Source organism: Aulonocara stuartgranti, assembly GCF_965226115.1.
Source record: "Aulonocara stuartgranti genome assembly, chromosome: 8".
Lineage (NCBI taxonomy): Eukaryota > Metazoa > Chordata > Actinopteri > Cichliformes > Cichlidae > Aulonocara > Aulonocara stuartgranti.
In genome coordinates, this window is record NC_138959.1 from 29,216,858 (window position 1) to 29,736,857 (window position 520,000).

General features: G+C 42.6%; 7 protein-coding genes and 6 long non-coding RNA genes across 21 annotated transcripts; 6 read left to right on the forward strand and 7 right to left on the reverse strand.

Annotated features, from left to right (window-relative positions):
- The first annotated feature begins 10,356 nt into the window (after positions 1 to 10,356).
- On the forward strand, positions 10,357 to 13,909 carry LOC309713333. The gene is made up of 4 exons (XR_014278572.1): positions 10,357 to 10,741; positions 11,256 to 11,986; positions 12,977 to 13,195; positions 13,801 to 13,909. It is a non-coding gene; the product is annotated as an uncharacterized lncRNA (long non-coding RNA).
- Positions 13,910 to 14,871: 962 nt separating this feature from the next.
- Positions 14,872 to 16,021, reverse strand: LOC309713334. The gene is made up of 3 exons (XR_014278573.1): positions 15,715 to 16,021; positions 15,076 to 15,195; positions 14,872 to 14,959 (listed from the first exon to the last, which is right to left on the reverse strand). It is a non-coding gene; the product is annotated as an uncharacterized lncRNA (long non-coding RNA).
- Positions 16,022 to 24,086: 8,065 nt separating this feature from the next.
- On the reverse strand, positions 24,087 to 32,365 carry LOC309713618 (ryanodine receptor 2-like). The gene is made up of 5 exons (XM_082545408.1): positions 31,980 to 32,365; positions 29,487 to 29,551; positions 29,203 to 29,303; positions 28,264 to 28,315; positions 24,087 to 26,351 (listed from the first exon to the last, which is right to left on the reverse strand). Exons 1-5 carry the CDS (start codon positions 32,128 to 32,130, stop codon positions 26,256 to 26,258), a joined length of 465 nt encoding a protein of 154 aa, XP_082401534.1. The 5' UTR covers positions 32,131 to 32,365; the 3' UTR covers positions 24,087 to 26,255.
- Positions 32,014 to 36,805, forward strand: LOC309713626. Its single transcript, XR_014278625.1, has 3 exons — positions 32,014 to 32,043; positions 35,014 to 35,921; positions 36,737 to 36,805. It is a non-coding gene; the product is annotated as an uncharacterized lncRNA (long non-coding RNA).
- A 16,245-nt stretch (positions 36,806 to 53,050) lies between these two features.
- On the forward strand, positions 53,051 to 55,810 carry LOC309713462. The gene is made up of 3 exons (XR_014278588.1): positions 53,051 to 53,412; positions 53,927 to 54,656; positions 55,643 to 55,810. It is a non-coding gene; the product is annotated as an uncharacterized lncRNA (long non-coding RNA).
- Positions 55,811 to 56,797: 987 nt separating this feature from the next.
- On the reverse strand, positions 56,798 to 58,529 carry LOC309713480. The gene is made up of 3 exons (XR_014278592.1): positions 58,396 to 58,529; positions 57,757 to 57,876; positions 56,798 to 57,640 (listed from the first exon to the last, which is right to left on the reverse strand). It is a non-coding gene; the product is annotated as an uncharacterized lncRNA (long non-coding RNA).
- A 10,289-nt stretch (positions 58,530 to 68,818) lies between these two features.
- On the reverse strand, positions 68,819 to 372,992 carry LOC309713587 (ryanodine receptor 2-like). 7 transcript variants are annotated; one of them, XM_082545335.1, is made up of 115 exons: positions 372,606 to 372,992; positions 301,635 to 301,754; positions 301,047 to 301,151; positions 284,649 to 284,723; positions 284,343 to 284,421; positions 283,511 to 283,623; positions 279,585 to 279,684; positions 275,885 to 275,981; positions 269,185 to 269,259; positions 267,707 to 267,863; positions 267,400 to 267,564; positions 266,287 to 266,408; positions 254,602 to 254,785; positions 253,802 to 253,937; positions 253,452 to 253,547; positions 251,064 to 251,182; positions 249,953 to 250,086; positions 249,618 to 249,859; positions 248,183 to 248,375; positions 244,602 to 244,806; positions 244,357 to 244,461; positions 242,423 to 242,526; positions 242,182 to 242,265; positions 239,806 to 239,965; positions 238,529 to 238,676; positions 238,218 to 238,321; positions 233,796 to 233,900; positions 232,920 to 233,088; positions 231,209 to 231,417; positions 230,920 to 231,090; positions 229,819 to 229,964; positions 229,542 to 229,656; positions 229,220 to 229,380; positions 225,937 to 226,093; positions 221,229 to 221,315; positions 220,706 to 220,837; positions 216,228 to 216,322; positions 215,966 to 216,141; positions 214,956 to 215,608; positions 206,090 to 206,290; positions 203,785 to 203,890; positions 203,486 to 203,629; positions 201,808 to 201,935; positions 200,822 to 200,967; positions 199,375 to 199,489; positions 199,043 to 199,175; positions 195,839 to 195,942; positions 192,970 to 193,105; positions 192,679 to 192,865; positions 191,793 to 191,904; positions 191,106 to 191,226; positions 190,832 to 191,001; positions 190,207 to 190,427; positions 189,956 to 190,046; positions 184,173 to 184,313; positions 183,434 to 183,597; positions 175,624 to 175,702; positions 175,087 to 175,176; positions 173,927 to 174,064; positions 173,743 to 173,820; positions 173,536 to 173,611; positions 170,167 to 170,290; positions 169,823 to 169,938; positions 166,882 to 166,946; positions 166,029 to 166,150; positions 165,771 to 165,820; positions 163,883 to 163,943; positions 162,770 to 163,008; positions 162,615 to 162,696; positions 154,291 to 154,421; positions 153,542 to 153,669; positions 153,120 to 153,312; positions 151,066 to 151,148; positions 150,611 to 150,768; positions 150,371 to 150,458; positions 146,425 to 146,517; positions 146,109 to 146,279; positions 145,562 to 145,621; positions 144,210 to 144,344; positions 143,889 to 144,001; positions 143,527 to 143,623; positions 143,268 to 143,380; positions 137,866 to 137,917; positions 135,444 to 135,491; positions 135,244 to 135,343; positions 134,773 to 134,852; positions 130,846 to 130,922; positions 128,991 to 129,064; positions 127,945 to 127,962; positions 108,980 to 109,060; positions 108,551 to 108,639; positions 107,745 to 107,873; positions 106,678 to 106,782; positions 105,614 to 105,695; positions 105,004 to 105,162; positions 104,342 to 104,496; positions 102,748 to 102,963; positions 102,384 to 102,656; positions 101,311 to 101,517; positions 100,915 to 101,217; positions 99,799 to 99,869; positions 99,083 to 99,233; positions 98,869 to 98,955; positions 96,689 to 96,955; positions 95,828 to 95,958; positions 91,900 to 91,942; positions 91,513 to 91,646; positions 82,756 to 82,816; positions 80,805 to 80,951; positions 80,559 to 80,693; positions 74,671 to 74,827; positions 72,173 to 72,237; positions 71,889 to 71,989; positions 70,950 to 71,001; positions 68,819 to 69,037 (listed from the first exon to the last, which is right to left on the reverse strand). In XM_082545335.1, the coding sequence occupies exons 1-115, from the start codon at positions 372,651 to 372,653 to the stop codon at positions 68,942 to 68,944; spliced, it is 14,895 nt and encodes a 4,964-aa protein (XP_082401461.1). In that variant the 5' UTR covers positions 372,654 to 372,992; the 3' UTR covers positions 68,819 to 68,941. The 7 variants fall into 7 exon arrangements, with proteins under 7 accessions (XP_082401461.1, XP_082401460.1, XP_082401459.1 ...); XM_082545334.1 differs by having other exon boundaries at positions 203,486 to 203,623; positions 232,920 to 233,094; XM_082545333.1 differs by having other exon boundaries at positions 191,793 to 191,901; positions 232,920 to 233,094.
- LOC309713614 (uncharacterized protein) lies at positions 90,201 to 119,483 on the forward strand. The gene is made up of 2 exons (XM_082545404.1): positions 90,201 to 90,229; positions 118,649 to 119,483. Exon 2 carries the CDS (start codon positions 118,700 to 118,702, stop codon positions 119,444 to 119,446), a length of 747 nt encoding a protein of 248 aa, XP_082401530.1. The 5' UTR covers positions 90,201 to 90,229; positions 118,649 to 118,699; the 3' UTR covers positions 119,447 to 119,483.
- A 2,722-nt stretch (positions 372,993 to 375,714) lies between the features above and the next one.
- mtr (5-methyltetrahydrofolate-homocysteine methyltransferase) lies at positions 375,715 to 399,814 on the reverse strand. 2 transcript variants are annotated; one of them, XM_082544217.1, is made up of 33 exons: positions 399,294 to 399,814; positions 398,434 to 398,645; positions 398,233 to 398,322; positions 397,844 to 397,913; positions 397,660 to 397,752; positions 397,198 to 397,304; positions 396,953 to 397,012; positions 396,096 to 396,190; positions 395,886 to 395,986; positions 395,631 to 395,692; positions 394,197 to 394,264; positions 394,039 to 394,118; positions 393,578 to 393,690; positions 393,307 to 393,447; positions 392,524 to 392,709; positions 392,266 to 392,445; positions 391,783 to 391,899; positions 391,359 to 391,499; positions 391,203 to 391,292; positions 389,497 to 389,649; positions 387,737 to 387,844; positions 387,352 to 387,452; positions 384,370 to 384,437; positions 383,441 to 383,561; positions 381,987 to 382,068; positions 381,525 to 381,623; positions 381,245 to 381,320; positions 380,394 to 380,549; positions 379,529 to 379,728; positions 379,180 to 379,380; positions 378,253 to 378,445; positions 377,215 to 377,327; positions 375,715 to 376,910 (listed from the first exon to the last, which is right to left on the reverse strand). In XM_082544217.1, exons 1-33 carry the CDS (start codon positions 399,334 to 399,336, stop codon positions 376,821 to 376,823), a joined length of 3,810 nt encoding a protein of 1,269 aa, XP_082400343.1. In that variant the 5' UTR covers positions 399,337 to 399,814; the 3' UTR covers positions 375,715 to 376,820. The 2 variants fall into 2 exon arrangements, with proteins under 2 accessions (XP_082400343.1, XP_082400344.1); XM_082544218.1 differs by having other exon boundaries at positions 399,262 to 399,813.
- A 10,440-nt stretch (positions 399,815 to 410,254) lies between these two features.
- On the reverse strand, positions 410,255 to 425,602 carry bms1 (BMS1 ribosome biogenesis factor). 2 transcript variants are annotated; one of them, XM_082545327.1, is made up of 23 exons: positions 425,493 to 425,602; positions 424,203 to 424,418; positions 423,925 to 424,115; positions 423,520 to 423,599; positions 422,383 to 422,571; positions 422,142 to 422,284; positions 417,782 to 417,903; positions 417,495 to 417,688; positions 417,242 to 417,384; positions 416,540 to 417,036; positions 416,335 to 416,436; positions 415,895 to 416,046; positions 415,726 to 415,807; positions 415,477 to 415,556; positions 414,470 to 414,658; positions 414,207 to 414,395; positions 413,581 to 413,761; positions 413,026 to 413,084; positions 412,772 to 412,894; positions 412,360 to 412,507; positions 411,932 to 412,107; positions 411,148 to 411,309; positions 410,255 to 410,849 (listed from the first exon to the last, which is right to left on the reverse strand). In XM_082545327.1, the coding sequence occupies exons 2-23, from the start codon at positions 424,373 to 424,375 to the stop codon at positions 410,622 to 410,624; spliced, it is 3,603 nt and encodes a 1,200-aa protein (XP_082401453.1). In that variant the 5' UTR covers positions 424,376 to 424,418; positions 425,493 to 425,602; the 3' UTR covers positions 410,255 to 410,621. The 2 variants fall into 2 exon arrangements, with proteins under 2 accessions (XP_082401453.1, XP_082401454.1); XM_082545328.1 differs by lacking the exon at positions 425,493 to 425,602 and adding an exon at positions 425,039 to 425,134.
- A 41,594-nt stretch (positions 425,603 to 467,196) lies between these two features.
- On the forward strand, positions 467,197 to 472,223 carry adoa (2-aminoethanethiol (cysteamine) dioxygenase a). The gene is made up of 2 exons (XM_082544219.1): positions 467,197 to 467,854; positions 470,254 to 472,223. Exons 1-2 carry the CDS (start codon positions 467,537 to 467,539, stop codon positions 470,707 to 470,709), a joined length of 774 nt encoding a protein of 257 aa, XP_082400345.1. The 5' UTR covers positions 467,197 to 467,536; the 3' UTR covers positions 470,710 to 472,223.
- Positions 472,224 to 482,285: 10,062 nt separating this feature from the next.
- egr2b (early growth response 2b) lies at positions 482,286 to 485,276 on the reverse strand. Its single transcript, XM_082545329.1, has 2 exons — positions 484,542 to 485,276; positions 482,286 to 484,238 (listed from the first exon to the last, which is right to left on the reverse strand). The coding sequence occupies exons 1-2, from the start codon at positions 484,705 to 484,707 to the stop codon at positions 483,064 to 483,066; spliced, it is 1,341 nt and encodes a 446-aa protein (XP_082401455.1). The 5' UTR covers positions 484,708 to 485,276; the 3' UTR covers positions 482,286 to 483,063.
- Positions 485,277 to 492,176: 6,900 nt separating this feature from the next.
- On the forward strand, positions 492,177 to 494,401 carry LOC309712364. The gene is made up of 3 exons (XR_014278268.1): positions 492,177 to 492,232; positions 494,138 to 494,175; positions 494,326 to 494,401. It is a non-coding gene; the product is annotated as an uncharacterized lncRNA (long non-coding RNA).
- The last annotated feature ends 25,599 nt before the right edge of the window (positions 494,402 to 520,000 follow it).

Genomic DNA, 520,000 nt, shown 5'->3' on the forward strand with positions numbered 1-520,000 from the left:
TTCACCTTTTATTGTTTATTTTATTTTATTTTATTATAACCTGCTAAATACGGGACAGATTTGGCTGGGGAAAAAGAAAGAGGGAAAGAAAAACAGCGGGGAAGAGGGACGGGGATAAAGGGCAAAAAACAAAAACCAACAAAATAAGCAAACAAAAAATACATCTATCAATCACCTGTTGAGAAAGAAAAAAGAGAAAACAAGCAGAAGAAAAAAAAGAGCAACATAATAAACAACATCATGATGATCTATAGGAATATAACAGTAAATACTAAATATTAAACATTATTGTGCAGCACATAAGATCAACAGAACACAGTGTGCTTTGAGGTAGAAGCCAAAAATGTTGTAGTTTGTGGGTGTGAGCACCCGTGTGTACACCTGTGAGCATGGACGCGCTTGTTTTTTTTAAAAGGTTCCTTCATGTAATGATCTGATAGAGGGTGTGGGGGGGCCACAGCCCCGTCCTCCAGGGCATGAAGCGGGTATGGAGGAGATCAAAACTCCAGACATCCAGAGGCCCCCAGAACACAAGAGACCAAGGAAGACCAACAGAGGGGCAGCTGCGCCACTGTCCCAGAAAGAGCTGAGGAGAGTCCCAGATGAGGGCTCACTCAGCAGCCGCGGAGCAGAAGCCAGGGGGAGTTGCAGTGACGCGCCCGTGAGCTCCGCCGGCAGCCAGCTGTGCCTGAGTGACCGAGCCCCAGGCCGAGAGGCCGAGGGCACCCCACCCCCGAAGTGGCCCGAGCGAGCCCCAGGCTCCAGCCCCCAACAAGCAGCCACCAAGGAGTGAGCCGGTGAGTACCTGGACGCCCATCCCCGGACACAAAGAACCACCAACGCACCGATGTCTGAGGGCGTCTGCCACTGGCAGGGGAAGTGGTGGTAGGGGGAGATAGGCCTCCAAACCTTGGAGGGCCTGAGATGTCCCCAGAGAGGTGGCGTCTGATACCCAACCTGACATATAGACACAGACATACAGGCACACACATATACAAACATCCATTCCCACCCTCATGCTCTCATATGCACTTACTCCACACTCAACCAACGTGGAGACAGACATAAAGAGACGCTGTACACACGATCACACTCCCCAAGCGTACTCTAAGCCCCGGGTCTAGGTACCCTTGCCCCTGGAGGGGGGAACTGCACCCAGACCCAGGTGGTGTTACCCTTTTCCCTGCGGTGGGGAGAAGCAGACCGCCCCGACTCCGCAGCAGCAGGGAGGCCCCACACTCCAGACCCCAATCTGACGGCCAACTCCTCCTCCCAGACCCCCCACTCCAACAGGCCGCAGAGAACGAGAGTGTGAGAAGACTCCAAACCTCCCTCCACCCGCTCATATGTAGTGTTGATGCATGTGTGTTCTAAGGTGCATTTAAACCCAGGGGGGCATGGAGCTACCTGCCAGAGAGCAGCAGGTAAGCGCATAGCCCCTCCTGCTAGCCCTCAATGTCTACGTGTATTTAAAATTGAGAGGTGGGCAACGACGCCAGGGGTGGGGTGTACACCCTGATGGCCTTTTGGATTCCGTGTAGCGTGCCCACCCCCAAGATCCTATATGTATGTGTAATGAGAGTGTGAGTAATGTGAATGTCTAAGTTGTGGGATAAAATTGAGGCAGAGGCAGCCAGAAGGGGACAGGGGTGGGTAGCCTCCCCTGCACCCTGGTGACACACCTCTACCCCAAGGCCCTGCATGTGTGGGTGGTTATGGTGGAGCGGGAAGAGGGAGGCAGCTGGAGATGGGGAGGGAGGAAGGGAGGGGCAAGTGACCAGGAAGGGTCAGCACCCCCACTGACCCCAGTAGGCACCCCCTTACTCTGCAACCCACCAGGGAAAGGGGGCCCAGGCCCATCCGGACCGGGGCCCAGTTCGGCAGTGCCGCCTGGCCCCACAGAGCCCGGGACAGCCCACCCGACCCCACCACAGAGAAAACTACACCCACCCCATCATCCACTCATCTTCCAGACTACACAAGACAATAGACGCCCAGGCTGAGATCTTCCTCAGGGCTGGGCCCCCATACACCCACCCACCCACAACCCCGGCAACACACCAACCAGGACCCAAGCCCCCAAGGCCCAGCCAGGGCCCCAGCCCAGAGACGGAGCACCTCCAGAACCCCACGCCCGTCCCGGACCCACCCAGGGGCAGCCAGGCTGCCAGGTCAGTAACCCACGTCCGTCAGCACAGACCCTCCCTTAGCCCCGCTGCACGCAGCCACGAGGAAACCGTCACCTAAGAGCCAACAGAGCCCTTAATAGGCCATGACCGCTACCCCGGGTTGAGCCCTCCAAGGAAGATGCTCCTGGGGACTTTATTTATTTTTTGACTGTAATGCAAAGAGACATACACATAGATAATGCCCAGACAGCAGTGGAGGAGGAAAACAAGAGAAAGCATCATGACAGAGTCTGCAACAAGTGTGAATTTGTGAGAGGACAGTCTACAGGTTAATGCCCCAATAACACACACACACACACACACACACACACACACACATTGACATCATAGATAATTGGCAAACCTTCTGGAGGAAACCTGGTCTTGTTAGGAGAGACGGCATCCATCCCACTTTGGATGGAGCAGCTCTCATTTCTAGAAATATGGACAAATTTATTAAACCCCCCAAAATATGACTATCCAGAGTTGGGACCAGGAAGCAGAGTTGCAGTCTTACACGCCTCTCTGCAGCTTCTCTCCTCCTGCTACCCCCCCAACCCCATCTCCATAGAGACTGAGTCAGCTCCCAAACAGACAAATAACAAACTAAAAACCAGCAACAAACAACTTAAACATAAACAATTACAAAGAAAGAACAATACAGTACCCACATCTGAACCAAAGAGTAAAACAGTGAAATGTGGATTATTAAATATTAGGTCTCTCTCCTCCAAGTCTCTGTTAGTACATGACTTAATAATTGATCAACAAATTGATTTACTCTGCCTTACAGAAACCTGGTTGCAGCAGGATGATTATGTTAGTTTAAATGAATCAACACCCCCGAGTCATTCTAACTACCAGAAATCTCGAAGCACAGGCCGAGGAGGCGGTGTGGCAGCAATTTTTCACACGAGCCTATTAATCAACGAAAGACCCAGACAGAATTTTAATTCATTTGAAAGCCTGATGCTTAGCCTCGTCCACCCCAGCTGTACTTGTTATCATTTATCGTCCACCTGGGCCTTACACAGAGTTTCTGTCTGATTTCTTTTTCTCTGCTCAGCTCAGATAAAATAATTATTGTGGCTGATTTTAACATCCATGTAGATGCTAAAAATGCCAGCCTCAACATGGCATTTAATCTGTTATTAGACTCAATTGGTTTCTCTCAAAATGTAAAAGAACCCACCCACCACTTTAATCACACTCTAGATCTTGTTTTAACATATGGCATAGAAACTGAACATTTAACAGTGTTTCCTGAAAACCCTCTCCTGTCTGATCATTTCCTGATAACATTTACTTTTACAATAATTGATTACACAGCGGTGGAGAGTAGACTTTATCAAAGTAGATGTCTTTCTGAAAGCGCTGTAACTAAGTTTAAGAATATAATCCACCCACTGTTATCATCTTCAATGCCCTGTACCAACACAGAGCAGAGCAGCTATCTGAACGCTACCCCAACAGAGGTCGATTATCTTGTCACTTCGCACGACTCTGGATACTGGAGCTCTGGTGAAAACTAAAAGCTCAAATCAGAAGCACTTCACTCCGTGGTATAATTCTCAAACACATAGCCTAAAGCAGATGACTCGTAAGCTGGAGAGGAAATGGCGTGTCACAAATTTAGAGGATCATCATTTAGCCTGGAGAAATAGTTTGTTGTTTTATAAGAAAGCCCTCTGCAAAGCCAGAACATCTTACTATTCATCACTGATTGAAGAAAATAAGAACAACCCCAGGTTTCTCTTCAGCACTGTAGCCAGGCTGACAAACAGTCAGAGCTCTTTTGAGCCAACCATCCCTTTAACGTTAACTAGTAATGACTTCATGAACTTCTTCACAAATAACATTTTTATCATTAGAGAAAGAATTACCAATAATCATCCCACAGATGTAATATTATCTACAGCTACTCTTAGTACCATTGATGTTAAGTTAGACTCTTTTTCTCCAATTGATCTTTCTGAGTTAATTTCAGTAATTACTTCCTCCAAACCATCAACATGTCTGTTAGACCCCATTCCTACAAAACTGCTCAAAGAAGCCCTGGCATTATTTAATGCTTCAATCTGAAATATGATAAACCTATCTCTAAAAATCTGCTGTGTACCACAGGCCAAAATGCTGAGTATTGTTCAAAAGTAACTTGGTGTCTGTGAGTGTGTGTGTGTGTGTGTGTTTGTGTGTGTGTGTGTGTGTGTGTGTGTGTGTGTGTGTGTGTGTGTGTGTGTGTGTGAGAGATACTGCAGACGAGTGCTTGGTAGTGACGTGTATGAAGTTGTGCGTGTGTTTCAGTCCAGGCACTGAGTGTTCAGGAGTCTGATGGCTTGGGGGAACAAACTGTTCCATCGTCTGGCAGTGAGGGCCCGGATGGTCTGGTACCTCTTTCCAGAAGGCAGCAGGGTGAAGAGTGTGTGTGAGGGGTGTGTGGGGTCCTCCACAGTGTTGGTGGCTTTGCAGAAGGAGTGGGTGCTATAAATGTCTATGATGGAGGGAAGAAAGGCTCCAACGATCTTCTCAGCTGCTCTCATTATCCATTGTAGGGTATTGCGATCCGATACGCTACAGTTACCATACCAGACAGTGATGCAACTGCTCAGGACGCTCTTGATAGTCCCTCGGTAGAAGGTGGTAAGAACGGATGATGGGAGATAACCTTTAGTGAAAGTTACAAATAGGGATGGGTACCGGTATCTGACATAAACGGTAGTAACCAGACTGAAAAGCAGCGCACATTTCGGTGCTTTATTTCGGTGCTTTTTTTTTTTCCTGAGATGTCATACACTTTGGATTGTAGCCAATCATTTTACCTTTCCGAGGATAGTAGGCGGGCCCAGGTACGTATGTTCTTTTAGAGCAGAGCTACAGATTAAAAATGCCCAAGGCGAAGCGGTCAAAGTCTGGCTGTACTTCACAGCAAAAGATGCAAACTCAGCAGCCTGCAACAAGTGCTTTAAGGTGATACTGTGATGCTGTCAAAGGAGGTAAGACCTCGATTCTGATGAAACACCTGGCGATGCATAGCGTTTTTTAAAAGACTAGAAATGCACCGTATTTGATAGCTTGCTGCGAGACCTCACACCGTGCACATCTACTGCAGGTGTGGTGCCTGTTATCGGACCCAGAGTTAGCAACATCCCCCAAGAACCCAAAGAATAGAGTCCTGGCCCCTAGCCCTGCCAGTGTAGCAGAAATGATGAGGATGATGATGCAGCAGCAGCCGTTCTTCTCTGGGTGAGTAGCTTAATGTTGTTCGTGTGTAATTTACGTTGAGTAGGCTAACCACGTTATTACATTAATGCACGTAAGGTGAACTAGCAAACACCGTCGTAGTTACATGCGGCTGTCTTCTTGTTGGATAGAGTGAAACCATATATGGCCTATAGCTGAAGAAAAGGCTAACATTGTTATCTTTTTACAAAAAAGAGAACAGCTAAACATGAGAGGTTTTAGGACAAAGTTTGTGTTTTCCATTGTTTAAGCACCGCTTCGAGCACCATTTAAGCACCGGCACTGTTTCAAAAGTACCGGTTTGGCACCGGTATCGGATAAAACCTAAACGATACCCATCGCTAGTTACAAATGATCTTCTTATGGCCTCTGGCAGTGGACTTATCTCTGTGCTTGTCCTGCTAGACCTCATTTCAGCGTTCGATACTGTTGACCATAATATTCTATTAGAGCGATTAGAGCACGCTGTAGGTATTACACGTACTGCGCTGCAGTGGTTTGCATCATATCTATCTAATAGGCTCCAGTTTTTCCATGAAAATGAAGAGTCCTCTTCACACACTATGGTCAGTTATGGAGTTCTACCAATTCTGTTTACATTTTTCATGCTTCCCTTATGATCCATATGACCCCCCTATGAGCAAGCACTTTGTGATTTTTATCTTGAAATTTTATCAATAAAATTTTACTTACTTTTACTTTACTTTACCCATCATGACAATAGTTTTAAATTCCTGCTTATTACCGAAAACCGCCACAGGTGTTTTGTGGTACTCATTACAATTCTTTAAGTGTGTTTTAAAAGGTTATCACCTGGTTATTAATAGGTTATTACATAGAAACAATCTGTTTTGCATTTTGCAGCTGTTTCCTGCTTATTACATAGAAACTACCAGAGAAATTTTCCAGGTAATGGTCAGTTTTTTAAGTTAGCATTAATAGGTTATTAATGTCTTATCAAATGGAAACAAGAAGTTTTGTATTTTGTAGCTCTGTTTCCTGCTTGTTACATAGAAACTACCATGGGTAAGAACATTATTATGTTCTTATTTCTTCCTTGTTACCCTACTATTATCCCTTTATTACAGAGCTGTAACAGAAAGTGCTATCAATGCACTGCACTTCATCCAACATTTGGACTGTGCAGGAACTTGTGCCAAGCTACTTTTTGTGGTCTACAGTTCAGCTTTTAATATCATTAGCCCAGTTCTGCTGCAGGACAAGCTGAATGGGATTGCTTCCACCTTCAGGTGGATTGATGTGCTATGATGAAGTCTAAATCCTGATTAAAAGCTTCAATTAGAGCCGTTCCTGTATCAATGATCAAATCAATAATTCAATTTTTGAAAGAAATGCTGAAAACTGGTCTATAGTAGGCTAAAACACCCTCATGTAACTGCTTTAGAATTTTAGACAACTACCAAAACCTGTGGAACTTCCATCCATCCATCTTCTTCCACTTATCCAATTTAGGGACACAGATGGGATTGCAGAGTGACTGAGGAGGCATGATACACAGGAAATGGTCTGCAGTGCACTTGAACCATGCACCGTGGCGTGTGGATACTTCTTTAAGACAGTCCGTCTCGCCTGGCCACGCCCCACAGCTCACATATAAAGCAGCTGTGCAGACGTGACACCGGTAATAATTTGATCGGAACGCATTTCCGTGCGGCCTGATGGTGGAGAGATAATCTCTCTCGAAGAGAACCAAGAGAGTCGGCGCTACAGGCTGGAGAACTCTCACTCGCCACAGCAAGGTCCGACGGCCGGCGAAGTGAAGCCTCAAGAGTGAACTCGTAAACGAGACACTCGAGGTCAGACACAAAGGGTTAGGGTTAGACGCTGGGGAACACAGCCTGCAGCCACAGGAGCTCATATCCCAGAAGAGACTGGCTAAAGAAGCTGGAGAACACACACTCGCTGGCTGACATATCAGACACAGCAAGGTCCGACTGGCACGTAAGCCGGCGAATGCAGGCAACACGGCAGGGGAACACAGCAGCTGCCAGAGCGGAGGGCCAAGCCAGGGACGCGAGTCGCAGGTCGCCCCAGGGCCAAGCATCCATCCGTAGACAGGGGAGCCGCAAGAGTGAACTCAGGGACGAGACACTCATGCAAAGCTGGCGTCACAGGCTGGAACGCAACACACTCACTGGCTGGTGTATCAGACACAGCGAGGTACAGCTACCGTGTAACCGGCAAACCGCCTGCAGGGAGCCTGGCGCTACAGGCTGAAAAAACACTCACTCGCTGGCTGACCATCAGACACAGCGAGGTCCGGCTGGCGCGTAAACCGGGGAAGCATGGGCAATACGCACTGCTGCTGGAGTCAGAGCCGAGAAGCTGCCCCACCCGCTGGTCGTGTGAACCGCGCACTGCGGGCAACACGCCAGACAGAACAATGGCTACACTAGGCTGCAGAAGTCTCACTCGTCACAGCGAGGTCCGCCTGGCGTGTAAGCCAGCGAACGTGAGCAATACGCCAGGGGAGCACAGCCTACCAAGCCACTCAAGCACAGCAGCTGGCTATCGCCGAGACAGGAACCCGCGATATGCGGACAATGCTCCAGACGGGAAGTCGAAGCCGCCTGCTGGAGAAGCCGAGTCATAACAGATCCCCGCCTAGCACTAGGCAGTGACACAGTGCCAGGGAAAGAGAGCCTGCCGCAGCAGCTCGGCCACTCAATGGATGGCCGAGGTAGGTTAAGGCCCAGGGCCTGTCCCAGGAGCAGAGCGGCCGACCTTCACCATCCACGACAGGGGAGGGGCTGGTGGCTCAGGCCACTGAGGGCCCAAGAGGGGAGCAACCCAAGGTTCATCACCAGGGTATAGCAGACACTCTGCGCTGTACGCAACCAGGGGGCCAGCAAGAGTGGGCCTGACGAGACACTTGCGGTCAGTTGGGAAGTGTCAGCTCACTGAGCGGGCACCTGGTGGCCATGTGACCCGCGACACAGGGGCAATGCACTAGACAGAGAGCAAGCGCTGCATGCTGGAGAACACTCACTTGCTGGCTGATGTATCAGACAGATCAAACTGCCCCCTGGCAGTCTAGCCCGCTGAAGGCCAAGCGGGGACTTAACCCGAAGGTCCACCCAGGGGCCAAGCGGTCACTAGCACTGTCCGCAGACAGGGGAGCAACAAGAGTGAACTTTGAGAACGAGACACTCATGCACAATGCTCCAGGCTGGAGAACACTCACTCGCCAGCTGAAGAATCAGACACTGCGAGGTCCAGCTGGGGAGTAAACCGGCGAATGCGGGCAATACGCCAGGGGAACACAGCCAGTAGCTGCAGCAGCTGATATGCCAGAAAGAACCCGGCTAAAATAGGCTGGAGAATGCTCACTCGCCGCAGTGAGGTCCAACTGGCACGCAAGCTGTGAATGCGGGCAACACGCCAAGGGAAGACAGCCTGCAGCTGCAGTGCAGCCAGGGAGGTGACTCACCGAGGGTGTCAGCTCACTGAGCAGGCCCTGCCAGCCACGTAGACCTGCAACATTTGGGCAATCTGCCAGACAGAGAGCCAGCGCTGCAGGCTGGAGAATTGTTAACCGCTGGCCGAGGCGTCAGCGAGGCATAACTGGTGTATAAACCGGCGAAGCGTGGGCAATATGCCAGGGGAACGCAGCCTGCAGCAGTGCTGGCCACTAAGCCCAATTCAAAGGATGTCAGGAGGGAGGAGGGCGGCTTGAGGACAGCTGAGCCCAGGCTCCGAGTCCTCCCCGCCTCACCTGAACACGGCCATCTCCACACGCCTGCATAGGCCCCTCAGCACAGCGAGGTGGCCCCAGGGTAGACAGGCAGTTCCATCAGGCAACCCTGGTCGTCTGACCCGAGCCAAGCGTCATAAACATCAACCTCCTGACAATCAACATCCACCAGCCCAGGGCTCACAGAGGCGGGGCCATGGGAGGGAATGCTGTGGGAGGGGCCCGGAATCAGGCGACCCAGACATGGGTTCACCCGTCCGGGCCCCACTCCAGTGGCAGCCAGAGGGGATAGAAGTTTCTTCAACATCCACCTCACGATAATCAACCTCCACCAGCCCAGGCCTCACAGAGGCGGGGCCATGCAGCCATCATCCTCACTTTAGCCTGAGAGGCACAGGATGGGGGAGAGCTCTCCGTGTCCCCAGACTGCCTGCAGTTGACATGTCAAGCTTCATCCCTACAGAGGGAGTGACAATATGGCCGCCATCAGGGCATAAGTAACCCTTACGCCCCTGTTAGGGCATGCCACCCTGCCCAGGGAAGGCCCGAAGGGAGGAATGGCACTCAATCGCCTGCCACCAGACCAATCAGGCAGCAACGGCACCTGAGATGGGAGGCGGTGAGGCTGCGTGACATCAACCTTGAGGTCCACTCTACTAGACAGGACCGCAGGAAGGGCTAGTTCCCACACCTGTGATGCTTCAATCAAGAGCTGAAGGGACCCATCTCACCCGACACTGTGCACGGGGACCAGCAAGGGGCAGCCCAGGGACAGGGCGGCAACACCGGAGGAGAGGATGGAAGCTTCTTCAACATCCACCACCTGATAGTCAACCAACACCGGCCCAGGCCTCACAGAGGTGGAGCAATGGGAGGGATGCTGTGGGAGGGGCCAGCAGTGAATCAGCAACAGGTGTGGGAGGGGACCCAGCCCATGGCCTGCCTATCTGGTGTCCACAGCAGTGGCAGGCATTTTTTGGAGGCATGAGATGGGGGAGGGGTGGGCCAGTTAAATGCTTTCAGAAAACCAAGCACGGTCTGCCTAGTTCGTGTTGGCAACAAAGCAGTCCGTGCAAGTGTCAGCTTCTCTAGCCAGCATGCTATGGGCTGCTATCATGTAGTTATTTATTTTTCCCTTTTCGCCCAGGCACAGCAACACTGCTCGTTCCTATCGTCAAAAGGCAAAAATGCCATACACAGACATGTTTGGGATGTGTGGGCTGCCATACTTCTGCTACCAAGCAAGGGGGCGGGGCCACACGCTAACCAGGAAGTGCTAACAGGTAGCCGGCACTAGCCGCAACCGGAATTCCCCTTCCACGCTGCACTGCAACTTCGAGAAAAACGCTGCACTGCAAAAAGAAAAACGCTACAAAAAGAAAGACGCTGCACTGCAATTTCAAGAAAAACGCTGCACTGCAAAAAGAAAAATGCTGCAAAAAGAAAAACGCTGCAAAAAGAAAAGCGCTGCAAAAGCACACAAAGCACAACGGAAATAGGAAAAAAGACAACGGAAATGTTCCTGGGGAGACAATAACCCGACGGACCAGTTGCACGAACCAAAACATGCTAACCAGTGCGCTAGGACTGGGAGACACTTCAAAGAAGTGGAGGAGAGGTAAATATCTTGTAATCTCATGATTCTAATAATACTACAGATATCTGGAATATATATTCAAAGATAATTCTAACAAAGATAATGTTTAATGTAGCCTTAGAAATGAAGCTTTTTTAAACTCGAGAACAAATGCAAAGGCATGAACTGGTAGGTACTAAGAACTGTATTCTGGTTTAAGCCTGCCACCGGTTCTACGGCATAATTTTAAAAACTAGTTTATGACTTAATAGGGCATATGTACACAGTGACGAAATTCTTCTAACTTCTCTAATTTTGCTCATTTTGAGTTGTCAGCATAGAGGTCTTAATGAGAGTGATAAGTCCTGATTCCTGGTCCATGTTCTTTGAGCTTTTGCTGGCCTTTATTTAAGCACACATCAAGAAGATTAAATACTTGAGTCATGTTTATTGAGACTTGTTTCAGATGTGGTATTTTTTTTAAAAACACTTATTAAGTGCATTTGTGGATTCCTGCGGTCGTAATTATCTTTTCATGTTTTCTCTTCAACCTTAGGCCCAGTCTCAGTCACAGACATCATCAATAAGTATTTCTCTGAGGGCCATACATATGAAGTGATCCTGGATTTTCTTGAAAACAAGCATAATATTTGTATGAGTCTGAGAACATTAAAGAGGAGGCTAAAAGATGCTGGAATGACTAGAAGGACAGACTTTACTCCCACTGACATTGTCATTTCCACTGTTACACAAGAGCTGAGAGGCTCAGGTCAGCTTCTGGGTTACAGATCCATGTATCAGACACTGCGACAAAAGTATAATCTGAAAGTTAAAAGAAATGATGTAATGCACATACTCTCAAGACTAGATCCATATGGTGTTAAGCGTCGCTGTAAACGCAGGTTTGTTCGAAGAGGATATTTTTCAGAAGGACCAAATCAAGTGTGGCATGTGGATGGTTACGATAAGCTGAAGCCCTTTGGTGTTTCTATTAGTGCGTGTGTCGATGGATTTTCAAGGAAAGTTATGTGGCTCAGCTGTGGCAGCTCAAATAATGACCCAGGTATCATTGCAAAATATTATATGGAGTGCTTGTCACGGTTTGGTCAACTTCCAAGCATGCCTTCGTACAGACTGTGGCACAGAAAATGGCACAATGGCAGCCATTCACTGTGCTTTAAGATCAGACCATGGAGATGAACTTGCAGGAGCCCACAGTCATATGTATGGTACCTCAACTACAAATCAACGGATTGAAAGTTGGTGGTCTTCGTTCAGAAAGCAAAGGTACATGGCTTTTAAAATATATTCTGAAACTAAAATTGAATGGTTCTGAAGGTGTTTCGTGGTCAGCGATATACTTTTTTTTGTGGGTGGGGTTTTATACTCAAATATTAAATTACAGTCACAAACAAACAAAGAAAAACATAGTCACCTACACATTTTTCTCATGTGATGCACAACTGCTTCAAAAAATATAATAAATGGTTTGGTATACCAGTGACATTTGTTTGTATTAAAACAACTCACTCAAAAAGAAAATCCTACTCAGACATTCCACAAAAGTCCTAAAAAGGAACTATAAAAAACAACAAACAAACTGACATTCAACATTTTAATAAATTATTATGAATCCTAGAGGCAATGGCATCAGTAAAGATTGATGTATTTAAAACTGAGTAAAATGTATTCAAATTTGTGTGCCTACGTAGTACCAAACTAACATCTAGATCAAATAGTTTACCTGTAGGGAGTCATATAAATAAAAGAACAAGGGTTTCTTCAAATTTGAGAACTGTAATATGAGTAATATAAGAACATTGATCCAACATGACAGAAATTTGTTAGAGGAGGTCATTCGTTTCAGACATTTCTTCGACTTTGTGTGCCAAAAAAAAAATACTGATGTTTTCACTAGCTTTTGGATTTCTGTGTGGTATCTAACAAGTGATAACAGCTTCAGTGTTCATGGAGAAACAAAATAGTACATTTATATGGACAGACCTGTATATTACAACTTTTCTTAAGTTCAACCGCCAAATGTAGGAATAACAGAAGGATTAATCATTTTGTTAAATTTTGTTATTTGTGTGAAGTTGCTTTTTTTTTCCTGCAGTGCATTGATGAAACACTTCAGAACATGTGAATAAGCTTTTCTTTGAACGAAATTGCGCACATTTCAATATTCTTAAGATTACGACTTTTTTTTAAAAGAGGACAATTACATTGAATTACTTGTGTTATTAAATTTTATATGCCTTGTCATTCCACCATTAGAACTCAGTTCTGGATTGAACTCTTCAGTGACCTGAGGGAGAGGCATCTTTTCAACGGCAGTCATGAACATAAATGCCTTCTACGATATGTCTTCCTCAATGTCTTGCAAAAAGAGCTTGACGAGTACAGAGATCTCTGGAACACTCGCACCATCCGACCTGTGCGCCAATCTTGTTGTCCATCTGGTAAACCAGAAGCCATGTATCACCTGCCTCATAGGTATGTATTTAGTCCATGTATTTTATTTCATAGTTTTACTAAAATTTTTCTTCCTCAGTATAGTGTATTGTATGTGCAGGATACCTGTCCAGCTTGCTGTTATTAAACCTGTTGTTCATTTATAAAATGGTTCAGGAACAGTCCATCCCTTATGTGCACTCTTTTCTTTCTTGACCTAACCACTTGAGTTAAGTAAGCAGTATGCCATTTAGGTTTAACAATTTGCCCTAACTGTTACTCACAGCAGGTATTACACACACTTTTGCAATTGAATAGTATTTTTTGTTGTTTTCACCTTTTTGCTGAATAGAAATTAAAGCTGCCACTTGTGTTTTGCCATTAGTTCTGTTCTCTGACTTCATGCACATACGTTTTTTTTTTTTTTTTTTCCAAAAAAAAAAAAGTTAGACAATCATATTTTAACTTTGGATCACATCTTGGCTAAAAATGACAAATGTAGATATATGCATAATTAAGATTCTTTAAAATCACAATTTCCAGAACTGACTTTTAATTATAAGATTGACTTTGCGCTTTTGCTGTAACCTTGAAGGATAGTACCTGGAGAAGTGACTGAATTTGTTCATTTTTCTGACTGACCTAAGGTATGGTGGAAGAGAGTGTGGATTCCAAGTGCCTCAAGACATCCTGCACCAGTTTGATGACATTCTACCTGCTCAGTACAGTCTATGTGGGGACGACAATCTCCAGGTTCATTTCACAAACTTGGAAAGACAGAGTGAGCTCCCTCGACCAGTCAACTGGACTACTGCAGTTGAAAATTATATAACACTCAAAAATATGACTGGACTTTAGAAGTCAATGTAAAATCATCTGCTAGATGTGGGTACAATTACCACTGACACTAATTGTCACAAACCAACTTTAATGAGTATTGAAAAAAATAGTACCATAGTTTTTATATAAATAGTTTCACTACCGTCAACTTTTCAGTGTGTACGCTTTCGACCTGAAGAAATCAAAAGACCATACTGTACAAAATAACTTGTTCCTTTTAATTAGGTGTTGTAACAAACACGTTGATTAATTTGGAGATCTGTTTTACAAACAAAGGTTTACAAAAGCATTCAGCGAGACCTGTATTTATGTGGGTTTTTCCTATTTCTTTTTTTAACTCCAAGAACAACTTGCATATCTTACAAAAAAATGTAATCAAACACAGAAGTGTTTGATTAAATAAAGCCTTTTAACTGAATTTATCAGATTTTTTTCCCTGTGTTATTATACTAGCGTGTCTCAGTACATTAGAATACTTCAGAAATGTTTTATTTTGTTACATTGGCAATTTCTTAATACAGTGAAATATGTCTAACTTGTTCAACTGTCCCACTATGATACTATGCTTTTGAAATTCCAAAACCTGATTGAACTTTCTGCGATGCATTAAACTTTATGTGATTTACACAAATTATAAATTATTAGAAAATAAATTTCAGAGTTTAAAATCACAAACTTCAACTGTTTGCTAAAACCATAAATGTGGCTTAAAAGCAAAAGGACTTGGACCTTAGGGAAGCCCAAACCCAGGAGAGTTCTGGATGCCATAATCTATGGCTTCTTGGAAGTCCTCATAACTGTGTAGCACTGGGATTTTGATAGTATTTGCACAGACATCTACTACAAGGAAGCGTGAAGTGGTCTGGAAAAGAAGTTGTGGCTTTGGCTGAATTGCTGCAGGAGGAATTTCTCTCAGTCCAGTTGCAAACATAAGGATGTCTTCAAGAGACAGACTTCCATTTCTCTCTGAAAATGTAAAGAGAATAAAAGTTATTTCTAATGATAATAAACAGGAAAAAGGTGCCATTACACTTTGCTGACATAAATGTACTCATTTCAACATTTTCAACCAAATTTAATACCTTCTACAGAAAGCAGATAGTCTTGCCAGTAGCTTAGTACTCGTCTCCTCTTGACGCCTAGAGCTGCCAGGTGGACCAAATTGCACATGGAAGATGTTCTCAAGAAGATCAGCTGTCAGCCTGGTCTCATTGTAGCACATGAATGAGAAGAAGAGTGAAGGATGCTGTTCCAGAGCGTTTAGAAAAATACATGACTACATGAGGGCACATCCTTTATCGCTATGCCTGTAATACTCTGCCTATTGCCTTAATATTAAATAATTTTTTGAACAATAATTATTGAAAATATTTTGTCATGTCATTATACTGCCGCAAGTAGAGGTGGCATGGGCCGCGAAACTGAGACACAGGCATTAGAGCCTCTTAATGCTTGTTTTGTTTGGGTTTCCACCAGAGTGGAATTAACAAAAAATAGAGAGGGCATAGCCTAACATACGAAATAGGAAAATAATGATGTGTAATCTATTTATTTCAACAAAAAAACTGTATTCTGAATACCACCTATTTACACAGTAACTTTAACGGAATACAGTTACTCGTATTTTAAATACGTGACAGTGTTACATGTATTTCGTTACTCCCAAACACTGCAAACATATCTGTAGTATTATTAGAATCATGAGATTACAACACATTTACCTCTCCTCCACTTCTTTGAAGTGTGTCCCAGTCCTAGCGCACTGGTTAGCATGTTTTGGTTCGTGCAACTGGTCCGTCGGGTTATTGTCTCCCCAGGAACATTTCCGTTGTCTTTTTTCCTATTTCCGTTGTGCTTTGTGTGCTTTTGCAGCGCTTTTCTTTTTGCAGCGTTTTTCTTTTTGCAGCATTTTTCTTTTTGCAGTGCAGCGTTTTTCTTGAAGTTGCAGTGCAGCGTCTTTCTTTTTGCAGCGTTTTCCTTTTTGCAGCATTTTTCTTTTTGCAAGTGTTTTCTGAAGTTGCAGTCCGTTTGGCCTCTCAGGGCCACCGTACTGGACGGTTTGCCACTTCATTTTACCCGTTAAAGTATGCTTGTAGGTAACAGTCACAAAGGTAGCATGGTTTGGCACTTCATTTTATCTGTCAGACCATGTTTCTAGCTCTTATTAACAGAGGTAGGATGATTTGCCACTTAATTGTAGCCTTTAAAGTATGCTTCTAGCTAATATTCATAAAGGTAGGATGGTTCGCCACTTAATTTCGTGTTTTCCCACAGTGTTAAGCAGGCCGACAGTGAATGCTTGGAACACTGAAGCCATATCCCTTCTGTGTTTACATACATCACAGCCGAGCTGCACAGTGCCCAGGCGACAGCGTATGCTTGAACGCTGAGGCCGTGTTCCCTGCTGTGTTTGCTCACCGTAGCCGAGCTACTCGCTAGCCGGCAGCCGCACAGCGTGGTCCGACTGGCACATAAGACTATTTTTCACGGCGATAAGCCAGGGAGGGGAGACCAACCAAGGGGAAAGATAAGGGCAAGCTAAGGGATAACAGGGCATACCAAGGAAATACCAGGGAATATCAGGGGAATACCGGGGAATACCCGGGGAATACCAGAGGAGAGGCAGCGCCCACGGAGGCTGCCAAAACAGGTTCCTGATGGATGCACATACATACAGCACTCTCAAGGCACTCACAAACACACAACACAAGTGGAGATCAAATGATCACCGGTGTCACGTCTGCACAGCTGTTTTATACGTGAGCTGTGGGGTATGGCCGGGCGAACCAGAGTGTCTTAAAGAAGTATCCACACGGTGGGGGGTGTCCATTTTGTAAAACCTCAGATTCAATTGTAGAATTGAAAGTAATTTTCTTGGTGTCATTCAAACATCTTGAGCACCTCCAAGTCTAAGGCCATGGTTCTCTGCCAAAAAAGGACCCTTTGGGTTGGGGGATAGTTGCCTTCCCAAGCGAGTGATTTGAAGTATCTTATGGTTTTGCTCATAAAAGAAGAGGAGGAGCAGGATTGGCAGACTGGTTGCTCTGGTGTTGCAATTGACCACTGCGGTAAAGAGAGAGCTGAGCCAGAAAGCACTTTACCCACACCTTTGGGCAAGCTCTGTAGCTAGTGCTCTGAAGAATAGTGTTGCAGATACAAGCAATAAAAATAAGTTTCCTCTCTAAGGTGGCTGGGATCCATTTAAGAAAGGAATGATGAAGACCTCAAACATCTAAAGCAGTGGTCCCCAACCCCAGGGCCTCGGACCGGTACCAGTCCGTGAGTCGATTGGTACCGGGCCGCGAGAGTTGAGGCTCAGGTATGAGCTCACTCCAACCAAGATGGCGCGGCCACGTCCAGACGCTCCGACTATCCACTTTTCTTGTTTTTTACTTATTTTTTGCTCTGGTTTACATCCCAAAATCCTCTAGTCTTATAGTATACGATGGCAGATCACTTGTAAATATTGGTGACAAGGTTGCACATCTAATCTTGGACACTTTTAAACCCGACCCATCCTGGCCGCCAGAGATTCTACGCGGCGCGGAGAACAACAAAGGACTGGCCACTCATCCGAGGTGTAGAACAAAGAAGCGCCGGGGGAAACGCGCTGGCATTAGGAACAAACTGAGACAGCAGGCGCGTCGCGCACCACTGCCCAGTATCCTACTGGCCAATCCATGGAGAACAAGCTCGATGATCTAAGAGCAATAGTCACCTTCCAACGTGACATGAGGGACTGCAACATTCTGTGCTTCACGGAGACATGGCTGACCCCCACCGTGCCGGACCAGGCCGTAACTCCGTCGGATTCATTCTTTGTGCTCCGCGTGGACAGAACGGCAGAGTCGAACAAAACCAAAGGTGGAGGAGTGTGTTTCATGGTAAACAGAAAGTGGTGTGATGCCGGGCTTTCCAGCGGCTGCTCGCCACATCTGGAGTTCCTGAGCATTAAGTGCCGCCCTTTCTATCTGCCCCATGAGTTCACCTCGGTCATCGCCACGGTGGTCTACATCCCACCCCAAGCGGACACAGGTATGGCTTTGTCCGAATTACATGATGTGCTGATTTCGCTTCAAAACAAGGACCCGGGCGCAGCCCTCATTGTAGCAGGAGACTTTAATAAAGCGAACCTCAGACAAGTCATGCCAAACTTTTACCAGCATGTCTCGTGTCCAACGAAGGGGGATCGAATTTTGGATCACTGCTACACGCCATACAAGCAGGGCTACAAAGCTGTCTCACACCCGGCTTTTGGGAAGTCTGACCACAACGCCATCTTCCTCATTCCCCAGTATAAACAAAACATACGGGGGGAAGAGGTAACCACGAGGGAGGTAAAACGGTGGCCTGCCCAATCAGAAGCTACGCTACAGGACGCACTCAACAACGTCGACTGGGACATGTTCAGAGCATGCACAGTTGACATCAACGAGTTTGCGGAAGTAGCAGTATGCTTCGTCAATATGCTAGCGGAGGAGATTATCCCCACTGCGAGAGTCACCACATTCCCAAACCAGAAACAGTGGATGGACAGATCGAGCCGCACTGCAGTAAACGCCAGGACCGGCACCTACAACACGGGTCTCACCACTGGCGATATGAGCGCCTACAAAGCGGCCTCATACGGCATGCGGCGCGCGGTGAGAGATGCCAAACGCCGGTACCTGGAACGTGTGGAGTCCCGCTTCCACCAGGGCAACACACAGAGTATGTGGCACGGACTACGCACCATTACCGACTACAAAGCCAGGGACACTGCGCCGATCAACGCCGACTCTGCATTCACCAACGAGCTGAATCAGCTATACGCCCATTTCGAGGTTAGCCAGGCGGCTAATGCTATCTACCGCCTGACTACCGAGAACAGTGACGTCATCAGCAAGAGACCAGTGACCAGCATCGCGGAGCATGACGTCCGAGCGGCATTGAGGAGAGTGAACACAAGGAAAGCGGCGGGGCCAGACAGCATCACCGGCAGACACACCTGCACCCTCTCCAGTGGAGAGGGTGCAGGTGTGTTCACTTACATCTTCAACGAGTCCCTGGCGAAGTCTGTGGTCCGCACATGCTTCAAAAGATCCACCATCATCCCTGTGCCCAAGAACAGCAAACCCTCATCCCTGAACGATTACCGGCCAGTTGCACTGACCTCGGTAGTAATGAAGGTGTTTGAGAGAATATCATCTCCTCCTCCATCCCAGACACCACAGATCTGCTGCAGTTCGCCTACCGATCCAACAGATCCACAGAGGACGCCATCGCCCACATCCTGCACACCACCCTCAGCCACGAAGCTGCCACTCAGCCACAGGACAAGAAACAGGGTAACTATGTGAGAATGCTGTTTGTTGATTACAGTTCAGCGTTTAACACAATAGTGACCTGCAGACTGTTCACAAAGCTCAGGGATCGGGGACTCAACAGCCGTCTGTGTGCATGGGTGTTGGACTTCCTCACTGGCAGAACTCAGGTGGTGAGGGTGGGTAGATGCGTCTCTAACAGAATCACCATCAAAACAGGAGCACCTCAGGGATGTGTCCTCTCGCCACTGCTCTACTCCCTCTACACTTCAGACTGTGTGGCCACCCATGGCTCCAACACCATTGTGAAGTTTGCTGACAACACAGTGGTGTTGGGTGCCATCTCCAACAACGATGAGGCGGCCTACATGGACGAAGTGAAGAATCTGGCATCGTGGTGCCAGGACAACCACCTCCAGCTGAACATCGGCAAGACCAAGGAGCTGGTGGTGGACTTCAGAAGGAGTCAGCACAGAGACTACAAGCCCATTATCATCAATGGAGCTCCAGTGGAGAGGGTGCAGTCCTTCAAGTATCTTGGTGTCCACATCTCCTCAGACCTGACATGGTCTGACCACATTCAGGTCCAGACCAAAAAGGCTAGGCAGCTCCTGTATCACCTACGACAACTGAGGAAGTTCAGGGTCTCTCCAAAGATCCTCAGGATTTTCTATACAGGCGCTGTGGAGAGCATCCTCACACAGAACATGGCATCGTGGTTTGGGAACAGCTGTGTGAAGGACCAAAAAGCTCTCCAGAGAGTGATCCGTACAGCAGAACGCTGCTGCAGGATGCTCTCCCCCCGCTTCAGGACACCTACACCAGGAGATGCCGGACTAGAGCAGCGCAGATACTGAAGGACCCGTCCCATCCTGGCAACAAACTGTTCCAACTTCTGCAATCTGGTAGAAGGTTCCGCATCTTCCGGGCAAGGACAGAGAGACTCAAGAGGAGCTTCTATCCCCAAGCCATCCGTGCCCTAAACACACACACCCGCCCTCTCACATCATCTATAATTGACTGAGACAGGACTCTTCCAGACACTAAACCAAGGCACAATGTACATTTCAATTCCTTTAATTTTAAATATGTGTATATTGTCTATTCTGTAAAATAGTCAGATGTCTATTCATATTAATGTACAGAATTCACCTGCTTGCTGCTCTTACTGCACATTCACCCAATGTATATACTATATATATACATATAATGTTCTTCCTCTACCCTCCCATTTTTGCACATGTCGAGGAGCATGTCAGGCTACATTTCACTATGTGTTATACTTGTATAACTATGCATGTGACAAATAAAGAACCTTGAACCTTGAAATGTATGGTTTTCACGGTTTTTATCGGTTTTCAGCGTTATTTTGTTATCGTTTTTATCGTTAACTCTGTTTTCCTGGGTCTTTTCACGTGTGTTATGAATAAATCTTCTTTTTTTCGGTACCGGTACTAGTTTTATTTTGTTGTATTTATCCGCGACACCTTAAAGGCCGGTCCATGAAAATATTGTCGGGCATAAACCGGTCCGTGGCACAAAAAAGGTTGGGGACCGCTGATCTAAAGGGAGCTTAGAGCAGAGTTGCTGCTAGTTCACATTGAAGGAAGCTGGCTGAAGTGGTTCAGGCATCTGATGAGGAGGTCATCCCTGTGCCTCTCCTCGGAGTGTTTTTTTTTTTTTTCAGGACACTCCTAGGAGGAGGCCAGAAGATCAGCTTAGGCTGCCACTAAAACTCATCTTTGGATAAGGAAATGGATGGATGTAAGTGCCTACAGCCTGTATATATTATGTAACAAGTTATCACAGAAAAGAAATTATCTTTAGAAATAAATTTAACAAATTCAGCTGAATTAAGAGCATTCTACAATTAACAAGTTAATAAATAAAATTTTATTTTCAAAATCATGCAAATCTATCATTGCTTATAGATCAATTTCCTCTTTACACATTCGTCTCTCAGAAGTAGCAATAGCCTACTCATAATTACTACATGAAGTAGACTTTGTGGCAAACTAAACATTCCCCCTTCATGATACATATGGAAAATATTTATTTTTACATGAGCAAAATGCCACTTGGTAATGGCGTGGTTCAGTCTGAAAAGGGATTGGAATAAATAAAAATGAGGCATCGCATCAGCATGGTATAGTGAACACAATTCAAGACACTTACACTGGTTGATTGCAGTTGTGACATCCACTGTGTTATCAGTGTTAAAGTCATCAGTTATCAGTTACACATGCACCAGCACTCACTTAAAGGTGAAACCAGTAAACATGGCTCTTTAGTGGCCTCTAGTGCCAGCCTAAACACAACAGCATTAACAACAAACATGTTCCTACCAATGCGTCTCCATCAGCAAAGTCTAGAGTTTCATTTATAGGCTTCCTGACATTGTCTTCTCTGACAAACTGCATCATACTTTAAGCTGCCTGATTTATTATCAAACACTTTGCATCAAACAGCAGCTTAAATCTGTTAAACAGTTTATACAAGTTGAACTGATATTCCTTTCAACTTTCTCACACTCTACTACTGACAGTTTTGGGTTTTAGAGATAAAAGGGTGACAGATAACAAAATCTATAGGTTAGAGCCAGTGAAATATTACGCTACTTGTTGCACCTTTAAGATCGAGTGAGACAAATATAACAAAACCTCAGTTTACTTCTTTATTATCTGAAAATAAAAGATAACTGAATAAATATAAAACTTAAATTACTTCTGAGACAAAGTTAAGTAAGCTTTAATTTGTTCTACCTCTTTCTTTGAGATATACAATGGTAAAAGTGATTCGTCTCTTAAACTCACTTAAGGTCTTTTGCTTGACCTCAGAACCAACTTAAGCAAACCTTTACAAACAGAGATGGTTAAATGACAGAAAAGCAGGGCCTACTGTCTTATTTTTCAAATACAATTGTGGTAAAATGTCTTAATGAGTTACAACTCATCCCACAACACCTAAATGATTTATCTTAAATAACTAAGAGAATCTGAATGGATACATTATGGGCAGCAGAGATTTAGTGTATTTATTATACCTACTCAATATTCCCCATTAGCATGCAAATATTTTTTTTAGACTTTTTTTGAGAGGGAGGTGTGTTTACAATAAAAGTAATTATTATATAAGAACATCACAAAAATGCATATCATGAACTACTGAACCTTATTTGACAAGAAAGTTGTGAAATGTGTTCCATGGAATGTTAATTGTTGCTAGTTAAGTGAGATGTAACTATTACAATTTCTAAGAAACTGAAAATAGTAGCCCACAGACTGTAACACATGGCTGCTGATTTCTAACCAAAGCCACGACAAGTGTTGATCTTTAAACTTGGTTGTATAGCAGTATCAGAAATTATACAATAAAAAAAATATATTTATTCTGCATCACTCATATAGCTGAACAGAACCTGCAGCATACACTCAACCTGTTGTCTTATTAGGTCCACCGAGCAACATCTGTTGTATTCTGATGAGTAAGCTGGTGTCAATTTAAACATATTTTGTATATTTCCCCAAATGTGTTTTTATAAAGACAGATTAAATACGAAAAATTTCATTAACCTTTTAACATCCACCAACTTACTTACAGCCCACTTAAAGGTGAGGTTAGGTTACATTTTAGCTACATGCTAAACATAACATTACTGTTCTCAAGACATTACCTTAGGTCTCATACATGCATCTTACCTTCAGAATTTCTGTTATTAGACTTCAGCTGAATATATTAAATAGGTGAAAATTCCAATTGAATTTACAACCTGGTAAATATTAACTTAATGCTAACCGTACCCCTAATCTTAACTCTAAATAGGCTGTGATGGTTGTTTAGCGTTTCAACTGAACCCTTCAAGATGATGGTAACTAATGGAATTAGAAGTTCTGTAAAACAGAAAAAAAGGATTTACTGAAGGAATGTTGTACAAAACGAAATGTGGTTAAAATGTAACCTAGCCCTAAGTTTATCTACTGTACCCTGGTTTGAGGCTAGTTACAGTCAACTATGATACCTTTTGGAATTGTAACACCCCATTTTGCACAACTGAAATGTGTGCATTTCTGCTCTGGTCAACCTTCAGTCCTTCTCTTCTTCTACTTCTATAGAATATTATTCTGTGGTACTCTTAGCTTCATATGTTCTCCTCAGTTTGTATATGGTATTATTATGAAGCTACTCTTCTTGTCTAGCTTTCATAGATCCTCCCCAGCTAGATAAGGCACTGCAACCTCCCGTCCCCCCTTTCTGTCTCCTCATGCTTTGTTGTGCTATTCTAGTACTGCAGGAAACCCATCTGATTGCTCCATTCTGGCTGATTATTCCTCTTAGCTAACAAGCATGCAGCTATATCTGCAGCCATAAACTTCTAAAACAAATAAATCTCTATAGTTTGTTTATTATATTTTCTATTTGTTTTTCTTTTTTGGATTGTTTTGATATTGCTTTTTCAGAAAATCACAAGCTTTCATTAACAAATGTTACTAAGCTTTACAAAACAAAACAAAAAAACAAAGCCCTGCTAGTGGCGCCTCGAGCCTGTCGTATTCCTTACACAACAACAAAATATTGAAGATTTGGACACAATACACATTTGTTAAGCTCTTCTAATCCTGCCCAGTACTGGGGTTTGACATTGACTGACCAGCAGTTGTTCGCATTTATCACCGTGAACATGAGTGTTGAAAAATATACATCTCTGATGTCCTGTTACTACCGGCGACAAACATTAACAAAACAAACAAAAAATGCATTAAATCAATTATCAAAGACAGTAATGGATTCAATCATTTTATAAGCTATGTATTTATTTAGGTATATCAGAAAGCTGGTTGAGGATTATGAATTGTCCATGCTTTGACTTTTTTAAGTGGAGCAAAATGAACTTGATGAACATGTGGTAAGCCATGAGCATATAATTAAGGGTCCCTTCACACACAGTGCTGGCATGGTACAGTGTGTGGACACAGCATGATCAACAGTGAACTTACAGTCCGGTCCAGTGCCCAATGACAGAATGTTTTTGTTTTTTCAATTTTGCCTCTTACAACCCCACAGTGGATTTTTAATCACATGACCAAACTGTCGTTTACCTTTAATTCCAGGAGTTTAACAAAATACTGCTTTATTTATTTAGATATTACAACAATTTTTATACTTAGGTCCATAAATCCATCAGTAATTTCGGTCAGTAACTGCCTGAAGTCTAGAACCCAACAGACATCGCCAAATGTTTCTTCCCTTGAGATCCACCATCAGAGATGGTAATCTGATTACTTTTTTCAGGTAACGAGTAAAGTAAGGGATTACTATTGCAAAATCGGTAATTAGTTACTGATTACTTTTTTCAGGTAACTTGACCAACACTGTCCACCATAGGCCTTTACTTCCACTGACTTCAGTTACTGCACGTTTGTGAGTTTTTCACCATTATGTTTTTAATTTAATAAATAAAATGCATATAAATAAAACTACTGGGTTAAGATCAGGGGACTGACTTGGCTGTTGAAGAATATCTCTTGAATACTGAGAGATTCTTGGGTTTCTTTTGTGGTGAGGTCATTATCAGTTTGCTCTGACAAATGCTTTCCAACCAGTTTGGCTGAATTTGAGCAGAGTACAGCCCTGAACATTTCACAATTAATTCTGCTGTTTCTACCCAGTTCCACTGGCAGCCCCACATGCCAGTGCACTGTATCACATCTGATGGATGGTGTGTTTTGGATCATGAGCCGTTCCTTTTGTTCTCCATACTTTTCTCTTCCCATCATTCTGGTTCATGTCAGCCTAGGTTTCATCTGTTTAAAGAACTTAATACAGGACCGGGTCGACTCTTTTCAATGTTTTCTGTCAAAGTGTATTCTTGCCTTCCTCTTCTTGAGTGTAACCAGTGGTGTGTACTTTATTTGATTTTATTGACAATGATAAATTGACAGTGATAAAGGGTGTTTACTACGTGGCTAGCTTTTGAAAATATGTTTATCCTCAAGGTTTTCTTAAGCCAAAGAAATGTGATATTCCTCAATGGCCAAGTCTCTCACTTGATCTCAACCCAAAAGAGCATGCTTTTCATTTACCGAACAAAAAAGTGAAGGCAGAAGAACACAAACAAGCAGTAGCTGAAGGCAAATCAAGTATTTAGTGATCTAGATTGTTTGACTTGAGATCCACTGTGATGGTGGTATAAGTAAGTAACGTGAGAAGAACATGTGTCATTGTTCAAACACTTTGGACCAAACTGTAATCCAACTCAACACAGCAGCTCTGTTTGTGAAAATGTTCCTCATTGCACAGGGGCTTCATTCAGCTTTGTGATTGTTCTGAAGTCTCCACTTTGGTGCTGTGTTCGATTTTCATTGTCCATCGTATTCAGGTCAGCACGTCTTTAAGCTTATTGAAGTGTAGATTTGCTGCAGAGTTCTTCTTGCCAGAATAAGTCGTCAACTTGTTTGATTATTGTATCCACCACCTGTACCTTTATGAATCGTGCATTATAAACATGAAAGGCCGTAGACATGGTCATATTAAAAGTAAAACATTCTTTAGGTTTCTTGTTTTACCGTCAGTCCATTAAGCCTTTGTATTTTTTGCAAGTTACTTTGAATATAGAATAAGATGAAGCACAGAAGTCATCAGAGTGAAAAAAGTCTAGACCTGCCACCTGTCATGTATTGTACATCATATTTTCTGAAGTTTTCTATGTACAAGGTTTCAAAAGCATTCCGAACAGAGTGTGCTGAAGGCCGGGGGGTGGAGCTGGCTGTCTGGACTACAATGGCAGGGTGTGTCCCGTTGAAGAGCGTGGCCACTTGAGGAGAGATGACGCATAGAGAGGAACCCATCATTTGGTAGAATACAGCCTCCTCAGAAAAGTAATAAATGTTTGAGGGACAAGCAGAGGCCAGATGGCTGCAGTGGGCCTTTCAGAGTTAAGAGTCTGTCACTCCAAGGTCGACTCAGTTGAGCTGATCCTCATACTGTTTCCGGAAACAGTCACCAGCGGGGAAAAACTCCCAACAACGTTCCTGGTACATTTTCCATACGTAAGACTCCTTAAAGACAGAGAGGAAGAGGAAAGGAGGGTTTGCTTCATGTGTGTTACATTTAAAGTGTAATTATCACAACAGCTTTGTTCATCATGGAAATTAGTACTAGCATTGTAACCTCTAGGTACCTACTGAAATGAACAAAGCTAGCCTAGAACCCAGAGTGACATTAAAGCTGACCCCAGCCCAGCAGTCAGACCTGATCTTCAACAGGTAACAAAGGCAGTGATGTGCAGTCAGGATGCAGCGTCTGTTTCTATGTGTTCATGTTTCTAAAGCAGAATCCCTGTGGTGATCACTTTAAAGTATCTTTGTGCTGGTTTTCATCTTTGCATTGTGCTGTCGGCTTTGTGCTCATGCCTAAATACTACAAGAAAGCTCATATGTGTGCTCATTGGGATATGGATTTGTGTTGGTGCGTGGGACTGTATCCTCAGTTTTATATTGTTAAATGGTAATTATAAGACAATGTGTTTCAGGTCACGGAGAAACAGAAAAGTAATGTAACAAGTGGTGTAAAACAAAAGAATTCCTATGGTGAGTAATTAAATAACATACTATATTACTTTTAAGAAAAGTGCTCTGGGTAATATTTGTAATATGTTACTTATTTCGAATAATGACCCCAGATATGATCACAACAAAACAGGGAAATGCTTTAAACATGCACAAACATTTGACCACAAAACATGCAATTAATATGCACCGATGTAATGTCTTTGATATGCTGCTTAGACGCTCCAAGCAGAGCCAATCAGAACCCAATGAGAATCAATAAGAGAATTGATAAGTGACATCAATAGTGGTATTGAATTTGCTAAATTTGTATAAATTCTCATCCCTTACTACAAGCCGTATTTGTCTGAATCACACGTTATTTGTTCATTTGATATACTGGGGTTTAAAAGCCCCTGAGTGGACCCATAGCTCATACCACAGAAGTGAATGCTAGAAGTTAACTAAGAATAGTTTTTAGCTTCCACTTATACTTTAAAAACTGCACTTGAAGTAGCGGGAAAACTTAAAACAATTGAAAAGAAAACCAGAGTGACCAAAAGAAGGAATCCAGCAAAAGGGAGAGTAGACGATCACTACAGATGCACCCACTGACCAGCCATGGACTGGAACTGGTTGATTTCCAATGTTCTCCACCCCAATCGGTGACCAGCCAATCAGCATCCCCTGCATAAAGCCCTGCATTTTATGCATTCACAACGGGCGTTATAGGTAAATCAGACTGAGAGGCATAAACTAACATGTCAATAGTGTGAAAGCGCCTCATTGTGAGTAAAGATGCAAAGTTAGTCAAAGTAAGGTGCAGGGGGAACAACAGAATGAAATCTGAAACAACAAACCTAATCCAATGCCTTTAGTGGTGGCATTGATGAGCCCAAATGTCATAAAAACAAACATTTGAACAGCGTACTGGATCTCTCTGAGAAGTCAGAAATTAATCAAGTATAGCGTTTACTAAAAGGACTTTTTAGTTCTGAAATGCAAATAAATAACCCATTTGGCATCTTAATAAAAAATAATAATGCCTTTACTTTAAATTTATAGAAAACAGCAATAATTATAATTTACCAAATCAAAAACATTTGGATTAAAGACCACGAGCATACTGGTGAATAAGCTGTTACAGATACATAAGAAATAACTTTGGTAATTACAAATGCTCTTAATTTAGGGCACCTAAATTTGTTAAGCACTTGCTTATGGACATAAAGAAAGAAACTATTAAGATTAGCTCAAAAACAGTGTGATTTTCCATGTTCCATACTGAGGCTTTAACAATGTTAGCAGCCATTAAAAAACTGTTAGAAACACTTAGAGAGAGTTTGAAGCTAAACTGTACTGACCACGTAACAGGATGACAGTCTTGTATATTTACTGGCAGAGAGATTGGAAAGGTGCTTACCTGGCCTGTGTGCTCTGTTTCGTCTTTGTTGATGAGATACATCAGAAAGAATCTGAAGCACACACACACACAGACACAGTTGTTAGAAAACACAAACAGTATTATCATTGCATATATCAGTCACACAGCATCAGTGCCAGAGGTTACAGTGGCACTTGCTGGTTGGAGGCAGTTGTGTATTCTTAACTTGCCTGTGTGGGTTCTCTCAGGCTTCCTGCCACATTCAAAGGACATGTTTGTTAGCTTAATTGGTGATTCTGGCCATAGCTGTGAATGTGCATGTGAATTGTTGTCTTCTGAGAGACTAACAACCTGTCCAGGGTTTGCCCCACATCTCTCCTAATGACAGCTTGGACTTTACAACAATTTTAAGAAACTTGTACATAAACCAATATACCAAGAAATGAGGGCTGGCTCAAGACACAGTACTGTATTTAGGGTTAAAGTCAACAGACATTTGAAATTTTGGTTGTATTTTCTATTACAGCTCAGTAATAAAGTGGGAAGGGTAACAAGGCAAAGACAAGAACGTAACGTGGTTCTTGAGTCCTAAGTCATTAGGACTCAATTACCAAAGTAACAAGCACTTAATATCCAAGTAGTATCATGGTAGCAACTGTGGTTACAGTTGAGTAATACCACACTGAAATGTATGTAACTGGATAATAAGTGTCCAAACACTGGGGATAATAATGTGGAAACACACCTCAGTGTAACACAAATGCTGTGGTACAAAACAAGCCAGGACAAATATCATAGATATCATCGCCCACCTGAGATTGGGGACCAAGCCCCAAGTACACCAAGATTGGGTACCTATCTTTCATTAACTGACCTGAAAGACTGTGTACTATGTAGGTGTGATGATCTATGATGATGTAGGTGGTAAAAGGTACAATAACACACACAGAAATACAGACACTCTCCAGACGTACTTACAGGTAGTTGGCTAAGTTGTGCTCCTGTAGAGTGTGCGTTTCAAAGCCGTGTGGCACGGTGTCAAAGTAGTCATTACCTATTCCACAGATAAAACATTTGGTCTGCAAGAGAAACACGTGATAGTTAGGTGGTTGTCATTTATTGTAACCTATTGGCAATCTTCATCTATGCCTCTGTTGGAGGTACAGCTATACAAAACAAAAGAACCACAAAATCTATATTTTTACATGTTCATATGCCTGAATTTAAAAAAAACTGCATTGAACTGTTGTGTGTGTTTTCACCTCCATGTCTTCTTTCACTTGTTCCTGCTGATCCCTCAGCTCTCCAAAAGCATCAATGATTAACCCTAGGATTTCAGAGAAGGTGGAGCTTAAACATGCTGGTCCACATTATTACACTGAATACAACAATAGATATGAAAACCACAGGCTATCTACTATATCTACTATAATACTTCTAAAGGAGTCTTTTTTGCTATTCAGTTACATTCTCTATATTACGTCCAAAGTGTGTATGTCCCTATAGGGAAGGATATAAACACTAAAGACAAAGCCTACACAGATGCAAAATCCTGAATGTTCCAGGACCCATCATATTTTAAAAGCCTCATAATATCATATTAATCCAACTGAGCACTGTAGTGTCAGAATGTAAGCCAACACTTGGTTTGTTTCCAAAAGTAGAATGGGAGGTAGAGCCCTCAGCTCTAACCAACTCTTCTCCAATGAAACCAGCTTCCAGTCTGGGTTCCTGAGACAGACACCCTACTTTTACGATTAGGCCCCAAACTTTTGTTTTTGACAAGCTTAGTTATCATCATTGTCAATATGTGTGGCAGAGGGAAATAATTATTTGGTCCCTACTCAGTTTCTACTACCACTAACGTTTCTCACTGGAAAAGAAATGAACAGTCTCTAATTTTTATGGTAGTTACATTTTAATGGAGAGAGAAAGAATATCAACCTAAAATCTAAAATTTCATTGAAGTTATGGATTGGTTTGCATATCACTGAGTGAAACAGATGTTTAATCCCCAACCAAAATATGACTTTGCACTTGGTGAAGAAACCCTTGTTGGCACACACAGTGTTAAGGCATTTCTTTTAGGTGATCACCAGGTTTGCACATCTTACGAGTGATTTTGGCCCATCCCTCTTTACAGAAATTCTTCAGATTACTTGGCTCCTTCTTGGGAATTCAAAGCCTCCACAGATTTCTGTAGTCTATTGATACTAGATAGTGGAAAAGGGGTGGGATTAAATAAGCATATGCTTCTTCCTGCTCCTTTTTGAACATGAACGTTATTTGGAGTTGTGGTTGCTCGTTTTCCTTTTGTTTTGCTTTGTTCATTTGTCTCTTTTAATTCTATTTTGTTGTACTTTTTCAACATGTTCAAAATAAAGATTCAATCAATCAATCAATTTTCTATTGGACTGAGCTCTGCAGACTGGCTCGGCCACTCCATGGAAGGCAGCACAACTAATGTGCTGCTTCTTCTTCCGCCACTGGTCCGTTGCCTTGGTGGTATATTTTAGTTCACTTTCATGCAAGAAGACCCATCTAAACCCATCTTAGGTGTTCTGATTGAGAGTTTACAGTACAGTACACCCTCTTCTGTGGAACCAGCTTCCAGTTTGGATTCAGGAGACAGACACTATCTCTACTTTTAAGATTAGGCTTCAAACTTTCCTGTTTGATAAAGCATATAGTTAGTGCTGGACCAGGTGACCCTGAATCCTCCCTTAGTTACCGTGTTGCACTGTTTCTTCTTTAGTGACCTTTTTCTCTCACTTTGTGTTTGTACACCGCTCTGCATTTAATTATTAGTTACTTTTAATCTCTGGCTCTCTTTCAAAGCACGTCTTTGTCCTGCCTTCCTTCCCCCAGCCCAATCGTGGCAGATGGCCGCCCTCCCTGAGCCTGGTTCTGCTGGAGGTGTCCTTCTGTTAAAAGGGAGTTTTTCCTTCCCAGAGTGGTTCCTCGTAGGAGGGTCATATGATTGTTGGGGTTTGCGCTTGTTTTTTTGTATTATTGTAGATAAAAGGCACACTGTGGAAGATAGGCAGAGTTTAATAATAAGTAATATTTACGTTTTTTTATGGGAAGAGGAGGATTTTAAATTCAGTTCTGAACTTAACAGGGAGCCAATGAAGAGACGTTAGTATGGGAGAAATACAATATATCTAGTTCCTGTCAGGACTCTTGCTGCAGCATTGTGGATTAGCTGAAGGCTTTTCAGTGAGTTTTTAGGACATCCTGACAATAATGAATAGTCCAGCCTAGAAGTAATAAATGCACGAAATAGTTTTTCAGCGTCACTCTGTGACAGAATATTTCTAGTTTTAGAGATGTTGTGCAAAGAAAGCAGTCCTATATTTTGTTTAGTATGCACATATCCTTTCCCCAGAGTTCGTATCTGGTTAGGCACTATGTTTCATTGAAGTTTTTAAGGCCAAGTACAATAAGCTCAGTTTTATCTGAATTTACAAGCAGGAAACTGTTTAAGGTGGTGTTCAAGTGTACTCCACTTTGGAGAGACGTCGCGATTATTTAGTCTAGTCAATTTGAAATAAACAGAACAACCAAAATATTGGAAACCAAACAGAACCAGAAATGATTGCTCTCAAAATAATTATACATTTGAATCACCACTTCCTGTGGTGTTTACTCTACTTTACAATATTAGAATGTATTCATTTGGCTAATAGTTGCCTAATTAACTGCTTGTGTTTCCATTAAACTGTTTGTGTGCATGTATGTGTAGGATGCCTCACCCTGGATGATAGCCAGGAGGATTACAATGACAAAGAAGAAGAAAGTGATGTCAAAGATGATCCGGTAGATTTCGTACTCATCACCAGCTGGATCCTCGATCTGGTCACCAATTCCTCCACCTGCTCGCACTCCCACATACATGTGGAACATGTAACACTGAGGAACAGAGAGAGATACACAGGAAGGGGGGTACAGGGGTAACAGAGGTCAAATCTTTTGCATTGGGTTTTTAATGGGCAGAACCATGACTGTCACAAACAGCTTGAACACACTAATGTTTCTGAAACATCAGAAGACATGACATCTGTAAGTCTCTTTGCAGTAAAACAGGCATGATTCTAGTCACTGTAGAGGTCCAGTAACATTTTGAAAAATCATTGTTAGTGAATGCAGTTCACAGTGCCCTCAACTCTGCAGGTTACAAAGAAGCCATATGTGAATATGATCTAGAAACGCTGCTGTCTACCTTCTGCGGACCAAAGCTCATTAAACCAGGGACCGAGGGAAAGTATAAAGCATGTTCTGTGGTTGGACAAATAAATATTTTAAATTCTTTTTGGATGATGCATCCTCCAGACTACAGAGGAAACCAAATCAATGCTGAAAGGTGTGTTCAGTTTTTAGGAGAGCATATGCTTCCATCCAGATTTCTTCATGAAGGCGTTGCAAAACAATGCGAAACCACAAAAAAAGTTTTCTTCTATCTTAGCAAGGCAGAGCTATTAATGCATCAGTAACAACACAGCGCAATGTTTGTGTTAAAAGCACCGCAGCACATTCGCAGACAGAACCTGCCCGGTGCTGTGCATATGGCTTATGTAGCGAGTCATAAATAAACAGCTGTAGCAGCACAGATCACAGGTTTTACAGTTTTACTAATGTTTATATACAGTGGTTCCATGTTGGATGGTTAAGTTGGGCTGATTAAGGCTGTTGGTTGATGCGATGTTCAGAGCTGGAAATCTGACTTGAGGGGACACTGAAAAATTCAGGAAATTCCGACTTCTGCTTTCACATGGAACGCACCATCTGACCATTTTTTGCTACTATAAGCCTTATTGTAAGGAAGGAGACCAATCTTGCTAGGGCAGTGCCATTCATTAGTGCATCTCACCATCCTACTAAGCGCCTGTCACCTTCTTGAACTACAGACAGGCCGAGCTGCAACACTTAGCCCCTAATAGGAGACAAAAGAGCTCTATGGAATGCAATGGGTGGCTGACTATAGGGGATTAGTGTGTGTTTGTGTGTCCTGAAATTTCCGGGTGACAGAAGGCTTCCTTCTACCCTCAGAAAATACCATAGAGCCCTTATATAGTATTTCTTTCAGATGGCTTAGCAGCAGAAAACATTCTCATCTAAGCTGAGTCTGTTTGTACTTGGCATGTCTCTCATCACTGACAAGATGGTCTAATGTTTGGCTTTGCGATACACTTATCTTTCACCCCGACTCACACTGACCTGCATTAATGACACAGGTGCTTATGTATAGGTAATGGCTTACACTTCCAACATTTAAATTCATCATAATTGTTCCATTTCTGTTTCATGGCCACATCTTTGGTTAGACTTTACTATGTCACAAAGTTGTCTCTTTTAAACTGGCTAAACAATGGAAGCTTGTGCTGCATAGGTAAGGTAGGTAGGCACCGCTATCATGAAACTGGTATATCAGCTGATTCTGATACTCCAAATGCCCTTATCCAGCTCACCAATTTTGGATAGACTTCCTGGAGCCAAATAAGGTAACCCCCAAAGACAGTCTTAAATTGAGCTTAAATCACAGTAAAGGCTCAGGTTAGTAACATATAATTATTTATATTACTTGCACTGTTGCTATTCCCAAAAACGTAATAGATGCCTGAAAAAGAAGCGGACAAAATAAGTAATCTTCTTACTGCCTGAGGGTAACACTGCCGAGACTAAAACTACTGACTCAAAGCTCTCTGTCCATAAATGGAAGTGTGTGCTCTTTACAGACAGCAAAAAATGAAGTTTTAGTGAGACAAACTTGATGGGAGCAACTTCCCACAGCCAAGAAAGTGAACTGCAGCAGTGCATACCAGACATCCCAGTATTAGCTTGGGTACAAAAAAGTATTTGAGTCATCCTGAGAAGCCTCACAGGTGTTTTTTCATTTATGAATAATGGCTCTCACCCATCATTCAGTGGAATCCTAAAAGCCTTAGACATGGCTTTGTAACCTTCTATGATAGACGACAGATTGACAGATGATACTAGATGACAGACAGACTGATAGAGGTCAGTTACTTTGTTTCTCATCTCTTTCTGAGTTTCTTTATATTCTGGCTCATCAAACTGAAGGGCCCATACAAACAGGACCCCCTCAAACTGACTTTTAGTTTTAGTCACCTTGTTTTCCAGCAAATTAACTGTTCTGTCACTAGTTATAAACTAGGAAATTAGCATAAACTAATGTAAGTGCATCCAACCTAATGACATCCTGCTCTGAACAGGCACAGGATGGTGCTAAACATGTTCTAAAACCTTTCAATTTAAACAATTTTTTATTAAATCCAGTTTCACAGACAGTGTTAAATCTAGGACCGATTCTGAGAGCAGGGCTCCATGGTGTAAGTTAGTATTTATATATGTAATGTTTCCATTTTAAGGCCGACTCTATAGCCCTGTTCTTTCATTTTAGATAACTTAAAGAACAGGGCTATAGACAACCATGAACAATTACTCTCTGGATGTTAGGGACCAAATCAGCCGCTGTAAACTGGCAGGACTTTAATGCCACCACAGCAGATTGCATCACAGTTTTGCAGCTGGGTGCGGTGATGGATAGGATGTTACGTCACTTCATCCCTCACGACAACAACACATCTGAGATGCACACTGACATTTCAGAGAGTAAGCTGAATGTTTATTCTTTAACCTGTTGCATTACAAGGCTTGAAAATTCTGTTTTCTGTGTTATCTGTCTTTATCTGTATCGCTAATGCACACGCAGACTTATATAAACACCAACGTGATAAACTCGAACCGCTCTTTTGTATCTCTGAACAGATTGCAAGTGTTTCCTGTTGGGTTGTTACTGTCAGAACCATGAAGACCGCCTCACCCTAGAGGAAGTTCAGAATCATCCCTGGCTCAAATGACTTATTGATGCCAAGCAAAACAGGTTTACAGAGCAGAAGCTCTAACAGAGAAGTATTTGGTCACATTCAAAAGCTATGGCACATTGCTGTCCATGTTCTTCATTTCTATCTTTTTTACAAGGCCCGCCCCTCTGGAAGCACAAGAGCAAGTGGGCCATGAGATCACAGTGGAACTTCCATTCAGTCTTTAGTCTTGCTCCCATTGTATTTTCCAACATGGAAAATACCCCACCCACCCCCAGCAATCCGTGGAAAGGGGATCTCTCTCTGAATTGCCTTTCCCGAGGTTTCTTCTCAAGTTTTTGAGGAGTTCGTCTTCTTAGAGAGCTTGTGCTGCGTTAAAAACTGTTGCTACTATCAACCTGAGTTATGAATACAGTTGTGGTCTAATGCTTTGTCAGTGGTACAAAGTTTGCGTTTGCGCACTTTGCCACTTCAGCCTGTATTTAGAGCCACAACTGTATACACAACAGACCGAACATGCTCAGCTTTGCCAAAGCTCGCAGGAATTGGAGTTTAATTTGATCAATTAATTATTTCTGAATCAACTTAACAAAACATGGGCAAATGTAAAGAAATTTATCAATCAGGGAATTAGTAGCAACATTAATTGGACAATCTAAATTTGTTGGTTAATTATTAAATGAATCTGGATAACTCATCCTGCATCTCCTGTGTGTTTATGTCATTGATATTGATTTATTAATGATCATTTGTTTGTACTAATGCGTCACAATTTCCTTGAACGTTAAAGGGTCTGGATTTCTTCTCTTAGGTGCCTCAGTGGGATCATCCTGTCCTGTCATACTAAGAAATGTGAGTTTTTCATTGCTTCACCTGCACAAAATACCTAGGCACAAAAAATGGTCCAGCTCTCTCACGCTGTCCTGTTGTATAAGGCGCACAACATTCACCGCGATGAGAGGATAACTTTTGTCACTGCTCCTGTCCTTGATCCTCTGAGCCACTTAAACACCAAACTACTTGTGCGCTGTGTGGGCTTTTCTAATGGTTGTGCTAAGGAGTCCTTTCCCTCCCATCAGTTGCAGAATGCACTCAGAGTTGTACAACACTGGTGTAAATGTCAAGATGATGCAACTTTGAACATATTTAGGTCAAAAGACTTTTGACTAAAGTAAGAAGAAAAGTGAATCTAACAAATAATATGAATTGGTGTTAAATAGTTACTAGTTACTAGACAGTAACTAGCCCAGGGGATGCTAATCAACTGCCAAGGAATATTAGTGACTAACTTATTGATGCTAGTTAATAGCTTAGGTATTCTATGTGGTAACCTGGCAAGTAATCACTTGCCTTAAAAGTCTCGCCAGTCCTCTAGGGACACTTGTTGGTGGTATTTATTTGTTCATGTTACAGGCCTTGCTGTAGTGGGCGTGACCACAGATTACAATCCTGTAAAACAGGAGACATAATGAACAGAGGAAATCTGTTCTTGTTCAGTTTCCCTTACAGGTGAGGTGACTCTGGGTTGCTCTGACATATAATATGTGTATTTGTTTTCTGGGCTCTCTCTGGATTCCTCTGCGGCTGATATGTTGCTCTCAGATTCACTGTTTGATGCTGAGCTTGTGGTGATACTCTAAGACAGTACTGTACTCTGGCTGTTTCAGAGTTTTCACAGTCACTGCTTTCAGGCGTCTCCATCCAGTCACGTCTCCCAACACGATGACTTCTTTTCTTTTGGTTCCCTCTACGTGGAAGTGGTCCCCCAGTGGTCAACAGGTAGGTCTTGCACGAGGTGTAGGAGATTTCTATGAAGTAAACACATTACGTCTCTGAACACATTTTGTAAATGGGACTGTCACTCACTTGTTGTTTGACGACATACACAGTTTGCTCCCAGTAAGGTCTCAATTTTCCAGGTCCTCCCCTCTCACTCATGTTACAGACTAGGACACTGTCTCACCAGGTTGGAGAGTGACTGTGTTCTGTGTGTGATGATCATAGTTCTTCTTACCCCTTGCACTAGAGTGCTGGCTGTTCTCAGCTGCAGTACGATAAGCCTCTTCCATCCACAAAGCCCACTCTTTTGCATAGCTCTGAGGTGTTTCAGTCCCATCTCTGGCTAACAGGCCAAAAATTAAGTCTACTAGGAGATGGGGGTGTCGACCAAACATGAGGTAGTGGGATGAAAAGCCTGTTGCCTCATGCCTGGTGCAGTTGTATGCATGTACTATCTGAGGCAGATGCTCTTTCCAGCTGCTCTTTGCCTGCAGATGCTCTTAAGAGTGGCTTCTCCTTAAGCACTAGGAAACGATATTGTGCTGGCAGCACAAGCTGCCTTCGCTGAGCCGCTGTACGATGTTGCAGCGGATTTTCCATATGAAGCTTTCCCCACTCGTGCATAAGCTTTCTCACAGGGCCACTGGCTCTCCTTCTGCCATCATTCGTTATTACTGATTTTGTTTCTTTCAGTTTGATAAGTACTGATAGAGGGATCCTTCCTTTGGGATTTTACCAGGTCACTGTGACAGGCTGCAATGGTGACATGTTCACAAGGCAGCGACATATGCAGCATCTTGTCTCTTTGCAGACTCACAACCCTCCCATGTAGCCTGAATGGCCTCTCTCGTCAGCTCTTCAGTACACTTTGTGAAGTAGGTGTCAATGTCAAGTGGAAACCGAGAGAATGAGTCTCGGTTCACCTTCCCCAGCATGACATTTGACATCAAACCTGAAATCTGCCAGCTCACCTACCCAGCGGTGACCTACTGCATTCGCCTTTGCAGTACTCATCACTTATGTGAGGGGATTATTGTCTGTATAGACCAGTGGTCGCATGTGGCTCTTTCATCCTTATACTGCAGCTCCGCGTAGCTTGGGACAATAAATGATAAGTATTTAATTGAAGTGTATTTTACTTTTTTAAATTGTAGTTCTAAACTGGAAGATTATTGTGATCTTGAAATATTAAAATAAAGTTATATTGAAGTTATATATCAAAATATGCGTCACATAACGTGGAAGCCGGTGTACCTGCCAAAACGCCGTGCATTTATCAAGACTTTCAACCCCGGGTAGGCCAAGTATGGAGAAATGTAAGAAAAGAAAAATATCTGAAGAAAATAGAACATTTAATGATGCCTGGGCAGATTCATTTGCATTTACGTCTGACAAGAGTGGCCTACCAGTATGCCTAATTTGTGGAGAGAGACTGGCTAACAATAAAAGGTCAAATGTCAAAATTCAATTCAATTCAATTTTATTTATATAGCGCCAAATCACAACAAAAGTTGCCTCAAGGCGATTCATAGATACAGAGAAAAACCAACAATCATATGACCCCTATGAGCAAGCACTTTGGTGACAGTGGGAAGGAAAAACTCCCTTTTAACAGGAAGAAACCTCCGGCAGAACCAGGCTCAGGGAGGGGCGGGGCCATCTGCTGCGACCGGTTGGGGTGAGAGAAGGAAGACAGGATAAAGACATGCTGTGGAAGAGAGACAGAGGTTAATAACAGATATGATTCAATGCAGAGAGGTCTGTTAACACATAGTGAGTGAGAAAGGAAAAACTCAACGCATCATGGGAATCCCCCGGCAGCCTACGTCTATTGCAGCATAACTAAGGGAGGATTCAGGGTCACCTGGTCCAGGCCTAACTATATGCTTTAGCAAAAAGCAAAGTTTGAAGCCTAATCTTAAAAGTAGAGATAGTGTCTGTCTCCTGAATCCAAACTGGAAGCTGCAAGTTTTGTGGCCGCTCAGGAAATAGTCAGGCGTGGGAAGTCGTTCACGGACAGAGAATATATGAAGAAATCATTTATTAAGATTTCAGAACATCTCTTCGCTGATAGCACTAAAATGCCAGACACGGGGGGAGGACATCTGTGAGACTGTGATGATTGTTTAAGAGTCAAAGAAATAAAAACAAGCCACCTAGTGTCAGTGGCTACTGATGGGGCACCTAGTATGACTGGAGGGCACAGGGGCTTTGTGGCTCGACTTTTCTGAGCTGGAACAGCCAGAGTGGCGAAAGAGCTGCACTTTGTGGACATTACAGCGAACCTGAAGAAGCTGAATACAACTCTTCAGGGGAGAGGAGGCACAGTGTTACACATGCTGGAGGAGGTGTTAGCGTTTGAGTGCAAACTGACAGTTTTAACCAGAGATTCACAGAGAGGCACACTGTTTCACTTCCCCTCTTTAAGGGAGTTCAAACAAGCTTACAAGGTAATCAATTCAGAGCATTTGCAGTCTGCAATTACCACAATTATTTGGGAAATAATTCCACGAATTCAGAGAGGAAAAACCCACATTATCCTTCCCCGTCACTCCCCTGAACATCGATCCATCCCTGTTAAATGTGACTGGATTTTCAGGTGTAAGTCAACCTGATCTGGAGCTGGAGCTGGCTGACATAGCTGATAAAGATATGAGGGTGTCCGAATTCAAACGCTTGACAGAGGATCTTGAAGATGTTGCCCATCAGAAGGCCACTCTTGTTCCATCCATCCATCCATCTTCATCCGCTTATCCGAGGTCGGGTCGCGGGGGTAGCAGCCTAAGCAAAGAGGTCCAGACCTCCCTCTCCCCAGCCACCTCCTCCAGCTTGTCCGGGGGAATACCAAGGCGTTCCCAGGCCAGCCGAGAGATATAATCTCTCCAGCGTGTCCTGGGTCTGCCCCGGGGCCTCCTCCCGGTGGGACATGCCTGGAACACCTCGCCCAGGAGGCGCCCAGGGGGCATCCTTGCCAGATGCCCGAACCACCTCAGCTGGCTCCTTTCGATGTGGAGCAGCAGCTGCTCTACTCTAAGCCCCTCCCGGATGGCCGAACTTCTCACCCTATCTCTAAGGGAGAGGCCAGCCACCCTTCGGAGGAAGCTCATTTCCGCCGCTTGTATCCGCGATCTCGTTCTTTCGGTCACTACCCACAGCTCGTGGCCATAGGTGAGGGTAGGGACGTAGATCGACCGGTAAATTGAGAGCTTCGCTTTTACACTCAGCTCCCTCTTCACCACGACTGACCGGTGCAGTGTCCGCATTACTGCAGCCGCAGCCCCAATCCGTCTGTCGATCTCCAGCTCCCTTCTCCCATCACTCGCGAACAAGACCCCGAGATACTTGAACTCCTCCACTTGGGGCAGGAACTCATCACCGACCCGGAGTGGGCACTCCACCCTTTTCCGGCTGAGAACCATGGCCTCAGATTTGGAGGTGCTGATCCTCATTCCCACTGCGTTACACTCGGCTGCGAACCGCTCCAGTGCGAGCTGGAGGCCCTCACCCGATGAAGCCAACAGAACCACATCATCCGCAAAAATCAGAGATGAGATTCTGAGGCCACCAAAGCGAAAGCCCTCCGCCACTTGGCTGCGCCTAGAAATCCTGTCCATAAAAATTATGAACAGAACCGGAGACAAAGGGCAGCCCTGGCGGAGCCCATCACCCACCGGGAACGAGTCCGACTTATTGCCGGCAATGCGAACCAAGCTCTTGCAACGGTTGTATAGGGATTGAATGGCCCGTAGCAATGGGCCAGACACCCCATACTCGCGCAACACCTCCCACAGGACGCCCCGAGGGACACGGTCGAATGCCTTCTCCAGGTCCACAAAACACATGTAGACTGGTTGGGCAAACTCCCATGCACCCTCAAGTATCCTCGAGAGGACAAAGAGCTGGTCCAGTGTTCCGCGACCAGGACGAAAACCGCATTGTTCCTCCTGTATCCGAGGTTCGACTAGCAGACGAACCCTCCTCTCCAGCACCCTGGCATAGACTTTCCCGGGGAGGCTGCCAAGACTGGCAATAGGCCACTCTTGTTCAGAATCACAAATGGAGTGATACGGAGAACCTTCCAAGACTGGACAAACTCGTGTTGGAAATATGGAATGCCATCCCCGACACATAAACATGAAGAAATATGCATTTGGAGTCCTGTCGATCTTCAAATCCACACACGTATGTGAGCAGCTATTCTCCACCATGAACTATGTTACAAACAAACACAGCTCACGCCTCACAGACGACAGCTTACAGTCCTGCGTAAATGAAAGTGACTTTGCAACGCCCCGATTTGCAGACGCAGGTTCAGGAGCAGAAGTCCCATTAACCAGGTCAAATAAATAATGATGCAGATATTTTGCAAATATGTATTTTTCATTGTTTAGTGACATATTTGCTGTTTTCCAATTTATTTTTAAAATTCAGGTCAAGGCTCCGCTACATGCTCTACAAGTCCAAAGGCAATATAAGGATGACGGCTCATCGCATTTTTTGTTTGCTACATGGATAATTAAGTTCAGCTTTTTCCTTCATTTGAAGGAGACCTTCAACTCGGACTGTTTCCTTTTTGTTATAATTTTTTCAAGAAGTTCAAAATGTGTTCATTACTTCAATAAAACATAATTTTCTCTGTAGCACTTCATGGATTTTATAAGCAACACACTATAGTTGCTTATACAAAGGATAAAGGTAAAAAACTATATATACAGTGTTATCTTCATTTTACATGTCAAAAAGTATTTGTGGCTCCCAGTGTTTTCTTTTCCGTTCAAACTGTAAAGTTACAATTATAAATCATCTTCAGTGTTGGGGTTGGACTCAGGACGAGGGCTTCAATCATTTCTGTTTAGGTTAATGCTGACACCTGGTGGATACTTAATAATAATGGTGAGTAGATGCATTTGAACATGAAGGTAATGTAGGAACTCAGTCAGGTCTGAGCCATCGGTGAATTTATTATTATTTATTTATTGCATAGGCTCAGATTAAACCCACATGCAGTTCACGTAGAAATTAGTGTTCAGTTATGTTTGAATCAGTGGACTTTGAGGAGTTTTTATTACAAAAAAAGTCCAAATACTTTTACTGAACAGTGTTTGGCTTGCCTCTACTCCCAGAGCTGAACACAGAAGCATATGAGTACGTTCTGTTGTTACACTGACATGTTTAGAGGTTCACAGCAGTCTGTGTTTAATTGTATGTGTGTTTCTAAAAGGGACACGGATCAATTATCTGCTGTTCGTCACCACTTTCAAAGATATTTGTTTGAAAGGCCCAGTGTGTGCCTTTCAAACAAAGATGAACCTTAGCAGAGAAAGACGCAAAAAGTGTTTGCAGATAATCTACAAAGCACAAAGTGAAAGCAGGTTGACTACATACCGCAGCGCCGATGAAAAGTTTAAGATTCTACTAGAAATAGAGGCTCAAGATATGAACTTGCTGATGGACTGTGTGCTTCATACCCATCTGATTTAGATCAGAAGTTAGCTGATGAAATGACCCAAATTGTCCAATGCTACAAATTTTGTTGAAACATAACCTGCAACTATCTTTTCCAAATGTGTTTGTAGCCTTGGTATATGTTTTGACTCTGCCTGTAATAAACTGCGAAGGAGAAGACTGATTTCACCCATGACAAGATTTAGAAACAAACTGAGAATTGTGGCCATCAGAGTGTGAGCTTGTTAGGAACTTTATCTATTTATTTATTTATTTTTGCCTGTCCCGTTTGGCTCTTTTGCCATCAGAATTATTGTCTAAAGGCAAAGAAAGATGCCCAACGAATTTACTTTACCAAATGGACCATCCCAGCCTTGCCGTAATGGTCTATTTGATTCACCTTTTATTGTTTATTTTATTTTATTTTATTTTATTATAACCTGCTAAATACGGGACAGATTTGGCTGGGGAAAAAGAAAGAGGGAAAGAAAAACAGCGGGGAAGAGGGACGGGGATAAAGGGCAAAAAACAAAAACCAACAAAATAAGCAAACAAAAAATACATCTATCAATCACCTGTTGAGAAAGAAAAAAGAGAAAACAAGCAGAAGAAAAAAAAGAGCAACATAATAAACAACATCATGATGATCTATAGGAATATAACAGTAAATACTAAATATTAAACATTATTGTGCAGCACATAAGATCAACAGAACACAGTGTGCTTTGAGGTAGGAGCCAAAAATGTTGTAGTTTGTGGGTGTGATCACCCGTGTGTACACCTGTGAGCATGGACGCGCTTGTATTTAAAAGGTTCCTTCATGTAATGATCTGCTAGAGGGTGTGGGGGGAGCCACAGCCCCGTCCTCCAGGGCATGAAGCAGGTATGGAGGAGATCAAAACTCCAGACATCCAGAGGCCCCCAGAACACAAGAGACCAAGGAAGACCAACAGAGGGGCAGCCGCGCCACTGTCCCAGAAAGAGCTGAGGAGAGTCCCAGATGAGGGCTCACTCAGCAGCCGCGGAGCAGAAGCCAGGGGGAGTTGCAGTGACGCGCCCGTGAGCTCCGCCGGCAGCCAGCTGTGCCTGAGTGACCGAGCCCCAGGCCGAGAGGCCGAGGGCACCCCACCCCCGAAGTGGCCCGAGCGAGCCCCAGGCTCCAGCCCCCAACAAGCAGCCACCAAGGAGTGAGCCGGTGAGTACCTGGACGCCCATCCCCGGACACAAAGAACCACCAACGCACCGATGTCTGAGGGCGTCTGCCACTGGCAGGGGAAGTGGTGGGGGGAGATAGGCCTCCATACCTTGGAGGGCCTGAGATGTCCCCAGAGAGGTGGCGTCTGATACCCAACCTGACATATAGACACAGACATACAGGCACACACATATGCAAACATCCATTCCCACCCTCATGCTCTCATATGCACTTACTCCACACTCAACCAACGTGGAGACAGACATAAAGAGACGCTGTACACACGATCACACTCCCCAAGCGTACTCTACAAACCGGGTCTAGGTACCCTTGCCCCTGGAGGGGGGAACTGCACCCAGACCCAGGTGGTGTTACCCTTTTCCCTGCGGTGGGGAGAAGCAGACCGCCCCGACTCCGCAGCAGCAGGGAGGCCCCACACTCCAGACCCCAATCTGACGGCCAACTCCTCCTCCTAGCCCCCCCACTCCAACAGGCCGCAGAGAACGAGAGTGTGAGAAGACTCCAAACCTCCCTCCGCCCGCTCATATGTAGTGTTGATGCATGTGTGTTCTAAGGTGCATTTAAACCCAGGAGGGCATGGAGCTACCTGCCAGAGAGCAGCAGGTAAGCGCATAACCCCTCCTGCTAGCCCTCAATGTCTACGTATATTTAAAATTGAGAGGTGGGCAACGACGCCAGGGGTGGGGTGTACACCCTGATGGCCTTTTGGATTCCGTGTAGCGTGCCCACCCCCAAGATCCTATATGTATGTGTAATGAGAGTGTGAGTAATGTGAATGTCTAAGTTGTGGGATAAAATTGAGGCAGAGGCAGCCAGAAGGGGGCAGGGGGGGGTAGCCTCCCCTGCACCCTGGTGACACACCTCTACCCCAAGGCCCTGCATGTGTGGGTGGTTGTGGTGGAGCGGGAAGAGGGAGGCAGCTGGAGATGGGGAGGGAGGAAGGGAGGGGCAAGTGACCAGGAAGGGTCAGCACCCCCACTGACCCCAGTAGGCACCCCCTTACTCTGCAACCCACCAGGGAAAGGGGGCCCAGGCCCATCCGGACCGGGGCCCAGTTCGGCAGTGCCGCCTGGCCCCACAGAGCCCGGGACAGCCCACCCGACCCCACCACAGAGAAAACTACACCCACCCCATCATCCAATCATCTTCCAGACTACACAAGACAATAGACGCCCAGGCTGAGATCTTCCTCAGGGCTGGGCCCCCATACACCCACCCGCCCACAACCCCGGCAACACACCAACCAGGACCCAAGCCCCCAAGGCCCAGCCAGGGCCCCAGCCCAGAGACGGAGCACCTCCAGAACCCCACGCCCGTCCCGGACCCACCCAGGGGCAGCCAGGCTGCCAGGTCAGTAACCCACGTCCGTCAGCACAGACCCTCCCTTAGCCCCGCTGCACGCAGCCACGAGGAAACCGTCACCTAAGAGCCAACAGAGCCCTTAATAGGCCATGACCGCTACCCCGGGTTGAGCCCTCCAAGGAAGATGCTCCTGGGGACTTTATTTATTTTTTGACTGTAATGCAAAGAGACATACACATAGATAATGCCCAGACAGCAGTGGAGGAGGAAAACAAGAGAAAGCATCATGACAGAGTCTGCAACAAGTGTGAATTTGTGAGAGGACAGTCTACAGGTTAATGCCCCAATAACACACACACACACACACACACACACACACACACACACACACACACACACACACACTGACATCATAGATAATTGGCAAACCTTCTGGAGGAAACCTGGTCTTGTTAGGAGAGACGGCATCCATCCCACTTTGGATGGAGCAGCTCTCATTTCTAGAAATATGGACAAATTTATTAAACCCCCCAAAATATGACTATCCAGATTTGGGACCAGGAAGCAGAGTTGCAGTCTTACACGCCTCTCTGCAGCTTCTCTCCTCCTGCTACCCCCCCAACCCCATCTCCATAGAGACTGTGTCAGCTCCCAAACAGACAAATAACAAACTAAAAACCAGCAACAAACAACTTAAACATAAACAATCACAAAGAAAGAACAATACAGTATCCACATCTGAACCAAAGAGTAAAACAGTGAAATGTGGATTATTAAATATTAGGTCTCTCTCCTCCAAGTCTCTGTTAGTACATGACTTAATAATTGATCAACAAATCGATTTACTCTGCCTTACAGAAACCTGGTTGCAGCAGGATGATTATGTTAGTTTAAATGAATCAACACCCCTGAGTCATTCTAACTACCAGAAATCACGAAGCACAGGCCGAGAGGGCGGTGTGGCAGCAATTTTTCACACGAGCCTATTAATCAACGAAAGACCCAGACAGAATTTTAATTCATTTGAAAGCCTGATGCTTAGCCTCGTCCACCCCAGCTGTACTTGTTATCATTTATCGTCCACCTGGGCCTTACACAGAGTTTCTGTCTGATTTCTTTTTCTCTGCTCAGCTCAGATAAAATAATTATTGTGGCTGATTTTAACATCATGATGCTAAAAATGACAGCCTCAACATGGCATTTAATCTGTTATTAGACTCAATTGGTTTCTCTCAAAATGTAAAAGAACCCACCCACCACTTTAATCACACTCTAGATCTTGTTTTAACATATGGCATAGAAACTGAACATTTAACAGTGTTTCCTGAAAACCCTCTCCTGTCTGATCATTTCCTGATAACATTTACATTTACAATAATTGATTACACAGTGGTGGAGAGTAGACTTTATCAAAGTAGATGTCTTTCTGAAAGCGCTGTAACTAAGTTTAAGAATATAATCCACCCACTGTTATCATCTTCAATGCCCTGTACCAACATAGAGCAGAGCAGCTATCTGAACGCTGCTCCAACAGAGGTCGATCATCTTGTCACTTCGCACGACTCTGGATACTGTAGCTCTGGTGAAAACTAAAAGCTCAAATCAGAAGCACTTCACTCCGTGGTATAATTCTCAAACACATAGCCTAAAGCAGATGACTCGTAAGCTGGAGAGGAAATGGCGTGTCACAAATTTAGAGGATCATCATTTAGCCTGGAGAAATAGTTTGCTGCTTTATAAGAAAGCCCTCCGCAAAGCCAGAACATCTTACTATTCATCACTGATTGAAGAAAATAAGAACAACCCCAGGTTTCTCTTCAGCTCTGTAGCCAGGCTGACAAACAGTCAGAGCTCTGTTGAGCCAACCATCCCTTTAACGTTAACTAGTAATGACTTCATGAACTTCTTCACAAATAACATTTTTATCATTAGAGAAAGAATTACCAATAATCATCCCACAGATGTAATATTATCTACAGCTACTCTTAGTACCATTGATGTTAAGTTAGACTCTTTTTCTCCAATTGATCTTTCTGAGTTAATTTCAGTAATTACTTCCTCCAAACCATCAACATGTCTGTTAGACCCCATTCCTACAAAACTGCTCAAAGAAGCCCTGGCATTATTTAATGCTTCAATCTGAAATATGATAAACCTATCTCTAAAAATCTGCTGTGTACCACAGGCCAAAATGCTGAGTATTGTTCAAAAGTAACTTGGTGTCTGTAAGTGTGTGTGTGTGTGTGTGTGTGTGTGTGTGTGTGTGTGTGTGAGATACTGCAGACGAGTGCTTGGTAGTGACGTGTATGAAGTTGTGCGTGTGTTTCAGTCCAGGCACTGAGTGTTCAGGAGTCTGATGGCTTGGGGGAACAAACTGTTCCATCGTCTGGCAGTGAGGGCCCGGATGGTCTGGTACCTCTTTCCAGAAGGCAGCAGGGTGAAGAGTGTGTGTGAGGGGTGTGTGGGGTCCTCCACAGTGTTGGTGGCTTTGCAGAAGGAGTGGGTGCTATAAATGTCTATGATGGAGGGAAGAAAGGCTCCAACGATCTTCTCAGCTGCTCTCATTATCCATTGTAGGGTATTGCGATCCGATACGCTACAGTTACCATACCAGACAGTGATGCAACTGCTCAGGACGCTCTTGATAGTCCCTCGGTAGAAGGTGGTAAGAACGGATGATGGGAGATAACCTTTAGTGAAAGTTACAAATAGGGATGGGTACCGGTATCTGACATAAACGGTAGTAACCAGACCGAAAAGCAGCGCACATTTCGGTGCTTTATTTCGGTGCTTTTTTTTTTTCCTGAGATGTCATACACTTTGGATTGTAGCCAATCATTTTACCTTTCCGAGGATAGTAGGCGGGCCCAGGTACGTATGTTCTTTTAGAGCAGAGCTACAGATTAAAAATGCCCAAGGCGAAGCGGTCAAAGTCTGGCTGTACTTCACAGCAAAAGATGCAAACTCAGCAGCCTGCAACAAGTGCTTTAAGGTGATACTGTGATACTGTGCAAAGGAGGTAAGACCTCGATTCTGATGAAACACCTGGCGATGCATAGCGTTTTTTAAAAGACTAGAAATGCACCGTATTTGATAGCTTGCTGCGAGACCTCACACCGTGCACATCTACTGCAGGTGTGGTGCCAGTTATCGGACCCAGAGTTAGCAACATCCCCCAAGAACCCAAAGAGTAGAGTCCTGGCCCCTAGCCCTGCCAGTGTAGCAGAAATGATGACAGATGATGATGGCAGCAGCAGCCGTTCTTCTCTGGGTGAGTAGCTTAATGTTGTTCGTGTGTAATTTACGTTGAGTAGGCTAACCACGTTATTACATTAATGCACGTAAGGTGAACTAGCAAACACCGTCGTAGTTACATGCGGCTGTCTTCTTGTTGGATAGAGTGAAACCATATATGGCCTATAGCTGAAGAAAAGGCTAACATTGTTATCTTTTTACAAAAAAGAGAACAGCTAAACATGAGAGGTTTTAGGACAAAGTTTGTGTTTTCCATTGTTTAAGCACCGCTTCGAGCACCATTTAAGCACCGGCACTGTTTCAAAAGTACCGGTTTGGCACCGGTATCGGATAAAACCTAAACGATACCCATCGCTAGTTACAAATGATCTTCTTATGGCCTCTGGCAGTGGACTTATCTCTGTGCTTGTCCTGCTAGACCTCATTTCAGCGTTCGATACTGTTGACCATAATATTCTATTAGAGCGATTAGAGCACGCTGTAGGTATTACACGTACTGCGCTGCAGTGGTTTGCATCATATCTATCTAATAGGCTCCAGTTTTTCCATGAAAATGAAGAGTCCTCTTCACACACTATGGTCAGTTATGGAGTTCTACCAATTCTGTTTACATTTTTCATGCTTCCCTTATGATCCATATGACCCCCCTATGAGCAAGCACTTTGTGATTTTTATCTTGAAATTTTATCAATAAAATTTTACTTACTTTTACTTTACTTTACCCATCATGACAATAGTTTTAAATTCCTGCTTATTACCGAAAACCGCCACAGGTGTTTTGTGGTACTCATTACAATTCTTTAAGTGTGTTTTAAAAGGTTATCACCTGGTTATTAATAGGTTATTACATAGAAACAATCTGTTTTGCATTTTGCAGCTGTTTCCTGCTTATTACATAGAAACTACCAGAGAAATTTTCCAGGTAATGGTCAGTTTTTTAAGTTAGCATTAATAGGTTATTAATGTCTTATCAAATGGAAACAAGAAGTTTTGTATTTTGTAGCTCTGTTTCCTGCTTGTTACATAGAAACTACCATGGGTAAGAACATTATTATGTTCTTATTTCTTCCTTGTTACCCTACTATTATCCCTTTATTACAGAGCTGTAACAGAAAGTGCTATCAATGCACTGCACTTCATCCAACATTTGGACTGTGCAGGAACTTGTGCCAAGCTACTTATTGTGGTCTACAGTTCAGCTTTTAATATCATTAGCCCAGTTCTGCTGCAGGACAAGCTGAATGGGATTGCTTCCACCTTCAGGTGGATTGATGTGCTATGATGAAGTCTAAATCCTGATTAAAAGCTTCAATTAGAGCCGTTCCTGTATCAATGATCAAATCAATAATTCAATTTTTGAAAGAAATGCTGAAAACTGGTCTATAGTAGGCTAAAACACCCTCCTGTAACTGCTTTAGAATTTTAGACAACTAACAAAACCTGTGGAACTTCCATCCATCCATCTTCTTCCACTTATCCAATTTAGGGACACAGATGGGATTGCAAAGTGACTGAGGAGGAATGATACACAGGAAATGGTCTGCAGTGCACTTGAACCATGCACCGTGGCGTGTGGATACTTCTTTAAGACAGTCCGTCTCGCCTGGCCACGCCCCACAGCTCACATATAAAGCAGCTGTGCAGACGTGACACCGGTAATAATTTGATCGGAACGCATTTCCGTGCGGCCTGATGGTGGAGAGATAATCTCTCTCGAAGAGAACCAAGAGAGTCGGCGCTACAGGCTGGAGAACTCTCACTCGCCACAGCAAGGTCCGACGGCCGGCGAAGTGAAGCCTCAAGAGTGAACTCGTAAACGAGACACTCGAGGTCAGACACAAAGGGTTAGGGTTAGACGCTGGGGAACACAGCCTGCAGCCACAGGAGCTCATATCCCAGAAGAGACTGGCTAAAGAAGCTGGAGAACACACACTCGCTGGCTGACATATCAGACACAGCAAGGTCCGACTGGCACGTAAGCCGGCGAATGCAGGCAACACGGCAGGGGAACACAGCAGCTGCCAGAGCGGAGGGCCAAGCCAGGGACGCGAGTCGCAGGTCGCCCCAGGGCCAAGCATCCATCCGTAGACAGGGGAGCCGCAAGAGTGAACTCAGGGACGAGACACTCATGCAAAGCTGGCGCCACAGGCTGGAACGCAACACACTCACTGGCTGGTGTATCAGACACAGCGAGGTACAGCTACCGTGTAACCGGCAAACCGCCTGCAGGGAGCCTGGCGCTACAGGCTGAAAAAACACTCACTCGCTGGCTGACCATCAGACACAGCGAGGTCCGGCTGGCGCGTAAACCGGGGAAGCATGGGCAATACGCACTGCTGCTGGAGTCAGAGCCGAGAAGCTGCCCCACCCGCTGGTCGTGTGAACCGCGCACTGCGGGCAACACGCCAGACAGAACAATGGCTACACTAGGCTGCAGAAGTCTCACTCGTCACAGCGAGGTCCGCCTGGCGTGTAAGCCAGCGAACGTGAGCAATACGCCAGGGGAGCACAGCCTACCAAGCCACTCAAGCACAGCAGCTGGCTATCGCCGAGACAGGAACCCGCGATATGCGGACAATGCTCCAGACGGGAAGTCGAAGCCGCCTGCTGGAGAAGCCGAGTCATAACAGATCCCCGCCTAGCACTAGGCAGTGACACAGTGCCAGGGAAAGAGAGCCTGCCGCAGCAGCTCGGCCACTCAATGGATGGCCGAGGTAGGTTAAGGCCCAGGGCCTGTCCCAGGAGCAGAGCGGCCGACCTGCACCATCCACGACAGGGGAGGGGCTGGTGGCTCAGGCCACTGAGGGCCCAAGAGGGGAGCAACCCAAGGTTCATCACCAGGGTATAGCAGACACTCTGCGCTGTACGCAACCAGGGGGCCAGCAAGAGTGGGCCTGACGAGACACTTGCGGTCAGTTGGGAAGTGTCAGCTCACTGAGCGGGCACCTGGTGGCCATGTGACCCGCGACACAGGGGCAATGCACTAGACAGAGAGCCAGCGCTGCATGCTGGAGAACACTCACTTGCTGGCTGATGTATCAGACAGATCAAACTGCCCCCTGGCAGTCTAGCCCGCTGAAGGCCAAGCGGGGACTTAACCCGAAGGTCCACCCAGGGGCCAAGCGGTCGCTAGCACTGTCCGCAGACAGGGGAGCAACAAGAGTGAACTTTGAGAACGAGACACTCATGCACAATGCTCCAGGCTGGAGAACACTCACTCGCCAGCTGAAGAATCAGACACTGCGAGGTCCAGCTGGGGAGTAAACCGGCGAATGCGGGCAATACGCCAGGGGAACACAGCCAGTAGCTGCAGCAGCTGATATGCCAGAAAGAACCCGGCTAAAATAGGCTGGAGAATGCTCACTCGCCGCAGTGAGGTCCAACTGGCGCGCAAGCTGTGAATGCGGGCAACACGCCAAGGGAAGACAGCCTGCAGCTGCAGTGCAGCCAGGGAGGTGACTCACCGAGGGTGTCAGCTCACTGAGCAGGCCCTGCCAGCCACGTAGACCTGCAACATTTGGGCAATCTGCCAGACAGAGAGCCAGCGCTGCAGGCTGGAGAATTGTTAACCGCTGGCCGAGGCGTCAGCGAGGCATAACTGGTGTATAAACCGGCGAAGCGTGGGCAATATGCCAGGGGAACGCAGCCTGCAGCAGTGCTGGCCACTAAGCCCAATTCAAAGGATGTCAGGAGGGAGGAGGGCGGCTTGAGGACAGCTGAGCCCAGGCTCCGAGTCCTCCCCGCCTCACCTGAACACGGCCATCTCCACACGCCTGCATAGGCCCCTCAGCACAGCGAGGTGGCCCCAGGGTAGACATGCAGTTCCATCAGGCAACCCTGGTCGTCTGACCCGAGCCAAGCGTCATAAACATCAACCTCCTGACAATCAACATCCACCAGCCCAGGGCTCACAGAGGCGGGGCCATGGGAGGGAATGCTGTGGGAGGGGCCCGGAATCAGGCGACCCAGACATGGGTTCACCCGTCCGGGCCCCACTCCAGTGGCAGCCAGAGGGGATAGAAGTTTCTTCAACATCCACCTCACGATAATCAACCTCCACCAGCCCAGGCCTCACAGAGGCGGGGCCATGCAGCCATCATCCTCACTTTAGCCTGAGAGGCACAGGATGGGGGAGGGCTCTCTGTGTCCCCAGACTGCCTGCAGTTGACATGTCAAGCTTCATCCCTACAGAGGGAGTGACAATATGGCCGCCATCAGGGCATAAGTAACCCTTACGCCCCTGTTAGGGCATGCCACCCTGCCCAGGGAAGGCCCGAAGGGAGGAATGGCACTCAATCGCCTGCCACCAGACCAATCAGGCAGCAACGGCACCTGAGATGGGAGGCGGTGAGGCTGCGTGACATCAACCTTGAGGTCCACTCTACTAGACAGGACCGCAGGAAGGGCTAGTTCCCACACCTGTGATGCTTCAATCAAGAGCTGAAGGGACCCATCTCACCCGACACTGTGCACGGGGACCAGCAAGGGGCAGCCCAGGGACAGGGCGGCAACACCGGAGGAGAGGATGGAAGCTTCTTCAACATCCACCACCTGATAGTCAACCAACACCGGCCCAGGCCTCACAGAGGTGGAGCCATGGGAGGGATGCTGTGGGAGGGGCCAGCAGTGAATCAGCAACAGGTGTGGGAGGGGACCCAGCCCATGGCCTGCCTATCTGGTGTCCACAGCAGTGGCAGGCATTTTTTGGAGGCATGAGATGGGGGAGGGGTGGGCCAGTTAAATGCTTTCAGAAAACCAAGCACGGTCTGCCTAGTTCGTGTTGGCAACAAAGCAGTCCGTGCAAGTGTCAGCTTCTCTAGCCAGCATGCTATGGGCTGCTATCATGTAGTTATTTATTTTTCCCTTTTCGCCCAGGCACAGCAACACTACTCGTTCCTATCGTCAAAAGGCAAAAATGCCATACACAGACATGTTTGGGATGTGTGGGCTGCCATACTTCTGCTACCAAGCAAGGGGGCGGGGCCACACGCTAACCAGGAAGTGCTAACAGGTAGCCGGCACTAGCCGCAACCGGAATTCCCCTTCCACGCTGCACTGCAACTTCGAGAAAAACGCTGCACTGCAAAAAGAAAAACGCTACAAAAAGAAAGACGCTGCACTGCAATTTCAAGAAAAACGCTGCACTGCAAAAAGAAAAATGCTGCAAAAAGAAAAACGCTGCAAAAAGAAAAGCGCTGCAAAAGCACACAAAGCACAACGGAAATAGGAAAAAAGACAACGGAAATGTTCCTGGGGAGACAATAACCCGACGGACCAGTTGCACGAACCAAAACATGCTAACCAGTGCGCTAGGACTGGGAGACACTTCAAAGAAGTGGAGGAGAGGTAAATATGTTGTAATCTCATGATTCTAATAATACTACAGATATCTGGAATATATATTCAAAGATAATTCTAACAAAGATAATGTTTAATGTAGCCTTAGAAATGAAGCTTTTTTAAACTCGAGAACAAATGCAAAGGCATGAACTGGTAGGTACTAAGAACTGTATTCTGGTTTAAGCCTGCCACCGGTTCTACGGCATAATTTTAAAAACTAGTTTATGACTTAATAGGGCATATGTACACAGTGACGAAATTCTTCTAACTTCTCTAATTTTGCTCATTTTGAGTTGTCAGCATAGAGGTCTTAATGAGAGTGATAAGTCCTGAATCCTGGTCCATGTTCTTTGAGCTTTTGCTGGCCTTTATTTAAGCACACATCAAGAAGATTAAATACTTGAGTCATGTTTATTGAGACTTGTTTCAGATGTGGTATTTTTTTTAAAAACACTTATTAAGTGCATTTGTGGATTCCTGCGGTCGTAATTATCTTTTCATGTTTTCTCTTCAACCTTAGGCCCAGTCTCAGTCACAGACATCATCAATAAGTATTTCTCTGAGGGCCATACATATGAAGTGATCCTGGATTTTCTTGAAAACAAGCATAATATTTGTATGAGTCTGAGAACATTAAAGAGGAGGCTAAAAGATGCTGGAATGACTAGAAGGACAGACTTTACTCCCACTGACATTGTCATTTCCACTGTTACACAAGAACTGAGAGGCTCAGGTCAGCTTCTGGGTTACAGATCCATGTATCAGACACTGCGACAAAAGTATAATCTGAAAGTTAAAAGAAATGATGTAATGCACATACTCTCAAGACTAGATCCATATGGTGTTAAGCGTCGCTGTAAACGCAGGTTTGTTCGAAGAGGATATTTTTCAGAAGGACCAAATCAAGTGTGGCATGTGGATGGTTATGATAAGCTGAAGCCCTTTGGTGTTTCTATTAGTGCATGTGTCGATGGATTTTCAAGGAAAGTTATGTGGCTCAGCTGTGGCAGCTCAAATAATGACCCAGGTATCATTGCAAAATATTATATGGAGTGCTTGTCACGGTTTGGTCAACTTCCAGCATGCCTTCGTACAGACTGTGGCACAGAAAATGGCACAATGGCAGCCATTCACTGTGCTTTAAGATCAGACCATGGAGATGAACTTGCAGGAGCCCACAGTCATATGTATGGTACCTCAACTACAAATCAACGGATTGAAAGTTGGTGGTCTTCGTTCAGAAAGCAAAGGTACATGGCTTTTAAAATATATTCTGAAACTAAAATTGAATGGTTCTGAAGGTGTTTCGTGGTCAGCGATATACTTTTTTTTGTGGGTGGGGTTTTATACTCAAATATTAAATTACAGTCACAAACAAAGAAAAACATAGTCACCTACACATTTTTCTCATGTGATGCACAACTGCTTCAAAAAATATAATAAATGGTTTGGTATACCAGTGACATTTGTTTGTATTAAAACAACTCACTCAAAAAGAAAATCCTACTCAGACATTCCACAAAAGTCCTAAAAAGGAACTATAAAAAACAACAAACAAACTGACATTCAACATTTTAATAAATTATTATGAATCCTAGAGGCAATGGCATCAGTAAAGATTGATGTATTTAAAACTGAGTAAAATGTATTCAAATTTGTGTGCCTACGTAGTACCAAACTAACATCTAGATCAAATAGTTTACCTGTAGGGAGTCATATAAATAAAAGAACAAGGGTTTCTTCAAATTTGAGAACTGTAATATGAGTAATATAAGAACATTGATCCAACATGACAGAAATTTGTTAGAGGAGGTCATTCGTTTCAGACATTTCTTCGACTTTGTGTGCCAAAAAAAAAATACTGATGTTTTCACTAGCTTTTGGATTTCTGTGTGGTATCTAACAAGTGATAACAGCTTCAGTGTTCATGGAGAAACAAAATAGTACATTTATATGGACAGACCTGTATATTACAACTTTTCTTAAGTTCAACCGCCAAATGTAGGAATAACAGAAGGATTAATCATTTTGTTAAATTTTGTTATTTGTGTGAAGTTGCTTTTTTTTTCCTGCAGTGCATTGATGAAACACTTCAGAACATGTGAATAAGCTTTTCTTTGAACGAAATTGCGCACATTTCAATATTCTTAAGATTACGACTTTTTTTTAAAAGAGGACAATTACATTGAATTACTTGTGTTATTAAATTTTATATGCCTTGTCATTCCACCATTAGAACTCAGTTCTGGATTGAACTCTTCAGTGACCTGAGGGAGAGGCATCTTTTCAACGGCAGTCATGAACATAAATGCCTTCTACGATATGTCTTCCTCAATGTCTTGCAAAAAGAGCTTGACGAGTACAGAGATCTCTGGAACACTCGCACCATCTGACCTGTGCGCCAATCTTGTTGTCCATCTGGTAAACCAGAAGCCATGTATCACCTGCCTCATAGGTATGTATTTAGTCCATGTATTTTATTTCATAGTTTTACTAAAATTTTTCTTCCTCAGTATAGTGTATTGTATGTGCAGGATACCTGTCCAGCTTGCTGTTATTAAACCTGTTGTTCATTTATAAAATGGTTCAGGAACAGTCCATCCCTTATGTGCACTCTTTTCTTTCTTGACCTAACCACTTGAGTTAAGTAAGCAGTATGCCATTTAGGTTTAACAATTTGCCCTAACTGTTACTCACAGCAGGTATTACACACACTTTTGCAATTGAATAGTATTTTTTGTTGTTTTCACCTTTTTGCTGAATAGAAATTAAAGCTGCCACTTGTGTTTTGCCATTAGTTCTGTTCTCTGACTTCATGCACATACGTTTTATTTTTATTTTTTTTTCCAAAAAAAAAAAAGTTAGACAATCATATTTTAACTTTGGATCACATCTTGGCTAAAAATGACAAATGTAGATATATGCATAATTAAGATTCTTTAAAATCACAATTTCCAGAACTGACTTTTAATTATAAGATTGACTTTGCGCTTTTGCTGTAACCTTGAAGGATAGTACCTGGAGAAGTGACTGAATTTGTTCATTTTTCTGACTGACCTAAGGTATGGTGGAAGAGAGTGTGGATTCCAAGTGCCTCAAGACATCCTGCACCAGTTTGATGACATTCTACCTGCTCAGTACAGTCTATGTGGGGACGACAATCTCCAGGTTCATTTCACAAACTTGGAAAGACAGAGTGAGCTCCCTCGACCAGTCAACTGGACTACTGCAGTTGAAAATTATATAACACTCAAAAATATGACTGGACTTTAGAAGTCAATGTAAAATCATCTGCTAGATGTGGGTACAATTACCACTGACACTTTCAATACTCATTAAAGTCACAAACCAACTTTAATGAGTATTGAAAAAAAATAGTACCATAGTTTTTATATAAATAGTTTCACTACCGTCAACTTTTCAGTGTGTACGCTTTCGACCTGAAGAAATCAAAAGACCATACTGTACAAAATAACTTGTTCCTTTTAATTAGGTGTTGTAACAAACACGTTGATTAATTTGGAGATCTGTTTTACAAACAAAGGTTTACAAAAGCATTCAGCGAGACCTGTATTTATGTGGGTTTTTCCTATTTCTTTTTTTAACTCCAAGAACAACTTGCATATCTTACAAAAAAATGTAATCAAACACAGAAGTGTTTGATTAAATAAAGCCTTTTAACTGAATTTATCAGATTTTTTTCCCTGTGTTATTATACTAGCGTGTCTCAGTACATTAGAATACTTCAGAAATGTTTCATTTTGTTACATTGGCAATTTCTTAATACAGTGAAATATGTCTAACTTGTTCAACTGTCCCACTATGATACTATGCTTTTGAAATTCCAAAACCTGATTGAACTTTCTGCGATGCATTAAACTTTATGTGATTTACACAAATTATAAATTATTAGAAAAAAAAATTCAGAGTTTAAAATCACAAACTTCAACTGTTTGCTAAAACCATAAATGTGGCTTAAAAGCAAAAGGACTTGGACCTTAGGGAAGCCCAAACCCAGGAGAGTTCTGGATGCCATAATCTATGGCTTCTTGGAAGTCCTCATAACTGTGTAGCACTGGGATTTTGATAGTATTTGCACAGACATCTACTACAAGGAAGCGTGAAGTGGTCTGGAAAAGAAGTTGTGGCTTTGGCTGAATTGCTGCAGGAGGAATTTCTCTCAGTCCAGTTGCAAACATAAGGATGTCTTCAAGAGACAGACTTCCATTTCTCTCTGAAAATGTAAAGAGAATAAAAGTTATTTCTAATGATAATAAACAGGAAAAAGGTGCCATTACACTTTGCTGACATAAATGTACTCATTTCAACATTTTCAACCAAATTTAATACCTTCTACAGAAAGCAGATAGTCTTGCCAGTAGCTTAGTACTCGTCTCCTCTTGACGCCTAGAGCTGCCAGGTGGACCAAATTGCACATGGAAGATGTTCTCAAGAAGATCAGCTGTCAGCCTGGTCTCATTGTAGCACATGAATGAGAAGAAGAGTGAAGGATGCTGTTCCAGAGCGTTTAGAAAAATACATGACTACATGAGGGCACATCCTTTATCGCTATGCCTGTAATACTCTGCCTATTGCCTTAATATTAAATAATTTTTTGAACAATAATTATTGAAAATATTTTGTCATGTCATTATACTGCCGCAAGTAGAGGTGGCATGGGCCGCGAAACTGAGACACAGGCATTAGAGCCTCTTAATGCTTGTTTTGTTTGGGTTTCCACCAGAGTGGAATTAACAAAAAATAGAAAGGGCATAGCCTAACATACGAAATAGGAAAATAATGATGTGTAATCTATTTATTTCAACAAAAAAACTGTATTCTGAATACCACCTATTTACACAGTAACTTTAACGGAATACAGTTACTCGTATTTTAAATACGTGACAGTGTTACATGTATTTCGTTACTCCCAAACACTGCAAACATATCTGTAGTATTATTAGAATCATGAGATTACAACACATTTACCTCTCCTCCACTTCTTTGAAGTGTGTCCCAGTCCTAGCGCACTGGTTAGCATGTTTTGGTTCGTGCAACTGGTCCGTCGGGTTATTGTCTCCCCAGGAACATTTCCGTTGTCTTTTTTCCTATTTCCGTTGTGCTTTGTGTGCTTTTGCAGCGCTTTTCTTTTTGCAGCGTTTTTCTTTTTGCAGCATTTTTCTTTTTGCAGTGTAGCGTTTTTCTTGAAGTTGCAGTGCAGCGTCTTTCTTTTTGCAGCGTTTTCCTTTTTGCAGCATTTTTCTTTTTGCAAGTGTTTTCTGAAGTTGCAGTCCGTTTGGCCTCTCAGGGCCACCGTACTGGACGGTTTGCCACTTCATTTTACCCGTTAAAGTATGCTTGTAGGTAACAGTCACAAAGGTAGCATGGTTTGGCACTTCATTTTATCTGTCAGACCATGTTTCTAGCTCTTATTAACAGAGGTAGGATGATTTGCCACTTAATTGTAGCCTTTAAAGTATGCTTCTAGCTAATATTCATAAAGGTAGGATGGTTCGCCACTTAATTTCGTGTTTTCCCACAGTGTTAAGCAGGCCGACAGCGAATGCTTGGAACACTGAAGCCATATCCCTTCTGTGTTTACATACATCGCAGCCGAGCTGCACAGTGCCCAGGCGACAGCGTATGCTTGAACGCTGAGGCCGTGTTCCCTGCTGTGTTTGCTCACCGTAGCCGAGCTACTCGCTAGCCGGCAGCCGCACAGCGTGGTCCGACTGGCACATAAGACTATTTTTCAAGGCGATAAGCCAGGGAGGGGAGACCAACCAAGGGGAAAGATAAGGGCAAGCTAAGGGATAACAGGGCATACCAAGGAAATACCAGGGAATATCAGGGGAATACCGGGGAATACCCGGGGAATACCAGAGGAGAGGCAGCGCCCACGGAGGCTGCCAAAACAGGTTCCTGATGGATGCACATACATACAGCACTCTCAAGGCACTCACAAACACACAACACAAGTGGAGATCAAATGATCACCGGTGTCACGTCTGCACAGCTGTTTTATACGTGAGCTGTGGGGTATGGCCGGGCGAACCAGAGTGTCTTAAAGAAGTATCCACACGGTGGGGGGTGTCCATTTTGTAAAACTTCAGATTCAATTGTAGAATTGAAAGTAATTTTCTTGGTGTCATTCAAACATCTTGAGCACCTCCAAGTCTAAGGCCATGGTTCTCTGCCAAAAAAGGACCCTTTGGGTTGGGGGATAGTTGCCTTCCCAAGCGAGTGATTTGAAGTATCTTATGGTTTTGCTCATAAAAGAAGAGGAGGAGCAGGATTGGCAGACTGGTTGCTCTGGTGTTGCAATTGACCACTGCGGTAAAGAGAGAGCTGAGCCAGAAAGCACTTTACCCACACCTTTGGGCAAGCTCTGTAGCTAGTGCTCTGAAGAATAGTGTTGCAGATACAAGCAATAAAAATAAGTTTCCTCTCTAAGGTGGCTGGGATCCATTTAAGAAAGGAATGATGAAGACCTCAAACATCTAAAGCAGTGGTCCCCAACCCCAGGGCCTCGGACCGGTACCAGTCCGTGAGTCGATTGGTACCGGGCCGCGAGAGTTGAGGCTCAGGTATGAGCTCACTCCAACCAAGATGGCGCGGCCACGTCCAGACGCTCCGACTATCCACTTTTCTTGTTTTTTACTTATTTTTTGCTCTGGTTTACATCCCAAAATCCTCTAGTCTTATAGTATACGATGGCAGATCACTTGTAAATATTGGTGACAAGGTTGCACATCTAATCTTGGACACTTTTAAACCCGACCCATCCTGGCCGCCAGAGATTCTACGCGGCGCGGAGAACAACAAAGGACTGGCCACTCATCCGAGGCGTAGAACAAAGAAGCGCCGGGGGAAACGCGCTGGCATTAGGAACAAACTGAGACAGCAGGCGCGTCGCGCACCACTGCCCAGTATCCTACTGGCCAATCCATGGAGAACAAGCTCGATGATCTAAGAGCAATAGTCACCTTCCAACGTGACATGAGGGACTGCAACATTCTGTGCTTCACGGAGACATGGCTGACCCCCACCGTGCCGGACCAGGCCGTAACTCCGTCGGATTCATTCTTTGTGCTCCGCGTGGACAGAACGGCAGAGTCGAACAAAACCAAAGGTGGAGGAGTGTGTTTCATGGTAAACAGAAAGTGGTGTGATGCCGGGCTTTCCAGCGGCTGCTCGCCACATCTGGAGTTCCTGAGCATTAAGTGCCGCCCTTTCTATCTGCCCCATGAGTTCACCTCGGTCATCGCCACGGTGGTCTACATCCCACCCCAAGCGGACACAGGTATGGCTTTGTCCGAATTACATGATGTGCTGATTTCGCTTCAAAACAAGGACCTGGGCGCAGCCCTCATTGTAGCAGGAGACTTTAATAAAGCGAACCTCAGACAAGTCATGCCAAACTTTTACCAGCATGTCTCGTGTCCAACGAAGGGGGATCGAATTTTGGATCACTGCTACACGCCATACAAGCAGGGCTACAAAGCTATCTCACACCCGGCTTTTGGGAAGTCTGACCACAACGCCATCTTCCTCATTCCCCAGTATAAACAAAACATACGGGGGGAAGAGGTAACCACGAGGGAGGTAAAACGGTGGCCTGCCCAATCAGAAGCTACGCTACAGGACGCACTCAACAACGTCGACTGGGACATGTTCAGAGCATGCGCAGTCGACATCAACGAGTTTACGGAAGTAGCAGTATGCTTCGTCAATATGCTAGCGGAGGAGATTATCCCCACTGCGAGAGTCACCACATTCCCAAACCAGAAACCGTGGATGGACAGATCGAGCCGCACTGCAGTAAACGCCAGGACCGGCACCTACAACACGGGTCTCACCACTGGCGATATGAGCGCCTACAAAGCGGCCTCATACGGCATGCGGCGCGCGGTGAGAGATGCCAAACGCCGGTACCTGGAACGTGTGGAGTCCCGCTTCCACCAGGGCGACACACAGAGTATGTGGCACGGACTACGCACCATTACCGACTACAAAGCCAGGGACACTGCGCCGATCAACGCCGACTCTGCATTCACCAACGAGCTGAATCAGCTATACGCCCATTTCGAGGTTAGCCAGGCGGCTAATGCTATCTACCGCCTGACTACCGAGAACAGTGACGTCATCAGCAAGAGACCAGTGACCAGCATCGCGGAGCATGACGTCCGAGCGGCATTGAGGAGAGTGAACACAAGGAAAGCGGCGGGGCCAGACAGCATCACCGGCAGTCTGCTGCGCTGCTGTGCTGACCAGCTAGCAGGTGTGTTCACTTACATCTTCAACGAGTCCCTGGCGAAGTCTGTGGTCCGCACATGCTTCAAAAGATCCACCATCATCCCTGTGCCCAAGAACAGCAAACCCTCATCCCTGAACGATTACCGGCCAGTTGCACTGACCTCGGTAGTAATGAAGGTGTTTGAGAGAATATCATCTCCTCTTCCATCCCAGACACCACAGATCTGCTGCAGTTCGCCTACCGATCCAACAGATCCACAGAGGACGCCATCGCCCACATCCTGCACACCACCCTCAGCCACGAAGCTGCCACTCAGCCACAGGACAAGAAACAGGGTAACTATGTGAGAATGCTGTTTGTTGATTACAGTTCAGCGTTTAACACAATAGTGACCTGCAGACTGTTCACAAAGCTCAGGGATCGGGGACTCAACAGCCGTCTGTGTGCATGGGTGTTGGACTTCCTCACTGGCAGAACTCAGGTGGTGAGGGTGGGTAGATGCGTCTCTAACAGAATCACCATCAACACAGGAGCACCTCAGGGATGTGTCCTCTCGCCACTGCTCTACTCCCTCTACACTTCAGACTGTGTGGCCACCCATGGCTCCAACACCATTGTGAAGTTTGCTGACGACACAGTGGTGTTGGGTGCCATCTCCAACAACGATGAGGTGGCCTACATGGACGAAGTGAAGAATCTGGCATCATGGTGCCAGGACAACCACCTCCAGCTGAACGTCGGCAAGACCAAGGAGCTGGTGGTGGACTTCAGAAGGAGTCAGCACAGAGACTACAAGCCCATTATCATCAATGGAGCTCCAGTGGAGAGGGTGCAGTCCTTCAAGTATCTTGGTGTCCACATCTCCTCAGACCTGACATGGTCTGACCACATTCAGGTCCAGACCAAAAAGGCTAGGCAGCTCCTGTATCACCTACGACAACTGAGGAAGTTCAGGGTCTCTCCAAAGATCCTCAGGATTTTCTATACAGGCGCTGTGGAGAGCATCCTCACACAGAACATGGCATCGTGGTTTGGGAACAGCTGTGTGAAGGACCAAAAAGCTCTCCAGAGAGTGATCCGTACAGCAGAACGCTGCTGCAGGATGCTCTCCCCCCGCTTCAGGACACCTACACCAGGAGATGCCGGACTAGAGCAGCGCAGATACTGAAGGACCCGTCCCATCCTGGCAACAAACTGTTCCAACTTCTGCAATCTGGTAGAAGGTTCCGCATCTTCCGGGCAAGGACAGAGAGACTCAAGAGGAGCTTCTATCCCCAAGCCATCCGGGCCCTAAACACACACACCCGCCCTCTCACATCATCTATAATTGACTGAGACAGGACTCTTCCAGACACTAAACCAAGGCACAATGTACATTTCAATTCCTTTAATTTTAAATATGTGTATATTGTCTATTCTGTAAAATAGTCAGATGTCTATTCATATTAATGTACAGAATTCACCTGCTTGCTGCTCTTACTGCACATTCACCCAATGTATATACTATATATATATATATAATGTTCTTCCTCTACCCTCCCATTTTTGCACATGTCGAGGAGCATGTCAGGCTACATTTCACTATGTGTTATACTTGTATAACTATGCATGTGACAAATAAAGAACCTTGAACCTTGAACCTTGAAATGTCTGGTTTTCAGGGTTTTTATCGGTTTTCAGCGTTATTTTGTTATCGTTTTTATCGTTAACTCTGTTTTCCTGGGTCTTTTCACGTGTGTTATGAATAAATCTTCTTTTTTTCGGTACCGGTACTAGTTTTATTTTGTTGTATTTATCCGCGACACCTTAAAGGCCGGTCCATGAAAATATTGTCGGGCATAAACCGGTCCGTGGCACAAAAAAGGTTGGGGACCGCTGATCTAAAGGGAGCTTAGAGCAGAGTTGCTGCTAGTTCACATTGAAGGAAGCTGGCTGAAGTGGTTCAGGCATCTGATGAGGAGGTCATCCCTGTGCCTCTCCTCGGAGTGTTTTTTTTTTTTTTTCAGGACACTCCCAGGAGGAGGCCAGAAGATCAGCTTAGGCTGCCACTAAAACTCATCTTTGGATAAGGAAATGGATGGATGTAAGTGCCTACAGCCTGTATATATTATGTAACAAGTTATCACAGAAAAGAAATTATCTTTAGAAATAAATTTAACAAATTCAGCTGAATTAAGAGCATTCTACAATTAACAAGTTAATAAATAAAATTTTATTTTCAAAATCATGCAAATCTATCATTGCTTATAGATCAATTTCCTCTTTACACATTCGTCTCTCAGAAGTAGCAATAGCCTACTCATAATTACTACATGAAGTAGACTTTGTGGCAAACTAAACATTCCCCCTTCATGATACATATGGAAAATATTTATTTTTACATGAGCAAAATGCCACTTGGTAATGGCGTGGTTCAGTCTGAAAAGGGATTGGAATAAATAAAAATGAGGCATCGCATCAGCATGGTATAGTGAACACAATTCAAGACACTTACACTGGTTGATTGCAGTTGTGACATCCACTGTGTTATCAGTGTTAAAGTCATCAGTTATCAGTTACACATGCACCAGCACTCACTTAAAGGTGAAACCAGTAAACATGGCTCTTTAGTGGCCTCTAGTGCCAGCCTAAACACAACAGCATTAACAACAAACATGTTCCTACCAATGCGTCTCCATCAGCAAAGTCTAGAGTTTCATTTATAGGCTTCCTGACATTGTCTTCTCTGACAAACTGCATCATACTTTAAGCTGCCTGATTTATTATCAAACACTTTGCATCAAACAGCAGCTTAAATCTGTTAAACAGTTTATACAAGTTGAACTGATATTCCTTTCAACTTTCTCACACTCTACTACTGACAGTTTTGGGTTTTAGAGATAAAAGGGTGACAGATAACAAAATCTATAGGTTAGAGCCAGTGAAATATTACGCTACTTGTTGCACCTTTAAGATCGAGTGAGACAAATATAACAAAACCTCAGTTTACTTCTTTATTATCTGAAAATAAAAGATAACTGAATAAATATAAAACTTAAATTACTTCTGAGACAAAGTTAAGTAAGCTTTAATTTGTTCTACCTCTTTCTTTGAGATATACAATGGTAAAAGTGATTCGTCTCTTAAACTCACTTAAGGTCTTTTGCTTGACCTCAGAACCAACTTAAGCAAACCTTTACAAACAGAGATGGTTAAATGACAGAAAAGCAGGGCCTACTGTCTTATTTTTCAAATACAATTGTGGTAAAATGTCTTAATGAGTTACAACTCATCCCACAACACCTAAATGATTTATCTTAAATAACTAAGAGAATCTGAATGGATACATTATGGGCAGCAGAGATTTAGTGTATTTATTATACCTACTCAATATTCCCCATTAGCATGCAAATATTTTTTTTAGACTTTTTTTGAGAGGGAGGTGTGTTTACAATAAAAGTAATTATTATATAAGAACATCACAAAAATGCATATCATGAACTACTGAACCTTATTTGACAAGAAAGTTGTGAAATGTGTTCCATGGAATGTTAATTGTTGCTAGTTAAGTGAGATGTAACTATTACAATTTCTAAGAAACTGAAAATAGTAGCCCACAGACTGTAACACATGGCTGCTGATTTCTAACCAAAGCCACGACAAGTGTTGATCTTTAAACTTGGTTGTATAGCAGTATCAGAAATTATACAATAAAAAAAATATATTTATTCTGCATCACTCATATAGCTGAACAGAACCTGCAGCATACACTCAACCTGTTGTCTTATTAGGTCCACCGAGCAACATCTGTTGTATTCTGATGAGTAAGCTGGTGTCAATTTAAACATATTTTGTATATTTCCCCAAATGTGTTTTTATAAAGACAGATTAAATACGAAAAATTTCATTAACCTTTTAACATCCACCAACTTACTTACAGCCCACTTAAAGGTGAGGTTAGGTTACATTTTAGCTACATGCTAAACATAACATTACTGTTCTCAAGACATTACCTTAGGTCTCATACATGCATCTTACCTTCAGAATTTCTGTTATTAGACTTCAGCTGAATATATTAAATAGGTGAAAATTCCAATTGAATTTACAACCTGGTAAATATGAACTTAATGCTAACCGTACCCCTAATCTTAACTCTAAATAGGCTGTGATGGTTGTTTAGCGTTTCAACTGAACCCTTCAAGATGATGGTAACTAATGGAATTAGAAGTTCTGTAAAACAGAAAAAAAGGATTTACTGAAGGAATGTTGTACAAAACGAAATGTGGTTAAAATGTAACCTAGCCCTAAGTTTATCTACTGTACCCTGGTTTGAGGCTAGTTACAGTCAACTATGATACCTTTTGGAATTGTAACACCCCAGTTTGCACAACTGAAATGTGTGCATTTCTGCTCTGGTCAACCTTCAGTCCTTCTCTTCTTCTACTTCTATAGAATATTATTCTGTGGTACTCTTAGCTTCATATGTTCTCCTCAGTTTGTATATGGTATTATTATGAAGCTACTCTTCTTGTCTAGCTTTCATAGATCCTCCCCAGCTAGATAAGGCACTGCAACCTCCCGTCCCCCCTTTCTGTCTCCTCATGCTTTGTTGTGCTATTCTAGTACTGCAGGAAACCCATCTGATTGCTCCATTCTGGCTGATTATTCCTCTTAGCTAACAAGCATGCAGCTATATCTGCAGCCATAAACTTCTAAAACAAATAAATCTCTATAGTTTGTTTATTATATTTTCTATTTGTTTTTCTTTTTTGGATTGTTTTGATATTGCTTTTTCAGAAAATCACAAGCTTTCATTAACAAATGTTACTAAGCTTTACAAAACAAAACAAAAAAACAAAGCCCTGCTAGTGGCGCCTCGAGCCTGTCGTATTCCTTACACAACAACAAAATATTGAAGATTTGGACACAATACACATTTGTTAAGCTCTTCTAATCCTGCCCAGTACTGGGGTTTGACATTGACTGACCAGCAGTTGTTCGCATTTATCACCGTGAACATGAGTGTTGAAAAATATACATCTCTGATGTCCTGTTACTACCGGCGACAAACATTAACAAAACAAACAAAAAATGCATTAAATCAATTATCAAAGACAGTAATGGATTCAATCATTTTATAAGCTATGTATTTATTTAGGTATATCAGAAAGCTGGTTGAGGATTATGAATTGTCCATGCTTTGACTTTTTTAAGTGGAGCAAAATGAACTTGATGAACATGTGGTAAGCCATGAGCATATAATTAAGGGTCCCTTCACACACAGTGCTGGCATGGTACAGTGTGTGGACACAGCATGATCAACAGTGAACTTACAGTCCGGTCCAGTGCCCAATGACAGAATGTTTTTGTTTTTTCAATTTTGCCTCTTACAACCCCACAGTGGATTTTTAATCACATGACCAAACTGTCGTTTACCTTTAATTCCAGGAGTTTAACAAAATACTGCTTTATTTATTTAGATATTACAACAATTTTTATACTTAGGTCCATAAATCCATCAGTAATTTCGGTCAGTAACTGCCTGAAGTCTAGAACCCAACAGACATCGCCAAATGTTTCTTCCCTTGAGATCCACCATCAGAGATGGTAATCTGATTACTTTTTTCAGGTAACGAGTAAAGTAAGGGATTACTATTGCAAAATCGGTAATTAGTTACTGATTACTTTTTTCAGGTAACTTGACCAACACTGTCCACCATAGGCCTTTACTTCCACTGACTTCAGTTACTGCACGTTTGTGAGTTTTTCACCATTATGTTTTTAATTTAATAAATAAAATGCATATAAATAAAACTACTGGGTTAAGATCAGGGGACTGACTTGGCTGTTGAAGAATATCTCTTGAATACTGAGAGATTCTTGGGTTTCTTTTGTGGTGAGGTCATTATCAGTTTGCTCTGACAAATGCTTTCCAACCAGTTTGGCTGAATTTGAGCAGAGTACAGCCCTGAACATTTCACAATTAATTCTGCTGTTTCTACCCAGTTCCACTGGCAGCCCCACATGCCAGTGCACTGTATCACATCTGATGGATGGTGTGTTTTGGATCATGAGCCGTTCCTTTTGTTCTCCATACTTTTCTCTTCCCATCATTCTGGTTCATGTCAGCCTAGGTTTCATCTGTTTAAAGAACTTAATACAGGACCGGGTCGACTCTTTTCAATGTTTTCTGTCAAAGTGTATTCTTGCCTTCCTCTTCTTGAGTGTAACCAGTGGTGTGTACTTTATTTGATTTTATTGACAATGATAAATTGACAGTGATAAAGGGTGTTTACTACGTGGCTAGCTTTTGAAAATATGTTTATCCTCAAGGTTTTCTTAAGCCAAAGAAATGTGATATTCCTCAATGGCCAAGTCTCTCACTTGATCTCAACCCAAAAGAGCATGCTTTTCATTTACCGAACAAAAAAGTGAAGGCAGAAGAACACAAACAAGCAGTAGCTGAAGGCAAATCAAGTATTTAGTGATCTAGATTGTTTGACTTGAGATCCACTGTGATGGTGGTATAAGTAAGTAACGTGAGAAGAACATGTGTCATTGTTCAAACACTTTGGACCAAACTGTAATCCAACTCAACACAGCAGCTCTGTTTGTGAAAATGTTCCTCATTGCACAGGGGCTTCATTCAGCTTTGTGATTGTTCTGAAGTCTCCACTTTGGTGCTGTGTTCGATTTTCATTGTCCATCGTATTCAGGTCAGCACGTCTTTAAGCTTATTGAAGTGTAGATTTGCTGCAGAGTTCTTCTTGCCAGAATAAGTCGTCAACTTGTTTGATTATTGTATCCACCACCTGTACCTTTATGAATCGTGCATTATAAACATGAAAGGCCGTAGACATGGTCATATTAAAAGTAAAACATTCTTTAGGTTTCTTGTTTTACCGTCAGTCCATTAAGCCTTTGTATTTTTTGCAAGTTACTTTGAATATAGAATAAGATGAAGCACAGAAGTCATCAGAGTGAAAAAAGTCTAGACCTGCCACCTGTCATGTATTGTACATCATATTTTCTGAAGTTTTCTATGTACAAGGTTTCAAAAGCATTCCGAACAGAGTGTGCTGAAGGCCGGGGGGTGGAGCTGGCTGTCTGGACTACAATGGCAGGGTGTGTCCCGTTGAAGAGCGTGGCCACTTGAGGAGAGATGACGTATAGAGAGGAACCCATCATTTGGTAGAATACAGCCTCCTCAGAAAAGTAATAAATGTTTGAGGGACAAGCAGAGGCCAGATGGCTGCAGTGGGCCTTTCAGAGTTAAGAGTCTGTCACTCCAAGGTCGACTCAGTTGAGCTGATCCTCATACTGTTTCCGGAAACAGTCACCAGCGGGGAAAAACTCCCAACAACGTTCCTGGTACATTTTCCATACGTAAGACTCCTTAAAGACAGAGAGGAAGAGGAAAGGAGGGTTTGCTTCATGTGTGTTACATTTAAAGTGTAATTATCACAACAGCTTTGTTCATCATGGAAATTAGTACTAGCATTGTAACCTCTAGGTACCTACTGAAATGAACAAAGCTAGCCTAGAACCCAGAGTGACATTAAAGCTGACCCCAGCCCAGCAGTCAGACCTGATCTTCAACAGGTAACAAAGGCAGTGATGTGCAGTCAGGATGCAGCGTCTGTTTCTATGTGTTCATGTTTCTAAAGCAGAATCCCTGTGGTGATCACTTTAAAGTATCTTTGTGCTGGTTTTCATCTTTGCATTGTGCTGTCGGCTTTGTGCTCATGCCTAAATACTACAAGAAAGCTCATATGTGTGCTCATTGGGATATGGATTTGTGTTGGTGCGTGGGACTGTATCCTCAGTTTTATATTGTTAAATGGTAATTATAAGACAATGTGTTTCAGGTCACGGAGAAACAGAAAAGTAATGTAACAAGTGGTGTAAAACAAAAGAATTCCTATGGTGAGTAATTAAATAACATACTATATTACTTTTAAGAAAAGTGCTCTGGGTAATATTTGTAATATGTTACTTATTTCGAATAATGACCCCAGATATGATCACAACAAAACAGGGAAATGCTTTAAACATGCACAAACATTTGACCACAAAACATGCAATTAATATGCACCGATGTAATGTCTTTGATATGCTGCTTAGACGCTCCAAGCAGAGCCAATCAGAACCCAATGAGAATCAATAAGAGAATTGATAAGTGACATCAATAGTGGTATTGAATTTGCTAAATTTGTATAAATTCTCATCCCTTACTACAAGCCGTATTTGTCTGAATCACACGTTATTTGTTCATTTGATATACTGGGGTTTAAAAGCCCCTGAGTGGACCCATAGCTCATACCACAGAAGTGAATGCTAGAAGTTAACTAAGAATAGTTTTTAGCTTCCACTTATACTTTAAAAACTGCACTTGAAGTAGCGGGAAAACTTAAAACAATTGAAAAGAAAACCAGAGTGACCAAAAGAAGGAATCCAGCAAAAGGGAGAGTAGACGATCACTACAGATGCACCCACTGACCAGCCATGGACTGGAACTGGTTGATTTCCAATGTTCTCCACCCCAATCGGTGACCAGCCAATCAGCATCCCCTGCATAAAGCCCTGCATTTTATGCATTCACAACGGGCGTTATAGGTAAATCAGACTGAGAGGCATAAACTAACATGTCAATAGTGTGAAAGCGCCTCATTGTGAGTAAAGATGCAAAGTTAGTCAAAGTAAGGTGCAGGGGGAACAACAGAATGAAATCTGAAACAACAAACCTAATCCAATGCCTTTAGTGGTGGCATTGATGAGCCCAAATGTCATAAAAACAAACATTTGAACAGCGTACTGGATCTCTCTGAGAAGTCAGAAATTAATCAAGTATAGCGTTTACTAAAAGGACTTTTTAGTTCTGAAATGCAAATAAATAACCCATTTGGCATCTTAATAAAAAATAATAATGCCTTTACTTTAAATTTATAGAAAACAGCAATAATTATAATTTACCAAATCAAAAACATTTGGATTAAAGACCACGAGCATACTGGTGAATAAGCTGTTACAGATACATAAGAAATAACTTTGGTAATTACAAATGCTCTTAATTTAGGGCACCTAAATTTGTTAAGCACTTGCTTATGGACATAAAGAAAGAAACTATTAAGATTAGCTCAAAAACAGTGTGATTTTCCATGTTCCATACTGAGGCTTTAACAATGTTAGCAGCCATTAAAAAACTGTTAGAAACACTTAGAGAGAGTTTGAAGCTAAACTGTACTGACCACGTAACAGGATGACAGTCTTGTATATTTACTGGCAGAGAGATTGGAAAGGTGCTTACCTGGCCTGTGTGCTCTGTTTCGTCTTTGTTGATGAGATACATCAGAAAGAATCTGAAGCACACACACACACAGACACAGTTGTTAGAAAACACAAACAGTATTATCATTGCATATATCAGTCACACAGCATCAGTGCCAGAGGTTACAGTGGCACTTGCTGGTTGGAGGCAGTTGTGTATTCTTAACTTGCCTGTGTGGGTTCTCTCAGGCTTCCTGCCACATTCAAAGGACATGTTTGTTAGCTTAATTGGTGATTCTGGCCATAGCTGTGAATGTGCATGTGAATTGTTGTCTTCTGAGAGACTAACAACCTGTCCAGGGTTTGCCCCACATCTCTCCTAATGACAGCTTGGACTTTACAACAATTTTAAGAAACTTGTACATAAACCAATATACCAAGAAATGAGGGCTGGCTCAAGACACAGTACTGTATTTAGGGTTAAAGTCAACAGACATTTGAAATTTTGGTTGTATTTTCTATTACAGCTCAGTAATAAAGTGGGAAGGGTAACAAGGCAAAGACAAGAACGTAACGTGGTTCTTGAGTCCTAAGTCATTAGGACTCAATTACCAAAGTAACAAGCACTTAATATCCAAGTAGTATCATGGTAGCAACTGTGGTTACAGTTGAGTAATACCACACTGAAATGTATGTAACTGGATAATAAGTGTCCAAACACTGGGGATAATAATGTGGAAACACACCTCAGTGTAACACAAATGCTGTGGTACAAAACAAGCCAGGACAAATATCATAGATATCATCGCCCACCTGAGATTGGGGACCAAGCCCCAAGTACACCAAGATTGGGTACCTATCTTTCATTAACTGACCTGAAAGACTGTGTACTATGTAGGTGTGATGATCTATGATGATGTAGGTGGTAAAAGGTACAATAACACACACAGAAATACAGACACTCTCCAGACGTACTTACAGGTAGTTGGCTAAGTTGTGCTCCTGTAGAGTGTGCGTTTCAAAGCCGTGTGGCACGGTGTCAAAGTAGTCATTACCTATTCCACAGATAAAACATTTGGTCTGCAAGAGAAACACGTGATAGTTAGGTGGTTGTCATTTATTGTAACCTATTGGCAATCTTCATCTATGCCTCTGTTGGAGATACAGCTATACAAAACAAAAGAACCACAAAATCTATATTTTTACATGTTCATATGCCTGAATTTAAAAAAAACTGCATTGAACTGTTGTGTGTGTTTTCACCTCCATGTCTTCTTTCACTTGTTCCTGCTGATCCCTCAGCTCTCCAAAAGCATCAATGATTAACCCTAGGATTTCAGAGAAGGTGGAGCTTAAACATGCTGGTCCACATTATTACACTGAATACAACAATAGATATGAAAACCACAGGCTATCTACTATATCTACTATAATACTTCTAAAGGAGTCTTTTTTGCTATTCAGTTACATTCTCTATATTACGTCCAAAGTGTGTATGTCCCTATAGGGAAGGATATAAACACTAAAGACAAAGCCTACACAGATGCAAAATCCTGAATGTTCCAGGACCCATCATATTTTAAAAGCCTCATAATATCATATTAATCCAACTGAGCACTGTAGTGTCAGAATGTAAGCCAACGCTTGGTTTGTTTCCAAAAGTAGAATGGGAGGTAGAGCCCTCAGCTCTAACCAACTCTTCTCCAATGAAACCAGCTTCCAGTCTGGGTTCCTGAGACAGACACCCTACTTTTACGATTAGGCCCCAAACTTTTGTTTTTGACAAGCTTAGTTATCATCATTGTCAATATGTGTGGCAGAGGGAAATAATTATTTGGTCCCTACTCAGTTTCTACTACCACTAACGTTTCTCACTGGAAAAGAAATGAACAGTCTCTAATTTTTATGGTAGTTACATTTTAATGGAGAGAGAAAGAATATCAACCTAAAATCTAAAATTTCATTGAAGTTATGGATTGGTTTGCATATCACTGAGTGAAACAGATGTTTAATCCCCAACCAAAATATGACTTTGCACTTGGTGAAGAAACCCTTGTTGGCACACACAGTGTTAAGGCATTTCTTTTAGGTGATCACCAGGTTTGCACATCTTACGAGTGATTTTGGCCCATCCCTCTTTACAGAAATTCTTCAGATTACTTGGCTCCTTCTTGGGAATTCAAAGCCTCCACAGATTTCTGTAGTCTATTGATACTAGATAGTGGAAAAGGGGTGGGATTAAATAAGCATATGCTTCTTCCTGCTCCTTTTTGAACATGAACGTTATTTGGAGTTGTGGTTACTCGTTTTCCTTTTGTTTTGCTTTGTTCATTTGTCTCTTTTAATTCTATTTTGTTGTACTTTTTCAACATGTTCAAAATAAAGATTCAATCAATCAATCAATTTTCTATTGGACTGAGCTCTGCAGACTGGCTCGGCCACTCCATGGAAGGCAGCACAACTAATGTGCTGCTTCTTCTTCCGCCACTGGTCCGTTGCCTTGGTGGTATATTTTAGTTCACTTTCATGCAAGAAGACCCATCTAAACCCATCTTAGGTGTTCTGATTGAGAGTTTACAGTACAGTACACCCTCTTCTGTGGAACCAGCTTCCAGTTTGGATTCAGGAGACAGACACTATCTCTACTTTTAAGATTAGGCTTCAAACTTTCCTGTTTGATAAAGCATATAGTTAGTGCTGGACCAGGTGACCCTGAACCTCCCTTAGTTACCGTGTTGCACTGTTTCTTCTTTAGTGACCTTTTTCTCTCACTTTGTGTTTGTACACCGCTCTGCATTTAATTATTAGTTACTTTTAATCTCTGGCTCTCTTTCAAAGCACGTCTTTGTCCTGCCTTCCTTCCCCCAGCCCAATCGTGGCAGATGGCCGCCCTCCCTGAGCCTGGTTCTGCTGGAGGTGTCCTTCTGTTAAAAGGGAGTTTTTCCTTCCCAGAGTGGTTCCTCGTAGGAGGGTCATATGATTGTTGGGGTTTGCGCTTGTTTTTTTGTATTATTGTAGATAAAAGGCACACTGTGGAAGATAGGCAGAGTTTAATAATAAGTAATGTTTACGTTTTTTTATGGGAAGAGGAGGATTTTAAATTCAGTTCTGAACTTAACAGGGAGCCAATGAAGAGACGTTAGTATGGGAGAAATACAATATATCTAGTTCCTGTCAGGACTCTTGCTGCAGCATTGTGGATTAGCTGAAGGCTTTTCAGTGAGTTTTTAGGACATCCTGACAATAATGAATTACAGTAGTCCAGCCTAGAAGTAATAAATGCACGAAATAGTTTTTCAGCGTCACTCTGTGACAGAATATTTCTAGTTTTAGAGATGTTGTGCAAAGAAAGCAGTCCTATATTTTGTTTAGTATGCACATATCCTTTCCCCAGAGTTCGTATCTGGTTAGGCACTATGTTTCATTGAAGTTTTTAAGGCCAAGTACAATAAGCTCAGTTTTATCTGAATTTACAAGCAGGAAACTGTTTAAGGTGGTGTTCAAGTGTACTCCACTTTGGAGAGACGTCGCGATTATTTAGTCTAGTCAATTTGAAATAAACAGAACAACCAAAATATTGGAAACCAAACAGAACCAGAAATGATTGCTCTCAAAATAATTATACATTTGAATCACCACTTCCTGTGGTGTTTACTCTACTTTACAATATTAGAATGTATTCATTTGGCTAATAGTTGCCTAATTAACTGCTTGTGTTTCCATTAAACTGTTTGTGTGCATGTATGTGTAGGATGCCTCACCCTGGATGATAGCCAGGAGGATTACAATGACAAAGAAGAAGAAAGTGATGTCAAAGATGATCCGGTAGATTTCGTACTCATCACCAGCTGGATCCTCGATCTGGTCACCAATTCCTCCACCTGCTCGCACTCCCACATACATGTGGAACATGTAACACTGAGGAACAGAGAGAGATACACAGGAAGGGGGGTACAGGGGTAACAGAGGTCAAATCTTTTGCATTGGGTTTTTAATGGGCAGAACCATGACTGTCACAAACAGCTTGAACACACTAATGTTTCTGAAACATCAGAAGACATGACATCTGTAAGTCTCTTTGCAGTAAAACAGGCATGATTCTAGTCACTGTAGAGGTCCAGTAACATTTTGAAAAATCATTGTTAGTGAATGCAGTTCACAGTGCCCTCAACTCTGCAGGTTACAAAGAAGCCATATGTGAATATGATCTAGAAACGCTGCTGTCTACCTTCTGCGGACCAAAGCTCATTAAACCAGGGACCGAGGGAAAGTATAAAGCATGTTCTGTGGTTGGACAAATAAATATTTTAAATTCTTTTTGGATGATGCATCCTCCAGACTACAGAGGAAACCAAATCAATGCTGAAAGGTGTGTTCAGTTTTTAGGAGAGCATATGCTTCCATCCAGATTTCTTCATGAAGGCGTTGCAAAACAATGCGAAACCACAAAAAAAGTTTTCTTCTATCTTAGCAAGGCAGAGCTATTAATGCATCAGTAACAACACAGCGCAATGTTTGTGTTAAAAGCACCGCAGCACATTCGCAGACAGAACCTACCCGGTGCTGTGCATATGGCTTATGTAGCGAGTCATAAATAAACAGCTGTAGCAGCACAGATCACAGGTTTTACAGTTTTACTAATGTTTATATACAGTGGTTCCATGTTGGATGGTTAAGTTGGGCTGATTAAGGCTGTTGGTTGATGCGATGTTCAGAGCTGGAAATCTGACTTGAGGGGACACTGAAAAATTCAGGAAATTCCGACTTCTGCTTTCACATGGAACGCACCATCTGACCATTTTTTGCTACTATAAGCCTTATTGTAAGGAAGGAGACCAATCTTGCTAGGGCAGTGCCATTCATTAGTGCATCTCACCATCCCACTAAGCGGCTGTCACCTTCTTGAACTACAGACAGGCCGAGCTGCAACACTTAGCCCCTAATAGGAGACAAAAGAGCTCTATGGAATGCAATGGGTGGCTGACTATAGGGGATTAGTGTGTGTTTGTGTGTCCTGAAATTTCCGGGTGACAGAAGGCTTCCTTCTACCCTCAGAAAATACCATAGAGCCCTTATATAGTATTTCTTTCAGATGGCTTAGCAGCAGAAAACATTCTCATCTAAGCTGAGTCTGTTTGTACTTGGCATGTCTCTCATCACTGACAAGATGGTCTAATGTTTGGCTTTGCGATACACTTATCTTTCACCCCGACTCACACTGACCTGCATTAATGACACAGGTGCTTATGTATAGGTAATGGCTTACACTTCCAACATTTAAATTCATCATAATTGTTCCATTTCAGTTTCATGGCCACATCTTTGGTTAGACTTTACTATGTCACAAAGTTGTCTCTTTTAAACTGGCTAAACAATGGAAGCTTGTGCTGCATAGGTAAGGTAGGTAGGCACCGCTATCATGAAACTGGTATATCAGCTGATTCTGATACTCCAAATGCCCTTATCCAGCTCACCAATTTTGGATAGACTTCCTGGAGCCAAATAAGGTAACCCCCAAAGACAGTCTTAAATTGAGCTTAAATCACAGTAAAGGCTCAGGTTAGTAACATATAATTATTTATATTACTTGCACTGTTGCTATTCCCAAAAACGTAATAGATGCCTGAAAAAGAAGCGGACAAAATAAGTAATCTTCTTACTGCCTGAGGGTAACACTGCCGAGACTAAAACTACTGACTCAAAGCTCTCTGTCCATAAATGGAAGTGTGTGCTCTTTACAGACAGCAAAAAATGAAGTTTTAGTGAGACAAACTTGATGGGAGCAACTTCCCACAGCCAAGAAAGTGAACTGCAGCAGTGCATACCAGACATCCCAGTATTAGCTTTGGGTACAAAAAAGTATTGGAGTCATCCTGAGAAGCTTCACAGGTGTTCTATGTTTCTTTCATTTATGAGTAATGGCTCTCACCCATCTCCTGACTTTAAGCTTTCCCGTGGTTCTAATTATAGTCATCTATCGTCCACCTAAATATAATGACTTGTTCATTTCGGAGTTTTCAGACTTCTTGACATGTTTTATCGCTTACTATGAAAGGATCCTTATAGTGGGGGACTTTAATGTACATCTACGTTGTGAGGATAAACCCCTGGTCAAGGATTTCTTGAATGTAATTGATTCCCTAAACTTCACACAATTTGTGTCTGGGCCAACACGTAAGGGCCACACCCTAGACCTTGTGTTATGGACTGAATGTATCAGTGACTGAAAATTGTGTTTTACCTATTTTAGACCATTCAGTAATTTTATTTGATATTTGAATTGCTAAATTTCCAGCTTCTGAGAGGGGAAACTGCCCCTCAGATCATCTCATCATATTAGCCACGAAGCATTGCTTGGAGTTAAATTACATTTGCCTGATGTGTTGGACCCCATTTTTCCCAGAGTTATGTGTGGACATTTTGACTGTGAATTTTAATAACGCACTTCTTGAACTATTGGACTCTGTTGCTATTGTAAAGAAGTTAAAATGTGAAAAAAAGGAACCCTATGCCCTGGCTAAATGAGGAGCTCTCGAATTTGAGAAGAAATTGTAGAAAAGCAGAGCGTCGCTGGCGATCTTCCAGACTTGATTTCTCCAGGCTCGGAAAGACCCATTGTCTTTTTTTCAATGTTCGATGTCTGCAGCGAAAGCAAATTATTTCTCAAATCTCATCATGAGCCATGAACATATCTCAAAACTTTTATTCAACACAGTGTCGCAACTTACAGAGAGTAAGTCAATTCTCCTGTTCAAATTTGACAGCTCATGACTTTCTTATGTTTCTCAGAGACAGGGCTGAAACACTTAGAAATCAGATCACTCCCTCCTCGAGCAGTTCGTCAGACTACTCAGCTGCTTTGCCTGTTGGTGCTGATAAACTGTTCTCTGACTTCAAGGTTATTTCTCTGTCTGGATTAACTAAGGTTGTAAAAGCAGCTCGATGTACAACCTGTTCTTTGGATCCTCTACCAGCCTGGGTTATAAAGGAACTGTGGTCAGTATTAGGACCCTACATTCTGTTTCGTTTTAAATACTTCATTGATGACCGGAGTCTTCCCTGTCTGTTTTAAATCAGCTGTGGTCGTGCCAATCTTGAAAAAGCCTGGACTGGACGTTGACATGGTTGCAAACTACAAACCCATCTCACATCTGTCTTTTTTGTCTAAAGTCTTTGAAAAAGTTGTTTTTAAGCAGCTCACTGAGCGTCTGTCAACTAACAATCTGTTTGAAGCATTTCAGTCTGCGTTTAGACCAAATCTCTCCACAGAAACAGCTTTAGTCAAAGTGGTAAATGATCTGCTGGTAAATGCAGACAATGATCGAACTTCAGTTTTATTACTGTTGGATCTAAGCGCTGCGTTTGACACTGTGGACCATGGATTTTATTGGAGTTATAGGAAATGTTTTATCATGGCTGAGATCCTACCTGTCTGGGAGATCTCAGACTGTTAGCTTGAAAAATGATCTCTCCGAGACCTGTGCAGTGAGGCATGGGTGTCATGGTCCTGGGTCGGTGACCCAGCGCTTTTAGTTATCATTTTCTAGTTTATGATGATGATGATTATTATTGTTTGAGTTCTGTGTGTTATATTTGGTCTGCCTTTGAGTCTGTCTCTGTCTATGGTGTCACCCCATCTGTTTGTGAATCTGTCTGTTTAGTTCAATGTCTTGTCTGGTTCCATGTGTCTGAGTTTCCTGTTTTATTGTGAAGGTTTGTGTCGTATGTGAGTGTGCTCAGTTTACGTTTCCCCTGTCTCGTCAGCTGTGATTTCTCCCAGGTGTGTTCCCCTCCTGTCTCTCATCCCTTGATTACTGCCATCTGTGTATTTAAGCCCTGTGTTTCTCTGTGTCAGTGTCGCGTCGTACCCTCAACTAGCTGTGTGTTCTGCTTCTATGTTCCTAGTGTTTGGTCTCCTGCTCCAGTTTAGTGTTTCTTTCCAGTGTTTCAGTCCTTGGTTCCTCTGTTCTGACTTTTGGTTTTCTTTTGGTGAGTTTAGTTTGTACGAGGTTTTTCCCAGCAATAAAGCTGCGCCTTAAGTTTCACTTCCGTGTCTGAGTTCTGCATTTTGGGTCCACCACTCCTGCTTGCCTGCCACACAGCGATTCATGACAATGGGGTCCCTCAGGGCTCCGTACTTGGACCATTGGTGTTTTCTCTGTATCTGCTGCGTCTTGGTCTTCTTTTACGTTCTTTTAATGTAACCTTCTATTGTTACACTGATGACCTGCAGCTTTATGTTCCTTTAACCATTGGAAATTGTGCTGAAGTGTCTAAATTAGAATCGTGTCTATCTGCAATTAGGGGCTGGTTATCGGATAATTTCCTGCTTCTTAATATTGATAAGACAGAGTTGATGGTCATTGGACCACAAAAATTTCAATATTGTCCCAAAATTTCATCTTGAAAATTGATGACTATGTCATAAATTGCAGGGACAAGGTTAAAAACTTGGCCGTGTGGTTCGACATGGTGCTTTCTTTCGAGTCTCATGTAAAAGAGATAACAAAGACCGCCTTTTATCATTTAAGGAACATAGCCAGAATCAGACAAGTTTTATCAAGCGACACTGCAGAGGTTCTGTCTTCATGTATCGATTATTGTAACGGTCTCCTTTCTGGGCTACCAAAGAAAAGTTTTAGAGGTTTACAGATGGTGCAAAATGCAGCTGCTCGCATTTTAACTAAAACTGGAAAATTTGAGCACATTACCCCTGTACTGAAATCCCTTCATCAGCTACCTTGTCAGGTTCGAGCAGATGTTAAAGTCCTGCTGCTCACCTAAAAGGCTTTATGGTTTGGCACCTTCATACCTCTCTGATCTCTTGCACCCTTATGTTCCATCCGTGCTCTCCGATCCCAGGATTCTGGCCTTTTAAAAGTTCCTAGAGCCAGAAAAAAAAACTATCGGGGAACGTGCTTTTTCTTTTTGTGCCCCATTTTTGTGGGATTAGGCAGGCATGCTCTGTGGAGGTTTTTAAAGCTAAGCTGAAGACTCACTTGTTCATAAATAAAGTTATTATTATTCACTGGAATCCCAAAAAGCCTTAGACATGGCTTTGTAACCTTCTATGATAGACGACAGATTGACAGATGATACTAGATGACAGACAGACTGATAGAGGTCAGTTACTTTGTTTCTCATCTCTTTCTGAGTTTCTTTATATTCTGGCTCATCAAACTGAAGGGCCCATACAAACAGGACCCCCTCAAACTGACTTTTAGTTTTAGTCACCTTGTTTTCCAGCAAATTAACTGTTCTGTCACTAGTTATAAACTAGGAAATTAGCATAAACTAATGTAAGTGCATCCAACCTAATGACATCCTGCTCTGAACAGGCACAGGATGGTGCTAAACATGTTCTAAAACCTTTCAATTTAAACATTTTTTATTAAATCCAGTTTCACAGACAGTGTTAAATCTAGGACCGTTTCTGAGAGCAGGGCTCCATGGTGTAAGTTAGTATTTATATATGTAATGTTTCCATTTTAAGGCCGACTCTATAGCCCTGTTCTTTCATTTTAGATAACTTGTTTTGTGAAACTGACTGATTCTTAACACATGCTGTGATGCAAATTATCTGTCGTTTTGATCATCTGCCCAGCACTATTATTCCGGTTCACTACAGTCTAATACATGTCATACTCACTGTCAGCATGTCATCACACTTCATATCTGGCAGTTCTCCATCTTCACTCTTGTTGTAGAACTTCCTGAAAAAGTTGAAGGCCACTACTGTGTAGAGGTACACCACCACTGCTAATAGGCCAACAGTTAGCACTAGCTGGAGAAGGGGCAAGAAAAGACTGCTGTGATGCAAACAAGGGCAAATATCACAAGCTTCACTCAATATTGACAAATGTTTAATTTTATAATATTCATATAGTGTTCTCACCTGTTTGCCATTGTGTGTGACTGAGGAGAGAATGGTACGCAGTGTCTTAAAACCCATGGCAATGTCCAGTAGATGGGCAGCAAAGAAGAAGTTGTTATAGTGACCCAGAATGGACATGGTCATATACCAGGCCAGATACAGGAAGGACTACAAGGACGGAAGATGGAAATTCAGTCAATGAGTGTAAATGAGCCGCTGGTTTACAATATTAGGTAACATCCAGGCTGCTGATTGTGTAGCTAATAAATCAAATAAAAGCATCATAAAACATTTCAAATGATAATTACCAGACAATAGATTAATGACTCTTGACACAGATGTGGATGACACATCATGATCATTGCTCAGTTAGCAGCTACATTTACATTTATACACCTTCAATGTGGAGGAGCGGCAGCTCTAATCCGAGTCCCTCTCGGATGACCTCACTCTCTCTCTAAGTGAGAGCCCACTCGCTCTTCAGAAAGCGGAAACTAATTAGGAAACTAATTTCTGCCACTTATATTAGCAACCTCACTCTTTATGTTACTACCTAGAACTCGTAACGATAAGTGATGGTAGGAACATAGAATGACCAATGAAGTGACAGTTTCACCACAACAGATTGGTACACTATCCACATCACTGTGGATGCTGCCCCAATTCGTCCGTCCATCTTGTGTTCCACTCCTGAACGAGACCCCGAAATACTCCTCCACTTGGGACAGTAACCTGTCCTTTAGGTGGAGTAGGCACTCCACCTTTTCCAGCTGAGATCCATGATCTCAGATTTGGTTTGCTTCACACTCTGTAGCAAACTATTGCAGTGCAAACTCGAGGTCACCACCTGATGACACCAACACCACAACGAACCACATCATCCGGAAAAAGCACCACAAAAGATTAAATCCTGAGGCCACCAAAGTGGAGACCCTCCACCCTCTGGCTAAGCCTAGATATTCTGCAGAGATGTGACAGCCATGGCAGTCTTCCAAAGCCTTCAGGAACTAAAGATGAATCTCAACCAGGGCCCCTGCCAGTGTGCAGATGTTTACCATCTGTCATGGTAAATGGACTGATTCTTATGTAGCGGTGTTCTACTGTCCTGGAGCGCTCAAAGCACTTCATACAACATGCCACTTTCACCCATTCATACCCACACAAGCACCTTTTTCTACACTTTTAAGTGCTTCCTATCTAACACTCACACATTCATACTCCGATAGATGCATTGGAGAGCAATTTGGAGTTTAGTATCTTGCCCAAGGATATTTGGCTTGCAGACTGAGGGAGCCGGGGATAGTCAGTAGATGACCTGCTTTACCTCCTGAGCTACAGCCACCCCATTACATTTATATTTAGAAATGGCATAGTAAGAAGAAGTAATGATATGACTTGCTAATACCTTACTATTACCTCAGTAAGGCTTAATAGTGTGACATTATTATAAAGTGCTACCCAGTACAGTATAATATCTGCACCATGGAAGTCACTTCAAGACATGTCTGTGAAGAAAACACTACTGGTTTTTCAGTAAGGCATACATTTGACTCACTTTTGATGAGGTCAAACAAAATGACAAACTATGAAACTAGTAACTCCCTGAATTAAAAAATCAATTTATTAGATACTAATATGTATTAATGTAGGAGCACTGCTTTATAAACGATGAGCCAAATGCTTCATATTTATCCCAATATTTTTATATGACATAATTGCCAGAATTTTATCTTATAATGTTATGGGCCGATACAACAGGTCATATGATGCCGTTACTGCTATTGATGTTAAATGCCATAAGCAACTTTAAAACATTTTAAACAGGAACTAGAAAAAAAGTTGAGGTAAACTAAAAATGTCCCTGTGAAATTACTCTGATATAAACAAAAAAGACAAAAGAGTTAAGAACTTCTGCAGGGAATCCACATGATGGAGCCACACATCGCTGTCCTGAGTGATTCTGATTGCTTACATTGTCTGTGAACACAACCCCCAGCTTCCAGATCTGGTACTTGACATCAACAGAGTTCAACCTGTGAACACAGTGAGAAGAAACAAAGTCTTTTTACATGTTTCATGTTTTAACGTGAACAGAAATGGTTTAAATGAAAGGGGCTCTCTGTTATGAGAACTGAAGATATCTTAGCGCCTTTACCTGGTATAACCACTTTGAAAACTTATGTAAATGTGACAGGATCATGTCTTGTTCAGTGTTCAGATAAACAATACTGCAGTTCTGTTTACATGATTGTACCTGCTATTCTTTGTTGCAGAAAATTTCTTATTAATCCAAATCCCCCATAGAGGATGACCCCATGGAACCATGACTTTATTAAAGTCACTGTCAGCCAGACTGACAGATGCAGGAAATCTCCTTTGTGTTCTTCTCTGAAGTTTGAGCTCTACGTGAGCTTTAAATGCTGAAGTAGAGTAGAAAAGGGCTATGTAACCAACAGTTTACAATTTAAAATCCTCCACTAAATACCATTAAAATGCACACCTAGAACCTGCCCTGTACAGTACAGTTTTAAACTTCATAACAACTGTATGGTGGGTCATTTGGACAGTGATGGAAGGTAAGGGCATGGCCACTTTGACTGACAGGTGACTGGCCTGTAAGTCAGCTGTAACTGATCATTATTCGATTACCTAACTGGCAAACTGCATTTTTAAATGGAGTTACAAAAAATAGAAATAAAATAATCTGATCTAATAATTAAAAAGAAATTTAAAAATTTTCTGTGCTAGACTAATGAGCACAGCTTGACTCTTCTACCAAAACTTAAACTCTACTAAGGTTTGTGGTAGACAATTTACGGCAAATTGCACAAAATTTAACACTGAAACACACTTTTTTTCTATGACTGGTATGTGTGTGATAGTTGCTGCTTGGAGGGTGTGCTTATTTGGGATAAGAAGGGGAGTGTGTAACTGGCACGGAAAGTCAATGAAAATAATTTTACTTTGATCTGCTGACAGACTAAATTGATTTTCACATCTTATTATGTTGTGGGACAGTAGACTTAAATGTTTAATTAGATCTATTTAAAATTTCAGAGCTCTAATATGCTACTGTGCCTTAGAAATGTGAAGTTGTGAAGTTTGCGGACGACACTACAGTGGTGGGTCTTATCACCAACAGTGATGAGACAGCTTAAAGGGAGGAGGTCAGCGCCCTGACCCACTGGTGTCAAGACAACCATCTCACCCTCAACGTCGCAAAGACAAAGGAGTTGATAGTGGACTTCCGGAGGTGCAGAGAAGTACACACCCCCATCACCATCAGCGGCGCTGCTGTGGAGAGAGTGAGCAGCTTCCGGTTCCTTGGCGTACACCTGGCTGAGGATCTTACGTGGTCAGTACACACAAACAAAACAGTGAAGAAGGCGCAGCAGCGCCTCTTCTTTCTCAGGAGACTGAAAAGATTCGGCATGAGCCCCCGCATCCTCAGGACCTTCTATCACTGTGCCATTGAGAGCATCCTCACTGGATGAATCACCACCTGGTATGGCAACAGCACCGCCTACAACTGCAAAGCTCTCCAGCGAGTAGTGCGGTGCTCTGAACAGATAATTGGAGGTGAGCTTCCCTCCCTCCAAGACATCTACAGGAAGCGGTGCCTGAGGAAAGCGGGGAGGATCATCAAGGACTCCAGTCACCCCAGCCATAAACTGTTCAGACTGCTTCCATCAGGAAGGAGGTTCTGCAGCATCCGGTCCCGTACCAGCAGACTGAGAGACAGCTTTTTCCATCAGGCCATCAGACTGCTGAACACGTCATAGACACCTCAGCTTCACTACTGGAACTTCAACATTATGCACTCCATACTGTACAGTAATGCCACTGTTTTGCACATATTCAACTCTGTATATTTTATTTTATTTATTTTATATATTCTATTCATTGTTTACTCTATTTAATTTGTAAAATCTGTGTACACACACACACACACACACACACACACACACACACACACACACACACACACACACACACACGTAGAAAAATATTTAGTATACACATCCAGAAATGCATATACTATTATATATTGTACATATATTTATTAGTTTCAGATGTAGCCATTCTTGTATTTTGCACAACTCTGTTGCTTGTGAAGCTCGCACACAAGAATTTCACTCACATGTGCTGTACCAATGTACCTGCACATGTGATGTGACAATAAAAGTGATTTGATTTGATTTGAAATAAACAGCAGTGCCAACAGTGCCCTTCACAATGAAATAATCAGCCTAACCTGTCACTAGCCTCAGACAGGTGTTTTGCAACATTTTCAACATCTGTAACTCCCATAAGTCCTGAACCATTTCAAATGAAAGACTTTCAATGGTTCCTGAAAACAGTGACTCTGTGCTTGTCAGGGATTTTAGGGTCATTACAGTAATCCCTGGCACAGTGTTGCAGCAACCCCAAAAAGACGGTTGGAGGTTGGTTGAGAGAAGAGAGAGTTAGTGAGTGTGATGGAGCCCTACAGAAGACACACACACAGCCATGTTTTTATAGTTTTGTTTTTGCTTTTTGCTCTTTTGTTTTCTTTGTTATTTGCCAAAATTTGGATGTGGCGCCTGCCTGGGCCTGAGCCTTACTGAAAAAGAGTTGATGCTTTCAGGAACCATTTGAATTTTTCAATTGTGCCAGTGGTTCGGGAGTTAAGGTAATTTGACCTAAAAGTTTGACCAAAAAATAATTAACTTTAAATTAAATGTTTATTTTAACACTTGGTGTGCTAAGTATTAACCATTTTCTGCAGCATTAATCTCCTGGTTTGTAAAAATGTTGCATTTTACTGTTATATTTTTATGTTCTTTATAGATTTGAATCACCAATTTATCACCATCCTCTAATCAGAATAAGAATCAGAAATACTTTATTGATCCTAAAGGAAATTATAGGTTACAGCAGGCAGTACGCTAATGTCACATGCGCACTTACAAAGGAACCCTCTGACCAAACTTTACACAAACATCACATTGGGAAGACATGTCAGACAGGCATCGAAGGTGTTTGAAAAGGGAGGGGGGATGAGTGTAACTACCCTTTTGAAGTAGGTGACACTCATAGGGATCATTATGTGCCAAATAAAAGTTACTAATATCGATATTCGCATCGATATTGAACCGTTCGATACAGTGCTTTCGGTTCGGTACGCATATGTATCGAACAATACAAAATTTGTAATTTATTTTATCAACTTTCCTTCTGACGATGCTGTCTGTGTTGAGCGCTCAGTGAATCTGCGTTCGACAGTGCAGCCTGCACTGTCGAACGCAGATCCACTGAGCGCTCAACACAGACAGCATCGTCAGAAGGAAGAGCGCAGGGCAAGCTAGCGAGACAGAAGTTAAGCTCTCCTTGCAACATGGCAAATTGAACCTCCCCCACCCTCATTCAGATCTGGCGTTTGGAATTATTTTGGTTTTCATGTGACGTATGACCCTGAAGGTAAGCGAGTCATGGACTAAAGTAAAACAGTATGTTGGATGTGCCACGCAATGCTCAATTACATGGGTGGGAGCTAGTGTGTTAGCGCAGTTAGATCGTTAACGTGTTGGCCGTCTAGCCCCATGCACGGGGCGATCAGGGGTAGCTCGTTAACGGAGATTTGCCGTGTTGTGGCGTTAAGGTCATTTCAACGAGATTAACGCTGACAGCACTAGTGGGAACACAACGAATATGACTGCACATTTACGCCGACATCATCCTAGTGCAAAGACAAGTGGAAGCAGACAAAAACAACAAGCATGCTACAAACTTTACCCGAGTCATTTAGACAGCCGTTAGCACATGATTGGTGAGTGATGATAATTTGCGCACCAATTCCTCTGACATCGTCTTATCAATCGTTAGCTTACTATGCAAACATGACAAGTGAAATCTCCCGCAGCAAGCTTAAACATGTGAGAGGTTGATCGCGCAGAGAATCGCTGAGCTTATATGAGTGCGTGTGTAAAAGCAGCAGGATTTATATTTCAGTTCTGCTGAGCCAAATAAGACAGGTCAGGGTGAAGAAGTGACAGCCAAAGAAAAGCTTACCACAAAACGGAGAAGTTATGACAAATCAGACTATAAGGCAAAAAGAAAGTGCAGCTTTATGGTTTCATGGACAAAATAATTTCTGTGGCTGCAATATGACGAGCTAAATAACCAGGGCTGCACATAAGTGTCCGCAGGTGCGCGTTCTCTGTCAAAATGAAAAACACGCACAAGGGTTAGGGTTAAATTTAAAAACTGTACTTTTGAGTTAAAATATATATTTATAATTTTAATAAATGACAAATTAAAAAGGCATGAACATTTTTTTTGTATTGAAAAAATATCGAACCGTGACACCAAAGTATCGAACCGAACCGAACTGTGAATTTTGTGTATCGTCGCACCCCTAATATTTACGTGAGCAAAGAAAGTTCATAATATCCAACATAATGCAACTTGCAATGGTGACTTATGCTATGAATCTAACCTGTTCTGGAGCAGGTTGTGCTCCAGATTAGAGACCAGCAGTTATAAAATCACTATGTACTAACTAATCAGTTATCCAGAAAATAGCGCCGCCATTTGTGGAACATCTCTCTGAGGGATCTTTTGTCTTTCCCTGATGAGCATCAAAAAAAGAAACAAAGATTCTAAAACAAACCCATTTTTGATCATTTTTTCCCCCTGTTGGCTGTATTAGAAATATCCTGTCTCAGAGTGACGCTGAAAAACTAGTTCATGCATTTATTACTTCCAGGCTGGACGACTGTAATTCATTATTATCAGGTCCTAAAAACTCCCTGAAAAGCCTTCAGCTGATCCAAAATGCTGCAGCAAGAGTCCTGACAGGGACTAGAAAGAGAGAGCATATTTCTCCTGTTTTGGCTTCCTGTTAAATCCAGAATTCAAAATCCTGCTCCTCACATACAAGGTCTTAAATAATCAGGCCCCATCTTATCTTAATGACCTTGTAGTACCATATCACCCTATTAGAGCACTTCGCTCTCGCTCTGCAGGCCTACTTGTTGTTCCTAGAGTATTTAAAAGTAGAATGGGAGGCAGAGCCTTTAGTTTTCAGGCCCCTCTTCTGTGGAACCAGCTTCCAGTTTGGATTCAGGAGACAGACACTATCTCTACTTTCAAGATTAGGCTTCAAACTTTCCTTTTTGCTAAAGCATATAGTTAGGGCTGGACCAGGTGACCCTGAATCCTCCCTTAGTTATGTCTGTGAAGGTTCTCAGTCATCCAGGTCATCGTAGTCAAAGGAGCTTGCAAAGAAAAGCGTCTGGACTTCTTTAAGTTGCTTGAAGACGTTTCACCTCTCATCCGAGAAGCTTCTTCAGTTCTCAGGTCAAATGGTGGAGAGTCCCAGATATAAACCTAGTGGGAGTGACCCCCCACAGAGGGACAAAAGGACCCCTGATGATCCTCTAATCGCCTGAGCCAAGGTGTGAAACTGGGCGTGGGTCCCAATCAGCCAGAGTTTCGGGTGTGTTCATTGTGAAACCTGGCCCCACCTCCCTTAGTTATGCTGCAATAGACGTAGGCTGCCGGGGGATTCCCATGATGCATTGAGTTTTTCCTTTCCAGTCACCTTTCTCACTCACTATGTATTAACAGACCTCTCTGCATTGAATCATATCTGTTATTAACCTCTGTCTCTCTTCCACAGCATGTCTTTATCCTGTCTTCGTTCTCTCACCCCAACCAATCACAGCAGATGGCCCCGCCCCTCCCTGAGCCTGGTTCTGCTGGAGGTTTCTTCCTGTTAAAAGGGAGTTTTTCCTTCCCACTGTCGCCAAAGTGCTGCTCATAGGGGGTCATATGATTGTTGGTTTTTCTCTGTACCTATGAAGCGCCTTGAGGCGACTTTTGTTGTGATTTGGCGCTATATAAATAAAATTGAATTGAATTAATTTATTAAGTTATTTAAACATTGGTAAATGGTAAGTGGCCTGTATTTGTATAGTGCTTTACTAGTCCCTAAGGACCCCAAAGCGCTTTACGCATCCAGTCACACACACATTCACACACTGGTGATGGCAGCTACATTGTAGCCACAGCCACCCTGGGGCGCACTGACAGAGGCGAGGCTGCCGAACACTGGCGGTACTGGTGGTGGTCAGAGGGCCCGGTGGCGCCTGTGTCCGGCAGCCTCGCCTCTGTCAGTGCGCCCCAGGGTGGCTGTGGCTACAATGTAGCTTGCTATCGCCAGTGTGTGAATGTGTGTGTGAATGGGTGGATGACTGAATGTAGTGTAAAGCGCTTTGGGGTCCTATGGACTAGAAAAGCGCTATACAAATGCAGGCCATTTACCATTTACTGGCGCCACCGGCCCCTCTGGCCAACACCAGTAGGCAACGGGTGAAACGTCTTGCCCAAGGACACAACGACCGAGACTGTCGGAGCCAGGGCTCGAACCGGCAACCTTCCGAACTCCCAACTCTTGAGCCACAATCGCCCCTCACATTAACATATGATCCTTAAATGGACACCTATTTGTACTTTTTGACCTTATATCAAATATGCACGTAGTCTAAGCCTATGTTTTACATTTTGTTTACATTTGTTTTTGCTTGCTCATGAATTATTAAACACCAAAGCTGCAGTGGAAAGGAAAACTCGTAATAATTAATTTAATCAAATACTTGAATAAAATCCATCATAATCCCTGTCTTAATGATAGAGTTGCAATATTGATGATCTGACAATTGGCATTTTTCCAGGCTTCAAATGAGCTAGACTTTTAATTTAGTAGCTATCTTCCAATCTTACTGACCAAAGTGCTTACACACTTCTAATACTATATTACTCTGCAGTGTCTCCTTTCACACATACTCATACTGCTGTGTTGCTTTCAGCCATATTACATGTTTTAATTCTTTGTACAGTACTTTTGAAATTTGCTCACTTCCTGATGCTTTTTTTTTTTCCATATTTGTCACCTTTGCATGTTTTAGGTCATCAAACAAAGTTTAACATTAGACAAAGACAACCTGAGCAAAAACAAAATGCAGTTTTTAAATGATGATCTCATTTATTAAGAGAAAAAAATCTGCCCAAATCCTGTGTGAAAAAGTAACTGCCCCTAAACTTTTATTAGTTGTTCAACCAGCAGCAAAAATTGCAACCAGGCATTTGCTTATTGCTTATTGTGTCTTTCATATCGCCGTGGAGGAATTTTTGCTCCCTTTTCTTTGCACAGTTGTTTTAATTCAGCCATATTTGAGGGTTTTGGAGAGTGAACAAGATACCTACAGTCATCCCAAAGGATCTTAATGGGATTTATGCCTGGATCTTACAGTGAAAATGATGGTAGTTTAATTTTACTTTCAGATGTCAGATGTCTATTCATATTAATGTACAGAATTCACCTGCTTGCTGCTACTACTGCACATTCACCCAGTGTATATACTGTATGTATATATATATATATATATATATATATATATAATGTTCTTCCTCTACACCCCCCCCCCCCCCCCCCCCAATTTTTGCACATGTCGAGGACCGTGTCAGGCTACATTTCACTGTGTGTTATACTTGTATAACTATGCATGTGACAAATAAAGAACCTTGAACCTTGAACCTTGAACCTTGAAAAGGGAGTGCCTTGGATTGTTTTGATATTTAACCCTGTACGTATACCTTGCAAATAGAAGTGGGTTGAATCCAGGAAGTGTTCCTTCTTGAAACAAATTGGGTTTTAAGTGAAGATTTTTAGTAAGCTCCAAAGACATTTGGAGGTGAAAATGTTGAGCTGGTGTGTTTTGGCTTACTGACCTAAAGGATAACTTGAGTGCGCTTAAGCTTCGGGGAACAAACTCATGGCTGGATATTCTCCAGTCATTTTGCAGGGCGAAGACAAAGTTATCTGCTGAGCTGTGTAAATTTTATTCAGCTTTTGTTTCACTCCCTTTGACGAACTGGCTCTTACGACATTTAGCAATTATGAATGGTGTGTTAGGAAGTCATTTTTTTATTCAGTGTTGTCAAAAAACATAATATAATCGAAATGCCGGCAAACGCTATTCCTTTTTTGTTATTTTTGTCTTCACTTTTTTCCAACTTCCTGTCATCAGAATGTCTGCCCCCACCTTTCTTTCACATAAATGCATGATCCTAGCCTTTCTATGTGATTGGCCGCATGTTGTGCCCATCAAAACAATGTCCCACCCCTGCCTGCATGGATTCTCAGCAGGGCTAAGCAGGAGTCTCGTTTGCGAACAACACGTCTCCAACAACACACTCATGAACAAATAATTTCATTATTTGGGTAGCCAAGTAATAATGTCACTACTCGTTACATAGAAAGATATTATTATAAACATTAGCCGCACCTACTATTAAGCTTAATAAGCTAGCGGTGATCGCATTAGCATCTCTTATCAACAACTAACCCAAGGTATGCAAAATTCAATTTTGCTCATTCGGCTAGTAAAAGAACTGACATTAAGTAGACAGATCACAATCATCACAGTGCTATAAACAGTTTAAATGAACTATTTAACATTGTCATGATGTGTAAAAAAAATTTAAAACAAATGAGCTTGTGCCTCTTCTGCAGTTTCAGGGACAAATCCGCTGAGCTATCCTGTCATCAGATTGGAACTATCCTAATAAGACGGCAGTGCCCCCACACTGACATTGTTCCTGTAGTCAGACTTTTCTTCCCCATAACATCTCTCTCTCTCACACATAAACTCTATTACTTGCACACTACACACAGACTACTCACACTGCAGCAAGCGAACTGTCTTTCCTGGGTTTTCTCTTTTTGTGAGCATCACTGAAGTCCAGAGCAGCTTTGTCCAGTCCCAGCAGCTCACTGATTCGGTCATGGCCATAAAACTCCCCATATTTATCCATCACCTGAGAAAGAGCAGGACTTCTTAAACAGATGCTTTCCACGTTTTCATTTCCCAAAACAGTATTCTATCTAGAAAACCTTAAACTACACAGGGAAAGATCACACCAATGTGGCAGGACTGTAGTTTAAGAGAATGAGCTACCCAGTACAACCAGTGTCCTCAAAGACTTGCCAGTTGTACAAGTTCAATTTGGAATTTAGGAAAACATTTTTAAAATATTTTTATCCAGTAAAACAAAACAAAACAAAACTTACCTTTCTCTTCACAAATTTATCCCAGTAGTTATTGGGGAAAGATCTGAAAGTCAAAGGACAAAGTTACTGATGGGTCTGTCTGGCACAGACCCACTGCTGGAACGAGACAATTCTACTACAACAGCAAAATCAAGACGCAAGTCACCAAAGTTCTTTGTGTTACTCGTGCACGAGGGAGGCCCGACTGAAGTCGAGTGTTGTTCTGCCCACTTGACCTCCGTCGGCCTCTCAGCCAGGTTCCCTGTAGCGCTCCTTTTATTGTGGTTACATCAATATGCATAGGTTCATTAACATATGACATCTTACATAGGCATACATGTGAACATAGAGTACCAGTCTGTGCATAGTGTGTGTGTGTGTGTGTGTGTGTGTTCCTGTGAAGACTCCCCAAGCTGGTGCTAGGAGCGCTGCGGTCCACCTAAACAAAGGGCTCTTATACTTAACCAGACACAGAGTAGGTGTCCTCCTATACCATAAATCACTAAGAGAAGGTGTGACCTCTCTCATGACCTTAAGATGTGTGTGTATGCCAGAACACTCTGAAAGGCACACAGAGTCGTTACAGACTACTAAGGATCAAACCTCTATCAATCTACAAACAATTTTATACTTCTAAGAATATATTGTTATATATTTCTAAGCATAAATGACAATCCACAATATAAACCTAACAGTTACTCTCTCTTTCGCATTTACGCTCAGTTCTTTCTTCACCACAACAGACCGGTACAGCATCCGCATCACTGGAGCCGCAGTCTGTCGATCTCCTGCTCCCCTCGCCCCTCACTCGTGAACAAGACACCGAGTTACTCCTTAACATGGGGCAGAAACTCGTCCCAGAACCAGAGTGGGCACTCCTGCCTTTTCCGGCTGAGCACCATGGCCTCAGACTTGGAGGTGCTGATTCTAATTCCTGACGCATCATATTTGGTTGTGAACTGCTCCATTGTGAGCTGCTAGCCACCACCTGATGAAGCCAACTGAACCACATCATCTGCAAAAAGCAGAGACAATATTCTGAGGAAGTGGAACCCTTCCACCACTTGGGTATGCCTAGAAGTTCTGTCCATAAAAATTATGGATAGAATCAGTGACAAAGGGCAGCCCTGGTGGAGTCCAACACTCACTGGGAATGAGTCTGATGGTGATGGTTGAAGGCCTTCTCCAAGTCCACAAAAAACATGTAGACTGGTTAGGCAAACTCCCATCCACCCTCAAGTATCCTTTAGAGGTTAAGAGCTTTTCCAGTATTCTGCCACCAGGATGAAAATCACATTGTTCCTCCTGTATCCAAGGATCGACTAATGGATGGACTCTTCTATCCTCACCCCGGCATAGACTTTACCAGGGAGGCTGAGGAGTGTGATCCCCCTATAGTTGGAGCACACTTAACACTTGACTTCCTCTGTGACCTCACCCCCGGTGATGGACGAGTCGTCCCCTTTGTCCCCAGACTCTGCTTCTTTGGAAGACTAACAGTGGGATTAAGGAGGTCCTGGAAGTATTCCTTCCACCGCCCAACAATATCCTCAGTCGAAGTCAGCAGCGCTGCACCTGCACTATTAGGTGCAGCGCTGCTGACTTCGACTGAGGATATTGTTGGGCGGTGGAAGGAATACTTCCAGGACCTCCTTAATCCCACTACAGTGCAGGTAGAGCACCACTTTCCCCTCCTGAGTCGCCTGATGGTTTGCCTGGATCTCTTCGAGGCAGTCTGAAAGTCATTTGCGGCATGGCCTCTCCGAACTCCTCCCACGCCAAGTTTTTGCTTCTGCAAATGCCTGAGCCGCATTCGCTGTTGGTACCTATTGGCTGCCTCAGAAGTCCCACAGGCTAACCAAACCCGAGGGGACTTCTTCTTCAGCCTGATGCTTTCTTTCACCTCCGGTGTCCACTATCTGGTTCAGGGGTTAACACCATGACATTGCACCAACCACAGGCACTAACACCCTTGCCGCTGCAGTTTAGTGGAGCGACTTCAGCAATTGAGGTCCTGAACATGGTCCATTCGGACTCCATGTCCCCAGTCTCCCCCAAAATGCTGTAAAAGGTCTGCTGGAAGTGGCAGTTGAAGTACTTGCAGACTAGGTGTCCCCAGTGCAGCCTCACTTTACATTTAAGCGCCCCAGATATGTTCAGCATCTTCGCCTGACACCTGATCGAACTTACTACCAAGTGATGATCAGTTGACAGCTCAACACCTCTCTTCACCTGAGTATCCAGAACATGAGTCCACAGATCCGATGATACGATTACATAATCAATCATCAACCTGTGTTCTAGGAATCCTGGTGCCACGTGCACATATGGACACACTTGTGTTTGAACATGGTGTTTGTTATAGACAAACTGTGGTTTGCACATGGGTTTTTGAATCACTCTTTGTCTGGTCCCTTACCCAGGTTGGGTGCAGGTTATTCCCCCAACAAAAATTATATGCTAACTGATCAACAAGAAAGATAATTCAAAACTATAATTCAGTTGAAAATCGGTTGAACCTCTAACAGAATCAGCCTGCACCTGTGCTTAACCCCCATCCTACCAACTGGGTAGGACGCAGCCCTCAGAGGTATAATTTTCTGTCATAACTTATAAGTGATTTCTTCTTTGTTTTTTTAAGCATTTCATTTTCTATGACTTTATCAATCAATTTGTTCTTAATTATGCCACATCATTGTTTCCACTTTGAAAGGTGCTTTTTAAAAAAAATAGAAATGACCTCAGTCAAAAGCACCCAAACTATGCAGGTGTAATAAACGTAATAATTTATTCAGTTACTGTCTGCCATGAATACTACGTATCACACGGTATAAAGAGAGGTATACTGTACTACGTCATTTTAAAGAATAACAACTCAGAGGCCATCATGGCATTCATGATCTGGATGAGAAACTTTAAAGACTGGAAGTTATCAGAACATTGCAGATGTCGCCAAATCTACCTGAGACTGACTGAAGCTCTGGTCATGTTACACATGAAAAGGAGAGCTGATGTTGCAACCTTCCAAGCCCTAGTCCAGTCACTGAGGAAAACTTACTAATGTGACTCTCAAATGTTTGACTGGAAAATCTACTTGAAAAGGGATTTAGTTTAGTACGAAAACACAGACAGGAAGGTAGCAACTGTTTGCTCTTCCTATTACATGCCAGCATTCCCTGAGCAAAGCATGAGGAAAACTGCGTGCTATAACTGCTTACAGTGTGTTTTTAACTGTAATTGTTTTTGGTCATTTCCAGCACAATCATGGTGAGAGTTGATTCACATTGCATTGTTGGTCTCTGCAAGGGTTGTAACTGATTCTGATTGATGCAGGAAACACTGGCAGGATTAGATCTTTGGCCTCATTGGTTTTGTGCTTACTTCCAATATTTTATACTGGGGTAAAATTACTCTAATTGGGTTCATATATAAATACAACACAAATAACGTTTGATTAAATTTAATGAAAACTAGGTGATATCAGAATCAAATTATGGTAAACAAGCTGTGAATAACATGGAGTATATTTGGGATAAAAGCTGCAAGTTGCATTAAAGAAAAGTATTGATTTTTGTTTCCAAAATATGCAATTTAATTGCAACTTTGCAAACATAATAAAAGTCTTCTTTTTAGATGAGATTAAATAATGACTATTAATTCATTGACTATAAATATGGGTTGCTAATATTATTATTAATATTATTATTATGCTATTATATTTATTTCTTGCAGTAAATTATTCTCAGGGTGCCCACTGACCCCAATCACCACTGGATGTATGTTAAAAATGGCAGAAGGTTGAGGGTTAATAGGCTGTCTACAAATTATATCTTCTATTTCTTTATAGATGCAGCAGTCACTTGTTTTCGTGAATGAAAATAGTCTGTATAACAAACAACAATTTGATATACACATGCACACTCTCGTGTAGGGACAGAGGTCTACTTACTGTGTGTTGATTACCAGTCTGTCCCACTGTCCTTTGATGTCATCTTCTGATGGCTGCTCTGTTATATAAAGGCCATCAAATTCCAGCTTCCTAGCGACCTCCTTTTCACGTTTAAAGATCACCAGTGGCACCTATATAATGCACACAAAAAGTGGAGAAATGCAGATGTCAATGGGTTCTAGACTTAAGACTAACTGTAAATGATTGAAACTCTTAACTCTTAGTAACTGTCCTTATATTGAAATACATGTCAGTTTGTCCAGTTTCACATTTCTACACAGAGATTTGACCATAATTAAAACTTCAGACAGATTTAAAGTGAACTGATGGTAAATAATGTGTCCTGTTCTCCTACAGGTTGACTGTTTTACCTACTGTATTGCAGATTTACAGGACAGACTTGATTGTAATGAAGCAGTCCTTCTGAATAAATCTCTGATGGCACACAGGATTCCTTTATTTCAAACATACCGATTCATCTAAAGCTGCCTCATGCCATTTTGTTTCCAAAAAGATGCACAGGTGTAAAGCCTGAGTACTTGCTCTATTAGTTTAGTAAGTATGTTACTACTACTATGTTAACTTGCTCAAGAGGTCTGCTCATTTGTGATTTAATAATTTGCATTGATCTTGGTAGAATGGATTGACCTTTATTGAAATGACCAGACTACATCTTTGTCCATAAATTTAATGTAGATTACCCGTAGACCTTTCCAAAGCTTTGTTGTGTGGCATTGCACAAATTTGACCGACTGGCGTAAGATTTAATAACAAACTCTGTGGTTGTTAATGGCAAATACTACATTGCGGATTCTAACATTTTGCACTCATTTCTGTTGTATGTCACAGTGAATATCCTACCTTAAGACAGTAGTATCCAATGATGCAGAAGAAGGAGATGACCGTGTGCAGGACAGCAAGGATCCGTAACATGGGCTCCATGTAGCCACTGCTCTCTTCCAGGACAAAACGAACGGTGACAGGCTTCTGGGGCATGCTGGTCTGATCCATCACCTCTTCCTTTGCATCCACAGTTGCCCCACCTAGTGGATCCCACTGAATGCTGCTCTCTGAATGGCTGGTGTGCACAACTTCCCTCTCCTCAGTCACTGATGAGGATGTAGAAACCTGGAAGGGAAAATTTTAGTCTAGTTATGTAAGCAAATAAAACAATAAGAAAACAAAGTAAAATAACATCAGTATCAGCTATTAGTCCAAAATTTAGTTTTAATTTTTATGACTGATTTGTTCTGAACCCCAACTTCAGGCTCTATAGCAGGGGTGGGCAACTCCAGACCTCGAGGGCCAGTGTCCTGCAGGTTTTAGATGTGTCCTTGGATCCATTACAGCTGATTTAAATGGCTAAATGACCTCCTCAGCATGTCTTGAAGCTCTCCAGAGGCCTGGTAATGAACCAATCCTTTGATTCAGGTGTGCTGACCCACCGTGACATCTAAAACCTGCAGGACACCGGCCCTCGAGGCCTGGAGTTGCCCACCCCTGCTCTATACTAAAGATTCTAAACCAAGCTATAAACACAGCAAAGACTGAGTCTGAGTCTTCTGAAGCAACATACAATGTAGTACTGGCATACTAATTATTAACAGAATATTAAATGATTTGTGATTTGCATTTGCACAAGTTTGTACCAGTTTTGTCCTTATTCGTAATCTAGCACAGCAATGAAACTTTTTTTCCTAACCCTTGGATTTCCCTTGAAAAGGCTGGAGCCTACACGTCGCTCTCGCTCTGCAGGCCTACTTGTTGTTCCTAGAGTATTTAAAAGTAGAATGGGAGGCAGAGCCTTCAGTTTTCAGGCCCCTCTTCTGTGGAACCAGCTTCCAGTTTGGATTCAGGAGACAGACACTATCTCTACTTTCAAGATTAGGCTTCAAACTTTCCTTTTTGCTAAAGCATATAGTTAGGGCTGGACCAGGTGACCCTGAATCCTCCCTTAGTTATGCTGCAATAGACGTAGGCTGCCGGGGGATTCCCATGATGCATTGAGTTTTTCCTTTCCAGTCACCTTTCTCACTCACTATGTATTAACAGACCTCTCTGCATTAAATCATATCTGTCATTAACCTCTGTCTCTCTTCCACAGCATGTCTTTATCCTGTCTTCGTTCTCTCACCCCAACCAATCACAGCAGATGGCCCCGCCCCTCGCTGAGCCTGGTTCTGCTGGAGGTTTCTTCCTGTTAAAAGGGAGTTTTTCCTTCCCACTGTTGCCAACGTGCTTGCTCATAGGCGGTCATATGACTGTTGGGTTTTTCTCTGTACCTATGAAGCGCCTTGAGGCGACTTTTGTTGTGATTTGGCGCTATATAAATAAAATTGAATTGAATTGAATTCATAGGGAAAGAGGCAGGGTACACCTTGGACAGTTCACCAGTCTATCACAGAGCTACCACATATAGAGCGACAACCATTCGCACTCACATTCACATGTGTGTGCAATTCAGAATCATCAGTTAGCCTAACCTCAATAACAAGAACCATTAAATCCCAAACTGCTAGCTGGCACACTCCATCTCACTGCCTTTTTATCCGCCATGTCGATGTAGCAAAGTCACTTTGAAGAGTGAAACTGGTTGCAGACCTGGTCTCTTCTTTAAAGAATTCACTGCAGAGGCAATAAATTGGTAAGTTCATTGTAAATGGTTACAATGATTTTGTTCTTCCTATGGTTTCCAACCACTGTTTTCCCTACTGAGACTGCAGGATAAACAACAACAAACAACTTTCTCATTTTACTCAGCGCAAATAGAAGAACACTCATTAATGAGAAGTACAATGAGTGTATTAGTGCTCTTTAAAACATGCACTCACTCCTACTCTAACTCAGGCAAGCGTAAGACTTTCCACTGCAAAGGCCCATAAAACAAAAAAAATTTTCAAGTGTCCATAAGCAGTAAAATCCCTTGTATAATGTGCCTTCAATAATTGCACTGTTTAATTTGAAACCATTGCATGCAGCACCACACTCTGTAGAAGAAGATGTGCAGAATGTAATCACAAGAACATCCTTGGTACTGTTACCTTATAGAACAGAAGGATAAAGTTTATTGCAAAGGCAACAAACAGAGCCAACATCCTCATGTTGTAAAAGTTTCTGGCGAAGTAGTTCTGTAGGAGAAACCAAAAGATGAGCAAAAAAAGTGTTTTTTAAAGCTATGGATTGAGATGTTGTATAATAATAAGAATAATAATAATGATAAGAAGAAGACAAAGAAAAAGAATAAGCTGTCCATACCAGCAGTTTCCTCTGGTAGGCAATGATCTTCTTTAAGAAAGCTGACTCCTGAACATCAGGTTCGTCAGACTTTGAGGTGTGATGCCTCCTCATTTTTGGTTTCATCGTCTCGTTCTTTGACTGTTTCTCTTGTTTCTCTACATCATCACTTCTGAAAACATAAGCCAACACACAGATATTTTTAAAATGACATTACTGTTTCACTGTGGTTTTATTCGTTTACTGTCTTTTTAGGTTTTTGGAGTTTAAAATGAATGGACTAATGCTTGTTATACACTATAAAGCAGCGGTCCCCAATCTTTTTTGCGCCACGGACCAGTTTATGTCCGACAATATTTTCACGGATCGGCCTATAAGGCGTCGCGGATAAATCCTGTACCGGTACCAAAAAAACAAGAAAATTTATTCACAGCACACGGGAAAAGCCCCAGGGAAACTGAGTTAATGATAAAAAAAATAAATAAATAAAAACCCTGAAAACTGTAAATTTAACACCCGAGTCTCAACTCTCGCGGCCCGGTACCAAACGATTCACGGACCAGTACCGGTCCGTGGCCAGGAGGTTGGGGACCACTGCTATAAAGCATTCTTTAATGCTGTTTGATGTGATTATTTCACTAAAAAAAAACCCACCATCAGGTCCTAAATGTATAAGTGAAAATGCACACATGCATTTATGCAATTCAAACATCCAGTTCCAAAAATATTTTACGTACTCAGATGTTTTTTGAGGTTCACATTTACTCTCTAGTTTTGATTCCATCTCCTCTGAGGCAGAGCTCTTTGACTGAAACAGAAAAATGAACAGTTAGACAAATATCCACAGCCACATTTGGTCACTTTTGTGGCTGATGACATGCTTGTACTGTTACTGTTGTAAAACGTCAGTATTTCTATGTTGAAATAGGCAGAATTTAGTCAGAGGAGTCAGTGAAGTTGTGCAACATCTGAATCAAAATCTTAAGACATTCGATCATTTGATCAAAGCTCACAGACACATTAGCTGATTATGAAATTCTTATCTTTTACCATTCAAAATCAGCAGCTGTGAGAGCTGTGATCCATTTTAAACAGCTCAAGATAAACCTCCATGAAAGGGAGCAGTAAAGTTTCCACCATGTGGAAGTTAACATTTCAGTGGCTATCAAACTAGCTAAAAGCACATGTTTCTGAGCGGATGGAGAAAGTAGAACAGAAATATGTAAAGTCGACAGACTTTAACCATTTTTCCAGAAATTGGAGTGTCCAACTGTAAATCTGGGAGATTCCAATTGCAGATATTAGAGTCATCTATGTATAAAATGAAAATGTATTTGTTGATGATTGTTTAAACATGTTGTTTCACCATGTCCCAAACACCAAATACGAGGGCTGAGGTCCCAAATATGCTGTTTATTAGATCTGCCCCTCTGCATCATAGAAAACGTAATACATGGTTGTCTACCATAGGTTATCACTGTAATCTCTGCCAGAAATCAGTTGGCAAAGGCCAATACTACACTTACAAAGCAGTTTATTTATTTTAATAAAAGATATGGGAGATTGACAGCCGACTGCAGGGATGCTGAGACATCGATGCCTGGGTATTCAGACTTGTTAAACACTGGTATATCATAGAGCAGTGAAATCCTTTCATTGGAATATTCAAAGGTAGAAATACAGATTTAGTCCAATTAATCTTGGACTCTGATATATGTCACCAAAACCTTTAAAAGAAAGAATACTCACGGCTGAGGGGTAAAAAGCAAAGAAAGGAGAAAGAAAAAAGTGGAGGGGAAAAAGCAGAGCCTCTCACTTGTGTCATGAAAGAAAGTAAGAAAGAAAGAAATCACCTGATGTCTCCATCTGACTTCAGGTTGGGGTGCTGTGGATGGAGTTGGAAGGGGAACCGGGGAGTTGAGAAGTTCAGTAAAGCTGGCGTTGGGGTTATGGGGGGTGATTTTGTACTGGCCCCCTTCCCTTCTTAAGTCCAGACCAAAAATGTCTGACAGCAGCTCTGTCTCACTGGTATTGACTGTCAGGTCAGCCAAGTCTTCCCCGGTGGAGCTGTGATCAGATCTTTTCTCCCTGTTCTCCCCCTCACCGCGTACCTCGTCCTGAGTAGGGTCTGGCATATTGGCCAACAGCTCTGACACCTAGGGGCAGAGGCATTTTAGCTATTAGCAAACAGCTGTTACTTTATCTAGACTGTTCTTTATTTTGTTATTTTAAAAAAAATCTATAATAACCTTTATGGTCTTGGCCCCCTCCACCAGGTTTTCTCCAATGAAAGTGTTGTAGAAGATTCTGCAAAATCCTCGAGCCACATTGAATGCCACATGGAGGAGGCCCAACAACACCGACCAGTAGGTGGAGACCAGGGTGGTTACCATGTCCTTCACAGTCATGTTCTTTATCTTCTTCATTTGCTTCTTTAAGCTCTTCATGGACAGTACCTGAAACCAAAGCAAAGTTACTGGTGAACTGTGTGTTCAGTAGTATTACTGTAGACATTGTCAAGAAAGGTGAGACTGAAAGAAACTGAAGTCCCCGTGGCTTATCTCTTATTACATCTGAGAGACGGTGAACGGTCTTAGCACCAAATTTACATGTGATTTTGCTGATAGTTAATCATGCTTAATGGCTTAATATTGTAGAATATAATCAAGTTTAACCAATACAATGAATCAGAAGATATAATCAATCTACTAACAGATTTTGTATGAAGTGGCTAGTCCAAGGATGGAAGCTGTGTGTGCATGTATGTATGTAAGAAGGAGGGAGGGGGAAGTGAATGAAACTCTAACAAGACAATGATATTAGAAAATGTATGATATTGATATGGCATTAGTAAAAAAAAAAAGTAAAAGAAAAGTAATTGAAGCTATGGCTTGGCTAATTTGGGTTGAAAGTGATCATTCAGTAAATGTGTAGATGTCACGGTTCTGGCTCATTTTCACCCAGCATTTTGAGTTTCTTATGTTTTGGTTTATTTTTGCATTATAGATTATTTTCTGATTCTCTTGTGCTTTATTGATTATTATTAGAATTCTATGTTTCAGTTTATTCTGGTTAAGGCTTTAGTTCTTAGGTTTTGTTTTGGTGTCCTCGTTTTTCCTGCAGGTGTAGTTCAGAGTCGAGTCTGCGTCTTTGTGTTGCCATTTCCTGTTTTATTGTGAAGGTCCACGTCTTATGTCAGTGTGTCTCGTTAGCCCTAATCTCTCCCAGCTGCCTCTACTTTCAAAACTGTTCAAATACTATTTTAGAATATTCCAAAATACACCCAGAGTGAGCTGTTAGCTAGGCTCAGTGTGTAACTCACCTTTATTAGCAGCATGATGTTATATCGAAGTGCTAGCAGTGCCATGTAGACAGTGGTGACAGAAAAGAACCCCACATCGGGGTTCTCCTCATCTGGCTTCTCACGCTCGCTCTCCTCTTTTATCGACAAGCGCTCACCAGCGTCAGACATCTGAGCCGCCAGCTGCATTTCAAATATGGTGTCCTCACAGAAATTCACAAACAGCTCCATCTTCTCTTTCTCCCCTCCTTCATTCACCACATCAAAGATGAACTGACGCTTGGATTCCTTTACCTAGGATAAAAATACAAACTTTGGCATTGGTAGTGACATACTACACTAAAAGGACAAATGTCATAGTTTCTGATGTATTCGCTGTATTTACCTGAGGTTTTTCCCACTGTGTACGACTGGACTCGCTGATCTCAAAGTAGACCCTCTCGATCCGCTTTGCACTTCCCATAATCTCGATACGGCCTAGGTATGGTTGGAAGTAATTGAGGACACTTTCTGCCAACTCCAGGAAAGTCTGCAGCCGGGTGTCATGAGGCATGTGCTCTGACAGGTTGGTCAGCAAAACCGCCACGTTGAAGCCAATGTCCTGTGAATTTGAAAATCAATTTTTCATGGGATTTTTCAGTTTTGAATGAAACACTTCTATCCATATCTTCTCTATTATGCAGTAATTTCTGGGTAAATATGAAGTGCTTCTCTGTAATTTGCTGAATCTCAACCAGGAGCATTTGTAAATTTGTACTTGTACTCCACCTTAAATGTAATAGCTGACCAAATATACCAGGATTGGATTGAGAGTGTGCAACACAGAAAACAAGCAAATGAAGCAAAACCAACTTAAAGATGCTAACAAATAATGACTAAACAAGAAAAAGGAAAATGGAAACAGAAGATACTGAGTGAAGCCAACTTATTGGCGATCGTGGCTCAAAGAGTTGGCAGTTTGTCTTGTAACCGGAAGGTTGCCGGTTTGAGCCCCAGCTCGGACAGTCTCGGTTGTTGTGTCCTTGGGCAAGACACTTCACTTACCGCCTACTGGTGGTGGTCAGAGGGGCCGATGGCGCGATATGGCAGCCTGGCTTCTGTCAGTCTGCCCCAGGGCAGCTGTGGCTACAACTGCAGCTTGCCTCCACCAGTGTGTGAATGTGAGAGTGAATGAATAGTGGAATTGTAAAGCGCTTTGAGGGGCCCGAAAAGCGCTATATAAATCCAATCCATTATTATTATTATTATTATTATTATTATTATTATTATTATTATTATTATTATTATTATATTGGAGATTATGTATCGGAATTTCAGGAGCGGGACCACGCCCCCAAACACGCTCCTTCCGGTTGTCATCTATATAGGTTCCCCCAGTTCTGCAAACCGTTCATTCTCGTTTACGTGCCCCACCCTCCCTCCTTGTTCTCAATTCTTTAACTTCACTTTTATTTAGTACACGGCGATCTGCCAGGCCCGGGAGCCGTCGCCAGTCCCCTTCGAGGCCTTCCCCAAACCACAGCTCAATTCATGTCCAAGCATCACCTTTACCTACTAGAATAGAATAGAATAGAATTCAACTTTATTGTCATTGCACATGCACAGGTACAGGGCAACGAAATGCAGTTTGCATCCATCCAGAAGTGCTTTAGTGATATAGATAGATACTAAAACGCTGTCAAACCTAAACTGAGGATGTGGGCCCGGCTAGTGAAAAAAGACTACTTGGGCAGGCTGCCCAGTTCTTTTAACTGACTGCCCAATAATATTTTGAAAAACTAGATGTATTAAAAAGGGTGTTTGTTTCAAAACAAGAGCTATAAAATGATCAGTTACACTCTCATCTTGATTTTTAAATATCCTCAACTCCAAAGTATGGGAAGACAAAAAGAAAAAACAAACAGAAAATTCAATAAAGGTCCTGAGTCCTGGTGAGAACTCTCAAAAATGTAATCAGTTTGTGTTTTTTGATTACTTACCTTGGCTGGCTCATGAAAGCGCTCCACAAACTCTTCATAGTCAAGAAGTTCATTCTCATCAGTTTCAGCACATGACAGCAGGTACTCCGTCTCTGACTGGGTGTAGTGTTTATGGCTCTCCATGGCTTTATGAAAGTCCCTCTTGGAGATGACACCTGTTAGGTCAAACACAAATCTATAAACTTGGAAATCTTCCTGGATTCAAATGATGTAATTCCACAACAACTTATAGAAAAATAAATTACATGGACTGGCTTCCACCTCTCAGTCTTTGAATTCAGGTGTTTTCTGTCACATTGTCACAGTGTATAAAATCAAGCACCTTGGCATGCAGTCTGGCTTTACAAACAATACTGAAAGAATGGGTCATTCTAAAGAATTACCTGAATTTGAGCATGGTAATGCAATTGAATACTACCATTTCGACAAATCAGTATCTGAAATTTCTTCCCATGCTTGATTGCGTGATCGGCTATAAGTGGTAATAATGTAAAGTGGAAGCCACAGCAAGTCAGCCACAAAGTGACAGTTGCAGTGACATAAAGTTGCAGAGCAGGGATCACCGAGTGCTGAGGTGCGAGGAATCAATAACTGATTCAAGCTGCAGAGTTTTAAACCTCCTCTGACACAGTTCTTTTGTCCACATGTTTTCAGAGCCTTGCCTTTTCCGTCAGGGTCATATTCCTTGAACCCATCTGAGGAGGTCAGGTCCTTCAGTTTGAGGAACATGTCGAAGAACTTAAGGATCATCTCTACATTGTTGGAGGACTCAACCAACATATCCACCATCTGCTTTCCAATGGTCCCATTCACCACATTACCTGGCAGGACAAAACAGCACATTTGCAACCTAAGAATACACTAAGACCACCACACATTTGTGGTTTCTTCACTCTGTTCCCTAAAATCACTGTGGTAGAACTAAAAAAGAAAGAAAAGAAAAAACAACAACACAGAACTAGTTGCCTTGTTTTTTGTGGCAACATACAGAAGAAATTCAATTTCACAAAGAAGACAAGCTTCACAGAGATGTTCAGTGTATTTATTCACAAGGTTCTGTAGCAAAATGTAACTTGTAATGCCCTTAACGGCAATGTTCCCTCACTTAAACTAGTTTTGGGAGGACGATCATTTTGTAGGAAATGTTGTAGAACTGCACTTCTGCAACACCGTGACACCGCTAACCTCTGAGACACCTGAGATAATGAATTTCAATACCCAAACCTGTATTTCTATGATTTCTTTCATGATGATTTGTTAAAGCAAACCTACCCTCTAACATAGACAGCAGCATAACCACCATGTCTTTCTGCAGATCCATCAGTTCCTTCAGTAACTCGATCTGACTGGAGTCCTGAGGCAAAATAAATTAAAATAACATAAAATGTTTAAAGAATTCAGCAGCCACATGTGCTCATGATGTGTTAAAAAGTAACAAAGAGTGTGATGGAATGACAGTGGTCAGTCAAAAGTCTAACATGAAGTGCTAAGATGTATATGTTTCCTGTCTTTGGCCCCAAATTTTGGTACACTTCACCATGATTCAACTCAGCAGGCACTATACATATCAGTTTAATGCTTTTGTGCTGTTGGGTGAATTTGGTCAGTAAAGCTATTTTGGCAAAGTGCAACTTTTTTAAAAACTTACTTAGTGAAATGAATAATTCTTCTTCTTTTAAAATGGTAACATATATCTTGTTATAAACTCCTCCACATATAAATGGGTTCTGCAATGATGATCAACCATTGTACTGAAGATATAGTTGTAATTATTTATAAGCAATTTGATATAAAGCACATTTAGATGTTTAGATTAGGCATGTAGAGCTAAAGCTATGGGGCTGGCATGAAAAAACACGGACACCTGAGATAAGAAAGGAAATAGCTGAAAGAGCTAAGAGAGCTCTGGTTATGGATCTCAGTCTACGCTAATAAGGAACCAACATACCAGCAAAACTACCAGCCTTGAAGTTCCAGGAAAACATGTTCTAAAACTAAAGGGAGACATAATTTATTCTGATTTCTAAGAGTTCTTAACTGAAAGAACAGATGACCCTAAACTTGTGACTGACTGGTAGACTTCGTTCAGATATAATGCCTATCACATTAGACTCACATCACTGGCCAATAATACCCTGAAGCACAGATATTGGTAGTGTCTCGCGATTTTTTTGAGAATCAGAGATATTTATGAGTGATCTTTGTTTTTTATAGAATATAATGAAAATGATTCTTGGGAAAAATAATCCACAAGTTGCCAACTGTGTTATGTCTAGTGGCATTGATCATTATCTCAGAGCCTGAGTCTGCAGACACCCATCACTAAATTTACGTACCTGAGACAATTTCATCTGCATGTGAGCAAAAACATGTAGAAAGCCAACCACAGCATCCCACAGTCGACTATGGGCTAAACTCTGCTGGTTGCCGGTGCATGGACCCTAGAAAAGCATTAATAAGTGTGAATGTATTTTACAGATACAACCTCAGAAAATGACTCAAATGAAGCTTTTTCACGAAATGAATGTGACTTTAAAACTGTCCATTTTACTGGACATAATATTACAGATCACTGGGTCCCATTACTGCCCCAATGCTGGGAAGATCATTGCAGGTTTATCAGTCTGCTTGTTTTCCAATTTTTTACTTCTAATTAAGCAACAGCTGTCACTACAGTAAAAAACAAAAATAGAAACAAACTATAAACTCTATGACTTAGTACCTATAACATGACTGTATAGTAGTGATTTAAAGTGGACATGAATGACTACGTGTATGCATTTAATTGTTTTAAATGTATTTGCTTAAATGGGACTGTGCATATTAAGATGAACATATGAATGTAAATATGAATTAGCCAAAAGGCCATTTTTCAGAAGTACTTCTGAAGTCTGTGACAATGATGGAAGGAAAAGGGCCAATTAGCAAAACAGTTTCTATATGAGTTTTTTTATAAACTTCCATATCGGCCTTTGTCTGTGTAAAAATAACAGAATTATCTGCATACAGCTGGGTATTGATGTTATGACAGACATTGGGTTAGTAATTAAAATGTAAAGAAAATAAAAGTGGTCTAAGTATGGAGCCTTGAGGTACTCCAGCTTTAAAACCAAGGTAAAGTGATCCCCTTTGGCTGCTTTATCGTTTTAATGTTTCTGAGGTATGAGTTTTGTCACTAATTAGCAGAAACGGAGATAAGCCTATTAGCATTAAACCAACCAAGTGACGTCATGTTTTGTACTGGCACAAGATGGCGCTAAACAGGCTCTAAACACTTATTTCTTAAATCCAGCAAGAAAAACGTTAAATGTATGACAATTTTTGACCATCACTGAAATTAGCCTTTATACATGTAATGTTTCATGTTCATTTTAACACTGATGACTGTATTGTATGCCCTTACCTGGATGTACTCAGTGAGGGTATTGAAAACCTGCTTGGCCACATTTATTGCCTTGGAGAAATTCCGCTGGCCCTGCTCATCAATCACATCTTTCCCAGAATAATACCAGTAGAAATCACTGATGGACTCCTGGAGGAGAATGAAGCAGGAGGATAAGAAGAAACATGAGAGGGCTATTTTGATTTTGATTTGTGGCAAAGTAGTAGCAGTAGTATTCAAAAGAGAAATAAAAGGAAATCATAATAATAATATTGATTAAAACATTTTTAGCTAAATAAACTATGTTATAGTTTTACCAATTACACTGAACTCACAAGAGTCAATAACTTGTTTGCAGTATGTTATCAGCTGAGCTGCTATCTAAGCACAAGTTATAAAAGTCACTTATTGGCATTAACCCTCATAACATATCATCAAAACAGCTACCAAAATATTGTTTAACATGTATTTTTTTTGTAATGACCATTTACACCATCTAAACATTCTTTCTCAAAATCAGATGAACTCACTGAACCTTAAAGAAAGACCTTCCAATTCAATGAAATGGAGACATAAAAGGCAGACACATTCACAGTTTGCTGTATTTCAAAAGCTTTACCCGTCTTTCTGTGACTTTAGCTGTGTGGTTCAGTTCTATGGCAGTGAGTGCAGAAAGTGTGCTGATGAGATGGATCGTTACTGCATTTTGCCTTTGCAGGCCAGAGTGAGGGTGTTGTTCTTTAGGAAAGTGGTCAGTATTCCCTCTTTTTTATTTTAGTCTAAACTGTATGAGAAATGTTTGTCAGTAGTGGGTAAAAGAAGCTGACCTGAACTCTTAGAAGGTAGTCAACAGTGGAGATAATGATGTTAACGGTTGTGTTGTTTCCCGTTTGAGTCCTCAAGTAGTTCTGAAAGTCTGAAATAAGATACCATAAAATTCTGCGTGGAATGTGTTCAACTGAATAAATACAGTATGTCTCACAGTTCAAATCTATGTCATACTTTGCTCCATGCTATGTCTTAGAAATCACAGTTGGTTCTACTACAAGTCCATCCATAATAACCAGCAGTAATTCACATATATAAAATCACATTAAGCATTAAGGTATCTACTATTCTTTTAAAACATGGTTCAACCCATTAACGATCTAGCCATAAACAGTGAAAATGTTTTTGTGAGAGTACTGGTAAATTTTCACAAATTAAAATGTTTAGCCATTTTCCTGTGAAATTCACTGTAGAGAACTTATGCACACCTGAGTTGTGTCCTTCACAGAGCAGCTGCAGGAAGCGGAAAAGGTCACAAGTGAACTCATCATCCTGCATGACCTTCTCACCTGGCCAGAGAAAAGAAACACACACGCACACACGCACACACCGCACACGCCCATATACAGGTTACACACATGTACATACGGACACACATTTTCACAAGCACATACAGAGGTATGCACAAATGTACACACAATAACACAGGCATGATCAAGCACATACATAAATGCACACACACATTCATATAAACAGACACACGTACGCAGAAAAAAGTCACACCAGAGGAAACAAAAGCAGACAACATATAGGAAAGGGAGAGACACACAAGAAGATGGAGAATGAAGTATTAAAAGAGGAGGCGGTAATATTGTTGTGTTTTCTTTCAGTTAGTGAAGAATGTATGGCCATGGAAAACACACACGCACACACGCACAAACACACACAAACACACACGCACACACACACACACACACACACTTTTGGATGAGCAGTAGGCAGTGACAACAGTTCATGGTGGGCTGGTCCCTACACTGCAGCATTTTAGAGTCAGGACTGGATTTCAGCTCTTTGGTTGGTTACTGCTTTCTGTTGTAGTAATAAAATGGCATAGCTGAGGCCGACTGCTCTGTCTGGGTGAGAATGCTGCTTTGAACGATGGAATGGGAAAGAAAAAGAAGGAATATGCAACACTTTACAGTGACTTAATACATCACTATCATGACATTACAAGAATACATCCATACAATAAGAAAACACACTGAACTGAGCTGAGAGAGAGAAAATGTATACATCTGAAACCAGGGCACTACTTTTGTAGTGCAGATACATACAGTTACAAGTATTCGCCCCCTTCCCAATTTCTTAATTTTTTGCATATTTGTTCAACTTAAAAGTTTCAGATCAAACAAATTCTAATATTCGACAAAATAAAAATAACCCAAGTAAACATGTTACGGGGGGAAAAAGCTATCCAAACCAACAGGCCTCATGTAAGAAAGTGGCACAACCTTATAACTGGTTGGCAGCAAGAACTGCAATCATGTATTTGTGATGAATAGCGATCATTCTTGCACATCCCTGTGGCCTGTTTTTCTTTCCAAAATTATTTTCATTCAGCCACACTGCAGGGTTTGTGAGCACGAACAGGCTGTTTAAGGCCATGCCAAAGCATCTAAATCTGACTTAAGTCTTGACAGTGGAGGCCGCTCCAACAGCTTTATTTTTGTTTTTGAGTCATTCAGAGGTGGACCTTCTGGTGTCATCCTGCATAACCTGAGTGCACTTGATCTTCGAGAAATGAACTGATGGCCAGACAGCAGAGAGCACAACTCGTGTTTTCATCAATTACATCAAGACATCCAGGTCCCAGGTACCATCAAACTACCAGCACAATGTTTGGCTGTTTGTATAATCTTCTTTTCATGAAATACTATGTTAATTTTATGCCAGATGTAATGCCACTCAAATTTGACAAAAATGTTGCTTTTTTCACATTGGAACTCTCCCATGGTTGCTGTTTTTGCCCAGTCACTTTCATTTTTTTAGATTGTGGCATGATATTATATACTTTGTGAGATCTTTTAGTCTACTTCACTTTGTCACATAGGTTCTAATTAAGTGATTATTTGATTGCACAGGTCTGACAGTAATCAGATAAACTAAACTCAGCCTTCCCAAAAATGTGATTGATAATAGTTATTTCGTGATTTAACAAGGGCAGGTGTGGACAGCTTGATAAATGAAAGATAATTTAAAAACTGTGTATTGTTAGAAAACTAGACCTCTTTTAAGAGATAGACCTATGGCATCAATTTGAAAATCCTAGGTGACCTTTCCCGAGTTATGGTGTTGACTAGATTTCAGAAAACCTGACCTCTGATCACCTGATCTCCATTCACCAAGATACAAACTTGTCTGAGATTTTTAGTAAATGCATTCATGGTGTCAATTTAAAATTCCTACATTCCCTCATTCTCAAGTTATCCCGTTCACACAGCTGAGTGTCCAGTAGGGTGATGACAATATTCCATTAACCTTTTTACCACTGCGGGGTAAAAACTGTTTGATGATCTGAAACATAAAGTATGACAAATATACAAAAAAACTACAAAATCGGGACTCTGGATAATACTTGTTAAAGGGCACGGTAGATCAGTTCCACCAAAATTTCAGAACGTTTGTTTTATTTATCACACTTAAAGAGTAAAAATCGTTCTTATAAAATATAACACGTGCTAGAAAAGAGTAATAATGGAATGCAAACATTTTTACAACAATGCCACTTTAGTATTTAGCAGTTTGATGAATAGTCATGTTTTTTTTGTTTCCTTTTTTTAAAACACAAAGAACATAATACATGATAACTATGTTACATTCCCTTTTTGTAATTGTTGCTCTGTAGCTTTCGTTTTATCTGGTGTTACGAATCCAACTTACTCATTCTTTACAGCAGTGTGCTACTGACTCTCCCTATTATCTCAAATTTAAGGGATAGGTTATCCTTCAGCTCGAGTCAAGACAGTGAAAAACAAAGCCTTTGCTCTACAACACAGTCGGTCAATTTTTAGTTAAATGAAGTAAAATATGGTTCAATTTATTTTATGCTGACTGACAAAGAAAGTGTGCAATACTGGTTATCCATTGTTCATCCATCCATCCATTCGCTTCCGCTTATCCTTTTCAGGGTCGCGGGGGGCGCTGGAGCCTATCCCAGCTGTCATAGGGCGAGAGGCGGGGTACACCCTGGACAGGTCGCCAGTCTGTCACAGGGCCAACACACAGAGACAGACAACCATTCGCACTCACATTCATTCGCACATTCACACCTAGTGGCAATTTGGATTATCCAATTAACCTATCCCCACAAGCTGCACGTCTTTGGACAGTGGGAGGAAGCCGGAGTACCCGGAGAGAACCCACGCAAACACGGGGAGAACATGCAAACTCCACACAGAAAGACCCCGGCCTGATGGTGGAATTGAACTCAGGACCTTCTTGCTGTGCGGCAACAGTGCTAACCACCGTGCCACCGTGCTGCAATGGAAAGATGTTGTTATGGATAGAAAGATGTTTTACCCTGGAGCCCAACAGGATTGGAAAGTAGTGTGCAAGTGAACAAAGTCAGGTAACAGTTTTCTGACTTATGCCACATTCCTTCAACTAAACCATTGTGTTGCAACACTTTTCACCCCACACACCCATTGCTCAGAAACCCTCTGTGATCCTGCTTTCAGTTGGGCCACCTTTGTCAAGTCTCTTTGCAGCCTGCATTTTGAACATCTTGAAATAAGACACCCAAAGACTGGGTACTGAGTCTGAGTCTGCAGAGACATTATACCTCTTTCCTGTACCAAAGACACCACGTCCCAGTGGCCCCCAGGATTACAGGCCTGTGGCACTGACATCATGAAGACCCTGGAAAGACTCATTCTTGACCAGTTCCGACCTATTGTGAGGCCACATAAGGATTCTCTTCAGTTTGCTTACCAGCGCTGCCTCATACCGCAGGATGCCATCATCTACCTGCTCAATTGTGTCTACGCCCATCTGGACCAGCTAGCGAGCACTGTGAGAGTCATGTTTTTCAACTTCCAGTGCATTCAACACCATCAGGCTGACCCTGCTTGGTGATAAGCTGACAACGACGCAGGTGGATGCCTCTCGTGTCCTGGATTGTTAATTACCTGACAGGAAGACCACAATATGTGCGTCTTTGAAAATGTGTATCTGACAAGGTGATCAGCAACACTTTTCTTCGTTGAAAAGAAGGATAAGACCCTTAGGCCATGCATAGATTACAGGGGCCTCAATGAAATAACCATAAAAAACAAAAACCCCTCCCGCTAATCAGTTCCACCATTTTCACAAAACTAGATCTCTGCAATGCTTACCATCTAATCCGCATCCGGGAGAAGAAAGAATGGAAGAAAGCCTTTAACACACCACTGGGCCATTTTGAATATTTAGTCATGCCTTTTGGACTCACAAATACACCATAAGTATTCCAAGCTCTGATCAATGATGTACTAAGAGACTTTCTAAACTAATTTGTACTTGTCTATCTGGATGACATCTTGATCTTTTCCAGGAATAGAGAGGAACACCAAGTTCACGTCCAAGCCGTCCTACAGCGCCTGCTGAAAAACAGACTCTAGGTTAAAGCTAAAAAGCGTGAATTTCACTCCCTCTCAGTGACTTTTCTTGGTTATGTTCTTGCAGAAGGGCAGGTGAAGACAGACCCCGCCAAGATCCAAGCCATGGCGGAATGGCCTACCCCAACGTCCTGTAAACACCTCAAACGCTTTCTTGAATTAGCCCATTTCTATCACCGCTTCATATGAAAATATAGCCATGTATCTGCACCCCTCACCACTCTCACCTCCACCAAACAACCTTTTCTCTGGAACCCAGAGGCTGAGGCCAATTTCAAAAGACTGGAACATCTGCTCACCTCAGACCCTATTCATCCAAACTCCACTATGCCTTTCATCATAGAGGTAGATGCTTCAGATTCAGGGATTGGGGCTGTTTTGTCACAATATTCAGGTCCTAAAGCCAAGTTACAGGCATGCACCTTTTTCTCTTGCCTCTCTCTCTTCTCTCTCTCTCTCTCGGAGCAAAACTATAATGTAGGAGACCGGGAGTTGTTAGCCATGAAACCTGGGAGATTAACGAGACCATCCAGCAGGCTCTGCAAGATGAGCCTGATCTGGGGTCTGGTCCCCTGGGTCGCATGTATGTCCCCTCGGCAGTTCGGGCTGCGGTTCTGAGATGGGTCCACACTGCTAAGTTCTCAGCAGTTCCCTGGGGTGTTGTAGAACCATCTTGCTAATAAAACGCCATTTTGGTGGAGGACCTTAGAAAAGGATGTAAAGGAGTATGTTGCTGCCTGCTCCACCTGTGCCCACAGCAAAACCTCGACACAGCAGGCCTCCTCAAACCCTTAACTTTACCCTCACGTCCCTGGTCTCACATAGCATTAGAATTTGTCACCGGTTTACTGGCCTCATCTGGGAAATCAGTAATCCTCTCTATCATTGACAGATTCTCCAAGTCAGCTCACTTCGTGGCCCTGGAAAAACTCCCCTCAGCTGCTGAGACAGCCCAGCTCATGGTAGACCATGTATTCAGGCTCCATGGAATCCTGTCCGAGATCACTTCTGACTGGGGGCCGCAGTTTGTGTCTCAGGTATGGAATTCATTCTGCACAGCCCTTGGAGCCCGTGTAAACCTAAGTTCCAGACATCACCAATGGCCACCAACGGCCAGACTGAACATTTAAATTAAGAACTGGAATCTGTTGTGTCGCCACTCACAAACCCGGCTGCCTTCTCCCCTGGGTGGAGTATGCAAACAATGCACATATTTCCTCCTCTACTGGTCTGTCACCTTTTGAGGTATCCCTTGGCTATCAACCACCCCTGTTTCCTGAGGATGAGGCAGACCTCGCCTGTGCCCTCCGTGCAACACCACTTAAGACGCTGCTGCAACATCTGTCGTAGAATGAGGGAAATGTTACAGAAAGCAGTTGCCCACCAGCGGTACTACGCGGCCCTCCGCACACCGGCACCCAGGTACACACCTGGACAAAAGGTATGGCTTTCCACCAGGGACGTACCTCTCAGGTCTGTGACTGGCAAGCTTGTACCCCGTTTCATTGGACCCTATGAGGTAGACACAGTCATCCCTCCATCCACACTCAAACTGAAACTTCCTGCTGCCATAAAGATCCGTCCTACCTTCCACTTTTCCTGAGTAAAGCCAGAGCTCACGAGTCCGTTGTGCTCGCCGGCCGACCCCCCTCTATCCACCCAGCTTGTTGAGGGTCATCCGGCCTGTACAGTCCGAAGGATCCTGGACGTCCGCTGGCATGGTCAGTTGCGACAGTACCTGGTGAATTGGGAGGGGCATGGCCCTGAAGAGCACGCCTGGGTCCCCAGGTCTTTCATTCTTGTCAGCTCTCTTGTTTCTGATTGTTACAGGTTGCGTCGAGGCTAACCAGCTGCTGGGAGGCATTCCTTGAAGGGGGGGTACTGTCATTGACCGTGTGAGCAGCTGGGTGTGGCCGGTGTGGATCCCTGCCTCCTGTAACCACCTTAGGGCGGGCCTACCATCCTCTCACCTGGGCAGTGCACCTGCGATTAATCCTGGACAGTCAATTGAGGGTATTTATGGCCAACTTCACTACCACCTCGCCACCAGTTCATCAACTCACCCAAGTTAGTAACAGGCTCTAATGCTAAGCTCAAGATCCAAGCTCCTTATACGTTTACCTTGTTGTCTTTTCTCCTAGCTCAACTCACCTGCTATACTACGACATCATCACTTCGGTTTACCTGCTAGACTCTGGACACAAACCCATCCACTCGGATCTCTGCCTTCCTCCTTAGCCTCAGCCTCATCCTGGCCAAGTAAGCCACTCCATTCCAGCAATAACTATAGCTCCAGGACCAACCCATGCACCCACTAATTCCTTTCCTCTCTCTCTCCCTCTAATACACTCCGTGAGCACCACTTCAGTCTCCGTTTAAGTAACGTGTCTCCGGCTGCTGTGCTAGGATCACCTGCCCTGTACTGTATTGTGTGTTAAGGCAAGGTTCTTGGTTTTGTTCCTCCACTAGTGTTCCCCCCACCAAGCCCTATATTATATATCAGGCCACGTCAAGTTCCTATGTTTGTCTCTCCTTGTTGTCCTTGGCCTTTGTAAGTAAAACCACTACTTTAGTTCAACTATCCTGCTTCCGCACTTCGTCCCGCACTTGGGTCCAGTTTTGTACAGGCCTCCGGCCCCCTTGACAATCCCATCCTCTTCTTTCTGCAACACCTCAGCTGGGAGGTCTTGGTCTCTGATCCTTGGTTGTTAACCACACTCTCCAAAGGATACATTCTCCAATTAAGGTAATGGCCCTCAAAGTTCAATGGAGTTTGTCACAGATTCTCTGAAGGCTCAGGCTCTGAGGCAGTAAGTCATATCACATCTGGAGAAAATCACTTCCTTATTCCTAAAACATGGACACCTACACCATTTTAAAATAGTTTGCATCGACATGCATTACATGCACCATTATGGTTACATTCTTGCTTCTGCAGACGAGAGGCATGTGAATTCTTACATTATTGGACAGCTGGTTTATATTTGCCCCAGTTCAGGAGCAGGCATACTCAAACACAACAGCTCTTCTTGTATAGATGTATTGTATAGTTTTCAAATTTCAAGGCAGGAGTTCATTAGTGTTGCACTTGTTGCAAATAAGGACAATCTCAGCCTCCTTCCTCATTTAGTGAGAGGTAGAATGTAGAATTCAGTGTGCCCCTTCAGCCAGGGGCATAATTTCCAAGGGGGTTAGACTCCCCCCCTCCCCCCCCCAAATAATCAGACCCAACCGATATACCCCCCCCCCCCCCCCCCCCCATACAATTATGAATTATCTAGCATAAATAGGATTTTCTTTACTCATTTCAATTATTATCAGCAAAATAGTTGCATGTTTAATCCTCTGGGAATAGATTTATTCATTCATTTAGACAGAGAGCTTGACACCCCCCCCCCAATGTTCAGCACAAAGTTAAGCCGATGCCTTCAGTTACTATGAAAACTGACAGTGACAGCTGCAAATTTCGTATTAGGGTTCACTTCATTGTGGCTATTTCGGGTCTAAATCGACAGGTTGAACATCAACCCCCAAAGGCACCAATGCAGCAATGCAGACTGTTGGTGGTCTCAAGGCAATGCCTTCTTGTGTCATGATGTTTCTTTCAGATCGTAGTAGGTGGTGGTTATATTATATGGAGAACCACAGGCCAATTAGACAGCCCTGGAATCTACAGCAGAGGTTGCTACACAACATTGTGTTGAAACAGTGAGATGCTTGGCTACAAGTTGAACAGCCACAAGGGGCAGTACCCTCCATGGAGAAGGAGGCTAGAGGGCAAGATCAAAGTAGCATGGAGGGAGGTTAGCCAACTAACGGAGTTGCAGAAAGGTGCGGCAAAGAAGGTGCATAAGAAATACAGCAAACTGTCCATACCTGAGGCCTTGGAAACTGCCAAGCAAAGACTCACAGCCTTGGCCAGCCGCTTGAGGAGGTACACCAGAGAGATAGAAGGCAGGAGAATAAACCAGCTGTTCTCCACAGAACCAGCAAAGGTGTACTCTCAGTGGCAAGGGAACAATAAGAGAGCAGCACCACCAAGGCTGGAGACGGAGCAATACTGGAAGAGCACATGGGAGAAGGACGCAACCCATAACGGCAATGCTCAGTGGCTAGTGGATCTGAGGGCAGACCATAGCGACCTCCCTGAACAGGGTCCAGTAACCATCACAGTGGCAGATATCCAAGAAAGGGTCTCCAGTATGAAGAGTTGGACAGCACCAGGGCCCGACATGGTTCACGCCTACTGCCTGAAGAAGCTGACTGCACTCCATGAGCGTCTGGCAGCACAAATGAACCAGCTGCTAGTTAACGAGAGACACCCGGAATGGCTAACCGAAGGTCGGACGGTCCTGATCCCCAAGGACCCCAAGAAGGGACCGGTCCCCTCCAACTACCGACCAATAACCTGCCTCAGTACTACATGGAAGCTCCTGTCAGGCATCATATCGGCTAAGATGAACAGGCACATGGGTCAATACATGAGCGGGACACAGAAAGGAATTGGCAAGAATACCAGAGGCGCAAAACACCAGCTACTGGTAGACAGAACAGTCAGCAGAGACTGCAAGACCAGACTGACCAACCTGTGCACTGCCTGGATTGATTACAAGAAGGCCTATGACTCAATGCCCCACAGCTGGATACTGGAATGCCTAGAATTGTACAAGATCAATGGGACCCTAAGAGCCTTCATCAGGAACTCAATGGGGATGTGACGTACAACACTAGAGGCCAACTCCAAGCCCATAGCACAAGTCACCATCAAGTGCGGGATCTACCAAGGAGATGCTCTGTCCCCACTGCTGTTCTGCATAGGCCTGAACCCCCTCAGTGAGATCATTAACAAGACTGGCTACGGATACCGACTACGGAACGGAGCAGTTGTCAGCCACCTCCTGTACATGGATGACATCAAGCTGTATGCCAAGAGTGAACGAGACATCGATTCACTGATCCACACTACCAGGCTATACAGCAATGACACTGGAATGTCGTTCGGACTGGAGAAGTGTAGTCGGATGGTAACAAAGAGAGGGAAGGTAGTCAGAACTGAGGGGATTGAACTACCAGAAGGCAACATTGCAGACATAGAGGACAGTTACAAGTACCTGGGGATCCCGCAGGCGAATGGGAACCATGAAGAGGCCGCTAGAAAAGCTGCAACCACCAAGTACCTGCAGAGGGTCAGGCAAGTCCTGAGGAGTCAGCTGAACGGTAAGAACAAGATCCGGGCCATCAACACGTACGCCCTGCCCGTGATCAGGTACCCTGCTGGGGTAATAGGCTGGCCAAAGGAGGAGATAGAAGCCACTGACATAAAGACAAGAAAGCTCCTTACCATGCATGGAGGGTTTCACCCCAAGTCCAGCACCCTGAGGCTGTACGCTAAGTGGAAGGAAGGGGGCCGGGGATGAGACAACGAACATCCAAGAATACATTGGGAAGATGGCCCCAACTGACCGAGTGCTCAGTGAATACCTCAGGCAGCAGAAACCCAAGAAAGAGGAGGGAGACGAGGAACCATCATGGAAGGACAGGCCCCTGCACGGTATGTACCACCGGCAGATAGAGGAGGTGGCTGATATCCAGAAATCCTACCAATGGCTGGACAAAGCTGGACTGAAAGACAGCACAGAGGCACTAATCATGGCAGCACAAGAACAAGCTCTGAGTACAAGATCCATAGAGGCTGGGGTCTATCACACCAGGCAAGACCCCAGGTGCAGGCTGTGTAAAGATGCCCCAGAGACAATCCAGCACATAACAGCAGGGTGCAAGATGCTAGCAGGCAAGGCATACATGGAATGCCATAACCAAGTGGCCGGCATAGTGTACAGGAACATCTGTGCCGAGTATAACCTGGAAGTCCCAAGGTCAAAATGGGAGATGCCCCCAAGGGTGGTGGAGAATGACCGAGCTAAGATCCTGTGGGACTTCCAGATACAGACGGACAAAATGGTGGTGGCTAACCAACCGGACATAGTGATGGTAGACAAACAGAAGAAGACGGCCGTAGTGATCGATTTAGCGGTTCCGAATGACAGCAATATCAGGAAGAAGGAACACGAGAAGCTGGAGAAATACCAAGGGCTCAGAGAAGAGCTCGAGAGGATGTGGAGGGTGAAGGTAACGGTGGTCCCCGTGGTAATCGGAGCACTAGGTGCGGTGACTCCCAAGCTAGGCGAGTGGCTCCAGCAGATCCCGGGAACAACATCGGAGATCTCTGTCCAGAAGAGCGCAGTCCTGGGAACAGCTAAGATACTGCGCAGGACCCTCAAGCTCCCAGGCCTCTGGTAGAGGACCCGAGCTTGAAGGATAAACCGCCCGCAGGGGCGTGCTGGGTGTTTTTATATAAAAAACATATATATATATATATATATATATATATATATACATATATATATATATATCCTGGGTGACTTTCTCTTGAATGATTTTCAGAAAACTCGACCTCTGACTTTTACCTTGACATTAAGGTCAGTGAGATTTGAACTCACCTAGGATTTCAAAGTGATACCATAGATGCATTTACTACAAATTCAGAACGACTTCCGCCTTTATTGCATTCACAAGATTTTTGTGTTGTGATGACAATAGCCCCTCCCCGTAGCCTTTTACGGCAGATGGGTAACAATAGTTCACACGTTAACACATTAATTTATTCTAAACAGAACTATAAGCTGGACTTAAACTGGGCTATTTTCCTTTGTGCAAGGAGGAACAGGATGAGGACTACCAGAGACCTAAAAATTGACCCCCAGCACGCTACTGGTGTGAACTTCTCTGGCCAAACAATTCCACATTGTTTACTGAGAGCACAGCTCATGCGAGCCAAGGTTTTTTTCCCCCATGGATTTCTACATAATCACCTTGCGCTACAATGGCAGGATTAAATTCTTGGATGGATAAAATAGCTCAATCATAAGACTTAGGGTTAGATTTATAAATGGTCTGGAGTCTCAGTCCTGAAGACCACAAAAAAGAAGAGAAAAATTTCTAACATATGTATATGCTTTTATATGAATAATATAGATTCTCCTCCAGCCTCCCCACATTGATCTCACTTACTATACTTTTTCAGAGAAACGCACAAATGTAAAACCTGCACTTACACTTTCTACTGGTGTACTGTTACTCCCTCACGCACATATTTGCACTGGTCTTGGAAGAATGCTGTCAATAAAATCAATTGGTGGTGCCTTTGTATATAAATTGTTAGTAGATCACAGATCAACAGCATCAACACAAATGTATAAATAACAGCCAACAGTTCCCTAATTCTTTGTCTTTTCATGTCCTTACAATGAAACTTAAACAACTGGTAGTGTAAAGGCAATAACATAGGTATGTTAAAGGCTTGCTTAAAACTGACTAAAGATAAAAATGAAAGCACTTCTAGTCTTTTAAAAATGTTACAATTTATAGACACACATACAAGATATACAACCAAACCATGAGCTTAAGACACAATACTGGGGTGAAAATAAGTTCAAACATAAAATCTAAAAAAATCAGTTATAAGATCATGGTTATTCAAGTTTTGTTAACATACAATGAACAAATACAGTGAGTACAGAACACATCTCAGCCAGTAAATGGAGAGAAAAAGAGGGTCAGGAAGAAAAGATGGTTCAGATTTCACAAAACTGGCGGAGCAGCATGGCCAAAAACAGCCACTTTCATGTCTCAAGTGCAACATTCAAAAGGAAAAAGAAAAGGAAGGGAGACTGAAGAGGGCGAAATGTACAAAGATTAGAAATGAGAAGGGCTGCAATTAATTAGTTTATTTTATACATACATACACACACATTATATATAAATTAAAGGAACACTTTTTAATCCAAGTATACCATCAAGATACCATCAAGGCAGTTAACCTACGGTATATGGTATATGGTATAGTGAGTTAAGTAACAGAGAGTGTTGTTGATCAGTTTAGCTGCTTTGGTGTTATCTTATAGAGCTGACCCTACAGGGGACAAGTAGTTCAAATCCTTCAGGATGCACATTAATACATGCCATTTCCAGAACATTTGCTGTGTCTCCTAGCACAGTCAAGAGCATGGAGGAGATTTCAGAAGATAGGGAGCTATTCTAGAAGGACTGCACTGTAAAAGGACCATAACCCATCAGTAGGAACACGTTGAGCACTGCCAGACCTACAAAATGGTCACTGGTGTGAACTTATCGGCCAAACAATCATATGTTATGCTGCCAGTAACACCATTCAGCATTTCAGCTTTTCACAGATGAGATTAAGTTAACCTTGACACGTGTGACAGACGTGAAAGGGTCTGGAGACGCAGTGGAGAACGTTATGCTGCCTGTAACATCAGCATGAATGGTGTAGTGATGGGTCAGTGATAGTCTGAGAAGGCATATTGATGGACAAACACACAGACCAACAGGATAGGCAATAGAGATTGACAGACCACGTGACTTTCGCGCATCGCATGCCGGGTACTAGTGGCAAAACAATCAAAGCAATGCATCAAACGCAAGCATTTGCATCACCGCAAAACGTTCATTCTCCGGTTCCAATACCTTCTTGCTTTTTCTTTGCCCCCCCAAAAAAGGTATGTACAAAACGAAGGAGAACAATGCCGGTCCGTACAAAGACAGACTTGATGAAAAGTCAAAGAAAAGATACGAGGAAAAAATCAAAGGTGTGAAAGGGTCAGACCCTCACGAGCACACAGAGGGACAAAAGACGTTAGCGTGCTGCCCAACTTTCACCACGCTCAGATTTATAATTATACGGTTCTTGGAGTGAGTGCATACACTCATGAAGTTTAGTAACTTCAGGTCACTGCAACAAGCCCAGGTACAGTTTACCGACGGATGGGTACAGGACCTTGAAATGCACCGTGTAGAACGAAAGACCATCGTACGAACAAAGGTAAGTTTACCAGTCTCACAAATCGTCTTGATAAATACACATTCGTTAACCGTTTATTAATAGGACCTTTGAGCTCAACGGTAATTAATTAGTAGTAGAAATAATTTCTGGTAGCATTACAGAAATGTAGCAGTGACAATAATATTGTATGCTGTAATCGCACTGGGCAATTAGTGATACAAAAAACCTGTTTTATCCTGTGAATAAAAGTATATGTTTTTGTCATTGTACCATAATAACAGAAGCGAAACGCAATATTCTGTCAGGACAATTCACTATTTATGCACAATAAAACAAAAGAGCATAGTGCGACAATTTCTGTTCAGTGCCAGACTTGCTTGTAACCTATATCACCAGTTATGTTATGAAAAATGACGTATTAACTACTAAAAAACACTGACCTTTGTGTAAATGCTTGGAGCAGACTAACCTGTGAGCTGGAGTGTTCTGGGACGTTATATTTGGTCTTCGAATGGCTGCAATCCAGGCCATCCGTCGGCTATTTGTTACTTCGGAAACATGGCTCGAACAATTTCTCTTCAACGACGTAATCCGATAACAACCGATCTCTTTACCCGTCGGCTTCCCGTGGCTGTCATGCGACCGGCTATTGCAGTTAATAATACAACAGCTTCTTGACATTTTTTGCGTTTCTTTTTATCGCTGTGTGACTGTTTTCAATTGAAAGCCTGCGTGCGCTAGTACCGCTTGCCACGTGTTCCCAGAATCCTTTGCGGTTTTACCCCTGAATGATGTCACATTTTCAATCTCTATAGCACCCTGACTGCCAACAGGTATCGGGATGATACCTATTGGAAGTCAGGCCCTGTCAGACGCTATGGTCGTTCAGTGGGTCCTGGTGCATGACAATGGCCTCATGTGGTGAGAGTATGCAAGCTGTTCCTGGAGGATGAAAGACGTGATACCACTGACTAGTCAGGCCCCTATGTTCACCAGACCTAATCCAACAGTATACCTCAGGTACTTGTAAAATGTACTACATTCAGTCCATCCAACCTTGTTAGATTGCACCTCCAACGGCCCAGGAGCTCACTGATGGCCTGGTCTTGATCTGGGAGGAGATCCCCCAGGACACTGTGCTTAATCTCATTATGAACATGTGCTAATGTTGTTAGGCATACATACAAGCATGTGGGGGCCACACAAACTACCAAGTTTGAGTTGCTGCAAGGAAATGTCAGCAAAATGGACTAAACTGCGCACATTATTTTTTCACTCTGATTTCATTGGTTTCATTTCCAATGAATGTCCTTTCATTGCTAACACATTACCCAGTTCATATTAGTAGATTAGTAGATATCTAGCATGGTTTTTACCCCATTGGGATCCAATGTTTTCAAAGTGTTCCTTTAACTTTAAGCAGTGCATATATATACATATATAATGTGTGAGTATCTCTGTGTGTATAGTCATGAAGAAGAAAGTACATCCCCTTTCAATTTGAAGGCTTTACATAATTAGGTCATAAAAAAAAACCTTATCAGGTCTTAAAATTAGTGAAATCCATCTTAAGATGAACAACAACACAAGACGTACTGTTTCATTATTTACATTGTGCCTGTACATTGTGGTTTTGGCTGGTGGAAGTTGTTTCACTGTGCCTTCAGGTCAGGGAATGGGTTTGGTCGTTTGGCGCATAAGCACAAACAACAGTTCAGAGTACCCAGCCTTCTTGGAGTCACTGGGTGGGGTGCTTCATCTGGTGACTGAGATGTCCTACTGGGAAACTTCAATGATCAGGTCCACTAGTCCGTGATTGATTTTGTGACAGTGTCAGCTGTCAACTGATCATCACCTGGCGGTTGGTTTAATCAGGTGGCGGCGAAGGATGCTGGACAGAATTGTGAAGGTGTGCTGAAAACACCTGCCAGAAGCCCTGGTTCATGAGATCTTCGACTCTCACCTCCAGCCTTCCGAGGGACGAAGGAATGCTGCTGGAGGTTGTTGGAGGTTGCTCAACAACCTCCATTGTTGGGCATGCTGAAAGGGGCAAGGTGGTTGGTACCTGTTATGATGGTAATCCCCAAACCAGATGGTGGGTGCTGGAGATGAAGGGAGCGATCAAGCTGAAGAAGTCCTACAGGGCTTGTGTAGCCTTAGGGACTTTGGAAGCAGCTGACAGGTACCAGCAGAGCCACATACCTTTCAGCTGTTTTTGTGCTCGGGTGATAGATGAAGCAAAATCTTATGTGTGGGAGGAGTTCAGTGAGGCCATGGAAAAAGACTGCCTCAAAGTGGTTAGGAATCCTAAATTCCTAAAGGCCCTGGGTTGTCCTGGTTGACGCATTGCATGGAAATCTGCAGATGTGCCTCTGGGGGCTTTAAGAAGGTGGGCTAGAGTGTGTACTTCAACCACAGGGGGATCACACTCCTCAGCCTCTCTGGGAAGGTCTAGTGTGGTGGAAAGTTAATTAATTAATTAATTAATTAATTAATTAATTAAATCGTATGACTGTTCCCACCACTAACACATGACCCTACGATGTGTTCACTGCATCATTCCATGTTTGGCACTGATCACCACCTGCACTCATGTATATATCATGTATATATCTATCCACTTAGCACTTTTAATTCTTATTCTTTTTTTTATATTTTTATGACAGTATGTTTGCACTGAAGCACCGCAGCAATTTCCTAATGTTGTAAACCTGCTCAACATTTGGCAATAAAACCCTTTCTGATTCTGATTCTGATTAGTCAAACCTCGGATACAGGAGGAACAGTGCTGTTTTCGTACTGGTCGTGGAACACTGGACCAGCTCTTCATCCTCCTACGGATATTTCAGAGTGAGTGGGAGTTTGCCCAGCCAGTCTACATTTCTTTTGTGAACTTACTGGTCGATCTACATCCCTACCCTCACCTATGATCATGAGCTACGGGTAGTGACTATAAGAATGAGATCACGGATATACAGTGGTGTGAAGAACTGTTTGCCCCCTTCTTGAGCTCCTATTTTTTATACGTTTTTCACATTTAGATGTTTCAGATTATCAAACTGGCAATGAGCCACAGCATCTCAGTGGAATTCAGGTCAGGACTTTCATTAAGCCACTTTGTAAGTATTAAGAGGTGGACTTGCTGGTGTATTTTGGATCATTGTCATGCTGCAGAACCCAAATGCACTTCAGCTTGGGGACACAAACATATGTCCGGACATTCTCCTTCAGGATGTTTTGGTAGACAACAGAATTCATTGTTCCATTTACACCACAAGTCTTCCGTCCTGAGGCAGCAAAACAGTCCTGGAACATCACACTACCATCACCATATTTTACTGTTGGTATGATTTTCTTTTCTGAAATGCTGTGTTACTTTTACACCAGATCTAACAGGACACACACCTTCTAAAAAGTTAAACTTTTGTCTCATCAGTCAGTCCCTAGACTATTTTCCCAAAGGTCTTGGGTATCATCAAGATGTTTTCAGGCAAAACTGAGACAAGCCTTTATGTTCCTTTTACCAGCAGTGGATTTGTCTTGGAACTCTGCCATGAAGGCCATTTTTGCCCAGTCTCTTTCTTATGATGGAGTCATGAACACAAACTGAGGCAAATGAGGCCTGATGTTGTTCTGGGGTCTTTGTCACCTCTTAGATGAGTTGTTGCTGCGGTCTTGGGTTACCTTTGGTCGGCTGGTCACTCCTGAGAAGGTTTGCCACTGTTCCTTGTTTTCGCTATCTGTCGATAATGGCTCTCACTGTGGTTCGTTCAAGTCCTACAGGTTTAAGAAATGGCTTTTCCTTTTCCAGACTGAGAGATCTTAATTACTTTTTTTGTCACCTGTTCCTAAATTTCCTTGGATGGCAGCATGATATCTGGTTTTGAGGATCTTTTGGTGTACTCTACTTTGTCAGGGAGGTCTTATTTATGTGATTTCTTGATTGGAAACAGGTGTGACAGTAGTAAGGCCTGGTTTTGGCTAGAGAAATCAAACTCAGCTTTTCAACGATGTGATACACCACAGTAAATTTATGTTAGAACTAAGAGCATCTTTAGGATTAAGGGTAATTAGCAGCCAGGTGCTGCTAAGGCAGTGTAATTTATTAACTGATCATTGTCAAATATGACTACAAAAGCTGAAGTTTTGGCAGTTTGCTTGTTGGGAGATTTCATATCTGTATTAACACAGTGCCAAAGAGAAAACATCAGTGGAAACAGCGGTGACAGAGACTATTCGCAAGTGGGAAACGCTCAAAATAGTTGCCAATTTTTTAAGGAGTGGATGTTCATATAGTACAAACAAATTCAGGCACAAAAGATTCATGAATCACTGATTTCTGAATACACACTGTTGTAAATGACGCCGAATGTTTTTAAGGCATGCAAGGCCAAACTGGAGATGTCAGTCCATAATGCACACCAGGCGAAACCAAACAACATATCGACACAAACGCTTCATACCAACTACTATAGGCACAGTGGTGAAGGGGCAGCCACAGGACCAGCGCACCTTGCAGACAACATGAACTCCTCTGTATACCACCATTCTCGAGTCAAATATTTGGGAGGCCTTCTGTTCGACAGCCCAAACAGGGCCAATGCAACGGGTTAATGAGTAAAGTACATTAGCAAATCTACAAGAGAACAGCTAAAAAACAAACCTATCAAGGTTTTGCAACGGCCCAGTCAAAGTCCAGAATCCATTCTGATTGAATTGCCATGTCTGGACTTTTCTGGATATTTCTTGTCAGTTATTGCAGATCCAATAATCACACGCTGCTTCTGCATTTTGTCTTAAAGTGTGTTAAATAAATGACATCATTCAATATGCCATGTGTTGTTCATTTAATCATTTTAGAACCTGATAAAGACAATTATGATCTTTGCATTCAAAGGGGGCGTACTTTCTTTTTAACAACTATATACATGTAACCTTTTTAAAATATTATATCAGAACTGTGAGGTGAAAAAAAACAAGTAAGAGAATTGAAAGGTTTGTTTACCACATGACTAAAATGAAATTAACCCTATCCCTAATTGCTGGGTGACCTGGTGAATGTTAATGTTTAAAACCCAAACTGGAAAGCTGCAGACCAAAATCTTAAAGTGTGCAACTTTAATAGAGGTCTAGTCTACAATTTTATTTGGTATCTGGTTAGACATATTCAATCTATTCATTGCAGCCCTGAATGCCAGAAACAGACAGAAACTGTGGCTGAGAACACAGAGGGGAGTTGTACAATTCACAACAATTAACAACCAGCACAATACAATCTCCAGTACTGAGACACAACAATCAGCTGACATAAGTTTAACTGTAAGATTCGGGGGTGTGGGTGGCAGATGGAGGTGTGCTGTGCTGGGGGGACTACTAGTCATTTTCTAATTTTCACAATGTGCCAGACACTGTACAAATCATGAGGGGGAGCCATAGATCAGCAGGTTGTGGCAGGAAGACTGTGATTCCACCACAAAATCAAGACAAGACTTCCGCCTTGTCTTGATTTTCTTTTCTTTTAAAATGTATTTATTTATTTTTTAATTCTAAAACTCTTCATCAAAGTATCATAATGAGTTTGCTTATTGTTAAAAAGAACGACAAGATACATTTTACCTTAAAATTACAAGGGGAGTAATATTTATGTATCTTCAATACAGATCTTCTACAAAGATCAGTTACAGACCCAGAGGTATTATAAAAAGCACCAAGAAGACTTTGGTAATAACTGGCTACCTCTAGAATAGTTGAAGCAAAAAAAGTTGCTTCAAGCACTGAGCAGGTTGAGGACATCCTTAGAGGTCCACACTCAGGACCTGGACAGAACTGACACAACATGTGTGTGTGCGTGCGTGCATGTGTGTGTGTGTATGTGTGAGAGAGAGAGCGAGAGAGGCCAACCAACACACAAGAAAATGGCAGAAGGCATAATTACCACGCTCATGAGTGATGACTGAGGGAGGAAAGAAAGTGCAGTAAACCAAAATAAGAACAGGAAAACAGGGGGAAGAAAGAAACAGAGAAAGAAAGTAAGAAAGAAAGTAAGAAACAAAGGAAAAGATTACATATAGGGAAAAGAGCGCTTTTTTCGTCATGTGGAATAAAAAAAATATGTATTAAAAGAAAACCTAAAATATATAAAAATATACTACCAGAACCTTTTTTATTTGCTTTTGTCATCAATGATATGCATTTACAGTACTATGTAAAAGTCCTGAGGGACAAAGACAGGCAAAAACAGTTTGTACAGTGTTAATCATTTTGAAAGTCAACATTTGGTATGACTTCTAGCTTTCTTATCATTTCCTAATGTAGTCTTCAGGGATAGGAGCACTGTACAAGGTGAAACACTGTATAATACACTGTCAGTAACACTAATATACATTTTTATATTTAGATAATCAAATTATAATTTTTAATGTGTTGACTACTATACTACTAATCAAACTAAGAGGAATACTGTACTTTTTTCATGGAGTTGGGAAGAGTGGCGACATATTTTTATGGTTTGAAAAGTCTTTGTAATGTTTACAAACAAGAGATGTACAAGACAAATCATCAGCACGCTTGTACATCAGAAAATCATACTTGATAATGCACGCAAACCAGCAACACTGAATTACCACCTCATTTACACAGGAAAAAACAACAAAAAACCTTTTTATTGATTATAACGAACAATGTGAAAAATAAATGGTGGCTCTCTACAATCTTAATGTTTCTACAGTGTTGAAGGTTATTTCAGAATATTGTGTTGTTTTAAAAGCAGCTTTAAACTGACCATCTTTAGGTTAATTAAATACTTTAACTAGACCTAGATAAGTTAAGTATTTTAATATTAACATTCTCTATGCTTTCAATAGGTAGAAAGTTAAGGTCGTCAAACTCCATCCCGGAAAAAGAGATGTTTCATAAATTTTGGTTTTCGTTTTTGTATTTTTTCAAAATTAGCCCAAAAGGTATAAACATGGGGAATCTTACCTGATCCTTCCTCTGTCACCATTCCCAGTCCCTCTGCTTTATTTTGCCTCTCAAATGCATTTAGATCCAGAACACTAAAACAAAGACAAATATAGTGTGAATCACTACATCCATCGCATTTCTGCTCTATTCGTGTTTTTGTCTTGCCCTTGTTTGATGAGTGTTTTCCTTTTCCGTGGATTTATCCTATATGTGCAAGTCTCTGACCAGCAGTTTTATTCCATGTTTATGTTGAATATTGGCCTCTCATGTGGTTTTCAATGTTTTTATTTCATTGTTGTCTTGAATGCCCCATTGTCCATCTCCTTTATGTGTGTATGGTCTGTACATTTGCTCAGTCAGGCTGACATACACTCTTCCTAAATTGACATCTGGTTTATTTGAGTTGTTTGGTGGCTTTTTTTTTCTCTGCTACAACTGTGCCTTTTACTACCTTCCTAGGAATACTGTCAGCAAATAGAACCAAGTAAAACTTTTGCAGCCAAAATGACAACAACCTCAACATATAAACAATAATAATTTAAACCCTGCTAAAAGAGTTTGTACAGTTCGCCATTTCCTGAAAAACAAAAGTGCTGAGCACACAAAGTTGCCCGCTAGATCAGATTAATAACATTGCACAAAGTACAACCAAATTTGCAGAAGGTGCTGGCAAATATAACAGAAATAATGATATGAAATATAACACACAACAGTACAAGAGAACACAATAACTAGAATTTAATACAATATGAATTACTGCACTACGGTAGAGTGAAGCATGTACTTGTAATGCAAAGGTAACTACTGTTTTGCTGGGCAGTCAGTCAAGATAAGTGTTTGGCAGAGTTCAGTTCTAGTATGGTTCTGGAACAGAAGCAGTTCATAAATTTGTTTGTTCATGATTACAGGGACCTGAATCGTCTGCCAAAGTGCAGTAACTTCAACAGGTAATGTGCAAAATGGAATCATGTTTTCTTCTCTGCTAAGGCAGTGAGAGCTGAAAGTTTCCCCAAAGAAGCGAGTTTAGAGTACAGCTAGTTTCTGGGAAGACTTTAAGATCCTCTGAAGGGATTTTCTGTCTGCCACTGAGCTGTCAGCACATCTTACAGAGATGCAGAATGGCAATGAAGGGGGAGTTTCTCAAGAAGTGTAATCTCTGCTGTGCCTTGATAAGTGCAGTCTCTGGACCAGGAGTGATTTTCTGAAGCTTGTATACCAAGAAACTCGAAGGCAGGAACCTTTGCCACACAGTCTCTATCAATGTGTATTGGGTTATGATATTTGTTGTGCCTCCAGTAATCTATCATGAGTTCTTTGGTTTTGGTAGAGCTAAGGGTTGTTCTCTGTATCCCATCCTGGGGCTTCATCTACAAAGGCTGTCACATCTTCTTCTGAGATGTGCCAACTACAGTCTTCTCATCATCAAACTTAGCTGTGGTGTGTGGAAAATTGATAGGGATGCAGAGGGTAGAGAGGATGTAAAAGGAGGTTCAACACACAGCTTAATAATGCTGGTGTTCAATGTGACAGTGAAAGAGAAGCAGGGGCCTAATCTAACCATCTGCATGCGATTAGTCAGAAGGTCACTGATCCTGTGGTAGACAGGTGTGAAAGTTGTAAGCCAGTATGTTTGGTGACCAGATGGACAGTAGTGAAAGCGGAATCTAAGTTTACAAAGAGTATCCTTACATATCTTCACTACTGCTCAAGATGGCATAACGCAGTATACAAGACAGTGGAGATGTCTTGGTGCATGGAAAACTACTTTTATCACATCTCTCTTTTTTTCATATAACACAACAAAGAGTTAGACCCTCTACATGATGACAACAAATACTTGCTTCAGCCCTGAAATAGGAAATCTTATTTATACCTGCATGACTGCATGAGACCAGCCAGACTCTGAAAGAAGCCCACGTCCTTCTTGTCCTTCAGATAATCTAACATTTTCTGTTAAAGATGACACAGTGAAAGCACAATAAGATACTGGAGTTTACTCAGATTTGACAAAAAACAGTCTACATCTGTCATTAAAATAAAAATACTGGTGGTGGTACCCCTCAGCCTCCTAGTAGATACACCTACAGTATGTATTTCAAAATCGTACATCCCCTTCTTCTCAAGTTATCGGATTCGCAAGGTTTTCCAAAAACCTGATCTCTGACTTCTAACTTTGAGGTCAAGGACACTGAGATTCCAACTTCTCCGAGATTTTTACTACTCCTATGTTATCAGTGTCAAAGTCCTGGATGACTTACTTCTCCAATTATCACATTCACAAGACTTTCAGAAAACTTGACCTCTAGCCTTGACCTTCAGGTCAAGGTCAGTGAGGTTCAGACTCGTATGAGATTTTTAGTAGATCTGTGTGGAAGGGTGGGGTCTGTAGCTCAGTTGCAGGGGAGGGGTGGTGCAGTTGGTTTAGAGGGCAGTGCGACGGGAGACTGGCCAACAGAGTTGGAGATCATCAGGGAGGCCCAGATGGCAGCACTTAGCCTTCTGGTCGTAGCAAAAACTTACTTTCCTGATGTCCATTGAGTGATCCTAGATCTGCTTCACCACCCTAAGACCACTCCTGTTGGTTCTGGATGGAGCTGAGGGATTGGCCATTTGCCTATGCCAGGTGGCTCCATAAGGCGGTGGCCAGGTGCCTGCAGACTGGCCCAATGAAGGGGAAAGGCTGCTGAATATGCTAACATTGGAGAAGTTCACGAGGTGGCTCACAGTGGAAAAAGTGGAACGGGGTCCATTTTCATGTGATACTGGCTGAGGATCACCTGGCGCCGCAGGAGCTGGTAGCAAGTTGGCTTGTCCGGGCCCGGAGAAGGAAACCCCGCGAGGTCCCACTGTAGCCAGCAGCTGTAGTGCACTGGCTGCCAACATTTAATGGCACCAACATTTAATGGCACCAACATGTAATGACGCTTCTCCCTGTGTGGGTTCTCTTGCGTCCCTCAATGAGAGCAGCACATTTGTTGGGGCAAGAGTGCTGGAGTTGCGGCTGGGACATGTCCACTGGGAGTGCCCGCTTGATGGAGATGGGGCGAGTGTTCCATGTCACTGGCCCTCCAGCGACTTCCTCTGGTCCAGGAGTATACAGTACTCTAGTAAGGTGCCAAGTGGGTACAGACCGGGCTATGGTGGACTCGGGCTCCACGCAGGCACACCCAGTTGATGGTGCAGAAAAGCCATTAAGAAATATCTTACAGGCAGCTCATTATAACCCAATTACTGGCCACATGCAATAAAAAAAGGGAACAAATCATGGCCTGTTTTTTTTTTTTTTTTTGGCATTTGAAGGGATGTGCGCCTGTGGTGTGCATCCAGCCCAGGATGTTGTACTCATTACCACTAATGGAGGGTCCATTTAAGTGCACTGGCATGGATCTCATCTGGCCATTTCACCATAGTGCATGAGGGTATCACTTTGTATTACTTTTGGTGGATTATGCAACAGATATTCTGAAGTAGTGGCATCCTGGAAGAGACACTGATTGACCAGGGCTTCATGTCTTGTACACTAAAAGAACTGTTTAATTACTGTCCATCAAATATGTTTGGCCAAGCATTCATCACCCTCAGAATGACGGGTTGGTAGAGCGGTTGAACTAGACTGGAAAGTCTATAATTTTTAAGTGTATTCATTAGGATGAGCAAAATAGAGATTGCAGGCTAGACTCTCATTTTTTTAGGGACTAGTAAAGCGCTATACAAATACAGGCCATTCACCTGTACAATTGGGGAGCTTGGCTGAGACAATTTTCACTGGGAGTTAAAGTACTTGTGTTGCTCCCTTTATCCATCTCAAAATTACCTGCCAAGCGGCAAGAACTATTGGTCACAGAGTGAGTGTGGGATGTTGACTATGAAAAGGTGCAGTCGGACAGGGTTGCAGGCTCTCCCCTGCATGGTCACACCACTCTCACAGAGTACCATTTTGAAATGTGCATTGGGGTTTCAGTGCATTCACACCCTTATAGATTGCCTAAGCAGAAAAGACAAATTACTCAGAAAGAATTGGCTGTTATCCTGGAGATAGGGGTGATAGAAGAGTCACAAAACATCTGGTGTAGCCCCATAGTTTTTGTGGTGTAGAAAGCTGGGTCTATATTGTTCTGCGTGGACTACCACAAGGTGAAGGAGGTGTCACAGTTTGACGCTTACCCCATGCCTCAGGTACAAGCTTATGGATTGGTTAGGTACTGCTCGTTTTATCATTATGCTGGATTTAATCAAGAGCTACTGGCAGACTTGTCTCTGGACAAAAAAATGGCCTTCTCCAGTCCATACAGATTGTTCCAAATGGTCACACTTCCATTGGCTTGTTTAGAGCCCCAGCCACTTTCCAGCACTTCACAGACAGGATGCTGTGTCCACATGCTGCATACGCCACTGCCTAGCTGGATGATCATCCATGGATCCATGGACCATCCATGGTGACATCGAATCATATGCAGCAGGTGGCCTGCAGCCCTGGAGTTCCTGAGGCAGGCAGGGCACAAGGCCAACATGAAGAAGTGTGCGGTTGGACAGAGGGAGGTACAGTATCTGGGGTACCACCTGGGAGGCAGGCAGTTGCATTCTCAAATGGAGAAAACCACAACCACTGCAAGCTGCCCGCATCTCGGGGCCAAAAAGGAGGTGAAGTGGTTGCTGGGGCTGGCTGGTTACTATTGTTGGTTCATCTCAACATTTGCGGAGGTCACCAGTCCCTTGACTGATCTCCCCTAAAAGGGTAAACCAGATCTTGTCCAGTGGACGGAGCAGTGCCAGACAGTGTAAGGTAATGAAGACTTTTTCTTCCCTTGTGTTCTGCAGACTGACACGTTGAGCAGAGGGCTGGGGGCTGTTTCATCCCAGCAAGTAAGAGGGGTTGACCATCACGCTGTCTACATCAGTTGGAAACTCTCAGAACAAGAAACCAGGTAGAGCATGGCAGTGCCTGGCGATCCAGCGGGTGGTGGACTCTCTTCGTTATTACCTCCCTGTTCAGATCGTGCCCCACTGCAGTGGCTCCACCACATGAAAGATGTCAATGCCTAGATCACCCAGTCATATCTGGCTTGCCAGCCTTATAAGTTCAAGGTGATCCACAGGCCAGGGCCCACATGGCTGATTTTCTCTCCAGGGGAATTTGTAGGGCTATGTGGTGGGCCGTGGACTGTGCCTCAGCTGCGGGGGGAGGGGTGGTGCAGTGGGTTCAGGGAGCAGTGCCAGGACCTAGAGGAGGAACAGGAACTGAGAGCAGATGGCTGCGCATGAGGAGGCACCTTCAGTAAGAAATCTGGTGATAACAACCCGGTAAGGCTAAATTGTAAATAAAGACCAGTGCATCTTAAAACACTGTGTGTCTTACTGGGCAACATAACACAAAGGTGTGTTGCAGTACACCATAGTATCAATTTCAGCCCTTTTGCGCTGCATTCTCAAGATTTTCATAAAATTTGACCTCCGAACCTTGACCTTGAAGCCAAGGTTACTGAGATTTGAACTCATCTGATATCTTTAATAGATACACCCATGGTGTCAATTTCAAAATTCTATGTTGCATCGTTCTCAAGTTCATTCACAAACGTAGGTGTCCACGTCGCCTGTCCACCCAGGGTGATGACAAAACCTTTTACAACTGAGAGGTAAAAATCTATGAGAAAAATTTTAAATTTCAGTGGAATAGATGCATTATATTTCACACTTGTACCAGTTACTTTGAGTATGCTTTGTATAAATAACATTTGAAAATAGATAATATAGCTATAATCCAGCAGTCAATATAAATAACAGTGAAGTAGCGAAGCATTACCTGCTGTACGGTTGAGTTCCCACCATTGAGAATAGCTATGCCCAGTTTCAGAGTAGATGCCACCATGGGACCCATCTCACCTGGAGGAGAGGAACACCCACTCGAAATGACTCACTAGCATTTGTTAGCTTTTTAAATTTGTTTATAACAAAGAACAATTGAAACTTTTATTATTTTACTAATATTTTTTTGCACAGCATATTTTTAAACCAGAATGTCAGAGAGGTATTAACACATCCTGATTATTATCGGTTACAGTTCACATATTGTTATAATGTGAGAAGTACAGAAAAAAATCAACTGAAAAATCGAGAAGGCTCCCAAACAGTCATATCCAGAACAAATTACTTTTAACACATCAATGAGTAAGCAGGCATAGGGATTGGACAGCCTGGTTCTATCACAAGGGCCGTAATATATTTGCCACCACCGAGTTACAGTAAAGAGTAGGGGGTGATAGCCAAGACTTACCTTTACTAGCACTGATGGTTTGGAGCACCATCTCAGCAGCGCCACGGTCGTGCAGCCGAGCCTGCTGATACAACAGCTTCTGCTTCTCCATCTCTTTTTCCTTTGTTAGAAAGGTGACGCATATCATTGCAGACCATCTAAAAATGAAACTGCTAAAAACTAGAGACTAGTGGAAGATTCAAGACCGACTGATCACCTACTTCAAAACTCTTCACTTCTCCATCGTCATCCTCTTCATCATGGCAACTCTGAAGGAAGGGAGAAAGGTGAAAAAAAAAGCATACAAACTACAGACTGTTTACTTAGGATAGATATAGCCACATCAGCGACGGGAAGTTCCAAAGCACTGAGGCATCAAACTTAGTGTTTTCGGTGTCACCATCTTTGTTTTTTTAAACCAGATGTTACGAATGATGGGGAGGGCCGGTATCTGCTGCTTTGTGCAAAGATGAACAGGATGAAACTTGCCAGAGTTCTACAAAATGACCTGCAGCAGGACCATCCATCCATCCATCCATCCATTTTCTTCCAATTATCCAGGGGCAGCAGCCTAAGCAGAGAAGCCCAGACCTCCCTCTCCCCAGCCACCTCCTCCAGCTTGTCCCTGGAAACACCAAGGCGTTCCCAGGCCAGCCGAGAGATATAATCTCTCCAGCGTGTCCTGGGTCTGCCCCGGGGCCTCCTCCCGCTGGGACATGCCCGGAACACCTCACGCAGGAGGCGCCCAGGAGGCATCCTTGTCAGATTCCCGAACCACCTCAACTGGCTCCTTTCGATGTGGAGGAGCAGCGGCTCTACTCTGAGCCCCTCCCGAATGGCTGAACTTCTCACCCTATCTCTAAGGGAGAGGCCAGCCACCCTTCGGAGGAAGCTCATTTCTGCCGCTTGTATTCACAATCTCGTTCTTTCGGTCACTACCCACAGCTCGTGACTATAGGTGAGGGTAGATCGACCGGTAAATTGAGAGGCCACTGACATGAATGTCTCTGATCAACAATCAACAAACGACTTTATGATGGTGGCCTGGGGACATAGCTTCCTCTTGTCAACCCTCTGCTGACTGCCCAGCACTGTAGAGCCTGTCTGGCATTTGCCGTAGAATACCAGAATGGTCCACCACTGGTGCCCTATCCTTTTCACAGATGATAGCAGGTTCACCCTGAGCACATGTGACAGATGTGAAAGGGTCTAGAGAAGCTGTGGAGAACATTATGCCGCCTGTAACATCGTTCAGTATGACTGGTCTGGGGGAGGCATATCCATGGACAGACGCACAAACCTCTAACAGACTAGGTAATGGCACCCTGACTCCCATTAAGTAATGGGATGAAATCGTTGGACTCATTGTCAGACCCTATGGTGATGCATTGGATCCTGGGTTCCTCCTGGTGCCTGACAATGCCTGGCATGTTAAGTAACGTAAAATAAACAATATAAAAAGAATCTTTGCCAGGCAAAGTGTGCATGATTGAGTCTCACATGCTTTAATTTTTTATTCGATGTGTAGGTGTTCACCACAAAGAGGTTTTTTTTTTATTTTGGGGAACCTGGTTGGTCCTAAAGCTAAAGACACCAATCTTTGTGTTTATATATGTCATGATCCAGGTGAGTGTTCAGTGGTTTTCTGTCCTGGCCTTGCGCTCTGCATCTGCCTTTTGGGGTGGAGCCCTGGTTCAACACCTACACCTCCACGTGTTTTCCATCTGTGGCATTCAGCAAGACAGTATTTAAAACCAGTGTTGCCATCAGTTCTTCACCCCTTCGTTTCTTTGTTCATGCCAAGTACTTGATCTCTTTTGTGCCTTTAGCAATCTCGTCAAGTCACCACCTTACTCCTTCATCTGGACGCTGGTCTCCACAGTCAAATCCCAGCTTCATTCTGCAACTTGCTTCTCTCGACTTAAATTACTCACTGCTCTCACCTGCCTGTCCTCCTGCCTGCTGCTTCCTCTGGATTACTAGAATGCAAGGTTGGAACCCAACTCACTCATTCAACACTCAGACGGCTACCCACCTCCAGAGCAACCCCTGCCACGTATTCATGTCTCACCATAGTTTATTCTGTGATTTCAATAAAACTTGTGAAATCTTATTTCCGCTCTGTATTGTGTCTGCACTTATGCTCACTCCCACGTACTGGTCTCCCGGCCTTGACAGCATAAAGTGTCTGAAGAAATATACCCAGCAGACCCAATTCGGACTGCAATCCCTAAGCAGTGATATATTAACAGTATCCTAAACCAACAACAACTCTACCATCCAGAAGACTAGTAACTAGTCTTCTGGACTAGTAACTGCTAGTGCTACTGTTAACAGTGCAGCTGCTAACATTTGGTTAATTTGCCACAGTTTGGTGCATCTGTTTTTCCATTTCTTTTTCCTCTCTTAGCTTTTCAGGCCACACTAAACTATTCTACACTGAAGGTAGGGGAGGTGCCAGTTGCAATAAGTGATTTGATTAGGCAGTACAGCACCCTGCAAGTAATCCATCAGCCCAAAAGCATCAGCCCTGGTCTATGACATAAACAGCACACAGAACAATAACCGGTTTTTTTCACCGTCTATGCTAAGCCAGCTATGTGAGTCTCAATTCAAAAGTGTTGGTACTCAGATAACAGATACCTTAGCCATGATGTCTGCGTAGGCCATGTAGAGATTATCCTCATCCAGTTTACTGCAAAAACAAACACATTCACAAAAGTTAGCACAATTATAGCTGTATTAAGGAAAATTATTTTGGTGCACCACGGACTGAAATGACATCTTCTCATTTAATAGTTTTTCATTATTTTTATGAATATTTACATGTTTTATATTTCAGATACTTTAAAATATCGACCCTTTGCTTTGATTACTGCTTTGCACACTCTTGGCACTCTCTCTCTGAGCTTCATGAGGTCGTCACCAGAAATGGTTTTCCAAAAGTCTTGGAGTTCCCAGAGATGCTGAGCACCTGTTGGTCCTTTTGCCTTCACTCTGCGCTCCATCTCATCCCAAACCGTCTCCATTGGGTTTAGGTCACTGTGACTGTGGAGGCCAGGCTGTCTGGTGCAGCACTCCATCACTCTCCTTCTTGGTCAAACAGCCCTCACACAGCCTGGAGGTGTGTTTGGGCTCATTGTGCTGTTGGAAAATAAATGATGGTCCAACTAAACACAAACTGGATGAGGTGGCATGTCGCTGCAGGATGCTGTGGCAGCCATGCTGGTTCAGTGTGCCTTCAATTTTGAAAAAAATCCCAGTAATGGTGTCACCACCAAAGCACTCTCACACCATCACACCTCCTCCTCCATGCTTCACAGTAGGAATAGAATAGAATAGAATAGAATAGAATAGAATAGCCTTTATTGTCATTGTACAGAGTACAACGAAATTGGAGTGCCACTCCCTTGGTGCAAGTTTCAATAATAAATATAAATGTAAAATATAAAAGTACAAAAAAAAACAATCGTAAGTACTCAAACAATAGTATGTACAATATATACAGGATAGCAGCATTAATATAATGACAGTATGAATAGCAGCATAATATAATGACAGTGACGGTATGGAATAGGTTCAATTGTTTTTGTGCTTATTTACTACGGTGATAGCTCTGGGAAAGAAGCTATCCCTGAATCTGTTTGTCCTGGTTTTATGTGACCTGTACCGTCGGCCTGACGGTAATAGTTCAAACAGTTGGTTGCTGGGGTGAGAGTGGTCCTTGATGATATTGCCAGCTCTGCTGAGGTACCGAGAGTTTGCAGTGACCTCCAGGCTGGGCAGAGAGCAGCCAGTGATCTTCTGGGCTGTGTTGATGACCCTCTGCAGTACTTTCCTGTCTGCAGCTGAGCACCCTGCATACCATGTTGTTATGCCGTACGTTAGGATGCTCTCTATGGTGGCTCTGTAAAATGTCACCAGCAGCCTCTCCTCCAGGTTGTTCCTCCTGAGCACTCTCAGAAAGTGGAGACGCTGCTGGGCCTTTTTAACCACCGCTGTAGTATTTGCAGTCCAGGAGAGGTCATCAGATATCTGCACGCCCAGAAACCTCATGGAGTGTACCCTCTCCACACAGCTCCCGTGAATGTAAAGTGGGGCCGGGTCTGCTCTGCCCTTCCTGAAGTCCAAGATAAGTTCTTTAGCTTTCGTGGTGTTCAGTTGGAGGTTGTTAACTGAACACCACTCAGTCAGTCTGTTGACCTCATCTCTGTAGTCCGACTCATCCCCCCTTGAGATGAGTCCAACCACTGTGGTGTCATCCGCGAACTTTATGATGGTGTTTGAGAGATGGGTAGGGGAGCAGTCGGATGTGTAGAGCGTAAACAGGACGGGACTCAAAACACATCCTTGTGGAGACCCGGTGCTGAGTGTGATGGTGCTGGACCGGTGGGGGCCGAGTCTGACAGACTGTGGTCTATTTGTCAGGAAGTCCTTGATCCAGAGGCAGATGGGGGTGGAGAGTCCCAGGTGAGACAGTTTCTGGACCAGGATCTCCGGGATGATATGATTGAATGCTGAGCTGAAGTCCAGAAAGAGCATTCTCACATAGCTTCCTCGGTGCTCCAGGTGACTCAGCGCAGTGTGGAGCGCTATGGTGATGGCGTCCTCGGTGGAACGATTTGTCCTGTAGGCAAATTGGTGGGGGTCCAGAGTGGGAGGCAGACCGGCCCTGATGTGCTGACAGACCAGTCTCTCAAAGCACTTCATCACTACAGGCGTAAGTGCAACAGGCCTGTAGTCATTTGGGCTGGCCACAGCTGTCTTCTTGGCGATGGGGATGATGGTGGAGGTTTTGAGGCAGGGCGGGACGGTGTTTGATGACAAGGAAAGGTTGAAGATTTTAGTGAAGACTCCGGTCAGTTCGTCAGCACATGCTCTGAGAACCTTTCCATGTATTCCATCAGGACCTGCCGCCTTCCTGGGATTCACTGACCTTAGAACACACCTCACTTGGTGCTCCCTAAGTGTTAGTGTGCCAGTGCTGGGGGCGGGTGGAAGTGGTGTGGCAGCTGAGGGCTTGGTCGTCACACAGTTCCTGATGTACGAGAGTACAGTGTCCGTGTACTCCTGGAGGTTGTGGCTGGAGAATAAATCCCATACAGTTGTTGAGAAGCAGTCCTGCAGTTGAGAAAGGGCTCCTTCAGGCCAGGTTTTTATTGTCTTTGTCTGGGGCTTTGTTTTTCTCAGCAGGGGGGTGTAGGTGGGGGTGAGGGACATGCAGAGGTGGTCAGATCCAGCCAGGTGGGGGAGGGGTGTCGCTCTGAAAGCATGCCTGATGTTTGAATAGACATGGTCCAAAGTGTGTTCTCCTCTCGTAGCAAAGTCCATGAACTGGACAAATTTAGGAAGCACAGTCTTTAGGCACGCTTTGTTAAAGTCGCCGGCGACAATAAAAACCCCATCGGGGTGGGCAAGCTGTTGTTTGTTTATGGTGTTGAGCAAGAGGCTGAGAACCGTGCTGACGTTAGCATCCGGCGGTATATAAACAGCTATCACAATAACTACTGTAAACTCCCTCGGGATGTAAAAAGGTCTGCACGAGACTGCCAGAACCTCCAAATCAGGAGAACAGTGTGTGTGAATGATCCTGCTGTTACAACGCTACTCGTTATGCACGTAAACACATAGCCCCCCTCCTCTGCTTTTACCTGAGTTGCTGTTTCTGTCATGCCGGTGTAGCGTGCGGCCTGCTAACTCGACTGCAGCGTCGGGAATCAGCGGGTGAAGCCACGTCTCCGTAATAAGAATAATGCTGCAGTTACGTGCAAAGCTTGTGTTGGCTATCTGTAGCTCCAATTCGTCAAGTTTGTGGGTGATGGATCTGGCGTTCGATAGGAAAAGGCTCGGAAGTGCTGGCCGGTGTGGATGTTTGCGTAGCCTAGCGTCTGAGCCCGACCGGCATCCCCTCTTCTGCTTTCTTTCCCTCCGTCGCCTTCTACGCTTGCTGGGCGGGCAGACCATCCACGGTGACCCTGGCGGTCTCGCTATCTCCACCAGGATGTTGTGTGTTCGCTGATAGTCGCCAGAAACAGACAAACTATATTTAAAACCTAGATCAATTAGGTTCTGGCGACTGTAAGAGATGGCGGCGTTGCAAACATTCAAAAATATCCAGGAACCATGCATGTGGAGACCATCCGTTCACCTTCATGAGCGTCATACAAAGACACGGTGGGTGGAATCAAAGATCTCAGATTTGGACTCATCAGACCACAGCACAGATTTCCACTGGTCTAATGTCCATCCTTGTGTTTCTTGGATCAAACAAATCTCTTCTGCTTGTTGCTTTTCCTTAGTCATGGTTTCTTAGCAGCTGATTGACCATAAAGGCCTGATTCACACAGTCTCCTCTGAACATGTAGAGATGTGTCTGCTACTGGAGCTCTGTGTGGCATCTATCTGGGCTCTAATCTGAGCTGCTGTTAACTTGTGATTTCTGAGCCTGGGGACTCGGATGAATGTATCCACATTCAGAGTTTTAGCAATTTTCCAGACTGACTGATGGGCTGTCATTTCTCTTTACTTACCTCATTGGTTCTTGCCATATTATAAATTAATGCATTTGTCAAACAGGGCTGTCAGCTGTGTACCAACCTGACTTCTGCACAACACACCTGATGGTCCCAACCCCATTAAGAAGGCAAGAAACTCCACAAATGAACCCTGACAGGCACACCTGTGAAATGAAACCATTTCAGGTGACTACATCATGAAGCTCTTTGAGATAGCTGTGCTTGAAGCTGTTGTCCTGTGAGCCGTCTATCAAACAAGCTGTTAACTCTCAGAAACCTGTCCTCTGATTCAGTCTTTGGGTCTGCAGACCTCTTCCTGTCACAGTTTGTTTCTCAGTGTGTTTGACGGTGAAGGAAACTGTACTCACTGACACTTTGACTTTCTCTGTCAGGACAGACGCACATTTTTAAGTGTTATGATGGTCTCTCTCTCTTCCACTGTTAATGGTCTTTTTCTCACCATTTTTGTAGCAACACACTACTTTCTGCAGTACAGTACTGTTCAGCTGATGCTCACTAGGGTATGGCACCACAGTGTGTTCAACACTGTTTTATGCAGACAGAGGGGGTTGGAAGTAATCCAAGTTGGAACACCTGTAGGAATTAGTAGCACCAGCTTTCAAGGCTTGATCAACCTTCACTGCTGCAGAACAGCTTTGAATTGTTAACCCATGTTGTGTCCTTGAAAAAGGCCTTTTGGTATAATTTTGAAATGTACATTATTTTTCAGTTTTGGGTAATCTAACCTCTGGCAGCTCACCACTTACCTTTGTGCCATTTCAAGCTATTCATTGGACTTTAATAATAATAATAATAATAATACATTTTATTTGAGGGCGCCTTTCAGAAACCCAAGGTCACCTTACAAAAAACACAATTAATAAAAGGAACAATAGTCATAAAATACATAAAATAAGTTAAAATTACAAAACAGAGCGTGACAACAGATAAAATCAGCATTAAAGCGAATAAGCCAGTTTAAACAGATGTGTTTTGAGCTGTGTCTTAAATACGGAGAGGGAGTCAATATTTCTTAGTGCAGGAGGAAGAGAGTTCCAGAGCCGAGGAGCAGAGCGACTGAAAGCTCTGTTCCCCATAGTGATAAGGTGTGAGGACGGAACAGTAAGATGAATAGCAGATGATGATCTGAGAGTGCGGGAAACAGTGGTGATATGGAGCAGCTCACACAAATATGCAGGAGCAGATTTATGGACACACTTGTATGCAAGAAGTAAGATTTTAAAATTTATCCTGGCTTCTATGGGCAACCAGTGAAGCTGCTGAAGAACTGGGGTAATATGAGCACTTAATGGAGTGCAAGTTATGACCCGAGCTGCAGAATTTTGAAGAAGTTGGAGTTTATGAAGGGACCTTTTAGGGAGACCAAATAGGAGGGAATTACAGTAATCAATACGGGATGTAATAAGACTATGGACAAGGATGGCAGCAGCATGGGGAGTAATGACTTGAACTGCAACAAATAACTGGAAAAATAGGGACTTTTAACAGGTAGTGTGTAAAATTACACACCATTTTTCTGTTAGGGCTGTTCTGCTGAACAGCTGGATGAGCTGATGCAGGGGATCTATGTGTTTGTGTTTCTGCCCCTCCTCTTCCTCAGATGGCTCCTGTTCACCTGGTTTCTGAAATCAACACACATTCACAAAGTGCTAAAACTCTGCTATACACTGAATAAATTAACACACAATTTGCCTTCAAAACAAGTACAAATTCCAGAGTAGTCAGAATAATTCCACTTGTTTTGTTTTTTTAAATGAAATTAACTTACAGCGAGGTCTTCTATGAGTTTATCTTCAAAGTAGTGCTCCTCTGTCTCGATCCAGGACTTTTCATAGCCCTGCAGGAACAAGTTTACAGCCCGGTGCCTAGTATGAGAGAGATACATGGATGACCAATAACTGTTTATCTACCCATCTTCTGCTGCTTATAAAGGGCTGCACTGTAGGTGCAACATATATCCACAATCTTTCCTCACTAGCCCGAGGTGTGGCTGTAGATGAGGGTGGGAAAATAATAAAGTGCACAATTTTAAATATTTCTTCTTCATTTTACGTGTGTGTGTGTGTGTGTGTGTGTGTGTGTGTGTGTGTGTGTGTGTGTGTGTGTGTGTGTGTGTGTTTGAGAACATACCTTGGCAAGTTATAGAGTGGTGCCATCCTGAAGCAAGCGACCACAGCTCTCTTCCTCTGTTTTGAAAGCAGTTTGTGCCACACAGCCTTCTTACTGCGCTGAGGATGCTCCACCTGAAGACACAAACTGAACCACTCAGTAAACTGGATATTTAGTTGGTGTACCTTACCATCTGGAAGCCATATTATCCTGGAGAAGTATGTGGTCAGCTTTAATAAAGACCAATCAGCTAGTTTAAGAGGACCGTGGGGTACCTTAAAGCTATACTCTCTACGTAGGCACAAAAATGCGCAAAATCAACTCAAACTTGAATATATAGACCTGCTCCAGGTGGAAGAGGACATGACCAATATCCAGGATTCTCTCCACAGTCTTCTCTGGGTCAGTAGTATCCTCATAGTGGTTTGGGAGGTCTCTGTACAGGGCCATCTGCCAACGAATTGCTGGGTCCTCTGACTTTGTAAGACACACAGAGGAAATGCATGACGCTATTGGCCTATTCACAAGGTTAAGCACCTTTGTGAATATATAAATATATAGTACGAACCAACATCTAGCAACTCGTTTACATCTCTCTCGACTTTAACAAAACAAAAGCCAAAACACAGAAAGAGCGCATGTAAAGCTCATGATTCAGTAGCTTGTATAACTACCTTGCTGGCAATAACTTGAATTGGTTGGGTTTTTTTGCATGACTTCATAAGTCTTTAAAATCAGTGTGGAAGAATTTTGGCCCAGCCTTGTTTATAACGTTGCTTCAGTTGATTTAGGTTTGAAGCCATTCATTTACGCACAGCACTCTTAAGGTCCTGCTACGTTCAGTATTTCAGTCACTCTAGATTGATCTATAACTTCAGATTCAGTTCTTTTTCTGCTGGTGTGTTTGGGATCATTGTCCTGTTTCCTGACCCAGTGTGGGTGAAGCTTTAGCTGTCAAGCAGATGGCTTCTCATATGACTCTGGAATATACAGTGTATCAAAAATAAATCATACACTTTCACAAGGCTGTATTTTAAGCTTACACTAAATTTAAAATATATGGCTGAATATAAAGTTTTACATACAAAATGTTCAATGTTTATGAATAATCAATGAAATACTTCATCCCATAGTTCACTGTAGTCACTGCAGCCACTGCTGTTGTTCCCGGTGAATGGCTGCAGAATTAAAGCACTTTGAAATTGAATGATTCTTTTTGATACAGCCTGAACTCTCCTGTACAGACGAGTTTAGTGATGTTAGTGGGATAGGGGCTATGTGGAGTGATAGAGTTCCTTCAATCACTTGTTGACAGATTGAATTTCCTATTCTATATCTTTCGGATAACCTATGATATCACTGTGAAGTAGCCTTATTTATCTTATGGACATAAAGGTTCATCAGTTCATCTAGGTTACTCTAGATTTGTGTGAAATTTAAACTGAATCTGAATACTTGACTCTAAATTTTATGACACCGACCATCAAAATCAAATCACTTCATCCTTGTGTCAAAGTAGATGTTTGTGCCAGATTTGAAGAATTTCTCTTAAACCAGTCCTTTGATATTACTTCCACAAGAATAAGATAAACTGACAACAACCTGACACCATGGCACAATCGAAGACCAGAGGCATAATGTGTAAGTACACTTTAAGTAACTTGTGTCAGTCACAAGCCTGATTCTTTTCTTACCTTTCCTTGTAAATGTAGGTTGTTCCTGATGACCTCTCGAACTTCGTCCTCTGTGTCTTTCTGCAAAAGAATTATTAACTTCGATCAAACAACAGGTATTCTGTGACCTACAAAATGCTATAAAAGATATTTATTCAGTAAATTAGCCTTCATGCAAAATTTTACTTTTTAGCTGAAAAAGCTAACGCAGAGTTATTTTGCTGTTACTAAAGGTTTACCTCAGGAATAGCAATACTGCAAATAATTTATTGTTATTGTCATATGCCTCACCCCAACCAGTCAGGTTTTTCCTTCCCACTGGCACCAAAGCGCTTGTTTAAAGGGGGGTCGTATGATTGTTGGGGTTTTATCTGTTTTCTTTGTATCATTGTAGGGTCATTACAGTATAAAGTGCCTTTAGGCAGTCATTGTGATTTGGTGCTACATAAATAAAATTGAAATGAAATGAACTAAATTGAATTGAAATACACAGAAACAGTTAAATGAATCATATCTATTTTTATAATGAAACAGTTCTTTCTGTAATCTATTAGCACTACTATGCTACCTGAGTGAAGCGGTTCTTAGCCAGTGCGATAAGCTCTTGTTCTCCTGGAGCACAAATGTTGAGTCCCACGGGCAGCAGGCGCTTTAGAGTAGCAACAATCAAACTTGTCTGCATCGAGTATCGATCACCTTTTCTCTTCATCTTCTTCCTCTCCTGGTCTGAAACTATTCCCTGTGGCAAAGTCAAACATTAAACAGGCACCGCTTTACAGTGTTAGGCCTATTAAGTAGTTTTAATTAATCAATTTAATTTAATTTTAAAATAAGGTCACTGGTATGCACGTCCTCAAATGTGTCCAGCATCTATGTGTCTGTACCTTTGACATCTTGCACTTGGTGTCAGTGATAAGGAAGGACATGTTGTTAATTTCATTCTGGACCACAAAGTTCTGCTCTTCTCTCTTGAAGTTCTGTAGACAGAAAACAGGACTTCCTTAAATTAAAGCACAGTTGTATTATGTGTTGTACTGTCTTTGAAAAGAAGGCAACTGGACAATATTTTTGGTTTGTAAAGACATTTTACTTCTCAGTAAGAGGCTTCTTCAGTTCTAAAACAACTGATGAGAGTCCCAGGTATTTAATACCTATTGGCATTGTGGTCCTGGGGTCAGTGACCCACTGTTAACCATGTGAGTCACCTTGAGTCAAGGTATGAAAAAATTCATGGGTCTAACAAGGTATTCGTGGGTGTGAATACTGTGAGATTATTATGCTATCATGTGTTATCCTATGGCTGTAATCGAAATGAGTGAATCATGATACTGCTGTAAGCCACACCATACTTCTTATTATAGAGAGTATAATCAGTATGTAGTTTTCGTTTGCATTATACTTCTGAATTAAAAGAATGTGAAAATCATTAGATTTGTTAGATAGGTTCGTATTATCCTATCCTGTGATTTACTGTGAATGAGTTACACTGTTTTATGACATTTCATACTGCTGAGTTAAGAAGAGAATATTGTGTGCAGAGAGCACAGAGCACATTCAGCTCCACCCCCACCTTTGTTGGAAGCAGAAAAACAGGGAGCCAAGATCATAACTCAGGCTCACTGAGAGTTAGAAAGTATGTATGTTTAGGTTTTTACGACTAGGTGGGGGCCACCAGAGGCTATAAGAGTTTGAGTAACGCTCATTTTGAGATTTTGCTGTGACCCTCTGCATGCATGTCTCCCCATCCAGATGGTTTATGCTCACAAAGTGTTGAATTGTATGGAATAAAAGATTGTTGATTGAGCATTTATACACCGAGTATAGTCTTTCCTTCAGCCCAAAGATCAAAAGAAAAAACCCCACCATGTGAGCTATGCTTGCAACTTGCAGACAGCAACATTTATATATTTAATTACATGAAGGGCATTTTCCATCCTTGTTTTCAAGTGAGCTCCTGTCATTGATGACGCACTTCCTAATTTATAATGTGAATCTACTGATGTCAGATGCCAGCAGCAGTAATATAGTGCATTATATAGCTTTCTATCCAGTGAATTAGGATAGAAGTAGCTTTGATGGTGTTTTTCCTGGAAACTTTAATAAAAGTATAAAATCACTGCTAAATGCTTTAGTCTAACAATAAGTTAGGTTAAGCTTTTAACTCATTACTCATCTTTTCAGGTAAACTCTCCATTAGTTGTTTTTAAACTGAAGAACACATAGATCACGATTGATGGTGTACAGTTAAGCATCTTTTGTCATTTTTCTCCACCAAACTGGATTTTACAGTCAAGATCTAATTGAAGTGAAGACTTTCAGCTTTAATCCATCCATCCATCCATCTTCATTCGCTTTATCCGAGGCCGGGTCGCGGGGGCAGCAGCCTAAGCAGAGAGGCCCAGCCCTCCCTCTCCCCAGCCACCTCCTCCAGCTTATCCGGGGGAACACCAAGGCGTTCCCAGGCCAGCTGAGAGATATAATCTCTCCAGCGTGTCCTGGGTCTGCCCCGGGGCCTCCTCCCGCTGGGACATGCCTGGAACACCTCACCCAGGAGGCGCCCAGGGGGCATCCTTGTCAGATTCCCGAACCACCTCAGCTGGCTCCTTTCGATGTGGAGCAGCAGCGGCTCTACTCTGAGCTCCTCCCGGATGGCCTCTCCCTATCTCTAAGGGAGAGGCCAGCCACCCTTCGGAGGAAGCTCATTTCTGCCGCTTGTATCCGCGATCTCGTTCTTTCGGTCACTGCCCACAGCTCGTGGCCATAGGTGAGGGTAGGGACGTAGATCGACCGGTAAATTGAGAGCTTCGCTTTTACACTCAGCTCCCTCTTCACCACGACGGACCGGTGCAGCGTCTGCATTACTGCAGCCGCCACACCAATCCGTCTGTCGATCTCCGGTTTCCTTCTCCAATCACTCGTGAACAAGACCCCGAGATACTTGAACTCCTCCACTTGGGGCAGGAACTCATCCCCGACCCGGAGTGGGCACTCCACCCTTTTCCGGCTGAGAACCATGGCCTCAGATTTGGAGGTGCTGATCCTCATTCCCGCTGCTTCACACTCGGCTGCGAACCGTTCCAGTGCGAGCTGGAGGCCCTCACCCGATGAAGCCAACAGAACCACATCATCCGTGAAAAGCAGAGATGAGATTCTGAGGCCACCGAGCCTCAGCTTTAATTCAATGGTTAATCAAATTATTGCAAATTAATACACATTTTTAGGAATTACATCAAATTTGATCCACTAGTCCTAATTTTCAGAGACTCAAAAGTAATGGGACAACTGACTGATACACTGATTTAAGGTAAGGATCACCTGTTTTGATTTCTCAAATGCATTTAACATCATCCAGCCACTCCTATTGAGGGCGAAACTACAGGAAATGTCAGTAAACATGTCCTCATGGATTACTGAACACCTCACAGACAGGCCACAGTATGTGAGACTGGCAGTGCTCAGTCTAATATGGTGTTGTGCAGTGCAGGAGCTCCGCAAGGAATTATGCTGCCAACATTCCTGCTCACCTTGTATACCTCGGACTTTCAGTACAACTCCGGGTCATACAGTCATCATAAATATTCGGATAATTGCTGTTGGCAGGAGGAGGCGCACAGAACACATATATATAATTTGTAGAATCTTGAAGAAATCTTCTACTTCTGATTGTAAATAATACTAAAGAGATCAGAGTCATTGGCTTCAGAAGGTACCGCTGAGTAAGTCTAGTACTGTACTGCATTTTGTTAGATTGTGCTGTATTATATTGATCCATTATCCATGGTACTGTATTCTATTGTACTGGGCTATACTGTATTGTATAATAGAAAGCACTTTGAGTGCTGAACTGAGTAGAAAGGAACTAAACAAGTATCACACCATTGAAAATAACTATTTATTGTACTGTACTGTATTTTAGGTTTCATCAAAATGTGCCTGAAGTTTACATGTGATAAATAAGCAAATGAAAAAAGGTATGTTGGCCACTTTAATTGGCCGCCTGTTTGGCCACAGTATCCATGATGCCATCTTTGTCCACCATAGTCAGAAGTCCACTTTCATCAAAGTGCTCATGGGTAGCTTATCTGCAATCAGTATATTCACCTAAATGTTTCACATTATAACAAACCTCCCGTCCACGAGTCAACATGTAGAAAAATAATTCCTCTTACATTTGCATCGACTGTTATGGTTTACTGCGCAGCTTTACTAAGAAAAAGCCAAAGCAAAGACTGCTATCTTAGTTTTCTTCAATTTTGACAGATTGTGGTAAATGCTTAACTGCAATGTCAATAGACAGATAGCTGCTCTTCTCTTCTGTTTAATCTTGAAAATGTAATATTAGTTATTTCAGGTTTAATAAATCAGCGATATAAAGATCAATCCCAGCTGACCCTCTTAGGGACATTTTCAGTTATGTTTTTATGGAGCCCGGTGGTTAGCACTGTTGCCTTCCTATGTTTGCATACTCTGGTTTCCTCCCACAGTACAAAGACATGCAGTTAGTGGGTTTAAGTTACCTGGTGATTCTAAACTGCTCACAGGTGTGAATGTGAGTGTGAATGATTGTCTACTCGCTGTGTTAGCCCTGTGTCAGATTGGCGCCCTGTGGCAGTGGTGTCTAACTCCAGGCCTCGAGGGCCGGTGTCCTGCAGCTTTTAGATGTGTCCGTGATCCAACACAGCTGGTTTAAATGGCTAAATGACCTCCTCAACATGTATTGAAGTTCTCCAGAGTCCCAGCAATGAACTAGTGAGCTGATTCAGGTGTGTTGGCCCAGGTCCCCAAACCTGCCCTATGGGATGGATAGTTATGTTGCAGTAATTTTCTTACGTGAGACTTGGCCCAGAAGATAAAAACCTCAGCCACCATTCGGAACAGCTCCTCTGCCTCTGGATTGGACTCTTTAAGCCATCTGGCCCTGTCAGTATATCAAAACAGTTACATGCTGAAACCAATCATTCTTTTTCCAAAACTGCAGCTTCATCTTAGTGACTAAGCTTCTGTATCAGATGGTGTAAATTCACTCCACTCAATGAGCTGAAGGTCACTTGTTCAGTCACAACACTGTACCTGTTGTAGTCAACGAATCGTATGAGGAGAGGGTAGAAGGCATACAGGTCTCTGACCAGGATAGTAAATTGGTCCATGATGAGGAGCTCTGTCTCTGACATCTCACCCCTCCCCTCCGCCTTGCTATGTTCTTCATCCATCAGCACAACAGCTGCTTTCTAAAGAATACAGTAATAGATTTTTCTATATTAAGCAGCACTGTGTGCTTTAATCTTTGTGACTATTTTATTAAGTAGTAGGAGTGTTCGCATAGTGCACTTTCTCCATTTTAAAAACATACTAATAAATATTTAGTTAAGAAATATATATAGGTAATTCAATTTCATTTAAAAACATCAAAAAAAATTACAAGAAAGTGTTAGAAAGGGCAAGCAGTGAGTGTGACCTAGTTTTATATTCTGTTAAATGAGTTGCACCACTTCCAGGCGGTAGATTATAATAAAGGTGAGACTTACTTTTTTGAGTTTCTCCATCAAGGGCAAGAAGTGGGTCTTTAACAGCTGAGGTTTGGCTTTGCTGATAATTGGCTGGGAGAAGACTTGGGGACATGAACAGAGATGGTGTTAAAACGCAAAATGTGAACGTATGTACATTTGAATATCATATAATGATTAGCAGCAGGCAAAAAGAATTAAAGTAACATCAGTTTGAGGATGCTTATGTAAACTGATCCTGAGGAGAGCTTTTATTTATTAACTTTATAAAAAGTGCAGAAAATGGAAAATGAGAGAAAATGAAACACCCTCTTGCGTGAAATGTAACTTCCATTGTGTCCTCCTCCTAACTGCTGTTACTGACTATATTTTCTTTTTAAAAGAGGAAACCTAAATTGCAAAACACTTAAGGGGCTCATTACACAAATTCTTTTCTTTTAAAATAATTGTTTCCTCCAGTGCTGTAGTGTTTTATCAAACAATTAAATGGCAATCCCCAGCATTTGGAGCACCCTCTAATGAGGTGTGTGCATTGGTTTAAAAAATGTGAAAAAACAAACAAACAAACAAACATACCTCGGCCTGCACACCTAAAACAATGAACACTTCGCCAAACCTAACTAACCTGCCTCCACAAACCAGATTTCATGTCTCATGTCATATTGTTTTATTTTTGCCTTGTGCATCACTGTGAGCTGCAAGTATTATGTTCCATTAGCAAATAAACTATCCATCCATCCATCGATCTTCTCCCGGCTACTTGGGGCCGGGTTGTGGGGCAGCAGCCTAAGCAGAGAAGCCCAGACCTCCCTCTCCCCAGCCACCTCCTCCAGCTTGTCCGGGGAAACACAAGGCGTTCCCAGGCCAGCCGAGAGATAAACTCTCTTCACCATGTCCTGGTTCTGCCCCGGGGCCTCCTCTCAGTGGGACATGCCCAGAATACCTCACCAAAGAGGTACCCATCCTTGTCAGATGCACAACCACCTCAACTGTCTCCTTTTGATGTCGAGAAATAGCGGCTCTACTCTGAGCCGCTCCGAAAAGCCTGAATTCCTCTCTAAGGGAGATGCAAGCCACCCTTCAGACAAAGCTTATTCCCACCACTTGCATCTGCAATCTCGTTCCTTCTAAAATCAAGAGCTTCGCTTTTACGTTTAGCTCTCTTTCCACCAATACAGCATCCACATCCCTGCAGCTGCAGCACAAGTTTCACTGTGATGTTTCATTCTCTTTGCAGAGCTTTAAAGTATATCACTCCCCTGAATGAAAAGAAAACAAAAACAAAAGAAGAGCTACTAGTTTTAGATTTATGTTGCAGTCACTAGTCAGTTTTAACTCCAACATACACTAAATTGCCAAAAGTATTCAATCTTCCCTCCAAGTCATTGAATTCAGGTGTATACCAATCAAGCAGCTAGGCATGCAGACTGCTTCTACAAACACTGGGTCGATCTTAGGAGTTTAATGAAGTCCAGCATCATACTGTGATACTGTTCAACAAGTCCACTCATGAAATTCTCTCTCTTCAACTCTACCACAAAGTGGCTGGACATATAAAGTCACAGTATCGGTCAATCGCTACAGACCTCTAGTCTTCATGTTCAAGAACATTAAGGAACAGTGCCTAGAGAGCTTCATGGAATAGTTTCCATGGCTGAGCATCTGCATCCCAGTCTTACATCACCAAGCACAATGCAAAGTGTCAGACTAGTATATCACCCATGAACTTTAGAGGAGTGGAGACGTGTTGCTGGAGTGATGAATCACATCTCTCTGGCAATGCAATTGTTGAGTCCGTACTTGTCTGACTGCACTGTGGCAAGTATAAAGTTTGGTGGAGGGGGAGGATTATATTGTGGGGTTGTTTTTCAATTGGGTTCGGCTGTTAATACTTCAGCATATTAAGACATATTGGACAATTTCATGCTCCCATCTTTGGAGACGGCCCCTGTCCAACGTGACCCCACATCAGTGCACAAAGCCAGGCTCATAAAAACATGGATGAGCGAGTTTGATGAATCTTGTGAATCAGTGAATTTTATTTTAGTGTTCAGCATTAGTGAGTTAACATTTACCAGCCAGTCTCTTCATCCAGGCGCCCTCATCTATTCCCAGGTTGTTGTAGATGATCTTGAGAATGTTTCCCAGCAGAGTATTCATGTATTCAGAGGTCACAGAGGTGCAGCAGTTGTTGGCTTTGTCTGGGTCGCTTTCCGGTCCATGTTCCCACCAGTGAGACATGTAGCTGCACAACATCGGCAAGACCACCTACAGCAGTAGAAACAAAGCAAAAATAATGAGCTTTGCAAAGCTTCACAGTCAGATGGGTTTAATCAGCAATGTCTTTTTTTACCTTTTTATCTTCGGCTCTGAAGTGTTCACTACAGGACAAATGTCCACTTATTTTGGTTCCGTGGCCAATTTTTCAATGACATGAAGCAACTTAAGGAAAGAATATCAAAGGTGATGCTGTAGTTATTAATTATTAGAGAGTTACCTCCATAACATGAGGCATCTGCGTGTACTTCATGCCGGACTCTGCTAGCTCTACAATCTCCTCCAAAGACTTCTCCAAATTGGGGATCAGTGAACAAACCTCCCCAACCTGCCCAGGAAGGCCTAGAGCTGAGAGGCGGAAAGAGTAGTGGAATGAAAACAGATTAAATTAAACATAATGTGATTTGATTTGTGATTTTTGACACTGATGACTTCTCAGACCACACAGCCATCGTTTAGCTTTGGATTAATGTTTTTTTATTCGAAATACACAACTGGAGAATCTCTTAGTCAGACAAATGTAGGACAGACAGCTGCAAAAGTATTCAAACCACTTTGTGGTACTTCCTGTTATAGTAGGTGTCTCCAAGAGATACAAACACCATGTATATACTGCACACTCCAGTTTTTTCATAGTTTACTAAGACACTTCTTGAAACCTTCCTCCCTTTCCTCAATCAGCCCAGACATGTTTTATGTAATGTTTTGGTTTTACCAAAGAGTTAACGTGTAAGCAGTTAAGAGTGACACGACGGCAGGGTCACAACAAACATTTCTGTTTGTTTCTGAGATGTACAGTAAAAGCTAGTTGGTGCGGTATGTAGTGTAATGTGTATTCATGGTTCCAGTTTTAGTAAAATATAAAGGCTCAAAGAAACATGCTCAGTGCTCGCTGAAACGTCACTCTAAGAAAGTCCAGCTACCTCCGGATTTGTATGTTCCATCATTTTCTTTATGTACATGTCTCACCTGCTCTGTCTTTGCTTCCTTTGCTGTTATAGATGGAAAAGCTGTTAAACTTGTTCATGTGAGGCTCAAGAAAGGCAACAGGGAATGCTGCTGCGAAGGCTGCTAAACACTTTCCCATTGCTGGACGTTGTCTGGAAAAGAAACAGAGAGCTCATGATAATAGTCAAAAACAATTCTTTTACTACCTCAGTGATTGATTTAAAACATAGTAGGTTATCTAATTATGGTAAAAGCAACTTTTTTTCTTTCTTTTTTTTGCTTAAGACTCAATAGGGCTGGCTATAAACTGGGACCTGTCAAGTCTGGTGGGCTAGATTAGTTGTTTTGTATATAGATGGCCAAATGAAGCTTTCTGAAGCTCGTATTGAAAAACGGTTCATTACTCTAAGCTTGTCAACACAGTCCTCTTTGGTGACATCTGGTGGCCAAAAATATAGAGCAGCTTGAGTCCACACCTCATAAAGGACAGCTTCATCATGATTCAACTGACAGCTTCTGTTTAATTTCATGTGGCAGTTCTGTCTGATATCAAGCTGATATTGTGCTTTGAACATGTGTTTTTTGGGGGGTGAAAAAATGATGTTCGTATGTCTCTCTCAATAATAAATCATTCCTATGAATACACCTTCCTTCTTTAAACATGGAGTGTTCTCCTTCTGCTTGTGACTTCTTGATGTTTAAAAATACACTAAAACAGAAACTTATGAGAATATGTTTCTACTGTGAGGTCCCTGCCTCCACCTGATTATGTAATTAACCAACACACAGGTAGGATTATATATAATATACTATAACTTCTATAATTATACAGTAAGTATACAGGGAGTGCAGAATTATTAGGCAAATGAGTATTTTGTCCACATCATCCTCTTCATGCATGTTGTCTTACTCCAAGCTGTATAGGCTCGAAAGCCTACTACCAATTAAGCATATTAGGTGATGTGCATCTGTGTAATGAGAAGGGGTGTGGTCTAATGACATCAACACCCTATATCAGGTGTGCATAATTATTAGGCAACGTCCTTTCCTTTGGCAAAATGGGTCAAAAGAAGGACTTGACAGGCTCAGAAAAGTCAAAAATAGTGAGATATCTTGCAGAGGGATGCAGCAGTCTCAAAATTGCAAAGCTTCTGAAGCGTGATCATCGAACAATCGAGCGTTTCATTCAAAATAGTCAACAGGGTCGCAAGAAGCGTGTGGAAAAACCAAGGCACAAAATAACTGCCCATGAACTGAGAAAAGTCAAGCGTGCAGCTGCCAAGATGCCACTTGCCACCAGTTTGGCCATATTTCAGAGCTGCAACATCACTGGAGTGCCCAAAAGCACAAGGTGTGCAATACTCAGAGACATGGCCAAGGTAAGAAAGGCTGAAAGACGACCACCACTGAACAAGACACACAAGCTGAAACGTCAAGACTGGGCCAAGAAATATCTCAAGACTGGTTTTTCTAAGGTTTTATGGACTGATGAAATGAGAGTGAGTCTTGATGGGCCAGATGGATGGGCCCGTGGCTGGATTGGTAAAGGGCAGAGAGCTCCAGTCCCACTCAGACGCCAGCAAGGTGGAGGTGGAGTACTGGTTTGGGCTGGTATCATCAAAGATGAGCTTGTGGGGCCTTTTCGGGTTGAGGATGGAGTCAAGCTCAACTCCCAGTCCTACTGCCAGTTTCTGGAAGACACCTTCTTCAAGCAGTGGTACAGGAAGAAGTCTGCATCCTTCAAGAAAAACATGATGTTCATGCAGGACAATGCTCCATCACACGCGTCTAAGTACTCCACAGCGTGGCTGGCAAGAAAGGGTCTAAAAGAAGAAAAACTAATGACATGGCCTCCTTGTTCACCTGATCTGAACCCCATTGAGAACCTGTGGTCCATCATCAAATGTGAGATTTACAAGGAGGGAAAACAGTACACCTCTCTGAACAGTGTCTGGGAGGCTGTGGTTGCTGCTGCATGCAATGTTGATGGTGAACAGATCAAAACACTGACAGAATCCATGGATGGCAGGCTTTTGAGTGTCCTTGCAAAGAAAGGTGGCTATATTGGTCGCTGATTTGTTTTTGTTTTTGAATGTCAGAAATGTATATTTGTGAATGTGGAGATGTTATATTGGTTTCACTGGTAGAAATAAATCATTGAAATGGGTATATATTTGTTTTTTGTTAAGTTGCCTAATAATTCTGCACAGTAATAGTCACCTGCACACACAGATATCCCCCTAAAACAGCTAAAACTAAAAACAAACTAAAAACTACTTCCAGAAACATTCAGCTTTGATATTAATGAGTTTTTTGGGTTCATTGAGAACATGGTTGTTGTTCAATAATAAAATTATTCCTCAAAAATACAACTTGCCTAATAATTCTGCACTCCCTGTAAGTGTTGGAGTCAAATTGTTAAATGTTGTCATTGTGTTACTTAAATTTGTAAGTCAGCAGGGAAGGCTGTTTCTTTGAAGTTGGCTAGGAGACAGGTGAGGAGCATTCAGCTCCAAGAGCCTGGTTCCGACCAGCCTCCCTTGCTAGCAAGTAAAAACCGGTTCATTTCCGCCGCTTGTATCCGCGATCTCGTTTTTTCGGTCACTACCCACAGCTCGTGGCCATAGGTGAGGGTAGGGACGTAGATCGACCGGTAAATTGAGAGCTTCGCTTTACACTAAGCTCCCTCTTCACCATGATGGACCGGTGCAGCGTCCGCATCACTGCGGCTGCACCGCCAATCCATCTGTCGATCTCCAGCTCCCTTCTCCAATCACTCGCGAACAAGACCCCGAGATACTTGAACTCCTCCACTCATCTGGGTCGGGGATGAGTTCCGACCCGGAAAAGAGTGAACACCCGGAAAAGAGTGAACACCCGGAAAAGAGTGAACACAGCACCCTTTTCCGGCTGAGAACCACGGCCTCAGATTTGGGGGTGCTGATCCTCATTCCCGCTGCTTCACACTCGGCTGCGAACCTTTGTACATTTTTATGAAAAGAAAAGAGAGTTTTCGGTGAGATCCAGGAGGAAGCTCAGAGGGGACAGGGCCTTTTCTAATTTGCCCTTGCACGTTAGAGAGGCCCCTTCACTCTCCACTTTTAAATCACGTCTTAAAACCCACTTTTATTCTTTGGCTTTTAACCTCAGTGAGACATAGTTTTCTCTTGTAATGAAATTAGTTATTTTATTAATTATTTTACTTTTTCTTTTATTTGGCTTGTATTTATTTCTTATGTCATTTTATTATATAGTTCCTATGTACAGCACTTTGTGTCAGCTGTGGTTGTTTTAAAGTGCTTTATAAATAAAGTTGATGATGATGATGATGACGTGTTTGTTTATTATCCTTATTGTTTTATCTGGGACTGTTTGCAGACATCTCAGAGAGAGGAGACACCAGCATCTGAACAGAGACTCAAACCAGCAACCTGCAGCTCCCTGCTTGGCTGCTCCAGTTTTCTCCTCACTCATGTTGCCCACCAGTGATTTCTAGCTGCCCACCCACACAGCAGGCTAGAATATGCGCTGAGCCTCAGCACCCAATACTTGGACATGTTTTCTTTATTAAATAATGAACCAGACCCCAAAAGTAAACAGCTGTTATTGCTAGGCAACGGGAGCAACATTTGGTGATGCAGCACCTGACATTCCTGACCATGTGGGCGGAGCATGCATGAAATGGAATGTTCAGTAGAACTGTGCAACACAAGCACTTAGTTCCAGCATGTTTCATTGTATCCAGACACAGCTAGAGACACATCTACAGCAGCATCTCTGTGCAGGACAAACGACAGTTGACGAAGAAACATCGAAAACTTCACTTCACTCCTCTACAAAACGTTGGCTCCTTTGTTTAAAAGGCCAAAATGAATCGAGGGAGAATGAGAAGAGGATCGGCGAGTGCTTCACCATGCATTACAGTACGGCTGATTCATTTTAAATTTCAAATGATACAGGCTGAAAATGTCAAATTAAAAGAAGAGGCAGAAAAATCAAGAGGAGAAGCTAAAAATTCACAGTTTGAAACTCATGTAGTATTGCAGGAATTACTGCATGTGGGCCTCAAACTTAAAGGAGAGAAGATGGGAAAACAACAGGCAGAAAAGGAGAATGAAAAGATGAAGAAAGAACTGTTGGAAGCTCAAAAAGCATTGGAGGAAGAGAAAAGCACAGCACAAGAAGCCAACAATAAATATCAAACTGCAAAGAAGGAGGCAGGAAATGTGATGCAGGAATTACAGGAGGTGCAGGAAGCTTTTGAAGAGGAAAGAAGGAAAATGCAGTTGGCAACACAAGAAGCTGCAAATGTAACGGCTGAAGCTGAAACACTAAGAAAGGAATTACTGCATGTGAAGCAACAACTTGAAGAAGAGAAAAAACGTAAAGATGAGGCAGAAAATGAGATTGAAAATATGAAGAAAGAATTGTTGGAAGCGCAAAAAGTGTTGGAGGAAGAGAAAATTAAAACACAGGAAGCAAAGAAAGAAATGGAAGATACAAAGAGTCACACTGAAAACATGAAGAAGGAACTGATGAAAGTGCAAGAAGAACTCGCAGAAGAGAAAATTGAGGTGAAGGCATTCAAGAAAGAAATGAGCGGCTCTGCGGTGACCAAGAAAGACTGCAGAGACGCACTGAAAGAACTACGAAAGCACAAAAAGGAAGCTAAAGAGCTCCTCAAACACAAAGGGAAACTGGCCAAACAGCAGCTGAAAGAAACATTTAAAGATGCCGAGGAGCAGCTCAACAAGACCTTAAACGAACTGAAGGCAAAAGAAAAGCAAGGCGAGGACAGGAGGGGATTCTGGAGCAGCCTGCTGAGGAAGAACTGACCCAGCAGCATCTCAATAGTTTCTTCCTCCTCTCTCCACCTTTCTTTCTCCCCATCCTTCTTCTTGGGACGTTTGTTTGTTTTTTAAAAACTCTAATCTAAATACATGCACTGAAACACACAAATAAAATTGCCATAACTTGACCTCATGTTGCCTGCTTCTTTTCTTGTGTGTCTGTGGATGTAAAACAGTAACACACTTTCTGCTCTGTGTCTTTAATTGTAAATAAATGCAATATGTTTTCATTTTAAAATGCAGTGCAAAAAACTTCTGCTCTGAATCTTTTTTTTAGCAAAAAGCTTTTTTTTGCCTGTTGTGGAAGTTTTCCATTCAAATAAAGCTGCAGACGAGCGGTAGCTAACATTCTTTAATCAAACACACAAAGAACAGACAACCAAGCTTGATGAAGTCCCTGCATGACCGCGGGACAGACGGTCAGCAGAGTCTGAGCCCAGCATGGCTCTCAGTTAAATATCTCCAGGAACAAAAGGCAGCACACAGCTGTTTCACACCTTAAGCTTCACACTCCCTTGCTGCCTCCCAGAGTCCTCGAAGACACAAAAGACTCTTCCTGTGGAGCTGTCTGCTTCCCCCAGCTTCCTTACTACACCCCCACCATTTGTCTTACTGTATGAGTGTGAGACATGTTAAAATCCAGTGGCACCAAGGCATCATACAATAAAATAATGTGATTAAAAGAAGCACTTAGAATTTGCTAAGGGAAAAAATCACATAAACAGGAAGTAAACAAACATGAGATCAGCTGGTCTACTGACGTTTTCTGCAAAATCCTGAACTCACTGTCACCTCAACAACATTATAATGAATGTGAAACATTACAGATCTGAGTTGTCTGAGTAACAGATGCATTTTCATTTGTCACTTTACTACAGGGAGTGCAGAATTATTAGGCAAATGAGTATTTTGTCCACATCATCCTCTTCATGCATGTTGTCTTACTCCAAGCTGTATAGGCTCGAAAGCCTACTACCAATTAAGCATATTAGGTGATGTGCATCTCTGTAATGAGAAGGGGTGTGGTCTAATGACATCAACACCCTATATCAGGTGTGCATAATTATTAGGCAACGTCCTTTCCTTTGGCAAAATGGGTCAAAAGAAGGACTTGACAGGCTCAGAAAAGTCAAAAATAGTGAGATATCTTGCAGAGGGATGCAGCAGTCTCAAAATTGCAAAGCTTCTGAAGCGTGACCATCGAACAATCAAGCGTTTCATTCAAAATAGTCAACAGGGTCGCAAGAAGCGTGTGGAAAAACCAAGGCGCAAAATAACTGCCCATGAACTGAGAAAAGTCAAGCGTGCAGCTGCCAAGATGCCACTTGCCACCAGTTTGGCCATATTTCAGAGCTGCAACATCACTGGAGTGCCCAAAAGCACAAGGTGTGCAATACTCAGAGACATGGCCAAGGTAAGAAAGGCTGAAAGACGACCACCACTGAACAAGACACACAAGCTGAAACGTCAAGACTGGGCCAAGAAATATCTCAAGACTGGTTTTTCTAAGGTTTTATGGACTGATGAAATGAGAGTGAGTCTTGATGGGCCAGATGGATGGGCCCGTGGCTGGATTGGTAAAGGGCAGAGAGCTCCAGTCCCACTCAGACGCCAGCAAGGTGGAGGTGGAGTACTGGTTTGGGCTGGTATCATCAAAGATGAGCTTGTGGGGCCTTTTCGGGTTGAGGATGGAGTCAAGCTCAACTATGGATGGCTTTCATCAGTCCAGCCATGATCTGATCAGAATACCATTATGACTTATGACTTGTTCTTTTCCATGTATCTTAATGCTGCTTAGCCAGCAATGTTCTGTTGAAAAGTGATGTGTTGATGCATGCTCAATCATCAAGGTAAGGAAATCCCAAAAAGTTGATTCTGCTCATCTGCACGTTTTCAGTGGGAGAAATGTTTCGTCACTTATCCAAGTGACTTCTTCAGTCACTTCTGACTGCAGGTTTCCCTTGTTAGATATTCCCCTTTAGGGATTTCTAAAAGGAGAACAATGTCTGCATGACACACTGTAGAGATGGTGTCTGAGAGCTGGTTCTACCGAAGAGGGGCCCGAAACCTGAACCCTCTGCCTCCCATTCTACTTTTAAATACTCTAGGAACAACAAGTGAGCCTGCAGTCTGAGAGTTCTAGTTCTATTGGGATGATACTGTATTATGAGGCCTTTAAAATATGATGGTGCCTGATTATTCAAGACCTTGTATGTGATGAGGAGGACTTTAAATTTGATTTTGGATTTAACAACTGGATTTAATTTAAGAGAAGCCAGTACAGGAGTGGTGTGATAACACTCTCAGCTTTATTAAAAAGGCTCATAAATGCCTGTATTTTCTGAGGAAGCTGAAGGGAGCGGGGCTGAACTCCACCATCCCCAGTTCTGTCTACAGGTGTGTGGTGGAGAGCACAATGACTGCCTGGATTACTGTCTGGCCCTGCAGCTGCACCATAGAGAAGAGAAGCAGACACCGCAGTGAGCGGTTAAGACTGCACGCAGGGCTATTGGATGTACCATCCCACTGAGACATTTACACCAGCAGATGCAACGACAGAGCAACTAGCATCACGAGACACCGTACTCCGCCCATCCTATGCATGGACTTTTTTTCGCCCTCCCTTCAAGCTGGAGGCTGCGCAGCATCTGGGGCGAGATCCACCAGTCTGAAGATGAGTTTTTCCAGATGATATGAGTCTGATGAACTGTGCCAAACTGCCACACCTCCGAATATACAGTCTACATTCTGCATTTTGAATTGACTTATTGCCTCAGCCATTATTACTTAATAGGTCATTTATTTATTTAATAGGTTTTTATATTTATTATTAGCAGCACCATAAATCTGCCTCAGCAATGGAAGTGTGGAACCTTAACATCCCAACCACCCTCAGGATGCTGTTGAAGTTCTGCCGGACATAAAAGTTGAAGATGTCACGAAACGGGGCCTCTGCCATACATTCCCAGTGCATGCTCCTTATCCGTTTGGGCACGCCAGGCCTCTCCAACTTAATCCCCCACCACCATATCCAATTCAGCACCTGGTGGTATCAGCTGACAGATCTGCTCTTATCTCCACCTGAGTGTCCAAGACATACAGCCACCAATCCTACATCCTACAACCCATATCTCAACCTGAAGGTGCAGGGAAACAATCCGTTCATCAACCATGGAAAAGTGCTGAGCACTTGTTTTTACCTTACATACTGTATTTATGTTTGCTTGTTTCAATCAATCTCTAAATAATAGGAATATAAATAAAATAAAAACAGCAGAAAAGTGCTCAAGACTTTCATAGTACTGTATTTCTTCTTCATTTACATAATAATTCTCTTTTTGAATATTCCTGAATCAAGCATATTTGATCATTTCCAGGTTTACATGAAACCAGGACAGATTCTCAGTGTGGTCTCATTCTTCTGAACTCTACTGCATGCGATGTGAAACATATTTTTACTAAATCTATCACATGTGGACCATGGATGTTTCCTACCTCTCAACATAGATACTTTTGTTGGTTCCCAGAAGGAAGAGGCTGTTAAGGATTCTGTAGCAGGAAACCTGGACATCACCCACTGAGGCAAGAGAGACAAAATCTGTAGGCAAACTGACATCATCGTCCAGATGAAACGTGAAGTTTTCACTTACAAATGAGGTCTTCTCCAAACATGTTCTGTCCGATGTGTTCAAACAGTGAGGAGAGGACGGGGAGCAGGGCGAAGGTGGTGTAGTTGATGATCTGAGTCGCTCCTCGTGGTTGGTCCCTGCTGTGAGTGAACTGGCCGAGCTTCAGGTTCTCCTGAGTCTTCTCCAGATCCTTCGCTGCGCTGTCGAAGTATGACCGTAAAGCTGCCTTCACTGACTCCAGGCCCGTCTTCATCACTGTCCTGATAGAGTTACATTAATATCTTGACAAGAGATGTTCTTTTTTCAAACACGAAAAAAGCACTTTGAGAAAATATGGGCACATTCAACCAGTCTGATAACTACGGGGCAATTTTACCAGTATTTGCTAGTAAATATTATTCATTCAACGCTGTCAGGATTTTACTGAGTTTCCAACTAAATGGTGTTGACGATTATTTTTGTGAGAGGCCTCGTTAAACTTTGCTTCTAAAAGTACAAAACAATGAAACACATAATTATCTGAGGTAAGAATTCACTGTTATAGCCGCACATAATGATTATCCTTTATCAGTCTGAGTTTTCATGATGTTTCCAGACAGAAACACATCCATCAAACCTGTCTTATAGCTATACTGTGCTGTTTTCTTAGATTCTTTTTAATCTTGTTATTTCAGCCAGCTATAATTTGAAATTATGGGTTTTATCACTTGCATTGAGAACTAAACTTTGTAGTCTAGGCTTACTTATGCAAGAGTTTGTATTTTATGGCATTCATTGACTCGGATTTCTGTCCCACACCTGTTAACTAAACTTTGGTCTCCTGGCTGATACACTAGTTTGTTATTACGTCTCTGCCCTTCAAACCCAGACTTTACCACTGTTTAAAAGAGGACTGCTATCTCTTGACAGCTAATATTGCAGCTTATATGAACAACTACCACACTAGTTCATACTGCTTTGGGTTAAAGTCACTGATTCCTTTTCTCTGTGGTACTTATTTTTGAAAATCTGCGTTGATTCATGTTAATTTTTCTGTATTTGTTCTTTTGCTTTATTCATTTATGTTTTTCCATAGAAAGCTGAAAGCATTCCCGTCATTCATCATTATGAGGTCACAACTGGTCACGTTTTTACCTGGCATCCAGGCTTTGTCCCAGTATCTGCAGACAGTTGACAATGGAAGTGGCATTGTTCCCTGGTGAGCAGAGAGAATTAGCTGTGAAACTGCAAACTCACATCATGGAGCGCAAAGGCTTCACACAGTATCTGTCTTGGATGTGAAATTTTTAGCACAAAACCACACTTACACAACAACTGTTATGTTATGTTGAGGAAAATGATGTTCCTTGGAAAAACAATAAATAAACAATTATAAAATAAAGTTTATGTTAAGTGGAAATGTTACACTTGCTACTTTTACCCTGTCATCAGTGGCTGATAGCAAAAGCCATTAAATATCAGCATAATTGATATTCTAACAGCTTTTGCTTTACGTACACCTAATAATTATCTTTCATTTTTGACAATATGTTTCTAAAGTGCCCATTTTTGAGTCTGAAGAAATGGAACATCTTTTTCCTGTGAGGACACAGTGATGAGGATTTATACACCCACAATACCATGCATGCACACACACTTAGGGATGCCACGACAACTCATACTTTGCTACCAAGTCACTGGTAGAAAAACTAGATAGTATTGGTATTTTTCATTGGAGGAAAGAAAAGTCTGTTCAGTCTGTCACTGTATGTGTGAGTGGTATCATATTTATCATATATTAAAGTATACAGGCTCAAACCTTCTGGTATCGTGACATCCCTGCAGACACCTGCACCAATTACAAGTTAGCTTATGAAGCTCCCGTCTGATAGGACAGGAGGAATGTACTGCAGTTTACTTTTAAACTGCAGTACATTCCTCCTGTAGTAGAAGTGCCATGTATCAAAATACAGTCAGTCAGAAAAAGTTTCCATAGGACTCCATGCAGTCCTGTATAAAACTGAGTACACAAGTAATAATTCAACAGGAATTAACAGGGTAAGTAGCAGCCAGATGCACTTCAATTATTGCCAATTAGCAAATGTGACCCTTTTCTGGATCACTGATGTGTTAACATCAGGCCATAATCTTCCCAGGACTGGGCATGCCAGAAAATGCACCTTAAAGTCAGACTGTAACAATGCTCAGAGGAAAGCTACAGCTCAGACTGAAGACTGATCGTCTCAGTTAGCATGTTAAATATTACCTTTCATGACAGCACAGTTAGAAATAGATTGAACAAGGAGTAAGCCTCCTCTCTTTAAAAAGACCGTGACAACATGTTTTAGGTTTAGGTAAAGTTCAATCTGAACAAAGAATACAAAGAGCAAAGATGTCACGAGACTTCTGGGATTGGTGATGGGCTTGTATTGCAGCCACAGGAGCTGGGCACCTCGCAGTCACTGAACTGACAATGAACCTCTCTGCATATCTAAGTATTCTGGACTCATATGTGAAGCCTTTGGTCTGACTGCTAAAGCTTGGCCCACAAATACAACAGAATTGCTGAAAAGAAAACAATCAAGGTGCCAAACATGAACCCAATTGAAACCCTGTGGCAAGATCTTGAGACAGCTATTCATGAAGAAATACCTGCAAATCTTAAAGAATTGACACAACATTGTAAAGGAGACTGGGCCAGAACTCTTTCACAACAACATGAGAGACTGAAAAACTCACATAGAAAACCAAAACTACAGCAATGCTGCTAAAGGTGTTTTTCCAGTTAACTGAATCATGGGGTGTACTTAGTTTTTCACAAGGCTGCATAGTGAAAATAAACTCTTGCAAATGTTTCCACTGTTCAAAAAGTCGAAATGTGTTGGTAACATGCCAGGATAAACCACAACGTGCCATCAAAAACAGGGAAACAGACAGCAAGCTAATGAACACAGTTGCAGTTTTCCATCTTTTAAGAAAATTGGCTTAAAAATCAAATATTTTATCTTTAGGGAGTTAACTCGAATGTTTACACTGTCCTTACCAAACAAGGATATCCTATGTCTGACAAGAACTCCCAGTTTGCAGAAAAGACTGAAAAGATTTAATGGAAGATGAGAAGAAGAGGCAGAATGGAAGAAGAGGAAGACAAAAGTGTGAGGCAATCAAATGAGAGGAACACAGAGGAAAGAGCCCATAGGACCAGACATTCAATATTTAGGCAATAAGACATTCTCATGTTTTATTCCTTTCAACAATATGCCTGACTTTTTACTGTTGTTGTAATGCTGGCCATGCTCACCTGGTCACCATTTCCTTCTCCTTGTTAGAGGCATGGCCACCACTGCTGATGGGATGGATGGCCGTGGACAAGAAGTACAGCCTGTGGTTTTTAAAGTACTGATCCACCAACGGCAGGACGACCTAGGAGTGAGACATGAAGCCTCAGAGCTTGTCAATCATATTGATTTTCAGTTTTGATAAAATACATAACTTTCTATACACGGAACACTTTGAGCATTATCAGGTGCCAAACTAAGTGGAGATATCCTCTGAATTTCAGGAGCGGGACCACTCCTCCTTCACGCCCCCTCTGGCCTCAGGCTATAAAAAACCCCTTCTCCTGCTGTTCTCATTTTCATGCCCGGCCCGACAGCCGTCGCCAGCCCCCCCACAAACCGCAGCACTATTCACACTTCCTCATCCCTCACCGCCCATCGTTATTCTTTTTTTGAGTTAATTATTAGCACACTTTTCAGTAAATTACCTGCCACAAATTTAGTAACTAATGATTTTTATGTTCATTGCTCATCCCCTAAAATTCTGCGCTACAGATACAACGTCACATCATCAAAAACTGTGTCCATGCCTTCACTGTGCTGTCACTGTGCCTCTTTAGCTAACCATTACAGAGGATTTTGAACAGGCACAAACCAGGAAAAGCCTGAAATTTACACATTTTGCTTTGAGTCAGTCAAATGCTTATTCTGCTCTGTGTCAATTTGGAAGAAGAGATCATAATTATTTGCAGTTTTAGTCAACCTGATAACTTAATTTTGAATTCTGTTGCTGATTACAAAAAACTAAATCTGATATATAAACTTAATAAAACAAAACAAGAAAAATAAGTGTCTAGTCAAAAAAGATTTCATCACCTTTCCAAAGAACTTGATCTGCTGCTCATGAGGAATCTTCTCTCCCTTTGGTCGTGTTCCCACATCTACAGCAGACAGAATACAGTGAGTATGGGCTGATGAATTTAAGGTGTGGAAAATATAAAAACTTTTTTTTTTATGCAAACAGTTCACTAAATAATAATATTTTTCTTTTCTTTTTTTTTACATTTGCATTATCTTGCATAGTATTTGAAATTCCTCTGAGCCACAGAAAAAGGCTAAACTCTACTGTGCGAGCCGCCACAGCTGTGTAGCCACGAGCTTGAAATCCGAGGGACTAACAGGACTCGACTGGTATTTAAGTTTACTTTACTTACACATGAACACATTCATTAAGTGCTATCCTCACTATACTTTAACCCTTTTCTGTAGCACACACATGCAAACTGATGGGTGGATTTGGGGTTCAGTATTATGTTCAGGGACACTTAATAAGAACTGGAGGAGAGAAGCAGACAAGCCACTCTACCTCTGAGCCACACAGAGGTGTTTCTAGACTTTTTACCACTGGGTCGCATAAGGAGTCCAATGAACAGTCAGGTAACAGGACATAAGAGAAATCTGAGAATTCTATAATCATGTTATGAATTAAATTCAGAAATGAACACTAAACCAATTTCTTCAACTGGTTCAGCAGGTTTAGTTCCCAGTCCAGTGGTGCCTCATCCACACACCCTCACTACCTTCTGTGATTTTGCCTTTCTACCATTCTTCCCTCCAAGTGAACTCTGAAGATCTGATCCCCACACATCTGACAAACATCCCCAGCTTGACTGTGACTGTGACAACAGCTTGAGAAACTACACCACACAGTGTACTGATGCATGTGCAGTCATCCATGTAAAGTTGATTTTGTTCATCTGGAGGTTTTCAGAGGGAGAAACATTTCATCCAAGTGACGTCGTCAGGTTCAACTTACTGCAGGTTTCCCAACCTTTTAAACAGTAGATATGCATAATGACTGACACTAGCACCACTGACTAACAATGGGTTGTGAGGTCAGTTTCATGGTCATTAATATGCAAATGATCAATGGCCATGAGTCCCATTCACAGAGAGTTGGAGAATGGCTGCAATCACAGTATTCTAAGATGGTGAAAGATGTACCCTTAGGCTTCCTCCTGGATTCAGAGACGGTCTTTCCTTTTTGTGAATGGCCTCCTTGACCTCCCTGGAGGAACACTGGTTTGGGCAGATAAACCAATGGTCTCATATAAGGTTACGTCTCTCTTTAGTTGTGTTCCAGCCACTGAAGCAGTGGAGGTAGTTTGTAAGAGATTGACCCCAACCTCAGCAACAGGGTCACTCTCAGCACCAACCAAGTATGTTTGCTTTTGGAACTGTGTATTAATTCCACCCATTTTATATGCAAGTGTCAGTACTACAGGCAGAAACATGGGTGTGCCATGGGTTCCCCTGTTTCACCCGTTGTGACCAACTTTTATATGGAAGATGTGGAAAAGAGGGATTTGCTATCCTACCCTGGAACACCACCAAGTCATTGGTTCAGGTCTGTGGATGACAAATCTGGATGAAAATCAAATCTCAGGACGTACCACAGTCCACTCAAGTTCACGAGGGAGGATATGAAAAGTGGCAGGTTAGCCTTCTTAGACTGTGAGATTTCCATCAGTAACGGGGGACATCTGAAAGCTGATGTGTACCGTAAACCTACGCATACGGATCAGTATCTAAGGTTTGACTCTCATCATCCACTGGAGCACAAACTGGGCGTCATCAGGAAACTACCACACAGAGCGAACATCATCCCCACTGACACAGCAGCCAGGGAAGCAGAACAACATCACATCAAGAAAATGTGGTTATCCCAGCTGGGAAAGAACTTGCTCCAGTTGATCCAGGAGAGAAGGACAACGGCTGCCTGAGACGAAAACCTTTAGTGAGTCCTCAGATGTCAGGAGTATCGGAACAGCTGAGATGCAGTTTTTCTAAACACAGACTTTCTGTGGCTTTTAAATCCCAAAAGACGCTGCACCAAAAATTGTTCCACCCCAGGGATCGGGTCCCCCGACACAAACAGAGTAATATAGTGTACGCTGTTAAGTGCAGGAGGATTGCCGGGGAAACAAAACAACCTCTGGATAACACAGCAGAGCCACCTCGTCAGGCCAGGACTCTGCAGCCTATTTACACCTACAGGCCAGTGGACACTCTTTCAGTGATGAGGATGTAACATCCTGGACAGGGAGGAAAAATGTAGAGAAATTTTCAGCATACCACCGTCTTGTCATGTACTTTATTGTACTTTATTGAGCCCCGTGGGGAAATTGCTCTCTGCATTTAACCCATTCACTCAGTGAAGCAGTGGGCAGCCATTGGGCGCCCGGGGAGCAGTGTGTAGGGATGGTACCTTGCTCAGGGGTGCCTCAGGGTAGCTGTTAAGGGGAATCGAACCCCCGACCTTCCGATCATGGGGCAACCACTCTACCTACTGAGCTATCCCTGCCCTGCGGGTCCACTGTCTTATAGATTACTTACTACCTTACAAACAGGTTGCAACTCTGTCTGCATACAAAACCCAGCCCTGCATCTAACCAGGTGAAAACTCCAAATAAAAAAGTGTCATATTGCTATATCAGTGCTATAACAACACCATGCCTTCACGTTTCCTAGTGTGAAAAACAAAAGAGAAAAATCTGGGAATGTCTCAGAGCAAGACCCCAAGACTGTTTTAGCCTCCAGTGACAATTTAGTATCTAAAGAGAGAGCTACTTTCACAACCTTCCTCAAAGCATTGTACTTAGCAAAATATGGAAAAAACAAAAAACGTTCCTGCTAAAAGAAGACGACAAACTTGTTTCACCAAATGAGGCAAAAGTATCATGGTTGTTGTATCATGGACAACAACCAGGTTGGTGATGTAAACAAGTGGCTCTTACAGGCATGAGAAGATTCTTACCAAACTCCATCATGTGTTGGTGTGCCTGGTCCACGTAGGTGATGATCTGCTGGAGAAAGGTGTAGGCAAATCGTTTCTCTATGGCAGGAGTGTCCAGCTCCTGTGACTGCACACCTCTGGAATCAGCACAAAGGATGTTCTCCTTTTATTTGCATTTCTACAACTTGTGTTGTACACTGCTTTTGCTAAGTTAAATCAAATCCACACTCCAGCGCTGTGCTACACACACTAATGTTGTATTTTCTGAGTTAGACGTTTTAGAAAAATTGAACTTTTATGAAATTGATCTTCTAATCTCAAAACAAACGCCAAAGACAAACTGTTTCAAATATAGTTGGACCAACCTGGACACAATGTAACCATTGATTTGGAGGAACTTAAGGATATCTTGTGCTTTTTCTCTGTCTTTGGATTTTTCTTTGGCAGTCAGTGTGTCGTAAGGAACCAGCAGTGGGTGGTTTCCTCCACCTGGAACAGAGCAGCAGGGCAGAGAAGAAAGATAACAGACTGTGGCAGCACTTAACTATGTGACATCTTAACATCTACCAGGTTACTGGTGGTCCATCACAACTTTGAGATCGAATTTTCATCTATTCAAAACACCAAAATGCAATTCAAAAAGTGATAATAAAATCCGGTAAAGTAAGTACCAATCCAAAGGAAATTAATACTTGTTTTACCAAATTCTATAAAGATCTGTATTCTAGTAAAATTAAACCCTCTCAAAGTGATTTTAGCAACTTCTTCGATCAATTATCTATTCCCCAATTAGATGAAGCCCTGAGAGATGAAATTGATTCCCCTGTCTCCGAAAACCATCTTTTAGGAACAATCCAAGCCTTACCACTTGGAAAGACAGCTGCCCCGGATGGATTCGGTAATGAATTCTATAAAGCCTTCCAAAATAAAATTACTCCTCTCATGCTCAGGATGATAAATGACTCTGTTAAAAATAAAAGGTTACCAACTTCACTTTACGAGGCAAATATTTGTTTGCTTCACAAAACTGGAGAGGAGGAAGGCGACCCAGCACATTATAGACCCGTTGCTCTTTTAAATTGTGATCACAAAATCATAACCAAAGCCTCAGCTACAAGATTGAGCAAACATGTTTCAACAATTATACATCCTAATCAAACAGGATTTACTCCTGGTAGATGGTCATTTAATAATGTCCATTTATTATTAAATACAATTTACTCAGGTTATGGAAAAGAGGCTAAAACAGCAGTACTTTCTCTGGATGCTCAAAAAGCGTTTGATCAGATTGAACGGTCTTATATATTTGAGACTCTAAAACAATTTGGTTTTGGGGAATATTTTAGGGATTGATTAAAATGATTTATCTGTGTCCTGCATTCTCACCAACGCAGATAAATCCTCCCCCTTTCAATTAACGTGGAGTGAGACAGGGGGATCCCCTCTCACCGCTTCTTTTTGATATAGCTCTGGAGCCCCTTGCCATTAACATAAGAAACCACCCTGGTATACAGGGAGTTAAATTTGGGAATGTTGAAAGTCTTGTTAATATGTATGCAGATGATTTACTCATCTGCCTTTCCGAACCAGAAATTTCATTCCCTAATCTTTTAAATTGCATTAAACACTTTGTGAAATTATCAGGATATATGATCAATTGGGACAAATCTGAATTTATGCCAATAACAGATAATCTATGCCCAAAGTTCCTCAGCTCTCTCCCATTCAAATTAGTGACTACATCTTTTACCTACCTTGGCCTTAAGATCTCTAAAAATCCCAAACTCCTCTATAAATCGAATTTCTTGGAAATGCTGGACAAGCTCAAAGACGATATTAGAAAATGGAAACTGCTTCCTCTGTCTCTGATTGGTCGAATAAATTCAGTTAGAATGGTGTCTTTGCCACGATTTTTATATCTTTTTCAAAACCCTCATATTTATTTGCCACTTAAATGTTTTAAGCAGCTTGATTCATTGATTCTTTCTTTCATCTGGGCAGGAAAACCCCCTCAGATATCCAAGGCTCATCTTCAAAAAAATACTTCCAGTGGGGGGTTGGGTCTCCCTGTGTTTAGACATTATTACTGGGCAGCAAATTCAAGAGCTCTATTGCACTGGCAGTGGGGTTCGCCTACTGATTATTGTTATAAGCTTCCTGTCTGGCTCCAGGCAGAGGCAGCAACAGTATCTGAAGCCTCATTACCGGGCTTATTGTTTTCTAACACGGGTTCTTCTATTAATTCGATCAGTCGTAATTTTGTTGTTAAACACTCCTTAAAGATATTAAGTCAAATTAGGAAATCTCTTAAACTACCGGACTTCTCAGTAAGAATACCAATAATACATAACTACGTGTTTAAACCAGGTAAAATGGAGAGGGTGTTTTTAGAATGGGGGGGAAAGGGACTGAAATGCATTGAGGACTCATATATATAGATGACAGATTCATGTCTTTCCTTCAACTTCAACAGAAGTTTCAGTTACCTCAATCATATTTTTTTCGTTATCTTCAAATAAGGAATTTTGTTCAACGAAACTTTTCAGACTTTCCACTGAAGCCACTAAGTCTTACTGATATAATTCGGAAAGCAGATTTTAAACATCTGATATCTCAGTTTGTGAAGTGCTTTACAATCCCAGCTGATTCTGATGGAATTAAGAATACACGGGCTGGAGACCTCGGTGTTCCTGTCTGAGGACCAACGGTCAAACTGTTTGTCCAACATTCAGAAAGGCTCAGTAAACGCCAGATATAAAGTAATCCAGTTTAAAGTCATTCACAGATTACACTTTTCTAAACTTAAACTTAACCGGATCTATAATTCTGTATCCCCCTTATGTGACAGATGTAATATCGGTGAAGGTTCCCTTGCACATCTATTTCGGCATTGCCCTGTCTTGAAAGCTTTTTGGAGCCAGATTTTTACGTGGTTTTCAAACCAATTTGGGAAAAAAGTACCACTTGATGGTACACTGGCTATACTTGGATCATTTGCATCAATCGAATCTTTTTCCTTAATTACAGTGGGTGTGCTGGCTGCAAAGAAACTTATTCTTTTACAGTGGCGGTCTTCTTCGGCCCCGTCTTTTAACAGGTGGCTTAATGAGATGGTGTCTGTGGCCCGGGTGGAGCAGATAAGATTTGATAGAGAGGGGAAACTGGCGAGTTTTTGTACGATTTGGCAGCCATTTCTAGAATTCTTAAAAATTAACTGATCATAATTCATGCCTCACACTCCGCGTGAATTTTCTTATTTTATTTTACTCTTTATTTAGTTAATATTGTTATAATCTTTTCTTCTTCTTTTTTTCTCCTTCTTTTTCTTTTTTCATGCTTATAAGTTCACAAATGCTAAATGTAGTAAATGTCCTCAGTTGAATCTGTACAAGCATGCTGTGTTTAATTTAAAAGCAAAAAATAAAATAATTAATAACAAAACACCAAAATGGACAAGCTTCTAACAGAGAAACTGCCATGCCAAAATGACTGTACGGCACTTCAGTTAATATGCAACAAAAATCAAAGGGTTGGGTAAAGTTGCTATAACAGCAACTGTAAAGCAGAGGTGTGGGGAAATGGTATTGATCTTCTAAACAGCACTTCGCAGAATTCCATCTGTTTTATTTTTACAGGCTATGCATAAAAAAGAAGTCAAGCTTTCTGTGTTATCTGTTTGTGATGGCAGAGAAACAAGGAACACCCTGTGTGTGTGTTTGCTGTGTAAGATTTACCTCTGGCTTCCAGCTCCAGTTTCTTTTTCCTGGACCAGATATTATGATAATTCTCTGCAAGCAGCTCTGCCATTGACTGGAGAAGTAAATGTTTGACATGTGACTCTTTTACACTGCACTGATCAATTCATCCATCAATCAATCTGCATTATCAGCTCCCATGAGTAATCTGGCTTTGCATGCATTGTGTTCTTGTGAATAATTTACCTGCAAGTCTCTGGACAATGTCACATTACTCATATCAGTGGGTCTTGGACTGAAAGCTGAAGCTCCTTCAAAAGAAAGCTGTTGGAGATTGAACACACAGCATTATATATGATGTCACCTTTCCCTTTGATCCATAATGAGTACCTCGGGAACAAATGTAAGAATGGGTGGTGTTCATATACACCTGACTGGCCTGTGATATCCTTCTGGGCTTGTTGTGAAGGTTGACAGAGTCTCCCTCTCTGATCCTGTCAATGCTCCAACCCCATGAAAGCATGGTCTTCAGAGACTCTCTGATGGGCCAGCAGTATGTCTCTTTATCCTGCAAAGTCACAGTTTGCTTTCAGATGTACTGCAAAACCCGAACAAAGCATGAACTCAGACACACCAACACATGATCTTCTGCAGGATCATTTGCTCACATGTCTGTGCCCACATCAGCTGATACATTTCCATTCATTCAATTAGTAAATCTCATTTGATTACTTTGCAGTTATTTATTTGTAACAAATGTTTGGAATCATGTTTGTTTTTCGTTCCACTTCTCACGTGTGCACCACCCTGTGTTGGTCTTTCACCTGGAATTGTGACAAAATGTGGAAAAGTTCAAGGGGCTGAATACTTTTGCAAGCCGCTGTAATTATTAAATAATAAAACTGATACGTTTCTCTTTTGCAACAAATATTATATAACACAATGGAGATGAAGTGTATGTAAATAAATATCTAAAGTTTATCTAAAAGAAAGAGAAGAGAAAAGTGGCACCCCTCAGCCTTTTAGCAGATATACCGATGGTATCATTTCAAAATCCTACATCACCTCATTCACAACAATTTCAGAAAACTCACTTTGACCTTGAGGTCGAGGTCACTGAGATTTTATCTCCTCTGACATTTTTAGTAAATGCACCTGTAGTATCAATTTCAGAAAACTTAACCTCTGACCGTGAGGTCAGTGAGATTCAAACTCATCTCACATCTTTACCTGTGGTATCAATTAGAGGCTCCTACGTTTCTGAGTTACTGCATTCACAAACGTAGGTGTTCACGCTCAGCCACCAGAGTGACGACAACACCCCATCAGCCTTTTACTGCTAAGGAGTAAAAACTGACTCATTCAGTTTTCAGGTATGAGTTTGGTGTAGTATTTCAGCAAACTGTAAACACAGGTAGCTGTCCAGCCAGGAGAGCTACCTGTGATTCAATACAGATTCATGCCATGCTGTTTTTCATCATTACTAAGCTATCACTGACCCAAATGTAGCACTCACACAAACTATACAAATCTTTTGTAAAATATAGAAAGCTCCCAACTTCCACAGAAAGATGTCTGCATGCAGACTACCTTTTCAGACAGGCTTTTGTATGGTTTCAGGAGTGGATGGCTCTTGCTGATTTCACACATCTGGTCTCCATATGACCAGCCATTGGAAAACTACAGAATATAAGTTCACATTTACAGATCAGATTTTACAGCAACCAAAAGCAGTTCTATTTTGCTACATTTCGTGATGACAACAAGAAACACTACGAAATTTTTAAAAAGCACACAAACATTTTCCCCTCAATGTTATTCAAAGTTTACAAGAAATATTTCTTTCTCTAAAAAAGTATCAGCAAAATAAGCTGGTATATTGACATTTATGTCAATCATTGGCTTAAAGTATAGTATACCATAAAGTTTGCCAAACAGCATACATATGTAACAGAATGTTTTATATATTATAGCTGTGGGGTGTGTTCTTCTATGTGTAATCATTGGGTGCATTTGTTATCAGTGACTGTGAAAGACTGTTGATGTACCACACTGTTTTTGTCGTCATGGTGAGGGGAAAAACAGTATGATCAGGAAACACAGAACAAGAATAAAAATCATACATACCTTTTCTATACACCACTTCTCATGGATGTGCTCCGCATATCTGGTTATAAAACAATCCAGTTTCTCTGGAACAGTCACACTGTCAAAGCGAGAAAAAACAAACCACTGCATTAGAAACAGAAATACAGAGATGAGAAAATAGAAATCTGCATCTGGATTTGTGTCAGTGTCCAGTGCCAGGAAATGACTGAAGGCACTCCAGTGGAGCATTATGGAGTCCTGCATCAAAGACTGAAATATAAATACAAATAAATATACAGTTATGCTCATAACTTGTTTTATTATTTCAAATGTGTTAATCGCCAGACTGTACACTTAGGAATTTATCTCTCAGCAGTCAACGCTACACTATCACTTAACTATCGGTTAGCACCAGTGAGCCAGCTGAGACCAGTCCATACACGTACCATAACACTGCCTAGGACACTGCTTTATAATATGAAGCACATTAAGGCCACTACTTTGATTTGGAGCTATTAAGGTGGAGATGAGGAGATGATGGAGCGGGTCAATGCTGGGCTCAGATCTAGCCCCCGTCCCAATCCCTTTTTGTCCCCCATAAACCCCCCACCAGAGCGGCCAAAGGTTCGCCATCGAGCCCCACCCTCAACAGAGCAATCGAAGTCACATTGCCCAGCCTCGCCCCCCTTAGTTCCTCTTCATGCCCTGTCTCCGCAGTCTGATGCGTGATGTGTGGAGGGTCCGGGCTGTGAGGATTATGGCAGTGATGACTTTTCCCAGGAGAAGCTGGGACCCTGTTTACTAGAAGGTTTTAAAATCTCTGTACTTTCAGGTGACAGAAGGAGACATGTGGCCTGGTCAAAACACAGAGAGCTGCACTCTAAAAGATCTTTAAACATAGTAAACATACCTTGTGTGCCACAGACTGCTCCCAAACACGAGGGGACAAGTAATACCTCTAAAACACTTAAGTTGGCTTTATTAAACATTAGATCTCTAGCTGGGAAAACATTTTTAATTAATGATTTAATCACTGAGCACAGCCTTGATTTTATGTTTCTAACTGAAACTTGGTTGGACCGAAGTAACAGTGGAGCTGTTCTCATCGAGACGACCCCTCCTACAGTTTTATCAGTGAGGTCAGGGCGAGCAGGAGAGGAGGAGGGGTTGCTGTCTTATTTAATGAATCATTTCAATGTAAGCAGCTATCTCCTGGAAGTTTTCAGTCTTTTGAATATGTGGCTTTACAGCTGAAGGCCCCATCCAAAGTTGTGTTTCTTAATGTTTACAGGCCTCCCACATACTGCACAGACTTTTTTAATGACCTCAGTGAACTGCTGTCTGTGATCTGTGTTGATTTTGACTGTGTAATTATTGTTGGGGATTTTAACATCCATGTGGACAACCCTCAGGACAAAGGGACTAAAGACCTGAGTAACACTCTGGGCAACTTTGGGCTGACTCAGCATGTAACAGAGGCCACACATAATAGAGGACACACTCTTGACCTACTGATCTCCAAAGGCCTGAGCATTTCAAAGGTTACTGTGTCTGATGTGGGCCTGTCTGATCATTACTGTGTTTTCTTTGAAAGTAAAATCTCAGCCCACACAAATATATCAACAACAGTGATCACAAAACGGTGTATAACTGAACACAGTAGTGCAATTTTTAACCAGGTCTTCCCATTAACACCTGACCTGTCCAGAGGGTCAGTCAATGAGCTCGTCAATAGCTTCAATGCTAACATGTTAAATGTAATGGACACTATTGCTCCCATTAAGGTGAAGGTTATCTCTGGAAGGAAGAAGTCTCCATGGAGAAACTCCACACTGGTGAAAAATGAAAAAAGAGAGTGTAGGAAAGCTGAGCGCAGATGGAGAAAAACAAACCTCCAGGTTCATTATGACATTTATAAAGAGAAACTTCACAATTATAATTTACAACTGAGGAATGCAAGGAGGTCCTACTTCTCTGACATCATCACTAAAAACAGCCATAATGCTCGGGTCTTATTTTCTACAGTTGACAGGCTAACAAACCCTCCTGTGTCAGTGGCAGCTGAACTTCATTCGACCATGGCCTGCAATGACTTTGCCAAATTCTTCACTGAAAAAATCCAAAAAATTAGACAAGCAATTGGTACATCAACAGCAGATCCAGGATATGTACTGTGTCCACCAAAAAACTGTTTAAACACCATGAAACAGTTTCAACCTATTAACAGCAAAGACCTGGAGGACATCTTAGGTCAACTGAACTCCTCCTCCTGCTGTTTAGATGTCCTGCCAACAAGTTTTTTCAAAAAGGTCTCAAAGACTTTAGAGTCAGACCTGTTACAGATCGTCAACTTTTCTTTATTATCAGGTGTGTTTCCAGAATCACTAAAAACTGCTGTAATCAAACCTATACTGAAAAAGGACAATCTTGACAAGACACAAATGAACAACTACAGGCCGATCTCAAATCTCCCATTTTTAAGTAAGATCATTGAAAAAGCAGTTTCTCAACAGCTCAGTTACTTCTTAAAACAGAATAATTGCTACGATGCCTTCCAGTCAGGTTTTAGACAGAACCACAGCACTGAAACTGCTCTGACCAAAGTGTTCAATGACATATGTATGAACACAGACAGTGGAAAAATGTCAGTCCTAGTTTTACTGGATCTCAGTGCAGCATTTGATACAGTTGACCACAACATATTACTCAAACGACTGGAGAACTGGACAGGTCTTTCAGGAACTGTACTAAACTGGTTCAAAACATACGTAGAAAAAAGGAAATACTTTGTATCAATAGGTAACTTCACATCTGAGCAGACAAGTATCACATGTGGAGTTCCCCAAGGTTCCATCTTGGGACCCCTTCTGTTTAACATCTACATGCTCCCACTGGCACAGATTATAAACAACAACAAAATAAACTATCACAGCTATGCAGATGACACACAAATATATATCACAATGTCACCAGGAGACCGAGGCCCTGTACAGGCTCTTGGTAAATGCATCGAGGAAATCAATGACTGGTTGTGCCACAATTTTCTCCAGCTAAACAAAAACAAAACTGAGGTAATAGTCTTTGGCGCCAAAGAAAAACGATTACAGGTCACCAGAGAACTTCAATCTATACATCTAAAAACCACAAACCAGGCGAGAAATTTGGGTGTAGTGATGGATGCAGACCTAAACTTAGAAAAACACATTAAGACAATAACAAAGTCAGCTTACTATCACCTCAAGAATATATCAAGGATAAAAGATCTGATGTCTCAACAGGACCTGGAAAAACTAGTCCATGCATTCATCTTTAGTAGGCTTGATTACTGTAACAGCATCTTTACAGGTCTACCTAAAAAATCAGTCAGACAACTACAGCTCATTCAGAACTCTGCTGCTCGAGTCCTCACTAAGACCAAAAAAGTGGACCACATCAGTCCAGCTCTGAGGTCCTTACACTGGCTGCCTGTCCGTCAGAGGATAGACTTTAAAGTTCTGATGCTGGCCTATAAAGCTCTGAATGGTTTAGGACCAAAATACATCAATGACCTCCTGACCCAGTATGAACCTTTCAGATCCCTCAGGTCATCTGGATCCGGTCTTTTATCAGTTCCCAGAGTCAGAACCAGACACGGAGAAGCTGCATTCAGCTTTTATGCTCCTTATATCTGGAACAAACTCCCAGAAAGCCTCAGATCAGCTGAAACACTCAGTTTATTTAAATCCAGGTTGAAGACTCACCTGTTCTCAGCTGCATTTGAATAAAGCACCAAATCCACACTTTAAGCTTAAATTTCAAAACTTACATTTAACTACTGATTTTATCTACTGTTCTGATTTTATCTGTTTTGATTTTATATACTGTTGTTTGTTGTTTGTTTGTTAATTAGTTAGTTAGTTTATTTGCTTGTTTTATTCAATTTTAAATCATGCTTTTTATTTGTTCTTGTTTCTAATGTCTCTGTAAAGCACTTTGAATCACCTTGTTGTTGAATTGTGCTATACAAATAAACTTGCCTTGCCTTGCCTTGCCTTAAATAAAACTCAGTTGAATTTCACATTCTTTCCATGATGTTTGTTGGAGACCTCTTCACCCATGATAGTATAAAAACTTAAAGTTCAGTTTTGAAAATGTTAAATACATGGATCAAACTTTACAGTTGGTTTGACCATTCAGTCATTTGACACTGCAAATCACCAAAACTATTTCCTGTAAACATCCGTTCGTTCTTCCATTTCAATCTAATCTAGTAGAAACAATTTAAAAGAAAATAAATACAGAAAAATAATATTCTTGCACACAAGCTTCCTCATAGATCCCAACCCAGATGTGGAGGTTACTTCTGAAACTGGTAAAACTTCATTTAGCCTGTTGTTGGCTGGGTTGTTACTTCTTCAGACCTGTTTGAATGAATAGCATTGTTATTCATTTTTATTTTCTGTTAGAATGCAACTTAATATTTTGATTTATTCTTTAGATTTCTTTAATCTCTTAAATTGTGCAAAAGTCTTGAGCCATATTTTACATAAGAGGCCAGACTTTCACCTAATTGTTCCTTTTTTAAGTTCTCCTGAAGGCTTCAAAGAACAACTTTGAAGGTGTTTGTTCTTTGGACATTGGCTTTTTGAATCATTTTAAGTCCTGTCTTCATACTTTAGAGGGGAATGTTCTTTCAATGAAAGTGTATTCAACCACTGTCAACTTGACAGATGTCCAGGTGTGCAACGTATCAGCTGTTTGTGCTGGGCTATGTCTTTAGAAATGTGAACAAAAAAATGAAGAAACCTCATAGTGGACATTAGAAGACTATCAAAAACAAACAGTCTGTGCTACTATGTGAATTCCATGAATTTAAGGCTTTCCTACTTGATAATCAGTTTTTGTTGTTTCCTTTGAAACCTTCGATTTGTTTCGAGGAGGAGAGCACGTGCTCTCCCAAGATTAAAAAAAAAAGACGGAGTTTTCATGAATGCACCTCTGTGCTGAAAACTGTTTCTGGACTGAGCAGCCTAAATAAACTGAACAGGCATATTCTGACTTGATCATTCCATCAGGTGAAAATTGCTTCTGGATATTTATAAGTTACACGCTGTTATGAATTCAACATGATCTCACAATGTTTGCAGGTCTGCAAACGCAGGTCTGTTACTAAAACACCAGTTTTAGTAACAAACTCTCAACTGCATACTTTTAAAAATGGGATTTTAACAGTAATGTAAAAACTAAAAGTTCTTCTGTAATTATTTTTATTAAAAGAGAAAACACATTAATGACATTCATTAAGATGTACAGACAGGCAGAGATGGGGGTTGGGGAAAATACAAAGACAGTGACTGTTTTTACAACAGCGTTCTGTAAAAACTTCCTGTCAGTGATTCCTGAAATACCATTTACAAGTGTTAAAGACAGCATAGAGAGGATACCTGGGCTGGGGTTTGAAAGTTGTTGGCCTTCTGTGGGGGGTCGGAGAACTGTTTGAACCTAATGTGTGACAAAAGAATCCAATGCCCTCTCTTACCTGTCTGTAAAAGCCCTGCAACAATTTATCAGAGATGCACAGAGCGCGGACGGAGAGAAAATAAAGGTGGTTCACAGCAGGCAACTTGCTGCATTTTAAAATGATGCGATCCATACATTATTAGTAAAACTACTCTTAAGAGATCTACGTAACATATTTAACAAATTGTGTTATTAAAGTGTTTATTTATTTATTTAGTCGTTGTCAGGATTCCGACAGTTCTTTCCAATAAATTGTGGTTTATTCTCTACATTCAGGTTGAGGGTCATATGATGATGAAGCTTTGATTGCACAATCCCAAGAAAGATATGGAAAAGTATAAAATAAGTATCAGCTGTTAATAATCTCCTGATGGCAGAGTTGTTGTTATCTGTGGGCGCTGGAAACGCTGTTTGTATAATCGCTCATTAAGACCAGTTTGAACACTAATAACTGTTAATTCTGTCCTACCTGTAGCAGGTGGAGTTTTCCCACCTATAACTAAATAAATACATGATGCAGGTTGGACGTGTAGCATTTATTGACTGCAAAATTTTTGAACCAGAGTATTGACATGAATTGCAAAGGTGAAATACCAAGATTAGTGACAGACAGCTTGAATAAGCAGCCAGGACTATGATCATTACCATTATGACTGTTCATTTATTGGGAAAGTTTAACTGGCGGGAATTACCAATAGTTTTAAGCACAGTGCCAGACCCTCGTGGTTCTCTCCTTCAGCAGCAGTTCACTGACCTTATTTAATCATCAGAAAAATTAAAATAAAGTGCCAAATATTTCTGGCAGACAGCACACACACATACATATTGTTGTGCAGTTGGGGCATGTTTAAATTAAAATTTAACATGAACTACTGCATTGATTTAGTAACTGAAAGGTCAGACACTTTTTTGAGGGACAGCCTTGCATTTGGAGTGTCCATTTCACAGGGTAATGTTATAAGAGGAGTCAGACAAATGTGATTTCACCAGTACTGCCAAACGTAACTATCTGTGATGGCGCTATGACTGTTCGTTTATTAGCAAAGCCAATGCATACAGTAACTGGCATGGCTGGAATGCCCACACATGTACAGTAGATGCTCTGGTCCCTCTCCTGCAGTACAGTAGTGTTTCACTGACACCTATAAATTTAGACCAGAGCCCGACATATTTCATCATTAAAAGCATCATTACATTGTTACTGCTGTCATGGTGCTCTCTGTCTGACCTTTTGTATCTCTAAAAATATACTTTTCTCTTACAGGACCAACCAATCATCAACTTCTGCTTAAAATGTGATTTTCATGTTTTAATTAAAAAAAGACATTGTCGTGCCATGCTTTCATGTCCAGTAACATTACTGAGGAATAACCCAAGAATGCAAGCATCACTTTTTGCTTTGTATCTTGCTTATTCCGTGTGCACAACCTCTGTAAATGAATGGACTTCCATTAGCACTGCGCCCCCTGGATGATGCACAAGACATTACACTGTTTTTTATAAATGCTGCTTGGGAGCGTTAACCTGTTCCTGTTCGCATTGTACACGTCACAGGCGGGGAATATCATTACAGTCACGGATCAACCGGCCATCAGGCAGGAATCCACCAGGTATCTGTCATTGTCCTGTCAGGAATGAGGTGGTTATTTTAAGTGGCTGTATCTGTACCTCACGTGTTTGAGGCTTGGCCAGATGTTGAGGAGGGTTGTTGTCCTAACCCAGAAAAGAATTCTGTGATCGTAGACATTTGGTGCTGCTGAGCTAACCAGTGAATTCCTTCTTTTTTGCCACTTCTAAAATTCTTCCAATCTCTCTCATATGTTTATTTTAGTTTTTCAACCTGAAGTCCTGTTTGGTAGCTTATTCACTCTTAATACTAACTTGGGCACTGCCGGTTTAGAAATTACAGAGAGTCCCTGTTATCACCAAATGCAAGTTTGCTACTCAAATCAATCCCTGGCTCCTCATATTTGGATGTTGACATGTGCCTGGGGGAGGATACTGAACCCTAGTTAAGTGTAAGCATGTATGTGTTTCTTAAATAAAGAATGTTAGATAAATAATGTGTGTGTGTGAGCGAGTTTGAAGTGGATTATTCAGAGTAGAAGAGCATTTATGCACCTTTAAAAATGGGGGAATCTGCATAAAATGGCTTTGAACAGTTAATGCAATACTTTTGTTAACCCCCTGCTTCAATTATATCATAATGATTGTTTGATTTAAAATCCACCATGTTGGTATACAGAGGCAAAACAACAAGACATATCATTGTATCATTGTGCAAAGCATTCTAACCTGACTGTAAGCCAAACAAGTAAACATGTTACAAAGAAGAAAAAGATGTACATACTTGGTGGTGTCTGCAGGCTGTGGTGTGAAGTTTCCTTCTGAGTCCATAGATGACTGTTTCTCCATCATGGCCATGTAGTTGGACTCCATATACTCTGGAGGAAGAGCTCCAGCCACAGCACTAAGACATGGCAGCGCCAGTTTAAATAGCTCCTGGTCGTACTGCTACATTACAACACATACACAGTATGTAAGTGTGTTGCTTCAGACATTATTGTGAACATTGAAGGCTGTCTGTTTATCATTTGTTTAAAGCAAATAAACTTGGGGAATATTCAGAATCTGTCATGAGGGTGAAGTGAGGGTTGAAATAGAGAATTCCAGGCACAGCAGATAAATTATGAGTTTTATTAAACAGTGTGTCCAAACAAAAGGCAGAAATCTATCCAGCGAAGATTAGAGAAACATAGGGAGAAGAGACGGGCAGGAGTGGGTATACTGGTCTCCCTTGCTCCCTGCCTCCTCTTTCCCAATGGGCTTTACTTGGAGGATGAGCGGGATGCTTCCCTGCACCTTTTGGTCCTGATTGGTGTTTTTTGCTAATGTGCATAATGAGAGGCCCAACATTCTTTTGGAATCATTGGGTGGTGTACGCACCATCTAGGGACTATCGTGTTGCTGGTAGTAGGCAATGATGGTATAACTTGGAGAAGAGTGAGTGGGAGTAACGGCCTTGTTATGCTTGTCCATAGAAGTGCGACCCGTGTGCATTCTTTGAGCTACCACTAGATGAGCCTCACCTTGTGGGACAGGGCATCAAATATTCCCCAGAACATTTTCCTAGAGAGGTGCAGCTCTTCATCTGACGCTACTCCAAAATTGCCCCAACCTCCAGCCAAACAGTAGTACTTCCAGCAACGCTCGTAGTGATTGGTCAACAGCTGAGAAGTCAAAAGCACATTAATTACCAGTCAATATATGACTGAAGCCAAATGAGTAAGTAAGGTGTTACTGTAATTCAATCATATTTTCCCATAACAACTTAATGCACTTAATCAGTAACAACATTAGTTACTAACCATACAATTATACTGTTATTTGTGCTTCACGGATTTTACAGTTTTTCCACAAAGGGCTAGTGCGCATATTTTATAAATCTAATGGTAATTTGGTGTGTGCATTTGTTTTTTTGCACTGGGTAAGAACATTTCTATGTTTCATCTGTGCGTTTTCAGTGGGAGAAACATCATCCAAGTGACGTCTTCAGTCTCAGCTGACTGTAGGTTTCCCCAACCTTATAAACATTTGCATAATGACTGAAACTAGCACCACTGAATGAACAATGACCAGTCAAGGAGGTCATTTACATGAAAAGGGAAAGACCATCTCTAAATCGAGGAGGGGGCCTAAGGGTACATCTCTGGCCATCTTACAATGCTGTGATTGCAGCCATTCCCAACTCTCTGTGAGAATTTGCATATTAAGGATCAAGGAACTGACCTCCCAGCCCATTGTCCCTTCAGTGGTGCTAGTTTCAGTCATTGTGCAAATGTACTGTTTATAATGTTGGGGAAACCTGCAGTCAGCTGTGCATGAAGATGAACTGAATCAACCTTTTGGCATATTGATGATTGTTCCCCACTGCATGTAAAAAGATACACACAGTTGAATGGTAATTATGTGTAATTATCTGAAGTTCAGTTCAGTTCTTTTTTATTTCAAACATATACATTCACCAGCGTTTCATGAAATCATTCCATGCAGTTGTTTGAAAAGGAGTAGGCAGAAGTATATACTTATTTAGCCCCACCCCCTCAGGTTTACATCCTCATCATCTAAATTTGAACAACAAAAACGTATACACCGCCTTCAACTTAGAACATAACATCACAAAAAATATTTTCTCATGTTCAACTAAAACTATATTTAGATTTGCTAATTTGCAGAAGAAAATAAACATGAGTTTGACTGCTGTCTTGGGTTAATTGCATTTTCTTCATTCTTATACTTATTTAATATTTCTTTTTTGAGTTTTATTTTAAACTGGTTTATATCACTGCTGACCTTTATTTCTTCTTTTAACTCATTCCAGAATTTAACTCCCGCTATTGAAATAGACATCCTTTTCAATGTTGTTCTTACTCTTTGTAATTTTAAATACCTCCCTTCTCTTTCTAAGAACCATTTACTTATTTCGATTGGGAGCATCCCTTTCCTTGCCTTATATATTATTTGCACTGTTTTAAACTTCACCAGATCCTGGAATTTTATAGCTTGCGTCCTAATAAAGAGTGCGTTTGTGTGAGCCCTATACCCTAATGGCCCTTTTCTGCATTATGATTATAGTCTGAGTATTACTTTTATATGTATTTCCCCAAACCTCTACACAATAACTCATGTATGGTAATAGCAAAGCACAAGTGCCTCAATTCTATGCTTTATATTAACTAAAATGCCATATAACCATTTAGTGTAGTATTTATATTCGTTTATATTTATATTCGTTTATATTCCACCACAAGCGGACACGGTCACCGCCTTATGCGAGCTGCATGAGGCACTCACACAGCACCAGACACAACACCGGGACGCTGCGCTTATTGTGACGGGGGACTTTAATAGCGCCAACCTCAAACGCGCAGCGCCGAACTTTTATCAACACATCACCTGCCCCACCAGGGGTGAAAGGACACTGGACCACTGCTACACTACGGTCAAGGATGGCTACAAGGCACAATCCCGCCCCCCGTTTGGCAAATCTGATCACGCCGCCATCTTCCTCATGCCAAAATACAAACAAAGGCTGAAACAGGAAGTTCCGGTTCAGAGGAAGGTCGCGCGCTGGACGGATCAATCGGTGGCCGCGTTACAGGACGCACTCGATGACGCAGACTGGGGCATGTTCAGAAACAGCTCCGATGATGATGTCAACGTGTTTACGGAAGCGGTTGTGGGATTCATCGGGAAACTAGCGGATGATACCGTGGAGACAAAGACTATCACAACGTTTCCCAACCAGAAGCCGTGGGTGGATAAAACCATCCGCGACGCTCTGAGATCCCGCACCGCTGCCTACAACACGGGACTCATAACGGGGGACATGGACCCGTACAAAGCCGCGTCATATAACGTGCGGAGGGCGGTGAAAGAGGCGAAGCAGCGCTACGGGAGGAAACTAGAGTCACAACTCCAACAGAGTGACTCTAGGAGCCTGTGGCGGGAACTAAGGACAATAACGGACTATAAAGCACCAACAACCGGTATGACGAACGCGGCCGTGACTCTGGCAGACGAGCTGAACACTTTCTATGCTCGCTTCGAGGCTGCAGCTAAGGTCTTCAACAATGCTAGTGTTAGCGGCGCTAACGGCTGCAGACAGGAAGATACTGCCAGCACCGGAAACGTGCTCGTCATCTCCGAGCATGAAGTAAGGAGAGCCTTCAAGAGAGTGAACACCAGGAAAGCAGCAGGACCAGACGGCATCCCAGGTCGTATCCTCAGAGACTGCGCATACCAGCTAGCTCCTGTGTTCACTGAGATATTCAACATCTCTTTATCTCAGTCGGTGATCCCCACATGCTTCAAAGAGTCCATCATTGTTCCTGTCCCGAAGAAACCCCACCCTGCTTCTCTCAATGACTATCGCCCTGTAGCCCTCACCTCAGTAGTGATGAAGTGCTTTGAACGCCTGGTCAGAGACTTCATCATTTCTTCACTACCAGACACACTGGACCCACTACAGTTCGCTTACCGTCCAAATCGTTCCACAGACGATGCCATCTCTCATCTCCTCCACACATCACTCACTCACTTGGACACTAGAAGGGGGAATTATGTTAAAATGCTCTTCATAGACTACAGCTCTGCATTTAATACCATAATTCCCTCCACACTCACCACCAAGCTGGAGCATCTGGGACTCAGCTCATCTATGTGTCAGTGGATCTCCAACTTCCTAACTGGCAGACCACAGGCAGTAAGGATGGGCGGACATGTCTCAGCCTCCACCACTCTCAGCACTGGAGCCCCCCAGGGGTGTGTTCTGAGCCCCCTGCTGTACTCTTTGTACACATATGACTGTGTGGCCACTACCAGCTCTACCACCATCATCAAGTTTGCTGACGACACCGTCGTGGTGGGCCTGATCTCTGATAACAACGAGACGGCCTACCTGAAGGAGATTAGGAAACTGGAGAACTGGTGCCAGAGGAACAACCTCCTTCTAAACGTCAGTAAGACAAAGGAGCTGATAGTGGACTTCAGCACTAAGCAGGAGAGGAACTACCAGACCCCCGTCATCAACGAGTGCCCAGTGGAGAGAGTGGACAGCTTCAAATACCTCGGATCACGCAGGACCTGTCATGGTCCTGTCACATCAACACCGTGGTGAAAAAGGCCCGACAGCGTCTCTACCACCTCAGACGCTTGAGAGACTTCCAACTGCCCTCCAAGGTGCTCAGGAACTTTTACTCGTGCACCATAGAGAGCATCCTGGCGGGAAACATCTTAACCTGGTTCGGGAACAGCACCATGCAGGACAGACGAGCTCTACAGAGGGTTGTGCGGTCAGCTGAGCGCACCATCCGCTCCGAGCTCCCTGACCTGCACTCAATCTACAGCAGGCGGTGCTGGACCAAGGCCAGGAAGATCGTGAAGGACCTCAGCCATCCCAACAACAGACTGTTCTCTCTGTTGAGGTCAGGAAAGCGATTCCGCTCCCTGAAGACCAACACAGAGAGACTGAGGAGGAGCTTCTTCCCGCAGGCGATACGGTCTCTCAATCACACCACCACACAGTACTGACCCACACATATGGTTCTTACACACACACTGGACTTTCTGGACTTTGGTTTTGCACAACACTGGTCACTATATTCTTCATTTCCAGTTAATACTTGTACAGCTGCTGTTATTGTGTATATATTTATTTATATTTAGATTTCTTCATACATTCTTATATAGTTCTATATTGTGTATTGTGTATTTTGTTGTACAGTTATTTTATTTTCAACTTTAATTTATATATTTTATCTTATTCTTCCCAGTTAAATTTACCCTTCATTCTAATTTGTGTTGTACAGTTATTTCATTTTTAACCTTAATTTATATTTTATTCCTTCCTAGTTAAATTTACCCTTTTTAATTTTTCATATTTATTTATTTCCTATCTTATTCATAGCCTTTTCCTTTTTTGTTCTCTTTAGGTCACGAGCAGTTGTCCAAGCATTTCACTACATATCGTACTGTGTATGACTGTGTACGTGACAAATAAAATTTGAATTTGATTTGAATTTATTAAGTGGACACGCCCTGAAAGTAGATAACAGGGAACCATCCTCTAGTGGAAAGTTACTGAAACATGGTTGTTTTGACTAGAATGAGAGAGCTGGTAATAATAATGGATTGCATTTATATAGCGCTTTTCGAGACCGTCAAAGCGCTTTACAATTCCACTATTCATTCACACACTGGTGGAGGCAGCTACAGGTGTAGCCACAGCTGCCCTGGGGCAGACTGACAGAAGCGAGGCTGCCATATCGCACCATCGGCCCATCTGGCCAACACCAGTAGGCGATAGGTGAAGTGTCTTGCCCAAGGACACAACGACCAGGACAGACAGAGCTGGGGATCGAACCGGCAACCTTCCGGTTACAAGATGAGCTTCCCAACCCCCCTGAACCCCAAATAAATAATAATAAAACTGTTAAGTGTGCGTCACCATTTTGAGATCGGCGGCTGTAGGAGCCATATGAGTTGTTCCTTTTTTGATTAAGTGGGTTGGTTTAAATGGACTCACTGTATTGGTGCACGGGTGTGGGGCGTGTCTCATGGGTGTGGTAGATGATAAATGTGGTTGCACTCACCTCTTGATGTTGATGAGCAGAAAGGTAGGGTGAGCATGAGGCAAAACTTTCTGTTGAGCGCAGCTTGAATGATTTTGATGTATTTTAACTGTAACTTGATGGTTTATGTATATTTATGCACTAATTGATGCCATAGGCCAAGTTGTAGTTTGGCATAGTAGTTAGTGCAGTTCTTTGTGAGTAGCAGTTATTTGTTTGTGCAGTCTGTGCATTTGTTTAATAGTTACTCCCAGGCGCTGATTTGTATATTGGACAGTTGCACGTGGAATAAAAGGAGTAAATGGTACAGAAGTGTATTTTATGTGTCTATTGTTGCGCGTCATCTGTGTCCTCGTGTTTAGCCTGCCGTGGCCGTTGGTTGAGCTGCAACAGCGGCACTGTGTCATGCAGGACGCATCTCGCTTCTAGAAGTAATTTTGTGAGACAATAAAGTGTGAAAGGATCTACTGAGCAGTGTTTTGTCTTCCATCAGATGCCTCTGAGGAATCAAAAGAACGCGGTGAAGTGTTGATATTTAACACAATGCATCTTTGGCCATGTTATAGAGTACTGAAAATGTAATGTAATGAGTAGTAATTGCATTCTTAGGGGAGTAATTAAGTAGCATAACTATTAAAAACAAAAACTCACAAGTAAGATGTAATAGATTGCATTTTTAGACAACAACCTGAACACTGGTTCCTATACATGCAAACTTTGTTTCCGACTTTGTTTCTCACCTTCAGAGGCATCTTGGTGTGCTCATTAAGTAGAGGAACATCAAACACCAGCCTCCTGAGTAGGTGCTGCATCATTGAAGGCCTTAGCTTACTGTACATTAAGAGGATTCCATACGTTAGTGGAATGTACCATCGCTGATCAAGAATACAATCAAATACGATCTATAGCATGTGTTTTTAAAAAAGGGTAGACTAAATGCTAAATACTCATTAAAGGTTGACTCATATGTGCATGTATGTCTTCATCTTACCCACAAACAGCAAGCAGACACTCCTCTATGGAGTCCCTCTGAGCTTTGGTGAGGCAGCAGCCTTTGGACAGGCGATAAACCGTATGAAGCAGCGAGTCAATTAGTGAGGCGAACGGCTCCGTCCCCGCAAACAGCGGCGCACATTTAGTCAGGAGAGGCAGCACTGCTGTACACAGATACCTGTTGAGCGCCAGGGCCATGTCTGTGGCACTCAGAGCAACCTAACACAAAGAATAGAGAGAAACAATAACAACGTAATAGAGAAACTACATGTGTGGCATGTACATATGTTTTTATACCTCTGGGGGAATACTATACACAGTGAATAAAGTGCGTAGTTGTGCCAGTAAGAAACAATATCAAAGGCTAAGTGTCGTGTTCCCTGGGCCTTGGACCGATGGGCTTTGAGTTTTCTGGAGTTCTTCTGTTTTTTAGTAGTGATTAACTTTGTATTTTGGTTCTATTTTCTGTTGTGTTGACATTTATCCTTCTGTTGTTGGTTTCCTTGTTTATTGCTGTGTTTTTTGTGTGTGGTTCAGTCATGACTCCTTGTTAGTTTACCTTTTGTCAAATCTGTATTTCTGTTCCTGAAGAGAAAGAAATATACACACAGACAGAAACTTACGGTGTCCAGAGAGGCGGCAGACCTCAGGTCTGGTAAGAACCCAACCTCCAGAAGGTGGAGAAGAAAATTCTGGTCTTCTATACCATAGACACGGTCCAGGAACAGCACCATGGCTGCTTTGTGGTCTGGGCAGAAACCTGCTGACATGTCTGGCTCCACAACCAACCCATCTGTACATGCACGCAAACACAATTCAATTCTTGATTGCTGATATTACAGGATCAGTTACTGTTATTACTGGATTAGATGTCATCATGTCAGATGACTTTCTTACCTTTAGCCAGGTTAGGCATAGAGAATGAAATACTGATGACTCCCACCAAGTCTTCAATAGGAATAAGAGACCTCAAAATCGCTCTGATACGGATAGCTTCACCTTTACCAGCATGGATCAGCTAATAGAAAAGAGGTAGGGCTTAAGTGAGTGCACTATATACGTAAGGCTGCATGTAGGAGTTGTGCATTTTGAATCGCTGGTACTCCACTTGAAGGCCAGCCAGCACGGAGCCCGTAAGACCAGCGACAACTCTCACTATCAGTGACTCAATAATCCAAAATATTAAAACAAGCTCAGTCCCAAACCCCTCTTAGCTGGGAGCTATTGTCTGAGACATAGAGGATAAAGCTACGGGAATTCTTGCTTCCGGGCAATCTAAAAGTCTTTGTGCATGCAATATCTGCAAACAACAACTACTCAAAAGAGGCTTTGAAAACACATTCTGCTCACTAAAGAGACACGTCGAGCACACTTTTAATCTGTTTGTGAACACAGTCAGCTATTCAGACACGATGCAAATGAAGTCGGGAGAAAACTTCTCTCCTCAAACATTTCCTAAGGCATTTTCCAGTCAGGTGCTCTAATTGGAGATAGGACCCTGTATAAACAGGTCACTGACGAGGACGACAAAGACAAAACAGAGACAGCTGAACAAACGCACGTGTGCAGTACAAAGTAACTCACATGCATCTCTGGAGCACAGCGGCCCAGCAGGTCAATGAGAGCAGAGTAGAAGGTCATGATGGCATTTCCCATGTGAATTGTATCATCTTCCTCTTCCCCTGGCATGTCACTGCTACACACAGAGACACACTCTCATATTAAATGCCCCTAAATACTTCAGACCATTTTCTTCTGACCTGTTATGCTCATTTCCCACTCTGTGCTTGTACTGTAGTTACTCATGAACTTAGTGACAGGTTAATTGGTTCAGGCTGATGTTTGTCTGAAATTGTTCTTTTCTAAATGGAAAACACAGGAAGAGATAATCTGCTTGAACATTGTTAGTACTGGAAATACGACACGTAGTTTAGGAAGTTACCAAAAGGTGTGCCGAAGGAAAATAGTGCGCTCAAAGTCATATCCAACTGAACCCTGGGATTTTGTGGCAGGCATTCATAACTATTCAATATATACATCTGCACAACAAATTATAATTGCTATGAGTCAGCATTTTGTATGCCCTAATTTCCATCTTAAGAAAATCCCTTAACATTTAACAGGTTGTTGACAAGCCATCTAGACTTGTAGACTCATGTACAGACCTTTGTAAGGAATTTAGTCTACCAGGCAGACCAAATGCAAACAGTCAACATGATTGTGCTAGCGAGCGCTTCCTGTTAAAAGTGAGGTCTTTCTTGCCAGTGTCGCCAAGTGCTGCTTATAGGGAGTTATCTGACGGCTGGTACCTTGAGTGTCTGGAGATAACTGCTGCTATGAATGGGTGCTGTATAAATATAAAGGAAATGTAATTGATTCTTGCCTGTTCAGTCCAACTGATCAGTCCTGTTCTGTCAGTGTGAACTTTAATATGTATATGTAAGTAATCAGGTTAGAAGTGTTGTCATACAGTGCCTTGCTGCTCTCAGACATAGGAGACGGACCATCTCTGGAGGGATCCTGAGAGATCTTAATGGCCTCCTCCATTGCTGCCAACAACCCATCACCACCTTCACCTCGAAGAGCCGGGCCAAAACATTCTGGTCGACGAATAAGGAGCCTTACCACAACATTGGCATTCTCCTCCACACTTTCACCTGGCCACATAACAGGGACAAGTTGCTAAGTTTGTGGTTGCACATGATACAAACTCCAGTGGAAAATAAATGATCTGACTGCAGTCGTATGGTTACATTTTTACCATTGCAGAAGACAGCAAAGCGCAGGAAGTCAAGGTATCGTTCCCCCTCCACAGGGTTCCAGCCAATGTCAGGGTATCCCTTACGGACCAGCATCACACAGCTCTGCAGCCCACACCCAGCTAGATATTGTACCACCTGCAAAAATAAATTATTATTATTATTTTGGGTTGTTTGTTTCAAAAAGAAAAAATATAGCACAGTGGAAAGACACCTACAATTTAAATTTAATTAACAGAGATAGAACAAAGCACAAAGGGCTTCAGCAGTATGGGATAGAGATGGACCGATCCGATATTACGTATCAGTATCGGTCCGATACTGACGTAAATTACTGGATCGGATATCGGAGAGAAATAAAAAATGTAATCCGATCCATTAAATATCAAAAAAGCACCTCACAAAACTTGCGACATGGCGACTCGGCTCATAACCGTAGCACGTCGGAGCAGTGTGGTCACGTGATAGAGCCGCTGTGTGTGTTTGTAGCCTCGCTACCAAACCAGCATTTCATCTCCGAGGAAGTGATCCCAGAGAAGTAAAGCAAGTGTGTAAGTTCATCTCTGAATGTTTGTAAAGCATTCCAGCGTTAAGCTTAACAACCGATATATGGAGCGACTGCCTCTCTCTCTCTCCTGCTCCTACTTCAATCATGAAACTGATCAATGATCAGCTGATCGGCTTTTCTCTCTTGTTTGTTTTTGGCCCACTTCGTGCCAGAAAGAGGAAACCAGCGGCTGAACAACAGCAGCACGTTTAGGGCATGAACAGGGAAAAGGGGCACAAAGACATACTTTTCTTTCTTATTCTCATTTAAAATGTCGAGCTTTTAATAAATAATTATCCGAATATTAAACCCAAAGTTTTAATCTGATGTAAAACGTATAGAAGTCCATTACTGTATATAGTAACTGTTAAGTTTAATATACCCTAGTAAGCTATAGCACTTTTTCCTTTGGGAAGATACCATCTGTGCAGTCTGCAGTTCTGTAGAAGAAAGATGTTGCTGGGAGTTTGCAACCCTATTAGTCAGGTTGCTTAATATTTCTGCTAAGTTCTCTTTAAAACACCAGAACAGGGAGGATGGAGCAGGTTTAAGTTTATTAGATTGATCAGTTTTGCTGAACTTTGAAATATTTTGGGTGCAGTGTGTTCTTTACATACAGGTTTAACAGAATAGCTTTAGTGTTGTTGTTTATTTAAACTTGAGTATGAACTTATCAAAATGCAGCAAGATATTAAAAAACAGTTTTATTGATTAAAACACACTATATCGGATTCATATCGGTATCGGCAGATATCCAAATTTATGATGTCGGTATCGGTATCGGACATAAAAAAGTGGTATCCCTAGTATGGGATGCCCGACCCGTTGCCATGGGACATAAACTGTGCCCATAGCTAGAGCTTGGTTCACATGACCGGCAGCGGGGACGGATCTACTGTGGTGGCATGTGCCACCTTAAAATAATCTCAGCGTGTAGCTTTCTGGATTTTATACTAATACATTTGTTTCCGGTGTCACCAATTCATAGCCTTTACAGACTATACGGGAATAATGGAAAATCTCAATTTGGCGGCCTGAAGATTTGCTTTGTGCAGGTGATGCTGTAGCCCAGTCACAGTCAGATAAAAGTAGAAACCTTTGGTCAGAATTACTACTCCTGTGGTGTAATGTACTGTAAACTCTAAAGCAAAATTCTAATAAGATGACTGTATAAAAAGTTATTGTTGTGTTGAAAGCCAAATACATTTGATTCTTGTTATTTATTCATTTTTGTTTAACAGTTGTTATTTTCTGACCTTGATGGACAATTTCATTTTTAACCAATGGGAATTGTTCTCCAGCCTTTAACCGTTTTCCGTTTGGTTACGCTGGTAAGGCTGATAACTAAATATGAGGAACATTGTTGCTGTTGAAAAAGAGGTTGAAAAGCGAGACGTCTGTTTTGTTAACTGCTAGATCTGGAGACCTGAAGCTGTTTCTTGTAAATGCAAAGTGCTTTGCACTGGCGAGTAGACTTTACAGTTGCCGCTGCTAACCAACATGCTGAAATGTTAACCCCGCTAACTGCTGCTATATAAACTCGTACTCTCTTTTTTCTAAGTGGTTTTAGCTTGGAAGCTGAGTACATATTTGCATCTACATGTTTTAAAGTAGTGTTTCTGCTAACCACTGCTATTATCAATTTGTATAATGAATGGGGTATAGTGAGACTGCTGTCTTAAAGGAGCAGTATGAATAAGACCTATGGAACTGATTAAGTTAATTTCATGATTGGTAAGGAATCAGATTAATATGCATTATAAAATATTTGATTTTGATAGCTGTGCACCAAATTTAAAACAGAACTTGAATTTACAAAGGAATACAGAACCGATTTGGGGATGAAGTTTAAGCCTCATTTTGTACATGCTTTCTTCCTTAAGCAGACATGTTTATGTATAATTGTCAGCGTGCATGTGAAGTAACTCTGAGCTCTGTGGCATATTCAAAGGTGTAGGGAGATGCTGGAGAAGGTTATACATGGAGCCAAGGCTCACCATCTACTTTTGTAACTTTCTCTGAGGCAACAAGAACTTAACAGACCCTAATCTTCATAAGATGGCAGCTCGCACCCTCGCCAGATTCCCCTTGCACCCTGGATACCACCCGTTTGACCCGCTGCCCTGTGGTCGACACCTCAGGTCAATCAAGTCATATCTTCTTCCCCAGACTGTATTTTATTCCACCACAGTTGGTACAATTTTGTTGTACATGTGCTGTGACAGTAACAGGCTCTTCTATTCTATAGGCTAAAGTGACCTCAGAATATCTAATACAATTTACGGTTTTCCTTTTGTGTGTGTCTAAGTCTTTGTCAGCCTCACCTTCTCCAGGTCTGGCTCTCTTAAAGCAAGGGCAAGCTCATTATTATCCATGACTGATGCTGCAGCCACATCCAGAGGAGTGGATCCTCGCATAGATGGAGATGCTGAGAAGAGGAAAAGACATATGTAAAGTGTATGCAACTATACAAACTTTCACAATAGACAGTCATTTGCTCCAAAGCAACAAACATCCCAGAGCTAGAGAGGGTAGTCTGTCAATCCAAAAGTCAGTGGCAATCTGGGAGGTAGAGCAGGTCACCTACTAATCAGGAGCTTGGTGGTTCAACCCCCATCTGCTCTAGTCTTCATGCCAAATATCCTTGGGCAAGATACTAACCCCCAGTTGCTTTACGATGCAGCCATCAGAGCGTGAATGTTAGATGGAAAGCATAAAAAAGTGCTTGTGCAAATGGGTGAATGAGGCAAGTTGTGCTCAGAGTAGAAAAGTGCTTTATCAGAACCAGTCCATTTACCATTTACTTAATCCCCGAATGTGTGTTAGTGTGAATGCGTAAATGTGTATTCTAAAGTGCTTTGAGTGAGTAGACAAGATTTATATAAATATACACTGCAAAAACTCAAAATCTTAATATATTCTAGTCAAAATATCTCATCACACTTAAATAAGACACAATCAATTACAGAGTAACATTTCAGTGAGATAGAAGAACTTGTTTTTAGACAGTGCATGTTGGATCTGGAGAATTTTCACTTGTTCCATTGGCAGATTTTTTCACTTATTTCAAGCAAAAATATCTCGTATTAAGATGTCCAAGCTGTGAGCTGGTCCCACAGAAGAGGGGCCTGAAAACTGAAGGCTCTGCCTCCCATTCTACTTTTAAATACTCTAGGAACAACAAGTAAGCTTTGTTCCCATACTTGAAACAAACTGTCAAGTTTCATAGCTAATGCATTCATACCATGAATACTGGTGGAGGACTGTGTTCAAGTCCTCCACCAGTATGTCAATGTTCATTTTTCACCCTGACAGAGAGCGCCAAAACGGCACCAAGTGCATGTCTCATCATTGCTCTTGGGGACTTTAACAAAGCCAATCTGAGCCATGAGCTTCCAAAATATAAGCAGTATACTAAATGCCCGACCAGAGAGGAGAGGACATTAGACCACTGTTACAGCACGATCAGCGGGGCCTATCGCGCGGTGCCCCGCGCTTCACTCGGTCTTTCTGACCACGTCATGATCCACCTAATCCCCGCGTACAGACAGAGGCTGAAGCTCTCCAAACCTGTCGTGAGGACTAAAAAACTGTGGAGCAACGAGGCTGTGGAGGAGCTTCGCACGTGTTTGGAGACCACAGACTGGGACACAATGAAGGCTGCTTCTAACAGCTTGGACGAGTTTACGGACATTGTCACCTCCTATATCCACTTCTGTGAGGACAGCATTGTGCCATCACGCACCAGGGTGAGTTATAACAATGACAAACCCTGGTTTACTCCTAAACTCAAAAAGCTGTGGCTGGAAAAGAGAAAGGCATTCAGAAGCGGAGACAGGGACTGCTACAGAGAGGCCAAGTACAGGTTCACTAAAGAAGTGGACATTGCTAAACATCAGCACTCTGAGAAGATGCAGCAGCAGATCTCAGAGAATGACTCGGCCTCTGTGTGGAAAGGTTCATCCTGCAGCATCTGGACTCCCCAGGAACCTACGCCAGGATCCTGTTTGTGGACTTCAGCTCTGCCTTCAACACCATCCTTCCAGACCATCTCCGAGACAAGCTTTCCCAGATGAATGTGCCTGATCCCATCTGCCGGTGGATCACTGACTTCCTGACGGACAGGAAGCAGCATGTGAGGCTGGGAAAGAATGTCTCGGACTCCCGGACCATCAGCACCGGCTCCCCTCAGGGCTGTGTTCTTTCTCCTCTGCTCTTCTCCCTGTACACCAACTGCTGCACCTCCACCCACCAGTCTGTCAAGCTAATCAAGTTTGCAGATGACACCACCGTTATTGGACTCATGTCGGACGGGGACGAGTCTGCCTACAGGAGGGAGGTTGAACGTCTGGTGTCCTGGTGCAGCCACAACAACCTGGTGCTGAATGCCCAGAAGACAGTGGAGATTATTGTGGACTTCAGGAAGCACACAGCCCCACTCCCCCCCCATCATCCTGACTGACACCCCCATCACCTCTGTGGACTCATTCCGCTTCCTGGGTACCACCATCACCCAGGACCTGAAGTGGGAGCCCACCATCACCTCCGTCATCAAGAAAGCCCAGCAGAGGATGTACTTCCTGAGGCAGCTGAAGAAATTCAACCTGCCAACACGGACGATGATGCAGTTCTACACTGCAATCATCGAGTCCATCCTCACCTCCTCCATCACCGTGTGGTACGCTGGAGCCACTATCAGGGACAAACAGAGACTGCAGCGTGTTGTGCGCTCTGCTGAGAAGGTGATTGGCTGCAGACTCCCATCTCTGCAGGACCTGTACACCTCCAGGACATTGCGGCGTGCAGCTCGGATCTCAGCTGACCCTTCTCACCCTGGACACAGTCTGTTTGACCTGCTCCCCTCAGGCAGGAGGCTCCGGTCCATTCGCACCAGAACCTCTCGCCATAAGAACAGTTTCTTCCCCTCTGCTGTTGGACACATGAACAATAACCATATGACTGTACCCGCTACTAACACATGACCCTACGCTGTGTCACTGCATCATTCCATGTTTGGCACTGATCACCACCTGCACTCATGTATATATCTTTCAACGTAGCACTCTTAATTCTTATTCTCATGTATATCTCATGCACATATCTTTCCACGTAGCACTTTTAATTCTTATCCCTACTTTTATTTTTTTCCATGTCTATTTAAGTGCTATTTATGACACTATGTTTGCACTGAAGCACCGCAGCAATTTCCTAATGTTGTAAACCTGCTCAACATTTGGCAATAAACCCCTTTCTGATTCTGATTCTGATTCTGATGTTTGTCTTTTTGAGCTCTGTCTTGTGGGTAAATTGCAACGTCATTCTTCAAGCTTTTACACAACTCTGTAGCTGCTACCCGTCCTCAACTACCAACGTTAATCAACAACAAAACAATTCTGAGCTAGTTCCCTTTATTCCCTTTATTATTAATGTTGGTCACCATGCATTGGTCTTCAACATTCCTTCATCTCCTGTTCTCTTCATGATAAATATTCAACTGAAATAATGTTTGTTAGGTCATCATTACTCACCCAGGCCAACACTGCTGTTCTCCAGCAGATAACTCAGATGGTCAAACATGGCTTTCTGGTTCTGACGGCTGATTCGACAGAAGTAACATAGAAAACGACAACAGTTGGCCACCATTTTTGGAAAGGTGATTTCCTGAAAACACACGTGCATCACAGGTTGTTAGACAAAATGTCCCTTTGTGTTTATTTATCTGAAAATAATTCAGGGGAAAAACATATATTTAAAACATTTTGTGACACATAATTTATTTGAAATACGAATGCATTTCCCCATTGCTCTACCATTCTTCATCATGACTCTTCAGTATGTCAGCACTATTACTACTACATACCTTGGAGTCTCCTCCACTGAGCACATTGACCATGACCTCCATGACAGTCTCGTGCATTCCCAACGCTCTCATCAGGTTAGGATGTTGGTAAAACACTTTGTTGTTCATGATATCTCTGAGAGGAAGAAGGATGGGTGAAATTTAAACCGACAGCTCAAACTCTTTCATATATTAACTGTTTAATATTTGACCAGAGTGTTTTGTTATTACAACAGTGATATTCAGGTTTTGACATTTAAAAGAGGTTCATGGGTGCTCATTTTTATTATAAGGCTTTTGGATACAAACCAAGTAAGAACAGTTTTGGGTCAAGTGCAACCAACAATGTCTAAAATGGAAAAAGCTGCCTCAAAAACCAGACTTCATTTTAGTTTAAAATCTAATCTCAAACCTAATCTGGATCACCAACAATGTTGATCTTAACAAACATCTGTCAAATGGAACCAGAGTGCATTTTCAAAGTTGCTAGCAATGGGAATCGCATGCTTGTGACATTAAATCCACCAACTGACTACAAGGAGATTAATAAGGGGAAAAGGGATCATTTCCTTGTATGAAGCAAACCACAATTAGCCACTAGGGAAGAGGACCCATCACCTAAAAGCAGCAATCAATAATGTGAAGGTTACCTATATGACACATGCGCACATGTATTGTGTAGCTTCAGCTAGACTATAGATGTCAACAGTTATCTGCCAGGATTAGCTGGTAAATGCTACCAAGTCCACCTTTACCTTGCCAAGCAAGCTAAAGTGGGACTTGGAAACCACATTAGAGTAACTTGAGCTATGTGAAGCAGACCAAGTCACTAGTTGCAAGCAATCTAATGCACTCCAATGCAAGACAATTTGTTGCTTTGTATTTAAGTGTATAATAAAGTGCTGAAGACGAGGCATGGAATGTGTTTGTTGAGTGGTATCAATCCTGACAGGAAGGCTGCTCTAGATCAAGATGCTGCAAATTGTCTGTGAAGAATGCAACCAAAAGAAAGACTTTTGTGCATGAATACAGGTGTTCTTTGGGCACAAAGGTTTGCAAACCATTGAAACAAAGCATATAACCCATAGGTAAAGTGAAATGTTCCTGTTTTTATTGTGCTGGACTGAGATATACAGATTATGTGTGCCTAAGCCATATCCTTACATGGACACTCTTTAAAGTTAGTCTGAGCAAAGAATACTTGAAGACAAAAGTCCATGTACGACTAAGAGAAATTCTGAATTTGTTTTTATGTGCCTGTAGGGCATTCTGTAGATAGATTAAAAATCAAATATACACACATGCACAAAATTGTAATTGCTCTGTTTCTGAACTTTCATTCACATAAATATTTGTTTACATTTTTCCTCTTCTTGTTGGGAGTTAAAGCAAGTCTAAAGAAGAAAGTACTCCAAAGAAAACAAATCATTCAGACACGCAAGAGCCTGACAGATAAGCGTGCTCTCACCCCAGCCCTCTGATCATCAGTTTCTCCTCCTCTCTTCCCATGCGCACACTCAGCAGAGATCTGATCTGACCGAGAGCCGCTAACAGGTTGATGGTGTCCTCGATTGATACTGAGTTTATAGTGTAGGTTTTAGGAAGAGCCCGCACCTGCACAGACATATTCATACCTTATTAAACTGATTGACATACATTTAATATACAAGCAGAAGCACTGTTACTGTGCAAACGGAGCATGATATTTCACATCTGTACCTGAAGTAAGGAGAGATAAATGAATACACAGAAATTAACAACTTACATTGTTCTTTTCAAATAACTGTAGTGTTACTGTGAGAGTGCAATCTGATGTGGGACAGAAGGATTTTAAATGAAATTTAAATTCTAATTTAATGCTTTTAACACGGATCAATTGAAGAGAAGCTAATATAGGAGAAACACGGGCTCTCTTTCAAGTTCCAGTTCGTATTCTTGCTGCACCATTCTGGATCAGCTGAAGGCGGTTCAGGGAGTTCTTATAGAGCATCACTCTGAGACGGGATGTTTCTAATATTAGTGACACTGTGCAAATAAATGAAGAACGTCCCACATGTTTGTTTGACTTGTGGAACTTGTTGTACTAGACTTGATTATCTGGTGAATTTATGACCACATCATCTGAACAAAGCTGACAGTCGGCCTCTGGTGAACTGGTAGGCAGGTCACTTTTCAACAAATTGAAAAGTAGCACCAAGGATTGTTTGCATGTGCATTTTTTGCTTTCTTAACAATTGTTTTGTTCAATCTGATCTACTTGACAGTTGCCAGATTTATTGTTTGGGACCCCAGGAAGTGTGTCACATATGGAGCAGGCTGGATAGCCGCTCCTCATATTTTCCTAAAAGAACAACTTCTCACATCAGATTGTTACAAATATAGCATGACTATATTGTATACATTTATTTGGAGATTCCAGTGGTATGGATTTTCTTTTCTATTACACACACAAACCTGTCCACCAATGCCATCATACTGGCGGTGAAGTAGGACAAACATAGCTCTGACCAGCTCTGGATCCTCTATAACTGACTCCTGAGCCCAGCGCACCATCGTATCGGAAATGAGCTGTTGTAAGGTACCTTAAGGAGAAGGACAGAGAAGGAGGAAGGGAGAGCAGGTCAGAGATTGAATGTCCTGAAGTCAAAGATCTTATTTACTTTTTTTGTCTCATAGCTACTACACTGTTAAAAAAAACATCGTGAAAAAACGGTAATATTCCGGCAGCTGGGGCGCCAAAATACTACCGTAAAATAACAGAAAATAACTTCCTCATAAAAATACGGTTATTTCCAGTAATGAAAGTAGAGTTTGTTGAGCTAATTTTACATGGGATTCTGCCTTTTCCAAGTGCTTTTAGACATCAAATTAGGAACATTTTAACGTGATCAAACAATGAAATTACCTGTAAACAAGGTCAATGAATGTGGCAATATGAATCATAATGCGTAAATGTACAGAAATATACAGTTAACAGTTGGTTTAAATAATAATAGATTGCATTCCCTGGGACAGACTGACAAGTTGTTTTCATGTGCTACGTGCAGAGATGTTTTTTTCTGTTCTCAAACTGATCTCCCTGTTGGAGCTCAGTCTGGGGGGAGTGATTTTTGTTATCCTTATCTTTCCTCATGTGGTGCATTTTCCATTGTTATACCTCCTTCCCCATGTGATGTTTTGTGTAATGTATGTATGATCGGAGGGTAAGATGGCGCCGCCATTGCGTGCAATAGGTCGGCAGGTTTATGAAATTTCCCCCTGTGGGAGTAATAAAGGTATATCAAATCAAATCAAATCCATAGCATTACATTTGAATTCAACAGTTCGATCTTTCAAATAACGCACAGATATTTGTGAGATCATGATACATTTGTGAATGTATTTTAACAATCTAAATATGCATATGTACAGACAGACACAGTTAATAATCATGAAAATGATGTTTTATTACATTACAGTGATTTAACGTTAATTTACATTTGAAATGTGAAATCAGTCTATTTACGTAACTTTAATGATGTTCTAGAAGAACAGAACAAAACTGTGAAATGCAGTAAAATACTTTTATATTAGGATGTTTTCAGTGCAGCCGCGACCTTGTGGTTGTTAGTTCACATTCATTGGCCGGTGCTTAGCGTCATGTTATTATGTGTCCCAACATCCAATGGCATGTCACATTGTTTTCATGGCCACACCCTCACCCCAGTTGCAGAGGCCTATTTCTGTTCAGGAATGTTGTGAATACTTTGAGATTTATATTAATTGCAATTCCTGCCTCTACATTTATTTATTTATTTTGAATTTAACAGATCATTCTCTCACATAACAAACAAATATTTGTGAAATTATGATACATTTCTGAATGTATTTTTACAATCTGAATATGCACAAAAAAATATATTTACAAAACAAGTAAATTGTGTTTTATTATATTTACAGTGATGTTATGTTATTTTACCTTTGACATGTAAAATCACAGTCTACTTATGTAAATTTAATGATATTTTAGAAAGACTGCAACTGTAAAATGTACAGTAAGATACTTTGACATTACTATTTTTGGAACAGTGTAGGCTTGTACATTTTCCTATTCATTGAGAATTACTAGCAGCTCATTTAAGAATGGCCTTACTGGGTTTCCTGTCTTTTTTTTCCTTTGGCAGGTTGGCCATCTTCTTCTTTAGATAAGCCACTTTCTCCACCAGTGACATGAGTCGACCTCGTATGGTGAAGTCACTGTCACAGTTTATGCCTCTCTCCTCGTCCAACTCTATACCTAGCAAAATGGGCAGATCAATGCATGTATGGTATGTCTACAATTAATGAATACTGACTATACACACATTACTGTTATATTTATTAAATGATATTATGGCTATTGATCTTATTCTGGCAACTGTAGTTAATGCAGCAGTGTATTGTGAAACTGACCACAGTGCCTCATCAGATCTTCATGGAAGTCTAGCAGCTGTTCTCGGATGTATTCAGGACAGGGACACTCCTGCTTCTCATCCTTAAAGTTTAACAGCATGTTGATCTGCAGATTGGTAAGAGAACCTTTAAAGCGACCATTAGATTTTCAATATAGAAATCCAAAGTACATACACATGTTTAGTTACAAGTTACAAGATGCCGTGAAAGCTGAAAGCTTTACTGAAATCATACATGTTGTGCTTTTGGCAGGACCTTTCTGCACTTTGCACAAATGAAAGCCTGGAGACCTCAATGAGCAGAAGAAACACTGTAAAGATCAGTGGACCAAAATTCTTCCACAACGATGCAAGAGAAAATGGTCCTTTTAGGTTATTGCTGGTAAAAGTGGCTCTACAACATGTCTGTTTAGCTTCTCAGTGATCCAAGTGATGGTACTCTTAAGAGCCTTAAAAGAAGGTGACTGGACTATAAAACTTTTGAAAACATTTCACCTCTCGTACAAGAGGCTTCTTCAGTTCTAAAACCAAGAGAGTCCCAGGTTTTTAAAATGGTAATATTTAAACCCAGTGGGACAGTGGCGTGGGGCAACGCCTCCCAGTGGTTTCACTCCAACATGTGAATCATCACATGTGGAAAAAAGGTGTGGATCACTATCACCAGAGGCTTTGGCTGAAACCATTGTGAGACCTTGCCTTACCTTATCATATGACCTAATGAAGTCACTTGACACAAGATGTAAGTGGGGCCTGGGGGCCTGAGGTACCTGGGAGGGGTTGCTGGGGGATCGCTGACAGTTGGTGTCGTAAGCACAGTTGACCTAGACGTCCTCTTTTGCTCCTATAAACCATCTGTTTTCTTGGATCAAGCTGTGAATGCTGGCATGCATGAAAGATTGACCTTTATCTTTTAGGTGTAGATGTACAGCCAAGTCTTGTCCTGTTGAGGTGGCCCTTCTATGCTATGCCATGCATTTTTGGAGTGGCTGTTTGGTTTCTCCGATGTAGAGGTGTCACCTGTCCTCACTGCACAGCACAGCATACACTATGTTGCTTAGTCTGTGTTTGTTTTGTACTTGGGTCAAATCAGCTTTTGTCTGTGTGTGGCTGGGTCTGAAGTAAAGTGGGATGTCACTTTTGGAGAAAATTCTCCTGTTTCTCTTACAAACCTGCTAAATAAGGGGTGCAAAGTTCTTCTGTTTGTCTTTCTTGTCCTCTCTCGCTGGTGTCTGATCTTCTTTTTCTGTGCATCTTTGCTGACTTTATGAACGCCCAATTATGATAACCACATGTTTTAAGAGCTTCCTTTACATGTGTGTGTTCCTTCTTTTTTCCTTCAGGCTTAGAGGGAACATGTTCTGCCCGGTGGTGTAGGGTCCTGATTACTCCAGGTTTGTGTTCCAGAGGGTGATGGGAGTCAAAGAGGAGGTACTGGTCCGTGTGTGTGGGCTTCCGGTAAACTTCGATGTTGAGGTTTCCATTCTCCTTAATGTGCACGGCGCAGTCCAGGAAAGGCAAACAGTCGTCCTTTGTGTCTTCCCTGGTGAAATTTATGTTTTTAATCACTGAGTTGATGTGAGCAATGAAGGATTCTACTTTTTGGATTTTGATTTTGAACCAGGTGTCGTCAACATATCTGTACCAATAGCTAATACTATCCCTTTAAAAGAGCCAAGAGTATACTTCAGACCCGGCCACACACTCAGACAACAACTGGTTCATCCCAAAGACAAAACTCCTAAACACAAACTTAACAACGTAGTGCATGCTGTGCAGTGTAGCGAGGAACGCCCAGACCTCTACATTCGAGAGACCAAGCAACCACATGGCACAACAAGACTTGGCTGTTCATCTGCATCTAAAGGTCAAAGGTCACTCTTTCGAGGATGCCAATGTTCACATGCTGGACAGAGAAGACAGATGGTTTTAAAGAGGACTGAAAGAAGCATCTATGTCCACTGTGAACGGCCATCTTTGAACAGAGACGGGGCTTATGACACCAGCTGTCAGTGTTGAGATCCCTTCCCAGATGCCTTAACGCCCACTCACTGCCTTCTGACCTCAGTATATCACATGATAGGGTGGGGCCAGGTTTCACTATGGGTTCACCCTCAACCTTGGCTGATTAGCTGACAGTTTGCAAAAACTGTGTTTCTATACAAAGCCAAATTAAAATAAAATGTGTATGTAAGTCGCATTATTTACTGCTCTTCACTGAGCAAGAGTCCTCTGCTCGGCAACCATTTGAATTACAGAAAATGGTTACAGTTATATTTATGCTTTATGTTGTTCTGTGGTGTTCCCACCTGTTCCTGTGGGGGAGATCTGAACTCTTTGGTCTTCTTGGCAGTAAGGGCTGCAGACATGTTGAGTGCCAGCATCACCTCATTGTAACGAAATCGTTGGTTTTCTTGGAGACAAGCCACAAAGTCATCAGAGAAGGCCACCACTGCCTCAATACGATGGCGCACCTGGCAGTCACACAGGTACTGCAGCACATGACACATCTACACACACACACACACACACACACAAACAAAATGACATGGTTTAAAGAAGAAATTTTAAAAAATGCACATAGTGGCCATTAGGAAATCTCTTTCTAAAGCGATTTCGATATTAGGGGAAAGTTCTCATTCTGTGAAAAATGCCAAATCATACTGTTCCCTATCTATCATTGTAGGATTTCAACCCTCAACCTAAGTCAAGACCATGCATGACCCTACAAAACTGACAGATGACGTCAATGCAGAAATCCTGCACAAATGAATTGGTGTCATTACATCATTAAAAAGCTTGTTTAAAGCCCGATACAAAGAATGTCTCATTTCTGTTTTTTATGGTAAGTATGATAGGAATTTTACCAGAAATTGGTGTAGCTGCCTCTGTAGGAACAAGAACATTCAGAATTTGCCATAAGATCTGGGTCTTACTGCATGATTCTGGTTCTGGATTCAGCTTTTTCTTTGATTGGGAACTTTCTGTGGAGTTCGTTCATTCTACCATCTGCTTCTAAAGATAACTGGCAATCTAAATTAGGCTGTCAATATGAGAGTAAATAGCTTTCTGTCTCTTTATGTCAGCCTTGTGATGAAGTGGTGAACTTTTTAAGAAGTACTCCATGTCTCATCCCACGAGAACTAGAGTGTAGCCCAAAGTAGCTAAGATAACTCATGGATAAGTGCTCTTGCAGCATAACTAAGTGGTGGTTTAGCGTTAACCGGTCCACCCCTAACTATAAGCTTTACCAAAAGGGAAAGTTTTAAGCCTAATTTTAAAAATATAGAGAGTGTCTCTCTATCTATATAAATCCAAACAGGGAACCGGAAGAGGGACCAAATAGCTGAAGCCTCTTCCTTCCATTCAGATTTTAAATACGCTAGAAACCCCAAGTAAGCCTGCAGTCTGACAGAGACGTGATCTGTTAAGAAAATACAGATCACTTGTTAAGATTGGTCCCACATTCACGTGTGTCTTCAAGACACGATCTGCACTCACAGATCACGACAACAGTGCAGTGGTTTGAATACCTGCAGCATGCTCTAATCGCTGTAATAAAATGTTATGATCGGTAGCACTGAATGCTATTGGACAAGCACAGAGATGAGTCCACTGTCAGAGGCCACAAGAAGATCATTAGTAACCTTCACTAAAGCTGTTTCTGTGCTGTGATGAGCTCTGAAACCTGACTGAAACTCTTCAAATAAACCTCTGCAGATGATCTGTTAGCTGTTTTACAACTACTCTTTCAAGGAGTTTTGAGATAACAGATGGTTTGGAGGAAGTAATTACTTAAGTCAGAAAGATCAATCTGTAAATATTAATGGCACTGAAAGTAGCTGTACATAATGGTCCATTTGAGATGCTTATTTTTTCTCTAATGGTTCAAATTTCATTTGTGAAGAAGTTCATCACGTCATTACTAGTCAACATTAAAGGCCCAACAGAGCTGTGACTTTTTGTCAGCCTGGCTAAAGTGCTGAATACAAACCTAGGGTTGTTCTTATGTTCTTCAATCAGTGATGAATAATAAGATATTCCAGCTTTATGGAGGGATTGAATATGAAGGAGCAAACAATTTCTCGAGGCTAAATGATGATCTTCTCAATTACTGAGACACCATTTCCTCTCTAGCTTACGTGTCATCTGCTTTAAGGTGCATATTTGTGAGCTACACCAGGGCATGAAGTACTTCTGATTTAAGGTTTTCTCTTTCAGAGGAGCAACAGTATCCAGTTGTATTAAGTGAAGATGTAAAAATATTAACAAGATAATCGACCTCTGTGGGAGTAGCATTCAGGTTGCTGCTCTGGACACAGAAGAAGGTAACAGTGGAGTAAATCAATCTGTTGATCAATTATTAAATCATTTACTAACAGGGACTTGGAAAAGACGACCGTATTATTTAAAAATTCTATGTGAAAGGGCCTTTATGGTATGTGATGTATTAAGTTATTATAATTTCTCCGGTACTTCGATGATGCATAACGTTGGGTTACTTAACGTAATCCCTGGTTCTTTGATAACAGAGTGAGGTGTTTCACTATGGGAATCGCCTCGGCGTGACCAACTACGGAAGCTCCAATGACACCACGTCTGTCTATGACAGACCTGTCGAGCCGTGCTCAGGGCTCCGCCCCCTCGTACTAACACGGCCGACCAGCTCCTCCTAACTCATTCCAAGCAGATTTCTTTCCGTGCCTAAGCAAGGAGGGAAGTGTTGGTGAAACACCTCACTCTGTTATCAAAGAACCAGGGATTACGTTAAGTAACCCAACGTTCTTTTTCTAACTTCGCTCGGTGTTTCACTATGGGAGATATGGCCCACTCCCGGATTGCGCCAGCTCCCGAAGCTACTCTCCAGTGCTACTCCAGGATCTCAGGTCGAACCTGAGGCACCAGAATCCAGCACCGTCTGAGCCAGGGATGACTGTGCAACATCCAGCCGATAAAACCGGACAAACGTGTGCGGCGTAGCCCAGCTTGCTGCCGCACAAATATCCTGGACTGATACACCTCTGAACAACGCCCAGGATGTGGCCACACCCCTAGTGGAGTGTGCTCGGAGTCCCGGGGGGGCCTGCAAGCCCTTAGAGCTATAAGCCAGAGCTAAGGCCTCTACAATCTAATGAGCTAGTCTCTGGCGTGATACGGGCCTGCCCTTGTGAGGGGAGGCCCAGGAAACAAACAGCTGATCCGACTTCCTGAATCCAGCTGTTCTGTCAACATAAGTCCCCAAGGCCCGGACAGGGCACAAAGTGTTCAGCCTCTGCTCCCTCTCGGAAGAGAATGGAGGGGGGTGAAAAGCTAGGAGCTCTACTGTAGGGCTGTATGATGTTTCCAACACTTTAGGGACAAAGGCTGGGTTCAACCTCAGGTGTGCTTTAGTGAGTCCCGGGGCCAACTGTAGACAAGAGGGGTGAATAGACAGAGCCTGTAATTCACTAACTCGCTTGGCTGTGGTTAGAGCCAACAGCAGAGTGGTTTTAAGAGAGAGAAACTTCAACCCCACTGCCCCAATAGGCTCAAAGGGGTGGTGGGAGAGGGCGTCTAAAACGACTGACAGATCCCATAAAGGGACCAGTGGTCTAGAAACTGGGAGCGTTCGACGCGCCCCTCTCATGAAGCGACCTACAAGGGGGTGCTGCCCAGCAGGTTTATCACCAAACCCCACGTGGCAGGCTGAAATAGCTGCTAAATAGACCTTTATAGTGGAAAAAGCTTTCCTTTTGTCCAGCAAGTCTTGAAGAAAACACAACAGCTCCACCACTGAACACTGAAAAGGGATAATCTGCTTTTCATGGCACCACTTTTCAAAAACACGCCGTTTACTGCTGTAAATGGAACGAGTGGAGGAGGCTCTGGCATTCTGAATGGTTTCAATAACCTTCGGAGGCATGCCTGCTGCCTTCAAATTCCACCTTTCACGGGCCAGGCCCAGAGAGCAACCTGGTCTGGATGGGGATGGTATATCTCCCCCCGCGCCTGAGACAGAAGGTCCCTGCGGATGGGGAGTGCCCATGGCTCGTCCACCAGAAGCTGGATGATTTCTGCTATCCAGTGTTTGGATGGCCACCGTGGAGCTATTAAAATCAGAGACAGCCCCTGATCCCTCACTCTGATCAGTGTTGGGGAGATCAGGCTGAGGGGAGGGAAAGCATACAGCAGAGTTTTTGGCCAAGGATGGGCCAGCGCATCCATGCCCAGTGGCGCGTGTGCGTCTGACAGGGAGAAAAACAGGGGGCACTGTGTGTTTTCTCGCGAGGCGAAGAGATCTACGGCAGCCCGGCCGTATCTCTGCCAAATCTGCTCCACCACCTGTGGGTGAAGCCTCCATTCTCCGAACAGTGGATTTCCTCTGGACAGGAGGTCCGCCCCCCCTGTTCAGAATTCCTGGCACGTGAGTTGCCCGAAGGGAGAGGAGCCGGGTGCTGCTCCACATAATTATTTCCCTGGCTAACCTGTGTAGCTGCCGGGAACGGGTGCCGCCCTGGCGGTTGATATAAGCAACTACAGTGGAGTTGTCTGTTTTCACTAAAACATGTTGACCCCGGAGATACGGCAGAAAATGCCGTAAGGCTAGGAGCACCGCGCGGAGCTCCAGCACATTTATGTGATTCAGAGTGAGTCTCTGTGACCAAACGCCATTCACTGCTCTGCCCATCATAGTCGCACCCCAACCTGACAGGGATGCATCTGTGGTCAGCGTCACCCTGGATGATACTGCCCCGAGAGGTACCGCCGCCGCGAGAGCTGTCGGGCTCCTCCAGGGCCGGAGAGCCGCGATACACGGCTGCGTTATTTTTACACCACGACTGAGATGTCGGCGAGGGCACAGCTGCAGAGAAGCGACCCACCGCTGAAAATCTCTCATCATAAGCAGCCCCAAGTGTACCACCGATATCACCGAGGCCATGAGGCCAAGGAGGCGGAGACAGAGTCGGAACCGCACGACTTTCCCCAGCTGAAAACGGGAAAGACAGTGAGTGAAGGATGCGATCCTCCGCTCTGAAAGTGCGATACGATAAGAGATGGAGTCTATTCTGAGTCCCAGATACTCTGTAGACTGTGCGGGTTCCAAGTGGCTCTTTTCCAGGTTGATAGTGAACCCAAGCTCCGTGAGGTGATTCACCACCACCTCGGAGTCTTTGATCGCCTGCTCTCGCGATCGTGAGCATATTAGATAATCGTCTATGTAAGAAAATATTCTGATGCCGCTGTTCCTTAACGGAGACAGCGCTGCCTCCACACATTTGCTGAACACCCTCGGAGCTAAGGATAGCCCGAATGGGATAGTTTGAAACTCGTACGCTACGCTCTGATAAGCGAACCTGAGATATTTCCTGTGTGGAGGATAAATGGCGATGTGAAAATATGCGTCTGATAGGTCGATTGTAACAAACCAATCGCCTGTGTGAATTGAGCGACAAAGCGTCTTGTGTGTGAGCATTCTGAACGTGTACTTTCTCAAATGCTTGTTTAACACACGCAGATCCAGAATAGGACGGAGCGACGTTCCGTCCTTTTTCGGGATGAGGAAATAGCGGGAGTAAAAGCCCTGCTGAGCTTCTTCGCTCGGAACCGCTCCGATCGCCTGTTTGTGTAACAGGGAGGATATTTCCTCCTCCAGCACATTCGCTGAATCGCGACTGGCCACAGAAGCTAACACTCCGCCGAATCTCGGTGGTTTTGCCGCAAACTGTAGTCTGTAACCATGGGAAATGGTTGACAAGACCCAGGGATGAACTGCGCATGCGCGCCACCGCTCCAGCCGCGCTGCGAGCGGGCCTCTGAAGAAGCGGTAGCGTGACGTCACCCCTGTCTCCCGGAAGGAGTTGGGGCTCTCCCCCTCGGGAAGAGCGTGAGCTCCCCCCGCTGGGAACAAAGAAAAATTGCAGTGATTTTCTTTTGCTTTTATTTTGAAACTGGGGGGACATGCCCTTGGCAAACTGCCTGGCTGCAGAAATGCACGTTTTATTTCTTTTGTTACCCCCAAACCACAGTGAAGTGTCTGGTGACTCTGGGCAGTGCTTGGTGACACAGACAGAGTGCTTAGAAGTGTTTGGTGACACTGCGCTATTTGTCCACAAGTCTGTCCTCCCTGAACTGGAGGAGGAGACTGAGAGAGTGCTCCTGGTGAACTGGAAACTTCCGGAGACCCTGAACTTTGGAGTGATTTGGTTACCCCTTCTAACACCTTCCTTCTCTTTGGGGAAGAAAAGAGGGGTGACACAGAATGCTGCAGGTGTGCTAGGCTGACCGCTTCTTTTTCCCCTCTCCGGGGTGTGACGGCTTGTTCTTTGCAGCAGCTGCTGCAAAGGAATGCTTGCCCCAAGGTCTTCGGTTCTCTACCTTGGCCTGGTGGGCACCCTGCTGGCCTCCTGCTCCTCTCTGCATTCTGACCCCACTCTGTCTCCCTCTCACAGCTGCTGCTGTTGCTGCAAAGCCAGCTCTTGGCACCTGCTGGGGCTGAGAGTTAGGTTTTCTGGGTAAGCAGAGATTGAATGCTTCACCCTCCTGCTTTCTGCGGGTGCTTGTTTCTCTCATTCTCTCCAGGGCTGGGCCAAAGAGACCCTTGGTGGGGTCATAGGCTGCATCCATGACCTCAGCCTTCTGAGCATCACCCAGGCCTGACAGGTTTAGCCACAAGGCTCTCTCACCCGAGACTGCAAGGCCCATAACGCGACCACACCCTTGGACTGCTCCCCTGGAGGAGCGAAGAATGAGATCATTAACCACGCAGATTTCATCCCAGAGGGCTGGGTTCGGGGAACCCGAGTCAAGCTGACGGCCCATGTCTTCCAGAATTTCTGCCTGATATGCTGATAGCAGTGTGACTGCATTAAGCGAGCATACTGACTGTGCAGCATATTTGTACGTCCTTTGATAAATAGATGCCGTGAGGCGATCTATCTTGTTGGGCAAAGAAATGCTAGAAGAAGCTGAGACTGCCCTGCGGTTAGGGTGAAGGTGATACGCCACTGAAGGCTCCACTGCTGGGGGTTCAGTCAGCCCCAGTTCACCCATCCCCTGGATCTCAAGCTTAGAGCAGCCCTTGGTCGGAAGCTTGCTTTTAAAAGGGCTTGACCAATAGCGACTCATTTCTTTCATGCAGGCTGGGACTGCTGGCAGAAGCTGCTTTGATGGCGGCAAGGCTGGTGGGAGCCTCTTGCCGTCATACAGGTCGCGTTCTGCCCCTTCGGCATCCTGGGCGGCTGGCCATGGGATGCCTAGCTTGGCGGCAGCCCGTTTGCAGACCTCGTACAAATTGCTGTCCACCAGGGGTGCAACTTCAGCCCCACTCGGTGGCCTGGACTGCTGGGGAGGAAAGGTAGAGTCATCCTCCTGTTCCTCATCCATGTCCTCCAGGTCGAGGAGGTCGGAGTCGGCATCGCCCTCCGCGTCCTCGCCACCCGGCTCGCCCACGTTTTGATCGAGGAGGTCCTCGAACGATGGGGGCATGAGCGGGGACTCTTCTTCCATCATGTCCGCCCAGCTTGTGGAGGCTCGCGGATGACGGATATCGCTCGTAGCAGTAGCAGCCGACAGGCAGGGGTCCTGACTGTTCGTTACTGCTACTCTCAGCCTCCTTTCCAGGACTTTCTCTGGCATCAAAGCACAGTGTGGGCATCCCTGAGGGTCCGCCAGTGAAGCCTGAGCATGCTTGGCACCCATACAGACGATGCACATTGGATGAGGGTCCCTGCCCGAGATGGTGGCACCGCATGATGCGGGGCACGGGCGGGATGCAGCCTCTTTAGCCTTCGGCTCCGACCTTTTGGTGGGAGTAGGAGCCGTAGACATGGTAAGCGGAAAGGGGTGAGACTAGGCTACACCAGGCTCGTCTCGACACGTTAGCCCGTAAGTAGCTAGGACTAGCAGCGGGTGTTAAATCCGATCTAGTCGCGGCGGGAGTCAGCTCGTCGTGACACGTTAGCTGCACTCCGCTAGCCAATATCGTTAGCAACTTAATGCTAACCGAACCCTAGGTCGACCAACAAGCTAATGCTAGTGAGACGCTAATGTGGTTCGTGGCCTGCTAACAAGTTAATGCTAGCCGGACACTGAACGAACAGCTCGCCGTAACGCGTTAGCCCGAGTCACACAACGTCGGCTACCTCGCTAACTAAAACCAGGAACCGCTGGGACAGCTCGCCTGACGCGGTTGCTGTTCCACAGTGCAACTCTAAGTACACTTCTTTCGAAGGACTTACTCAGCACGATCCAAACTGGAACCGGAAAAACTGCGTTCGGCGACGTACTCCTACACGGGACGCCTGAGAACTGTTAAGCAGCTAATCAAGTTAGCCTGGATGCGCTGAGGGAGCTCAAAGTAGTTTCTCACGGGAAGAAAGCGAGAATGAGTTAGGAGGAGCTGGTCGGCCGTGTTAGTACGAGGGGGCGGAGCCCTGAGCACGGCTCGACAGGTCTGTCATAGACAGACGTGGTGTCATTGGAGCTTCCGTAGTTGGTCACGCCGAGGCGATTCCCATAGTGAAACACCGAGCGAAGTTAGAAAAAGAACTGCACAACATATATTTACCTTTGCTCCCATGTCTGATTGAGACTTTTGCACAACTGAAATTCTTCTTCTGTCTTTGCAGTTGTGTTGTGTTTTTCCAAGAAACCAGAACCATGTGCTTACATTGGATTGTTGAATATTCTGATTTAATTTCAGTATACTGCTCACACCATCTTGGCACCTGGATGTCTATGATAAAATGTCTCAAGATTTGTCATAAGCTATGTTTTTTTTACTTTGTTGCTTTCTACAGCTTTGTTATCACAGCCAGAGAAGCTGACCTCAGTGCTGATCACATCAACTTATAGCTAATGTCCTTTTACACACACTACTTCATGTAGGGATTCCTATTTTGGCATGACCTCTACACAGTCTGTAAAATCACTTAGGTCAGGTAATATGTGAGTTAATGAAAGTTGTATCAGTTGTCACTGATGCCTGTTCAGTTCTACGCTTTGGGTCTTCCTCGGTCTCGAGATTTCCTTGCATGCACATGGAGGGTCCTAGTTACTAGTTGGAATAACTATAATAATCCCAACTGAAATATAAACAGAATATGACCTTTACCTTAGCAAACAAAAATGGTAAACAACAGTGAATTTCTATATAAGAAATGCATTTCCAAACTGGGAGTTTCTACTTAGTGTCACCTGGAGTTTTACAGGCTCTGGCAGCTTCATCTCTAACAGTCCTTCTTTGGGGACATTCAGCACTCCCTCCTTTCCTCCTCCTTCGGCTTCACCCTTCTTTAGCACCTCCAACTCCATGCAAAGTGCATCCTGCTTATTGCGTCGTTCACAGAACACAGAAGGTTCAATCAGTCGGAGGATATTCTTCAGATCTCCGTTTTGGAAAACGCCCATGATGAGCATGGTATATAACAGCTTGATGAGTGGAACAAATAGAAACTCTGTGCTTCCTCCTACTGGGTCCCGTACGTGCATGCTTCCCTCCCGTACTGCCTCTGTCAACATCTCAATGGTTTTAACTTTCAGTATATCTAAGGGGAATTCAGGGCTGTACTGGAAACAATCTCCTGATCCACTGTTGCCGTTGTTAAAGCACGATGGTCCGGGCCTGGAAACAAAATTTGGGGATGTGAAGTGCATTCTGGGTCTCAAAGAGGTGCTGAGTCCAATGCCTGGCAGGCCATGTTTCTTCTTTTCATTTGGGAACAGAGTGATGCTCTTTGTGTCATTGGTCATGGGAACAATGTACTCATTGTTCATCATGAGGCGAGCTGTAGCATAGCTGCTCAGGTGGATGTCGATGAGGAGGTCATAGTAGCCAGCACGAAGAAGACCTGTGAGGACAGACAGAACAAGTTTGACGTCTGCCCTGTAACGTTTACATGCTTCTTTATCATGTTCAGTACTATTGCACATATTAATTCTTCTTATGTTTATTGTTTTATGGACTATCTAAGGTGCCAAGGTCAAAAAATTAAATGAAATGAAAAAAAATTACACTATTCATATTCTTAACCAGCTGTCCGATTAAGGGTTGTGGTTTTACTCAGACAATTGGAACAGTATTTTATAAGGCTAACGCTGAGAAATAGACATAGATTCAGAAAAAAATTCAAGAGTTTCTATAAAGTAGGTTTACTATATAGAAAATTGAGAATGAGAATATGCTTTATAAGCAGTGTGTCTGTTACCTGGCATATATTTATTCTCTATAGCGTAAAGGAGCTGTGCCTCATCCACGTGGGAGCAGAGGGCATGAGCTACTCGGTTGTTTCCCAGAGCACAGATGGCAGAGTACAGTCTGAGGGTATGGTAGTGAAATTTTAATAAGTCCTTCTGCTCTGACAGTTCCAGGATATCCAACGACCTGAGCAACAGAAAGGTACACACTGCATGAGAAATGTGCGGGAGGAAGGATGAAAAGGTGCGTGTGTTTAGCTGTGTGGACTGTACCTGTTCTCCTCAGGTATGTGCAGAGACATGAACTGCAGAGGTTTGTTACACTGCACCAGCCAGCCATGTCGATCATTTGCTCTGGATACTGAGACCTGGACAAAAGTCATACACAACATACGCTACATTTGAGATTATTTTTCAGTACTACAGAAAACTCTATATGAAAAGATATTTATCCATCCATCCATGAACGGCTTATCCCAGCTACCATAGATAGAGACAGAAAACCGTTACCTATCGGGCAATTTAGACTGGCCAATTAACCTAGCCCGACTAACTGCATGTCTGTGGAAGGAAGCTGGAGTACCCAGAGAGAACCCACACAAACTCAGGAAGAATGTGCAAACTCCACACAGAAAGGCCCCAGCCAGGTGGTGGAAATGAATTTATTTAAATCCCACAATAAAAATCCATCTATTTTCTTCCTCTTAATTGGGACCAGGTCACAGGGCAGCAGCCTAAGCACCTCCCACAGGACTCCCCAAGGGACATGGTCAAATGTGCTGCTGACTTCGACTGAGGACATTGTCGGGTGTTGGAAGGAATGCTTCGCAGATTTCCTTAATCCCACTGACACGTCTTCCTTAGAGGAAACACCCAAACTCAAGTATTTGCTTCAGCCACTGCCCCGTTCTGCTTGGCCTGTTGGTACCCACCGGCTGCTTCCGAAGTCCTTCAGGCTAACCAAGCTCAATAGGACTCCTTCCATGGCTGATGGTTCCCTTCCCCTCTGGGGTTGACCATCTGGTTCGACATGTGGTTCGGTGGTTGGTGCATGACAGGCACCAACCACCTTGCGGCCACAACTCAGTGCAGCAGCTTCAGCAGTTTTGGTCCTGAACGTGGACCATTTGGACTCAGTGTCCCCAGTCTCCCTCGGAATGCTGTCTAACTCTGTTGGAGGTGGGAGTTGATGCAGGCGAAAGGGATATTGGATACCCACCCCATCCCATCAGCCCAGCACATATTGCACCTGACCCCTACGGTGCCTCCTGCAGTTTACCATGACCTAGCTGAAGTATTTAGCAAGGACTTGGCTCTCTCACTTCCTCCGCAGAGACCATATGACTGTGGAATTGATCTGCTCTTGAGGGCACCACTCCCCACCAGTCACCTGTACAGTCTTTCTAAGCCGAAATGGGAGGCCATGGAACACTAAATCAGTGATTCTCTGGCAGCTGGAATAATCCGCCCTTCCAAGTCCCCACTCAGGGCGGGGTTCTTCATTGTGGAGAAAAAGGCCAAGTCCCTCCAAACAAAATAACGATAAAGAACAAGTATCCCCTGCCATTGTTATCTTCTGCTTTTGAACTGTTACAAGAAGCCACCATTTTCACAAAATTGGATTTAAGGAATGCCTATCATTTAGTAAGGATCAAGGAAGGGGATGAGTGGAAAACAGCTTTCAATACCTCCCTGTTATATTTCTAAAATGTGAGTTCCAAGTTCAGTCTGTCGCTTTTTGGGGGGTTCATTGTGGAACAGGGATGGGGCGATCGTGACTCAAGAGTTGGGAGTTTGCCTTGTAATCGGAAGGTTGCCGGTTCAAGCCCCAGCTCCGACAGTCTCGGTCGTTGTGTCCTTGGGCAAGACGCTTCACTCGTTGCCTACTGGTGGTGGTCAGAGGGTCCGGCTGGCGCCAGTGTCCGGCAGCCTCGCCTCTGTCAGTGAGCCCCAGGATGGCTGTGGCTACAATGTACCTGCCATCACCAGTGTGTGAATGTGTGTGTGAATGGGTGGATGACTGGATGTGTAAAGCGCTTTGGGGTCCTTAGGGTCTAGTAAAGCGCTATACAAATACAGGCCATTTACCAGGGCCAGCTGCAGGTGGATCCAGCTAAAATTAAGGCAGTGGTAGAATGGCCGGAGCCCCAGACCCATAAGCAGCTGCAGAGGTTTCTGGGCTTTGTAAATTTCTACAGCAATGATTTCAGTGGCATTGCTCTGCCCTTCGCATGTTTAACCTCTCCCAAAGTTCCTTTCCAGTGGGCTCCTGTGGCGCAGCAACCATTCTCCGAACTCAACAATAAGTTTGCCTCCATGCCCATCTTGCTGCAACCAGACCTCTCTCAGCCATTCATAGTAGAAGTGGACACGTCGGATCTGGGAGTTGGAGCGGTGTTATCCCAGCACTCTGGGGGTAAGCTTCACCCATGTGCATATTTCTCTCGTTCAGGCTGAGCGGAACTATGACGAGGGAGATCGAGAATTGCTGGCCATAAAGCTCGACTTGGAGGAATGGAGGTGCTGGCTAAAAGGGACGGAGCAGCCACTGATCATCTGTAAAGGCCGCAAAAACCTCAAGTACCTGCAAACGGTGAAGCGCCTCAACTATTGCCAAGCCAGGTGGGCCCTGTTCTTCACTCGGTTCAATCCGACCATCCTGCCTGCAGCCTGCATCATAGGGGCCCTCACATGGGAGACTGAAGGTCTAATGAGAAACGCAGAGTGGGAAAAACCCGACCCTGGAACGGGCCCTCCTAACTGACTATACATAACCACCGCAGTGCGCAGCAAAGGGATTCAGTGGGCCCACTCTGCTAAGTTTAACTGTGGATAAGAACCGCACAATAACACTGATGTAACGCTTGTTCTGGTGACCGTCACTAGCTCGAGATGTCCAGGATTTTGTTTCTGCTCGTTATACCTGTGTGCATTATAAGGCCTCCAACTCTCCACCAGTTGGGTTTCTCAGGTCCCTGCCTATTCCCAGGAGACCCTGGTCGCACATCGCCCTGGATTTCATAAGTGGACTACCACCATCCTCAGGTAATGCCACCATATGGACCATTGTGGATTGTTTTTCTAAAGCTGCACATTTCATTGCTCTGCCCAGGTTTCCCATCCCCTTGGAGACAGCAAAGCTGTTGACTGTTCATTGTTCTGCCTTGGCATAGCTCAAGACATTGTGTCCGATTGGGGTCCACAGTTCACATCATGGGTTTGAAAGGAGTTTTTGCTCTGTTCTGGCGGCCCAAGTGAGTCTTTCCCAGACCAACGGGCAGGCAGAGAGGGCCAACCAGGAGCTGGAGGCAGCTCTATGTTGTGTGGTTTCTTCTTAACAGTCCCACTGGAGCTCTCAGCTGTCATGGGTGGAATATGCCCATAAATTGATGACCTCCTCAGCCAGCCAGTGTCACTGTTTGAGGTTTCACTGGGATATGAACCTCCGCTCCTTTCCATCACTGAAGGGGAACCCTCAGTTTAACACCATATCCATCGTCCTGCCTTTGCATTCCTGACATACACGTTGTTCGGCCAAGCTTTACCTATCAGAAAAATGGCCTCAGTTTTGATTTTAGAATATTTTGGTATATACAGTCGTGGCCAAAAGTTTTGAGAATGACACAAATATTGGTGATGAATTAGAATAGCAGACTGGATGCGTTACAAAGAAGGGTGATGCTTGAAACATAGGCAGCCATCAATGTGTTGCATGTAAAGGCCTTCACAGGCAAGTATGTTGTTGCTACTAAGATCGCACCTAAATCAACTGGATCATCGGATTATCAGATCATCAAGAACTTCAAGGAAAGAGGTTCAATTGTTCTGAAGAAGGCTTCAGGGCACCCAAAAAATCCAATAAGTGCCAGGACTGTCTCCTAAAGATGATTCAGCTGCTGGATCGGGGTGTTGGCCATCACGGAGTTGGCCATGGGGGATACTATTGTCAAACACGATAATTTCAGTTTTCCTGTCATTTAGAATAAGAGAATTACCTGCGAGCCAATTTTTGACCTCGTGCATGCACTCGTGAAAGCCGTGCAAAGACATAACGGGATCATCAGTTAATTCGAAATAGATCTGTATGTCGTCAGCAGGACAATGATCCCAAGCACACCATCAATTCCAAGTCTAAATGAAAAAAAATATATACAAATGAACACTTTGCTAAAATTCCTTCATAGTGCTTTGACAGATTTATGGCCAAGGATGGCACAACCAGTTATTACTGCAAATATTTTGGATTTACCTGGGTTATGTTTGTCTAATATTAAAATGTGTTGGAGCTTAACCATATATTAAATATGTTAAAAAAAAAAGAAGGGAAATAAATAAGAAATCAGCAATGGGGCAAATGTTTTTTTTCACATGATATTATATTTAATGCCATTTGAGTCTCTATGACAGATGACATAGAAATGGACTATAAAATGGGCCATTACTTGAAAAGCTGCCTTAGACTATTAAGCTCTTTTTACCAGAGAAGATTTGACAAGTTTTTCATGGGTAAAATCCACATACTAAACTCTGCAGCGCAAACCACACATGTGTTTTCCTTACAAATGTGGCACAATTTAAGGGGAAATAATCAGTCATGCCAGTGGCATGAGATTTAATTTAAAAGTAGTGCTTTATTATATGAGATGCTTATGAAGGGCGGATAGTGTACACACTCTGCATGAGTTTGCAGGTGGCAGGTTTGTGTCCCGGGTCTGTAATAGTAATGCAGAACTATAGTAAGACACTGTTACCTTAAGGAAGTGGTTGGAAACACGACTCCATAAAACAGGAGTAAGAAACTGTACGTGCAGCCGTGGAGGACATTGGGAAACTGGGTTCTTCTTCTCACTCTTAAACAGACCAGCTGATAGAGGCATCACATTCTGACAGGACACAGAGAAAAAATTGGATAATGACCAAATACATACATATCTATATATATCTATCTATATACATCTCTCTATATATATATATATATCTACTAAGAAGCTGCTGACAATAATGGACTTGTTTAACTTTATTTAACATGTTTCAGGGCCCACTCACACAGCAGAACACCCCTTTTGACTTGGTCTTCACTTATGGTGTTACCATTGACCATTTGCATATAAATGAAGTTGTTTTCAGTGATCAGTCTCTTTTATTAATTATTTTACCAAGAGTCATTCTCTCAGTTCTTCCCTTTTTGTTTTTGATGTGTGTGTGTGTGTGTGTGTGTGTGTGTGTGTGTGTGTGTGTGTGTGTGTGTGTGTGTGTGTGTGTGTGTGTGCTCACCTTAATACGACCCAGTTCAAACTGGAAGACATTAGGACTTGTGGCCTTTGCAAAGACTGCAGGGAACAGCTTAGTACTGGGTTCCACCTGTGCATGGGAAAAGTTTCTAAAATTACCTATAAATGCTGAGGTGATCTGTCAAAGTCCATAACTGCTGCACTCTGAAATTTTGAGACACAGTGTGCAGTCAGAGTGTCAGATTTAGTGTTGTTGTGCTGGTAATACTGACTGTGCAGTATGAGACATGCCTGAGACACACAAAGTAGATTTGTACCTACAGTTGTGGTCAGAAGTTTGCATACATTCATCATAGGAATGTCATGGTCTCTTTCAAACATTTGCTTTGGTGTCTCACTATGGGGAATGCTCTCGCGGGATTGTCCTCAGAAGCCTCTATGTCATCAGGGAGGTCCCGCCCTCCTCCCTATAAAAGGATGTGACGCAGTGTCATTCAAATTCCTCTTCTAACTTCTTAGAAGCCCCATCTCTCCTGACTGCTAACGTGAGTGCTAGCTTAACAGTCTATTCAAGCAAGCTAACAGCTTGGTCACCGGGCGCTAGCATGACTCACGTTTTTAGTTTGCCTACTTTTCACCATAAAGCCAAGTTGGAGAGTGTGTTAGCTTCCACCACGCCCCACACGAGGGGTCATGCTTGAAAGACCACAGCACAGATTTCCACTGGTCTAATGTCCATTCCTTGTGTTTCTTGGCCCATACAAATCTCTTCTGCTTGTTGCTTTTCCTTAGTCGTGGTTTCTTAGCAGCTATTTGACCATAAAGGCCTGATTCACACACTCTGAACAGTTGATGTAGAGATGTGTCTGCTACTGGAACTCTGTGTGGCATCTATCTGGGCTCTAATCTGAGGTTAACTTGTGATTTCTGAGGCTGGTGACTCAGATGAATTTATCCTCAGTAGCAGAGGTGACTCTTGGGCTTCCTTTCCTGGGGGTCATCCAGCTGCCATGCAGACATTTAAAAATCCCTCATTGCCGAGTTCCTCTGGAATTGCAGAACCCACTGGCCTAGGAAGCACATCCTGCCTGCTGTTCAGACCACAAGAAGAAGCTGACCACCTAACATCCCCCATGGATGAGCTGGACCAGCACATGCTCTGTGTTCCCTTCAGGACCCAGTTCCAGAGCCCATTTGAAGAAGTGTCTTCTGCCTGGGACCCGATTTTAGATCACGCAGTGCACATTCCAATAAGAGACGACAAGATGCTTTTCAGCTGAGTCAAGGGTCACAGTCTCACTAGCACACACAGTTTATTAAAAACTCATCAAGTGCATCCAGGGCACAGGAAAAGTTTGTGAAAAACACAGAAAACATGTTGAAAACATATTGCCCTCACACACAAACACCACTGGGGTCCATTTCCTTGTGGTACCCAGCCCCATGAATGCTGGGCAAAAACAGGCCAGGGTTGCAGAACCTGTTTCTGCCACAAGAGGAAGCCAAAGCGCCCTCCACTGTGGGCTGCCTGGCTTTGAGCCCTCTCTCAGCAAGACCAGAAGGGTGGCAAGCTCTCCCTACACCAGAGTGGGTTGTGAGGACATTAGAGCAAGGGTACTGCTTGCAATTTGCAACCACCCTTCCCAGATTTTCCAGAGTGATTTTCTCTCTTGTAAAAGGCGAATCATCCAGAATTTTGAAAAAATAAATATTTACGTTGTGAGAAATATCTCAGGAGCAGAGCTGATGCAGCTTTTACTCAAAGAATTTTCTTGTTCCCAAGAAGGGTGGAGGACTGCGTCCGACTGGACTTAAGGGCACTAAAGCCGCATCTCAGGTCGTACAAATTCAGGATGCTGACAAATCCCACTCTAGTGTGCCCAGGAAATTGCTTTACATCAACAGACCCTTAAAATACCATATTTTGACATTCACATTTGCCCGCCTCACAGGAAATTCCTTTCCTTTTACTCTCACCCAGAGCCATTTCAACCTGCATCACCCGCTAGTCTGCCATTTTATGAAAGGGCCACGAACGCCCGTGTCTGAACCTCCCTACGTACGAGCTCCTGGTCCTGGCAGCAGTTTCACAGCCACCATTTAAGTTTCCCCACAGTGGGATTTATCAGAGAATAGTGGTTACGGTATAGAGTAACCTCAAGTTTTTAAAATGTTCTTCTTTCATTGTAAAATGACTATACAGCATACGTGTTTAATGACTTCAAAAAAACAAAAGGACTGGATGCACATGTTTGTGTGTATATATATAAATATATATATATATATATATATATGCCTTCTGGATAAAGGTTTTGTGGTCAGACAAGACAAAGATTGAGCTATTTGACCAAAAGCAGAGGAGTAAGATGAAGTGGAGTGGGGCTTTTACACCAAAGAAAACTGTACTAGCTGTCAAATCTGATTGTGATAGCATCATGCTTTAATGTAGTTCCGCTGACTGTGGCATTACTACAATGAACAAAGAGGATGGAACAATTAAGCTAGAGCCGGGGTCCCCAACCCCAGGACTCAAGTCCAAATCCAGACCCCAAGGGAGTTTTGCCTGGACCGCAAAGCATTTAATCCTTTACTATGTAGTTAGGTAATTTACTCCTGCCGGCTGCGTGGCTGACTTTTGAACAGGTGTGAGAGGCAGCTATGTGGGTCAGCAAAATTCTGGTCCACACTCCAAGCCAGCTGGTGGCGGTATTGCACCACCAACCACCAAAAAAAAAAACAAAGAAGAAAAAACTGCAGGTCCTCAACACAGATTGCTAAATTACAACCCTGGGAGATAGTGCTTGCTGATAGTACAATGGTGACTTTGTGGTGCAGAGTGAGTAAAAAAAGAATGGCTTTGTCAAAAATGCATAAAGTCCACGAAAATCGGACATTAAAAGATAAATGGACAGGCTTCGCTCACAACTGACTAATGAACATTTGCATGCATGCTTAAGAATTGAACTGAGCCCATTTCAACCAAAGTTTAAAATGCTAGCTGCAAATGTCCCTGCAAGTTCCTCCTACTGAAGTGAGAGCCAGCACTGTTCTGGAATATGTTCTAAGTTACGTTGTGTTGGGTTTGTCAAACATATTTTCTGCGCCGTTTAAAGCACTTGTTGGTTTATGTGCAATACATGTTGTGTAGATTATTGCATAATTTCATTGTTAAACAGTTTTTTGTTTAACATTCGTACTTTAACTGGATTGCATTTTTCTGTTCAGCAGATGATTTAATAAGCGTACGAATTATTGATCAGTAGTTACAAATCTATATTGTTAGTTAAATATTAAAGAAAATATTTTTGTCGTTTCATTTAAAAGGTTCGGACCCCAGATTGATTGGATGACGGAGGTAGTGGACCTCTTGCTATTTTAGTTGGAGACCCCTGAGCTAGAGGATGGTCCCCAAATTCTGGACCTCAAATGAAAAGCGAGATGGTTGAAATTTGGGCACAACTGGGTGTTACAAATATCCAGAACATCCAGAATTATGGCAGAAGCGAACTGGTAGCTAACGAATATGTATGGTTGAGGTGTAACTTGCTAATTGACATTCAACCAAATATTAGTGGATCTTATATCTTTTCACTAAAAATCCAAAATAAATTCGAACTTCAATCTATTCAGTCATTCCACAATTCAAAGAAATCAACACAAGCCTAAAATTGCCATCACAGTATTTCCCACAATGACTCTCTGTTAACTTGTGACCACAACTGTAGTTGCTAGCAGTACTACAGTACTGCTACCTGCATTTTGTTGGAAGTGTGATAGCAATTTCTGCCAAACTGTTGATTTAAGTTTTAATTTAAAGCTAAGATTATTTCTTAGCTACATTCCATTCAGTTTTCTTTTAGACCTTTATTTGAATTCAGTGAGGTTTTTTTTTTTTTTACTTTGCCTCAGTACACCACCACACTGGATTTTAAAACAAACAATTAAGATGTGATCAAAGTGTAAAATTTTAGCTTTAATTCAGTGGGTTTCAAATTCCCTGAGTAGTGAATTACAGCCATTTTTTATAGTGTCCCATTATCAGGGGCTCAAAAGTAATTGGATATGAAATATCAGGATTGATTTTAATACTTGGATTAAAATCTTTTGTCAGTGACTGTCTTAAGTCTAGAATCCAAGAAATCCCACAAGATGCTTTGCAGGAATGTTACTACACCCACCTTCAGCTTCCAGCAAAGGCTAACCTGGAAATCCTGTCAACTGAAAGCAGCAGTCCACAAACTGCTGGAAATAATTTTACAATTTCTTGACTCTTGTGGTGTTGCTGTGCTGAGAAGTGCATTCCTTCTTTTTAAGACTCTGATTATTTGCATGCAAAGTTTATATAATTCTTGACAGGTTAAGTTGGTTGTGCACATTAATTATTGCTTCCTTCACTTGCGTCATATTTCTTTGTACATCACATTGCTTGAAATCAACTCCAACAATTAATGCTACACTTCAGTCACATCTTCACTGTTTTATACACTGTGGTGTACAGAGGCAACATTACAGAAACTGGTTAAATGTCTAATAACTTAGAGATCCATATATGTATTTTTTTGATGAGTCAGTGGATGCCTGGTTCATTAGTAGGCGAGGAAAGGTGGAGGACAACATAGTGTGTTTGTAGATGGAGACATGGTTTTATCAGAACTGGTTCAAAAAACAAAAAAGCACCTATTTTCTTGCAGAATAAAAAAATAAAATGATGTACAAAAATGAAAACCTGGAATCAAAGCATACATATTTACCTGGTAGTATGTGCTGAGTTCTTTGCCATTGGCTGTGAATGTCAGCAGACCGTTTGTAGTGTCAACCAGGCAGCCAATCTCTAAGCCGTTGTTCCTCCCCTGAGTGGGGCTGCTGCTTTCTCCACCCCACACCATGTAACAGTTGCTGCGTTTTATGCTGCAGGACACAAGTGGAAAGTAATGTAGAGTTAGGTCCATAATTTTCTGTTGTGCCTCTGTACATCACAACAGTGGATTTTAAGTCAAACAACCAATATGTGACTGAAGTGCAGATATTCAGCTTTAATTCGAGGGGTTTTATAGAATTTTTGCATGAACGTCTTAAGATCTTTAATTATTTTTATACGTAGTCTCTATTTTCAAATTATTTGAAAATTGAATTGGCCAGTTCCTTTGTTTTTCAGACTAAATGGTAAATGGACTGGTTCCTATGTACCACTTTTCTACTGCATTCTAGCTAAGACACACACGCGCACACACACACACACTCATATTCAGAACAATGCATTCGAGAGCAACATGGGCTTAGCATCCTGCCCCGTTCTTTAACTGCATCCTGTATCTTCTGGATGAGGTAGTTTGCATGTGTTTATGTGTTTATCTGGATCTGTGCATTTCTCGATGTTTAAGTATTTTAGTGAATGAATCAGTTTGTGTCTGTAAGCCTTTACAGGAGTGTGTGGTGGCTGCAATAAAGAAAAGTGAGTTTTCCTAAGATTGCCCGGTACATTAATGGAAAATGTTGTGCTGCTCTAAACAAGATGTTATGATGGTGTAGATGTGCGTTATGAATGTCAATAATAATTCAGTGTCCAACATAACAGTCCCAAAAGGCTTAAAATCCAGGCTTCCCCGGTGTATTGTAGCACAGATTAATTGCTGACTTTAATTTTGAATATAAGCTCCAAAGAGATGGCAGTACAAGTGAGAAAGGTCATCATAGAGTTGAGGGGTGGGAAGTGCTGAAGTTCAAATACTTTGTTATTCTGCTTAAGAAGAATTTTCAGGTATCTCTATTTTACTTGACCATTTATTTTCTGACAACTTTTTACTGTAAACCCTACATTTTCACACAAATATCTGTACATTCTTTTCCTTAAATTTATAAAAAAGAAAAGGTGTATTGCTTTACATTGAAGACATTTGAAGGGAGTTTTTAGTTCCCTGCACTGCCGGCTTCAAACGTCAGACCAATTTCAGCCTAAATGGAGGGAACAGTAACACACTGATGTATCCGTCACCAGGGCTGATCCCATACAAAGAGATGAAAGAAGCAAAAACATATAATTTGTGCATTATTTATAGCTCTGTGGTTATAATTGAGCCAGAGCCATCTGGAACTGCGTTTTTGGTGCAGATGTCCTTAAGTTTTAGTCGCAGTACTTCAGCATCTAGTAAGCCCTAAGGAAGAGTGAGCATAAGATAAGATAAGATAAGATAAGATAAGATAGAACTTTATTAATCCCTCGGGTGGGTTCCTCTGGGAAATTCGACTTCCAAAAAGCACAGCAACAACCGAAGTTACAATTACAGAATTGTTATATATATATATATATATATATATATATATATACACACACACACACACACATATATAAATACAGAGACAAATATAAACAAAATATACAAAGGGGATAAATAGAATAAATAGGAATAAAAATAAAAATACAAGTGAATTGCACATTTCAAGTATTGAGTCTATTGCACCGTTGACTATTTACAAAAAGTATTGCACAAGGTATTGTACAGTGAGGTGAAGAGGCACTACAGCTTAGTTGTTCCCCCCTCCTTTGTCCTCCTGTTTCCCCTCCCTCTCCCCTCCAGAGAGGAGTTAAACAGTCTGATGGCGTGTGGGACAAAGGAGTTTTTAAGTCTGTTAGTTCTTGTCTTTGGGAGAAGCAACCTGTCACTGAACAGACTCTTCTGATTGTTTATGGCCGTGTGCAGAGGATGCCCAGCATTGTTCATAATGTCCAGCAGTTTCTTTAATGTCCTTTTCTCTGCCACTGTCACCAGAGTGTCCAGCTTCATGCCGACCACAGGGAGCAATGGATAAAGGGAGCAATGGATTTTTTTTTTCAAATGCAGGGTTTCTAGAACGTTTCCAATCCACAAACATCATTGCAAAAACTGTGTGCATGCAGTTGGTCATATCGTGTGCTGGTGTTTTTCCCAACGACACTAAAGAGTGCAAGGTAATCTAAGGAGCTTGGAGAGAAAGTGACTGGAACTCATGAAGATGTTTAAACTCTCATCCAAGAGGCTTCTTCAAGTTCTTAAACCAAATGGTGGAGAGTCCGAGGTCTTTAACCCTTAATGAGGGTTGTCCCTTAAGAGGGTCGTTAATCATGTGCTTCATCACATTAGCCAGGGTTGAAAAAGGGAGTGGGTCTACCACTGTGAGACCGTGCATCACCCTACGATTTGACCTATTAGGCCACCTAACACAAAATGTGAGTGGTGTTCAGGGAAGGAATCTGCATTGTAGGTGGCTGACAGTTCGTGTTCTAAGCCACCACCTCTGTTCATGATGTCTATTTACAGTGGACATGTATCACGTCTTTCAAATCATCTGTCTTCTCAGTCCAAACTGTGAACACTGGCATCCTCGAAAGAGTGACCTTTGATCTTTAGGTGCAAATGTAGAGCTGGACTAGGGCTGTGCAATATGACCAAAATCTCATATCCCGATATAAGACATCTATCGTCCGATAACGATATAAATCACAAAAATTTAACATTTTCTGCAAATTCTATCTCACCTGTTGTACTTCAGCTTGGTGATGCACAATATCACAAACAAGAGGCAACGGGCAGAAATATGACATCAAAGCCAAAGTTCCAGAAGCTGCAGTTCCTCTAGAGGCCACTTGAGGCTGGCTCCAAAAGCAAATCAATCCCCACAGACTCCCATGTTAAAATGTCCATTTAAAAAGCTTTTTCATAGCATTGCTTATATCCTACTGTATGGGAGGTTTCCCAGTTCATAACATGTTTTAACAGTCATCTATGGTGTGGCTGTGACTGAGAAAATGAAGGACACAGGACACCCACTGGCTAATGACAAGTCATTCATGAGCCCACCATTCGCTGTCAGATCCACCCTTTATCATGACATCTAGTGTAGCTACAGCCAACCTTGCATAAAGTCTATGATAAAACATAAACAAGCTGATAAACAGGTGAAACATTCTTACACTCACGCAAAATCCTGCAGCTCTGTTGCAACATGCCACTCAGCCCAGAAACCTATCCATACACTTCCACAAGAGACTTGACTAACCTCTCATGAACTTTGCCCTTTTCATCTCCCAGGGTAACCGTGACAGTCCGGACCTTGTGCAGCTCAAAGCACGGGTCGTACTGATGGAAGTCAGAAGTCACCCAGCCTACCCAAACACTGCTGGGCTCCTGACCTGGGAAGATCCGCACTGAATAGTAGTACTGCAGAAAGAGCAAGAGGTGCAATCACATGTAAACCAATACAGGAGTTAAAGCACACTGAGCATTTTGAACCAGGTTCAGCAAAAAACATTCATCTCCTATAAATCAAGCCACACTTGCTCACTGGATTTATGAGCTACGCATCATGACAGTTGTCTTACAGTGGAGGCTTGCATGAGGAAATCAGAGCTAACTCTGTCATCAGCCATCACCTCCTCCGATACACGAGCAGATGAGGGACAGCTGTTGTCTGGCTTGTTTCTCTTCAGCGTCAACCTGGTAGATTGGATTAAGAAATAAACACCATGAAAGAGAGGAAAGAGATTGCTAGAGTTCAAAACCTTGGATAAATATCACAAGAGGAACATTTAACAATCTGAAGCCTCATTAATGTGATGTTAATGAGTCAAGGGTTTGTTGAGAGGATGGAGGGATTACCGCTGTTTGAGCTTGGAGGGCTTCTCCTGGTTATAATCTTTGTGGTTGTTGAATTCATCTCTGTCGGGTCCATTGGGACCATTATGACTGTGAGATGACTTCATCAGGACCTCAAAATCTGACACATTTTCAAAGTCCTCCAACTCCTGCAGAAACACACAACTGAATGCACAACACCACTGCAACAGGAAGTAATCAAAGAAGTCCTGACATAAATCTGTTAAACTCTGTTTTAGGTCACTCTGTATAATATCACCCAGACCTTTTAGTCACGGTTTGTTCAGTGGATTCATGAGACTTTGTAAAAAAAACTAAGAAAATTGTTAAAAAATGTTGTGAAGGAGTTGAACATGATTTTGTTCAACGAATGTAGTTAGATATCAGTCTCCATGTTTCACAGCAGCTTTAACAGAATCACTACGACTACTATAACATTATTAATTATAAATTATTTCAACGTCACAAGCTAGAAAACTGTGAGAGAAGCCAGGTGTCAGATATCAAGTTAACAGTGTTGTAAAATGCCACCTAAATCCAGAGCAGAGACAGAATCAGACGACGAATATGGGACTCTTATGACTTGGTGTTGCTACAACAGCAACAGGAAAACTTTAAAAGCTTTGTCAGAGTCATTATGGATTCAATAAACTCCAGAACAGAGGCAATAAAAAGTGAGTTATACAAGATCTAAACAGGCCTTCAGTTTACACATAAAGACGTGGATCACATAAAATCTGAAACTGAAAAATTGAACTCTAACATTCAACGTGTGTGACATTCTGTTGGCTGTCACTAACAAGATGGCGTAACAACCTAGTAACTGAGCGTATTGTGGAGTCACTGGGGGAGACCTGAACAGAGGAGAAAGTGAAGAAAATTCTTTCAGAAAAGCTACAACTGGAAATAAACACACCAAGCCCCACACTTCTGCACATTGTTTGTAACAGGAGGCGATTTGAGTTACTGCTGCAGCTCAACGCGGATGATCATTCTCTTCAGACCTCTAACAAGGCATTTTTGCCCAGAGAACTCCAGCTCCTGCATTTGCATTTATGCATTTTTGATTGCATTTATGTGAGTTTTACAAAAAGTATCTGTTACCCTCTTTGGTGAGAAGAGGCTGCCGTTTGGTGGGCACCTGGTTTCGGCACATTCTATGGGCATGCTAAGTCTGTAGAAGGTAATGTCAGTGTAGCTGTTCTGTGAGCCGAAGGACTTCTGAGTGACCTTCAGGCATGGACACGACTCTATTGTCTCGTCTATCCTCGTCACCTGAAAAAGAAACACAAACATATGTTTTATTCAGCCCAGCTTATTTTTTGGTTATTTATTCAACACGTTTGTTAAATATTGAGAATGTGTTGAAATGTATCCACGGTCCTGTCCTCACCTCGATGTGTTGGTGGTGGAGGGGTACTGGTACAAACTGAGGGAGCCTCTTGCTAAGCCACATGGTGACATCCCGGTTCATGTTAACAGCAAAAGGCTCATAGCCTTCTTGTAGGCCACAAATGGTGAAGTACTTTAAAGTGCTGACATCTTTACCAAAGTTCATTCTCCCAGCCTGACACACACCCAGACTGCAAACTGGTATAAAACCTGTGACAGACAAAAACAGTCAAATCCTATAAAACATATATTAATTATGTATCTTAAAATCTGCGCACTAGATAATCTGCTTCTTTCACATCTAAATGCTATCATAGTCAGTGCTCCTTAATCACCAAAATTATGTTTTGTTTTTGCCTCTCTGGCCAAGAAATACGCCCAACAGGTTTATTTTCCCAAGCAGACCATTACGGCTTTTGCTGGTCCACTTGATTGTCATAGGTTATTTGATCTTTATTTTTTTTTTTACATTTTAAGTTATTACAATCAGAATGGACAGGACCGGAGGACAGAAAAGAGAAAGAAGAAGAGAAGAGATGTTGGGAAGTGAGTTATCATCAAAACTATTCTGACATATTTACCTTTGGGAGCCTTAAATCAAAGAAGACAATGCTAAGAAATGAATCTGGTAGACTTATCAGCTGCTGTCCAGATAACATTACTGAGCTTTAGGACTATTAATAAAACAGAGGTATAAATATCCTGTTTCTAAAAGTGGAGTTACTCTGACTTCCAAGAAGAAACCTGAAGCATTCAAAGTGTTTTTTGCCATCAGTCTTAAACTAAACTGCAGTTCAAAGGATATGCTGGTTAAGCGCCTCAGCATCAGCTTGTAAGATAGTAAATGATGACTGTGTTGTATAGAAGGAGATGCACTGTGCACTTCATTGATCTGTTTAAAACACTGGACACAGTGACAATTGCATAGACAGCCAAATAATAATTTGGCTTCGGCTTAAAAAAATGACAGACTCTGTGCTTCCTTAGGAAATGCCCATTTCCTGCTCCTTCCCTAATTTTGTACAGCCTCTGTATTGGTCTTCCACTTCAGCTGGTTGTATATGTGGACACCTGGATCCTTATATTCCTCCACCACATAAACATATTCTTCTAGGATAGACATTTGATATCTCTATACTGTCTTAAAATTGCTGTGAAGAGTTGGTATCTTACACTCTAATATAAACAGCTTCTTATTGAAAGATATCCTATATTTCATACAGTGTATCCAGATGTTGCACCTTTGTGATAAAAGCTTTGCTTTTCAATATATTTACTACTGACGAAATATATTTATATCTATCATCATTGGTTTAAAAATTAACTGGCAACAGTATGGTCAGTCATTTAGTTGTTGTTTTTTTCAAATGCCAAAGTTTGCTGGTTCCAACCTCTGTGTTAAAAGTTTTCTAAGTAACGACTGACATTTTAAGAGTTTCCTACAGAAATAGTCAGCTGTTAAAAAAATCATAGTTACAAACTTTGAAACATAGGAGAAACACATTTAATTAAATGTAAGAAACAGGCTAACAAAATTGACAGACTAATAATTGAGTAAATATGTTCTTTCATCAGTTATTTACCCAGAAGAACACTTGGGCCACCTGCTTTCCCTAGTTGGTATGTTTAGTAAGATTTACTCTTTGGTCTTGAAAATGAGCAGTGTCTCCTGTTTTTACAAATGCATGTGCTGTCCAGGACAGAGTACTGACCTTCACCGACTTCAAAGTCCTTGAAGGCCAGCTCTGATCCAGAATCATCCAGCAACACTTCTCCATTGAGTGTGAACATCATGGTGTGCTCATTCAGATCCACCATGCAGCCCACCACATCTCCTATCTGCCAGGCTCGGCCAAAGTGTTCATTCCCCTGGTGCCAGCGCTGCACCTAGAAAACACAGTACATGCAGGGGTGCGTGCACACACATGCAGTTACAGGGATGATCAGTGTGGAGATGTAGTGGTGTTATTACCAAGGCTTTTGTCTACCCATTAGAAAAAATATTGACTGTTTTTGCCATTTCTATGATGCTCATAGTATGAATCAAATTGTCTATACATCCATCCATTGTTTAGTGCTTATTAAGGTCACTGTGAAAGTGGTCTAAGTAACCAGGCCAGGCCACTCTCTCCTTGGCCAACACAAGATGTGTGCGGGTTCAACTCCTTCAAGTTGAACATGAAAGACCTGGACCAAAGATTGCTGATGTCATCACTGCACTGGCAGTCTACCCATCGGTTCCCCACTCTTCCCCTACCCACTCATGAATAAAAAGCTGAGATACTTCAAGCTTTTTCACCTGGAGCAATAATTTGTCTCCAACCTAAAGTGTCCAGTCAGTCCTTTTACAACTCAGGACCTGATCTCAGAATAACAAGTGTTAAAAGAGATTGTATTTTTTCATAACTATAAGTTGGATTAAGAACTAATCATAGGATGTAAAACTGACTCATTTATTAAAAATGTAGGTTATTGTAAAGAGGCTGATGTTTTTCATTTTTCTGTGTAAAGATAATGAACATTCACATTAGAAATAAAAAAAAATGCCTGAATGTAATAAATAAATGAGATTTGTGAAATGACTGCACCTTGAAGCCATCAAAGACAAATGCCTGATCATCAGAGCCCAGCTCCTGGTCTGGTAGACATCCTGGCCTGGCCCAGCCGACCCTCATCTCTCCAGCTGTTAGAACCTACATGATTAGGACCACGTTAATATCCAGTTTGGAAAGTGTTTTACAAATATAATAAAAGGCATATTTGTCTTATTTCTAGTCAAAATAATTTCATCACATTTAAAATAAGACAAAATCAGCTAAAGAGTAAGATATACTAACTATATTAATTTTCACTTGTTCCATTGGCAGATTTTTTTCACTTAATACAAGATATTGTTGCTTGAAATAAGAGGGAAAAAAATCTGCCAATGGAACAAGTGAAAATTTTCTAGTTTCAAGCTCCACAGTCTAAAAACAAGTTTATATATACACCCAGCACGCCCCTGCGGGCGGTTTATCCTTCAAGCTCGGGTCCTCTACCAGAGGCCTGGGAGCTTGAGGGTCCTGCGCAGTATCTTAGCTGTTCCCAGGACTGCGCTCTTCTGGACAGAGATCTCCGATGTTTTTCCCGGGATCTGCTGGAGCCACTCGCCTAGCTTGGGAGTCACCGCACCTAGTGCTCCGATTACCACGGGGACCACCGTTACCTTCACCCTCCACATCCTCTCGAGCTCTTCTCTGAGCCCTTGGTATTTCTCCAGCTTCTCGTGTTCCTTCTTCCTGATATTGCTGTCATTCGGAACCGCTACATCGATCACTACGGCCGTCTTCTTCTGTTTGTCTACCACCACTATGTCCGGTTGGTTAGCCACCACCATTTTGTCCGTCTGTATCTGGAAGTCCCACAGGATCTTAGCTCGGTCATTCTCCACCACCCTTGGGGGCATCTCCCATTTTGACCTCGGGACTTCCAGGTTATACTCGGCACAGATGTTCCTGTACACTATGCCGGCCACTTGGTTATGGCGTTCCATGTATGCCTTGCCTGCTAGCATCTTGCACCCTGCTGTTATGTGCTGGATAGTCTCTGGGGCATCTTTACACAGCCTGCACCTGGGGTCTTGCCTGGTGTGATAGACCCCAGCCTCTATGGATCTTGTACTCAGAGCTTGTTCTTGTGCTGCCATGATTAGTGCCTCTGTGCTGTCTTTCAGTCCAGCTTTGTCCAGCCACTGGTAGGATTTCTGGATATCAGCCACCTCCTCTATCTGCCGGTGGTACATACCGTGCAGGGGCCTGTCCTTCCATGATGGTTCCTCGTCTCCCTCCTCTTTCTTGGGTTTCTGCTGCCTGAGGTATTCACTGAGCACTCGGTCAGTTGGGGCCATCTTCCCAATGTATTCTTGGATGTTCCTTGTCTCATCCTGGACTGTGGTGCTGACACTCACCAGTCCCCGGCCCCCTTCCTTCCGCTTAGCGTACAGCCTCAGGGTGCTGGACTTGGGGTGAAACCCTCCATGCATGGTCAGGAGCTTTCTTGTCTTTATGTCAGTGGCTTCTATCTCCTCCTTTGGCCAGCTTATTACCCCAGCAGGGTACCTGATCACGGGCAGGGCGTATGTGTTGATGGCCCGGATCTTGTTCTTACCATTCAGCTGACTCCTCAGGACTTGCCTGACCCTCTGCAGGTACTTGGTGGTTGCAGCCTTTCTAGCGGCCTCTTCATGGTTCCCATTTGCCTGCGGGATCCCCAAGTACTTGTAACTGTCCTCTATGTCTGCAATGTTGCCTTCTGGTAGTTCAATCCCCTCAGTTCTGACTACCTTCCCTCTCTTTGTTACCATCCGACTACACTTCTCCAGTCCGAACGACATTCCAATGTCATTGCTGTATAGCCTGGTAGTGTGGATCAGTGAATCGATGTCTCGTTCACTCTTGGCATACAGCTTGATGTCATCCATGTACAGGAGGTGGCTGACAACTGCTCCGTTCCGTAGTCGGTATCCGTAGCCAGTCTTGTTAATGATCTCACTGAGGGGGTTCAGGCCTATGCAGAACAGCAGTGGGGACAGAGCATCTCCTTGGTAGATCCCGCACTTGATGGTAACTTGTGCTATGGGCTTGGAGTTGGCCTCTAGTGTTGTACGCCACATCCCCATTGAGTTCCTGATGAAGGCTCTTAGGGTCCCATTGATCTTGTACAATTCTAGGCATTCCAGTATCCAGCTGTGGGGCATTGAGTCATAGGCCTTCTTGTAATCAATCCAGGCAGTGCACAGGTTGGTCAGTCTGGTCTTGCAGTCTCGGCTGATTGTTCTGTCTACCAGTAGCTGGTGTTTTGCACCTCTGGTATTCTTGCCAATTCCTTTCTGTGTCCCACTCATGTATTGACCCATGTGCCTGTTCATCTTAGCCGATATGATGCCTGACAGGAGCTTCCATGTAGTACTGAGGCAGGTTATTGGTCGGTAGTTGGAGGGGACCGGTCCCTTCTTGGGGTCCTTGGGGATCAGGACCGTCCGGCCTTCAGTTAGCCATTCCGGGTGTCTCTCGTTAACTAGCAGCTGGTTCATTTGTGCTGCCAGACGCTCGTGGAGTGCAGTCAGCTTCTTTAGCCAGTAGGCGTGAACCATGTCGGGCCCTGGTGCTGTCCAACTCTTCATACTGGAGACCCTTTCTTGGATATCTGCCACTGTGATGGTTACTGGACCCTGTTCAGGGAGGTCGCTGTGGTCTGCCCTCAGATCCTCTAGCCACTGAGCATTGCCGTTATGGGTTGCATCCTTCTCCCATATGCTCTTCCAGTATTGCTCCGTCTCCAGCCTTGGTGGTGCTGCTCTCTTATTGTTCCCTTGCCACTGAGAGTACACCTTTGCTGGTTCTGTGGAGAACAACTGGTTTATTCTCCTGCCTTCTATCTCTCTGGTGTACCTCCTCAAGCGGCTGGCCAAGGCTGTGAGTCTTTGCTTGGCAGTTTCCAAGGCCTCAGGTATGGACAGCTTGCTGTATTTCTTAGGCACCTTATTTGTCGCACCTTTCTGCAACTCCGTTAGTTGGCTAACCTCCCTCCGTGCTACTTTGATCTTGCCCTCTAGCCTCCTTCTCCATGGAGGGTACTGCCCCTTGTCGCTGTTCAACTTGTAGCCAAGCATCTCACTGATCACTGTTGCCGTATTGTAGATCAGCTTGTTAGTGTCGGTAATCGTGGTTGTAGGTATTGCCCGTAGTGCTGCATTAACATCATCTAGCAGACCTTCTGAGGGTACTTCACGTAATCTTGGTAACCGGCTACGGGGGATCCAGGTTTCAAGCTTGGCCATGATCCTATTTTTCACCTCTCGCACTCAACGATCCTTCTCCTATCGCACTTGGGGCTATGTACCCAATCTCGGGTGGGGGTGATGATATCTCCCCCCTGACCTGGCGTCCTGACTCCTCCTTGCCGTAGCATTTGTGTTGTACCTCGTCAATCTCTAGCTGTGAGAGCAGTCCCTTCTTTCGAATGTTGGAACACTGAGCTACTAGTTGTTTCGCCGTCATTGTGGATGTTGGGTATCGAAGAATCCATAGGTCCCTCATCCTATTCATGTAGCCCCTTCCGCCGGGGTTACTTGCGTAGTAGCATTCCAACAACGCCCTGTTTTTGTCTCTTGCCCACCGATGCCTTCTTGTTCCAGTAGCCCACTTTTCGTCAGGGTGCCCTGGTTCCTCAACACCTGACGCGGACCTTGTTGATCCGGGCGACGTCCGAGCCGGCATGCCTTCATATTTATCTGTCTCGCTCATGTCTGCGGTAGGCTTGCTTAGCATAGGGGGTCTAGCCTTAGGACCCTTACTGGATACAGACGCCCCAGGCAGGAATCGAACTTGCGATCCTCTGTTCCAAAGGCTAACCACTACGCTATCCAGCTGCTATGTATATGTATGTATATGTATATGTATATATATGTATATATTTCAGACAATGTCTGAATGCAAGCCTGTTTATCTGAACATTACAGTTTCACCTTTTCACATTCACAAAATGTTTTATGCTTTTATACTTGCTCATGATTCACAGTCAAATCCATTTTACAATATTCGTATTGCAACGAACATAAAAACATTTAATTATGCTTAAATAGATCCAGTTTAAAGTTTTATGGGTCTAATGTTTAGAAAAAGCACCACTGCACTGCATGGGTTCCCCTTCGAGGCCTTCCCCAAACCGCAGCTCAATTCATGTCTAAGCCATCCACCTTTATCTACTAAAACACTGTCAAACCTAAAGTGAGGACGTGGGCCCAGCGAGTGAATCAAAATCATCATCATAAAAAACAAATCAGTGGCTGATTGTATAAGGGTGTAAAATTAAGTTGAGTAATTTGTTCAGAAAAATATTTCCCAAAGTAAGGATGTATTAGGAAGATGTTTCACAGAGAGCTTAATATTTGTATCAGACAATCTCTGATGTATTTCAGTGATGCTCATTAAGCGTTTTATCTCAGTCACAACTATTTTCTTGCTTCTTACCTCCAGCTCAAAGTACCACTTCCCAGTATTAACACAGTATGTTTTTTCTGCTCTGAAAATGCGGAACCTCTCAGCCGACACGTTACTCAGGCCCGATTCAGCTGCTGGATGGCAGGGAGGCATGGGAGGAATGAGAGGTAAAAACAGGTGGACTTGGTGAGCATCTTAACAATGCAATGACAAGGAAAAAATCTTACATCTTACATACTGTACTTCTGAATATTTAAGGTGTTTATTTTTCTCTCAAAAGTTATGGAAATGAAAAGAAAATACAATGAATGATGGTTTTTACTGAAGCAAACATGTTGTACCATGGTCTTGGTCAGGAGCTTCAAGATTGTATCCATATCCCAGGAGAGTCCTGACAGCCTCTCTCAGACTGTCTTTGTTGGACTTTTTGGTTCTCTCATCCAGAAGAGCGTAGGGGACCAGACGAGGGTTTCTACGGTTCTTTAGATCCTGACAAGAGACACAACAAGGTTACAAAATGGAAAAAACAACAACAAAAAACAAAGAATTAAAGAATTCATATAATAGAAGAAAGAATTAGCCTGTTAGAATTTACAGCTAAGAGGGGACACAGCAGCATTTCGTGCCACTGGGGTGGCCTTGAACAGAAACAAACTGCAGTTCCTCTAACTGCCATTGAGGGTTCCTCCACAATTTTGTCAATACATAGCACTGTTTTCTTTTAGAAAGTAATGCTGACAAACACGTTCACGTTATTACTTCTAGGCTGTAATTCAGTATTATCAGGTTGTTCAAAAACTCCCTGAAAAGTCTTTATTTGATCTAAAATGCTGCAGCAATTCTAATGATAGGAACTAGAAAGAGAGAGCATGTTTCTCCCATACTGACTTCTCTTCATTGGCTCCCTTTTAAACGGAATGTCAAATTTAAAATCACTGTCATCAAATACAAGGTCTTGAACTATCAGGCCCCATCTTATCTGAAAGGCCTCGTAGTACTTTATCACTCAATAGAGCACTTCACTCTCACACTGCTGGCTTGCTAAGTAGGAACTTTTGGTTGCTAGGGTAGGAGATGATTTTATAGGAGAGGGTAAGCCCTCTCCTATAAAATCATCTTAGTTACACTGAAATAGGTCTAGACTGTGGGGGATTCCCATGATGCACAGAGTGCATCGGAGTGTGAATGTGTGTGAATGTTGGTTAGTTTGCACTTGAGTTTAGCAGTGCTTGTATATGAGCGGGTGTGAATGGGTGAATGAGGCATGTTGTATACAGCGCTTTGAGTACTCCATGAGAGTAGAAAAGCGCTGTATAAGAATCGGTCCAATCAGTCCATTCTTCACACCTCTTTTCACTACCTGTGTGTTTATATAGCACATTGCATGTAATCATTAGTTACTATTAAACTCTGGCTCTCGTCCACAGTATGTGCTTGTCCTGTCTTCCAGTCGTAACCCACAGCCCACGACTGCTGTGACTGGCTTGGGGGTGCAGATTGGTTCTGACACAGGTTTCTTCATGTTAAAAGGGAGTTTTTCCTTACAATATAAAACAACTTGATCATTGTTGTCTGAAATGAATTAAATTGATTTCAAATGTTTAAACATTGTGAGTACCTGTTGTATGCCATAGGTCCAGCCCTGGCGGATGCGATCTCTTGCCCAAACATTGTGTGCATTCTCAGCTAGCTTGTCCACCATAGCTTCCTGGGTGGAGGTCAATTTGATGTGACTCAGATCCAGAGGAGCAGGTTTATAACCACTGGATAACTCATAGCTGCACAGATAGAGGTGAAGTACTGCATTGTTATACAGAGATCCTAAATACCCAGAATGTGCTGATGTCTGAGACCAGTCCATTTTCATCCAGTTCAACATGCCAGTGGGGGTTTCTGTTGCTCTAGTCATAAACACTCACCAGCCCTCTGAATCAACTTACTTTGTGGCAAGGTGCTTGACGTGTTATATAATGCGTTTTTATTTGAGTTACTTTTGCCTTCCTATCAGCCTGAAGCAGTTTGACCATCCTTCTCCAACATCACCTGCCGCTCACTGGATATTTTCTCTTTTTTGGACCATTCTCTTTAAATCGTAGAGATGTTAATGTGGAATAATCTCAGTAGATCAGCAGTTTCCGACAGTCTCTCAGGCACCAACAACCATGCCACATTCAAAGTCACTTCACCGTCACCTTTCTGATTGGTGTAAACTAATCTTGGCCATATCTGCATCCCAGAATTCATGCAATTGGATAATTAGATACAGTGGGGCAAAAAAGTATTTAGTCAGCCACCGATTGTGCAAGTTCCCCCACTTAAAATGATGACAGAGGTCAGTAATTTGCACCAGAGGTACACTTCAACTGTGAGAGACAGAATGTGAAAAAAAAATCCATGAATCCACATGGTAGGATTTGTAAAGAATTTATTCGTAAATCAGGGTGGAAAATAAGTATTTGGTCACCTCAAACAAGGAAAATCTCTGGCTCTCACAGACCTGTAACGTCTTCTGTAAGAAGCTTTTCTGTCCCCCACTCGTTACCTGTATGAATGGCACCTGTTTGAACTCATCATCTGTATAAAAGACACCTGTCCACAGCCTCAAACAGTCAGACTCCAAACTCCGCCATGGCCAAGACCAAAGAGCTTTCGAAGGACACCAGGAAAAGTATTGTAGACCTGCACCAGACTGGGAAGAGTGAATCTACAATAGGCAAGCAGCTTGGTGTGAAAAAATCAACTGTGGGAGCAATCATCAGAAAATGGAAGACATACAAGACCACTGATAATCTCCCTCGATCTGGGGCTCCACGCAAGATCTCATCCCGTGGGGTCAAAATGATCATGAGAACGGTGAGCAAAGATCCCAGAACCACACGGGGGGACCTGGTGAATGACCTGCAGAGAGCTGGGACCAAAGTAACAAAGGTCACCATCAGTAACACACTACAACGGCAGGGAATCAAATCCCGCAGTGCCAGACGTGTTCCGCTGCTGAAGCCAGTGCATGTCCAGGCCCGTCTGAAGTTTGCCAGAGAGCACATGGATGATACAGCAGAGGATTGGGAGAATGTCATGTGGTCAGATGAAACCAAAGTAGAACTTTTTGGTATAAACTCAACTCGTCGTGTTTGGAGGACGAAGAATACTGAGTTGCATCCCAAGAACACCATACCTACTGTGAAGCATGGGGGTGGAAACATCATGCTATGGGGCTGTTTTTCTGCCAAGGGGACAGGACGACTGATCCGTGTTAAGGACAGAATGAATGGGGCCATGTATCGTGAGATTTTGAGCCAAAACCTCCTTCCATCAGTGAGAACTTTGAAGATGAAACGAGGCTGGGTCTTCCAACATGACAATGATCCAAAACACACCGCCCGGGCAACAAAGGAGTGGCTCCGTAAGAAGCATTTGAAAGTCCTGGAGTGGCCTAGCCAGTCTCCAGACCTCAACCCCATAGAAAATCTATGGCGGGAGTTGAAAGTCCGTGTTGCTCGGCCACAGCCCCAAAACATCACTGCTCTCGAGAAGATCTGCATGGAGGAATGGGCCAAAATACCAGCTACTGTGTGTGCAAACCTGGTAAAGACCTATAGTAAACGTTTGACCTCTGTTATTGCCAACAAAGGTTATGTTACAAACTATTGAGTTGTATTTTTGTTATTGACCAAATACTTATTTTCCACCCTGATTTACCAATAAATTCTTTACAAATCCTACCATGTGGATTCATGGATTTTTTTTTCACATTCTGTCTCTCACAGTTGAAGTGTACCTCTGGTGCAAATTACTGACCTCTGTCATCATTTTAGGTGGGGGAACTTGCACAATCGGTGGCTGACTAAATACTTTTTTGTCCCACTGTATATCTGTCTTAACAAGCCATTGAACACATTTAACTTCCAAAGTGACTGGTGAATGTGTATATTCTTCTGTACCCAGCTGTTATATATGGAACTGACATTTTGTTTTAATGGTTTAATGGTCTTACGTTGATGAAAGTTTCATGTTCTTGACTTTCTCTACAGCGTGTTCATCTGCTAGGCCAACATGGCAACCCAGAGCCAGGAGAGTTCTGTAATGGGCAATAACACAATCACAAAGAAAAGTGTGAATGGGATGTGCAGATGCTTGTTATGAATTTCAACAATAACTGATGCTCCTGCAACGTCCAAAGAAAACTTACTAATATATATGATGAAATTTCAAATTTCACTGCACTGATACATTACTTGAGAGTTTCCAGAGACATCTGTAGATTGTAGCTTCGTTCCTGTTCAGGAAGCTTGGAGAACTCCACCAGACATGGGTGCTGCCGCTTATTATCATCCCGCACCTCAAGCACACATGCAAAGAAAAAAGAAAAGTTTAGGGCAGCCAGGACACTAATAGTAACCAAGCTGTAGCTAAATACATAACATATCTGATGTCATGTATTTTTATAGCGAAAATATTCATCGGTTCATTCTGACAATATTCAAATAAAGAGAAGGATCAACAGTATTTCATTGAAGGCTCTGGAGCAACAAGAGCTGAACCAACAGACTGAAGAACAGTGTCTTCCTGGACGCTAAAAGTGACCGGCTAAAAAGCTTAGTGACCGGCAGCCTCTGTTACCTACAGTCACAGTTAACCTTTGCATTGTCCATGGTACACAACTTTATACACTTAGAAACTGACCTGCAATTTCTAAATCTTGTGATATATCTTCTATATCTTAATAATTCCACACTTGCTCTGGCCTCTTTAGCCTTCAAGTTAGAGAGTCAGTATCTTTCTGCGCAGTATCTTTGCTATTCCTAGGACTGCACTATTCTGGTGCAGTCTCTCGTGTTCTAGTGTTTGTTCTCTCTGTTGGATGTCATTCCTGGGATCTGCTGGAGACACTTGCTCAGTTTGGGGTCACTGCACCAAGTGCTCCCATTAGCATGGGGGCCACTGGTAGGATTTCTCAATATCAGCCATTTCTTCTGTCTGCTGATGGTACATGCCGTGCAGGGGCCTGTTCTTTCACGAACGTGTTGCTTCAAAGGATAGCTGCAGATTTCTGTCAGGATCTGCAGATTATACAGTACATATAAAATGTTCACGTTTCTCCAACGTTGTCTTCCCAACAGTTTCACTGGATGGCCAGGAAGCGTTCGCGATGTCTTCTCTGGCGCTGATAATTGGCGTCTGTCTTGTGTCAGTGACGTAAAAGACGGATTTAATGCGACGTGACCATCAAGCAGCAGTCGCTTTCTAAAACATCAGATATGTATCGGATTCAGCACCACATACGAAAGTGACCCAGATCGGATTGGAAAATATTGGATTTGTGCCGTTCACACTGTCACACCATGATTGGATAGATGGGTCGCATAGGGTCAGAAAAGTCGGATTTGAAGTGCTTTCGCCTGCAGTGTGAACGTAGCCTTAGTGTTGCAGTCTCACGGTGCTGAACTTGGGGTGAAACCCTCCAAGCATGGTAAGCAGCATCCTTCTCTTGATGTCAGTGGCTTCTATTGCTTCCTTTGGCCAACTTATATTCCAGCAGGGTAACTGATCAACTGTAGGGCATAGCTATTGATTGCCCGGATCTTGTTCTTCCTATTCAGCTCTCCTCAGGACTTGCCTTATCTTCTGCAGATATTTGGTGGTTCCAGCTTTCCTAGTGGCCTTTTGATTGTTCCCATTTGCATGTGGGATTCCAAGGTACTTGTACCTTTCCTCGATGTCTGCAGTTCTGTTCTCCACATCCCCATCGAATTTCTGATGAAGATGCTCAGGGTCCTGTTGATCTTGTACAGTTTTGGGCATTCCAGAATCCAGGTGTGAAGCACTAAGTCGTAGGCTTTCTGGTAGTGCACAGGTTAGTCTGGTCTTATAACCATAACCGGTGCTCTATCTGTCAGTAGCTGGTGGGGGGAGGGGATGATGACATCTCCCCCATGACCTGATGTCCTGGCTCTCCCTTGCTGTAGCATTTGTGTTGCACTCATCAATCTCTAGCTGTGATAGCAGTTGCTTCTTCTGTATGTTGGAACACTGAGCTACTGCTACAGGTGCTGAAGAATCTATCAGCCCCAAATCCTCTTTATGTAACCTGTTTAGCTGGGATTACATGCATAGCAGCAGTCCACCAGGTATTATGTACAGGTATTCGTTTTCATTTAATAATACTCACTGCACCATAGATCCAGCCTAATTCGATCTTGTTCATCACCCAGAGTTCATGGATGTTTTCTGCTAGTTTTTCTCTGATCCTTTCCAGGTGAGGTGGCAAAATAATCTGAACAAAAAACAAACAGCGTTTCAGTTACTGGTTATGGTTAAGGGAAAAAAAACTTTATTGAATGACTTCAAAAATAATTAAAAAGTGAACTTAAATCAAGTGTGTTATTGAGAAAAATGGAGCAAGACATTTCTGACCTGGCTGGTGTCTACAGGTATAGGGGTGAATGCTGCCTGGCTCAAAGTGACAGTCGGTCCCAGCAGGTCTCTGGTGGCAGTCTGATCCTGACTAGCCTCCAGTTTCAGTTTCTCCCTGGGCAACACTGCTTCATAGCAAGGGGCATAACCAGGAGGAGGGAGGAACTTAAACTCCCCATGACGCCCACCGAGGAGGAATCGCACCCTGCAGGTGAAACAGGAAAGTTTGTGAAAACCAGAAAACAGCCCAGTGGCAGCGCTCCTGGGACCGACATTTATGTGATAGATCTGGGACAAAAATTGCCTTAGGCATTCAAATTTGGGATGTCAGTGATGATGATGATGATGATGATGATGATATAAAAAGAAAGGTACCAAAAACATGTGAGTTAGTCAGCCTGCTACAGTTGTGCTATTTGTCTTCATATTGCTGACCAATTAATATACTGTTACATTTTCGGACAGTGACAGAGTTTTTGGTAGTCTTGCCTCCGTACACACCATTGTGAGTTTTAAGTCAAGCGATCAAGATCCAATGAACCCTTTCACTAATACTGGTCACTATTGGACAGCTATTCAAAGGCTGTTTTCTTGTATTTGTGTCAGTGTGGATGGTATACTTGCACATAAACCACTACATTGGACACTGATGTGTCACTCCATACCTGCCACTCACTGGCCGTTTAATGTTACTGTAGATCAGGGGTCGGCAACCCTGGGCACACGTGATTTTTTTTTTTTTTAGTAACTATAAACAATGAAAGGTGGTGGATTGGCCAGGTGCTGGCAGATGTGTAAAAATAACTCAGTTGTTTGGTGGTGGCTATGGCGGAGCTTCCACAGAGGCCAGCAGGTGGATGAGGGAAAGGGGAGGCAGGAGGAGCAGAGACCCGAGGCGGCCGCCGGTCCGAGTGTCAGGTGAACTGAACTTCAGGTAAGAAGTTCTGACCTGCAGTCTATCTGGGTCAGATATAAACCAAGTTTAGGTGGAGTTTATTTTCGTTGTGCTGACTTTTTACAGTCAGTTACAATAACTCGTACTGCGTACTAGCCAGCTTGACGGAGTTTCTATACAGCTGGGTGGTGCTATGATGTTACTGATAGTGAACTTTATTTTATTCATAGGGTTAGTTAGTAGAGTTGCAAACCGTCCCGTAAAAACTGAATTGTCTCGTATTCAGAAAAAATATTACGCGTTTCGTATTGAGGTGAAAAGGGGCACAGTTTGTCCCGGACTTCAGCTAGGATGGAAAAAGACACAAAGCTGGAGTTATTCTGTGTCTTTATGCTGTCAGCTGCCTCTTCTCCTCTCATTCTCTCCCCTCCCTCTCCTGTTTCTACTTCAATCATGAAACTGATCAATGATCAGCTGATCGGCTTTTCTGTCACAAGTCCCATCTCTCTTGTTTGTTTATCGCTCACTCTGATGCAAAATTTATAGAAATGTACAGAAATTATACATATACCAACAAGACAGTGTACATCACTGTCACAACAGCGTCTGTTTTCATACAAAGGCTTTATGGCTTTAATACCTGGTGGGTTGGTCTCGTCAAAATGCCCGGGCCCATTTTGTGTCCCAGTCCAGCCTTGGGCACGACACGCAGTGAAATAATCTGATAAGGTGCATTAAAAAATAAATGGCCAGCGGTGCACATCGCAAATTAGCTCGCATACACACATTAGTTGTGCTGCTTCTTAATGACAGTATCTTAGCTAACAACCCAACTACCAGATTCGACTTGTAATTGGCTAAAAATAACTTTGCCTACTGGTGAGAGGGACGTTGCTAGCTGGCAGTTTTTTCAAGCGATGTTGAAATTTCCACATTCCAACATTTCAAAAGCTTCAGGCAGCACAGCATCAGCACCACGGAAATACATTCAAAGACTGAATTTACAATGAGTTTTCGGGACTTTCAGGTGTATGGACCAATGTTTTCTTTTCTGATCAAACCAGAAAGCTTTAATGAGTAGTTGGATTTGTCTCGCATTAACTGGCTCGACACAGAGGACATCAAAATGCAGCTGATTGAACTGAAAAGCTTGACTCTTTGTAACTGTCTTCAGAACATTGCAGAGGCCTTATTGACAGTATTTGGCTCTACATATCTGTGTGAGCAGATTTTCTCTCACATGAAGATTGTCCTCAGGTAGCCTCTGAATGCTGGACACTCGGAGACCTGTGTCTCTGAGTGGGAGACCAGAGATCACATTAACATGTGTGTCTCTATATTAACAAACATGCCATATTGGCCCAGTTTATTATTTCGCATCATTGTTATGAGGAGACCATAAATAGCATTTGTATTTTCTGTTGTATTTGCTGTTATGAGTTCTTGTTATGGATAAAAAGTCTTTTTTTGTTTCAAAATAGCTGATAACTATTCGCTGATAGCTGCCAACATCTGCAAACAAATATAATTCTAGAAAGTGGTTCTATATAGTGTGTAACTGTTAATATGGAGCGTTATTAAATTTATTGCTACTGCAGTCATATGGCACACTGACTTCTGAGGAAATTTTAGATGGCACTCATCATCAGAAAGGTTGCCGACCCCTGCTATAGATGTATGACGTGTTTCATTGTAATGATTGTCATTTAACCCCTGCCATGCATGAATTATGACAACCTCAATCAGGATTTTTTCTTAAGTATTTTTTATTCATCTTTTAATGCCTAAAGATGAATTAAAATACTTAAGAAAAAATCCTGATTGAGGTTGTCATAATTCATGCATGGCAGGGTTAAAGTGCTGACATTGAGCCTTTCAGGGGTTTAACAAAAATAGGTTCATTGCATTGACTGACGAGGAATTTTATGCATAGCTCCCATTTTCGTGGGCGCAGAAGTATTTGGGCAAATTAACATCATTTGTTTTTAATACTTATATTAACATTCATTTGCTTTACTAGGTTGAGATAAAGTGACTGACTTGGCCAGTAAAGAATATTCTATATGTGACGAGACATTAGTTTGTAGGTTTGAACCCCTATATATTGAAAATTCCAGCTAAAAGCTAAATACCAAATCTACAGGGTGGGCCATTTCTATGGATACAGCGTAATAACATGGGAATGGTTGGTGATATTAAAGTCCTGTTTGTGGCACATTAGTATATGTGAGGGGGCAAACTCCTCAAGATGGGTGGTGACCATGGTGGCCATTTAGAAGTCGGCCATCTTGGATACAACTTTTGTTTTTTCAATAGGAAGAGGGCCATGTGACACATCAAACTTATTGGTAATGTCACAAGAAAAACAATGGTGTGCTTGGTTTCAACGTAACTTTATAAATCCCAGTGATATCACATAATTGTTGTCCTAATATAACAACAACCCCACTGATAACTTTTGTAAGACACTCATCAGGCAGTTACTGTAATAGTCTCAGAAGTATGCTACGCTGTTTTTAGGACAACAATCACTCTACAAAATCAGGATGTGCATGTAAGTTGTGCTTATAGTCATTATACAGTTGCAAATCCATTTTAAAAGACAAAAATAAAGCAAGCTTCATGGAGAACAAAGACAATAACTCTGTTATCATGCTGTGTTGATGAGCTTCAGTGAAACACTGACTTGACCCCAGCAGAGAAGCTCGCCACTGGGAAGAAAAGGCCATCAGAGTTGAAGTTCTCAAACATGCCCTGAACTGGCTGGCCATTGATTCTGAAGGAGATACTGGGCACACTGAGGTCCAGGCAGCAGCTCACCACATCTTCTGATCGAAGGAGATGCTGATTGGGTGAGCTAACAGTCCGCGCAATGCAGCCTGCACAGGATACACAGAAGTGCAGCGAGAAACAGTTTAGTTTGATTCCAGTCTGAACTGTTTAAGTACAAAACGACATCAGAGTTTATACCAGGACATTTTTCCATTATGGTTTTTGCTTTTACTTTACAGAGTATTTCCTACGTTATTGTGATCCATGGATGTGATCCATCCATCCATGTTTTCTTTTTTTCTTTTTGGCCTTTTTCAGCAGAAAAAACATCTTGCAGGCACTTTGCATAACTGTCCAACAGTTAAAAAAAAACATAGTTTCATACAAAGATCTTTTCCTTTTTTAAAATCTATTTCTGTGCATTTTAAAATAAATAAATAAATAAATAAAAGGATCCATAACTCGAAAGTGTCCTAAAAATGGCGAACGTGGTTCAGGGGGTTGGGACCTTCCGGCTTGTAACCGGAAGGTTGTCGGTTCAATCCCCAGCTCTGTCTGTATTGGTCGTTGTGTCCTTGGGCAAGACACTTCACCTACTGCCTACTGGTGTTGGCCAGAGGGGCCGATGGCGCGATATGGCAGCCTCGCTTCTGTCAGTCTGCTCCAGGGCAGCTGTGGCTACAACTGTAGCTGCCTCCACCAGTGTGTGAATGTGAGAGTGAATGAATAGTGGCATTGTAAAGCGCTTTGAGGCTCTTGAAAAGTGCTATATAAATCCATTATTATTATTAAAATGTACACCGTATTGGTGCTTTCTGATATGATGTTAAATTAATAGCTGAATTAACAGCTGTAAGCTGCTCAGTTCTTGAGGCAGCACAGCACTCTCACACCTAAAGATTGTGACCACTATAGTCCACATTCAGTAGTCTCACATTTCAATGGGAAAACATACTGGCAACTGCCAGTGCCACCCTTCAGTCTCCTGTTAGACACACCTATGGTATTAATTTCAAAATCTTGCTTATTCTTGAGATATCACATTCACAAGATTTTCAGAAAACATTAGTTGAGATCAGTGAGATTCTAGGAGGTCCTGCCATCCTCCAATTTGAAAATCCTAGGTGACTTCCATCACGAGTTATTGTATTCACAGTATTTTGACCTTTAGGTTGAGGTTACTGAGTAGATACAACTATGGTATTAATTTAAAGCTCCTACATTACATTACCTCCTACTACCTTCTAGGGCTGAGGGGTAAAAATGATTCTGCACAGACTTTCATTATCAGTGAGTTAGTAATCAAAATCACTCCATCTTTGTACACACACTGGACACACACAGCTCACCTGACCAAAGATGGAGTCCATCAAAGCCATAGGAATAGAGGTCATCACCCACCCCGTTGCCTCCCCACCCCTCTCCTCCACTGGGGTACGGTGCATAGCCATTGGTGTTGCCCCAACCCACCCTGAGGTGAGTGGCCTCTGCTGTGACAAATGGCAAAACCTGATCCACAATCAGCTCGTAGTACCACTTCCTGTACTGGGCAGAGCCCTCACTGACGCCCAAAAAGATGTTGGGTCGCATGCTGTTGGAGTGAATGAATGTCAGTGAGTAGGTAAATCCATTACTGACATGGGATTCCACAATCCGACCATTGCAAATGTTTGTATTTGTTTACCTGCTTATGTGGTTGATCAGGCGGGTCTGCAGTAATAAATCTCTTCCTGGCAGCAGGTTGTCACAGATCAGGTGCTGGTTAGAGCGCACTGCCACGCCGTGACACACACACAGTGAACACAGCACGTCTAGAACCTAAACGGTATTTATAAACAAGACGGATAAGATGTTATTGTCTCTACGATATAAAGAGGCACAAGTAAACAGGTAGTGACATCTATACTGAACTGCTGAAAAGGTCAGTGGTGGCTGGAGACACCACAGAGGGCTCAGAGCGTCCGTTCAGTCTGTATTTCTGACTGAAACCTACTACAATGAACACATGAGTATCAGGACTGTACCATGGAGCAGTGGGAAAAGGTGGCCTGGTTTTCTTTGACATCTGGTGACAACCCAGTGCATTTAGCTGTTACTCAAAGAAATGATGGGAAACACTGCAAGCTGGCACAGGCAGTGTGATGACACAAGAAACTTTTGGTCCTTAATGGTAACAGTATTCCCTGATGGCAATAACTTTTCCCATCAGGATAATGCTCCTTGATACTAAATGATTTCAACACAACAAAAGGTCCAGGGTGTGGATCTTCGGTGCGATACACTGCAACAAGTTAGATCCATGGAGGCCTTACAACAAAGTACTGAGTGAAAGGATCTGCTGCTAACATATTGAGTGTGTTAGCAGGATGTATGTTAAGTAAGAGCTTTTAATGAGCATAAGATGGACCTAAAAAAATATTAGATTGCTTGTTTTAAACACCATGTATAGATGTTCAGACTTTAATGTGATTGGTACTACATCCATGCTTCAGCATGAAAAAAGGGTGAAATAACAAGGCAGAGTCATAAAACCTATCTCGCCAGACGTAATAAGGAGAAGTCGTCCTGCAACAGAGGGTCTGACCTCACAGAGTCCTGTTTTCAACATCATGGAGTCAAATAAAGAAACAACACATACCGACAGAATCTAAATCAACAGAATAACCAAGGCAAGCTATCCAAAGAACAGCCTTTCTACCTATAAAAAATGATGCAAGTGTACCAGGGATAACTAGGCTTTAAAATATACTATCATCATCACCAGTTTGTGTTTGTGGGTAAGTAAGTGCCCGTACCTTGTGGTTCCGACCATGTTTGTCCAACAGAGATATGATAGACTTGATATGTTCCTCTTTGATTATGTTAAGTGCTTCAGGACTCTCCACCAGTACACAGTGAAGCACCTCCAATATACCTGTAATTGAAAAATAAGGTGCAGTGTGACGATAACTTGATTCAAAACCACAGTTCACAAAAAGCTAAGAGTCGGTTTTACTGTCAAAGTTTGGAGAACCGATAATGGCTGTACAGGTCCCAAAGCTAAGAGCAGAGGCAACTAGCTTACTCATCACTCAGCTCTACATCTTACTGTCGTTAGATATGTAAAATAATGATGTAAATTTTATCTGTCAAAGTGGAAATACTTCTAAACATACAGGACACCACTAAAAGATTGAATTACAAATGCAACTAGAGCAAATAGAGAAAATAAATAAAATGTTAAAAGTGCTTTTTAAATATTTCTTTTTTAAGTTATTTAAATATTGTTCGATTAATTTGCAACTGATTTCTGTACATTTTTATCGATGTATTGCCAGATCATAACAACAGAGTAGTTAATGCCTTTTTGTATTTTGTAATCGTCGATTCTGGTGTATTTCTCTCCGTCTTCACTTTCTTCCCTTTTGAATGTATGATTTGTTAAACCTGCTGGTTCATGTTGGACATCATCATCCTGTTTATAGTCTTTTCTCTTGCCTGCCCTTTGACTGTTTCCAGGTTCCTTCTACCTGTGGTTTGTTACAAGTCATCACAAAGCAGGTTACACTGTAAGGTAAAGACAGTGTCACAGGTAGACTCTAAATCATCAGAATGTGAGTACTAGGTAGACTACCCCATATGCTGGTCGTTGCCGTGGTTTCTCTGCTGTGTTTTTGTTGTTTTTCTTCAGCAGATTTTCACTGTTTTTGCTCTCTCTCCATCTGCTTCTCTATTTTTCTTTCCCTCTCCTTCTGTGAACTTTGTGCTCAACTTCTCTTTCTTTCCTCTTTTTCTTTTCCATCCCCCAGTTTTGTCCATTGTAATTGTAATAACTCAAAAATCCTAATAAAGTTCTAATAAAATATGACTACCAGGTAGACCATTATGGCAAGCGGTCCACTTGGGAAAGTAAATCTGTTGGGCATTTTGGTCTTCTCACGACAGTTCTGATTGGACAAGAACAAAAAAAACCTGTAGTCACGCCTTACTTTTTGATAGGTCCATCCACTTGACGACTTACTTTCTCTGTTTAATTCAACCTCCTTAGAGATCCTTGATTTCATTGCTCAACTCACAACCAGGAGTCAAAAACATAAAACTAAGCCTTGGTTCAATAATGCCACCAGAGGACTCAGACACGTGTGTAGAAAAACTGACCGAACATGTGTCTTTTGATAACTTTGAATCTTTGTTAAATTATCAGAAGACTGTAAGAGCAGCAAAAAGAAGTGTTTCTCTAAGATCGTGGCTAACAACTGTCACAGACTCGTACTGTACTTACTGTGATTAACTCTGTTCTTAATTCTCCTACTGCTGCTCCTCTTATAGCATTGCAGGCAAGTCTTCAGCAATAGGATCACAGACTTCAGGTCTCATATTGTCCCTCCTGTTGCTGACTCATCTGTTTGAAAAGCCACTTTTATTCTCTGGCTTTTAAATCAGAATGAGTTCTGTACTCATTTCATTCTTACTTTCTTAAATTATGACATCTTTTCCTCTGTTGTTATCTCATTTGATTATTTTAGACGTACAGCACTTTGGTGAACAGCCGTTGTTTTAAATGTGCTAAATAAATAAATTCGACTCTGTCCTGTTCGTTTCCTATTATTTATTTATCTGTAAACGACACCAACATTTAACTGTAGTCGGTGTAATTCATCAGCATGTTTTTCCACCGTTCACTTGTGGGTTTACCTCAACCAACTCAGCAACACAGCAACAAACTCTGCTGACTCTTGTGTTCTTTGTTTATTAAATTCTGGATCCTTTTTATGTTTAAAGCAGCTTTATTGTGTTTTGGTGAGCAAAGCCTGAATCCAACTTACCCAGTTTCCACAGTGCACTGCGCTCATATAAACCTTCAGTTCATCCATGATCCGACTAAGAGAAAACCCCTCATTGCTCAGAATTTCAGTTGGTTCCCACTATCATCCCACTATCATATTGCTGATTCAGTAATATAAACTTGGAAGCTTAAGGCACAGTCATGTTTCTAACAGCTGAAAAGGTGGCTTCTTGTTAAATTAGCTGAAACCTTTTACGAGGTGATTAAATTGACTTGTCATCTGATGTCAACTGCTTTTTCTACGTAACATCCATTTGTATGTAACCAAGGCATTTCTGAGAATGTGTACTTTGACTTCAGCACCTCTTTTACATAACCATAAAATATATTATACCATGTAAAAGACAAGCTAACCTACCAGAGCAAGCCTCCAGTCGCTCCAGTCTGCTAATGAGCCAGTCCAGTGAACCAGAGAACTGGGCACAGTTCTTCCTGTTCCCTCTGATGAGTGCAGCTAGAAAGATGAAAATAAGTTGAGAGAAGTGACATGATATCAAGAGGTGTAACAACAGTAACATAGAAAACTCTTACTGAGCCCACATGTCACCTGTCTCTGTCCTCTGATCCCTTTCTGAATGAATCTCTGAGCATTTGTCATCTCTTAAAATAACCTGATTGTCTTCAGGTCTAATATGTAGTTTTAGGTGAGTGGAATTACAATTTGAGTTATTGCATCTTTTCTGTGCTTCTGTCTGTGCGCTTGTTTACCCAGTAGCTGGTAGAGGGAGTTGAGAATGGCGCTCCAGGCCTCTCCAGCCTCCTTTCCAACTGCCTCCGCAAAATGAGCTGCACTACTGTAGACATGAAGCCGATCAATGCACTCCAAGACCAGGCTGATCATCCCCTAGAAATATGAAAACTGTTGTTTTTACTTTATTCACCTGAAATGAGCTCTACAAAACAGAGTGTAGTCACAGAAAAGTTAGGAAATAAAAGCAAATTGAATGCCGTTAAATCATTCTATGGATTTGGATATAGATAATGTGACCAAGCTAATATCTGAGTTGAAAAACACAGACGTGCCAAAAAAACTGCATTTCCTCTAATGGCCACTGGAAGCTCGAAGTGTGTCAATTTCTCTCCAAGTAAACAGGAGCAAAACGCATGTTTACAAGTTAGTAGAGAAATGGTTTGGGCCACTGTGAATATTTTCAGCCACTATGGACACAATGTGAAAGCAAACATGATATAATTGGCAGTTCTTTGAGCAACAGTTTCACAGACATGGATTGTGTCATTAAAAGAAAACAATTCGTGTATACAGTAAAGTAATTGATTCATCTTTTCTTTTTCTTCTTAAAATAACATTTTAGACATTAAATATTCCAACATGTTCCATCATTAGAAATAAACCACTACAAAATTCACTGGGGGTGGATGTACTGTATGTATGTACTGAGGCAGAATATATAAATATATTAGACTAAATCTTTAAAATTGGAAGCAAAAACTGTTAAAAATGATCTGAAGTTAGTTTGTAAACACACATATGTCCAAGTGCACCCTACCTCTTCCTGAAAGAGGTTCTGACGGTTCTTCAGAGCTCGCAGTCGGTTCTGTTTGTCTTCATGTTCTAGGTGATCTCCAGGCGGTTGGAAATAACCTATTAGATCCTGGAGGCTCAGGCTAACTGAGTCTATTGGCAGATCCAAAGTAAAGCTCCTTCCTTTCTTTCTTAGTATGTCCAGACCCCTGGGAAATACAGAATGGAGGATGTCAGTCATGCTATAAACTAGAGAAGCGGAAAATGTCACCTTGTGTTACGCAAGTTTAGCATGTTCTGCTGCAAGAGTGTGAATGTAGATGCAAATGAGAAAGAAACTAAAATGTGCCGATCCCTCTCCTCAGCCTAATCACTGATTTGATGTTTCTCTTGTGTTGAAGTCATAAACACAGAAAGACAGAAAGATTGTCTGAAGGATTCCTTCATTTTTTGCATCCTTGTCTTCTAGATGACCCCAGAAATTAACCTGCAATTTTAAAGATTATCTCAATTCCCAAAATGAAAAGAGAGGAAGACTTGGAAGAAGAGTCGTTCACAAGGATCCAGAAGTCAGACCTTTATTGATTTGGATGAAAATGGAATGAAGCATGTTAATACAGGTGGGTTTTTCTCAGTGTGACGATATGTCTGTGGATTACAGCTGACAAACAATAAAGAAAAAATGTTTAAATATGGTTTTGGCCATCGTGACATCAACTAGTTGGCAAAGTCCCGTTGTGGAGCTTTACACTGAGCATATTCACCGTGTTAGCTTTTTGAAACAGACATCAAAGCATGACCAAGTGACATGTCTGACTGAAACCTCACACACGAGAGACTGAGGGGTTGGAAAAGAAATCTCTCAGCTGTCTAATCAGATTAGTAATCCTATGGGGTTGCAGAGTCTGTGTTAAGGCTGTTTCGGGGTTAGTTGACCGTGACAAGCTTGTCAGTGTGAGCTGATCATTCGTTAACACGTCCTTTGTGCTGTGTTTTTCTTTGATGTAGTACAGCTCAAACTCATTTTCTGGAATTATTGTTTAACCCTCTCAGGCTCAAATTAAACTTTTTGTTGCTAATGCACAACCAAGTCCTGCAGTCGTACTTCTGAGTAAAAAAAAACAAAAAAAACAAAAAAAATATGTATGTGGGGTAATCGGGTTGTTAGTTTTTAACTGTTGCAAATCGGCAACGCCTGCCTTGAGAGGGTTAAGATGTAGGGCATCAATTGAAATGTCTTATAAGTAGACCTGATATTGTAAAAATACACATTCAGCATATAATAGCCCCATAAAGTATAAAACAAATTGCATTAAATGACAACACTGTTACAGAGGGGTGGAGAGGGGTTTGGAGACTCTGTAGAATCCAGCTCGGCTTGTTGTTTTCACGTACAAAAAGAAGAAGAGCAACAGATCGTCCAAGTCTCACAGAAACCTGATCTCAACAACATGACTGACAGTAATCCACAGGTGAACATTCTCCTCGATAGCTGTGGTCCCAGATGGTATTATAGTAACTGGTGGGTCCATAACAGCCAGGAACAACATTCTACTTAACTGATGTAGGGCTGAACTTCTACTTGTACCAAGATTCTATTCAAATGTCTACTGACTACGTTGAATGAACATGTGACAAAGCATTTGTCTATGCGTCCAATGTGTAGGTTCTTGACATACTTATCATCTTGGCAGTTCCCCTCAGCACTTCAGCCTTACTTTCCCAGTCATTTGGTAACTCTTCCCTATCACCCAGAACCTATTTCAACTTCTCCCTGCACTCGTTGCAATATTCTTCCTTCTCCAGCATCCTGTGGCTTTTTCTTCTTGATTTCCAGAGTGGAGTCAAATCCCACAGTCCCTGTAGTCTCCAATCCCTTAACCCACTGAATGCATGATTCCAGTTTACACTCCGAATTCTGAATCTTATACCATTGTTACAAAGATGATGGTCAGTTGTCTGAAATATACTGGACACTCTCCAAAATAGATGAATCAATATGCCCTCCTATTGCAAAATGGGAGGCAGATTTATCAGTCAGCTTAGACCAAAGTCTCTGGTCTCAGATATGTTTAAAAGATTTTAAATAGATTAGAAATAACATGAAATGACATCCCAATGTCTACAATTAATACAATACAAAATACAACATAGAGTGCTCTATACAGGTTAATGAATCAAGGTTTTTACCATCTTTTGCTGGTGGCCTCTGCTCTTGAGGAGTCCACTCTGCAGGTGGAGAAGATGTAGCAGAGGTGGAGGATGAACTCAGCCTCAGTGTCTATTGTCCTATGCAGTGTATGACTGAATGTTGGGGTGGGTGTGGTTGGGCCTGGGGCCCCTGCCCTTGGTAGATCCCCCCCCCCTCCCCATCCCCAGTTGCCTCCCTCCTTCCTTGGATCCTCCATTGAGGCACAGGTGTGTTACTGAGGTGTAGGGGAGACATTCCTCCTCTGTCCCCTCCTGGCCACCTGCGCCTCAGTTTTATTCCACAACTTAGACATTTGTATTACTTACACTCTCATTACACATTCATATTGGGCCTCGGGGGTTTGGCACACTGAAGGGCGTCCAGAGGACAGTCTGTTTATTCAGCCTCACCTCTGGTGCTGGTGCCCACCTCTCATTTTTAAATATATGTAGACAATATGTGTTCTAGGGAGGGGCCGTGCTGACACCAAGTGTTGTCTGGCAGAAGGTTTTTGGCACCATGCTACTCGCCTGCTTAAAATGCATTTTAGAACAGCATGCATCAACACCACATATGGGTGGGCGGAGTGAGGCATGGGGTCTTAGTGTACCACGTTCGTTTTTGTGTGTCTCCATGTTGGGTGAGTGCGTGAGTCTTTGTATATGTGTGCATGACGGTGGAAACACATATTAGTGTCTGTGTCTCATTCTCTTGGAACATATCAAGCCCCCCCAGGTGTGGGCCCGTTTCTTTTAATTTTACTTAATTACAAAAGAGTTGTAAAAGAAAAATAAAATACATTTTACATTTACTTAGGCTCTATTTACATTTTATGAAACAGGTAAATGTATTACACCAAAATAAATCAGGGAGGAACAAATAAGTTAATACAACTTTATATTGATTGTTTTGTGTATCTTAAATCAACTTTCAGTGCAGTTGTTCTGTCAGGTATACTAAGACAAGTGAAAATTTGCAAAATAAAATTCTATGCCCAAAAAAGTAAATCACAAATTTCTACTTCTTTGTTAATAAAATGCAATATGAATAATTTCTTCAGTTCTCGCTCTGGATATAATTTTCTTTACACTGGTCCAATATTGCATAGAGAAAATCAACAGTTACATACAAGGTACTGTCGAGAGAGGTGGGATTGAAAAGGATTGAAGTGGACCTGGCTTATCTCTCATCTGAGAGAGTGTAAAAAGACTTAACATCTAGACTTTTATCTTAAAAGTGATACAGAGCTGTATTATAAACCGACCTGACTTCAGATATGCGGAAGAAAATGGCTGGATGATATATTATTCTGTTATTTTAGATTTTAACTTTTATCGAAGCGGTCGTCATAAGTTGTCAAACAGCACAATGCACCGCACTTTTCAGTTGCAATTTATTAGGTTTTCAGATGTTAATTCATCATTTTAGTAACACAATAACATGAACGTAGTAACATGTTTTCATATCATATTTAACACCGGTTTATTTTAAAGTGTTTTTTTTCTTCATTGATAATTGACAATGTGACATTAAAGCAGCACAATTTAACATTAAAGAATATGAAGAATATGATAAATGGTTTAAGCTGCCTGTTATTGGTTTTTAACATTTTCCATTAAATGAACATCCTTTTTACTTTATCTTTTTTTTTAAATCGATAGAAAAATCAGATGTTTTTTACAATAGCTTCTCTTAAAGTTCTGGTGATCATTTTCAGAGCCGTTCATGGTCAGATACATCACTATATTAGTAAATTTCTTCATTCATAGGTAACTGCCATGTCTCTGAGATCAGCTGATCACTTGTTGTTGGCTGTTTGTCTAAGTTACAGAGAAGAGGAGACTGTGCTTTTGGAGTTGTAGACACCCGGGACACCAGGTTTCAAAACTTGCTTCCATTGGACTCACGATCTATGGAAAGTGTTGAAAGCTTCTAAAAGAAGCAAGTGGAATTGTGTAGGATTGGCTTTATTTAGTTTTATGAATTTAAACTGTTTTAATTCTTGCATTTTACTTTGTATTGTAAAGCACTTTATGACTTTTGTCCTGTATAAATACAAATGTTGGTTATCAAACATTAGGTCTCTCTCTTCTAAAACCCTGTTAATAAATAACATTGATTTATTCCGCCTTACAAAAAGTTTGTTACTGCAGGATGATTTTGTCAGCTTAAGTGAATCAACACCAGGAGGGGGAGTAGCAGCAATCATCAACTCCAGCTTATTAATCAACCACAGAACAACAGAGTTATAATTAGGGATGGATATTGATAAGATTTTCACGATTCCGATTCCATTTTCGATTCTGTTTAACGATTAGATTCTTTATCGATTCTCTTAGCGATTCTTTTTTAAAAAGGTCGAATAGCTTAGAACTTTGTTTTATATCTTCTCTTTGAACAAGATAGAAATTTAGGAGTAACATTGTCATGGTCCGCGGCCCGCCGTCCGAGGAGCTGATGGGATGCCCACGCCCACCCCCACGTATGCTGCTATTTCCCCGCGCCCCAATAATTCTTTTCCTTTTTCTGTTGCAGCCTCCCACAGTCCCGTTTTCAGCGTTCCTGCGCGACTCATCTCCCGGTCCCTTGGTTTCTCTAGTTTCACGCGTGTTTTCCTTCTACCCTCCCGGGACACCTTCAGTTAAAATGAAGTTTATTTTCTCGTACTCCTGTGTGTGTTGGCTCTGCTTCTGGGTCCAGCTTGTGCGCTGAACTTCGGTTCATGACAAACATGGCCTTACAAACCCAGCAGTGAGATCTTAAGAGATCCACAGCCTACGGCTCTTCAATGGGGTGTCACAGGGTCCCCAGGAAAAAAAATTGCAAATGTAAAATAATAAAATAAATATTCTTCTGTAGCAATAACAAAGTATAACATAAATTATTCTGTAGCAATTACACAAGAATATCCAGTAATGTCCCTGCCTACAATTAAACACATTCACTTACCAAAAATCGGGGGGATCTGCTGTGGCAAATGGTGCAAGCCTTTTACCACAAACTTAATCACTGCTCGGTGACATTCGTCTATCCTGGCCTGAAAGGAGTAGTGATGGTAAATTTGATTCTTTTTACTGAATCGAGTTTTAATGAGTCACTCACCAAAGTGAATCGGATTTTTGGGTCATTTGATTCACTGAGTCAGTTGACCAGAGAGTTCAAAAAATTTACATTTTCACTCAAACTTAATTTGTTTCTCTTTTCATGTAAATCCCCCTGCTAAGATGAATGATTCTAAAAGAAAACAACTATTTTATAGAGCAAAAAAGAGCAAAAACATTTCTAAAATTAAGAAATTTCCTATCAAAATTGCTTAATAAACATTTATTTTGTTTATTTTTATTTTATTAGTATTTTCCTTAAATGTGTCAAATATATATTTTCTCATCTAAATGTCCACTGAGCTGTGAGCCAGGGGGCGGTAATGTGCCTTAACATTGGTTGCCAACCAAGAAGAAGAAGGAGCTGTGAGCCAGGAGGGAGGGGGTGAGTGAGTGAGTGAGTGAGTGAGGGATTTGTTCGCTCTATGATTCAGCACAGGAGGGAGGGGGTTAGTTAATCCTGAGTGATTCGCTTACGCTGACGATTCAGCAGAGGAGGGAGGGGGTTAGTGAGTCCTGAGTGATTCGCTTACGCTTACGATTCAGCACAGGAGGGAGGGGGTTAGTGAGTGAGTGAGTGATTCGTTCGCTCTATGATTCAGCACAGAAGGGAGGGGGTGAGTAGCTCAAATGTGCTGTTAGCATGTTAGCAGAGCGATGCTACTGTGAACCGAGGAGCTATTGTCTTGATGTGAACTTCTTCTTCAGAGCAAAAATGTTTTTGTTACGATACTGGATGTTGTGTTTTTCTCCACAATTTTAATTATAAGCTAGATATATTGCTGCTAACAGCAACAGGGATGAGTCAGTGAGTCAGTTGGGCTTGTGAATCATGATTCATGAGTCAGTAAAGTGATTCTCGAGTATTGAACGATTCGTTCATGATTCGCGCATCACTAGAAAGGAGATGCTACCGGTAGACTGCAGCGAGAACTGCCAGTCTGAGCCAGCCACACTCTGTCTCTCTCATCATGGTCACCTAAACGCACAGTAATGGCAGGTTTTGTAATAAGGCAGATCGCGCTAACATAATATGCACTGTTAGTTGATTATTTACCTGCCGCATTAACGGGAGAGGACGTGCAAACGTTACCGCTGCTGCTGGGTTGAGATTCACGAGTCCGGAGCGGAATTAAAAACATGACATTCAAGGTTATCACGTGTTTTGTGAGCAAATGCTTTCGCATATTCGTAGTGTTTCCTCCCTTAAATGAAATATCTACTTTGCAAGTATTGCAAGTTGCCCTGTTGTCATCCATTCTCGTAAAGTATAATCAAACTTTTGAGCATTTGAGCCGCCGTGTTTCCTGCCAGGTAAATGACACTCCGCAACGTGATGACGTCAGGGTATCGTTTGCAAAAATGGCAAACAATTCCAAGGGATTGAAACAGTGGGAACCGGTTCTCAACAAGAACCAGTTTTCGATACCCATCCCTAGTTATAATTCAAAAAGTTGAAAGCCTGAAATGAAAAAACTGTTCTGTTTGTTGTATCTGAATACTATGGATTCTCTGTAAAAGAAAGCCTCAAATCAGAAGTACTTGACTCCCTGGTATAATTCTCAAACACGCACCTTAAAGCAAATAACTCTTAACCTTAACTATTAATGACTTCATCCATTATTTAGACTCTTTTTCTCCAAATGATCTTTTTGAGTTAACTTAAACAATTACTTCTTGTCTTTTAGACCCCATTCCTACAAGCCTCCTTTAAAAAGTCCTCCCACTTAATGCTTCAATCTTAAATATGATCAACCTATCTCTATTCATGGACTATGCACCACAAGCCAAATGATCTTCTTGTGACAGTGAACTCATCTCTGTGCTTGTCCCTCTAGGCCTCAGTGCAGGGTTCAACACTGTCGACGATAATAATTTACTGTGATTTGAGCATGCTGTAAGTATTAAAGGTACTCCGCTGCAGTGATTCGAATCATATCTATCTAATAGACTACAATTTGTTCATGGATATGGGGAGTCTTAATTACTTCCACAGAGCTAGCTTGATCTATCCATGACACCAGTAAACATGAACCAATTACTTAAAATGTCCTGAAGACATAAAGACCTGGATGACCTCTAATTTTCTGCTTCTGAATCCAGATAAAACTTATGTTATTGTACTTGGGCCTAACAATCTAAGACACATGGTGTAACCAGATGGTAGTCACCACAGTAACCGAACCTTTTTCATTCAACTTGTAACTCACCAGTTTCAGAGGAAAGTTGTTTCTTAATCCACTTAACACTGTCCTATAAATCACTTAAGAATAAAAAAGGCATCAAACTCAAAAAATGACCCAGTATTATTTCTGTACATAACAGGCAACTAACAAATTTCAACTGTATGTTTGCAAAACAAATTTTGTGATATTTGGTTCCATTTCTTTAGTTGAATCTATGAAAAACGCCAAAGATCAGACAGTTTGACAGACATTAAATAGTGTTTTTGGACCAACAAGGCAATTTTAAAAGAGGTCTTAGCTGAAAACTTGACATATTTCAACATGGTGTGCAGTAAACCCTTAAAAAAAACTGCAGATGCAGTGCTCAGGACGCTCTCTATAGTCCCTCTGTAGAACATGGTGAGAATGGATGATGGGAAATGGGCTTTTATCAGCTTCCACAGGAAGTAGAGACGCTGTTGGGCCTTCTTGGTTAAGGAGCTGGTTTTGAGGGACCAGGAGAGGTTCTCCGCCAGGTGGACACCAAGGAATATGGTGCTCTTGATGACCTCGGATCCATCGATGTTAAGAGGACAGTGATTTCTCTGTGCTCTCCTAAGGTCAACAATTATCTCTTTTGTTTTCTCCACATTCAGAGACAGGTTGTTGACTCTACACCAGTCCGTTAGCTGTCACACTTCCTCTCTGTATGCTGACTCGTCGCTCGTGCTGATGAGACCCATCACAGTCGTGTCATTGGCGAACTTGATGATGTGGTTCCAACTGTGCATTGCTGCACAGTGACATGTCAGCAGAGGAAACAGCAGTGGGCTGGGCACACAGCTCTGAGGGGCTCCAGTGCTCAGTGTGGTGGTGCTGGAGATGGACTGTCTGAGGTCTCTCTGTCAGAAAGTCCAGGATCCAGTTGCAGAGGGGGGTGTTCAGGCCCAACGGGCTCAGTTTTCCAGTCAGGTGCTGAGGAATGATTGTGCTGAATGCTGAACTGAAATTTATGTACAGCATCCACACATATGTGTCTTTGTTTTCCAGTTGGGTGAGGGCGAGATATAGGGTGGTGGCGATGGCATCATCTGTTGATCAGGTGGGACAATAGGTGAACTGCAGTGGGTCCAATGTGGGTGGCAGCTGGGTCCTAATGTGCCTTATGACAAGTCTCTCGAAACACTTCATCATGATGGGTGTGAGTGCAACAGGACGGTAGTTATTGAGGCAGTACACTGAGGACTTCTTTGGCACAGGAACGATGGTGGTGGCCTTGAGGCACGTTGGAATGAAAGCAGTGCTATGAGAGAGGTTGAAGATGTCAGTGAGGACATCTAGCAGCTGGTCTGCACATTCTCTGAGCACTCTTCCAGGGATGTTATCTGGACCAGCAGTCTTCCATGGGTTAACTCTTTGAAGAGTTCTCACATCAGACGAGGTCAGAACCTGGTCGTTGTGAGGTGGGGTGATCTTCCTCACCATCACGCTGTTCTGAGCATCAAACCGTGCATAGAAGTTGCTCAGTGCATCTGGTAGGGAGGCGTCACTATCACAGGCAGGTGTCGTCTACCTGTAGTTGGTGATGCCCTGGATGCCCTGCCACATGCGCCGCGTATCACCACTGTCCTGGAAGTGGCTGTGGATTCTTCAGCCATGCGCGCATTTCGCTGCTCTGATGGCTCGAGGCAGTTTGGCCCTCACTGTTCCCCGGGCCACCTTGTCACCTGTTTTGAAGGCGGAGTCTCGAGTCTTTAACAGCACACGCACCTCTGCAGTGGTCCACATTTTCTGGTCTGGTATTATGATAGTGATGAAGTCAGTGACATGATCAATCCACTTGCAATGTTGCTGGTCACAGATGATGTGTACTCCTCCAAGTTGGTGCAATCGCTATTTGTAGCAGCCTCCCTGAACATGTCCCAGTCAGTGTGCTCAAAACAGTCCTGAAGAGCAGAGAGAGCTCCAGCAGGCCAGGTTCTCACCTGTCTCAGAACCAGTTTGCAACGTCTGACGAGCGGTCTGTAACAGACAAGTGGCCAGAATATGCGAGATGGGGGAGGGGCCTCGCTGGGTGCAGAATGAGAATGTTTGTGTAAACAAGATCGAAATACACTAATACACTAATCATGATCGTGTGCACAGCGTCTCTCTATGTCTGTCTCCACGTTGGTTGAGTGTGGAGTAAGTGCATATGAGAGCATGAGGGTGGGAATGGATGTTTGCATATGTGTGTGCCTGTATGTCTGTGTCTATATGTCAGGTTGGGTATCAGACGCCACCTCTCTGGGGACATCTCAGGCCCTCCAAGGTTTGGAGGCCTATCTCCCCCCACCACCACTTCCCCTGCCAGTGGCAGACGCCCTCAGACATCGGTGCGTTGGTGGTTCTTTGTGTCCGGGGATGGGCGTCCGGGTACACACCGGCTCACTCCTTGGCGGCCGCTTATCGGGGCCTGGAGCCTGGGGCTCGCTCGGGCCACTTCGGAGGTCACTCAGGCACGGCTGGCTGCCGGCGGAGCTCACGGGCGCGTCACTGCAACCCCCCCTGGCTTCTGCTCCACGGCTGCTGAGTGAGCCCTCATCTGGGACTCTCCTCAGCTCTTTCTGGGACAGTGGCGCAGCTGCCCCTCTGGTGGTCTTCCTTGGTCTCTTGTGTTCTGGGGGCCTCTGGATGTCTGGAGTTTTGATCTCCTCCATACCTGCTTCATGCCCTGGAGGACGGGGCTGTGGCCCCCCCACACCCTCTAGCAGATCATTACATGAAGGAACCTTTTAAAAAAAAAAAACAAGCGCGTCCATGCTCACAGGTGTACACACGGGTGATCACACCCACAAACTACACCCTTTTTGGCTCCTACCTCAAAGCACACTGTGTTCTGTTGATCTTATGTGCTGCACAATAATGTTAAATATTTAGTATTTACTGTCATATTCCCATATATCATTGTGATGTTGTTTATTCTATTACTCTTGTTCTCTTCTGCTTGTTTTCTTTTTTCTTTCTCAGCAGGTGATCCAGGTGATCGATATATGCATTTTTTTTTTCTGATCATTCTGTTGGTTTTTGGTTTTTGCCCTTCTCCCCCGTCCCTCTTCTCAGCTGTTTCTCTTTCCCTCTTTCTTTCTCCCCTTCTTTCCTCCAGTCAAGTCTGTCCCGTATTCAGTAAGTGAAAATAAAATAAACAATAAAAGGTGAATCAAATGGACCATTACGGCAAGGCTGGGATGGTCAATTTGGTAAAGTAAATCCGTTGGGCATCTTTCTTTGCCTTTAGACAATAATTCTGATGGCAAAAGAGCCAAACGGGACAGGCAAAAAAAAAAAAATAAAAATAATAATAATAATAATAATAATAATAATACACTAATCATGAGAGATTGTTGGATTGATTTTTACATCAGAGTGTAATGTGACCACATTTGCAGTCATATCACACTCTACGTTAGTGTTTCAAACATGAGCTTTCATTGTGCACCTTTGGGCTACACATTATACATTACAGAGGGTGAGCAGTGTAATGTAGGCTCCTCTGCCACCTGATGGCAAATTACCCAGTGCTAGTGCAAACTGTACGACGCTACACAAATTTTCCATTTTCAAAGCAAAACATAAAGAAATGAGACGTGGCTCAGGACTTTTGGACAGTACTCTATGTTAAGCCCTTAATTTGATTCTTATTTCCTAGTTTGGCCCTTTGTGAAAATGAATTTGTCACCACTGTCCTATAAATTTTTACAAATGAACTGAACTTTGTCATCTTATTGCACTTTTTCTCATTTGAATATGTTGTCTAAATGTGACAACAAATGTTGTATTTGGGAGTAATTGATATACGAATACAAAGTAAAACAGTTCACGGTGAAAACAGTTTCACAAAACCTTACCTGAGTTTCACAACTGAGGTAAGATTTGAAGTTAAAAAGTTATAGACCTTCTACATATTAATGTTATTCATGTTGGTGCTGTTTTGTTTTTTTTTGTTTCCTGTTCTCATGCTGTCCTACCATGGAAGCACAGCATGAGTAGAGGTCTCTTTTTTTCCTCTTGTACTTTCCCATTGTAGTGTACATTTCAGTGTTTTTCTGTAACGCTACCGATCTCTGACTTGTATCCCCATGTATCCCCATTTGATTGATTGATTGATTGATTGTTATTCAACCCAGTGATTTCCATTTTTCTCTTTATAATGATGCCACAGTAACTTACAGGCAAGTGTAACATGCATACTTGAAAATCACTACTCGCTGCACCTGATGAAGCAGTTGAACAGGAAGACAGTACTGCGGATGACCCTTGCAGTGCGGCTCTCTTCGTGCTGTGATCGCGATAGTGTCAGCCCATCGTCCATGTGCCCCTCATGGTGCATGATTGCCTAAATAAGAAACAAAGTTTCTCCAGGTTCAGCAGATTCAGAAATGTATTAAGATTGCTCAGTAACAGAGGAAGTTGCTTTGCAGTTGATGGGTGATGCATTGATTGGATACATGAGGAATCTTCAGAATATTTATAGGAAATTTGCACAAAAACAGTTCCATTAGTGAAAAAAGTAAAGTCTTTTACAGCATCCAGCAGCTTTTAGAATTAGTGACAGTTCTTTCATTTTCACTAACTATTGCCACAGAGACCCGGACTAATATGTTAAACATATAAATACTTATATGTTGTTATTATGTGTTGTTAATTTTTCAAGGTTTCCCTCTGCGTTGGCTGTCAGTGGAACCATGTCAACAATGTTTCTTGATGGTATGACACAAGAATCAGAATGATTTCTGAAGTGCAGAGGTGTCTACTCTGCACAGATTCAGCCAAATACCACAAAACTGCTTGTACAGCAGAGTAAATGGCTAATGGCCAAACACATACTGCAAAGGCAACCCAAGAAAGAAGAAGACAAAGATAGATATTCTTCATTGGTCAAGTCAGTCACCAAGTCAGCTTCATTTGCAGTTAGTGAAAGACCCACAAATATTTTTATTACAATGGTGTTAATAAATTAAGCCTGAAATTTTCACTTCAATTACATTTGAAATGTTTGATTTAAAATCTAATGTGGTTGTGTACAAAAAGTAAAAACTAATAACATTTAAAAATGGTGTCATTGTCCAAATAATGCAGCAGATTCAAAGTATCTGAGGTAAATCCAACGCTATTGGGTCGATGAAAACACAGCTCATCCCCCTTTTTAATTGAAAAACTTTTCCCCATTCTGACTGTGCAAGAAGTGCATGAATTTTACATTCATCTTAATTTTACGTTAACTCTAGCATAATGAAAGTCCACAACCTCACCATGGACCATATTTACAGACACAAGTATTTATAAAGTTGTAATAGGTAAAGTTATGGTTTGGTGCGATATGGTACCTTTCTCTGTACTCCACCCATGCGTGCACACTTGGCATCAACAGTCTGGTAAGTAAGCCACAGACAGGTGTCAACATGTTGAATGTAACACACAGAGTCACCATACTTTATGTCAGGAGTCCCCATCCCATCCACGTCCTTCCTCACACCCAGGTCCAGCTTTTCCTGAAGGAGAAACAAAGAGGAAAATTCACTTAGACAAGTGAGCCTATAAAAACACAGAGAATTTCCTTCATTCAAAACACAATGATTTCATAGATTATGGCCTTCACAGACAGCACTGCTACTGATGTCACTAACTCTATACCTTGGAAGACCTGAAGCAGAAGGCTGTAGACTTGACATCAGCTTTCTCTTTGTCCATCAGCAACAGAGACTTGTCTTCTACCATGCTCAGATACTTCCCTGTGGTCACATGTCTCAGTCTGAATGGCTGACCCCAACGGATATGACTCCCACTCCACCTGGACATATTGACAGAAATCCAAAAAAAGTCAAGGAACCTGACTGATTTAATAGTGCATGTTATGAGGAATTAGACATACAGAACATCAATGGTTTCAGTGCCTTTAAACCTGCACTATACAGTATTATTTAGTCATTGAACCATAGATCGAAATACTAAATATAACATATAATGTAAACATTTCTTTTTGTACATACATATACATATGTTGAAATAAATTATTACATTTCCAACATGTCAGTGGTTAAAGTTGCCACTGTGAGTGACAGGTGTCCCCACACACCTGCTTGTCCACCACTGTGGACAGTTTCTTAGTCATCACCAGTTTGTCTGTATCTGGAAGACCCACAGGATCTGGGATGATCCCTTTTTGACCTCTGGACTTCCAGGCCACATTCAGCACAGATGTTCCTGGATACGATGCCAGCCACTTTTATGGCATTATGGCATTCCATGTATGTCCTGCCTGCTAGCATCTTGCACCCTGCAGTCATGTGTTGGATTGTCTGAGGGGCATCTTTGCATAGCCTGCACATGCGTATCATTTAAGTTCATATGTGTGCAAAGGCAGACCAGTGAATACTTTTGGCAAAGTCTTCCCTGCCATTCTTGAGTTCCTCATACACTACCACAGTTTCTCACTTAGCTCCTTATCATATGCTTTGTCTGGATCCACAAAGAGAAGGTGTAATTCCATCTGACCTTCTCCACACTTCTCTATCTACACTCTCAAAGCTAATATCCCGTCTGTAGTGCTCTTTCTCAGCTTGCAACCATATTGCTGCTCACTGATCATCACCTTTCTTCTTAACCTAGTTTCAACAGCTCTTTCACATGCATTCATCTTATGGCTCACCAGTATATCCTCTCACTCTCCAAAACTGTGTTTAACAGTCTGGTTAAAAAGTTTACTTCCCTCTCTCCTACACGTCTCCATGCTGCCACAGGTATGTCATCTGAATCAACTGCCCTCACTCCCTCCTTTCTAAGCCTCTGCACTTCCTGATTCACTAGCTCTCCTCAATCCATCTCTCTCTCTCTTATTTTCTACATTCATCAGTTCCTTAAATACTGTTTTCATCTTCTCAACACAGTCTCTTCACTTGTTAACATGTTTCTATCTAACCTGCTGCACACCCTTTCCAGCTCAATCTCTCCGCCTGACGCAACTATCACAACTTTCCTTTGTCTTCCTTTATCGTGTCTTGTGACTGACACTAGTATTACATTGGGTTTTGTATGTGTTTTACATGTGTTTTTATTTTGCATTAACCTGTTTGTAAACGTATGCAGAGCACATGTATGTTGTTTATACTCACACGACTCGCAGTGTCTCCAGCCTCCACAGTGACCTGGCATGACAGGACACGGCTCCGCCTTCGTAATGCACTGTCCTGGAGAAACGAATGACAGAATTGCAAATCTGTTTTAACAAATCTCCCAACAGTGCTGTTATATTTGCAAAGAAGATTCATAAGTATTTAACCTGATTATACAGTCTCATAATAAACCCCAGCAGTTAGTCAGATGGGAGCACAGTCACTTTGAGCCTCATTGTTTAACAGCTTGGCAGTCTCCTTTGGGAACTTCTTACAACTATAATTATTAATAGTCTTATTCATCTTAGTCAAAGCTCTCTGTCAGTAAAGGGACTTGTTACATTCTGTCCCTCCAAGCAGAACCAGACAAACTGAGTATTATATGTGTAATGGCCCCAACTGGTGGGTAAAGAAAGCTGAAGGTAGGCAGAACAAAAAATGTTGACTGGAGAGGCGTCTTTTGAAATAAGACTTGGAAACTACGTGTGTTCTTTTAGAGCCGTCCAGTGGGATATAGCACAGCATTAGTTCAGCTTACCATCATCCCTATATAATGGCCCAGTCACGCTAGACTACTGGGAGAAAAATAGTGGCTTCCCAGCACCGATTTGGGTTTTTGTTTTTCTGTTTGTTCCAGTCATTCCAACTGCTTGCGCAGAGGTTAAGCATGCAACACCCTCAACCTCTGTAGACCACTTTCACTCACAAGGTAGTTGCACTGGTGGATCTGTGGAGCTTGGATTGACTGCAATCACTTCCAGACAGGTTGGTAAAACCTTGAAAATAACTGCTGTCCATTGAATAAACACAGATTACCAACATGATGCAGTCAGTCTGAGTCTCTGCTGATGAGCACAACTCAACAACTATTTCACTATTGGTGAAGGAATTTTTTAATTTCTGCTTCCAAACTAAAGCTTTTGCCTGGACTTTGAATGTACAGTGCTGTCTGCATTTTCTTAGACTTACATGTTTCAAATAATCAAACCGTTTTAATATTAGACAATGATAACTTTATATTGTTTCTGTCACGGTTCTGGGTCAGTTTCAATGTTTTGGTTTATTTTGCATGTTGGAGTGTTTTGGGGTTGTCTGGTGTTTTGATTATTTGTGATATATTATATTACTGTGATTCTGGTTTGGGGTTTTTGTTCGCAGGTTTTGTGTGAGTTTAGTTCTGTGTCCTGTCTGCGTCCTCGTGTAGTGATCTCTTGTTTCCTGTTTTATTGTGAAGGTCTGCGTCTCATGTGAGTGTGTTCAGTTTTACCTCTGTCTCGTCTTGTTGATTACTCCCAGCTGTGTCCCTACATGTGTGTGATCTCCCTGTGTTTCTCTGTGGGTATTTAAGTTGCGTCTTCTGTCTTTGTAGTTGCTGGTCCGTCTGTGTATCCACCATGTTTCATTCGTGTGTTCCCTGCCGTCATCGTCATGTACCATCGTCTTCCTTCCTTTATATCCAGGTTCGTGTTCTTGTTCATGCTCAGTAGTTTAGTTGTCCCAGTATAGTTTAGTTCTCTGTTCTGCCGTTTGCCTATCTATACTTCGTGTTCAATAAATCACCTTCACAACTGCCTGCGTTTGGATCCTCCTTTACCTTTTCAACACGGCTCTTCTCACTCGCCAGGACAGTACGGCCCAGCCAGATATGGATCCAGCGGCATTCACCCCACCCACGGAGCTTCGAGAGCTCATAACGGACTCAGCTTCAAAATCAATCAACCTGTGGCTAGAGCATGAGGGAGAAGCATTTCTCTACATTCTGGAAGCCAGGCTACAGCAGCTTATTTCCAATTATCCCTGGCTATTGGACTCACTGCACCCGCTGGTACAAAACTTCATTCTCCACGAACTCCACCTTCACCTGGAGGTCCCGAGTCGCCCGTCCAGCGTCAAGCCAAGTTAGCTGGTGGGTCCGAGAAGCCCACCCAGCACCACGCCTCGTCTGCTGGGGGTCCTGGAGGACCCAGCCAGCACATCCTCATGTCAGCTGACGGTACGGGGAAGTCTGTTCAGCCGTCACCTGCTGAATCATCCCCTGCGATTTCTACGCCATCACCTGCAGCATTCACATCACCGCCTGCAGCCTCACTGCCTGCTGCATCCGCAGCATCACTGCCTACTGCATCCACATCGTCGCCTGCCGCATCATCGCCTGCAGCATCATCGCCTGCAGCATCATCGCCTGCAACATCATCGCCTGCAGCATCGCCACTGTCAGGTTCCACGGCCGCCACGCTGCCGTCCGGTTCCGCAGCCGCCACGCTGCCGTCCAGTTCCGCAGCCGCCACGCTGCCGTCCGGTTCCGCAGCAGTGTCTTCATCCACGCCTGCAGCGTCAGTCTCATCCATGCCTGCAGTGTCAGCCTCATCCACGCCTGCAGCGTCAGCTTCATCCACGCCTGGTCCTGCCTCGTCAGCTTCATCCACGCCTGGTCCTGCCTCCGTGTCTTCATCCACGTCTGGCCGAGCCTCCGTGTCTTCATCCACGCCTGGCCCAGCTTCAGCGTCCGGTCCTGCCTCGTCTGGTCCTGCGGTTGCCACACTGTCATTGGACCCAGCTCGTCCTGTTCCGCCTCGCCTCTGCCAGCCGCTTTCCAGGCCTCTAGTTGAGCGTTATGGCCGTCAAGGCCAGCCTCCGGAGAGAGTTCGTCGCCACCGCTGGCTTCGCGGCCGGCCTCCGGACCTTCTCAGTGGCCGCCACTGCCTTCCAAGTGGCCGGCCTCCTGATTGGTTTTGTCTGCACCGTTGCCGTGTGCACGGACGGCCCCCAGAACTGTTTGCCCGTCGCCGCCGTTGCCGTGTGCACGGTCGGCCCCCAGAACTGTTTGTCCATCACCACCGTTGCTGTCCACACGGCCGGCCCCCTGAACTGTTTTGGCTCTTGTGCTGTCGACCTCCGGGTCGACCCCCTGAACATTTCATGGACTCTTGTTGAGCTCTGGTTTGGTTTGGTTTTTGATCTGTTTTCCTGTGTTCTTGAACTGTTTTCTTGTGGGGTTTTTGGACTGATCTGGACTCTTGTGCTCCTTGTTTTTTTTGTTTTTTGTTTGGATCCTCCTTTACCTTTTCCACACGGCTCTTCTTACTCGCCGTGACAGTTTCTCTTGTAAATAAATTCACTTAACTACATATGCTAATGTAATAAATGTATAAGACTATATACTTGTACAACTTTTGTTATAAAGAACTTAGATATTAATTTAGTTATTAGTCAGTTATCATAGTTATAAATAGAAAGCCCAGAGTATTTTTTGAGACTGAGTAAACGAATAAATTATCAAAATTTCCCATTAATTACAATCCCCAAATTACTTTTTAATGGATTGAGATCATATTAATTGTTTGATCTATTTCCCTCATTTTTTTTATTCATAAATAATATACAGAGTCATCATATTATTTATTGGTGCAAATGAAACCTATTAATGTCTGTGAAGGTTCTCAGTCATCCAGGTCATCGTAGTCACAGGAGCTTGGAAAGAAAAGCGTCTGGACTTCTTTAAGTTGCTTGAAGACGTTTCACCTCTCATCCGAGAAGCTTCTTCAGTTCTAAGGTCAAATGGTGGAGAGTCCCAGATATAAACCTAGTGGGAGTGACCCCCCACAGAGGGACAAAAGGACCCCCTGATGATCCTCTAATCGCCTGAGCCAAGGTGGGAAACTGGGTGTGGGTCCCAATCAGCCAGAGTTTCGGGTGTGTTCATTGTGAAACCTGGCCCCACCTTATCATGCGAATTCCTGAGGTCAGATGGCCCAGGATGTGAGTGGGCGTTAAGGCGTCTGGGAAGGGATCTCAAAACTGGATTATAGATGGCAGAGAGTTGGTGTCGTAAACCCCCGCCTCTGTTCAAAGATGGTCGCTCACAGTGGACATAGATGGCTTCTTTCACTCCTCTTTCAAACCATCTGTCCTCTCTGTCCAAAATGTGAACATTGGCATCCTCGAAAGAGTGTCCTTTATCCTTTAGATGCAGATGGACTGCTGAGTCTTGTCCTGTGGAGGTGGCTCTTCTGTGTTGTGCCATGCGCTTGTGAAGTGGCTGTTTGGTCTCTCCAATGTAGAGGTCTGAGCATTCCTCGCTGCACTGTACAGCATACACCACATTGTTAAGTTTGTGTTTTGGCGTTTTGTCTTTGGGGTGAACCAGTTTCTGTCTGAGCGTGTTGCTGGGTCTGAAATACACTGGGATGTCATGCTTGGAGAAAACTCTCCTGAGTTTCTCTGATACGCCGGCTACATAGGGGATGACAATGTTGTTGCGTCTGTCCTCCCTCGCTGGTGTCTGATCTTCTTTTCTGTGCCTCTTTGCTGACTTTAAGAACGCCCATTTAGGATAGCCGCACGTTTTGAGTGCTTCCTTTACATGTGTGTGTTCCTTCTTTTTCCCTTCAGGCTTAGAGGGAACATGTTCTGCCCGGTGGTGTAGGGTCCTGATTACTCCAAGTTTGTGTTCCAAAGGGTGATGGGAGTCAAAGAGGAGGTACTGGTCCGTGTGTGTGGGCTTCCAGTAAACTTCGATGTTGAGTTTGCCGTTCTCTTCAATGTGTACAGCGCAGTCCAGGAAAGGCAAACAGTCGTCCTTTGTGTCTTCCCTGGTGAACTTGATGTTTTTATCCACAGCGTTAATGTGCGCAGTGAAGGATTCCACTTCTTGTGTCTTGATTTTGACCCAGGTGTCGTCCACATATCTGTACCAGTGGCTGGGTACTCTTCCTTTGAAAGAGCCAAGAGCCTTCCTTTCCACTTCCTCCATGTAAAGGTTGGCTACAATAGGTGACACGGGGGAGCCCATGGCACAGCCATGTTTTTGTCTGTAAAAGCCTTCGTTGTACTTAAATATGTAGTGGTGAGGCAGAGGTCTAACAGTGTGCAGATCTGATCGGGTGTGAAGTTGGTCCTGTCCTCCAAGGAGCTGTCTTCTTGTAGTCATTTTCTGACAGTCTCCACGGCCTCCGTGGTGGGTATGCAAGTGAAGAGAGAGACTACATCAAAGGACACCATGGTTTCATCTGGATCCAGGGTAAGTTTCTGGACCTTGTCGGTGAAGTCGGTGGAGTTCTTGATGTGGTGTGGGGTGTTCCCCACAAGAGGCGCAAGGATGGTAGCAAGGTGTTTAGCAATGTTGTAAGTGGCTGAGTTTATGCTACTGACTATGGGTCTGAGTGGGACAGCTTCCTTGTGGAGATTAGGAAGTCCGTAGATGCAGGGTATGGCATCCCCTGGGTAAAGGCGGTGATATGTAGGGCGGTCAATGATTTTGTCCTTTTCAAAGTCTTGAAGGCAAGCTATAACTTTCTTTTTGTAGCTGCTTGTGGGGTCTCGCTTTAGGGCTTCGTAGGTATTGTTGTCACTGAGGAGAGTAGTGATCTTTGTATGGTAATCTGTAGTGTTTAGGACCACGGTGCATCTTCCCTTATCAGCTGGTAAAACAGTGATGTTGTGGTCTTTGCTCAGGGAAGCGACGGCCTTCTTTTCTTGTATTGTGAGGTTGGATGGAGGGACTTTGGCACTGGAGAGCGTGGCTGAGACTTTCATCCTGATTTGCTCTGCTTCTGTCTGTGATAATTTATTAATCCGTATGGCAGATTCTGTGGCTGTGATGAGGTCCACTATGGACAACTGTTGTGGAGAAATGGCAAAATTGAGTCCTTTGGCTAATACTCTCTTTTCAGGTTCAGTGAGAATCCTGTCTGAAAAGTTCTTAACCCATTTCTCCTGACTGGCATCAGGTGTGTTTTCTTCTCTGGGTTGTGTTGGTTCAGAATGAGGAGTGTGTGTTTTTGAAAGCACGGTGTGGAATTTCCTGCGTTGTCTTTCTTTTCCTTTAGAGTGTTGGGCCCGCTGAGCCTTGTCCACAAACTTGTAAACCTCTTCTAAAATTGGAGAGGGTAGAAGGATTTCCAGTTCCTGCAGGGTCTGGCTGATCTTGATCTGGAGGGCATCTATGGTGAAATGGACCTGTCTTATCCTTTCACTTAAAAGGTGATTTTGTGCTCTCTGTAGAATCAAGTCTGCTCTGTATCCCCTGACAGTGGATCCAAGGCGCAGGCTCTTAGGAACAACTCTGCTTTGTCTACATCTTAGGTTGAAACGGAGATGGTTCCTATAATCCGCTAGTTTCCTTGATTCCCTTTCATACTCCCGCACCAGTTGAAGGGTGTTCCTCCCAAAATGTACGGCAATATGTCTGTGAAGGTTCTCAGTCATCCAGGTCATCGTAGTCACAGGAGCTTGGAAAGAAAAGCGTCTGGACTTCTTTAAGTCTATTAATATTGGCAGTGAGTCTTAATCCCTACATTCCTTATGTAATCCCTCTTCTTTAGCTTCCTTATGTTTTCTAAGTGTTGATCCTTGTAAATATAGAGTTAGAAATCTCAACTATATTGGAACAACACTGTACAGCCATTGACAGTATGCTAAATTGGGGTAATGTGTGCATTTCTCTTTTTTCTCCTCTTGATCCAGCTGTTTCTGAGAAGCTGCACTTTGGGCACCGGTTCAGCTCACTGAGCCAAGCAGGCGACCATACGCCACACGGCTGAGAGTGGGTTCGAATCCACTCTGACTCTCTCTCTTGCACAGACAGCATCATAGCATATGTCATCTCAAGGTAACTTATACAGGAAGGTTAAGACTCTCTGTGTGTGTGCGTAAACTGAATTATTTCAGAGCAGTAGCACCACTAAGCTTTGCACCTTACCGCCTTTGCTCGTCTCCATGCTCCCCAGAAGGAACTGTTAGGCACTCGTCCATGTGACCGTGAAGTAGGCGCAGAACATCTCCTCCAATAAGGAAACCTAAAAGAAAGCAAAGGGTGAGGATTTTTGTTTTTTTATTAAATGAATGGAGATAAAAGGGGCAGATAGGAGGGCAGATCAGAGGGTGAAACTTGATACATAATTCTCCAGAGAAATGACAAAAAAGCAGCAGTACACCTGCTATCTTGCATGCGTTGCTATTTTTGAAACTCATTTGAGTATTCGGATGAACCTGACATGGGAAGGCAGCAACTGATCTTTATATTTCTGAAACACCCCTGTTCAGATATATAAAGATCAGTAGAAATACTTGTCCAAATGAAAAACAGCTATGTTTCAAACAATGGCACTCAAAACATCAGCGTCGGTGAAAAAGTGAGTCATGAACTATTTCTGGACGTCCCACAAAAATGAGAATTTGGTTACAGATACAAAATTGTGAAAAGCTCCACAGCATTTTGTATAGAGGTGTTATACTGAAAAAAGATGACTGACGTTACTGCACCCTACTTGGTAAAATCTAGACAGAGAATTATTAAGAAAGGTTTTCAGTCTGTTTGTGGATATAGTAATAGATGTAACAGAGGTCAGCAAGCACCTTGTTCCAAAGAACAGGACCACAATAACAGAAAGCACTCTCAGCAGACTGTGATCTGATTCTGGGAACAGTTAAAAGATCTGAACCTGATGACCTGAGAGGTCTGACTGGGCTGTAGACAGTGAGCAAATCAGAGATGTACTGGGGCGGGGGGACCAATAGAACTAATAGAAGAATTTTAAAGGTAATTCTATATTGCCCTGGAGCCAAATGAATAGAACCGAATGAGCTGAAGACGTCCTACTAATGATTTGGGGAGTGCTGCAAACAGAGCATTGTGATAAGCTATTCTAATAATCTCACCAGTAGCTGCCTCGTCCTGAGCCTGGTTCTTCCTGTTAAAAGGGAGTTTTTCATTCAGACTGTCACCAAGTGCTTGCTCACAGGGGGTCATCTGCTCGTTGGGGCTTTCTCTGTAATATTGTAAGTTCTTTACCTCAAAATATAAAACTCCTTGAGGCAGCTGGTGTTATGATTTGGTGCTTTATAAATAAAGCTCAATTGAATTGAACTAGAACTAATCTACTCAATATGAACAGGATCCACTTTCTCAGTGTCATTTTGAAGATAACAACCCATGTTCCTCTCTGGAGCATCCATTGGAGTGTGAATGTCAGACAGCAGAAAGAAAAAAGTGCTTGTTTTAGGCATGTTGTATAAATAACTATGAGTATGTAAATTAGAAAAGCGTTACAGAAGAACCAGTCCATTTACGATTAAATAAACCAAGGACTGACCCTAGAGAAACTCTGATTGAATTTTCAGTTTTTAACCTTTGATTTTGATGGGAGCCAATCAAGAACCTGACCTGTTAAACCAACAGTGTCACAAAGCCTTTGAATTAGGTTGTCATGGTCAACAGTGTTGAAAGCAGCAGAGACATCAGGAAGAACTGAAACTCTCTGTGAATCACTGTTGATCCTCCTGTTCATCAGTAATAACTGTTTAGTAAGAGCTGTTTCTGTGTTATGATGAGCTCTGAATCATGACTGCTACTTATCATTAAGACTGTGAGTTGAAACGATTTTCCAGATACTTTGCTGAGGAGTAAAAGATTAGACATACGTCTGCAATTATTAATTACCAATAGATTACAGTACCAATAGATTACAGTACCAATAGATTACAGTACATATAAGTGACACAGGGAACCTGCCAGACTGTAGAGAGCTGTTGATAATATTTACTAAATGGTTTATAAAAAGTGAGATGCAGATCTGAACAGTTTGGTGGGGACGGGGTAAAGTAAAGAAGGTTTGCTGAAGATTTGCCAAATGGAAGGCCATGCTTTAAACTGCAGGGCGTGACACGGATGGACAGGGTTTAATGTGAACAACATCACAGGATCTTTGAGGTCTGCTGGCTTCCTGTTGGTGACTGATCCATTGTTATTGCTTTAACATGAGCACAGTAAGTAATATATTGATGTATTAGTAACTGTAGATGTTGAAGAGTTATGTGATCATGAGGTCCCAAAATGGGAATTATAGGAATAATGTTTTTATCCAGGTTGTAAGCTAGGGATAGGAATACTGATAAGAATTTAGCAATTCCATTAGTAGTGCAGTACGCTATTTTCCTCCTCGCCACACAAACTGGAATCAGGTTCTTTACAAGAACCAGTTCTCAGCTCCACATGATAAGCAGCTGGAATAAGTGCGGGTTGATTAGGACTGGCATAAGGACCCAGATGATAGTAGCTGGACTGCTCAGACTGAATAGGTGGTAAAGAACTGATTTAACCTGCTGAAATGGGAATACAGAGTGGACAATAGGAGATGTTCGAGAACAGACGTTTTAGTTTAAGTTCGTTTGAATGCTTGTATTTGACTTTCCAGTTGGGCTGTTTTCTGGCTGAGCTGAAGAGTAGCCAGAAGGCAAGATGGTAGCAGATCTCTGAGGTGGAATCCGTCTGTAGCTATTTACCATTGGGTGCCATAGGGTGGCCAAAGGGGGATCCACAGAGTAGAAGAGTACACACTGACAACAAACTGAAATGGGTTGAAAACACCGCTGCACTCTACTCTTTTAATATCTGTCGGACGGACAATGCTCAGGATTGTCTATGAGTCTGTTGTGGTCAGTGCCATCCTCTGTGCTGCTGTATGCTGGAGAAGCAGGTTGGAGGTTGTGGATGCCAACAGACTCAATAAACTGATCCCCAAACCAAGTAACATTGTGGGGATGGAGCTGGACTCTCTTAAGATGGTGTTGGAGAGTCCAAGATAAGGACAATACCTCCTACCGACTCCATGATGTGCTGGCCAGTCGCAGGAGCATGCTCAGTGAGAGACTGACATGACCAAAATGCACCACTGAACAAGACAGGAAGTCATTCCTGTACAACTCCTCCATCTAAAGCACAAGTACACATTGCAATAGTTGCACATCCTTACTAATTGCACATCCTCTACCGAGGCAGTAACAGTACAGTATGATAAAACGCGCACCTCTATGTCGACCATTTATATTTAATTAGTGTAATATAGAGGGATATTTATAATGAGAGCTATTTGTATCTATTAGAGTCATGTTGTTATCATTTCCAACTTGTAATATATTGTTTTATTTAGTTACTGTTCTTACAGTCTTGGAGTAACTGTGACTACATAATTGGACAGCGGTAATCCAGGTAGTATATCGCAGCTATATGGTGGAAATAAAGCATTTTGACTCTTGCTATTGACGTCTGTTTAAGAATGTAAGTAAAAACTTCTTAAGTTGTTGAAAAGATGACAATATTTGTTTTCAGTGCAGCTAAACTTTAATAAACTGTCTTCTACAGAAAAACCTGATAAGTCCAACTATGACAGGCTCGTATATAAGCCGACTGTTACAACACATGAACTGTGCATGGATGGGGTTTATGCTATATACTTGTCCCTTTTTTGAGAATACAGATTATTTAAGGGTCAGATTATTGTTCGATTTATTTTTGGTTGTTGTTATATATATTTTATATTTTATATTCTTTATATTCTGAACAAAGGTAAAACTGCAAAAAAGGAAGAAAAAAGAAGAGAGAGAGAAAGAGATAAGGATACCTTGTGCTACTTCACTCCCAGAACAGATGGGAGCCACACTCCACAGTGTCTGCTGGAAGGCTGCATCGACATGGAGACTGCCATTACCATAGGACAGGTGCTACAGGAAACAGATGTGAGTCATGTTTGAACTATTTACTGACACACCACACTGAAATATATACAGAAAGTATTTCCAAATCAGAAACACCAGTTAGACAGTAGGAAAAGCAAATCAGTCCTGATTCATGAGATTATGTGATTATTCAGATACTTTCACAGTACAGGATTAGAGGTACAGTTTTATATTCTATAAAGTAAGTGTTTTAAATATATAGAGAGGGAAAAGGAAAGCAGAGCCAATGGAGAGCAAGATGCTGCAGAATGATTTCGGGAAATTAGGGCCGAGTCACACAGGCATAGAGACCCTTCAGCTTTCATCTGGCACCCACGGGTCCCAAAGGAAACATTTATTTCCCAACTGTGTTGAGATTTGTGACATGATCACATTATTTGTGCAGATTTCTCAGTTGTCATATAATATTACAATCCAATCTATAACTTTAATAATAAATGATGAATACAAATAATACTAATAATACTAATAATAATAATACATTTTATTTAAAAATAGCGCCTTTCAAAGCACCCAAGGACACTGTACAACAGATAAAAACACAGAAACTGGAAGTAGTTTTGTTGCCTAAACCTCAAAAAAAGACCCAATAAAATAGTGAATAAAATTGGAAAGTATTTGCAGTCTCTTGTGATTGTATGCCAACGCTACACAACCTTATACTCTTTTTAAAACTAGTGTTATAAACACCAGTTACATCTTTACAATAACTGTGCAGATAACGGTCTGTAAACCAGTTATTAACCAGAGTATAAACACTGTTATCTTATTGTTTTTCTACAGTAAATGTATTTATAAAGGTGCTACTGACATGAAATTATCACCAGATGTTGGCAACAACCCATCCAATACAAAGATGCAAAGAAGATGTCCATGAATCTTCTTTAGATCAATAGAAAGGAAGATGGCGCCTGTGTGTTTGGCATGCTCTATCGCTCTCTTCTATTTGTTTTATTTTATTGTTTTTAGTCAATTTTGTGCAACATGTCAGCCCTACATTGTTTTATGATCGCCAGACATTATAGGAAATAGGCTTATCTACCCAAGCTTTAGCTCGGTTTGGAAATGACAACCAAGGCTTTCTGCCTCCTGATTTGGAAGTAACACCACCTAACTGGCGCTCCTTACCACTGCCACTGGATGTGCGGAAGCGACGCAGGAGACGGGGTAACCGTGAAGGTCGCCTTGTCAAACTGAGACTCAGGATCTCTTGTTTTCCTCATGAGCTTTGCTCAATTTGTCGATCCTGCCCGCAACTCTTGGTGCCGTTGCGTGCTTTGGACCCGGTGGACTCCTGCTTGGTTCCTGTTGTGGGATCTCTTGAGAAGGGTTCTGCAAAACCCTCTCCTCTCCGACATCTGCGTTGGCGTGGAGTGGACCGAACAAACCTCCGACCTGTGGATCTGGTTGTTGCTGCCTCGGAAGCTCCCGAGCAAATTCCTCTCAGGTTGGGATTAATTAACGCCAGATCGGTGGCAAATAAGACATTTATTTTGAAGGAATTTTTCTGACACAATTTGACACAGTGGATCACGATTTGCTGATCTCCCGCTTACAGCACTGTGTGGGAATTTCTGGTTCGGCACTTTTGTGGTTAAAGTCCTATCTCTTATGTAGCTTCATCCTCTGTGGCCCCTCTGCTTTGGGGTGCGCCACAGGGATCTATTCTTGGGCCATTATTGTTTTCACTGTACCTTTTGCCTCTTGGCGCGATTTTCCGAAAGCATAAAGTGCCATTACATCTATACGCAGATGACTGCCAGCTCTATTTACCTTTTAGTCATTCTGATAGTCTCCCAACTGGACCTCTGCTTGACTGCCTTACTGATGTCAAAGCATGGATGGCAAAAAACTTTTTAAATTTTAATGATCAGAAGACTGAAGCAATTTTATTTGGCCCAAATCGTTCTTCTCATACTCCGGATGTTGATCTTGCAGCTTTGACTTCCCAACTAAAGAGTTCGATCACAAATCTCGGAGTTAAAATTGATTCTGCACTTCTGTACAATCAGCATTTTATCACCTCAGACGTTTATCAAAGGTTAAGCCCTTTCTTTCCAAGCGTGACTTGGAAAGCGTTATTCATGCCTTTATTACCTCACGTTTAGATTATTGCAATTCTCTTTTAACAGTGGTTTGGCAGGGCACTTTGTCACGCTTGCAATTAGTGCAAAATGCTGCGGCGCGATTTTTAACTGGCAGAAGAAAATTTGATCACATCTCTCCGATTTTGGCCTCTTTACACTGGCTTCCAATTGAATTCAGGATCCGTTTTAAAGTCCTTTTATTGGCTTTTAAATCTCTAAATGGTCTGGCACCTGTTTATTTGTCTGACTTGTTGAAGCCCCACTCGTTCCCTTCGGTCAGCTGAGCAGTTGCTGCTTTCGGTCCCAAAGTCATGGCTGAAACTTAGAGGACACCGAGCGTTCTCAGTTGCAGCGCCGATGCTTTGGAATAACCTTCCTCTCCATATTAGACAGGCTGCATCAGTGCCAGTTTTTAAGTCTTTATTAAAAATCTATTTTTATTCTCTGGCTTTTAACTCTGTGGGTAACTGATATTTATTTATTTATTTATTTATTATTTTTTTATTGCTACATCTGGTTTTATTACTATGTGCATGTTAGTATTGTACAGCACTTTGGTCTACCAGGTGTGTTTTTAAAGTGCTATATAAATAAATAAATGATGATGACAGATGATGATGAATTACATTTTGTGTAATAAGGAGAAATGACATGGGGAAAACGTACTGAACACATAAAGAAAGGGAGGCACAAAAAGGCATGGAACTGCTGAAATCTATCAGTAATTAAACAGCAATCCTGCCACTTGGTGCAAATTAATTTCAGCTGGTTCCAGCTGATGGCCTATAAAGAGACGTCTCATTACCAAGGTGTGATCGTGGCTCAAGAGTTGGGAGTTCATCTTGTAATCTGGAAGGTTGTCAGTTCGAGCCCTGGCTCCGACAGTCTCGGTCGTTGTGTCCTTGGGCAAGACACTTCACCCGTTGCCTACTGGTGGTGGTCAGAGGGCCCGTGACGCCAGTGTCCGGCAGCCTCGCCTCTGTCAGTGCGCCCCAGGGTGGCTGTGGCCACAATGTAGCTGCCATCACCAGTGTGTGAATGTGTGTGTGAATGGGTGGATGACTGAATGTAGTGTAAAGCGCTTTGGGGTCCATAGGGACTAAGTAAAGTGCTATACAAATACAGGTGTCATACATGAAACATCTCATGATGGGTAAAACCAGTGAGCTCTCTCATGAAGGTACTGGTTACAGAAGAATTTTTAAACTGCTAAAGGTATCATGGTATGGGGCAGTTCTTCATCATATGGCACTAGCATGCCTCATATAACTGATTAAAAAAAGAAAATCTGCTGCCATCTACCAGGATGATGAACATTAAATAAGGATGTTTCACACAGGACAATGAGACGATGATGCTGCTAGAATCCAATCACCTGACCTGAATCCAGCTGAAAATCTATGGAAAGAACTAAAGACTGTGTCAATTTTTATTATTACGCAAAACTTAATTTATTGACATCTATGGTTTGATTTCTCTTGGCATGTACAGATTGGATGGGATGTGACTGACTTCTGCTGAGAATTTCTGTCGACAGCACTTTTAGAAATATATTTTTTTAGAAAATAGGTGATGTCTTCAATATTTATTTTGCCTGCTGTAAATATAATTTGTAAATCCTACTAGTACTAGGACACGTCTTGCCACATGAAGAAAGAAAGCAAGCAACATCAAGATCTGAGTTCATCTTTGCTGGCATGTTCCCACACACAGCTGCTACTGACCAGATATCTTTCAGAGGAGACGCTGACCAGGATGAGATCATCTCCCACTCTAACCTTTTCTCCCTCCGAGCGCTGCTTTGATGCTGGATGGATGGTCCACCAGCATGCCTCGCCTACACACACACACACACACACACACACACACACACACACATATCATCATCATCATCATCATCATCAGTATTACAGGAGATAAAGCAGCGATGTGTCCATGAAAAACAAACTTGTGTCCATTTCCTTGCTGGGTGTGCACCACTTTGGTTCAACCCTGAAACTGTTGTAATTTCCATGACTTTTAAAAAGAGAGCTCAGCAATAAGGCAGACAGTAGATCTCGGTGTGGTGCATTATGTTTCTCCACAGCAGCTTTCATTTATCAGCAGTCAGACTCTATAATAATACCGAGTTTCATTCCAGTAATGATGTCAAGAAACTAAAAGCAAACAGCAGCATGACACACAAAACAGACGTTTTGCTGAACTTGTTCTCGCTAATACAGCTATACAGGAGGGTGTGGGGGGTGTATATGATATTTAACATATAACAACTTTATTTTGTTGAAGCTAGTTGATGTTTACACTCTGCGTAACACTCCTTTATCCAAAATTCACAACTGGTGAATTTTTAAAGAAAGTCAACTTTTTGGATTATATGCAATCGTGTGAGCAGTCAAATATTTTCACTTGGGCCAGGCTGGATATTTTACAGTGTTACACAACAAGGACTATCTGAAGTGTTTTTATTTATTATCGTTTTCCATTGTTTTAGCTTTTAAATGAGACACGCTCATTTCGTTTAGCGGTGGTGCAGATATTTGTACAAAACATAAATACCTGTGGTATCCTCCTGCAGCCCCACGTCAAAAGCCAGTTTGTCTGTAGATGAACGCGAGGTGGACAGGCAGCACAGGTACTAAACAGAGAAACACAAATAAATAAAATGATTTTATCAATCAAATTATCAAGAAATGACAGTACATTCACTGAACCTCTAGAACTGTGCGTGAACATTTAAACATTGTGCCTTAGCAGAGGGATGAATGAAAGGCTTTTCTTTTTCTTATTCCCAACTATGTTACAACATTCATGATAAAAGGATCTTTTTGCACTATGTTTTTAGATGTAGTCTGTGTCACTGACCATTCCACTGTAAGAGTGTCGCAGGAGCACAGCATGTCCATACAGTAGAGTCCTATGACCTCCTCCCTGGGCCATCTGAGAGAATTATTGAAAGACAACAACACAGAACGTTAAAGCACACATGTCAATAAACAGGAGAGCTAAAGCTGCCAATACAATAGACACAGGCAGAAATAAAATTTTGGCTTTATATAAAGAAAAACAAGATGTTTCATAGCAGCTTAGAGGTACCCTTTGTAAGATAAGATAAGATAAGATAAGATAAGATAGAACTTTATTAATCCCTCGGGTGGGTTCCTCTGGGAAATTCGACTTCCAAAAAAAGCACAGCAACGACCGAAGTTACAGTTACAGAACTGTTATATATATATATATATATATACACACACACACACACACACACACATATATAAATACAGAGACAAATATAAATAAAATATACAAAGGGGATAAATAGAATAAATAGGAATAAAAAATAATTGTAGAAGTGTAATCATTGCTACGTCACGGCCATCTTTCCATCCTTAGCTCATGGCGTAATTACAATATTCTATTGATTTCAAATGAAACAATGACTTGGGCACTGAGCCGATGGACTCACTGCTAACACCTGCTTCACATTCAGAGTGTCTTTTCTGGTCTAACAGTTATATTGCTGCTTAGAATATGACACGTGGGGGGTTTTTCTTGACACTTGAGCAGGCAACCACATCCCACATGTCTGGGCCACAGTGCACAGCTCTGAGTCTGCAACCCTCCACTAGCCAATGAATGCAAAAATTATCAAATTATTTTGAAAAAGAAATTCTTCTTATAACAAAAACGTTTCATTATATTTTGTTCACTGCTATTGTTCTCAATTTCTCTGATTTGTGATGGATATATCAAAAAACTATATGCCTGATATTGTGAAGTCCACAAAAGTAGCTCAGACTACTCAGGGCCTGAGAGCTGTTGGATTTTGACCAGGCACCCTCAGTACAGGAAGGACTGGAGCCGGCTCTCTGTTTAAAAAGTCCAAGTCTTTGACCCTATGAGTATTATCCAGTAGGCAAACAGAGCTTGGATGGAGCCGGGGAGGAGACCTGCCAAGCTGTAACTGCTTCCTGCTGATGTCAATCTTGCTTCATCTGAAAGCGTGCTTGCCAGGGTGGGCCTCCGATCAAGCCCTCCCCTCAGCCACACCCATTATCAGCAGCTCACCTCTAAATCTGTGCACTTGGCAACTAACTGGGTATCATTAGTGATGACCATCATTCAAAAGGTAGGCCACTACCCTTTGAATGATGTAATAATAATAATACAGGTTATCATGTATACTTGTATTCCATGTACTGTAGGTCAAAATCTACATCAGTAGCTCAGCTCTTACAGGTTACTCTGGCCTCTAACAGTAACACACCCCTGGGACCCTGGGAGAGCGTCACTTTAACACTCAGCTCTCTCTTCATCAGGACGGACCGTAGCAACGAGCCAGACACCCCATGATCCCAACGCACCTCCTACGGGAGACCCCTAGGGACACGGTCAAATGCCTTGTCCATTTCCACAAAATACATGTAGTGGTTGGGCAAACTCCCATGCACCCTCCAGTATCCTCAAGAGTAGAGAGCTGGTCCAGTGTTCTGCAACCAGCACAAAAACCACTTTGTTCCTCCTGTAGCCAAGGTTCAACTAACAGACGAACTTTCCTTTCCAGCACGCTGGCATTGACTTTACTGGGGAGGCTGAGGAGTGTGATCCCCTTATAGATGGAGCACACCCCCTGGTCCCCCTTCTGAAAGATGGGAACCACCCTCATCTCCAAAACGCAGAAACAAATTAAATCAGTTTTGGGTTTTTTTTTGAGGAGGCAGACATTGTCTCCAGACTGATGTGATCTAGAATTAAATTTCTCTATTGATTAATGCATAAGCTGTTTTTTGACTTCCAGTTCATGAGAAAAGTTTTCTTAGCAATCCATAAGGAACATATGTGATGTGTTTACTTATCTAGTTCACTTTTCCCCCCTAAGATGGACAGCTTGGGTGAGGTTGGGATCCAGCAGCTAAACCACGTCGTCACATATCCAGAGCCTTTTGACAGGTGTGCAGGACCATATAACATGCATATAGTTCTCAGCAGAGTTGTCTTTGCAATGGGCACATTTGTCTGAGTATGTAAGGCCCATTTGGAACAACCTTTGTCCTCTATAGTGTGCTCTGTAGAGAATTTTGTATTGTACAAGTTGTAAGTTGGGCTTTTCTGAAGGTGTTTAAGCGTATCGTGTCCAGAATCTTTTATCTGGATTTATGGAAAGATCTTGCTCCCAATTGATGGTTTGGAGGGATATTGATTCATCAGTTTTAAACAATAGCTTATAATTTTGGGCAATAGGCATTTGAGGGTGCTGATATTTAAAAATTGTGGGACCAAGTAGGTATTTCTAGATTCAGTTGATTGGGATTAAATTTTTCCTGTATTATGGACTTTAGTTACTTATATTAAAGAAAGGTATTGTTGCTGATTCTATAGTTTGATATGGAACTTTCCTTACTGTTTTTTTACCCCTTTCTCATGCCACGATGACAATTGTAATATTTTCTTTCTCTGACAAGTATATGGAATGTTCCAAATGGGTGCTGGTTTACATGGGATAAGTGAATGCCATGGTCCTCCAGTCCTTCCCAGTCAACCTGCCTTTTCTGCTTTGTTTTGATCCCATTGTTTCCTGGACAGTTTTCCTACCCTGAAGCCAGCCACACCCGCTGGCAATCATACTCACCTGCTGACGATGATTCTCATCACAGGCACACTATTTCACATAATGGCTGGACTTCAGCCAACACTGGATCATTGAATGACACAGTGCCTGAACAGTCAGTCAGTGCTATGGTGAAAGATCCCTTGTCCTTCGTCGTGGTTAGTCACCCAATTATCGTGTCTTGTTTAGCCAGGACAACAATCGGGAGAGTGTCGAGAGAGCCGTGCACCACTTGCAAATATTTCTGAATGGATTTTTGAGCGCCACAGATCGAGAGAGGGATTCACTGCATGGGAGCTGGGAAATCATCATGGAGGGAACCACGTTTTTTGATACTGCTTCGCATGTCGTTGCTTGTTTCTTCACTGTAAATAAATTCACTGTCGCTTCTCAGGAAGTACTGCATTTGGGTCTTGTTTCTCCCACAAGCTTGACAGTGAAGACTTAATTTTTAAGATTAAGATATGTTAAGGCTTTTAAAGCAGTTTTGATGCTTAATATTGGAGTTTACAATTGGCAAATGAGAGATTTTTACTTGTCCATAGAATGCTTATTCTAGGTCCAGCCAAGCCCTGTCTAATATGAGCTTGATTTAATCCATTTTGAAACATGTAGCAATCTATTGGATAAGAAGTAGTGATAAAAATGTGCTAGTGCTAGACCACCATTGTGCTTTGGGTTTTGTAGAATATTTAGACTTATCTGTGATGGTTTATTTTCCATAAAAATGTACGTTTTGTTGGTGTCATCTGGGGACCACCGCCTCATTAGCACGCCATCCTGCAGGAAAAAACAGGGAAGGGTTGCACTTTCCCCACCAGTGACAGCAGCTGTAAAACAGGAACTGAAAGACTCGTAATTTTTCTGTGATTTAAACAAAGTAAGAGAGGGTTTATTAGGGGTCAGTAAAAGCAAGTGCTTTATTTTAAGCGGAATCATTGTTTTAATGGTGGCAACTCATCTGCCCTATTTTCAGACTGTTGCATTTACATGGACAGTGTGCACTAATAAGAAGGCCAGTAAATACCTGCAGAGGGTAAGGGAAGTCCTGAGGAGTCAGCTGAATAGATAAAAGAAGTTCCAGACAATCAACACCTATGTCCTGTACTTGATCACCTATGTCGGTGATCAGGTACCCTGCTGGGGTAATAAGCTGGCCAAAGGAGGAGATAGAAGCCACTGACATCAAGACAAGGAAGCTCCTCGCCATTCTTGGAGGGTTTCACCCCAAATCCAGCACCCTGAGATGGTGCGCTAAGAGAAAGGAAGGAGTCTAAGGACTGGTGAGCAGCAGAACCACTGTCCAGGATGAGCCAACCAACATTCATGAGTACATCAGAAGATGGCCACAACTGACTTTGTGATTAGTGAATACCTCAGGCAGCAGAAACCCGAGAAAAAAGAGGAGCAAAGAGAAGAACCATCATCAAAGGACAGGCCCCTGCATGGTATTTACCACCAGCAGATAGAGGAGGTGGCTGACATCCAGCAGTCCTACCAGTGGCTGGACAAAGCTGGACTGAAAGACAGCACAGAGGCTCTAATCATGGCAGCAAAGGAACAAGCTCTTAACACAAGATCCATACAGACTGGGATCTACCACACCAGGCAAGACCCCAGGTGTGCAAAGATGGTCCTCAGACAATCCAGCACATAACAGCAGGGTGTAAGATGCTAGCAGGCAGGCCACACATGGAGCACCATAACCAAGTGGCCGGCATAATATACAGAAACATCTGTGCCGAGTATGGCCTGGAAATGGAATACCAGCCCAGGGTGGTCAGGAATGACTGAGCTAAGATCCTGTGGGACTTCCAGATACAGAAAGACAAACTGTTGATTGCTAACAGTACACAACATCCGAGAGCTGAGAGTGCAGTCCTAGGAAGAACTTATTTAATGTGCAGTAAATGATGCGATGGATATTAATGTGATATCAATATCTACTTTAATCTTTAAAATCTTGATAGTATTGTTAGAATATTAACAGAAGTAAGTTTGTTGCCTCGGGCTGTTTCTAGAAGTCTTCTGAGTTTATTATATGTCTGCTGCTTCAAGAGCAGAAGGATCAACCTATGGTCTTCTTCAAAGTCAGACTTAATTTACACCATTATCCACAACATTGAGACAGTAATGATAAAGACCTAACAGCAAGTGATACTGAGAACTTCAGAGAGGTCACCAGGCGCAGGTTCATAGCATAAATGCTAGTATTACGATGAATACATTTTGTTGGCTTCTCTGATTATTAAAGGAATTGTGAAACTATAGTTGCCATGGTAAGTGACACCATGCATTATAAAGCACCTGGACTACTGTTAAATCTCACATGGTGTAATTTGACTGTGTCGTACAAATGCTGTGGCTTGTTCTGTCAGTGCAACCTAACTTGACAGAGTACCTTCATTTTAACCTGATGACAAAGCGCCAATGATGTTACATCTACCGTGTCTAAAATGGGTGACAGTGTAACTATTAGCTGTAATCAAACAGCAGTAAATATAGATTAGTATACTTTACATTGATGCTAGATTGTAATTTTACAGTGTTGTATGCATGATGTGTCAGAAATCAGTTCAGGTTGGTTGCCTTAATGTGTCAGTATATGCCTAGATTTATATTTGTAAGTGCATGTGTTTGTTTGTGTCTGTTTTTCATGGTTCTCGCCTTGATACCTACTGAGTGTGAAAAATATACCACTAATACCACTACATCTGCACTGTGTACCAAGTTGCCAGTCTACCACAGTTTATCAGACTCAGAGCTAATTACCAAATTTGATTCACCACAAAACTGTTCACATGAATAAAGCAGATCCATCCATCCATCCATCTTCATCCGCTTTGTCCGGGGCCGGGTCGCGGGGGCAGCAGCCTAAGCAAAGAGGCCCAGACCTCCCTCTCCCCAGCCACCTCCTCCAGCTTATCCGGGGGAATACCAAGGCGTTCCCAGGCCAGCCGAGAGATATAATCTCTCCAGCGTGTCCTGGGTGTGCCCCGGGGCCTCCTCCCGGTGGGACATGCCTGGAACACCTCACCCAGGAGGCGCCCAGGGGGCATCCTTGTCAGATGCCCGAACCACCTCAGCTGGCTCCTTTCGATGTGGAGCAGCAGCGGCTCTACTCTGAGCCCCTCCCGGATGGCCGAACTTCTCACCCTATCTCTAAGGGAGAGGCCAGCCACCCTTCGGAGGAAGCTCATTTCTGCCGCTTGTATCCGCGATCTCGTTCTTTCGGTCACTACCCACAGCTCGTGGCCATAGGTGAGGGTAGGGACGTAGATCGACCGGTAAATTGAGAGCTTCGCTTTTACACTCAGCTCCCTCTTCACCACGACGGACCGGTGCAGCGTCCGCATTACTGCAGCTGCAGCCCCAATCCGTCTGTTGATCTCCGGCTCCCTTCTCCCATCACTCGCGAACAAGACCCCGAGATACTTGAACTCCTCCACTTGGGGCAGGAACTCATCCCCGACCCGGAGTGGGCACTCCACCCTTTTCCGGCTGAGAACCATGGCCTCAGATTTGGAGGTGCTGATCCTCATTCCCGCTGCTTCACACTCGGCTGCGAACCGTTCCAGTGCGAGCTGGAGGCCCTCACCCGATGAAGCCAACAGAACCACATCATCTGCAAAAATCAGAGATGAGATTCTGAGGCCACCAAAGCGAAAGCCCTCCGCCACTTGGCTGCGCCTAGAAATCCTGTCCATAAAAATTATGAACAGAACCGGAGACAAAGGGCAGCCCCAGCGAAGCCCATCACCCACCGGAAACGAGTCCGACTTATTGCCGGCAATGCGAACCAAGCTCTTGCAACGGTTGTATAGGGATCGAATGGCCCGTAGCAATGGGCCAGACACCCCATACTCCCGCAACACCTCCCACAGGACACCCCAAGGGACACGGTCGAATGCCTTCTCCAAGTCCACAAAACACATGTAGACTGGTTGGGCAAACTCCCATGCACCCTCAAGTATCCTGGAGAGGATAAAGAGCTGGTCCAGTGTTCCGCGACCAGGACGAAAACCGCATTGTTCCTCCTGTATCCGAGGTTCGACTAACGGACGAACTCTCCTTTCCAGCACCCTGGCATAGACTTTCCCAGGGAGGCTGAGGAGTGTGATCCCCCTGTAGTTGGAACACACCCTCCGGTCCCCTTTCTTAAAGATGGGGACCACCACCCCGGTCTGCCAGTCCACAGGTACTGCCCCTGATCTCCACGCAACATTGCAGAGGCGTGTCAACCAGGACAGCCCTACAACGTCCAGAGCCTTCAGGAACTCGGGGCGGACCTCATCAACACCAGGGGCTCTGCCACCAAGGAGTTGTTTAACTGCCTCAGTGACCTCGCCCCCGGAAATTGGCGGGTCATTCCCCTCATCCCCAGACTCTGCTTCCTCCTCGGAAGACGTGTCAGTGGGATTAAGGAGGTCCTCGAAGTATTCCTTCCACCGCCTGACAATTTTCTCAGTCGACGTCAGCAGCGCTCCGCCAGCACTATACACAGTGCAGGTAGAGCACCGCTTTCCCCTCCTGAGACGTCTGACGGTTTGCCAGAATCTCTTCGAGGCAGTCCAAAAGTCTTTTTCCATGGCCTCTCCGAACTCCTCCCACACCCGAGTTTTTGCTTCAGCCACTGCCCGAGCCGCATTCCGCTTGGCCTGTCGATACCTGTCGGCTGCCTCCGGAGTCCCACAGGCTAACCAAGCCCGATAGGACTCCTTCTTCAGCCTGGTGGCTCCCTTCACCTCTGGTGTCCACCATTTGGTTCGGGGATTACCACCACGGCAGGCACCAACCACCTTGCGGCCGCAGCTCAATGCAGCAGCTTCGGCAATGGAGATGCTGAACATGGTCCATTCGGACTCAATGTCCCCAGTCTCCCTCGGAATGCTGTTGAAGCTCTGCCGGAGGTGTGCGTTGAAGATCTCGCGGACTGGGGCCTCTGCTAGACGTTCCCAGCACACCCTCACTACGCGTTTAGGTGCACCAGGTCTGTCCAGCGTCTTCCCCCGCCACCTGATCCAACTCACCACCAGGTGGTGATCAGTTGACAGCTCAGCCCCTCTCTTTACCCGAGTGTCCAGAACATATGGTCGCAGATCTGCTGATACGATTACAAAATCGATCATCGACCTACGGCCTAGAGCGTCCTGGTGCCACGTGCACTTATGGACACTCTTATGTTCGAACAGGGTGTTCGTTATGGCCAAACTGTGATTAGCACAGAAGATCAATAACAAAGCACCGCTCGGGTTCAGATCAGGGAGGCCGTTCCTCCCAATCACGCCCCTCCAGGTCTCGCTGTCGTTACCCACGTGAGCATTGAAGTCTCCCAGCCGAGCACCCTCCAGCACCCCCCCCCCCCCGGGACTCTAAGAAGGCTGGGTACTCTGAGCTGCCACTCGGCGCATAAGCGCAGATGACAGTCAGGACCTGTTCCCCGACCCTAAGGCGTAGGGAACAAATCCTCTCGTCCACCGGGAAAAACCCCAACGTACCGGCAGCAAGCCGAGGGGATATTAGGATACCCACCCCAGCCCGCCACCTCTCACCAGGGGCAACTCCAGACTGAGACAGAGTCCAGCCCCTCTCCAGGAGACTGGTTCCAGAGCCCAAGCCATGTGTAGAGGTGAGCCCGACTATATCTAGCCGGTACCTCTCAACCTCACGCACTAACTCAGGCTCCTTCCCCACCAGAGAGGTGACATTCCATGTCCCTATTGCCAGTCTTGGCAGCCGGGGATCAGTCCTCCAGGGCCTCCGCTCCTGGCCGCCACCCGGCACACAATGCACCCGACCCCTATGGCGCCTCCTGCGGGTGGTGGGCCTGCGGGAGGATGGGCCCATGTCTCCTCTTCGGGCTGTGCCCGGCCGGGCCCCATGGACTAAGGCCCGGCCACCAGACGCTCGCCCTCGGGCACCCTCCCCGGGCCTGGCTCCAGGGCGGGGCCCCGGTAACCCTATCCCGGGCAGGGTAAACTGTTCCCTCGGTGTCCTTTTCATAAGGGTCTTATGAATCGCTCTTTGTCTGGTCCCTCACCCAGGGCCAATTTGCCATGGGAGACCCTACCAGGGGGCAAAAGCCCCCAGACAACATAGCCCCTGGGATCCCTGTGACACACAAACCCCTCCACCACGATAAGGTAGCGATTCAATAAAGCAGATATTTAATAAAAGTTTGAGTCATGGCTGAAAGGGAACACTGAAATTAGCTATCTGAAGTGTCATTTTGCTGAAGCCATTTGGAATCATTATTTAGCAAAGCTCCACTGCTTAACCAATCATCCTGTATAAGTTTTTTTTGTGTGTAAAGCTTCTGATAGCTTTGGTGTTTAAAATAAATGTACCCGTATAAACATGTACCTATTTGTAGTCTCAAACTTTTTCTGCAATTGTTCTTATTAGAAGCTAAAAAAAAAAAAAACATTATGCACTCTGTTCCACAATTTTATGGACATTTTATAACAACATCTTGTCACTCATCATCCAGGTGACTTCATCAGTCTCAGCTGACTGCAGGTTTCCCCAACATTATAAACATTACATTTGCATAATGACTGAAACTAGCACCACGGAAGGAACAATGAGCTGGGAGGTCAGTTCCTTCATTATTAATATTCAAATTGTTGTGACAATTGACCAACAACCACTGATCAGTTGATCACTGATCAATGACCATTGATCAATGGCCATGAGTACCATTCACAGGGAGGTGGTGATCAGTGATCACCCTTAGTGATCCCTTGTGTGTGTCAGGAGTATTGGAACAGTTGAAACACATTTTCTATAAACACAGTGTCCCTTTGACTTTTAAACCCCAAGGATCGGGTCCCCCGACACAAACAGAGTAACATAGTGTTCGCTGTTAAGTGCAGGAGGATTGGCAGGATTTATACATCGGGGGAAACCAAAGAACCTCTGGCAAAGCAGATGGCACAACACAGACGAGCCACCTCATCAGGCCAAGACTCTGCAGTCATAACGACTATTGGCCATTGATCAATGGTCATGGCAATTTACAGATTAATGTTCAAGGAACTGACCTGACATTCCATTGTGCACTCAGTGGCGCTAGTTTCACTCATTATGCAAATGTACTGTTTGGCTGGGGAAACCTGCTTAGACAGAAGAATTCACTTGAATGAGTGAAGTGATGTTTCTACCACTAAAAACGCCACATCCACATGAACAGCATCAAGTTTTTGGATGATTGCACATGCATCAAGACATTTTATAACAACAATGAAATAAAGGACAATGGGACAGCATTAGTGAACTATAACTCATTTGTACTGCATTTTTCTCTGGTTCTCCTGTCTTCACTGGAAGCCAGATCTCCAGTTTAATAGCCACTGCCATATGGGGAACTGAATATTCAATCTGGCTGATCTTGCACTTTGGTTCTTGTTGATTCTGGGAAAGTCAATCACAATTTTCACAGATGCAAAGTTCAAAACCACAGACTGATTTTCTGTAGTTCAATAGCTGGAATTCATATCATGCATGGACACATAAATAGTTTTCAAGTTTGGCAATAAAAGGTTCTACTCATTGCAGCAGATAAGTGCAAGCAGGGACACCAGTCATTTCTCAAGGTGCTCCGTCTTAAAAAATGTCCCTGTTATGTCTCTTCGTCTGCCTCAATCTCCTGAAATTTGTCCTATACACCACACAGGCTGTTTACTCCAGAGATCAGCTGATCACCCTGATGCTGGTTGACAGACCCACAGATGTACCAAATGAAATCTGGAGGAAAACACAGCGAGGATGCAGACGTGGAGGACAGAAGAGGAGAAGGAAGGAGACAGTGAGACAGCAGAGGCTCGAAGAGAGAAGGAGGTACAAACCATGTCTGCTGTCTATTATAATGGGGAACGTTCGGTCGCTAGTAAACAAGATGGACGCGCTAACAGCGCTAGCACGGAGTCAGAGGGAATACCGGGAGTGTAGCTTGATGCGTTTCACTGAATCACAGATGCGCCAGGATGTTCCCGACGACAACGCATCCGCGGAAGTCTTCCAAAGTGTTCGGGGCTGCTGGGACGGCGCTGTGAGCAGTAAGTAGAGGAGGAAGGAGCGGGGCTTGCCATTCTCGTTAACAACCGCTGGTGTAACCCTGCCCGCATAACAATCTAAGAACTGGTTTGTTGCCCGGACTTGAACTGTGCGCTGTTAGACTCAGGCCATATTATTTGCCCATTACTCATGTAATCTTGGTGGCTGTTTACGTTCCTCCCTCTGCCAACCTGTGAGAACATCAATGGGCTCACTGAGTGTATCACTGACCACATAAACTTCTGCACAGGCTTCATTGTCCCAGCTAATTTTTACCCAAATAACAAGCTGTGGATGACTAAGGACATCAAAGCCCTCCTCAATGACAAAAAGAGGGCTTTCAGAGGGGGCAAAAAGAGAAGGTGAGAAGGGTCCAGGTGTTACTGAAGGACACGATCAGAGAGGCTAAGGACAATTACAGGAGAAAGCTGGAGTGGAAACTATCACTTTCATTCACGACCAGGTTCAGAAGCAAAGGAGGAGGCTCCACTCAGGTAGGTCTGCGGGACCAGATGGAGTGAGTCCGCTTGTCCTCAAGGCCTGTGCTCCCCAGCTTTGTGGAGTCTTTCATAAACTGTTCTGGTTGAGTCTGAGTCTGCAGAGAGTCCCGGTGCTGTGGAAGACATCATGCCTCGTCCCTGTATCAAAGACGCCACGTCCCAGTGGCCCCCAGGATTACAGGCCTGTGGCACTGACCTCCCACATCATGAAGACCCTGGAAAGACTCGTCCTGGAGCAGCTCCGACCCACAGTCAGACCACATCAGGATCCCCTTCAGTTTGCTTACCGACCCCACCTCGGAGCTGAGGACACCATCATCTACCTGCTCAAGTGTGTCTACGCCCATCTCGTCCAGTTGGTGAGATGTGAACTTGTGAGGTTCATGGTTTTTTTTACTTTTCCAGTGCATTCCTCACCATCAGGCCGACCCTCCTGGGTGATAAGCTAACAGCGATGCAGGTGGATGCTTCTCTGGTGTCCTGGATTGTTGATTATCTGACAGGACGACCAATATATGTGTGTCTTCCCAAATGTGTGTCTGACAAGGTGATCAGCAACACAAGGGACTGTCCTCTCCCCCTTCCTCTTCACCCTCTACACCACAGACTTCAGCCACAGCACAGAGACCTCCATCTTCAGAAGTTTTCTGATGACTCTGCGGTGGTTGGATGCATCATCAGGGGTAATGAGTCAGGCTGTGGTTGACTCCTTTGACATGTGGTCTGAGCAGAATCATTTTGCAGCTCAACGTGGCAAAGACCAAGGAAGACCAGGAAACTCTTGACCCCTGTTTCAATCTAAGGAGTCAACGTGGACATTGTGAAGGGCTATAAATACCTTGGAGTATGCATAGACAATAAACTGGACTGGACGTTCAGCGAGAGACTGAGATTACCAAAAAGCACCACTGAACGACACAGGAAGTCATTCCTGCCTGTGGCCATCTCCCTGTACAACTCCTCCATCTAACACACTGTAAACACTGCAATAGTTACACCCTTTTGCACATGCTCTGCAGTAAAATAGCATATGACAAAGTTCACAGGTTAGAGTCAAATGTCAATCATATATATTCTGCCTCTGTAATATTCTTGTCAATATTCTTGATATTTATTTATAATTGAGTGATTTGTATATATTAGTGCTATTTCCTAAATTTGTAAAATCTGTAACATTTTGTATTGTTTAAATAGTTTAGTCTGTTACTGTTACTGTCCTGGAGCAACTGTAACCCAATAATTTCCATAGGGATTAAAAAAGTATTCTGACTCTGATTCTGATTTATCAGTACATATCCATGTTTTTATATCTAAGTGTAAAGACAAAGCTGACACTTGTGAGACAGCGATGTGAGCATCACAGCAGATGCCTTTGTGTCAAAGTAACTGAGGATAAAACACAGAAAAACATCAAGGAGATTTTCCTAGCCTGGCTTTTTATAGCACCTAGCCGCTTTAAAATATTCTGCAGTAGTTAAAAAACTGAAAACTGAAGAAGACCATGAATCAATATATGAACATTGCCTGATGCTACTGAAGTGAAGCAGAGCAAAGTAACAGAGGTTTATTAGAGACACGGCTAAGTGTTTTGCAGTTTTGCATCATCTGTAAAACTTTACATTTCTTGAACAGGTATTGAACAGCAGAAATGAGGCTTTCTTGTCAGAGGTTATCTTTGAAAAAAAAAAGAGCAGCAGCCAACAGCACTGCACACAACAGATAGACTGGTGCGTAATAAGCACCAAAGCATACTAAGCAAGCGAATAATGCAGAAAATACACTGGGAGAGAGTTCTGCAGGAAGTAAAAGCAAAGGTAAGAGAGAATGCATGACAGTGCTTATCAAATTTGAAGCGTAGCGTTGATCTTCTTTTGCTGCTGGTTTAGTCAATTTTGGTCGGAGAGTGAAGAAACCTGCAGCTTCAGAATCTGTGAGATGTCAGCTTTCACCATCCAGAATGTCCGTGTACGTGCCGTCGGGTGAACGGGGAGCTCCACGCTTTAATTTTACATGTTTTTGCAGAACTGTTTACCTCATTTCCTGTTTTAACTCTTTGGTGGTTGTTGAAATAGTTTCGTGAGATTTAACCTGAGATCCTGGCATTTCTGGCAAAATACATTTATTAGTTCTGTCAGCGTTAATCTCGTTAAAATGATGTTAATGCCATAACTGCATTAACGCAGCAAATCTCCGTTAGAGAGTTAGCGCGGATCACCCCGTGCATCGGGCTGCATGGTACTAATGTATAACTAGCTAACCGTGCTAATGCGTTGACGCCGTGCAGCCCCTTGGACAGGGCGATCCGTGCTAACTCGCTAACAGAGATTTGCCGCGTTAATGCAGTTATGGCGTTAACGTCATTTTAACGAGATTAACACTGACAGCACTAACATTTATATTTAAAAATCGATTCGAAATTGAATGAATCGACATCGCATTATTCAAACTACATTTTTTAAACCCACACCTATCTTATAGAACTTGAAATGTGTTCATGTTTAGTGATGGACAGCGAAGAAGGATCCAAATGTGGACTAAGGAAGGCAGGCGAAAGTTAGCAAAAGGCGAGGTGACGCAAAAATTGTCCACAGGCAAAAAACAAATCCAGGAAATACAGATACAGCCACTTAAAACAGCTGCCTTATACCTGACAGGGCCATGCAACCACGAGTAGTAACGCCCCTATGCGGCATTTAGGAAAACCGTTGGTAATGTCTTGTGTATCCATCAGAGGGCGAGGAGCTGTGTAGTGGCGCATTCATTTACAAGCTTGCTAAACAATATATTTATACCTTGTAAATTTGTTAAGCTAGTCTATAATTATGAGAGAAGCATAACGTTGAACCTTTCTATAAAACACTGATATAGGTAAATGCTTGCAGCAAATAAAATACAAGTTGTGCACACTGAGCAAGCCAGACAAAAGGTAATAATTCTATGATTATTGTGACCTGTGTTTGTGAACATGAAAGCATAAAACAAATATTTCATTGCACTGCTAATGCTCTTATATAAAATGCAAAATGTGCTCCGAATGCACAACAATATATATGTGTGTGAGTATTTCTGCCAGAAATATGTGATGCTTTGTTCTAAATATTTTGGGTGATTAACAAGGTCAGGAAAACGCTACAACAACCACGAAACTCTGGCACCGTGCTTAAAACTGGCAATTCCTGCCATGTATGCTTTCCAAATAAACGTAAAAGCAGAAAGTCCTGCTTGCTGTTTGCCATTAATCTTAGTATATCACCTTTGCGACTGATTTTAGTGCTCTGGTTCAAAAATTTTGCGCTGTGAAAGGAACACTCCAAATCCAACAACTGGTACATGTCCCACAAATAAGTGTCCAACCTGCAGTATTTATTTATTTAGATATAGGCGCAAAAACTCCACGTGCTACAGGTAGGAGAGAATTAACTGTTATTAGTCTTTAACCTGGGCGTAATGAGCGACTAACAAAGCACGCTCCCAGCCCCCACAGAATACAAGTTTTTTCAACTAGGCAATCGGCAGATTATTATCAACTGATATCGATTTTATTAATTTTCTACATCGTTTCTTGGGATTGTGGAATCAAAGCTTCATCATCATCATATGACTCCTCAACCTGAATGCAGGGAACAAGCCAAGCAAAATTTATGGGAACCCATACGGAAAAGAAATAGTAAAAACTTATATGTGATTACTCATGAAAGTGGCCACTTTCGCATTACTTTCATACATTGTTTTAGTAAGTATCCAAAACATACAAGTTTCATTATATAATTTTTCAAGGGATCTTATATCTGTTTTCACACTTGTATGCTTTTCATACAAGTTTCACACAAGACAGATACAAACGTTATAAGATTTATATATATCTTTTCCATATGGGAAACTGCGGGAACAGGCATGACAATAAATAAATAAACACTTTAGACGCTTTAACACAATTTGTTAAATATATTACGTAGATGTCTTCACAGTAGTTTAACTAAAAATGTACAGATTTCATAATTTTTCAAATGTTACAAAGCCACAAACTACTATAATGATAATTCAAACAGAAGTCTGTACAACAACCCTGCAAACAATAGGCTAAATGAACAAAACAAACCCACAATAACAAACAAAAGCTTGGGTCAAAAACCCTTATAACCTGACAAAGTGTGTGAATTAAGCCAATATTTTCTGTCAAATCTTATCAGCAGCTTCATTTTCACCACTTTGAACAACCCCCATTAAAAAGAGTGGAATAAGCAGACTCTCTTTCTCGTGTGTGTGTCATGTTCTTCTTTGTGTTTTATCAGGCATGGATGGAATGAACATTTACATGATTTACATAATGCTTTTCTGGTCTTTCTTACCATGTAATGCTAGACAGGTCACATTTAAACATACATTAATCCAGTGTTTTAGATCAGCGGTCCCAAACCTTTTTTACAGACCAGATTAATTTCAGACAATATTTTCACAGAGCGGCCTTTAAGGTGTCGCTTATAAATACAACAAAATAAAATGATACCACCGAGACAAAAACTGTGGTATTTTGTAAATATAATAATAAACGCAAATTCACTGTGTAATTGTGTAACTTTATTAGCAGTGTCCTTTTGAAATGCGCCAACTACATCCTCCTCTCTGCTCCTTAATGCTCTCTGGTCACTACACTAACGCGTAAATATTTCTTTCAAAATAAGACACACAACTACAACACGATACCAAACGACTCACGGACTGGTGGTTGGGGACGGCTGCTTTAGTCTATACAATTTAAACCCTTCCTTACATCCATGAGCAAATTTGAAATCACCAACAAACCTAACATGAATGTCTTTGAACTGTGATAGGAAACTCTCTAATATTGTGTAGTCCACCCCTGTGTCTGCCTACACAGCTTAGGGAGTACTTGGAGAGGACCCACCCAGACACATGGAAAACCTGAAAACTCCACACAGAAAGGACCCAGCTGGGGTTCAAACCAGGAACCTTCTTGCTGGAAGATGACCTTACCCTAGGTCTGCCCTAGAAGATCTCACCCTAATGTGAACAACACCTACAGTACATTTATTAATACTCTCTTCTCTGATGTGTGTGTGTATGCATGCCCACACTCACCCCATCCGCCTTCTCTTGGGTGTTGGCCAGCATCTCCTGCAGGGCTCGTACAGACAGCGACTGCTCCAGCACAAAAGTGCAGATTGACAGATCTGGAGGTACATTCTGAAACAACAAGAAAACAGCTATAAATTTACATCTAAATTAAAATCTCCTGTCCATTGTTGTGTAGGCCACCTTTATACCACCAAAAGAGCCACGGTTTATCCTGTGTGGCACAGGAGACTTTATTAAATCTATGATGACTACAGCTCTGACTTTGTGCACACACAATTCTTAGTAAACACGTGAATCCTATAAAATATAGCATGAATGGAGCTATGAAAGCTATGAGGTATAGAGTAGTTTTCAAACTGTAATGCTATTGTGGAAGCTGTGACGCTCATTTAATTAATTAGGCAACTTCTCCAAAAGCATTTTGGTTTGTGATCTGATGATCAGGGTTTGATGAACATGACACATAAATACATGCTACAGCCAACACGTTCTGGATTTTTTTCTTCAGTGAAATCATTTTTCCCCACTCATTTGATGGTGATCTGGCTATTCTTGTGAAATAAAGGATTATTACTTATGTCAATACTGTACCTTGGAGTTTGAAATGGACTCGAGGAAGCAGAGTCTGTTCCCAAAGCCTTCAGCAGCAAGACAAAGTTTTTGTTGCTCCTTGTGGATTGTAGCTGAGCATTGTAAGACCACTTCATCATCCTAAACATAGAAAGAAAAACAGTGGGTCAAGACAGAGAGCTTAAAACAAAGGCAGCAGGGAGCAGGGCTGTGCTGTGCATCGTTGGGGTCATTAATCAAAAAAAGTAAAACACATTATTCATTACCTTTCTTAAAAGTATTGTAGTATGCTACTTTATTACTTGCCAGAGAAATTTATTTGTTACACTAAACGATAAAATGACCTGAAACGCACTGCCACATAGTTACATTTAACAATATAAACTATAGGCTACAGTTTCCCACACACCAACAGAAAATTCCTGTCCTAATAAGGGCAAACATATGATCTTTCTTTTAGTGTTTACCTATTAACACAAAGCAACAACAATAAGCAAATATGGAAACCAGCCCAAAGAGAATTTAAAGCAACTGCCACAGTGATTTTACTGTAGAAACATGTACAGTAGAAATGGAGACAACCCTGCAACCCTGACTGCTCATCAGCTTATCTACTGAAGTTCAGGGTCTGGTCTGCCTGTTTAAGCATGCTGTCTGTGTAGGTGTTTGTTCAACCAAAATTGCATTCCCAGTATAATTTCTGTTCTGGATGCAATTTGCATCAATCCACCATTTTTCTTCTCTAACACGCTAAAATCACTGATTTAATGGAGCTGTAGAGGTCAGGCACAGCGTGTTTTAGGCGGCGGCCAAGGGTGGAGACTCTGGCAGACCAATCCCAATCCCTGGCCACCAAGGCTGATGACTGGGACATGGAATGTCCCCTTGCTGATGGGGAACCTGAGCTAGAATGTGAAGTTGAGAGGTACCGGCTAGATAAAATCGGGTTAAGCTAAATGCACAGCTTGGGCTCTGGAAGCAGTCTCCTCGAGAGGGGCTGGACTCTGTCCCAGTCAGGAGTTGCCCTTGATGAGAGGCGGCAGGCTGGAGTGGGTATCTTGGTATCCCCTTGGCCTGCTGCCTGTACGTTGGCATTTTCCCAGTGGGCTAGAGTCCACTGGAGTCCCTGAGCAGGGGGTTCAAGGGTGCTTCACCTGGAGACTCTGTTATCCTACTGGGAGACTTCAATGCTCTGTGGGACAGTGAGACCTAGAGGTCAATGTTGTAACCAAATGGTGGACATTGAAGAGAACGGCAAACTCAACATCGAAGTTTACCGGAAGCCCACACACACGGACCAGTACCTCCTCTTTGACTCCCATCACCCTTTGGAACACAAACTTGGAGTAATCAGGACCCTACACCACCGGGCAGAACATGTTCCCTCTAAGCCTGAAGGGAAAAAGAAGGAACACACACATGTAAAGGAAACACTCAAAACGTGCGGCTATCCTAAATGGGCGTTCTTAAAGTCAGCAAAGAGGCACAGAAAAGAAGATCAGACACCAGCGAGGGAGGACAGACGCAACAACATTGTCATCCCCTATGTAGCCGGCGTATCAGAGAAACTCAGGAGAGTTTTCTCCAAGCATGACATCCCAGTGTATTTCAGACCCAGCAACACGCTCAGACAGAAACTGGTTCACCCGAAAGACAAAACGCCAAAACACAAACTTAACAATGTGGTGTATGCTGTACAGTGCAGCGAGGAATGCTCAGACCTCTACATTGGAGAGACCAAACAGCCACTTCACAAGCGCATGGCACAACACAGAAGAGCCACCTCCACAGGACAAGACTCAGCAGTCCATCTGCATCTAAAGGATAAAGGACACTCTTTCAAGGATGCCAATGTTCACATTTTGGACAGAGAGGACAGATGGTTTGAAAGAGGAGTGAAAGAAGCCATCTATGTCCACTGTGAGCGACCATCTTTGAACAGAGGCGGGGTTTACGACACCAACTCTCTGCCATCTATAATTCAGTTTTGAGATCCTTCCCAGACGCCTTAACGCCCACTCACATCCTGGGCCATCTGACCTCAGGAATTCGCATGATAAGGTGGGGCCAGGTTTCACAATGAACACACCCGAAACGCTGGCTGATTGGGACCGACGCCCAGTTTCCCACCTTGGCTCAGGCGACTAGAGGATCATCAGGGGGTCCTTTTGTCCCTCTGTGGGGGGTCACTCCCACTAGGTTTATATCTGGGACTCTCCACCATTTGACCTTAGAACTGAAGAAGCTTCTCGGATGAGAGGTGAAACGTCTTCAAGTAACTTAAAGAAGTCCAGACGCTTTTCTTTGCAAGCTCCTTTGACAAATGGTGGACACTGGAGGTGAAGGGAGTCATCAGGCTGAAGGAGTCATATCTGCTTCGGTCTACCCAAATTGCTGTTATAAGTACATCTCTGCAAAACATTGTATCCTTATTAACATTAAAGAAAACTAAAAAGAAATATAGATCAACTTAAAACAAAGAATAATTTTATTAACATTGTTTTTTAGTGGAGTCAGATGTCATGTCAGTGAACTGGTTCTCCTCTGCATAGCTGAAACCAGTTGGAGCTTGTGCATTGAAAGGATCTTTCACCCAGTCATACTGGGAACTGTTTTCAGGGAAGTATGCGATCAGTTTTGAAATGTGCTGCTTAATACATGGAATCACTGAGGTGGCATCATAGCCAGTATCAACAAATTAAAGCAGATTCTCGAATAAATCAGTATTTCCTTCATCAAGATTGCTGTCCCACATTGCAAGCTTTTAGGTGAAAGAGCTGATCTTGCCTGTGACCTGAGGGAGGTGTTTATCTTTCCCTTGAAGCCGTAGATTTAGTTCGTTTAGCTTTCCAAATATGCCACTAAGATAGCCCAGTTTCACCAGAAAGTTCTCATCACTAAATTTTTCAGCCACTTCAGACTTGTGCTCCTGCTCCAAAAATATTCTCATCTGCTCTCTGAGCTCAAAAACTCGGGACAAGGCTTTTCCTCATGACGGCCACCTCGCTTCACTGTAAAACAGCACAGCTTGATGTTCAGCTCCCATCTCGTCACATGTGGACAAAACAAAAGAGATGACTGTTAACTTCAGGAGAGCACAGAGAGATCACTGTCCATTTCACATCAATGGAGCCTCTGTGAAGGTCGTCAAGAGCACCAAATTCCTTGGTGTTCACCTGGCAGAGAACCTCTCCTGGTCCCTCAACACCAGCTCCATAACTAAGAAAGCCTAACGGCGTCTCTATTTCCTGTGGAAGCTGAGGAAAGCCCATCTTCCGTCATTCATTCTCACCATCTTCTATGGAAGGACTATCGAGAGCATCCTGAGCAGCTGCATCACTGTCTGGTATGGCAACTGCACCATATCAGATTGCAATACTCTGCAACTTATAATGAGAACAGCTGAGGAGATCATTGGAGCCTCTCTTCCCTCCATCACAGACACTTATCACACCTGCTGCCTCTGCAAAGCCTTAATGGAGGACCCCACGCACCCCTCACACACACTCTTCACCCTGCTGCCTTCTGGCAAGAGGTACCGGTGTATTCGTGCCCTCACTACCAGACTGTGAAACAGATTCTTCCCCCAAGCTGTCAGACTCCTGAACACTGACACACACACAAATACCTTCATACCAAGCACTTATCTGCACAATCACATACACACACACGCACACCTTCATACACCAAGTTACTTTTTGCACAACGCTCAGTCTTTTGCACAGTTATTTTGCGCGGTTGTGTCTTATTGTTCTGTTCTGTCTTTTTGGGGTTTTTTGCACATTGCATGTGTAGTCCTGTGTTGATTGTCTGTTACATGTCATAGGTAGCACCATGGTCTCGTTTTACTGTGTACTGTACCATTGCACATGGTTGGAATGACAATAAAGGCACTTGATTTGACTTGACTTGAGACAGCAGAGAATACTCTTGTTTTTAGTGGTCTGGTCTTTATAAAATTGACTACACCTACAATATCAGTCATAACCTTACTTAGAAAAAATAGGAAAGGCGCCTTGATGCCAGTGCTTCTCTGTGTATAACACAGTGTGTCCATTCAGCATTAGGCGAAACCTTCTTGATGAGCGCCCGAAGCCCTTTTCTCATCCCTGCCATGGTCTGTGCACCATCACTACAAATACCAATGCAGTTCTCCCACTTTAGCCCGTTCTCAGTCAGGAAGCAGGCCAGCATTTTGAATAGCTTTGCAGATGTGTCTCTGTCTCTGACATGTTTACAAAAAAGTAGATCCTCACACAGGAACTTTGTCATGTCACAACGTACATAAGCAATAAACAAACAGTCTTTGTTGCTTCATCAAACTGTAAGGCAAAATGTTTGTCTTTGAGTTTATCTACCAGCTGTTTTTTAAGGTCGTTACCAATGTCATTTATGCGTCTGGTGACAGTGTCACTGGACAGAGAGATAGTTTTATTTTTGCAGCACTCGTGTCATCCAGCATGCCAGAAACCATGTCTAATGCTGCAGGCAGACTCCTCTGCTATGGTGTGAGGGTTTTTGCACTGAGCTATTTGGTATGCCACCTTGTTTGATGCTAACCTTGCTCGCTGGTTTACTGAAGGAGCTTTCACAAAGATGATTGTCGGCAATATTCAGAACATTTTCGCTGAAAAAACTCAAGTGGTTTATCAGTGTGACTGGGATGTAATGTCTGTAAGTGGCACCTTAATTTATTTGGCTTCAGTTAAACAACTCCTTGGTAGCAGGGCCTCTGTGGTGGATGAGGTTCCTAAAAGCTTTGGGTGTTGTAGGGTTGTCCTGGTTGACCCGCCTCTACAATGGTTCATAGAGATCACCAGCAGTACATCGGGATTGGCAAACCAGGGTGGTGGTTCCCATCTTTAAGAAGGGGGACTGGAGAGTGTGCTCTAACTATAAGGGGCTCACACCTCTCAGCTTCCCTGGGAAAGTCTATGCCAGGGTGCTGGGGGGGGAAAAAAGAGTCCATCTTGTTAGTTGAACCTCAGATGCAGGAAGAACAATGCAGGTGTTGTCCCAGTCGCAGAACACTGGACCAGCTCTAAACCCTCATGAGAATATTTCAGGAATCACTGGGAGTTTGCCCAAGCAGTCTAGATGTTTTGTGGACTTGGAGCAGGTATCAGACACTGTCCCTCTGAGTATTTTGTCAGTAGTGCTTCAAGTGTATGGGGTGTCTGACCAGTTGCTACAGAAGTCATTCCCAGTGGGTATTGGACATAAGGGCTGCCCTCTGTCACAGATTCTGTTCATTATTTTTATGGACAGGATTTCTAGGTGTGATCAAGTGGCGGAGAGCTTAAATGTTGGTGGTCTCAGAATCTCATCTCCACTTTTTGCAGATGATGTGGTTCTGTTGGCTTCGTCAGGTGGTGGTCTCCAGCTAACACTGGAATGGTTCGCAGCCAAGTGTGAAGCGGAGTCATGGTCCTCAGCTGGAAAATTTTGGAGGTCAGGGATGAGTTGTTGCCCCAAGAGAAGGAGTTTAAGTATCTCGGGGTCTTGCTCATGAGTGAAGGGGGAGGGAAGCGTGAGATTGACAGACGGACTGGGGCTGCAGCTGCAGTGATGTGGATGCTTTTCATCATGGTGAAAAGAGAGCTGAGCTCTGATGTACCAGTCCACCTATATCCCTACGCTCACCTATAGTCATGAGCACTGGATAGTGAGCAAAAGAACAAGATCGTGAGTACAAGTGGTGGAAATTACCTTGCTCCAAAGGCTTGCTAGCCTCTCCTTTAGACTTAAGGTGAGAAGCTCAGCCATCCACTTAGCCACATTGAATGGAGCCAGCTGAGGTGGTTCGTGCATCTGACAAGGAAGGTTGGGCCAGTGGCATGTCCCACTGGAAGGAGGGCGATATCGCTTGCGTTCTCGCTCGCTCACTCTCTCGTCACTGTCACTTCTAAAACTTTCTTCTCTTTCTAAATAACCAAATGTCACGTGTTCACATATTATTGGTTGCCATGGTATATTTTTCTACCAACAGGAAAGAGGTGTCAGTGTTTTTGTTTGCACTAAAGACGCCAATAGTATTCAGAAAAAAGCATTGCATATATATATATATATATATATATATATATATATATATATATATATATATATATAAACACCCAGCACGCCCCTGCGGGCGGTTTATCCTTCAAGCTCGGGTCCTCTACCAGAGGCCTGGGAGCTTGAGGGTCCTGCGCAGTATCTTAGCTGTTCCCAGGACTGCGCTCTTCTGGACAGAGATCTCCGATGTTGTTCCCGGGATCTGCTGGAGCCACTCGCCTAGCTTGGGAGTCACCGCACCTAGTGCTCCGATTACCACGGGGACCACCGTTACCTTCACCCTCCACATCCTCTCGAGCTCTTCTCTTCTCTTCTCTTGGTATTTCTCCAGCTTCTCGTGTTCCTTCTTCCTGATATTGCTGTCATTCGGAACCGCTACATCGATCACTACGGCCGTCTTCTTCTGTTTGTCTACCACCACTATGTCCGGTTGGTTAGCCACCACCATTTTGTCCGTCTGTATCTGGAAGTCCCACAGGATCTTAGCTCGGTCATTCTCCACCACCCTTGGGGGCATCTCCCATTTTGACCTCGGGACTTCCAGGTTATACTCGGCACAGATGTTCCTGTACACTAAGCCGGCCACTTGGTTATGGCGTTCCATGTATGCCTTGCCTGCTAGCATCTTGCACCCTGCTGTTATGTGCTGGATTGTCTCTGGGGCATCTTTACACAGCCTGCACCTGGGGTCTTGCCTGGTGTGATAGACCCCAGCCTCTATGGATCTTGTGCTCAGAGCTTGTTCTTGTGCTGCCATGATTAGTGCCTCTGTGCTGTCTTTCAGTCCAGCTTTGTCCAGCCACTGGTAGGATTTCTGGATATCAGCCACCTCCTCTATCTGCCGGTGGTACATACCGTGCAGGGGCCTGTCCTTCCATGATGGTTCCTCGTCTCCCTCCTCTTTCTTGGGTTTCTGCTGCCTGAGGTATTCACTGAGCACTCGGTCAGTTGGGGCCATCTTCCCAATGTATTCTTGGATGTTCGTTGTCTCATCCTGGACTGTGGTGCTGACACTCACCAGTCCCCGGCCCCCTTCCTTCCGCTTAGCGTACAGCCTCAGGGTGCTGGATTTGGGGTGAAACCCTCCATGCATGGTAAGGAGCTTTCTTGTCTTTATGTCAGTGGCTTCTATCTCCTCCTTTGGCCAGCCTATTACCCCAGCAGGGTACCTGATCACGGGCAGGGCGTACGTGTTGATGGCCCGGATCTTGTTCTTACCATTCAGCTGACTCCTCAGGACTTCCCTGACCCTCTGCAGGTACTTGGTGGTTGCAGCTTTTCTAGCGGCCTCTTCATGGTTCCCATTCGCCTGCGGGATCCCCAAGTACTTGTAACTGTCCTCTATGTCTGCAATGTTGCCTTCTGGTAGTTCAATCCCCTCAGTTCTGACTACCTTCTGGTATTCTTGCCAATTCCTTTCTGTGTCCCACTCATGTATTGACCCATGTGCCTGTTCATCTTAGCCGATATGATGCCTGACAGGAGCTTCCTTGTAGTACTGAGGCAGGTTATTGGTCGGTAGTTGGAGGGGACCGGTCCCTTCTTGGGGTCCTTGGGGATCAGGACCGTCCGACCTTCGGTTAGCCATTCCGGGTGTCTCTCGTTAACTAGCAGCTGGTTCATTTGTGCTGCCAGACGCTCGTGGAGTGCAGTCAGCTTCTTTAGCCAGTAGGCGTGAACCATGTCGGGCCCTGGTGCTGTCCAACTCTTCATACTGGAGACCCTTTCTTGGATATCTGCCACTGTGATGGTTACTGGACCCTGTTCAGGGAGGTCGCTGTGGTCAGCCCTCAGATCCTCTAGCCACTGAGCATTGCCATTATGGGTTGCATCCTTCTCCCATATGCTCTTCCAGTATTGCTCCGTCTCCAGCCTTGGTGGTGCTGTTCTCTTATTGTTCCCTTGCCACTGAGAGTACACCTTTGCTGGTTCTGTGGAGAACAGCTGGTTTATTCTCCTGCCTTCTATCTCTCTGGTGTACCTCCTCAAGCGGCTGGCCAAGGCTGTGAGTCTTTGCTTGGCAGTTTCCAAGGCCTCAGGTATGGACAGCTTGCTGTATTTCTTAGGCACCTTATTTGTCGCACCTTTCTGCAACTCCGTTAGTTGGCTAACCTCCCTCCGTGCTACTTTGATCTTGCCCTCTAGCCTCCTTCTCCATGGAGGGTACTGCCCCTTGTCGCTGTTCAACTTGTAGCGAAGCATCTCACTGATCACTGTTGCCGTATTGTAGATCAGCTTGTTAGTGTCGGTAATCGTGGTTGTAGGTATTGCCCGTAGTGCTGCATTAACATCATCTAGCAGACCTTCTGAGGGTACTTCACGTAATCTTGGTAACCGGCTACGGGGGATCCAGGTTTCAAGCTTGGCCATGATCCTATTTTTCAGGTCAGTTCCTCTCGCATATATATATATATATATATATATATATATATATATATATATATATATATACATATATATATATATATATATATATATAAGGGGTGCAACGATACACAAAATTCACAGTTCGGTTCGGTTCGATACTTTGGTGTCACGGTTCGATATTTTTTCGATACAAAAAAAATGTTCATGCCTTTTTAATTTGTTATTTATTAAAATTATAAATATATATTTTAACTCAAAAGTACAGTTTTTAAATTTAACCCTAACCCTTGTGCGTGTTTTTTATTTTGACAGCGAATGCGCACCTGCGGACCACTTATGTGCAGCCCTGGTTATTTAGCTCGTCATATTGCAGCCACAGAAATTATTTTGTCCATGAAACCATAAAGCTGCACTTTCTTTTTGCCTTATAGTCTGATTTGTCATAACTTCTCCGTTTTGTGGTAAGCTTTTCTTTGGCTGTCACTTCTTCACCCTGACACATATATATCCTGCTGCTTTTACACACGCACTCATATAAGCTCAGCGATTCTCTGCGCGATCAACCTCTCACATGTTTAAGCTTGCTGCGGGAGATTTCACTTGTCATGTTTGCATAGTAAGCTAACGATTAATAAGACAATGTCAGAGGAATTGGTGCGCAAATTATCATCACTCACAGATCAGTGCTGTCGCTCTCTATACACAGTTCGCACGATTGCAAAGTGAAAGCAAAAAAACAAGCGCAAATTCAAACGTGATTTCAATATGTCACATATTGACAGTGGCTCACCGATGCCAATGACATAATTACCCAGCTACATTTCTGAAAGAATGCAAAAGCATTGACATATATTTTTCCTTCCTACAATAGCCCGACGGGCAGGGAAGAGATAGATTTTGGTAGCCCGACTGAAAAAGTTGCTAGCTCCGGGACGTCGGGCTAGCGATATTGCGAGCCCAGTATCTGATTGAGGAATCACTCATCTTTGGAAAAGAGAGTTTATTACAGAGAAATGTCTCTTTCCAAAATAAAAGCTATACTATCCGCTTCTTCTGGGCTATATTCTCAGCAGCATATTAAACATATAAGGAGAATCATGTGCTAACAGCTGTCTAAATGACTCGGCTAAAGTTAGTAGCATGCTTGTTGTTTTTGTCTTTGCACTAGGATGATGTCGGCGTAAATGTGCAGTCATATTCGTTGTGTTCCCACTAGTGCTTAATCTCGTTGAAATGACCTTGACGCCACAACACGGCAAATCTCCGTTAACGAGCTACCGCCGATCGCCCCGTGCATGGGGCTAGACGGCCAACACGTTAACGAGCTAACTGCGCTAACACACTAGCTCCCACCCATGTAATTGAGCATTGCATGGCACATCCAACATACTGTTTTACTTTAGTCCATGACTCGCTTACCTTCAGGGTCATACGTCACATGAAAACTAAAATAATTCCAAACGCCAGATCTGAATGAGGGTGGGGGAGGTTCATGTTGCAAGGAGAGCTTAACTTCTGTCTCGCTAGCTTGCCCTGCGCTCTTCCTTCTGACTATGCTGTCTGTGTTGAGGGCTCAGTGGATCTGCGCTCGACAGTGCAGCCTAGGCGGAGTAGTCGAGCGCAGATTCACTGAGCACTCAACACAGACAGCATCGTCAGAAGGAAAGTTGATAAAATAAATTACAAATGTATTGTTCGAACGGTTCAATATCGATACGAATATCGTTGCACCCCTAATATATATATATATATGTATGTATATATATATATATATATATATATATATATACCGTATATATATTTTTTTTTTAATCATAACTCTGGTATTACATGGTCTATCAAAACAGAAACTGCCTCAGGTGTTTCCTGGTAGTCATCACTATTCTTTAAGTTTATTTTAAAGTGGTTGATATGGGGTTAGGGACGGCCTTAGGGCATCTGGGGAGTCCCTAGGGACGTTTTCCCTGGAGGGCCTAACCCGGGGGTTGTGGCCATAACCTGGTTAGGGGCTCTGGTGGCTCTTAGATGGTGTTTTCATTGTGGCTGCATACAGCGGAGATGGGGGAGGGTCTGTGCTGGCGGACGTTGGTTACTGGCCTGGTAGCCTGGCTGCTCCTGCGTGGGTCCGGGACGGGCGTGGAGGCTTGGGGGTCTGGGGGTGCTCCGCCCCCAGGCTGGGGCTCTGGCTGGGCCTTGGGGGCTTGGGTCCTGGTTGTTGTGTTGCCGGGGTTGTGGGCAGGTGCATGGGGGCTGAGCCCTGGTGCGGGGGGACCTCTGGTGCATCGGCCCAACTGGAGGGCTCTCTAACTGGTGGGGAGGCTGTTACATCTTTGCAGGAGGTCTCCTCACTACAGGAGCTCACTCTGCAGGTGGGGGAGAGATATAGGAGAGGTGGAGAATGAACTCAACCTGGGTGTCTATTGTCTTGTGTAGTCTGGAAGATGAGTGGATGACGGGGTGGGTGCAGTTTTCTCTGCGGTGGGGTCAGGTGGGCTGCCCCGGACTCTGTGGGGCTGGGTGGTGCTGCTGTGGGTCCCGGTCCGGATGGGCCTGGGCCCCCTTGTCCTGGTGGGTTCCAGAGTGTGGGGCTGCCTACTGGGGTCAGCGGGGGAGCTTGCCCCTCCCTTTCTTCCCTCCCCATCCTCAGCTGCCTCCCTCTTCCCGCTCCACCACACCCACCCACACACGCAGGGCTTGGGGTGCAGGTGTGTCACCAGGGTGCAGGGGAGGCACTCCCCCTCTGTCCCCTTCTGGCCGCCTGTGCCTCAATTTTAGGCCTAGACATCCACATTACTCACACTCTCAAAACACATACATATCACTAGATTTACTAAACCTGCGCAAATTTGCGTAACTTCCCTCAACTCAACACCTACTAGAATTACTGGCTTTTATATTTTCTGGTGCAAGTCCCGAGGTGTTAATCACCCCTGCTGAGATTTTCACAGGTCGTCAGCTCGTTTCTCCTCCAGCTTTGGTTGTGCAAACCACCCATTATCCTTGAGGCCTTGCACATTTGCATTTGCTCACTCAGAGTTGCTCAGATCCAAGCCAGGCCAAACCTCTGTGTTACAACTTTCAGAAATGCCTGCCGTACCTATACAAAATATCCCACACATTGACTGACCTGCAAATATGAAAGACACACATTCACAACTTCCTTGACTCTCAGCACAGCTCTTCCATTGTTCCATTGTCACTGTGTATGTGAGGAAGTGGCATTGCTTGACTACAGCACAGTGCTGTGCATAAAAGCAGACCGACCCAGGCGGGAGAATCATTTCTTGTTCGCATTTCTGAGAATGCACATCAGGATGGCCTCCGTATCACTGCCACGCAGGAAGAACCTCTCCGTGCAACAGGCTTTGGCCTTGCTTCAGGAAATGGACGAAGCAGATTCTGATGGAGGACAGGTTTCATTTGTCCAGCAGGCCACTGATACCTCCTCAGAAGAATCTGAAAAGGAGACGGAACAAGAACCCAACATGCCTCCACGGAAGAGGCCCCGTGGTACTGGGAAGCCCAACCAGAGCCACACGGCAAAATACGGCACTGTGTGGGTTGAGGAGGATTGCCCAGTGCAGCAGCAAATCGCTCGTGCTTCATTGCGCAAACTGGACCCACAGAGTCTGCTAAGGTTTGTCATTGCCATATTACATATGATATTTATATAAACCCATTTAGAGTGAGGTTCATGTAAATTTACCATTCTCTATTTGTTTATCTTCCAACAGCGTAAGATTACAAGTGTGCTCCAAAGCTTCCTTTGCCTGTTAGACGTGGGAATGATGCAGTCCATTAGAGAGTGTACGGTACATCAAGCCCGCAGAACAGAGCCGCACTGGAATTTGTCAGTTCATGAACTGATGGCATTCATTTCAATTCTGTTTGTAAGAGCAATCATGTTGGTGCCATTGTGGATTGCTGGTCAGAAAGATTTCTGGTGCCAGTAATCAAAGAGACAATGCCCCGAGATAGATTCATTTCAATTATGCAACACCTTTGATTTGATGACAAGGACACGCAGAACGGGTGAAAACAGATAGATTTGCGGCGATCTCCAACATCTGGACACGCTTCAACAAGAACTGTGCTAAGAGTTTCACTCCAGGAGAACACATGACCATAGATGAACAGCTGTTCCCTACCAAGGTTCGTTGTCCATTCACACAGTATATTGCAACCAAGCCAGACAAATTTGGGATCAAGTTCTGGATGGCCACGGACTTGGACACCAAATATGTCTGCAGTGCATCTCCTTACTTGGGAAAAGACCCCAGTCGTCAGAAGGGAGAGAGGCTGGCAGAGAACGTGGTCATGAAACTGATGGAGCCATTTTTGGATGATGGGAGAAATGTCACAACAGACAATTTCTTTACTTCACTGTCACAGTCGCACAAACTGCTGCAGTGCAAAACAACGTTACTGGGCACGGTGAATAAAGTCCGGCGTGAACTTCCTCAACTTGCAAAAGATACTGCAAAGCGAGAGGTATTCTCCACTTCAGTGCTTGGAAGTGGCGGTGTCTCCTTGACAATTTATGCACCTAAAAAAACCAAGACTGTGTGTGTTCTAAGTTCCATGCACCAAGACGTGACGATCGGTGACGGCAGAAAGAGGAAACACAACATGATAACAGACTATAACCACATGAAGGTACGTGAATCTGTGTACAATTTTACACCAGTGCTACAATGTTATCTGATGTGTGTTATACAGGCCTATAGAAAAAAATATATACTCATGACTCTCTCTCTCTGCTTTTACAGTGTGGTGTAGACGTGTTGGACCAAATGGCATGGATGTATTCCGTAAGAGCAGCAACACGCAGGTGGCCAGTAGTGGTTTTCTACAATATGCTGGACCTGGCGGCAGTGAATGCCTACATTTTGTACAAGGCATGTACAGGGTGGACAGGCAAAAGAAGATTGTTTCTGAGTCTTCTAGCTCAGCAACTTTGTTGCCGATTCATGCAGCACAAGGAAATATTAGCACAGAGGCAGGCTGCTGAAGCTGCTGCAGCTGCTGTGCCAGGGACTGTAAAGACAACGCAGCGCCAGGTGCAAGAGAGCTGCAACAGGAATCGCAGCAGGTTTACCTGTGCAACATGTTAGAAATTCACCTATGCCAAATGCAGGGATGATGGACACTGGGTCTGCAAACGCTGTAAAGTTTGAAACACTTTGAAATAAAACAGACTTGTGTACCCATATATTGTGAATGTGTGTCTTTTGTATGTAGGTTGTAACAGAGGTTTGGCCTGTCTTGGATCTGAGTAAACAAATGCCAGTGTTGCACAAACACACACACACACGCAGCAAATCTGCATTTATTTGTCCCACAAGTGGAAAATCTGCATTGTCACTGCAAAAAAGTGGACAGTGCAAGACAAAAGCAGCTAAATAAAAACTGTACAAAGAGCACAGTATAGAAAGTGCACTATACAAACAAAACATAAATATGGACACGTGTATTGAAAAATATTGGTGTGTGTATATTATGTAAGGTGTGGCTATATAAATATATGTACAACCATATGTGTTTATGGACAGGCATGCAATGTAGTGACAAGGACTGACAAGAACTAATATTGCATATGAGAAATATTGCACATAGAAACTACCATGGTGCATTGTACGCTGCAGGTAAGGAAGGAAAGTAGCCTTGCAGGTAAGGAAAGACCTGAATCTCTCATGGTTGGGGGTTGGGGGAGGGTGTGTTTGCACAACAAAAGCAGGAGAACAATGGAGCTGAAGACCTGTGAAAATCTCAGCGGGGTGCTAGGAGGTGTTAGGGTCGGGGGAATTTACGCAAATTTGCACAGGGCTAGTAAATCTAGTAGTAGGGACTTGCACCAGGGGAAAAAAGGCTCAGTAATTCTAGTGATATAGGGCCTTGGGGGTGGGCTGTGTATTCAAACCCACCTCTGGCGCTGGTGCCCTACCCTCAATTTTAAATGCATATAGACACTGAGGGTTTTCGGGAGGAGCCGTGCTGTTCTGTGGCAGGAAGCACCATGCCCTCCTGTGTTTTAAATGCACTTTAGAACAGCACATAGCAACACTACATATGAGCGGGCAGAGGGAGGTTTGGGGTCTTCACTCACCCCCGTTCTATTAACCATTGGGGTCTGGGATGCGGGGCCTCCCTGCTACTGCAGATAAGGAGGCGGTCTGCTTGCCTCCACCCCAGAGAGAAGGGTTACATCTCCTGGGTCTAGGTACGGTTTGCCCCTCTGGGGTCGGGGGTACCTGGACCTGGGATATAGAGTTTGTTTGGGGAGTGTGAATGTGTGTACAGTGTCTCTACGTCGGGTGAGTGCTGAGTATTTGTTTGTGTATATGGGGTGGGAATGCATGTTTGTGTCTGCGTGCGCCTGTTCGTCTGTGTCTATATGTTAGGTTGGGTCTTAGACTCCACCTCTCTGGGAACATCTCAGGCTCTCCGAGGTATGGAGGCCTATCTCCCCTCACAACACTCCTGCCGGTGGCTGATACCCTCAGACGTTGGTGTGTTGGTGGTTCTTGGTGTCTGGGGCTGGGCGCTCATGTATGTATCGACTAACTCCTGGTGGCCAATTGGCGGGGGGGGGGAGGCTTGGTCCTCTCTGGCACAGCTGGCTGCGGAAGAGCCCGCAGGCACGTCACTGCAACCCCCTCTGGCCTCTGCTCCGAGGCTGCTGGGTGACCTCTCGTTTGGGGCTCTCCTCAGCTCTTCCCAGGAGGGTGGCAAGGTTGCCCCTTTGGTGGTCCTTCTTGGGTCCACGTACTCTGGATGTCTGGGGCCTGGATCTCCTCCATACCTGCTTCATACCCTGGGGGACGGGGCTATGGGTCCCCACACTCCCTTGCAGATTGTTACATGGAGAAACCTTTTGAATACAAGCATGCTGATCCACACAGGTGTGCACACAGGTGTTCACAGACACAAATTACACCTTTCTTGGCTGCTACCTCAAAGCACATTGTGCGCTGTCGATCTTGCGTGCTGCACAATAACATTTAATATTTAGTATCTACTAGGGCTGCCACGATTAGTCGACTAGTCACGATTACGTCGACTATCAAAATCGTCGACAACTGATTTAATAGTCGACACATTGGTTGAAGCTTTGCAAGATCCCAAAAGACGCAGGAATAAGGAGTAGGATTTAAGAGTGTAATAACGGACTGAAACAGAAGATGGCAGCACTGCATGTACAAGGATGCCAGCTGCCGTTAAACCCCGAAGAAGAAGAAGAAGTTGTGTCCGGTATCGTAGCTGTATCCAAATTCAGGAACCGCATCCTCCTGTGCCCACATTTGTAGGCCAATTACGTTACAGCGACACGACGAAGACTGTACAAATTCACAGACTCCGACAAATGCGGCCAACAAATGCGCCCTTCATTTCCCCAGATTTGAAGGATGGGTCAGGTGTATATTTCGTGGCCCAACCTATCCAAGAATTCATAGCGCGGCCCTGCTCAGTTTCCAACAATGGCGGCAGCTAGTTAGTTTTAATGTTACTCTTATTATTCTTTCTGGGTCACAAAATAAACTTTTAACATATTTTCAGGCGAGAATGTAGCTGTGTAAACCTCAAATATCTGCTCAGTTTATCAAGACACCGCATATTTTCAAAAGCGCTCCGACGTTTTCGGAGACGTCTTGTTACCCACTAGCTCGATAGCTAGCCGGGGGCTAGGCTCACTAGAGCCGTGAGAACACCGGACTCCCGGCAAATCGTTTTCAAACCCACCACCGTCTTTCGCTACTCAGGTTAAACATATAGGTCACTTAGATGGGCTCAGGGGGTTGGGAAGCGTATCTGTAACCGGAAGGTCGCCGGTTCGATCCCCGGGGTCTCTGTCTTGGTCGTTGTGTCCTTGGGCAAGACACTTTACCCTACCGCCTACTGGTGATGGCCAGAGGGGCCGATGGCGCGATATGGCAGCCTCGCTTCTGTCAGTCTGCCCCAGGGCAGCTGTGGCTACAACCGTAGCTGCCTCCACCAGTGTGTGAATGAATAGTGGCATTGTAAAGCGCTTTGGGTGCCTTGAAAAGCGCTATATAAATCCAATCCATTATTATTATTATTATTAGATAACTTAAAAATGTTATTGTTTGGCTTTTTTTTAGTATTTTATTTGTTCCTGAGTAAATCGGTTTGGCTGAGATTAAAGTTATAGTTTTTACACAGCTGAATAAACGTCAAGCAGACAGCTGATCATCAGAAGTGTGAGATGCTCAAGAATTTACTCCGGTGTCCTGTTATATTTTAGATAGCAAGGAGTTTATTAAACTTCACCGAAACAATCTGTAAATTTCATTAAAATTTAATAAACTATCATCTTGTCTTTATTTTTAGTTAGCACATACCTTAAACACTTAAAGCTGTAAGCTAATGATAGTGATATAAGAGCAGATGCTGCTGGTGCAATAAGCTGTAGTTTTACGTCCAATGGATGATGATCTGATTAGTCGACTAATCGCAAAAATAATCGGTGACTAGTCGACTATCAAAATAATCGTTTGTGGCAGCCCTAGTATCTACTGTTATCTACTGTTAGCTAGTTTATTGTGATGGTGTTGTATTTATTCTGTTGCTCTTTTTTGTTTGTTTTCTCTTCTGTTTTTTATCTCTATACAGGTGATCCAGGTGTTTTGTTTGGTTTTCGTTTTTTTCTTCCCCCCTTTCTCACCATCTCTTCTCCCCTCTGGTTTTCTTTCTCTCCCTCTCTTTCTTTCATTCTTTCTGCCTGCCCTATCCCCCAGTCATGTCTGTCCTATCTGTAACAACCGAAAATAAAATAAAATAAATACATAATTATAATAAAGGTCAATCAAATGGACCAATATGGCAAGGCCATAATGATCCACTTGGTAAAGTAACTCCACTTGGCATCTTTCTTGGCCTTCAGACAACAATTCTGATGGCTAAAGATCCAAATGGAACAGGCAAGAAAAAAAAGGTTATTTTAAAAGGTTATTAACATAGTTATTAATATGTCATTAAATAGAAACTGTTTCCTTCGTATTCCTACTTATCCATCCTGCTTGCTGCTTATTCCACGGAAATTCCCACAGGTAATTGAGTGATAATAACTAAGAAATTACCACATTATTACATTCTTGCATTCTTGAATGGTAATAACATAGAAATTAACAAATTATTTTGTTTCTGCTTTGTTACTCTACTATTGCCATTTCAATACTGTAAAAAATAAGCATTCCTGAATAGAAAAATTAGTTTTAGTGTTTGAGTACCGTGCTTGATTAAATTCTGAGCTCAAATTTAGGAGTAAAATGTAAATTCAGCTTGTCATTTGCTTAATAAATAAAAATATAATTTTTAGTTTATGACATATTAACAGACTTTTAAATATTCTGTGTTTTCTTGTTTTCATGACAGGTGTTCTAATAAATTTGTTAAGCACTGTATGAATATATAAATTAGAAAGTTCGGTTTTAACACTCTCACATGGTTACGAAAAACAATTGCTGAAGCTTTTTGTTATCTGTGGGAATAATGTTGAAATGATAACGATTTTTAAACAGCCAATTTTTATTGTTTCAGTTAAGACTTTGGACCTGATATTTTCCTTGTTTGTTCTGTAATTTTACTTTTTTGAACACAGTGACTGTTTTGTTTCATTGGTATTGTATTCCTAGATAAATCCAGATACACTGTCACAGAATAAACAGAAATCTGATCGTGTTCTGTTTGGATTATACGGACACAGTTTTTTGCTGCAAATTAAATCTAATCAGCAGATTGTCTGTCACGTCCCACACTGGAAGTGACTTGCTTGTCTCACATTGCTTTTAAGCTGATGCCTGGTTGTTTTGAACATTCCAGAATTTGGCTGACAAGGTAAGTCTCGAATGCTTATCTGAGTACCTTTTACTGCTTTTTGGTTTTAACGACACTGATGGCAAAGTTGTAAGGAAATTCAATTTTTCAGCTTTCTTTATGCAGCGCCAAATCACAACAACAGTCGCCTCAAGACCTCAGCCTTCTCGTATGTTGTAATTTTAACCCAAGTCATCAGGTAGCTTCCAACTCTGTGTGTACAGAAGACACATTAAACAGTCTAATTTTTGCCACATACAGCACTTGAGCACCTGTCCACGCACTAACACGTATCATGTAAAAAATTATATGATCACTGTCTTCCTTGCTTCCACTTATTGCAAAAACACAAAAACACACTGCGAATACACATATATCAGCTTAAAGCTCGTTTTGACATGAAATCCTTTTCTAGATCTGAGTCAGCCCTCTTCTTCCCCTGCTCTCTCTGACTCCCACACACTCACTCTTCTCTCCTTCTCTCACCAGAGGACAGCCTAGTTCGCCCACTCACTGCGGTGCTCCCATGCCATGCAAGAATGAACAGTGTGTGTTTGTGTGTGTGTTCATGTGTCTGTGTGTTTGTGTGTGTTTGAGGTTTTTGTGTATCTTTGTCCAAATGAGATATAATCGAGATCAATGATATCAACTTTAGCTTCCTTTTATTTAAATCAGTAAAGATGATGTCAGTAATCACTTGCTGCAGTAGGTGTCATTATATCAGGACAGATCTTTTCACACTCTGCTGTGTGTTATTCTGATGTTTATTACATTTGTTGTTAGGGAATATATTCTAAAACACTTCTTCAGTAAAGACTCAGAGAAGAGAAACACACAGAACTTCTTGCTAGCAAGGGCAGCCTCCAGACTGAGAGACTCGCGCTGAGAAACTGCCCCGGTCTTTATTTATACTTCAGTGGGTGTATGTGTGTGTGTGTGTTCTGCTGATCAAAGGGTCATATAACATAAAAGCACAAAAGGAAACATCCTTGGTCAGGACCTCCTAGGATGAGACATTCTTTCAATATGCCACCAACTATATACTTCTACACACAAGTGATTACATGCAGTATTCTACCATATGCAAACTTATATCATTAAAAGATTATACTGACTACCTCTGTCAGTGCGCCCCAGGGCAGCTGTGGCTACAATGTAGCTTGCCATCACCAGTGTGTGAATGGGTGAATGACTGAATGTAGTGTAAAACGCTTTGGGGTCCTTAAGGACTAGAAAAGCGCTATACAAATGCAGGCTATTTACTAAGTACAATTTTCCATTGACATTTGTTATTGACCTTTAATCTGTATTCAGGGATTAGGGATCTAATTAAAAACTATAAATTGAGTGAATGTAAAATGATATCTCCATTAGGGACAGGAACTGATGAGAATTTGAGAGATTCCAATTCCATCATTGATATCACTTGTCGATTTGCTTCCTTATCCATTCTCTTACTGATTCTCGTTGGCTACCGTTTGAGAGTCACCACCATTGCTAAGCAGCACCTTGAATCACCTTGTTGTTGAATTGTGCTATACAAATACACTTGCCTTGCCTTGCAATGGAGGACATTACATTTGTGCAAACTAACTGCATGCTGTATGGTCAAATGTTTGTGCATGTCGGAGGTATTTCCCCTCTTTGTTTAGATGGACCGGTTCTTATATAGCGCTTTTCTACCTTATCTGAGCGCTCAAAGTGTGTCAGGGTCATTCAGTAATTATTACACATATTATACAGAACACTGTTCTTGAAAGTAATGCAGTACTTTACTTAATTACTATTCGTTACATTACTTTCATGTCACTGAGTAAAATGACCTGAAAAACGCTTTGTCTCATAATTAACATTTAACAATATAAAGCTATAGGATACAGTCCTATATGCCAACACAAATCCCTGTGCTAATGAGGACACACATATGATCTTTCTCTTGTATTACACAAAGCTTCTCTTAGTAGAACATAAAGATGAGGCAAAAAGTAATGATGGTTCCAGAATGGTTCTACTTTAGAAACACAAACAAGGAGAAACGGGGTTGCAGCCGCACCGCTCATCAGTTTGTTACCTGTTGAAGTTCTGGGACTGGCTGCTGGGCTGTAGTTCACTCAGTGTTTAGCACCATAATGCAGTTATTTCTGTCCTGGACTCCGTCTGTGCTCTTAATATATAAAATAAAAGTAATGTCCATATCCACACTGTAGACTACACCACTGTTTTCCTCCTCTGACACACGAACTGAAATCAGCTTATTGTAAAAAACGAATAAGCAGCATCTGTCACGGCTGGGGCAGCAGTCGTGTGGTGTGGTGAGAAAAAGGATCCAAAGTGCAGGTACTGGCTGGGGTGCGAGTGAGCTTTATTTACACGAGTGACAAAGTGGCAGAAACTATGGAGCCCCGCAGGGGACATGGGAGAAAAAAGAATTAAGACGGACTTTTCCGAGATCTCGCAAAACTATCTCGGGATCTCGCAAAAGTTTTGCGAGATCTCGCAAAACAAACTCGGGATCTTGCCAAACGTTTGCGAGATCTCGCAAAAGTTTTAGCCGCATTCTTCCCGTTAGCTCGAAGCTAACGGGAGGTCGAGACCTACTACAGCCGGGAAGAACACCGCTTTCCCGGCACATCGTGCCTCGACCTCCCGGTCGGCTTCGAGCCGGTGTCCGAAGAATGCGGCTAAAAGTTTTGTGAGATCCCGAGTTTGTTTTGCGAGATCCCGAGTTAGTTTTGCGAGATCTCGCAAATCTTTTGCGAGATCCGTCTTAATTTTTTTTTCTCCCATGTCCCCTGCGGGGCTCCGTAAGAAACAGGAAGAGCAGAGCGGGGAGTTAACAAAACCTAAACTGGAGAAAACTAAAGAACTAACCTGAAACCATACACACAAGGGATGAGGAGCAAAAATGCACAGCGAATGTTGGGCAGAGAGATGCAGAATTTACACCGGGTTACACAGACGACGCGACGAGGAACACAGGCAGACACACACTATAAATACACACAAGGTAATGAGGGAGTGACACACCAGAGGGGAACACAGCTGAACCTAATTAGATACAAACCTTCAAAGTAAAACAGGAAACTCACAGACTGTTTTACAAGACAAAACTTGCGGACACAAACAGAGCACAGGAGGAAGACACAGGTAGAGAAAATAAAACACAAGAACCAAACCCAAAGAACAAATACAAAATCAGAATAAACTAGAAAATGACAACAATAGACGGGGTCATCATGACAGGATCAATGGGCAGGCACACAAAAATCCCATGAAACTGGACTACTGGGATTTCCATCCCTAATCTGAATAATCTCAAGAGAACAGGCAAAGTTTTATTGTTATTTTGTGACACTGTAATTGTATTTATCTACCAGTACAAAACCAATGATGTCATTATTCGGGTCTTTGATCAGTGTTGAGTTTTTGTTGGGGACTCATGATTTATTCCTTTTAAGTTAAGACGTGATTTGTCTTCAAGTTCTGTTTTCCCTTTAGTTATATTGTTTCCTAGTGCCTCAGAGTTTTGATGTCTGTATGTTTTATGTATACTGTACTCTGTGTTTTTTCCTCTGTGTCTCCTGTGGGAAGTCAGGCTTGCCTCCATGTTTGTTTATCTCCCATGTCTGCTTCTGTGGTTGCTATTTAGTTCTGTCAAGTTCCTCCCTAAATACCCAGTGTGTGTATATATTGTCTGAGTCTCACTGTTCTTTTTCATGTAACAAAACGTAAAAAAAGTTTTGCTTTTAGTCCAGTGTGTCTTACATGTCTGGCATTAGGGTCCTCTTTCTGTCTGCCACACAACAGTTATATGACAGAAGGATGGGACCAAACATACTCCACTGACTCATGCTTTCTTGAGGAACTTGAGGAGATCATTGCTTAGCTGACTGAGCGGGTAATAAATACGTAGATCAATGCAGAAAACAATTACTTTCTGAAGGACTACGTTTTTTCCAAGGCCCAGTTCCTGACATTTCCTGCTTTTTCTGTTTGACATAGGCAGCCAATATTCTGAGGAAGTCCAGTGTGCCATGGTTAATAGTGTTTGTTCCTGACATGCTCCTCCCAGAAGCTGTTAATGTTTCCCTGCTTGCTTTTCCAAATTGGTTTATTTAAAGACTAATAACTGAAAAACCATGAGGGCTTTTAAGCCTGTCCTGTTAAAAACTGTGCAAACATGTAGTGTTTGATCCCTTGAGATTCTTGTTTCACCCTTCCCTGTTCCCAGGGTGGGGGTGGCCAGGACCCAGCCTGTCCCTACACTTATCCCTGTTTTCTGGGTGAGGGCCGTCAGGACTCTGAACCAATCTCTGTTTCCAGAGTGAGGACAGCTAGCACCGAGCCTGTCCCTGCACCCATTCCTGTTCCAAGGGTGATGGGCCGGCTGGTCTACCTGCACAGCCCTGGTCGCCTGAGGAGACAGCTGAATGTCTTGTGCAACTTGGGTTGTTTGAGGAGACAGGCGAGGAGTACGAGGTAGCTTAAGTGTGTCCTGCACAGTCATGGAAGGAGACAGCTGAGCACCCAGCTAATGTCCCAACAATGCAGAGGGTCCCTGCCCAGAGTTGCTGCAACATCTCTCTGAGGGTATTGTATGCTCCACTGGAAAGGCTCAGCTTTAGTGTCCCAAGTGTCCTGAGAGGGTGCTGCCTGAGGCCCAGTTTTCAGACATTTTCTTGCAGCCTGAGTTTCCTGAGTGTCACTCAGGCCACATGAGCCAGTAGTTCTTTGGCTGACACTCCTGCACTGCCTGTACCAGAGCCCATGAGTCCTGAGACAATGAGTCCTGAGCCAGTGAGCCCCACTCCACCAGATTCTGAGCATCCTAAGCCTTTGGTCTGTGCACCTTCCACTTCTCTGGGGCCCTAGAATCCAGAGCCAAACATTTCACATGTACAAACCCAATATCTGATTTAAAAACACAAGGACTTCGATGCAAGCTATACATTTCAAGTTGATCAAATACCACTGAGCATCATTCCCTTTAAATCTAAGCTCTCTTCTTCCTCTCCTGTCCTTCTTTCTTATCTTTCTCCATCTCTGAGTGAAGTTAGCTCTCTTTCTTTACTCTCCCTGTCAGTTACAGCAGCTGGACCTTTAGCTGCAACACACTGTGAGGCTAACTGCACAAGCAGACTGTGTGTTTGTTGAGCTGATAGAAACGCTGCATTTGAAATTACCTGCCAAGTGGCGGCACTTGTGGGTAGTTGATTTAAAGGTTCTTTTATAAATCAACAAAGATAACATGGACCAAAGGGTTCTTCTGTTGTTTCATTATTTACAAGGTCTTTCTAGCACTAGGAGCACAGAAAAGCTCCGTGTGGCTGTAAAAGGGAATGCCTCCCTCAGGGGAGGTTTCTGATGAACTGCTTGCTGCAGTGTGTTTCTCTGGCTGCAGCTTACTGATGCTGCTGAGGGCAGTGTTGAGGGCTACTCCCTGGCTACTATTCCACATATGCAAAATATATTTTTATAGGTGAAACTGAAATAAGCACATGGGAGCTCTGAATCTAACATGCGCTCAGAATGAAGAAGACTGTAGTTTACAAATGCTGGCTCTGGAATTCATCAGTCACTCTGAATCTTGTTTCTGCTTCATTTGATATGTGAGCTGACTGAAAACCAAATCATACTACATCACACTCTCTCTCACACACAAGCCATATAAGGTTCATAGGAAACCGCCTAATAACACTTCTAGCTAATGTCTGACACATACAATCCCTCCTGCCCACACACGTGCACACAGAAGAAACTAGAAGATAACTTAGACATGTTCTATGGCTATCATTAACTTGAATCATGCCTTAGTGACATTATAATAGCTGAGACACACAAAGTGTTCCCCACATGAAAAGATCTGGTATCTGTCAGCTGCAGTTTGCATTCCAGCCTTTTATGGAGTGAGAGAGAAAGAGAGACCTGCAGAATCAATGGACAAGGCACAAACACTGAGGGACTGAGTTGCAAGCAACATCTGTGCCTTTATATTTCAAGAAGAATGTAGAATTGCCTTAAGCTGTGCTTTTCTATTGGCCACTTGTGAAAACATAAGAAAAAAGGTTTCTACAGCCCTTAAATCCAAAAGTGAGCGACTTGAACAGCCTAACTAATCACGCTTGGTTGCACTTCTTTCACTGCCGCATTTTGAATTCATATTAAGTAACTGGACAGCACAGCGATGGAGTGGTTAGTGCTGCCCCCCTAACAAACACAACTCAGAGTTTGATCCTACCAGTCACTGAAGTCTCTGTAATCGCGTTTTAATATCAAATGAACTCTGTAGTTGTCTCTCTGTCTGTGGTGCCCTGTGACAGAGGTGCACCCTCTAAAAAGGGATTTAAACAACTATTTTACACAGTTTTACTACTAATTCAGCAAGGGTTTTTTTTCTTGGGGGGGGGGCAAAATAAGTTGCTGGCAACATTGAGTGTCATCCAGCAGAACACGCAAATCAACTGCTCCAGTGATGTGACCGGAGTGTTGCTCATTCAAAGTGTCATCAGTTTGTGGAGATAATCTATCTTTTGAAAATATTAAAGGCATCATAAATGTATATTTATGATCTCTCATAATTAAACATTAAACATTTGCACCATTTCATTTATTACAGACAGGCTGTACAGAGAGCACGTTGCCTCCATTCCTTGTACGTACACCTCTGACTTTCAGTACAACTCTGAATCATGCTGCTGAAATATTCTGACAACTCCACAATGGTTGGATATATTAGTGATGGGCAGAAGGAGTCGAGCTCAGCACTGCTTCTAAACGCGAATACAGCCGGAGACACGGTGACATCAGGAGGTCAGGTGCTGTGCTTTTTACAGATGAGTGCAGGTTTGTGCTAGATGTGAAAGGGTCCGGAGAAGCCGTGGAGAACATTGTTTGTCCAATACTTACAATCCCCACGTGGCAAGAGTGTGCAGGCAGTTCCTGACGAATGAAGGAAATGATACCACTGACTGGCCCCCACTCTTGCACTTACACTGACCAAAATCCAATAGAACACCTTTGTGACATCAGGTTTCATTTCCACCCAATGGCATCACATTGCACCTGTCTAGGAGCTTAGTGATTCCCTGGTCCAGACCTGGGAGGCGATCCCCCAGGACCAAATCAGTCATATTATTGCATGCCCTGATGTTGTCAAGCATGTACACAAGCACATGGGGGCCATGAAAACTACTGAGTATTATTCTGAGCACCATTTCATTTATTACAGACAGGCTGTACAGAGAGCAGTGACATTTTAGCAAAATGGACTAGCCTGCTGCATCATTTTTCACATTACCCACTTTAGATATCCAGTTTGATTTTGTTCCCATTTTTAAAGTCTCCCTTTAAATTTTTTGTGTGCGAATGAGAGAGAAGCAAGTGGAAAAGTGAAGGAATAGACAGAGAGGGTGGCACTGATAAAAAGACAGGAGGCTGGGATAAAGGAGTTTATCACAGGGACAGTTCAGTTTGAGAGGTGTGGAGATAGATAGACAAGGCTGAGGTGGTTTGGTCATGTGCAGAAGGAAAGGTGGATATAATAGGCAAAGGATATTGAATATGAAGCTGCCAGAGAGAAGGAAAAAAGAGGCCGCAGAGAAGATTCATGGGCGTAGTGAAGGAGGACATGGAGAAGCCTCGTGTGACAGAGGAACACTTTGACATAGATAAAGTGCTTGTATGCCTGTGTGAGTGAATGAGGCGTGTTATATAAAGCACTCTGAGTAGAAAAGTGCTCTACAATAAGCAGTTTATTTCTATTCACACTCTTGTGAACACATCAGGAGCAACTCTGGGTTCAGTATCTTGTACAAGGATATTTTTGCATGCAGACTGGAGCAGCCAGGAATCAAAACACCAACCTTCCAGTCAGTTCCCTGCTCTATCTCCTGAGCCACAGCCAGCCCTGAAACTCTATTCAGTATGCACACTGAATAGAGTTTCAGGGGTGGCTGATTATTTCAGAAATGTGCACACACACAAACACACATCAGTGCTTGGTCAGTAAATATCACACAGCCTCTCAAAAGCTGAACTGCTACGCTGCCTGACACAAGAGCTTATTTAGCATAAACAGAAAAGCTAAATTTCACTGGAATAGAGAGAGAGATGTTTTTAGTCCAAAGGTACATAAAGCTTGGTGAGGAAAAGACTGTAATCCCTCTATGACATAAGACAGAGAATCTGAGAGAAGTATAGATATGGAATGAAGGAACAAACATCCATAAGAACAGCCATTGACTTCACCATTCATCCATCCACTCTGCTTATTCAGTTCCCAGGGGGAGCTCGGGCTTAGCCCAGCTTCCATAGGGTGAGAGGCAGACCACACCCTGGACAGATCGCCAGTCTGTCGCAGGGCAAAGTTCATAGATCATTTTTAATTCAAAAGTTTCTATAATCAGCATATATGTCACATACATCCCAGCTGAAAAGAATAATAATAATAATAATAATGCAATAAAAGAGTTAGTGGAAAGGAGTTAATGAGATAACAAATGTCAGATAATGGATATGGATAGGTTGTCATCACAATGCTTGAAAAAGACTCCATGAAACCTGGATGTGGAAAAGAACCTTGTGTAGGGATGTGTTAGACTGAATATGTGAGCAGTCTGTTGGTCTGTCATTTCTAATCTAAAATATGGGCCACAGAAAGGCTGAGACGATTTTCATTCAGGGACACCATTTTTTCCCTTTAAATTACTTTAAAAAATGTTAGCATTGTTCTTTGCTTATATAATATTCACCATTTTGAAAAAACATTTTGCCTGTTTTTATTTTGAAGATCTATTTTGTTGATACTGCCTACCTCATGTCACAGAGCAGCATGTGTATGGATGCATTCTTTAGCCAAGATTCAACCTGCTTCTTCATTTACTGAAGAACTGTGTCTGCGTATATCTGTCATCAACACAATGGAAATCAGACTGAATAATCCCAGCAGTGCCTGACACACAAGTGTCACAACAGCCTTCTGAGGATAAGTACTGTATATATATATATATATTGTTGCAGGCTGTATATGTGTGTGTGTGCAGTTCTGTAGTCCATACATTCAGTTTTAATATCAGTTATTTAAAAGAAAGACACACGCACTGATAGTGGGAAGGTCAGCGGAGGAGGGTTTAAAAGCTTGGCACAGAGGAAGACAGCGAGTGTGGAGGAGGGGAAAGCATTAATGATGATGTAATAGGAGAGAAGCAGGAGGGAAGAGAAAATAGAGTGAAACACTTCACTCTCCAAGCAGATAGTGCCTAGAATAAATGAAATGATCATTCTTATCTTTTACATATTGATTCTATTAATTCTTTGAGTGACTAATTTGGTTGCACTAGTTGTAAATGGATATTTTTATGGAATATAAGATATCACTGTCACAAACAAAAGCAATGCATACAAGAATGCAGGATATATTATTCCAGATTCGGTGAGACACAGAGTTATTGTGTGTCTTCAACCACTGCAGAGGCTACGGACACCAGAGGTGGGAGGTAACGAAATACTAAATCTCCGTTACTGTACTTAAGTAGAATTTTCAGGTATCTGTACTTTACTTGAGCATTTATTTTTCTGACAGCTTTTTAGTTTTACTTCATACATTTTTTAACAATTATTTGCACTTTCTGCTCCTTACATTTTCAAAAACGACTCGTTGCTTTAAGTTCAATTATATAAATCATGTATAGTGTTTATACTCAGGAGTTAAAGTGGGCAAGAAGAAGTGCAGGTGTCCGTTAGGTGTCTCTAGCTAGCCCCACAGAAGACAAGGAAGCATGAAGGGATTGAAGTTTTTAAGTGGTAGGTCATTTCAAAATCAATAATTCTATCAGCTCAGAGAAACAGCAGCAAACACACAAACTGTCTGTGTGCAGTTTGTTGCTATCTAAAGGTCCAGCTGCTCCAGCGAAAGAGCAGTGTGTGCGCTAACTTCAGCCAAACATGGACAAAGATGTAGAAAGTCAGACAGGACAGGAAAGGAATAAGAGAGGTTAGTATTAAAGGTAAGGTAAAGCTTACACGTAATGTTATCATTTAAACCACATAATAGATTTGCATATGATGTGTTTTAATAGATTATGTATTTTCTTGTTGTGAAACGTCCTACAAAACAAACTAAGCTATACTAACTTTGTGTTATTCAAATATTGCATGAAAATACTGGTAGTTTTGTCCAGGATAAACATTATAATGAATCCCCAGTAGAGCACTGTGTTGGACTGGTGCATGAGGTGAGTTAGGTTACACCAAGTGTAGCAGAGATGAATTTGCTGTCACTGAATTCCAGCTTTATACCAACTGTATACTGACTTGTATAACAACAGTATTAACAGTATAGTGTCCTGTAGGGGATAGTACATCAGCCAACATAGCTTGTCAAACTGTGTATCGCTTGTTGAATTCAGTTGTGTGAATCTACAAAGAGAAGCAGGTCAGCTGATCACATCATGTACACTAAGAAAACCTACTGGAGCTCACATTAGAAATTATTACGAGTTGTGATTCTTTTCCCTATGCTGATCCACTACACAGACCTCAGGGTTCCCCACCTGCTAATTCCCACTTTAACCCTTAATTGATGCTGATGTTCACTTGCCAAGCTGCAATGAAAATGCCCTTTCTGAGGCTAAAGCTGAGGATGTGCTGGGAATGCCTCGCCAAGGCCCAGGCCCGCGTGCTTTTCAACTCTTCGGCAGAGCTTTGACAGCATTCCGGGGAAGACTGGGGACACTGAGTCTGAAGGTATCTCCATTGCTAAAGTTGCTGCACTGAGCAACAGCCCCAAGGTGGTTGGTGCCTGTCATGGTGGCAACCCTGAACCAAATCTTTCGTACTGCTGAGAAAAGATTCTGGCAGACGGTGAAGCGACTCAGGAGGGGAAAGCAGTGTAGAGCATGCACTGTGTATATAGATGGTAGCTCTTACTATGGCCATGCCAGGTCTACTAAAACTGAAAAGTTGACTGCAATTAAGCATTTGCAATAACTGACACTGTCTTTTGCGTGACTGTGGAGGAATCCACTTTTCCTTGCAAAACTGTTTTAATTCAGCCACATTAAAGGGTTTCACGGTGAACGGCCTGTTTAAGGTCATACCAAAACATCTCAATTGAATTTTAGTCCAAACTTTGACTAACACACTGCAAAACCTTGATTATTATTGTTTGTTTCTTTTGTTTTTTGAGCCATTCAAAGATGGAATTTCTAGTGTGTTTCAAATTATTGTCCAGCTGTACTGAGATTCAGGTAATGAAGTGATGGATTGACATACTCCTTCGTGATTTTCTGGTAGAGAGCAGAATTCATGATTCCATCAATTAAGGCAAGTAATCCAAGTCCTGAAGCAGCAAAGCAGCCGCAGGCCATAACACTGACACGTAGGGATGAGAAGTGGCAAGAATGTAGCGATTCCAATTCCATCGATCAATATCACTAATAGATTTGATTCCTTATCAATTCTCTTATTAATTCTCACTGGGTTTGCACTGGCTCCACTTTTAGAGTCAACACCATTTCTAAGCAGCATATCAAAGAGATAATATCCGTGCAAATTAATTGCATGCTGTGTGGTCAAATGTGCCTTTTAGACATATTCCCCACTTTGTTGTTATCAGTGTTGGGATCATTTGCTCAAAAAAAGTAAGGTATTAAACATATTACACAGAACACTTTTCTTAAAAATAATGCAGTACGTTACTTAATTACTCCCAGGAGAAAGTATTTCATTGTACTTCTGCTTTTCCTTTTTCTTTCCTGCCTTGTTCCCCAGTTGCATTTATTCAGTTTTGTGACACTAAAACACATATTGAAGCATTTTGCTGAATATAAAACATTTACTGTCATTTAAAAATCTGCATCTTTGACGACAGGTATCAGTAACTGAGAATTAAATGTAGATGTGTAGCCTGCTCAGATTGATGAAAGGTTACACAATTGTACCTTTAAACAAGATGTGAAATCACCATAGAGCAGCTTAAATGGATCAGTGGTAGTCTGGTGGCTGCTTTAATTGTTTTTGATATATCGCAAGTGAATACAGCATTAGAAGTCACTGGATTTCCTACTGAAGCAACACTGCTGCATGCTGTGACAGCATCTCATCCTGCTGGCCCCAGCATGACCACATTAATTCACAACTGCCAGCAGGATTTGTAGGGTTTTGACTTTAACCATGCAACCACTGCCAACATTTCACTGACAGCACTAATACACCAAGAAAACATACAGCCACAGGAGTAGCCAGTGATTCTTGGCATCATCCCAAATACCTCTGTAATTATAACAGAGCAGCACTGCTGCCGCACATCAAACTGGAGTCCAAGTAGAAGAATGACACAGAAGAGAGTACAAAGAAACAGAGATGCAGGCAGGAAAAAGTAAGAGACACAGATGAAACAGTGTACATGTGGGGGGGTTAAAGTTTTCCTAAAAATGTTTAAATACAAAAATAAAACCTGGGTCTTGATTATTCGATAAGGCTGCCAAGCCACCACCTTCTATCATTTCCTGTCATCCCTTTGCTGTAAAAGTATAGAAAAGCTTCTAAGACAATCAGAGGCACTGTTTGTTTATTTTTTTTCCTCATGTTCTGTACATTTTTTTTGTGATGTCCACAGCAGCAATTAGGTCTACTGTGTTCTCACTCCCATATATAGGACACTTCACATAAAGTTTGACTTTACAAAGTTTTCTGGTGACTTTGAGAGGCTGCAGCCAGCCTCTGGGACCAAAGCAAATACAGCACTGCAGAAGCAACCTGTAAGTGTGTCTTGGCTCGATTCGATAGGTAGGGCTCCTAGAAATAACCTGCCCACACCTCCAGCCAGCCATCCTTAGCACACATCAGCCATGATGTATGAGACACTGCAGAGAGTCTTTGCATGCTCTACACACACACACACACACACACACACACACACACACACACACACACACACACACACACACACACACACACACTTACTTCCATTTTCACCTGCTCAGCTCACAGTATGTAGGTTGCTGCAACAACTAGGGTCAGAGCGCAGATATAAGAAAAAGTTTATCCTACTTTCACCTGTTTCAATAAGCAGGACAAACTCAGACTCCAGAACAAAAGCTACCATTACAGTGGCTTGCAAAAGTATTCGGCCCCCTTGAACTTTCCCACATTTTGTCACATTACAGCCACAAACATGAATTAATGTTATTGGAATTCCACGTGAAAGACCAACACAAAGTGGTGCACACGTGAGAAGTGGAACAAAAATCAGACATGATTCCAAACATTTTTTACAAATAAATAACTGCAAAGTGGGGTGTGCGTAATGATTCAGCCCCCTTTGGTCTGAGTGCAGTCAGTTGCCCATAGACGTTGCCTGATGAGTGCTAATGACTAAATAGAGTGCACCTGTTTGTAATCTAATGTCAGTACAAATACAGCTGCTCTGTGACGGCCTCAGAGGTTGTCTAAGAGAATATTGGGAGCAACAACACCATGAAGTCCAAAGAACACACCAGACAGGTCAGGGATAAATACAGGGCCAAATACTTTTGCAAGCCACTCTAAATCTGGCTTACATTAGTCCTGGTGTTTTAGCGAGGTACGTGATTTTATTCAATTTACTGAGCATACTTTACTGGTAGGTGCTTTGTTAAACTGAACATTTAACAAACAGTAATTACAAGAACTAAATGTGTTGCACCTTTTTAATATGTATGCCAATTGCTTATTTTTGTTTACTTATTGTTTTTAGCAATCGATATCTCAAGTGGGATCTCTGGTATTGCGTTTATCTCCCGTTGCATGGGTCTTAAGTAATGCAGGATGAAGGATTTGGGATATGAAACATACATACATACGTACATTACATTAACTTGATTAACTTGCATTCATTTCCTGGAGACTTATCCTGACTCTACCCATCACAAGTCCCTCCCTGAACCTTACCCTAATCCTGACTCAAGCCTTCACCCTAAAATTGAATGATTCACCTTGCAATTTGTCCCCATAAAGTAGGCGAGACCTCACAATGTGAGTGTTTAAACAAATTTGTGTCCCCACAACAATAAGTAATACACGACCCCCCCCCCCCCCCACACACACACACACACACACACACACATACACGCACACAGCAAAATTGGTATGGCCCACACAATGTGCTTACACATGGCCCACATACCGCAAAGAATGACGGCCCTTTGGTGGCCCAGACCTGGTTTGCCAGAGGTGGCCCACACATGGCCCAGCACAAGGCCAGTTTCAGACACACTGGTGGTCCTATGCTGGCCCATGTGTGGATTACCTCTGGCAAACCTGATCTGGGCCACCAAAGGGCCGTCATTCATTGCAGTATGTGGGCCATCTGTAGGTGGTGTGCGGCCACGGGCCAGTTGCAGACACACTGCTGGCCCTGAAAAGTTTCAGCTCTGGCCCCAGATGTCAGCCTAATGTGTACCTTAATCAAGCCATGTAATAACAACATGTGCCAGAACATGCAAAACAGTGCAAAAGTAACATGACAAACCTCTGTTCAGACAGTGAATGGACTGATTTTTTATTTAGTGCTTTTCTACTCTCCCAGATTACTCAAAGTGCTCTATACAACATGCCACATTCACCGCTTAACTGAGTGCTGCCTAACTACATTCATACACATTCACACTCTTGACATGCAGACTGGAGGAGCCAGGGATCGAACCACTAACCTTCCAATCAGTTTGTAACCTGCTCTGCCACCTGAGATATGGCATGCCATCGCATAAACAGTGGCGTCATTGCCAGACCTGGCACACATCCGGTTGACATACACTCTGCCAAAACACCAGTCAGTCAGAAGTGCCATCCTGATACCAGATTTTGACCTGTTTTCTGTAGGCCTGGGCCACATTAACCAAGCCACAATCAAGCCAGATATGGCATGCCATCACATAGACAGTGCCATCTATGCCAGGCCTGGCCTATATCTGGATGACATACATCTTATCATGCCAGAAGTCGGCCAGCAGTGCCGACTTGATACCAGATCCTGGCCAGACCTGCTTGCTATGTGGGCACTAACACACACACAGGCACAGTTACTTTACCAACTGACCCCTGAGCTCCTAAGTGTCCCTCAAACCTCATTCAGGGATCCACTCCTCTACTTCACTATCACTCCCTGAAAGCTCACTGTCCTCACTTTCTGAGGACAGAAAGTGCACATTCCCTTGGTTTCCTTCCATAAAAGGTATTTACATCCATGTCCTGTAATTATGAGTAGATTGTAAAGTAAAAAACATTGACTATGATCATATAAATGCACACAAACACATCTCTACACACATATGCAAATGCATTATATTGCCTGAAAAAAATTGGGCTAACTGCGCAGTGTTGCCTTGAGGCAACGAATGAAAATTAACAGTTTTACTGTATAAATAAATTTTAAAAAGTAGAACAAACAATCAAATATGCTCCTTAACATATTCATGCACATTTATTTCACTATAAACATGTAAAATAGTGATCTTTATCTTGCCTCCTAATGGAGATGTCTCATGCAGTGCAGCTTGCAGAAAGGGGTCCCCCCCCCCAAATGAAAGTCACACCACCTTCAACTCATCATTTTATTGGAAAGTGATGTGTCTGGTAGCATTATTTGAAAAAAAAAAAAGAGTTGTTTTTTTTTGAAGGGCCAGTGTAAGGCAGGAAAATGTGGTTTGTTGGCTCAGGGCAACGCTATGCTGTGGAGGGTTAAAAAGAAATCTTTATCTGTAACTGGGAACAGTTGTGGTTGCTCAGGTAATGTTTCCATTGCAATCTCTTACATTAGCTGGAAGAAATAAGCTAACTGAAGCAGTGAGCCTGAAACCTACAGTAAAATCTTAGCACAGGATACTGAAGATCACTTGAAGTAGCTTTGAGCCTGTATACCTCTAGCTTAATATGTACCCAAAATGAGGCAATAACGGCAGGTAAGAATGGCAATAATAATAAAAAAATATGTGCAGCCTATCTGGAGCAACAGCATAGTATGCATATGCATAGTAACTGTGTATAAGTGCTTATTCGACTGCCCAAACAGTAAATAAGCACAGATGCATTTCTGGAACAGTCTCTTACTTCTGTCAGTGCTGACAGAAGACTTTATTTAGGTAAGTATAACTGGGATAGTTGTTCCTTACAATTAATAGTTAAATGGTAATTATTACTTAAGTGTAAGTATGCATGTATTTCTTGTGAGTACTTTAGCTCCCTTGTAGCATGTAGTAAGTAAAGCTGAAGATGAAATAAAATATCACCCTTGTTTTTGTAATTATTGGATTTTAATGATCTGTTCTTCATATTTTCAAAAATGGTTTGCAAACCCACAATATTTGCCATGCAGATTTAGTAGCTGCAGTTTTATTTCCTTGCTTTTCTTGTAAAAGAGGATGAACAGTCCAGCATGATTAGGTCAGATACAGTGAAGTGTTGTGCAAACTTTCACTATGTTGTACAATATTGGTACGTCCTGATGCAGTTTTCCTTAGCATAATAGAATCTTTTTAATTTACAAAAAGTCAGAGTGGCTGTGGCTTACGAAGTAAAGCATGTTGTCTACCAACTGGGTTAGGTTGAGGTTAGTGGTTTGATCTCTGGCAGACTCCATTCTGAATGCCAAAGAATCCTTAGGCAAGATAAGTTGTTTGTGGTGCTTTCATTGGAAATAATGTGTGTGAATGGGTGAATGAGGCTTGGATGACTGAAGTCCTTTGAGTGCTAAAGCAGAGTAGAAAAGCAATACATAAGAACAAGTTAATTTTGCCATCTTGTGTTCATTTGTAACTGCCAAGACAATATGTATAATATCAAACTGTCCTATAGTGCTGGAGCTGTCACACTCACGTCTTTGATAAGAAATAGTAATTTTAGACAAAGTTAACCTCAGTCAATACAAAATGCACTTTTGAAATGATGATTTCATCCAGCCCTACCTGTAGTAATAATAATAAGTAATTATCCCCCTTATTAAATCATGACTTCACTGTGATTAACCACACTGTTCTGGAAAGCAATTCTAGCCACTCCCAGGTCCTAGTAGTGCCTGACCGGGCGAATCAAGAAATCACTTAAAACCTGTCTGTGGAAGAGTTACTTTATTACTTGAAAGAACATCAGGGCCCTTCACATTCAGCTCTTTGAGGACCGCTATAGCAGATTTTTCTTTTTTTACATCTTCAGTTTGATAATACATTTCATGCAAACAAATCCTTTATACTCAGGCATCATACTTAACTCTGAACATTCAAAAATTTTATTCCTACAAAATGCTAAGAAATGAGGGACAAAGGGCAACAAAAAAGAAAGGAAAGACAGAAGTTTGGTAGAAAGAAATTAAATATGTTATTAATACAAGTCACACCGGTTTAATATGCTCAGGGAGCACGAAGTATGAAGTTACATTTCTGGCTTCTAAAAATCCCCCAAAACTGTGTCCCATCAGTGCAGTTCAGTATTCAACATCCTTTGTCAACATGGTAGAGAAGTTTTTGGGTTTTTTAGTTTGTAGAAATTCTTTATTAGTCCATTGTTAAAGAAGCTTAGTCAGATTTGAGAAGCTATTCTTAGATTATTATAAAAATCAATCATGAAGAGAAATATAAATTTCTTATAATGTATTATAGTGTATAATATAACTTTCTTTTAATAATGAAAACGCTGCGAGGACTAAAGAAGTGCAGAGATTTTTTGCTTTATCAGTGGTAAACAATTCAAGCACATGGCAATCCTAAAAACAACATGCACTAAAAATAAAAGTCACTCCAAATGTCCAAATCAAGACATTCTTTGATTGTGATTGTGGGAATGTCATCTCACACATGCAAGTTTGAATGTAAACAGATTTTAACAGATTCATAGGCAGAAGAATATTTTGAGCGTGGCTGCCAGAAGGCACCTCAGCCTTGACCAGTTTAACCAGGCGGCTGCAGGTGGGCAGCTCGGGGTACGGATGTTTAAGGAGGGGGAGATGAAGCTAAACCTGTTGAAAATATGTGGAACAGATTATTAAAGATTAAGCCAATAATTACAAAAACAAGGACAATTATTTACTGTATGATTAGTTATACGAAAGCAAATACATGTTCCTGTCACCACTGACAGAGGTAAGAGATTCTTCCAGACATGCATCCTTTACTGGCAAATAAGACGAGGAGCAGCCGGAGGCATTTATAATCAGTTACTCTACCTATTCACATTTCTTAAATCCTTTATGTGCACACAAATCTCCACACAGATCAAAATACATTTGCAGGTTGAAAAACAAACACCTTAGTCGCAAAGCTTTCCCTCCTGTGTACTGTACTTTCATCTCCCTTTACGCTTTACCTCCTCAGCTCCTCTCCTATCTGTCACTTCTGTTTTCTCATCAGCTCTGCATTACAACATTCTGCTATAATCTTTCAGATTACATAAGAGCACTGCAGTGAGAAGCTGCAAGGAAGGGAGAAATGCAGAAAAGTGAGGGGTGCTGTGCAATATTGCTTTCTATCTTGTACACTTCTATTTTTATTTACTTTCACTGCTATACAAACCTGATGCTCTCTGTTACTGTCCACACTGTGAGGAGGGTGATACAAAGTTCAAAGTTTATTCAACTGTAAATAACATATAAATAAAATAGAGTCTAATTTGAACCTCCTTCATTCCGCTCCACGGTGCAGAGAGGCTCCAAAATATTCAGTGCCTTTATGGAGCTGTTGCTGAATATCAGTTAGTTACTTATCCACTTCCTAAGAAAAAGCATCCTGCTTATATCACCACATGTGTTGATATGGAAATAATAAAAATGTCCATAACACATGTCCAGATTTTGACCACTTGAGTAAAAGAGAAACAAGCTGTGAACTGATATGATCTGTGGGTTTTGTTGAGGTTTCAAAAGTTTTATCATTATTATTTTTTCAGTTTTTTAGTTTGCTTTTCACTTTAACTTTAGAGCTTTTAAGGATTCTCAGTAATGTTGTTTTAGACGTTTTTAGAGAATTTGGGAAATTTTGGGGGGAATTTTATTATATTTGATTCTTTAAAGCTTAATTGATTGTAGGCTTCCTGTATCTTAATAAGTCTTCATCCTTGGAAAAGGTTAAGTTAAAAAAGTAGTATTGTTAGGTCTTTACCTTATAATATAAAGTGCCTTGGGATAACTGTGTCGTGATTTGGTACTATATGAATAAAACAGGATTCAACTGAACTTAATTTGTTAGATGTTGTTTCTTGTGTCTTGTCTCTCTTCCTGTCATTTACCTTGATTGTGTTTAGTACATTTAATTTTTTTTACTTAAATGTATGTATGCTGTATGCATTTTGTTCATTCCTAAGTTGTGAGTGTACACCAGCCAAAATACTGTCTTTAGTTATTAACATTTGAAATGATGAAGGCACTTGAAAATGGTAAATGGCCTGTATTTGTATAGCGCTTTACTAGTCCCTAAGGACCCCAAAGTGCTTTACACTACATCCACACATTCACACACTGGTGATGGCAGCTACATTGTAGCCACAGCCACCCTGGGGCGCACTGACAGAGGCGAGGCTGCCGGACACTGGCGCCACCGGGCCCTCTGACCACCACCAGTAGGCAACGGGTGAAGCGTCTTGCCCAAGGGCACAACGACCGAGACTGTCCAAGCCGGGGCTCGAACCGGCAACCTTCCGATTACAAGGCGAACTCCCAACTCTTGAGCCACGATTGAAAAGTAACACAAAGTAAGCTGCCTTTCCAGGAAAACACAAAAACCTTTCAGAAGTACGTAAGGTTTTGTGAGAGCACAAAACCCTGTTTAGTCTTTCCCTCCCAGGCTTCTAGACTTCTGATTGGCCAACATTTCTACAAAGTTAGGATTTGACGTGTTCTTGATGGATTTGACTTCGTTTTAGTGTTTACATGTGGGCGGAGATATTTTTTCAAAACGAAAGTGGTTTTCAAAAATACCCGTGTACATGGTAATTGGTAATTGGTAATTTTTATTTCAACATGTGAACAATATACAAGTACATTTAGAAAAGAAATAAGAGAGAAAAAAATACTATACAAATTACATACAAAAAAACATTCTGATTAATTTACATGTTGAAAGGGAGTGGGAAGAAGTATACACTTATTTAATCCCACCCCTGTCCCATAAATTATCAGTGAATATTTAGTCAGCTTCCTTACTGATATAATTTGTAATAAAAATAGTGAACAGATTTCTGATATACTATATACTATAATATCACATCATGAATTTTTTGTTTGTTTGTTTTTAAATAGAGACATTCACTTAATTTAAATATTTTCCTTTTCTTTATAGATCGAGAAGATCATATTAACTCTTTTTGAACAGTTTTATGTTTGGACATTGCTTTAATTCCATATTCAGTTTGTTCCATAGTTTCACTCCATGAACAGAAACACAAAAGCCTTTTCTTGTAGTACGTACCTTCATTGTTTTGAAGTTACAAAAACCCCTTAAATTATAACTTCCTTCTTTCAAAAAAAACATACTCTGAATATTACCTGGCAGTTCTTTATTTTTTGCTTTGAATAGAATTTGTGCTGTTTGGAATTTCACTATATCGTCAATTTTCAATATTTCAGACTGCAAAAATAGTGAGTTTGTATGTTCCCTATAACCTGCATTGTGGATGATTCGAATTGCTTTCTTTTGAAGAGTAAAAAGTGAATGTAATGTGGTTTTATAGTTATTGCCCCAGACCTCTGCACAATAGCTTAAGTATGGTGAAACCAGTGAACAGTAGAGAATATGAAGTGATGTTCTGTCGAATACCTGTTTTGCCTTGTTTAGTACTGCAATGCTTCGTGATACTTTGGAATGAATATATCTTACGTGAGCTCTCCAGTTAAGTTTTTCATCTATTATTACCCCCAGAAATTTATTTTCACTGACTCTTTCAATATCAACACCATTTATTTGAATCTTTGCATTTGTATTTAAACTACTTTTTCCAAATAACATCAGTTTAGATTTATTCAAATTTAATGATAATTTGTTTTTATCAAGCCAGAACTTCACTTTACTTATTTCATTAGTCATATCCTCCAATAAATTCTGCAGATCATCACCAGAGCAAAAAATGTTTGTATCGTCAGCAAAGAGAACCATTTTTAATACTTTGGACACTTTACAGATGTCGTTAATGTACAAGTTGAAGAATTTTGGACCCAAAACTGACCCTTGGGGTACACCACAAGCAATGTCCATACATAAGGAGCAACCACCATTTATTTTCACAAACTGCTTTCTGTCACTTAAATAACTCCGGACCCAATCTAAAACTACCCCTCTGACACCATAACGTTCCAGTTTTCTTATTAATATATCATGATCTATAGTGTCAAATGCCTTTGTCAAGTCTATGAATAACCCAGCCACATATTGCTTTTTGTCTATGGAATTTGTGATGTATTCTATTGAATCTAATAGTGCCGATGATGTTGATCTGCTTGATCTGAATCCGTACTGACTCTCAGTGAGTAGTTTATGTTTATCTATAAATTTTTCCAGTCTGTTTTTAAACAGTTTTTCAAGAACTTTTGAGAACTGAGGTAGTAAAGAGACAGGCCTGTAGTTTGTGAAATGGTGTTTGTTGCCAGATTTGTATAGAGGTATAACTTTTGCTATTTTCATTCTGTCTGGAAATCGACCACTTTGAAATGATAAATTACAGATGTATGTAAATGGTTTTATAATAGCCTCAATGACTCTTTTAACCACTATCATATCAATATCATTACAATCCAAAGATTTGTGATTTTTACATTTTTTGACAATTTCAAGAACTTCATTTTCATCAACGGCTGTGAGAAACATAGAATATGGATTTCTGTCAATCAGTGTATCGGGCTTTTCCTGTGCTTTCCCAGGATGAGTGATTGTTCTTGCTAAATTTGGTCCAGCAGTTACAAAGAATTCATTGAGACTATTTGCCACAACATCCATATTGTATTCTTCATGGTCATTACAAATGAAATACTTGGGATAGTTCTTTTGTCCAGTCCCACATTTTATAACACTGTTCAGGATTTCCCATAATCTTTTATTATTATTTCTATTTATATCTAATTGCTTCTTATAGTATTCCTATTTACCAAATTCTAAGTATATTAGTTAACCTATTTTTATATCTTTTGTATCTGATTTCAGCATCTTTAGTTCTCGTTCTTAAGAACTCTCTGTATAGAGCATTTTTCTTTACACATGCATTTTGCAGACCTTTTGTTATCCATGGACAGTCCATATATTTCTGTTTCCTACTATATTGCTTTATTGGACAGTTGGTATTGTACAGTAATGTAAATATTCTAAGGAATTTATTATAAGCACTATTAACGTCCTGTTCCTGATATACTTCACCCCAGTTCTCTTTCAATAAATCTTTTTTAAATGCATTCATTCTTTCTTCTGTTCTTACTCGTCTGTACTCTTTTTTACTGTCCATTTTATTGATCTTGTAATTCCTATCATAGATTGTAAAAATTGGAAGATGGTCACTTATGTCGTTAATCAGGAGTAATAATAATAATGGATTGGATTTATATAGCGCTTTTCAAGGCACCCAAAGCGCTTTACAATGCCACTATTCATTCACTCTCACATTCATACACTGGTGGAGGCAGCTACAGTTGTAGCCACAGCTGCCCTGGGGCAGACTGACAGAAGCGAGGCTGCCATATCGCGCCATCGGCCCCTCTGGCCAACACCAGTAGGCAAGTAGGGTAAAGTGTCTTGCCCAAGGACACAACGACCAGGCCAGAGAGCCCAGGGATCGAACCGGCGACCTTCCGGTTACAGATGCGATTCCCAACCCCCTGAGCCACTTACAGTCTTATTTTCAATGTCATTTGCAAAAATGTTGTCTATGAGAGTTGCACAATGTGATGTAATCCTGGTAGGTCTAGTAATTTTAGGGAATAGGTTCATACAGTGCATTGTGTTTATAAATTCCTCAGTGGTTTTATGTTTATTTGGGTTTAGCAAATCAATATTGAAGTCTCCACAAATGAAAACTTTTTTGCGAGCTATTTCAATAAATGTTTCTTCTATCCAGTCTTTAAATGTCTCAATACTACTACCTGGAGCTCTGTATATACAGCTAATGATTACATTTTTACTTTTTTCCTTACAAATTTCAACTGTAATACATTCTAGTACATTATCAATCACCATCGTCATCTTTTCCACCACATTAAATTTCAAGGATTTGTCCACATACAAGGCCACTCCTCCTCCTCCTTTGTTTCGCCTAGTTATAAATGTGAATTCATAACCCTCCAGTTCAAAGTCTGTTCCTTTTTCCATATTGATCCAAGTTTCTGATAAGGCAATGACACTAAATGGATGTGAAAACTGGTTAAGATATTCTTTGATATGACTAAAATTAGCATAGAGACTTCTACAGTTAAAGTGGATAATTGATAATTTATTCTCAGTTTTAATCCTCTGATTGTAGTCTTTATTTGTATAGTAGCAGCAATTGTTATTGTTAGATGAGAAAAAGTTGTTGTCTGGATCTATTTCATATTCCAAGTCATGTGTATTGTGATCCATATAGTTAAATGTTTTCAGTTCCAATTGATGATATTCTGCAACTGTCTGACTGATGCAGCTGATTCTTCCAGATGTATCTGAGTTCTTCCTTCCAGTGTGTGTCATAAGTGAGGGTGTGGTTGTCTGTTACCTTGTTTGCCGTCCAGATCGTGTTGCTCACTGATATTTTTCGAGATCCGCCATATTTTTAATGGTCAGAACTTTGGCTTCCTCTGGTGATCCGTTTAGTTTAATGAATATTTTGCAGTTCGTCGTCCAAGTGCCTTGGATTTTTCCCAGCTTCTTAAGGTGTCGCGCTTTTTTGGCTATTTCAGCGTTGTGTTTGGTTAGATGTTCATTGATAAAGACATTAGATCCTTTTAATTTTCTTCCTTGTTTCAGCAGCGTAATCTTGTGCTTTCGATTTACAAACCTTAATATAATAGCCGGTATGTTGCCATTCCTCCTGGGAAGAGGGTGGCATGCTTCGACAGAGTTACAGTCCAGGGCAATCCCTTTGGACCGCAGGAAAGCAGCCACCTGTTGTTCCGTGGAGCTAATGTCAAGCTCTCCAGGTTCCTCATTGCTGTCAGCGGTCACCGCCTGAGCGTATGACCGGGGTTTAATATGGAGCCCAGTGATGATGACGTCGTTTATCCTGGAGTATTGTTCCAGGTCAGCGACCTTACTTTCCAGGTATGCAATCTTTTTATCTTTTTCGGCATTTTGGATGCGGAGGAGCTTTACCTCCTCCACAATTTCAATGATATTTTTCTGCTGCAACCTGATAGTAGAAATTTCCTCCATTATGAAGTCAAGGGACTTTTTAATGTCCTCGACTTCCTCAGCTGTCGGTGTCCTCTTCGGCCCCATTTTATCTGGTTACCCTGGTAGCAGGTTCAGTCAGCTGATTCCTCAGTCAGCTGTTAGCCTGGTAACGCGTTGGCTAGCCTGCAATTACCTCGTTAACTCCGTTAGTCCAGTCCAATATCCTGTATCAAAGTCGTAATCCAGACAGGGTTGTACCAAAAGTTCCAACAATTTGAGTAGTCTTTGCTCCAGAAATTGATGGCGGTAACCCCACAGGGGAAATTGAGTTGTCATACAAGCAAATATACAACAAACAACAAGCACTCATATAAAATGAGAGTAGAAACTAGAGATGGACTGATCCGATATTACGTATCGGTATCGGTCCGATACTGACCTAAATTACTGGATCGGATATCGGAGAGAAGTAAAAAATGTAATCCGATCCATTAAATATCACGAAAGCACCTCACAAAACTTGCAACACGCCGTAACTCACTTCAGAACGTTAGCACGTCGGAGCAGTATGCATCACGTGATAGAGCGGCTGTGGCATGCGGGACCTGTCGGTGGTCTGGATAGCATGTGGAGCTTCGCTAGCAACCCGGCATTTCATCTCCGACAAAGTTATCCCCGAGAGAAGTAAAGCAAGTGTGTAAGTCCATCTCTGAATGTTTGTAAAGCATTCCTGCGTTAAGCTTAACAACCGATATATGGAGCGACTGCCTCTTCTCGCTGCTACTTCAATCATGAAACTGATCAATGATCAGCTGATCGTCTCTCTTCTTTGTTTTTGGCCCACTTTGCACCAGAAAGAGGAAACCAGCGGCTGAACAACAGCAGCACGTTTAAGCTTGATCAGCTGTTGTTAGAATTTATTTAATATTACTTTCTACTCGAGGATCTTTTTCTACGTAGCTGACGCTGGTAACTGTGCAGGGGCGGATCTAGCAAAGTTTAGCCAGGGGGGCCGATAGGGCATGAACAGGGAAAAGGGGGCACAAAGACATACTTTTCTTTCTTATTCTCATTTAAAATGTCTAGCTTTTAATAAATAATTATCTGACACCCAAAGTTTTAATCTGATGTAAAATGAATAGAAGTCAATTACTGTATATAGTGACTATTAAGTCTAATATATATACCCTAGTAAGCTATAGTACTTTTTCCTTTGGGAAGGTACCATCTGTGCAGTCTGCAATTTTGTTGAAGAAAGATGTTGAATCTATTTAATATTTCTTGAAAAATAATTGATTTCTGTGCATTTTTTTTTCACACTGCATCAAATTAAGGTTGATTACGTCGATTAAGCATCATGAGGTGGAGCGTGAGGGGTGGTTCCCTATTTTTTATTTATTTATTTTTGTTGTTGCTGGGAGTTGGAACCCTATTAGTTAGGTTGCTTAATATTTACGCTAAGTACTCTTTAAAATACCAGAATAGGGAGGATGGTGTAGGTTTAAGTTTATTAGATTGATCAGTATTGCTGAACTATGAGATATTTTTTTTGCATACAGGTATAACAGAATAGCTTTAGTGTAGTTGTTGTTTTAAACTTGAGTGTGAACTTATACAAAATGCAGCAAGATATTTAAAAAAACAGTTTCATTGATTAAAAAACACTATATCGGATTCATATCGGTATCGGCAGATATCCAAATTTATGATATTGGTATCGGTATCGGACATAAAAAAAGTGGTATCGTGCCATCTCTAGTAGAAACAGAGTTATGATAGAAAAAATTAGGAAAATAGATAAATATAGAGATATAGGTATAAATATAAATGTAGAAGGACAGGTATGTGTGCAAATATATGTTGTGGTGTAAAAAAGTGACAGTGGGCATTGAGGTGTTATTAGTTCTGTTCCAAATGTGTGGATCTGACCCAAGTGGGTGAATTAAAGAGTCTGATAGCAGCAGAAGCACCAAATCCAACCTTCTGAAGGCGAACCATTTCTCACTCACTATCGATAACTCCACAGTTTTCCCTTCTCCTCGGGTTAAGAGCCTTGGTGTCACCCTAGACAGTTCACTTTCCTATAAATCTCACATCAATAATCTCACCTGTTCTGCCTACTTCCATCTACGTAACATTAACAGATTGCTTCCTTCTCTTTCCACCCAGTCTACGTCCATTCTTGTCCACAGTCTTGTTATCTCCCGTATTGACTACTGCAACTCTCACTTGCATGGTCTTCCCCAAAAATCCCTCCATAACCAGAACCCCTCCTACCAGCACATCACCCCTGTTCTTCAGGAACTTCACTGGCTCCCTGTGAAATTCCGGATAATATTCAAACTTCTTCTGCTCACCTTCAAGGCCATTCATAACCTCGCTCCTCCTTACCTTTCTGACCTGTTCAGCACTACCTGTTCTGCCCGCTCACTTCGATCTTCTTCTTCTATCCAGCTTTCTGTGCTTCCCTTCCGCCTCAGCACCATGGGAAGCAGAGCTTTCACCTGCTCTGCTCCCAGGCTGTGGAGCTCTCTGCCCCCACATATAAGAAACACTGGTTCTCCCCCAGTTTAAATCCCAACTCAAAACTCATCTGTTCAAATCTGCATGTTCACTGTGAATCCACTGTTTGTTCATTTTATCTCTTACTTTTGTTTTTATTGCTCTTCATTGTGTCAGTGTTCTGTTATGTGTTTTATCCTATTGTAACGTGTCCTTGGGTGACTTGAAAGGCGCTCATAAATAAAATTTATTATTATTATTATTATTATTATTATTATTATAGAAGGAACGACTTCCTGTAACGCTCCCTCAGACAGCCAGGCTGAAGGAACCTGTTGCTGAAACTGCTCTTCAGATTGTCCAGTGTGTTATGGAGGATGGGAGTCATTGTCCATGATTACCAGCAGTCAGCAGTCTGTCACTGATCACCTCCTCCAGGGTGGAGAGCTTCACGCCAACAACAGACTCGACCTTCCTGATGAGTTTGTTCAGTCTGTGTCCTTTGCTTTGATGCCTGCACCCCAGCACGCCACAGCAAAGATGATGGTGCTCTCAACAACAGACTGATAGAACCTGAGAATCTGAGCTTTCGTAGAGAGTAAAGCCAGCTCAGACCCTTTTTGTAGGCAGCGTCCATGTTGGCACACCACTCCAGCTTGTGATCCAGTTGAACTCCCAAAACTTATCGGATGTGACTATTTCGACATCTGTCCCACCAATGCAGAAAGGAGAGGGTCGGGGTCATTCAGCTGCAGGTGATTCACCTCACACCACCTCTCGAAGTGATCCATCAGTCCTTTATATGCCTCTTCCCTTCGTATCTCCACACTTCCAATAATGGCTGTGTCATCAGAGAATTTCTGGGGAAACAAGCTTCTGTGATGTACTTGAAGTCAGCCGTACAGTTGGTGAAGAGGAAAGGGGACAGCACATTTCCCTGGGGTGCTCCTATGTTACTGTTCAGACTGTCTGACACACAGCTCTGCAGTCTCACAAACTGTGGTCTGCCTGTCAGGTAGTCGCTGATCCACTGGACCAGCAGAGCCTCTACCTGCATGTTCTCCAACTTCTCCCTCAGCAGCTTTTGCTGGATAGAGTTAAAGGTGCTAGAGAAGTCGAAGAACGGAGGTGAGAGGTTAGTGCTACAGGCCTGTAGTCACTTGGTGCCTCTGGATGATTCTAATTAGGCACTGGAACCAAGCAAGATGTTTTCCATAGCACTGGGACTCTCTCGAGGTGCAGGATCAGGTTGTATAGTTGATGGAGTACTCCACACAGCTGGCTAGCACAAGCTTTCAGCACTCTGGGACTGATGCCGTCGGCTGATTTCCCCCTGCACGAGCCTCTCCAGCCCTCATCTCACCTGAGTGGGTGTGATATGCAGGTTGGTCTGGCTGATGGGGGGGTGAGATGGCCTCTGGGGCTGTAATGCTTTGCCACCAGGTGTCACAGGAGCTTAGATCAGTGAGGCGGCTGCAGGTGGGCAGCTCGGGGTACTGATGTTTAAGGAGGGGGAGATGAAGCTAAACCTGCTGAAAACTTGGTTTAACTCGTTAGCCCGCTGCACATCCCCCTCAGTTTCATCACCACCTTTCTTCTGGAAGCCAGTGATAACGCTCAACCCTCAAAAAGGCCCTTTTCTTTTCATTGAGAAGGGCCTTGAAGTTGCTTGTAACCCAAGGTTTGTTATTTGGGGAGCAGCACACCTCTTTGATGGGGATAGAGTTGTCACTGCAGAACTTTATATACTCTGATACACAGTCTGTTAAACCATCAATGTCACTGCCATGTGGTTCATACAGGACATTTCAGTCGGTGGCTTCCGAAGTGTCTTCATGGCTCACTGAGACCACCTCCTCACACTTTTTACAGTCACTGACTTCTGTTGAACCATTGCCCTCTATGCTGGTGTGAGCAGGACAAGGTTGTGATCTGACCTGCTCAGTGGAAGGAGGGCCGTGGAGGTGTAGGCATCTCTGACATTAGTATAAAATAGGTCCAGTGTTCTATTGTCTCTTATGGTGCATTTGACAAACTGGTGAAAAGTGGGAAGTGTGGAGGAGAGAGATACCTGTTAAAGTCACCTGTGATGAAGATGAAGGCACCCGTTTTATTTGGAGATGTGCGGTCACCGAGCTGATGATGTCACAAGCTACATCGGCCTTGCGGGAACGGGGGATGTAGACAGTGATGGCGATGACACTGGTAAACTGGCGACGGTGTCTGTGTCCTTTCAAACCGTGAAGAAGCAAGGGATTGAAATATTAGAATCCAGTATCTGATCATTCAGCCACATTTCAGTGAAGCACATTATACTGGACTCTCTGAACTTTCTCTGGGTCCGGGTGAGCGCTTAATGACTTCCGGCACACCGGATTTAAACCTCTTCCTCTTCAACATCTGTTTAATCCCTGCTCGACACCCCCAAGGTCTCCTTCTCAGTTTTTTGGGTATTGTAGGCTTTCCAGCGGAAGAGATAATAGGTGTTCTCAGAGCAAGGAGCTAATCACGTGTGTAAACAGAAGAAGCCATGCTTTAGCTGTAATCCATGAAGAGCATTCCGATGTAGCTTTGCCGCTGCTCCAGGTGGCTCAGCACAGAGTGGAGAGCTACAGTGATGGTGTCTTCTTTACATCTGTTCACACGATATGCAAACTAAACTAGTAGGTGTCGAGGTATGGGGATAGATCATTAATCTTCTGAAGGACTAGTCTCTCAAAGCATTTCATGATTACTGGAGTGAGGGCCACAGGACAATAATCAATAATCATTCAGGCTAGTGATGGGAGATGTCTTTGGCACTGGGGTGATTGTGGCTGATTTTAGACAGGATGGGAGGACTGCCTGATCTTGGAAGAGGTTAAGGGAGAGGTTACAAGCCCCATGTCAGAGTTAAGGATGCCATCATCTGCCTGCTCAATTGTGTTCTTGCCCATCTGGACCAGCCAGGAAGCACTGTGAGGGTCATGTTTTTTTTTACTTTTCAAGTGTATTCAGTACCATCAGGCTAACCCTACTGGGTGATAAGCTGACAGTAATGAAGGTGGATACCTTTCTCATGTCCTGAATTCTCCACAATATGTGTGTCTTCAACGCTGTGTCTGACAAGGTGATCAGCCACACCTTGGCACCACAAGGGACCGTCCTCTCCTCTTTCCCATTTGCTCTATAAACCACAGACTTCAGCTACTGCACAGACACCTGCATCTTCAGAAGTTTTCTGATTGCTCTGCAGTGGTTGGATGCATCAGTGATGGTGATGAAATGGAGTAGTGGGCTGTGGTGCACTCCTCTGTCATGTGGCACAAGCAGAATCACCTGCAGCTCAATGTGACAAAGACAAGAAAAGAGGTGGCTGAGATTTTTTGAATCATCTGCCAGACAATGCTTACTATTTTTTATGAGTCTGTTGCATGCTGGGGCAGCAGGTTGAGGTACGCAGATGCCAGTAGATTCAATAAACTGATTAGCCAGGCCAGTAACGTTGTGAGGGTGAAGCTGGACTCTCCAAGGGTGGTTGTCAGAGAGTTGGATGCTATCCGAGATAAGGACAATCATTAAAGAGAATCGCATTGTTATGGGGAAACCTACAAACCCTGAGTGGACCTGGAGGGGGCACTCCACCCTTTTCTAGCTGAGGACCTCTGAGACCTCTGATTTGGAGGTGATGATTCTCATTGCCACCGCTTCACAGTCTGCTCCAAGCCGTTCCAGTGTGAGCTGGAGGCCGTCACCTGATGAAGCTAACAGAACCACATCATCTGCAAAAAGCACAGATGAGATTCTCTGGAAGTGGAAGCCTTCTACCACTTGGCTACGCCTAGAAATTCTGTTCATAAAAATTATGAACAGAATCGTTGACAAAGGACAGTCCTGGTGGAGTCCATCACCCACTGGAAACAAGTTGACTAATTGCTGGCTATGCAGAGCAAACTTTTGCAACGGTTGCATAAGGATTGAATGGCCTGTAGCAATCTGCCAGAAACCCTTACTCCTGAAGCAACTTCCCGAAGGACACTCCAAAGGACACAGTTGAATGCCTTCTCCAAGTCCACAAAATACATGTAGACCTTGCGGCCACAGCTCAGTGCAGCAGGATCAGCAATGGAAGTGCTCCATTGATCCATTTGAACTCAATGTCCCCAGTCTCCCTCGGAATGCTGTCGAAGCTCTGCTGGAGGCACGAGTTGAAGATCTCATGGACCCGGGCCTCTGTCAGGCATTCCCAGCACATCCTCACTATACGTTTAGGTGCAGATGATCTGTCCAGCATCCTCCCTGCCACCTGATCCAACTTGCCACCAGGTAGTGTTCAGCTGACAGCTCAGCCCCTCTTCACCCAAGTGTCCAGAACATATGGCCAGATGATACAATTACAAAATTGATCATCGACTTGCGGCCAAGAGTGTCCTAGTGCCACAAGCACTTATGATAGTACAGGAGAACTTCTACTCTGCATATCATCAAAATCTGACAGTTTTGCTGGCTGTCAGGTATTTAGTAGTGCTGTCAGCATTAATCTCGTTACGCGAGCCGCGTTAACTCGCTAATGGAGATTTGCAGCGTTAATGCGGTTATGGCGTTAACGTCATTTTAGAGAGATTAACGCTGATAGTATTTAGTAATTCACAGAAGCAGCAACTGATTTATGGTAAATGCACTTAAGAAATGACAAAATGCATAGCATTGCATAGCATAAACTTTATTGAATCAAACATTCCTTTTATGCAAACTGCATAATTATTGCATACCACATACAATAAATCGTTGTAAAACAATACATCTGTCTGGTTAGTTTTTTAGTTCATTTTTTGGCATTTAAATTAGTTTAGATTGATTTTGAAATATGTAATTTTTCTTGTATTATTTTATTTATTTTTAATATTACTGGACCTAGTTTACTAACTTAAGCATGGAAACATTCTTAGTGTGCACAGAAAAATTAGTTTGTACATAAAATCACTTTCAGATTCACGATAGATGCACACAGGCCAATTCTTATTACACATCCAATCTTCAGTCTCTCAGTTCTGTGTGTAAAGAAACAAGTTCAAGTTGAAGTTGAGGGAGCGCTGACAATATTGTAAGAGAGAAGCAGAAAGTTGGACAGAGTCTGAAAGTAAAATCGGGTACAAAGAAGTAAGCCAGAAAGGTGCTGCTTTCTTTTGAACAGTGTCCTTGCTGGCATCAATACCTAGATCCTATACTGGTTGCACAGGATCCAGGATCCCACATGAATATGTGCCATTACTTGAAGGTTTGCAAAGTCTCAGGAGCCTGGAGATTCCAGGAGACAGGCAGTTAGTCAAGAAGACAGGGACATGGAAGGTCCTTAACCCATCAAGAGAAGTGGTACAATATCAGGGTGTTTACCCTGAGCAAGAGTCTGCCTACAGGGATGAAGTAGCGAGGCTGACAGCGTGGTACAACCTGCTCCTGAACACATTTAAGAACAAGGAGATTGTTGTGGATTTCAGAAAACTGACATTAAACCACTTTACATCAATAGGGATGGCGTGGAGATGGTGTCAGACTTCCGCTTCCCGGGAGTTCATGTCACGGAGGGCCTGTCCTGGGGTGTGAACACAGCAGAGCTGGCAAAGAAGGCTCAGCAGAGATTTTATTTCCTGAGAATCCTCAGGAAAAATCATATCCTTCAAAAGCTGCTGGTGTCCTTCTATCGATGTTCTATCAAGAGCATCCTGTGCTACTGTCTTTTTTCCAGCTGCACATCATCACAGAGTGAAACACTTCAAGGGACTGTAAAGATTGCCCATGAGATCATCGGTTGTTCTTTACCCTGCCTGGATGAACTGCACAGCTCTCTATGCCTCAGGAAAGCAAGAAATATCATAAAACACTCCTCACACCCTAGCTCATAATCTGTTCCAACTGCTGCCATCAGGCAAAAGATACCAGCGCATCAAAACAAAGACAAACAGTCTGAATAGCCATTTCCACCCTGTAGCTGTTGAACTGAATGACATGTAATCACCTCTAATTCAGCCTGACAAGTGCAATGGATGCCATGTGTAATATTGTTTATGTGCAATAAGGTTTTATATGAGCAATAAGGTTTTATTTATTATACTGAATGACTGTGTTCTAACTAATTTTTTATATTATTCTTTTGTAGTTATATCGAAACTTTTCTTTCTAGACACCACAAGGACTGCACTTAATTTTGTTGTACTTATTACAATTAGGGGTGGGCAGTATAAAGTAGAATAAAGTGGGCAGTATGCGGTAGAAATTATATGAAATGATGTGAATTTGACCAATGGTAGAGATTTTGACTATACCGCTCTACCGCAGTAGCGCATGTTGATGGAGTCATCAAGCTATGCTTGTTTTGGTCAAAAGCATCGCAGCGCCTGCAAGCAATATCATCTACAAATTATGCCAGCGACAGTAATAGCGAAGAGACGAAGCACGTTTTGGAATGTGAGGAAAGCCAAAAACGGTGCTTCCTCCACTTCCGTAACATTGATTCATTAATGCTGAATTCTCTGGCAGCTGCTCTATTCCCATGTTGTTGCAGTATATTAATGACTAACCTCGTATTGTGGATGGATTATCTCAGTTGTTCTCCTGACTGAAGCTTAGTCCGTTTACATTGCGATTGCATTTGTCCCTAACCATCGGGAACCCTCACGTTAACTTTTATCGAGTGGAAAAAAGTTAGCATTCATCCTCCAGCTTCACAGTTTATGTTATGCTAACATAGCTGTGTCGTTAGCACATCACATAGCACATGCTACATGCATGAATTTTGTCAGAAATCTCTCAGTCAGAACATGCTATATCATGTTTAGGTGGAAACTAGCGAGCTAACTTCCTGCTAACTTCAAACTGTTAAATTTAATAAATTCTGTTTTCATGGATGCCTGGATGTTAAACTTCATTGTTACACCTGGTAAAGCAGCAACGCTGATTATTTTATTAAAGATAAAATAGTTTAGACAGTTTTTAACTCTCAGTGATGCTGCAGTGTTCGTTTGACTCTAGGACCTGAAGTGGATGGAGTTTTGGACCCAGATTACTCTGTGAGGCTCCAGACTACGGTAGCCGTAATGCTCCAACAATCCAACAAGCGGTGCGGCTTCGTAGCTTACCAAAGTTGACTAAAACATTTTTTGACAGATTTGACAGACATAAAATCGGTTTAAGGTCAGTAAGCACAACCAGAATTCATTATAAGGTGCACCGTTGATTTTTGAGAAAATTTAATTATTTTAAGAGCGCCTTATAGTGCGGAAAAAACGTTATACAGAAGAAAAGAATATATCGCAATATATATCATTACCGCACATGCTTCAAATTATACCATGATATGGATTTTAGGCCATATCGCCCAGCCCTAGTTGCAATGACAATAAAGATATCTTTCATTCTGATGTTCCAGATCTGAAAGGGTCTGGATAAGCTGTAGAGAACATTATGCTGTTTATAACATCATTCAATAGGGTGGCTGTAGCTCAGGAGGTAGAGCAGGTCATCTACTGATCAGAAGGTTGGTGGTTCGATCCGTGGCTCCTCCAGTCTGCATGCCAAGTATCCTTGGGCAAGATACTAACCCCAAATTGCTCTCCAATGCGTTCATTGGAAGGTGAATGTGTATGAATGATAGTTAGGAAGCATTAAGAAACTTAGAAGACAGTGCTGGTGTGAATGTGTGTGATTGGGTGAATGTGGCATGTTGTATACAGCGCTTTGAGTACTCCGGGAGAGTAGAAAAGCGCTAAATAAGAATCAGTCCATTTACCAATACGACCAGTGTCAGTGATGGTCTGGGGAGGCATATCCATGGAAGGACATACAGACCTCCACAGACTGGGCAACAGCACCCTGACTGCCACTAACCACAATGAAATCCTTGGACTCACTATCACGCCCTGCACAATGGCCAGCTTTTTATGCTGTCAGTTCCTGGAGGATGAAGGGATTGATACCATTAAGTGGCCTCACATTCCCCTGACCTAAATCCAATAAAACACCTCTGGGAAATTATGTTTTGGCCCATCTAGTACCAGCAATTTGAACCTCAGACTGTCCAGAAGATCAGTTACACATTAAACACCATACAGTGTTCCTATGCTAGAAATTTGTCTAGTGGAGCTGAGATAGGAGCTGATGCACCATCGACAGAACAGTTGTCCCTGGAGAAAGAGGTCTTCGTCTTTTTTGCTTAAAAATAACACAAAAAAAAAAACCCAGACAGATCTCCGTTCAGGGTGAGGATATTTCAATCTGTCCCTTACTCCCATGGAGAAAGCAGCATTCATCATCCGACTGATTTACTGAAACAGGCAAGAGAAACAACTTAAGGAAACACATATTATTTTAATAGAATACCAGACAAAAAAGGACACTAATATTGCCCAACATGTCTGATACCTCAAAAAGCAGCAGAAAGTACAAGCTACCTTGGATGGATAAAGTTAAATGGAATACCTGAAGAGGTCAAAGTGATTTGTATTGAAGACATAAGAGAGGAGAATCCAAATAAGGACAGCATTATTCTGGAATATCATGCTGATCGCCACTGTGTGTTTCCTTTTCTTTTCTTTGCTTGTTTTCCTGTGACTGTTACAAAGACAATCAACATAAAAAAAGATTGACAAATAATTGGAGTGCAACATTTTATGAGGATTGCTAAAATGGATGGAGTAACTTAAATAACAACAGTAGAACAAAAAAAATAAGTATTTAGGACTGTTTGAATTGTTGTCTATGAAACATGATTAATTAATCCATTAAAAACAAAAACTCCGGTTCAGATGAGTCATTATGATTTTTACTGACCAGAAATAGTGAGTGGAGGAGGGCTTGCATTATATATAAATTAATTGCAGCAAAGTTTTTAATATTTAATGTAAATAATTTCATAGAATGCCTCACATTTAGGGCTGCCACGATTAGTCGACGACAAATTTAATAGTCGACATGTCGTTTGAAGCTTTGTAAGATCCCAAAAGACGCAGGAATAAGTAGCAGGATTTAAGAGTGTAATAACGGACTGAAACAGAAGATGGCAGCACTGCATGTACAAGGATGCCAGCTGCCGTTAAACAAGAAGAAGCAGTGTCTTGTAGCTGTGTCCAAATGCAGGGGCCGTTTACATTACACACAGGCTGTGCAAATTCGAAGACTTCTCCAAATACGGCCGACAAGTATGTCCTCCTTTTCCCCAGATTTGAAGGATGGGTCGGGTGGCCCAACCTATCCCAGAATTCATAGCACGGCCCAGCCAATTCCAGTTTCCAACAATGGCGGCAGCTAGTTAGTTTTAATATTACTCTTATTATTCTTTCTGGGTCACAAAATAAACTTTTAACATATTTTCAGGCGAGAATGTAGCTGTGTAAACTTCAAATATCTGCTCAGTTTATCAAGACACCACATACTTTCAGAAGCACTCCGACGTTTTCGGAGACGTCTGTTATCCACCAGCTCAATAGCTAGCCGGGGGCAAGGCTCAGTAGAACCAGCAAGAACAGCGGACTCCCGGCACATCATTTTCAAACCCACCTTTCGCTACTCAGGTTAAACATGATATAGAAGTCACTTAGATAACTTAAAAATGTTATTGTTTGGCTTTTTTCAGTGTTTTATTTGTTGCTCAGTAAATCGGTTTGGCTGAGATTAAAGTTATAGTTTTCACACAGCTGAATAAACGTCAAGCAGAAAACTGGTTAAACAGATTAAACAGGTGAGATGGTCGAGAATATACTCCAGTGTCCTGTTAAATTTTAGGGAGCAAGGAGCAGACGGCTGAGCATTAAAATATTAATAAACTATCATCTTGACTTTATTTTTAGTTAGCACATACCTTAAACACTTCAAGCTGTAAGCTAATGATAGTTATTATAAGACGCATGCTGATGCAATAACCTGTACGTTTTACGTCCAATGGATGCATGATCTGACTAGTCGACTAATTGCAAAAATAATCGGTGACTAGTCGACTATCAAAATAATCTTTTGTGCAGCCCTACTCACATTATATACTAAATACACCCTCCCAGTTTAGCACTCGAGCTGAAAAATTTCCCATCTCTTCTGACATGGTAGTGTTGGTGCTGCCCTGCATCAGTGTTTGTGGCTTCATGTCAGTGCATTTCAATTTCTGGTCAGATTGTTAGTGCTTCTGGATTTATATACACTTTTGATGGGCTACATACCACAGGCATTCAAGCTCGCAGTAATTAAACCATTAGCCATCACTTGACCCAGTTGTCTTAGCCAATTATCTGCCATGTATCTCCATCTTCCTTGATGCTGTTGACCACAATATCTCACAATAGAAATTAGAGCATGTCATAGGATTTAAAGATACAGCTGTTGTAAAGGCTCACCTTTTAGCACATTCACTTAACCAGATGCACCTTGTTTCTTTTCGTCACCTTTGATTGGGTGTGGTGCTTGGCCTTAATTGCACTCACCTGTCACTCGTTATATAAGGACTGCACTCACCTACCCCTCACTCTTTCTTCACTCCCACATGGGGCGGCAGCTGAGGTGAGTTTCTCTTTGAGTCTCCTGAGTTCATGTATCATTTTGAGTTACTTAAATCATACTTTCTCCTTTTTAGAGAGAGCAGTCCATGTGTGTCTTTCTTTCCTTTACCCGTTATACAATAAAACGACAAAACCTGCAAATGATTGATGACTGCTTATTCTCATTCTAATCCGATGAGCCCATGATGATGACTACTGAAACCCTGAACCTCCCTTCCTCCAAAACAACAGCACTTCAGCTCTTTGAATTGCATCTGTCTGACAGAGTCCAGTTTCTTCATGTAAACGGGGAGTCTCATCACACACTAAGGTTAATAAGTTCCACAGTGTTCTGTGGTAGAACCCATTCTATTTACATTACACACGCTTCCCTCAGGCAGTGTCAGTAGCCCTTTTTCCAACAGTACCTCTACTCAGATTGACTCGCCATGATTCGCCACAGTTTTCAGGCTTTTCCATTAGGTCATAATAGCTGGTACCAGGTCCTTAAATAGTACCTGCTCGGCCGGGGTTCAAAGCAATCTGAACAGGTACTAAAAATGTGATGTCGTCAGACTGCATGCCACCGATTGGCTGGTCAGTGGGGTCACTAGATGAGTCACGAGAGTGCTTGATTGTAATAGAAAACCAGTCGATCTGAGTAAAGTCATGGCAAGCCGTGGCAAGTCGAGCCGAGTAGGTACTAATGGAAAAGAGGCTAATGAGACAAATTTATGTTCATAACATGAATGTAGTCGTCGCATTGAAATGTAATTAGTATGTGATTGCGATGTTCAAAATTTGGTGTTTAATCTGGATTCATGTTGTGTTGTCGCCACCTACTGGTGGACCTGAGTGTGGCGCTTTGTGGTGCGCATGCTTTGGGGTGATGCTCAATTAAGCGCACATGTCACCAGAGACTGACGGCTCGAGCCAGAAAGAGAATGCTGGCTTGTGTAAAAGGTGGAAATATAGAAGATATGGACTACAATTGCTCATGAATGTTCAGTAGAAAGGCGCACACGGTATGTTGGTGCATTTACTTTGTGTGTATGTTTTATTTGAGTTGTAATTTTTGTTCTGCTGATGTAATATCCGTGTTTTTCATTGATCATTTCATCATAGTTTTTCACGGTGTTTGCTGGTGAAAAGAAGATTAAAATACTGGCTGAACATCAGTTGGAGCATGGCCCTTTATTCTACTTCGAACATGAAAAACCTTCAGGAGCAGTTACAATGAACATAAATTTTAGTTCATAGTAATTCAGTTCATTTACAAGAAAAGGAAATTAAGAAATCGAATCTGGGTTTTCAGTAGTTTATTCATTTAACAACCTTCTAAAACCACCTCATAATTTAAAGGCCTTATTCCAGGTCATTCCAAATTCTAGCCACACTATTTATATCATTATGTTATCAACAATCCCACAAACTATACTGGATGAGATCTGAAGGCCTAGGACAGTTTGTGTACTTATCAGTGTTTTGTGTCAAGATGAGTAACAAATCTCAGTCAGTGGACTGAAACTGCAGTCACTTGAAGAAGTGGAAAAGGGTCAATGGTCACTACTGAGGTATTTACCTGATTTTTATTACATTTTGATATTGTCACATCTCTGCATATTTTCACTTACATTGTCAACGACTTATACTGTTAGTTTATAACGGTATCCCACATAGCAGACAGGTCTGGCCCAGATCTGGTATCAAGCCTGCACTGCTGGCTGACTTCTGGCATGATAAGACGCATGTCATTCAGATATGGGCCAGGCCTGATGGCACTGTCTATGTGATGGCATGACACATCTGGCTCGATTGTGGTTTGGGTTATGTGGCCCAGGCTCATAGCAAACAGGTCTGGCCTGGATCCGGCATCAAGCTGGCCCTTCTGACCGACTGGTGTCATGGCAGAGTGTATGTCAACCAGATGTGGGTCAGGTTTGGCAATGATGGCACTATTTATGTTCCTATTTTGCTATTTTAGTTAGACCCAAATGCCATGTTGCAGTACTATACTGCTATGGTAGCCAACGTTTCAAATGCACGTTTAACAGGTTCGTGAGTGTACACTTTATCCAAAACCTAGTGATGGTTTACTCATCGTTGCCAGTGGATGGCTGTAGCTCAGCAGGTAGAGCAGGTCACCGACTGATCGGAAGGTTAGTGGTTTGATCCCTGGTTCCTCCAGTCTGCATGTCAGGAATGTGAATGTGTCTGAATGTAGTTAGCAGAAGGTGTGATTGGGTGAATGTGGCATGTTGTATAGAGCACTTTGAGTAATCTGGGAGAGTAGAAAAGCGCTATATAAGAATCAGTCCATTCACTGAACAGTTTCGTCATGCTACTTTTGCACTATTATGTTCCAGCACATGTTGTTATTACATGGCTTGATTAAGGCACACATTAGGCTGACATCTGGGGCCAGAGCTGAAACTGTTCTGGGCCAGCACAGGACCACCAGTGTGTCTGCAACTGGCCTTGTGCTGGCCCATGTGTGGGCCACTCTGGCAAACCAGATCTGGGCCATCATTCTTTGCGGTGTGTGGGCCTGATCTGGGCCATACCAATTTTGCTATGTGGGATGTTGTTGTTTGTCGGCTCTTGTCAGCTGTCTGGAGACAGGAGGATTGCAGACAAACCTCCTGTCAATAACTAATTGTGATAATATCAAGAATGAATAAGCATGTTCTTGTAAGAGTTCTTATGTTAGAGCCTAAACTTCAGTTCAGGAGTAAGGCTTCAGTTGAGGAGGAAGAGGATGAAAGGCAGTTGCAGAGAGTAGTGGTGGAGGAGGCAGCTTAAAAAAGCTGAGAACAAAAATAAATAGAAAAATGTTACATGGTTAAATATTGTTAGACTGTAACTGTTATTACTATTTGATTCCACTGTATCACATAAATACTTTTTGCTTGTCTTCTTCTATCCAAATCAGCAGAAAGTGATTAACAAAGATTCTCTTTCTGTCGATGGTGATTGCTGCTCCCAACAGTGCAGCAGAATTGGCAGGCATCATCATGTCCACTATAGCAGAAACCTCACGTCACATGCAAAGTCTCAATACACTGATGCCAGTGACGTGGGATTGGACGCAGTTATGGCTCAACAGACTGAACTTTGCCAGCTGCAGCTTGAACCAAACAGCAATAAATGACTTCACCACAGAGCAGGAGCATCTCGCTGTTGTGTTGCTGTCGCTGCTGTGGAAAAACGGTGGCATTACCTGAAAGAAGGCATTTCACTTCCCTTGTACCAAATCTTAGAAATGTGGTATTTAACCACATCCTTCTTCTGGATGGCTTTAGCTTGGCCTCAAGTATCAATGTGAGGAATCTTGATTAGATTCTTGACCAGGATATATGCTTCAGTGGTGGGGTTTCCTAGCTATCTGAGCCTCCTGCTAATCAAATGTAAAATTTGAACTATTACAAATAATGAAGAAAGAAGTCTGGGATCACATGAAGAGATAAAAGTCACTGAGACAGTTTTGTAGCCAGAGACTTTTACAGTGCTAAACCAAGCCTTATATGCCATATAGTATGAAAGAATGCAAATGCAGGCCACCATATGTCAGCGTGATACATTTGATGCTAGCTTAATTAGATTCATGTCCTTTTCACATAAGCACTGAGAGACTCTGGAGATCAAACCCAGTGTGACTGAAGACTATTCTGACAGTCTAAGCTATTCTGCAGGGATTCACCTTCAGCTTTATCAAACTGAATTTATTGACTCTGAATATATTTTTTAAAAGCCCAGTTTACTGAAACAAGCCAAGCTCAAAAAATTAAACAAGCACATCTGTTCTATTAGGACTATTTAATATTACAATTGCTAAGAAAAGAACATTCCCAGTTAAGATTCTGACTCATGCCTCGCCCTGTTCATCCTTTGAACCTGTTAAAGGTCACCTTCAAAGCATGTTCACAAGCCCCGGTGTACGCACAGTCCTGTAGACCGCTGGTAGCACTCCCACTGCTTACCTTTTGACCCACTAGGCATCCATTATTCTGTCTTTAAATGTAAACAGTTGACATCAACTGTAATAATAGATTTCTATGAATATCGCGTATATCGTAGTCCTGTTTACATAATCAAAATCTTGTGAAAGAGTTCCACCTTTACAGGAATCCAAATGAGAGTCACTGATACCGTCTACAATAACCTGAGGAGGCGTGGCATGCAGAGACATTCACAGACAGGCAAGCAGAGACAACCCCGTTCTGAGAAAACCACAAATCTATTAAAAAAATGCTGTTTATGAGCTCACAAACAGACAAAGAACTATCTTCAAATACATGAATAATAAAGAATCAGCTGAATTAAAAGGCTTGAGTGACATGGTTAACTGTACATATCTACAGAGGACTAAAGGCTGTTTAAACATCTTACATTCAGAGATTCTCACAGATGCTAATCTAAAGTGCTGAGTGAGCCTGCACATGCTCAACTTGTAAGAACCTCTCCATCATCATTACAGCTTTCCCTGCTAAAGTTCAAAAGGAGTTATTAACAACTTTTTATCACTCATTCTTCTCTAGATCACATACTCTGACCAAGAGGAAACTCATCTGTCAAGATGCTAAATCACTGAAGCTCGTGTATCTGTTAATGCGAATCGAAACTGATGTCTGAACAGTGAAAGCAGACCAGCTGGTCTCTCAGCTTGCCCAGCTCCAGTCATTGTCGGTGTCCGATGAGAACGAAATAATCGCAACTTTCAGCAGCAATAACCAACAGGTCAGGAGTTTTATGACAGCGGTGCTGGAGATGAAAGGACAGAGATCGCTATACTTTGAAATACAAAACAACATTAAAAAAGCTGAGAACAAAAATAAATAGAAAAATGTTAAATAGTTAAATATTGTTCGACTGTAACTGTTATTATAATTTATGACAGTATGTTTGCACTGAAGCACCGCAGCAATTTCCTAATGTTGTAAACCTGCTCAACATTTGGCAATAAAACCTTTTCTGATTCTGATTACTATTTATCTGATTCCAAAAAATCAGATAAATATCAGCCTGACCAAATGACAACGGTAGGAAACCAATATGTGAAAGAAATGAACAACAGTGTACCGATTTTCAGTTACTTACACCTTCTTTAATACGTAGTATGACCTCTACAGCTGAGACTAATGAGTGTTTTTTGTAATTGCTGTGTTTTCCCCCATGTTAGCACATCTGTATCATGAGGAATCTGCTGTATTCAAACAGTGAAGTGTGAAATAATCCTCATTTCAACACAAATTCAGACTCAGCTCAAACTCACAGATGGCTGTCAGCTCGATGTTAAGAGGCTGCTGTACACCTGTGGTTAATAATACAAATAACATGAGTACTGTAATGTGGTAATTGTTTTTCATTCTCATTTGACAAAGAAGGAAAAACAAAAACTCAAAAATGCACTGAGGCCTCAAAATGCAGAATCTCAATCCAATGGCTGAGCTTGCCATGTCCGTACTGTATATACAGGCTACTGCCTGATACGAGTGAGGACGTTTGCATTCTTGACTGCTCTGACATTCCTGTCAACTTTTAAAAAAAAATATTTTGAATTGTCTGAAATTCAGTCACAATAAAAAACTGTTTTTACTTCCAAAGTGTCAGCGCTAACACCGTCTCACCAGTCACCCAAATTTTCATGGTTTCCAGACAATATTTGTATCTAGAAATCCAATTAGCCTCTGGGCCCAGAAATGATGCAGAGAAATTTTGATGCGACCTGAAAATGTTTAATCTCGGGTGAAAAATGTTAGGGCACTAATGGCTGGCCAGCATACAGCTGGTTTGTTCGTTCTTGGTTTCAGCAGGTCAAATTCATGCAAATGATTCTGACCAAGTGCACATTAACATGTTAAAGCTAAATTCTGTTGAACACTTCACAGGAGTTCACAGCAAGTTGCATAAATGTGCTGTCGCGTCTAAATAAAGGTGTATTACACAAACACACGCGGGGGCGGTTTTTGATTGATAGCGAGAGAACTGTGCAGCTTTGATGGAGAGGTAACATTTATGAAACTAGGAGGGAAGTCGTTAAACTTTCATACTGAGAAACTGCATGAAAGTAAGCAAGCCTCCAGCTCATTCTGCTGTCAGACAGATGGCCTCACATTTGACTCTAGAATACTTTGGCAAACAGAGAGTTCACAGTCGACTCTATGACTGCAAGGTGCCCAGGGTCCTGTACTACGAAAGAGTTCAACATACCCAGGGTACAGTATCTTTCCATTAAATGGATTCACTTACCCAAACACTGCCAATCAAGTTAAGCGATCACATGAAGCTGACTGTCAATTCACTGAAGCTTTCTTCCACGTGCTCACATGAAAGGGTGGCATTGGTAGCATTTGACTAATCACAAATATGGCAGCAAAACAGCTTTTAAAAGCAGAATGGGAGGCAGAGCCTTCAGCTGTGAAACTAGCCCCCAGTTTGGATTCAGGAGACAGCCACCCTTTACTTTTAAGATTAGACTTCAAACTTTTCCTCCCTTAGTTATGCTGCAGTAGGTCTAGGTTGCTCGGGGATTCCCATGATGCTCCAAGTGTTTCTTCTTCACTCACCGTTTATTTCCCCACTCACTGTGTTTATGCAACACTCTACATTTAATGATTAATGGCTCTGGTTCTCTTCCACAGCATGTCTTTATCCTGTCTTCCTTCTCTCACCCCAAATGGTCGCAGCAGATGGCCCCGCCCCTCCCTGAGCCTGGTTCTGCTGGAGGTTTCTTCCTGTTAAAAGGGAGTTTTTCCTTCCCACTGTCACCAAGGTGCTTGCTCATAGGGGGTCATATGATTGTTGGGTTGCCTTTAAGCAACTGTTATAATTTTTGGCACAATGTTTAAAAAAAAAAAAAAAAAAAAAAAAAAAAAACCTGAATTGAGTTCAATTGAAGTATGAGGGGTTTGTGCTGATATGCATCATGATGCACATCATGATCAAAGAGCTTCTCTTTAGTATTTCGTTTGGCCAAAAGACACAGTTTCAGAAGTATTGTAGTTTGCTAACACCTTTGCAAACCTGAGCCGTGCTGTCGTGTATTTTTTCAGAGAGGCTTTCTGCTGTCCACGTTCCATAAAAGCCATATTTGCTCAGTCTTTTTCTAATTGTACTGTCAGAAACTTTTAACCTTGTACAATGCTAACTCAGGCCTGTAGACTCTGACATTTGGAGTGAATTTCCTGTGGTGTCCACTCCTAGGACAGTACACACTGAGAGTAGATTGATAGACTTTAAATTGTTTAAAAAAGGATTTATAACCCAGACTGATGGGAAGGGTCATAAAAGCCCATCAACAATTGCTGATGTCTTTTCTTTGCTTTCACCTCTGCTGTTATAGAGATGGTCACAAATGGTGATGATCAATTAATCAATTGCATTTGATTGTCAACACCTGGATGCTTCTCTTTCTTTTGATTCTGATGGAAGCAGTAGGGGTGTACTTAATGTTTCACACACTGTGTCAACATTTTGGCCTAAGTTTTGTTAAATAAATGATAACAGGGTCTCATCGTGAGTTTAATTTTTAAGACCTGCTGAGGACAGGTTTATTTGAGCTCTTGTTACATAAAACCTACACTTGAAGAAGGTTGCTTTTTAATATGACATTACTTTTGTTTGTCTGTGCAAGGAGAACAATTTCAGTAACAAACAAAAATGCATCAACTTTGTTTGTTTTGTTTGTTTTCAAACAAGGATTAGTTTATTTATTTCACTAAATAGAACAAATCTGATCCTGCTACCAATGACCACATTACTAGCATTGTGACATGCTTATTTAGCACAGCGTGTTTAGTTGGGAATGTTATGTGCATGCTCCTTGAAGTGACAGCAATTGGAAAATTAAAAGAAAGTTTCAAGATTAAGGAGAAAAAGGAAAAAACCCATACACTGATAGGGTGATGCACTGATTTGACACTGTACCTGTCATAGATAGTCACAGATCTGCACTCTTCTTCTTGCGTCATACTACTTGTTTTAGAAGCTGTGTTCTTAACTTCCATCTGTGTTACAAAGTGTATAGTGGGTCAGCAGCGTGTGTTTAAAAACTGTTTTGCTCCACAGGGCGGTCAGCATGTCCTTACATGGGGAACTAAGCTCCCTTGATGAATTTAGGATGGTGCTTAGATGGCATAATGGGTACATTGAGTTTTATGCTAACACAAATAAGCTCAGCATCACTGCTCCTAAAAACAGTCTACACTCTTTGTGCCATTCCTTACGCTCAAATCCTCTTACAGTAGGCTACACCTCTTTCTGCTAATTTCACCCCCACTGTGGTTACAGGTACTTGTGAAATGATATTATTCACTTTCAGCATAACCTGAGTCCATGAAAGCAAACAGCTGAAGATGAGAAAGTGCTATGACAAACATGTTTGTTTCCTCTCACAGGGAACTCGAGTCACCATGTCACCATGTCTGTTAGTGAGCAAAACAAGAAGCAATGATGCTGTTATACAACCAGAAAGGAAATGTTAAATGTATTTCATCCTAACATATTTCCTATTGTTGCATGTGTGATGCTAGCATTATACTCTGGACATCCGTTGTAGCCATCAGCCACCTAGAACTGACATTTTGTTAACTTTGTTAGAGATTACCATTTGTGACATCTGCCACCTGTGATGGGGTCATCACTGTGTACATTCATCCACAGAACTGCACTGAGGTTTGAACAATAGATTCATTCACTCATTCCTTTGTGAGTAACACTGCTCGTCAGGTCAGAAAATGTTCTTTTACAAGCGCGTCCATGCTCACAGGTGTACACACGGGTGATCACACCCACAAACTACACCCTTTTTGGCTCCTACCTCAAAGCACACTGTGTTCTGTTGATCTTATGTGCTGCACAATAATGTTTAATATTTAGTATTTACTGTCATATTCACATATATCATTGTGATGTTGTTTATTATGTTGCTCTTTTTTCTTCTGCTGCTTTTTTCTCTTTTTTCTTTCTCAACAGGTGACCCAGGTGATTGATAGATGTAGTTTTTGTCTGCTTATTTTGTTGGTTTTTGGGTTTTGCCCTTTATCCCCGTCCCTCTTCCCCACTGTTTTTCTTTCCCTCTTTCTTTTCCCCAATCAAGTCTGTCCCGTATTTAGCAAGTTAAAATAAAATAAACAATAAAAGGTAAAAAATAAATAAATACATAAATAAATGTTCTTGTGTGGCATCGATTACAAATAACATATGTGTTACTTAAAATGGCAGGTTATTTGTATCAAACTGATTCAAAGGTCCCTTCTGTGAATTTCTACTTTAACATGGTGCAGGGATATGTTATTTGGGGGGGGGTTGCTTTGCAATGTGGTAGGATCCCCCAAGGAAAAAGGTGTATTACACACACACATGGCTCTTTGTCTGGTCCTGGGTGAGGGACCAGACAAAGAGCAATTCAAAGGACCCCTATAACTGTCAAAAGAGCAAGGGACCTGTGTACCCTGCACAAGACTGGGTTACCACGGCCCCATCCACAAAGAGCGACTGGTGCCCAGGTGCAGTCCGAAAAACCTGCCCTGGCAGACTGATTTCCGACTATCGAGGGTGGCTTTTGGGACATGGAATATCACCTCTCTGAAAGGGGAAGAACCTGAACTAGCTTGGGCTCGGGAACCAGTCTCCTGGAGAGGGGATCGACGTTGTTCCAATCTGGAATTGCCTTCAGTGAGAGGCAGTGAGCAGGGTGGGCAATCCTTTATCTGCTCAGTACACTGGAGTTTCTGCCAGTGAGTGAGGGGGGTGTTTCCCTGCGCCTTCAGCTTGGGGAACAGGTCCTGACTGTTATCTGCAATTATTTGCCAAGTGACAGGTCAGAATACTCAACCTTCTTGGAGTCAGTGGTGGAGGGTGCTCAAGGGTGCTACATGTAGTGAATCCATTTTCCTACTGGGAGACTTTAATGCTCATGTAGGCAATGACAGCAAGACCTGGAGAGGCGTGATTGGGAGGAACAATCTGAAATTAAGGTGTGTTCTGTTACTGGACTTCATCCATAGTGAACACAGTCCATCAGGGCTGCCCTCTGTCACAGATTCTGGACATAGGCCAGATGGTGGGAGGCTTGTGCTTTGGTGACCTCAGAATCTCATCCCTCCTTTTTGCAGGTCATGTGGTTCTGCTGGCTTCATGAGGTAGTGATCTGCAACTCGCGTTGGAGCGGCTGAATGTGAAGCAGTGGGAAAGAGGATCTGCACTTCCAGGTCTGAGTCCATGGTCCTCAGTCGGAAAAGGGTGGGGAAAAACTAAACAAACAAAAAACACACTTAGAGTTGAATTTTGCTAATTTTGACCTAAAGCAGGAACATAATGGTCACTTTCCATTTGCATCTTTCATGCAGTTTTTATAAACTCTTTAAAGTGAGAAAATGTAATGGGACAGTGAATTCATCCTTAAGAAGCTGATTTACTTTTCCAGTGTCGCTCCTTAATCCCAGTTAAGTGGAACCAGCTAGTCCCAAACAGGTGTCGTCGTTGTCTCAACTGCAACCAGATAAGCCATCTTCACCTTCTCCTCATTAAAATGCAAGTAGCTGGTTTCCACTCGTTCATCAGTTCCAGTATTAACTGTTCCACTTTTACTTTCTCCCTCTAATGCTGCTTCAACCCTCAGACTTTCATGCTCCAACTTAATCTTCTCAGTTTTTGCTTCCCCATCTCTAATTTCATGTGCTGATCAACAAACAGTTCTGACCAGATATCACTGGACTGCCTCCAGAGGTTTACTTAAAATTGTGAGTCCTTCAACAACACTCCTCAATTAATTCCTTTTTTCCCAGCCCCTACAGATTAACTGTCAACTAGAAGTTCATTTAAAAAATTCAAGAAAAAAACAAACAGACAAAGTGAGAAACACAATCACAGAGAAATTGGGTACACTGTCTCCTCTTGGTAACATTGTCTCCTCTTGGTAACACTGTCTCCTCTTGGTAACATTGTCTCCTCTTGGTAACACTGTCTCCTCTTGGTTACACTGTCTCCTCTTGGTTACACTGTCTCCTCTTGGTAACATTGTCTCCTCTTGGTTACACTGTCTCCTCTTGGTAACATTGTCTCCTCTTGGTAACACTGTCTCCTCTTGGTTACACTGTCTCCTCTTGGTTACATTGTCTCCTCTTGGTTACACTGTCTCCTCTTGGTAACATTGTCTCCTCTTGGTTACACTGTCTCCTCTTGGTAACATTGTCTCCTCTTGGTAACACTGTCTCCTCTTGGTAACACTGTCTCCTCTTGGTAACACTGTCTCCTCTTGGTAACACTGTCTCCTCTTGGTTACACTGTCTCCTCTTGGTTACACTGTCTCCTCTTGGTAACACTGTCTCCTCTTGGTTACACTGTCTCCTCTTGGTTACACTGTCTCCTCTTGGTTACACTGTCTCCTCTTGGTAACATTGTCTCCTCTTGGTAACATTGTCTCCTCTTGGTAACGCTGTCTCCTCTTGGTAACGCTGTCTCCTCTTGGTCTTGAACCAGGGATCTTTTAGGTGTTAACCATTACACTGGAGTAGAGAGCAGCCTAAAATACTAGCTTTTACCTACTGCTGCTTCTTTTTACATCAACACAGTGGATATCTTTATTTAAATTGACCTGTACCAGATCTCCTTTGGAATTCTGTGCTCTGGCTTCATTTACTCTCTGCAAACAAACATTTCCCTGTAACAGGGATTAAATGAACACAAACACATAGCTGCTGCCATGCTGTTTGGTTTGTGCTGACACATCATCAGTCACCAGAAACCATGTATTGATCTGCATATAAAGTGCACTTAGCAGGAGTGCTGCAGGATTAGAGGGAGGGATGCAGAGGAACATGAAAGGTAGGAATGGAGCAGGAGGAAGAAGATGAGACGTAGGGGCAGAGGGAAACAAAAGGCCTGCATGTAAATTTACAAGCCGTTATTAAGTCATGCGTACCTGAAAGAAAGCTGCTTTGCTGTTTTGAGTGTCCTAGTCACAGGAAACAGTAAAGGCGTAGAGGCAGTAGGATGAAACATTATCAAGAGGAGCAAACAGTAATTTTTCAGCAAATCCAGGGGTGATGTAGAAAAAAGGCTAGGCTAATGCTTTAAAATAAGTAAATACAAAACGCTGTCTTTGTGCAAGCATTGTACAGCAAACATGTCAAAATCCTTAAATAAGCATCAAAGCAGCCAAGATGAGAGTCAGGACATCCAGTCATAAAGTCTGAGCTAAAAAAGAATGCAGGCGTGTGCTGTGCCTTTGAGCCGAAGTGCAAAGTTTATAGAAGCAATCATATGATAACATGAGTCCTGCTAAACCTACTAAACAATGTACATTTAATTCTACACCACAACAGCAGCCACATTTGACATCATTTATCTAAGAGCTACAAATAAACAAACAAATAAATAAATCTAACCACGGGACTATTTTTTACATGTTATTACTGATAATAATATTTAATTATTCCATAAACCTCCTCAGGCACTCTAATATAAGGCTGACACTGCACACTTTGTAAGAGTACTACTTCAAACATAAATAAAAACATAAAAGTACACATAAAACAAATGAACTCATTATAACAAAGCTCACGTTATGGACTCATGAATTTCTCTTCAGTCAGTATGTTCAGGAATTACGTTAAATGACGAGCTTTGGCATGAAAGCAGTGCCTCCTGCTGCAGCCATGGCTCACAGGCTACCACATGCTGAGATGGCGACTGGTGGAAGCTTGTCTGTGTAGTGACCAGGAGTCTCCACCTCCAACTCTGCTTTTGCTTTTAATTTCCTGCTACGTCTCTGGGTGCTGAAAGCAGCATTCTGAGGGAAATGCCCACAGGACATTATAACAGATCACCTTCACCTTAGTGGTTGAAACACAAGCACCCACTCCAATCATGATGATAATAAACTCGAAGTAAAATGTGCAACTTTCCCTACAATTTCCACAGAACCTGCTAAGATATAAGCTTTCTTAAAATTAGAACCACTGGCAGCGCAATTTAGACTTGACTAAACAGACGGTCGAATAAAACACCCAGTCTGGATACGTCTAAACAAGAAATTTGGTATTTTTATTATAAACATGTTATATTTGTGTAGGAGTCATTTTCAAATCTAATATTCAAATCTTATATCAGATGGATGTGGCAGAAAACACTGCCCTCGCATGTGAGCTACAACATATGATACTCTTCAATATTGTTATTTAATAGTAACACTGGTATTATATAATGTTTAACATTATATTTTAATGATAATAATAACAAAAATGTAAAATATTACAGAGTTGTTCGTGACCAGATGTGACATGTTGAAATGTTTCCGTTTGAATACTGAAGTGTGAAGACCGTATGCCAGTTCAGTCCAGCTGTAATTGTCAATATAAATGCAAAGACTCGTCTTTATTTATTTTTAATCTAATCCTGTTGATTTTGAAGGAATTAAATTAGGAATAAAACTGATAGTTTTCAAGTAAAAATACATGAAAACCAAAGATTGTTTGACTTGTCATGTGACTCTGCTGCTGCCATCTTGCTGACTGACTATCAGCTTCTATAAAAACACTTGTGTTTTGGAAAGAAAAACAATAATAAAAATAACAATCAGACAAAATATTTCACTGTTGAGAAGATTTTCTACAATATTTTACCATTATGAGTTTGATATATCACAATGAGTAGTACTTAGTACTTATTTTCGTGCAATGTGATGCTGAGTGACTGTTAAACACTGGCTCTGATAAAGAAAAAAATATGAACCAGTGTCTATCACAAGCCTCCCCCATCAGCCTCCTACTGGATGCACGTATGGTAGAAATGTAAAAATCTGTGATTTAGAGAAAAGTTGACCTCGGTGACCTGACGGGTTTGACATTTGAACTTGTCTGAGCCTTTTAGCAGATGCACCTGTGGCATGAATTTCATAATCCTGCAAGTTATTCACAAACTGTCCATGTCGCCCAGCAGGGTGACAACAATATCCCATCGGCCTTTTACGGCGGAGGAGTGAAATGATATTCCAGTCAGCTATGTTAATGCATGTGTTATTACTTTCTGAGTTTTAATGGCACAAATGTGACATCCAGTAATAGCTCATCAAAATACCCTAAATGAGCTTCAAAAACTGTCATGGAAGAAGAGACTAAAAAGGCTAAACTACTGAAGTAATCCTGTAACAGTCTGCCGTTTGCAGACGAACCTCTGATTCCTTAATATTCAGTCTTTTGACCATCACACTGTCACCCGTGAGCAGCAGCCAACATTTATGTTTTGTGTGCCACCTCGTCTGTGGCGCTTTTCTGGGATTCTGTTACATCTGACTGATGAAATAAAGAACAACAAAAGTCCCCCGCCCCAAGCAGAGGCTTGGTCTTTTTATAAACTTGGCCTTAAAAATGCTGTATTGGTTGGAGGCGTTTTTCGATGGCTCTAGAGTTAATCTAACATGTTGTCTTTTGATTGTCAGAATATCCAGAGGAAACGCACACACTGCACTTAAAAGCTTTTGGCTTTGAACCTTGGGTCTGACTCTATTCATATAATACACATTAATCTGACTGACAGAGCATATGAACATTTTTAGCCTAGAAAATCAAGCTCCACTGGATACAGGACAGACAGCGACTGCCCATCTATTCACATTTTCCTACCAAAAACTTCAACCTGTTCCAATGGTTTTCCAGTATCAGCTCATTGCATCTTAGTACTACTGCAGTCATCAGCAATATGATGGCAACATTATGTCAGCGACAATTCCCAAAACAAGCAAAACAGATCTGCCAACGCTGGAATAATCTCAGTCCAGGCCAGAAATGCTGCACGCAGACTAAAACTGCACATTAACACGAATGCATATTAATTAAGATGTTGTGTGCAGGTATATCAGACCATCTGTTCCCTTCAAGAAGAAAGAAAATACTCTGAGCTCACGCGATCATTCACGTGCAACTTTTTGTAAAGCAACACCTCCTCTCACGTAGACCTCCGGATGACTGACTGATTTCACCGCATGAGCCTTCCAAAGAGGGACGTCCAGTCCTGCTGGAACGAAGTGCAGCAGATGTTGCAGGCTTCATGCTGCCAGTCTGCACCGCACTGCGCCCCGCATCCACCCAATACACAACACCAGCGCCGCCGCGCAGACTGCAAGCTGCTCAGCTCCTTTTTATGAACAACGACAGCACCACCACACACCGTTCTCCACCTCTCATCTGCTTGTCCTGTCTTTCTGTTAGTGCGTTTTCACGCCTCCTCCACCCCTGATCTCCTGTCAGCATGATGCGGACTCCCTGACCAGTGACTTCAATGTGGAGGAGCTGTCATCCCTTAATGCGGTAAACTCCCAGCCCACATCACAACACGCACGCACGCACACTCACAGAGCCGAGCAGAAAGACGCAGTGAACTCTCACTGCAGCGCCGGTATTTTGCTCCAGAAGCAGCAGAGAGACACTTACAGTACGCAAGAACTGGATTTCATCCTCGCCTTCTCCTCCTTCAGCCATGGTTAGTGTTCACACGGTGAGGCTCGTACAGCGTCTGTGTGCTGAGGCTGGCTGTGCTTGTGTGCGAGTGTGTGTGTTGTGTGAGCAGAGAAAGGCAACGCATAGATGAACTCCTCTTTCATTGGATGGCTCACGCTCGTCGGGGGCGGAGCTGCACAGGAGCGTGTATGTGTGTAGTGTGCGTGCTCGAACGCTACGTTGGTCGGGTTACTCCCTCTGCTGGCCACTGTGGTCCCTGCCAGCAGAGAGCATTTCCACTAAACCGGGAGTGAGGAACTCCAGGCCTCAAGGGCCAGTATCCTGCAGGTTTTGGATCACACCCTGGGTCAGCAGACCTGAATCAAATGATTCGTTCAGTTCCCGGCCTCTGGAGAACTTCAAGACATGTTGAGGACATCATTTAGCCATTTCAATCAGTTATGCTGGATCAAGGACTAAAACCTGTAGGACACCGGCCCTTGAGCCCTGGAGTTCCTCCACCTGTGGACTAAACAAAGTCACAGTCATCAGTCTGGGTTGTGTATGTTTGTGTATGTTGATGACATGTATATTTCAGTTTATCTCATAGTGACAGTAAATGATGATGCTTCAGTCAAAACTGTTATATAATAAGAAAAACTTCAGCGAGCTATGTTCCTACCATCACCTATAGTCACGAGCTGTGGGTAGTGACCGAAAGAACGAGATCGCGGATAAAAACGACAGAAATGAGCTTCCTCCGAAGGGTGGCTGGCCTCTCCCTTAGAGATAGGGCAGGGACGCCGGAGATCCGGGGTAGAGCCGCTGCTCCTCCACATCGAAAGGAGCCAGCTGAGGTGGTTCGGGCATCTGACAAGGATGCATCCTGGGCGCCTCCTGGGTGAGGTGTTCTGGGCATGTCCCACTGGGAGGAGGCCCCGGGACAGACCCAGGACACGCTGGAGAGATTATATCTCTCGGCTGGCCTGGGAACGCCTTGGTGTTCCCCCGGATAAGCTGGAGGAGGTGGCTGGGGAGAGGGAGGGCTGGGCCTCTCTGCTTAGGCTGCTGCCCCCGCGACCCGGCCCCGGATAAACAGAAGAAGATGGATGCATGTTTAAACAGCTTGGCTATATCAATGACTATTTAGTGTCAACTTCTTAACCATCTTTTAAAGTCAAATATGACAAATACAAATTTTGTAAATAAAAAGAATTTGACCTCCTGTATTTCTGCATCATTTAAGTTGACTATAGAATCGAGTAGCCCCTGTTTTCACAAAGAAACTTGAATGGTTTTGTCTTTCCTTCTGGAGGTATGTGGCTGTGGCTTACCTTCCTGCATCTTCATGATGTTCCTGTTGTCCTCTGGGAAAATCTGTATGTTAGTCACAAATTTATTTTTTAAAGTTTATTCTGCAGTGGTGGTGCACATGGCAAACACAGTGCAAATACTCATCGACCTAAGTGTACAAAAGAATCGATTTGTACATTTTGCTGTACACTGTTTCCTGTGTACTAAAGTAGACATAAGTGAACATCATTATCATTTGTCATCTATAAATAAATCAGTTCATGCAATTAAAAAGTTCAGTTGGTCTTCAGTTAGACAAGCGTGTTCAGGTGTGCTCCAAATGATTGTTACTGGGCGAAAATATTTGCTTTACAGTGAAATTAGTGTTTAAAGTGAAGCTTAGCTTTCTTTGTACGGTTTAAGCTCTAAAAACACTGGAGCCCACATCATCTATGGAGTTGCCTCAGCAGATGATCTGCTTCCATCTTACACTGTCCACATTTTAAATGAAATTATTATTATTGTGCCACATGCATCACTCTGCATGCTGTGTGGACCTGTGAAAGTCAAAGGAACAAGGTGTTGAGGACTCAGTGAGGAGCCACAGAAGAGACCCCGTCTCTGTTAACTGTACTGTCAAGAAACGTCCGAGGCTGCAGCTTGGGAACAACAATTCTACTCTGGAATCATGGGAGGCAGTTGATCTCATTCAGTTCAGTACAATTCAAATCAGTTGTATGTAAACGGGGACAGTTCACAACAACTGTCATCTTGAGGGTGATATAGGGGGAAACTGTCCAGGAAAGACACTATAAAAAGAAGGAACCCATAAAATCAGATTAAAACAATGGGAAGAGTGGGGAGGAAGAACTACCATTTAATGGGAAGAGACCCGTAGCAGAGCAGAGAACAGAGGAAAAGAAACCACAAACAGGACAAACGAAAGAGTCTGAATAGAAATATTAGCTTTTCCTTCTTTCCTGACCGTCTTTGTCACAGTGAAAATTTTAGCATCTTCAATTCTGCCACTTCCAGGTCCACCGTTTCCAAACCACCAATCACAGCAGGTCTCAGTATCATCTTGTAAACCTTCCATTTCATGCCTGACACTCATCTCCACCCACTTCAACCTACCTGCCCTTTCTTCTTCTCTTGGTTTGGATGCTTAAGCCCAGGTACGTAAGACTGATCTACGCTCACTGCCTCAACTCTGCATTTCTACCCCCCACCACACACACACACACACACACACACACACACACACACACGCTTTCATTCCTTTCCCTCCAGGCTCTTGGACACTGCTGCCTAAGCTCATCTGTCATCACTATTGCAACCAGAAAGAAGCTCCGAGCTGATCCCTGATGTATTCTTCACATTGACCTGCACCACACATCTCACTGTCCTTGTACATCCCCTGTATCATCCTCAAATACTTCTCCACACCTCCCGACTTTCTCAGTTCCCCTCTTGGCAGCCTATCATATGCCTTCTCTAGACAAAGACTCAGTGTAACTCCTTTTGTTCTTCTCTGCATTTCCTCCCTCAACACCCTCAAAGAGAATACTGCATCTGTAGTATTCCTACAGCCCCTGACAAGGACCAGCTAAAGATGCCATCTGTAGTAGTCCTCAGCATGAAGTCATTCTGGTCCCGACCAATCATCAGACCTCTCTTCTTATCCCAACTTTCAGGTTTGTGTTATGGGCATCGTCCATGTCAAAGACAGCTTCTGTTTTCACAGATGGACTTTTTGCTTCTACAAAAAGGTGAATCTGAAAGTTAAACTCAGAAAAAAGACAGAGCCAACTTTAAGCTTAAGACTGGTTTATTTTTAATTATCAGAAATCCACTTCTATGTAAAAATAAAGGGGACTGAGAAGGTATCAAAGTTCCATAAAACGTTGAACAGACACTGCAGCATTAAGATTTGTAAAGAGCACTTAACCAGCAAATCTTTCAACTGTCGAATCTCCTGATTTGACATCTGAACATGGCTGCACCCCGAGCGGTTTAAGATCAACACTGGCTGCCATCATAATGACACTGCTGAACTGATCCATAAACTACATTTACTTTGATAAAATGTTTAGAAAACCAACTACACAGAAATCACAATGTAAACAGTAGTGATCACAACCCTTGTGCTGAAATATTACAATAGTCTGACTAAAGCAACTAGCACCAAAATTATTTGGCAGAAACAGCATTATAACCTGACATAATCCGTCTTCTTTCCCTAAATGTGCAGACGAAGAACAGTTGTTTGAAATGTTTTATGTATATGTTGTTTTTAAACTTGAACAACATGCTGTCATTACGAGTGTGTTATCTATTATGCCAGCACATTTCAGTTTCCATATAAGATGCTGCTAAAGTTTTAGAAATAAAATGACCAACGTGAAATTAAAAGTTGAACACATTCTGTGTTTGTCTACAAATCTTCTCTTTACAAATAAAAAGCTAAAGTAAAATCAGTTGGTATTAACGAGCCCTCGTGAGTATCATTGGTTTGATTTGATCTCTTCTGTGCTTCACTTCTTCTCAGTGATCTTTGTTTGAGGGCATGTGTAAATGGTCTTCTCCAACAAGTATTAACCTTTAATTGCACATTTGGAAATCGGCCATTGAATGTGCAGCAAGAGCAGCAACAGCAGTTTTAATTAAGCACTTTGCTTTTTCAATTTTTTTTAAAGAAAATACCACTATGTGCATCTGTCCAGTACCCGACAGACGGATGAACTGTCAACAACTGGCATGAAATGTTTTCCTGTAGTGTTTATCGTAATAGAAAAGTCTGAGGCCCTGTGTCTTTGTACAGGGATGTCAGTGAGAGGGAGTGACAGCAGTTACAGCAACAACTCATGGGAGCCAAAGTGGAATGGTTGGACTGTAAACTGGATCCTCTGTTGCAGCTTACACTTCATTGTCATAACCCAGGATGGGAGCGAGCCATCTCTCCACCTCCTCCACATTCATCTCTTTCCTGCTGGCATAGTCCTCCACCTACAGATGAGATGTGCACAGAGGCCACAAGTTTAGCTCTTGTTTGGGAAGAGACCCGCAGCATATCAACTAAGTTTGGCCGGTGTATGAGCAGAAAGATTCAGGCAGAAATGGAGCGCATAGAGAGACCAGGACATGGACAAAACAGAAAGCAGCACAGGAACTGGACATCTCTCTTTTTCAGGTTTAAGACCTTAAGAAATCATGACCTGCAGATATTAGATTAAAAACAGTCTGTTAAATGAAACTATAGTTGACACATGTTCAACACTGATGTACAGTGAGGCACATTATCAATGGATACCTGCTCCTTGGTGATCTTTCCAACAGCAAAGTATGAAGCCTGAGGGTTGGAGAAGTAAAGTCCCGACACAGAGGCGGCAGGTGTCATGGCCAGGGACTCTGTCAGACCAATGCCTACAGTCACACACAAATGCACAAGTAAACACAAAAAGAAAACAAACACCCACACAACCCTACGCACACATGGAAAAAATATAGTAAATAAAATGTCCATGAGACAGACAGCAGATCAGTGTGTTGCATAAAAAACTACACCTAGCGTGGTTAGCCTCTCAACTGACATTTACGGGGTGGTTTTTAAGCCGTTGCGTGCACTACATCTGAGGAGATCATTACCTGCTCAGCCTACCCGTGCTCTGTTCTGTTTGGCACCCTGTGCAGATGCAACACCCGATCTCAAGCACACAGGTATATAAAAGCACTCTCACCTGTATGCTTTTTGCATGAGTGTGACTTTTCCTCTAAAAGGTGATTTGAAGCACATGAATGCACAATATCAACATACTGTCATCGTGATAAATAGGTGTAGAGAGTCAACTGAATCCATGTCCTGGTTTAGTTATAAAAACTGCAGCTGGAGTTTGGAGGCTGTGAAACTAAACCCCTGATTGTGGATTATATGCAGTAATGTGATTTGATCAAATGTTCATGATACAAATGTGAATACAGAAAGATATTTATGCATATCTGATTATTTTCATAGGCTATGAACATTTGCACACAGGCAGAAAACTGGAAGATTTCATTTGAAATTTGTACAAAATGAATATCTGAGGTTCATCCAGACTGTTCCACACTCCTCAAAGGTTCCGGTTCATGCTGACATCACAGCATCATGCAGCTGCTGCAGAATTTCACTTCACAAACCAGTAATTCTGATTATTTACTGCAATACTTTGTCATCAAAAATACTTATGGAAGTTAAAGACGTCTGTCTAAGCTAATCCAACCCACTCATCTGTTCAGCATAACGTTTGTACTTAAGCAACAATGGATCCGTTTCAGGGAGTCAGATATGATGTGGTTTTGGTGTTCTCACCAGTCTTCTCCTGGATATTAGCCAGGCTCCACATCATAGTCTTCTCTGTGTGGTCGGGCTGGCTGGGGTAGCCAGCTGCCGGTCTGATTCCTTTGTACCGAACTCTGTGGAGATCCAAGGTATGCAGAGCCTCATCTGTGCTGTAGCCCCACAGCTCCTTACGCACACGAGCATGGAGCTCTTCAGCAAATGCCTTCATGGTGGACAGATGGACAAAGAAGAAACAAGTGAATGGAAACAATGCCTCTAAATGGGTGTTTATAACCTGGACACACTGTTCCCATATTGTATCCAGCTGCCTCTGGATACTGGAGACATCAATAATAATAATAATAATAATACATTTTATTTAAATAGCGCCTTTCAAAGCACCCAAGGACACTGTACAACAGATAAAAACTGGAAATATACACAATGGTAAAAATAGAAGATAAAAGTTAAAACATACAGAAATTTAAGAATAGGCAATTTTAAACAGATGAGTTTTGAGGGTGGATTTAAAAAAATCAAAGGACTATATGCCCGCAAGCACAGATTAAAAAGTAGGGTGTCAGCTGGAAAAGCATATACAGAAGTTCCCTTCCCTAAACGAAACTGTAGACTCTCATACTCCATTGTTCATCAGACTTTAGCAATCCCAGCTGAGATCAGAGCAGTATAATGTAGATGAGCGCTAGTAGTCAATGCAATGGCTGAGAGCTGAAACCAAGCACCTCTAACATGAAACGCCTGCACCCCCTGCAGCTAATGGCTATGACTTAAAATTGCAAGCCATGAATTTGAAACAAAAAGAAGAAAGGATTTTTAAATGGTAACCAGCTGTTACTTGCAAGTAACCCTAGAGTTACCGTGCCAACATTGGCGCTTGTACTGTGGTATAATTACCAAGGAGGAAGGAAGTTTTTAATGTTTTACAGGAAACAGTACCTCAGCTAGTCGATCGGCCAGAGCTTTCACCATGATGCTATTATAGTCGTCTCCCTGAGCTTGAAACTGCTGACTCAGTTCTTCAGCTCCAAACACACCCACAGCAAACAATCCAATGTAGTCTGCCACACCGCTGTCTACAGGGGCCACAAAGTCAGACACACACAGGTACGGCTCGGAGGAGGAGCCATCCTTCTCCACCTGCAGCACAAACACACAACACTGTTGAAAGAGCGCTGACAGAAAGGAGACGTTATGTGTTTAAAAATGAACATATTACAATACTTAGATTATACAGGACAAGATGTTAAAGGTGTCTGTCGCAGCAGGATAAATCACAATCCCTCACCTGCTGCCGTAAGCCGTGGAACGTGGCGATGGGTTCTGTGTCCCCGTCCACTGCAGCGTCATCTTTGTACACCCTGATGTCGTCGCCGTTACTCTGGGCGCGCCAGAATCCCACCAGGCCCCGCCCCTTCAGTCTGCAGTCATCAATCATCTGGTGGATCAGCTGCTGGGCATCATCAAAGAGTTTGCGAGCTTCTGAACCTGCAGTAGCCAAAGATCACGAGTTCAGTGGCTTTCCCTGAATTCTTCTTGAAGCTTCATACTTTTATTCTAGTTTTCAAGACATGAGACCGTTTGTGATGAGGCTTCTGTGACAGGTTTTCACTGGATTTCTCAAGGACATCATTTTCTGATACTGCTCATTTGCTGTCGACGTTTTTCTTTCCACTTGTCCAGTTTCCTCACATTTTTGAGGAAGCGCCGCACACGCCCAGACAAGTTTTTAGTTAATAGCTCTTTGGAAATGGCCCTGTTGCTGTAAGAACACTATTTCCTGCCTGTCAAGCTGTGTTATCTTTGCCGTGTGTTTTTGCAAGAGGCTGCTGGTAGCACAGCGGCCAAGTTACAAATCAGGTACAAGAACTGGGCCCAAAACGAGTGGAAAGGGGCTGTACGAAGAAAACCCCTGAAAGACCTTCAGAAAGCCTTAAGAACACTGGGAAGCAAAATGTAATCAAATAACAGGGCGGTTCAAGACTTATTTATGGCTTAGTTTGTATGGTCTGATTCATTAATCAGTAAAATGTGACTTTTTCCCTCTCCTGCACTCCACTTGTACCCATTTATAATTGAATTTTAACCATTTCCTACAGTACAGGTGCAGTACATATTTATATATTTCTAAATAACCCTGACTGAGCTTGTACCAACGGTCTTGTCATTGAAGATCTTCGGGTATCCCCTGTTGGGGTATTTTCCTCTCAGCTGCCACACATCAAAGAACGGCTTCCAGTCGATGAAGTCCAGCAGGCTGTTCAGATCGTACAAGTCAAACACACGAGTGCCCAGGAACTGAGGACAAACTGAAACACAGAGAAGTCTGCTCACAGTTCTGTATGTGCTTGTTTCAGCACCTGAAACCAAGGACAACGAGGGCTGCAACCATTCATAGAGTAATTCAAATAATTAGATCATTTAAAAACAATTCTCAACACAAAGTCTCTGCTTCGAGGCTCTGCAGTGCGCAGAAGTTTTAAACAGTGTAAATGTGACCGTTTCACCCACATCTGCTACTAAAAACAATCTGCAATACAAACGTATTTAGGAGCAGTGCACGAGTAAAAGGTCAGAGTCTGCTCACACGCCACGAAGAGCAAAGAGGCGGAGCCGTTACCGAGGTGTCCTAAACAGCAGCGCTGTTCCTGTGATTATCATTAAAGACTAGCAGGCGTCCTTCATCGAAGCACCTGATCAACAAACTCTGTAGCTGCTCCATCCACTGCTCTTTATTTTACACAATCTGCAGTGATCTGCAGTGCAGTCCAGAAGAAACTCTGAAACACCCGCATTTTTCCCTTTTATATATTTATTATAGCTCACTAATAAGACAAAAGTATTTCTCAACGATTACTCGATTAATCGATGGAATTATTTACAGATTATTCGACAGCTGCAGCCCTAAATGCAACATTTCAAACTTCATCAAATGCAAATATTTTAGCACCTAATTAAAATGACACATTAGGTAACAACTACTACTGGTCATTGCTTGACTTGCCTGGCTGGGGCAGCGAGTGCCAGTCTACCTTTAATGCCTTCTCTCTCGCCTGGGACAGAGACAGGTAACAGCGATCCTGAACACACAGGGAGACAGTTGATTATGTCACAAGTATAACTCGGTGTCATCTACATATTTATTCACATGTGCCACGAACAGTCAAGTATGTGATTTCATTAACAGCAGCTCCGCTGTACAATGGTAAAGGGTGGAGAAACCACCGTTTGGTCACAGGAAATGTTCCATGTTTGGTTTCTTTTTCTCTACTGGCTGCTTTTACCTTCAGGGAATCATAGTGCTCTTGTCTGATCTCCTCATACTCCTCTTTCAGCTCCTCGAAGTACTCTTCCTTTGCCGTTTCATCCAGCAGCTGTGAACACTGAGACAGCCCGGGGAAAACGTGAAGTCAACACCACATTTTGTACTCCTTAAACAATGTGTAACCACACAAAGCCTGTGTGCTGGAAAAACTGATTTACATCCTGTACGGTTTAAAACTGAACCACACAGGATTTTTAGACAATTTGGAAGATTTTGCTTGATTGGTGCAAAAAGTTGAACTTCTCCCCTCAAAGCAGTATTAGCTATAACATGGATCATTTTATTTAGATTCATTTGAGGCTAGTACTGTCATTTCAAGTCAAATGTGTATAGAAACGTTCCCAGTTTTAATGTTGTTTTTTTGCCATCCATCGTTCTTGATCATGGAAAAGTTGGAGTCAAGGCAGGCAGATGTTCTTACCACCACCACACTCCTGGAAGCATCCAGAACATGGATAACAGGGCAGCTGTAGCGAGGGGCAATCTTCACTGCTGTGTGTACCCTACCCAACACAAAGTACAGGTTATTATTCGACTGCTGCACTTCTGCTTACAGAAGGATTGTCTATACAAACAAATAAGGAGGCCCTGATGCTCTTATAGCCTCTCGAGGCTGCCTCACTTTTGGAGTCAGCCTCGAGTGGCTAGAAGATGAACTGCATCAGTGAGTCGATCCCAGTGGATACAACAAAAAAAGCTGTTTTCTGTCTGGATCGAAAAACAAAAGAAAACAACTGTTTCGGCCTCTGTGGACAGTTTCCAATGTTGTGACAACTCTGAAGTTACATTTGAACTAAATTATCTACATACTTGAGAATGGAGCTGGGCTACTTTAGGAAATTACAGTATATTACTCACTGCAAAGCCTACAGTGATTCTGTGCAGCATGCTTCACGTGTTCCACATTTTGTCATTTCTTCCAAAGTAGATTCATTTTTTACGTCCCCTTGGCTGAGTGTGAGGGTCATTGTCCCGTTGGAGCCTTCACCCCAGTCCCAGGTCCAGAGCTCTCTGGAGCAGGTTATCATGAAGGATATCTTCCTCTTGACCCTGACTAGTTCCTGCTGCCAAAAAACATCCCCACAGCATAATGCTACCACCACCATGCTTCGCTGTAGGGATGTTACTGGCCAGGTGAAGAGCAGTGCCTGGTTTCCTCCAGACACGAAGCCAAAGAGCTCAACCGTTCTTTCATCAGTTCCAAGAACTTTCTCGTGGTTTCTTTGATGTGCTGTACCTTTAACTTCTCCACAAAGTAATGCTGGATTTTTCCAGAGTGACCCCGATTGCTCAGATTGGTCAGGTCAGCTCTTAGAAGAGCCCCGATGGCTCCAAACGTCTCCCATTTACAGATGACGGCGTCCACTGAGCTCACTGAACTCTTCAATGCTGCAGAAATGCTTCTGTATCTTGACTCAACTCTGTCTTGGAGGTCTATAGACAATTCCGTACAATTCCTTGGACTTCATGGCTTTGTTTGTGGGCATACGCTGACAACTATAATTCTCATTATGGGATATTGTCCACAGAATTGTTAAAAATTCATTTAATCAAATTTTCTTTCTTTTTTTCCCCCTAAATGAAAGTCTGTATATTGTTCACATGATCAAAATAAATTGAACACAAACGTAAAAAAAATCAGGCTGTAACAGGACAAAATGTGGAACAACTGAAGCCCTGTGAATACTTTCTGTCAGGCCTGCAAGGCTTTTGCAAATTCTTCCTTCCGTTTTCATTGGGGACTCTAAATTCGCCCCGAGATAAAATATGTGGGCGACCATTAGTGCATCTCCTACACGTAACCTTCGACTTGAACTTTTCAGTACATTGTATCTAGTTCAGAATTAGAGCTTTGTGATTGTAGGTATGCAATACTTTGATGTGGTGGCTCCTCCAATCAGCAGTGGTGTGGTCATTCCCAGTCTCTCCATCTCTTTGGCCACATAGATCATCTCATCCAGAGAAGGGGTGATAAGACCAGACAGACCAATGACATCTGAGGTACCAAAGCAAGTACACAAATGCTGTTACAAACTAATAAGTCTTAATCCTGCAACAATACTTTGAGCTTTTGCTTAAAAGGGTCTTATTGAAAAATGCAGGCTAAAATGACAACACGCACAAGTGCTCAGCTTTAGGATGCAATCAACTCAGGAAATTCTTTAAATGTATATATTATTTTCTTCATCTATGCATAGAAAGAAAATGAAAACCTGTGAAAACCTGCTAGAGAGAAAAGTCTAAATAAGACTCCATGCACAGCTGTGCTCACACACTAATGATTAACAGGATCAACCAGTTATTTTCTAACCTTTCACTACCCAAGGCTGCTATTGTTTACGGTCATATCATGATTAGAAGTTGTCCTGCTTTTTAATAAGTTAGTACACAAAAGCAACAAAATATCCCATCATCATGCAAGATTACAGACTCGTCACTGCTCTATCGTTAGGACAATAACCTGACAGGAGCATTATATATTAATGCTTATAGAACAATTAAATTGCTTCGGGACTCTCAGACTCTGTATTTCTTACTGATACTTACCATGGAAACACTCAACTGGCTTCCAAATTTAGGGAACAACAGTTATATATCACACAAGTCAGAATAAATCCTGTAAACTTCTCCTTGACACATCATGGTATACCCACGAGCAGCTCCACCACACAGGCTGAGTAACTTTCATTCTGCCTAAAAGGCAAAAACTAGGCTAAAGATATCCAGCTACTGCTTAAATGCCAGCAACGTCCAGTAATGAATGAAGTCCATAACGTTTCTGTCAGTCTGATCTTTACAGTTACCTGCTTTCTGTGTAACGGCCTCTCTGAGGATCTGATCACATGGAACCATTACACCCAGGTCGATCACTCTGCACGAGAACAGCAGAAGCAGCAGGAGAATCAGTTTGGTCTGTTTCAGCTGCATACAGGAAGCATGTGAATATAATGCATATGCATTGTTGTTCCTAGAGTATTTAAAAGTAGAATGGGAGGCAGAGCCTTCAGTTTTCAGGCCCCTCTTCTGTGGAACCAGCTTCCAGTTTGGATTCAGGAGACAGACACTATCTCTACTTTCAAGATTAGGCTTCAAACTTTCCTTTTTGCTAAAGCATATAGTTAGGGCTGGACCAGGTGACCCTGAATCCTCCCTTAGTTATGCTGCAATAGACGTAGGCTGCCGGGGGATTCCCATGATGCATTGAGTTTTTCCTTTCCAGTCACCTTTCTCACTCACTATGTGTTAACAGACCTCTCTGCATTGAATCATATCTGTTATTAATCTCTGTCTCTCTTCCACAGCATGTCTTTATCCTGTCTTCCTTCTCTCACCCCAACCAATCACAGCAGATGGCCCCGCCCCTCCCTGAGCCTGGTTCTGCTGGAGGTTTCTTCCTGTTAAAAGGGAGTTTTTCCTTCCCACTGTCGCCAAAGTGCTGCTCATAGGGGTCATATGATTGTTGGGTTTTTCTCTGTATCTATGAAGCGCCTTGAGGCGACTTATGTTGTGATTTGGCGCTATATAAATAAAATTGAATTGAATGCAGTACTGACGATGGAAGAAGGATAAGAAACTATGAAAGAACCCAGGACAGCTTAGTGGAGATGTTTATCGTGATGTGTGTAGTTATGGATTAACCAGTTGGCCCGGGCTAGCAGTCATCAATTAGAATTTAAGACAAAGATGGTCATTAGTACCAGTGGAAACCCACCACCATGGTACTCCAGCATACACAGTCCATGTCTTATTTTGTCTTTATGGGAACTATTTTATTTTCCTAATATTCTCTGAGAATGTAAAAATTATTACACAACTGCAGAAATTCTTATTTAAGAGTGCAAAAATAAATGAAATGAAAATAAATATTCAGTTGTTCAGTTAGCGATTCACAGTGAAGGATTGTTCATGTCGCTCAGCATTTAAGTGCAGCAGCACACACGCACTGAACTACAGCTATTAAAGTAGGGCTGCTCAATTAATCGAATTTTAATCACGATTACGATCTGGGCTTTCAACGATCATTAAAAATGACTGAGCCGATTATTAGCACCTCCCTCGTGCTTTACTCTCGCGCTGCTCCGTGTGGCAAATCGAGCGCACCTCTCTGCATTTCGAACACCTGTCACAACAATTGAGAGGACCCGAGGGAAGCTCGGAAAGCTCAGCAGAAGTTATTTGGAGAGGAGAGTGACTGCCGTTGGTTGAAAAGAGGTAAAAAAAAACTTCAGTGGTTGGAAACATTATGGGTTCAGTCAGACGTGGATCAAGTAGACACAGTGTGTAAACTTTGCTACGGTGTCGTAGCTGCACCACAGAGCAACACTGCAAAGTTCACTAAACATAGATGTTTACATTTTTCATTTATTTTTTATATTGCAAACATTTGCACATTATTTTATAGTATTTTTTTAAAGTCATTATTCAATACATTGTTATTGTTAACCCTTTAAATCCCTGTAGAACCGGAACCACATAAGCTAGCGCAATAATTTGTTTTGCATATGAAACCAGAGGAGTTGTACTTACATCTGATGCCATCAGCTTGTCCTCGGTCACGGTTTCCTTCCACAAAGCTTTGCAAAAATTGCATAAAAAGCTCTTGCAGGAACAAAAACATAATATTCCAGAAACACGCTTTGCCGATCCGATCAGCTGTTCGTAACACTTCCCACAGTGAAACAGACATCAACACGAACTATCTCATGTCCGCCATTTCCTGTCCGAAACCGGAAGTGATGTCATTTTTGCGGAAAATGTAGTTTTTTACTTGTAGGCCTTAAAAGCCTATACTGGTGTTTTTATAAGTCATGTTTGACCTTTCTGAATAGTTGCTGGGAAGCTTAGAACTCGAATTCCACAGCTGGAAATAGTTTATTTTGATGCACCTGCTGTTTTCTTTGCAAATTTGCATCATAGGATTGTTTTTTGTTTTTCCCTGCAGTATATAAAAATTGCTGTATCTCCAAAATAAAACTATGAAGACACTCAAAATAAATTTCCTGTTGTTGTAAACTATTTTTTGCAACTTTTTTGTATTTAAAGTTTTGAGGGATAAACCCTTAAATTTCTCCAAGTAGAAATATATGTAAAAAAAAAAACAAAAACGATTTTCAATTTTTTTGTAGTTTATTGCACTTTTTTGCAATTAATGTAGTTACTATGGACTTAATGCAGACATATTATTAAAATATGGGCTATAACAGTTGTATAGCAACTTGAAATGCTCCCACAAATGGCACTACAACATGTAAAAAAATAATATAAGCTCTGGCAGACTTGGTTCTATGGTAGGTCTTAAAGGGTTAAATAAATATCGTCAAATAATCGCGATCTCAATTTCAGTGAAAATAATCGTGATTATCATTTTTGCCATAATCGAGCAGCCCTATGTTAAAGAGCAGTGAAATTTGGATGCTTTCTACTTCTCTCCCACAATGCAACACTAGTCCCTGTGGAGGATCAAAAGGCAATGTGAGGTGCGTTACATCACTTGACCTAGTGAGTGCACTGCTGACAGTACCACTGAGCTTAACATGTAGCCTCAGAGGACTGCAGTCTGTAAACAGAGGGATCACCCAGTTAGTGGAATATTAATGTTAATCCCCCCCAAGGCTGAAAAATGGCACTTTATTATAGTCTTGATGCATAATTTCAAATCCAATCGACTGGTTAAAGCAAGTACAAGTTCAGTCAGCTGCAGCCACTTAAGTGCTGCAAGTACACAGATTACAATGTAAATGTGTTTAGTGGGAAAGGCAAGACGCTCAGCAGCAAACTACTGTTACCTGAAGTTGTTGCAACCCAGCACTACGCCTACAATGTTTTTGCCAATATCGTGGACATCCCCCTTCACTGTAGCCAGAACTATGGTGCCTTGGTAGGGATCCTGCAGACAAAGAGAAAACAATGAGGGGAGGCCCACGGCAAACCTGACCACTCTGAGTGACATGGCTTATTCCCTCCAGCTTATGAAAACATTTGTAGAAACATTACATTTTGAGGCATTATTATCATTTATCAGTTATTCCAGTATTTGCTTGCTTTATCTTATTATTGTGGAACTCATGTAAGCTGTGAAAGTGCTGTACAGATTCTGCACACACAAAGCTTTTGGAAAAGAAAACAGTCAAAAATAAGAAGTGCTCTGAAGTCTCCTCTAAATGCACTGACCGTCTCATCACAGGATCCAGATGCAGCCATGAGCTCCTGCCTCTCCTTCTCCATGAAAGGAATCAAATAACTAACCGCCTTTTTCATAACACGAGCCGACTTGATGACCTGCAGACACATGACTGCTGACTCAGACATCTTTGCACATATAGGAAGAAACAGTCAAACGATGAATGTGTTTTGGTGAAGGATAAAAACCTCCTGGGGAAAGGTTCATACAAAGGTTCACTGAGATAAACTGAAGTCTTTCGAAGACACAAGTAAACTGCATTCACTACAACGAAGTTCCCAATCCTGTTAAGTGTGGAAGCCGCACACAAGGTCAATATAATCAGTGTAATTTTCTTAAACTGCTTATGTAATAATTATTTAATAATAACTATTTGATTGAAGTGAAGACCTTCTGGTTTCATTTTTAGTTTAAATTTTAATCTCTGGTTTAATAAGTTACTGCAACTGTCTGGGAGTGCGTCGTCTACGTAACTGAATCCTGTCTCCATCCACAAATCCCCAGTGCCTCAGTGCAGCTGGCCCCTACAACACCAACAGCACAACAAAAACTCCAGTAAAGGAAGTGGGCTCTGTGCTTATGTACTCCAGGACTGCTGCTGTAACAGGAGGATTATCGACTCACCGGAGTTAGAGGCGATGGCCCTTCAGTGCAGGCCCTTTCATTGCAGCCATCGCTTACATCTCCCACGATGCTAACAGGACACTGGACCATGCACAATAATATCAAGCAGGCCTACTAAGCAAAATGACTGTACTCTAATCCACCCACCCAACGTTATTGTCAAATATGCCGATGACACCACTGTGGGTGGGCTAATCTCTGATGGAGATGAGAGTGTACAGGACAGAGGCAGTGAATTTGTCCCGCCGATGCTCAGAAAGCAACCTGAAAAAACAACCTGAAACTGAGCGTCCTTCAAATAAACGAACTCGTCATGGACTTCAGGAGACACAGACAGCTCCACTGCCGTCTCATCATAAATGGAGAACGGGTGGAATCTGTCTCCACCTTCAGGTTTCTGGGCACCTACATCTCCGTCGACCTCACCTAGACCCACAACACCACTGCTGCATTTCCTCCGTGTCCTGAGGAAGAATAACTTGGATCAGAAGTTCTTGCAGCCCTCAGTGGAGAGCGTGCTCTCCTACTGCCACAACTGGGAACAGGAAGTAAGTAACACCGTCCAAAAAAATCATTGGCTGCCCTCTGCAGTCCTTGTAAGCCATCCCCGGATCCTTCTGTCTGAGGAAAACCAGGGTCATTACAGGTGACCCCTAGAAGCCCACCCACCCGCTGCCCTCTGGATGGCACCTCAGGTCAGTCAGGACTCACAAACAGCTTCTTCCTCTGGGACATTTGGACTGTTAACAAACACTAAAAGAAAATATTCATATTTCATCCCTGCACAGTTCGTGTGGAGCACCCACAATTTCACTGTACATGCACAATGACAATAAAGGCCTATTCTATTCTATTCTATTCTATTCTCATTCAAAGGAAAAGGGGATTTGGTGATGAACTGAGTTTCTTTATTAGCCATAATTACTTCTTTAGACAGTTTTATCGGATTTACTGAAATAAACTTGGGGATCTGTCAGGATATTTGACTAAAACTAAAACTGGTCATTTTATTTGAGACAAAGCAAAGCTAAAGTTGTTCCCACACTGTGCCACAGAAACAGTGTTCACCATGAAATTTGACCATAATCAGCTGCCAGACCACATGCACTCAAAGTCATCATCGTACCTGTGGCAGGAACATCTTTCCAGCTCCAAACAAGTCTCCCACCGCCTTCATGCCGTTCATCAGGGGTCCCTCAATGATACGAAGGGGTCGAGTGTAGCGGTGAACCTGAGCCCGACACTCTTCAACATCCTCCACCACATACTTCTCTATTCCCTAACAGCATCAATACAAGACGGACCATTAATAACATCTGGTGTTAGGAACATTTTCAAAACAAAGTCAATATATATAAATTTCATATGTGGAATTTGAGGCGATGTTTGAACATGAATACTTCCCAAACTATTAAAGATAAAATCCAGACATTTTCACTCTCCCTCCTTAGAGTAAAGTAAATTAGGATGTGATCATTAGAACAGATACGTCTAAAACTATCTGCCACGGCCTTTCAAGTTCCAAAACAAAAAATACTCCAAAAAAGGGCGTGGGCGGCAAAGGGTGGTTTGTTTCAGAACGCACTTCCGACTTGATTCTTTGAAAAATAAATGCTGTTTACTTCATGGCAAAATAAAACCCAAAAATCAACCCAATCATTTCTTACAACTTAGATGTAAATGAAACTTAATCCAACTCCACAAGTTCATAAAGTGTCAGTGTCCCACCCGACCACCAAAACCCCCCCAAAACATTTCCAGCACACCCCACAGCGTGCCCTTAATCTCTAAATTAATGGGAGGTTCCAAAAGTTACCAAACGTATCACGACGTCTTCAGTCTCAGCTGCTTTCCCCAACCCCAAGGTACATTTGGATAACGACTGAAACCAGCACTACTGGTGAACAAATGGGTGTGAGGTCAGTTCTTTGGATCATAATTATGCAACTTGTCACGACTATTGAAAAACAATTAACCGTTCACCTCACGAGGATCCCACAGAGACTGACAATGCTTCTACATACTCTTCACAAGGTGTTTGAATTAGGGCTGGGTATCGCCACGGATTTCTACAATCGATTCGATTTGAATCAGGGAAATTTTGCCTCAGACAGTCAGAAAAATTATACATCTCATCATTTAACGGTACATATCCATATTTTTCTATCTATAAAAAGAAAGCTGACACTGTGAGACTTCATCAGAGGTGTGAGCTTCACAGCAGAGGCCTTTGTGTCAAAGTGACTGAGGATAAAACAGAAAAACATGAAGCAGATTTTCCTGGCCTGGTTTTTTATAACTGCTTTAAAATATTCTGCAGTAGCTAAAAAAAACCATGAATCAGCACATGAACATAACCTGATGCTGCTGAAGTGAAGCAGAGCAAAGTTACAGAGGTTTGATTACAGACACAGCTGAGAGTCTCTGGCATCATTTTAAAGTTTACATTTCTTCAGTATTGAACAGCAGAAATGAGGCTTTCTTGGTCTTTTTCAGGGACGACAACAGTTGTTCTGGAGCAGTGGAGGTTGATCAAGCCTTGAAAGCCGCTGCTACTAATTCCAGGGATAACAACAGGTCCCACAACTCAAGCACTTTGTTTTCCAATCTGTGACTTTTTGTATACAATCTTTTGTTATTTATTACTATTTATATTTTATTCCTGCACAGCTGGTGTGGAGCTCTATAATTTTGTTGTACATGTACAATTACAATAAAAGGGCTGTTCTCTTTCATCCTAGGCACACAGCTCTACCTACTGGACCGCTCTGACAATTCTCTCACAACTAAAACCGTATTTTATTGTATAACAGAAACATCCGATTACCTTACCTTTATCAGAGCGTACTCCAGCCGCTCCTCTACACTTCCTTCCCTCCACTCGTCTGTCCGAATGATCTGCTTCCCTCCTTTGGTGTTGTTCTGTTAACAAACATCTGTCAAGCAAAGCAACAACAGCTTGGTGCTGCGTGACATGCGTGTGTGTACCTGTGCGTAGGCCAGCAGCTTCTCCGTAGCATCGCCATCTCTGTTCCAGATGAGGTTCTCACACAGTGTCAGCAGTTCCTTGTCGATGTCGTCATAAACGGGCAGGTTCCCTGCATTCACTATTCCCATATCCATACCGTTCTGTCGCGGCACAGCGGATAGCAACATAAAGCTAACGCAGACAAACTTCTTATTTCTAATAAGAAATGTGTAGCTCGTTACATTTGGAGGCAAATTTCATTGAACTAAAGATCATTTGTTGTTACAGAGTTCCAACAAGTACACTGCAAGTCTTTGTGAGAGCGTTCTGAATCTTCACATGCAGTTTCACTCTTTCTTTCTTTCTGTTTACGCTCACTACATCGAATAATAACAAAACACAAAAATGAAGGCCCGCACTACAACCGCTCATCTTCATGTTTACCTTGATAGCACGGTACAGAAACACCCCGTGCATAGCTTCTCTGATCACCTCCATTCCTCGGAAAGAGAAGGACAGGTTGGACAGACCTCCGCTCACCCTGGCTCTTGGCAATGTTTCCTAAACATCAACGCCGATGCAAAAACACATCACGGTTACACCAACCAGAATCAAAGGTTTGTGTTGTGATTAATGTGGATCTACAGAACTGATGGACTATTGAATAAAACTTCAAACAGCTGATTAGAATAGTTTAAGCACAGTTTCTAGCCTGTACAGTAAATATCACTTAATGAGAATTAATGCTGTTGTCCTTATACTTGAATGACCTTAAGGCATTTTTTAGCCCTGAAATCTACTAGTTATATAAGTTAGTTAGAAACACCAAACTACAGGAAGATAAAGGATGAGGTTTGTAAGTAATGTGGCTGCTAAAGCACAGATGCAAACTTTGAGGGATGAGATGAAGTTGTGTTGAGTCTCTACCTTAATAAGTTTAGTGGCCGCGATGAAGCTGATTGCATACTCGTTGTGTTCCTCCATGCCTGTACCAATGGTCAGGATGTTGGGGTCAAAGATGATGTTGTTTGGGTCGAATCCCACTTTGTTGACCAACAGCTTGTAGGCACGAGTGCAAATCTCCACTTTGCGCTCCGTATCTGTGGCCTGCAGAGGACAGCACGCTTATCAGCAAGTTCATGTGTGTCTGTCTGTGTGTCCACATGAGCGAAGGCATGTGCAAACCTGCCCCTCCTCATCAAAAGCCATGACCACCACAGCAGCTCCGTAACGCTTCACAGTGGCAGCTCGGAGCAGAAACTCCTGCTCGCCCTCCTTCAGACTGATGCTGTTCACGATGCACTTCCCCTGGCAGCATTTCAGCCCAGCCTCAATCACTGAGAAGTTAGAGGAGTCGATGCAGAGAGGAACCTGAGGAAGGGAAGAAGAGCTGAAGGGAAACAAAAACAGCCTGCAGTGTGTACATCATCATGTCCACTGATGCACTGATCAGATCAGGTATCGCTGACAACAGACAATCACGTCTTTACTACACTATTCAGTAGCAGCTTTGCTGCTCGCTGCCTCCATGCTCTGCTGCTAACAGCAAAGTGTCAGCGATACAGTCAACAGTATTTCATACCTGCACTACAGAACAGCTTTACTCTTATGTTTGGAAACTGCTGAACACAAAGACATCTCATTATCACTCAGCTTATCTCACAGAGTAGGAAAAGCATGAAGTGTAATACAGGACCGAAGCATATTGTTGTTTCAGCTAACAGAAAGACACTGATTGAAAGCAGGTTGGTGAAAACCTTGAGCTCATTCGTCAGTGTGCTCAGAGCGAAAGCTGAAGCTTGCTGATATTTAACAGGTGACAGTTTCACCATCTATGCAGGGGCAGGGGAGTGTTTGATAACCTCATCACACTCTGAGGCTCTGCTTACACTACGCCGGTCAGACTGTACTTCTATTTCTGTAATGTATGCTGTACTCATATGAATGTTTTGCCTTTGAATGTCCTACCCGAGCAATATCTGGCTCAGAAGCAATGAAGCTACAGAATCGAGCCATGGCTTTTGGTCCGTCTAGCATCCCTTCATCCATGTTTATATCCAGGACCTGAGCTCCCATCTCCACCTGGGCCTTAGCGATGCTCAGAGCCTCCTTCACATTACACAGAAAAGCCAGTTGAGAATTAAAAACCTAACAATCACAATCAAACTTCTGAAAGTGAACAGCATTAATGTTAAAAACAACACGAATAAATTCAGGTAATATTATTAAATTAAACTACCTCATAGTTTCCAGCCATGATCAGCTTAGCAAATTTGCGTGACCCAGCCACATTGCAACGCTCGCCGATGTTTACAAAGTTGGTGTGTGGGCCAACGGTGAACGGTTCTAAACCTGCAAACAAAAGAATATGTTGTGTCCTGCATGAAGTTAAATCAACAAGCAGCCCTTTAGCACAGCAAGCTTACAACAACTGCTTCTGTTCTGTCAAAGGTTCGGCATGTTTATACTCAATGTTAGGATTTCTTTTAAAGTTTGAAACTTTGTCTCCTGCTAAAGAAACCAGGAGATGGAAATGAAAGCAGAACAGCTTTGATCAGAACTCCTGAATTTATAAACCAACTGACAATCTCCGTTTGGAATTTTAACTCCCAGAGTGCAACGAGTTTCAAAGTCTGACGTGCAAACACCGTTTCTACCGTGTGTGTCGTTCTGCAGCTGTGTAACGAGAGGTTTTACTACCAGAGAGCAGCAAGTAGTCTTGATAAATATCAGCAGCAGGAGCTCTCGGCACACAGTGTCTGACTGCTTCAGCTATGGCTCTGTATGGGAGGAGGGAAACAGAAAACTGGAGTGTTATATTTGAGGCAGACGTTTTATTATGAAAATGTTATACTGACCTTATGTGTGATGGAGTAGTTCCACAGCAGCCTCCCACAATATTCACAAGTCCATCCATGGCAAACTCCTGCAGACAGGACACAGTCTTATGACTGATTTATGCTTCAGCAGGAAACTTACGTCTTAACCGGAAACCCATTTTAACCCAACACATTAACCTTCATTCATTCGTAGATCGCTGACCCAATGTGTAGCTACAGGTTATGTGGAAGGTTACAGCACAGGGTTAAAACGGGTGTCTGGGTGTTACGGCTGTGGCCATAACAACACTGTGTGCGCTGTTTTGTTCTGTGTCTCTTTACTGTGCTTAAGACTCTTTGCAGGTCCCTCCCCTAATGAAGAGTAGTGAGCAGCTGATTGGACCGTGGAACACGTGACCGCGTTCAAAAAGCCGCTCTGACAGCTCCCGCAGGAGAGAGAGAGAGTGTGGAGCGAGCAGCTTGACAGCCGACGCGGTCCTGACCCTGGTTTTCCAGCCTACACTGTTGCTGTGCGTTTGTGTGAGCGTGCTCAGTGAGAGCCGCTCCTGGTGCATTAACTTAGTGCTTAGGCTGAAGCGGAAGGGGTGAGCCACCTTTTCCTTTGGAACAGTTTTCTCCTGTTTGCCGGGTTAGGCAGCGAGGGTTAGTGTTGTCCTTGGTTTGTTCTGTTTCGTTCTTAGGGTTTAGCTAGTTTTCTGGTGGGACTTAGTTGGTTTGGTTTATTATTTTGGCCTGGGTTCACCCTGGAGCTGTGCTTCATTACCTTCAATAAAATCACCTCCTTTTACTCACAACTGGTTCTGGATGTTTGGCTTGGGAACCAGGGCGGGGATTTGTCTCTCTCTCCTCTACACGCCTAGGCTAGGGGCGTAACACTGGTTACGACAGACTTTCCACAGAAGTCCAAACAAAGTCAGCACAACTCCTCAGCAACCCCAGACAGGTTTTTGTCTTTTAATACTGTTTTCAGTCACACTGGATGGCAGCTGGCAGGCCTCCAGCTTAAGCTGACAGTAGCACCTGCATGGAAGCTGAGAAATGTAGTGCTGTCAATGAGGCCAGCTACAGGTGATCAACCTGGGATATCAGGATATCAGATTCAGGAGGAAATCAGGAGTTTCTCTTGTGAGAGTGTCCTAGGTTGACGTAGGGAAGGTTAACCAAGCATCTTTTTCCCAAGGTGGGAGAAGTCAGAGCTCCAAGAGGAAACCTGTGCGAGCACAGACAGATGATATTTAACAAACTCCACACAGACGGACCCCATCTGGGTTGGACCTCGGGACCCTCCAGCTCTGCATCATCATTCTGTTCAGACGGTGTAAAGCTAATTGCTCTGACTCAGTCTAAGGGGACAAGTGGACCCTTCACTGCAGGGTCTAGGTTTTCTGTCCCTTCCTGTACTGCTTTACACCTAAATGTCACTCAGGAAAAAACAAACAAAAAAAATCAAACCTTTAAATTGGAGGCTGTTACTTGTGGAGTTTCATCGTACCCTCCAAATGTGTTGGGAAGGCCTAACAGAGAAAGATAACATGTAGATATGATGACATCACATCTTCCTGGAGGCTCTGAAAGATGTTGCAGCAGGAACTGCCTGGACTACATACACGATGAACCTGCTATACAAAGCTGTGGTGTGTCATCAGAATCATCATGGCTTCAGCATGTGTGGTTTGTGTGTCCTCTGCTGTTTACACAGTGTCTTACCTGCATTGGGATAACAGATAATGAAAGCTGTGGTGCTTTTGCCTATGGCCTCAATGAATGGTCTCATCTCTTTTGCCCCCAAAGCACAGTTCAGACCAATACTGCACAAAGAAAGGAGGAAGGGTCTTACTGGGAAGCCATTTGTATCACATCACTGGTTTGTTCTACATTTAGAAGAGCAGCTGTTTGGTTTGATGTACAGTAACTCACCAGAGCGGTTCAGCATGCGATACGCTCACTACAAAGGCTTCTCCGGTCTGACCAGACAGAGTCCGTCCACTGCGGTCCACAATGGTCCCTGAGATCTGTATGAGCACGGTAAGAATTTAATAGCAACTTATTAAGGCTGAACTGATTTCTTTAGAGTCACTTTCAATACTTTTCAGCCAGTTCTAAAAACATCTTTGTTAAGCTTTAAAGGATTTTACAAAAATACAGAACAGAGAAAGTTCTTTATGCTGCATTTATTAGGTCTTGTTATAATCCTTCTTATATTTAAGTGTTTAAGAAAAGTCGTGGGACTATCAGCCTTTCTTTTGACACATGTGCAGTAAATGCTGCCTGTGGTGACACGTGGGCAGGTGCTGGAAAGGTTAAAGTCTGTCAGCAAACAGGATGAAGTGTCCTACGAGCTCCCGGCTGCACTGACACACAGTGTACCAACCACCACGGACACCAGCAGGTCACATGACACCCCAAATCATCAGCCTGTGGAAACGTCACACCGGGGACATTGTAGGACATAATAACGATACTTTTTGGTTAAATGTGTCTACAGTGTATTAAACTTTGGCTTATTTTTAAATAACTGATGCAAAACACCGGACTTCCTCAGTATTCTTATTTAGAAGACGCACCATTAATTAGTAGTGAACTGCAATACATTTAGAGAAACACTCATTTTTAGGAAACTATGAGCAAAGTTTCTAGGATGTGAGATTGAAACTAGAATACTCTGAAAATGAAGCCTTATGATGTGTGTTTGTCCACTCCTCCATCCATTCTAAGTGAGGTAAACAGTGTTTAAAAGTCGTGCAGCGTGGAGAAGAATAAAGAACCAGACTTACAAAGACTGGCTTTCGTTCGTAGCTCTTTTCAAATAACAGGTCGATCGCAAACAAGGCAGCCTGCAGATACAATGATCAAGTAGAAAGAGTGTAAAAAAGACTTGCATACAGTTCAAAAGTGCACTCTACTGGTGGAATAATTCTAGTACTAGTACTTCATCTGTAATGAAGTGTTCATCAGTGGGTTACTCAGTGTTAATCCTTTAACCTTAACATTACCACTATGTAAACAGGATGAGGGGTACCTTTGCATTGGCAGTGTCAAAGATGGTTTCCACTAGAAGGATGTCCACTCCCCCGTCTAATAACCCTCGTACCTGCTCTGAATAGGCTTCTACTAGCTCGTCGAACGCTGCAGAAAACACACACACTTTATTCATTGCAGTTACATACTGTATGGTGCTTATTTGCACAATGACATCATTCAATCTGAGTGTACAGCCCAGAGTTACTTCACAAATCACACATATAATGAAGCATAAAACACCGGTGCTGGAATTCCTGACATTCCTCTTCCCGATCCTGCTAATATGTCCCTAACCCTAAGAGTCACGATATTATGCAAACAGTTGCAACATTAACTGCAGTTCATCAGCCAATCATGCATCTCTTCACACATGCAGCGACAAACCATCTCACCTATCTACATCGACAGTGTTTAAAAGCTAAAGCACAACGTTGGCTGAATAACCAGTGAGCAGTCTTACTGATGTTCCTGAAATCTGGTCTCTCCACACATGGTGAAACAGACAAGGTCTTATTGGTGGGACCCACTGCGCCAGCCACGTAGCGTTTATCCCCTGATAACAAACACAAAGGTGCTGATGAACTCTCTGACACTGCAGCATTGCACAAACACTGGTGACAGTAATGTGTGGCTGTACTGCTGACCGCATTGTTTAGTGACGTCGTCCGCTGCCCTCCTCGCCAGCTGTGCTGATGCTTTGTTGAGACGATAAGCCTACACAACACACACAGGTTTACACCTTAGAGCAACCCGTCATTACTTATTACTGAAATGATTATGTCTCATGTTTCAGTGGAAAAGGTCAGTGTAGTAATATACTTAAGATTAATTCAAATGTCTTTGTTACAGCACATACAATTGAGCTGAACAGTAAATAAATCAATATAATAAAAAAAATACTGAAGACAAATATTTTACTGAGCTGAAACCTGACATTCACAAAAACGACTTCCTTCCATAAAAGGATAAATGACTCATAAATTCTAACATGGGTCCATGCAAGCCAAGCTGTGGTCAAGTAGGGACATCGTACCACGTGTTCAAGTCCGTAGTCTGCCTGGGCGATGGACGTGCTGCTGAAAGTGTTGGTCTCTATGATATCAGCACCAGCCAGCAGGTACTCCTTTAAGCAGCCAAGATGAGGAGAGCAAAGCTTGCACATAAATACAATTACACACCTGCACAGTGCAGGCGAAGTGCAAAGATTCCCATTTTGTTGACTGGATTAACCAACCTTGTGTATTTTGTAAATGATGTCCGGCTGTGTGATGCTGAGAATGTCATTGTTGCCTTTCAGCGGCAGTGTATGTGTTTTGAACTCCTCCCCCCTGAAATCTTCTTCTTCAAGCTTTTGCTGTTGGATCATAGTTCCCATTCCACCATCCAAGACCATGATCCTTTGCTGCAGCACTGCTCTCAGCTCTGACTCCAGTGGGCAGCTGCATCCTGAGCAGAAAGTGGGATGCAGTTATAGAATGACAAACTACATATTACACATAACAGGAGAAAGAAAGAGAAAAAAGTGATCCTGCAGGTGATAAATGTGAGACGGGTGGATTTTTATTCAGCATAACTTAAATATTCTTTGGATATTTTTTGTTTTTTTTACATATGCAGTACCACTACATGGTATATATACAAACACAGCAAGTGTACTTTTTATTTAAAGACTGGGTGACAGATTAGGGTGGGGTCTGGGGCTTCTGTGCTTTATTTCCAGCTGTCTGATGATTTGCTTTTACATCAGTTTGTGATTGAAACGCTTTTCTTTGTATAAAATAAAAAGGAAAAAAAAAAAAACAGGCACGAGGCATTCTGCAAGTATTCAGGACTTTTCCCCTTTAATGTAAACACGCACTGACATGATTTGCATTTGGTTTTATACATAATAAAGTACATTATGGGGACATGTGAGCCACGTGCTTCACATCTGATTGTACAGCAGCAGAAGTACACGCTCTACCGCACACACGTGTGATACGAATGGAAACTTGCTGAACACGTGTTTCGTGCAGTGGGTCCCTGTACAGTAGCTGCAGCACCAAGTTTAGCAAACAGATACCTGTTACCGCGGCCAGCACTCCGCATATTTACCCGCTTCTGAGGAGAACGGCTGAAAGACGTTAGTGGGAGCCATGTTGTAAACAGCCTCACAGTCCGTCTGAGGAACACAATGATCTTTTTCGAACTTATCCAGTCGACTCGCTCCTGTTTTGTCGAAGCTTCTTCGGTGATTCGAGGGTCGCCGCAGCACTTCCGGTCTCTTTATTTCAAAATAAAGGTTTCAAAGGGGGAAAAGTAGCGTTTGGACACTGCTCAGAGCCAAGAGTTACAAAACTTTCCCTGTTACAATGTTCTAGGCTGACTCATTCCACGGACAGATATGAGATCAGTCTGCCCTATCTGGCGACTTGCCCACCCAATAAAAACTAATGCAACGTGAAACTGACTTTTGTTCAGCCAATGCAAAAAGCAGCAGTAACCCGTCTACTTCTTATTGGGTGCGCCGCCCACAGCCCGCCTCGAAGTCCCGGGCTGCAAAATACAAAGTGTTCAAAGGAAGAAATAGGCATAGTTAGGTGAAACACGGCCACGCGTGTCGGCACAATGAACGGGTCTCGGGGCTCTAGCCCCGCCCACTATTACTACTGACGTGGCTCACAGCAGGGGCCTCGAACTCCTGAAACTTTTCCACCTGACCCTGTTGCAACACACCTGAATACAGTTAGTAAGTCATTAGCAAGACTCTAGAACTTGACTGCACGCTGAGGTTGCGCTTCAGCCATTTGATTCATGTTACAGCAGCTCATGAGTGAATGAACATGGTGCAATAAAAGTACTATTAGAAGTACAGCGATCGAGAGTTGGCACTTCATCTTGTAATCGGAAGTTTGCCGAGCCTGTTCGAGCCCCGGCTCCGACAGTCTCGGTCGTTGTGTCCTTGGGCGAGACACTTCACCCGTTGCCTGGTGGTGGTCAGAGGGCCCGGTGGCGCCCGCCAGTGTCCGGCAGCCTCGCCTCTGTCAGTGCGCCCCAGGGTGGCTGTGGCTACAATGTAGCTGCCATCACCAGTGTGTGGATGACTGGATGTAGTGTAAAGTGCTTCGGGGTCCTTAGGGACTAAGTAAAAGCGCTATACAAATACAGGCCATTTTACATTTTTCCAAACACTCACATTTACTTAATTTTACTTGAGTAGGTAGGGTTAGGGGTTGCCACGTCAGCATGCAGTCAAGTTCTATACTCTTGCTAATGACTTACTAATTGTATTCAGGTGTGTTGCAACAGGCTCACATGGAAAAGTTTCAGCCCTCGACGACTGGAGTTTGAGAATTCTGAGTTACACTAATTCATAGAATTTGTTAATGAGTGACTGAGGAGCACTCTGATATACTTTTAGTGCACCTAAATAAAATGTCTCCCCTATTTATCTCCTGCTGGCCCCTGCAATCTAAGACAGATAGTCCTTACACTTTTACAGACGTGTACATTTCTCACAGAGTGCTACAGGTGTCTGCTTGCATGCACAGCGTGTGTGAGTGAGAGCGCATTTTTTCTTTGTGAACTTTGTGTCCAGTTCATATGGTCTCCTGCTGGCCCCGTTGCTATATTCATGTATGTTTAACTGTGAACTCAGAGCTAGGTCACAGTTCTGCAGCTTGTCAAACAACATCCTCTACAGTAAAGTATATATTTGTGAATAAGTGCAGATTATATGTTTCAGTTGTTTTGGTACAGGTGTGTCTCTGGAGTGTTCACATGTTTAATGGATCATTGCTTCTGTGTCTTGGTCAGAAAAGTTTTTATTCTGTTAAATCATAAAAGATAGATGGATGGATATTACTGTCACTTACAGTGTTAGTCTCGCCTAAGTAACCTACATATTACTTAGAACTGCAAAGACTGGATAATTCAGAGAAATTGCGAGTTTAGACCCTGTTGGGGGTGCTAAAGCCCCCCTAAATTTAATCACGGCAGCCTTAAAAGTAACTATAGTAATAGTACCAATGATATTGTATTTTAGTGTTTAGTGACTGTGAAATGATCAGGACCCACACAGCGTTCAATTATTGGTTCCAGCACTTAGTATTAAACCGGGAAGCCAGCTTTTCCAGCTCCTTCCCAACTCCAAGCACTAAAAGGTGGGAAAGCGTTCATTAGTTGCAATCCCTCTCACCTGTCCCTTCCGACCTCCCGGCTCCGCCCCGTGAGCTGACCGTACTACCGCTTTACTGCAGCAGAGCCAGAGACCACACCCCTGTCACAGTGAGACGGGAGAGGATGAAAACTGTCCAATGTTGTTGATGATCATTTGAAAATGTCAACCCCCAAAGTAACTCAGCTGAACAGAGGTTTGAGTTGTAGCTTCAGGTGGACATGACTATTTTAGGCACATCCTTAATTACAAAAGATTTATATTGAACTTGAACATTCCCAAAATCTGAACATGGCAAAACTAATCCTCAATTTTATCTGGAGAAAACACACAAATGTCGCATTAAGAAAAATGTTTCAATGAATAAGGCTAATAAAGGCAGAACCCCTGTCTTAGATTTTTAAACTTTTCAAAAATTAAATATATTCCAGGTATTCTTTAAACAATGTGATTGTGTTTGGAATGCTGAACTTCTGAATCTCTTTAACTCCGTAGGATTCCATTTTTTAAGATGCAACTTCAGTATGTCTAAAATGATTTCCTTTTACAAACTGATGTTATTGTGTACAAAAACAAGCCAAATGAACAGGATGTTTGAGTTAGAAATTAAAACTGCTGTCATTTTAAACCAAGTTTGCTTTGTTGACAAAAATGCCACTTTTCTAGACAACTGTTTTTGGGACGTGTGTGTGTGCGTGTGCGTGTGTGTGTGTGTGTGTGTGTGTGTGTGTGTGCGTGTGCGTGTGTGTGTGCGTGCGTGTGTGTGAAAATGTGCTTTTGTAACAACAGAGGGCAGTGAGGATGAGGGGAGTTGGAGGCTGCATGCCCCACTGGAAGGCTTTAATTCGTTTCTGTTGTTCTTGTCAAATCAGAAAAAAGAAAATCAGGATCAAATTCAGACTTGCACACGCTCCACCTCAGCATGACAGGAGCGAGCATCCCAGAGAAGTCTTCACACATCAGCCGGTGGGGGTAAAATGACACTCTCTCTGACTCTGACAGTGTGGACCATCATATTCTGCTAGATAGGCTGAGACACGGGGTGGGTATATCAGGGTCTGCTTGGGAATTGTTCAAATCTTATTTGCGAGAACGATCCTTTTCTGTGGCTACCTCTAAGTACAGTCCCTCTTCTACTTTTCTTGCCTATGGTGTGCCACAAGGTTCAGGTTTGGGGCCTTTATTGTTTTTGTTGTATTTACTCCCAGTTAGATATCTCCTCTAAGCCCTAAGATGTTTCCATAATTAGAGATTTTGCATAGGTGCACAGATTCCATTACAGGTTGGATGGCTGATAATTTTCTTCAGCTAAATGAAGAGAAGACTGAAGTCCTTGTTTGTGCTTAGGGCGGCTCGATTATGGCAAAAATGATAATCACGATTATTTTCACTGACATTGAGATCTCGATTATTTGACGATATTTATTTAACAATAACAACGTGTTGAATAATGACTTTAAAGATTGTCAAAAAATAATATAAATAGTGTGCAAATACTGATAACAGTGCAAATGTTTGCAATATAAGAAATAAATGAAAAATGTAAACATCTGTTTAGTGAACTTTGCAGTGTTGCTCTGTGGTGCAGCTACGACACCGTAGCAAAGTTTACACACTGTGTCCACTTGATCCACGTCTGACTGAACCCATAATGTTTCCACACCACTGAAGTTTTTTACCTCTTTTCAACCAACGGCAGCCACTCTCCTCTCCAAATAACTTCTGCTTAGCTTTCCGAGCTGCCTCTTAATCAGCGGTCCCCAACCCCCGGGCCTCGGACTGGTACTGGTCCGTGAGTCGTTTGGTTTCGGGCCGCGAGAGTTGAGGCTCAGGTGTGAAATGTCTGGTTTTCAGGGTTTTTATCGGTTTTCAGCTTTATTTTGTTATCGTTTTTATCGTTTACTCGGTTTTCCTGGGTCTTTTCAGGGTGTTATGAATAAATTTTCTTTTTTTCGGTACCGGTACTAGTTTTATTTTGTTGTATTTATCCGCGACACCTTAAAGGCCGGTCCACACGGAGCAGCGCGAGAGTAAAGCACGAGGGAGGGGCTAATAATCGGCTCAGTCATTTTTAATGATCGTTGAAAGCCCAGATCGTAATCGAGATTAAAATTCGATTAATTGAGCAGCCCTATTTGTGCTACTAAAAGATTTGTGCCTAGTGTTATGGTAAACTTGGGTCCACTTGCTACATTTGCCAAACCTTCTATCAGGAGCCTTGGTGTTACCATTGACTCAGCTCTAACTTTGGACGCTCATGTTAAATCTCTGGTCCGCTCCTGTTTTTATCACTTGAGAAACATTGCTAAGCTGAGTCCCATTGTATCGCGCTCCGAATTGGAAATTCATTGATGCATTTGTTTCATCTCGTCTGGATTTTTGTCATTCTTTGTTTACTTGTTTATGTAAAGCCTCTTTGGAGCATCTGCAAGTTGTTCAGAACGCTGCAGCAAAGCTTCTGACCAAGTCCTCCAAGTCCTCCCGTGTCACACCCCTGCTGATCCACTTTAAGATTATGATTTTGACATTCAGGGCTCTGCATGGACAAGCACCAACATGTATCAGTGAACTTTTACATCCAGACATTCCCAGCAGGTCCCTGAGGTCATGTGATCAGTGTTGCCAATTTAGCGACTTTGTCGCTATATTTAGCGAGTTTTCAGACCCCTTAGCAACTTTTTTCTAAAGAAAGTCGCTAAAAAAAAGACGTGAAAGTGCGTATCGCTTTTACTCTCAACAAGCAGCGGGTGCTGTAACGCAGTCAGTTCTTCTTTTACTCTTATGCTGTTTTGTGGATCACAAGGTTTAAAACTACTTATAAGCACACACACAAAGTAACTCCACCAGAGCGCCTATTTCGGGTCACTTTTGCCGGTCCAAGCCCGGGTAAAGGAGCAGGGTTGGAATTGTGACATTAAAAAACAATAATTGCTAAAAGAAATTTAATTTGTAGTTCTAAATAAACTCTAAATACATTTAGGACGTTTTTTACTCACTTTATGTCTCTTCCACGATGTTATTTCTCTCTCCAACAACATAGGTTACAATTAGATTAGCACGAGCAATTATGCAAATTAGGCGATGACGTCATTTAGCGACTTCTAGCAACTTTTAGGACAGCCAATAGCGATTTTCCTTACTGAGGAGTTGGCAACACTGCATGTGATCAGGGCTTGCTGGTTGTCCAGCACACGAGGCTGAAAGCCAAAGGCGACAGAGCGTTTGTAACTGTGGCCCCCAGACTGTGGAAGTCTCTCCCTTTGAGCCTGAGATCTGTGGACTCACTTGGTCACTTTTAAAAAACAGCTAAAAACTCATCTTTTTAAACTTGCTTTTGGTAGATTTTTATATTTATGTTTTAGCTTCTATGAAGCACTTTGTGATTTTTAACTTGAAAGTTGCTGTATAAGTAAAATTTTACTTTACTTGCTTTACTCACGGTGCGGTCCCCAAGCTGGGACTTCTTCCCGATCCACCAATAAAGCAATTTAAAATAGAGGAGACCCTACCCTTTACCAATGAGAAAAAACACTGATCAATGAAGCCGTTTCAGAGAGGCTCTCGCTTTGACCAATCAGAGTGAAGGAGGCCTGGTTTAGTGTAAAGGTGTGTAAGTTCTCTAAAACTGCTTCTGTGAACACTTTTCTAAGTAAAAATATATGTAGAATATATATTCAAATATGCCATGGAAGGTTTTCATTAAGCATTTCTGAGTATGTTATAATGTTTTTCTTACACCCTGTGTAATATTTCATAGAAACTTTGTTCGTTTTGTGTGTAATCATTAATCTTTGATAAATAAAATATTTAATCTTGTATTTGTGTACTTTGTGGTTATTGAATAAAAGATCAGTCACACGTTGCACTGATTAACAGAGGTGGCTGTAAGAAATGTTTGATGGAAAAAGGAAACAAAGTGTTGTGCTGCTAAACTTTGAGCTTGTAAGTTACCAACGTTTAAATCAGGGCTCTCAATCTCCAGACCTCGAGGGCCGGTGTCCGCAAACTTTTCCATGTGTCCCTGTTGCAACACACCTGAATACAATTAGTAGGTCATTAGCAAGAGTCTAGAACTTGACTGCATGCTGAGGTGGACCAGAGTTTGAGAGCTCTGGTATAGACACAGACTTTGTTGATCCCACACTGGGGAAATTCTCATGTTACAGCAGCACTTCAATCAGAGATATATTAGAAAAATAAAGATAAATAAACAGCGCACAAATTTAAAATGAGCCAAAGCCTATACTACTGATCTACAAAGGTTGTTATATACAGCAAATACACAGAGAGAATTTTAGCCTATCAGTATAAAGCTGACTGGAGTTCCTGGTCAGTTCATGCAATAAATATAAATGAAATTCCTTCCCTTTGATTCCCAAAGTATGACTCAATAACAGAGACTCTAAAACCAGAACAGAAGGATCCAGTTGGAAGTGTCATGGTCCTGGGTCGGTGACCCAGCGCTTTAAGTTTATTATTATCATTTTCCAATTTATTATCATGATTATTATTGTTGTTTGAGTTCTATGTGTTATATTCGGTCTGCCTCTGAGTCTGCGTCGGTATCTGTCTGTCTATGCTGTCACCCCGTCTGTTTGTGAATCTGTCTGTTTAGTTCAATGTCTTGTCTGGTTCCATGTGTCTGAGTTTCCTGTTTTTCCCAGGAGAAGCTGGGACCCTGTTTACTAGAAGGTTTTAAAATTTCTGTACTTTTAGGTGACAGGAGACATGTGGCCTGGTCAAAACACAGAGAGCTGCACTCTAAAAGATCTTTAAACATAGTAAACATACCTTGTGTGCCACAGACTGCTCCCAAACACGAGGGGACAAGTAATACCTCTAAAACACTTAAGTTGGCTTTATTAAACATTAGATCTCTAGCTGGGAAAACATTTTTAATTAATGATTTAATCACTGAGCACAGCCTTGATTTTATGTTTTTAACTGAAACTTGGTTGGACCAAAGTAACAGTGGAGCTGTTCTCATCGAGACGACCCCTCCTAACTACAGTTTTATCAGTGAGGTCAGGGCGAGCAGGAGAGGAGGGGGGGTTGCTGTCTTATTTAATGAATCATTTCAATGTAAGCAGCTATCTCCTGGAAGTTTTCAGTCTTTTGAATATGTGGCTTTACAGCTGAAGGCCCCATCCAAAGTTGTGTTTCTTAATGTTTACAGGCCTCCCAAATACTGCACAGACTTTTTTAATGACCTCAGTGAACTGCTGTCTGTGATCTGTGTTGATTTTGACTGTGTAATTATTGCTGGGGATTTTAACATTCATGTGGACAACCCTCAGGACAAAGGGACTAAAGACCTGAGTAACACTCTGGGCAACTTTGGGCTGACTCAGCATGTAACAGAGGCCACACATAATAGAGGACACACTCTTGACCTACTGATCTCCAAAGGCCTGAGCATTTCAAAGGTTACTGTGTCTGATGTGGGCGTGTCTGATCATTACTGTGTTTTCTTTGAAAGTAAAATCTCAGCCCACACAAATATATCAACAGCAGTGATCACAAAACGGTGTATAACTGAACACAGTAGTGAGATCTTTAACCAGGTCTTCCCATTAACACCTGACCTGTCCAGAGGGTCAGTCAATGAGCTCGTCAATAGCTTCAATGCTAACATGTTAAATGTAATGGACACTATTGCTCCCATTAAGGTGAAGGTTATCTCTGGAAGGAAAAAGTCTCCATGGAGAAACTCCACACTGGTGAAAAATGAAAAAAGAGAGTGTAGGAAAGCTGAGCGCAGATGGAGAAAAACAAACCTCCAGGTTCATTATGACATTTATAAAGAGAAACTTCACAATTATAATTTACAACTGAGGAGTGCAAGGAGGTCCTACTTCTCTGACATCATCACTAAAAACAGCCATAATGCTCGGGTCTTATTTTCCACAGTTGACAGGCTAACAAACCCTCCTGTGTCAGTGGCAGCTGAACTTCATTCAACCATGGCCTGCAATGACTTTGCCAAATTCTTCACTGAAAAAATCCAAAAAATTAGACAAGCAATTGGTACATCAACAGCAGATCCAGGATATGTACTGTGTCCACCAAAAAACTGTTTAAACACCATGAAACAGTTTCACCCTATTAACAGCAAAGACCTGGAGGACATCTTAGGTCAACTGAACTCCTCCTCCTGCTGTTTAGATGTCCTGCCAACAAGTTTTTTCAAAAAGGTCTCAAAGACTTTAGAGTCAGACCTGTTACAGATCGTCAACTTTTCTTTATTATCAGGTGTGTTTCCAGAATCACTAAAAACTGCTGTAATCAAACCTATACTGAAAAAGGACAATCTTGACAAGACACAAATGAAAAACTACAGGCCGATCTCAAATCTCCCGTTTTTAAGTAAGATCATTGAAAAAGCAGTTTCTCAACAGCTCAGTTACTTCTTAAAACAGAATAATTGCTACGATGCCTTCCAGTCAGGTTTTAGACAGAACCACAGCACTGAAACCGCTCTGACCAAAGTGTTTAATGACATATGTCTGAATACAGACAGTGGAAAAATGTCAGTCCTAGTTTTACTGGATCTCAGTGCAGCATTTGATACAGTTGACCACAACATATTACTCAAACGACTGGAGAACTGGACAGGTCTTTCAGGAACTGTACTAAACTGGTTCAAAACATACGTAGAAAACAGGAAATACTTTGTATCAATAGGTAACTTCACATCTGAGCAGACAAGTATCACATGTGGAGTTCCCCAAGGTTCCATCTTGGGACCCCTTCTGTTTAACATCTACATGTTCCCACTGGCACAGATTATAAACAACAACAAAATAAACTATCACAGCTATGCAGATGACACACAAATATATATCACAATGTCACCAGGAGACCGAGGCCCTGTACAGGCTCTTGGTAAATGCATTGAGGAAATCAATGACTGGTTGTGCCACAATTTTCTCCAGCTAAACAAAAACAAAACTGAGGTAATAGTCTTTGGCGCCAAAGAAAAACGATTACAGGTCACCAGAGAACTTCAATCTATACATCTAAAAACCACAAACCAGGCGAGAAATTTGGGTGTAGTGATGGATGCAGACCTAAACTTAGAAAAACACATTAAGACAATAACAAAGTCAGCTTACTATCACCTCAAGAATATTTCAAGGATAAAAGATCTGATGTCTCAACAGGACCTGGAAAAACTAGTCCATGCATTCATCTTTAGTAGGCTTGATTACTGTAACAGCATCTTTACAGGTCTACCTAAAAAATCAGTCAGACAACTACAGCTCATTCAGAACTCTGCTGCTCGAGTCCTCACTAAGACCAAAAAAGTGGACCACATCAGTCCAGCTCTGAGGTCCTTACACTGGCTGCCTGTCCGTCAGAGGATAGACTTTAAAGTTCTGATGCTGGCCTATAAAGCTCTGAATGGTTTAGGACCAAAATACATCAGTGACCTCCTGACCCAGTATGAACCATCCAGATCCCTCAGGTCATCTGGATCCGGTCTTTTATCAGTTCCCAGAGTCAGAACCAGACACGGAGAAGCTGCATTCAGCTTTTATGCTCCTTATATCTGGAACAAACTCCCAGAAAGCCTCAGATCAGCTGAAACACTCAGTTTATTTAAATCCAGGTTGAAGACTCACCTGTTCTCAGCTGCATTTGAATAAAGCACCAAATCCACACTTTAAGCTTAAATTTCAAAACTTACATTTAACTACTGATTTTATCTACTGTTCTGATTTTATCTGTTTTGATTTTATATACTGTTGTTTGTTTGTTTGTTTAATTAGTTTGTTTGTTTGCTTGTTTTAATCAATTTTAAATCATCCTTTTTATTTGTTTTTGTTTCTAATGTCTCTGTAAAGCACTTTGAATCACCTTGTTGTTGAATTGTGCTATACAAATAAACTTGCCTTGCCTTTTATTGTGAAGGTCTGTGTCGTATGTGAGTGTGCTCAGTTTACGTTTCCCCTGTCTCGTCAGCTGTGATTTCTCCCAGGTGTATTCCCCTCCTGTCTCTCATCCCTTGATTACTGCCATCTGTGTATTTAAGCCCTGTGTTTCTCTGTGTCAGTGTCATGTCGTACCCTCAACTTGCTGTGTGTTTGTAATGGCCTGTCCTCCAGCACCTCGGTTTAGAGTTTTGTTTTTGTAAGTTTTGTTTCGTGAATCATTCCTCCAGCAATAAAGCTGTGTTTTCAGTTTATTCCCATCTCCAAGAGTCCTGCAATTTTGGGCCCACCACTTCTGCTTGCCTGCCACACAGCCAACCATGACAGGAAGATCAAAGATTAAGGATTGTGTTTTTATAGTTCGTAGTAAACCATCCCCTCGTCTTCCCGGCCTTGTTGTGTGTACCTTAGAGGTTGAATTATACATTAGCCGTACTTCCAAAAACATTTAGAACTGAGATGGCAGCTGTTAGCAGAACTCTGATGCTCACCAGGAGCACGTATCCCCACTTTCAAAACCTTAAGTTGTCAAATCCACGAGCCCTACGTGGGGCCAGAAGTGCAAGTTCCCCTTTACTGACACACTGTAAATAAGTTTAATGCTCAACAACACAGCTAACAGCCTCATGCACTCGAATTTTTGATGTTTAGGCCACAATAATAATTTCCACTTCTGGATAAAGATCGCTCCGTCTTCATGCTTCATAAGAAATTAAGTGTGTCACGTCTTTAGTTATTTATTAATGGCAGCACAGTCATGCACACCATGTGCTCTGTGACATCTGAAGAGTTTGTGCACCACGTTGTTTTTTCTTTGTTTTAATTGGTTAATAATTTTAAGCTCAACCTCCCAGGTTGAAGACGAAACACATGTGCGCCCAAAGTCTTTAAACATCCACTTAGTCTGTAACGATAGTGTGGCACTATGGAGCGTTGGTTTTTACTCAACTTCAACATTTCAAATGTAAATTCAGCTGTGAGTTTTTATTTATTTCACTGTAACAACCCCAGAAAAAGACATTTGTTTAAGATATTGTTCTTGTATAATTTCTGAAGTAATGCACATCTGATCTACCAAACTTTGAAGAGAAGCAATAAGGAAAACAAAGAGCTTATTGTTGAAATTATCCTTTGTTAAGTTGCTGTGTGTCCTACAGAGAGAATGACTGAGCGCTCCACCAGGAGCTGCAGTTTTTGTTATTATCTTTGTTTTATGATCTATCCTGTACATTAGGCTTTTCAATGAGTACAGTAGAAAAATACAATTTTAATTTAAGCAAAGATCAGTTCGAGTCTGCAGGGATGGGATAAGGTCCTCGTGGCTCTAAACAGTCAGTCATCTTGTGGCGTCCCCTTTAGACTCGACCTCTGCTTCTTCTGATCCTTCTGGCCCATGATGCGGTACAGTTTTTTTCGTGCGTCTTTCATTCTCTTCATCTTGGCTTCTTCGTCTTTCTCCTTTTGCTGGAGGAACTCTTTATGTTTGGCATGATGTGCTCTCTGGGCCACCTTCTTCTTGTAGTGATGCACTGTGCTCAGAGCTCGTAGCAGCTCCGCCACCTGCCACAACACGAAAAGTCAAAGCAAAGATCAGTTAGCACAGGGTCATCCTGAACAAACTGGGTGTTGTGCTGCATCGTTTCTGTCAATCATTGCAACGCTGTCAGATCAGTGATTAATCTGGCACCACAGCTCTCTCTGGTTTGGCAGCTTCATGTTCTCAGTATATATGAAAACCTGGACATTCAGCTAGGCTCTGTTTCCTCTCCACCTACACTAAGACTATCACTTACTGTGTTGGGACCACAAATTCTTAACGAGCTGCAGCACTCATACCGTAAAGTCAGGTTGTGCTCACCTTCCTCTCATGGGGCTCGCGTATCACACTGGCTCTCTTGAGGTCTCTGGGCACCTTTCCTTTGGGTTGCAGTAGTTTGGGTTTGCTTTTAAAGGGGAGGGCCTTCTGCAGCTCCTTGGGGATGTGGAGTGGGTTGAAGTGCCTTGGGGCTCGGGTTATTGGCTAGAAGGTAAAGGAATGTATTTCAGGGTATCGGTTAGTGAAGGTGTACGATGACAAGTGAGGGTACACACAAAGACAGAAGAGATGATGACAATGACAAACACTACACAGCCAGGATTTGGTACTGGTTCACACATCACCGAACAGTTAAAGAGCAAAGGTTTGCATACTACAGATTCCTCTACAGTTCATATATATTTCTGAACAAGTGCCACGTTTACCTTTTCTGTGATGCAAAACAATTCAACAACAAACTGATCTGATCACAAATGTTGTGCTCTCTTCATTAAAAGGACAGTTTGAGCTTTTTACGTCTTATTGCAGTTCTATTAGTTTCATATTCAAAGGCACACTGGCACACTGAAATAGCACCTCCAAGTCTGAGGCCACGGTCCTCAGGTGGAAAAGAGTGGAACCTTCAACATTGATGCTTTGTTTGTTTTTTGTACGATTATCAGTTAAATAAAGCCTCTAAATGCTCCCCTCTTCATTTAAACGTGATACGGTGATCCCAGCACTTCCTGGGAAACAGGGTTGCAGTTTCAGTGTTTCAGGGAGCAGATCTCTGTTTCTATCTGTTCTTCACTTGTGCACTTTAGAGTGGTCATCAGGCTGAGTCTACCTTGTACAGCGAGTCAATGCTGGGCTTGTTACGGACTCCCAGGTCATGTTTGAGCTGCCCCACGGTCCTCATGCCCGACCAGCTGTCCTTCTGGCCAACAGGCAGCAGCAGTGAGGTGACGGGGTTGTAAAGCTGAGGAATACTGACTGGATACCAGGAGCGCAGGAACACAATATCTGCAGAACAAACACCGACACTAAGACACGGAGTGGTAGACACACATCACTGAAACATAAGTTAATTAATCATTTGGATTTGATCAATTTACGAGATTATAATCTTCATTATCTTTATTTCCTAGGAACTGGGAACAACTCTTTGTCCTTCCTATAGGAGGGTTTAACTGGTTTAAAGCCTTAATACAATGTAAGAGCTGCAGGGACACATAGTATTTATAAACTAACAGTAAAGTCAGCAAAAACAGTCACCACTCATAAGCAGGCGGTCCTCAAACGTGGCTCTGAAAGCTCCCGGAGGAGTCGACAGCGCCTTCTTTATCTGACCTCTGACCCCCGACACCGTTCGTATAGAAGCACCTTCAAATTTAGCCACCTCCAGCACCGTGTTAAACATGCCCTGTGGAGAGAGGGAGCAAACCGTCAGCATTACACAATCACCTTCATCTCCTGCCTTTTAAACGAACAGCACAAACATGAACATGCTTCCTCCTACAGCTACACACGGAGTAAACAGTGACGAGCGTCTTCCACTCACTGCTCGGAAAAGTATGACTTTGCTTATCGACTCTTTGGTGACCCAGTAAATGATGTTTCTCTAAGTGTTTTTAGGTAATTAGTCTATTTACATGCTGACATAAAGTGAGCTTCAGATGTAGCGTACCTTGATGAAGCAGGTGTTTTGGAAGATCTTATAAGGGTAACCAATTAGTTTGAGCTTCTTCACAATAGTGACTGATTTATCCAGGTCCAGGACGACTCCTGTGGCTGCAATGCGGAAATTAGCCTTCACAGAAACACAAAACAGGACTTTGAGATTCAATGAGAGTACTTTACATTAAAAGAATTACATGACCAGACTTGATGCCACCTTACAAAAGTACACTAACAAGCCTCTGTCTCCAGGTAAACACTCACTTTAACTCCTGATACTGACTGAACAGCCAGAAAGCCGGTGCCCTGTGGAGTGATGGGACCTGCAGAGAAACAAAGGTTAGAATTTATTTCATCAATGTAAACTTTGACACACACTGAGACGCACCTGTGTACACAGAGCTATACTGCAACAGACTTAAATACTAAACGTTCAGTGTAAGCTACCACAGCTGCAATGACATGTAAAAGTCATAAACCCACATTTTATTCTCAACATATCACATGTTCAACCTGAGAAAATGAACCACTTGAAGACAAATATCAGGCCATGATTAGCACTGTAGAGACGAGGAAAACACGCTTTCTTTTTTTATTGTGATTAAAATGAGCAAATCTCTGGATTTAGTTTGAATTTAAACTGTACGCAGCATCCAAACATTTTTAGAACTGGTGTTAGGTATGTGCTTCTACTTCCTGAAGTCTTACTCTCATTAGAAGCCTGAATAAACGTATCGTGTGAAGCCATTCAAAGTGTAGTTGAGACACGCAGAGTGAAATCTGCGTGTAAACCGCAGTCATGCTCTGAATGCAGCTCACCCCAGATCGAGGCTCCACAGTGCATGTGTTGCGGTGTGTATTTAAGCAGGCGGTGGCGTCCATTGTGATCCTCAATATGATAGAGAGGGATGGTCTGGAAGCGGCGCCAACCCAAGGACAGGATCAGGGGGTCCCGTGTCTTCAGGATCCGCTCATACCAGCGGTGCTTCTTCAGGCGCATCTGACATACACAGAGTACAACATCTTATTTAACCATTATATCTTAATAAGGGTATTTACAGATGTGGGAAGTAACAAAGTACAAATACTTCATTAGTGCACTTAAGTAGAACTTTCAGGTATCTGTACTTCACTATGTTTTTACTCCCTACATTTTTATTTTACAGCAGAACTTTTGTTCTCTTCTTTGTTGTTCCTCTTATTTGATCAGGTCTCTTCCCTTTGCACAGATTGCTGGCTGGAAAGGACGGGAACATTTCTTTTTGTTTTCTTTTTAGGGTCTGCTTTGTTTACATGTTTTCAGGTGTTTTGTGCTCTAATAAAAAGCAAAAGAAAACATTTTAAGATGTATACAATTTATGGATTCATATACAGATATTTTTAAGAATAATCATTCTATTCTTATTTCATTAAGAACCTTTGAAAAGTGCAAATGTAGCACATACCTGCAGGTATCCTACATTGCCTTCACTGGTTCCCAGGCCTCCGATGATGACGGGGTAATGTGGGTCAAAGTTCGTTACAAACTCACAGGGTAAGGAGGAAATTTCTAATCGGACGTACATTCCTGGCCGGAAGCCTTCATACTGCACTCTCGACTCATCGTCCATGTCTTCAAACTCAGCTCTGTTCAGCTGAACAAACAGTGGAAGAATATGAGACATAAACAGAGTCTTAAATGTGAACGTCAGACTGATGGACAGTCTACCTCCGCCTGCTTCTGCATCTCCTCCTTCAGATCGTCGAAGTACGTGGCGTCACCATCGTCGTACTCCGTGTCGAAGCGCTCCTTCAGTCTGCGTTTCTTTTCAAGGCGCTTGTTCTTCTGCACCTCCTCATCATCCATCTTCACCTGTTGGTCTTCATCGTCAGTTTCATCTTCATCACTTTCACTTTTCTAATGGTAAAAAAAAGTGTGCGTGACAAATAACCTTTGTTACATTTTTGGGATGGGTTTGTAGATATGTGCCCCCCCCGGGTGTACTCAGTAATGCCGGGCTTACACTCTGCGATTTTTGGCTCATTTTGAGCCGATTTTTCAGCCGTGCGACCGCTTTGGTGATCGGTCTGAGTTTGGCCTTCATCGTGTAGTATACGTGGGGTAACGAGGAGCGATTAACACCTCACGACCAGCTCCCCATCATCAATCGCTTGGTCGTGAGGCTGTCGCTGCTCACGCTGTGCACGCGCAAACACATGTCGGTGAAAAAGACGGCGCAGCACGGCTGTGCAGCGTGTGATCTGGACACAAGCGATGGAGGCACAACCTGTAGAACTTTGGAAAGCTCATCCGAGCCTTTTCGATGTGGCCTCACAGAATCATCACGACCACAACAACCGTGGAAATAGTTGGATCTACACTGCTGCTTAATCACAGCTGCCTGATCATGTTTTTCATTAGCAATTTAGCAAAGTTGATGGTGGTGGTGTGTCTGTGTGAGTGAAAGACAGAGAGTGAGCGACAGATTGTCTGTTATAACCTTCATGTTACGGAGGCTCAGTGTGAGCACTCAGGTCGATCAGAGCCGTATAGTGTGACCCTGCATCGTGACCTACTAACTTCTAACCCCTGCGAGTCAATCGTGCAGTTTGAGCAGAAGCTGAATAACGCGACTGAAAGAAAACGCAGTGTCTGCCCAGATTAAGCAACTGTTGCTGATTATTTTTCATTCCCATCCACCACATTGATACCACGCTGTATTCTGAGTCACGTACCTCGGCCTGATCCTGCTCCCCAGTCGTGCCTTTGTGAACTTTTCCCGTTTCCAAATCTTCAAAGTCACCGTAGAGCTCCTCTACATATAAGAGAACAGAGTACTTATGATGCATGGTGACAAATCTACTCTTAGCTGAAAGTCTTTGTAATCAGTCACTGTCACATTACTACTGCACATAACTGAACTCAGGTGTTTTCGACCAGCTCTGAATACAGCGAACAAAACGCTCCTCCCCCTGAACTCTTACCGTCTTCTTTGAGCAGCGTTGCAGCATCCTGGCCTTCCTCCCATTGACCCGTCACAAAACAATCCCTGATTGAGTTCAACATCTGAAAAAGAAAACAGACCGACTTATTCTAATATTCTTGACAACATCAGCTGCTCTTGAGTCGGAGTTCTGTTGGAAAATACCGGACCTCTTCTAATTCCCAATTGTGGGAAATGTCGGGGTTGAAATGGGAGCAGTCTAAAGCGTCGGCCTGAACTTTTTTGCTTTTCTGCGGGCGATTAACTCGAAACAGTCCGCCAAGCTCCTCCTCCTCCTCCTCAGAATCTTCCGCCTCCACCACTGCAAAACAAGGATCAGCAGCGCTTGTCAAGATCACATCCTCGCGTATGTGATGCAAACATATCGCTGAGTAGTTATGGAGGACTGATGACCTACTGTCAACATTACCATGCTTCACCGGGCCAATGGCAACAGTAACTAACGCTGGCGTCAATGATCAATGATCAGAAATTAATTTTCATGAAAAATAATTTAATCCTGATGAATCCAGTGAAGTGTGAGTTTGTTTGTTTTATACCTGTCATACACAAACATTATTGGTTGTTACTGATGAAACAAACAGGATACCTGAACCATAAACCAGCTTCCTCAGGTTGGGGGCAGCTTCCTGATGCCGCAGAAATGCTGCTGATGCTTTCTGCTGCAGGCCCTCCTTCCACTTGAACGTCCCTACAGACAGATCACAACCAGGAAGGACAACAGTTTGTTTTTTAGCATAAAATTGAACATAAACTAAATGTAAATAAACCTGAATGAGTCGTGTGGTACTTACCCTGCTCCTCCTCTTCATCACTGTCATCGGCACCAATCTCCTCTTCCATCGACTCATCGTCTTCATCTCCATCCTCCTCATCATCACTGTCTTCCTCTGACTCTTTAGAACAGTGCCCAGAGTCTCCGGCTCTCTCGGCCTCGCCTTCTCCTTCGCTGTCCGCCTCGCCCCTCTCCAGCTCATCCTCGCTGTCTGCAAACGCTGGTGCCTCTGCGATCACCTCCTCCTCTCCTTGCATCTCCTCCAGCTTCCGTTTCTTTACCGGGGGAGTGCTGCCTTTGGTGGCTTTTTCAGATTCATCTCTCACCTCTTTGAGAAATGTGGACAAATCATCTTCCTCTTCCTGGTTCTCCTGGTCACTGCCATCATCATCCTCATCACTGCTGGACCCACTAACGTCATCCTCCTCCTCCTCCAACCCAGTGAAGACCACCTTCCTCCTCTGTGTTTGTGTGTGTGCATCCCAGACATGTATCTCTCGAAGTCCCTCCTGCACTCTAACACAAACAGGACAAATATCTGTTACACAATCTTTTTCAAACAATCGATCGCCTGTTACTTTGTGCGCCTCAGCAGACGTGTGTGTCTGTGTTGTACCTGTACGGTTTATGAACATGGCTTGTTAGCCAGCTAGCTGATAGCTCCGGCTCACACTGCATCACCACACTTACAGCTGTCATGGAGAACTTTGTGATGTCTTACCCACTCTGCTCGCTGATGTCTGTGGGGTCCAGGCCAGCAGAGCCACTGAAGAGTGAGACCTTACTGGCAGCCATCTTGGCGTCTAGAGTGACATGTGTTTCTATGAGGGACTGGACCAGCTCTGTGGTAGGCCGCACTTCCTCCTGCAACAGGGTTCGAAGCCTTACTTCAACCCTTGAATCCTGGGCCAACATTTTACAAATGCACTTCACACCGTTTAGATGCAAGCTACACACTGCCATCTCGGGAATACCTGCAGCTGTTTGACGTGGTTGGCTGGGAGGTCGATGTAAACGGCATCTTTGTCATACACGACCCCTCCGACCCCGGCCATGGGTGCGTAGAGCAGACGCTCCTTCTCATTCAAGGCCCTCTTCTTCTGAGTACCAGGCAGCGGACACGGGTCTGGCAGGAAGTTGGCGTCTGACATCTGAAAGTCTCCTACACCTACAGACGGGACAACACACAGCACATCACCCCAGTGCTTTCATGGCTTTGTTTCATACTGTCAGTCTGCTGCAAAGCGCTCCGTCTGTGTACCTGGTATATGGACCTGGCCTTTGTTTTTCAAATGTGTCCCTCTGAGGTAGCCATACAAGGACACAGTCCGATCACACTTGGGGTCTGTTCTGAGCCTCTCGGGGTCGGTCAAGTCCTCAATACTGAGGAGAGCAAGACAAGAGCAAAGACTGAGTTCACAAAACCCCAAACAGTCGCTTAAAGAAACATCTCTTTAAACATGTAAACACACTAAATGTGATCATCTTTGATAAACCAACACGGTAACCTTCTTAATAACCTTCTGAACCATGACACACTTGGCCTGTTTTCAAAGCTGTGAGGGTCTTTGGGGGGGTTAGGGTTAGGTCTGTGTGTATTGCTGAGCCTTGGCTCCTGTCGGTCATGGTCAAGGAGGTTTGGGTTGGCTGCCTGGGCTCGTGCTGGGGTGGCCGGGCTGTGGCGGCGTCAGCTGCCTGTTGTCTCTGGTTCTCGTAGGCTAAGGTTGGGCGATATGTAGAAATTTTCCAACCAACAAATGTCAGTTCAATAAATGACGATGGGCGACATATTCGTGCAGGCGTAGACGCTCTGATGGGCAGAGCACCGTAATCATGCACGGACTGATTTGTGCGTTTAGAACTCAGACGTTTCACTTGGAGGGAATATTTTACCTTCCTTTCTTGTTTGTTTAAAGCTACTTCTTGGATTATTTATTTATTTGAGACACGCCAAAGCTCACAAAAGACTTAACGTTATGTGGGAGATTTTTTTATGCTCGCTGGAGGAAACATTTGGATTTTTTAGCTTGCTTTTTGTTTAACTTTGTATCTGTTGTTTGGTCGAGTGTCAGACAGATAAACACTGGAACGGCCTGTAAACACGGTTAGTGTATTTTTCTGAACAGAGGCTGCTGCCTCTCCTTCCTTTATGAGTTTGAGTAAATGAATCACAGCTGGGAGATGGCGCCGTTAAAATGGTGCTGTTAGCAAACTTACTCACAGCAAATAAATCAATAAATCGCTCTTGTAAAAACGATCAGTGAAAGGTTCAGCCTTCTTCTTCATCCTGGCGTTGTTGCCGCTGGTGCAGGGTCCGCTCTTCGGCAAAGGTTTCTCCATTTGGTTCTGTCCGAGGCGTCCTCAGGTGATGCGTTGACGGTGTTAAAGTGAAAGGCTCAGCCTATCGTTGATATATTCGTACAATCGCCCAACCGTACGTAGGCGCCCCATCCTGCCTTCTATGGCTGGGATGGGCGCACAGATGTTGCAGTGATGTGTGGCCTTCATTTGCAAGTGACAAAGTCTCTCTCTCTTTCTCTCACGCACGCACGCACGCGCACACACACACACACACACAGACGCACGCGCACGCACGCACGCACACACACACGCACACACACACACACACACACACACACACACACACACACACACACACACACACACACACACACCTTTCTCCATTCCTTTTGTTTTTTCCTTACAGGTGCAGCAGTGTGTGATACATTGTGCATTTCCTACTACACCCCCTCCTGCCTCAGCTTACACATAGTCATACTTTACTATATTACATATAATTTAACACCTGAAACAACCCTGATAAAAAATATTCAATAAACAGAAGCAGCACATGAACCAAAGGAGCCCACAGAGCACGTCAGGGAAAAGCAAACTGTGTTTAGCAGCACTCAGATCATCACTCTGACTGCACGGCTGACCAGACCGGATTAAAAAACACTGGTCCAACAACAAGCTACACGTTGAGCAGCTGGTATATCATCGCCTCAACGCCATCCTTCGTTGTGTTTGTTTGTTCGTGTCGCATACAAATGCCACCATGACACTCTTTGCTGCTTTGTTGTAACAGTACCACACACATTAGGTGGTGCTTGACTGGTGGAGTACAGGCATTGGTTAATCCGGTGACGATTAGCATACAAACTGTTCTACCACAGCTGCCTGGTGCACAGGGCCAGGTTTGGACTACAAGCTCAACTGTCTGCCTGAGAGGATGCTCAGTGACTGATTTACTTCTTGTGAGGGAGCAGGAAGCCCCACTGCGTGCACCCTTTTAAATGCAAAATGCATCTCAGTGCTCTCTGAGCCATTTCAGCACGCCGTGTGAGTCAACACCTTCTACCGTATTTTCACGACCATAAGGCGCACTTAAAAGCCTTAGATTTTCTTCAAAAAGTGCGGCGCGCCCTATAGTGCAGTGCGCCCTGTGTGTTGTAAGGAGGACGTAGTAGAGAACACCATGAGAACGTTAAAGGGTGAAGTGTGGGCGTTGATCGTATATACCGGGACAATCGCACATACCTGTATAAAAGAACAGGTATGTGCATTATGCAGGACATCGTTGTTTTAACAACCCTGAAAATGGCAAAGAGACACGCTTACGAAGCACAGTTTAAACTGAAGGCCATCAGCTACGCGGAGGAACATGGAAATCGAGCAGCCGCGAGAGAATTTAAGATAAACGAATCGATGGTTCGCAAATGGAGGAAGCTGGAAAACGAGCTCCGGCAGGTCAAGAAAACGCAGCTGAGTTTCCGCGGACATAAGGCGAGGTGGCCCGAGTTGGAGGAAAGACTCGAGCGGTGGATCATCGAGCAAAGAGCGAGCGGGAGAAGCGTTTCGACGGTCACCATTCGGCTAAAAGCAGTTTCACTAGCTGAAGAGATGAACATTGAACATTTCCAAGGAGGTCCGTCTTGGTGCTTTCGTTTTATGAAACAGTGCCATTTTTCCATCCGGACCAGGACTACGGTAGCGCAGCAACTTCCAGCGGATTATAAGGAAAAGCTGGCCATCTTCCGCTCCTACTGCAGCAAACACATCGGCGACAAACACATCCAGCCCAGCCACATCACAAACATGGACGAGGTCCCGCTCACTTTCGACATCCCGGTGAGTCACACTGTGGAGAAGAAGGGGACCAGCACGGTAGCGATACGCACAACGGGGTTTGAAAAGTCTTCTTTTACTGTTGTGCTTGGCTGCCATGCTAATGGACAGAAACTGCCGCCTATGGTGATTTTTAAGCGAAAGACTTTGCCTAAAGAGAAGTTTCCAGCAGAAATCATCATTAAGGCAAATGAAAAGGGCTGGATGGATGAGGAAATGATGAAAGAGTGGCTGAGGGAGGTGTATGTAAGAAGACCAGGTGGTTTTTTCCACGCATCACCATCGCTGTTGATCTGTGACTCTATGCGTGCCCATCTCACAGCCGATGTGAAAAAACTTGTGAAGCAAATGAACTGTGAGCTTGCTGTCATTCCGGGAGTCCTGACAAAGGAACTCCAACCGCTGGACATCGGTGTGAACCGCCCGTTCAAAGTAAGGCTGCGAGCGGCCTGGGAGCGATGGATGACCGGTGGAGACCACAGTTTCACTAAGAGTGGAAGGCAGCGCCGGGCGAGTTACGCCACAATTTGCCAATGGATTGTAGATGCTTGGGCTAACATGTCTGCTGGCACTGTTGTTCGAGCTTTCGCAAAAGCCGGCATCGTTTCCGAGGAGCCGCACGGCACGGAAAGTGACTCTGACAGTGAAGAAAGTGAACCTGGCATGTTTGATGGAGATTTAGCGCAGCTGTTCAATTCAGACACAGAGGATGAGGACTTCGCTGGGTTTGATTGATGATAAAAATGTGAGTACCAAACTCAGTTTTGCTCCTGCTTTATTTTTAAATATGCACACTTGTATGCTTGTGTGTTGTTGATGATGACGATTACCGGCAATAGAAATGTGAGTAAGGTACCGAATTCAGGTTTGCTCCCGCTTTATTTTTAAATACGCATACGGTACTTGTATGCGCCCTATGGTCCAGTGCGCCTTATGTGTGTGTTAAATACAGTAAGGGCACACATAACTGAGACTGCGCCTTTTAGCACAGTGCGCCTTATGGTCGTGAAAATACGGTAGTCTGTTACTTGGTCAAAGGAGGCTCACAGCTAAGCGTGTCCCTCTGTGGGAGTCATCCCTGGTATTAGAGGCAGTTTCTCAGCCACCATTTGAATTCTAAGATGAAGATGATGCTGTTGCTTGCTCTTGCATCAGTGAAACACTGTCCTCCTACATTAACAGTCAGTATTTCAGATTAGCTTATGTGGCAAACTGGGAGTGTGCGCATCTGTAGAGCAAAACACTGAGAAACCTTTACTCTTGTAACCCCTGTTCTCTGATAATATGTGGAAGGTGTCTCACCAGATCACCTCTGCAGAAAGCTTGTCGTTAACGTTAGACTGAATGATTCTTCAGCACCTTGTAAATGAAAATGTACGGCTCCATCTTAATGCAATCATGTGTATTTACCAAGTTTGAGTTACTGGTACAAACACGACTTTAGGCTGAGCATTAAGGAAGCTACAGACAACTGAACAGTCGTAAGCACTCACCGGTCAGCCAGGATGTAGGGATGGGATGTCTGCCACACCAGAGGACGAAACTTCATGACGGAGATGAAGCGGCCGAGGTTCTTCACCTCCTGGTTCTGATACTCACCATACACCATGCCAGACAGATAAAACAGTTTGGCCCCCTGGTGGTTGAGGCACAACAGGTCACAATGTTGTCACAGACATACAAGGTTTTACATCAATGTGCAACTTTTTTCCAGGAGTACAGACGTGGGTTTACCTGGTACACCTCAGTCCAGAAGCGATGTTTGAGGTTTTTCTTTGTCTTTCTCAGAGTCTTGTTGTTCTTGAATGCATCCAGATGAGTCAGCACGCCCATGATACGAGGGAAACCGTGTACTTGACAGATATTGAGAAACTCAAACGTCTCCATCTCAAAGCCAAAGCTGGCATCAATCAGCATCAAAACCTGGAGACAAAAGGAAGCAAAGCATTTCTATCGTTTTATTCATTTTACAACTTCCAGTCAGAAGTCACGAATGTCCTGCTCATTTTTAATAACTTCTTTGAACTGTTATTTTATAAACTGGGTGTGCAAGTTTATGTTGGATTGTCTCCAACACACAAAGGGTTGTGGACCTGGCTTTTAACCAGAGCCCCCAATCCTCCTTAGGGTAGCAGCTGGAGCTCTGAGGGGGCAGAAGCTCAGCATTAGCATGCTTCCCATTTCAAAACCAGTTTTGATGCGCGTCTAGTTTTTGATTTGCTGTGAAGTTAAAGAATCGGGACGTCGTTTGCCTTCATTTTTCCATCCACTTGGTGCAATAGCACTGATAGCTGTATATGAGCCCGTGTAGATCAGAAACAATCTAAAATGAAACGTATGCTGTATTATTATTCCAGTTATTTCCACAGAACAGTTCAAAGAAATATTTAAAAGCCCAGAATGACCACAACATTAACGAGTATCTGTAAACGTGTGACCACAGCTGTAGCTCAGCACTCTCTTTACCATCTATGTCAGCACTGCTAACACGAGGACATCTCACATCACAGCACCTTTATCTGTTTTAGATTTAAGCTGTTTATTGAATCATATTTAGAATTTCATTTATTGAGCTCTTCATTTTGCAGAGGTTACCTTTTGTTCAGTGATACTGTAGTTATTTATTGAGCTACATGGTTTTTCATATTAGTCACCATTGAAACTAACACTGGATTCATTGGAAACACTATCTTTGGTGTGCAGATTGGAGCATCACAGGAGCGAAACACCAGCTTTCTGATTAATAAATGAGCTGATCGACCTCTGCAGCCACGGCCGACCCCCCATTTGTTGGCGAGTTATGACATTCGTGTTTTTCTCACCCAATAAAGGCAGATTTAACGTATCAGTTTACTCTTTTGAAACACTTACCAGGTCAGCCACCTTTGCAAGGTCGATCATTGAGTTTATGTCATTGTTACACTCCATGAAAGTCAGCCGACGCTTCTTGCCTGGAGCAGCACAAAATAACCAATTAACATAAACGCACACATACAAATAAATAAAGTAACATTATGGACGCATACAAAAAGATTTGTTACTGTGTATTTAAATGTTTTTGTGGCTGCGTATTTATTGTTTCACCAAGGCCAAAACCTCTTTTAAGGCCCTTTGCTGAAGTTTTAATGAAGGTTGTGCTAAAGCCGCGATTACACTTTCTACGGATGCAGTGGTGCACAGCACACCATCACTGGACCATCAGTGGAGGTGTGTTCAGTACTTGTCTGACTGTGTTGTGTCAGGTTTAAGTTTGTGTTTCAGGAGTTGGGCGCTCACCAGAAACGATAGTTACAGGTCCACATATGTCTGTGAGCTTCTGCCGGGTGAAGTTTTTGATCAGGCAGCGGATCAGGGTGCTTTTCCCGACCTTAGGGGGGCCAACAACGACAATCACAATTGGAGGCGGTTCCAGGGGAGTCCGGTCTACAACAGGCACGTGGTGTTTTTTGGTTTTTATGTCCTGGGCCCTTTTTGAGGAACAAACAAAAATAAACACCAACACAGTCTGAAGACATGAACTTGACTCATCTTATTATGTAATGCACAACACTGACCTGTGGAAGGTTTTGGCCATGCGGACCGCAGATTGAACTGCAAATGCTTTGGGGTTGCGTTTGCGTTCATCCTCCTCTGTTGAGCCATTTTGTTTCTTTAGCTTCTTCTTCTCTGCCTTTGGGCCACTGTGCTTCTGCTGATGCTGCTTCTGCTTCTTAACTTTCCCATCCATCCTGTCTACTACACACACTGTTCACATGCAGTTTGACTGGAATCTGTGGACAGAGAACAGGTTCCACTCAATTTATAGGTATGGACAGGCGTCATCAACGTGACGAAAAAAAGAATTAATATGAATTAATATGAAAACATTTTGATTTGATTTTTCAGTTATATGACATGTATGTACAACTCTTTTGCTTTTTCATGATACTTAGGACAGTTATGACACGGCATAATACAATACAAGGAATCTATGATATATTAGTTGACCCTTTGCTTTTATTCGAGCATTCAAAATGATCACATCTTAGGATTTTCCCCCACATAACTAAACCTTTCAGCCAAATTTCGTGGAGTCAAAAGACTTGATATTCATCACCTTCATTATGCATCATGTATTAACTTTTACAGGAAATATTTGTTTCTGGGATGAATTTTAGTGGAGAAGCAGGTATAAAGTGATATAACATTCAAATAAACATGTATGTTTACCTCTACTGAACCACAGAACTTCAGTCAACTGAATTAAATTTCACCTCATTATTTACACTTTTTACTTAAGTATATTTTCACAAATAAACAGACTTAATACACACAGGAGTAGTTGACTGTACTCCAAGTATTAACACACACACACACACACACACACACACACACACACACACACACACACCTAGAGCTGGCTTCCTCAGCTCTTCATCTTCCTCCACAGTTCCTCTCAGAAGCAAACACTTTCTCTAGATACACAAAGGCATTCATAAATCCTCGTGCTGTTTTAAAATCCATGTTGGAAAACGCGAGAGGACACTAATACACATTTTGGCTCTAATATTAACAGAAGCCACAACATCAGAAGGACCCAGTTTGTCTAAGATATGGAAAATGTCCCCTCAAAAAGCGACACTACAAAGACAACCCCTGCCTCCATCCAGTGGGATACTTCCTTGAGAAAACCGATATGACTCAGGTACTTTACAGGCCGACAGGTTCGCTCTGTGAGCGGAATTTGCCTTTGTTGAAAACATGTCTGTCAGCCTGGAGGACCAAACACTGCGGCCGGCGTCTCTGCTAAACCTGCGTGTTTATATGAAATGTGCGGGAGAAATACAAAGCACAAGTGCTACTACCTTAAATTAAACCAGTTGTAATCCACTCCACGTTAACACCCGCTTTTCTTCGTTTTCACGTGTGAACTGTGACCTCCGGCCCGGAAGTATATGAAAGAGTCACGTTCTAGCCAAACGGGTGCAAACAAAAACAGACGGGAAAGGTTCCGCACGGTGAGCGGCTACAAGTCTCCGTACATTGGCGCCTCCTGCTGGCGGTTCTCTCCGTACTAAGTATACTGATGGAGATTTAAAGCCAAAATTATTTTGGTAAGCGTAATATCAGGATTAAGAGGTGAGCTCCTCCAGGACACGAGCAGCTCTGCAGTGAGTACCACCTCTGGGGTTTATAGTTAGCCAAGTTTAGCAACTGTCTTCCTCACGACTGGAATGTGTTCATTAACACAACTTCAATATAATTACACTAACACAAGTAAATTCCAAATTACTAATTAATTCACATCACATTTAACAGTTTTAATGCCGCAATCATGTCAACAGTCACGTCAGCCTGCATCAACACAACATTTAGAACATTTGGGCTTAACTGGGGCCACGTTAGACAATTACAGGTCAGGTAAGACACTGGCAAATGGTGTAGTCATAAGCCAAGTGGAGTTTGTGCTGGATGTGGTCCAAATGTCATAACATACCGTATATTTGGCCTGAATTAGCACAGGTAAGAATATTTTCATCTATTACCTGATAAGGCGACACATCTGTAACTACCTTCTGTCTCTGACAAGGACATTATTTTGCCAGATATGCTCACACGCTTGAGTCATGATAAAATAATTATACATGAAATTAGCAAATTCAGTCGATGACTGATTGGAAACGCACCTCCCTGTCTATATAAGGACCCATACAGAAATAATTTTGCAGCACTCAAGGTCCCAGTGCACACAGTGATCTCCATTATCCATGAATGGAAGAAGTTTGAAAGCACCACGGCTCTTAGAGCTGGCCTTAGTAAGGGAGATGAACAGGTACCTGATGGATAGTCCAACAGAACTCCAGCATTGCTCTGTGGAGAAAGGAGAACCCTCCAGATGGGCAACCATTTCTGCAGCACTCCACCAATCAGACCTGCATAGTAGAGTGGAGGGAGAGAAGCCACTACCCAGTAAAAGGGACATGATAGCCCCCCTCTCAGACCACGAGATACAACATTTTCTGAACTGAACAGAATCTGAACCTTTTTTTTGGCAGCAGGCACTGGGAGATCAGTCAGGGTCAAGGAAAAGATGAATGGAGCGATGTACAGAGATGTCCTCGACGATGGTAAATGGACTGATTCTTATATAGCGCTTTTCTACTCTCCTGGAGCACATGCTTTTGCAGTGCTTTCTAACTAACATTCATACACATTCATACTCTGATGGATGTAATGGAGAGCAGATGACCTGCTCTACCTCCTGAGCTACAGCCACCTACTCCAAAGTGCTCTGGATCTCAGAAAGGGTCGAAGGTTAGTCTTCCAACATGACAATGACCCTAAGCACACGGCCAGTTTAACAAAGGAATGGGTTCAGGTCGATGTTGTGAATGTCCTCGAGTGCCCTGGTTGGACCCCAGAGTTGAACCCAAATGAACATGTGAAAACAGCTGTGTACCAACACTCCTCATCCAACCTGATGAAGCTTGACAGGTTCTGCAGCGAGGAATGGGAAAAATCAGATTCCGACTTAAAAAGACTTAGCATATAACGTTTTTGTTTTTTATGTTTAATATATTTGCAAGAATTTCAAGCAAAGGTTTTTCACTTTGTCATTATGGGGTGTTGTGTGTAGAGTTTTGAGGGAACACGAATTTAATCCATTGTGGATCAAATTATCAATGACCTAACCCCACTAACTGCATGTCTTTGGACTGTGGGTGGATGCTGGAGTACCAGGAGGCAACTGTGCTAACCACTGCTCCACCCATATGTATTATAAGTACTCCTTAAAAGATAAAGGACAATGATGGGAGGAAAACACATGTTAAATAAGCAAAAAACATCAATACAAAAACACCAGTAGGAAGATACGATAAGTCAAAATACTCTTTTTTTTCTCAGATTTTGAAATAAGATGCAGGTGATCAGGGGGCAAATATAGAAGGGAAGTAACTGGTCAAAGAAAGAGAGGGACATGAGAAGCCTTTGCTCCATGTAAGATCAGGAGGTAAAGAGGATCCTAGGATCATGAAAATGTGCTCGAACTAACTGCACAGTCAAAAATTCTGCTATTTAACTATTTGTTCTTATAGTTTCTTTCCAAATGTTACTCATCATATTTTATACAATTTATCAATACTAGAGTTTCTTTCTTCTGCACCAGCAGCACTCACAGCAGCTGCCAGGTAAACTTAGTGTTGTATTGTTGAACAACTAGTGTGCTTAAAAAATAGTACACTGTTCCAAAAAATAGTAATGTCAAAGTATCTTACTGTATATTTTACAGTTTTGTACTGTCTTTCTAGAATATCAATTATATATATATATATATATATATATATATATATATATATATATATATATATATATATATATATATATATAATAAAACACAATTTACTTGTTTTGTAAATATTTTTTTTTGTGCATATTCAGATTGTAAAAATACATTCAGAAATTTATCATAATTTCACAAATATTTGTTTGTTATGTGAGAGAATGATCTGTTAAATTCAAATGTAATACTATGGAAAAATATATAAAATGATCGAAAATTAATGAGAATAATCAATAATTAAAGGAGTATTTGAATTATAATTGTGCTGAAAATTTCATGTCATCTAGGTCTGATTCAATAATTCAGAGGTAACAAGTGAAAATATAATTAATAGGAATAAAAACTAAAAAAACATATAAAACTTTGCACGGCCACGCTGTGCTAATTATATATTTCAAAAAATAAATGTAGAGGTAGGAATTGGCCTCTGCACCTGGGGTGAGGGTGTGGCCATGAAAACAATGTGACATGCCATTGGATGTTGGGACACATAATAACATGACGCTAAGCATCGGCCAATGAATGTGAACTAACAACCACAAGGTCGCGGCTGCACTGTAGGAAAACATCCTAATATAAAAGTATTTTACTGCATTTCACAGTTTTGTTCTGTTCTTCTAGAACATCATTAAAGTTACGTAAATAGACTGATTCCACATTTCAAATGTAAATTAACGTTAAATCACTGTAATGTAATAAAACATCATTTTCATGATTATTAACTGTGTCTGTCTGTACATATGCATATTTAGATGTTAAAATACATTCACAAATGTATCATGATCTCACAAATATCTGTGCGTTATTTGAAAGATCGAACTGTTGAATTCAAATGTAATGCTATGGATTTGATTTGATTTGATATACCTTTATTACTCCCACAGGGGGAAATTTCATAAACCCGCCGACCTATTGCACGCAATGGTGGCGCCATCTTACCCTCCGATCATACATACATTACACAAAACATCACATGGGGAAGGAGGTATAACAATGGAAAATGCACCACATGAGGAAAGATAAGGATAACAAAAATCACTCCCCCCAGACTGAGCTCCAACAGGGAGATCAGTTTGAGAACAGAAAAAAACACCTCTGCACGTAGCACATGAAAACAACTTGTCAGTCTGTCCCAGGGAATGCAATCCATTATTATTTAAACCAACTGTTAACTGTATATTTCTGTACATTTACGCATTATGATTCATATTGCCACATTCATTGACCTTGTTTACAGGTAATTTCATTGTTTGATCACGTTAAAATGTTCCTAATTTGATGTCTAAAAGCACTTGGAAAAGGCAGAATCCCATGTAAAATTAGCTCAACAAACTCTACTTTCATTACTGGAAATAACCGTATTTTTATGAGGAAGTTATTTTCTGTTATTTTACGGTAGTATTTTGGCGCCCCAGCTGCCGGAATATTACTGTTTTTTCACGATGTTTTTTTTAACAGTGTAACGTTTGTGTTACACACATTAATAGGACAGAATTTGCTGTTACCTGAGCAGTAGCAAAGATCTCACACTTGATGGTGCCAACAGACAGATTATTTTCCAAAGCAGTATGGCACACTGTGACTACAACAATCAGAGAGGGCTGAAATATTGCCAGCCTAATAGACAAGACACAGGAACAAATAAAACTGTTGTACTAGTGAAGTAGGTACAGGAAGCTGCCGTTTTTCTAGTGTTCAATGAGGCTGACCTGAATCCAGTCCTTTAATGTCAAATCTTACTGTTACAAGCACTCGTCATCATCAGGATTATTATCATTAGCAACATGATGTGAAAAGTCCAATAAACCCGGAGCGGCCTTTGAACTTCCTCTCTTTACCATCAAGTGCTTGTTGTCATTTGGATGATCCATTTTCACCTTGATCCTAATTTAGCAGCATCAAAATGATTTCATCTGGCATGTAACCCTCAACCTAACCTGACACAATGATGTGGATATGGCCTGGAGCGGTCCACCATAGATGCATCACGAGCATTTCTTATAGTTGTATTTTTTTAATCACAATTTGAAATTTTCTGTCTTTTAATATTAGTGACGCAATCAGCTCAGTTATTGTAAAATAAATGAATAAATAAAGTGGCACGACACTATCTATAGCCTGAAAGGTCCATAAGTATTTGAACAATGGCACAAGTTTTGTTATTTTACCTCTGAACACCAGCATAATGCTTTTTAAATAAAAAATGTAGTTGAAGTGCTGACTTCAGCTTTATTTCAAGAGGGTTTAAAAATATTGTAATATGAATTAGAGCCATTTTCATAAATAGTCCTCAGTTTTTAGGAGCTCAAAAATAGTTGGACAAACAAATAATTTAAATCTAAGAATTATTATAATACTTGGATTAAAATCCTTTGCAGTAAGTGACCATCTGAAATGGAGTTGACTAAATTCAGTATTTTCTACTTTAAGGTGCTCTGCTAGGCCTTCCAGGCTTCAGGTTTACCTTCAGTAACTGAAATGTTTTTGGTGCCAGGCAACCAAAACCTAATAATCAAACATGACCACAGCTGGACTGGGACAAAAAATGGGCCCTGACATTTTTGCTCCAGGTGGCCACCATGACTGTTAAAAAAACCAAAACAAAAAAACCCAAGAAAAAAAAAATCAAAAGTTGTAGAACACCCCAATTTTTCCATTTTTTAAAATTGAAAATGCTGCAGTTTAATGTGTGTCACTTGTAGGTTGTTTTATTTTCATTCTTCTGTCCAGTTCATCCCAAACCAGCTCGGTGGGGTTTAAGTCTGGAGACTGTGCTCAACACTCCATGTTTTCAAGCTTGTTCTTGTTCTTTTTTCCCGAGGAAGTTCTGGCATAAGTTTTGGATCATTATCTTGCAGTAGGATGAACCCCTGACCAATACAGGTGCATACCAGAGGGCACTGCATGGTGCTGCAGAAAGCTGTGCTAGCTGTTTTGGTTCAGGGTGCCTATGAGGGAAAAATGTCTTCAAAATGGGCTTTCAAAAAATTTTACCGCCCAAAAAAGTCCAAAAAACTAAGTTCAAAATATAATTAGTGGGCCAAAGAGACTAAATATAACTCTTCTCAAAAAGTGGCTTCCAGAAAGTTAACTAAACAGCATAGACACAACTTAACTCACAAACTGACCTAAACACAAAGAGACAGGAGGGTAACCTTTGTAGTGGTTTGACCCAAACATTTTACACACAAAGAAAAACAAACACCAATAAGCACTGAGAAGAAAAACCCCCATAACTAAACCTAAAACACCCCGTTTCTGACGAGCACTTGGCTGGTCCTGCTGAGCAGGCATTGTGTTTTCAAAGTCCTCAGCCCTTGGTCACGCCTTTTGATTCACTGATCCACACCACCAGGATCTACAGCAGGGGTGTCGAACTCCAGGCCTCGAGGATTTTAGATAACACCCTGGGTGAACACACCTGAATCAAATGATTAGTTCATTACCAGGTTTCTGGAGAACTTCAAGACATGTTGAGGAGGTAATTTAGCCATTTAAATCCCCTGCGTTGGATCAAGGACACATATAAAACCTGCAGGACAGGGGCCCTCGAGGCCTGGAGTTTGACACCTGTGATCTACAGCAAAGGTATCAGAATGTTGTTTGGACTGGAGTGGTGTAGCCAGATGGTAACGAAGAGAGGGAAGGTAGTCAGAACTGATGGGATCGAACTACCAGACGGCAACATCGCAGACATCGAGGACAGCTACAAGTACCTGGGAATCCCACGGGCAAATGGGAACCACAAAGACTTTATGGACATATATGGTTTGATTTGTATGGTTTTGTGGATTGGATAGGTTGTTGTGAACATCTGGTGAGAAATATATTTACTTGACCTGCCTGTTTAGTACTTATTTTACCCGCTTACACTTTCAAAATGTACTTGATTAACCATTTGAAAAGTCAAGATGTTGGCCATTTTTTAAGATGTCCACCAAAACAACATAAAAGAGCACATATTCTCATAGCACCTAACTGTAGAATATATACGCAGATTAATTATATTATTTTGAAAATAATATTCAGTGAGCTTTGTTATGTGTAGACATTTGCTTTTTAACCGATCAACAGATTGTTGCAAGAAACAAAAACATTTCATTAATAGAACGGCAGGAAACAAAATGGAGGAAATGCACCAGTGGAAGCAAGTCAGTGTTCACTGCAAATTACAAGTGCAGCTGCACAGTGCAGTGCAAGCAAGTCAATGTCAATAGCATTCTGCCCTGCACTCATGGTTGCATCCACACTGGCATGCAGCTATGGGTGATAGGACATGCTGAAACAAAGGCACCAGCTCTACCAGCTCATACACTCCATGCACTACAGGAGGTGTATAAACAGGTAACCACATGCAATAAACAAGAAGTACTCTGAGAGTGCAAACCTTTACCAAGGCAACTCACTCTCGGGGCAGTAATTACTGTACAGGGAATAGTATTGTATTTTGTATATATTCATTTTCTTTTCTTTGTTCTCTTTAAACATATTTTAACAAGTTTATATTGCAGTAAAAGACACATTTTGGGGTCAACTTGAAAGAAAAGCAGATGTGAAATTTAAAAACTGAGATTAGAGGTTTTGATATGCATGATATAATGTGATATTTACATTCCCCATATAGCCGTATCTTTTTGAGCACTATTAAGGATAAGACATTTTATGAAAATATAGCCCTAGTCACATTATGTCCCCTTATCCCCTGTCCCAGGGTCAAGTTCACATGTCTTAGTCCAAGTCTGTTTGTGTGTTAGTGTTACTTCCTGTTTTGTTTGATAGTCTCCTTCCTAGTGTGAGTGATGTTCAGGTTTGGGGTTCCTGTGTCGTTAGTTATGCTTTTGTTCAGCTGTGTTCCCATGTGGTTCCACTCCAGTAATCAGTCTCCTGTTTGATGTGATGTTCTCGTTCATTGTGGGTGTTGTGTTTGTCTGTTGCTTAGCTTAGCATGTTGTTGTCAGTTTGTAGTTATTTGCCTATTCTTCCATGCTCAAGTGTAGTTTTGCTTTTGTTTTTCATCAGCAATAAACGTGTGATTTTCAGTTTGATCTCTGTTTGCTGAGTCCTGCATTACAGATCCACTCCCTGCCTGCCAGCACCTCATGACAGTAGGAGTGGACAGCGAGGTCAAGTAAACAAAGTTTTATCAGAACTCATTTAAAACTTTGAGCTATCGTGTTTACATACAGCATGGCACGCTCACAAACGCTAGCAAAAACAGAACCTCCTTTGCGGGGGTGACTAGAACTACTAGCATAATAATGTGATGAAAGTACAAAATAAATCACTTGTAGGTTATCGTGAATAGCAACAATTATATATCAGTATGCTTCATAACATACAAACTAACACCAAGATGATGAAAATATGTAAATTACATTCCAATTAAATGCAAAAACTAATTTTTCATGGTTTATAACGGCTGCTAATTTTGAAAAATGGCAACATTTTCATGTGGCTAATCATGCAAAATTAATAAGTATACAAACGTCCACAATTGTGCCAAATTTGGTGCTCGTATCACCGGTTACACTATTCTGGTGGAAGTCTGACATTATCTGGTCCACTATTGAAGTTAGGGCTGGGTATCATCACTGATTTCTAGAATCGATTTGATTCCGATTCACAAGGTCCCGAATCGATTCGATTCAATTCAATTCAGTTCGATTCGATTTGATTGGAATCGGGGAAATTTTGCCTCAGACAGTCAGAAATATTATAATTCAGATCATGCATCAGTACATTTCCATATTCCATAAACAACTTGTGCAATAAGCAAGCGAATAATGTAGAAAACAGATTTTTAGACGGGAAACTACAGACAGAGAGAGAGAGCTCTACATGAAGTGTGATTTTTATCCTGGTGGAAGCAAAACAGAAAAAGTCAGAGTGAAGTCATGACGATGTTTTTGTGAAGCGTAGTTTGCTGCTTCTTTTGCTGCTGGTTCGGTCAATATTGTTTGGAGAGAGATAAAACCTGCAGCTTCAGAATCAGTGCAAAAAGGGCGTAAACACTATTGTTGTATGCTCACCTTATTACTAAATTAGGCAGAGCACTCTGAATTGAATCAGGACATAAAGCACGGTCTTTATGTTGCTTTATTGAACACTGTCCATCTTACAACTAGCCACTTAACGGGGCTTCCCTCGGACAACAACATCCGGTTCAAAGGTCATCACCTTAAGACATAGCCATATCAATACATGACATCCCCCTTTTCCTTAGACTCAAACTTTAGTTGTAATAACTTTGATGTCTTTTTTTTTTTTTTTCCAACACTGAACATTCTTCTTGTCTTACTTTCTAACAATTATATAATCTAACTGTCTCACCACACATGTACCTTTCTTTTTTCAATATATACATGTCGACATCATACACATATGAACTTGAAACTTGCCAACTTTAAGTTACCTCTTCACCTTAACATATTATAGTTCATTTCACCACAAAATCACGAAACCTCTCGGGTATCTTTTTAGCCCTCTGTGATCTACTTGGTCTCTCTGGCCCCTGGGAGCCCTCTTGTGGTGTTGGAGTGAAGGTGTCAGTCTTTGTGGGTGTTTCACCTTCCTCCCTTTCAGGTATTGTGTCATAGTGTCCTTCTCTGGTCTCATTCGTCTCGTATTTCTTCACATGTGTGGTAATCCGGTGATAGCGAGCTCCTGTTGGTGATTCAATAATGACTTGGTTTCCAGTTCTGCTTACAACTTTGTGTGGTGTTGCATTGAATGGTGTTGTAAACTTGTCCACTTTGTCTTGTTGAACCAGCACTGTGTCTCCCGAGTCAACTTTTGAATACTCAGCTCCCCTTCGTTCATCAGCATAAATCTTTGATTTTCCTTTCTGTTCAGCGTCTCTGTCACGCATGTCCAACTCCGTTGTTTTTGCCTCACTGATGTTCGGTAACTTTCCTCTCATTTTGCGGTTGAACAGTAGTTCTGCTGGACTTTTGCCCGTGGTTGGATGTTCAATGCTGCGATACACTGTTACATATTTTCTTAGCTCTCGTTTCCAGTCAAGTCCTTCGGCTTGTGCGATCCTGATTCTTTTCATCAATGATGCATTTTGCCGTTCCACTTCTCCATTTGCTTGAGCCCATTTTGGTGTAGTTCTTATATGTTTGATTCCATTAGTTTCACAATATTCTCTGAACAGCTCAGATTTGAACTGTGGGCCGTTATCAGATTTGATTGTAACTGGTAGCCCATGTCTGCTAAATATACAGTCAATAGAGTCAATGACTTTTTCAGCAGTTGTAGATGACATTACATCATACTCATAGTACCGACTGTAGTAATCTATCAGTACAAGTATTGAGTGGTTCGAAGGTAGCGGTCCCAGTAAGTCTACCGCCACATCTTGCCATGGTCCATCTGGTAAAAGTGTGTTTCTCAGTGGTTCAGGTGGATCTGGTCTGGCTACTATTTGACATCCGTGACAAGCTTTACAAAACTTTTCTGCAGCTTTGTCCATCCCTGACCACCAAACTTTTGTTCTTAGATGCTGTTTGGTTCCAACAATTCCTAAATGTCCTTCATGAGCTAGTGACAGTGCTTGAGCTCTGAGGTTTTCTGGCAATACAATGCGAGTTCCCCGCAAAACTATGTAGCCGATGACACACAGTTCATTTGCAATGGGTGCATATGTTTTGCATTTTTCAAAGTGTCCATTTTCAATAGCTCTTCGCACTTCTGTTAATTCTGAGTCTGTAGCAGAGGCTTCTTCAACCTCTCTTGTTGTGAGTGCTTTTGGAGTAGCATTAACTGCAACAAATCTCACGTATTCTTCAGATTCATGCTTATGTGTCTCTTTTGACGTGGCGTCAGACAGCAGTCTTGACAGTGAATCCGCAATGTTTTGCTTTCCCGCAATGTGCACTACTTTAAAGTCATATGGTTGCAGTCTTTCTATGCGTGCACAAGGTTTAGATTTCTGGCTGTATATGACCTCTAATGGCTTGTGGTCTGTGATGAGGTCAAACTTCCTGCCATACACATATGGATGTAGTCTCTCACATGCCCATACTAGTGCTAGGGCTTCTCTTTCTGTTTGAGAATATCTTCGCTCACAGTCTGTTAAACTCCGACTTACGTAGCACACTGGTACCTCTTCTCCGTTCTGTATTTGTATTAGCACTGCGCCCAAGCCTACAGGGCTTGCATCTGCTATGACTCTGGTTGGGGCTTCTTTGTCAAAATAGGCTAGGGTACCTGCTCTGGCTAACTCAGTCTTTAGTCTTTCAAATGCTTGCTTTTGTTCTGGCCCGAATGTAAACATAGTTTCTTTTCGAGTTAAACGTCTTAGTGGTTCAGAGAGTGTAGCAAACTGTGGTATGAACCTGCTACTGAAGCCTACCTGTCCAAGAAAGCTTCTCACCTCAGTAGCATTCTTCGGTTCTCGGGTTTCCACCACAGCTCTCACTCTTTCTTCAGTCGGGCCGATGCCTTTCTGTGTCAGCAGTATTCCCATGAACACGAGTCTGTCCATGTTGAACTGACACTTCTCTGAGTTTAGTGTCAGGCCACAGTCAGAGAGTCTCTTCATCACAGCATGCAGGCGCTTATCATGTGTTTCTTGGTCTGGTGCGTGTATGATTACGTCATCTGAAATGTTCTCAACTCCTTCAATGCCAGCTAGTGCATTGGCAATCTCATGCTGATATTGCTCACTAGCTGATGAGACTCCAAATATTAGCCTTTTGTACCGGTATACTCCGTTGTGCACTGCAAATGTAGTTATCTCTCTTGACTCCGGGGTAAGCTCTAGCTGATGGTATCCCCACTTGAGATCGAGTTTGGTGAAGATTGCAGAGCCGTTTAGTCCTTGCAAGATTTCATCCACAGTGGGTATGGGGTATCTTTCCCTGATTATTGCCTCATTTGCTTTTCTCATGTCTAAGCACATTCTGATATCTTTGTCACATTTCTTTGGGAGTACCACTACAGGATTTACCCAAGGTGTAGGTCCTTCTACACGTTCTATAATGTCCATGTCGATTAGTTCATTGATCTTTTTCTCCACTGCATCCCTCAAATGATAAGGTATGCGCCTCAGTGGCTGTGCTACTGGTTTCACATTTGGATCAATGTACAGGCTGATCTGTTTGGTGTTTAGCTTTCCTACTCCTTTGAACACTTTTGGATACTTTTCTTTAAGAGTGTGCTTTAAATCTGTGACAGCCGCCACATTTTCACCTATTTTCAACACTCCTAACTTTATGGCAGTCTTTTTCCCCAGGAGTGGTTCACCATTACCTCTAATCACAATAAATTCAGCCTCTTCAGTCCTGTCACCAATCTTGATTTCACATCTGAATGCGCCTTTAACCGTGAGTGCCTGTGCTGAGGAATATGCATATAAATTCCTCTGCTCTTTGGGTACATATGAGCGACATTTTATCTTTTCAGCTTTTAGCTTTTCCCATATGTTTTCTCCCATCACATTACTTGTAGCTCCAGAGTCAACTAACATTTTCAACTCTATTCCCCCAACAGAAAAGGTAAGTTTCTCAGGTATATTATCATCATTTACAGTAAATGCATAATCATCTTGTTCAACAGCATTCACATTTTGTTTCTTTTGTCTTTTTGTACGACACATTTTTGAAAAGTGGTCCTTACCATTACACTTGTGACATGTTTGTCCTCGTGCTGGGCATTTGGGATCTTTGCCCATGTGGTCAGTATAACCACACCTGTAACACTGTCTTTCTGTTTTATTATCATCTTTCATTTTTCCTTTTGGTCTGTTGTTCTTCTCTTTCTTTGCTGTAAAAATCCGGCTGACCGTGTCCTCTCCTTTCTTTTCCCCGGCGACGCTCATCGCCGCCATCTGCTCCTCCACACGTTCACAGTGTGAAGCCACCTCTAACGTGCGATTTAGAGTTAAGCCTGGACCCTCCTCAAGCAGCTTTCTCTGTACATATTCAGAAGTGCATTTACTCAGGATAGCGTCCCGTATCTGGTTATCATTGTCAGCTTGAAAGTCACAGTCTTTTGCAGCTCGCCTCAAACGTGTACAAAATTGTTGCACAGTCTCACCTGGTGTTTGGGACAATTTGTGGAAAGTTTGGCGTGCGTATGCTGCATTCACTTGAGGAACAAAGTAAGTGTTGAGCGCAGTCACCGCAGCGCTGTAATCCTTTGCCTCTCCCGTCTGTGGTAGAGTGGAGAAGACGTCCTGCACGTCCTGTCCGGCCATGTGCAGTAGAAGAGCGCGTCTCCGCTGTCTGATCGCGTCTGTAGCATCATCCGTCAAAATAAGACCTTTCCCATCAGCAAACAACTCGAAGGATGTTAACCAGCGCGTCCATCTCGGTCCGAGCGTAGCTGGATCCGTGTAGCAGGCGAACGGTTGAATACCCGACTTTTCCATGTTAGCCCACAAGTTTTTTTTTCGCTAACACCGTGCCGCCGCTGGGTCTACTTCTCACAAAAACAAATCCAGGTCCGTGTCGTCCTCGTCGCCATTGTTGTATGCTCACCTTATTACTAAATTAGGCAGAGCACTCTGAATTGAATCAGGACATAAAGCACGGTCTTTATGTTGCTTTATTGAACACTGTCCATCTTACAACTAGCCACTTAACGGGGCTTCCCTCGGACAACAACATCCGGTTCAAAGGTCATCACCTTAAGACATAGCCATATCAATACATGACAACTATGGCATTGCATATTATGATTATAATGATTTTTAGTAGTAGTCGTAGCATCTTAGAATAAGATCTACTCATGATGCAAATAATACATACATTGAGCATACATGGACACAGAGTGTAATATTTGACAAACATAAACCCATAAAATACAGTTTTTAAATTATTATACCTGCTATTAATCTCTGTCTCTCTTCCACAGCATGTCTTTATCCTGTCTTCCTTCTCTCTCCCCAGCAGCAGATGGCCCCGCCCCTCCCTGAGCCTGGTTCTGCTGGAGGTTTCTTCCTGTTAAAAGGGAGTTTTTCCTTCCCACTGTCGCCAAAGTGCTTGCTCATAGGGGGTCATATGACTGTTGGGGTTTTCTCTGTATGTATTATTGTAGGGTCTACCTTACAATCCGGTTGTTAAGTGATGACGTGACGAATCCTACTTCCGGGCCTAAAGTAGTCTGCGTTTAATATGGCTTTTGTGTTGTTAACATGTGTAATGTTTTGTATTTTCTTCTATTTGATCTCAAAAAGCTCCTAAAACAGTCAGTGATCACTGTTGACCTCCCTCGGCTTTTATTACCGCTAATCATTTATTTAAGCTCAGTTTTTAAAACCTTAGGATGTAACTACAGCCCAGCCCATGCAGCAGTATATGAATGACTAACCTCGTATTGTGGATGGATTATCTCAGTTGTTCTCCTGGCTGAAGTTTGGTCCGTTTACAGCATCCTGCCATGCGATTACATTTGTTCCTGACCACCGAGAACACTCACGTTAACTTTTATCCAGTGGAAAAAAAGTTAGCTTGTTTATATTATGCTAACATAGCTGTGTCGCTAGCGGTCACGTAGCACATCATTATATACCAGCTAGCCCAACTTCAGTAACCCTACAAATAGAGCTGGGCGATAGAACGATAACGATATGTATCGCGATATAACTTTTACTCGATAGAGAAATTAAGCTATCGCGATAGACCTCGCCGCTCTTGTCCTCTTAAAAAAAAAAAAAAAAAAAAAAAAGGTCAGCCAATCCAAATTCAGTAGCGCAGAGCCGAACCAATCTCAGCCGCAGCGTCACATTGCGTGGCTTGTTACGTACAGCACAAGTGCCAAGCCGCACGTGTGTTTGTTTGGGAAGCAGCCAGCGGGTAATGGAGGAAATGAGTGTGCCGACTAGAAAAATCAACCGAGCGTGACCGAAGAGAAAACAGATGATGCTTCCAATGCCGGAGAGATTGTCGAACGGAAGAGCCATAGAAGTTCCGTAGTGTGAAGGTATTTCGGCTATTTCAAGTCTGACAAAAAACAGAGTAGCGTGCACTGTAAATTGTGCCGAAAGCAAGTCTGGAAATACAATAAACTGGTGCATGCACACTGTGCGCCACATTATTGTTTCGGTGAAATGAATTTCTACAATACTGTTACTGTTAATTTTACTCTCTGCAGTGTTTAAATGCTTACATATACACACAGTTACTGTCCGTCCACACATACGACTCGGTTCTGCTTCTATGCCCCAGCTTTGTTTACTTTTTCCCACCGAGGCTTCTAGACTTCTGATTGGCCAACATTTCTGCACGGTTAGGAATCTAGCGCCACCTGCTGCTTTGGCATGTTCATAGCAGCGTTTTCCTTCATTTCTGCCTTTATGTGTGGACGGGATTATTTTTCAAAACGAAAACGGAAAATCTCCGTTTTCAAAAATACCCGTGTACGTGTGGACGTAGCCTCAGTCTCTGACTGGAAGCGCTAATTCATCATTCGGCTTTTGTCAGACTAAAGTAACTGTTACAACTGTTTGAAAAGCTCAGCTATACAACAAGGAGAGATTGAGAATTTCCTTTTAGTTCTCAGTTTATTTGATATTGACAAAAGTTAGTCAGTTTTGTCTGTTATTCTGTAAAACAAACTAAGATTTATTTTTAGAATTAATATTTGGTTTCTAAGTGGAATTGACAATTTAGTCTGTTTCATTTGTTCTATTTTGAAACTTAAACGCTTTAGCGGCTGCCTTTTGTGTAGTTTGCAATATTTGCCTTTATTTATCTGAAAAAGTCTCATGTTCCTTAAGTACATCTACCCTGTTGAACTTATTATGGAAAATAAATATTTAAAAACAAGCTGCTGATTATTTCACATTTTACTTGTGAGCAACGGCACATTTAAATCTTACAAATATAGTTATTTGGCTGATATCGTGATAGATATCGTTATCGCCTGAAATGAAAAAAACATATCGTGATATGAAAAAATCTCATATCGCCCAGCTCTACCTACAAACGTCACTGCTGTTTAGTTTTCTGTCTTCATTTATGTTGGAAGTGCTCACGTATGAGCAGTTTGTTCGGGATTTTAAGGCGGTATTTCACCACCCCCTGCGCTCGGATGAGGCCGCGCGGCAATTGCACGGGCTCCGCCAAGGGGGCCGGTCGGTGGCGGAGTTTTCTATTGATTTCCGGGTTAAAGCCGCGGAGACGGGGTGGGGTGAGGACGCGTTGCGCGGGGCTTTCGTCATTGGATTGGACGATCGCATGAAGGATGAGCTCGCCACTCGTGACGAACCGGAGAGTTTCGAGGCTCTAGTTAATCTGGCTATTCGTATCGATAATCGCCTTCGCGAGCGTGAGAGGGAGAGGGGTGGCCGGGTCTGTGCTGGGAGTGCTGAGCGCGCCGCGGTGCGCACAATATTCCGTCCTTCTCCTCCCGTTCCGGCCCGCGCACGGTCTCCTCCGGCGTCCGCCGCTGAGGAGCCTATGCAGTTGGGTCGTACACGGCTGACGCTGGAGGAGCGTCGGAGGCGGTTTGAGGGACGGTTGTGTTTGTATTGTGGCCAGTCGGGCCATTTTGTGTCCACCTGCCCGTTGCGGTCAAAAGGCGGTGCCCACCAGTAACTGTGGGGGTGCTGGTGGGTGGTACTTCCTCTCTTTCCCAAATTCCCCGCATGCAGCTTCCTGCTATCGTGAACGCCGCGTCTGGCGCTTTCTCTACTAACGCACTTTTGGATTCTGGCGCTGAGCAGAATTTTATTGACGGCGGTCTCACGAGGCGCCTCGGGATTGTGACTAAACCCTTGCAGGTTCCCGTCTCTGTTGTGGCTCTCACCGGTCAGTTACTGCCCTCCGTCACTCATGAGACTGAACCGGTTTCGTTGATTCTTTCTGGTAATCATCGTGAGGTTCTTCGTTTTTTTGTTTTTTCCTCCCCGGAGTCTCCCATCGTTTTAGGTTATCCGTGGTTCGAGCGTCATAATCCTCATGTCAATTGGTCCTCCTGTCGCATTGAGAGTTGGAGTAGCCACTGCTTGTCTCACTGTTTACAGTCTGCTCTTCCGCCTTCGCCTGTCTGCTCGTTTAAGCTGGCGCCCGAGGAGGTGGATCTGTCGTCTGTACCTGAACAATATCATGATCTGGGGGCGGTTTTCAGTAAACGCTGTGCGCTCTCGCTTCCCCCCCATCGTCCTTATGATTGTGGCATTGAACTGTTACCTGGAGCTCCTTTGCCCACCAGCCGGCTGTATAACCTTTCTGGTCCAGAGAAGGCAGCCATGGAGAGGTATATTACGGAGTCGCTGGAGGCGGGCCTGATTCGTCCGTCGTCTTCGCCGTTGGCGGCGGGTTTTTTCTTTGTGGATAAGAAGGATGGATCTCTCCGACCCTGTATTGATTTTCGGGGTCTTAATGACATTACTGTGAAGAACAAATATCCTCTACCACTGATCTCTTCTGCTTTTGAACCTTTACAGGACGCGGTCATTTTTACGAAGCTGGACCTTCGCAATGCGTACCATCTGGTGCGCATGCGCCAGGGAGATGAGTGGAAAACGGCCTTTAACACTCACCGTGGACATTACAAATACTTGGTAATGCCTTTTGGCCTGACGAATGCGCCGGCAGTGTTTCAGGCATTGATTAATGATGTGCTTTTTGAATCGGTGTGTGTTCGTTTATTTGGATGACATCCTTATTTTTTCGCGGTCGTTTGAGGACCATGTTCAGCAGGTGCGCAGCGTTTTGCAGCGCCTCCTGGAAAACAAACTTTTTGTGAAAGCGGAGAAGTGTGAGTTTCATGCTCATTCTGTGTCGTTCCTGGGCTATGTCCTTGCTAGGGGACGGGTGGGGCCGGATCCTGGCAAAATCAGGGCGATTGCTGATTGGCCGACTCCTTCCTCGCGCAAACACCTGCAGAGGTTTTTGGGGTTTGCTAATTTTTATCGCCGATTTATTAAGAACTTCAGTCAGATCACCCTTCCGCTCACCCGGCTTACGTCCTCGGCTCGTGTTTTCAGTTGGTCTCCTGAGGCCGAGCAGGCGTTTGCTCGGTTGAAGGAGTTGTTTTGTTCCGCGCCCATTCTCGCCCACCCGGATGGTGCCAGACAGTTTGTGGTGGAGGTGGATGCTTCTGATGTGGGTGCGGGGGCGGTGTTGTCGCAGCGCTCGCCCGATGATGGCCGTCTCCATCCGTGCGCATTTTTTTCGCGGCGGTTTTCTCCGGCTGAGCGGAACTATGACGTGGGTAATCGTGAGCTGCTGGCGGTTAAGCTGGCTTTGGAGGAGTGGCGTCACTGGTTGGAGGGGGCGGAACAGCCGTTTGTGGTTTGGACGGACCATAAGAACCTCTCTTATATTCGGAGTGCGAAGCGGCTTAACTCCCGGCAGGCCAGGTGGCAGCTGTTTTTTAGCCGGTTCCATTTTACGATCTCGTTTCGCCCGGGTTCTCGCAATGTTAAGCCGGACGCTCTGTCCCGTCAGTTTTCCCCCGCGTCTGAGTCCACGGGGGTGGTTCCGATCATCCCCTCGTCTTGCGTGGTGGGGGCCGTGACATGGGAGATCGAGAGCTTGGTGCGCCAGGCGCAGCGGCAGGATCCGGACCCGGGTTCGGGCCCGCTGGGTAAACTGTTTGTTCCGGTGGCCGTGCGCGCGCGTGTCTTGCACTGGGTGCACGCGTCTCGTTTTGCTTGTCATCCGGGCGTGCGTCATACGGTTTCCCTGCTACGCCGCTCCTTTTGGTGGCCCGCTTTGGCGAGGGATGCCCGCGAGTATGTGCTGGCCTGTGACACTTGTGCGCGCAATAAGAGCCGTCACCTGGCCCCTCCCGGGTTGCTGCATCCCCTGCCTGTCCCTGGTCGACCTTGGTCGCATATTGCAGTTGACTTTGTTACCGGGTTGCCAGCTGGTCACTCGGTGATCCTCACCATGGTGGACCGGTTCTCCAAGGCGGCGCATTTTGTCCCTTTGTCTAAACTTCCTTCTGCCCTGGAAACTGCTCGCGTGCTCGTGGATCACATTTTTCGGTTGCATGGGATTCCTTTGGACATTGTGTCGGACAGGGGGCCTCAGTTTGTTTCTCGGGTGTGGAAGGCTTTTTGTACTGCGTTGGGAGTGGGGGTGAGCCTTTCCTCCGGCTATCACCCACAGTCTAATGGACAGACTGAAAGGGCCAATCAGCAGCTGGAGTCCGCCTTGCGCTGTGTGGCCTCCTCTGACCCCGCTTCCTGGAGTGGTCATCTTGCTTGGATTGAGTATGCTTATAACTCTCTCACCTCGGCAGCTACGGGGTTTTCTCCGTTTGAGGTCTGTCTGGGATATCAGCCGCCGTTGTTTCCTTCTCAGGAGGCGGAGATTGCGGTTCTGGCCGTGCGGGATCATCTACGTCGCAGTCGGAGGATTTGGCGCCGGACCAAGGCGGCGCTGCTCCGGACCGTGTCTCAGACTCGCCGGGCTGCTGATCGGAGGAGAACGCCTGCGCCTCAATACACCGTGGGCCAACAGGTTTGGCTGTCCTCTGCGAATGTTCCTTTGAAGTGCGTGGCCAAGAAGCTTGCCCCTCGCTTCCTGGGTCCTTTCACCATCCAACGCATCATCAATCCTGTTTCTGTGAGGCTGCAACTACCGGCTTCCATGAGGATTCATCCTACGTTCCATGTTTCTCAACTGCAGCCAGTCTCTCGCAGCCCGCTGTGCCCACCCGTGGAACCTCCTCCGCCCGCCCGGGTGGTGGACGGGGGTCCTGTCTATTCGGTCCGGCGGCTGCTGGATGTGCGCCGTCGTGGCCGAGGTTTCCAGTTTCTGGTGGACTGGGAGGGGTATGGCCCGGAGGAGCGCTCCTGGGTCTCTAGGGCCTTCATTGTGGACCCGGCGCTTATTGTGGATTTTTACAGAAGGCATCCTGACAAGCCTGGAGGACCGCCGGGTGGCGTTCCTTGAGGGGGGGATACTGTTAGGAGGTGGTGGGTAGGTGTATTGTTGTTGTTTGGGTTTTGTTTTCCTTTTTGGTTATAGGTAGGCGAGGCTGGGCTTGATGGCATTCCAACACACCTGCGACGCATCGGACGTCATCAGTGAGCGCTCTTAGGGAGCTGAGTCACGGACGTCTGGTGTCGGAGTATTGTCGCTGTCACAAGTGGTAACTAGTCAGCACAGGCTGCATCTGTTGATTTTACGCTGTGGAGCTGTATGTTTTAAAGGATCCACGTTTCGCCTACTTTTCTTTGTCTTAGCCTGTTCCATCGCCTGCCCGCCTACCTAGGATTTTGTGTTGACTATTGTGGATCCGCGACGGAGTGCTACGTACCATCAGGCGGCGTTCACCGCAGCGGCTGTGGTTTGGGTGGTCAAGTAAGCTCTCCAACTCTCTCCGTCCACTTGTGTTTAACGTTCGGCTATCAACGGTATGTCATAAGCCCTGTTTTGTTCCCTGTTGTCAGGTAGCTCCGGTGCGTCTGCTGCCTACCTGCATGCTTCGGCTCCGTCTCATCGCCGCGGTGTTTACCTCCTGGCACATTTTTATTTATCACTGTATATAGCCCCTTCCCTTGTAAATATTCCCCCTTACTCGTGTATATAAAAACTTGCATCACTAACTATTCTGCGTCCGTGTGTGTTTCTGCCACGTAATCCATCTGTGTAATCCAGCCCACCTAACAGGAAGTGATAACAGAGCTGTACGTTTTAATTTGTTTCCAAAACCCCGCAGTCAGGACATGCTATATTGTATTTAGATGGAAGCTAGCGAGCTAACTCCCTGCTAACTTCTAACTCCGTTAAATGTCATAAATTCCGTTTTCATGGATGCCTGGATGTTAAACTCAATTGTTACACCTGGTAGAGCAGAACGCTGATCATTTTATTAAAGATGAAAGACTTTAGACAGTTTTTCAACTCTCAGTAATGCCATAGTGATGTTTGATATATGGACCTGCAGCGGAGTTTAGGCCCAGACACGGCTAGTGATGTCAGACTGAACAACCGGATTCCACACTGCATCTTTTTGTCTGTCTTTGATCATTTTTTTTATTGCCCTGTACAGTCTCTTATATCCTGTTTTTTATTTTATATTAAAATACCTGTCACTTTGCTGCTGGAACACATGATTTCCCAGTGAGGGATATTCTATTCTATTCTATTTCATATTTGAGATATAATGTTCCCATATAAAACTTGTAATCAGATCAGACTTTGTAATGACAGCATTACTGACTAAATTACTGCATTTCTTTTTAAAAATGTATTGTTAATAATACAGAAAATTATTATCCACAGAATATTTTTCTTTGTATTTATGCCTGCAGTGTACTCTTCCCCATGGTCTTTAGAATTTTCAACAATTTTAAACAAAATTCAAACAGAGAAGAGGAAATGACTAAGAACAAACAAACAAAACTCTGTTTCAGAGACTTTGCTTTAGTCTAGACTTCCTGAAACTGATATTTTAGGTGAGCTATGATTTAACATGCACTAGGTGCTTTTCCCTGATTTGTCACATGACACTTTCCCAGAAGAAGACAAAGACTTTTAAATGGATGAGAATTTCAGATGAACTTTGTTGTCTGCGATGTATTAGAAGATGCAGTCCAAATGAAGTGATGAACAGATGGGCTCTGAAACTCTTCATATAAACCGTTCCTCTGCCTATGATCCATCAGCTGTTTTACAGCTACTCTTTTAAGGAGCTAAACTAATCATATTAAAGACTGAAGCGTTAATTAGTCTGCTCAAAGACTCAACTTTGAGCAGTGTTGTCAGAGTGGGACCTGTTAGCCAGAAGTTAAAACTGAAAGATCAATCAGAGACAGGAAGTCTAAATAGATTAGTTGTATTAAAGGTAGCTGTATATAATGGTATGTCTATGGGATGGTTATGAATAAGTTTTTCACTAATGGTTAACATTTTATTTCTGATGAAATTCATTAAATGAATAATAGTTAAAGGTTAAAAGAATGTCCGGCTCGACAGAGCTCTGGATCTTTGTCAGCCTGGTTACAGTGCTGAGAATAAGGCCAGCTCCTCCTGTATAACACTGAATAATGCTTATTCCAATGAACTTCAGTGACCGACACGACTTCTAAGCATCTATCTGTATATATCTTCAACTTAAAAGAAACCTGAACATGACTATTTGATGACTGACATCACTTCTTACATCTTTCCCCATAAGTCAGAGCGGTTCCCACAAAGTGACTCCAAACAAACAGTTTTGTCTTCAGAGCGTTAGGACATGAGCAATGCACACACACAAACACACACACACACACACACACACTAATAAAGTGAACTGATGAATGGGTCTACTTTCAGTAAGGTGGCGTTTGTAGTGGAATGATCCGTCATTTAGTAGAGATGGCCTGATGTTATAAGAGACTGAGAGAAAACAGAGAAGAGACGGATGACGAGGTGAATGAGACCATAACAGATCCATAGCCAATATTTCCACATCACTGGCTGTTGCTGTTTTGAACAATAAACACACACACATGCAACAGTCTGCGTGGGTGAGCCACGTTACAAAACAAGCTGTTGCACCAACTGGTCAGAGACGTTCCCTTTCTCAAAGGCAACTAAGCCATACTTCGTCACATCAATACTTTACGAAATTTTGATTAAATGTCAACATTTAGATAAGAATAACATTAGGATCCAGGGAATTCAAGGTCAGTTGTGCCTTTGTGTAAATGCACATTGTTTGAAAGGACTAACACAATATGGGTTAGGAGGCAGGCACACCCACGAGGCTGTTGGTGGGACACTGGTGCAGCGGTGCTGCCTGAGCAAGAAGTTTTTGATTGGCTGATTCTTCTTGAGTGGAGTTTGCATGTTCCTCCTGTGCCTGTGTGGGTCCTCTTCAGGCGTAAACACAGCTGAACGATGGGGTGGCTGTAGCTCAGGCGGTAGAGCACAAGGTGATCGGAAGGTTGGTGGTTCGATTCCTGGCTTCCCCCAGACTGCATGCCAAATATCCTCGGGCAAGAGACTAACCCCAGATTGCTCTCCAATGCATCCATCGAAGTATGAGTGTGTGTGAATGTTAGTTAGAAAGCACTAAGAAAACGTGCTTGTGCACAAGTTGTGTAAAGTGCTTTAGGTGTAGAAAAGAGCTATATAAGAACCAGTCCATTTAGCTGAACCAAAGCATAACTAGAATAAGACTTTTTATGAACCACTCAGCCTTTCTGTAGTGTCACCTTTGGGACCGCTGCTAATTGTCTCAACCTCGCTTTTATTGAGGGGCAATTATGACACACCAGTCATTGTTTGCAACATCACCTTTTTCTGTGCTCAACCACATATTTGACAAATTCACACATGTCGTGGATCTTACAATACCAGACTATTTTTAGCAGCATGACTTGTAAATACTTGACTTGCACACATAGATCCACATACACACAAACGGAGAGTAAGAACTTGCAATCATCTTTGACCTATGATTTGGCTTTGATCAGTCGGTCTCACTTCCTTGTTTTGGATGTGTGGATTCCCCTCATGACACACCACTGCTTCTGCTTATGGCAATAACAAATCATGAGATATCAATCACTCCATTTATGGCCAAAATACTTAATGTTCAGCAGCCCCTGTGACATAAAGCTAAGATTTGTCCTTTGTAATCATCACAAATCAGGTAATGCTGGCAATGCTGACAATGTGGTGCAGGAATTTGCTCTTTGCCCAGTTCAACAATGTGCAATAGTGACTGATTGTACATATTAAAAGCAGATGCAACTGATAAATGTTGATTGGTTGACAAGTGGGCTGGAAGGGAGCAGGGAGTCACTGGGGAGTTCACAGGAAACGGGAGAACTGCGAAAAAATTTCAAAAAATAAAAAATGAAACCACAGACAGTGGCTGCAGTGGACTCTTCGTTGTTTTTAACACGGCTGTACTTCAGCTCTCTGTATGCTATAACTTTGCTCTCCTCCCCAGCTGGCTCACGGGCCAACAACAACATGAGCAACAGTGGCCCATAGACCGGTTATAGCACATATACAGAGCTCACTGCTGGCAGACCGACGGGCCCTGGAGCAGAGCAGACAGCAAACACTTGCTCTGTTCGACCTTAAGTTCTGTTTTAAAGCTGAAGGCTGACAAGATCAGTTTTATTGCTTAAATGACACATTTTGACCTGTGGTTTTCATCACGGTTAACACCGCTGAGTACAGAGTATTTAGATAATAACGAAATTAGATATCCTTTATTTGGATCTCTCAGCATGAGATCCAAAAAGATGTCAGTGAAAGGCTAAAAAACTAAATAAACCTATGAGAGAAATATCAGAAACTTTAGGAGTCTAAATAAACTATCTTGTACATTCAGGCCTGGAAGAACGCAGGGGACAACCAAAATGGTGCCAGGGTCTATCCGTCCTCCTAGACTTCTGCCCTGGGTTTGTTTGTTTCTGTCTGTCTCATCTCTCTGTGTTTGTTTGTGTGCTTCTGTGTTCATGGGTGGAACTCATCGCTGGTCCCTGCCCTTGACTGAGCACACCTGCTCTGCGTGAAGCCACCATCAGGATCAATCTTCGCTGGGCTGTTAAACTGAAACGCTTAGTTGAAACCCTCACTCCAGCTACTCTGTGTGCTTTTGCGCTGCCTCTGCTGTTGTGGATTCTGACCTTCTGCCTTCCATGTGCACAGGTTCCTAGAAAGTGGTGAGCCCAACCCTGAGTTCATGTTTGGACCACCATTGCCGCTGTCACATTTGTGGTTGTTGTAAATTATTTAATGACTGTAAATAAACGTACTGAACTGATCTTCCGAGTCTGCGCTCGAGTCCACCCGTCCTTTAGCCTTGACAAATCTTTCTTTGGTTAAGAATGACCCTTTCATATAAATCGAGAACAAAGCGCACTCTCAGATAGGTAGGCATATCATTGTCCTAGTCTACAATCAAGCAATGCCTCCATGTATGTAAATACAGAGGATTTACAATGAAGTGGAGAAGGAAATCACATGTTGGAGGCAATGTGTATGTAATGGGCATGTTGCCTGTGGAACCCAGTCCCAAGTGTAATACTGATGGAAGCAGCAGGATGCACGATGCAAGAGAAACATGTATGTGTCCCACACGTGGGGAATTTTTTGGTCATGGCAGAAAGTACAAGAGCAATAAAAAATTCAGAGAACAAAGAGAAAAACAACAGAATAGAATAAGATCAACAGAATAACAAACTTAGATACAAAATAGAAACAATACTATATGCAATAGAATAAGTACTATACAAATAGAATAAAATACTTTGTTACATAGGGAAAATTGCACATCAAGGAGACAGGGTGAGAGTTACAACTGTGTATGGGATGTGTGTGTGTGTGTGTGTGTGTGTGTGTGTGTGTGTGTGTGTGTGTGTGTGTGTGTGTGAGTGTGTGGTCCTCTGCAGAGACCATGTTGCAGGATGAATTCTGAGGTGTATTCAGTAGTATAGTCTACTCAGATTTAGCCAAATTATTCAGAAATCACTGGACAGCACTTCACTGTGAAGATGTCTAATCACAGAAAGCATACCACAGTGTATCTCATCATGTTAAAGCCTTATTCCAAAAGGGACTAAAATTGTGTCCCACCTTAAAATTCTGCACACAATACCTCATAATGACAAAGTGAAAAAAGTTTGTTTGAAAGTCTTCCAAATTTTGTTAAAAATGAAAAAAAAAAAAAAGAATCATATGACATATAGATAAGTATTCAACAAAAGCAAGTATTTTTTAGTATAATGCCACAAGCATTGTACTCAACTGTTATTTTGGGACAGTTTCTCCCATTCCTCTTTGCCGTCTCCATCAGGTTGAATGAGGATAAGAGAGCGCAGGCCTTTTCAGATCTGTCCAGAGATGCTTAGTTGGGTTCAAGTCTGGGCTCTGGCTGGGCCACTCAGGAAGAATCACAGAATGGTCCTGAAACCACTCCTTTGTTATCTTGGCTGTGTGCTTAGGGTCATTGTTCTGCTGGAAGATGAGCCTTCACCCCAGTCTGAGGTCCAAAGTCCTCTGGAGCAGGGAGGATATTTCTGTATCTTGCTGCATTCATCTCTGTGACCCTAACTAGTCTCCGAGTTCCAAACTGAGTCTCCGAGCTGCCAAAAGAAATACCCTCAGTGTGATGCTGGCACCATTATGCTTCACTGTAGAGATGTTATTGGCCAGGTGATAAGCAGCACCTGGTCTCCTCCAGATATGATGCTTGGCATTCAGACCAAAGAATTCATCAGACCAGAGAATTTGTTTCTCTAAGGCGTCTGAGAATCCTTTAGATGTCTTTTGGCAAACTCCAGGCAGGCTGTCATGTGCCTTTTACTGAGGAGTGGCCTTCATCTGGCCAATGTACCATATAGGCCTGACTGATGGAGTGCTGCAGAAACAGTTTTCCTTCAGGAAGGTTCTCCTCTCTCCACAGAGCAATGCTGTAGCTTTGTCAGACCATCATGTTCTCGGTCATCTTCTTGACTACCCCGATCACTCAGACTGGAGAGACCGCCTACAGGCAGCCCTAGTCATTCCAAACTTTTCCCATTTGCAGATGATGGAGGCCACTGTGCTTATTGGGACATTCAGTGCTGCACAAATGTTTCTGTTCTGACTATTGTCAAGTTTGTACGTTTGTTTTGTTTGGGTAGTCCACTGGCCCTTTAAGAGAAAGGCATGGCTGTGTGCGGACAGAAGTGTCAGAAAGACTCAGACAATCGACTGATTAATGTGATCTATTCTGTGAGAGGCTGATAAAAAGGCATTCCCTGTGAGTATGCATTATTATTCTGCACTTTATGTTGATTAATAGCAGTTACTTAGATGCTGTATTACGCATGCTAATTCATGGTTTGTAGACAGTTGTTTGGTGTTAGCATTAGCACTTGGTCACGCAGCTCCTCAAGTAATTATTTTAGTTTTTCACTCATATACACTGTATTTTGTTGTTACAGTTTCACACCTGCCATATAAAGCAAAGTCTAAACCCACTCTGGCGTCAGCGACTTTTGTGTGGAGGTGTTTAACTCCTGGATAGTAGAAAGTGGTTCTACGAGGCCAGTACAGTTTCTGTTCCCTTCCCCCGGTCTGTGCCATGCTACGATGATGTCTCAGAGGTGTTCAGACAATTTCTTAAACTTCATGGCTTTGTTTGTGATGTGACATGTCTTCTATGGAGCCTGTGTATGTGCCTTTCCAAATCACTGCGAATGAACAGAGTTTACCACTGGTTGACTCCAATCAAGCTGGCATGTACAAATCAACCCAAGATTGTTTATGGTGCGATTAGGCCAGGGTGAGGCAACTCGAGGCCTCAAGTGCCCGTGTCCTGCATGTTTTAGATGTGTCTTTAATTTAACACAGCTTATTTAAATGGCTAAATTACCTCCCCAACATGTCTTGAAGCTCTCCAGAGGCCTGGAAATAAACGAATCATTTGATTTGGGTGTGTTGACACAGGGTGAGATCTAAAACCTGCAGGACACCGGCCCTCGAGGCCTGGAGTTGCCTACTTCTGGATTAGGCTATTCATTTCTGACTTTACCGATTATTTATGCTAAGCTATGCTAACAATGTCTAGACTTTTATTTTATAGATACTGGTTATATTTCAGGAGCAGCACAGCCAGTGGTTAGTGATCTTGCATATATAGCAAGAAGGTCCTGAATCCACTGCTTTTCTGTATAGAGTTTGAATGTTCTCCCCATATCTGCATGGGTTATCTCCGGGTACTCCAGCTTCCTCCCAGTGTTCAAAGAAACAGTCCAAAAACATGCAGTTAGTAATTTTAGGTTAACTTCTGACTTTAAATTGATGGTAGGTGTGATCATGGATGGTTGTATCTGTGTTGGCCCTGTAATAAACGGTCAGCCTGTCTTGGGTTTTAGACCTAGACAGACGTAGATAGGTCTCTCACCTGATGGCAGCTGGGATAGGCCCCACCCCTTCCACCCCACAACCTTCAATTGGACAAGTGAAAGAAAAAGGATGCTTACTTTCATTATTAGTGATGAGATCACCGTCTCTGTTAGTAGGAAGCGGAGCTGTCTTGGCCTGATTTTTAAAAACAGAACAAAATACATCATTTCTCAAATGTCTTCCAGTTGTAACCTTTTCTTTTCTGTTCTTAATTAAATTAAAGATTAAACTACCATTGACATAGCCTCTAAATCCTGTCTGCCATTGTAGCTGGCCCTCTATGTATAGATTCATGCTTTAATGACACTATTATCGTGGTCAGAGGAAATGATTCATCACAAACGTGTGTGTGTGTGTGTGTGTGTGTGTGTGTGTGTGTGTGTGTGTGTGTGTGTGTGTGTGTGTGTGTGTGTGTGTGTTTATACTAGATGCGTACAGATCATGACTCAGGCAGGAAATTATTTTTATGATCTTTTAGAGATGGAGGCTCAATTATTGAATGGATAATACAATATAATATGTGAACAATGTCCCCACTACACCACTACACAAAGACACGCACACAGAGCACGAGAGCCTGGCAAAGAAGAGCATCCAAACAACCTCTTGAACAAACATACTGTGCTTTCTCTCCCTGCCACTCCACCTGTATCAGTCCTGTTCCATGTTTTTCTTCTCATATTCTTTGGTCTTTTCATCATCCATGCATCACTCTATTTTCTTCTACTTCGTCATCCCTCTAAAACTTGATCATTATTATAATTTAGCCAGGGGTTTCTTTTTGGTCTTGTTCAACATAGAAGTTTTCACCATCACATCAAACTTGCAGTTTTTCCTACAAACTACATGTTACTGCTTTATTTTTATCCAGTTCAATTGATCAGACTTGAAATGCACGCACAGAACAATAGGAGGAAGCAAGGGGATGTAATACACACTCAAAAATGACAATTTTACAGTGTAACAACCAACATTCTGATGATTTTGGCACCATTAAGCTAAACGATGTTGGGTGACTAGGAACAAAGGTGGTGTGATGTTTTTATATTATATTTGAGTGACTTTGACTTTGATATCTGAACTGAAAGGCAGATGTAGTTACTCATTTGTTGCTGACTGCAGTTTGGCTGCTACCATGTTGGATTTTTTGAGACATATTTGAAAGAGAGATTGAAGTGCTAAAATATTAGCTGAGGATTGCAAATTTGATTAGCAAGCTGCACTTGGAAACTGCACTTAGCACTTAGTGCTGGGCTACTAAAATACTAGAACTTTATTTTTTTTAAAAAGCAGAAGAACTAATTTCCTGGATTGTCCACATTGTCAGATAATAACATTTGAAATTCTCCAAAAAGTTTTAGGGCCCTATTGAACAATGTGGAAGATTCTGACCTTGCTTCAGCGAGGTGGGTTTCCTGGGGAAAGAGGGGGCAGGAAAGCTAAGTGTAGGCTGCAGAGATCCATGTGGTAGTGAGAAGAAGAAAGAAAACAGCTTGAGTTCTTACCAGAGTGCAGGTAAGTTGATTTGTGAGCCAGCAATTCCAAACGGGCCTCTCAGATGAGCAGCTATGAAGAGCATGTGGGAAAAGGGACGGATCAAATGAAACTTTGAAAGGATTACAAACTGAAGGAGCTGAAGAATCACCACATCAATGGAAACAGTCTGGCACCATGTGTCTTTGTTATACTTGCCTTCAGGTGAAGACCTGAGTCAAGAACAAGAAACTCAAACAAAAAAAACCAAAATGCAGTTCTGTCGAATCACAACACCTTAACAAATCCTCACATATTTTAGGACATGCTAATGGTAAATGGACTGATTCTTATATAGCGCTTTTTTACTCTCCCGGAGTACTCAAAGCACTCTATACAACTCGCCACATTCACCCAGCCAAGCACTACTTCTATACTGAGTGCTTTCTAACTACACTCACACACATTCATGCATCGGATGGATGCATCGGAGAGCAACTTGGGGTTAGTATCTTGCCAAGGGATACTTGGCATGCAGACTGGAGGAGCCTGGGATCGAACCTCCAACCTTTCGATCAGTAGGTGACTTGCTCTACCTCCTGAGCTACAGCCAGGAGCTGTTTTAATGCTGCCTGTCTGATTCCTGCGCATTAGTAGTTTCTGTAGAAGTTGATTACACTGATGAAAAATGTGAGGGGAAGGGTTGTGCTTGAATTTGTTAAGATTTACTAGTTTTGGCCGTCCGACTGCGGTCTGGAGTGTGGGGCCTCCCTGCTGCTGCGGAGTCGAGGCGGTCTGCTTCTCCCCACCGCAGGGAAAAGGGTAACACCACCTGGGTCTGGGTGCAGTTCCCCCTCCAGGGGCAAGGGCACCTAGACCTGGTTCGTAGAGTACGCTTGGGGAGTGTGATCGTGTGTACAGCGTCTCTTTATGTCTGTCTCCACGTTGGTTGAGTGTGGAGTAAGTGCATATGAGAGCATGAGGGTGGGAATGGATGTTTGTATCTGTGTGTGCCTGTATGTCTGTGTCTATATGTCAGGTTGGGTGTCAGACGCTACCTCTCTGGGGACATCTCAGGCCCTCCAAGGTTTGGAGGCCTATCTCCCCCCACCACTTCCCCTGCCAGTGGCAGACGCCCTCAGACATCGGTGCGTTGGTGGTTCTTTGTGTCCGGGGATGGGCGTCCAGGTACACACCGGCTCACTCCTTGGTGGCTGCTTATCGGGGCCTGGAGCCTGGGGCTCGCTCGGGCCACTTCGGCCACCATACCTGCGTCATGCCCTGGAGGACGGGGCAGTGGCCCCCCACACCCTCTAGCAGATCATTACATGAAGGAACCTTTTAAAAAGCACGTCCATGCTCACAGGTGTACACACGGGTGATCACACACACAAACTACACCCTTTTTGGCTCCTACCTCAAAGCACACTGTGTTCTGTTGATCTTATGTGCTGCACAATAATGTTTAATATTTAGTATTTACTGTTATATTCACATAGATCATCGTGATGTTGTTTATTATGTTGCTCTCGTTACTTCTGCTTGTTTTCTCATTCATTCTCAACAGGTGAAATTAAAAAAGTATCTACTGATATCTACTGCTAGCTAGTTTATTGTGATGGTGTTGTTTTTATTATGTTGCTCTTTGTTGTTTGTTTTCTCTTCTGGTTTTTTATCTCCATACAGGTGATCCAGGTGTTTTGTTTGTTTTTATTTCTTTCTTCCCCCTTTCTCACCGTCTCTTCTCTCCTCTATTTTTCTTTCTTTCATTCTTTCTCCCTGTCCTTTCCCCCAGTCATGTCTGTCCCATCTTTAAAAAACGAAAATAAAATAAATACATAATTATAATAAAGGTCAATCAAATGGACCAATATGGCAAGGCCATGATGATCCACTTGGTAAAGTAACTCCACTTGGCATCTTTCTTGGCCTTCAGACAACAAATCTGATGGCTAAAGATCCAAATGGAACAGGCAAAAGAATAAAAAAAAGATTTACTAGTTTAAAGTTAGATAGTTAACACTTGCTGACTACGAGATGATTTGAGGAGCATGTCATATTTTGTTTCTTGAGGATATTTGGCCGTAGATGGTATTAATTGAAAAGTTACGAAGCGCTATTACAGTTCCATCTGGATGAGTCACCAATGGCTGGACTAAAATTCCTGGCATTCCATCCAATATTTGTAGTGACATTTTATCCAAACAACAATCAGCTGACATATATTTGTTACTCGTTTTTTGCTATTACTATCCACTGCAATCCTGCTTTACTGTAGTTTGATACCAGAAATCAAATAACCCTGGCTTGCAGAAATTGTGAATGTGCCAAGGAGATTTTTGCAAACTCAGTCATCTCAGGAATGTTCAACAGGAACTAGAGGACCAGGGATCCCCTCACCTCTCCTCTACTGGTATCCAGCCCACAAAGACCTGTGCAGGTCTTCATCCCCTGATATGCCATCCATCCATCCACTTGTCAGGCTGTGGCAGACCCAGCATCACCAACATACGCGAGCTGCTGTCAGGTTGACTCTTTTCTTACGACAGTCCCTGTCAAAGTGTCCAAGGGCCCCATTGTGCCCTGGAGTGCAGCACCAGCTCAATCTTAGTAGTAGACAAAGTGAAGAGCACTGGAGCCATCCCATCAGTCTCCATTATGAGACAGAGTTAGTGCTCTGCTGTCATATTGCTGTGGTACTCCAAGGGAGATGCTGTCTCATACATCATCAGGGAACAAAGGGCCTGGCTGGGGGTGGGGGTGGAGGAGGTGGGGCCTTCCTGTTCCTCAGACACTCTTACTCTCTCCTTTTAGAGCTCCACAAACATCTGGGGGAAGTTTCACATTGAGCTCAATCCAGACTAAACCTGCATTTTCTGAAAATAAAGCTTCACATTGTGTTTCAGCGTGGTTGGTTCAACCATTGATAATAATGACAATAATGAAGTATTTCAATCAGGGTTTGGATGTGTGTGGCAGCAGTTTGATGTACTTAGCATCAGGTAAATCTTCACGAGCTGTCATATGCAGAATTAATGAAAGGCTGTACAAAATGCACTGTAAAGTTTAATTCAATCCAGTTATATTTACATAGCACTAATCTCCACAAATCAATGTTTCGAGTTGATGGTTGCTCTGATTTGGCGCCATGAATTTAAATCAGTGTTTTCTCTGATTTCTCTGATTTTTTCCTCATTATTATCCAACCAGTTTCCATTTTCTGCAGCAATTCAGAGGTTTGGGCAGTATTTGCAGTTTTGTCTGTATTTAAACAGGAAAAGACGGAGGTAGAGGGTGTGTCTGCGAGAGTGAAGCCTCTGGCATCTGACAAACACAACGTTAGCATAGCAAAAGGCAGCCCTGCTGTCACTACATTATCTGCAGTGAGCCATCCCCCACACAGTTAGAAGTAGTGACAAGTCATGATCAGACCAACTTAGACTCTATTTGAATAAACATTGCGCTCTAATTTGTTTAAGGGCCACAGGGATATACTACAAATGAAGTTGAACACAGCCAGGCTTTTGTTGTCTTAGCTGGCTCGACAAAGCCAGATAACAGATATGATGATGATGGTTATCAACTTCTCAATTTAACTGGAATTTTTTCTTCTAGGCTTGGTGTGCCCTCATGTAAAAAGAGGCATTTTGTGAGTTTTCCACAAAAATGATCAATCAGGGATTTAGTCAGGCAAGGATTTAAAAAGGTGATTAAAATCTATAAAGAATATATAAATATAACAGTAAATACAATTCAGTACCGTCGGAATGAAGACAAGAAATTAGCCCTGCCAGAAATAACTCATTTGGTGATTTCACAACCAAGTTGTGTGTTCAGGGGAAGTTACCACGGGTAAAAACAGAGCTTTCCGTTCTATAGAAAACTGACTTTAATCTTGACACAGCTTAATTACAAATCACAAATTATCCTAGTTTCCAAATGAGATTGTACGTCCTGATGGGACACTCAGAGTTCAGGAGCAGCCTTTCCTCTCTGTAAAGGAGAAAATCAGCTTCACCTCCACGCGAGTTTATGTGTAATGGTTACAGATAGGTTAACCATGTATATCCTGTGCATCCTGGTCCCTGGCTTCTCTGTTTATAGTCAAACGTAATTTATGGACCTGCAAATGTGTCACTTTGCATACAGGTTTCCATTCGGACAATGAGCAGAGAGTTGTTTTCCCCCATCGCAAACATGCTCCCATGCAGTCCTAAGTTACTGGATGTGGATGACCAGTGGAATGGTCATGACGGTGGAATGCACGACTCGCACGTTCCAACAGCATCGCAAGCAAGAGTGGCCCAAAAACTGCTTGTACTACATCCTTTGTACACTGCCTTTGACACTATCTGGAGACAGGTGTCTCCCCCTGCTCGAGCACAAAACAAGCATTACCTTTCATGTCTTGTATTATCTGTCTTTGGTTACTTCCTGTTTTACCTTGTAGGTTAGTTTCCTTCTATCCGTCCTGCCATTTCCTTCCTCTGTGACTGTCTGTTCCTCCCTTGCTGTTTCCTGCTGTGTTCAGTCCTCACCTGTCTTCTCTGTACAGTCATATGAAAAACAGAGTTTTCACAGGACTCTATGCAGACCTGTGAAAAACGATGATTCAGTAGCTTCAGTAGAACAACCTTTAACAGCAATAACTTTGCATAACTGTTTTCTGTATGACTTTATTAATTAAGAAATTTTGCCCCACTCTTCTTTATAGTATTGCTTCAGTTTGTTGAAGATTTCATGCAACATTTATACACATCTCTCGTAAGGGCCTTCCACAACATTTTAATCTGGCTGAAGTCTGGACTGGGTCTTTTCTTTTTCAGCTGTTATGTTGTGGAATTATTGTCTTGACACAATTTTGGATTTAGCTGTTGGACAGATGACCTCATATTTGACTCGTTGACTTCAGGTGATGGTTGACTCACTGACTCAGGTCCTGTGGCTTCAAGATAAGAAGAAATGGTCACCTCTAATACATTAACTGAGATCCGAGATGTTGTTCTTGGGTTTTGTGCACTTTTCTCAGCATTTCGCTGTCTGATCTTGGAGTAAATTAGCTAGGAAAGTTGTGACACTGTGTTTATGCACACCTTAACGCTCCAGGCCAACAAACTGCTGAAAGCCCCACTAAAACCAAATTTTATAAAGGTGGTTATCCTCGCAAATGATCATTTAATTTAGTGCATTTCATTAGCAGCACCTGTCTGCTACTTACCCTCTTAATCCCCATGCAAGCAGTAAGGAAATAATGACATAAAGCAGGAAGGTGTACTGTTTTTTGAGGAATACACACCATCACATACAAATACCACACATTACAGAGGAAGCCACTCGAGTATACACAAAGGTAATAGTTTCTATCAAAGCAGCAATGGCAGTGATAAATGGGCTGGTTCCACCCCATTGTTTTACACTTTATTGGTGGTTCTGAATGCTGACTGATAGAGATGCAGTAGATTATAGCTTGACCTTCAGTTTTCCCCTCAGAAGAGACAAAAACCAAAAAGTATTCAAAATTATTACACAAGTCAGAGAAGAAGTTAACATCAAATGAAGAGTAATCCAGTGCTCCAAAAACAACTGGATCCTCATTTCAATGTGAAAGCTGAAATAAGTGAAGTACCACTGTATCACTGACTCTCTTATCCACTGTGAGCCAGCACAGCTATGTTTCCCGGCACGTTATTTATAATAAGGAAACACTATACAGGACAGGATGAACTCTTAGAACCTGTTTTATTGTCAGAAATCTCAGCGTGAGAGAGGGAACTCATTCAAACCTGAGGAAAACCTGAATAAAATGATTCTCAATCAAATCTTTATTTTGACATATAAGTAAAAAAATGTTGAGCATGAAATTGCAAATGAACATAAAATCAAAGAAAACGATCACATTCACATGAATATATCCTATGTAGAGTAGGAGGAGGCAAATGCTTGTTAATTCCTACACCTATATAACTTATAATACATATGTTTTGATTATAATATACATATATGGTAACTTACACTCCATTGTTGCATTTAAATATGCATCGTTATTCACTGATCTGTAATTATTTAATTATACCACATGAAATACAAGTACAGCAGGTTAAATAAGTATCAAATCCATCACCAATTTTTAAGTAAATATGTTTCTAACAGTGCTCCTGACCACCCTACCAATCCTGCCACTTAATGCTAATTAATATCAGCTGGTTCACTCCAAAGTGATGGAACACACAAAATATCTCATGATGGGTAAAGCCAATGAGCTCTTGCAAGACTTTCACAGCCGTATTGCTCCAGAACATACTGATGACATTGGTTACAGAAGAATTTCTGACGGTTCCAGTGAGCGCTCTTGGTGCTATTACCCAGAATTGGAAAGAACATCATTTCACCTTAAACCAGCCACAGCTCCCCACAAGATTTCAGATAAGGAGTGAGAAGAACTGTCAGAAGAGTTGTCCAAGAGCCGAGGACCACTCATGGAGAGCTACAGGAAAACCTGGAATCAGCAGGTACAACAGATTCAAAGGAAACAATAAGTAATGCACTCAGCCACCATGACCTGTGCGCACACTCACCATGCAAGACTCCAGGGCACCAAAGTTTGCTGAGCAACATTAAAACAAGTCTGTGTAATACTGGGAGAATGTAGTTTGGTCAGATGAGATCAAAACTGAACACATTATGTTTAGATGTCAAAAGGCCTTACCAACACAACATAACACTGAAGTCTGGAGGTGGGAGCATCCTGGTGGGGGGCTGTTTATTCAGCGTACAGCACTGAGACATTAAGTATACGTAACTCCAGGAAGGATGAATGGAGACATTGTTGATTAAAATCTGCTGCCATCTACCAGGATGATGAAGATGAAACAAGGATGGATGTTTCAGCAAGACCATGATCTCAAACACAGCCAATGGAAACCGTTGGTTTCAGAGAAATCAAGTAAAGCTGCTGGAACGGCCCAGCCAATCACCTGAGCCGAATCTGTGGGAAGGATCCACGGAGCATTCGGGATTTAGAGACCGTTTGTGTGGTGAGTGGGTCAAAGTCATGAGCAATGATGGGACTGGTTTCTCCATACAGACGCTGCCATGAACTGTCATCACCAACATTTGTATAAAGTAATAAATGTCCGTGTGTTTAATGTCCCTGTGTCATTTCTCATTCTTGCGCAACTGAATTTATGGACATCTGTGGTTTGATTTCTGTGCATGTGTGGATTACAAGGGTTGATCCAGGTATTGGTAAAATGTTAGTCAGTATGCTTCTGTCAGGCGTTGTGTGGAGGCGAGGAAGAAGGAACCCAAACGCAGGACTGGCAGGTAGGTGAAGGTTTATTATTGGGAGTGGGTGAGCAGAGGGTGAACGGACACTGACTGGCTAGACAACTGAACGGCTGACTGAACTGAGGGAACACACGGGAAGGACAACGTGACATCAACATCAATGACACGACAGTGAACGAGTAGAAAGAGAGGGCTTAAATACACAAACTGATGAGGATGATAATGAGAGACCGGTGAGTACACAACTGAACATAATCTGGCTAATGACACAAGACGAGCTGACACAGGAAAAGCAGGAAGTGAACACATGGAAGTGGCAAAATAAACTGAACATGAACAAAACTGAAAACACTGGGTCACCGACCCAGGAACCCTGACAGCTTCAGTCCTGCTAGGCTCTGCTTAGTGTGGGCAGCCCACACTATGAGCTCCTGCCATGTGACTGACTCCCCTCTGCCCTCTACCTAATGTTGAACTAATAATTACTAAATAATTTACAGCAGATACAGAAGCATTTAACCTGCTTGTGTGTTTTGTGTATGTCTCTCTCAGCGAGTACCTTTTCATGTCATTATTCATGGAAAGGTACATCTCAGCTGTGTGGTCGAGGTCTACAGCCGAAGAATCAGAGACATAAAGAAAGAGGTTGATAGATGAGACAGTACAAACCTTTATTAACCTGCTGCTGTGAAACAGTTTGACTGAACCAGTTTATCTGGATGTGAAGAGATTATCAAACCTGTCATGTTAAAAATACAACAACAACCATTCTAACAATTCTTTTTTAAATTTTCAAACGTAGTGACATAAATGCACACAGGTAACAAAGCAAGCGAAAGGTTCTGAGCCACTCGTGCACCCATAGCTCGTCCTCCACTATCCACGGCTTCTCCAGGTCTCTGGAGCGATGAAACACAAACATAAACAAAGAATATTCCATCATTTGCTGTTTTGATGATGATGCTTAGAGCACTATCTAACACACTGGCCTAAAATCTCCCACAGGTGTTGAGATGTGGTGACTTTAAAGGCCACAGCCATGATTTCCATCATTTGATCCTCATTAGACGGTTCAATGAGCCCTCTTGTCCTCTTGTCCTATGGATAGAAATGTTTAATCAAAGGATCATTTGCACAGACTCTTTCAACTAAGTGGCCCTAAATCCAGCGAGTCAAGACTGTATGATTTTCTTGGAGTGCACCACACGGTGGAATATCCTGCATACCGTCTCAGCCCTGCTTATAGTTAGCACAGGACCAGTAAAGTATAGTAGTGGTAAGTATTACCCTGTATTGCACTGTTAGAGCCCTTTTTCTGATTTCCGGAGAGAAATCCTGTTGAATTTCCTTCCCCAGTCTTTAAACACTTGGGATTTCGGTCAATGAACCAATTTACAGTTGTATCCGAGTCCATTTTTAAGCTTGTGTTTCACCATACGGTCAATATGCAATCACAGCGAATGTTTAGGTTGAGTATTTATTTCTAACAGGACCTTTTCAAACTTCTTACCAACACGTCAGCAGAAATTGTTAACCGCTTTATAAAACCAGAAATGTTTGATTTGCTTGTTTTCATTTGTTTGCTCATGGCGCATGCATCTACTTTTACCCAAAGAAATGAACAGGTTGGAAGCATTTTATTGACTGATTGGTGTAATTGTATTTGTAATTTCTGCTTTCAGTTTGAAATTGTGAGTATTAGCTGCAGATTTTTTAAAGGGGTAAAAACAATAACCACTCTATATCATGTCTATAACTGACAGTGTGTATTTTGCTGCTCTCCAAAGAGTATGAGGGAACACCTTTAGGCTTAAGGTGAAAAGATTGGAGCCCAAATAAAACCCAAATTCAAAAGCCCGAATAATACAATTGTGCATCGTTTGGTATATATAAACATGTTCATCTCTTGCCTCTCACAGTTCGCTGACGGATGAACAAAATCCCCAGAAAAGCTTGGTCTAAAGAGACGTCTTTTTGCTGGAAAGAACAAACATTAGCATTGCATTGTCTTTTTCTGTAAGATATGCAGACATTTTTTCCAGCAAGCTAATGAATTTTCATGTTTGGCCCAAGTTGTTAGCATTTTATTATGAACAACAGAGTTCACTTCTTTCTCAATGATGGCCTGATTCACTGAGGCCACAGGGGCCAACAAATGAAAGACTCCTCATATGCTTCACAGTGGAACACATCGCAAAATAATGACAACTCTGATGACAGAGAACAGGCTGTGTATTGACTGAATACAAAGGCCACTAAGTGATCCATAAGCAGCTGTTGTCATTGTCTCATTGTCCCAATATGCTGATTCCAGAGGACAGAGGAATGTGTGTGTGTGTGTGTGTGTGTGTGTGTGTGTGTGTGTGTGTGTGTGTGTGTGCGCTGTGTTTTCAAAACCTTATTCAGTGTATTTAGCATACTGTTGATTTTCACCCTTACATATGTCAGCGTCCACATATAAACATTATATATGCATCCTCAAACATGCATTTTTTGCGATGCAAAAAGCAGATAGCGAGAGAATCACTTGCTTCATTCAGGTCCTTGGCTGCGACTCTGGCAACGGCATGATGAAGCTTACTTGACTTCTCTGCAATGTCAGTCATGCACATTTTAAACAGCCAGGGAATAATGTTGGCTTTATGTGTGCGTACCAGCACCAAATGCAAATAAGATCTCAAACAAACACGGGTCTTTGCTGCTTTGTCCTCGGTGAACACATAACTCAATATTGTTTTATGCAACTTATATTCTGGACGGTAAAATGAGTACTAGCTGCAATATTTGTTCATTTCTTAAAAGTATCAATAATAAGTTTGTCAAAGGATTAAAGAAAAATACTAGTTCATTTGAACCTGTGCTATTGCATTAATCTTTCTATTGTGATTCCAAGTCAGACACGAAGTTGCTAATTAGTGTATCATCTCCTGTAACGTTAGAGGTTTTATAACATTTTGATATTCCTGTAGTAGCAAATATTCATCCATCCAAGAAGAGATGCCCTGAATTCCTTTCTGGAAGAATTCCAGCTCTGCTGGCTTGTTCTGAAGCAGAGCAGCAGCAGATCTGCTCTGAGCTCCTCACCTTATCCCAAAGGGTAAACCCAGACACTCTTTAAAGGAAGCCCATTTTCTGATCCCTACTCACAGCTTGGCGAGGGTAGCAGTGTAGATAACACTACATCAGCAGCCTTGTGATTTAGCTCCCTCTCTCAACAGTCCTATACAGCGTCCACATTACTGGAAATACTGCACCAATCTCTATACTATACTGCAGTACTATACTGCTATGGTAGCCAACGTTTCAAATGCAGGTTTGACAGGTTTGTGAGTGTACACTTTATCCAAAACCTAGTGAGGGTTTACTCAACGTTGCCAGTGGATGGCTGTAGCTCAGCAGGTAGAGCAGGTCACCGACTGATCGGAAGGTTAGTGGTTTGATCCCTGGCTCCTCCAGTCTGCATGTCGAGAGTGAATGTATATGAATGTAGTTAGCAGAAAGTGTGTGATTGGGTGAATGTGGTATGTTGTATAGAGCACTTTGAGTAATCTGGGAGAGTAGAAAAGCGCTATATAAGAATCAGTCCATTCACTGTCTGAACAGAGTTTAGTCACATGTTGTTATTACATGGCTTGATTAAGGTACACATTAGGCTGACATCTGGGGCCAGAGCTGAAACTGTTCTAGGCCAGCACAGGGCCAGCAGTGTGTCTGCAACTGGCCTTGTGCTGGCCCATGTGTGGGCCAGATCTGGGCCACCAAAAGGAAGTCATTCTTTGCGGTGTGTGGGCCATGTGTAAGCACATTGTGTGGGCCAGATCCGGGCCATACCAATATTGCTATGTGGGAAGAGACTGAGATTACCAAACCTAACAGCCTACATGTCTTGGATGTACCTTTACTGCTAAATACTATGAAGTGAATTTGAAACGTCTTTATGTTGTCATCCAAGCTTCTATGTTTGGTGCAGATTTCAGTTTGACAGATTCCACTGCACACTTTAGCTAACAAACTAGCTGATACAGAGTGGCACAAAAGGAAAGGTGATGATGAAAGCAGACAATATAAAAAACATGAAGAAAAGATAAAACGTCTGCAAGAAAAGCTTGAGAAACAGGTTGTTGTGAGCTAGCAGCAAGTAACAGTACTGGAATGGTGCCGTGGGTAAGGAAACTGACTTGACTGGTTAAGGCCTTCATGTGGGTCACATCGTACACACAAAGCATCTGTGATTTAGTAGTTACCACTAGCTGTCTGTATTACCAGCAAAAGATCCAATTTATGCATTTATTATTTCCTTGGCTGTAGTAATCCTTTGATACTAGAGAGAAAAACCACAACAACAAAATGGTCAACTCTTAGGCTGTGTGTGTGTGTGTGTGTGTGTGTGTGTGTGTGTGTGTGTGTGTGTGTGTGTGTGTGTATAGATGAGCAAAATACTTTTTTTTGCATTTTCATATCATTATGTTTTTGTATTTGTATTAGAACTGACATCCTGTCGCTTTCAGTTTATGCCTTTCTTTTCTGCCCTTTTATATAAAATATCATATACCATTCAAAGTTACATTGACTTTATCCAGCCTATTTTACACACATTACCCTGTCTTGACTAGTGTGCTTAGTGTGCAAAATATAATAAGTACATTTACACTGAATATGACACCCCCCTCCCCCCATAAAAAAACAAACAAAAAACTAAAACAAAATAAATAAATAAGTAGAAAAAATGTTTAGCTACTTTGCATGGAGTTGTGCTCACAACCCTAAATGGCAGGCTGTATTACACAAGTGTGGAGCATCACCTCGCCACATGGATCCTGGAATATTTTAACAATAAACAGCATTCTTTCAAAATATTCTCTCACTTGGTGTTTTGATTGGTGGTGCAGAGCACTGTCCCTCTGTAAGAACTGAAGATATGAGTTGCATGATTTTTATCCTGATCAAACCATTCATTCATAGTTCTCTTTGTACTGACGTGCAATGACCTGTCACTCTGAAGCAGGGGTGGCCAATTAACTTTCCCAAGGGACCACATGAGGAACTGAGGCCTCTGTCATTAGGACTGTGAATGGCAAGATTAGGACCCTGGAGACAGACCATGAACTCGAAGGGGACTTGACATTGGAGACAGAGGGGGACGACAAAGAGGACCAAAACTGAATATCATAAAACCAATAAGAAGATCCAAAATATAAACAGACAACAAACAGAGGATATAATAATGAATCACACACACTCACAAACAGCTCAAAACATTGGGTCAGAAATGCAGAAACCCTCATCCTATCTGCTTGAAGCGTCTACAGGTGCATTTCACTGTTAGTGCTTTATGTCAAAAAATGGCAAAGCTTCACACATCTGTTGTGTAAAATCCTTATGGTCGTGGTGTGTGTGGGCGTGGATGGGTGTGAAAAGTTAAAGAGAAAAGAAAGCCTCAGCAGAAGGAAAGAAACGGAGACGGAGGATGTGATGCGGGGGAGGGCCACAGAGAGTTCAGTGGCCTGTCTGGCCTTCCCCTCGACAAACTCGGCTGCGTCCTCGGGACCTCTGGGAAATGTAGTGTCACTGACAGACGGAGCTGTTCTTTATTGTTTCGGGCTCATTTGTACACCCGCCAGTCTTCCACAGTTGCACAAAGGTGTGTATTAAACAGGATCCGATGGCGCAGTGGTTCATTGCTCGCGTTAACGCGAAGAAGACCACGATAAAGTGTTCAGGTTAAACTTCACATCCCACGCTGCTTGTTGCTTCATGCGCAGGCTCTTTGAGCGAGGACGCGGAGAATGAGTGGAGGGAGGCTCTGATCTGGGCTTCAAATCAGACATTTTCACTATGAATTGCGTTTGTTTGTTTGATAAAAGTCGCACTTTTTGAACTGGCCGAGCCTACAGTACATCTGCTCACACTGCAGGATTTATGTGGCACTTCAACAAAGGTGGTGGAAATCCTGGCAGAGAGACGCCGAGAAGTTCTTTGCTTTTGTAATTTTGGGGACAGCATGCCTCTCATCCAGAAAATAGCGAAACAAGCCTATACGACGTTCAGAGGCTTGCAGTCGTCTGCCAACGGCGACGTTAAAGTCGTTGAGGACAAACTTAATGGGCTAATCTCCTTAGTAACTGCCGTCAGGGCTTCCGACGTGAAAATTGCTCCTCGGAAAACCAACTCGAGCTCCGGGGCAGCGGAGCTCCAGAGCCCCCCGGTCACCTACATGCACATTTGCGAGACGGAGGTGTTCAGTATGGGTGTGTTCCTGCTGAGGAGCGGCGCGTCCATACCGCTTCACGATCACCCGGGGATGAACGGGATGCTCAAGGTTTTTACACCTCTGTGTTCAGCTAACGCCATTTAAGCTAACTAGTTGAAGCCTTAACTAGCTGGACGTGTGCGTAACATACCTTTAACTTTCCACTCGAACTCACGTAGGGTCAGCAGGCTAAATAACTACGGTTAGCCCACACCTTTAAATACTTGATGGGTGGAGTCATTTATGTCCTTTTTCCAACATGGATGCTGCGTTACACCGTTTGGTGCCTTTCTGATACAGTCAGTTGTGGGCCTATTGTAAAGAAATGTAATTGGTGGCTGTGGTCACAGCATTTGTAACAAGGAACATAGAAATGGAAGTATTTTACTGACAGACAGAAATACATCTGGTGCTGGAGCCAAAGCTCTTCCAGGTCAGACTTCAGATTTGGTGAGTGTGATCACCTATATACAAGCAGACGTTTTGCTCTTCTGCTGGTCTGGAGCGTTCAGGTGTGCACTAACACACAAGTTCACCTCGTAGTCAGACCATGCAAAGCTCAGGTGTGAAAAACCCAAGAGCTCCATCTCAGATTGTGCAGGCCTCAGTTAATAAGTTATATGATACAGTTCATGTCAGTACAATTGGGGAAAAGTATGGCTTTTTTGTATGATTGCCGGAGAACATGGCACTACAGATAAGTCGTGTGTGAATAAACCACAATGTCCTTTGGACAGACTAGTTAAAGTAGTGATGTCTGCTAGAATGCACAGTGCTACGTTCAGTGAAAACAAAACACAACACATCTGATGTTGCAGCCAGAGGACCTCGGTGCAACCAAAGCACAGCTAGAGCTATCTGTCTGATAGCTAAAGCTTGACCAAAATTGCGTCATACAGACACTGTAATAAATGATATTTTACACAGACTGTGTATCTACTGTATGCAGACATACATCGTGTGGAAGGAGAAAAATCATAATGTATTACTTTAACATTTTGAGGTATTTGGTAGGAGACAAAAATCAGCATCTGCTGTACAAATCTACCAAATCAAATATTTGTGAATAAGGGAGCAGCCAAAAGTAGCTGTTGCTTCTTAAATACTCAGTATGAAGATTGTTTTTAGTTTGGGTTTGTGGTTGTCTTCTACTAGAAGTGTCAGAGTGCACTAATTTGTTTGTTATAAACGCTTTTAAACCAAAAAAGCCAATTGCAAGTTGTTCAGCTCCTGTGCCTGCCACACCAGTGATCACCCCTCCACCACAGTTGGTATGAGGTGCTGATGTGGTGTCTTTGGTTTTCTCCAGTGTGGTGGTGTATCTTATAGCTAAACATCTCCATTTTGGTCTTATCTGTCCAAAGGATGTTGTTCCAGACATCGTGTGGTGTGTTCAGATGTGCTGACATTTTCATAATAGCGAGATGGGGCTTTCTCCTGGCAACTCTTAGAATTAGTCAATACTTGTTCAGTCTATTTCTAATTGTACTGTCATGAACTAGCATTTAGCATATTAACGCAGGCCTGTAGAAGCCGAGATGTTTCTCTTGGGATTTTTGCACTTTCTCTGAGGATTGCATCGTCTGATCTTGGAGTAAGTTTAGTGAGACATCCACTCCCAGGAAGATTGTGTTATTAATGCGATCGCGATGCAGGGCGATCGTGGCTCAAGAGTTGGGAGTTCGCCTTGTAATCGGAAGGTTGCCGGTTCGAGCCCCGGCTCGGACAGTCTCGGTCGTTGTGTCCTTGGGCAAGACAATTCCCCCGTTGCCTACTGGTGGTGGTCAGAGGGCCCGGTGGCGCCAGTGTTCGGCAGCCTCGCCTCTGTCAGTGCGCCCCAGGGTGGCTGTGGCTACAATGTAGCTGCCATCACCAGTGTGTGACTGTGTGTGTGAATGGGTGGATGACAGGTTGTGTAAAGCGCTTTGGGGCCCTTAGGGACTAGAAAAGCGCTATACAAATACAGGCCATTTACCATTTAATGCACATCTGAATGCTCCAGACTAATATACTGCCAAACTGTCTGCATGTATAGAGGTGTGCACACGCAGGAGCTCCTGGCTGCTACTGACCTTGTACCCTGTACCCATAGAAGCAGTAAGGACAAAAACACGGCTGGACACGGATCCATTCCAGCCAAAGTAATCAAAATAACTGAGTACATGTAAAAATGACCTAATACATGTAATTGATTACAATTAGCTGTCGCACCTGTAGAATATGAGCTTCTGTTCACACATGTGACTAAACAGTTATAATAGTTACATGAATAGTTATTTTAAACTGGTTGGATTCCCAGCATGAACCTGGCTTTTAAGTATAGTCCCCACATTGTTAAGGTCGGGGCTTTAGGAAGGCTATCCAGAAGCTGAATGTTCTTAACTTCTGGCTAAAGCTATTTGCATATCTCTTTGTCAGCAAGTAACTAGTTTCCATTCTTGCTAACTTTTTCCTGTCCTGTGGTCCAGGTTCTCTATGGAAAGGTGAACGTCCGCTGCTTTGACAAGCTGGAGCAAAACCTGGCTGTAACCACAGTCCCACCCGTATTTGACCCCCCGGTACCCCCACTGCAGATGACCTCCGTGTGGCGTGCCGTGCTCCGCTCAGTGGTTGAGTACTCAGAGAACAGCGGGCCATGTCTCCTCACTCCTGTGCGGGATAACCTTCACCAGATCTACGCAGTCGATGGGCCCGCCGCCTTCCTGGACATCCTGGCTCCTCCGTACAATTCAGATGATGGGCGAGACTGTCACTATTACAAAGTCCTGCAAAGTGCACTGGAAGATGAAACCGATGCAAAAGGTCACCAGGAACAGCAGGGAGAGAAGGGGAAGGAAGAGGAGGTGTGGCTCTTAGAAATCCCTCAGCCGGAGGATTTCTGGTGTGGTGGGGAATCATACCCAGGGCCTGCAGTCTCTGTGTAATAGAAGCCTGCGCTCGAAAGCAAACACACTACAAAGCATTACAGACTTGTTTGTTCTGCCATCTTCCAGAAGGAAAACCAAAAATTGAGTCATAATCACCTGGAAGTTACCTGGACTGACTGCCTTGCTCTTGGTTAAGGATAATATATTAGTGCAGAGGTATACACAGGCTTAAACTGACTTAAAGCCCTCCTGGAGTCAGGACAACTGAACAGCCTTCCACAAATATCCCTGTGATCCCGGGGAATTCTCATTCCTAATATGGTGTTTTCCTTCAGATCATTATGTGGCCGTGTACACTGATGAATGTTATTAGCAACACTTTGTGAATGGTGGGGTATCATTAGGATCTCTGCTGTGCTGCTTGTTGTTGGTCTCTGCTGCAGAGAGCCTCCACATTGCCAAAGCCTGCAGCTCTCCTGTCTGCCTTATATGTGAATAATGAATGTACACTTATGAAGAAGGCCATGTACCCACTCACTGCACACATTATATTTACGCTTTCTTTTTATTCTTTTCACTTATCCATGACATGCTTCCTAAACAGGTTTGGTCAGTTATTAGAGGAAAGAAAAAAGCCGTTTTTACAAAGATGGCTATGGCTAAGTGCTGGAAATGGAAGATGTATTGGATAACTTTAATATTTTAACCATTTTCACTGTCTTTGACGTGAATCCTACGTATGTCACCTGAGCTTATGCCTGGAATTCCCTACGTTTGACTCCACACACATTTGTGTCAGTATGACCATGATGCTGTTACTTTGATGATGAATGTATGTGGAGCAATAAAACAGATGAAGATGCTCACAAATAAAAAATGTCTTTTATCGTTAATAGAGTTTAAAATCTGACGAAAGTTACTATATTTTGGGAGGAAGGTGGGTGCTGAGTTACTCAGCAGAAACCTGCCTGGCCCTGTCAGTGACCTGCACCACTGACAGTCAGAGTGTAGTCTGCAGTGCTGATCCTGAGGGAAAGTGCTGTCAGCTGTTGATGGGCTGTTTTGACCCAATCAACATATTGTATTTTTCCAGAATGCCTGCAGAAACTCGTACTGTCCTGGGTCAGTGACCAGGTGTTTTGAGTTGTTGTATCGTTATTGAACTTTGATTTTGTCTTTGTTTATCTTTTCTCGTTTTGGTTTCTGTTTCTGTGTTCCATGGTTGCTGTTCCCTCCTAGTCAAGTTATGTTTCCTGTTTTACTTTGAAAGTCTGTGTCCTATCTAAATGTATTGAGTTTTGCTTCCTGTCTCGTCTTGTCAATAACTCCCAGCTGTGTCCTCCTTCTATGTCTCATTCCCTCGTTATCCCTCTGTGTATTTAAGCCTTGTGTTTGCCTCTGTTAGTTGCTGGTTTGCCTGTGTGATCTCCCTCCTTTGTCTTATGGTTTCCCTCCGTGTCTCCCTGCGTCTCTGGTTTTGGCTTCAGGTTTGTTTTGTTAGTTTTATTCTCGCCTTGCTGTTTCTGTTTGTTTTCTCCTACCTCTTAAAATAAAGCTCACTCGCATCAAAAGTTGCTTCCTGGGTCCTACTTCCAACCTCCACTCGTCTGCCACTGCCGACGTGACACGTACAGTATTTTGCAATATTCACAAGCCACTCCTGATTTTTCTTATTCTGCTAGGGAAAGTAGAAGCATATGGAAAATAAATAGAAATACAGTGTATAAACAAAAATAATCGCCTTTATTCTTCATCATGGTCTGAACTCTTCTAGCGAAGCTTTCTAGTAATTTCTCTGAGTAGTCTTCAGGAATAGTTCTCCAGACTCTTTGAAGGATATTTCTTCTTTGGATGCCTTTTTGCTCTCTGTCATCCCATGATTCTGAGGTTCAATTATGTCGCACAAAATCATAACAACAGTTGCCTAACGGTGCTTAAATTGTAAGTTAAAGACTACAATAAGAGAAAACAGTAAAAATGAGCGATGAGATGACCCGTGTTGGGAACAGTGGGAGATAAAACACCATTTTTGTTTCCCTTTTTGTTCTTCGTGACAGCCAACCTTACACTGAGAGCACTACACAGATTCTACATTCCAGCAATATCCACAAATATTATAGACATATAATAATAAACACCAATAAATAGAATGTTTCTATATTTTAATATAAAGCTACAAATTTAAAAGTCCACTATAGATAACCTTTTGATAAAGGTGCATGGTGAACAGTGTGCATTAGACTGTGGAACAGTGAGAAATGCTGACAGTAATGTTAAAGTCTCTACACCCACCCACTGGCGTTAGCGAGTCGCGTGCCCTGTGGGAGGAGTGATCTCCTTGGTCTGTCCGTGGAGCAGGAAACCAACTGCAGGCTGTTAGTGATGCTGCTCCGCTTACTGCCCGCTGGTCTGTTAGGCTCTTCAGCGCTATGCAAACAGAGGAGGCTGCCTTCCTCACCATTCTGTCCAGATTCAAAGTGTCCCTCTTCTCTGTGCAGCCCCTGAAGACCATCACTAACTCTCTGGTTTTGTTGGTGTTAAAATGCAAGTAGTTGGATTGACAGCGTTCAAGAAAATCTTGGATCAGTGTCTTGTACTCCTCGTTGTATAAATTGTCTTGTTTAAATAATTGTCTGTCAGAAATCAAACAATGGTTAAATGACAATTTCCTTCAGTTAAATGCAGATAAACCAGAAACTTTGATTATTGCACCTGATCACATGCTCTCAGAAATTAGGCAGTATCAGTTTTTATCATCTAAGAAACATTTCTAAACTCAGGCTACTGGTGTCAAAGGCAGAACTTGAGATGATTACTCATGCTTTTATCTCTTCTCGTTTGGATTTTTGTAACGGTCTTTTTACGTGTCTCAACAAACCAGCTCTGGATCGCCTTCAGTCTGTACAGAATGCAGCGGCAAGACTTTTAACTGGTACAAACAAGAGGTCACACATTATTCCAGTTTTGGCTTCTCTTCATTGGTTGCCTGTAAATTTTAGGGTTCATTTTAAAATTTTCGTTGTAACTTTTAGAGCTCTGCACGGTGAAGCTCCCCAGTATATCTCTGACCTGTTGAAACCTCATGCTTCATCCCGAGCACTTAGGTCTTCAAGTCAGAGGCTACTGGTGGTCCCACGTACCAGGCTTAAAACATGTGGGGATCGGGCTTTTCAGGCACCGAGGCTGTGGGACTCTCTGCCGTTGCCTTTACGCTGTCTAGACTCCACTGACTCCTTTAAAAAGCAGCTGAAGACATTTTTATACAAACGGGCTTTTAATTCATTTTGACTTGTATGTCTGATCTTATTGTGAAGCACTTTGTGATTTTTATCTGTGAAATGTGCTATTTAAATAAATTTTACTTACTTACTTACTCGTCGTACTCCTGGAGCTGACAGTAACAGTAATATAGTGTACAGATTCCCAAAAGGAGGGCCTGATACAATCTAGTGATGGCTAAAGGTTACTTTGTGTCTAATAAACGATCACGTTTTCTTTGCTATAGTCAGCAGCTTCACTGACGTAATCTGAACACAAAGCAGTGGAATATTTCTCTGTGCACTTAGAGCCCAAGAGCCCCATTGTGTAAACTAAAAAGCTTTGTCCTTAATTACTATTAACATAAATATTAAAACATAACAGAGCAAACAAAAGTTTCTAAAAGACTAAAACGGAGACAAGAGCCTCTAAAGAAGATGTTACTGTAAAACTAGTCCCCTGTGATCGGAGATACATCCATGTTATAAATAAAAAGATGAACTGGTTTATCGATAGTAACTGAAACACGCACACATTCAACAGAAACTTTAACAACTCGACAACTTGTAAGGATGAACCAGTTAACCGATTAACAGTGTCACCTAGCCACTGTCAAGTTATATCTCAGAAAACAGATATAGCATCTCCCATGAGGAGGCTTTAGAAGCGACTGGAGATTAAAAGAGGAAAAGAATCGTTTGTATTGGCATCTCTGACTTATAAATTGTTTATTGAGCAGTTGTTTCCTTTTTTGGTTAAAGTCGATTGAAGGAAGTGTTTTCAGAAAGAAGCCAACAAGTATGACTAACGTTGTTATGACTCTGACTCTAAAACCCAAATAAGGAAAGGGATCGAACTGTTGTTCACATCACTCTTGGATTAGGGTGAAGTTTTGTAAACTGTTGAAGAAGAATCAAATGATGTGTTTCAGTTTAATCTGAATATATTATACTTTTATAAGCAGTTTTTAAAGCAAAGCCTTTTATTTGGAAATACAGGAGCACACTTCACAAAAATAAAAAAAGAATAATGGTTTTATGCATTTTAGTATATTAATATATATTTTTTATCATATTTTTATATGTCATAATAGTGGGTGAAAAATTCACACTGCATCTCACTTGTTACCTTCCTGCTGCTTTTTCCACATCTCACAAACACTTTGTTTAATGTCAAAGGAGATTACCAACTGCCAGGGAAAAATCGCTACTGAGGGTTTGAACTGTGACTGTGATTGTTGGAGTCACTATCAGAGGCTCAGATAGGCCAGCAACTTATCAGCCATACGCCCTGAAAATGCCGAAACCATTTTGGCAGCAATAAAATAAAATAAATAAAATAGTAGCTGCCTGTAAAAACTTTCCTGTAAAAATTTCTTGAATGATTTTTACATAGTCTACTGCACCATTAGGCACCTGCAAACACAGGTGGATAATTATTGAAATTTTGTGCTTGATCTACTTTTAGAAAAAATAATAATTAAAAATATTACATAGATATTTCATTTAATGTTTTCATTAATATTTTAATTGGTTGTGATTCTGAGGTAATGTCTGTGAAGGTTCTCATCCAGGTCATCGTAGTCTAAGGAGCTTGGAAAGAAAAGCATCTGAACTTCTTTAAGTTGCTTGAAGACGTTTCACCTCTCATCCGAGAAAGTTCTTCAGTTCTAAGGTCAAATGGTGGAGAGTCCCACATTTAAGCTCTGTGGGAGTGCCACGGGGGAGCCCATGGCAAAGCCATGTTTTTGTCTGTAGAAGCCTTCGTTGTACTTAAATATGTAGTGGTGAGGCAGAGGTCTAACAGTGTGCAGATCTGATCGGGTGTGAAGTTGGTCCTGTCCTCCAAGGAGCTGTCTTCTTGTAGTCGTTTTCTGACAGTCTCCACGGCCTCCGTGGTGGGTATGCAAGTGAAGAGAGAGACTACATCAAAGGACACCATGGTTTCATCTGGATCCAGGGTAAGTTTCTGGACCTTGTCGGTGAAGTCGGTGGAGTTCTTGATGTGGTGTGGGGTGTTCCCCACAAGAGGTGCCAGGATGGTAGCAAGGTGTTTAGCAATGTTGTAAGTGGCTGAGTTTATGCTACTGACTATGGGTCTGAGTGGGACAGCTTCCTTGTGGATCTTAGGAAGTCCACAAATGCAGGGTATGGCATCCCCTGGGTAAAGGTGATGATATGTAGGGCGGTCAATGGTTTTGTCCTTTTCAAAGTCTTGAAGGCAAGCTATAACTTTCTTTTTGTAGCTGCTTGTGGGGTCTCGCTTTAAGGCTTCGTAGGTATTGTTGTCACTGAGGAGTGTAGTGATCTTTGTGTGGTAACCCGTTGTGTTTAGAACCACGGTGTACCTTCCTTTGTCAGCTGGTAATATGGTGATGTTGTGGTCTTTGCTCAGGAAGCAACGACCTTCTTTTTCTTGTACTGTGAGGTTAGACGGAGGGACTGGAGAGGGTGGCAGAAACTTTCATCCTGATTTGCTCTGCTTCTGTTTGTGATATTTTATCAGTCCGCATGGCTGTTTCTGTGGCTGTGATGAGGTCCACTATGGACAGCTGTTGAGGAGAAATGGCAAAATTGGGTCCTTTGGCTAACACTTTCTTTTCAGGTTCAGTGAGAAAAGTTCTTCACCCATTTTTCCTGACTGCTCTCAGGTGTGTGTTCTTCTCTGTGTTGTGTAGGTTCTGACTCCGTAGTAGAGCAGGGAGATATGGCCAAAAATATTTATCACAAAATAAATTTGAAAATTTGCTATAACGATATAACTGACGATATAATTGATGGGAGACAAAATACTTTACAACTCCACAGCTTTATTAGTGAAAAAAAACCCCATCAATGTATTGTCACTGAAACAAGCAGCTGTTTAAGTGCATTAAAGTTATATAAAAATGTAACAGTGCAAATGCAAATTCTTTGCTGACAGTTTAACCAAAAGGCGTTTCCAGTGGAAACTGGCCGACACATCCTCAGCATAACCATGTATAATATCCACAAAACTTAAAAACAGTTATACACACACAATACGGTAACATTATGTTGAAGCACAGTACGTATCACTCCGCGAGGCTCCGCCTACGATAGCCGTAATGCTCCGACAATCCATCAAACGCTGTGGCTTAGTAGCTCAGCAAAGTCGCACTGAAACATTTGACAGATTTTTGAGCGCCGTGCACATAAAATCGTTTCGAGGTCAGTAAACACAACCAGAGTTCATACATAAGGCACACGGGATTATAAGGGGCTCTGTCGACTTTCAGAAAAATCAAAGGATTGATTTTAAGTGCGCCGTATTTTCCAAACAACACGGTAATAACGACGGCCCGCTAGCATGCGCTACCAAAAATAGTGCTTTGTTGTGTATCTGACGGACGAAAGCTAAACCAGTTCCACACCACTGAAGCTGCAGCATTTTTACAAACCAGTTCTGGTTCATCTGTTTCACTCAACGATCCGCTCTCGCGCTTCTCATTCTCCGTCGCCGCCATACTTTTTCCGCCATGCGCGTATGAAAACAAAGGCACTGCGCCTGCGCGTTTTATTCTATATTTATATTTATTTTATTCTATATTCTATATTCTATCGCGATATCTCATTTTCTTATCGTTGCCCAACATTATACCGGTATTACCGTGAACGGTATGATGTGGCCCAGCCCTACTCCGTAGTGAATGTTTCCGAAACGTTTCTCTCAAAATGTACGACAATATGTCTGTGAAGGTTCTCAGTCATCCTGGTCATCGTAGTCTAAGGAGCTTGGAAAGAAAAGTGTCTGGATTCTGAGGTAATGTTCCTGATGCAATAGAAAGCACTGACTGGTAAACAGCAAACTAAAGAGAGCCACTAGAATGGTTTAAGTTACTCCTGTTAATACAAAAAATATGAACACAGAATTCCATGAATGAAATTAGACACCAGGAGCAAACAAGGAAAAGGAAGAAAATAACACAACAAAATGACAAAGAAAAAGGGAAGGACAGAATAACACATGAAAACAAATGTTGATAGAGATTACACTTCATTTATTCATTTGATCAATTATTAATTCATTTTTTGCAGAGTAAAATACCAGTTTGAAAGCTACTGCATGTGCTGATACAGTGACAGTACAGTGGTTTGCTCAATTGTTGACTGCAGAGGGTCACAGTTAAAAGTTACATTGACAGATTTTTTTAAATGCGAGATTAAGAAGCAGACTAATGATCAGTAGGCAGCAGCTCATGCCAAGAAAGAGGAGGTGGAAAGGTGAGTAGACATGGAGTAGAGATAGTGAAGATGAGCTGAAATACTTGGGCTCAACCATCCAAAGCAATGGGCAGTGAACAGGAGAGCTGAAGAGGAGAGTGCAGACAGGGTGGTGTGGGTGGAGATTAGTTTCAGGGGTAATTTGTAACAAAAGAAAGCAGCAAGAAGGAAAGGGAAGATTGACAAGATAGCAGTGAGACCTGCTATGATGTATGGTGTGGAGACGGTGGCAGAGTTGATGATTTTCACAGCGACTGACCAAGATGGAAAGACTGAGACAATCTGAGAAAATCCCGAATCAAACAGCTCCCTTTGAGCAAAAATCTTCCTTCCCACTTTTAAAAAGAAGAAACTGCCAGTAAAGGCAAACTCATGGAAAGGCAACCATCCTCTGCGACCTGGTGACGGGAGAAAGACTAGACAAAAACCACACTGTAGAGGAGAGATTAGTAATAATTCATGATGTGTAATCACACGGTCAGTGAGGAAGAAACACCCAGTGCATCATGGGGAGCTCCCAGCAGCCTCCACCCTTCAGCTTAATTAAGGGACCATTCAGAGTCACCTGATCCTGCCACGACTATGTGCTTTATCAAAAAGGCTGGCTTCACTCATTCAATCCCAAATCCAACTTAAAATCATCCAACTCACATACAAGGCCTTGAAAAATCAGGCCCCATCCCATCCAAAAAGCCTTGTAGTACCTTATCAATAGAGCACTTTGCCCTCTGACTGCTGGTTTCCTTGGGGTTCTTACAGTAGTTAAAAGTAGAATGGGAGGCAGAGCCTTCAGTTTCCAGGCCCCTCTTTGGTGGAACGAGCTTTCAGACAGACACACTCTCTACTTTTAAGATTAGGGTTAAAACTTTCCTTTTGGATAGTTAGGACTGGATCAGGTGACATGGATCGCCTCCCTTATTTACGGTGCAAAAGACCTAAACTGCTCCCATGATGCCCTGAGTGTTTCTTCTTCACTCAGTTTTTTCATTTAATATGCATTTATACACCACTCTGCATTTAATCATTTCTTCTGCAGTGCGTCTTTATCCCACCTTCCTACCCTCACCCCCAATCAGTCGTGAGAGATGGCCCCGCCTCCTCCCTCAACCTGGTTCTGCTGGAGGTTTTTTCCTGTTAAAAGCAAGTTTTTTCTTCCCACTCTCACCAAGTGCTTGTTCAGGTGGTTGTCTGTTTGTTGGGGTTTTCTTTGTATTATTAGGGTCTTTACCTTAAAATATAAAGGGCCTTGAGGCGACTGATGTTGTGATTTGGGACTATAAATAAAAGAATAATATAAATTTTAAAAAAATTGAACTGAACTGTTGTAATGAAGCTAGAGTGGGCGTGAACGTTCAAACATCTTTCACTTCAGTTTAGTTTTATTCATATAGTAACAGTTCAGATCAATGTTTTTTATACTGTAGAGTGAAGACAGGACAATATTATAGAGAGAGCCTGATCAGCTGATCACCTGTGAGCAAACACTTGGTGATTGCAGGAAGCAAGAACTCCCTTTTAACAGAAATAGGCCTTTGTCTGAACTAATATCAATTAGGCAACCATCACCATCCTAACGAATTTGTAAAAGTCACTGGGAGCTAATGGTCACACTACTATACTGACCCATGTAGAAGCATATATGCATTTCATGTTGGCTAACATTATATCATAACACAGCAAACTGAATTTACTATAAATAAACCCATAATTATTCTTTTCCTTACATTTCCAAGTAGATGAAATCAAGACTTGAAATATTACTTTTGGCTCTCAGCTTTTGCAGACTTCGGTTTTTAGCTCAAGGTTTCTGGGTTTGTCCTCTAAGAGTGAATCTCAAAAATAATCACAGTACTGTTAGCTTTCATTCATGTACGTATTTGGCTACATACAGCAAAGGAATGTGGGTATGCAACCCATGCAGATGCGTTTGCATGCAGACATGCAACAGATAAATAGACAACAGTTAAATGTTGACGCTCACCACAAAAGAGAAAAGGATGAAAAACACCAACGATCAAAAACGCAGTAAGGGCCAAGAATAGCACAAACAGCAGCCCGAAAACCGGTTGTTCCACGTATTTTTGACGCTGCCCCCTACAGACAGACAGCTAAAGCATACTGTTTGCAAGGCTGTGCGTGTGTCTGTATGCCAGAAAGTGTTTGTCCGTATCACTTTCTCGCATACAACTTTACTGCCAAAGTAGAATCTGCAATCGGGTTTTAGTGAAGTCACTTTATATCCTTTATTTATCTGCGTAAAATGTGTCATTAAAACGAAGAGCGCAGCAGTAATGGCAACAAATTTAACATCACAGTTTTATCAGGATAAATGGCCAGAACGGACTCGGGTACAAGAGACACTTTCAAAAACAGGTCATTTCTTTATTTCGTCTCAATTCCTGTTGACTACGCTCGATTTATCAAAAAAGAGAAAAAGAAAATGTAAAACAAATATAGAACACTAAGAAATATCGAAATCACTTTTTGCCAGCCGATCGTCTCAGACTGAAAACAAAGAAAGAAAAACGTAGAAGACAAATTGGACAACCCAGTCTCAGGTTAACTTACGTTCAGCTTTACACAGAAACAGGTAGAAAGGACGGTGTGCGGCTGCGGTCTGCTTTTCTGCTTTTACTTCATATTTTTCTCATTTTTCTGGACTTTCAAGGCAGTCAGGCAGGGGTTGGACATAGTTGCATTTTTCTCATTAGTAAACAGTATTTTTATGGAGTGTGTACAAAATTATTTCGTGAATATAGTCTTAAAATTGTAGTTTTGAGAAAACAGTGCAAAATTTCAACCAATATCTGAACATGCGTAACATTAAAATGACTCTTTAGAAGAATTTCACGGTTTTCATGAAATCGTATATTTTCATTAATAGAAGATTCTTTATTGCCAAGGAAATCCCTTTACTTTGAGAGAAATCGAGTCTATATGCCATCTGAGGGGAACTAGAAACCCGAATAAAATTGTGTTTTCTCTCACTACTTCTCAAAGGCACAGCAAACAGCAGTTTTTCCTTAATACGACCAAAATTCTGAAGCATTTAGTACTCTACATCGCTACATACTGTTTATGATGTGTAATACACACTAAAAAGCCTCAAGTAAAACAGCCATAAATAATTCGGCTCCACCACAAGTGAAAAGAACCACATCCGGGTGTTTATTCATATACAGACATTTGGTAAATGGAAAGGAAACAGGTGACCGCCGTTTTCCCATTGCTGAGAGGCGTTTGCTTCTGATTCACAACAGATAATAATAATAATAAAAAACACGCACACACACGGAAAAATAAACATTTGAAGATAAATAGGAGACCCATTAAAAAATATTTATTAAAGTTTGTAAAAGTAACAGTTTGAAGGAGCAAATTAAACACAATTTACTTTATATACCAAAGCTTTTTATTATTATTATTATTATTATTATTATTATTATTACTATTATTATTAATACTATTTTTTCTAGAAATGCTGGTGAATAGGAATTCCACACTGATCAATAGACCTGAAGTCGATTAGTCTCCGTGATTCCAAAAATAGTTCTTTAACTATTCAACTAACAAATAACCCCAGAGAGTGAACTTTCGGATTAAATGTCTTTGTTGCAGCACTTGTAAAATGATTTCATTTCATGAATTGTGTGGAAGTATCGTTCGTCTTTGTTGTTGCCTCTCATAAACATATATTTCCTCTTAGATCTAGTTCATTTTTAAAGTAACGAACCGCATCAAAGTGGTGTGAGATGTAGATGTTGTGCGCTTCGCATGTTTTGTCTAAACTTCTAAAGTTTGCGCAAATGCTTTGTTTCACCTTCGCTGCGTCAAAGGACGGACTTGTTCTGCTGCTGTCGGCGAGCGTAAAACAAATCATTTGCATATGATAGCCTGTTTGTAACCTGATGTGACACCTAAATAAAAACTGAGTGGGCAAAAGTCTGAGTCAGAGATGCCATTGGTGACGCAACGTGGGATTTACCCGTTAAAATTTCCAGCGTCAACAGATCTTTTTAGAATGCAAATAAAAAGTATCGTTCACTACTTTCAGCGCAGTGACCCGGTAGGTCTCATAAAAGCAGCTTTCGGGTGCTGCAGATTAGAGCAATGAACCAATCGGACTCTACCGGCTGTGTTTATCATTCTGATCCATTTAATAAGTCTCAAAACACACATCACAACAACAACAGCGACAACAACAAAAAATCAAATCAAATCAAAATGGTCAAGTCGCTATGAGTCAAACATTTACACTCCAACATGGTTTAAACATTAACCACAACTGCTGAACAAATGGAGTTACACGAGACAAAATGCGTACAAAAATAGAATGTCTTCCAACTTTACATATGAAAGGACAAATATACATTGCGATAGAAGCGTCCTTGAATCAGTATGTGTACAAAAAGACACACAGCAAGGCACTAAAGGGAAAATTAAGAGTTCCACAAACATGTTAAGATGAATTCATTGTCAATTTAATAACTTAAAATTGTTTAATTTCTTGGAAACGTTATTGCAGTTATTTCACATTCGCGCACAAAAGCTGGGCTCTTAGTTAAGTGTTGGCTAGATTTTATTTCATAAAGTCCCTTTCACATTACAAATGATCTATTAATTTTGTATGAATTGTATTGGCTTTTTTATTTGTATTTTCAATAGACTGTGCAGTCAAAGTGCATTCGTGTCAGTCTTTCACTCAGTTCTGCGGCAGGAATGGGAGAATGTGCGTATCTGCGCACTACTGCACAAAAGTTCTTGTTTATTCCCATCCTGGTGATTGGACCGCGGTCTTTAGTTCACAATAGCTGAAGAACTGTTCTGATCGTACCCTTCTTTTTTTAGGTTTTCTTCTTAGTTTAGTTTTAGTTCACACTGCCTCGGTGACAGCAAAGCTTTCCACGGAAACCTACGAACAGATCCCGTTGGCTGCGCTGATGCCGCCTGATAACCGGTCCAGTCCGGAGCTGCTGGATGAGGAAGAGGAGGAAGAGGAGACAGTGGAGGACTTCCTCTCTTTCTGTCTCAGGTGAATTTTTGTATGTCTCTTTCTCTCGTCGCTCCGAGCAAACTTGCGGCCGCAGAAGTCGCAGGCGAACGGCTTCTCTCCCGTGTGCGTACGGATGTGAGTGGTGAGGTGGTCGCTGCGGCTGAAGTTACGCATGCAGATCCGACACTGGAAGGGCTTGTGTCCAGTGTGGATGCGGATGTGTCTGGTCAGTTCATCCGATCGCGAGAAACGCCGGTCGCAGCCCTCCGCTGGACAGGGGTACGGCCGCTCATGGATTGGTGTCTTGCTGGGTCTGTTCGGATACTTTCTGGGTCGCAGGATTGGCCGCAGGGGCAGATTCTGTGGGCTGTACGCAGAGGGGAGCCGCGGCGCCCCTCCCTCGGAGGCACCACTACCCGGAGCCCCCAGAGTAAAGTTCCTGATAGTGTTCAGGGGGGTCAGAGGTGGAGGGACACGGAAGGTATCAAGAGGACAAGAGCCAAACGGTTTCCGATCCTGGATGCCTGCCGTGTGCATGTCCCGCTGGCAAGTCGGCTGGAAGAAGCCCGAATAGTCGGGGATGATGGGGAAAAGCCCTGGTGCGTCTGAGCTTCCGGGCTGCTTGGGTGACGAGTAGGAGGGTGGAGGGTAAGAGGCGATGGGGCAGGTAGAGGTGGACAAAAATGCAGAGGGGTCCTGGTATACCTCCCCACAGCCGGAGGTGGAGTAAGGAGGCGGGGGTGAGTACAAGTGGTGGTGGTGCTCTAGCTCTGCCTGGCTCTGAGCCGCCATGGTGCAACTCAAATTACCACTGGAGAAGTGATTGGGAGATCCTGAAGAAGCCGGGGAGGAGGACGCTGAAGAGCAGGGAGGAGGAGGAGGAGGAGGTGGCTGGGCCACGTTGAAGATCCCCGAGACGATGTTGATCACTCCCTCGGGGTTCCAGTTACCTGGATATTGAGAGTCGATGGAGAACTTCCCCATGTAGGTGAAGGTCTGGTTGCGATGGGCTGCAGGCTGCGAGAAGCTGCTGGAATATGAAGAGAGGTCCAAGGAGCGTTTTTCTGCACTCATGTCTGCGCCCATCAAGCCATCTGCGGGGGGAAACAAATCAGAAAGCATGATTCATTAACCTCTTCACACTAGACCGGAAAGTGGGCTTTAAGTGACAGAGAGCAGGTGCATCTGTGTTCCGTTACGCACGGACTGCGCTCCTACCATCCCAAACTTCTTAAGTACAGCACTCCAAAATTTAACAGAAATGTGTCCGTGTTATTCTTTCTTGCAGTCATTTGCGAAATGTTGAAAAAAAAGCAGTTTTTTATTGTTTTGTTTTTGGATGTTGGATGTATAAAATGTTTCACACACACACACACACACACACACTGTTTTCTTACCTGCTGCCACATTAATCTGGTCGTAATGCGCGCCCAAGTCGTTGTTGGGGAAGATCGCCACAGAGGTCGGCAAACTGGTAGCAATGTCATCCATGGAGTAGACGCTCTCGGCATGCGCGAACCCTCCGAGATTCACCGGCACTTTCTCCAGAGTTTTAGCCGTCATTGTAGAAGGATCGAAGTTAGCGCGTCTCCTTGCCCTCTGTCCTGTTCTTTCTGTTCTTTACCTCAAAGCTTATCACAAATAGGGGATATGTAACCCAGCCACGCAGGGGGTCACCACTGCATGTCTCTGTCAGTCAGCGTGTGTTAAAGGATGAGCTCCGTGTTCTTCATATGCTCTGATGATCGAGTTAAAAGGGTGTAAAGTAACGGGAACGGGGGCCCTGACACTAGTATGTATATATGGGGAACCTTTTCAAAACGTCATTAACCAAATATGGAAGTGGGAGGGGTAGTCGAAGAAGAACGAAGAAGCTGATTGGCCGGAAGGCTCCATGACGCTTTCAAAGGGAATCTCTTGTCAATGGAGAGCCCGTTGCTCCAGGATAGATAAGAGCGACTTTTTCCACCTGCTGCAAAATTGCAACAACCTGCGCAGAACCTGACAGCAAGAGCACACAATAAAAAGCGCATGCAGCCCTCACTGATGCACCTGTCTTATCATCGTTTACACGTTTATTCTCGCGCATATGCTGTTTAATAGCGCTCTGCGATCAAAAGAGGAGGAATTCCGGTCTCAGGCGTAACCCATATAAGGTTGAATCCGGCACGAATGGGCCCACCCTCCATGTTCCATATTTGGGTTAGATTCCGGAAAACGATCATCGGAAAGTGACGAGTTTTACCGAGCTGAGCATTATGAGAGTGAAAGAGGGAGAAAGACACTGAGGCATAACCACAAACAAATGAGACGGACAGAGGGGTGGAATTTACTTCTTTGGTAGACGGGCTGCATGGGCACGGAAATTTCTGACGCTCTCATTTGACTATGCTCTAGGAAAGACTCGATTTAGTTCACCGAGGAGTTAACTATAGTAATTGAGAGATATTTATAGAAAAGGAAAAGGAAGCCAATATTTATAGAGGCAGCGGTTATAGGTTTTGTGAAATAACCACACACACGGACCACGAGTTTACAGTGGTACACATACATACTCTTGCATTTTTATCAGCATAGCGCCATTTTTCAATGAAAATAGCAATTGGGCCAAAATTTAGTTTAAACAACTGGGACGACACAGAGTGTGTTTATTAGTACTCGTGAAAACTGCATGCCCTCCTGTGGCCTCTTTAGGAAGTGTGCCTTCTCTGGCTCTTCCTCTCTCTCGCACACACGCGCACAGAATTCACAGACCTGTTCTGATCTTGTAAAGTCCCTTCGTGGGTGGAGAAAGTTGACAGACAGAACGCAGAAAATATCGGGCACCTTTAGTGGAATAAACTTTCCACTGTGTGTGTTGCATTGTACAGATACATTGCACAGTCACTACTGTCTTGCTGTGATCCAAATATAGGCCTGGCAGTGACCTCAGGCTGTGAGACGCTTGAAAATATTCTGTAATCATCTCAAAGAAACCTCGAACTGACCCTGCTGGAAACCAACAAAGAGGCTGATGATGAGCTTACCAGATCATTGATCCATATCTCACTGCTAATATTGGATAAAGAGTGATGTACACTCACAATAATAATGCTTAACACCACTATGAAATCATTCCAACAGGTAGTCAAAACAACAAATCTCATGTATGTTAGGAGAGGGAATTTAACCAGGGAGTTGGTACAGAGAAGCTAATGAGGGAGAAAATAAATAAATAAGAATAAAAGTGCCAGACTTAGAGGCCTCTATGCTGTATTCACACACAAACACACACAGAAACAGGAGCTGGCCCACTGGTGCAGTAGGGCTATGTTTTAAAAGTATAAACTGATGGAGTCAGTGATAATTAATGATCTCACCCGACTTACTTGACCTACTAATGCTGTTTCACTCAGTGCCCCCGTCATCATCACTGTTGCTGCTACTACAGTTTTCATATTTTTCAACTGCTGCTGGCACCGCTTACACTGGGAGTTATAAATGAATGTACTGTCCAGCCTGCTGCTAGGCTTTGTCATACTGGCTTTTGCCTGTTGTCTAATATGACTTCAGATATAGGCCATTGAAAATCCTTAATAAGCGTTTCAGTTCTCCATATATGGTTATTCAAAGTCAGCACTGTATGTGTCCCAGCCACTGTCTCTGTCAGGTTTTCAATTCCAACCATATTATCGTTCTCACAGCTGCACACTCATCGTCTCTCTCCACCCCACTCACACACTTTAAACAGCCATATATTTGCATGCACACACCCAACTCCCACACAGAGAAAATATGTGGGCTACAAAAGCAAACTGTATCCAGTGTGGGCTTTGTATTGATGACTGTGACAGTTAAACAGACAAGGAAATTATTGTATATTCTTGCATATTAAACTTGTGACAGTGATATAACCTGAGTGGTAAAGTCTATAAGTTATCTAACAGGAAGATAATGACAGTATGATATAATCAGAAAGGTATACGGTCCACAAGCTCAAATCTCATAAATAAAAGCAGTTGTCAAAGTCACCGAGAGACCACATATGTTTTGTACAGTAGGCCACACAGGTCATAATGTCATGTTTTATCCAAATGAATATATCCTCCAGTCTAATCAAGCAGCAGACACTGACAACCACAGGCACATATTCATATACAGAGAGTATTCGAGGGACAGTACAGGGATTTTCCCTGCTGGGTAGGTGGTAGGTTACAATAACTGTTATATGGTGATGTCAAAAGTGAGCGGTGACATACTGTGCTAACTCGAGATGTTTACCATATCACACTCCCATGAGTTTTCAAGATGCTGTTAGAAGAAGATGGTTTTGGTATTTCCAACAGATCGTTAAAAGTGTTTTCCAAATCAGGAATTGATTTTTTGTTTTTCTCTGAACTACAATGTCAATCGATGTTAGCATTAAGCAGATTTGACTGAAATTTGTGGCAGTAGCAACCTTTCATGTATTTTAATGTAGTGACCAGATGAGACATTTTATGATGGACAGCACAGCATTTGATCTCTCGTCTCACATTTTGACTGGGCCAAGTATTGGAAAGTCAGCACTGCCAGACTGCCAGGGTTTTATTAACATTATTTCATTTATTTCTCTTTATTATTTCAGATGAGACACACACACACACACACACACACACACACACACACACACACACACACACACACACACATCAACTTTGTGTTCAGATAAAATCACATAGAGCTGAAAAAGAAGACGTTGATCTGACACGAGCGTCTCATGTGAAAGCAAAGCCAACAGCTTCCTGAAGATTTAGCACATGTGCTCGGCCTGTCGGCACCTGTCAGCTGCCTCCAGAGTCCCACATGCTAACCAAGCCTGATAGGACTGCGTCTTCACCTCTGGTCTCCACCATTTGGTTCGGGGGTCACCACCACGGCAGGCACCACCTTGCGGTCGCAGCTCAGTACAGTGACTTCAGTAATGGAGATGCTGAACGTGGTCCAGTCAGACTCAATGTCCCCAGTCTCCCTCTGAATGCTGTTGAAGCTCTGCCCGAGGTGGGAGTTGAAGATCTCATGGACCGGGGCCTCTGCCAGGCGTTCCCAGCGCACTCTCACAACACGTTTAGGTGCGCCAGGTCTGTCCATCATCCTCCCCCGCTGCCTGATGGAAAGATTCCATTCTGATGCATTATTCTTTGTTTAACAACACTGCAAGAGTCTGGAAAGTGAGGAGACCAACTGTAGTTGGACTCTATATTGCTTTGTTTCCATTCTTTACTGAATAATAAAACAAGGGAGGCCTTCCTTTCTTCTTACTTAAAAAGACGGAGCTTTGGAAGCAGCAGATCTGAAACCTGTACAGATTACAACAGTATTACTGGAACCCACAGATTCCAGAAAGATTTGTTTTTAGATTTTAAATGGTCAGGCCAAAGGTTAGTTGCTTACCTCGCTTCAATTCCCCTTAAAGGAGCCCAGAGAAAGTGGAAGTGTTGCTTGATCCTTTTGTATAAAGGTTTTTTCTTTGTGTGTTGCAGTAAACTGTGTCCACTGACTGTGAGTGTTGCTGAGCCCATACAGTGATTTTAATTCCAGAATGATGTCTGTTTTCAGCGCAGTACTATCTGAAAGTCCGGTGATCACACTACCAGCCTCTGTTCAAGAAAATATTTCTATCTTAAATATTGTTTAATTGATAAGCCCTTTGCTTATTGTAGGGTCATGAACTCCCCATCTTTACTTCAGCCTCTTGCTAAGAAATATAATTAGTAGTAAGATATCCTGTCTGTATTACACAAGGTTTCTTTTAGTCTTTTGTTGGTCCTGTTTTTAATGTTGAAACTTTAAATTAATACATTTTAAAAAATGTCTCATGTTCAATATGTCATCTTCCTATTTTAAATGTAATGTTCTTTTATTCATTTCTTATTTTATTAACTGTATAGTTTATAAAATAATCGCAACATTTTGATTGTGTTTGTGAGACTAAGTAGCACAGCACAGGAAACTGTACCATGATTGGAAGATTTATGCAATGTTTGCATCTTTAAAATGTTCTTTGTCTCTTTTCAGACTAGTCTGGGTAAACCAGCAACATAGCTCACACACTGAAGTCCAATCTTACAATGAGCAGCATGTTTTTACCTGTCCTGCCCAAAGTCACTTCTACAGCCTTTCTAACCATTACACCATTGCCCACCAGGACACACACTCATCCATTTTTTCTGAGGTGGAAGTTCATTGCCCTCCTTTTTTCCCTGAGAGTCACCACTCTTAAATCCATAATTCTTCTTGTAAAGCTTTTAAAACTCCATGACTGTTAGCCTTTTGCACTCTCGACTGACAGCTTTCATCGCCTGCAGTGTGAAACATGAAAGCAAGTGGAAATGCTCTGATATCAGTCCAAAGCAGAAAAGAAGGGAAGGAGAGAACCCATACCAGTGGATAAAAGAAGAAAGCTCCAGTCTGCTGTTACACAGAGACATGCCTTGTCTCAAACAGCCTAGAACAGGAGCTTGGCTGGGATGAATTTGTCTGGGCTGGAATCGTACTGTCCTGATACTTCCTAATATTATTCAACACACCTAGGCCCATGTTTACTGAATGCTGCCACAATAACAAAAACTGATGGAAGAGAAAAACTGCTCGGATAATAGTCACCAATAAACTAACATAGAAACAGCAGCCAGTTCATTTTCTCTGCTGACAACTCACATCATTGAGAAGCATCTGATATCCCAGGCACAGTAGCTCTGTGGCTACTGAAACTTTGTTAGTGGTGCTGTTGAACCACCACTCCTCTATGCAAAACCCAGATACCAATAACGTTTTTGTTGTGTCCCAATTTCCACTTTTTGAGCATCTTTAATAACAACAACATTTTATGGTGGGTTGCCCTGCTGCATCTTTTAACCCAATGTTCACACAAAAACATTATCATGGTCTGAACGTCCTATTGATTACATTTGAGGTGTCAGTGAGTGGAAAACTTCTTGTTGTAACCAAGCCGTCACAGTGTGTATGTTTCTTTTACATATATACAAAGTCTCAAAGAATCAGGTCCCATCTTATCGGACCTCATAGTGCCATATCACCCCAACACTTCGCTCTCACACTTGTGTCACCCTCAGTGCCAGAGCCGACCTGTTCAGTATGCCTGCAGTAAACATAAGAGCAGACTGTAAGTAAATGTGGCCTTGATATTACATTGATATTCAATTCTGGATAGAAATATTTATTTATTTATGACTTTTATATAAATCTAACTTGAGTGACTAATTCAACTTTTTGAAACGTTGAAATCCTGGATGTTTTCAGATTTTCTTAAAAATAACAGGTGAACTGTTGTTTCTTCTTAACACTGGATTAACATGGCATGCTACTGGCTTTCTAACAGTGCACGTTAGAAAGTAAAAGAAGCGAACAAAGCAGAGATCACAAGTTTGTTGTATTTCGGTTTGTGCATGTATAGTCTGAGCAAAAATGATTAAATTAGTGTCATTGATCACAACAGGAGTTACATTGATGTTGGCCTGTTCATGCACTGTTCTTGACCAGAAGAATGTTGGAAACCACTTAGCAAATCCACACAGATCAAAGTCTAAACACAAAACCTATTGATTCTCTTATCAGTTCTCATTGGCTCCAATTTAGGAGCCACCACAACATAGTAAAGACATTACAGCCAAATTAACTGCACGTTGTGTGGTCAAATGTTTGTACATGTTGGAGCTACAACAAAACAGCAGGTAGAAACGGGGACTCCAGCCTGACTGCTCATCAGTTACCTGCTGAAGTCCTGGGTCTGGCTGCTGGACTGGGGTCACTCATCCCAGCAGAACATCATCACTCTGGGTTCTTGGCTAGCTTGACGTTAGCATGTTGTCTGTGCAGCTGCTTGCAAAGAGCCAAAGTTGTGTTAGCAACATAATGCAGTTGTTACCATGGCGCTCTCGTCTTTTTGTGCAATAGAAATAGTCATGTCCATATCAATAATTTGAAATGAAACATTAACAGTCCCATGAGTCTTTGAACAAAGCTGTTCCATCCTCAAGTACGCACAGTTACACTCAATACGCAGCTGAAATTTACACATCACTCAATATAAGAGTCATGACAAAATTCCTAGTAAGTAACTAGAATCCATAACAGCCACAATTATTTAATTATTTCATCTCATAAGAGTTCAGTCAGTAAATTAACTTAAATGTTTCATATTTGCGTACCCCTGGTTCAGACAATAGCTGTAATATTTTGTGAATGCAGGTTGGATGGTTGCTGCAGGGTTGACAAAACAGAAAGACTAGCAAAGCACAATCTCACGTGTGCTGTTTAGGAAACACGTAATTACAGACTCCATGGATGTAAACCCAAACACGAGGGTTGCCTTCAAAGTTGCATTTTATAAGCCAGCATGTATGAGAAATAAACCATAAATCAAATCTGTTCGATGTGAGATTCGTCCTCTTGCATGCTGCCTTCCTCTTGGGCACTTTCTGTTTAAACACCCATGTGGCAAAGGTTCAACATGATGCATACACATAACCCACAAGTTCACCACAAGAACACACAAAGGCATAACCAGACACACAGTGCACGGCTCCGCTTTATGTTTCTTTTACTTTCATGTTTCAGTTCATTGAAAAACTGCTAATAAAACTCTACCATTCACAATTTAAAACACTAATTATACCATGAACATAATCCGCTCAGCACAACAGCTGTTCATAGTCGACTGTAAGCTCTGTGTCAGTGATGACAGTATATGTGCTGGATTTAAGCATAGCTACAAGCCTCCCACCTTACTAATACAAACATGATGCCGCCCCTGTAAAGTTCCAGAAAGCGTACAGTCATTGTCCCCATCACCATCCACCTCTGCTGCACACTACACTGCAGTGCTGCTGTGGTCTGGCTCACTGTTCCACTGTGGAAACACTGCAGTCTGCCTTCTGTCCAGTCCTGTTTGGTAATGAATGTGTGCTTCGCACTCTGATAAGAAAATATATCGCTGAATAGATGGTGACACTTTGTCATTACTTTGTCTCAGTATCACTTTCTTGTCTCTTAGGAAATCAACCCTGAAATGAAGATGGCCAAACCTGTTGTCACCCTCAACCAGTGTGTAAGTGTGTCAGTGGCAAAAGCGATTCCTCAGGGCCTGAACAGATATTAATGAGACACACATGCTTTAAACATATACACATACATATATAGTTCCAGTGAAACGGTGGAAGGATGGCACATTAGCACACTGACACATACTGCCGTGCCATAATGAAAGCTGTGACTAATGAGGCTGGTCCACATTTTATAGGTTGGATTTATTGTGTCCCTCGTCACTAGCCATAGATCTCTGGCTGCCTGTGCTTGACCCTGGAGATGATCACCGCGGGGAAATTAACTGCCTGTTAACGTGTTCATTCGTAAACCCATGCACTGAGTGTATGCATGTGTCTCCGTACCACGGCCCAGGCAGCCTAATGTGGAGATGATCACTGGACAATTAGGTCGTTCAGTTCTATAAAGTTGGAAAACTTGGAATATAATTGGAATACTTGCCTGTGTCATATCCAGGCAACATTCAGTTAGTTTTGCTGCTAGTTTTCACAGTACTGATCCATCCAAGAAGCTCAGATTATGAGCAGAAGAGCTCCTACAGTTTATTAAAAGTGATCTTTCAGTGCTCAATTTAGGGAAGTGAAAAAAGTTGATGGGAAGCAAATCTGGTGAGTAACTGACAAGTTTATTAGTGCACTTTGTGGGAATATGCTGACATGCATGACAATTCAGTTTGTGATTGTTTTCTCTCAGATGACTCATCTGTCAAACTGCCTTAAAATTGCTTAAACCTTAATCATCACAGATGATGGCACAAACTCGCTTGAAACAGAACTTGATGTTTGGTGTCTGCAGAACCTTTCCTTTCTGGTGGGGGTGTTCTTGCCCTTTTTATTGGGTAGTGGTACAGTGGACAGCGAGGACATGCAGCAAAGGGCCCAATTTAGGCTGCATCTCAGCCATGCGGCCGAGTGTTTGCCTGCTAACAGACTGATGCTCAGGACCTTTCATTGCACAGTGGAATTACGTAGTGCATAGTTAGAACAGGACCTCCAGAAACTGTAATAACCGAATGCTGAGGTCAGTTTTTGTGTTTTTGCCCATGAAAATGTAATCGGGCTGTTCTGTAATTTAATCATTTTTGGTTATAATGTGCTTCATCAGCCTGGACAGACCTGGGCAGTACTCATCATTATACATGTACATTCCCTTCACAGGTACATAATAAATGAACAGACCAACAGGCCGTCATGTTTATGTAACTTTGGTTTTTGTATTTTTTCATCCTTTACTACTTTTCTCCTCTGTTCTGGCTCTTGATCACAGTTACAGATGTCCACACGATGCATTTAAAATGCAGCTTTTTTTGTTGCTCTGACAAAGTAGTCACCAAACAATATATTAGTATACACATTATGATGACAGTTGTACGTGTAAGGCAGTATTGTTCGCCGTTCTGTTTGGCCCGAAAGCTGATGTAACTGTCATGAATGACTGAGGAAGAAGAACTCCTCATCCTCATCCGGGTCCTTCGTGGCAGTGTGGAGCTCATTTTCAGACAGCTGGGCAGTATTATTAGTTTGTATTCAAAAGATTGAATTTTTACCAGTTATTACATGATGCACTGATTTCTTAGACATATTTACACCAGTTTACACAATTTTGAATCTCCTGTGGACCATAAGGCTGGAGTCTGGTCATTAGGGAAATCAAGGGTCTAATATAACATTGTAAAAATCATTTTCAAAGAGATCCTGTTGAATATTGGACAAATCACCTTGCAAGCACTGCACACATCTCAATAAATGATCAATACCAGCCCAGATCATTCTGCCAGCACACAGTAAAGCCCTGGGAGTTCTGCTTACATGATAATATTTGACAAGCTCTAATTCACCAGAGGTACCCAGCCAATGCTGGGCTTCCTTTAACACATTTTCAAACATCTTTACTTTTTTCTCTGTTTTAGGGGGTGTTCAGGAAATTATCGACAGCTGTCTTAATCCGGTAGGTGAGAGAGGCAGAAACTGAAAATATCACATGTTCCACCAGCTCCAGTCACTTTATATTCTTCTGATACATCAATAGCTCTCTTTTTATTTTCTTTTTTTCTCCTTGTGAACATGTGTCCAACATCCCAATCCCAACACCCCACAGGAGTGGACCACAATAAGATCCAGAAACCAAACACTCAAGCAAGGACAGAGAACAGGCACTATGCTGGTTCATCTGGTGAGGATAATACCTTCTATACGTATCTATACACTATTATTAGTTTTACCTCTTGTATTTCTTTGTTCTCCCTCCTCGGTGATTGTCTGCCTCACACTAATTATGTGTATGTTTGTGAATAACATATTTGTTTAATATGTGCAATGAAGGACACATCCTGGTCAAACATGACTCCAAACTTCCAGGTTTCCACTTTGGAAACTTCTAAACACAAACTGCATCATTTAGCACTCTTTTGTCAGCGAGGAACTCTGGCCTTTAAAGTGCAACACATTTCTGCCCTCATCCCCAACTGTTCACGGGAGATGGCTCTTTGTGCCTCAGAGTTCTTCCTTATAAAAGGAGTTTTTCCTTCTCACAGTTAATGCATAAGTAAAAGAAATTCCTATACATGCCCCTTCCTGATTGCTTATGTTTTAACATGTTTGTTACACTTACATGTTTCCAAATGTTAACACAGATGTTCAGAGTAAATACAGATTGTAGTTTTTTAAATGATGGTTTCATTTAGTTTGGGGAAACAGCTCCAACTTTACCTCATGTAGAAAAAGTCATTTCCTTCTAAACCTAATACGTGGTTTTGTCATCTAGCAAGAACTGCAATCGAGCATTTGCAATAACTAATAAAAAAGCACTTGGGACAATTGTGTTGGTGACAGCTTTTGTTATAATATCAATAATATTCATATGAATATGGGATACTGTTACATGTTTGCACAGACTTTTGTGGAATATGGAGACACTCCTGGCATTATATGAGCAAAGTGAGACTCATTTTTTAGGGTTGGTGGAGATGAGTGTGAAGAGCCAAACAATCCCTGTCAGTGATGGAGAAGCTTTGATGGAAATATTTGGTAAAAAGTTCACCAGCATGAAGGAAATGAAGTTTCAAACTTTCCTTAGGAGGAGCCCAGCACGCCTGCTTAAAGAAAAGTGAGTGTGGCGATGTGGATGCTTGCAGCGACTGCTGTATAGAGGCCATCCTGCTACACATGAAACACATCAGAGTCATAATTGTTATTTTAGCTTCTTCATCCCCACATACCCTGTCGGTCTCTCAGGTCAGCTGACCAGCTGCTCCTGGAGGTACCGAGATCCAGGAGGAAGCTCAGAGGGGACAGGGCCTTCTCTATTGTGGCTCCAAAATTATGGAATAATTTGCCCATGCATGTTAGAGAGGCCCCTTCACTGTCCACTTTTAAATCACGTCTTAAAACCCACTTTTATTCCTTGGCTTTTAACCTCAGTGAGACTTAGTTTCTTTTTTAATGCTGTAGTTATTTAATTAATGATTTCACTCTTCTTTTATTTGTTTTTTATTTATATCTCATGTAATTTTATTTTACAGTTCCTATGTACAGCACTTTGTGTCAGCTGTGGTTGTTTTAAAGTGCTTTATAAATAAAGTTGATGATGATGATGATGACGTGTTTGTTTATTATCCTTATTGTTTTATCTGGGACTGTTTGCAGACATCTCAGAGAGAGGAGACACCAGCATCTGAACAGAGACTCAAACCAGCAACCTGCAGCTCCCTGCTTGGCTGCTCCAGTTTTCTCCTCACTCATGTTGCCCACCAGTGATTTCTAGCTGCCCACCCACACAGCAGGCTAGAATATGCGCTGAGCCTCAGCACCCAATACTTGGACATGTTTTCTTTATTAAATAATGAACCAGACCCCAAAAGTAAACAGCTGTTATTGCTAGGCAACGGGAGCAACATTTGGTGATGCAGCACCTGACATTCCTGACCATGTGGGCGGAGCATGCATGAAATGGAATGTTCAGTAGAACTGTGCAACACAAGCACTTAGTTCCAGCATGTTTCATTGTATCCAGACACAGCTAGAGACACATCTACAGCAGCATCTCTGTGCAGGACAAACGACAGTTGACGAAGAAAACAACAAAAACTTCACTTCACTCCTCTACAAAACGTTGGCTCCTTTGTTTAAAAGGCCAAAATGAATCGAGGGAGAACGAGAAGAGGATCGGCGAGTGCTTCACCATGCATTACAGTACGGCTGATTCATTTTAAATTTCAAATGATACAGGCTGAAAATGTCAAATTAAAAGAAGAGGCAGAAAAATCAAGAGGAGAAGCTAAAAATTCACAGTTTGAAACTCATGTAGTATTGCAGGAATTACTGCATGTGGGTCTCAAACTTAAAGGAGAGAAGATGGGAAAACAACAGGCAGAAAAGGAGAATGAAAAGATGAAGAAAGAACTGTTGGAAGCTCAAAAAGCATTGGAGGAAGAGAAAAGCACAGCACAAGAAGCCAACAATAAATATCAAACTGCAAAGAAGGAGGCAGGAAATGTGATGCAGGAATTACAGGAGGTGCAGGAAGCTTTTGAAGAGGGAAAAAAGAAAATGCAGTTGGCAACACAAGAAGCTGCAAATGTAACGGCTGAAGCTGAAACACTAAGAAAGGAATTACTGCATGTAAAGCAACAACTTGAAGAGGAGAAAAGACGTAAACACGAGGCAGAAAATGAGATTGAAAATATGAAGAAAGAATTGTTGGAAGCGCAAAAAGTGTTGGAGGAAGAGAAAATTAAAACACAGGAAGCAAAGAAAGAAATGGAAGATACAAAGAGTCACACTCAAAACATGAAGAAGGAACTGATGAAAGTGCAAGAAGAACTTGCAGAAGAGAAAATTGAGGTGAAGGTATTCAAGAAAGAAATGACGGTGACCAAGAAAGACTGCAAAGACGCACTGAAAGAACTACGAAAGAACAAAAAGGAAGCTAAAGAGCTCCTCAAACACAAAGGGAAACTGGCCAAACAGCAGCTGAAAGAAACATTTAAAGATGCCGAGGAGCAGCTCAACAAGACCTTAAAAGAACTGAAGGCAAAAGAAAAGCAAGCCGAGGACAGGAGGGGATTCTGGAGCAGCCTGCTGAGGAAGAACTGACCCAGCAGCATCAATAGTTTCTTCCTCCTCTCTCCACCTTTCTTTCTCCCCATCCTTCTTCTTGGGACGTTTGTTTGTTTTTTAAAAACTCTAATCTACATACATGTACTGAAACACACAAATAAAATTGCCATAACTTGACCTCATGTTGCCTGCTTCTTTTCTTGTGTGTCTGTGGATGTAAAACAGTAACACACCTCCTGCTCTGTGTCTTTAATTGTAAATAAATGCAATATGTTTTCATTTTAAAATGCAGAGCAAAAAACTTCTGCTCTGAATCTTTTTTTTAGCAAAAAGCTTTTTTTTGCCTGCTGTGGAAGTTTTCCATTCAAATAAAGCTGCAGACGAGCGGTAGCTAACATTCTTTAATCAAACACACAAAGAACAGACAACCAAGCTTGATGAAGTCCCTGCATGACCGCGGGACAGACGGTCAGCAGTCTGAGCCCAGCATGGCTCTCAGTTAAATATCTCCAGGAACAAAAGGCAGCACACAGCTGTTTCACACCTTAAGCTTCACACTCCCTTGCTGCCTCCCAGAGTCCTCGAAGACACAAAAGACTCTTCCTGTGGAGCTGTCTGCTTCCCCCAGCTTCCTTACTACACCCCCACCATTTGTCTTACTGTATGAGTGTGAGACATGTTAAAATCCAGTGGCACCAAGGTATCATACAATAAAATAATGTGATTAAAAGAAGCACTTAGAATTTGCTAAGGGAAAAAATCACATAAACAGGAAGTAAACAAACATGAGATCAGCTGGTCTACTGACGTTTTCTGCAAAATCCTGAACTCACTGTCACCTCAACAACATTATAATGAATGTGAAACATTACAGATCTGAGTTGTCTGAGTAACAGATGCATTTTCATTTGTCACTTTACTACAGGGAGTGCAGAATTATTAGGCAAATGAGTATTTTGTCCACATCATCCTCTTCATGCATGTTGTCTTACTCCAAGCTGTATAGGCTCGAAAGCCTACTACCAATTAAGCATATTAGGTGATGTGCATCTGTGTAATGAGAAGGGGTGTGGTCTAATGACATCAACACCCTATATCAGGTGTGCATAATTATTAGGCAACGTCCTTTCCTTTGGCAAAATGGGTCAAAAGAAGGACTTGACAGGCTCAGAAAAGTCAAAAATAGTGAGATATCTTGCAGAGGGATGCAGCAGTCTCAAAATTGCAAAGCTTCTGAAGCGTGATCATCGAACAATCAAGCGTTTCATTCAAAATAGTCAACAGGGTCGCAAGAAGCGTGTGGAAAAACCAAGGCGCAAAATAACTGCCCATGAACTGAGAAAAGTCAAGCGTGCAGCTGCCAAGATGCCACTTGCCACCAGTTTGGCCATATTTCAGAGCTGCAACATCACTGGAGTGCCCAAAAGCACAAGGTGTGCAATACTCAGAGACATGGCCAAGGTAAGAAAGGCTGAAAGACGACCACCACTGAACAAGACACACAAGCTGAAACGTCAAGACTGGGCCAAGAAATATCTCAAGACTGGTTTTTCTAAGGTTTTATGGACTGATGAAATGAGAGTGAGTCTTGATGGGCCAGATGGATGGGCCCGTGGCTGGATTGGTAAAGGGCAGAGAGCTCCAGTCCGACTCAGACGCCAGCAAGGTGGAGGTGGAGTACTGGTTTGGGCTGGTATCATCAAAGATGAGCTTGTGGGGCCTTTTCGGGTTGAGGATGGAGTCAAGCTCAACTCCCAGTCCTACTGCCAGTTTCTGGAAGACACCTTCTTCAAGCAGTGGTACAGGAAGAAGTCTGCATCCTTCAAGAAAAACATGATGTTCATGCAGGACAATGCTCCATCACACGCGTCCAAGTACTCCACAGCGTGGCTGCAAGAAAGGGTATAAAAGAAGAAAAACTAATGACATGGCCTCCTTGTTCACCTGATCTGAACCCCATTGAGAACCTGTGGTCCATCATCAAATGTGAGATTTACTAGGAGGGAAAACAGTACACCTCTCTGAACAGTGTCTGGGAGGCTGTGGTTGCTGCTGCACGCAATGTTGATGGTGAACAGATCAAAACACTGACAGAATCCATGGATGGCAGGCTTTTGAGTGTCCTTGCAAAGAAAGGTGGCTATATTGGTCGCTGATTTGTTTTTGTTTTGTTTTTGAATGTCAGAAATGTATATTTGTGAATGTGGAGATGTTATATTGGTTTCACTGGTAAAAATAAATCATTGAAATGGGTATATATTTGTTTTTTGTTAAGTTGCCTAATAATTCTGCACAGTAATAGTCACCTGCACACACAGATATCCCCCTAAAATAGCTAAAACTAAAAACAAACTAAAAACTACTTCCACAAACATTCAGCTTTGATATTAATGAGTTTTTTGGGTTCATTGAGAACATGGTTGTTGTTCAATAATAACATTATTCCTCAAAAATACAACTTGCCTGATAATTCTGCACTCCCTGTAGGTGGAAGATTCTGTGCGAAAGTTTTATTTTCATTTGATTTCTGTGAAGAAGACTGCAGTAAAAAGTAAACTGCCTAATGTCAGACCACTGCTCTGAATCCAGCCCAGCCCCTCCCACACCCACTCCTTATATATCACATAGTAAGTGTTTTCTCAAATTGTAACTTTAAATATGAAAATGAGTTCGCTGTAAACAAAGTAAGATACACACATCTGTGTTCTTTTCTTTCCTTTGATCTGAAAGAAAATGTTTTCTTCTAGAAATTAGAATCAAATGAATGAAAAAATATATTTTTTATCTGAACATTTATTTTAAGAATATTTAAATTTATCTTTGTGTTACTTTTGAAGTACATTTTTTAAGGCACGACTTTTACTTTAAAAAGAATGATGGGGTTTACCACGAGTTCCACTTAACAAATAAAATTCAGTCATTTCAGTTTTAATGATTTCCAGATTGGCCATCTGTGAATGAGCCCCTGTGTAATTCCCATTAAGACTCAACCTTTCAACAATGAAACCACATGTATGAGCCCACAAAAACAAACATCATATCACGAGCAGTGTATACGTGAGGTCAGTGACAGCAGCATACATCAGGACAAACATATAAGATGTGATTGTGTGAGCAGTATGCTGACAATAGCTCAGCCACCACAAAAGCTCCTAAGATTCTGCAAAACACTGAAAGCATTTGAAAAGCCCCAGCGTTATTAAGCCTCATCTGAATGTTTCGCATTTTCAGGAATGTTTCTCATCCGCCCCCACGAACTCAGATGAGGAAACCGTTTGGCTGTGGGGACGTCCTCAGATAATGCTGCCTGTTTTTCTCTTGTCTCGCCCACAGACGCAAAAATGTTTGCACACTGTGGCAGAGAAGCAAGCAAGCACTAAAAGCTATGCCAGATAAGGGAGAAGGAGAGGAAGAAGATGGAGCATTGTGAGGATGGAGGAGTAAATACAGAAAAACAGCAGAAAAGGAAGAAGAGGTTAGAATCACAAAGACATTCATCAGGAGAGACAAAAAAGGGGAAGGAAAAAAGTGAACTGAGCAAAATTGGGTTACAAGAAAGAGAAGAGAAAATTCCAGTTTCTCTTGGTAGGGCGCAGGAAGCCAAGGAAAAACAGGGAGCAAGAGGTAGTAAAAGAAAATACTGATGCAGATGTGCCGTAAAGAGAAGGAATGATCTGACAAGGAGTGACAGTATGGCAGGAGCAAAGGAAGAAGAAGGAAATGGAGAAGGCAAAGAAAGAATGACACAAAGGACAGTAAGACAACCAGAGGGCAGGACGGGACAGAAGTAGAGCGAGACGGGGGGTGTCATGGCTGAACACATGGCACACCCACACCTCGCAGGGCCTTCATTACCACTTTTGTTTCAACATCAGGTCCAGACTGAGTCAGAGGAGAACGCAGAACAAGTGCCTAGCTCTCCCTTATCACCACATCAATCAACATTTGTCTGCTGCTGCACCAGCTTACATAATCCCTCTGTGTTCAACTCTTTCTCTTTTTAACATCAAATGCAGTTCCAAAGCCCACTTGGAAATCTGGCCCCATATCTGCACGAACTTTATGTTATTTTATCTTTGTGCTGTTTCATCTTTCTTCTAAAACCCACTATGGGTGATGAAGTTATAAATTAAAGTAACAAGGCAAATTGTGCTTTATATTTAATGGGGAACTTGGGGATCAGAACGAACTGTTGTTCTGACACAACAGAGAAATGAAGTTAAACCGAACTTTGTATCAAATTGTTACTTCTATGTTTTCATTTAGTAATAGTTAGTGGACAAACACTCCACATACCAAGCGGATCGTTTTTTTACTCCACAGCAGTGAAGAAAAATACTGACGTAAATGATTAGTATCTGCTTCTTATCTGTTATCTACTATTTCACGTATCAACACAGGCAACCATCCAGTGTCACAGAGCGTTTGCAACAAACTGCTTTAAAATCTCTTCAAAATACAGTGAATTGTGATCATTTTTAATCTACCTCTGCTTTCATGGACATTTCCATTCTTTCCATGAAAATACTAAACACAGTCACACATCAGTCAAAACACAAACAGTAAAGTTAATCTTGAAAAGTCCAACGTTAAAAGTAGAAATAACACTTTCTGTTTTTCATCATCATCATAATTATGACCATTTATTATGAGCCAGTCATTTGTTTCATTTCCAAGTCAGACTCTGAAGATGCATTAAAACAAGACACTCAGGAGTGAACCATTAAATTCTTTGGATTCTTCTAAAGATTCACCCGAGAGCGCTGCACAGACCAGGAGATTTCAGCTTTTTAAGGTTATGCTATTTCAGATATTGGGGGAAACAAACACAACAAATTCTCTAACTCTAACTAAGCTTCAGCACAGTTCCTTTCCATCTTAAAAATGAGGCTGACATGTGCACGCTAAAATATTAACTAAAAATTTCTAAAGAAGTTTCCTAGAATGAAGCGTTAAATTTAGTCCACACCACAGACAAAACAGGAAAACGGCGACAGCTTACATTTTCTGTATAATTAATACCAAATGATGTCACTATTTCCCAGAAACATGGTAGAGCTTCAGTGACTCTATGAAGTTAAAGAGAGCTGTATATAGGGCCCTCGTAAGTGTTACCACAGCAAAGAATCAAATAAACTGGAATTTTTAAAAGTTAAATAAGGAAAGTGCTGACAGTAAGTACAGTGTTGAAATCATTGCTTGCCACTTCTCCTTACCCCTCATTGTCTGTTTACCTTAATGCAACCCGTCACTGTCCGCCCACATCCTCAAATTCCCCCTGTCACCCCGCACTGTTAGAGTACCCCTAAGTTACACACACACTTGCAAAGAAAGCGGTGAGGGTGACCATGTGGGAGACGGCTGCCTGTTTGGCTCTTTCTTCTACCCTTTCTGTGGGAGGTTTCTATTTTTCTTTGTAAATTGGTGTAGGTGGCTTTTTCCTCATTGAGACTGACCATCAAAGGAATCGAAGAAGGAGGGCACTGAAGTGATGTGACAGTGGAGAGGAGCGCACTCATTTTGTTGTGGCTATTTTAGAATATTGCTTTACTGAACTCATTCCTCTGATGGAATTAATGGTGAAATCCAGATGATCAAAGTATTTTTGGTGAAAGTGACGGTGGAGCTTTGTTTCTGTTTTACAGGTGGTCATCAAATTTACACCCGTAACACGCACGCAGCACTTTTTGATTTTGATAGTTGAAAAACAAGAACAATAGAATTTTTTTCTGCTCCTGATGACATGTTTAATTAATCTTATTACCCTGAATTTGAAAAAAGGTTCCCTAAATAAAATGCTAAAAAAACAGCAACCCAAAAGCTTTAAACCCACATAAGAATTTAAAAGAAAAGAATAATCTCATCTTTGCAGAGTTGTTGTAATCCAGCCACACTGGGAGCTTTTCAATCATGAACCACCTTTTAAAGCTACAGCAGCTCAGTCAGATTCAGCTCAGGACTTTGACTGGGCCACTCCAAAGTCTTCATTTTGCTTTTTTGCTCATCCGGACATTCTCCTTCAGGATGTTTTGGTAAACAGCAGAATTCCTGGTTCCATTTACACAGCCAGTCTTTCTGAGCAGCCAAACAGCCCCAGACCGTCACCACCACCATATTTTACTGCTGGTACGATGTTCCTGTCCTGAAACGCTGAGTTACCCCAGATGTAACGGGACACACACCTTCAGTTCAGCCTTTGTCTCGTCAGTCCACAGAGTATTTTCCAAGCATCTCGGGATCATCAAGATGTTTCCTGAAACTGAGACGAGCCAGCCCATTGTTGCCCAGTCTCTTTCTTATGGTGGAGTCATGACACTAACTGGATGTTGTTCTGGGTCTTTTATCACCTCTTGGATGAGTCCTTGCTGGGGTTCACCACTGTTCCAGGTTTCTGCCATTTGTGGGTAACGGCTCTCACTGTGGTTCGCTGGAGTCCCACAGCTTTAGAAATGGCTTTCTAACCTTTCCCAGACTGAGAGATCCCAGTTACTTTGTTTCTCATTTGTTCCTGGGGCAATCACTTTTTCACACAGGACCATGTAGGTCTGGATTTTCCCCCTTAGTAATAAATACCTTCATTTAAAAACTGCATTTGTGTTTACTTGTGTCATCTCTGTCTAATATTTCAATTTGTTTGTTGATCTTAAACATTTAAGTGTGACAAACATAACCAGTAAAGGGCCAAACACTTTTTCACACCACTGCATGTGTGAATATTATTGAGGTACAAGATAAAAATCTCCCTTTTCTGCCCATTCTGCGACCCACTCCATTAAAATGAGCCTCCCACTCCTCCAAAAGAGAAAATTTCCATTTGTTCTGCTCTCTGCACACCGATAACATACAGAATGTTAATACTAACAAAATCTTGAAATCTGCACTGATAAAGGAGAAAAAGTGAGCGAGAGAGAAAGATAAACTAATCATCTGACTGTAATTAATATTATTTATTAATGAAGAAATCTATATAAAAATATAAATGTATGTTTTAGATCACAGGAGATATGATTTTACAAAGGATACAGAACTGTACAGTCCACATAAAGAAACCAGTGCTTTCACTTTGACTGTCTATAAAGGATTTAATTACCACTGTCCCCTCTGTTAATTGCCATCTTAAACCATTGTGGGGATCTGTGTGTACCAGTGATCCCAACAACTATGTTGTCAGGGCTGTTTACCTCTGGTTGGGTCTCCCAAGACAAACCGGTGAGGGGCAGACAAGGAGTGATTCAGAAAATTCCTGTGAGGAAAATCTAGACAAGATACCGGCTCACCCTGTCCCCCACCTGGAGCACGGCCTGGGGAGGAGGTTTGAGGGACAGTGCCTGGTCGGGCTCAGCCCGGAGAAGCAGCACCGGCCTGTGGGCCAGCTGCAGGAGGCAGCATAGGGGCTGGAATGGGCCGGTCTTATTTTTGAGAAAAAGAGCATCCCTGACAAATCTTACGGCTGTATATCTTTAATGAGGGGCTGGTGAATATGAGGATATTTAAGTTCTAGCCTCACTCCTATTTTTAAATGCTACATAAAATATAAAAGGTAAAAGAAATTCCTTTTTTTAACTAAAAAATAAACGGATAATAAACAGTTTAAATAAATAGAGTGGTAAGTAACTCAATGAAAAGTATAAATTAAAATAAAATATAAAGAAACAATATATAAATTATATTAGTTACATGTGATGAGCCGTGTGCCTGACATGAGAATACGTTTTTCATTCATACCTAAAGCCATTTAAATAATTGCAGATGTGATATAAGAAACAAAAAGTCTGTTTATAGTTTTAGGATATTTCCTTTTCAAAGCTCTGGGGCAGATAGGATTTCTCACATATGAGGATCCCATTTTTTTAAGTGATGGCTTTACAATTTTGAAATGAATGCACTGGTTCCCATTTGTCATCCACCGCATGTGTGGAGGATCACCAGGGAGCAGCCAAAGATCAGCAGGTCAGACTTTATCGGCTTCCACTCATTAAAGCGATCCCCTGCCTCACTCATTAGACCAAGCTGGGCTCCACCATTGACATTTGACTTCTGGTCCATCATCAGAAAACATTAATGATAATGTTTTGTAACAGCAATAAAGCGTTTAAAAAAAGTCATTAGACAGCTATGGAGACAGCGCTAATGTGTGTCTGTTGTAAGCATGTATGAATGTAGGTACGGGCATCTGCATCGTGTGTGTGTGTGTGTGTGTGTGTGTGTGTGTGTGTGTGTGTGTGTGTGTGTGAGAGACAGAGAGAGAGTTAGGGAGAGAGAGAGAGACAAAGCAAGAGCTCATTTGCTTGTTGTGCTTATGTTATTGGAAACACCTCATATTCAGTTCAATTCAATTTCACTTATACAGCTTCAAATCAAACAGACGCCTCAAGTTGCTTTTTATTGTGAGCTTTACAGAGAAAACCCCAACAACCATATGACCCACTATGACCAAGCACTTTGGTGATAGTGGGAAGATACAAGAGGGGCATCTGCCCCGACCAGTTGGGAGTGAGACGAGGGATGTGGAAGAGCGCCAGAGAGAAATAATAACTCATAATTAAACACAGAGAGTGAAGAAGAAACAATCAGGGGGGGGTTTAGGGTAACCTGATCAGGTGCTAACTATGTGTAAAAGAAAAGATTTAAACCTAATCTTAGAAGTGGAGATGGTGCATCCAAGCTGGGACCTGGTTCCAAAGAAGAGGAGCCTGAAAACTGAACCCTCTGCCTCCCATTCTAGGAACCACAAGCAAATCAGCAGTCTGAGAGCATGTGAGGTCTTTAAGATAAGATGGGGCCTGACTATTAATGACTTTCATATGATTAGAAGCATTTCAAATTCATTTCTGGATTTAAGGGAAGCAAAAACAGGAGAAATCTGCTCTCTCTTTCTAGTCCCTGTCAGGACTCTTGCTGCAGCATTTTGGATTAGCTGAAGGCTTTTCAGTGAGTTTTTTGGACATCCTGATAATAATGAATTACAGTAGTCCAGCCTGGAAGTAATAAATGCATGAACTAGTTTTTCTGCGTCACTCTGAGACAGGATATTTCTAACTTTAGAGATGTTGCACAAATGGAAGAAAGCAGTCTTACATATTTGTTTAATATGTGCATTGAAGGACATGTCCTGGTCAAAAATGACTCCAAGGTTCCTCACAGTGTTACTGGAGGCCAAGGTAATGCCATCCAGAGTAAGAATCTGGTTAGATACCATATTTCTAAGCTTTTCAGGGCCGAGTACAATAACCTCAGTTTGATCTGAATTAAGAAGCAGAAAGTTAGCGGCCATCCAGGTCTTTATGTCTTTAAGACATTCCTGCAGTTTAACTCATTGGTGTGTGTTATCTGGCTTCATGGACAGATAGAGCTGGGTGTCATCAGCATAGCAGTGTAAATGTATGCTATGTCTTCTAATGATGCTGCCTAAGGGAAGCATGTATAATGTAAACAGAATTGGTCCTAGCACTGAACCCTGTGGAACTCCATAATTAACCTCAGTGTGTGAAGAGGACTCTCCATTTACATGCACAAACTGGAGTCTATTAGATAGATATGATACAAACCACTGCAGCACAGTACCTGTAATACCTACAGCATGTTCTAATCGCTCTAATAGGATATTATGGTCGACAGTATCGAACGCTGCACTGAGGTCTAGCAGGACAAGCACAGAGATGAGTCCACTGTCAGAGGCCATAAGAAGATCATTTGTAACCTTCACTAAAGCTGTTTCTGTGCTGTGATGAGCTCTGAAACCTGACTGAAACTCTTCAAATAAACCATTCCTCTGCAGATGATCTGTTAGCTGTTTGACAACTACTCTTTCAAGGATTTTTGATATGAAAGGAAGGTTGGAGATTGGCCTATAATTAGCTAAGACTGCTGGGTCTAGAGATGCTTTTTGAGTAAAGGTTTAACTACAGCCAGCTTGAAGGCCTGTGGTACATAGCCGATTATTAGACGCTAATCATATTTAAGATTTAAGGTTGAAGCATTGATTAATGGTAGGACCACTTGGAGCAGTTTTGTAGGAATGGGGTCTAAAATGTTGATGGTTTAGAGGAAGTAATTACTGAAGTTAACTCAGAAAGATTAGTTGAAGAGAGTCTAAATAAATATCACTGTATTAAAAGTAGCTGTACATATTATTGATATGTACAGCTACTTTTATGGGGTGGCTGTGGCTCAGGTGGTAGAGCCGATCAGCTATTGATCAGGAGGTTGGTGGTTCGATCCCAGGCTTCCCCAGTCTGCATGTCAAGTGTCCTTGGGCAAGATACTAACCCCTAGTTGCCCTCCGATGCGTTTATCGGAGTGTGACTGTAGATTAAGTTTGCACTTGCATTTAGAAGTGCTTGTGTGAATGAGGCGTGTTGTATACAGCACTTTGAGTACTCTGGGAGAGTAGAAAGGCGCTATATAAGAATCAGTCCCTTCACCTGTAAGATGGTTAGGAATATTTTTTTCTCTAATGGTTAAAATTTTATTTGTGAAGAAATTCACTCAGTTATTACTAGTTAAGATTAAATGAATGCTTTGCTCAACAGAGCGCTGGCTTTTTATCAGCCTGGCTACAGTGCTGAAGCGAAACCTCGGGTTTTTCTTATTTTCTTTTTAAAAAATAGAGCTGCAAACTATTTCTCTAGGCTAAATGATGATCTTTAAACAGAAACATTAACAAGTGGAGCCTGCAGATAGTCTCCTCGAGGTAAAGCAACTACGTCTGGCACTACAAAGCATTCAGAATTCTGCTGGACAGGACAGGCTTAAAGAAAAAAATAGGGACACACCATTTCCTCTTCACCTTACGATTATCTGCTTTAAGGCACCCATTTGAAATTTATACCAAGAAGTCAAGTACTTGCGATTTGAGGCGTTTTCAGCTACAGTATCCAGAGTCGTATGCAGTGAAGATGTACAATTATTAACAAGATATTCAACCTCTGTGGGAGTTCAGGTAGCTGCTCTGTATCGGCACAGGGCAGTGAAGAAGATAACAGTGGAGGAATTATATCCATAAACTTAGTTACAGCACTTTCACATCTACTGTGAAGAAAAGTATTTCCCAATTCTGTGTAATCGATTACTGCAAACTGAAATGTTATTTAGAAAATGATCAAACAAAGAGGGTTTACAGTCAGTCAGTGATCAGTCTGTAGTTAGTAAACGCTCCATCGCCAAGCGTGCGATACAAGGGACAAAGACACTAATAGACTTTTAATAGAAGCTTATGTTACAAGACTTACAAAGCAACACGTAGCCATTTCGCTGGTGGATAAATCACAATGATTAAGAAAAACCAACTGATAAAATAATCAAAATAAAGAATAAAAACAATAAAACATTTTGGGGGTTTTGAATCGATGCTGTTCTCGACTATACTCTGAATTTTCCTAATTTTTCCCAATTCTCCCCACACTTTACTTTCTTTGTGGTGAAAACACAGACAGCGAAGCAGACAGAAAGAAAACAGCAAATACATTAAGCAAATGGCATCATTAAAGCCAGTTAATCTTCACCTGTTGACTTCGTACTCGTGGAGCGCTCCATTCGTCTTCCAGGACCTCCCGAGAGCCGGTCAGGTGTCAGACAGGCAAACAAATGACTTCAACTAATCGCTATTTAATTTACTACCTGTAGTCACATAGAGACATAAGGGCTAGATCGAGTCCAGCTAACCATCGGGGTGTTTGTGTGTTGATTTGTGTACATTCTAAACAAGGTGGAACTTTCTCCATTAGTCAGTGCGAGCATTAATCATAGTATCAGGTTTCTCAGCAATAGCTTGTTGTCTGTTGAAATTATTTACCACTATAGTAGCCTTACTTAATGTTGGACATCAGCTTTATGTCTTCACTTGTCTTCTGCGTTGCTGCTGTTGCTGCTGTTGTTTGGAAACTAATGACTACTGGCAACGCAAGGGTTCAATCAAAATCAGGTTTTTAAAGACCCCCGCACATCATACGGGTCAATATCTGCCAGTTCATTAACATTAATGCGAAAAACCAGTGCGTGCTGCATTTAATGACATCCACTGGCTTCAGACTGATACATGAAGCTAATTTGTGGTCTTTTGTTCTGTTCCAAAGTAAATTATCCATCACAATCAGCAGCATTAGGGTCATTACTACAATAAAGGCAATATTACTCATTGCTCAGATAAAGTAATTTGTTATTCTACTCGTATTACTTTCACATTACCCTGTAACGTAAACTGAAATGCTGGATTGCATAATTATCAGTTAATAATATAAACTTGTAGCTACAGTCCCACAAGACCAGCTCATAGGCATGTTGTAATGAGGGCACACATGCAATCTATGTAACTGCAAAGTGATCATCACAGTGATTCTACTGTAAAAATATGTAGGCACAGAAATGAAGGTTACCAGCCCGACTGCTCATCACTGTCACAGCCAAACTGACCAAACTGCAGCACTAAAATAGGCAGTTTCATAGCTGTTGTTACAAATTCAAAGAAAATACTACAATGTAAAACTCAGGCAATGCGTGAGATGGGAAACTATCAAAATAAACAGAAAGCAACGCACAACACTGAGACCCAGACAGTGAACTTGACACTAGGACTGATTGAAGAACACGTCTGATGATGTGACCCGACTGATCTGTACGAACACAGACGCACACATCGACTGTACGTGTAGATCCTCGTCCAGTGAACTCGAATCATAAAATTTTACAGCCCTGATAATGGCAGACTGGCATTCAGGCATTATTAAACGTGTATCTCCATCATTCGATGACTTCAATGTTTTTATGAAAACTGATCATCTTCATTAACTTTTACTTTCACAATTTCATGCTGTGTTAAAATGTAAGATTTGCTTTTTAATTTGAAATATGACATCCTGTTCCTGTGTGTGTGTGTGTGTGTGTGTGTGTGTGTGTGTGTGTGTGTGTGTGTGTGTGTGTGTGTGTGTGTGTGTGTGTTCATGTAGGAGGGTGTCAAAAAGATGAATGACCCCGCTGTCATGCAAGAGTCCTGTCATTAGCAAACAAAGCAGAGAATTAAGTGTGTGTTTGTTTTACCTTTACTGCGTTGCTCCTTCAGTAATTCATGCATTTCCTTACAGTTCATTGTAACCAGGAGATGTCATTTAATATGCACAATATTTCGTTGGCTTCCTTTCTTCTGCGTAAAACTTGAAACAGTTTGTCTCAGAGTTAAAAAATTGGTTCATACAGTTTTTCATACTAGACTAGTACAGACATCTCCACTCTTACGATTAGACGAAAGCTTTCCTTCCTGATACATTTAGGACTGGATCAGGTGACTGGATCAGGTGACTGTCTCGTGCCAGACTGGGAGGAAACACTGAGCATCCCTGTTTCACTCCCCGACTTCAGCTATACATTTGTGGTCAACTTTAAAAGCGCTGATCAAAGGCATCAATATTGTGCTCATTTTGTACTTAAAACCCTTTAAAGTTAAAGGAAACAAGTTAAAACTAATATATTCAAATTAATATTTAATTTCGTTTTTTTTTTTGTCAGAAGGTTCAATAAAAATACAAATAAAAACCAGGGCTGAATGAATATTGTTTTTAAAGTCATCTTTAATGAGTTAGAAAAAGATGTTTTGGATTTTCTTTCATCCACACAGGTTCAGAACCAGAGATGGGCAGTAACGCGTTACTTGTATCTGATTACTTTTTTAAGTAATCAGTAAAGTAACTGGATTACTTTTGGGGGGGAAGTAATCAGTAATTAGTTACTGATTACTTTTTTCAAGTAACTTGACCAACACTGCTCAGATCTGTACATTTACAGAAACCTCGCCACTAGTTTGGTCATATGTCTCCTAGCAAGTTACAGCTCAGCCACAAGCTTCTGGCATAATTGTTGGTCAATCTGCTGAATTGGTTCATTTAAACTGGTTGGTTTTTAAGAAGGAATTTTCCATAAGGGTGAGGACAGACCTGCTTTATCAAGTCCCAAACCAGCTTTGATATGTAGCATTGTTCTGCTAATCTCCAGGTTTTAAAGTTGAAGAATTTTTAGGTACTTTTCCTTCTTCATTATTACAACAACCCTTTGTGCAGTCTCAGCCTCGGCGCATGGCGCTACCACCACCACGCTTGACAGTTTTCTTAGGTTTCAAAGCCTCACCTTTACTCCTTCAAATACACCTCCTGTTCAGTCTTTGTCTCATCTAACCATAAAACACTGGGCTTGTTCATGCACACAGTTGCAGTAAGATTTCGATTTTAGTCACAAAATATTCACTTCACTGTGGAGACTGAACATCACAACCCTTCCTCTCATCTCAGGGTAACACTTTGGGTCTTTTCCTGAGTTTGGCAAAGTATTGACACATCTGAATATGTTGTACTAACACAGAATTGTTGGAACTGATGATCAGACGTTGGCCTTATCAAGTTAAACAGCAGTGCAGAACATGGTACAGTGTAGATATGAATGACTCCAGCTGAGTGAGTCGAATCAGGAATGAGAGCTGGCAGACACCAAAAGGCTGTCATGTCACACCACACAGTCAAAGCTTCCACACACCAAGATCATGATTCGAACTATTCATAGAGGCATGATAGATAGTATCTACGCGTCCACCCTTTTCCAGACAATTTTCACTGTTTGGTTCTGTAGAACAAACCATGCACTACCACAGATACATTACACTTAACATTTATGAGTAATTCTTCTATTATACAACACAGTCAGTGTTTAAAGAAGGGATGTAAGATGTTTACTTTGTTTACATCAACAGCAGTCTTTGAGCGCTGGTAACCTGAGACTGAATCAAAGAAAAACATGATCCACCAGGTCCCAGGCCAAATGGGCCAATCAGCCAATTAAGTCTACTTATTAGCTATGTTAATGGACTTGTTGAGCAGAGTGAGTCACAGCAATAACATACTGATTGGATTAGACTCATTTGCAGGGAGGCGAAAAGAGGGGGAGGCTAGATTTGAATCAATGCTTGGAGCAAACTGAGGATCACAATTACCACCTCGCATTTTTATTATGTTGCAAATAGTTAATAATAATGTTTAGTCTTTAAACAAAAGCTTCAAACGGTCAGACCTGCTGAGAGCTGACGTTTTTTATGATCGTAACATGATAACAAATGTCTCTTAAGACTATTTCAAAGCCTCATCGGCCTTTCCAAGATAAACTACAAAATAAAGTCTTTTTTAATCCAACCAAACCTTGAGCACAATGTGGTTAAATGTCACCAGAATTATGCTAATAGTTCTTACTTTTAAAATGCACTTAGCAATGATGTTAGCATTTCAAAGTCCAAAGACAATTATTTGAAAGAGAGACAGAAACAAAGTCTGCCCCAAACCTGAAAACAAGCTTCTTAGTGTTTGCTTATAACTCAGACCTCCACCGTTTTCCTGCCAGTACTCCTTCACAGGATGTGCTGGGAACATTGTGAGTACTGGGAGTCTCAGACAAGTTATCTGACATTAGCCGTTTAATGCAGGGCTGTACGCCTTGACCAAGCTACGGTGTCATAAGCTGCACAGTTGACCAACACTGATTGGTGAATAACAGAAATGAGTTATTCCACCCTATTAATGATTACCTTTATCAAAATGATGATACAGGAGACTGTTAATGTAAAATGTGAAATTTGCATCTCATAAGATACGTCTACTGGGTCATGGATGCAGGTCGTGTTGTCGTCTGAGACCTTTTATTTAATAAAGACAACACGCTCTGTTTGAATATGTTAGCAGGGACAATTGAACGTTAAGGTCAAAGGTTAACTCTGATCTTCTTTGACCCCCAGAACTAAACCTCCAACCCTTGTTTGTCAAAAGCGGCCTAGACTGCTGCCCGAACCATATGTCAGAGCTTCTCACTGTCAGGCCCCCAGTATTGACCATCCATCAACATTACAACATGGCTGCTGTTTTTCCAATTTCCATCTTCGGGGAGGCCGGGCGGTTCAGCATAAATCAATTAGTCTCAGTTGATAAAATGACAAATCAAATTCACAGGCCTCATTGTGCAGTTAAATGATATGAATGAGAGAAATAAAGATAATATTATGAACTCTGATTGTGTGCCAATTTCTGGCATAAATCATATTTGTGAACAAAGCTGAGAGACAGGGAGAGACCACGATGACAAGCTGACAGAGGGTGGTGGAAGGGCTGTTTCTATGCAAAGAAAATAATCCATCCCAATTCTACGGTTCATCTTTATCAGGATGAATGTTCAGAAATATTAATATAAAGATATTATTCTACTAAACTAAATAATATGACATTTGTCATGAAAACTGGGACTTATTTCTGTCTGTAAATGTGGCTTCATTTACATTCCCCTCACAATCTGCTTTAGAAAAAGGCTCCAAGAACAAATGCAGCCTAAAACTGCCGCATGTGTGGAAACAGGCCGGATCAAAATCTATGAACAAATTTCAGCTCAGCTTACAATTACAGAAAACCATCCACATTTTACCAACAGCAAAAAAGTATCTTACAGAAACGCGTTAACATGAGGGGATAATTTGCACAGAGGTGAAAGCGTTCTGTGCGCTCAGTGTTTGTCTGTTTTAATCTGAACTTGAGAAAATATGGAAACGTTAAATTATCACTTTCAGTGCCGATGTGGGATCACAGCCACAGGGTTACGTTAATCTCTTATCTGATTTGAACCAGCTGAGCCAGCCTTGACAAACCCAGCCTCAGTTCTCAAAAACAAAGCCAATATAATTATGTCAATCAACTTTGTGAGATGACAACCTGTAAAACCACTTTTCTGGCCATTATGAAGCACGATAGTGATGGACAGAAAAAACATATTGACATGCACAAGCATATTTTTAGCATCTTTGCTGCAACTGTTGCATTTGAAGTACTGGAACTGCTAAAACTTACTGATCTACCAGAATCAGCTTTATTGAAAGTAAACAGGCTTTCAATAAATACTTAATAATAAATTAAGATAAAAAATAAATAAATTCAATACTTTGGACCAGTGCTATGTCTAGGTTTAAAAAGTCTAACAATGGCCTTTTAAAATAAAGATAACACACTTAGTATGAGTAATAGTTTTATTTTGATAGGACTCTGGATGCTTCCTTCACCTACTCATTTAGTGTGATATACAGTATTTGGCTCATTTTTTCGGTTTCAGGGCAGATTTTGTGTTCTTTAAGATTTATTTGTTTTGTTCTTTGCTCACATGTCTGTCATGTGCTGCGTTAAAGCACCGTTTTGCACGAATAAAGCCTTGTTTAGCTTGTAAGCTAAGTATAGATGTGAAAACATGCATATGCATTCTCCACCCCCAGTTTACCTTTAATTCACTGCTTCGTATTACTGGAGGCCTACACCAAACTAAATGTCAATTTCAAGACACAGAAATGTGTGGATGCTCCTGTGCAACCACACAAACAACTGCACACGCGCACGCACACACACGTAAAGTTGTGGGTGGGAAAGGAAATCCCCTCTGCGTATTTGTTAGCTTCAGCTATGAGTGTGTGTCTGACATTAAGGCCATCGGTTCAGCAGCGTCTGGTCCAAGCTCGGGATTTTCCTTTCTGTTCACCAACATTACCGGACTTATCATTTATTAACATGTCATTTGGTGAAATAAGCAAATATAGAATTATACTGACAACTGAAGAGCCAATTAAAATAAGCTGTGCTTTAAGTGTAATCCTACTAAAAGAATTCCTCTACATTACATACTGTATATATAGTATCTGTAGCATCTACCAGAAGCTCTAAACTAATAAAGAAGAACCTGGAGGCCTTTTCAGCAGAACACCGACCTGAGCTGACCTGATTGAAATGTTACGTTTATCTCATATGAGCTTTATGAAACTGAGGCAGGCCTTCAAATGAAGTGAGCGAAGTTGAAAATGAATGTGAAAATGATTCGTTAACTTCTAACGTTTAATCGTGGGCCTCCAGAATGTTTTCATGGGGGTGGACGTATACGGCCTGCTAAAAATATTGGGTGGCACAGAAAACCAGAATTTCCAGTTTCATTATGCTGTTGTATACACACATGGGTGAATGTGGGTTACTTAAAAATATGGCAAATTACCAGGCATATACTTCTTTTCTTATTCTCTAATTTCAGATGATATCACTGAACACATGACAAACAAATAAGAGTTTGAAATCCATAATAACTGATTGATTGATTGATTGATTGCCAGAGTCCCAACCATCACTTTAATGATTCTCAGCAGAACCAGCTCTCCCAGAATGGGACAGTCTTGGGGGCTGGCAAATTTTGGTCACCCGTCTTGGCGTCGCCCCTGATCTTGTGTGTGTGTGTGTGTGTGTGTGTGTGTGTGTGTGTGTGTGTGTGCGTGTGCGTGTCCCTGTATATAGGGCTGCCCCGTGCATAAATAAAGACAACAAAACAGATCTGGGGTCACTTATGCTGTATTGATCCTCCATCAATAAAGTCCTGACACACAGGAACATTTAGACCAACTCGTGTTACTTGTGATCCATTAGTTTCCTCACATTGATTCTGTCCTGACGTTAAAATGCTTTTCCTTTCTTCTCTGCCTCAGACTCTCTCGTTTACCAGGAGAGAAACCTTCACAGCTACACTTTTTATTTTTACATACATACTGCTTATGTATGTTCTATATATTTCATTGTGTTCATTTAGACGTTATTTTAATGCATTTTCACGCCTCATGTGCCGCATTTATTGTCATCGTCTTGTTGTTAAAAGGTGCTATAAAAATGAAAATGTCTCTTCATGAAGAAGATGAACTTCATATTTTAATGATTTGCCATTAATTATTTGATGAGCTAACGAGCAGACATATTTTTACATTTATCTTAAAAACACAAAAGTAAACAGAGTGCATAAAAGGACACGTCTGTGAACTGCTGACTGCCCTTCTTTATAGTCAGGGCCAACCAGGTGACCTGCACACTCTTCCTTAGTTATGTTGCAGTAGGCATGGGCTCCACTGACCTCTTTTTACTCTACATGTATTTAAACCACTGCTGGATTGAATCATTAGTTATTCATTTTAAACTCTGGCTTTCTTCCACGTGTTTCTTTTGTCATGTTCCCCTTCGCTGTGTTCAAGAGCGTGGTTCAGCTGGAGGCTTCCTCGGGTTAAAGGGAGTTTTATATTATATGTTTGCATTTATCAGATTAACCCCCCCATAAGCACTTGGTAACATTATGATGGAAAAATTCTGATTGGGCACTATATAAATGTTTTTCAATTGAACTGAATTGGAAGTTTCCTGTTAAAATACAGAACATCTACAAATAAAACAAATATTACCAAAAAAAATCTGAGTGCGTCTCAGTACCTGTACTATATAGTACTATATAGTACTAAATAGTACTATATAGTACTATTTAGTACTATATAGTACTATATAGCAATAAATAGTACTAAATAGTACTATATAGTACTATATAGTACTATGTAGTACTATGTAGTACTAATACTATATAGTATGTGTTAGAGTGCTTCCAGCACTGCTGCTGTTTTAGATTGCTCTCAGTCCTGTTCTGACCACTTTTGTGAGGACAGGGTGCATATTTGTTGTTGTGTTACATATTTGATACACAATTACTGTCTTTTCGTTTTCCTAATACTTATAATGATGTTGTCTATGTTACCTGTTTATTAATGTTTACTCCTTTATTTTTGGCTTAGTAGTTGGCACTTTGCGTTAGCTCTGGGATGAAATGGTGACCTGAACATGGAGTACCCCCCCATCAGGGGCAGCAGGCTCCAGCAGCTCCTGAAACGGTGTGATAGGTGGTAGAGTTGCAACTTGAAAGCAGCAATTTGAATGTAATTGTTAGTAAGTGGAAAAATGTTGCAGGAAGTCAAACATGGCAAGCATTGTGTTGGTGTGAAAGAAAAGAAAAGAAAAGAAAGAAAACTAATTTATAAAATGTCTGGCTCAAAAAAATGTACACGGCAGCAGCCAAAGGCTGATGTTGAAGCTTCATGATGCAGAGTCTCAAACAAATGACTGTCACAGTGACTACTTCCACCATGATAGTTATGCTGTGTGCTGGTGACATTGCAGATTGAACATGGTCTCCTGGCCATAGCTTGAAATCAACTGATATCTGTTCTATATGTATGAATATTAGAAGCAGGCCATTTACAGGAAGTGGGGTCAGTCTGGCTACACATCCAATCATGTCGCTGATCAGGTCTCCTTTTTAAGTCAGGTATGGGCTCAACACCAGCAGTCGTGGGAGGATTATCTGAAACAATGTCTGTGTTCAATATCTGAGTCATAGACAACTCTATCTCCTCCACACATGTAGCAGCTTCATGTTGACCTGTGAACATGGACCATCTGACTCATGTCATATTTAATGCAAATAAACAGTGATATGAGTGAGTTAATGGAGCTTATCAGCGACGCACAACCACAGGGACAAAAGAGCCAGAGTACAAAATTGCAGTATGAACATGTGAACTGCAAACAGCCCTCTTCTGCAGACACACACACAGACACACACAGACACACACACAGACACACACACACACACACACACACACACACACACACACAGACACACACACACACACACACACAGAGAGAGAATGGGGAGCATAATGGTGCATTGGAAGGATTTTTATGTATTATGACCTAATGCATCACACATAAAGAGGCTCTCCACTTTTGGTCACGCTTACCCTCTTTTCTTTCCTCTTCACACCTTTTTTTCTCCTCTTTCATGTCATAATTTTTCCTCATTTCCACTCCTCTCCATTTCTTGTACATTTTCAGTTCTCCCATTTCCTGTCCTCCTCAACACTTCCCCCTTCTGCTTTGTTTTCACTCCTATTTTGCTGTTCCTCCTCTTTTTGTCTTCTTTTCTAACTGGCCCTTTGTCCTGTTTACCTGTGTTCAGCCATCTCTTTTTCTTACTCATGTTTTATTCATCTCTCTTTCATTCATCCTGTTTTCATTTTTGCTTCCTTTCCTCTTCTAATTTCCTGCTTCGTCTTTCAGCTTCATCATAGCTGCCCCGTTCCTCTTTGTTTCTGACATCTATGATTCTTGTCCTGTCGTCTTTGCTTTCTTTGGGAGTTGGGAGGTCGCCTTGTAATCGGAAGGTTGCCGGTTCGAGCCCCGGCTTGGACAGTCTCGGTCGTTGTGTCCTTGGGCAAGACACTTCACCCGTTGCCTACTGGTGGTGGTCAGAGGGCCCGGTGGCGCCAGTGTCCGGCAGCCTCGCCTCTGTCAGTGCGCCCCAGGGTGGCTGTGGCTACAATGTAGCTGCCATCACCAGTGTATGAATGTGTGTGTGCATGGGTGGATGACTAGATATGTAAAGCGCTTTGGGGTCCTTAGGGACTAGTAAAGCGCTATATAAATACAGGCCATTTACCATTTCTTTCTCTTTGTTTTCAGTTAGAAGTGACTACTTCCACTCCCGTTTTTCTTCAGATTTCATGTTTTCACATTTTTACATTTGTCACCCTTTTTGACGAAATAACTCAAAACATGTTTTACATTTCAGATTCTTTAAAATATCCACCCTTAGCTTTGATTACTGAAATGGTTTTCCAAAAGTCTTGGAGTTCCCAGAGATGCTGAGCACCTGTTGGTCCTTTTGCCTTCACTCTGCGCTCCATCTCATCCCAAACAGTCACAGTGACCTAAACCCAATGGTTTAGGTCACTGTGACTGTGGAGGCCAGGCTGTCTGGTGCAGCACTCCATCACTCTCCTTCTTGGTCAAACAGCCCTCACACAGCCTGGAGGTGTGTTTGGGCTCATTGTGCTGTTGGAAAATAAATGATGGTCCAACTAAACACAAACTGGATGAGGTGGCATGTCGCTGCAGGATGCTGTGGCAGCCATGAAAAACTGAAAGCTTGTCTTCCTTCTTCCAATATTGTCCTGTTGCTTTTCTCCTTTCATCATCGACTTGGTTTTTTGGTGCCTGTTTCTTTCCTTTTGTTTCCCATTTGTTCATTTTCCCAGCCTTTATTCTCTGTCGTCAGCTCATTTATAGTCCTACTTTCTCGTGCATTTCATCCTCTTTTTAGTTTACTTTTATTTATCCTTTGTTTGTTTGTCACTCGGCTAACTGCCACCTTGCTGTGATAAATGTGTGACCTCTGACCTTCAATCCCCTTGATGTCCAGGTCTTAAAACAGAAACGTCAACCTTAGATTAACAGGGCTGAGGATAAAACACACAGAGATCATAATGGGAAAAGTCCAAAAAGTTCACTTTTAATAATCGCTGCTGTGTAATATGTAATATAGGCCTATCAACCCCCTTGCCAAGCACACACAAGCACACATCTTCTTGGTCATGAGTGATTACATTATGTCTGCTCACTAATGATGCCGGTGAGTCTCGTGTTTCCTGCTGAATAAAACTGATAGGAAATCGTACCTGCCCCAACACTTTAATGCTGTTAAAGCAGCGTAGGAGCAGCTCATTCGCTCCCTGCTTTCATTTAGCTGGTGATGAGTTAGTGGGGGGTGGGGAGCAGAGGAGGTGGGGTAGACATCATTATCAGGTATTATTATCAGATTGCCAATGTGTGTAGTTTAGATAAAAGAGGAGAAAACAGTGGGCTGCGGGGGGGCAGGGGGGGTCTTAATGTTGTGACAACAGAGTAGGAGTGAATTAGACAGGGCTCTAACCTCCAGGCTGATAATAGCGCTTATAATTGAATGCCACTCAGTTGTACAGACACTAGTTAAACAACCAGCCCTGTCACAGAAGAGGAGAGGAGAGGAGAGGA

Bases quoted from the DNA above. Each gene is read 5' to 3' on its own strand.
- LOC309713618 (XM_082545408.1), bottom strand. From the start codon at position 32,130: ATGTTCCACATGTATGTGGGAGTGCGAGCAGGTGGAGGAATTGGTGAC. The intron at 29,552-31,979 runs GTGAGGCATCCT...CTGAAATCCTAG, and splicing joins CCTCCTGGCTATCATCCAGG to GGTTAATCATTGATGCTTTT. The intron at 26,352-28,263 runs GTAAGCACCTTT...TCTGTCTTTAAG, and splicing joins AAACAGAGCACACAGGCCAG to GAGTCTTACGTATGGAAAAT.
- LOC309713614 (XM_082545404.1), top strand. From the start codon at position 118,700: ATGTACCACCGGCAGATAGAGGAGGTGGCTGATATCCAGAAATCCTAC.
- LOC309713587 (XM_082545332.1), bottom strand. From the start codon at position 372,653: ATGGCTGAAGGAGGAGAAGGCGAGGATGAAATCCAGTTCTTGCGTACT. The intron at 284,724-301,046 runs GTGAGTGTGGGC...TAATTCTCTCAG, and splicing joins CCCAAGAGAAGGCGGATGGG to ATGGCCCAGGGAGGAGGTCA. The intron at 203,630-203,784 runs GTCAGTTTCACA...CCATTTTGCTAG, and splicing joins AGATCTGATGAGGCACTGTG to GTATAGAGTTGGACGAGGAG.
- mtr (XM_082544217.1), bottom strand. From the start codon at position 399,336: ATGGCTCCCACTAACGTCTTTCAGCCGTTCTCCTCAGAAGCGG. The intron at 395,693-395,885 runs GTAAGACACTGT...TTTCTCTGTTAG, and splicing joins TATCTGTTATCCCAATGCAG to GCCTTCCCAACACATTTGGA. The intron at 381,321-381,524 runs GTAAAAGCAGCC...CTGTGTGTTCAG, and splicing joins AGCACTATGATTCCCTGAAG to GATCGCTGTTACCTGTCTCT.
- bms1 (XM_082545327.1), bottom strand. From the start codon at position 424,375: ATGGATGGGAAAGTTAAGAAGCAGAAGCAGCATCAGCAGAAGCACAGT. The intron at 414,396-414,469 runs GTAGACTGTCCA...CTGTTTGTTCAG, and splicing joins AGATGCAGAAGCAGGCGGAG to CTGAACAGAGCTGAGTTTGA. The intron at 413,762-414,206 runs GTATGTGCTACA...TGTGTATGTCAG, and splicing joins GCAATGTAGGATACCTGCAG to ATGCGCCTGAAGAAGCACCG.
- adoa (XM_082544219.1), top strand. From the start codon at position 467,537: ATGCCTCTCATCCAGAAAATAGCGAAACAAGCCTATACGACGTTCAGA. The intron at 467,855-470,253 runs GTTTTTACACCT...CCTGTGGTCCAG, and splicing joins GGATGAACGGGATGCTCAAG to GTTCTCTATGGAAAGGTGAA.
- egr2b (XM_082545329.1), bottom strand. From the start codon at position 484,707: ATGACGGCTAAAACTCTGGAGAAAGTGCCGGTGAATCTCGGAGGGTTC. The intron at 484,239-484,541 runs GTAAGAAAACAG...TTCCCCCCGCAG, and splicing joins CCAGATTAATGTGGCAGCAG to ATGGCTTGATGGGCGCAGAC.